Genomic DNA, 498,916 nt, shown 5'->3' with positions numbered 1-498,916 from the left:
TTATTGACGTAGTTGATGTATCTCTGGTAGAAATCAAGTATTTGGCCATGTAGTCCTTAATGAGGCAGGGATCTTCACTGCAGCTGGGACAGGTGCTTGCAGCGCTCGTGTGCTGTGACATTATCTGTCTGTTAATGGAGACGGAATAACAGCGTGCCAAAGACCCTCAGCGCAGTCCTGTCACATCCACCCTGCTGCCAGCTCCCTTGGTGTGCTGGGCACAGCTCATGCATATGGTTTGGAAACCCCTGGTGTGCTTGAGCCCAGGTGGGACTTCAGGTGCTGGGTGTTGCAGTGATACTAGCACAGGTCACCCATGGCATTTGGGTGGGAATCACCTCCTCCATGGTCTATCCCAGTGGCACTTGCCTCAGTGTCCCTGGCTGCCTGGGGACACTCACCAAAAGGCACCCTTGCCCTGTCCCCACCGGCGTTTGGTGCATCCTGTCAAGGGCACCAGCACCAGCCGTGGCTCAGTGTGCAGGCAGTGCTTTGCGTGACAGCAGCTCGTATGTCACCACCCTATCGCTAACACAGGCACCCTCACTGGATTACCTTTTTTTCATGTGCTTCTGCAATTTTTTGCTTATCTGCTACCTTCCTGTGCGAGGCTCACTTCTCCAGCAGAAACGTTTCATTTCTGGTTAGCAGTAATGAAAAAGAGAGTAAAATATACCTCCTCGGCACTAACAAACTCCTTAACCTTGCTCTCCATGGTCACTTAGTTCACTGGGCCTTCTGAAAAATATTGAATCAAAGCATAAGCAAGTTATTCCTATAATTTTCTTTATTAAACTAATATTAAACTGTATTCCTAAATTTATTTTCCATTTCAGGATGGTTGTTGTCAGACGAAATGTTTGTTCACAAATCCTATTGGGCTTTGCAATGTAGAGCAGCTTTTTGGTACCGAAGCATCATTACCTTTCATGAATGCTGTGCGATGGATTTGGATCCAATCTGTCACCTCTCCTTTGCTGGTGTATTGCTAGTTCTTAATTGATGTAGTAACTTGCTTTCTAAAAAACGTGCATGTTTATGAAAAACAGAACAAAGTGACCAAAGTGGAGAAGGTGTCAATTCCTCAGGTTATTTTTTTTTAATCAAATTTTAAAATAAAATTCTGCTGCCATTTCTATTAGTTGCGTGGTCCTGGGGACTATGCTGGCACATCTTCCCCAGGAGCTCTGTGAACCTGGCTGCTTTCCTGCCGCTGGCCTCCCATGGCAATGAGTTTCAGAGTTTAACAATGCACTGCATGAATAATACACGTCTGTACGCAGGGTAGGGTCGTTTGTCTGTGAAGGCAGGACCACTGTAGGACACGGGGACCCTAAGTGGTGACTTTGAGAATGAGAAAATGGCCCTACATCATTAACTTTAGATATATTTCCCTGCACTGCCTCTCTCTGTTCTGTTCTGCTTGCGTGTGGGCCCGCTGTCTCGGGGCCCGATGCGTGAGCAGAGCTGTGCCGTGCCACCTTGGGCAGCCGAGCCGTGTTTGTGATGGCAGGGGAGACCTCACAGCTCAGCTGCATGGGCTCACTGGCACCCGTCAAACCACAGTGTCATGTAGTCTGGAAGACAAGTGGAAAAAATGGGCATGGGAAGATGAGGGCAATGAATCCAGAGGGCACTGAGCTTTAAGGACACCTTTGTTTTTAAGTCTGTCTGCCTTACAGAATATTCCATCCCAGTAATGCTCAGAAGACAGCAACCATGAGCAAAGTCCAAAAAGCCTCTAGTCCTCACATGGGCTGTATTGTAGGAATGATTGCTCCTAGGCTGAGGAGAAATCAGCTTAGGAGGAGCTGTTTTTTTTTTTGTTTTGTTTTGTTTTTGTTTTGTTTTGTTTTGTTTTTTGTCATGCAGTTGAGAGAAAGAGGGAAAAAAAAAAAATCTACTGGATCTCTTCAGCTCATCAGCTGTCACCAGCCTAGAACAGGGCACTTGGAAACAAAATGAGCCAGAAGTGTTTTTAATGGGTGACACACGGAGATGTAAGGAGATCCCTGTTTGTAAACCCAGCTATGCTTTGTTCAGGGGACAGCTGCAGCCATACCCCCCACCTGTCTAATGCTGCTGCAATGCATCACTCACTGTTAGGTGTGACTTGCACGCGTACGAGGACAGATGATCAGTGCCCTTCAGGCTGAAGTCCTTCCACACCTAAACGACTGCACTGCAAAGTGACCTTTCAGATTATAAACACACGGTTGAGGGGTGGGAAGGGAAAAATAATAACTAAAAAACAACAAAACAAAACAAAAACGGTAAGGTTAAGAGCATGTTAGTTCTTAAATGGTACCCTCAAAGGTCACCCAATCTCTTACAACAAGGTTTGCATCATCCCATATAGGCGTTCCTCCCATTTCACACCACAACTAAACCCACACAGTCTAGTCCTGTTCAGAACATTATATTTTAGCAACACACAAACAGATCTAATCTGTTAGTTTAGCAATTTCCTGTGCTGGGATTTGGTAGGAAACTGATGAAAAATGCCAAGAAAATGTAAAGACAAACTGAGGAGCTCCCCTCACCTCCACCCAGAGAAAATGAGAGTTGGATTTTTCTGGTTTTATTTCATGCACTGAAGTTCCCTGTATGTTGGAGCAGGCAACGTGCTCCTGGTGAAGCTTGCCCAAGCCTTGTCCTGCAGCACCATGTCGAGCGCTGGCAGGGCTAGCTGAAAGTGCTGCCCTGCTTGGGGTGGGCAGGAGGGGACCCGGCCTCCAGGGTGCCCTCCTTCACCAGGCAGATGCTGGCTTTAGTCTGACGTGTAACCTGCGTGCAGTAAGAAAACAGAGCCATGGGGATGGGAAGTCTGTAGGGGGCCTTTTGGGGTGCTCTCAAAGGATTAAGGCCCCTGAGAAAGAAGGTGTCATCCCTGGAATTTGGAATGGTAGGAGCTGGGACTGAAGTCTTCTTGTGTGTGTAGACCAACTGAGAGAGCCTTCACGGGTAGCCGGAATAGGGCAGAGCAGTCCAGCCACTGCAAAGTCAGTATCAAAGATCCTGCTCTCTGCTCTCCTCCTCAGCCCAAAGCTGTTCTCCCCAAGCTGCCATGTGGCCCAGACAAGTCACTCACACAGGGGTGCATCATCCCCTGGCCCTGAACAGCACCATGCCTCACTAGGGACAGTGTTTCTCCCCCCACCTGCCCCAAACTGCCTTCAGAACCCCACAGGGGGGGGGCTCGTGGATAGGCCAGGCTCCCACCACGTGGGCTGCCCCATCCCGCAGGAGCTTCGGGGCCCACGCCGTGTGGTGAGACATGTAGGTGGGTGGCAGCCCTGTGACTCGTGAGTCACCACTCCCCCCAGCCTGCCTCGCACGGCAGGGCCACAAAGGAGCCTGCACATCAGGGTGAGCATGGGCACCATTGGCACGAGGAGGGCCAAGGCTGAAGGCTTCACTTTCCCCACAAACACAGGGAGCAGGAGAAACCAAAGCACTTGTGCCCATCTGTCTGGGGAGGGGCCCTCTGTGGGTGTGACAGGCAGTGGGCACGGCTGGAGCAAGCTGCTCGCCGCAGCCTGGTTTTGTTAGTCTAGCAGCAGCTGAAGCGACAGGACGTGGTTGTGGATGCGTATGTGGGGCAAGCTGGCTGTTTTCTGGGCCACCTCAGACTTTTTGGCAGAACAACTGGGTGTGCTGCCGAACGCTGCCTGGGAGGCCCTGTGTCTTCATCCTGGCAGTCCTGAGACACAGGTGTCCTCCTCACACAGGTAAGTGACAGGCAGGACGGGAAGGTGAGCTGAGCAGAGCTGAAGAGGAGCTTGAGGGGTGATTTTGGCCCCGTCCACCACAGCAGCACCCCTTGGTGCCCCCTGACGTGTCTCCATGCATGTGCCCAGCCCCACCACGGCAGGGCTATGGGTGCGACCCGCCCCCCCCCCCCCCCCCCAGTCAGGGGCAGCCTGGCTCCCTGGGGTGACAGCCGGGCTTCTGCAGAACCAGCACTGACGTGACTCATCTCCACACCATCTTCTCACTCTGCGGACACCAACACACTTATCTGCAAGTTTCCCTTGGAAAGGAAACGCCTTGCTGTGATGGTTTCCACTGCCTCGTTTCCATCATGACATTGAAGCCCACTGTTACCCTGAAGCATCACCTCTCACAAAGCCACGGGGAGCTGTTACTTGTCCCCTTGCCCACCAGCCTGTGGCTTTTTTTCCTCTCAGCATTTCAGCGCTCACAGCCTTGTTTACCAGCGACACGTGTCATCTCCTTTCTGCTTCCCCTCTGTCACCACAAATACTCCACAGCGTCAAGAGGCTGCAGCATGCAGACACTAAAAGTGCAGCACTTCTAATTGTAACTGCTCCTGTCCCAGGCACAAAGTACTGCACCATACCCAGATTTTTGGGGACAGCAGCATGTAGAGGTGGAGCTGGCATTTTCCACAGGAAAGCTTACCCTGTTCCTTTCTTCTTCCCTGCCCAAAGGCATTTTTGTCTGCTGCTCTTCTCCTCTCCTTTTCCAGCCAGGTGTGCATGTGAGCAGGCAGTCGCGGTGTGCCCTTCCCTCTGGCACTGCTGACTTACTCAGATGCTCCCCCTCTCTCCAGGAAAAGCAGGAAAGAGCATCCAGAGAACCACAGTCCATCTCACCCTGATCTCTGGTAAGCAGACGGAGGAAATCATCTTGTAAATAATTTCAAAACCTACTGAGGACAAGAAGGTGATTGGTTTTACAAAACCATGCCTGATAACCAGATAGCCACATCTGAGTAGGCAACATGCTGGTGGATGTGAGATGAGAGCAGTGGCTGTGCTTGTTCTGAACTTTGGTGTTGTAAGCCTTCCTGTCGCCTGTGATGGCCTCGTAAACAGACTGGTGAGGTGTGGGCTAGCGAAATGGGCCACGAGGTGGACTGAAAACTTCCTGGACTGCCGAGCTCCAAGCACTGTGGTTAGCAGCACGGAGACCAGCTGGAGTCCCTTGGAGGTCAAAGCTGGGCCGAGGTATGAAGATGCCAAACCATAACAGCCTGGCTGCTGGGACAGCGCGCACCCTCAGCAGGTCTGCAGATGGCACAAAACCAAGAGGAGCAGCTGATACACAGGAGGGTTGTGCCATCATTCAGAGGTATCCGGACAGGCTGGAGGAATGGGCCAGCAGGAACTTCTTGTGGCTCAACATGGGGAAGTGCCAGGTCCTGCACTTGGGGGGGGAACAACCCCAGACACCAGTACTGGCTGGGGACCAGCCACTTGTAAAGCAGCTTGTAAGGCATTACAGGTGGCAAGCGGGCAGTGATCAACTCCCTACTAGCTCTACTGCACACTGATTGTTGGTGAGACAGCTCCCTGCTAGCTCTATTGCACACTGATTATCCACACCAGCTAAATAGCCTATTAGCGAGCCCTTTGGGGCTTACAGCCCTCTCTCCCTCCTCCAATTCAGTCAATGTATGGCCTGCCAAGCGAGGCTCTTTGCCACGCATGTGAGCCTTCCAGGCTGTGGTGAAACCCCCATGAAGCTCTCGCTGCTCTGGCTGTGCTCAGACAGGACTGAGGCTGGAGCCCCGCCACCAGCTCCTGCTCCACCCCTGCCCCAGGCACCAAACCCACCCCAAGGGGTCCTTTGGGTGCAGCCACCTCCATCTGAGGAGGGCCGGGGAGACTTTCTCCACCCTAGGGAACAGCTATGCCACGCACTGAGCTACTCAGTGAGTCCACCTCCCTTCCCAGGGCTGCACAAGCGTGCCTCACTTCAGCACTTAGCTGCACGGCCCTGCACATCAAGCTGCACAAGTGAGCTAGCTATAGATATCGTGTCTTCCTGGCCGTGCCTAGCTAAGGTTTGACCACAGCATTTCAGCTCTCCACTCACCCAGTATCCCCGCTAGCCAGTGAGCACTGCATTTTAGGCAGCGCAGAATGAGGAGGCACAGAGACCATACTGGAAAGCATTGCAGACCTTTGGTCAGCAGATTGTCTGATGTTCAGGACCAAGCTGACACACGAGCCTCTCCCACGCAGCAGGAGGAGGTGCTATAGAAGCCTTCAAGTACTTGTGAGCCCTTGGTGCAGGCACCTGCCCCTGTGCAGCCCGTGCCTGGCCTCCCACCCCCACTCCTCCAGGCGGGGATGTGCACACCCTGCATGCCCTGCTGCCAGCGGGACCTGCTGCTGATTTTGTCGCATTAAACCCACAGGTAACGTCACTTTTTGCTTCTTTCTCCTTTGCTCTCCATGAACTGCTGCTCAGGGGCCTGCTGTGGCTGGGAGGAGGTGGAGGAGGCACCCTTCGGAGGACCCATTTCTCCACACCAGTGCAGTCCCTCATGCGGGGACCTGTTCAGCAGGTTGCTGTCGCTGAGACTTCTCTGTTCTTACTCCAGGGTGTTCAGGAAGATCACAGCATGTTACTTTCCAACAGCATCTGGCAGTTGGAAACTAAATTCTTCCCACCATGGGAGATAAGTGATTCCAGAAGAGTTTTTGTTTGTTTGTTTGTTTTTTCCTGTCTAAATGAAACCTTGCATCCCCTTCCAGGGTCTTTTGAAGCAGTTCTGTGTTTAGGTTGACTACCTTGCTGTTTTCCTTAGTTTGACTTACCTCACAGCATCCTTTTCATGGACCAGTTTGGGCACTTCACAACTAGTTGGTGAAGTCACAGAGGATGAGGAGGTGGGGAGGAAGGGACTGTTAATTTCTCCATCTTGGGTAGGAGGCATCAGAACTAGTCTAAGTTAAACAAATGACTTCCAGAGTTAAATACCAGCTACAGGTGGGAGGCCTCAGGACTGTTCTTGCAGAGCAAAGCATGGGTTTTGGTCTGCTCTTCTACTGCTGCAGAAGGCAGCAGTCACATGCCCAGCCCTTCAGGTCAAGGGATGTACTGAGAGATAAGCCTGAAAGAATATGGGTTTCCTAAGAGTTTTGTGCCTCAGCTCATCGTGTTTGAGAGCGCTCTGAACAACAGGGTTAGCTCAGGCAGTGCCCAGGTTTCTTTATGCTATTTGAAACAGAGAGGATAAATCCCTGCACCTCAGTGCTGGGGCAGAACCCTCAACTAGGGCTCTTCTGTCACAGAGGCAATTTCTCTCCCACTCCTTCTGGCCGTGCTTCCCTCCCCGCAGTGCCCAGGTTACAACAGCACCCTTCTGAAGTGCTGTCCTCATGCCCATGGAGCATATTTATTAAATCTTTGCTGACAGCTACTCATACAATTTATCAGGAGACTTGGTCCAATTCAGGGCAGTTGCTGCAGAGGTGGACAGTTCTGTTTACAGTTGTGTTTATCATCCCTTCTCCCACGAAGGCAGAGGTGTAGCAGAGGCTGAGCTGCACCCTGCCCTTCCCATCCTGTTTTCCTTCTTTCTCTCCCTCTGCCCAGTCCCAGGTCCCTTCCCTCACCCCCCCCAGAAGGCCCCCTCATCCCCTGTGCTGTCTTTACTCATTTCATCCACCACATTCACCCTTTGCTCCCCTGCTACCCACTTATTTCTGAGCACCCCCTGCAAGAAGGGAGGAGGATTTTACATGCAAGGGTGCATGCTCCAGTGCTGCTGCTTCTCTATGGGCATCCCGCTGGGTGTTGATGACTCCAGTGTTGCTGTGACACCCACTGGGTCTCCAGCCTCCGACTCACTTCTCTTCCTCCAAGCTCCCTGTTTGAGGTTTGGAAGGAGCTGGAGAAAAATGAGGCCAGCTCTGGCCTTCCCCAGCCAGCCACCAGTTCTCATGGTGGGGGACAGGGGCTGAACAGCTCTTCGCAAACCATGGGGGACATGCTACACTGTACCGGTGGCTTTGTCCTTCCAGCCCCAGGCTGCTCCTGGTGCTCCAGCAGCACTGAGATGCTGTTTTACAGCTGTCTCTGTCCTTTTCTCACAACCATAGGTTGCTCTGCTACTGCAACCATCTCCTCTTGCCCCCCCTTAAGCATTTGCAGCAGCCACAGGATATGCTAGCTTATCAAACAGCATCTCCTTGAAGACGTGTAATTCTCAACCATATCCTATCTGTGCTGCCTGGCCTGCTTTAAAACCCTCTGCTTGTTTCCTCCCTCCTCCCCGCCAGCCTTCGAGTTCCCCCTGGCAGGGAACACTTGCAAGCCCTGAGCTGCAGGGCAGATGGCAGATGCTGGGAACTGCAATTGGGCTACACGTTGAGCACCAAAGCCGGGGTCTGCCAGAGCCCTTTCACACCACAGAGCACACCAACACAGTTTGCCTGCGTCATACTTCAGCACGGAGGCTGCTGCTAGCGGTGTGGCAGCGCCACGGCCAGTGCAAAGCAATCTGGGCATCAGCCACACCAGCAAAGCCACTTACTGCTCGTGCAGGTAGTGAGCATAGTGGTGTGGCAGCTTTATCCCTGGATGAAGGTGTTTCCCTGCTGCTACTTGATGTGGTTCAGAGGTTTTCCTTGGGTGACAGCTAGCAGCTTGCTCCCCGGGCACAGGCTGCAAGCAGCGAGGTCTGTTGGGACACCCAGACCTCAGCATGCAGTAATTAGTTGAGAGCTCTCTGCAGGAGTCACATTAATGTCTGCTGGTGTCCAACACACTTGTCTAACCCCCCAGAATCTGTGTTATTTGTGAGTCAGTTATGTCAGAGCTGAAGCCTGACCTTGGAGGCAGTGTCCTCACCATCTGACCACAAGGTCTGCATGGTTTGCAGAGGCAAATAACTGCTTAGCCAGGTGTCTTCATCATGGTGTCCCCCTGCCTCTCTGAGAGCTGTAGGATTTCACCAGATACCTCACCCCTCCACTCTCCCATTAGAGTGGCAAATACTTGAAATCAGAAGGTTGCATTCTTTCCAATGTGCATCGAGGTGCAAGCAGAAATTCAGTGACATGCCCAGAATCACCAATTCAGAGAATATGTGCACATTGCACAGAGCTACTTTGCACAGGATGGAGCCTGATAAAAACTGATTTTTATCAGCCCCCCCCAAGTTCATACTCTTCACACATACAATGCTCTTGTGAAGCATCTAGTAGCTGTTGTGACAGAGGCTCAGGACCTACTGCTTATAGGTTTCACAAGGCAGCCTGGATGCTTACCTTGAGAAGGAACCATCTATAAAGCCCTTATTTGCAGCTCCTTTTTCTGCACCGGCATTTCCTCTTTTGGGTAAGTCTTTCTGCTTTACGTCTGTAGACTCGTACTCTCTCCTGGAATGAATGGGCCTAAAATTATGTTAATCTTTCCCTCTTTGCCAAGGAGGTGGAGAGCAGCGTGCCTCACTCACGCCTGTAGGGTTTTGAGCATGCCTCTGGGATGAAGGACTCAGATTCAGCTCTGTTTTCCTCAGCTTGGAGCAGGAGCACTGGGTTCACAAGGCAGCCCAAAGGCACAGAAACCTGCCCAATAAGGGCCAGAGCATGATGGTGCCCACCAAGTCTACCCCTTGCCTCCCAAGCCAGCAGATCTGTTAGAAGAGCTTTTGCTCATGGTTCATGCTAGACTTTAGCACTGGTTGCTGCAGTCCCTGCCTAGCTCAAAACCAAGCTAAGAGTCTTTTTGCCTCATCTGCACAGACTGGCTTAAAGAATTAGTGCTCACGTTGTCACAGTGTGCCCCTGCTATCTATGGGTTCCAGTCTGAGTGCTATTCCCCTCTCCCAGTCAGGAGTCCACTGTTTAATAGGGGCTGCCTGCCATGTCCTATTGGAAGTGCATCCTGAGATATTTACTCATAAACTGAGTAAGCATAAACAGAGCCTGACACAAGGATGCATCCCAGTTACAGGCTGTCGGAGACGGCCATTTGTGTAGGCTTAAATTCACATTCATAACAGTGTAAATATTTAAATAAATACCCTTTGTTTATAGAAGTCATGCATCTGTTGAGAGGTAGGAGAAAAGTCTTAATCATTTTTTTTCCCATTTCAGGTCTCAGAACATCACGTGCCATCCACACATCAGGACAATGAATGAGTCCAACAGCTGCAGTGTAACAGATGTAGAAGTGAATCGCCACGTTCGTCTCACTGAGTTTGCTCTGTATATCCTCATTTTCTCTTTTGGAGCAATATTTAATGCCCTTGCCCTGTGGGTGTTCTTCTGCAAAATAAAGAAGTGGACAGAAACCAGGGTGTACGCAATCAATTTAGTTTTTGCTGACTGCTTCATCATCTGCATCTTGCCTTTCATGGCTTATTTGATCTGGAATAAGTCAGTCCGAGATGAACTCTGCCAGTTTATAGAGGCAATGTATTTTATCAACATGGTAGTGAGCATCTACATTGTTTCATTTATCTCCATTGATCGATATATTGCCATAAAGTACCCCCTGAAAGCTAGGACCTGCAGGTCTCCATCAAAAGCTGCCCTTCTCTGTGGGCTTCTGTGGATCTCTGTTATAATTGGTGCAACCTTAAGATTTCAAAAGAGACATGCTGCTTTCTGTTTTCAGAAGGATGCCACCATACCCACTGCTCAGACCCTGCTTTCCATTTTCTTCGTTTTCACTCTTCCATTAGCAACCTTGACCTTTTGTTCCATAGAAATCATCAGGAACCTTAAGAGACAGCTGAAGACAAATTCACTGGAAGAGAAATTAATCCAGAAAGCTCTTTACATTATTTATGCAAATCTGATTGTGTTTCTAATATGTTTTCTGCCAGCCTACCTTGGGATACTTTTCAGGTTCATAATGGAGTATATTGGACCTAGCTGTTTCCTGATCCAGGTCATGATGAACTTCTTTGCCCTGACGAGGTGCATTGCCACGTCCAACTGCTGCCTGGATAGCGTCTGCTACTACTTCGTGACCAAGGAATTCCAAGAAGCCATTCTGCAGCCCAAATCCAGCACTGAGAAAACAAATCAAACCCAATCCTTGCAGATAAACACTTGCTAAAGGAAAGGAAGAATACAAACCAAACCACCACCACCACCAAAAAAATGCAATGCCAAGAGAAGGTACAGCTTCAGTGTTACTGGGATAACCCAGTAACACCAGATTACCCCTTTCATTCCAGGGACAGCTTTGTTATGTCTGTCATTACCAAGTTAATTGTAATTTTTATTCTACGTGTCTATTAAACAAATAAGTTGTTTCATACAGAGGTGTAAAAGCAAGTGTGTGATGGCTGTTCAGTAACATGGCTTCCTTCTAGCACCTAGCTGTTACTCTTACAGGAAGACAGGTGACCAAGTATATCACCCTATTTTATTTCATTTTGCAGCTAAAGACAACTTAACCTCATTGCCAGCACAGTATAATACATAGTGCTTTACCCCTCTGCGTATTTCAGATTGTTTGCATTATTAGAATAGGCCAATTTATTTTTAACACATTGCTTTGGTGGGCTGAGGGCATTCAGGTGGTACCACCGTATTCCTAAGTGCATGCACCTACAAAACAGCCCAGACTCCGCTGACTGCTCATCTCCTCCAGGCTGACTGGTCAGATAGATGTGCAGCAACACTTTAAGCCATGGCCACTGCCATAAAGGCACAGAGCACAGGAGATCTCAGACTGGGGTTCTCCTGCTGGCTCCCCTCCTGAGACCCAGCCCTACAGTGGCTGTCCCTGGGGGGCTGCTGCTCCCCACCGTTGAGGAGAAAGGGGCCCTTTGAGCCCTGCCTGGACCCTCACCACCCAGGCACCGCTTTTCCCTGGGCCTGTGTTGTGGTACCAGGCTGGTCCCCAGGTCCCTGGCAGGGGGTCACAGCTGTGTCCAGGTTTCTGCAGCCTACCCACGCTGTCACCTCTGAAGTTCCTGTGGGTGAAATGTGTTTGTCCTGTGAGTCAGCAGCATAGAAAAGTCAGTGGGGAGCATAGGGAGGGGGATGATCCCCGGTATGTTGCTTAAATGCTGCCTAGGACTGGGATTTTTTCTTTCTAAATACTTGAAAACATCTCTAACCCTGCCTCCACGTGCTGCCCAGGCAGTGCCTTATGAGAGCTTGCAGAGCACCAGGAGACTGTGTGAAGGAGTCAGGTTGTGTCCTGAGCCTTCCCTGCCTGTTTGCACATTTTCCCCATGGCCTTCAGGGAGCCTGCAGCTGCTGGTAAAACTGCTGCTACTGGCACCTTTGGGACCACAAGCTCAGGTGACACAACTGCATGGGACAAATCCTGGGGCACCAGAGTCTGTCCCTGGGTAAGCAGGGCTGTGCTGGCCACTGGAGGAGCTGCCCTCGCTTTGGCTGCCCCAAGGCCGGGTGCTGGCATGTGTTCGCTCAGGTACTCGACATTTTGGGGGAAGATGCCCTGTAATGCATCGCTACCAACCTGACAGTCAGGAGGGAGGTGGGCTGGAGGTGAGGGGCGTTCACTGTGCCTGTTGCATCCTGAGCAGGCACACAGGTGGTGCAGGTGAATGGATTTGAGAGTCAGACCTTCCCTGCAGGACCGACGGATGCTAAAGGCCATCACAAAGACTGTAAAAATACCCCAGGGATGTTATTAAACATGTTTCCAAAGGTCATGACACCTTCCTCACACCTACAGTTCACTCTCCTCTCGCTTGCCTGTGTCTTGGTGTGGGCTGTCACTACTGGCAGGGGCTTTCCCATGACACCAATACGCAGCATTTAGAATCAGTGGGCAAAGGACCAGCCTGTCACACCTGCCCCCCATCATGCAAAGAAACCAAAGAGAAGCACACTCGGACCCTCACCCTGGGCCCACCACCACGGCTGCACAAGCACCAACATGCCCCCCCCCCACCTCCAAAAAGCTGCTGCCCCCTGTGCTGCCGGCCCAGGGGTCGCTCCACAGCCTCACTAGAGGCTGCACGGGATGCTGGGCTCCCGGGGGGTCCTTTTGCTGCCAGAAGGGCAATTTGCAACCATTACGGGTTTGATTTTAAAAAGGATTTGTTTTCCCACAACTGAAAATATTAAATTTTAATTACTTGGGGGGAGGGGGGGGGGAAGGGCGTAGGCTGGGTGCAAAACCAATGGTGAAGCATTGAGCAGATGCGAGAGGAACAACAGAGGGCACCAGAGATTTGACTGTCCCGAAGAGGAGGTAATAAATGAAGCACTTTTGGGGAACAAGAGTTCATTGCTGTGTTTCAGCTCTTCTGAGCTGTTGTCAGCAGCTTCCTGGGTGGTCGTGCCCTGCGCAGAGCGTCATCCTGCACCCATAGCCGCGGCAGATCTCCTGTGCCACTGCGACCTTCCCAAGGACCAAACCAAGCAGGCAGCCCCACAAGAAGCAGGTAACTTTTCATTCTTCCTGCACAGGTGTGTGGCAGTGTGCTCTGTTTCCTCAGTTCTTGAATGAAGCGCTACCCAGGGCTGTCCTTGTTATCATACATTGGCACACAGGTGCCTCGGCTTCCTCCTGCCTTCATAGACGTGCTTTGCTGTTTGGCACACACTTGTGCTATTCAGGGAGGTTTCCATCCCTTGCTGTGGTCTTGTACCAGTGCTTCTCACCATGCACCTGCTGCAAGCATAGGGACACTGCTCCAGGCACACCGAAGCATGAGACCTGGGAGATTGTCGCAGGCTCAGCAGGCTCGTGAGGGATTTGAGGGGCTCAGCTGCTACTCGGGGCAGCTCTGTGCACGCAGAGAGTGGTTTTTCCACTGCAGGGTGGTCGCAGTAGGCTGGCAGGGAACAGCTGGAGGGTATGTGGTAGGACCTGGGAAGCTGGCAGCTCAGGAGAGCCAGGACAGTGGTTGCATGGTAGTCCCTCCATAAATTCCACCCTGAAAATTGCAATGTCCCGGTATTTCTGTAATGCCACGGCAGCTCTGGTGCTCGGGCAGGTGCTGAGCCCTTTGCTGGATCTGGCTCCCAGTCACAGATACTAAAAACATTTCACTTAGTTCATGCAGTCATACACTTGGTCTGCAGTTTAGATACTAAGATTCAGAAAGCGCTGACTTATAAGGCAATGTATTTACAAGAGATGATAGGAATCTGTGTGTTTTCTTTCCCTGCCTCACTGTATGCTCTTTCTTACAAGCTGCAAACTGAGTCTGATTCATCCTCCACGGCAGCCTTGCTGCTAGCAGCTGCCCTGCAGTATTTAAAGGAATACCAGGAGATGATAGTCTTGGATTCGTGTCTTTTGCTCTGGTAGCATTTTGGCTTCCTATTCTGAAGGTTGAGATCAGACAGGTGTGCTCATTTTCCTTTCTGTCTTTTGAGACCAGCTGGCTACCTGCCGGGGCTGGCAGTGCCCGTGGGGGGCCATTCCTCCCTGCTGCCCCCAGGAGGAGCAGCCGGGTGCTGGGGGCCATCCCCAGGAACAAAGCCACCAGGGCTATGCCACGGCCAGAGGGGCTCGAGTCCTGTGTGGGTCTGTGGGCCTGACAAGATCCACCGAGCCCATGGGGTGGCTTTGGCAGCAAGGCAAGGGTCTTGGAAAGCGAAAGGGGAATGTTGCCCAGCTCTGCTGTGAGCTGCCTTAGTGCAAGAGAGACAGTAGTTCTCCAATAGGGACTACGAAATTGTCAGCCTGCTTTGGAGACTCTCTGCTGTTGCCAAAACCCTGAAAGGAAGCTGGAGGGAGGGCAAGCCAGGCCTGAGGTCAGAGACAGGCTGCCACCCCACAGCAATTGTAGGAGGGGTTTCCCTCTGCAGTTTTGTGTCAGCTGGTGGAGAACAGCGCTGCTTTGGTGGCTGAGGGTCTGCCCATGCACCCTCTCCAGACACCCCTGTGTGGTGTGTGCAGGGCCTTGGGGCGTGCTGCATGGCACCTCGTCCCGCCAACAGCCCCCGCGCGTGGGGCAGGGGGGCGAGGAGCCGCAGGGTCATGAGCGAGGGCACTGCAGCGGGACCCGTCCCCGAGCTCGGTCTCTCACCTGCACCCTTCTCTTGCAGGGACAGCCCACCATGGAGAACTGCACTGATATAAACAGCACGCTGCAGAACGGTATTTTGCTGTTTCAGCTGATCGTCTACATCCCAGTCCTCTCCTTTGGGTTCCTGCTGAACACAGTCGCCTTCTGGGTCTTCTGCTGCAAACTCAAGAGCTGGACTGAGACCAGGGTGTACATGATCAACCTCATGGTCACAGACTGTTTCCTGCTCTTTGCCCTGCCTTTCATGATATATTTTACCAAGAACAAACATCCCATAGACGACTTGTGTTTTGCTGTACAGATGATATATTTTACAAACAGGCCTATGAGCATCTACATCATCATGCTGATCGCAATCGATCGATACATTGCAATCATATTTCCTCTAAAAGCAAAAAGTCTTCGATCCCCACTGAAATCAGCTTCTGTCTGTGGGTGTCTTTGGATAATACAGATAATTTATTCCTACTCCCAGCAAAAATTTCAAGAAAGTAAAGAAAAGTTTTGCCTTCAGAGACATTCTACTGAACCTAAGTATTTAACGTTATTCACCATTTCCTTTGGATATTTTATTCCTCTAGTGATTATAATTTTTTGTTCAGTAAAAGTCATCAAATGTCTCAAAAAGAAGATGGCCAGCAGCTTTCATGACACAATGTTAATCCAGAAAGCGCTCCACATTGTTTCTGTGAATTTGTGTGTGTTCACCGTATGTTTTTCACCTGTCTACATCACACTGCTCCTGCGGTTCATAGCAGAGGTTGCTAAAGCTTGTTCTCTGCTCTCAAAACTTAGAGTCTCTATTCTGATCTTTTCATGCTTAGCAAATATCAACTGCTGCTTGGATGCATTTTGCTATTACTTTGCAGCCAAGGAATTTAAGGAATTTTCCTCTCTGCTCCCCACTTGTATATTGAAGAGGTCTAAAGTGAATCAAAGCCAAGAGTCACAGCAACCCACTGAGGAAGTTACGTTATAAAAAAAGGTTTAGTGCACCATAAATGTCAGGAGCCACAGTGCTGCTGAAGTTTTGAGGGAATGGGGCTACCTACAGTATTTGCAATCCTGGGTATAGGCATACCTGCAAAAAGGGGTCTCCTAGTCAAGAGGGAGCTCCACATGGTATGGAGAACAGATGATAAGGCCATTGTTTTGGCCACGTGCTTATTTGTACATATCTTGCAGCTAAACATAAGAAACTTAGCACCTTTACAGCAATGCATAAAACAACTTCTACTACTGTAATTTTTGGTCACTGAGGAAAAAAAAAAAAAGGAAAAGCCACTGTAATACAATGTCAAGTCTAATATACCTGTGTCACTCACATCAAAGAAGTTATCTGTGCAGTGGTAGTTTCCCGCCTAGCTATAAAACGTCAACGCCTAGAGCTATGACCAGGATGCAACTATCACTGTGCGTGGGGTAAACCGCAGGAGTCAGGTAGTGGCATGACACTATCGTCCTATTCCTGCCATGTAACACTTTTATTAGCTTACAGCAACACCTTGATATTTGTAAGACAAAAATCATTGTGGGTATAAATAAAGCTATTACTGCAAAGTATTGTGGGCCACATAACAGACCCTTAGGAGCATAACATAGCATGTGTATATCAAGTATAAAGCTGTGAAGACCTCATGTCACTTAAATGACTTCCATAAGCCCTGGTGAAGGCTTTCTGCCATGTTTCAAAAGGGTCAAATCTTTAATGAGTGTCCTGTCTGGTTAGAGGTGAGCATAGAATCATAGGATCATTTACGTAATGAAAGGGGAAAAGACCATTAAGACAATCAAGTCCAACCGTCGTGTAACACTACCAAGTCCACCACTAAACCATATCCATAAGTGCCACATCCACGTGTCTCTTACATACCTCCAGGGATGGCATCTCCCTGGACAGCCCATTTCAATGCTTAACCACCATTTCCATGAAGAAACTTTCCTTACGCCCAATCTAAACCTCTCCTGGTGCAACTTGAGTCTGCTTCCTTGCATCCTATCACTTGTCACCTGAGGAAGAGCCTGACATACACCTCGCTGCAACTCCCTTTCCGGTAGTTATAGCATGCGATGAGGTCTCCCCTCAGCCTCCTCTTCAGCAGTCTAAACAACCCAAGTTTCCCCTGTCACTCCTTCTATGCCTTGTTTTCTAGTCCCTTCAACAGCTTCACTGCTCCTCTCTGAACACGTTCCGGGAGCTCAATGTCCTTCTTGTCATGAGAGGCCCAGAACTGAACATAGTTCTTGAGGTCTGAGCTCACCAGTGCCAAGTGCTTTGCTGAACTTTTTGTAAAATCTAAAGTGCTCCGAGGCTTATAACTAGGCAGTGTACTTGTTGGTACAAACAGTAAATATTCTTTTGCTAGAAGAAAAACAAAACAGAAGTAGTGGAAAAAGTGTGCAAACTGCTCTTACTCTGTAAGTGATGTCCGCTAAAGTCAGCAAGAGCCCTTTGCATCAGGCCTCACAGGGAAAGGCCTCCTGACTTCAGCTGTGGATTTTCTACTTGTTATCATAGTTTCATATGTTGCTTTTGTAAGTGAGTTGGACCCAGCAAGACCACACAGCCTTTAAACAAATTTTAAAATGTCTTTGAAAAACACAGGGGTCCGCATGCATTCCTGCATTACTGTCTCATTCCTAAAAGGTTACCACCCCTAGCAATGCCTAGGAAAGGGGCCAAGTTGGAAGTGAAGGGCCTGGTGGATCCAGCTGGAGGCAGTGCTGAGGGAAGAAGAGGTGGATGCAGCTGGGAAATCTGAGCTGGCTCTGACCCTACCGTGTGCAGGTCCAGCCAGGACCGTCCTCACCTCCTGTCTGCACAACTGATGGTTCTCAACTCACCCAGACCCTCCTATCCGTAGCCACTAATTCTGACACCCGCACACTGCACCTGAGTACCACTCACTCAGGATCCTGTGGTTTTGCAGGTTACAGCACCCGCAAGGCTTCTCAATTTTTATTTTTTTTTTGGAATCAACCCTCCCTAAACATCCATGGGACAAGGTATTTGAAGGTAAAGGAGCCCTAGACAGTTGGTTAGTATTCAAGGACTGCTTCTTCCAAGCTCAAGATCAGAGTATCCCAACAGGTAGGAAGTCAAGAAAGAGAGCCAGGAGACCTGCATGGTTAAACAGGGAACTGCTGGGCAAACTCAAGTGGAAGAGAGTCTACAGATTATGGAAGGAGGGGCTGGCCACTTGGGAGGAATGTAAGGCTGTTGTCAGAGGATGTAGGGAGGCAACTAGGAAAGCTAAGGCCTCCCTAGAATTAAACCTTGTGAGAGGAGTGAAAGAAAAACAGAAAGGGCTTCTTCAAATACACTGCAGATAAAACTAACACTAGAGGCAATGTAGGCCCACTGATGAACGAGGTGGGTGCCCTGGTGACAGAAGAGAAGGCGGAGTTACTGAATGCCTTCTTTGTCTATAATGCTGGAGGCTCTCCCGAGGAGCCCTGTACCCCTGAGGCCCTGGAGGAAGTTGGAATAAAGGAGGAGTTTGCCTCAGCGGATGAGGACTGGGTTAAGGACTGGTTAAGCAAGCTGGACATCCATAAATCCATGAGTCCCAATAGGACACACCTGCAGGTGCTGAGGGAGCTGGAAGAAGTCATTGCTAGGCCACTCTCCATCATCTTTGGTAAGTCATGGGCATCAGGAGAGGTGCCTGAGGACTGGAGGAAAGCAAATGTCACTCCAGTCTTCAAAAAGGGCAAGAAGGAAGACCCAGGTAACTACAGACCGGTCAGGCTCACCTCCATGCCTGGAAAGGTGATGGAAAAACTTATCCTTGGCGTTGTTTGTAGGCGTATCAAGGATAAAAGGGTCAATAGGGGCAGTCAACATGGCTTCACCAAGGGGAAGTCATGCTTGACCAACCTGATAACCTTTTATGAAGACATAACCAGGTGGATAGATGATGGAAAGGCAGTGGACGTGGCCTATCTTGATTTCAGTAAAGCATTTGACACTGTCTCCCACAGCATCCTTGCAGCTAAACTGAGGAAGTGTGGTCTGGTTGATTGGGTAGCGAGGTGGACTGAGAACTGGCTGAAGGAGGAAAGGCTGAGGGAGCTGGCTCTCTTTAGCTTGGAGAAGAGGAGACTGAGGGGTGACCTTATAAACATTTATAAATGTGTAAAGGGTGGGTGTCAGGAGGACGGAGCCAGGCTCTTCTCAGTGACATCCAATGATAGGACAAGGAGCAATGGGTACAAGCTGGAACTCGCAGGAGGTTCTGCTTAAATGTGAGATGAAACTTCTTCATGGTGAGGGTGACAGAGCACTGGAACAGGCTGCCCAGGGGGGCTGTGGAGTCTCCTTCTCTGGAGACATTCAAAACCCACCTGGACGCGTTCCTGCGTGACCTGATCTAGGTGTTCCTGCTCCAGCAGGAGGATTGGACTAGATGATCTGTCATGTTCCCTTCCAATCCCTACCGTTCTGTGATTCTGTAAATTCTTGTATCCTCTGCAGGTGCAGGAACCGAGGTACATACACTGTTATTTCAGGCTAAAAGCTACTGCCTTCTGCTTACATTTAAACCTTCAGACGCAAGCTTTGCCTGGCAGCCTCCAAGGGACACCTGCAAGCACCGAGTCAGTCGGGAAGCACCGGCTTTGCCGTGCCCTCCCTGCAGCATCTGCACAGAGATGCACAGGCTGAGCCTTTGGGTGCTGATGCTGCAGGAGGGGCCACAGCACAGAGCCCCCCGTGAGCGCACTATCTGCCGCGGCTCAGTTCCTGTGCGGCTCTAAGGAAGGGGAAAGGGGAAACAGGCTCAACAGCCAGGGTCAGTCATGCCGTGGGGCCAATGCTGTTAACCTAACGCTGCTATTTCGCAGGCTTTCCATGCTAAAAATAGGACCCATGTGCTCTGCTCCCAAACCCATAGTTTCATCTTGGTCAAGATCTGTTGTCGCAACATTGCGTCTTCCTGTGAGAAAGTGAGAGAAGAAAACACACCAGATGAGGCTCTGCGGGGCAGGGTGAGGCAGTGCCCTGTGTCTCTCTGCCCATGAGGAGGGGGCGCCAGTTCCTCCCTCACCTCTCCTGAGGCCCTGTCCCACCACCACGTGCCAGCAGCGGGAGGCAGAGAACTCCAAGACCTTCCCTTGCCAGGGAGGGAGGCAAGAGCCCCTCCAACCTGGGCTGTCCTGGGGGGCTTTCCCGTGCTCACTGATAGACATGGACAGCTCCATGGGAAGGGCTTTGTTTGGCTGGGAGTCAGCTTCAAGCAGGACATCAGGCAGAGCTTACAAGGGACGGAAGACTGATTGTGCAGTACAGAAATAATTCTTAGAGTTCAAGAAGTGAAAAGATCACATAGCTCTTAGCAAGAATCAGGCTGATGGATATTGAAACTGCAGACATTCTCACCTTAAATATAAAAAGCTTCCTACACACACAAATTGCAAGAAAAGAAGTGAAATCACCTAGTACTGCTGCTAATAAATACAACAAAGCTGTCCAGGTACAACCTAAAATCTACCTGGCTACTTTGTCACAGCTTTCTGTAAAGACGAGGAACCCAAGAAGTCCAGAATTTTGAAGAAGTTGGCACATGAAATCTCACAGCAGAAACAAGGCTTTCGAATAAGTCAGCCAAAATAGGGTCTGAGCGCAGGGACTAGCAAACGTGGTCCCTTCTCTAGGAGGGGGCAGGCTAGGAAGGATCTAGCCAGTAGCAGCTGTGCTATGCTCAGACCTGAAAACTGCAGTTTCACATGTCTGAATAACAACATAATGGCAAAAGTGACTAGTGCTTCACCTTGGAGGAGTGTTTTGCCCCACTGGCTTCTTTCAGTAAGAAAACCCCTTTCCCAGCCAAGGCCTGGTAGGCTGGTGTCAGTAAACATCCCTGGGGAGCACTGTGTGAGCTGCAATGCATTTCATCCTGGCACTGCTACTCAGCGATGCTGTAAGCCCCCAGACCTCCCTGCTGGAGGGCTGCCAGCGAGGAAGTGAGAAAACAGCACGAGCGTCATCGGTGCCGTGCCACGCAGTGACAGCTCACGGGGCTGAGGCAGGCTGAGAGCTGTGGAGGCAGGAGAAAATGCCAGGCGAGCACATCGGGTTGTGGCAGAAGTGGTAACACCTGCAGGGGGACGGAGGAAGGGCTCTGTGAGCAGCCATGGGTGCCTAGAGGCTGGCTGATGGGCGGCCAGGGCACGGGACAGATAACTGCAAGGATCCTGACCCGGCGGTGTTCAGGAACCACCAGGAGACATGTGAGGTCTCTGCAGATCTCACTTTGTCGTAGCTTTGCCTACCAGTAGCTGATGATGAATTGCTGTGCCATATCCTGGTGAACTGGCGCATCATGGCCACCTGCTTTGTGCCTGCTGACACAGTCCCTGCCTTGAAGCCTCTCGGGGCTGGCGATAGAAGTAGCTGCCCTTGCCTGGTGTAGGGTGACCGCAGCACTGAGCTGTGAATGGGAAGCGTGGTGCTGGAGGGATGCTATGATCTGAGCGACCTCCAGGGTTGATTTCGATTACCTGTGGTTAATACTGGTAGTGATTGCCTTGCCATAGACCGTAGGAGTGTGCATCATCCTCAAACGCTGTCCGAAAAAAATAAGTGGTTTCTGTACATTGCTGAAACTATCAAAACTCAGGAACTGGATCACTTTGAAAACAACAGTACTAACAAAGGTCATGACATGGAAATGATGGTGGTTAGGGATCAAAGAGCTGGGTGTACTAAGAGGTCAGCAACTACCTATAAGCATTCTCCAAGGGGAAGCCACAAGAAAGGCAAGAGAAACCTGGAAACCTTAGGAGAGGCATTTAGCCAAGCTCCATGCTGCCTGTACATCGGCAAGGAGTTAATCTCAAAGGCTGGGTTGTAGAGTGCAGACTGACAGTGCACAAATACCCCCAGAAGTTGCTCTTAGACCTGGAAGCAGATCCTAAGATCTTAGAACCAGAAAGCTGGAAGCGTTTGCTCAAGACAGCTGGTACCAAGAGCAGGACCTTTGAACTTGCTGAACAAGAGCTCAGATTAGCTTTTCTTGCAGGTGGAGTTGCAATAGGATGGCCATCGAGGAGCCCCTGGCCAGCAGGCACCTGCACCCCAGGGTAGACACAAATTCGGCAGGTCACAAGGTCACGGTGCCACGTTCTCTCAGAATTGCTGGCTGAGGAGGACTATGGGAGACGAGACCATGATTCAGACTGAAACCGAGTTATGAAAAACTGTCTGCAAACCACAGCCCTCACCTCTCCAACAGCTCTGCGAATGGGACCAGGGCCAGCCGAGGCTGCTCTGTCCTGGGGCTCAGCACAGTGACAGCGGATGGCAGTCCCGATGGCAGAGAGACGACCTCAGGGATCCTCCAGGACATTTCCCCTCCAAGTGGGTGAGGAAGGCCGATGGGCATCGCCCAGTGAGACGTCGGGCACTGAATGAACCCAAGAAGAACCCAAAGCCACTCCATCACCAGAAGAACTGCTGTGGAGCCACATGGCAGACAGGCTCCTCAATCAACAGGGGGTGGTACAAGCCATGGCAGTGGCAACAAGAGGAAGCTCAGCCCTGGGGAAATGCGTTGAAGAGGGGCGGGGGTGCTTCCTCCACCAGCCGTGCTGCTGCCACAGCCACCAGCGAGTGGTCATCGCAGAGCACCTTGCTGGTCCCATGCCAGGAGCACTGCTGCAAGGGCTCATCGCACCTGCAGGCCACCCCGCAACGGGTCAGGAGGAGCAGTCAACCTCTCCGAGGACAGTGAGCAAGCAGGTAAATTCCTCCTGGCTATTTGCTGACACAGTTATTCGAGCACTTCAAAAGGCATTGCCTATCCCTATCCATGGTGGGACACCTAAATGGTGGCAGAGAAACTGAAAGAGGGCTAGACACTGTGTATTTTCAAAGGCTCCTTTTGATATTGGCCACAATAGACGTGCTTTGGATGATTAAGGGCAGTCTTAGCCTTTGCTCAAAACTCATTCCTTGCATCCAAAACACAGGGCTGCTGCAGGTATCAGCTGTAGCCCATTGCCTCACCTCTGAAGTGGAGGTCTCACAGCAATATCACTCGGCAGCATGATTGATTTTCAAAGCTGGTCAAGAGATGCAGCTCTTGTAGATGCTGCACCACTGCCCTGGAGATTTTTAACCCAGGATATTTTTGAGCCCCAAGAATCTGCGCACATGGAGCCAGGTTTCCCTCGCAGGAAACTCCACAGACATCGCAGAACTCCCATGTTTTTTCCGACCGTGAAGGGTCACAGCCAGAATATACTCCTGCATTAACTCTGCAGCAGGCGGGTCAAACAGCCCTTACACGCTGGGTGAAGAAAACACCCAGCAGACCAGATACGTACAGCTCACTACTTTATTTCACATGGCTGCTGATCACAACTCTCGCTGTGTATTTTTTTTTTCCCCTTGGAATTTGGCAGATTGCTCTAACGCTTCTGAGATTAAGACCGATTTGCACAGTCCTTAAAAAGCAGCATGCAGCCCATGGCACTCTGCTTCTTCCTGCAGGCTACTAAATGTTACCACTGAATAAAGGATGCAGTGGCAGCTGAAGTAATAAGAGATGTACTAATAATTAGCTCTTACCACTAATAAGAAGTGATGACAGCTCAGGACTGAAGGAGAGGACAGTTTTTGGATCCCTTTGCAGCATCTCTTCCAGAGCATTTTGAGTGGTGAGGATGCCAGCTGGCTTCTCATGAGCACCACGATAAGGGGAGGGATAAGACCTGGGTTTAAGCATACCCTTCTCATTAAAAACAGGCTGTAACGGCCCACAGAACTCCCAGCCGCAGGATCCCCCCTTTTCTGGCTGTTCTGAGTCTGGCAAAAACAGAGTCACAAGCATTTTCCAGTGCTACCCTCTGCAAGCAGTTTGCCCTGCACAGGATGCAGAGTCTGCTTTTCTCTCCTCCGTGGCTGAGGTCCCTCTCCTTCTTTATCCCATCGGGTACCCTGCAGACAGTTCTGCTCTGCAGCAGCATCTCCACAGTCTAGTTTTCACTGTGGTAAAGTTCTGAGGCTCATGAAATACTACCCAAATTAATCACCAAGTTAGTCAAGAGTCTAGCATCTAAAAGGTTTAATCTGCTTTTCCAGGAACTGTGCCTCTTAATATCACCACAATGAACCAGAACAGCTGCAGTATCACAGCTTATGAAAACTTTCCGCTTGTCCAGCTGTGTGTTTACATTCCAGTTTTGATTTTGGGCATTTTTCTGAACGTGTTGGCGCTCTGGGTGTTCTGCTGCAAGCTCAACAAGTGGACAGAAACCAAAGTATACATGGTCAACTTGGCTGTGGCCGACTGCTTGCTGCTCTTCACTTTGCCTTTTAAAACATTATCCAATTTCCAACAGATGAAGGTAGGTAGATGGTGTCTGATTCTGGAAAGTGGCTATTTCATAAACCGCTTAATGAGCATCGGTATCATCACTGTCGTGGCAGCCGACCGGTACCTTGCCATCAAGTACCCTTTGAAAGCCAAAGCGCTGAGGTCACCCCTGCAGGCATCTTTTGCATCTGGATTTCTTTGGATAGTCTTCATCTCTGTGATTTTCCTTATTAAAATGATAGAGAATCGAGAGCAAGATGAACTTTGTTTCGAAAAATCCTCTGTTAAGCCCTCAGTAATCAGTCTGTGTGTTATTATTGGAGGGTTTTTCATACCACTGATCATTGTGATTTATTGCTCCATACAAGTCATTGCAGAACTCTTGAAAAAGAAGAATGAAAACTGTCACGAGAAAAAGCTCATCAGGAAGGCTGTCTACATTGTGACTGCAAACATGGCAGTGTTCATCATATGCTTTTTGCCTCTTTACCTTGGACATCTCCTTCGCTTTATAATGGACTCCATCAGCTCCAGCTGCCCTGCGATACAGAGGGTTAACAACTTTGTTCACCTTGCCTCGGTCCTTGCAAACACAAACTGCTGCCTCGATGCTATTTGTTACTACTTTGTAAACAAGGAATTTAAGGAAGCATCTCCCAAGCTAGTGAGGTCCAAATCTGAATCCACTGAAGATGCTGAAATTCAGCTTCCCATGCATTAGAGTAAAATGTACGCGGCACACATTTTTGGCAACTCCATATGCAACTGGGACTCGATAAAAGGCTCAATATTAACACTGAAAGTGCTGAAACTTTTCTTTGTATGTGAGTGTGATGGAGGAACTTTCTGCTAATGGGAAGGATTCAGATAAATGAAAATCGGCCCTGATTCAGACAACCACAGCAGCCCATATCATGATGCAACAATCTAGATTGCCACTACAATTCTCTGTCATATGCAAATTTGAGTAAAATGGTAGACTTCTACTGCAAAAACTTGAATTTTCCCCGAAAACCCCGAACAAGTACAGACAATGGTAAAAGTTTCTTCTGTCCATCCCTCTGCCTAGGGCCGGCTTTTATGCAGTTGTGACAAAGAAACAGATTTTTTCAAGTATCAGAAAACCAAACGAACCCAAAGTGAAACAACTGCAGAAAAAGGTGGATGTTTTTATGTAACAGGTGTCTTTTCTTAGTAATAAATGCAAAATCACAGTAGCAGAGGCACATTCAGCCTGCTTTGGTCAAGTTTACAGCATAATTCAGACTACACAACAGCTACAAAATGATCATCAATTACAAGCAGAGGTCAGAAGAAACTGCAATTACTTGTACTGGGGGAAAAGCTTCACATTGAGTGCATTTGAGTCAAATGACGTTAAAACTACTATCCAAAGAGCTGGAGTGGCTGGGTGGGAACAAGGACACTGTAAATTGAGTCTGTTCAACATTATAATGCAAATAATTGTCTAAAGAAAGTAGCAACACGTTTTTCCAAAGTATCCAATGTAAATAAAATTGTGTTACCGGCACAGAGCACCATCTCTTAATGAGTTAAATGGAAACAGTGGGGATCTAGTGGTTATGGGATCTGCTTGGTCCCCAAGGAGGGAGCTCATTGCCTGTGCTGTCCAAGAAAAGGGCAAGGAGTATGAGCTGCTACGGAGACTGGGATCTTCAGAGGCAGCGCACTGCAGGCCACCCCATAATGCATATACCTGCAAAGAACTGAGTAGGCAAAATGGCTAACCAACCCCCCTGTAACGATGCTCAGACAACACACAGATGTCCCGAGATAGGATGTAGAAACCAGGTGCACACCTCCACCCACATCTCCTGAACGTGGGCCGGGTTCCCAGCTGCCTGTGGGCACTGGGCTGAGCCCTGCTGCCACCGCAGCAGCTTCACAGCCCCACACCCAGCACAGCCTCCACATCTCCTACTCAAGGCACATGCTGAAAGGAGGAACCCCCCCTCAAGGAGAGGCCCTTTTGCAGACAACCGCTGAGCAGAGCCGTCCGTTCACCTGGGCAGTGGCTGCACTGCTGCCCAGCAAAGCCCATGCAGGATGAGATCAAAGCCTTGGCAGCTTCTTGAGGGGGGATGCAGGCTTCTCATTCGGGCAGAAATGGGGAAATCTGCTCTGTCACCACGAAGATCTGTGAGCCATGTCCAGCCTTTGCTCACAGCACAGGAGGGTGGGGGTTTATAAGAGGTTCTGATCACAAAATAGACCTTTTAAGGAGGCTGCTTTCTCACCTCTTCTACCCCCACCTTTTCTTTACAAAGATCAAAGCAGCAACAAACAGCACTGTGCATGCACAGATGGGTATCTTCTCCTGCCCCAGCCCAAGGTGCAGCATGGCCCTGGCAGTGATCACACACTGCTGACCTTGGTGCAGCAGGGCTCAGTCTTTGCCTCGGCTGGACCTGTGTGCTGATGGGCGACATATGCACAGAATACCCCTTTAATTTGATGGACTGTTTCCAAACAAAACTAAACACACCTTTAAGATTTCCACACACCCTGTATGGGATTTGTGTGCAGAGGGAGCAGTGATTTGAAAGATTACCTGATTGCTAGCGTGTCTTTATCTGCACCTTCCGTCCCAGGAACATGAGGTGAAAGCACTGCACAAACCAAACAGCTATTTTAGATGCAGCAAGAAAAAAAAATACTTCTCCTCCAGTAACCGCTAATTACATGGGTGGAGGAGACACAAAGCTGCCTACAAAAAAAGCATTTCCGAGCAGATTCTGCTCACCCATCTTGCTCCAAGTAACACCCCTTCCTCTAGCAGCCACTCACACAGAAAGGCATACCATCAACGTTTGGTCAAAGATGGCCAAATTTCCTAAGCACAGAAACCTCACATCAAAGCCTCTGTGCAGCAGCAAGCCCTCAGGTGCTCTCTGGGGGCTGGAGAGGGAGGAAGTCTCGGAGGGCAGTGGAAGAGATGGCTGGGTTGTGCTGGTGCAGGATGATGCTGAGCAAGGAGCACAGGAATGGTCTTCACCACCACAGGAGGTCTGGTTAGGACCCCTGCCCGCTTCTAACGACTGCCCAGGAGCAGCTGGTTAATGAGGGCAAACAGGACGGAAAGCAGGTCTCAGTATCAAAAAAGATACTGTCCTTTCAAAATAGGAACAAAACCTCTGTTCACTATTTGAGCAGGGGCTATCCAAGTGCAGTAATGGGCCGTCATGGATCTGGTTGTGCTGGGGCTGCAATACCTGGCACAGACACCACGTGCACGATGGAGAAACCCACTCAGGCTCCCCAGACAGAATGCTGGATTGTGCTGTTCTGTTTGCTCACCTTCTTGTGGTTGCATTTTTGTGGTTTTTTGTTTGTTTGTTTGTTTTTTACTTCTCCCTGCCTGGAGTTTTTTGGCTGCCTTAGTAGAACTGTCCTCTAAATCCATAAGCACCTGGCCAAGCTCTCCAACACAGAAGGACTAAGAGACGTATTAAGCAGTGAGGAAGCAGCAGCAATCTGCTATCTCCTGATGCTTCTGGTGAACTCAGCAACCTTCAGGAGATGAGGGGGATGTGAGCACTTGCTGACAAGACACTGATTCCTCCACCATCACCTGGAAATCAGCCAGCCCCACCCCACACAAAGGTAGACCATAACCATAATGGTGGAGCAGGCCTTGCTTGGCTTGCCTTGACCTCTCTGTAAAAACCTGGCTATTTCACCACACCCATCGAGCTTTCAAATATGCGCAGCTTCACCTCCTCAGCCCAAGATGTGCTCTGCCCTATGGACTTGACAGATTTCTCCGGTGCCAAGTCTGGACGCCACCACCCCCGTGCTTTCCAAGCGGTGGGGGCACTGGTGCGAGGCTGGCAGCTTGTGCCACGCACGACCACGTCCTGCCCTCAGGAGGCCGTCCGTGGCGTCCCTCCAGCAGCTGCAGGCAGACGCAAACATCTTGCACTGCCATCTCCTACGTGACATTAATTCCAATTCTACAAACCGGTGACAGAGCTGGACACAGCCAGTTTCATCCCCTTCAGAAGCACTAAAGGAATTGGTTACAAAAAAACAAACAAAAAAAAAACAACCAGTCACCTGAAAGCATGCACGGAGCTATTGCAGTGCACAGGCTGGGACACAGACACAGCGTGGGAGCACATCCAAAACTCCCTCCTGCATTTGCGCTGTTGCTCACAGAGATTTAGTAATGTCTCACAGCAGTCTTCCTGCTGGGGGCTTTCCGTTACTGTTACACTTAAACTGAACCCCGCTGCCAAGCACAGCGTCGGGACAGCTGACCGAAAAATGAGAGTTCAGTTGAATGTCAGGTGTGGGGGGGGAAAGTGTGAAAGCTCTCACCAAAAAGCTGTGACATGCTTCAAAGACGCTTTCATCTAAGAAAGAAAGAGGGCACTTCTGGGGAAATGAAAATCAGGGTGGCTCACAATTGTTAGCTTGAGATGGGAGCATTCCTACGTGTCCTGAATGAGGGCCCAGAAACATCTCCGGGTTACTCTGAGGGGATGAGCTGTCCACGGCGGTCAGCACACGCACGGGCTGGAGACGGCGTCTGACCCCACGTACCCCTTGCCTTCGGTGAAGGTGCTAAAAGGCTGCGGCTGCTGCAGTCCTGTATATCAGAAATGCTGGCAGTGATTTGTCGGTAGCTTTACCGACGTCAAAACTCTCATGTAGCTTCTGTCTGGTGACGTTTCCCTACCAAGATGAACACTTTATGTTGTTGCCTTTCTGGCCCTCAGCTTTCAATCCAGGCCCCCTGCTTCAGGTTGGGTGGAAGTTTGGCACAGGTATTTCGTGCATAACTGTTATCAAACTCAAAAATTGCAACAGCAAGTTTGTAGGTCTTTTGCCCTTGTGGGTAGCATGCCCCAAAGTCACATGGTTTAACCCTTGCCATGTATTAACACACAAAAAGAGCTCCAGAAACACCACATTTCAACCAAAGTCATGTCGCGCCAACCAAGAAACAAAGGACCAGCCTTTCCCATCAGAGAGGCTCTGTATCACAGCTCCACCATGGAGACAGTACGTTTCAGGAGGGCAGGGCACCAGCACGCACACTCCGTGCAGGTTGCACAGCTCCTCCGCATTGCCAAAGCTATTTCTTGACTCGCTTAAGTTAACACATCTGCACTTCTGCCTGCTACAAATATTATTTAGTAATTTCTTCTGAGAATAGCCCTAGGGGGCGGAAGGAAGGGGACTGTACAACCTTATCTGGTTTCACAGCACAGAGGCACCAATGGGTGACTGCTCAGCAGCCATCACAGGCAGGGCAGCCCAGTCAGGAGAGCTGCCAAAGATCAGGAGTGATCCTGGGGCAGGAAGGATCAGGACTTTAACCTACAATTTTATGGTAAATCAGATCACTATTACTTCCCCATGACTGTCCTGCCCCAGGGTGCTGCTGCAACAAGAAGCTGCCTATATGCCTTATATCACTGTCACAGAGGAAAGAATTGGGGGTACATGACCCACAGGAATATCTAACCTCAGAAACTGCTGCATTAGTGATTACCCTTTCCAGACAGCTAACTGTGCACAGCTTTGCTTTCTGTATGCCCGGCATATACTTCTCAGAAGCTTTCCTTCCTCAGGTAGCTCTGTCCCCAGCAAAACCAGCTCTCGGCAGGGTCACCCATGTTGTCTGTCTGTCCGACATCGCCACCATACACTGCAGGCTGGGCTGGCCTGCCTGTGGATGGCCACACAGGATCCAGCCTCTTGCCAAAACCACACGTCCTCCCCTGCCAAACGAGGGGGATCCCCTCCCCAGCAAAGGCTGGACACAACCAGGGTGAGGAGGCGACGCAGGCTGCCAGAGCTGGAGGAAGCAGGGAAGGTGCCGTGTCCGTGGGGCAGTCTTTCCCAGCCTGCCATCTCCCCCACCCTGCCCCAGGGTGCCCAGCGAGGAAATACACACACCACAAGAATTTCCATGAGTGTGAGGAAAACAGAGAGCGAGAGAGAGAGAGCGAGAGAGGGGGAGAGAGAAAGAGAAAATAATAATAAACCCAAGAAAACTAACTAACCTTCTGCCCACAGGAAAGGTGATCCACGTGCGTGGCAAATTCTTGGGCATGCAGAGATGTGGACACCAAACTGGAAGAAAAGTAGCATGCTTTAGAAGATGCACCAGCATTTCTACCAGGCTTTTGGGCCCATCCTTTCTACATCCTGGGAATTCCCCTCCCCATCCCCTCACTCTCCACTTAACTTTTTTCTATAAATGACACCAGAAGCAGCTCAACCTTTCAGTACTCATTTCAGGGCACGTTTTGGTGGCCAGACCTGGTCACTGCTACTCGGAGTTATCCTGAGCAGTGCCAAGCATCCAGTCCCTGTGCGGGCCACTCTTTCTTGCCCAGGACATTTTTTGACATGTTAAAACTGCAGCAGAAAATGAGCTGATAGAAAGCAAAACACACACGCAACAAAACCAGACACAACAAAAAACACTTTCCACAAGAAGTACCCAACTCTTATCTGCCTTTGGCGCTGACTCTCACATGCAGTTCTTTCCTAATCTAAAGCCGAGATGCAAGGGTCAGATTAGGCTTATTAAGAAAAGGAACACCACAGTCAGGGAACTTTTCGTGAGGCCTGGCTGCTCTGTGAACTTGCTACCACAGCTGTTAAATGCATATGGGAGGTGTGAGCATGCTGACAAACAGAATCATCACAGTGAATTTATGCCAGGACAGAAGTTAAAACATGGTCATTTGTTTTAAGCTGTAAACTTGCAAAGGGCTGAGCTGTGCAAGCCATTATTTATTTATTTATTTACTTATTTATTTATTTACCGAGGTGTGTTCAAGGATCAGAGCAGCATGCGCCAGAGCTTTTCCTCAGGACTGTATTTACCCCTCTTGTTAAACATGTTTATAAACCATGCTGACACAGACACTAGGGAGCCTTGGTTTCATGAAAATCCAGTGCTTTTCTCTAAAAGCAGCATTTAGTGCTGTTTCTGGTGCAATTTCACCCATCCCTCCCATGTCAACAGAGGTTCTTCACCGGGAGGGTGGTCGTGCACTGGAACAGGCTCCCTCCCCAGGGACGTAGTCACAGCACCAAGCTTGTCAGAGTTTAAGCAGCCTTTGGTCTTTCTAAGTGACCACTTAGTCACACGGTCTGAGTTTTTGGGTAGACCTGTGTGGTGCCAGGAGTTGGACTCAATGATCCTTACGGGTCCCTTCCAACTCAGGACGTTCTATGATTCTATGCCATGTAAAAATACTGACTTGAGAATAAATATTATGAATGCAACCCTCAGTCTCCAAGAAAAAGGTAGCTAACATATCAGTCACCATAGAGTGAAAATCCTGCCTTTTTCTGCTTTCTTCCCTGTGCTGTAGCAGACAAAAAGTAGCAGTGTGACATGAGGATTTAAGGGGAACAGAAAGCAAGTAAGCATCTATGAGAGACACAGAGATGGAGAAACAGCAGAGGCTGTGGCATGGAAAAAGGGAAGGACAAAAAAACCTCTACATAAATTCAGTTCCTGATGCATAAGATTTGTAAATCTAGAGAAATCAGGAGTTCCCCATGACTAATGTTTCTGAACAGAGGGCATAGATAGTTTAATATACACCTTATTTCATATAAATTGCTTTTTTCTGGAGCTCCTGATTCAAAAATGTTCTGCACAAGCCAGAAGGCCGAGTAAACATTTTCCAGCTGGAACTTCTGGACTTAAAGTAGACTTTGGGTTTTTTACTTTGCTTTTGTTTGTTTGGTTTATTTTGTTTTCAATGCAGTGATTAATCACTGCATAGGTCAAGCTACCTTTACAAGTGTTTGAATGACCTGTGCTCCTAGACTTCTCGTTGTTTGGATCTTTCAGGAACATCTGCTTCAGCCCCTGGTAGCCAGAGCTTTTTCCTTTGGCTCAGATTTAACTTCAATGCACAACATTAGTGATCTCTGTGAGTACAGAGGTCTTGTTTGTGGGCACCCAGAGAAAAAGTGTAAGTGGATGAACCCCGTGCCTCTCCTGTTCACTGTGAGGAAGAGGGTCTCTCAGGGGAATCAGGGTCTCTCAGTACAGGTCACCTCCCCACCAGACTTTTCCAGTTTCTATATGAACTCTGGTGTAAGGAACAGCATCTGAGCCCACGAAATGTCAGACTTGCAGGGCACAGGAACTGTACTGCAAGGCTGGAAGAGAAAGCCATCCTTGCTGTGAGGGGCTGCAAGCCCACCAGATACTTTTCCAGGTTACTGGGGTCTGTGGGTTAGGAACCTCCTAAACCAGAGATCGTGGATTGTGTCTTTGCATATAACAGCCCACCAAGTGTTTGTTGGTTGGTTGGTTTGTTTTCCTTCAATGAGCAAATGGAATCATTTTTAGATAAAATTATTTTAAAAATTAAGAATCCAAACATGCTATTGAGTTCCAGCTTTTGCAGCATAGTCAGCACGTACTCTCCCTTATCTGCCAGAGCTTGGTGCAGCATCACACCAGGCAGAGCACAAGAGGCCAGCTGCAGCCAGCGCCCACCAGGTAGATCCTGCTGAGCTGGAAACTGCTCTGAGTGGGAAACATCTGCACCCCCCTGCAGTTGTCAGAAGCTACAGACAGCTCTGAAAGCTGAAAGGCCCAAGTTACAGTTATGCTATGGGGCTGCATAGAGGGTGTCAAACCACTAGAGGGAATCCTGACCTCTCTCTGCAGCGGTCTCCGGCACACCGGGCACAGGTAAGGCAGAGAGGTTGGCTTTGGAAAGCAGGAAAAGGCATTTGGGGACAAACTTCTGCTCAGCCCACAAGAAATTAACCCCAAACCGAATTTGGGGTTAAATGAAAGGGAGGGGTAAGGGAAATGTGTGTGAGAGACAAATTATCCATAAGTTTCAGTTTTGATGCATGAAACATTCAGTTCCTCTGAAATGCTTTGTGCTCTTACTCTGCTCACTTCCACGAGGGACAGGGTGGGCAGTAGGGAGTACCCTTAAACAAGAAATACCATATTTCAGAAGAATTCCCATCCTTCTCCAGAGTGCTGCTCTAAACAGAAAATTCTCACAAGCATGTTTCTACCCCCAGTGATAAGGATGTGTTTGCTGGCTTCTGGAAAAGCTTTGTCTGCAATAGCAAACGTTCTGCATGCAGGAAAAAAAAAAAAAAAAAAAAAGAAAAGAAAAAGAAAAAGAAACACTGAAATGGTTTTGGGAAGGCCTGGTGTGTCACTGTACCTTGAGAAGAGCCTCACAAAAAAGTCACCTGTTAGTTACATGGGCCAGGTATGCTGTTAGAGATGTAAGGGATGTTGGAGGTATTGGAGATAAAGAGTTTGAAGACCGTATTTTAATCTGGCTGCATTCCTCAGCTGAAACCACTGCAGCACGCTGATGCGATGCAACTGGCCCATGGCTAGTGCCCACGCTGGCGGCAGCACGGCCAGCTGCTGAGGGCTGGGGCCACCAGGCCCCATGTCCTGCCAGACCCAGGTACTTTCAGCCACTTTGAGTGCATCGAACCACAAAAGCGTACAGCTGCCCAGGCACTTTGTGGCAAGCAACTTCACAAGGATGAACCACGAGTTGTCTGAGTGCCATTTCCACGGAGCTGTGTTTCCAGCAGCTCTCACGTTTGCAAGCCAGTGACTGCTGCTGCCAGCTCTGGCTGGTCTCACCTGCTGCACCTTTCTCCTCACAAACACCTGCCCAGCCCTAGGTCTTACCCTGGCATTCCCACCCTGCAGCGAATGTCATTCAGTTATCAACACCTAGATTAAAATATATATATATATATATATAATTCATAATGTGCAGACGAAGCCTGTGTACACCTGCGTGTGAAAATAAGCAAATGAAACTCGGACTCCACTGCTGTCTCCTTCCCAAAGACGTCTGCAGTGACACGAACCAGTGTGTGCACCACTGCTGGTAGCAGTGCAGCCACTGTGGCTCTGGGTGGAGCAGTTGTCCTAGCCACAGGGCAGGAGGCTTAGCTTCAGCACGAGGCTGAAAATAATAACTTCTGCTTTGCCTGTCTGAAGTGGGTCACTTTCACATCATGCCAGCAAAGGGGCGTCGGAAAGAAAATGGTGTGGTTAACAGAGCTCTGGCAAGGCTGGATGAGCTTGCCCTAGCTGCTACTGCACATTTTTAAATGGGTGATAGGAAATATGAAGAAATGGCTTTTTCTCTTTAAGATTGTGCTATTTTCTTTGTCTTTCTTTTTATGCTTCTTCCATTGTGTTGCTAAAGTTGTTGTTTGGTTTTTTTTACAGTCACATGTCCACACACACACAAACCTTCCTTCTGTCAACTGTCTCTCCCCCCTGCACATGACAGACTGCTGTACCGCTGCCTCAGCTTCCCCTTGCTTGCAGGCAATAACACTGACTTTGCCAGACTCTTTCTAGGCAAGCTATAGCCACAAAAACTGCCCTCTCCCACAGCAGACAGCTCAATCACACAGAGGAATTAGAGACAGCGAAACCACAGCAGGTGTCTGACTGCGCCTGGGTTTCACAGAGGTGTCCTGGCCACAAAGGGGAATTTCAAAGTACCCGTTTGCCTTAGAGCTCATGCCTACCACACATCCCCATTTGGTCTAGATCAGGGGGCTGATGTGATGATGCTGTTCAAATACTAAGAAAACACTACATGAAGCGATAACAGTTAAAAACAATGCTCTGGCCGTCATTAGTTTACTTACAGTGCAGGCAGCACAACAGGGCAAACTGTTAAAATTCATTAAAATTCAGTATGACAGAGTAGAATCACAGTGTTTATCCTAAGTGGTTCTCCTAAACAGTAAAATTTAAGTGTTTCTTTTACTGTTAAGCAGGTACCTTTGTTTGCAACTATTGACTAGATTATTATCTATGCTAGATGAAATATGGACAAACCACAGAAGAGTGACTTAGTCAACAATAAGGAGCAAGCCTCAGGTTTGCCATCTATACCTACAGTAGCTGCATGGTATTTCTACCCTCACCTTTTACAGCAGTCGTGCTTTTCACAGTAGAATAATATACTTACAGATGTTTAAACAGTAGTTAAATAATACCAAATGATATCAAACGACTGTTCATTCAATTCATTATTGGAATTAGATGATCTTTAAGGTCCCTTCCAACCCAAACCATTCTGTGATTATCTTTTCTTTTCAACCAGAAAAAGCTCCATGCAGTGGATATTACCTTTTCTTTTTAACCAGGCAGAATTATCAGTGAAAGTTAGAGCTAATGCCCTGTAACCAACTCTTTAAAATTATAACATAAAAATAAGATACAGGCTCCTTTACCTCAATTTCCAGTCAGTAGCTCAGAAAGGACTGCTTCAGTGGAGCACACTTTCATCCACAGATGACACATTGTAAAGATGTATCTGAAGAAAACTGACATTAATTCATTGCCACAGCCTTCTTTCCACGCCCCCGCCCGCACCCCCCTTTTTTTTAAATTTTTTTTGGAGCCCTCTGATACTGGGTTTCTTTTTATAAAGTATATTGGGGGGAGGGACTGACTGCTGACTTCCAGTCAGCTGTAGCCAAGGCTGAGATGAGGGAGCAAATCGGTGCTAAATTATAAATTATTGCAGTATAAAGTAAACCTGTGATTACATCACCTGGTAAAAGGCCATTGCCAACTTGCAGAAAATAAGGAGGACTCGTACCAAGGTAAGAGTTGATGCTGCTCTGGGATTACATTGATTTCCACTCAGTGTCTAATAGTTAGGGTCTTCTCTGCACCCCTCAGCGTGCAGCTGTCACAGTATGCAGGGAAATACCTCTAATTCAACCCAGTCTTTTGTATGTGAAAGCATAGACTTGCAGAAAAAGGTAGGAAGAGACCATCTAAGGAAAGGCCAGCTCAAGTATTCTCATGTTATAATGAGCAGAAGTTTGTCTAACCTACTTTCACTAATACCTCACAGCAAGCGGTGTTTCTACTGTTCAGCTATCTTCAGCTGAAAGGGTTTATTTTAATTTCTAAGCAGAGTATTTCCAGCTGCAGTATAAAGCCATTATTTCTTTTCCCATCTGCAGTGGATGTAGCAAACTGTTTATTCCCTTCATCTTAATAGCTGCCATTTATGTATTTGAAGACCTATTTATGCCCTCCACACTTCAACATTTGTGCCGTAAGTACACCCAGGTACTTATGCATTTCAGAAGTAACTCACTGTATTTGCTCCTGTTTTTCAGACTTTCTCCTGAATTGGGCTGCTTTTTTCTTTCTTTTTTTTTTTTTTGTGAGAGTGACCCAAGACTGAATACAGTTCTCTAAAACCTTCAAAAACTGTATGTTCCATAATCATGTGGATTTTTTTTCTACATAACACTCCATTTCATTTCCAGTCATAGTCAATTTCCAAGATACTCTAAGGCCCAGATCATATATGTAAAACTATGCGTACATCTTTATGCTCCGTTATGTTCTGTCTTTCCCAAACCTTTTATCCAACTTGTCAACACCATTTGAAATACTTATATTAGGAAGCTGCAAACAGAGAAAGTAATTTTCATAACACATAGCAACATAAGGAAATATTGTTATAAAACAGTATGCTCATACATTCATTAACTACATTCATTTGTTTTGCAGTCTTACAAATTATTCTAGCCCCTATTAGTAGACAGACTACAGAAAAATCTGAAAATACTACTGCTTTTTCACATATTCGTTACATTTGTTCTTTTATGCACTGATTTCTTGACTGCAAGCTCTCAGAGATGCGTGAGAGGCAGGGGAAGGGTAAAGCCCCTTCCCACAGGTGGCAAAAGCTCAGCATTTCTACTCGCCACTGCATGAGATCAGAGAGACACAGCAGATGCTGTACTGTGATTTGTGCAAACACAAGCAGTACTGCTGCCTTTTTCATACCAAAGCTGTGAGGCAACAGAGTTTGGTGTTAAATTAACTTCAGTTTTAAAATTTGTGTGTTGAACAATGGGGAATGACAAGCTTCACACAGTACAGTGTATTGTCACAACTGGGCACCCCAGGGCCTCTCAGGTGGCTCCCATTTCACCAGGAAAACTCTGTCAAGGCTAAAGTGATGACCAATTTGCGCTCTTATCTTTAATCAGCGACTGAGTAACAAGTCCCCTGTGCCAAAACTGCCCTCTGCAGCTTTGTTCCACAGGAGCAAAGGGTCTAGCCCTGAGCTGTGTCTGGACTCCAGCTGGCTGCAAGCCCCCTGTCTCACTTGCTGCAGGCATCTCAGGGAAGCCTTGCTCCTTCAAGCTGGGAGATGACTCTCAGGTTGTTTTCTGGGGTGCAAAGGCTTGTCGTGCTTGGCACTAGTGTTGAGGAGTACTGCAGATTTAAGGTGGAGTTGGAGAAATATCTGCATATCTGCCCAGTTGCCATTGCATATCTGGGTGCTGCAAAACGAATCTAGCTGTAGGTTTAGGCTCAGTGAAGTGGTTTGCAAAGGAACATCTTCCTCTACCTAGAAAAGGGAATTCCAGCATCACATCAGCAATGCTGGAGATTGCGTTTTCCAGCTGTCTGACTTGCCTTGACTACACTGATGGCTGATGAGTGCTGGTCCATCAAGTACCACCCTAAGAATCTGAAGACCCTTTTACCCAAGACCAAAATACGTCACTCATGGTGCATCTATGTAAACCCCTGGGGTCAGCAAGGAGTCCAAAAGCACAAGACTTCAAGGCAGCGATACAATTACATTCTTGGCCTACTTTCCCAAGTATCTTGGTCACCTCAGAACCACCCTGGTCTTAGCAATCCTCCTACAGGGAGAGACCAGCAGGCAAGCTGGATCACCATGGGCTTCAGATAGTTGCTGGGTCTTTCAGAGACTGCTCATCAGACCCACAGCCGATTGTGTTCACAGAAATGCAAAAGTTGTCATCTCAGGTGAATATTTCAGTCACCTGGTGAAATTACTTGCCAAATTTTTTCCCCTAAGATTTTTTTTTTTTGCTTAGCTTTGCACTCTTTTCAAAAAAAAAAAAACAACTGTCTGACTGTGTGATAGTTTCTGCCATTCTATCATTGGATAATGTGAGAAGTTCTCCTCATTTGTTTGAGGTTTTTCACTTTCCTGCAAATTACCTTCTTGATCCCTTTCATGTTATGAGGTTTTTCTACACACGCTATTTATAGGAATGCAACCGTGCTAAAGGGAACAGACATTTTCAGAATTTCAACTAAATCTCTAGCACTTGGTTTGCAGCAGGAAGCTGGAAGATGATCATTGTAAGTGGCATGATTATACTCAAATGAAGTGCAGTTTTACTTCTGAAGCCATTTGTTCGCACTAACTTGTGTGTAAAACACTCGTCAGTGGCAGGCAGCCAGAACAAAGACAACATATCAACTCAGCTACACTAACGTTACAAATCAGAAGGAAATAAGTATCTAGCTCCCCTGAGACCAAGGCCCACCAGTTATATTTTACATACTACTCGTGTCTGATAGCAAGGACAGATAGCTAGTTGCATACGGAAAAGAAGAAATGAGCTACAGCTTACTGAAGTTACCTCCATTGCTGTCCTCTTCAGATCCCAGATTCAAGGAGAGCCAGATCTTTTCAGAGTGAAACCCCTTGCGTGCTGGAATAAATAAGGAAGTTCGCTCTGTTGCCCTTTCCATGGGAGAACAAACAAATACGTGTTTTCCCAAAGAGCCATTTTTTTCCAGAACTTTCTCTATCAAAGACTAGCAAACTTATTAAAGAACAGTGAACTAGGGCAGATGAGGAGATGAGATCAATATAAGGTCCATAAAGTAAATGTGCATGCAACCTGCGTGCACAACACAGTTACTACCATTAATAAGTAATTACAGCATTGATACACACACACACACACCCCCCTATATTGCTGTGTGTAAATATACATCTGGGGAGAAAAGGGGAACCACACAAAGGCAAAGTCATGTCCCATTGTGATGACTCTTGTTCAGCTTATAGACACAAACTACCCCAAGATGGCACTGTTGGGTACTGTTTCTGCTACCAACACAGGCAACCACCCAAAACTACCTGTCTTTCAAGTAAATGCAGGAAACCCTGTAAGCATTTTCTTAAACTTTCTTCTTTTTTTCATGTCTGACTAGCTCTTCATGGACACTTTCTATTTCTCAGCAGCACTCCCTGCATCTCCACATTAAGTAACTCAGTGATTAAAGCCAGGACTCTGCCAGAGAGATCGCAGAGTGACGATGCATCTCTCAGATCGATTATGGCAGCAGCAAGGTTGACATTTCCTTTCTCATACCTGTAGATCTAAGTGACAAGAGGAGGCGACACAGACTGGAGAGTCTGCACTGACAAACGCACCCTGACAGTGCACTCTGGTCGCAACAAAGCAATTTGTGCAGAAACTTCAAGAAAAGCACCAAGCTAAGCTAACATGTGAGCCATGGACACGCTAATTGCCATTGTCTGTGTGAGACAATACCAGTATGAAAAACAAGACCCAGCTCACGTCTCAAACACCCTTGTCCCTGGGACAGTGACATTCACTTTAGCTATACTGCGAGGTGCCAGAACAGGTCTCCCTTCTTTGCAGTCCTTTAAGGCATGCTCAGTCAGACATCAGAGCACAGTTTAACACACACTGGTCTGAAAACAATAAAAGTGCAGTGGCAACTTGGCAACACATAAGTTAAAATGGGAAATATCCAGAATGCAAAGATGACACATTAATGAAATATTTTGTATCATTTCATTTTACTTTTTTTTTCCTCCCACAGAGTGCCAGAGTAATTGTCACTTAAGACCCACTGAGTTTTTGGAGAAAATAATTTACCTCTTATTTACTGCCTGCTTCTTTCATAGGCATTTTTGTCCATCAAGCAAGCAGCAGATGAACACACGAGGTGTGCTGTGTGGAGAGCCACCTGCTTCTTCTTTCTCTTGTAGCTGAGGAATTTCACATGTCCACAGGGCAGTGCCAAGGCAGGATGGGAACGTTGTGAGCAAATGTGCTCAGGGGCAATGGGCTTTGATGCTTCCACCTAGCTACACACATTGCAACGCCTTGGAAAATGAGTTGGGGGTTTTGAGATGATAGAGGCTGCAAGCGGTGGCTTCACATTTGCACTTGCTTTACATCAGCAGCTTTAGACCTTCACAAACCTTCTGATACAGTGACCAAATTGCCTTAAACAGAGTACAACAACAGAGACATTTATAACACGGAATAATATTTTAAGTGTAATGGAGGCAACATATTCTGCAATGATCTAAATGCATTTTGATGCAGATAGTTTGAGTGATGATCTTCAAAGTATAATAATATCTATTTAATCTAGTGCTCTTTTGCTGAAATCAGCCAGCTAGTTCCTTTCAGTGGCATTGCCTCAGAAGAAAAGAGATAACCATCCATTTTCTAGCTATAAAGTATTTTAGACTTTCATGTCACACAGGTACAAGGCAGATGAAAGCGCTCCTATTAAATAGTTTCGCATTACTTTAGTGACAGGTTTCCTGGATTACTGTTAGAAGAGTGGTATTTTTGGCTTCTGTTTCCTCCACTTGCTGTTCAGCTTGAAGCCATAAGGCTTCTTCAGCCAAGTGATAACAAAGAAGAAGGCTAATTTTCATGTTCATGCTCTTGAACGCCTGAGATGGGTCTCAATCTGCTATGTCATCACTGCTAAGAGATCAGTATCAGTTCTATTAGTCACAAACTTGATATCTCATGCTCTCATACATCCCTTTCATTCTGGACAAGGGAGGTGGTAAACAATGCGAATGGTGCACACACACACAAACACACACTTTGCAGTGCTGCTGAGATAACAGCAACTGGTCATTGCCTTGGGCCAGGGCTTTCATTAGGTCCCACTCTTCTACAGCATTGAGTGATTCTGGTTGGTGCTTTTGAAAACATGAGAACTATATCTGAGACCCTAAAAGAAGCACTTGACTCTCTGCCCCCTCCAGATTTGAGGTGAACCCAGGGAGAGGAGAGGGGGATCTGAGCCACCTTCAGGCAGCAATGCTCCTGCCCCTTTCCATCAAATTCTGCAAAACCTGCTACCACAACTTTAACCCTGTCCTTGAGCTGTAGCTTGCTGGCAATAAGCATTTGTATACTTCTAGGATGGTGAAGCACAAAATGCCCAAGTGGAACCCTTGCAAAAAGGTTCAGAAATGTAAAGATAGCAACCTTCACTACACCTGCAATCACCCAGGGCACATCTCCATTCTGAGAAATGTTGCTTTTTGGCCAACCTGTGATTTTCATTTGACTCTAATCCATTGCAGTTACAGACTTGGGTGTCTAGGACTTCAGGTCTTGAAATGCCACTCTCTGCGCTGAGGAGATACGGATAAGGTAAGGTTACAGAAAACAGAAAAAAATGCAGTTTCCATACAAGTCAGCACTTTTTCAGTCCAAGCCATTCAATAGAAATATGTATTTCAGGAAGTCATAGAACTGAGAGTGCATAAACACTGCAGACAAGGTAGCTCCTACCCCTTCTTGTGGGGCCCTCTGCTTGAAGGTACAGGAATGACTGTGCAAGGCAGGAGGGTGCAGCATAGCTGCTGCTGCTTTCCTTCACTGGCATCCCTCTGTGCCCAACTGTAGCAACGGTTGTTGACTTCCACCAGGTGATGTTCCGGTCAACAGTGGAAATAATAATAATGGAAATGCAAAGAAAATATTTTTTTTGCTATGTGTTTCATCACTAAATGCAATGCAAGGGGTGAGAAGAAAATGGTTCCTTAGGTTCTCTAAGGAAAAAAAAATATCTATACACCATTTATCAGAATATTGTGTTATATGACGTACACTAGTGAACATAGCATGACTCTCTGATCTGATCAATCTCTGAGTGAGGAAAAAGAATAATGTGTAATAACCACATGCTGCCAGCCAGGAGAAGCATCCTATTTCACTGTAGTATGACATCATAGCCAATGGGAGCCTGAATGCTCAGAGGCCTGTTAAGGAGCTGTGTGGTCTACCTTCTCTGGTGCCAGATTTGTGTCCACACTGGTGATAACTATTAGCTTTTTTTTTTTTTTTTTTTCTTTACTGGATGATTGTGAAATTAGCCATCAGCTTCCTTTGAAACCCCAGTTTTGCATGCACCTACCATTTCCTCTGGTAGTGCCACTGTTCAGTGAGCATGGCATATCATTAAACAAAATGCTGGTGAATCTCGCTGGAGCAGACTGCAAAGCACATTCGTGCAGGAAGCTCTGTGTTTATTTTGACACAATTTCACTAAAGCTAAGCTCGCAGCTTGGCTGGCTACCCCTAGCTATGAACACCCAAGAAAAGTTATAGCTTACTGGTATGTCCACAACCAGAAGTGTTTTGGACAGGTGCAAGCTGCTCTGTCCCTCAGCTGTGGACTGTGGGCCTTTAAAGTTATGAGGAAAATGCTATCCTGTGTGCTTGGTGTCCTGCTGGTGAATTTCTGTATCAGATACAGCTGAAGATATTCTTTTTACCTCAAAAATATTACTCCTGTAGTTCTGCTCAGCCAACCATTCCAGTATACGACTGACAGCTCACTGACTGACAGCTCACCAGGCTGACCAGTTCCTTTCCTTTCAAGATGCAATACCTTATTTGTAAGGTTTCTTAAATGAAGTCAGGAACAAATCTATACTAGTAGCTGGCCAGCTCCAAGAACAACCGCATTTGTTGCCAGCAAAAGTCTCTGTCTCATCTTGCAGAGGCTGAAAGTGGCTGCTCCCCATAAAAGAACAGTTGCCAGGCTTCCTGATTTCCAGTTTTTCAGTTTCCTGCACTTGCTGCAGAAAAGTGGCCACATGAGGCCACATAACCTCCATCTAAAGTTCCCAACAGTGCAATTAAGATAACTTACTGTGAGCCAGACTTTGAATGATTATGAAGGTCAGAGAAAGAGTGATGAGCACTAGTGTGAAGCAAAAGGCCTCCAGATAAAGAAAATACCGTGTTCCAATCCAAGTACAAAGAACAATTTCTAGGTCGCTATGGAAAATTGATTTTGTTCCTTAATTTACCTGCTCTTTAGAGAGAAGAAACATCAAGGTATATCTTCTGGGTAGGAGACATCATCGCTGGCTCTTTGGGTAGTCCTCCTTTCCGTGAGTGTGCTGATTAGCTGGAGTTAGAACATCACAGCGTTTTGTGGTAACAAGAAGCGGCGGTAGCCTGCCTAGAACAAGACAACTTGTTAGCTTAACTCAGTTTGTCCATACAGTTTTTGAAACCTTTAAAAACACACCAAAATGTCAGACACCAGTCACAGCACAATACTGAAGGTAACTTTGGGGTAGACTTAGGCTCAGGTATGGGCTGATGAGCCTTCTATTTCTTCACAAGAATGAAGGACGTTTTCCACTCACCTCCTAGCTCTTCACTGGGCAATATCTTTTCCAGAGTCTTTTTGCTCTAGATGACCAAGTCTATGTTTTATAGAATCTATCTGTAAGTCTATGTTTTATAGCTGCCTGGGAGAACAGAAAGTCACACATGCTTTTAGAGTGGCACAGAAATATGTCAGACCCCACCTTTGAAATTTGATTAATTTGCACTTGAGCATATTAATTCTAGATCTGAAACCCAGCTCAATCCATTCTGGCCATTAAATACAAGTAAACACATATTTTAGACATTTATGAAAGCTGAACTGCAAAGCTGTTTTGATATATTTTTCACTAAAAAAGAACGGCAGAATTCAAGCTGCTGTAATGCAAATTAACATGGTTTTGCACCGTATGAACAAGTTTCCTCTGAAACAGTCTTTGATTCCTTGAAAATGACAGGTACTGCCTGGCTTAGCAAGAGCAGCACTTGCACCTAGAGAAACATGGAAAAAACTCATCAGTCTCTACCAAAAAAAAAAAACAACCAACTTATTTTTGCCATAAGCTTTGTAAGTTTTTTTCTCATATACTTCCTTTTAGTTACGCAGACTTTTCTTTAGGTTCTTCTTTTTCCCACCAACCACTATTTGTTTGCTAGCTGAAAGGCAATAATGGCGAAATGATAAGCTTGACAAGACTGTTGTCTCTAGGCAGGACAAGCAATACACCTCTACCACATTTATGCGGTTAATTTAAAAAAAAAAAAGAAAAAAAGAATTGAAACAAACAATACCCTCCCATCTCCTTTCCATCAAAAACCTCAGAGCCCTGTAGCTGCCTGGGTCTCTGGAATTCAGCATTTAGTAAGCAGGAGGGCTGTGTGATAAAGGCACTTTGAACAAAAAGGACTCACAAAAATATTCCCTGCTGAGCATGTTCATGTATAGCACCTGTTGGGAAAAATTACAAAAGCAGCCACCAAAGAGAAGGGGAAATGGGCTCTAATTTCTTAGCTGATAATCTGTCCGCAGGTGTGGGAGTGAGTCATTCATAACTTGCCCTCATTAAACATGCTCTAGATTAAAGCTGTCCTAATTCAAAACAGTGAAGAGCCAGTCTGCAAAAGCATAATTTATCTGCCTACCACCAAATTAAATGCTTACATACAAGCGATGAACCCACACATATCACAAGCAAACTGCCAGCTTAGCAAACGTGTGGTTGATGTGTGCAGAAATGCTGATTTTTTAGCTCTGCTTCTCCAAGTGACACCAAATGGGAAGTTCACAGAGCCATTAGGAATGAACCCAGTCCTGAGAGTGAAGGCAGCACTAAGTATCAAAGCGCATTTTTAATATCGAGTTGCACTCAGATTTCTTTTCATGCTTCCAGATTCATTACAAGCTGTTGCTGAGACTCACAGCTACCCCACAGCTCTGAGAAGACAGAAGTTGTAAAGCCCTGCAGACCTTCCAGTTCTATAACCCATTTCCCAAATGATATGAATCATGCTGGCTTCATTTCCTCTGCCACGTGATTTTGTTACAAGGTTAACCCAAGCTTTGTTTGAGTTCTACTTTTTTTGGCTTCAAATCTCATTTTCAAATGAGACAGGTAGAAAAAGAGTGTTAAGAAATTCCTTTTTTTTTTTTTTTTCTCTCCAAGTACTGCTAGTGCTACTATTCCTGTGGGAAGAGCAGAGCTTTCCTATAAAGATTAAATTACCTCCAAAGCCAGGTGGCAATCTGAAAAATGTCACCTAGAGCTACTTAGAGCTATTTTTTTTCCTATATTTGCTGTCTCAACAAAGGATTGCAGTATGTAAGGTAAAAGAGCAGCCAGTTTTTATCACAGAGTGGCTCTCAGCAATTCCAGGTGAATTTCACACTCCAACCACAGGAGGTCCAGAAGTAGACTACTTGCACTCATACATATGAAGCATCCATATGATATATATATATGTATATAACTCTGTATTTAGTGGGTCAGTTTTATTGCATGGAGATAGAATTATTATTTCAGAGAATGTCATTTTATCATCGAACAATAAACTTTTTTTTCGAGTAAGTTATTTCACTTTATGTAACCATGAACATCCATTTGACACCAGTCCCCCCCCAGATGACATTTGGCCAGGAGCTGAGGAGACCGGCAGCTTTGTGTCCTTTGGAGTGCTCCGCCCTTGTGCACCGTCTCCTGAAAGCAGCAATGGATTAACACTCCCATATTCCTGCTGTTCACTCTTTGCAAACACAATTACCTCTCCCCAAAGCAGAGGAAGATCTTCAGGCTCCATTAGGAAAGTGCTGCTGATGGAAAAGCCTGGGGAGCTCCATGTGTCTTGTGGGCTCAAGGGGCAGCACATTTTAAGAAAAATGTTTCCTGTCCACTATGTGACCCGCATATAAGTCACTAGTTTAGTGCTCTGTATACCTCACTCCTCTTACCAATAAGCATTTGTTTGTCAACTCCCGACCATGAATGAAACACCAGAATTGGCTAAAACTAGCACAGGCCCTTTAAATAGTTTAACAGCTGCGTGTGTGTAAGTAGCTGAATCTTTCACAATCATCTGAGTACAGAACTACTGATCTCCACTATGCAAAACGTACAGAAACTGGGGGAAGAAGCCCTATTTCTATGATGGTCTTCCCTACAACTTTTCACTCCATGTCTCCTCCAGCACAAGAAATAATCTGCAGTTCAGAGGTTGCCACCACAAACCCATAAAAGCTCTCAGCTGCTTCACACCAGATAAAGGCTAGTCCGAAACCAAATCTGGCTTCAGAGACAAACTGCCCACACACACCCACATATGGGCTAGTGACTGGAAACAGTTGAGGAGTAAAACCTCTACACTCTCTCACCTTTGCTTGTCTGTATGAAGAAACACAAGGCAGTGTGTTTTGAAATAGGAAAAAAAAAAAAAAAAAGAGAAGAAAAGAAGGATGTGGTTATGCCATCTACAGAGTCTCTGGGTATGGTCTATAAGCAGATGCTGTCATGCTCTGTACAACAACCTGGACTGAAGCAATGCTGCTGATCTCCTTGCTAGGGTTCAGGTAAAATAATTCATATTTTAATTTATAGCAGTAAGCAAACAGTAGCACAGACTGTAGAGCACTATTTTTAATCTAGTCTGATAAATATTTATTATAAAGATCAAAAGTTAAGATCAAACGTAGTGTTATTTGTCTTAGAGCAGAAAGAAAGATTTTTAGCTTTACTGATAAGCATTAGTATATTTTGTTGCAACCAAAATCTTAGTATAAAATGGTAAGAAATTACCCAGCTACAGATGAAATATATAGCAGACGTGGGAATGACTACTTTTTATCGCACCCAGCCATCTTAGTCTTCTCCTGAGCAACCATAAAAGAATAATTTATATATAACATGAATACTAATGTAGAAGACAGAAACAAAGTCTGTGTCATAGCAGTGACATTACTTGGTTTGAATCAATTAGAAGGGTAATTATGGTAAATGCTGTAAAAGTCCCTGCTTGAAGCTGTGACCTGATTTTTCCTCATTTCTCTTTTGTATTGTAGCTAGATTAAAAATGATTGGTTTGCTGTGTTCTGTCATACGATTAACATTTCCTTATTATTAAAGCTACACCTACACTTAGAGTAAGTTATAGATTTTATGATGAGGATGTTCCTGCCAATGAAGCTCTCCAGGATAACCATATACTTAATCCATCATTCTCAACTTGTACTACCATCGAGATTTGTGGGAATCCCAGGCTGGAGCGAGACGAACTCAGATCTGAGCTACAAAAAGAAAACGACTCATGCAGCCCGCTGTGTTGCACAAAATTCAGCAAAGCTGATACTATAAAATCTTGGTATTCCATTTCCTAGGTCAGTACATTTGCTGCTAGCTTAACCACTAGCTTCTGCTCGTTGGTAAACCATTAATTTTTAACTAGTCTGTAAGAAGTGCAAAATCCTCACTCGATAGGAAGAATTGAGAACAAACGGCGCAGTGACGGCACTGGGTCTGCACCAGCTAACACTCCCTTCCTTTAGCAGTGCTAAGCACAGGCTCTACTCTAACATTATCTTTTGACTTCTAGAAGCTGTCTGAAACAATCCTAGAGCTGCAGGCAATTTCTTCAGGAAGCTCTTGGAGGACAGAGGAGTTTTCTTCGGAAGACTGGAAAAGAGCAAACACGCTGCCTGTCTCTTAAAAAGGTGGAAAGGGAGAAGCTGGGAAATGGTAGATCACTAAGGCTGCCTTCAGTATTTGGAAAAATATTTGAATCACGCACTGAAGAATCTGTTGCAAGCACCCAGAAGACAACTCAGCAGTAAGTATCGATTCACACAGATTTGTCTGAGAATAACTGAAATTGAAGTAATTTGACTTTCTTCTGTCACAGACAGACAGCACTGGGGGACGGTGTGGGAGGGGGAAGCAGGCTTCAAACACTATCTCTAAAGAAATTCTCATAAGCAGATGAAGGAAACATAATCTGTATGAAACTTCTACAGAATGAGTAAGCAACATGCCGGTACCCACTGAGGACTTAATCAGTCTGTTGTACAGGAAAGATGTGTGAAGTACAGTCCAGTATCTTTCAGGTTCGGTATTTTTGTTAATAATTTGGTCAATATGATAAAGATGATGCTTATTAAATGACTGCAAGCTGTCAATGAAAATGATTATTCAGATAACCTTGGGCAGACGTATTACTTCACACGGATAGTTTTCAAACGATTCTCTTGGCTTACTCATAACATGAAATTTGAGTATGAGGTGGGCGAAAGGATTAAAAATATCAAGCTTTTGAGAATCAGGAACTCCAGGTAGATACTTGAAATTACCACTTTAAAGGCTGGCTAACATCTTCCTGAAACTAACCATTTTCGAGAGCAATGCTATCTGTACTTTTGTACTAATGAATTCTAAAGAAAAAGCATTCGGTGAGACAGAAACCTGGTAGGAGTAGAATCAAAACTCATACTTTTAAGAGACACCACGAACAATTTTCTGGTATATTTATGTAGCACATGAAGTGTTGGATCAACAGGTGTTGTCACTCCCCCAAAATGTTTCATGTCATCAGATTTTTCCCCAGCTAAATGGGTTCTCCAGCTCACAGGAGACACATGCTCGCACAGCAGCATGACACCCCTATCTCCGCTTACCTGTTCTGGCCCCAGGTGACAGCAGCCTCTCTCTCTGACATTCCCCGGAATACATGGCTTCGATACATCTCCACCTTTAGCAGAGTTGTCTCACTTCTCATGTACCATGATCACAGGATTTTCTCAGTAGCTCCCTCACATTGCTGGCTCAAAGGGATTGACTCAATCTCAGATTGACTAACAAACCAAGGTTTTCTTTTTGTTCTCATTTCCGACATAAATCCACTGCTAACAATCGTATTTCCTTTTGCTGTTTCCTGAGGTTAGAGGAAAGCTGCTGTTTCCTCAGGTATCTGGAGGTGCCAGCTGGATCTAGCCCCATAATCAACAGCACCTCCCTGCTTCATCCTACCCGCAGGTCACACTCGTGCCTGCAGTGGGGTCACCAGGGGAGACACTGCCAAGGACTAGCATGCCTGAATTTGTGCATCTCCCTGGTAACCCTTACTCGCCTCTCTGTAGTCCTCACCAGCCTTCTAGTAACCATTTCCTCGCAAACTTAGCAGCCCTTGTTCAAATATCCCCAGTTTTTCTATTGCCATCGTTATTTCTAGTGCACTTCACTAAAGTGTGAGTGCCCTCAACTTTTAGCTTTTTTCATGTCTGAAAAAGCAGACACTTCACCAAAGAAGTTAATGGTCTGGCAAGATCTGTCCAAGCCTTATTTAGTTTACCATGTTTTCACTTATTTTATTTATTTATTTATTTAAAAATCTGTAGAAAGCTTTGACCTAGCAGTTACAGAATGACTTTAATCAGGTTTGCCCCTATTTCCTTCAACAGATAGGCTAGACTGATCTTTTTCCAGATACATCAATAATATACTCCATAACTCCTGGGTTGGAAGTTCAGCTTTATGTGCCAGTTTTTTCAGTAGTTTGAGCTGGAAATAATCTTATTTCCCCAACGTAAGCATGTTAAGCTCTGAATACATTCTCTGTTCAGATGCAGAGATATTTCCAGATTATCCATTTCAGATATTTCCATTATCCCCCACTGATTGCTGTAAACCACCCCACCTCTGAACTCCAGCACAGTATCAACATCTGCCTGGAAAGCAGAGGTATAAGATTTGGCAAAGCCCACGGCCATTTCCTCAGTTAGTATTTAGCTGATTTTCTTGCTCTCTATTTCTCTCTCTTTGTATTTCAGACATGTAAACAAAAGTTCTCTCAACAACTGCTTTTTTGGTTTCTTCAGAAAAATCCAGCTCCATTTGGAAGTGCTTATCAGCTACCTGTCACTTTCTGCCCTCCAAAGGAGAGAATCCTCACTTGATCAAGTTCATCTTAAAAACCCCTTACTTACTCCTAAAATTTCTTTTGAGCTACTTGGTTAGCTGAGCTGGACTGGAAACCTTAACTGGCAATTTTTTGTCCTTCATTTAGAATTATTTGTGATTCTATTAAAGAGATTATGAAAAACACATTTAGGGCATAGTTTGTTAAAGCATATGTATATTTTTAAAGAATGATAATACTTATTCCACATAAATTATGCTTTTTAAAGAAGTATTATTAAGATGCAATACCTTTCATTTGCTACTTTTGCCAGATTATCTGAGATCATCGACTACAAATTAAAATACTTGTAAACCCCCAAATTGACCAATGCTGAAAGTTAAACACAAGCTAGAACATGTGCTTACTCAATTCGTACCTAGACAAAAGAAGTAGCGAGATGTATTGAGGCATTAACTGGGGAACTCACACATTTCCAACCCGTTTTCTGTGTGGTTTAGGGGAGAAATGACCAACGACAGTGTGGAATGCGACTTTAAAGTCATCGACAAGTTAGCAGTCACCATCCAGTTTGGGATCTCCATCCCCACCTTCATTCTCGGTTTGCCTCTCAACGTCCTAGCCCTCTCCATATTCTGCCGCTTTTGGAGCAGACAGACCAAAACCTCAGTCTACATGATCAATCTCGCACTTGCAGATATCCTGCTGCTTCTCTCACTCCCGCTTAAACTGTACTACTCTACTAAAGAAGCACCTGGGCTCCTGTGTGCCTTTATCCAGTCTCTGTACTTTGTCAATACGTACGGCAGTATCTTCATCATCGTCTGCATTACTATTGACAGATATATCTGCATAAAGCACCCATTTGAAGGTCGGGCTAACCAATCCCCCAAGTGGGCAATCTTGGTTTGCTGCTTCATCTGGGCAGTAACTTGGCTTTGCAGCAGCCCCATGTATGTGTTTCAAGAGAAAGATGAATTACTTTGTTTTCACAACATGTCAAAACAGGCCTGGAGCATTCCCTATATTGTTTCTGTGGAGATCTTTGGATTTCTGATCCCACTCTCAGTGATAATTTTCTGCTCTGGCCAAAACATCTGGATTCTTCTGAATCACAAAAACCGTGCTAAAAAGAAAGCAGAAGACAGAGGCTCCTTACTAGTAATTATCATCAACCTTGTGGTGTTTTTGGTGTGTTTCACACCTGTCCATCTTGCGATCTGCCTACAGTGCCTGGTGAGACAGCACGTGATAGTGGACTGCAGTCTGAAACTAAAAATCAGCCTCTTCATTCAAGTGTCAATGATGTTTGCCAACCTGAACTGCTGTCTCGATACCATCTTCTATTACTTCGCCGTAAGAGAATTTCGTGAGAAAACACACCTGAAAAAAATTATTGAACTATGTCCTGTCTTTAAGCCTTGTGCCACATGATGGGACTACCTGCAGTGGAAGAATGCCTCTTCCCTAGCTGCCACTTGCCTTGCAAGGGGGACACTGACAGCATTATTCTAGACATAGCAGTAAGGTCGCCTTGGCCATTGCAAGGAGGCTGCAGGACTGAGAAGGACATTTTTTTTCTCATGAATGTGAATATTTTTCTTCCCTTAAGATGAAAGGAAGAATGCTGGAAAAAAGAATCTGCATTAGGAAAGCAACAGTGATGCCAAAAGAAGCATTAGCATTGATGCTACCTACTGAATGTGAAAGGTTTGCCAGAGGAAAACTACCCAGACCACTGGAATGCCCCTTAAAATCAGCCTTCGTCACAGCTGTAACAGTTTTCCTTTTGCCAATGTGATCAGAAACTTTTTTTGCTAAGGGCCAGTCAAACACAGAAATAACTATTTAAAACCTTCTTGCTAACTTAGAAGGTAACTAAGAGTTTAAAGGAAAGTATCTGGCCAAAGTCTGGCTCTGCTCTTTCCTTCAGTTAACCTTACAGAAGGTCTCTGTCAGAACTCACTTGCTTTGGACAGCTTGGCTGGCCTGCAATAACACAGAGCCACCCCTCCCATAAGCATTATACACCAGTTGGGGCTGTTACGCAGGACAGCAGCCCCTGCTTTTCCACAGAGGACAGCTTACCTGGTATACAACCCTGTATCTTGGGTAACAGTAACGAGCAACAAACATTTCTGATTATCTTTGCTGAGGAATCAGAATGGTTCTTGCAATTTTAAAATTTAAATTTCTCCTGCCATTTCAGAACTGGTTTTGCACATGAAAAACAAAAGAATCCCTTCACATAGTGCATTTAGTGAAAGGTTGTACATGAACTGTAGGTGATCATCACTGTATTTCTGCCAAAGATATAACAAGATACACGTATGAAATTCTTCTGTCTTCTTTATTGGAAAAGAGGAATCAGGGAAGCAAGCACAGCATCATGGAAATATAGTTTGGAAGCACTTGTCTGATGTACTCCTGGCTCACAGATGAAAGACTGGATCAACTCTGTGCCTCTCATTCCTCGAGGAAGCCCTCCTAGCCTGTGCTTTGTATTTCACAAAATGTCTCTGGATGTGCCTTAACCATCCCCAGTCAGCCCTTCGGGTATATCACCACCCTTGGGCCATTTGTAAGTTTGGCTCTAAGCTGAAACTAAAGGCTTCCTTCTTGCAATTTAAGCCTGCCATTTCTTGTGCCATTATATTGCCATGGCTCCTGCTCTTACCCAGATGCACTTTCACATCAAGAAACCCATTTTTGTCTCTTTATAAAACAGCTGTAAAAATGTTTAAAATTGCTTGAAATGAGGTCTTCATTCTAGGGCAGATGTTCACTTTATTCAAAATGTGAAAAGAAAGCAGCTTCTGTCTCATGCAAGTTAAGAAGACGTGGGGTTAGTTTTGAAAATACAATCTTCAGTCAATTGATTTCTTGAGTAAATGACTGATGGTGCAAGTGGACAGCTGTACACGCCTAATACTGGACTTAATGTGGAAGTGTTTTAAAACCTGTTAGTACTAAAAGTATTAACACAGCTGAGGCATGAAATTTGCTCAGACACAAGGGTTTTTGTCATCACTTTTGCCATTATCTGCAGATGTGCAGGAGGAAGAGGTTTACAAAACAGTAGGTGTTCAAAACATTATTTGCTACTGCCTTGGTCATTCAGGAACTTGCAACCTTTTCAATATGAGTTAGCCTGTTTTGTAGCTTTCACATTACTTTGCATATGAAATGTGTGTGTTGGAAAGAACATGTTCTACTTAATAAACTGTATACGTGAAGTGTATGATATAAAAATACATTTTAATTCCCCAGTCTGACAGCAGTGTATGATTCTTATCTCCCAATTCCATCTTTTTTTTTTTTTTTTTTTTTTAACTATTTGCTCCTTAAAACAGCTCCAAGACTTAGTTGGGGATTTTCTTTCTCAGAAAACACTTCAGGTTCATAACTATGGTAGCAAAGAACAACTGAATTACCAGAAATAATCAGGAAAGAAAAAAAAAAGTAAAAACAGGAAAGACAATCCCATCCTGAAGTTTAGATTATTTAAATAAAAATTCTGAGGAAACCCTCTACATAAATTCTTGGTAATAACCCTGCCAAATCTCCTACAATAATTCCTCCAAAATGCATTGAGTTCTCTCTTTTATGACTAGCCAATTATCTGAAAATTTACTTTGCCATTAGTGCAATTTGTGACTGCAAAAACACAGCACTTTAAGGTACAAAGTGAAACACAGGTCTTCTTTCTCATTTAAAGCTTTCCACACACATGCAATGGGTGATGACAGAGCGCACCTCCTCCTCCAGTGTGGACAACACTAAATCCGTGGTGTGTCTGAGATGGCAAGAGGTAGAGCCTCACTCCAGTGTGACCCTATAAGCTCCAACAAGCCTCTAAACTGCAGGACAGGGGAACAGAAATGTCCTGAAGTGCAGCAAGGAGAAATCCAAGTCCGGGGTAGGACAATCCCATGGGTTAGCACAGGCTGGGAAAGTAGGGCCGGTGTAGGTGTCCTCCCAGAAGGGTGATGGTGGGCACCAGGCTCAGTACAACCCAGGGGTGCCCTCTCGGTAAGTATGATAAAAGAGATACCAGGACTCACTAAAAATGTGGTTAGTGCAAAACCAATAAAGTTATCGTCATCCTCTATAAAGGCTGATGAGACTACACTGGAATAGGATGTCCAGCTCTGGGCTTTCCAATTCAAGAGAGATGGGAAGAAACTGGAGATGTTCAAGCAGGTGTTTTGCAGGATGGTTGGGTGTGTGGGGCGCAGGTCAAGGGTTGGTTTCATGCAGAATGCTGGAAGGTAGTGATAGAGGTGATGGAGCCGAGTGCTGCCCATTGTTCCCAGCAACACAGAAAGGAGTAAAGGCCCTTGATTCAGGTTCAGTATTTCAAAAAAACTTCTTCATTAAGAGGGCAATGCTTCTCTACTGAGCTGTATGATAACCACCCACAGACATTTCCAAGACGTAGTCAAAGTTCATAACTGAACAGATTTAATCTAGTGCTGGAGAAACACCTGCTTTGATAAAGAAGCTGGCTCCAGAGGTCCCTTCCCTTCCAACCACTCTGACTTTCAGCAAACACAAGTTTATTTTTTTCCCATCCAAGACAAAAAGCTGCCTCTCGGTGCTGCTAATGCTATGGCACTGGTTGCCAGTAGCTCTACAACTATAGCTGTGTGTCAAAAGCACAGCACAAGACTGAGGAAAGGCACTAACTTCCTAAAAACAACCATGCAGCAGTAACTGTGACATATCACACAAAGTTAGGACAACTGACATGAGGACCATGAAGCAGTACTGTCTTCTTCTGCCTATTTGTCACTAAGCACTTGGAAAAGATAATTTTATTATCTTAAAAGGAATAAGTCTGCAGACCCCACAGAGGAAAAATATGGAGGGACTCCTATAGATGTAGGCCAGGGAGAAGTTTGATTTGCCAGGGCTAGAGAGACAGCGCTCGCTCATGCCCAGTCAGCGTAGAGACGTAGCACATGCAGGCAAGGAGAGACTTCCATTTACAGAAAGAAATCAATTTCATTTTCTCCGTGAAGGTAACAGAGGTCTGTTTATGAAAATTATCTGTAAGAACAGGGAGTGATGGGACCCACCATGTACCTCTATACTGGTCAACAAGTTCAGTCTGCTTATGCCATGCACAGTAGAAAACTCAAAGAATAGAACCTGGAAATTAGATTGGGCTACTGTCCTTTTTACCACCACCAGTGCCACTTTGTTGGCCAGAAGTGATTTTATATATAACTCCATTTGTATAAATTTTGCTTGTTATATTTGTAAATGAGAGCAGCCTAAGCATACTTGAAATTTCTGAAGGAAGAGAAAGAAGGAAGAAAGCCCAGCTGTGCTGGTTTTACAGAGCTACTACAGTTGTCAAATATTCTAGCACAAGAAGAACAGACCTTTTCAGTAAGAAGGTGTCACTTTCAATTCACCATGTTTCAAGATGAATTTATGTTTCAATAATATATTTAAATTCTGTCCTTGACCTCCAGCTAATACTACGCTTCTTTTGAAATCAGAATTTTGCATATAGGCTCCTCTAAGAAATTTACTGTTAATTCAGGAAAACCTCCAGTTGGTTGTATTTTTATACCAGGGACAACAGCAATCAAGAACACAAAAATCACAACTTGAGACAGCACGGAACACTTTTGATGATGAATAAAACTGAAAAACATTTGACATTTTAAAAACAACAACAAAAGCCTTCCTGACTAAAAACACAAGTTCACAATTTCAGTCTTCAGACAGCATGACAGAAGAGATTTCTTCTCTCTCACTGTTATTCCTAATACACAGAAAAATGATAAGAACCTGAATATGATCCCCTCACATACCCAGGTCTTCTCCCAGGGACTCAGTTTTACTGTAAGGTTAAAGAAGCATTGTCCTAGTGGAAGAGAAAAAATGGGTGTTTTGCTAATCAAATCACCCATTAAAAATACTTTTAAAAATGACATTTTAAGTTCTGCTGTCTTCTGTGAATTGAACAGAAGTTGATGCAATTAATCTTAAAAAGCTTCTTTCAGAACACCCAGGTGAGAATATTCACAAAAAAACAATTCTGTTTTTATCCAGTCAAGTGCCCAATGGATACACTCACAAATAGTAGGCAGAATTAACCAAGGTATTACCTATGGTGATTTCTCATACAATGCAGGTTAAAAACGAAAAATAGACCTTACAACCCCCAACGCCCAGTAATTTGAAATGAATTTTGAAAGGTATAATATTTAAATTACCTAACTCATCATAGGACAGGTTATTGGAATTTACTCCTGATATAAACCTCACTAGTGAAGAGAATATACTCCCTGGCAAACTAACCAAGCTATCCAAATGGGAAATTGTATCAGCCAAAATAAATTAATAAACAAATAAAACAAAACCCTCCAATTCATTTAACCCAATAAATTTATGGTTTTACCTGCCAGCAACTGGATCCCATTACACTGCCTTCTATACCCTGTCAAATTTTCTTAATACTCTCACAAAACTCAAGTATCGTGCCCACTTTGACTTCACAAGGCCTTCTTAACCATCCATGGTTGACATTTATCCTTTGAACTGCAGTGTTGCTTGACTAACATGTGTGCAGGGTAGTATTTACCTCCTACATGGTACCTCTGCTATCTATCATGGTTCTGGAATCCCAAGAAAGGTTTGATTTGGTGAGACTAATGCCAGGATTGCCTACCTCAACAAGCAAACAAGTCAATGCTGACAAAGGCATCCCATTTAGATTTGTTTGGCAATACTCAAGTAAACTATTTTTACATTTCTTTCATATGGATTAGCATACTCCTATGCAAGGACTTACTTGGAAACAGAATATCATAAAAGATAAGGAAGCCTCTGCATGTCCAGTTAATGCTCATATTTCCATTGGCTAAACACATGACCCTTTTTTTCCACTCTTCTTCTTTTCAGAAATAATTATTATTTCCCTCACGTCTCCCAGTGACAGCAGCTCATCCAGCACAACTACCCTAAATGCTGTTTTTCTACCAAGGCTCTTAATACCATCAAATAAAAGAGCCACTGTACCAATGCTTTGCTTTCACCCCCTTTCACGCATGTGACTCTCAGGCTGCTCCCATCAGTTCTTACCTGTAGTTCAGAGGGACAGGAAAGAAAGTTCTCCTCTTTCTGTGTTTGCCAGCATCTCCTGCAGAGCCCATCCAAGATGCCTCCTTCAGCAGCCCCTGGGCTCAGCACCCACCCTTTTGCAGCAGTGCTCCTCTTGGGCCTGGGGACACCTCCAGCAGCATCTCCAGCTGGGCCAAACCCCACAGGTGGTCACAACACAGGATAGGGCTCGCGGCCCTTTAGGGTATTTTTATCAATGTCAGGTTACTCCACCAACATCCTATAATTACCATTTGCTGAATGGTGAATGTGACCTCCAAGCTGTATTTGGTAGACTCACACAGCAATTGAAAAACCATAAAGCATCAAAGTAGATGGAAAAGGGGGGAAGGGGGGAAAGGAACATCTGGTTTTCCCCAGACTTTTCCTGTTCCTTTGCCTGGTGGATTACGTTATCTTAAATTTCCCAGGCCTACTTGAGAGCCAAACTTTAGATCAGTGCCACTTCACTAACTTTTAATGTTATAAAAGTATATATAATATTGGACTTTTAAAAAAGTATTATTGCCCTGAAAGTTCCTTTGAAATTACATGCCTAAACAATTTTTAACAACAACAAATTTTGCTGTGAATTCTGCTGGTTTAATAGAAAATATAAGATCTAGCATGAAAAAAAAAAAATTTTACAGCTTTCAAAAAACTGCCTGCATGATACCACGATTTGCAAGCTAAGCTGGAAGGCACCTGAGGGAGGATCCAAGCCTACAGCAAAGCACGGACAGTCTCCTGCCTCCTAGCAGGAGGCGGCGGTGGGCACAGGTGGACACGCACCCTACAGGGGCAGTCCAGCATTGTTTCATTCAGATAAAATATGTTAGTTTAAAAAAAAAAAAAAACATAAACCAGAAGAGCTTTTTCCATGTGAGAATAGTCAGCCACCATTCTTCTCACAAATAAAATCTAATATTCTTAAATCATGTCACTCTAGCAGTTTATCCCATCAAGTAACTCGAAGTGTTCAGAAGTCTGCAAAGCGAGACGCCATCCCCCTGTCTAAAGCAGCCTGCAGATCACAAAATGATGTTGAAACTGGTTTGAAGACTGAAACTGATCTTCAGACAGATAGCATTCCTCAACCTCACATTTTTGTGTGCTGCTCTTCTAAGTGATACTTCATTTGGTCTCCTGCACCACAACTTAAGCTGCCCCAAACACATGCGACACCACAACTTGGCCTGTCCAAAATGCACGCAGAGGAGAAAAGAGGAACAGAAGCTACAGTTCTCAAAGGTACACGGACTTCTGCCTCTCCCATCAAGATCGTTTTGAAGGCTCCCCCCGCCCCTCGCCTCACTTTCAGAGCATTTTCCATTTTAGACAAATTCCTTCCTACGAAGTTTGGGCACGCTCTCCATCCTCCCACCCAAATGCGAGGAGAGGAGCTGCAGAGATATGTCCTTTGAGGAGCTGGTGAGTCCACAGGAGGAGACGTAGAGCAGAGAGCCCACTAGCCCTGAGTCCAAACCTCTCGCCTCCTGAGGTGACTCTGGCAGTGCTGCGCTGCCATGAGAGCCTGCAGGGATCTGTTCAGCACCAGAGCCACAAATCGCTTGGGCACGATAGGACCTTGGCTGCCGAGCACCAAAAGGAACATCAGTTTTCCAAGGGGAACTACCATTAAATACAAAGAGGGGCAGAAACATGCTTGCCCTGAACAAATCAAAGAGAAATGTGCCTGCCTGTGTTAGTCACACAACACTAAGGATGGGAAAGCTGGTTTGATTAAATATCAAATTGGTATGCTTGCTAAGCATGTAGAGAAACACCAGGACAGGCCACATGCACGAGCTTTGCTCTGGCTGCACTCCCAGCACCACCAAAATGCAGAGCATGGGGACAACAGCTCAAAGGCTCCATCAGCCAAAGGTGAAGCAGCTCCTTCACAAACCCTATAAGAAAGTGTCTCTGTCAGGGGAAGGAAAGCCCAGAGGAAGAAGAAAAGAGGATGCTGCAATATGCAGCGGAAAGTGGCTACTGCAGTGGGTGAGCTGCGACTGCTGCCGTTTGCCAGGGGAAGGGCCTGCCTGCAGCCACCAGCACGGGGGGGACACCAGGAGGGGTGTGCAGGGGCCGGGGCTTCCTTCGGCTGCAGTGACTGCTTCTGAAAGCAGCTGGAACTAGCTCTGCCGTGAAGGTGTGTGACAGCGCATTTCCTACAGCTGGGAAACTTTACAGGCTGTGGAGAATATTAGGTAGGGAATCCTGTGCCGCTTCTGAACATGTAACTGAAATGAGTTTCTGCCTGCAAGAGAGACAGCTGCATCTAAAACCACTCCTAGGAACCGCATGCCACAAAATATTGCTGTGTGAGAAGCTTTTGCAGTTCTGTTACTTCAGTGTTAGCTGGAAAGCTCCAGCGAGATAAAACTTGTCCCCTCGGCAGGGACGTTGCAAGTTTACACAATCTTCTGTCTATCTTTTTAACATCTGGCCAACGCGTAGACTAGAGCAAGCATCTACAGTGAAGCACACACATCACCAGGCAAAAAATAGTTCCACCTCTACAGCATCTTTCATCTGAGGAAGTCAGAATGTCTGAAGCCAAGTGACATTACCCTTGGCTGCGCAGACTGCTCGCCGTTTTGCATCAGCACCATGGGAAGCAACATGATGGAGCAGACAGGCAGCAGCCGAGCACCCCAGGCCCTGCAAGGTAACTCCGTGCCCTGGAGCAGCACAACTTCATTGCCTTTGGCCCCGGCCGAAGTTTTGCTCTCATGCATTTTGCTTTCAAATATCAATAAAATAAAATGAAATGCTGACATTACTCACTGCATGACAGAGGAATTACCGGAGCCAAATTCACGCAGGAATTTTAATTTATCGTTATTTTTAAATCACTGCCATTTACTGCCTTGCCAGCAGGCCAGAGGTGCCACTGCTTTCCCCAACACCCTTTCTGCCAGGGCCAGGACTCGCCTGCCCAGCACTGAGTCCAGCTCCTGCAGGACTGTGCAGGCTGCACACAGCCGGGCTGCCCAGCACTGCAGTGAATCTACTCCTGGACACCAGGATGCCATCTATGTTGCCTGAGCTATGCTGTCTGACACACTTCACAGGAAAAAAAAAAAAAAAAGTCTTGCCCAGGATCTGGCACCTCCACCACCGTGACCAGTTACCTTTATACACGCTACCTATATGGAAGGCTGTGGTGCTTACTCATTTATAACTTCAGTGGCTGCACTGCGAGGAGGCAGGGCACGTCTGCAGACCTTGCGGCAAGTCTCAAAGCTCGCCTGAGAGGCAGGTGTTTAGAAGCAACCACGTCCTGCTCTTCACTTCCTCCTCGCCCCAGCTCACCACTTCTGTAAGCCCTCTGCGAGCCCACGTTTCAGGCCCCAGCCCTGGACCCACCTGCAGCAGTTGGCCAAGAGTTCCCGTCTGGACTGCCAGATGCTGCCCCCGTGGCACCTTCCTGCTCCTGCCCCGCGGCACCCACCTCGTGCCCAGAGGCACCGCCACAGGCAGGCCGCTGCTGCTGCTTGCGAGCCAGTAGGTCTGGGGGAGGTGTGAAAAATCAGCTGGTTTTTGCCTCCACTCGGTGAAGTACAACAGCCTCAAGGACAAGCAGATTGCCATGCTATAAAATAAATAAAAATAAATAAACAGGAAAAATGTTCCTGCTCCTTTCTGCTCCCTTTCGAGGCCCTAGACTACTGCTTCTTTTGTCATATTTTCTGAAACCTGGCAAACTGTGTGTGTGTAAGCGAGGGACATTGCTCCACAACTAAACTTCATTCAGCCCAAGGCTACATTTACATTGTTCAGCGCACGGGTAAAACCCTGCTGCTGTTCTAGAAACTGCAAACAACCGCATTGATGTACATGATTGCCACATCAAGATCACAGACATAAAATTAAAAAAAAAAAAAAATGCAGCTTTGAAGAAAACACATGAGATATTCCAGCTGAAGCTAGAAGAGAGAACAGAGAAAGGTTGTAGGCTGTCCGGTCATATGAGTCATATATAAAAAAAATCTTATATTTTATCTTCCGTACAAGGTGCTGAAATAAACCTAAGGTGTAATCTTGGCCTCCTGCAGCACTTCCAGGGTTCAGCATCACTTTTCAGTTTCCTAGGGGTCCTCTCAGACTGTTCTGAACTGTATTTTACCACACTGTAAATATGCCAGTGTCCCCAGAGCAAAGCAGCTGCTCCCACCCCAAGCAAAGCACCTGGCTGAAGTGCCAAGGAACTGCTGAAGCTCCCTGAGCAGTCACTGAAGTGCTTCTGGCAGCTCAAGCGAGCAATTCACATTTTTAACATCTGGATTGCCCTCAACAAGCACCAGCCTCTCGTCCCCGAGGACAGAGGGCTGCTAGGACATCTGGGCTCTCAAATCACATAACTGAGCTACTCTGTTAGACACTTGCATATCTGTATCCTGCCGATGAAACCATACAGCTGCTTATTAAGCATTTCTGCTGCCCCAATCAACTCATTACTGAAAGAGGTGCAGCCAATAATTATGGCAGAAGCCATCAGAGCCCTGGAAAGGAGACCATGTGCGACTACCCTGGTAAGAGCCAGCCTCCATGCAGCCATTAGCATCGGCAGTGAAACACACCGTTGTCAGTATCTGCATTAGATCTACTAATTGCCTGCTGTTACTGGTGAAAGTGAAGGTTCTGTTGTTTTTCTCAAACCTTTGGCTTGTTTATTGACAAATAACAGAACTTTACGCCACTGTTAGTTTCCCCCTTGCTCACGTTTATGTTGCCTGAGGAATTTTCCTCAGCACTTCTTAGAATTGTATAAATGCACGTGGAGCACGTTATTTCTTTTGCAAGACCCTAACACCTCAGGTTATGCCTGCACTTCAAACCTCTTACAGAACACGGGCTTGTCTCTGCTCCTACAAAGGCAAATAGCTCCAGTCCCATGAAAGCAAGAGTCGCTCCCCGTTCCTATGACAGTTGAAAAGAAACGCTGGAACAGTGCAAAGCTCCGAAAATAACTGCACTGATTTCTTCCAAATCTGTTTTCCATTTGCCACTGCACCTCATCTTCATGAGCGTGCCCAGCACGTTGCAGTTCCCGTAAAATCAGAGAAGTGCGCCTATCGCCGGCTCTCTGCTTCTGACTTTCTGAGCTACATCGCACTGCAAAGCCAGGCACCTGCAACGTGACTGCCTTGAAACTGTAGGAGGTTAAGTATAGGCTAAAATGCCAAAAAAATGAACTATGGCAAGTGTGGTTTGTTGTGTTGTTGGTTTTTTTATGCAACATAAAGCACTAAGCTCAGCAAAGACAGAAAGGTTATTACATAAAGCAATTACACCTCCAGAACCTGTTTCTCTTCAGGTTTTTGTAGTAGAAACACACAGACATCCTGAGAACTAAATCTTTTTTTCTGAAAAGTAGACAGCGTGGTTCATTTTGAGTCACAGACCTCACCAAATGAATCTCAATCGCATTTACCTGATTCACATAGCAAAACTTTCTGTTCTTTCTTCTTTTTTTGACTTCCAGTGCTGGAAATTCAGCTTGGGGAATTCTGATGGATCGTTTCTTATTTACACAGCCTTGTCCATAAAAATCTGTGCCGGCTGAAGTGTGCAAAAGCCCATTTGACTGCTGTTTTCTGGGAAGACACAAGCATAGGCAGGGACTGCAGGCAGTGCCGCAGCCAGACGTTGCTAGCGCGGATGCCGGCGGTGTGTGAGCAGCAGCACACGCTCCCTTTCCACGCACATGCTGGGAAGTGCCTGTCTGCAGCACCTTACACCATTATTCATTTAGAGCACAGCCAAAGGCTTCGCGTGTCATCACTCGCAGATTTCAGTCTAAGTCAGTGGGAATTGCCCTTGTGTCTGCTTAGTACTGCAGGCGGGAGAAAAAGAAAACCGAAAAGCTCTGCTACTAAATAAAAATATTCCCGTATCTCCTAACTGCTCCACGTACCACGTCTACCGTGTAAAATGTTCAGACTGATCTTCAGGTTAGGATTAGCCTATCACCACCCCTGGCCAGACTTCATCAAACAAATAGGAGATTTCTCCCCTACGAGAAGCTGACACGATTTAAGATACAATTTTTTGAGAGAGAACATACATCACGCTCTGTCTCCAAGCACCCAGCAGGTAGGAAACATCAAGGAGCCATTTCCTTACTTCCAGCCCCGTCAGATCTTCCCTCCAGCTTTTTGCCCCTGAAACACCCCCTGCTCATGCAGCCATGTTTGATTTTTGTCTCCTGCTTTTAAGCTGTTGTCTCTTGACTTTCTGCTGCATTCTGCCTCCTATTTGATCCCTGTATTAATCAAGAGCTGTGACCAGATAAATCTTTCATCCTGTTTGCATCCAGTCCACCCACAGATGGAGACCCTTCTCAATGCCAACACCAGAAGTATTTTAAGAGGGATTAGAGTTCAGTGTGGCTGATAGCATCCCAATCTCAGCTGATGCCAGAGTTCACACCCACAACAGGGACTCATCATCATTAGTACAGCCTGCAGGTCCCCATTCTTCCAGTTATCACTAAAAAAAGGAGCAGTCAAACAAAGTGCTCCCCCCTGTTTGTTTGGCTGGAAGGTGGAGAGCATGCCCATGAACTTCAGTGAGGTCTGCAACTTCCCAAAGATCTGAGATACACTGGCAGGAAGCACTTGGGATTCAAACTAATTTCTGACTACTGTCATTTCTAAAGTATTTTTAAAATATTTTTTCTTTTTAAAGAGCGCGTGTCTACAAGGTTGGGATTTTCTTCTTTATTACTTTAGCTAGAACTCAGAAACCAGAAGACTAGCCCAAGGATGTAAGTACAGAAGTCACCTACCAATATCAAAGCTGTCAGCTTTTTCACCTCGCTGGACACAAATTTGCAGCTAACTTGTAGGCATTGGCTGCAGATGGGCAGGTCATTTCCTTTCTTGCAGGCTGTCAAGAGCAGCGGGGTGCACCCTGCTGCACCTGGGCCACAGGAGCTGAGCGGACAGCCACGGGGAGCCAGGCTCAGCCCCATTTGAGGAAGAGGTTTGGAGAAAAAGAGGAGGTTGCAGAGCCACTTGGTGCACTCTGGGCCATGACACCTACCTGAGCTGAGGTCCTTTTAAACATGTCTGCTTGCGCATCATATACAGATGAGGTTGTCTGTGGCCAGAAACCTCTTTCACAGCACGCCATCAGAAATCGTAAGGCATTGAAAATTTTCAAAATGATTAAAACTAGTAACTCCTGCCATTTTCTGTGATGTGGTTGCATACATGTTTAGCACAAGCACAGCCTGGAGAGCGGCACTGAAGCTGGGGCACGCGGCAGCTGGTCCCTAAAGGACCAAGTGCACAACACGCCCTGCATCGGAAAGAGCTGATACACAGCTTCAAATCTAGCTCTCTGCTAAGATGAGTAACTCAAAAAACCAAACCAAACCAACAACAACAAAACCACCATACTATAAAATGATCTAAATAAAACATTGTTGGTTGCCCATCACCACAGGCAGCTGCGCTAACAATACACACAGGCAGAGCGATCCCAGCAGTCTCTTAGCAAACGCAGTTTCCTATGAGACAAATGCTGGCCTAGTTATGCTTTTACACCAAAATTTGTCTGATTTTTTTTAAGTGGCTGTTCCATCTAGAGTACCAAATACATCACAGTCCTCCTCCAGTTTCTGAGGTAATGCCAATTACTATGTGTTTTAATATTCTGCACAACATGTTTCTGTCCCTGAGCACGGTCCCAGCTAAAACACGGGCTCTGCTCCATTCCTTAGCCTTGCAGCTAAGATGTTGCTCCCTAACCTTACGTTTCAGTTCTCAAAACTGGCTTGTGGCTCATTCACTTAAACTGCGTAATTCTTGTTAACAAACTACCCCACCTCGCCTGTCTCCTAGCTTCCACCTGAGGCAGGAAGCTAACCCGAGGCCAGGGTAAGGACAGTTGTCCCTCCAGCACCCGCTGCAGCCACCCTGAGCAGCTGCCCCCCTCGTCCCAGCACAGGGGGTGCCCCACAGCTGTCCTCTGCCATCTTCCATCTGCCATTGCCCGTTCGGGTGCTCGCCTGTCCATGGGGCTCTTTCCTCAGGTTTGATGTTTGCTAGAAAGCCACAGCTGGGACTCTTCAAAGAACCTGACCCAGATTTCCCTCAGCGTTCAGAAAAGGCCGCTTTTTCCTGTATATTGGAAGGCCTGGGACTGAGTCACCTTTCTTCTCGTTTCAGTGAGCCAGGAGACCTGAAGGTCTGTGTATGTTTGGGGGTGGAGAACATGGTGATCAGTAAAAAGTAAAGAACTGGAGGTAATCATTATTCTTTTTCCTACAGTAGAGGAACAAATTTTTAACTTGGCCAAAACGTCACAGACTATGTATACACCACTAGACTTCAGTTTTAGAAGCTTGGACTCATCTTGATCTCAAGTTTGATCTAATGTACTTTTCACAAGTTTGTGAGAACAGAATGGAAGAAACGATATTTTGGATGCTGGAACAATTTACTCAGAACAACCAGAAGTCAACACTGCAGAAGCTGAACCAGGGTAAGAGGATTAAAATAATTATAAAAATATATATATATTCTAACACTTCCCCCCCCCCCCCTTAATTCAGATCACAAGCCTGACTGCTAACTAAGCATCAAAGCTACAGCCCTAGTTACTTTTGCATCAGTGGTTGTGGTTATTTACAAAGAAATGTTCAATACCAGAGAAATTTTATGCTAAAATGTTTAAATACTTGTCTTAAAACTGCTTACCAGGAAAACAACAGGAAAAGGATGTGGCCTGATAAATGTTAGTAACAGCTTCATCAGGGCTGTATTTATTCATATGAATTTGATTTCACTAAGAATTAATGAGTATGAAAAGTCTTAAGAGTACCATATAAAGGTACAACATCAGCAGTTAAATGAATATTTTCAGTCAAGAAGACTAGAAATTAGTATAGTTTGGTTGGAAGGGACCTACAAAGATCATCAAGTTGGATTTGGTGATCTTAGAGGTCTTTTCCAACCTAAATGATTCCCTGATTCTATGAGTCCAACTGCCTCACCAGACCTTTTTAAACTCACGGCGAATGCTCTTTGATGAAAGCCATTTAAACCTTTCTCTGAAGGCACAGGAAAAACAAAACAGAAGAAAGGCACGGAGAGGTGCAGGCTCCCTCAGCCTGCAGGCCCAGCCCTCTGAGGCAAGCAGGAGATGACCGGAGGAAAGAAGAAAAGGGAGATGCCACGAGGGAGGGGGCAGGAGCAGGGGCTCTCCCTTCCTTTGGTTGAAACTCGAGTTGTGGTGCCATGTAGATCCCCTTCCATAGGGGCTACATATCTAACTATGCATACATACAACAACGTACAACTACACAGAGGTATACGGGCTACCTTAGAGTACAGTCGACATGAACTACGTGCCACCTGTAGCGAGGAGAGATGGAAACACATAGAGAAAGGACAAAGTCAGAAAATCTCCCACAATTTCAGCTGACTCCTGTGAAGTTATTATAATGAAAATTCATAAATTCAGCTTTTTTTTTTTTCCCCCAATCTTTGGATGCCTACTGACATGAGTAAATGAATCATGAACAATGGAAAGGTAGATCCAAGGCAAAGCTGAACCAAAGGGGCAACATTTGGGTGATGAAATGCCCACTCAGCTTGCCTAGGGCTCATGAGACCCAGGGCAGCAGAGTGGATGCTCAGCTGTGCTGGCGTGCCCTGTCCTTATAATCTGGTGTATGGGCCACACTAGGAACGTGAAGAGGTGAAAGGCCATCAGACCCCTTACCTCCCTCCTTCCTCTCCTTCCCAATGTGTCCTGTCATTCCCTATAAGCACATACAGACAGACAGACAGCAAGAAGATCCATCACTTCTGCTTCAGTCTCCTGCAGTCCTAAGGAGTCTGTCTTACAGAGAAGAAATAGTCAAAAACAGCCCTAAATTTTGCTCTTCTGAATAATTAGGAGTACCAAAAAGCATAACAAATATCAGCCTAAGCAATAACATGGAAAGTCTTTACTTACAAACGTGACAGAAATCAACCACTTCAATAGTATAAAAATTAAAAATCTATTAAATTGCATTGTTCATGTCTCAAAGCCAAGAACTTACTGGATTCAATGGGATAATACAACATGGTGAAACAATGGGTATTGGGAAGAACCGCTTCCCTTAAAACTGGTTATGTTACGGGTTATTGCTTGAGACTTTTCTTTCCCCTGCAGTACAGGGGGCTTAGATGATTAAACACACCACTTGCTGAATGCTTTTCTGGACATATTGTTAAGTCTGTCAGTTTCTTGCAGTTCAAGAAATGCTTTTCTAAGGATAACGTGACAGTAAAATACTTCTCTCTCTATTGCCTCACAAACATTAAACCTCACAAGTTCCTCATTTTATAGGTAAACCAACATCAAGCAACATTCACGCTGCCAAACCATGGGGACATTGTTTGGCCAGCTGCTTTTTCAGGCATTTTTGTCCCCTGCTTTGGTTTACCACACAGCTCCAGAAGTACTTGTGCCAGCCAGCAAGTCAGGAACAAGCCAGCAACCGCGGCTCAAATTGCCTCGCCAAGTCCTGGCCAACACATGCCACTGGGGTCTCAGCTCCTATCCCCAGTGTCCTGCAGAACAGCCCCTCTCTGCCCTGTCCCTAGAGGAGTTCTCCTCCCCATCAGTCTTTGCAAGTGAAGATGCCCATGAGATCACCAATCAATGGCTTTTAAAGGCTTTTGTGTTCAAAGTAGGGTTGGAACCTCAGAGTTCCCTTTCTGAGCCCAAATGTAGTTACTGCCCTGTAGCTGGGTTGAGAAGAGACAGCAGCTCAGAAGCCAGCTCTTGAAAAAGTACCTGAATCCTAACACAAAATGGCACCAATGACAAGGGACACAAAACCAACGACAGGAAGGGACTCAAAGCTATTGAAAGTCTTCCTCTTCCTTTGCTTCTCATCTGAACATGACTGGGATGAGGGAATGGACTTCCCTCCACATAACCTTCTTGCTGTTAGCAACCAAAGCTAAAAAAAAAAAAAAAAAAAGCTATCGTGCAGCGCATAAAAAAAAAAAAACCACCACTTAAAAAATATCACATCAAAGGCAAGAAAATTAGAAATGTGTGAAAAGGAAACAAAAACGCGCAGACTATTTCAGACAATTTTCTGTGATTCAGAAACATGTGGGATGCCACACGCATTTTCACATAGGGGAAAGCAAGTGTTTAACACCACTGCTTAACCGTAGTCTAAAAACCATCAGCAGCAATGCAGTAGGCTTTAGCGTAACCAGACCGGTGTTTTGGTGCCTGTGCTTGTCATGAGAAACTTTGCTGGTTAGGCACGGCACAAAAAGCAAAAAAAAAAAAAAAAAAAGGCAAAAAAAAAAAAGAAATAAAACCTTCTACTAAATGCACAAGAGATTCTTAGTCAAAGAAAACAAATATTTCAAATTACAAATTTTCCAAGCTAGAGCATTTTAAAGGGAGTAATAATGGAAAAAGGAATGATGAATTATGAGTGTTCAGAAAATTTCCACATCAGGTAACTAAACAGTAATTGTTTCTGCACAAACACCACACCATCAACACCCCTACAATAGTGCAAGATCTGCTTGAAGGACACCAGTTCCTGAGTTCAGCTAGGGAAAAAAGGAGGGAGAGAAAGAAATTCTTCTCTTAATCCTTGCTGAAATCTGCATGCAACGTAACTGCAGAGACTTTATGCTTTTAACACCTATACACAGTCTCTCTCTACATAAAATGTTCTTGAAGTTAAATAAACAGATTGAAAAATTCAAATGAATGAAGAGAACACATTATATATGGAAAATGACATGAAATACATGTTGCCTCTTTCTTCATTACTTCGTTTGCATGTTGATACACAGCTTCAACACAGTTAAGAAATGCACTTACCAGCTGAGAACAGTTAATTCTCCATATGAAAGGGCAGACGCACCAATCATTTCTGAAGACTGCAGGACTTCCTGAAGGAGTGTGAACATCCAGACATGACTGAGGCAGTGCTGTCTCTCCTGGGCTGCAGACACGGAGACGGTCCCTGGGTAGGAACTATCTAAAAAGAGAGTTGGCCTCTGTGAGAATTTGGATTTGGGAAACTGCACTCCACTGCAGATGTTTTGTATCACCTTTGGAAAGTCCTTTTGCCTCTCTCTCTGCTTCGATTTCCTATGTGTAAAATCGAAAAGATAACAGACCCTACCCCTGTCGCCAGGATGAACGACACCAGAACAGTTACATTTAGGAGAGGATGGAAACCCCCAGACTTGAGGGCCTGACCGTGCAAGTCCACCATGGTGCACTGCAATGTCCTGTGCAGACACCCTAAAATCACCCTAAAAATGGCCTGGTTCGGCACAATGAACACCAACCACATCAGCACAGCGCTTGGCAGAGGTAACGTTTGATCAACAGGTTATAAGGTTAGCAAAGCACCAAACTGACAGGTCCAGACTGGAAGACAGTGAATTTTATTAACAGCCAGATCCTCTGTGTACTGTAACTCCGGTGATAGCAAAGAAGTTAAATCCAACGCGTACATCAAGATAGAATAAACGTGTGCCTTGCTGCTGGCCTGTTAAGTTCGTAGTATGCCACAACTTGACATTTAGCACAATAGCAGCACACACAGCTTGGATAATGAAATAATAAAGCAGGACACAGAAAAGTAAAATGATTTTTTTTTTTAAAAAAAAAGAACAAAACCCAATGAAACAGTTTTTTTTTTTTTTTTTCAAATAAGTCTTTTGGAAACTGTATCATTTTGTTGTAAAAATATTTTCCTTGGGGATTATGTTTTCAACATAAATTCAGGGAAAAGTGGTGTTGCCAAATTCTGACTGCTGTAACTGCATCTCTAATTCATCTTCTCATGTTAGTTATCCAACAGAATTCACTTGGAGACTTGCTGTCCTGCAGTTTCTGCCACCTTAGGAAGACCAGAAACCACAATTCAGCTGGCAACCTACCTACTTTTTCTGTCAGTTCTAACATACAAACTACCTCTACTAAATGCTGGAAAAATTAAGTGGTAGTATCATAGGCTGCTTTTTGTTTGTTTTTAAGAATTGCTCGTGTTGTTAGGTAATACAATTCATAGTCATCTAACTGGTTTCCTAAAATACTGAAGAAACTATTATATGTATTTTTTCAACATTAAAATGCTAGCTTTGTCTGCTAAATATACACAGGTTAAATGCACAGCATGGATCTAAAAGACCTCAGCAGAAAAACACTATGGGAAATGGGAAGAAGAAAATCACTAGCAGAACCTATCTGAGGGAGCCTTTATGACCACCCTTTCCTTATTTTTTAAGCTGCTTACTGCTGGAAGTGCTGTCAGCTGTAGGATCCCAGTTTCTTATGTTCTTCCCCTAAATATCCACTGCTGCTGGCTTCAGCCAAAGACAGGACGCCCTACCAGAAGCATTTTTTCTCTTGCCTAAAATGACTCTCAGGTTCTTGCTCAGTTAACTATTTTCTCACAATGACTTTCAGTGACCTTCAGGCTGCAGTAACAATTTCTCACACTCCACACACACACACGCTGTGTTATTTCACAGGCCCCAGAAATGAGGCGTGGAAAAGTGACCTTTCCCATTGAGAACAAATGTCACGTGGGGGCTGACTGAGACTCTCCTGGTCCCCACAGGCTGTACACTGGTGGGACGCAGTCCCTTGCTATACGAGCAGCTCAGCTGGCTCAAAATGTGTACAGGCACCTTTTGGAAAGGATGCTCATTATGCAGCTACCTTCCTAGAGCGGTATGCGCACTTTGGCTCTCTGAGAAAACAAAATGAAATCTTGATCATCTTCAGTAACAGACTTTTTCCCACCTTGCAAAATTACAGCTGAAGCGCTTGCCTTTGTCAGGCCAGGGGCAGGAGTTTTACGAGCTGGAGGTTTGTATCATGTGCTGGGAAATAGTTGAGTTACGAAAGAAAGTGCTGTTTCAGGAGTTTCAAAGGTAAATATGACTTGAAGACAAATGTAGCTAATGGTTTGAGCAGGAAAAAAAATAGCAAATTACCTTTGAAGTGCCAAAATGACTCAGTCATTAGGCTGGAAAGAGGCGTAGTCCGTGCTATGGTGAGCGGGGCCCTCAGCTGGGGTGTGCCAGCGCTGCCTGGGCGCCTGCTCTGCCGAGCAGGAGAGCACCCAAAGGTGCAAAAGCAGCATCAGGACAGGCAGACCTCCGCCACGCTGGCACCAGCTGGTGCTGCGGCTGCAGAGCTGGCAGAACAAGCATGTAGCGGAACTCCTGAGCTGCCTGGGCGTTTCATCAGAACGTAGAAGACTGAGGAAAAATGTTTGTTTTCCTTTCAGTTTATTCAGATTCCACTGGTTTCAAGCTTCACCAGTCTCAGAGCACTGAGGCAGAAAACACCCCTCCCTGCTGACATGTCCTCGGGAGTCCCACAGGAGCATTCCCAGCCGATATCTCTGCTGAAATCGAGCCATCCATCCCAACAAATACTAGATCACCTCACCACTAAACATGCCAGAGCTCAAAGCGAGAGATCAGCTCAGCTGCTCTCCCAGGCAGCAGGTTTGGCTCCTCCACCATCGAAGGACCCTTCTCATCGAGACACCCGTGGTCCTGCTGCACAGCCAGTTTGCAGGTTCCTCCGTAGGCTGGTGAGGAGGCCAGCACCTGGGGCAGACCTCTGCGAGCACAGCAGCTTTCTGCCCTCACCAGCCACCGGTGGGCAACGCTTAGGGTCACCTCTTCAAGAAACCTCCATTTCATCTGTTTTTGTGCTCCTGCCCTCTCTGCTCACCACCAAGGGCCAAGCATTCGGCTCTCCCCGTGCTCTTCACTCCTGGGCCATGCACAGTGTGGGCAGTGGAGCAAACACAAAGGTTGGTGAATGAGGAGAGCCCAGTGCTTGGCTGGTGGGGGTAGTTGTGAGATAAGCTGCCTGAGCTATGGGATAAACCGTTCCTCCTTGTGATCAAACACGGAGGCTGAGACGGCACAGGACTGAAGCCACGTTTCTAATTTCCGCTGCAACCACGAGAGGGAGCAACTCAATAACAAATGGCTCTGCACAGCCTGCTTGTAGGGAACGGTGTACTTCGGGCCCTGGCTCCGCCGGAGGTTTCAGGCACTCCCGGGGGGATGCTGTGGCCCGAGGTCAGGATGTGGGCCGTGTCTCAGGACGGGTAGGAACAAATTCCAAAAGCCTCCTGGTCCCAGGGGGGATGGAGGGAGAGGTTGTTGTTCCTGGGTGCCACCCAACAAGGCCTCATGGCAGGACCAAGGAGGTCAGGCAGGCTCTCAGCCCCTCGTGGCAATCCTAGCCACACACTCTCTTGCAGTAAAAGCTTCCACAGGACCATCCTAAGGCTCTGCACATTGCTCTCTTGTGGCCTCTGTCTACCAGCCTGCTGCTGTTCCCTCCTGGCTGGCTCCTGAAGCTGCCTCCCCAGCACAGCCCTTCCAAAGAACAGAAAATCCAGGGGCCTGGGGACATGGGAGGACAGGGGGAGGTGAAAGAAACTGAAAATTGGAAAAGATGTTGAAGGGCATCTGAGGGAAATCAAGGAGGAAAGCAAGGGGACCACAGCAGTGGATCCTCTCTCTTCTCAAGCAGAACAATTATTTTTCTCACTGATTAGACTCTGATTTGAATTAACAGAAAAACACCATGTCTCCACTGCACAATCCTGTGTTGTGCAACTGTTACTGATTTGGCTCCCGGACTGGAAGCATCTCAGCAGCTCCAGCGCCATACTGACATCCTCCCTGAGAGCCAGGACCACCGGCTGAAGACCCACGACCACGGCCGTGCTGCCTGTGGTGCAGTCCGGTGCCTGAGGCCAGCAGCTGGCCAGCAGCACCTCGGGATGGCTGGCATAGCTCAGCACTGCAAGGGGAAAGCTGGCCCCAAGGGCGAGCGCAGGGAACCAGCAGGGCTTCACCAGGGCCACCTGCACGGCCTGAAGGGGAGAGGTATGAGCGGAATCCGTGGAGATATGGCAAAGTCATCAAGGCAAGTCAAAAACACGTGTGAAACGACTCCTTCTTCAGGAAAAAGGAACAAGGTGGCACATTCAGCATCAGGTGGTGCTTTGCTCACTGGTGGTGTCATCAGTGACATGCAAAGAGGTGCCAAGAACAGAGCTTGCAGGCTGCAGCCCTCTTCTCCCCACCATGCAGCAAACCAGTCTGCAAGAAGGGAGTTGGCACACTTGGTCTTGAGGTCCTACCGAAGAGTCACAGCCCATGAGCACAGAGGAGGGCCTATGGTGAGAAACGGAAGGTACCTTGCCGGCCCACAGCTTCCTCAGCCCCGCATCACAAGTTATGTTTTTCATCAACAGCCTGAGAGTCCTTCATGGACTATCCCAACCTTTCTGTACATTACTCACACTATTTCATTTCCCCCTTGCCACCAACCCTCAGCATAACTTTTTTCCACTCTCAGTTTTGAAGGGAGAAAATGGAGAGGAGCCTTCATACCTCATCCATGTGCATTGGTACCACCCGCATGCTGTCCTGGCCATTCTTTCTCAGAATCCTCCCTAGAAAGCTTCCCAGGATGTTCGCTGGAGAGAAGAAAGGAGGTAAAAAAGAAAAAAGAAAAAAAAAAACATCCTGGCCCTTGGTACTGGCTGGATTGTGGTGTGCCAAGAACGACCGTGGCGTTGCTGCTTCCTCATCCTCCCCTTTCCAAAGCATCTTTCTCCAGACATGCAGCCACACAAGGCTTTTGGCCAAGCATATGTGCTTCTGGGCAGTCTCTGGAGAGGCAAGCAGCACTTAGGTAGCATGAGAACATACATATCAAAGGGAATATGAGAGAGAACAGAAAACCTCAAGTACATGAGGGGAAATGCATGCAACGGGGGAAAAGAACACACTCTATAAGCACCGGTGGCCGTAAGGACTGGCATTTGCGAACACAGGACGGGCAGGAGCACAAACTGGTCTGTGATGGCCAGGCTCCCGTCCCATGCTCACAGCAAGGCTGCCTCAGGCCCCTGATGCCTCCTCACGGTAGTGGTGTCTGCCTGTGGATTATTTTTAAATATCCAAAATGCAGTGTTACAAGACCACAATGGGATTAATAGAAGTGAAACCTAGTTGAGGACAAGATGAGTTATTTTTCACCACCGCCGCCCTCCCCCCCTTTTTTTTTTTTTAACCTTGAGTCACATCAACTAAAATACCACACAGAAACCCCAAGGTACTATTTTTTTCCCCTCTTCCCCAACAGATGCACAGTTTTTATTCAGCCAAGACTATCCTTGGTTTTGATATTTAAGGGATAGGCAGAAGATCAAGCAAAATCACTTCCTTAGCCCTTCTTTCCATCTTCGGTAAGAAGATTGCAAAAATGCATGCAACGGGCAAAAAAAAATCTTTTTCCTGTTGCCCCTGAACAAAAGCAGCACCTGACACTCTCCGTAGGTACATTCCCTGCTAGTAGTATAAACAGATTTAAGAGTAACTGTTTTTTTTTTTTCTTCTTCTTAAACACCAATTGAAAATGAACATATCAAATCACCACTGAAAATAGAGAATCTCTTTTTCCGTTCCGGTATCGTGAAAAGTAAGAGAAATTGACAGCAATAGCTCAGGGTTCAGCTTAAAGCACAAACGTTTCAACAGCTAACACTCTACTCACAGATGTTACATACAACCCCTAAAATCCTGTTTGTAGAAAAAAAAAATCACAAAGGTCTGCAGGGCCAGAATTCCTTTCTCTGTTACCAGAAACTGTTCTGAATGGGTGACTCAGAGAGACGCGAGCCCCGCAAAGCAATCTGTTTACATCCTTAAATGAGCTGCGTGTGACACACTACGTACATAGCGCGTATGTGCAGCCAGCGTGGGGAAACCATTGCTGTAATGGAAGTGCGATGACACGAAAAGCAGCAGCTCTTCATGCCTTCTAACATCAGCACTGACTGTCACTTTGCATGCAGCTCACTCTGCAGCCTTCAAAGAAAACACGAGACTCAAGAATACTACAAGCCAAGAAGGAGAAAAAGTCCAGGAACAGCGCTACAGTGCTAGAGAAAGCCCAAAGGTAAGATGACCAGAGATAATATTTCATTGTAAGGAAACCGTACCTTAGAAGCTTTCTTTTCTTCTTCTTGCTACAAGATCTGAAAACAAAACATATTTTACATAATTTGGTTTCCTTATAGCATATTAACTTTTTTTTTTTTTTTTTTAAGAATGAACATAGCTACCCTTTGACATTTCCTTCTTTTGTTTAGAAACCAACATGACAGGCTATGAAATGCCTTTTTATCGTAACTAATTTTTTCTCAAGTAAAAACCTTGGTAAGAAGCTGAAATGAAAGGAATGAAGGAAAAAAAGGACTAATGTAATCTCCTACAGGGGCAGTGAAGTAAGGGCCTTTGTTGATGTTTATAACTTTTCAGGAATTCCTTAATTATCTTTTCATCCCTTCGGCTCTCAGTAGTGGGTTCCCCCCCTCCCCAGCATTAAAAGGCCTTCACATGAGGGGTGGGATCTCCACAGGGAGAGCAGCACACTGTGTCGGTGAGCCCAGGCCACCCTTCCGCACAGTGCAGCACAGGCTGCCAGCATAACCCCACCTGAATCTGAAGGCTCAGTGACCCAACACAGCTCCCAACAAAACCCCAAGCCTCAAGGCTGCAGGAGGGCTGAACTCCCAGGCACTGAACATCACCGGGGATGCTTCTCCCTTCCAGCCACCCAGATTCCCCCAAGCGCAGGCTTTCCTGTCCTTTTTTATTTGGGCAAGGGATTTTCTTCATTTCCCCTCAAACTTCCCTCAGTCCCTCGCAGACGGCGGCAGAGCAGGCGCTACTGACGGGGCTGCTGCCCCTCTGAGCCACGTCCCCCCATGCTTTACGGGCAGTGGTGCTCTGCCACGAAGGAGGCCACGAAGTGCTTTACACAGCCCGCAGCACTGCCAGGTGGGGCTGCACACCTGGGCAGGCAGCCTGAACAAACCCTGCGCCTGCTGCAGCAACACACAGCCTGCGGACCCCTGCGCCTGACCCCAGCAGAGGTGTGCTTTGCTGCACCTGCAGCCCTGCCAGCAGCCTGTTCTCCTCATCAGGCTGGGTTTCTGGGACTGGCTTTCTCATTTCTGTAGCATAAACTAGCAAACTTACAGAATCATATAACTTGGCATCTGTGTGTCCTCAAGGAGCAAACTGCCAACCTTCCCTTGCTTTCTAATTGCTAGTTTTTATCCAAGAATTGCATTTTCTTTATGCTGATCTTTCTCTTAAAGCAGAGCACAGGGGAGCTTACCTCTGAAATATCAAGGAAGTGACTTGATCTGCAGAACAGGAGCTTTTACTGCACAACTGATGACAGGTTTCCCAACCTGAAATAAAACAACATCAAGATCAGTAACTCCTGTAGGAAAGGCACCATGTCAAAGTAATAACAGCTACGGAGCACCAGATGAAGGTGATTTCTGAGCACTAGCAGAAAGATCTTTAAAAGGATTTATTTACAGGTTACATTTGCTGTGAAAGAAATGTCTAACAAAGAACCAGGTATTCCCTTGTATTTGCATTTGTAAGTGATTCTAGCAGAGACCAGGACTGCAGAAACCAATGAGAGCCTTCCTGGTCCTTATCAGGAGAGTCTGAGGGCAGGGTCAAACCAGCACCCTTCCTCTAAAAGAGAGAATTACTTCGTGACCCCTGCTCAGCTGTGTCTGCCTCAACATTTTTAGTCCCCTCTTTGTGGAGGAGGGGAAATCTCTGCACTTTTGCTGCCACCTCTATTTCAGCAGACAGCAGTTTATCAGCTGTGGTAAGTCTGGCTGATTTAAACAAATGCTTGGGTTCTTAAGTCTCATTTTTCTTCTGAAGACTATAACTGTTTGAGTTCTTCACATTAATAAATACGAGGAACCCTTGTGCTCTTGGCTCCCCAAGGTCTCTTGTGATAGCTTGATCCCAGAAACCTGATGTGGCTAATTGCCTCCATTTCTTTAGTTCATGTAATCCTGAAAGGAGGGGCTGGTGCCCAGTGTTTGCACAGGGATCACACCATTCCATGGGGATGGTGCAGACACCTCCATACTCTGCCTAGCCTAGTTCAGGGTAGTGGGTAGTAGTGCAAGCAGGGCTTGGACCCCAGAAAGCCTTGCTCCTCCTTGAGGTGCAACCTTGCTCTAAGATCCCTTGGGCACAGTAACTCCATGTTACTGGGAGCTGCAATTCAGCACGCACAAGCCCGAGATGAAAAAGCATCTCCAGGTCTGTGGACACCTACAGACCTCATTGGCCTTTGTACCAGGTCTTAAATGCGATCTTCGTTCTTCCTTGTGGTGAAGGTGATTTTCTTCTCTTGCAGTATGCCTGGAGATACGAATCACAACAGTACCAACAACATCAGCCCCGAAGTAGAACTGTTCCAGCTGATCATGTACACTCCCACGTTTACCCTGGGATTGCTGTTCAATGTGATGGCATTGTCGTTCCTGTTTTTTAAGGCTAAAAAGCTGTCAGAATCTACAGTCTACATGATAGCCCTCATCTTCCTGGATACTTTGCTGCTGTTCACTCTTCCATTTAAAATCATTTCCTATCACCATCCAAACACGTGGGAATTGGGGTCTGTGTTTTGCTCCATCTTGGAGAGTCTTTACTTTGTAAACATGTATGGCAGCATCCTCATCTCCCTCTGCATCTGCATAGATCGCTACATTGCTATCGGGCACCCTTTCACGGCTCCCACCCTGCGATCCACCAAGAAAGCTGCTGTGGTCTGCGCTGTCATCTGCCTGGGGGTCTCAGCTGGAACTGTCTCTACTTTCCAATTGCATGACGAGGGCCACAACATCTCATCCTGCTTCCATAACTTCTCCAAAAGCACATGGGAAAACACAGCCCTGTTCAGCGCCCTGGAGACCACCTTCTTTGGCAGCATGACAGCCATGGCCTTCTGCACCGTTCAGATCGTCAGATGTCTGAGAAAGCGCAGGAAACCAGACAACCCCCAGACGTATGCCACCAGAGCAGAGAAGATAGTAGTGGCAAACTTCATCACGTTTTTGGTCTGTTTCACACCTTACCATGTGACATTCTTCCTGTACTTTTTGGTGAAAAATGGCATCATGCACATGGCTTCTCAGCCAAAGCTACGAGACATCCTTCAAATCACCCTTTGCTGGGCAAACTTGAACTGCTGTCTGGATGGGGTCTGTTATTATTTTGTTTTAAAGGAGTCCTTGGAAAGCCCATTACAAAAGAGTGAAAGAACAGCCAGAAAAAAGCTTGATCCACATGCTACATTTGGAGATGCTTTCACGAAAACAACAGGATCCTGAACTACTTATCTAAATTATTTAAATATTCAAATCTGAAAATATTTCACACACACACAAAAAAAGACAGAATGAACTCCATTCCCAGGAGGCTGCTCCTAACTTATTTCCTTCCCATCCACAATGTTTTATGTTGGCATTTCTGGAAAACAGAAATGGATTTTTTTCCCATAAATGGTTACGCATATCACTTTGGATTTGATTCCTCTTTATTTGGGGGGGGTTGGGGGAGGGAAGTGTTGTCTTGTACATGGTGGCATTTTTCACCCTCCCTGTCCACACCACACCTGCAATCCCCACAAGCCTTCAGTAACTACAGACTTGGGTTGCAAAAAAACAGAGATACAGAGTTTATGGCAAAAGGCTGCCAACTAAATTCTGTTGCCTCTCCTGCCCCGATGACATATGCTTACATTCACACACACATACGCATGCCAGTTTTAGATTTGCATGTTATTTAAAAAATGTGATCGTAACTCTAAATCCAAAGGCAGCTTTAGGTTAACATGGGCACAGCAAGACCTCCGTGCTGTTCTTCCAATGGCTGACTTGCTGCACAAAGTGCAGTCCTTTTTATACAAACCCTGCCTCCACCACTTTGCACTTCTGACTGATATTGCAATGACCCCAAGTCCCAGGTAGCCCAGATTTAGAGACTATCCCAGTTCCAGATTTCCTCACCAGCTCCTCTCCTTGCAGACTTTTCACATATTTGTTCCTTCCTGCTTGGCTACAAAACTAGTTTCATGAACAGAGCCAAACCAAACAAGAGCACGCAATAAAAAGCCTGAGCCCAGCGTAGCAGCAAACACATGAATCTGAAGAAACAACCCCCACTTTGCTGGGGAGTAAGATAAGAGTAGCTCTGATCCCCAGAGCAGCAGCCTGCACCATTGCACCCCAGGGGAAAGCAACCTTTCAGACCTCAGAGGAAGCTAAGCACTACCACTTCCCAATCAAATAAGGCAATAAAAAATAATCCACTGACAGTTGCCTCACACATCAGTCAGTTACCTCTTATCAGTGCTCACAGGCATCCAGATAAACCAAATGACAACGTGCTCCCAGCCTGAGAGAGGCAGCTACTACTGCTGCCCCTAGTGCTACTCCGGGAGCCAACAGCCCCCTTCCCAAGGGACGAGGATGATGACAACCAAAGCAATTAGTTTTCATACTCACATTGTGCTGGATCCTTGCAATATATCTTCTAGGCAGGGCTATAAATCCCAGCCTTAGAGCTGTCTTTTCTCTGTACGCTTGTGAGAAGGACTATGCACAAACCGTGTGTTGATTTCTTTCCTGAGCTGCCACCTTTGTATGGGGAGACCCCAGTGTGTAGAAGTGAAATATTCTGAAGTTGATGCATCTATGTGTGAGACCGCACCAAAGAAATCCAGTTGCTGAGCAGAGAAACATGAATCTGACATAGACATAAGCGTGAGCATCTTTTTGATGTTCAGCATGCAAGTCATGCTTCTGAGGGTACATGTCCTCGTTACGTCCAAGTGCATGAAAATAAAACCAACCAGGATACTGCAGCAAGTCTCTCTCCATAATACTTTCCACTTCCCTTGACTACCCCAGTAAATTCAGAAACTCTGGCTAGCTTCCCTGCTAGCAGATACTGAATCCTCATCACCTTTGTGTTCATAACTTACCCCTTAACAAACTGCACTTCAATGGACAAAAAGGTTTTACTACTGAAATTTCAGACTCCTTTTAGAAGAAGAGTAAGCAAATAATAGAAGAAAATAGTGTTCAGAAATAGAAGAAAATCAGTGGGCTATGCCAAGAGGTCCTCCAATTTAACTGATAATGACTGAACACAAGAACAGAGATTTTTTCAGCACCTCACAAGGTAGAAAATGCCAAAGTATATGAGGAAAACAATTTCAATTGCATTTCTATAGCCTGAGGCAGCTCTATTAGTTTTACTGACATTACTTTGGGCTTACACTGCTGTAAATGACACTAAAAACTGACCTGTAGTTTTATGCTTCCTCTGTTGATCAGCTTTTTTTTTTCCCCCATTTCCTGCTATGCCTGCCCCTATTCATTTGTTGTTCTTGGTCCCACAGATCACAAAGTAACTTTAATGGTAATTTCACTTAAAGTGCTGGTGGACAACACAGATTAATATTGAATTTAGAAATTTTTGGCTTCCTGGCCAGAAAGAGATTTTGGCACGGAAGAGATTTTGAACAAATTAAGAATAGTTGAAAGTGTATGGACAAGTTAAAAGTGCTTGTGGCATTTCTTCTTCTCCCAAGCCCCATCCTATTGGTTTCTGTATTGATTTTTTTCCCCCTGAAATAAAGAGGAATGGAAGAGCTGTTGTCTCCCCACAGACAGTACAGAGCCAGCCACTGCCTGGGTTCCCTGCCTCTGCACATGACTCACAGTGCCCCTACCAGCTCTGCGGAAGCAGTGACTACCAGGGCAAGGTGACGACTTCCATTCTAGATTTCTGGGGGAAAATTATAATTCTGCAAAGGCAACATTTTCCATTCTAAAGGTCTCAACTGGATCTTCCAGGCCTCTGAACAATCCCTTTCCAACTCAAATCAGGTATGCTCTGATCCTTTCCCTTTGCTATGGTAGGTAGCTGTAACAGCTTATTCATTGGTAGAGCTTCATATCCAAATCATGACACTGGGTATCTGGTGAGAAATCTGCAGAGACTTCCATTTGCACCAGCAGAATATTGAAGACATACAGTGCTAAGAAATAAAAGGAAAAAAATCTGAAAACCTGCAATTTAAAGCCATCACAGGCTTTCCAGAATACTGCTAATGATTTATCTGAGGGAACAAGAGTGCAAAATCCAGGATTTGTTTGGAATTGATTCAACCCTAAGAACTGAGGATTTATTCCTAACATATACAGTTCTTCGCCAAAAATCAAGTCAGTTTATTTAGAAAGAATGAGAGTGGGGGAGGGAGTCCTGTTGCACAGCGTTTTTTATCCCCACTTGCACTTCATTCTGCGTTCGGACAGTGAAAGGGGAAGGGCTTAAACCAGCACTGAAAGCATAGCGGGTCGCGGGATGGGCAGGTGAAGCTGCTCTGCGGAGGGACTTTGCCCAAATCCCTGGAATTCAAGCTGGAAGGAAGCACCTGGTAAGCTGGGACGAATCCTGCTGTGGCAAGGCAGCAGGTCTCAGCGCCCACCCGCAGCACGCCTGGGCACTCGGTGCATTCAGGGCCCACCTCGCCTGGCGGGCTGCCTCACGCCTCTTCCACCCGGACATGGAGCTGACAGCTCCCACCTGTCTTCTCTTATTTCAGTATTTGTCTTAATCGAAATAAGTGCTTCCCTTTCCTAATATTATCACCCAGATGTACCTACAGAGGTCAGTACAATTCCTGCTTACATATAATTTTGCAGGCCAGTTGTTTCGAGAGGCCTTTCACAAAACACAGTTTGAGGCTTCCAGATTTCTTGCTGGGACACCTGTCTTGCAGACATTCATAGGGTTTATGCATGAGTAACTTTCTTACTCACTCATTTGCATGTCTCACTAAGAGACTGGACACTGTGTTTCAGCAGATTTGATATTTCATACTTAAATGAGCAAAATGTCCTATCTCCTGCAGCCTTACTCATCTGGGAAAGAAGTCAGGCTTTAACTTAGGTGTCTACCAGCCCTGGGCATCTGTCCTCTGCCTTCTAAACTTTCCTTATAATACAGCTATTAGCTTGTGCTTCAGGCTCAGAAAGTATCTGTTTTGGTTAGGAAAGAAAAAGATTTATTAGAAAAACACCAATATTTGCACATAAGCAAGAAAATCCCAGCCAAAAATTTTATCTCCCAAAAAGAAAGGATCAGCCCAGATTCCAGGCATGCAGTATGCCCTACAGATTTCACTACTGCTTTTTGTGATTTATCCACATACAGTGAAAGGAACAAAATATTTGCCATGAGCAATGACACATCTGTGGTCAGAAAGTTTTGCATGCATACACTCCTCTCTAAGAGGTTTTAACATTTCTGTTGGCAATGAGGTGGGTCAAAATTGTCCTCTGATTTCTCAGCAGAAAGAAATCACCATGAGAAAAAGATGTACATACAGCACAGTAGATGCTAGGGAGAAGGCACCTGAGAAAACCCTCTCTCAGACGAAAAGTGTGAAATAGCTAATTTTGCTTTGAAAACAAAATAGCACAAAAGAGCACAGGCAGAAATCACGCCCCACCTCACTCCACAGTTACTTCCCTACATAGCAAAGCTGTGTGTGTGCTGTCTACATCAACCGCATTCACTGGTGGTAGTGATGCCATGAGATAGAAGTCCCATGAAGACACAGTAATGTCCTAAGTGCCATGACACAGTGACAGGAGCACTCCCATTGCTGACTTTGCCATGATGGAGACAGAGACACACAGAAGCCTGGCCGTGCCTGGTTTCAGTGGGAGGATGCTCTGCCTCTCAAACGTGATCCCTGCAGCTTGCTCCTGGATTTGCAACTGGCCAGTGTGCAAACTACAATGCAACTGAGTGCAGCAGCCTGCCTTACTCAGCCCTGTCTTATCACAGAATCATAGAATTGCGTAAGTTGGAAGGGACCCCAAAGATCGCCCTGTTCCAACCCCCCTGCCAGTGGCAGGGATGCCACCCACTAGACCAGGATCCTCAGGGCCTCATCTTACCTGGCCCTGAACACCTCCAGGGATGGGGCATCCACAGCTTCTCTGGGCAACCTGTTCCAGTGCCTCACCACCCTCTGAGTGAAGATTTTCCTCCTAACATCTCATCTAAAACTCCCCTCTTTTAGTTTAAACCCATCCCCCCTTGTCCTGTCATTACCTGCCCAAGCAAAGTTGCTCTCCATCTTTTTTATAAGCCCCCTTTAAGTATTCAAAAGCTGCAATGAGGTCACCCCAGAACCTTCTCTTCTCCAGGCTGAACAGCCCCAGCTCTCTGGGGGAAGCTCTCAGTCCTCATGGCTGAGATTGCCCCGGCCCAGGTGCAGCACCCTGCATTTATACTTGTTGAACCTCATTAGGTTCACGTGGGTCCACTTCTCAAGCTTGTCCAGGAAGGGATTGCGTGGCATCCCTTCCTTCTGCTGTATTGACTGCACCACTCAGCTTGGTGTCTTCTCAGTGTCTTAATCCTTTCTTCCCTTTTACATGTCTCTTTCTTCAACTCCAGAATTTAGAGGCACTGAATTCTCTAGAACAGCAAAGACTTTTCCCTCCACTGAGTTTGCTCGCTGAGAAACCTCTGGCAACAAACTCCAATGAATAGGTGCCTTTTAGCTACTACAGAAGGCAAAGCACACCTACTACTTCCCTGTCGATCCTTCAAAGCATCTCAATTATTCCTCTTATTCCAATTTTTATACACTGTCACTCCACAAGAATGACATTTAACACATGTTCTAACGTGACAAAACAACTGCTCTGGGATATCAATACACTCAAAACTCTATGAAGAATCACAAATGTTTCCCATGACGAAAAGCTGAATCAGTGCCATTAACAGACATCAAAGGACATAAAACATCTCATCTACTATATGCTACAAATTCCTTTTAATCCTTCTCTCTATTCCAAGACAAAAAAGGCATTAAGCTGGGATTATACCTGAGAGCAAATATCAGCATTTTAAAGCTATAAACATGGCAGTTGATTGTTAATCCAAAACTAAGCATTGCAAACCCAGGAAATCCATTTTAGATTGCACTTCAGAGTGCATCAATGCAAATCTGACCATTCCCTGTTAAGTGTTAACTTTGGGACTACAAGTAAAGCCATCTCCCAGAGAGTAGCACCTAACCTGGTCCCACTCGGCCAGCCACAGTAACTGAGACAACGAAGGACACTATTTGAAATAGCTTTATGTAGTTTAAAGAGGAGCTTAGAAAAGCACGAGAAGTTGCAGATGGCAGACAAGTCCGACTTTATTCGTGACAATAGGAAGTGCAGTGGCTCAAAAACATCACAGCTGGAAGAGGGGAAGAAATAATTGAACAGGACTTTCAACAGAACAAGTTTAGAGAGGCTATAAACCCCTGCAGATAGGTTTCCCTCATGAAGAGTGAAATAACTTGTTATTAATAATGAATATGTTTATGTGGACCATTTTATACGAGTAGTGAGAAGACAAAAGAAAGGCTGATCTCTGAAATATGTTTTCTCACTCTGAGCTCAGGCTCTTGCAGCCACTCCTGCCTGCAGCTACCCAGCAGGCACAGACCTACTGGGGAATCTAAGCAGTCTCCCCTCCTTGAGCAACAGCCAGAGTGCATCGTGCATGCACATCCTACGACATACGTCCCAGCTGCTCCGTGCCCTTGTCCCCACCACTGCCACTTAGAAAGGGTTGGGTCTGCCCCAGCCAGGACTGCAGGGAAGCTGCTGACAGTCTCTTATTTCACCAGTGAGAGCATCCAGATCAATGACAGAAAATAATGCAAAAATCGTAAGAAAGGAACTAGGTCGTACAATTTAAATCAGTCTGACACACTTTGCCTTGTGATTCTTTTTGATTCAAACCAACAAACAAACAAAACATGTTAAGAGGAGTAGGTTGAGGTAATGTAATGGGCTGGAATGCCATTTGCTTCATAAACCACTCCATGCAATAACTGCAAGACAAAATTTAGCTCTATACTCAGCAACAACAGTGAGACGTTTAATACCCCCCCAACTTTTGCAACTAAAAATAGAGAGACAGAAATAATGTTAGGTTGTTTTGGAACAACATGGCAGAAATCAAGCAGTAGCACTGAATCTTATCCTAGACTTCATTCCGGGACATAATCCCAGCATTCACACTTATTATATTTCATGCTATTATGTGGTTTTGCTCTCTTAAATCAGCCTGGGTCACTTGCCTTGGGATCCCCACATATGTCTATTAAAAACCATCTTTAAAAGTTGTCCCAAATCTCACTCCTGTTTTTTGACTATCAAAAATCTGATCCTGTGGGTAAATATTTGGACATTTAGTCTACCAGCTTGTCCAACTTGCACAAGGCAGCCAGTCTCCATACTAAACAATCATGCTAAACAAGAAGTATTTTGTTTGCATCAAATGAAGTGGTTGTTTTTCCAGAACTCAGCTGCATACACACAAGAACCTTATTTTCAACATTCTTACAAGTCACATTAGGTCTATGGTCCAGCTCATACCTAGTGTTTACATGTCCTTTAAGCACAGATACAAACAGAACCATGTAGGTCACATTCACTTACCAAAGTTTTGGCAAAACTGTCCACGGTACAAATTATTTTCTTAGATAAATAAAAAAACGTCAAAGCAGCAAAGCTTGAAGGTCATCCTGAAGGAGCTGGGAGGATGGAAGAACTTTGCAGATCAGCTTGAGTGCACCTAGAAGTCTTGCAACGTTTTGATTGTTAATGAAGTCAGAGCGAAGTATCAACAGGCAAGTTTCCCAGTTTCAATGAGATGGAGAAGAGGCACTGCAAGCCTGTAGAACGTGGCAAACATTCTCCAGCGGGCAGCCTCCTGGAGCGAACAGGCAGCAGATCCAGCATCCATGGCTCCACAATTCACAGCTTCCTGGGAAGAAGCAGGGTTGCAAACATGGCTGCAAACAGCACGGGCAAATTTTAGTTCTTAAACAGCTACGTTTGCCCTCTTGGAGAGATGCTGGGGCAACATCTCTGTTAGACAGGTAATTCACTGATAAAACTTATATTCTCTGTATTAGTGCACCCCACTCTCATTACAACCATGCTCCCTCAACTTCTGCTGCATACTTAATCCACCTGAAGTTCATACCCCTTTTCTATATCATGATCAGTAGCCGTGGAAATGCAACCAGTATCCCAGAGGATTAGAGTCTGTGAGGGTCTGACTGAATACCCAGTTGCACTCCATGGGTAGACTCTAATGGTCAATGTTCAAATGAGGAATAAGTAGTAGAGGTGGATCACCTCTTGAGAAACAAAAGGTCTTGTTTTCATGCAAATAGCATTTGTTAGGAAGAACAATGAAGGAGAAATAAAGGAAAGTTAGAGATAAAGCAGCAGAACCCTTTTGGGCTGAAGGTTTTTTCAAGAGACATCAGCTGCTCTTTAAACTGTAAACAAAACCTCTGGGTGTTTTGGGATTTGCTTTTGCAGCCCTAGGTGGGAGCTGGTAGACGCAACCAAAGCAAGTGTCAGATTTGCTCTTTCTTTTTGTCACTAAACTCCTAGTCATATGTTCAGATGAGGACGATTTTCAACATCTGCTACCAAACTGTTAGAGGAGAAAGAAATTTTAAAAAGAATAGAAGAAAGAAGAAAAGAGAAATGAGGTAAAAAGTATAGCAGTAGTAAATAACAGCAGTTCTCCTTGGCAGGTGCCCAGCTCTGAAAAGCTGCTTTGGGAGAACTTGGCAGCAGCACCCTCGCCCCAGTGCAGGCGAGTGCTGGTTGAGGGAAACCGTGGAGGGCTGAGGCAGCACCCCGTGGTGGCTGCAGGGGCTGACCAGGGCCAGCTGACGAGCAGCCTGGCGCAGAGGTTGGTACAACCCGCCGCAGAGGAGGAGAGCATTCACGGCCTTTCTGCAAGCACTGGTAAATCAGTGGGGAAAAACTCCTGCCCTTGAACTGGCACAGAGAGAAAATGTCAAGTGACAAAATGCAGTGACAGTGCTTTGAATAAATCATGCATTTTTTATGTATTTCTCTTCCTGGCTTTGCAGGTTTTTTCCATGTTAAGCCCTGATGACATAAGACAGCTTTTTTTTTTTTTTTTTTTCCTACAAACTGCAAATTACACCACTGACATCAGAGCACAGCAAGTCACGCCCAGCACCCACTGCCACACAGCATTTCACTCGGACTGGGGCAAGCTGCTGCTTCAACCACATTTTTGAAAATGACAAAGCAGTGGCAAGTGACGAAGCAGTGACAAATGGCAAAGAAATGTCACTCTGCGTGGTGCTGTACTCCCCCTGAAAGCACACTGCAGCATCAGCCCTTCCTCCTCGTGCTGCCCTCTGCCATAGCCAGTTTGTTCAAAACAACAACAACAAAAATCCATGAAAACCAGCAATGCCATATCATCCTCTCCCCAGAAAAGAACAATTCTGAAATACTTTCCTAAATACAACACAGAATTTGGGATCTTGCCTCCACAGGGAGTCCCAGGTCCCTTACAAGGGACAGGCCACGGGCAGACCACACCTCAACATGGTGGACTGGGGGTTTCTTTTAAATATGGACAGCAAAGAATTTCTCTTCTTTCTCCCCAAAGCTATGTGCAAAATTCAAGAATAGTTTCAGTCAAAAAACAAACGAATAAACAGCATTAATTTTAAAACTTTCTAAAGGATCCTCACGGGAGGATTTTGCACAGAAACACTTGCAGCTCCCGTGACAAAACACACCCAACAAAGCTGTGTTTCTGTGAGGAAAGGAGGCAGCCTTTGGCACTAAATTACTTGTTTTTAACTTCCCCACTTACTTCATGCCTGGGTGAGCACCAGCACATTTACACAGGCAGATTCAAAACCACGAGTGAGGAGGATCGGAGCGCAGGGAGGCTGGCGCATGGCTCCAGCCCCTGCCTTCCTGCAGCATGGCCGCCATGGCCGGGCTGCAGGGCGACCAGGAAACCTGCCGGTGCCGGGGCTGTTTGGGGTGCTAATGACATGCTGATTTATGCAAGCGGCCCCACACGTTGTGGTACAGATGCTCTGCGGCCCTCAGCCCAGCTCCTTGGCTCTTCCAGTTATGCAAAAATAGCTGAGCACTTGTGGCTAATGAAAAATTGGGGGGCAAAAAGCAAACTGAAGATTTAAAGACCCAGTTATTTCCTATGGGCGAGCACAAAGTCCTGCTCTGGGGAGAGGCAGCATTGCAGAAACAGCTACGCTCCATGCTGAATGAGTTCAAATTGTCAAGGAGATTAATGCCAAATATTTACCCTTTAGTGCATTTAGTGCAATTAAACAACTTCATCCAAAGTACTGAATGAAATCAAAGTGCATTTCCTTTGTAAACCTCATTACCGAAGTGACGTGCCTTCCTCTCCCCACTCAACACCTCAGCCAGCAGACTTGTTATTTGGTACCTGCTGTTGTAAAGGCAGTGTGGTTTGGTTTGCTATTTGCTGGTCCATTTCATGGGCTAACACTAAAGTACTGTGGTGGGGAGGAAGAGAGAACATTTATATTCGTGACATCTTAATTGAATTTTTTTTTAAAGCTGCTATAAAGCCCAGAGAGGGATAGTCTGAAACGCTTACTGCAAACCTGCCTCATGTTTCAAAGGGGCCTGCGCTTCGGTAGCGCTCATTTTCCTCAGGGAAGCAGATGGGCATTGGTTTTAAACACCCTCTTTCCAAATATTGCCAAACGCCCATCAGAGTGCTGTCACCAGGCAATTCACCTGCGCTTCCCCCCCAACACCCCGCATCCCTGCGCACACCCGGGGTGGAAGCGAGAGGCGGCCACGAGACATGTCCTCACCTACACAGATCAGAGTGACCAAAACAGGGAGGGAGGCAGAACTTGCTCCATGGGCCTCCCTGTGCTTCATGGATCCTGGGCTCAGGCACGTTACACAGAAGCACGCTGCAGTGACCTCCACTGTTTATCTGTGGAATGTCTAACAACAACGCAGCAGTCGACTGTACTGCTGAGAGATATTTGACCTAGAAAGGAATGAGTCCATTCGGAGACCACGCTGGACTCAGCCAAGCCATACAAATTACTGACTGAAGCTGCTGCTTTCAGCACTCAAAACCCAAAACAGAGCCATGTGTGAGACAAGGGTGTTTCCAGAAGGCATCCGCAGTGTCAAAGCAAGTCAACTCATGTCTGCTTCTCTAAGTTTTAACATACACCAATTTATGGAGAAGGGAGAATAGCCCATGTGGAGTGACTTTTGTTCTAGCAGGGGCAATCGCAATACCACCATCTGAAAACAGTAAGAAGTAGCTGAAGCCTGATCCAAAGCCTTTATTTGCTGTTACCTCCTTAAAAGAAAGGTGAACAAAACCTGCAGAACAGCAAGACTAAAAATTAGTTGTTCCATGAATAACGGATAGAAGAACAGAGTGACATCCTAGGGAAATTTCTTTAGAAGACAGTGAATTTTAATTTGAGAGGTTTTCTTCAACATCCTCCGATCAGTTGTCCTCTGTTTTGAAGCTTCCTTCCCTGGTCAGACTATGAGAGTATTTCAATCATTGCATGACATGATTTCAGCTCAAATACAGATCTAAAAGCTCAAGTATGAAATTACATAGTTGGCCTTTTAGATTAATTAATCCAAATGAATAGAACAACATCCTGGCTTCCACTGGAGAACATCTTTGTGCTAGCAAGAATGGTTAATTAGAGCTGGCACAAACACGTCCCACATTCACTATGAATGATAATATTCCCAGAGCAAATATTCTCAGCCATCTTAAGGGAACAGCTGATTCTGGATTGTTCATCCCCACCCACTTAAGGTTTCAGGAAGACTGAAGGAGTTAAAGTGTTGGCAACTACAGAGTCCATAGACCACATGCTCTTCCTGCTTGACTAACATACCCTGCTCCAGCCTGTCCTTTGACGTGACCTGCCTACAACAGACGCGTATAAGCATGTATAATCAGTCTAGTTGCAGCGCTACCTTGCATGTTATATCAGCTCTGCAGCATCCTCCCATTTCCTCCCAGTGCAGACCAGTTGTGAGGCTGAGGCTCTGGGATGCACTGCAGCACCCTGGTTTTGCAGGTGTTTCAACAAGAGACACTTCTTGGGGACCATCCCCTGTGGTGGGCATCACATGGCACCCCTTGGAATAGCCCTCTCTTGGAAGATGGGCTATACAAAAGGAGACTTATGTGGATGGGGAAAGCCAGTTAATAATCACCTGGAGCTGCTGAGGGGGGTGGCTCTGGCCTAAAACAAGATTTTCCATGAATAACAACAGAGACACTGGAAGCAGCAGCCCCAAGCCAGCAGGCAGGGGTACACGGCTGCTCAGCACTTACCTCCTTAGCTGCAGGCACAAGTCAGAGACCCCGTTGCACATCAGAGTGATCAGGTCCAGTCCTCTTGCAGAGAAACAGCAGCGTTCTGTGTACATGGAGCTGTTACGCAGCCGACAGGAAAGGCAACAGGCAGTATCGCCCTGTCCCGAAGTCAATCTTGTTTTGTCAGATACCAGTCATAAAAATACCTGATACATGGGGGCATTCACATTGTCTAACTTAGAAGGCTACAGTAGGAGTGAACTCCTAAACTGAGCACTCAAAAATCACCCTCCAGAAATACCCTTATCCTCTAGAAGCAAAGGTTCCAGTTTCAGTATGACAAGTTGGATAGGCCAAACACCGCCTCAAGCTCCAGATCCCCTTTCCAGTTTCATTTGGCCCTCCTGGGAGTAAGGCTGAATACTAGATAGAAAATAATGGACTTTTCCTTTTTCTTTTCATCTGAGTACATTCAGCCAATATTTGTGAGTGCCTCTCTCCGCTGGAACTCCACCTTCTGTATATGTAACCCAGAAAACGTTCCCTCTGATAGAGCTACAGCACCTCATTGGCTTCACCAGGACTTGAAAGCCACCATCACAAATTGTACTTACCAGAAGGTCAAGAAATGGGCAGTTACCTGAGACATTAGTTTGGGAAGCTACATTTGACAAGATTATACAGCTGTCCAAACATGCCTACGTATCCTTTTTTCCTGGGAAGCTGTGACAGCGTCCACAACACTTACTTGTATAATGTCCTGGCTGGAATTCAGAACAGCAGCAAAATGTTCAGGAACAACTTTGACATCCTAATTTAGGTACGTAAGTATGCACAGGAATGAGAACAGGCTTTTTGTTTTTTCTAGCTTGGCATCAACATAATGTATCAGCTCTTCATGTTGAGGAGAGGGGGCTGGGTAAAAACACTGAAGCAAGCTTCGCAGGACTTCACCCCCAGACCCAGCTAACTGCCCCAGCCGTACCTGAACGCACTTCCAAGGAATGCACTCGAGGGTGTTAGGATGGGCTGCTCATGCTCCATGACAGGGAGACTGGTCAAAATTATAGTTTAGAGGCAGTTATTCTGTAAACTTGTAGTTACACGTGGTCAAAATAAATGAATTTAAAATTCATGGTAGGGGCAGATATTGCATAACTACCTCTGTTATTCTTCAAATGTTTAGCTAGATGCAAAAGAAAGAAATCAGTAGCAATGATGAAGGGTATTCCAGGCGCTGGTCATCAACAGCCAGAATATGCCCATTTCTCGTTCTAATATTGTGACAGATGGTTCTAAGAGGTGCATACTGAAATCATCTCCTCAGCATTTATTTCTTAGAGTAACACATTTTCATTTTCACAGTAAACAATCTCATAACAGTGCACAATCCAGATCACAGCTTTCTCCTCATTGCTCTCTCCTCTGGAAGAGCCACAGGAATTTTCTGAGGCACGGACACAGAGGAACAGTGTATTTGTCAGATACAACTCCAAAAAAACACCTTTGCAAGCTATGGTGTTTCCATCTTTGCATTAGGCCAAATTACTAGGTTTAGCTGCAGAACAGGCTTCGGCAAACACCATTATTGTAGAACAAAACTCTTCTACAGAACCCCAACAATGGAAAAGGCGTCCAGGTACTGAAGAGGTAAATACAAAGACTGTAACAAGCAAAATGCCTTACGTTAACTTCCTCACTGATCGACTAGAGACTGATTTTGGAAAGAGCTCCAATGTTCCAGCTCAGGAACACTGTTCAGACACTTCTCCACCAGGATGGAAGCGGGGCAGACAGCTCAGAAGAGCCCAGTGAGTCCTGCCTGGCTCAATTTGGCATGGCAAGGAGAGAAGCCCTCAAGCCTGCAGGCATGGGCAGGCTCTGGCAGCTGGCGGCTTGGATGCATCCCCGCACAGCAATCCCATCGCCCTGGGGAGAGCCTCCACACCTCAGGGCATGGGCAATAGCTTCACGGAGGGGATGTGCTTTCATTCTCAACAAACACACGCTTTACATATCAGAGGTAAAAGATTTTATTATCCCATGGATGTTTCCTAAGAGGTAATAGTCCTACCAGACAAAATATACAAAGCATTTTGTGTTTTCTTTCTAGACAACTGCATTCTCACCCTATGAAACAGCGAACGTGTCAGTTCATCTTAAAGAACCAGGGCTTGTCCTTACAGCTGCGGGGTTGCACAGAGTTAGCATATTCAATGACCAGTTAATTCATGCAGAATCAGAAGGAAGGGGGAAAAGGTCTGTGTGCTCACCTGAGTGCAGGCTTAGGTGCCCAGAAACGAAGAGAAACACAGGGCTTAAATTTACCAGTTTGTGGTACTTCCACCAAGCAAACCAATTCTCTGACTTGCTTGTCATCCACTTCGCAAGGAAAGGCTAGGGCTGATAGAGCTGATAGGGCTGATTTGGAAAAACACAGCTGTGCTATAGAAAAGCAAATACCCTCTGGCAGTAGGAAACTTTCCTTACCAACCTGCATGAAGTACATGCAGTTCTTCGTTTTACATCCAGCTTAAAGCAGGAGACCAACATCTCCTCCTCTACCTGTTAAAATTTATTATTATTGGTTGACTCTATATTTATACGAAAAAATAAATTCTCAGCCTCTAAGGACATACTAATTCCTGTTGTTTTACATGACTATTTGAGATACTGTTTTGTTTTCAAGTAACTAGCTCACAGTATTACTATTAAAAGTTTTACTCTAAAATATATTCACTTTTTGGTCCTGCTGAATTAATGATTGTACTTGCATTTACTTTATCCTTCCTCTTTCTAAAACAACAAGCTCATTTCAACAGATGAACAAGTCCAGATTTGCTGGAAACCAATTAACAAGAATGTGCCAAGCTGAACTTCATGCTGTTCTTTCAAGCCAAAAAACTGCCTGCATTTTAAGAACCTAATTAGTTTTAACTATATTTATGGATCAGAGGGAAGAATATTTAATTACTCTGCAATTCTTCTCTCCAATGATCAATAGAAATGCAATTTTGTTCACACAATTTCTCTGCAGTATATCGATGCACTGAATCTTGCCTTGTATCAATATCTGTACCACAACGGTGCCCTCAGATGATGTGATATACAGTAGGGCTACAGGAATTACTATCAAAACAGCTTTTATTGGAGGAGTTATACAAGAAAACTCTCAACACAAACAAAAAAATCTGCTTCTGTACTCGCCAGTAACTACCAATTCTGCTGCTGACACCACTTTGCACACAGGCATGGCAGCCTCTTCTACAAAGAGGCAGAGTGAGGCTATGCAGCCTTGCATGTGGCTACGCAGCCTCCCTGCTCCGTGGCCCCCAAGCAGCGCTATGATCGCCACGTTGTTGCCACCCCACATCAGCACCGCGTACCCACCCTCCGGGGGCTCACCCGAGGGCACCCCACGCCGCTCTGAGGGCTGTGCCAAGCCACGCCAGGCTCAGGAGCAGACTGCCACGTGGCGAGGAGTACTCACAGGGGCAACATGTAAAGGCTGCTTTCTCTGTTTGATAACCTGGCCTTCAGGAGAACAGCAAGCAGCAAGCTGGGAGCACCACAGCACGGTTTGGGCAGAAATCCCCCTCTGCTGAGTTCTCTGAGTTACTGTTTGTAGCCTCACATCTGTTCTCTCCCTAAGGGCATCTGATTCCGTATTCCTGGTAGTTACGTCAGCATCAAACTGGTTGCCCTCCTCCTGTCACACACCTTCTGTCCTGGTGCCAAGGCAGGTTCAGAACACTGCCAGCAGGAAATTGCTCAGCCAGGAAAAGAGCACCTGTTTCCAGCATCCTATTTCTTGGCCATCCCTTTTACCCCAAGCCTGCTCCCAAAAGAGATTTCCGTCCTGTGGCATGGAAGAGGCTGCGTTCACTCCCAGGCTATCTGTGACCACTGCGTAAATTTAAGCCCAGCAAAACATCTCAGGTAGGCAGGAGGAAGAAAAAGATAATCAACTGTGAGGCCACGATGGACCCAAGAGGTTAGAGCTTCACAAGCAAGGGAAGGAGTAAAAATAAAAATAAAAATAAAGTAAGACACATTACCATGTCTAAAAGAGGGCTGAGAGCATGTGTGTGCAAGCAAAGCCAAGGAAGGTTACAACAGGACAGCAGCCTCATGATTTTTTGCAGATAACAGTTTCAACCACAAAAGTGTTTTCAAAGTGACGAATACGATGACAGTTCCCAGCCTCACGTCGACTGATACCTACAAGGGATTAAAAGAGAGAGAGATGGGGAGAAAACAAATGTTAATTTACAAGAGCTGCATTAAGTGGGGGAAGGAAAGCAGATGGGATGCAACCACTGAACACTGAAATGCAGGAACAACACAGCCTGTATGAAAAGCAGCATAATCTCTTCTTTGGAAGAATAGCCACATTATCTAGGCCTTAGTCCCGCAATAAGAGCTGCCATGAGCTGGAGGAGCCACAGAGAAACAGCTGATTTCAGCTGACAGCATCTCAGTGTTATCTCACAGGCCAGAAAGCCCCACAAAACCAGCAGAAGTCACAGGCTGGTACAGAGCACAGCCCTGGCTGCAGCCAAGGAAGGCTTAAAATCATCCTCTTCTGGCTGTTTGAATCATCATACGCACTGATCCTGCCATGGCTTCAGCCTCTCTGGAGAACAAAAAATGCTCCCCGCATCCTTAAGCTGTTTCAGGTGAGGCTTTAAATGTACCAGTATCTAAAACAGTATCTAAAAACAAGTAACTACAAATACTGAAACTATGGAGTTTTTTGCAGGACATTAGCGTTTGTATATAAGATACATACATAACATTTCATGAAATCATTTTAAGGTAGTCTATTGTTCCCTCCTCACAACTTTTTCCATATTATTGAGAGCTTAATTAATTAAAGGCAATTTGCAGACCTAATCTGCTCTGAATAGCTGCCACTGAAGCAGGTATCTACATTAGGGAAATTTTCCAAACCGTTCCCAACAGTACTGCTATTAGTTCAGCCCCAGGAGTCCACATACGAATGAAGTGCTAGCTCCTGCAAGCATCTTTATTAACGTTTCGATTAATCCGAGAGACGCAGCAATAGAAACACGTACAGCAGCCAGCACCCATTTGCAGCAGCAGCATCGCAGGCCAGGGTTCAGCTGAATTAAATGGGGAAGACCTCAAAAAAATCTGTGTGCTTACACCCGCAGGGAAACCTCCCCTCTCACCACGAGGAGGCCAGCATGGCTGTTACAGCAGAAACAATGACTGGGATGCAGGGGGAAAGCGAGTTAGGGCGGCTGAAAGCTGCCAGGCTCTTACGTCTCCTGGCGCTCCTCCGCTTCAGCCTGTAGGTCTCCTTGCCGCTGCAGAGGCGGTAGATGAAGGAGCCGAGCTGCTCCATGTCATGGACGTGCTCCGTCGCGATCATCTCCTCCTGGATGATGTACGTCTGAGGCAGGTACGTCCCTTTCTGAAATGACAGTTTCCACACACAAAAAAAGAAGCATGACCAGTGATCTGTTAACAAAGACCTGGTTCGCACGGAGCGCCAAAGACGGCCGCACCTGGGGGAACTCGCTGCTTGAAGGCTCCAGCCGCACTAAGCAAGGCTGGTTAATGTGCTTGCCTGTCCTTGCATTCAACTCTCCCATGCTACTAGCACAGGGCACACAAAACAGTTTCAAAAACCGAATACTCAGACAGGAGGTAAAGCCAGAGTAGGATTGACCCTGTTAGAAACTAAACCCAGTTTTACAGGAGAGCGTGCAAAGCTCTAAGAGCATGGCAAGCCCATCTGGAGGGGGATCCAGGCTCAGGTGAAACACCAGAAGCTCCACTGAAAATGTGAATTTTACTTCTACTTTAAAAGGCAAAATCCCCCAACCCCAGCCCTGCTGAGATTCCAACAGATTCCCAACTTTTCTGCAATTCCCCCTCCTCCGTGACCCATTCAGCACAACCCCAGTGACCTCCTGCCCTTACAGCCTGCAGTAATGGGGACTAGCAATGACCACGGACACACACAGTCTCCCTGCTGCTGAGGTGGAGAGGTGGCTTTGAAGACCAGGGTGGTAAGTGGGGCGCTTGGTGGGCGAGATGTAGGAGAGCGCCACCAGGAGCTAGAAAAAAATGGGAGAGAGAAAATGGAGGAGCTGGGAGCCTCCCAGGGATGGAGGCCACCTCTTTTGCTGCAGGAAAGAGATCTGCTTGGCAGCAAAGACTCTGCAAGCTGTGCCCGACCTCGTGAAGGCAGCAGAGTGGAGGGGCCCAGGTGCTCAGGGCGTCTCACCACTGCCTGGGCACCACAGGGGCAACAGGGAGCCGTGCTACAAGTCCAGATTGAGGTAGGGGCCACTTCTGAGCAGACCAGATGCTAACCAGGCCACGAAGCAAAGACTCATTTATGGTCCCACTTGCTTAAGAAGAGTCAAAGGAATAAAAGAATCAGCAGATCCCCAAAGAGAGACCACTGTAAATATAAGCAGGGGAAAAAGCAAGCAACGGCAGCACAATTTCAAACTTCATCTCTTCAATTTCCACCACAGGATTGGTTATCTCCACAGAGACACACCTGGAAACACACTGCCTTAAGTTAGTGCCGTGCTGTTGGGCTGGCACAGCCTTCTGGATCAATAAAGCTCTCCTCTAGTGCTGGAGCGCTAGGCTATTAGTGGAAGTCTGTATTACACTAACACAACAGTTCCACAAGAAATTCAATTATAGATTCTCAGCGGGAGAGTGCAGGAGAGGGCACATGATACGTGCAGTTACTGGCACAAGCTGTCACGTTAACACGTGAGATTGGGGCTCAGGATTTGTCATATCCTTGACAAGACAAGAGGTCTTAGAACCAGACACACACATGCGTGCAATCCATTATGTTCATTGTTTTAGATTTAAATAGCTGTGGGAGCTGAAATAGTCAGGAACTGCCGCTCCTCCATCACAGGACTGTGCAAAAAGCATGTTACCTTCAATTCTCTGCTAACAGTTTCAAGAACACTAGAGCTCTGAGCATCTCCATAGGGAAATTAATCTTGGGCTCTACAAAAGATGTGGATCATCCATCATTTAACCGGGTCATCTCCAGCTTCCTGCCGCCGCACAGCGGGAGCATCCCTCCATCCTCTTCTCTCAGATACTCACTCAGCCCCGGTCACTGAGCCGTTACACCTATCCACACATAAGCCTGCAGGAAGCAGCACAACTGCCATTTGCAGGGAAAAACCTGAGAGAGGAGAGGCCCAGTAAGGCGTACAGGTGACAGCAGGGCTGAAACCTGAGCAGGGTCTGGCACAGCTGTGGCTGCACGCAGCTGGGACCACAGAGCAGGCACAAGGCACGAGCAGCCGCACTGCAAAGGGGCACAGGGCACCGGGCTGAGGAAAGGGCAAAGGGCTTCAACCGAGTCCCTCTGCTGCCACAGCCTGCCAGAGCAAACAGCTAACATTATCTGCTGGACTGAGGTTCGGTTCTAGAAACAGGCATGAAGCCACTGAACATCTTCAAAGCTGAACTTCCACCCAGAAATTAGTCTCGTTCAATGGGGACTTGGCTGGATTCAGAGGAGCAGGGAAGGCAAACGGAGGACCAAGAGGAGCGGGGACCAATGCAGCTCATCCAACATTGAAACAGAAGCACTTCAGAGAAGGCGACCACATCGTCAGGCAATGAAAGTCCCTGCAGCAGGGAGAAACCTGCCCTCTCTGCCTGACACAGGCCACTGCCACGGCTCACAGGATAATTCAGCTGGGAAGGGAGCGCAGGAGGTGTCTGGTCCAACCTCCTGCTCAAAGCAGAGGCAGCTATGGGATCGGGCCAAGTTCCTCGAGGCTATATCCAGTCCGGTCTTGAAACCCCTTGATGGAGGTAGCACAACCTCTGTGTGCCGCCTGTTCCCCTGCTTCACTGTCCTCACAATGAGAAACTTCTTGTGAGCTCAAGAGCAAGCTAAGCACTTGAAAACAGCGACTCTAAAGTACACGTTAAAACCTGCACGGACAGATTGGACATGTGTCCATCCCAATAATCAGTTATTTAAACCCACGTCTGCTTTTACACTCTTTTAAAAGAATTAAGGTCATAATGGTCATAAGACCACTTTAACCGTATTTTTATCCCCCTTTTTAATTCAATTTCTGATAAAGACAAAGCATCATTTTCACTTCCTGTAATTTTATACCTGTTATTTTAGAACGTGACCAGCATTTCCAATCTCCCAGTTTTCTGCTGAGAGTCTACTCTTTTCCATTTCCTCTCTTTTCTATTTCCCTTTGCCCAAGGGACTGGTCACCTGCCACAGTGGCTGGTTTGGAGAGAGTTGTAAATAAATGCGTGTTGTGCCCCAGTGGTGTTCCCAGCACACTTAACAGATGGTCAGGGTGCACAAAATTGTGAGGACTGCTGAGAAACAAGCTGGGAGTTTGACAAGAACTGGAGATCAGGCATCTCTCAAGCCCAGCCTTTCACCTCTCAGCTTAATCCTACAAAGTTCATCACACTGCATGCAGCAGCACTGACTGAAGGGAATTAGCAAAAGAGTTACACTGTTTTTCTTCTTCTACACAGACAGTCTTGGAAGGGAGTTCAAGAGCCAAACACTGCTTTGCTTTACCTTCTGCAGCCTTAAAAATCCTGTTGTTTCTTTTTTTTTCCTGCTGTTAAGATTAAATAGTGCTCTATTTTAAGGCTGTTTTCAGTCACTGCAATACACCAGCACGGGTTTCTGAACTGAACAAAACTGCTGGCACTAGACCCAATTAATGCCTGCTGTGAGCAGAGCTGCATCAGACCAAGTGCTGTGCTTCAGCCCTCAGCATGGTGAGGGAAGCAGCACAGATTCCACCCCCAAAAGAGTACAAGAGAAGGCCTAGCACTCCCCACAGGGTACCAAGAGCTCTGCAAATGGCAAAATATAGCAGCAAGAGTGAGATTGCCCCCCTGCAATTGCCCCCTTTTCTCCCCACCTTGACTCCTATCAGTAAGCACCAGAGAAAGGAATCTGCTGCTTCCCTGAGCTACCCTGGTCAGGTTCATCCATCATGCCAGTGTTACTGTGCTGTCTGCAAAATTAATATTTCAGCCACAGCCCCTGAAGCTTCCCCTCTACATGAAGACTTAGCTCTGTCAGAGCCAAGGCTTACTTCCACAGACACTGTTTTCTGTTTCCCAAGAGATTCTAACTGGCACCCAGAAGCAAACTCAAGAAAAGCACACCAAATAAAGCAGTACTGCAGCTGTACCTTCACGTTAACCAGCAGCTCCCACAGGTTGCGTGGAGGCATCACGATAGTGGTGTTCAGCTCGATGACGTAGCATTTATCCAGCGTTATGTCATGATAAGCTGTCAGACCCTGTGTTCCAAGCAGAGAGATTAAGGAATTGAGCCCTTCTCAATGAAATATGGCTGTGGAGGTAGCTGAAAAGAGACTGAAGTGAGGAGCAGGGCAGGAAGGAGGAGACATTCAGCAAAACAGGAGCACTCTAGGCTGAAGCACCCTCAACCCGCCCTGGAGAAGCCCTTGGATCTGCTCGTTGTCACTCCTGGTGAACACTCCTGGTGAACAGCAGTTTCCATTTCTCTTCTGCATTTTCCCTCCCCTCTCCATGCACTTCGCCACCCCTCCTCATGTGGCCGCAGGCCCCCGGCTCGCCCCTGAAGGCTGTGCCAGCAGCTGTCCTGCACTTCCACCAGAAATATCCTCCAACCCCATGCCCAACGCTCAGCCACACTGGCACATCCCACCAGCTCACAGGGGAAGGCCCTCCCGCTGCCTGCTGACTTCAGCAAGCACCGACCTCACACTGACATTAAACGGCCAAAAGAAAAATTCAGGGAAGACAAGAAATTCTTTTAAGCAACAAACCTGTCCAAGGACCTCCCTAGCAAGGCCTAACATGCAAGCCAAGCAGGTTGGAAAAGCTCAGACAGGGCCCTGAGAAGGAGGAGAGCTCAAAAACAAGATCATCATACAGATATGTGACAACAACAATAGTGCTAGGCCATGAGAACCGTGCTGATGCCCCCCACACTACGCCCAGGAAGAGCGCCTTACTCTCTGGAAATCGTGGATGATATCTGCAGGGTCGCTCCCTCCGAACTGCGGCACCGGGACATTGATTTGCTCATAGTTCTCCTCAATGTAAATCTTGACGTCTTCATGCAGCTCCAGCTGCCCCTTGAACGGCGAGTACAGCGAGTCTTCGTAAAGGACGCCGCAGTGAAACACGCTCTCACGGGGAAGCTGTGGGGATGAGATCCAGCTGGAGACACAACACACGTACACCCCACACCCCATTAACAATGAGAGCCAACACAGGGAAAAAAAAAGTCCCCAAACTGGGTAAAAATACTTATCAAACAGGCACTTAAGAATATTTCAAAATCTGTCGGCCAAAAAACGTTCTCGATGAAGGGAGTGCAAAACACCCTTGTGAAACGACCATGTCTCCTTTTCTGCTAGCCAAGTCCCAAAGGGAAGAAAGGATCCCTTGTGGGATTTCATATGGGGTAAATCAGAAAGGTAAAACGTCTGTCAGGAGGCTCTTAAATTTCATGACTAGGCTGTTCAGGATCCTTTTGTAGATAGAGCTTCCAGCAATTGCATTTTTCTGTATAAGGCATGTAAACTTGAAGCAAGCCAAGCATCGCTTCTAAAGGCACTTGTAGCTCATCTATGGCAAATGCACCAAGACAGAATCAGGAGCTGCTGCCCTCTGGGACTCCAGAAGCACAAACTGCAGGTAAGAGAGCTACCCCAGGGCGAACAATTAAGTCTGAGCACTAGCATCACAGGGACAAATTGCAGCCATCGGAGACCTGGAGCATAAAGGCTCCATCACCTTGGTCCCCAGACCATCTCTGACTCTGTTGAAGAAGCTTTGCTATGTAATTGCACATAAGCTTTCATTTGGTATTGCAGGCAGTGGGGTAACAACAGACAGCCCCAAATTGAGCAGCTGACATTTCCCAGTGCCATTCAGCAAGCAGCGAGGGTAGGTTACTGACTGGTTGATGGACCAAACGCTGTCCATCACCCAGTTGATAAACCAGCCCTCAACACCAGTGGCTGCCACCCAGTCATAAACAAATGCCTGCACCAAAATCCCTGCACATGGGTCCGTCATATTCACACTGCTGTGTGGGAGGGGTGAGCAGCCCTACGGTTGTCACAGGGATTCCAGACCAGCTATAAATGAGCACAGGTAATAAAGAATTGATGTATCTGAAAACAAGGATTGCAAATTAATTTGACAGCACGAACATGTATGGAGGAAGGAAGTGTATAAAAAGCCTGTATTGCTGAGTGGATAAGTGCTGTCTGCAGAGCTGAATGCAGCCTACAGTCCTGGGAGAGCTCATTCACTAATAGCTGCTCCACAGCAGAATGAGGTCTTCAGTGCAAATCAATGCTCTGGGCTTTCTTAGCTAAACACTCAGCAAGCCACAGAGCTCAGCAGTTTCCTACTTAAAAAGCAGCCCTACCGCGTCCCAGTCGCCATGCTCTGACCCACAGTTACTCAAATCCACAATGCTGCAAGCCCAGTGCCTCTGCCAGGCCAGGCTATGCAAAGCCTACATGAAAAGAAAGGTGCTGAATTTAACAGAGGCTGTAGGCCCACCTGCCACACCATCTCCTGCTCGCTTCTCTATTCACTGCTTGCTTTATTAATAGCAGCACCTATTTTTGTTATGCCTACAGAGCTTCTCTGTGCTAGAGCCTAAGAAAAAAAAAAAAACATTGCAAAAAGCTGCTTTTATCTCGCCTGTCCCCCCTGCTCTGTCCAGGGCCTGCTCTGGACATGCTCTAAAACTGGTTGACCACTGACCACAGTAATGTTGGGTTCACAAGGCAGAACTTGCAGGATATTTTTATATGAGTTAAAAAACAAAAAACAAAGGAGAAGAAAAGGAGGATTTCCAGAAGGCCCTTCCTGACAGTCAGGATGGAGGTGAGCCTGAACCCGCTGCTTCAGACACATCTGCGGGGCCCAGAAGCACTGGCTCCTGAACCACCACCACACAAAGGAAGAAACAGCAGCACCAAACCAAAGGTTGAAGCAGCTTGTCTGCTTGTTCTGGGTCAAGGAGCCAGCAGTCCTTCCTCGCTCACCCATACCTGGGTGATGAAGAAGTATCTGTAGACATACATCGAAGCGAAGACCAAGCCGAGGAGCAGTACGAGGAGACCCATGGTCAAGTAGCACACCCCACTGAGCGATGACCTCCGGCTCTGCACCGCGGGAGCCTGCTCCTCCTGCAAGGCAAAAATGAGAGCATCAGTCAGCTGCTGCTGCAAGAGACCAGAAAATCAACAATATTTCATGTAAAGGCCACGCGTGAGCTTCTGAAGTGCAACTGAAGAATGCGGGCAGTGTCCTGTAACTTGATTTCACACCTAGCAGCGCTCTGGCAAGAGTAAAAACACTTTTTATGCATTTTCCTCTCTCACTGCCCCATATATATATATATATACACACATACACATATATATGGATGTGTGTGAACATACAAACATACATGTATGCCCTGGTTCCTACAAACGGCTCAGAACAAAATCCGGCTTTGTTTCAGTGGTGATAAAGATCAATCAAAAAAAGGCTATCAGGAAGAAGGAACAGGGATGCAGAAGTAACAACTGGATAGCCGCTGGATAAAACTACATTGCTTTTGTATTTATACTCATTTTTTTCATTGTTGCTGATATACTGACACTGTTGCAGCATTCTTCAGGGGAAATTTTCCACGTGGAAATGACTGGTGAGAGAAGTACCTGCTAGTACCTCCTTGGTGGGGTGAGCCTACCCAAACAGCCGCGCTGATTGCCTCACCTTCATTGTCAGGCAGACTCTGTCACACCTTCCAGGAACATGCAGGCCGGTCCGAGTATCAAAAGAAAAGATACCTGCTTTTTTCAGAGTGCTGTCTGACCTATGTAGGCAGGAGTCAGCTCGCCCTGTTACACCCTTCAAACAGGAGGGCAGTGCAACGGCAGGGCGACCTCCTGGGAAGCATGCATCCCAGCCCACGAGGCTCTTGTTTGTCCTGCCAAAATAACTCTCTGAAAACTTAAGCAGGAGGATGTAAGGGCTTTCAGAAGCAGATGAAAGAAATCCGTTCACAGATGCCCCACTTTCCACCCAGAAAATTGGAAAGCTACCCTCAGATGAGCAAGCAGACAGAGGAGCGACACCAGGGAGCTCCTGCAGCTCATCTCCCTCTCTGCAGTCTGGGATCTGAGGCATTTGATTAGAAAAACACTCTCACCAGCTGGAGATTGATACAAGCTGGAGAAACAGATTTGAAAGAAAATAACAGCTTTTCATGTCTGAGATGCATCACTAGTATACCCATGACAACAGCAAAAGAGGAGGTAGCTTCTCCAGGGTAGCATGGCCAAAACTCACAGGGTGGCGGTGCAGGTGCTGAAGCCCCGAGGCCTCTGACCAAAGAGCTTTGGGAAAGCTGCAGCTCTAGCACACCTCCAGGAGAAATTAATCTATATTTATTTCCTCTTCATCCCAGCTTTGGAAAGACCTGTAGCAACTCTGCCAGCTCCCTACACTGAAGGATCAGCGTTTAACCAGGTTGTGGCCACTCCTCCAGCAAACAACAGGATGAGCGAACTGAAAAATAAAGCATCTGAAGTTCATCTCCTCTTTTTCCCTCCCCCTCCTCCTACAGATGAGGGGTGGCAACTGTGACAAGCCACGAAGAAAAGAAAAAGAAAATCACAATTCTGTTTAAAGGCTCTCTGCCATGAACTGCTTGGATGGGAAAGTCATGCTGCATGTCAAGTATTTCACAAAAACAGATTTCCCCAGATACTTGCCATCGGAGGAGGAGTGCGGACACGGGGGGTGAAAATGAACAAAAAGCTCTCCTGCTACTAACCACTGAAGCACAGCAGAGAAAACGCTTAATGCTCGGCAAGAGAAGCACATCCAAAAGGCGCCGGGTTCCCGTGATGGGTAACGCACTGGTTGCTACCTCGAGGAGCTGCAAGTGCTAACTTCCCAGTGAGCCTGGGGAGAGAGTTCAGAGGAGCTCTCTAAAAAGACAAATTTTGTCTGAAGAACGGCAGGGAGGGAAAAATAAGCTCTTGCTGGTTTGCTATTTGCTAAGCAGGTCTGTGCTCTTTGCACAGCCAAGAACACAGCGAGACATCTCACCCCTCGCTGCAGTAGGAGATGGGTTTGGCTCCTTGCAAAGCCTTCGTGGCTTAGGGAGAATCGCCTGAGCTTTGTATCTGGGAGAAGGTGGGAGAAGCTACTCAGGGCTTTGCCCTGAGAGAAGCTAGGAAATACCAGGGGCAAAAAAAACCTTGAAGTCTAAGAGAGAGAGAAAAAAAAAACTCAACAGCTACTTTTCTGACGGAGCATCAGTGAAGGCAATGAGGTTCAAAATAGTGTCATGCAGGCCAAGGGGAACAATTAACCACAGCCCTGCAATATATTGTGCAGAAATCACCAGCACAAACCTTCACAGAAATGTACACCTCCTTCCGGACCTAAAGGCCACCAGCCTTCGTCACGATGCATGCGCCGTAACTAAAAAGCAACCAACCACACATCAGCCAGCAGCTGAGCTTCGGGCCGGAGGCATTTTAGTGCCTACAGATGGTGGAAGGAGCTGTGCCCAACCTGCTCTAGCAGCATTTCGGTTGGGGTAAGGAAGCTTCACCAGGTTGGAAGAATCCAGGAGGCTTCTTCCACAGGCTGCTCCCTACCCACGGTGCAGCACACGTCCTTTCCCACAGGACAGCCTCTCCCTGCAGCAGAAACGGGAATATTTCAAAAACAGAAAATCCATCACAGTTGGTTTCCATCCATTCTTGCCATAGGAATGCCTGGCTCCCCGGCACGGGAGCAGTTTTCCCTTCTGCTACCCTTGTTATAAAGGGAACCAGACTGTCCCAGCAGTGAGCTGCAGGAAAGGCACCTGGGAAGGCCCAGGCCACCAGCTGGCAAACAAAATGGCACGCCGCGCTCACGCAGCACTGGGGATTCTGCAGATCTAGCAGCACTGCCGACCCTCTTCAATTTCTGCGGTGGGGACGTGAAACAAGACTCAGCAGCACGGTTCTCCTGGAGAGCAAAGCACGCCTCTGAGACACGTGTTTTCACTGAGGGCAAAAATCACAATATTAACACACAAAAGCACTGTCTAACAGTGCTCACCAGATGTTTAATATTTTGTAAGAACTCGTTAACCAGATGCTCCTCTTGCAACAAGCCACCCCACCGATTTTCTGTCTCAAGCACATATGGTTTCTTTTGGTCAAGAGAATTGGAAAGGCTGGGGTCAAAGCCATCCCTGGGCAGAGGCAGGGACAGGTATTTCAGTGCAACAAGAGGTGGCCACGGCCACCGGCCGGTGTGTGGGAGCTGGCAGAGCTCCTTCCCCATGAAGCCCGAGGGAAAGGCACAGCTCACTCTTCCTCCATATGGGGAAAGCATCCATTTCTCAAGGAGAGCGCCTGCGTGCCTTGGTTTTCTGCCAGGCATTGTCCTGCTAATACTTCATCCCACCGGGCGAGAGACAGAGGCAGCTCCAGCATGCGAGCCTGAATACCCAGATGTGCTGAGTCGGCTCCAGTGTGCAGGCGTGATCGCTTTGCAGATGCTCAGACCAGCACTTGGCAGCAGGCAGGACACTGGAATATAAAAAGGAATTCCTTTCCTTGGATAAAACAGGATATTCGATACGCTTCAGCGCCCTGCCAGCTTGCAGGGACAGTGCAGGAACAGAGTACAGGCAGCAGATACCCAGATGGGAGGAGATGAGGTTATGCTACAGACCATTTGGTAAAGGAGGCTTGAAATTAGTCTGGGAACAAAAATATGTCCTGATTTAGTCTTTCAGGATTTTCTTCAGAATTTCAGGGCTTGCTGAGGACACGATGAAGAGAAACCATCATGCCTGTGGGGCACTGCTGAGGGCTCTCACTGCTGAGCAAAACCCCTCTGGCTTCCCAGCTCTGCAGGGATGGGGTCAAGAAGAGCCTCAGCCTAGAGCCAAGCTCCGAGCCAGGAGGTCAGCAACAGCTCCAGCCCTCCATGGCCAGCAAAGGTGGCAGCGCACGAGCATTTGCTCTGGGCTGGAAACTGCTCACCGCCTCTTGCTCCCAAGTGCCGGCGACCGGGCTTCAGCAGCACCTCGCTTGCTCTTCGCATCCTTCCCTAGCCCACGCATGGGACTGACGTCCACACGGGAGATTTTCTTAAGGGAAGGTCTGTGCAGATTCCGAGTGGGAGTGGTGTGGCCCAGTATCTTCCATCTTTTTGAAGAACTTATGCTTTTTTTAAAAATATACGTAAGTCCTTGAAGGTCCTGGGCCACTGGAAACACAATCCTAGCGCGAGCTGATAGCAAGAACCTGATGAGGTGTCATCTTTGATATGTCTTACAAATACAGTACAGGCTTATGAAAAATAGGTACTTGATTCAATCTCTCTTCCTCACCAGCATCTTGCTGAAGATGACAAAGTGCGGAAATTAAAGGTGTCATGTCATGCCTTGCTCCTTCCTGACTCGCATACCGCCTCTGCAGAGATGGGCTCAGCTCATGCCCTTTTCCTGTTTCTTCAGCTTTCGAAGCAGCTCTGTCTGCCTCCCTTTGTCAGCTGCTGCCAGGAGATCAAAACAATATAGCAGCTTCTCCAGGAAAAGAGTTAAAGGCATGCAGCTTTTCAGAGCTTATCAGCTTTCTCTACTCCATTTCCCTCCAGAATGACATCTAATTACTTAGATAGAGAAACACCATAGCCATCACTTCTCTCAGTCTTTCCCCCCTCTGGTTGCTCTAAGATTTGAGACATTCTTCCCCCATTTTTATGTAACTTGACATGAGTGTAATATAAGCACATATATTCTTATCAATAACATAACATCCAAATAAGCCTAAAGCCAGATTTGCTTGTACACATCTAGTTGATTAAAGGATGCATTTGTTGAGTTCTCCATGAACCATTTTCCCCTGCATTTAGGAATCACACAGATTTCAAATCCTTCATTTTAGGCGTAGCAGGGCCTGATGAGCAGGGGACACAGCTTGGCAAGTGTCTTAATATACACCCCCAACATGCAAAGAAGCTTGGGGCGACTAAAAATAGTAGATGTGATTTTGATGATTGACAAGTGAGGAGAGAAATATGATGCAGAGTAAATACTCAACGGGATGCAGTTTTGAGAGGAGCTCTATCTGAAAGGCAGTAAAAAATATCAGCCATCTCTAGGAGGTTGCTTGTTTCAAGGAAGTCGCCTGAGCTCTTGATGTGGAAGATGTGCTTACATAATTACAGCCATTGACACAGGCAGTTGTGGCTTCCTCAAAGGAAGCAGGCTCAAAACCTTGGAAACCCACATCAGAAAATCTAACCGATCTAGCTGTTTAGTACTCTTTGGCAACCAAAGGCCAAAATAGAAAAATGAAAAATAAGTTGAAGGTCTCTACCTACAGCATACGAAGTCCCATGTACATGGTACTGCTTTACAGAATGTGAGGACCTGCAGTAACAACACCTCCTGACTTCAGATTGAGAAAATCAGAGCTGACTGCTGGTAAACCGTAGTGCTGCCACAGTGGGCGTAAGCTGATAGGGACTGACCTCTCACCAGACTTGGCTTTGGGCATCAAAATGTCTCGGGAAAGTGAACCCCACCAAAGCAGCCTGCTCTTCCTGCAAGCAAAGCAAAGTCACCCCGCAGGCAGCACCCCACACGCAGCTGCTGGGCACTTCGTGTCGCTGTTTCGCATGGTAAGCAGCAGAGTTTGGTGGGGCAAGGAGATGCAGACCTGCCTCCCAGAGACAACTGCTCCCACGTGGAGACATTCAGGCCCAGAGCGGCTGGGTGTTGAGCAGCTCCCAGGGATGAGCAGAGCGAGCAGGAGCGGTTGGCCAGGGCTTGGGACTGGAGCGATGGCCAAGCCAGAGCACTGGAGAAAGGAAAGGGAGAGACAATGTACAGGGAAAGGAAGGTGGAAGAAGACAAGGGAGAGAGGGTCAAAGGGGTAAATCATCGCAGCAAAAACAATTTGCGTCCTGCACGCATGTAAGCATCTCTCATGTCCCAAAAAAGGCTTCTCTGCCAGATGACCCCCCAAAAATTAAAAATAATAATTATTTGAAAAGACTCTTGTGTTCAAAAGCATTTATGCTTGGAGGGAGGAGAGGGAGCAAAGTGAAGAGAAATACCAGGTGACACTACATGGAGAACAGTGCCCTGGGAGAGAACCACAGGGGTCAGTGCGCAGCACCAGCCGTGGCAGCTCTGAACAATCCTGTGACCAGGAACAGAACAGCACAGGACGGCCCTTACAGACTGACGGGCCCTCCCAAGACTTTAGATGAGAAAAGAAAATAGCGTGTGCATGCATACACACAAACACACGTATATATATATATGGCACACAGTTTCCAAGGCAACTTCTGCATGTTGTACTTGAGCAGCGCTTGTGCAGGGCCATGCAGCAGCATTTCCACAGAGAACACAACTGATGGCTTTTGGACTCAAAGATGCCTGAAAACCAGAGGGGAAAAAAAAAAAAGGCTGTAATTAAGAGACTATCACAGCTGAAGGCAAAAAGGTTGCAATAAATGAATCTAATCATATCTTTATCTTTAAACGATACCACCGCACATGACTAGCAACAAAGCCACCTGCCTCAGGAGTCACTCTGCAGCACTGGAAATTAGAATATCAAAAACAACCACTGGCTAATTAAAAACCACAGTGTTGTTGCTATACGACAAAGCCAGCAGGATGTTAAAAATGCAGCCTAGCACGTGAGAGCTCCTAAGCACCCAGTGATCATATTTTCCTTCTCCTCCGTCAGCAAGAGAGACATAAACCTTCTCTTTTCTCCCTTTTCCATCTGATTTTTGAAGTAAGGGGCTGTTTATTCTCCCTCTTTGCACAGGGATGAGGAATTCATTTCTATATACTTTATTTTTTTGGCAGAGGCACAACGACTTCCAGCTGGAGGTTTTCCAGCCTCCCTCTTCTATATCCTGGGAGTAAAACCATTCAGGGCATTAGCAGAGCCAACAAAGCCTGTTGTAAAAACAAGGCTGTGCTTACAAGGCATTTAGCTAGAGACCCAAGTGTCACACTGAAGTGACAGGCAGACAGAGCAAAAATAAACAGCTGTGACAAAGAGGCAAAAAATGTCCCAACCTGTTTAACAGTCTGACTGCCAAAATATGGATTTGGGTAAACACAGCCTGATTTCCAGAGATCAACAGGAGCCGCAGCCGCTCACGGTGACACTGGGGAAAACCAGCCCTGCGTCACTGAGCCGCGGCAGCATCCCCAACACCCCCGCCGCTGCAGCTAACAGCCTCTGGAGCACCTCAGCACACCTCACCTGGGAGCAGGAAGGAGCAAGCACGGCCAAGTGAAAGCCAGGGTTTTCTGAAAGCCTGAAGTGAGGAGTTAAAGGAAAGGGGATTTTCCTCAGGAGCAGAAAAAAGGCAAAGCTTTGGCACTGGGTCTAAAACCTAACCAGAGTAATTAAAGACAAAGGGCAGCTCAAGCAAGAGCGAAGCAGAGAGCTGCTTTAGGAGTACAGAAAGCTCTTAAATTGAGGGGTTGGCAGAGTTAAAGAGAGAGACTTGACTCAAAGGTAAAGACACATGCAGGTGGGCCGACACCTGACTCCTTATAAGACCTTTGACCAACATCAAAAACACTTAAAAACATTGAGAAACTGAGGCAAGGAAGTTCCAACAGCTTTCAGCTTGTTCTCAGTGTAGCCGGGCCTTCCTCCTCCTCCCAGGTGTGGCGAGGAGCGGCTGCTCCCGGCTGCCCACGAAGGCAGCCTGCTGGCTTCCAGCTTGGACGTGCAGCTCCGGAGGAAGCAGGCCACGCGTCTGACCGCCGCCGTGTCGGCACGGCTCTGACAGCGCCAGTCACCCACACATCGCGCGGGGAAGCACTGGTGCCTTGGGTCTCATTGCACTCAGGGAACAGCTCTTGGGAACAATTACAAAGGGTTAGTCTTATGCATGCGCTCAGGTTGGTGCCAAGCTGGGATAAAGTCCAAGTCTCCAGAGTAAGACACCTCCTAATGTGCCACACGTGCTGCCGAAGCGAGGAGCCGTCACACGGCCGGACAGTGGGACCATGCGCTCGTGTGGACAGACTTCCATTCTGATGTTCGCATACTCAGCATTTCCCACACTGACGTTGTACAGCTCTCCAATATAAAACAAAACACACCTATGAACCTGTGCAAGAGGCCCAGGCAGCCATGGGCATGAGCTGTGAGGGCTAGTGACTGATTTTGCAAGAGGAACAAAGGATCGGGTGCTGCCTCAAGACATTTGAGGGCAGAAAGTGTGACAGGGGAACCTGCATGCACCAAAAGGTTTCCCACAATTTCATGCAAAGCCATTCACCTCTCGCGATGGCTTTGGATGAAGCACCAGAGCAGGGTGTCAGCGGGGCGGCGGCGCTCACCCGAACACCATGCCTGAGCTCTAACCACCACTTCCCCCAGGGAGCTCCATGTCCTGACAGCTCTGGGGTCCGAACAGATTTGTAATCTAAAATTACAGCACTCACCTCTGAGCTTCTACAGTCAAGCAGGGGGAGACAATCATGAGCCAATTAGCCATTTTGGATGTCCCCAAAGGCAAGCTAAACCCTGCTACCTGGTTGGGGCATATTAAGCTATATCTGTCCCTTGTTATCTACCTCATTCTTCTGCTGGAGGTGGCTGATTCTCAAGAAAGGGCAGCAGAAAGGAAGAGGTGGCTGTGCCCAAGATGCTTAAGAGCTGGACCAGCTGAACACCTTAACAAGGAACCGGATTTCAGGTTACAACACTTGCCGTACCCTGAAGATTAGTGTCACACCATGAAATGAAATCACAGCTCCCTTTCAGAAATGTTAACAGCACTTACCTCTTCTCCTCCCCAGAGCAGCATAGGAAAACCCTGACAGTCAGTCCTACACTTGAAAATTCACTGCAAAGAAATGGTGCCTAGTTTAACAATAGCAAGAGAGAGAGAAGACAGATTTACTCTTCTCAGCTTTGTTGTTCAATCTGACTTCAGCAGGTGGCCACAGCAGCAAGGAAGAAAGCTCTGCAAAGTGTATCTAAAGGGATGGATTAAACAAACAACAACAAAAAAAGCAAAAAACCAGCCCCTACCTCACTGTCCTCCTTCAAAAGGTAACGCTGGCATTAAATATACATGCTTATGTTCTCACACGTCAACTGGGAAGAAAACACCAGCTCAGAAGTGAAAATGGATTTTCCATCTCCTGTAAACCCATTAACAAGCAAAGATTTGGTAGCACAAAAGCAGGAATTGCAAATATACATGCAAGAACAACCCCTTCTTTAGAAGTTCAGTCTCTCCAGCTGTGCAGTTGCTGCTCGCTGCTGTACAGGAGAGCAGCGATACACAACAACTACCAGCGGACTACAGCAGTACAGTATTTTTACGTGCAGCTTATACAGAGAAGCTGCCACTTGCTTACATTTGGCAAATGTTCATTTGCTCCTTTCAAAACTGCTTCTTTTCAAAGATGTTTCTTAGTTTTCTGTGTTTTTCCAAAGACTTCGCTGTGCCCAAAGCAGGTAAGCACAACAGCTTCTTTCCACGCCCAGAGCACCTACGTGCAAAGCTGCACTGGCTTCGGCTCTCCTCCAGCTTTGGGAGAATATACATCTCGAGATGGAGATTACACGTTTCTCCATCTGCAGCTCTACAGTCTACACGTCTTCGGTGAAAGAGAGCTCTGCGTTTCCAAATTCAGTCCCATTTATAACTTTTCTGCTAGAAATAGTCATTCCCTCTTAATCTCCCCTTCCAGTTTTAGCCAGATCCTTTGTCATGCCCAGATGGATTATCAAATATTAATGCCTGGAGTCTCACATTTCACTACAGCACATCCTGTAGGGGTCCAGAGATGTTTTTTCCAATTCAGTCCTTTCCCTCCCCTCCCCAGCACCCCCAAACCACGGCAAACAGAGAAGAAGCGACAACACTCCTTTCAGCCCATGTGGATGCAGCAGGGCTGGGGAAAGGCCAGGAATACCCCAAGACACCAGGGTGCAGGCTGGGGCAGCCCGCAGCAAGGAGGCTGAGAAGCCCCACTAGACAGTTGGGTTGATGTGCAGCCTACAAAGAGACCACACAGACAGACAGAAGGGTTGGAGGGCTCCTGCTCTGGGCAGCAAACCAGTCCCTGTGAGCAGCATTTTCTGCCTCCCAGACTAACAGGAAGGGCCCACCAAAAGGAAGAGTCTCAGGGAATGCAGATGAAATGAAAGGCATGAAATCAAAGCTATCTATGACTGAAGCCAACAGCAAAACATCAATCACACCCACAGGGCATCGCTGCGTGCATCCTGGAAAGCCCCTCAAACCCTCGTGCTTTGACCCGCTGCCAAGGTGTTCCCATGGGCTCGACAGTACCTGCAGGCAGGGAGAGCTCTCCCCACCCTCCTGCCTCCGTCACCAAGCCCTTCGCTCCCACCAGGCAAAGCTAGCAGCCAGGGCCTGGGCAAACACTGTCCTTCCCTCCGTGTTCACCTTCCCGGCAAGCAGAAGATGAACGACTGCATGCACTGTCTGAGCACAGCCTTTTCCAGACACACAACAACAGGCTTGGCTTTCTGCTTCCTCTCCCCAAAGGTCTCTGCGAAAGCATCCCCTGACGCACACAGACGTCTCCTCATCCTCGGCAAGCTGTCCTGGGCCCTTGGGCCCCGAGCCTGTGGTGTCGCGCTTGCTGTAAGAGATGCTGCCCCTCAGGTCGGCAGGGAGGCACGTTCAGCAGGGATCTTGGCACAGAGAGCTGAGCAGCCGGTCTCTGTTACGTACGGACCGAGGGGGATAAGAGAAGTCTCTTCCCTCCGGTTCTTATCATTCACCCCTCATGAAGCAGAAGACTTTAATGAAAAACAATGAATCACAAACACAGGGAGCGTGTATCCCAGGGCCTTTAATGATACAGCAGATATATGTATCTCCACTCCAGACTCTAAATCTGGAGTTCAATTAAAACTCACTGAATACTATTTTACATCCAAGAAAATATTTTCCAATAAATACAACAAATTATTTTACTGACTGTATAACCTCAAACTGCCTTCTGCTTGAGGCTGCTACGTCCTCCCCGCTTCTACTAATGACAGCAAGACTGTTTCTTGTATAAGCCCTTAAAATGTTGCAGTTGCCTGAAAATCACATGGATTTTCTGACTGAGTCCAAATTGCATGTTCTTTCCAATTCAGAGGGAGCTGCACAACAGAGGAACACAAGGCTCATCACGTGCCAGCTTGCTGTCAGCACTCCTCACCTACTACTTTTCAGGACGCGTTAGTACCACAGACATCTTCCTGCCTGCCACATCTTTGCATTTATGAAGCACCTGCCAAAATTCGCAGGCTATGGAAGCCGCCGCTGAATCATTTCCCAGCTCCTGCTCCTATCATCGGGATTGAAGTTGTGAGATCAAAGAGGAAAGGAATGCAGAGCATCTTGTTTGCATGTCACCAATGCCATTTTGCTGCAAGGCAGCTAGAGCGAGGCGCACACAGACAGGAATTATTGGCAGCAGGAGAGAGCGTGGCAAGAAAGCTTGACTCCTGAGAGATCAGCCTCAAAGGTCCGATGTTTTGCAGAGCAACACCCCCTCGGTCCAGCTATGCGCAAACTACTCCCGAAAGACCATTACTGAAGAAACCAGTGGCATAAATACCCTGAAAAATAACATCAGGAACGGGCCACCTTGTGCTGGCGGTGCTCCCTGAACATCCTCCTGTTACACCAACTCACCGCAACCTGCTCCTGCTCTTCTGTCACGCTCTGATGCTGATTTCCTCACAAGCCCATCTGCTGGAATTAAGGAACTGTTGAAAAGCCTTTGTTTTAAATTCCTATTTTTAAGTTCCTCTGTAGCTCCTGTGGGCTTAAAAGAACAACACAGTGCTCCCCAGGAGTCAGAGAAACGCTCAAGGCAATGACAAGAACCCCAAATATATAATTTGCTACTTAAAACAACTCCATTCATCCAGCAGGACCTGAATCAGGGTAATGTTGATTGCTGGAATCTGGCAGCACTCGCAATGGAAATAAGCTTCTGCTACTTTTATTTTTTATTTTACTGGTTTTAAACTCCTGTTCACACACTGCTCGTGAGAAGGATCCAGATCCTGCCTAAGCTTGTGCAGGATCAGCAGAAAGACCAACTTCCCAGCTGCAGAGAGCTGGTTCGTTGGCTGTGTGAGCTCGAGGTCCAGCGTGACATTCAACTTCCAGGCTGCCTTTTCAGAGCTTGACATCAAAGGTGGGAAGAAACCTACCACCTTCTTTTGTTCGTAAGAAGAAAAGACCACGTCTGGAAATCACTGAGAGTACACAGTTGGCCACATTCCCCATTACAGGTTTCTAGACAGCTTCTAGGAGCTACATTAATAGGTGCAACAGCGACAGACTGAGCACATTCAGACCCTGAGAGCACAGGCAAGCGTGCTGTGAGCACACCAGCGTGCGATGGGAAAGGTCGCTGTGATGGAGGTGACTCCTTGACCTCTGCCTAAAGCTGAGCAGCCTGCTGGCACACCTCCTGCAGAGCAGCTCCCTGGGGCAGGTAACTGCTGCTCCCCTGGCAAGGCACGTGAGGAGGGATGCTCTGCGGTGCTGCAGCAACAGAGCAGAGCCACAGCCCCTCGTAGGGTTTTTGGGTCAGTGAGATAGATATTTGGGTTCCGTAAATGATCAAACTGCGTGCACAGTCTGAGGCATTTAAGACGAATGCAGAAGTGCCGTTTAAACCTCATCCTCTGATATCAAAGCGCTGGAACAAGATGGACTTGGCCCAGCTTTCTGGTTGGAGCCTTCACCCTTACCCAAAGCATTACCTACCCTGGCAGGTCTGCCCTCACAGAGGAGCTTGGCAGCTGGCGGTTACTGGCAGGAGAGACTGTCCAGAAACGCTCAGCCCCTGGCCAGGCAGGACAGCGCCCACCTCACCTTCCAGCAGCGCCTGCTCCCTCCTGGAGAGGGGCAGCAGCCGCACACGGCTGGGACTGAGGGGTCCCTGCCCCGGGCCTCGGCCACTCTCGGCATCTGCCAGGGCTGCCCCGACGCCTCTGCCCGTTGCCCTCTCTGACACCCACCGCCTGAAGCCAGCAAACCCAACTTCTGCGCATCAATTCCCACCCTGGAGACTGCAAAGCATCTGAAGAGAGCTGCCTGTGCTCTCAGCCCTCGCTTCCCATCCTGCTCCAGCACCAGCCGCCGCGTTCCCATCGCCTCCTCTCCATGCCAACCCTGAGCCTTCAGAGCCGTTCCGACGTGGAATTCAGCCATGACTGACAGACCCCGAACCACGTTCCCCCAAGCAAAAGCCCAGAGCAGAGGGCCGCGCTCCGATGCCACTCGTCCATGCCGGCCATTCGCCCCGGGGCCGAAGCCCCGCAGCCTCACGCCGGGCTGCAGCCGCCCTGCCCCGTCCCCTCCCCACCCTCCCCAGTCCCAACCCTTCGGGACCTCAGCAAGCACCCGCGGGCCTCCAGCACCTTCAGGGCGCCCCTTGGAGCAAACCCCAAGCTCGGGGCGCAAACCGGACCCTGAACTTCCCACCGGGGGGGGGGGGGGCTCTCCCCAAGCAGGACAGCGTTACCGAGACCACCCGCCGCCCCCGGCCCCCCGCACTCACGGCGCCCGGCGGCAGCAGCACGGCGCCCGCCGCCCCATCGCCCCCCGCCGCCTTCTCCTTCTCCTGCTCGGGCTTGAGCGCCGCGGGCGGCTGCTGGACGCCGATCTTCACCATGGCCCCGCGCCGCCGCCGCCGCCGCTCTCGGCACCGCCCCGGGGAGGCGCCGGCACCGCCCGCAGCCCCGCGCTGAGCCCGCCCCGGCCCCCCCCCGCCCCCCCCCTCGGCCCCCAAGGCTGAGAGCCCCGGCAGGCTCAGCTCGGTGCCCCCCGGTGCCGCCGGTGAAGCCGGGTTGCTGCCGATGGCCAGCGCTGGCGGCGCAGAGCAGAGGGGGCACAACGGCACCGGCCGGCTCCGCCCGCAGGAGCCCCGCGCGGGAGGCAGAGGCGGGGGGCCGGGGGGGCGCCTGCCCTCGCTGCCTTCGGACGCGGCAGGGTTCTCCGCCAGCAGGGCGCGGGGTGCCCGTGGGGCTGGGGCAGGAAAGGGACGCGAAGGGAACGCGCGGGGAGGGGAGGTTGCTCCGGGAAGGCCGGGGGCACCCCGCTGCCCTGGCCTCTCCCCGGTCTCAGCCCCAGAAAGCAGAACAACAGATGGCTCATCTTTGTCACGGGGACAATAGTCTGAAAAAAAAAAGGTCCTTTTGAGACAAAAGCAGAGCGTGGCACGCAGAAGAGGAGGGGGAGAGGGGGTAGAGAGCTGCTTTTGCGCCGCCGGTGCTGGCCCGGTGCCGTTTGGGCCCGTTCGGGGAGCAGCAGGGAGCGGAGCTGCCTGGGAGGGCTGCGGCTGCACCAGCTCTGAGCTGCAGAAACAGCAGGGCGCTACCTGGCTGCGTGCAGGGCTCACTGAGGCACTCGCACAGCAAGGAGCGAAGAACAAACGCTGACAGCTTTGTTAAGGCGACAAAATTAGGAGAAAAACAAAAAATCTTCAACAAAACCCTCTCAGCCCCCCAGGCAGACACAGGTAGTAAGGAACGCAGCAAACCGTCAGTGGTAAAACACAGAAATACCCTACATCGATTTTGTCCACTTAACCATAGCACTTACTTATAATAAAGTCATTATGAGCATTTTCTTTCGATCCAGAAGGATTCATTATACGACTGAGTGCTTTACATCATACTGCAAACTAACCCATTGACAAATTAGTGCTAAATTTTGTTTGCAAAAGCCATCTTTGGCAAGGATTCAAAGTTGACTCACAACAATTGCACACAGTGCTGACTTGTCGTTGTCCAATATTTAGAACCATTAATCCTCCCGGCACCCCACTGCGTGGGTACTGCTTGCCTCAGGATTGCAAGTCTCAGCTCACGCAGAGATAAGGGGCAGACTGAGACAGTATGGTCCCAAGTTTCTGCCATCAGGAGCGCTTCCAGCCAGATCCAGACACTGAACCTGCAGAACATGAGACACCAATGGCTGACTGCAGTAATAATGCTTATCTTAAATGACATTGCTTGCAGCTTCAGGGCAAGGAAGTGTCCAGAACAGAAGCAGAGGGGCAGAAATTCCGCCTGTGCCTTACTCTACACAATCCACCAGCTTATCCTGCTTTCTACTACACTCAAAACTGCTGGGCATAGACTTGGCCCTACCTTTTTTTAAAAAATAAAAATAATGATAATAAAAAAAAGTTGTTTTAGCTCTGCTCTTCCTGGCATACAGCTTTCTGTACAAGAAATGCTACGGTACCTCATTTTTCTCCAGCCCAACAGTCTACAGAGCACTCTGCTCTCGTCACAGAGAAAAGATATAAACCGAGGATGCCAGCTGGGGGAACAGGGATGTGAAATCTCTCAATACTTCTGATAAGCAGCAGAGAAAGCTTGACACACAAATCTTTAGTTTCAAGGCAGAAGCTGTAGAAAATTGGGTTTTCTTCCTTCCATTTGCAGCAAATACACCTCCAGCCCCCATCCCCAGTCAGTCACTGTCAGGCTGGTGGGAAAAGCCTGCAGTCGGGGGGCAAAGAGTGCTCATGTAATATTTGAGTCACTTGTGAAAGAAACAGAGAAATAAGCACAAGTCCTCTGAGATCCATCAGGGATCCTGATGGAACTTGCCTATTGATTTTTGCAGAGGGAAACAAAATAAAAGGCAGCATCGCCCCATGCCGAGGCAGCAGCAGAGCACCAGGAAGATGTGGCGGTGGCTCTTCCCTCTCCATGCAAGTCAGGTGCTGGCCTGCCATGTACTGAATCAACCTGGGCCTTCTCTGAAGTAAAACAATTAATTTCCCCTTTTAAATGGAAAGTAGTATTGATCAAACCCACGAGACTGACACCAGAGCGTGTGTGTCAGGGGGTCCCCTGTTCACAGCTCGGAACCAGCAGCTTGCTTGCATCAGGCTCATTATTCTCCAAAAAGCAGCCCCAGGTGATGGCCTGCTGCCCTTTGTTAATGGAAATATGCACAAGTGCCTCAAACAATCGACAAGTTTCAGTATTTGCAAATAGAACTGAAATACTCTTATTAAATAAATAAATAAAAATAACACAAAATTGGCAGTAGTGGTAGGGAAGGCAAGTTACTCTCCAAATCCCAAATATGTCATTGAAAATGTACAGGAAGGCATCCAAATGATTATAAAATCAGTCACATTAAAGGTCTAAAACTTTAAGCATCTTTACTTATTTAATGTTTCAATATTTAGTAACAGTCACAGCCATGTCACCCTGACGCATCTCCAGATTTCAATTATTTATCTGGATAAATGGCTTCCTTTACAAGTATTAAGAAAAATCACCCCAGTAATAATACGCCAAGTTCAGGCTAAAATAATCTTTCAACAGGAAATCTCCTCCAGGTGCGGGCCATGCAGTCTGAGACTTAGAGGATAAACACTGACGATGAACTTAGGGTTTCTCACTAACGCAGCTTAAAAATTGTGACTCTCACCTTGCACTGGAGAAATGACATGCTGTCCATAAATGCCTTGCTCAAATCCACTGTCATTTCCATTATTAAGCAAGCAGATTTCAGTTTAAAACTGCCACCTTACCGGCTTAATTAAAGCCACCTGATATTTTATTAGGCCTTTATAACAGAGGTTCTACCTCTTGCATGTAATTAAGTTGAATCCCAGCAACAATTTACATGACTGATCTTTCATTAAGCATAGCAGCATGATAGCACTTCTAAAGTAACAGATCAGTGGGAATTTTATGAACCCTTATTAGAGGAACCGTCTGCTACCTTGCCTCTTTTCACCTTTTAAAGGTGTACCACTTCATGTAGGAAAAAAAAAAAAGTCAAATGATTAAAGAGAGAGCATAAGAAAACTGCCTTAATACATGCTAAGCCAGCCAGAATGTGTTTATCTTTCACCAAGCTGCATCTATTCCAGAGTTCAGCCCAGTGTATTAACAGTCCATAACTACATCGGGCTGGAAGAAAATGTGAATTTTAAAGTCCTTAAATAATTCGGCTTTTCCACTGCAGTTCCAATAATGGCTTGCACTAGATACTGTGCTGTAAAAATGAACAGAACACAGCAATGTGCTGAAAGCATACTTTCATTTTCCCTTCCTATTCCACACTGGTAACAGATCAGCTAGGTAGAAAGCATGAAGACAGACTGGGCCAAAAAAAAAATAAGTCATAATCACTTCTAAAGGAAGAGACCACAAAGAGAGAGGATGCAACAACAGTTTTTGCTACTCTTTGTACAATCTTCTTCTAATTACCCCCAAAATAACTACAAGAGGCAAAGCAATTACCTGTAGCCAAAGGCAGAGAATCAATCCAGTAGTTTCCAAGGAAAGTTGCAGTGCTCATCCGTAGCTGAACTGAGCTGAATTTGTTGCCATTCCTGGGAATGCATGCTGCACCCAGCCGGGGAAGCACGTTGATCCCTACTACAGCTATCATGGATTGAACCTTTTGTTCCTTCTCCCCTCTCCTTAGGGACAGAACTGATGGTTAGGCAGCAGCAGGAAGCTTTGGGCCACCTAGGAAGGTGAAAGGAAATCTATTACCATTATGTTCTTCAAAAATAACAGGTGAGTAATTTTCCCCTAATAATAAGAATTATCCTGGATTAGTCTCACTCCTGGAAGGCAAGAAAGCTCCAGGTACCTCAGATGTATCTTTTATAAACGAACGCTTATCATCCTTCAGTCAGTATTAAAACATAAAAAATAAAGAAAAAAAGGACACACATTGCACATTTCAAAAAGGATGCACAGGCCAGACGTACAATTGTTAAATTCAGTTGCCTGTTGTTGCACCCACCCAGTCCCCCAACAGATATATGTGAAAAAGTGGGGAGAGACAGTGAAAAAGTGGCTTGGAGACAGCACTGTAAATACCTGATCTATATTTTTATTTCACAGGATAAGCAGGGAGCATACCTGAGACAACAAGATTGCCAAAACTGCTAAAAATGTTTTTTTTTTTTTTTATGATATAGGGGGAGTTTTTCTACAGAGGTGTCCACAATATAACTGGAAATATGTTGGGGGTCCACAGATCAAAACACTTGAAAAACCCTGCACAGAGTACTTCGTATCACTTCTGAAAAGGCTGTGGCTGGTAGGGAGGACATTTGAGTGGGTAGGAAAGCACTAGTTAAAAGAGCAGGATATAAGCCCAAAAACTGCAGAAGCCCAACAAGCAGAAAGGCTCTAGTTCTTACCTTTACGTTTGAATGCAAGTGTTAAGATAAAGACTACAAGCAAAAGCACCAGAGAGGGAACACAGAAGAGACGCTGGTTTAAGAAGGTAAGAGGCACAGGACTAGCTTTAGGTAGTGCTGTGGCACAAGGCAGCTGGGGGACTACAGAGCTTAGCTCCAAGAAGTTCTACGCTTCCCCAGTTCCCAAAGAGGGACCCCCAAATACAAGAGAAGATGTAACCTGAGCTCCTGCTTTACCTTTGCCTTCTGCCACCTCATTTCCAGTCCCATATTCAAGAGCTGGACTTGTGCAAGCTCGCACTGTTCTGCTTGTCTGATGTTGAAAAGACCAGCTGATGTGGAAAAGCCCAGGGCACGTGTCTTCTCTGGAAGCAAGAAACTGAACCAGAGCCCCCTCCTCCTTCCTGCTAGGGACCTGTAAAGAAAGAGTAGAAAGAAATCTCGGGAGGCTGGCTGATAGCCCCCTTGCTGTGAGGACTAATATCACAAAGTCGTTAGGCCTGGAAAAAACTGAAGGTACGGGTAAGCGTTCCTTCGTAATGAGCTCAGCCAAACCAGCGCTGGAACCACCAGACTCGTCACGTGAAGTTATCCGGTGCAGATGCAGCCTAACATCAGCACTAGATGTGGGGAGTGAAGCACCACTGGTTCCAGTCTCTGTGGTGTCAGGTGTGTGTTAGCTTACACCAGCAGCCCCCCGCTTTCACCGCCTCGTGCCCAAGAGTCAAGCAGCACACTGTGATCAAAGGCACTCCGTCTGCAAGCCTCGGTACAAATCACTGCCAGCTTGCCTGCAAACCACAGGCTGGGGGCTGTTCTCTTACCCACGTGCTCCCAGCCTGCTGGGACAACAGCAGTCCTCTCTACCTTTGTGAGTCCTCTATGCCTCTGCAGAGTCAGCTCTCTACCTTTATGACACGAGCTGATCACTTACCACAAGCCAAAGAAATGTTCCCTGCCCTCCATACCATCATACAGCTATCAGATGCATAAAGCTCGAGCGAAGGAGTTAGCTCAATTCAGCGAGCACTAGACAGGAGGCTGAGCCACCAGAGTGGTCTGACCCGATCGATCCCTGTTTTCTTTTTCCTTATCTCCCAGTTTTCCTCTTCTTTCAAGCCAACAACTAAATGAGGCACAATAATAGCACCATCCTCAGTTTCTACTTCAGGGACTGCTAAGAGTGAGCGAGCATGCTCAGCCTGAATAAAACACTTCCTGGCAAGAGCAGGACATGCTGAAGAGAAAGGAGCACGACATTGAATATCACCACTGGAAGATTTTAGGCAGGGAAGAAGGCAAGAAAAGGTGGTCTCTATGCAGGAGTTCGCTGAAGAACTGTTTTTCAAAGCTCAGAGATAACTGCTGTGGTGTTTTGACAGCCATGTCCTCTGAAACAAGTCTGCTGTCTCTTCAAATAGCAGATCTTGATGAACAACTCAGGGTTTTATGTTACATGCTTAGAAAATTACCTCGAACCCAAGAGGGATGAAGTATCACAGGGCACCATAATACTACTCATAATCCTTAGGAGACAGACTTCAATATTAACCAGCTGCAGGACTGGGAAGAAAGAGCCTGAATCCCCTTTCATACCTCTTTGTCTCTTCCGTCTTTATTGAAATTAGTGCCTGGTGCCAGGTCACTGCCCAAAGCACAGCAAACACTATATATATATTTTATTTTTTTTTTGGCCATGGTTCCTTAGATTTGATACTGCTTCTGGGTTGCTTGCCTTTGAACCCAGTACTGAAAATACACACCAGAAAGAAGAGGAAAAACACTAATATCAAAACCATGGCCAGCATGTTAGCCAAACATGCAGACGAAAATGTCTCACTGAGAACCCAAGCCAAACAACTGCTCGGACATCCTCCGTTCCCTCTTTTGTGGGGGATAATGCAGTGAATAACCCTTTTGTTCAGATACTTGGGAAATTGCCCTTATCTTGGTTTGTCATACCCAAGCCTGCTGCAAATTGGACCACACAGGAAGAATCAGCCATCCCTCCTAGCAACACGCAGCATCCTATACATACGCCTAACATAATTAGTACCTAACAAAATCTCAGGATTGCATGGTTGACGGAGTTCTCAGTGCAAGAGACAGGGACGCTTTTATTTATAGCATCGGCACCTACTATACAAATTCAAGTAAGCTTGGAGTCAGCAAATGGCAGAAATTGATCTAGCCTTTGCTGTGTAAGTATCCTCTGTTTTGCAGCCCAAATAAAATAAAAGCCAAAGCAAGCAAATTCAACTACATACAGAAATTGCAATGCTCCTGTTCAGAAGGGCCCAGGGACAAAGACGGGATCTAAGACCACCTTCACCAAAAATAGTGTTTGTTCAAACCCTGAGCGTGGACATCCATGCCTAGGATCATTGACTTCTCTTGGCTCAGCAGCTTCTTCACTCTGAGGCCAGCTACCTGTGCACAGCACTCAGCGTGGCCTCATCAGCTCCGCCTGCACCCTGGCCTGCTCCCCACAACCGCTCTGCATCCTGCGCAGGATGGCATCCAGGTGGGTTTTGAATATCTCCAGAGAAGGAGACTGCACAACCTCTCTGGGCAACCTGTCCCAGTGCTCTGTCACCTCACAGGAAAGAAGTGCCCCTCATATTGGGCTGGAACCTCCCATGCTTCAGTTTGTGCCAGTTGCCTCTCGTCCTGTCACTGGGCACAAATGAAAAGAGACCAGCTCCATCCTCTCGACACCCTCCCCTCAGATATTTATATACATTAATGAGGTCTCTCCTCAGTTTTCTTTTCTAGGCTAAACAGGACCAGTTCTCTCAGCCTGTCCATGTACGAGACGTGTGCCAGTCCTCTAATCATCTTCGTAGCTCACCTTTGAACTCACTCCAGTAGTTCTGTGTCCCTCTGGTGCTGGAGAGCCCAGAACTGGACACAGTACTGCAAATGTGGCCTCCCCATGGCTAAGGAGAGGGGCAGGATCACATCCCTCGACCTGCTGATAACACTCCTCCAAATGCAGCCCAGGACACCACTGGCCTTCTTGGCCACAAGGGCACATTGCTGGCTCATGGTCAGCCTGCTGCCCACCAGGACTCCCAGGTCCCTCTCTACAGAGCTGCCCTCCAGCAGCTCAGCCCCCAGCCCGTACTGGTGCTTGGGGTTATTCCTCCCTAGGTGCAGGACCCTGCACTTGCCCTTGTTGAACTTCATAAGGTTCCTCTTGGCCCAACCCTCCAGCCTGTCGAGGTCCCTCTGAATGGCAGCACAGCCCACTGGGTATCAGCCGCTCCTCCCAGCTTTGTGTCACCAAACTTGCTGAGGGTTGTGAGAAAAATCCGCAAGTTCCATCGTCCAGGTTGTTGATGAGTAAATTGGATAACGCTGGGCCCGGTACTGACCCCTGGCGGACGCTGCCAGCTGCAGGCCTCCAACTAGACTGCGCCACTGAGCACAACCCCCCGAGCCCTGCCACCCAGCCGACTGCCAACCCACCTCACCGTCCGCTCATCTAGGCCGCGCTTCCTGAGCTTGTCTGCGAGGATGTTATGGGAGACAGTGTCAAAAGCCTTGCTGAAGTCAAGGTAGGCCACATCCACCACTCCCTCCCCCCACATCTACCCGTCTCATCATAGAAGGCTATGAGATTGGTTAAACATGACTTCCCCTTGGTGAATCCATGCTGACTATTCCCGATCACCTTCTTATCGGCCACATGTTTGGAGATGGCCTCCAGGATGAGCTATTCCATCACTTTTCCAGGGATGGAGGTGAGACTGACTGGCCTGTAGTTGCCTGGGTCCTTCTTCTTGCCCTTTTTGAAGACTGGAGTGACCTTGGCTCTCTCCTGGTCCTCAGGCACCTCTCCTGCTCTCCACAACCTTTCAAAGATGATGGAGAGTGGCCTAGCAATAACATTGGCCAGCTCCCTCAGCACCCATGGGTGCATTCCATCAGGGCCCATGGATTTGCGGATGTCAGGTTTGTTTAGATGATCTCTGACCCAATCCTCTTCGACCAAGGGAAAATCCTCCTTTCCCCAGACTTCCTCTCTTGTCTCCAGGGTCTGAGATTCCTGAGGGCTGATCTTAGCAGTAAAGACTGAAGCAAAAAACACATTCAGCACCTCTGCCTTCTCGTATCCTTTGTCACCAGGGCACCTGTCCCATTCAGCAGTGGGGCAACATTTTCCCCAGTTTTCCTTTTTCTACTGATATATTTGAAGAAGCCCTTCTTGTTGTCCTTGGTATCCCTTGCCAGATTTAATTCCAACTGGGCCTTGGCCTTCCTTGTCGTATCTTTGCATACTCTGACAGTGTCCCTATATTCCTCCCACGTGGCCTGTCCCTTTTTCCATATGCTGTAAACTTCCTTATTCTGTCTGAGGTTTGCCAGGAGCTCCCTGCTCATCCATGCAGGTCTTCTGCCCCCTTTGCTTGCCTTCTTGTTCATAGGGATGCGCTGAGCTTGGAGGAAGTGATACTTGAATACTGACCAGCTGTCTTGGACCCCCCTTCCTTCCAGGGCCCTAACCCATGGAATTCTTCCAAGTAGATCCCTGAAGAGGCTGAAGTTTGCTCTCCTGAAATCCAGGGTCGCAAACCTGCTTTTTGCCCTAATTCCTCTTCTCAAGACCCTGAACTCCGCCATACTGTGGTCACTGCAGCCAGTGATGAGAACAATCATTGTGTTAAAGACACTGAAAGCAAACACCCGGTCTAGGAACCTTCAGCTTTCTGTTGCTTCAGTTCTACAAAAGTATAAGCAATTCAATACAGGCTAGAAACGTTATTTATTCCCACCTATTACAGTTGCTCCCTCTTCCCTTATTTCTGTTATTCACTATCCTAGACAATTTTAAGTCACAATCAAATTCAGCTGACATGGAAGTTGGTCTTATCTCCCAATGGATTAAGGAAAAGCAGCTGGCTTTCCTTTGGGGAAAAAAGAAGGTTTGTAGTTACTCACTCCTATATCCAGCGCATGGTACACACACACAGCAGTGCTCCAGTTTCATGAACAAGGCTGCAGTGTCTGAGCCTCATGATCTTACAGACCAGGAATTGAGATCTGAGCCTTGAAGATCTTTTGAATAGAGATCTGAGCCTTGCAGATCTCAGCCATGAAGGATGTTTCTCCAGGACTCTCAACTTCAGCCAACTTGCTAGCAGTCACCAAATTCTGTCTGCCAGAGTAGGCATTTGCCTCGTAAGGGACCGACAAAGGATTATTTAATTGTAAAACATTTAGAAGAACACGTTGCTATGAAACCTTTCTTACACACACACCTCACACTTTTGTTTCTTCTAAAACTGGCCTAATCTCACATGACATGCAGGGCAGCTGTCCACTGATTAGAAGTGACTGATCCATTAGGTCAGCTGGATGCCACAATTAGGAGGCAATAGTGCCAATGGATAAGCAACAAAAATACAATTAGATTAGCTCTAATCCAGCTATATTACATCACCCCCATTACACAGGCCAGATAGCCACACTGCTAAAGCAAGCTCTCTGAACACCCTCTTCTTGTCCCCATGCACCCCTTCCCACCTTTCTTCCCAGGAGCAAAGGCAACCCAAATGAATACAAGCAGATGCCCAAAACTATGCTGCAATCTGTTTCTCTGTCCACCCTGTCTTTGTAGCGTATAGGTAGCAAACCCAGATGACTTTATGTATGGAACATCCTCCAGTGGCAGCCTCCATTTCCCTGTGTTTCTGTCTTCAAGGCCCATTAAATTGTATCCCTCTCCACCAATTTCACCTATTCATGAGGTTTGTGTGTTATTTAATCCTAAATCTAGGAAACTACTGGCTAGCAGATTGTGCGGACACAGCTAGTCCCTGTTCTGCCAGTGAGGGGGCTAGTCAGTAGAGAATTTAAAGGGTCTCATTGATGTCCAGAGGAAACATGTTCAGGTTTAACATTACAGCTGAAGCACCACTAATACACATTTTTCTCAGGATTTCTCAAAACATCTAAAAGAGGTGCATTAACAGCCGCACAGCCACATCAGGTGACTGTGCCAGGAGCTGTTGAAAATTCCTTACTGCAGAGGACATCAGAGCACACTTTTGATCAATTCAAGCATGACTCTACAGTTAACCTCCTGGCAAGCAGCATTTGCACAGATCTGCTTGTGATAACTGGGCTGCCCTATCCCACAGCTCCCCATTTACATGGGGATTTGTCTTGCTGTCCTTGGTGCACACGCAGGCCCTGCTGTCTTCACAGTAAGCCTAGAGTTCTCTGGGTAAGTGGGACAGGAAGTTGGCAGTAGAGTTTTTAATCACACAGAGTTCTGATTTCGTTAGTATTCTTTCAGATTTATATTAATTCCCTATAAAATCTTACAAAGAACACAAAACCTAGTCTGTCAGCCATGCATGTCAGCTTGTCCCCCCAGAGTCATCAGAACATACTCCCCTTGTCCCATCCCATTCTGCCACGAGGAACCTAAAAATCTCTCTTACGTTAAGTACCTCTACATAAAAATCTAAACATCATCTACTATCTTTATTGTCCAAATAAAAAAGATGAGACACTGTGGGTAGTGGAGGATGTACACTGTGTGACGACTGGTAATAGGCAATTTCTATATACAAGTCATTTAAAAGAAGAAAAATAGTACTCTTCTGAGCTGATCTGCCAGTCTGTTTTATGGCTTGTTATTAATCACCTCTCTCAGACCTCAAATGAACATGGTGGTTCTGAGTGCCAGCAAGCCTGGCCGCCAGCAGCACCTAGTATTGCATCCCTGAATGAACGCACTAGGCTGCAAGCTGGAAGCACCTCTTGTATTTAAATCACTTCTTTTCTGGGTCACAAAAGAAGTTAGTGTCTCACAACCTACCCCAAGCCAAACACAGAACATCCACGCTCCAGACATGCCCCTGGCACAGCACATGGCTGCAGGTATGATGGTGGCACAAGTATATCCATGGGGATGCCTAAAGATGTACATTGAGTTGGCTCACACTCTCCTGATACAAACTAAAATATCAGCTTCCCTAGCAGGGGAAAAGCAAGAGGCAAGAGCTCAAAAGGCCAACAATAAGCAATAGCCTTTCTTCAAAATGACCTTTCTTCAAAAAGGTGGTTAGGCATATACGTTTCACGTCTTTTTCAGGACATGCTTCCAACAAAAACCTTTACTTAAGAGTCTTATTTTACAGTTCCTGTAAACATTTTAAGAGGGCAGCAGACAGTTACAAGAGACAGAAGATACAAACACCTCAAAACACTCCTCTTTGTTACAATTCATATTTGATGAGTAATGCAGCCTTCGGGTTACTATGGCAGCAAGATCCATCACCTAGGTGACCAAGCACTAATGATATCAACATGAACCTACCCCTCCACACACAGAGAGCACGTTATCAGACTTTCATTTCTTGCAAGACCTTTATCTTCATACCAACAGACAAAACAGTAACAGACCACACGGACAACCTCCACGAGGAGTCAGCTTTCCTGACAGCATCAGCCTGTGCTGTTTTGGACTGTTTCAGAGGGCATCACCTGTGTGAGAGCTGGGCACTGTAGGCATCCAACGTGTGCAACCTAATTTACTAACAGAGTAGGAAGCAGCAACAGAACTTACATAAAAGCAAATTCTTGCATAAAAGGCAAAGTTTCTCGTGAGCGAAGAGGCAATTTGAGAGGGCCTGGAGTATAGATCAGCAGTAATCTCTTGGAAAATGCCAGGGCAAGACCTTCCCGCAAATAAGCATTCCCTTTGGAAAGTCAAGCGTTCCCTAGGGAACACCAAATCCAATAAACTTCCAAAAATCACTACATAATAATTACATGGGGATGATCTATTCCAAATAAACCTGTGCTTTCTACCATCTATGAGGAAGTCTTCACTGCACAGCAGAGCAGGGCAGTCCATGAGCTAGCCCTCTCCCAGCTGGAAGGGGGACCAGGAGAGCTGCATTAAGCATCAGCCCTCCTGTGCCACACCTCGGGGAGAGTTTGGGTGTCTTCAGACAGAACTGCATCTGGTTGAGAACTTGCTCTCACTGGCAGACACTGCATGGTTTTGCTCCTGCTGCTTAACTCTGGATGTTCGATATACTTGTGAGTACAGATGTGTTTGTTTCCGACCAAGCACCATATTGCTTTGATTCAAAGAAAGATTAAACCTAAGTCTCCTGACAAACTAATACTGATTTTTTGGTAATACTACATTATCAGTAACTTCCACAGTGTAAGGGGATTTTGGTTGATTGGGTTAAAGAGAATGGAATGGAACTGGGATTTTTTCATTTTGTTAAAGGCTGCCTTTATATCACACTAAGAAATTAACTGAGGTAGATATCTATTTCCCTCCACTTTAATAAAAGGGCATGACTCATTTATTTCTGCATTTTGCTTTAAATATCCTGTCTTCACTGTGGTTTGCTTTGTTCAGCTATTCTATCAACTTCGTACATCACCTGCTGTAATGATATAGGAACTGAAATTGGTCCTCTGTGGTTCTTTCACGCTTTCAATACCTCTTATCAGCAGCACGCTCTGACCTTTAACCATCACTCACTTCACTCGCCCAGCACACACACTTGCAAGCCCCAAAGACGGCGTTTCTGTGATCACGCTTTCCTAGATAGTAAGAGATTACACTGTCTTGACAAAAACAAAAAAAGCCTTACTTTTTCAAACCTTTACCCTTACCAAAGCACACATGGATTTTGTACTGCAGCTTAAATCTTCACAGGTAGAGTAAGCTCTTACAGCTTCACTGACACTTCAGCAGTTTGGGAAAACTCTTCAATCCAATTTATTTGTCTGAAATCTGTTTGCTTCCTATTCTTTTGACCATCTTTCACTGCCTATTGCCCCATGTTTCTTATGTTAAGACCACAGCGTCTTTTACCTGCTTACCTATGCATAGGTTGAGCAAAGACCATTAGAGGCCAGGTCAATCTTAATTTGGGAGAATGAAAGAATAATTCTGTTCTTGATAAAGCCAGTTTTCTTGCCTATCTCAGTGGCTGAGGATGGGATAACACTGGAAGAGGAAAACAAGGCCAAATTAGTCCTAGATTTGAGAAGAAAAAATACAAAATTCAAAGACAAGGGAACCTTGGGCAGATGAGAGAAACGAGAAGCCTATTTCTACAGCAAAGGTTACTTTACACTGAGGCTAGACAAGGACAAAAGGCACTAGGAGAAAACAGGGACTCTCTGTTTCAGCAAAGAAGACATCTGCTGGCAAACAGCTGCTGGGCCCTGAAAATTCAACCTCAGCACAGAGAACACTTCAGCAGTGGAAAACAAAAAATAAAGGCACAAATGAATCAATGTTTTATTGTTTGATGAGAACTGCACATGCTTTGTTGTGGATAAAAGCAGACTGAAGTTTGTGAAGCTTTTATATCTGCCTGTCTCCATCACAAAAAGGCCCTTCAGAGGTGAACCGCAAACCAAGAACACCCACAGGCCCCCACCATGGTCAAAGGAGAAGGTGCTGCTCGTGTGGGGACTGAGGCTCAGCCCTGGCCTGGCCGGCAGCAGCAAAGTCCAGAGCCCATGGAAGAGAAACAGCAGGACACACGTGCCCTGGCTGGTTTGCTGATATCAGAGAACGGTGTCATTTTGCCATTTTCAGATAAAATGACAGAGGCAAACGGTATACATCTACATGGTTAGCTGGCCAAGGAACTCTTCTTTTGTGTTATTAATTATGAAATGTCATCTTTTTAATTTATAGCCCTTCTGGCTCAAGAGGACTGATAGGTCTTCATCCAAGGTCAGTATGCCTTTCTGGATAACTGGGTATCTTTAATGAATAACTGAATTTTAAACGGTGAATTTAATTAAAATGCATCACCTTGCTAGAGAAAATACACGGCACTTGTGACATTATGCAATATTGCACTCAGTGCAGAGGTACGAGATAAACAAGGTACATTTGGGGCTTGCGTATCACTCTGCATGACTTAACTTCCTATTACTTTCTACCGTTTTAAGCACATCTTTGTATTTATATATTCAGAAAAGATAACACACTAACCAAACATTTCAGAACTGCCAACAGCAGTGGAAATCTTACCATTATGAGATTGGAACCGTGGTTAACTGTTCAGAAACAAGACTTCCTTCATTAAGCATTTGGTTGGTCTTTTCCACAGGAATGGTGAAATGCTGAGTGCTTCTTACTCTGTAGCCCTGAGAAACAAAATGGATCCTAAATACTGCCGTTCATTTTGACTTTCATCTTTATCACTCTCAAAAATGAGATGCAGCAACAAGGAAAGCCAGCAAGAATGTGCCTTTTGTTTCAAACTGCAAGAGAAGCTTATGATGGCATGTGAAAGGCAGCAATGTAAAGCTTCATATTTTACATAACGAAAAACAAGAGAAACTTTCTTTGCAGGGAAGTCTCACACCAGAGAAAACATAAAAAAACCAACAAGATACAACTGCTTGAAAGAATCATCAAAGGAGACCTACAAAGAAAGGGGGCACATAAACTTTGGACTTTTTTTTCCCCCTTTTCATAATGCATAGAGGACATGAAAGGTTGTTTTTATGGTTGGCTTCGTTGTTTTGTTTTGTTGTGTTTTTTTTTTTTTAGTAGTTCTTTCTTATTCTAAAAAGAATCTGTTGCTCCTACTTCTTTTTTACATTAAATTTTCAAGTCTTGCCTAGAAGCAAGGCTCTGAGGCAAACAGCAAGATATGCACAAGTCAGGGTCAAGCACACTGTCAAGGATGTTTGGTTATTGCTCCACCTTGCATCGGATTCTCAAGGCTGCAAATGGAAGTCAACAAAATCTGAGGATTCAAAAACCAAACTAAACCAAAACTAGTCTACCTGCAACAGAAGTTTTCAAATTGGAAAAAAAAAAAAGTATCACTACATTGCTAAGGGTGAGTTAATGGTGGCGGCCTGCAGCTCCCTTCCGAGGGGAGCGGAGAGGCAGGCGCTGAGCTCTGCTCTCTGGGGACAGCGACAGGACCTGAGGGAACGGCATGGAGCTGGGACAGGGGAGGGTCAGGCTGGGGTTAGGGAAAGGTTCTTCACCCAGAGGGTGGTCGGGCACTGGGACAGGCTCCTCAGAGCAGTGGGCATGGCACCGAGCCTGCTGGCATTCATGAAGTGTCTGGGCAACACTCTTGGACATAAGGTTTGGATTCTGGGTGGTTTTGGTCTCTGGGTGGTTTTTGGACTCAGTCCTTGTGGGCCCCTTCTAACTCATGATATTCTACGGTTCCATGTTAATGGCCTCCAAAAATTCACAGCTATTTTTGGGCAGAGGAAACCTGTCCTTGATACCTGTAGTGAAATTAGTGATAAATAAAATGCCTTTTCATGCCTTTGACAAGAATTTACATTGATGGGTCTGTGACTGAGTATCTGTTGCGATTTGGTTGTAGACAATCTCTCTAGGTGTGTCTGGAAGAAGTCACTCTTAAGGAAAAGGAGCAACCATTTTGTTCATCCAGTGAGAACTCCTGTGCTATTGGGACTTCAGTAAGCAGCAATGATACAGTGCCTCTGTAAGGCTTGGCCTGTTCTTAGGCTCCAAGAAACGCTATAAGCTAACTTCCATCCGCATATTAAGTTTCAAAACTGAAGTTCTGCCCTTAAGCTGTGCTGATGTAGCAGTGCTGGGCTGCTGCTAAAGACCAAGTGCTGGACCATGACATCAGGCACCCATGTCTGAACCAGAGCTGCTCCTTGCTCAGCTCCTGCCAAAGGCAGGCAGGCAAGCCAGCACTTTACATTGAAACCAGAAAAGCGCTCCAGTGTCAGGACACAAGTTTGAGATACCTGATTAAAGCCCACGAGCTAAGTTCTAAAAGGCAAGTCTGCGTAGTCTAGACAAAAAGACCCATCAACAAAACATGGAAGGTCACTTAAGTTCTACCACATCTTGAAGCACTTCACCTGCCTGTCTCTCTTCTTCCCTTCCCAATGTGATACTGTTTACCACTGCCAATCCATGCTGTTTCCTGTCCAGAAGCCTGAATTTTTCCTAGGATGTCTGCTAAATCAGGCAATGTTTCCATGAATAGGCTTTAAGTTACCTTTTGAGGCAGGCTTGAAGCCCAAATCCTTTTTGCTGCTGAAGGCAACAGTACTTTCTCAGTCAGCTGGTCTCTTTTCTGAGCAGAAAAGCAGCAGCAGAGCTGTGGGAGAACTGGAGACTATTATTTCTTGAGCATCAATAGAACCAACTTCAACATTCAAGTCTGTTGTACCTGTAAACATGCCAAATAATTTTCTCTCCAGCATTCTTTTTATAAAAGGAAGAACCTTTTTTCTCTTTCAGACTGGTTGTTGGTGAAACTATCTGCTAAGAAAATGCATCTTTTTATTTATAAAGCAAACACATTGCATTTGGAATTCAGTAAGAGGAAGCAGAAATGGCACCTCTGACAACATTCTGCCAGTTTCTTTCTCAGGGTAGAACTAAGCTTTCAAAACTGAAAAATGATTATAACTGTTTTCCCTATTCCACATGTATGTTTTTGATGGATTGCCTAATGCATGTTGAGTTAGGGTTGCTGAGTGCCTGCTCATGGGCTCAACCTCATGTAGCTATGGTGCCCTAGTTAGGATTAAATGATACATTATACCCTAAAGTCACGCTCTGCTAAAGCATACTAGATATTTTCTGGCATCATGCTTTAGGGTTGGAGCTGGTTGGGAATTTTCCATAGGGAAGATCTGAAAGAGAATTCTGTTTTGGGGGGAAGATCTGAAAGAGAATTCTGTTTTGGGGAAAGAGGCAATTTTCCATTAGGAATTTTTTTTTTCTGACAAAGAAGTAATTAAAAAAAAAAAAAAGGTTGGTTCATTAAGAGGATTGAAACACAGTGCTTCTTGTTGAATTGACTTAGGCTAACCAAACTGCACAATGCCTGAGAGGAATCACATCAACTTTGGGTACTGTCAGACACAGACAGCCCAGAGAGCCCAACCGCAGACAAGGCCAGGGCTGGGACGACAGGTTTCTCACGGCCCCAGCCCCAAGCTTTCCAGCAGCAGGGGAGGCACTTCCTAGTCATCCCCAGATGCCTTCTGAGGTAGCATTCCCACCTCCACGTCCCTTCCTCCCTGCTGGAGCGTCCTCTTCCTCCTCCCATCCCCTTCAGTCCCAGCCCCCCTGCAGGACAGCGGTCTCCTTTCTCCCGACCCCTCCGTGTCTCAGCTCCCAGCTCTGCCCTCACCCTGGGGTAACATACCTGCTGGCTTCCGCTCAGCAGCTCCATTTCCACGCTAGGAACAGTCAGAGCTCCCTCCTTCTCCCCATCCTGCTTCCTTCGCAGGTGCCTGCACCCACCCACGGGCTCCCCACGCAGCGGCAGCAGCGAACTGGGCAATGGGCAGACCCAGTGGCACGGGGGCCACCTCTGTGCTGCTCCCCCTGCCACAGGGAAGAAGAGCAGGAGACAAACCCATTGGAAAGCAGACTGCCTTCAGTCCCCTGCTCATGCAGCAAAAACTTCTCCTACAGCTGTGAATGCTCCCTGGCTTGGATTTTGCTAGTCTTTTGCATTACAAACGAAATGAACCCACTCTGAGGAATACCACCAGCTCAGAAACGTTCCCAGCCATAAGCACAGGGAACATCACAAGACTCGAAGACATCTGTAAAGTGGGAATTATGCCCTGCTTGGACAACGAACGCGAGTTAGACCAACTCTTTTACACTCCCCGCAGGGAGAGAGGAGGATGATCTGAGTCACATTTGACTGATGTCTTTTTTGCCTAGGATGACTAATTCCTGGAGCTTTAAAAAAGCTGAAATCAGCCAAGTTTCATTACTTCCATTTTCATCTCCATCAAAGCACCCCAAGTCGTGGCCCTGATCACAAGAAATAAAAGCAGCTGCAGCCTTCCTGGCAGCAGGTTTGTCGCACTGCCTTTTGCTGACAACAGCTGTCTGTCGAACTCGCTGACCAGGGTGGACCTCTGAATGCTGCTGAAGGGCAGACTTTCATTTCTCTCGCACATGCATGTCTAGCTGGATACCACTGGCCTACATAGCCCACCGCAGCCACAAGGGACTTCCTGAACAAGACCAAAACATTTCAAACCCTGAAACCGATGTGACCGTGAACAAGCAGTATCTGGCCTAGATCTGCTTCCATGCCCTCTAATACTGTGGCAGCAAAAATGGACAGAAAAGTACCTGCACTGACAGAATTTTCTTCAAGGTATGAAGAACACCAGGTCAGAATTGTCAGTCCTCTATCTGGGTAGAGGTGCCTCCTCACTTATCTTCTGCCTCCTACAGGTAAAAGCCACGCTGTAAGATAAGGGCAATCAAATTTAAACCATCTCCTGACAGTCAAAGGCCTTTAGACCCTTATCTGTGGACTTTCTCCCCCCCACACACAAAGAAAGCAAAACCTCCCTGTACAGTGAATGTAAACGTGTAGACACTGCAGACCTTTCAGAAGCAAACCAGACAACTCCAGAGGTTCAACAGCCAAAGGCTGAAGGATGTCACTCCAGCAGCTTACCTCTGACAGCATTATTTCCAGCAGCCTTCAAACTGCACAAAACCATGGCAGAGGGTGAGGTTGGAGAGGTGTGGAAAATGTTGGCACGAAAAGCAGTTTCACAGGCAAGAGTGCCACAGGTATCATCACCACCCAGTGCTCTTCAGAGGAGGCTTCAGGCCAGCCCTCGGAACAGCCTTCAGATCAGGCCATGAAAGTCAGTTGTCTGGGCAATGTTTCAAGCTCATTTGTCCCTTTGGTGTACCAGTTTAAACAGTCTTTGATTTCTAATTGCCTTTTACTTATTCTGAGCATGCTAATGAATAAGACACAAAGCAGCGGAGGGGAACTGGGTCTGGCTGAGATACCGTGCATGTCAATTGCAAGGGTCACTCTGAACCTGGGCACTGGGGGCATAGATTAGTCCTCAAACCTGTCACTTCTGGTAGTGGCACAGCAAATCAAACGGCTGCAGCAAAAGCAGTCTTTTTAAGACTAATAGACTGAGAGAACAGAAAATCTAAGATCTCATCTCCTCTGCAGTGTTCAGAAGATTCAGTGCAGGCTGCTGCCTACTCACAGGATGATACAGATACAACCTATGTGAAGAGCAAGGTTCACCTGTAGTAACACCCTGTTGGCTAGCCCTAGATCAGGAGGAAGGAGACTGCACCAGCCACCTCCCTACTGCAGAGAAACGAGAAAAGATTGCAAAAGCTCACTCACTGACAGAGCCCATCACTGACACCAGAAACCCAAACACAGAAGCAACGCGTCCACCTCAGGCTTTATACAAACAGGAAGCATTTCCAAAGCAGAGGTGAAACACTGGCTGCTTTATCAACCCGACAGCAACTGCCAGGTATTTATTCAGTGCCCTGCACTGCTGTGTGTAGGCATTGGTAGCCCCTGGCTTCCTAACATTACCTGGTCAGCCAACCCTTAGGACAAAGCTGTTGCACCTCAACCATCAGTGAAGTTCTCCCTGGTGAAACCATGCTACTGCTGCTCCCATCCTTGTCAAAATTCTCATGTACCTGATGCGGTGCTGTGAGCCCCCTATGTGCTGCAGTCACTATCTGCTCTCGCTTTGCCCATTCGTTATTTTCCAGTGATAAACTGATAGGTGCCCACAGGAAACCACACGTTGCCTGCAGCAATGATATTGGGTGATAAACTTTAGAACTGGGAAAAATGATTAGACATAAATAACGGCACTTCTTATGAGGCTCAGCAATTAGAGAACATTTCCCAAAATATCCAGAAGAGCCCTTCGGAAGAGGACTGAGAAGACAAACAGCAGAAATCAGAAGGGATGGGCAGCAGTTGAAAAAAGGGATTTGTCACAAGGACTGGGATTTTTAAAGTGAAGAATCAGACTCTGGAGTAGAGAGATTAACTAATGGAAAACAGTGCTGCAGAAAATAATCCTTTATAGAAATACATATAAATTCAGAAGCAAGGAGTGGAAGCACTGGAAGAGATTAAGATTTACAAACTACCATATCCCCAGACCAGAAGCAGTTCAGCTAACATGGCTGAATTAACATAGTCATCTGAGTCAGATGGGTAAGAAACCTGCTGTTCACACTGCACTGCTGTGTTAGGAAAATGCTGACAGCTCTGCTGCAAAACTGGATCTTTTCTGACCTTTTTATCATTGCCCTGTCTTGCTCCATGTTCCCTTTCTCCTGGAGGGTTGTGCCTGCTGCGGAAGAAGCAGTGTGTGGGATGAAGCTCAACCAGGAGACTGCAGAGAGCTGACTCCACAGCAAGGGGCAGCTGTACTGGCAGCAGTGCCGCTGCTCTCCTGACCAGGACGAAGCTGTCAGCAGAGCCCACAGAGCTGGAGAAACGAGCTGAAACCAAAAGTTACACAGGAATATTTCACCTCGGGTGTCACCTGACCAGCAGATTTTTATTTTATTTTTTTTCAAAACTACACTGTGCTTTACTGTTCATTCTGAAGAGCAATCAGCCAACATCAATATCAATGCACTTACTAGCAATACCTACGTTTCGCAAATCTTTATTGTTTAAAAAAAAAAAGACAATTTTTTTGGACTGTTACTTTTAGTACTCTCAGTAACTCACCGTTCTCATGAATTCAGCCTACTTTGCTTTTTCACATTCAAATCTTATACCAAAGCAGACTACGAAAACACCTGTGCACAGATGTCACACATTACTAATTACCAAAAGTGCAATGTGTAGTCATGGGAAATTTAATTTATACTAAAAGAAAAAACATCTCAGAAGAAACATCCAACTAAAAGAAATGAACTCACTCAGAGCATAATGATCTTTTATGAGTTTCTGTACAGAAATTTAAATTACCCCATGCCAGTCTTCAGTTTATTCCATTGTTCCAAAGACATAAAGGGAGAAACACATTCAGACTGAAAAGTAGCTGTAAGAGAAGAAACATGCTTTTCCTTGATATTTTAGTAAATTACTTTTCACCACCCCCCTCCCCTTCCACCTGCAGGTTCTGCTCAAAGCAGGCGGATAACCAAGAGAAGGTGGGCATTATAAACGAGTTTATATATATTTATATATAAATAAACAACAGATATCTACAAGCTATTCGCAACCTCCTTTTTCTGAGTAACAAACTTACCTCATACTTCCCTGCAGGTTTCTAACTGTTGTGTCACACTGATGATAGCTTTATCTATGCTTTTTCTAAAGCATTGCTCTGATGTGACGTCCAACCAAGATTCAGTGCTGATCAGTATTTCTGCCCCTCAAACATTAAGAAAATGCAGCAATGCACACTTGTGATTGCAGTTCAGCTCACTGGCTTTCCATATTGTTCTACAGCCTGAAGAAACATTGTAAAAACCTAGCTCAGCCAATAAATTGTTTTTCTTTGTGAGATTTTTCTCCTACTTCTTTAAAAAACAATGTTAGAACTTTTTTTTTTGTAAAAACTTATTATTGTAAATCCTTAAATGTGGCTTTTGTGTAATTATCTAGACATTAGCTGGCACAACACAGCAGTCTGTAATTCCAGAGATGTAAAAAAATAAAATAAAAAAAAAACAGGGAATTAGCTGCTGCAAACCAAGTTTTATATCCACATGAACCTTTTGCAACTTTTGCTCTCTCCAGAGTGTATTTCTCAGCCTCTCTAGGTGCCTAAAAGCCTGCAACATATTCTGATTTCTCTTAGTGATGGGCTTTCTTTTAATTCCATGCAATCTGTACAATCTGTTAAAGAGCTGAGGCTAAAATCTTGGTTTGTTCACACCTCAACTATTTAAATGCTGTACTTCCAGGTATTGCATTCCTTACCTACATGCCTTGAATTATAGTTATGAACTCTTACTTTTCTCTTTCTTGTCGAAATTTAACCAAAGTCTCCAAATAAGACTAAGCAGTATTAAGTCATGTTTAACATTTGTTTTAAGAATAGAAGATTTTCAATCAACACTTGCATTTCTGTCCCCCTGAATTTCATCATGGTAGGACGTGAGGCACTCCCAAAAACTGCCACAATAGGAAGAAACAAGAAACTGTAAGGGGAACATCCACAACAGCTTAGCCTGCTGGGGAAAAAATGGAAAAAGGTGTACCGTTGACTTAGTTTTGGGCAAGACAGTAGACAACTCCACTCACAGGCATTTATCTGGAATGGTACAAAGCTGTTCACATCGATATAAAAGTATCATATTTATGTCTCTCAGTTTTTCCAGATACCACTCCAAAAAAATAGAATCTACCTTCACGTTAGAGCATATTTTTTACCTTCTGTACATGCCCTCTAGATCAATCCTTTAGTTTTAACATTATTAGCAACACGTAAGGCAGTTAGGCTAGTGTCACATCCAGACACATGATGCTTTCTCACAGCAGACAAAATACTGTGTACTGGAGTCACACTCAGCCTCAAGACTACGTAGCTGGAAAATTCTCCTGCAGTAGACGGTGAAAGTCTTTAGCATAAGCAATCCGTTTATGATAAGTGACAGAAGACCAGTTCTGGCCAGTGCACTTCTGAGCAAGAAGAATTCCTTATTTTTGCAGTGTAAAACAGAATCTGCAGTATGAGCCTTTTTTTTTTTAAAAAAAAAAAAAAAAAAGCTTGTCTTTTTTAGACAGTATTTTGTTGTGAATAAAACACACTTGCCAAAAACATAATTATATGTTGGCTGTATGACACAGGGTGTTTTTTTGTTGTATCAGCAGATAGCTTTAAATGGGAAGCAGAACAGGTCTCTTTTCCAAAAATAACCAATTTCTTTCAAAAAATGCAATATACTGGTGTCTCTCTCTCCTCTCCTTTCTAATTTAATTCCCATTTTGATTCCTGCCTCCAGTTACATGGGATTTCAATTGGATCCAATCAGGTATGCTTGTAAGAACAGATTTCAACGCTGGCAACAGCTCTCACAGAATAAGCTCAATGCTAGTTTAAATAGATTACATGCAAAATAACAGGGTTAATTTTTCTCACATACAAGACTAACTATCAACTGTAATTACAATATGCTGAAAAACTAAAAGAAACAGAACTTCAACAGTTTTGCAATTGCCAAAACCTTTGAAGAAGGGTATCACGAGAAACAACCAGAATGACAACAGAAAATAAAGCCACTGCACCCAGTGAGATGGCAGCAACTCAAACAACCAGACATGTAGGGTACAGCAATGGGGACAGAAAAATTACTCAGCCGAGTAGTTGGCAAAAGCCCAGAATAAAGAGGGGACAGAGGTTGGGGAAAGAGTAGCAGCAAAAGGAAAAACAGATAAAGTTGTGTCCTAGGACCAACTTGGCAGGCCAGAGAGAGGCAAACTTACTGCACGCAGCTTTGTATGTGACCTGGTCCCATGTGCTCCAAGGGCAGCTTGTACTCTGGTTCTGAGATGTCAGCTCATGGGCCATGTCCTCTGATCAGGTCTGCTGGGAAAATACATTTTACAGGTCAATACAGTATCTCTTTGCTTTCCCATGCTTTTCTCCCTCATTTGTTTCAGCCAAACACCCATTCAGGTATCTAACATGAGCACTATTTTTCATGACCAACTTGAGCACCATTTTTCATTAAAGTGCACAAGTTGACTACAAGTATAAATTAGTCCTTCCCCTTGTAACATGCGGTCTTAGTCTCTGAAGAAAAAAAAATAAAATAAAACTATGTATAAAGGCTCCAAGAGGCGTAGCTGCTAGTGCAGGCTATAATAGACAATATTTTTGTCTGCAGCATTCGTATGTTCCCAGCAGGAAACCATGTTTTCCAGTAATTTTGCTAAACAAAACTCTGAAGAATCTACAACAACCCCCCTTAAATGTTGCTTTTTTCAATATACCACAGTGATCCTCTTGACATCGCCACTTAAGGGGTTACCTGTGAGTAACAGAGGCAGACAGCTCCAGAGATAAAGAAACCATAATATTTCCTGCGGAAAGAGTTAGCAGTCCCACGCGCTTTTGCTCCAGAAACACGCAGAGAAGGCAAGGGCCTAAAATTATCAGGGATTCACTTCCACTAATCCTGTCTCTGGATGTGATGCATGACATAGCATCTCCTCTCCCTGCCCTTGGTCATGCCAAGAGGAATAGAATCAGAAAATAATAGTACACATAAGCAAGAAAGGCTATCAACAATTAATTAAAACTGATTGTATCTCTAACATAGCACTTTGCCTTAGTTCCTTACAAATGTTTTTTCAACCCAGAGTTGTTCATGACTTAGAATTATTTCCCATTTAAAAGCGAGAAAGCTGAACCCTTCTAAGGCAACAAAGGTAAAAAGATTCACATCCATGAGAAACTTACGATCTTCACAAACACAGTAAAAACACACGCATTTTTCTTCAAAATTTTATTTCAATTTAAATTATGGGGCCAGCCAGATTTTTTTGGATAAGAAATGCATTTTCCTCAGGGGAAATGAAATGCTACCATGGAAGTAGAATTACAATTGTATACATCTCTTATTTAAAAAAAAAAAAAGAAGAAAAAACACACACAAAACCAAAAACCGCTCACATTTAAATAACTTGTAGTAATATCCTTAAGCCTTCAAGCGGATAAGAAACCACTTCCAGAACAATAGCTTTTTTTTGTTTTTTTAATACGAAGAGCACGTCAAATGAGCTTTAATTTAAATACAACTTCTTTTCGAAAGCCAACATTCAAATGTTTTCACATATTAAAAAAAGTTACCATAGCCATTATTTCCAAGACCTAATATAGAGTAACCTATAACCCAGTCCAAATGTTCTCACTCCTTTACAGATACAAATCTTTTAGCACTTCTACATTTTTCTAGAGAGGAAGCCTTATATGTTATGGTGAGTAACTTGGCAAATGATGTTTTCTTCCACTCAGCTGTGATAAACCCAAAAAATAAGAGACTGTCGGTACTGAACTGTATCATCACCTCATGGCCAATTTTGCCTGCCTCTGTAAGAGATCTCCACGAAGAGCAAGCTAGTTGCTTTCCAGTAGGCAAAATGAGTCTGTTTGCAAAGGACGCATTAAGGAATTTCCAAAGGCCAATTCTAACGTTAAGAGAAATTTTAAATTACTGAGTGAAAACACTTTATTTTCTGGAGCTGACTTCCCTTGTGAAGGCTTTCAAATCAGCTTAAATGTCACTTAGGAGTTTCATTTTGCTGACTGCAAAATATTTTAATTAGGAAAAGGACAGGAAGCAACAAACATTTTCTATAGCATTCTCAATCAGATTCAGCCATGCAGAATTTGAACTTTCAGACTCCAATCCATACGTTTGGTTGGTTGTGATCTTAACGTTACTATATGATGGATAAATACAACTTTAATAACATTGTTTAGCTATATTTAGTAGATTCCTTTTGTATGGTCACAGTAACAAAAACATGGTGCAAAATCAGAGTTGTTTTTTTGTTTTTATAAATACTGATAGTTTGCAGCATTAAAAAACAAAATCAACAAAACTAAATCTTTTGTTACCCTAGGACATCTATGTAATTATGTTTCTTGAAGTCAGAGGGGATTAAATCATTCGCTTTCATAACTACTGTACTGAGTTACCTACTGTAAGAAAGAAATGATGCACTGCAGGCTCCCCAGAAGTAAGAGGAATCAATATTAATTTAGCATAATCTTTGCCATTTGCAGAGCGGGTGAGCACAACACTAGTTTAATTGAATAAGGCCAATAGTATCCAGTAAGAATCTAGTATCAAGGGTTCCAGTTCTCTATTTCAGCCTACTCTAATTGATGGCACCCCATTAGATAAGTGAATACAAAGAATTTGTTGTGTTTTTTTCTTTTAATGCTGCAGTACTTAAGATCGTTAAATCAGCATTTCCATGTGATCTGAAGTATTCAATTACATATGAGCATTCATTTTGCAAAACTCAATATTAGGTAATAGTTACAGACTAATACAATAACATTCCTCTGCTGTACAAATTAAATCATATTTTAAAGAAATGAGCAGCCTAGGAGTTATATACAAAAGAAACCAGCAAGCACTGTTGAAATGAAATGCAAAATGTCACTGCTAGGTCTACTGTCTGAAATACCTTTAAAAGTAAAATTAACAAAAACCCTTAGAACATATTTCCAAGTTTACAAGTCAATTCTCAAAAAAATCAAATCATGTCAAAAAATCTATAAAGCAGTGAAAGGCATATATACATTTTCCTTATGAACTTTAAGATTTCACTCTTTTAAAAGTTGCTAAGTTTCAATATCAGTTTATCTGCAAGACAACTGTTTATCCCAATAAGCTCACATCTTAGATACATTTCCCCTTTGATTACAAATAAAGCACTGCACTTTTTTTTTTTTTAATCAAGGCATATAATCTTATACTAGGGTGCCAGGAATGCACAGGTCACATTGTGCTCATATCTCAAACAAGGTAAGTGCAAACATACAGATTTATTCAGATTTGCAAGCATGCAACCTGTTACTTAACTACATTAATACCTTCTTTCCTAAACCAAACTAGTATCTATATGTTTGCGTTCATGAACCTAGAATCTTTCTTTTCAGGACTCCTAAAACAAGCAGTGTCTTTGAATTCTGAAATGACACAAATATCAAGAAAGTCCACATTGTGCAAGAAAGCAGCAGCTATGTTTTTCAACTTGGACTAAAAAAGAAAAACAAAAACCGTTCACTGAACAGCAGATTAGCAGTAATGTTCCTCATGAATCGATAAGAGTGCCTGATGCTGAATATCTAACAGCAAATGCTGAACTTGGGTTTAATATTATAGGGGTTTACTGGAGATTAAGCTTCTTGCTGTGCTGGTCTCTTCAAATCCCTGATCTGTTTAACTAAATAGGTCTTCTCGTCATTAAATTGTTCATCCTCGGTCCTGTCATTCTGAAACTTGCTGAGGAACTCAATAAGTTTGGTCTGGTTCTTTAGAAGGATGTCTAATATAGGCTGTGTCTTGTTAGGATTGGCTACAAACACCTGCAAGAAAACAAATGGCATTTAGTGTAATAGTAGGAAACAGGAGTTTAAGTTAAAAAAACAAACCTACTCAATACCCCAAAACGTATACAGGAAACATAATGGAGTAAATCAAAGTTTTAAAATAAAACTACCCCGCCCCCCCCCCTTTTTTTTATTTTAATTAGAACAGAAATCAAACATCAGTACTGAGGTAAACTCAGTTTGTAGAAGTTGATTAGCCACAATACCCTCTGCAGAATCCACTGAAAAATCCCACAGTTAAATTCTGTAGCAAGTAGATCATCCTATATTGTATACGGTATCAGATGGGTATATTAAAGTTCACTGAAAACTTTTATACCTCAAGCTGTAACTCCAAGCCCTTAGTTATTTGCTTGTCTGCTGCAAAGTTAAAATGTATCTGTTTTAATATGCAGACTACATTTAGGCTTTGAAATTTAGCTGGCTTGGTTAAAACACTGCTATCCTTCACAGCATCATGCAGCACGATGAAAACGCTTCTGAACTCCAATATGCTTCATGCTTTCACATAAAATCATGGATTCCTCCTTATCCTACTGTACTTCATCTTTCTTAATTCCAAAATTTTCTAAGAGATCATCCTGACAAACCATATAAAAGTTCTTAAGTGCTTTCCAAACAATTTTTTTTAAAGACCATAGAATGGTTTGGGTTGGAAGGGACCTCAAAGAGTCCCTGGCTCCAATCCCCCTGCCCTGGGCAGGGACACCTCCCACCAGCCCCATCCAGCCTGGCCTTGGGCACTGCCAGGGATGGGGCAGCCACAGCTCCTCTGGGCAGGCTGGACCAGGGCCTCACCACCCTCTGAGTGAAGAATTTCCTCCCACCATCTAATCTAAACCTAGCCTATTTCACTTTAACACCATTACGCCTTGTCCTACCACTGCACTCCCTGACAGAGTCCCTCCCCAGCTTTCCTGCAGTCCCCTTTAGGCACCGGCAGGCCGCTGTAAGGTCTCCCGGGAGCCTGCTCTTCTCCAGGCTCAACAACCCCAACTCCCTCAGCCTGGCTCCATCGGAGAGGTGCCCCAGCCCTCTGATCATCCTCTCAGCCTCCTCCGGAGGCACTCCAACAGGTCCATGTCTTCCTTATGCTGGGGGCCCCAGAGCTGAACGCAGCACAGCGGGTGGGGCCCCACAAGAGCAGAGCAGAGGGGACAATCCCCTCCCTCACCCTGCTGGCTGCGCTGCTGTTGGTGTAGCCCAGGGTACGGGTGGCTTTCTGGGCCACAAGCACACATTGCTGGCTCGTGTCGAGCTTCTCATCCACCAGCACCCCCAGGTCCTTCTCACAGGGCTGCTCTCCACCCATTCTCTGCCCAGCCCGTGTTTGTGCTTGGGGTTGCCCTGACCTAGGGCCTTGTTGACCCCCATGAGGTTTCACAGAGGCTCACCCCTCAGGCCTGCCCAGGTCCCTCTGGGTGGCATCCCTTCCCTTCAGCGTGTCAGCCCCACCACGCAGCTAGGTGTCATCAGCAAATTTGCTGAAGGTGCACTCAATCCCCCTGTCCATGCCACCAACAAAGACATTAAACAGCACTGGTCCCACCTGAGGAATGTCACTCATCACTGGATACAAAGATAGCTATTTGTAAAGATGGATCATAATAGCAAACAGTAGTTCTTTCTTATTTAACCACTTAGCAGATATTCAGATAAGCTTCATTTAGACTCAGCTACGTAGTTTACTCAACTAAACTCCTGTTTGGTTTTGTTTTGGTGTTTTGTTTTTTTTTTTGTGCATGTGTTTGTTTCTAAACTTACCTTAAACACATGAAAGGCCTCAAACTGAATGTTACGACTCTTGTCTCGTAGAAGGTTCATCATTAGTTTGAGATTTTCAGGTTTACTGATGTATTTCGTCATAATTGTGAAGTTGTGTCTATCCAGTAATAATTCACCAAGAAGCTAGAAGTGGAAAACAAGGTGAAATAAGTGATAAGAGACAACTTATAACCGCTTTTAAACATGCTGGATAATCGACATCAGTCTGTAAAAGCAGAAAAAGTCAAACTAAAACATCCTTTTTTTCAACATGCAACTGAAAAATACCCTTTTATTCCCCTTTTGTTATGAACTGGGATTGAAACTAAAAGTCTTTTTCATTTTTTTTTCCCACAACTTCATTATTTTTTCTATTTACATGAAACTTATACATCACCTGCAAGAATTTGGTAAGGAAAGGGAGTTAGTATTTCAAATGAGAAATATCTGCACTTCTTTTGCCACCTACTTTGTCCAGAAGAGATGAAAAAAAAAAAAAAAAAGAGCAGAAACTTCAGTAGATTTTATACACATATTTCCCCTACCTGCTTAGCTCTCAAAAGTACACAGAACCTCTTGCTGTGGGGAGCACTGTTGCAGGAGTAGTAAGATTCCTCACAAGTACCACCCTTGCTACAAGTTACCTTATATTTATGTTCAATATTTCTGATTAACTTGAATTGCTGTAGTCACATTATGTGAGTCTCTTTATTAAATAATATGTTGATATTTGTTTAAGGAAATTAAATGATAAATAAACTCCTGCAGATAGCCATTTCTGCATAGGGAGAGAAATGACTTGGTGTGTACTGGGTGTCAAATAATGGCAGGACTGGACTAAAAGAAATTAAACGATCTCGAGAATTAAAACATAGGAAAAAAATTAAAAAACACATTATCCGAGGCAGTAATTTAAGTAATTTAAATTAGTCAACCCACCTTGAAATTGAAGACATTCTCTAATTTTGCATCTAAGAAGAAGAAAAAATTGCTTTACCTTAAGTGACTGTCTCTTTGTCACGTAATTTTCCGAATGAAGTAACTTCTCGTATTCACTGAAGAACTAAACGCAGAATAAAGAGAATGGTTAAAACCTTTCCAAGAGCCACAAGTGCTTTTCTTCCAAATTATTATAAAAAAATGGAGATGGAAATCCGTAAACAAAAATGTAAACAAAAACTGAAATCTCAGTAGTTTCCTGTAAGTCAGTGCTGCTTAAAATTTGTATATTCTTTAAAAATATAAGTATTTACACTTTCAGTAGGGTTTAATGTTTAGACTGCAATGTATTGAAAGCATTTCTTGTTATTTCTTGAACTATAGTAGTTCTTGTCACTGAACACTATTCATTAATTTCAGAAGTCCCCAGATATCTTGTACTCTTGGTCTGTTATGCATTAACACAGACAAATGATAAAGACTAGGAAAGGGTTCCCTCTAGTGGAAAAAACACATTTTCACAGAATTAGATTTTTGCCTTAGCCTCTTGTTTTTACACTTCTTACATTCAACTGTAAGATCTTAACGTAAATTGTACTGCTTTGACAGAAATTACTTTAGGTTCATTTGGTTTAATATTGTATATAAATTTCCAAAAAGGAATCTAAACAAGGTAAGAAAATACTGTTTTATTCAAAGATACACAGCACTAGAAAATTCTGAACAATGAAATGTATTTGCTCACCCTATCATAATGTTGTTCCAAAAATTCTGCACTTAGCAACTTGTGTCTTGTAAGCAAATCCTGTAAAAGAGCAAAAACAATGCTTTCTGTAAAATATTTATATGGTACATACATATTCTGAATAAACTGGGAGTGCACATAAGACATCCAACAGACAATGTTGCTTTTTTTTTAAACAAAGGAAAAACTTAGGATATGAATGTAGTTACTTGTACACAGGACTTGCTAAGGACCTTCTGATGAATTAGGAAAAGTCTGCTACATGTTAATTCACACACATCTGTGGAATTATCATTTAAGAATGGCAGTAATGGATCAAGGGTATGCTCTGCACAGAACTATACACAGTCGAGGCTGAGACCCACTGTTCAACACTGATAATTATTATGCTTGTAGTCATGTAACTGTTTTTTTGTTGTGGGTTGGGTTTTTTTGGTTACGACAACAAAAAATACCTCCAGAAGTAGCATCAAATATACTCAATAAACAAACACAATGCAATGAAAAGGAGTTCACTCACTTGAATAGCTGGAGAGACAGATTTAAAATTCCCTGGCATGAAACTGTACATGTATTAAGAGAATACACGGTAGTTTAAATCTTGCTTTCTAGAATTGTTATTGGGAACAGAGTATGCATGTTTAAAGGAACATCTTGCATTGTGAGAAATAAGGAAGAACAATGTTCAGCTTACCATTTGCATCACCAATATTTTTCTCCTCTCTCTAACCCTTTTTGCTCAAGAGTGTAACACACAACATCTGAGTTCACATAGTGAAAACTACAGAAATAACTTAAATATGGGGTGTAATTTACCTTGAATGTGGCAAATGCATCTGAAGCAATGTCAAATGTCGACATTTCCACATATCTGAAGAAATCATAGAATTGTTCTGACCACAAGATTATTTTAGCAAGTGGTTCATGTCTGATGCATTCTCTAAGCATTATCCCACAATTTAGAGCAATTTCTGGAGATTCGTACCTGTTTAAAAACAAAAGCCACAGATTCTTTATAAATACTTTCAGAAGTTACCATTGCAATGCTACACTAATTACAATTTTCAGTTCTATTATATAAAGAAGAATTCAAAGAATGAGGTACTCATTTCTGTATTAAATTTCACCTTCTAATACTTCTCTGAAATATCACTGAAATCACTGCTAATTTATTGCCAAATTATTGCCAATATACGTTCATAAAATGAGAAACAAGATTAAATAAAACTATTTTCTTCGTACTCAAAATCAGTTTTCTTTCTACATATTGGTACAATTGCAGACATCTGGAAAAGCAGCAAATGATCTGTCTTGAAAGCTATTTGCTTACAGCTGACAATAATTTACATAAAACTACCCTTAATATGAGTTTTGAAGCTAAATGGTTAATAATACTGGACATTAATTCATGACCACTCTTTCATTAAACCATTTTTAGCATCACTGTCTGCTCCATACACCACGGGCTTCCAGCTTGACACGTTGTCAGCAGCGCCCTCTAATTTTAAGGATTATACTCTCTGTGCCCGAGTCTGTATTGCCTCAAGCACAGTATCTGCAGCTTCCTACAGGAGACCTTCTGGAACATGACCATCACTGATTTGATGAAAGTGATGAAGCCGTCAGGGACGGCTTCATTTAGAAATTGTCACTACACTTTCTTGGCAGGCTTTCCTGCTCAAATACTAGTGTGTTCTCTCAGACGATTTTAGCATATGCCAACAGCAGCTGCCAAAATCTCACAACAGTGTCTCTAAGACATATTTGACAGAAATACACCTCTGTACTTTCTGCCACCTCGAGTTCCCAAGCACACTAATAGTAGGAAACAGGATGAATAAGAGTCTGTCTTTCTGACCCCAAAACTAATCTCAGCATGTTGCAACATAGGCTATCCCAATCCACAGACAAGTTGTGTCTCTTGTTACCTACCTGCTTCTGAAGCCAAGTCCCTTATACACCTTCCACCTAAAAAGGCCTTGGACCTAATGCATCTGAAGCCAATTTAAATTCACCAGCGTAACTCCGGAGCAAAGCATTATTGTGTGTACTAAGCACTAACTAAATTATCATACAAAAACATTTGCTTATGAATAAATTTTCACATTAAATGCTGCAATACTCTCCTATTTAACTTGTCACGAAGTCTTGGAATCTACTGGACTTTTTGTAATTTACCACATAGTTTAAATTAGCATAAATTGACTCAGACAGATACCAGATGTAACACTTAAGTCATTAAAGCTAATTAAATGCCCATTTCAAACATCCTGACTTATGAATATGTTTCAACAATCCCTGTCAGAATAAAGCTCTCTGAAGAGTGACAACACAGACTAAGAATTAGGACAACTGTGTCGCAATCCTCATTCAGTCACACATTAATAAGAGCATGCTGAGAAAGTAGTTCCATCTCTCTGCATCTCAAATTCGTCTTCTTGTAAATTGTTTTGAGGAAGTACTGAATCAATATCCTCTTTCATATTATGCCACAATTAATAATTGTTTTGCCCTTATAAGATTTAAATCTTCCTTCTCAGAATCATGGCTGCAACACAGGAAAAAAAATATCAAAGCACCTCTGGCAGACTGTACGTCTTACAACAAGAAAATAAACTAGCCCAATACACTGTGTATTTGGCAGGTTTCACTCTGAACTCGGTCAGCATCTATATTTACTGCTATGAACTAGGAGGAGGAAGAAGGAAGAACAAAATAACACTCCCTGTTCAAATGTTAAAAATATATTTGATTATCCTCATATCTCAATGTAAGATAGGCAAATATCTCACTGAAAAGTATGTCCCTTTCCTTCATCTTCTAGCTACCCCAGTAAGTGGATTGAGTACTAGTCAACTGCGGTCCATGGAAGCTTACTGAAGTAAGCTTACCCAGAAGTTTTAATATAAATTATATAATTAATACTTGAAATGGCTACACTTCAAGAATAGCTTATTAATATTGATGAACTTTTCTATCCCAGAATTATATATTGGAGTTGCAACTTTCAGAACTTTCCTAGTTAATGGTAATAGAGACGTCAACAATTCTTTTTACATGTAGCACATTCTCAATGTTTTTAAATCTTATTTTAACAAGAAAATGCTAACAACATATTTCTACTTTCAGGTTTGAGATCCACAGCTCTACACGTGCAACAATGTGTTCAGTATGACATGATTCTCCAACACTAAGAACCAGAAGTAATATCATAGAATGGCTTGGGTTGGAAGGGACCTTAAAGATCACCTAGCTCCAACCCTAATACAAGAATGGAGGAAGAAAGAGCAGGCTAACATGCATGTGCTCTGAGTCATTCTGTTAGGCTGAGTTTGAGCTGGTGCATTTATGTGACTACAGGAATATGAATCACTATGAATAAAATGTCTAAGACAAACTAATACCATGGGATAGGACAGCAAACTGGAAAGGACAGTGGTTAAAGGAAAAAAAAAAAAAACACAGCCTTTACTACTGGATAAATGAGTAAGTTCAGAAGGAAATAATTTCAACTGGATCAAACAGTATACCAAACAGAAAATGTCTGCAGTATCCTAGTAATAATATTTTAGGTTACTAACAGTTCTCAATTTTCAGTCGCATTTCATGCAAAACTTTATTTCTGGTGTTTATTACCCAAATATTCTTTTACTTAGGGGATTTATAGGCCCTTAGGAAAAAAAGGGGGAGGGGGGAACAATCATACTGCAAAGGAAGAAAAAGTATTTCAAAACTCAGCGCTTCTCCATGAATTTGAATTTACAAACTTCTTACTTCATTAAAAAGTGTATTTATCACGCTTACTTGATCACAGCATACATACCCTTTTAACAGCATGAACAATATATTCTGTTGAGTGCAGATGTATTCAACTGTGGGAGTTCTTGTACCAATTTGCCTTCTGAGGATGTTGTTGAAAATTTGAGCAACATCTTTTTTGCCCTGTCAAAAACATTAGTAGTTAAACACATAATATTCAAGTCCACTGTTCAAGGAAGAATTAAACGTTACCATTATCTCATACATTCACACCATAGTGAGTTCTGCAGTTCAGTCAGCCTCTGTACTCTGATCTTAATCAGATCACATACATAGTCTGTTTCTTTATACCCATTTCAAATATGCCAGAACATTCTAAACAGTATCAGCCAGATGTTTCAGCCAGATCACAGGTTATTTATGTTAAGAAATAAAGCCAGTTTATATTTTATGTGACACCTCTGTGTAGCTTCAGTCTCCTGGACTTGCTTTATTCTTGTTTTTTTGCCAATAACATACCAGTTTTTAACTGTGCTTCTGCCTGTAAGTGTGTTTCTTCAATATTCCATTATCCTCTTCCTTTCTCTAGGAACATTTAATTCCACCATTAGCTGTCTGTAGAGCACTTCTGACTGCAGTGTTAACATTCAACTTAAAATTGGAACTTATGGAAGTAAAATAAATAAAACTACAAAGAGTACTCACCCACTGACCTAAAATGCAAGTCTCACATTTTTCAACAGACAAAGAAGAATAAATAAGAACAAGATGCTTGAATTCAGCACAGATTATACACACAAAAATGCACAATGATAACACCAGGCAACATCAAAGTGGCTGGGAATGTTCTCTGTGGAATAGATATACACCTCTTATTTATTTCTTCTAGGACATTTCAGACCACAGCTAAAGATGCCAAATTGGTATGGGCAAAAAGCTGATTGTAAATATAAGCACTTCTCACCATCATTCACATGCATCATTTAAAAGCCAAATTTCTGCAATTAACTTTCCATTTCAGACTGCCGTAAATACAACTTCACGACTACGTGTTATCAGATGTAATTCAAAAAACTCCAAGCAAACTTGTACTAAGACTGGGCTTGCTAAGAAAGGCCTTTTAAGCCATTCCACGTGAAGGCTTCCTGAATGTTATACACACACCACACATAGATCATTTTTCTTGATGAACTCTACCTGGTACTATAAATTCCCAGGGTAACCTTTTCTAGCTTTGGAGTAAAATTCAGAGTGCATTTAATTAGCAAGTATTTAAAAAACAGCAGCAATTTTTCAAAACTACTTCAGTTTTCCAATCACCATAAAGAAGATTGCATAAGAAAAAAAAATCGAATGTTTATAAAAATGTAGGAGGATTGTAGTTTTACAAATGGCATGTTTGTGAATTACCACAGACAGTTTGAGGCACTGTTGTTTCCAGGATATAAGAGTTTGTTTGTAAATGCTTGTTTTCTTGATTACAATTCCACTGAAAGCCAGCCTAAAGCAACACCAAAACTCTTTGTTCTGAAATGAGTAGAGCAGTGTTTCCAGAAACTGCTTTACTCCAACTCCACATAATATAGTCATCGACTCTCATTCACTAACATTGCCAATTTTGCTCTAGATCTCACATTTTGCTTTGGATTCACCAGCCAGAACAACATTTTCTTATTCTCCACAGAAGTGAACTGCTAGTGGCACGCAGTAATACCAAGTCAAGTTATTGTTAAAAGCACTGCTAAGTGACCTCATGGTCTAACACGAGCAAACAGGCACCGAACCTTGTGCCAATAGTCACGACCACGAGAGGTGAGAGTGAAACTGTGCTAGCATTGTCTTCCCGGCAGAAGGATCCAGGCCCCCTTATGCAAAAGGCGTTTTTGTGTCTTTTTTTGTGTGTGTTTTTTGTTTTTCCCTTCATTTAAAGAAGAGCAAGAACAGAAAATACAGTTCCAGAAGGGATGCCGTCTCTCTTACAAACACACAAGTCGGCAGGGAGATAAGAGGGAAGTTAGTAACACTGGTAAGTAGATGGTTTTGTTGGCTACAGATATAATTTTTACCAGGCCTTTCCACCCAAAGTTTCAGATAGTCAGGCAGTTTCCTATGCACAAGATTAAAACATTAAGTTTGTTGCGAAGGTTGAAGCGTCTGAGTAAACAGTCCCTGTCTATAACCTCAGCATCCACCACAGAAATCCTCTTCAAGAAGAGCAAAGTTTTTGACAAAAAAAAAGGTGACATTTACTTCATCTCTGAATGGTCTCAAGCTTTAGTGGGGGTGCCAGAAGGAATAAATGCTAAACTCAATCTTCAAGTTTAAAAACCAACAGGAAATCAAGTTTGTATCTCTCTCAGTAACAGAAAAAACATTTCAAATGTAGTAAGCCCCAAATCATAGAGATATGGGATATAAAAGCCAAAATCTGAATCTAGTGCAGGTTTGGAGCTCAGGTGTGTTGACTTTAACTCTAGGTAAAACAATAGCTGGACAGCCTGCCAGATCCCATCCTTAAAAAGCAGACGTGGTCCAGCCTAGAAACCAACGTGAATGACTTGTTCTCTCTCAAGGGGGAATGGTTATATCCTCATGTTACAAAACAGCAGAAAAATCTAAAAGCAGGAAACTACTTGCAGTCCTTTCCAGTCCCTTTAGAATAAAATGAATAGTTCTTTTTAATGAGAGCAAGCCTGTACAAATTGTTATCATTCTTCATTACCAGAAGATAATGAAGGTTTCCTTCTCTAATAACTGACCCGAGTAAACACCAAACTGATAAGAATCTAGAGGTCAGCAAAATCCAGATGACGTTTCATCATTTCCTTTCTTCGTCAATTAAAGGCCATCATATTTCAGCATTCACTCTCAACTTTCCCAGGTCTCCTTGCTTATTTAATAACCTGAATGTTTTATGTTTGGTGTAAACATTTGTGTGGGTAGGAAAAGAAATACCACCACGTTACAATTAAACACGCATCAGAGGGAGTTATGCAAGGGGCGGAGGGGAGAGAAGAAAGAACAGGGAGGAAAGCTATTATTTTTGGAACATCATACTACAATAGGACTTTTGCGAAGTCTGTTCCCATCATGAACAACTTGGTTATGAACAATACCATCTTTAAGCAACCTTAAGTGGTATGGCCTTTATGGTCAAGGCTGTGGGGTGAGATACACGGGTTTTGGCTCCTTTCCTGCACAACCACACACTTCTTGTGGGACCTCAGGGAAAACAGGAAAATCCAATTGTATTGCAATTTCTTATAACTAAATAGGGTGATTTTTCACCATGGCAGTGGGAAACTAGATTATTCTATGTGATGTGGTGACATATGGTAGAGGTTTGAATGGAGATATATTTGAATAAAGGTAAGCACTGCTATTTTGAAGTAGTCAATAAAATCTTGTGTTTGTTTATATATATATATAAGCAGAATATATAACATATTCTGCTTATAAATATATAAACAGAAAAAGAGGAAAACAGAAAAGGTTGCATCATCATTTCTAAAGAGAGAGAAATACTGAAGACTTAATAAGAGGAACAGCTTTACCTTACACATTTTGAATTCTTCCTAAATGTTATAATAATTTTCCTTTGAAAGTAATTTTATTTAATAAGATGAGAATACAGAGGTGGCTTATAGTATTACAGCTTGTGTTCACTGTAATATTAGTGATATTATTAGTAATATTATTAGAGATTAATCCTTTTGTCTACACAACGATTAAGGATTATTCTATAATTTTAACAGAACTGTATCATAGCGATTAGAGGTTTATCTACTTCAATTTGGGCAGCTTAGGTGCCTAAATTCAGTGATTTCATATTCAGTATTTGCTTAATTTTCTAGATAGTTTGGAATACTGAGTTCTCTTTCTAATGATTTGGCCCCAGCCAGAAAATAGAAGCTGTAGATCGAAAGATGTTCTAACCAGTTAAAGAGACAGGAATTCAGATGTATTTATTTTAAAATATACAATATATGAAATATCAAACTTCTCTTCTTACCTCAAAATCAATTAGCTGCAAGTCAGCTACTAGGGTACTAAGGAGACCACTGTTGTACAGCTCCTGAGCAAGCTGTGCCACAGCTTCTGTCTGTGGTTCTTTTTCATTTGTGCCATACAAGATTTCTTTCATGGCAACAAGGTTTTTTGAAACCTCCTCAGTGGCCTAAAGAAAATGGGGAAAAAAATACCGTTAGAGCACAGATAATGTCATTTTTCTTTGTAACTTCACACACTATTCTTATCAACTGCAAACCTCCATTAGGGAGGAAAAAAAAAAAAATCAGGAAATGACAACCTGTTAAGAAAACAATAGATGATCTTTCTGCAAACAAGACTGTTATACGTTATTAAAAAAGAAAAAAAAAGGAAGGGGCAGAGGCAAGACACAAACAATTTAGTTGACAAGTTATCAACAGTAACATCTCTTCTTTTTTAGTGCCTCTGAACTTCCCATTCAAAAATCCCCTAAAGAATAGTGACGGTGTGAAAAGAACCGGACAAAATTTCCATACAGTAAAACAAAGATCACAGGATCACACTGGAAAACATGACAGAGATACGTGCCTGTCTAGTGAAGTGCCCAAAGAGACCAAATGTACTCCTACAGATTTTGCATTTCGTTTTCTGGCAAATACCAGACTCCCATTGCAGTCACTATGGATGTTTTTTCCCTTACCAAAGGAAAACCTTGAAGAGAACCTCACCTAAGCTCCAGGTTATCTCAGTATGGAAAAAAAAAATGGCAAAGCCACAAAAAGTGGGTCCTTCAAAAGAAAACATCAATACAGGGGACAATAGAAATGTAAGATGCTTGCAGTCAGGTCCGACTATTCGTTTTCGAAAGCCAGTGCAAGGAATTCCTAAGCTGCTGTGTAGGCCTAGGGCAATGTTTAGAAGTGGAAGCGGAGTTCTCATAAGTAAAACTGAACAAAATCAGCAAGAACACTTCTCAACACCTATTTCTAAATCTTAAAGCACAGTTATCTTGGAGGGGAGAGGGAAGAACTACTATGTTTTCATAGCTTGGGGATAAAACACTGAAAATGATCACCCTAAATATCTGGTTTAGCTATATTACATTAGCCTTTCACGTGCTTAAAAAGTATGAACAGTTTTTAAGTGCACTGATGTTTAGTCATTAGATGAACCTGCCTACAAGGTATGTAAAGTATTTATTTGGTAGTACATGGAAAATTAATGAAGAGAAAGAATGACACCTTTCTGGATATTGCCTGTCTTACAAGGGATATGCAGAAAGATTTCATTTGTGGACTATATCTAGAGAGGTTTAAGATCAGCATGACCCATGCACTATTAAAGACGAAGCCATTCCAGCTTTGCTAGGTATGCAAGTATGGATTCTATGACCTTTACGGAGACTCCGTATCATTTTTAGCTCCTCCACAACTTTCCACTCCCCACTGCCTCCGTTTTCTCACTAATTCCGGTTCCTATTCCCAGTTGTCTCCTCCTTTAATAAAATTCCAAGGGATTTTCTGCACACTGTCAGTAAGACAGCAAGAAGCAGGTGTTCAATGCACCTGCTTAGACATCTTCTAAAGATGTAAAACGAGAAAGCCAGCTCACCATATTACAATGGTATTATGGCACACAACTGCTCTATTTCTTTGACATTCAGAAGAAATACACTTTTACTAAGAAAAGAACGGGAACGCCTGTCAAATCTGGAGCTACAGAGAGATGTTCTTGAAGCACACCAAGAAAAGGGGAAGAAATGATAAAGACTTCTACTGTAGTTTGTCCCTGCACATTAATTTAGAAAGCAAGATGAAGGAGGAAGAAATGCTGAGGTTTGAGGAGTTATCTATTTTAAGCAAGACAGTGGCAACACGGAGGACACACCTGCAGTTAAGAATGCCAGTGAAGAATTCTTCATACTGAGAATCCAGAAAACAGAGCACCCTCCCCAAACTTTAATGATCAGACGTAAAAGTTCTCCTTCAGCATCACTCCTAGACACTGTCAGCAACTGAAATACTTACAAACCAACAGGAAAAAATATACAGTGAATGCTTTTTCAAAAGAAGCCTTCTGCCCTAACATGAACATACAACTCAGTAGCTGCAAGAAGAGACACCAGGACTTGAATTTGTTTTCTCATTGTCTTCACAACTGTCAAGACCATCTGCAGGTGCTTCACTTGATCTTGCAATGACACGCTGCTTTAGTGGTAATTAATGGTAAGAGACACAAAATTACAGAACAGCTTGGGTTGGAAGGCACCTCAGGAGGCCATCAGTGTCCAGCCTCCTGCTTGAGGCACGACCAACCTCAAAGTCCTATCATCCTGATCAACTTGACTCATGTTCAGCCATGTTCCGAACAGCTCCATGGGTGGTCACTCCATGACCACTCTGGGCAACCTCTGCCAATATTTGATCATTTTCATCATGAAAACATAAAGCAGACTTGCTTGTATCATCTCAACTTAGGCCAAACTATAATTTTTGGATACACACAAATATAGAAATATGAGGTTTTCTGAAAGTATTTTATTAATAACCAAGGTCTTTTGGTGCACAATATATCCGTAGATGATATTTCTATATTCTCTCCTCTTCTACTCTAAAACTCAACATCAAAAGGACTAGAAAAACTCTTACAAGCTTTTTCTAGAATCTCTCTCTACTCTCCTCTATTCCATGAGCTCTCTAATGTATTACAGACACACAACATGCAGAGCTATTTTTACCATTTAAGATGCAGAATGGAATTTAGATAGCTACACCTGAAAATATAATGCTACATTAAATATCAAGTCAAGAGGTAAGTAAAAAAATGGTTAAAAATTCAAGACAGAAAAGGAAAGGCTAACTAGCATTACTTGTAAGATTTCCTAAGATACACAGATCTAATCAGACATGGCATATATTATATTTTTAATATATAAGCAGAATATGTTATATACATACAGGATGCATATGTGTATTATATAGATCTTGATACTGAGAAAGAACAACTTTTCAGTTTTAGAAAGAAATTCTGTGACAAGTCACATTTAAAATTCAATAGTGCCAGATAATCAATAATGTCTGAGGATAAGTCAAACTCTAAAAGTAAAGCTTCAAGTAAGGAAAGCAAAAACAGTACTTAATTCTCTCTTTTTTTTTTTTCCCAGGGATAGGAAGGTATTATATCAAAACAAGACACCATGAAGTCACATACATGATTGTCACAACAGAATCTGTTGCATGTCTTTATAGCTACAAATCACTATGGTTTATTATACTCTCTGGGGTATATCACAGATACTCCCAAAATACCAAATACTTCATTTAGATTTGTACAACTTTAATACTCCAGTTTTATCAAATAACAATCGTCTTTACTTAGAGAGCAGGAGAGCACAGTAGGCTCTAGACCTACATCTAGGAGAGCCATCCACGTCAATAATGCAATTGCATAAATTGCACCATTAATGAAAACATTCATAAAAAAACGGAAACTACCTATAGTTTTCAGCCTGTATTTATCATTTTGTCTAGCCTATAGCTATATTTACCATAGGCAACTAACGCAATTTTAATAGTTCTATTGAAATTGAGTGGATTTTAAAACTCCTACAAAAACACAAAGTTTCTGTAAAATATGATTATCTACATCAATGCCACTAATTTAAAGGCATTAAGTTTAAAAATGATTGCACCAGATTTCAGCAGACATCTGTCATGAAGATAACATTAAAGAGCTAAGTTCAATTAGAAGAGAAGCCCGTCTTCTCTTCTAAAAAAAAAAAAAAAGGCAAACAAAAACCTTTGTCCCCAACTTTATCCTCTGGGTAACAGCCCCACGCAGTAGGCAGGGCAGAGCACTTAACCTTTAGCTTTCTCTCAACTATGAATTAATTGCATACATGTGCATAACAAGCTCAAAATTTCACTGCTTTGTAAATTTCACTGTTAACTCACTGAATGAAATCTGATCTATGTCTGTGGGACCAGGTCATAATATTACACTGAAACCTGAATCAAATAAAATAGCATATTGCATTTTCCCATGCGTATAGCATACAGTCCACTGTATTGAACTGTTTAAAGGGAGGGGGGGACATCCAATTTTCTGGATTCATATTTCAGCCTAAGATCTATGGTGTGTTTCTTTTTTTTTTGGCAATAGGGAACCTGCACAGGTTAAAAATGTGTCTGAGCCTATTATCAGGAAGCCCAAACCGGAGCTGTTATGAGCAGGTTAACCCAAGGTCAGAGGGTAGGGAAGAACAAGTCTATTACATGAGTAAATATTTACCTTCACGACAGTAAATGTGTGCCACAAACTAAATGAACTGGTAGAATAAAAATAAATGCTGAGGTAAGTCAAAGAGGAGGAAGAGATGAGAATGAAATACTAACTAATGTGCTAGCTCAGAGGTAGGTCCCATTTGTGTGAAAGGACTTTCCCTTCCCCTCTGCTTCCCTTCAGCCTCCTCTTTCTGAAAGAAAAAAAAAATCAAGGAAAGGAAAACTAACAGTGTATGTGATGAACACTTTTTCAGTTATAAAGCACTTGTCATTTCAAGTTTCTGAAATTACTCTTCAAAAATAATAAGAGAGTAAGCTATTGCCTCTATCCTAAGTAACAGGCTGCATTCAACACACCCAGAGTCGTGGTATGGAAGGCAGACTGTCAGCAGGGAGACACAGTCCAGCTTCTACAGGCACTTCAGATCTCATTTCCTAAGTATGTACTGCAAGCCTAAGTAATGTTTCAAAATGACCTGGAGAATTACCTGTTTACATTTTCTCCAGTATTCACACAGTTCAAAAAAAAAAAAAAAGTAACATAGAACTAGAATTCACTTCTAAAGCTTCAGGTTTTTGTTTATAGAATAAATTGGACAGTATTAGAGTAGAATATTTCATAACTGAACAAAATGCATCATGACTACTCCTGTTATTTCACATCTTTTGCTGCAAAGAATCTGAGCAAAGAATCTGTTCAACAATAATTACAACTTTAACTTCTAAAGAAAATCATTCATATAATTCTTTTTCAAATTCTGTATTTCCAAGCATGCTTGGAAACCGATGGGAAGCACAGTAGAAAACTAAATACTTTCGTAACAGCATTGTGCTGCTACTGCATGGTAAGATCTACTCTGAACTACACGTGAAAACAAAGCACTGTCATACTGCAGTAGAAAAGTACTGGTTTGTCTTTGGAACCTCAGCCAGATATACTGTATAAAACAGAAGGGCCTTTACAACAAATTTAATTTTGTAGAAGAAATACTTAAAACAATGATTAATATTTGAAATGTTTAGTTCACTTCAACATGTGCTGAAGTTTTTTTAGCTTAATTTACACGTTTCAAATACCATATGTTCAATAGTAAAGAAAATATGTAACTGTGTACTTTGTTTTAAGAAATAAAGTAGAGTAGGACAAATAACAAAGTAACACCCAAAAGGGTGTCCCCTTACTACAAAAAGTAATCAACACTGAATACACACCATGCTACTTGGGCCTGAAAATTCTGTTGTTATCTGACAGGCTACAAAAGCACACCCCGGAACAAACTAATAGACTGGTCAGGAAAAGGGCATGAATTCATCATATTTAATCACAGCTGGACCTTCAAAGAAGTGATGACTGGCCTGTAGGTTATTGAAGATCTCTTTCTTTTTAACCAAACTGAGAACCTGAGAGAAACTGCTACAACCACAGTCACCTTCACAGAGGTCTTGGCTTGCTAATGAACCAATTATTTCCTGAAGAACCTGTGCATGGACACATGGGGACAGGAGTTGTGAAAGTTCAGATTCATCAGCTCGTCCTCTTTGTGAACAATGAGGATGACAGAGGCCAGCACCACCCAGCTCAGTACCGTGAATGTCAGTATTTAACCCTCCTCACATTTAACCTAGTGAACATGACTGGCCTTCTTTTCTCCTCCAAGCAGAACGTATTGTCTCCTATATGACACAGGATGTAACTCTGCAGGCTTGGTACATTATTTCTTGTCAAAGCAGACCCGTAAATGAGGTCTTTAAAGAAGAGGTATGGGATTAAAGGCCAGCAAGAAGCAAATTGTACGTAATAATCTGTAGTTACAGCATCAAGAACAAGGCATGTGATGCCGCACACAGCTATGCACAATGGAATGAAGCTGGCCTGTTCCCTATTAGAGGTCTATGCAAAAAGAAAAAGATGACAAAAGAGCACAGATTTCAACACTAAGCCACGTCTCCAGGAATTAACAATGAGGTTGATATGAAGGAAGCAGTGCCAAGTCTCATCTCAGACTCCTCAGCATGCACCTACTCCTCCTCTCCTGACAGATGGAGTCAGTTAATGGAGAAAGACGAAAAAAAGCAGCAAATGAAAATTCTCCCAGCTTTTATGCTAAGGCTCTGTCATGAACCAGGAAAAAAACTGCAACGAGACAAGAGCATGCACTCTGCACAGGACCACACAGCCCTAGTCCTAGGCAAGACAGAAAAAGCATTGAGGAAAAAAAATACTATGGCACACTGCAAGAGACCTGGAACATAACACATCCCGGCACTGCAGTAGAGAATGCCGATCCCAGAGAGCATCAAGGTAAAGCCAGCAATTCAGTTAAGACCCAGATTCTCCTACACTTTAAACGGTAGTGCCAAACCTGGCTGAAACTGGATGAAGTGAGGCTGGCCACACTGCTCAGAAGACCGGTGAGCACAGAAAAGATTGTGACTAATTTCTACGCTTGACTTTTTAAGGATGCCAAGACTGGCACAAAACAGTTAAATAACCCTGGGAGAGGATCTGAAGAGGGTATTGTAGCCTGCTTCAAAACTAGGGGGGGGCTCGGGGGATGGGGAGTGTTTCATTTTCTTGTTTTGGTTTGAGAGTGTTACTTTGGAAGTGTTAACATCTATGCTCTGCTGCTGAGTTTATCGGGAAAATCTTCATCTAAACAGTAAATGAGCCTGTCAGACGAGTCAATAGGTAGGTTGCTGCTGCACACAGTCTGAATCCGAGGGTAATTTTTAGTGAAGCTATCAAGACTACCAGTTGAGAAGCAAATGACTGTTGCAAGGCACAGATCCTGAAAGACAGGTACAGATTCTGAACTAGCAAACCATCCCATCTAAATGAAACTGCAGCAGCACAGGAGCTTTACACCATACCATCTTCCTGTGGACTGATGAAAAGGCAAGAGAGGGTGAGAGTACACACTCTGATAGCTGTGGAGATGCAAAGCTCCTTGGTTTCAATAACAGAGCCACTCTGCTCTGTGACCATCGGCAAATTATTTTAAGTATCACATCATCTGCCAGTGGTATTAAAATGCAAAGCAGAACAACATGAAACACACCGTTTCAAAGGTACATAATAACCTATCCTTTATCAGAGTAGCATAAAAAAGAATTCCTAATTGGTTCAGTGTAAACAGCTACACATTTCTTTTTTCCCCATTCAGATACTGTTTAAAAACTGAGAAGTCCCAACTGTACCTTCTCTGCCTTCTTGTCAGAGATATCTTGCTTTTCTAGAACCGCCATACTTTCCTTCAGGTTCTTCACTATGTCTGCGGGAGACTTGTGGGACTTGCCAAAAGGGAATGGCATGGTTGCGAGCCACTAGGTCTTCCTTCTATGGTTCCTGCTTCACCTGGAAAAGGAGGAAAAAAAACAAATATGTCAAAAACAGAAGCATAACAACACATGAAGATAGAGTATAGCAAAGGCATTCGTACGTGGAATAACCATTCCTGACAGTTAAACTACATAACCATTATAAATAAAATAAATAAATAACCATTCCTGCCATCACAAACTTAAATGCTACCTGTGCTTCTAATTCTTTTAATACACAAAATACATAATTTAAGAACTCACATTTAGATCATTCTCTTATGTTTCAGGAAGAAATTAAAGAGAACATCAATTGCAACCAAAGGCACATACTGTATGAATGTCACATATGGGGAAGACTAGCATGGATAAACTATCCCAATTAATGTTGTCAGGAAAAACACTTTGTTATATTAGGTCTTTGCCACAAGTCATCATGCCTCAGCTGCCCTGCAGTGACTGTCCAGGTACATGCTTTTACCCACAGTCACTCCATAACAAACGCCAAGTAGACAGCAAAGCCTGCTTCTTTGCACAGGAGCTAGAAGCGTGATGCAGCTGAGCCTGCAGACAGCAGCTTATGCCTACGTCGTAACACTTGCTATGTCCTGTCTTTCTTGTACCAATATTGCTGTAACTTCATACTGAAATACAGTCTCCCCCCGACTCATTTCATGGAAAACCAACGTTGTCACCAATAACAAGGACTTAAATAAGGTACTCAGAAACACTAAAACCAAATACCTGGCGCATCTTTTCAAAAAAAATTCAATTTGTCTTATGGGAGCCATTTTCTTCCCTGAAATACTTGGCTCCTGAAACCAAGTACCTCTACTCCTCTGTGTATTTACATATATATATTTATTCACTTCTGTGTACAAAATAGACAAGTATTATTGGTATAAATGAGTATACAAAAGCTTTTGTTACTAAATACATATGCCCCCATTTTAACAACAATAAAAATTTCTTACAAGTGTAAGAAACAATCATAAAACACATCTAGCACTTTTATCTAGGTAAAGAACAGGAAATCCCTCCTAAAAAATGGTGACAGTGCTACTTCTGCTAGACACAGGACAGTTGAAGCTGACAGAGCACAGATTACACAGCCATTACGAAGAAGAGAGATTACCCTGAAAATTAGTAATTTCTACACTCACACGTCAGTAAGGTTAGTACCAAGTCGACCACAACTAGGATACGTTATCTAGCTATCTAACACCAAGCAGTTTGATCCTTGATTAAAATATTGTCTCTTTTGCTTGAGCGTCATTAAACTTGATCCTATTCAATTATGATATACAAGAATAAAAAAATATTGATTTTATGCTTATTTTTGAGTTATTTTGATTTTTTTTTTTAATAATTTGGGCTGCTCCAAGGACAACAATAAAAAGATGAACAGAAGCTGCCAGATCTTTAGCCTGGAAAGTGTCCATAAGCACATACTTCAGGTAACCAGCTACAGACATCATCACCTCCCTGTTTCATGCCTCCAGCTGACCTACCGCAGCTGATGACAAGCGTAAGTTAGGCAGTTTTTACATCAGATTACTTTCAGACAAAAGGAAGAAATAACAGCACGAAGGCAGCAACAAGACCCATCCACCAGCTACTTCCATTCTTTAAGAGGTCACAAAAACTTTGTTGTTTTTATTTTGCAGTATAACTGCCTACATCTAATAGTCTCTCTGCACTAATCTGCCCTAAGAAGAGGGCGTAAAACTGAAGTTACAAACACAGGACTGATTCCCTAAGGGATAAAGAAACAACCACAGGTCAATCCTCAGACATAAGAATTTTATGCCTCAGCTTTGTCACATGTGAATGGAAGAGAAACCTATCCTAAGAAAAGCACTACTTCTTATTACTACTTAATGAAAACGCAATGCCATTTAAAGCAATGTTTAATGAAAATTAAACATTATTTTCACATACCAGGATATTTTTCTTTCCTGTAAAGAGACAGGCGGGAAGTACAATTTCCCCACAATGTAGATGGCGTAACTCTAGCATCCCAGAAACATTTGAAATGTTCCCTTTATCCATCCCTTTGATTACCATCCCTGCCCAGTCAAGATGAGCCCTGAAAACAAAGCTGGATTCTTTCAGGCCTATCACCTCTGATAATAATAGAGCTTAACTACCGGGTATATTCATTCTGAAAAATGGTTATGCCCACGTAACATGGCAGGATTTGCTCAGAAAACTGCATGTTCTGAATTCCCTGGATTACATGTTAGAACAAAATAAAATCAAGTAGGAATTAAGACATTTCTTTTGAAAGGACAAAAATATAAAAAAAAATACAGTATTACAATAATACAGAACCAGAATAAACATCAGACAGGAAAACGTTTCTCTATGCTCATTTCTTGGTCACATCTAAGTTACTTCTAATCTAAACAACCACATGCATAACAGACATAACATATAAAGAATTGCAGCAAATAATTGTTCTTAAGCTCTGCCCGCTATCTTGGCTTGCAGAACTAGGCTTTCCTCCAGATAGTGCTTCAACAACTAAAGCAGCCTCAGCAGTTTCTTTAAATTAACAATAGTCTAGCACTGACTTATTAAATGTTATGGGTTTCACATAAATCATACACATGTATGTATACACAAGTCATAAACAACTTTATCTACTAGTACAGTTACTAGAAGACAATTAATAACAATCCATTAACATATATTTATACTCAACTTTTTTCACAAATCAGGTAAGTTTCTGTATGCCTTTCTTACAAGCAACTTAGAAAATCAGGAAAGAACTGCCAGCCGCAGTAAGAAGGCAATCCACACGCTTGATTACCAAAGGTGGCGTTTTGCTTCAAGATGTTTTATTACATAAAACCAAATAAATATATCATTTCTGCTATTTCACTTTTATTACTGGGGGGAATGCAGCGGCACTGTCACAAACATCATTTGAGGCCTCGGGACTGAAGGCCCTACCAACCCTGAAGCAAAAATGTAGCACTGAAGGACCTGTGCCACATCCTGCCAGAAAAAGCAGGGACAGTCCTTCGTCCCGCAGAGATGTCCTTAACGCAGCGATGAGAACATACACAAACTGTTCCCTTTTTAGCCTAGTCAAACTACACCAACAAGCGCTTTGCAAACAATAGACAATGACAACATCTGTGGGAGATCGGAAAGAACTGCAAAGATCCACATCTGCAAAGTGAAAAAAAGGAAACAACACCAAATGACATTTTCTGTAAATATTTGAAGAACAGAGCTTACATCGCGTCAAATGATAATTGTTTCTTATTACTAGCACCTTGCAAATTCATCACAAAATTTTAATTGTAGCTTTCAAAAACAACCACAGGACTCTTGAAGAGTTAAACTGAGACAAGCACATGGGTGGCTCTGGGCTCTGCTGGGCTTCTTTGCTTAATCTCACCTTCTGGGAAATCTCACAACTTTTATTCGTTTGTTAAAAGAAACCCTGGACAATATTACACAAGTCTCAGGATTTCTTAGGCATGTATTTTATTTCACCAATATTCAAGCACGTCAAACCTAACGATATTTAGGGTCCTCAAAGTACTGGTGTCACGGTCAAATTTAGAAATCTTACATGACTTTATAAATCCCAACAGGCTGTCAAACAAAAATATGGCACGCCGCCAAACGTCCAGAGATTTAAGTACAATTGACACAGAGCAACTGACACACGCTCAGTCACACTGGGACATTTGGGCTTTTGTGATAACAAGAGATAGTAGTCCCACTGTTTCACGGAGTATATGATTTCCAGCTATGCCATGCGTCAGTATCCACGCACAGTTTGCTTTATATATAAGGCTTTTTATTTTTTTATTGACTGCATTGACCACATAACCAATTAAAATCCAATTTAATATGTTCCATATATTGCCTTTTTAACTGAGCAGATAACGCTTAAAAGCGTTTGTTCCTCTGTGACAACAACCATGTTCCAAAAAATTGCTGCAATAGCAAATATGAGAGCACAATACACAAGTTTCTCTCTTAATATATTTTAATTCTCTAAAAATAGAACCGGTAGCCTGGAGTATGTTCTCTCTTCACTGTAATCTTTCTTTTATTTTGAACAGTGAGGAAATGTGCTGCCTAGATAATAGTACAAATAAGCATTACAGTATAAATCATGGTTACTTAACAGCGGAAAGGTTTGATTTTGTTTTTAAATAAAGCATGTTGTAAGATGCCTGCATGACTATTTTCAAGCAATGTCCTGGTACAAGAAACAGCACGGTAATGCTGATGACTGCAGTGACGTGAGAAAAGTTACTCACAGACACATGAGTAACAGGCACCGAGGTCTCAGGGAGGCAGGCTTTTACAGCTGTAACAAAGCTGAAGGAATACTGGCAGTACAAGCTAAGAAACAAAAGCAAAATCAGCCCTTCCGCTTATCACATACCATGACTTTTCACAGCATAAAGAAGTTATATATTTCACCCCCTCACAGAAGTATAATGCATAAATAAAGCATCAAATGAATTGAAATATTCACACTATTCCAGCTCAGGAGAATGAAAGTCTGCTTTTAGACTAGAACGGTTTGGTTGGAAGGGACCCACCCAGCCCCCCAGCCACCCGCCTGACCACCGCAGGGCTCCCCAGAAGCTGACGTCTGTCAGTGCGGGCACCATCCCAGCGCCTCTCCAACACTGACAGGCCCGGGGCACCAAGCGCCTCTCTGGGAAGCCTGTCCCGGTGTCCGGCTGCCCTCACGGTGAAGGGATTTCCCCCGGTGTCCAGCCCCAGCCTCCCCTGGTGCAGCTCTGGGCCATCCTCTGGGCCTGCCTCTGCCTCCCCTCCTCAGGGAGCTGAGGGAGCAGCGAGGCCGCCCCTCAGCCTCGGCTGGTGGCCTCAGCCTCTCCTCACAGGATGTGTCCTCCTGCCCTCCTGCCAGCTCTGCTGCCCTCCTCTGGGTGCTCTCAAGAGCCTCGACATCCTTTTGATGTCGTGGAGCCCAGAACTGCCCACGATATTCATGGTGAGGCCGCACCAATCCTAAATATAGCAGCAAAGTCACCTCTGCTGACCAGCCGGCTGTGCTGTGTTTAATGCAGCCTGAAAGGCAGTCTGCCTGCTTGGCTTTTCAGCCCATGCAAAATGGTACTCGAACAGTGTACAAAAAAATCTCATTCCCAATTTAATGAAACAGCCAGGTACAATCATCTCGATTTCTTGGTCTATTGTAGGCCTCACAGTTTAATGTGGTATTTCTCTTGCTTCCCTTAAAATAAATTGCACCATATTAAGCCTTCAGCTAGATCCTGTTGCTTTGCTTACATGAGAAGAGTTTACGGTGACTGCTTTTATTAAACTCCTAATGAGGGAGGAGGTAAAAAAAAAAAAAAAAAACCAACCTTCAGCCACTTTCTGGTTACAACTGCACACATTAAAAAAAGTCCAGCCCAGTGAAAGCATACATACAACATCCAGTTAACGTGTGCCTAAGATCCAGAATTTATCTCTTCCTGACAAAACTTGCTGCATCTTACTAAGGAGAGGTATGTTCGTACTAACAATTTAACGTAGCAAGAGTGTGTGTCCTAAGAGAAGTGATTTATCTTAAGAACCCATTCTTCTGTTGAATGCCTCTTGGATTCATGAGGATCAGTAAGCCAATATTAAAAACAATAACAACGTAAATCAGTTTTCATCTCGTGTTACTGTTATTTCAGCTAGAATTCACCACTATGAAGGCTGGTTGGAGTAATAAAAACAGAAATAGCTCAAGAAATCATGCATTTTTTAAAGGCACTGCTTCACTCATGACATGCACAGCAATTGGAAGGAAGACTGACAGCTACCCCTTTGATCCAAGAACCAGTTTTTATGCAAGCTACTGTACTCTTCGGGAAAAAAAAAAAAATCAAGTACTTCAAAGACAGCAGCAGACATCATATGAGCTACTGAGCCCTCCTGCACAAGATGACAGACTTTTACTGCTCCTCTCGGTGTTTAGCCATGGTTAAATCACTGGCTGCCCTCTCCATCAGTACTGTCACTGCCAAGAATGGCGGCTGCCCAGCTCAGCTCCACGGCATGGCACGGCACCCAGCTGCCTCCCGAAAGCACCCAAAACCCACTGCCAACTCATTTCTGGTCACAGCGCATCTTCCAGGAAGGCCTCACCACTCCTAAATGCAGAACTGCAGTTGACCAAAGGCAGCAGCCATCGTTTCCTTCAGTGTAAACTTAAATTGGGTACTCGTATTCATCATTAAAACATTATTCCACATTGTTCACATGCTGTCATCTACTGCATCTTTCAGTACCCTGGTTCTGGATATGTGTTTTTCCACTAGATCAAGCAATTTTCTAGAGCCTAGGCACAGCACCAAGATCATTTCTCAGTTCCCTTTTTGATGAGCTAAACAAACTGGTACATGAGAGTCTCATACCCAAACATCTAAATAGCGTAACTTATTAATACAATACACATGCAAAACCTTCATATCACGGAGGAAATGAGGCTGATAAAGAGCATAAGCCACACCTCAAACTATTTCAGAGCTTCAGAATAAGCTATTTAGTATAACCATGACTTTACTTGCATAAGCATGCCATTAACAAAATGCCTATGATGGTAAATAATAATTACTGGCACTACCAGCTGGCAAAATTTAAGAGTATACTATGACTCTAAGGTATTTTTGCTATTCTCTAGATACTTCTGCACATCTTTTCAGCACTTCTTTCAAGATAATTTTATTTTACCCACATTTTGTCCACATTTTAATGCGGACACGAGGACTGCATCAGCTGTCTTACATATATGAAGTAACACACTTGATATCGTCATTGATTACTTTAGCCACGTACTAACATCAAGATCTGTTGAACAGTTCCAGTATTAGAACAGTTTGGATCTGTTTTAATACTTTGTGAGGAATATGCCATTAAACACTACCATCTTCTTTAAAATTCATTATCAACTTATTCTATCAGGTCTGCAGCATGCAAAAGCTTTAATCTGATTCAACAGCAGTTTCACAACTCTGCATTACAGAATTCTTTGTGGTCTGACCCATTTAAAGATGAAAATGGGGGGAAAAAACCTTCTGTTTAAGAATGGTAACTTATTTCAGAGAAAAATGAAAACCCTGAACAAAACAAAATTCTCTGCTGTAACAGGAATGAACAATTGAGGGAACAGAAAAGATCGATTCAATAGATTCAGAAAAGACAAAATTGGAAAATAAATGTCTATTTAAAAATGAAACAGATTATATGAGACAGCTTTTCCCTTTGTGAAAATTTCTAACAAATTAAGTCCCCAGCAGTTCACAGCCCTGCTTGTTTCTTTAGCACCAAATGCCAGCTGATTCCTTTTCATTAACCAGACTTCTCTCTTGCCATTCAATTACTTTACTGATCCTTCTTCCTCTTCAAGAGCCTACTTCTCTAGTAGACATCTGCATCCTGCTGGGGAAGACGAGGGCAGCTGCTAGCATTAGTCTCTACTAGCTCCTAAAACTACACTCTACTTTGTGACTGGTACATTACTTTATTCATTGCATTTTAACACTCTATCTTTTTCAGAAACTGAGCAGAAATTGTTTTTAAATAAGGTTGCTGTACTTAAGGGGCTTCAGAGATCCAGCATAAGCACAAAAGCTTGTTAGTACTAATGCCTAGTATCTAAAATCCTAGTTCTTTCTCCATATTCAAGGAAATCTTATGACTCAGCTTCTTTCCCTGGTGTGCTGTTTAGAGTCACCCCACCCACTCATTTCCCCACAAATCCTACTGCTATACTGCAATATGGTATACAGACAAGCATACCGATGCCTCACCCATTCCTTGGTAAGCTTAAATATATGTATATATTTACAATTCCACCACAGAAAGTAACTTGTCTCTCTAACAAACTGTTCAAGAAGAAGGAACTTACTTCGAGCTTTAAGAAGTGCTGTACGACAGTAATGCCCACTTCTAGTGAGGTTGAAGGTCAAATAAATTTCTCATAACCTGGCATTGTAGTCAACCCCCTGATGGCTCAGATGCCTTTACCACATCATCACAAAACCCAGAATATTTGTTACATGACAAAAAGCTCTGCAATTATGTACATACCATTCTACTCACCCTTGGAAGCAAAAATGCAAAGCTAGTCTCCATTGTAACTATTTCTGTTCTACTGAATTATTCTCATTCCTTCCTAGAGGTTTGCCTTTCATATCAGATTTTTTATATGCATTTAAGGGTTAATTTTGAGAGGCAAGAACTGGCAAAAAGGGAGGTAGAAAGTACACTGCAAGTTTAATCTCTGCCTTCACATGTTGCAATATGGTCTACAGTGTACACGTTCCAGTCACTTAATAGAATTGTATGAAGTTTAACATCAAAAAGTGCACAAACGAAGCATAAGAAACCCCACTAGCACCACAATATCAGGGCTTAGTTTTTAAAACAGAAAGCCATTGCAATGGACACAAGAAAAACAGATTACCTGAAACATGAGTTAATTACTTAAGGAAGGAAGCCGCCAACCATAATTATTATTACAAGATAGGAAGGTAAAATGTACATGCACTTTTTGGAGGTTTTCCTTTTAAGAGAAACTGAAAACAGCTGAGCTACAAGAACGATCCTGTGGCTGCTCAGGGTGCAATCCTCTATGGTGCAATTTTCTTCAGAGAATATTCCCTCAAAAAAAAAAAAAAAAAAAAAAAAATCATACTCGGTAAAGCCATTTGTTACAAGTACAAGTAACAAAGCTAGGAAATAAATTTCAGAATGGATTAAAAACTTGCCCAAACAGTAAGCCGCAGTAAGAACTACGTTACAGTATTGCTTTTTAAAATAGCGTTAAGAAAATCAACAATATTTTGCCCATGGTTCCCTTACTTCCTTTAGAGACCAAGTTCTGTGGCCTGCTAGAAACTGTTAATGCTCAACCTGAGTCCATCCAGGTTCAACACATCATAGCTCTTCATGTAATTTATCTGAAGAATGCCAGGATCATTAATAAATATAACCTACGCAGGAACAAGATCACTTAAGGAACGACAACGTTAAGACATTAAGTTAATGGGCTATTAAACAACGATCCAGACGTAGCTCAGGAACAGCCTAACACCACCCAGTTAAGAACTAGGCAGATATATTGGGGAGTGTCCATTTTACCTAAATGATTCCTACCAGGCACTGTCCGAGGCAGAACACGAGCTACACCTCTCTGCTTCGACATGGCGTGCCTGTTAGGGCTTCCCTTCCAAAAGAATGAATCTGGGAGTTCACAATTAAAGGCTATTTACGTTAGACTACCATACAATTCACCTCAATCCCAACAGTCATTTAAAAACTAGCTGAGATGACAAGCAGTCAAGTATAGCTTAATGTCTCTAGACTTACTTCTGTGCATTAGCCTGACATAAGTAGGGCAGAAACCCAGTAACAACATGCACCACAAGCTGCACCACAAAAAGATGTCGAGTCAATTGGTCAAACCCCGAGAGGTGACTCGGAAACCACAGGTGACTCCTCGTTTCTGCCGTTTTTAACTCTATCGAGAGATCTCGTTGGCACGACACAAAGATTAACAAGTAAATTATTCTGAGATCAACTCTCACGAATCCAAGCTGATTCCTGCTACACGAAACCGAAAGAACTTGGCACTTTATTCAACGATTACATATCTCCTCTGTGCAAGGGAGTTCCTGACAAATAACCTATGGGAGTTACACACTGAGTCATGAAGTGGGAGAGGGTAATCAATAAACAAGTCAGAATCACGACCCCACCGTGTTTGTGAATCCTTTCCTTCTAGTTCATTACATCCTCATTCAGTAAAGAGAAAAAGCTGCTCAGTAGATTTTGTCCTTCAGTCATCTCTTACCTAGTGCTAGGAGCTGATGTACGGGCAATATCTGAGCTGATCCATAAGGTCACTATTCATCTGACGAGCTTGCATTCTGTCAAACCTTTATTTTTTCCCTGGCATTCAAGACACGGTTTTGATGACAATACAAAGAGTTTACTGACACAGCTGTGTTGCTAAACCCTAGTAGTGCAGATACAGCTTGTATGAGTTAAAAAAAAAAAAAAAAAAAAACACTGACCGTTATAACAGGACTTGCCTGGTGTAAGTACATTATAAATGAGTGCTCTTGCCTTCACACTTCTAACGAGTACTGGTGCCACCACAAACCAAGTGTCCAATTTGCCCAAGGCAGATGCGGAGATAGTTTTTAGTATGGACCTTCCAGCAAGCTTATCCTCAGATGAAAACTCCTGCTTCTTCCTGAGAGCACTGTATAAAGGACAACGTGACAGATGGGAAAACAGTGCTAAGATCAGCAAAATCCAAGGCTAGCCAGAAGAAACCTTTCTTTTTCCTTAAATACTCAGGATCAACAATTAGTTTTCACATGGCATCACTTGAAACAGCAAAAAAATCAAGACACGTTACAGGCCTGAACACATCTGTGACATTCAGATGTACACCTCCTTGCTAGCGACATGTCCTTGTGTTTACAAGAAAAGAACTTAGGAAAAGTAGCTAGCTGAAATTTAGCCTGAACAAAACTGTCATGGGTTCAGGAACGCGAATATACATTAACAATATCTCCCTTTTTGACTACGTTTTGAACTCATTATTGAATTGATGATTAAATTATGTGCCATGATAAAAAAAAAAATCAAACAAAAAAAAAGAACTTTAAGAAAGTATAACTCCCTTCTTTCTCCCAAGAACAGAACCAGCCCCAGCGATACAGAAACCCCACCAAAGTCATTTCAAGACAATGATACGCCTAAACTGCTGTATGGAAGTCTCCTTTATGCAGTTCCCACAAATCAGATGTTTCCACTGCCAGTTCACACGTTTGGCCTACATCTGCAAAGTCGCAAATGGATTCGACTTCTGCTACCTAAACCACATCACGCCTACAATGCCAAGACAGGTGTGTTCCTCTTGGGCAAGGCAGAGCACAGACAGATATATTTAAGGGCAAAGACAATACCTGCTAGTGGTAGGAGAACTATGTGCTGTAACAACGGCACAAGCCTTCAGGAAAGGTTAGGTGAGGACCAGAATTTTAACACCATGCCATTGTATTTTCCTTCTGTAGCAAATATTTTGGGGCAGAGGGAAGGAAATCTCACTTTAACCCCTCACTCCATGTTATTAAATGCTATGTAGCATAGGAAACACGAAGATCTAGATTGCCCCCTAAAAGAGTCCAAGCTCTTGCCATGCCCACGTAATTATGAGCCATTGTGATTACTCACCAGGCATTAGTTCACAAAACATAACTAAGCAGCGCTGCAAACAGCTGGTACTTTCTGTATAGGAGTCAGCATCTCTCCTGCAAAAATGCTTTGAGAGCTACCAGTCTAGAGACAGCAGGTAAGAAATGGGGCTTGGAACAAGAAGCAACTAGTATTACGCCAACTAGCACTGGAAAAAATGAAGCGTCTCTGAGGGACAGAGTTCCCCTTATCTGATCTGCTATGAAAAGCTGGACTGGAAAAAGGAACTATCAAATTGTTTCACAATACTAAAATAAGAGCTCCCGACTTTCCTCTAACGCAGTTACTGTATAAAGCTACCAAGAGAAACTTGAACACTAGCAGAAATTATCATCTCTAAAAGTTTATGCAAGGAAATCGGGTAATATAACCAGCACCTCTAGAAATAAAAAAACGCACCTACCAAAACTCACAACCTTGGTAAACTGTCAAGTTATTCAAAAGCTTTAATTGTCTCAAGAAATATTTTCTATGCTAAAAGACTTGTAATCTTGAAGGTGAGGCAAATCACTCTCCAAAACATTTTCTATACTCTAATTCCGCTTTCAACAATAAAAGTAATTCCCGTGTTAGGAAAATGCCAAATTTAAGAAGGACTGAATAAGTTCATGCTTTTAGGACACTGGCTTAAGACCAAAACCTAAGGTTTGGCTGCAGTAAAAACGTACTATTGGTTATAAATTCTACAAGATAATCTGCAATGGTATGCTTAACATTTCTGAAAATGACAAAAATATAATGCGTGCAGTAACAATTTCAGAATCTGATCAACTACCCATGAGAGAGAAAAGTAAAACTGGGGACTTCATACAATTCAGATACCTATTAATTTTATTTATTTTTACTACTAAGTCAAAAAACTTTAAGTAAATTTAATGTGAAAGACACTGCATTTTATTGCTTGTCGAGCTATCCAGATTTCCCTTTTAGCTCCTAAACCATAATTTTTAATTTTCTCATTGAATACGAAACACAAAGTTCTCAAACTGCACTTTAATTTGGTTATCTAATCTACAGACTTTGCGCAAAGTCAGATTTTCTCAGTTTTGATATAAATGTTGGAGGCACAAATCCACAACACTCAAAGTTAGAGTACCATAATAAACAGAAGTGACAAGTTGTAGAAACTTCCGCTGTCCTTACCAAGGATGTTTAACACTTGCAAGGCATTCTGAAAGTTACAAATAACGCATTTACAGACTGAAGATTCTGTATTTGTGGCCAACAATCCTTCTCCTTGTTCGCTGAAGTGCTCAAGAACAGCTAATTCTGAGACACAGATTTGACATTTCTTCCTCAATTTCATACCGTTAAGCTCTCTATCTGCAAAAATACACGAGGGGTGACTGCCAGTGCCAGAGCAAGTGCACAACTACTCTTCACAGTCCGCTCCAACCACTCGACGGTAGCAATGCAGTGCAGTTCCTATGGGAAGCAAAACAAGCCTTGCATGGTCAGTCTCAAGGGAAAAGCATTATCCATCTTCTGTTGGAGGTACATTATAAATCCATGCTTATATGGCTCTTGGGTTTTTTATGTATAGACACACGTGCACATACGTACATGGAGGTTCCCAACAGCAATGAAAGCTCAGCAAAGACTTCATTTTCCTTTAAGCTACATAAAAAATGTATACACACAGGCAGGAAGGAATAAACACAACCACCAGGTAGAAAGAACAACCAAATAGCACACAGTCCCTCAGCAAAGTACAAAGAAAACTGAGAAAACCTTTCAGAGAATCCAGGACTGTTGCACATCCATGGGTCTGTCACCCTACCAACCGCAGGATCCTGTACAACCGCTATGAAGTTTTTGTTACTTTTCTTGGAAAACGTTTCAGGTTCATGGAACAAAGAGGCTTTCTTGGCTCCAGGGATGTTGATCCCCGCACCGCAGCACGTGGTGTAAGAGTCTCACCGGTCAGTCGGCACAGCTCGGCCAGAGCCCTGCCCCAGTGCCCCGCGAATGGACGCGGCTCCAAGCAGGAAAACTGTTTACCCCGGCTCCACCCTGTTACAGAGCGAGCAGAGTTTAAATATTGCTCAACCTCAATTATGGATGTAAAACGGAAACATATTAGTCAATACCGATGAGTCAATACGCTGCTTTTCTTAGAGATTACAAATCTCAATCACCATGTCCAGAGGAGCGCTCGCCCAGGTACCGCGGGGCACTGCCAGGACGGCACCGTAGGAGCGCGGCCGCCTCCCCTCGCCCACCGGGCCCAGCGCTGCCAAGCTGCCGGGGGCCAAGGGCCTGCGGTGCCCGTGGGCTTCGGCTGTGCTCAGGGAGCCGGGCCCCCCGAGCCCAACACTACCAGATTTTAGTTTTCCTATTTACCTCGATTATTTCGGTCTTCCTCAATTGCGTTTTCCTGAGAGAAGCCTTCATTCATTCTACCAACAGACTAGCTGCTAAAGAGATTTTTCCATAGGAACTTTTCCTGGTTTATTTCTTAAGTTGGAAAGTGTGCAGCAAGGCAGACGACAGCAAAATCAGGTCCCTCAGTCAAGCCCAAGTGCTGTCTCATTAGACAAGACACTGACACTACCCCGGTGCCTAACAGTGCTCAAGAATTCATCCCCTCCTGGGAGCCCAAAATCAGATCCCTGGACTAACAGCTAACACCACGGCCAAAGCCAATGCATCAGAACAGCCCAAGTGGTTTCCAGCTGCTCCTCCAGAACACCGCAAGCCTCCTGCCTGTCTTGGGCACATCCCTTAAAGCACCTAACACACCACCAGCCAGACACCCACATTTAGGGAACCAAATCTCACACCGTGAATGGAAGCTGCTGGAAAAGAAGCTTTCAAAGCATAAGCTGTTGAGTGCCAGATAACACACTCAACATCACGTACCCAAACGCAGGAGAAAATTGCTCCCGATTAAGCATCATCACCTGAAAAAAACGGGGAGAATCACCACCCTGTGAAGAACAGGAGGAAATTTGCTTTCATTAGTATCTGTGAAGCCACAAAAAAGAGGGACCTCAGTCCTCCTTTCCTCAGAAAACTGTCCTAGTAAGATACAATACAGCAAACACCAAATACTACATCGTGACTGAACAAGTCACAATGGGCAAAGGATGCCCATTCACTGAGCATTCCCTTGTGCACTGACTGAACAAGTGGTCCTGCTGGAAAAAAAATGAAAACAATCAAACTTTTTGTACCACATCAGCGTAAGTGAAGGAAATTGATGTTCTGGTTATTTCAGAGTCAACTTTTGAGAGATTAACTTTACTTTCTCAACATTTTCCTAATAACGTGCTGAACAAAGCCTTTACCAAGAAGTGCATTACGCTCTCCGCTAGCAGCTCTCTTTAAATTCCCCATGAAGTTTCTCCATCGCTGCCAATCTCTGCTCAGAAGAAACCTAGGACTCGATTAGCAGGTGTTACAGGTTAGAGGAACGATGCATTCATAAACTGTGTGGGAGAGGCTTCCCAGTGCTCATCCACGTTACGTTCACTGCACGTCAGTATCCCGAAGGTCTCAGGTAGAACAAAAGCCCCCAGATTTTCTTTCCTAAAATCGTACTTCTCTGTAAACAAGCCTTTCTTCTGCTTTTCTGTTGCTGTTCTGATCTACAGATGATGTTATACGTGAATTCATTTTTAAAAGCTGTTAAAAAGCATCAGGCAAAAGAGATCTTTTGACATAGATTACAAGCATGACCTACTAAAGCAGTGATGTGCATGTTTTACGTGTAGTAATCAAAGTAAAATATAATGACAAATAACTTTTGCCTCGTTTCTACCACTGTAGCAAGAGCTCCCCAAACTGCCTACCCAGGGCGAGAGGTCGGACTCCCCTGCAGCAGGATGCTCTGAAGCACGAGCAGCACAGACCCACCGCATCACACGGAAGGCTGCTGGTATTTCAACGCCCATGGATTTTTTTTTAAGGCAAATCCCTCAGCAGATACACTGGGAAGTTGAGTACTTCTGAACACAGACGTTAAAAAGGTACCCGACCATGATAAGTCTCTCTAGGCGAGCCACTGGCCAGAGGAGCAAAGAGAAAAGCAATAGCGAAAGCAGCATCAGTCTCCTGTGCTGTAACACAGCTCGCCTCACAGGAGGTAAGACATTTCACATACTCAAATAACCGAACAGAAGTACTTCTCTTACAATCACACATATTCAATTCTGTGAAAAGTTGCCATTAATTCAATTTAATTTATAGCCAAGTCATATCCTAGCTGCATTAATGTCATGTTTCCAATCTTGCACTGTTTCAGTCAACCTTTTAGTTAACGAATTATGTCTTGCTACTGAAATAATGCATCAATATAAATTGATAAGAAAAATAAACACAATAGGGTAAGGTTCAAAAGCAATTAATTTTTCTGTGTGAGATACTGAAAGTATACCTGAATATTTTAAAATAAGTCCAAGCAGTAACTCCTAAATAACTTCATCAAAAGATATTGCTGAACTTAGAAAACCAAGTTTCAGTATTACTAGAGCTCTGTACTAATTCCAACCTCTCCTGTTTTGAGCTCTCTTTACAAAGACATATTTAACTTTTCAGTAATTAATTCTCTAAGCATTTAAAGGGAAGGGAAGAATTACAAAGCAAATGGATCTTTAAAAATCAACTAGGTATTTTACCAGGAGGAGTAGATTTTTAATAAACAGAAGGATTAGCTAGAACATTCAGTAACGTCCCCTCTCATTTTATGCCCTTGTGGATGGACTTAAAATGTGCTTCTTTTTAGCATATTTGAAATCCACAGTCAGGAACTTTTTATAGTGTCTTCTGACTATGAAATGTTAGCTAGAATACCCAAAACAAGGGAGTTAAAAAGCAAATTGCAGTTGTTTATTTAAACCTAAGAAATTTACTTTCTAAATTAATGTTACCTGAGAAATGCAGGCCATGAAGGCTGCTGAGGAATAACCAGAGTTATTCCTGTAAACACACAGCTTTTTGGCTCTTTCCAGTTTGGTTCCAACCTAAATTCAACCCTTCACAAAGAGCACTTAAAATGGGGACACAACCAAATGTGTCATTTTACCGTGAGGTGGAATAGCGAAAGCATGTAAATCTGCTCAGGCTAAAGAAAGACCAAACTCACATGACACCGGTTTAAGCCTTAAGTACTACTGAAGCATGCATTTAAAAGCCCAGATCAAGTCCGTTAAAATAATTCAAGACATCATCATCTTCTAATTTAACCAGGGCGTTCGCACTTGGGCTGGGGGGGGGGGGGGAGGCAGCGATCTCAGCGTAAAGTTTCACCTCCCGGCAGAAGACATTTGTGTCCCTGCGGCCGATACCTCTGCACCTCACAGTGCGAGAAGCACAACGCTGACCGAACGAACGCACGGGGACAGGGGGAGCTCAGGCAGAAGGGACTGAGCGCGGAGCTGCCAAACAACTCGCCCTAATAAGCACCCTAAATTAGAAAACAAACTAGCAACGTGACATTTTAAAAGTTCTCCTGCTACAACAGCGCAACCTCAAGCACTCACAGCAGCAGGAATTTTTCATCTTGCTTGAGGTTTATCTACAGTTACAAAAACCTACAGGTACCGTGAATGCTAAGACTGAAGATCACTGAACAACCAGAGAGGTTTTTGTTCAATGTAATTAATACTCGGCTACAATTTGCAGATAAAAAGAAGGGGTAAAAGTGCACACAGCTGACTACTTCCATACCAGAAATTGTTAAATGGACACGATTCCAATTATACAACTTTGAAAATATGATATTCCAACTGCAACTCATATTTTTGCTTTGCACATTATTCACATGAAAGAGCTGCACACTGTTGTGGCACTATTAATTTGGAAGGAGCAGATGACTCAAATCTTATTTTTGATAGAAAGCTGCAAGATGCCTCCAATTAGACAAAGGTAATCACACTTTAATAGCTGCTCTTGTAATTAAACCGTATTATAAAGTGTCAGAATTACAGAAAAGCAGGGCCAGAAGGGAATTCAGAAGGTGATCCAGACTCCTTCCTACCCCCTGCTTCAAGCTAGCATCAACCATTAGCGTGCCGTTCCAAAACTCCACATGCAGTAGAAAACAAGACAGCATTTTACCTAACGTCTATAGCCTCTAAGTACTTTAACAGATATTATCAAAGCTTGGAGAAATATTTAATACAAAAATTCAGGCCGCAAAGAAGCTCATTAAAAAAAAATCTGCAGAAACTCAAACAACACAGAACTGATTCAGAAGTGAGGACGCTGGGCGGTAATTCCAGCACTCACAAAAACACCTTAAAAACTAGGAAGTGCAGCGCACACAGCACAATACTAAGGTCTCATTTGACTCCCATCAGTTAATTAATAAGAAGGTAACTCACTAGCTTCCATGATAGAATGCAAAACAGATACCATTCCCTCCTGAATAAATGTTTCGTAAAGGCAATCAAGGAATTCGAAGAGGTGGAGTTACCTTAATATTGTCGCACCCCCCTGGGAATACACATTTGCCTGCGCTTGATAATACCCAACGAGCATAATTATCTCTCCAAGACATATTGTCACAAAGTATTACTTAACTGGCACTTTTACTTAGTCTCCTTTATTTGTAAAAATACATACATCCGCAGTAAAGGTGAATTCTGTTTTGTAGCACTGCTTTTCAACACTCTGTAACCACGCATTAAAAGCTTACAGAAGGCATCAAAGTTTCAGAGCTCCGAGTCACTAAGAGAGAATGCAATCAACTTGGAAAATAAACGCTCTCAGCATTTAGAAACATTCAGCAGCACGTTACTGCACACATACGAACTCCAGACACAACCTCCTCCTGCATAAAGGCACCTCTTTGGCCTGAGCGAAGAAAATCCCTGCCACCGCACTACCATCAGGATGAGCGTTTACGTACAAGAAAACTTGCGCCGAGTGCATGCTACCTGGCTGACTCAGGAGGTCCTCGTGTCACAAGACAACCACGAAGCTAGTTGTAAAATATAATTTCCTACAGCTGTGAGTCAATGACAGAAAGGATCCTACCAAGACTTGGTAGCATCAGGTGCTGCCCTGGTGCATCAGGCCGCTCTTATGAAGCAGGCAAGCTGTTGTCGTTACTCGTGGCAACTAAAAAAGTCACTTCTGACACCAAAACAGGCACCGTGCTTATCCTAATTCTCGTGGTATTTCTTGGCCTTTTTTCTTCTCTCCAGTTAAATACAAGTGCTACATCAAGAGGTATTAGGTTACACGTATTAACCGAAGTCACACAGTGTCTGACAGAGTAAAAACCTGCTATTTACAAGTTTAGATGCTGAGGTGCAAGCTCAGGATGTGACACTTCCTCTGTCACTGTATGATTTCAGGAGCTCCCAGCACTGAAAGGAAGACACGCTTCCTGGTGATGAGCTACCACGCTGAAAGGAAAACACCGGGCCCTGCCTTGCAGTTTCTGATAGGTAAGTTAAAAAACCACACACACAAAAAACCTCCGCAGTATCTCGATGCTAATCAAATTTCATTTCTGATCTACATTTAAACTGCTTCTCCAAGCATTGTTACTCGCCTCCCTGGAACGAAGGAGCCTAGGTCACGTAATTTAATCTTTGACTCACCGTGCAAATTAAATCACACCATTCGCATAAGCCAGCATACAGCTTCTAAATAAATCATACGCACCTAGCATGAACGCTTCCAAAAAATTTACGTTACTTTTAAGAAAACAAACAAGAAATACCGAACGCTTCCTAGTTTCAAGACTAGCAGCACGTCACGGAACTGTAGGGGAAATAAAGCACGAAAAACTTTTTTTTTATTTTTTACTTTTAACGGAAGAGAGAGCTCGCGCTGCGCCAGCTGCCAGCGGGGGGGTCCCCCGCGTAAATAAAGCGGGAGGCGTCCTGGGCACACGCAGCCCTCGCTGCGCGGAGGCCCGGCAGGGCTCCCAAGGCGCCGAACAATTGTAGGAAGAGGCCTGGGCGCCGGCCGTCGGGAGCAGCGCCCCGAGCCCGCGCCCGGCAGCACCACACGGGCAGCACCGAGCGGCCGGGCCGGGCCCCGCCGCCGCGCAGCGCCCCGCAGGCACCGGGGGAGGCCGCGGCGCCCGGCCCCGGCCCCGCACCTCGCTCCCGCCCGGCAGCCGCGGAGCCCCCCGGGGAAGCCGGCGCCGGCCGCGCCTCGCCCCGCTCCTCCGCCCCGCTCCGCTCCCGCACCGCCGCCCCCCGCCTCGGTACCTGGCCCGCGGCCCGGCGCCTCCTCGGCGGCGTGTCCGTGTCCGGCGGGGCCTGCCCCTGCCCCTGGCGCGGCCCGACCGCCCGGCTCCGGCGGCTGCAGGCAGAGGCGCGGCCCGGCCCCCGCCCCCCCGGCCCGCGGTGCTGCTGCGCCGCAGCGGCCCCGTCCCTGGCGCCCGTCCCTCGGCCGGCGGCGGAGCGCGGCGAGCAGCCGGCGGCGGCGGCAGCAGCGGCGGAGCGCGGCCTCTCTTCCGCCCGCCGCCGCCCGCCGCCGCCCCCTGGCGGAGCGGAGGGACGAGGCCGAGGCCGCCGCCCCGCTCGGGCCCGGCCTGAGGCGGGCGGCCCGGGGCCGGGGCCGCGCTGAGAGGCCCGGGAGGGGCGGAACGGCGGGGGGCGGCCCCTGCAGGGCGCTGCTGTGGCAGGGACGGGCAGAGACGGGGAAAGGGCGCGAGGGCGAGAAAGAGCCCCTGGGTAGAAATCGTAGCATCACAGAACGGCTTGGGGTGGAAGGAGCCTCGAAGAGCCCCTGGCTCCAAGCCCCTGCCCTGGGCAGGGCCCCCTGCCCCCAGCCCCGGCTGCCCCCAGCCCCATCCAGCCTGGCCTTGGGCACTGCCGGGGGTGGGCCAGCCACAGCTGCTCTAGGCAGCGCCTCGCCACCCTCTGTGTGGAGAAGTTCCTCCCAACATGTAAACTGAACCTCTTTCAGCTTAAAACCCTTGTCCTTGTTCCCCCTTCTATCACTATCTGCCCATGTAAAAAATAAATAAAAAAACACTCTCCATTTTTTGTGTAGGCTCCCTTCAAGTGCTGAAAAACTCTCCCTCGCCACTAGAGATACCGAGACTCCTCAGGAGAAGCAGCCGTCACCAGCTCACACACGCACTGCAGAGGCCACAAAAGCCACGACAGCCATGCCAGGGCCTCCATCCTCACCTGGCTGAGGCACGAGGGACGCCTCCCGCCCTGCCCTGCCGGCCCTGTGCTCGGGATTCGGGCAGCCTGTTAAGGCACTGAGGTTTTTGTGGGGCTCCTTGTGTGTGAGGGCAGGCTCCAGCTGTTTCTGTGTCCCTGGCAGATAACACCGCTGCGTTACCCCCCCTGTGACAAACACAGGCTAGCCTGGATGGACGAAAGCTGCATACATCCCAACAGTCATCAAGGTGATGTTGTCCATTAGAACAGTATAATGCACAACATGATTCTAAAACAGAAAAATATGTTTTTATGGAACAAGTCATTAATTTCTTACAAGCTATGATTTGAAATGAACACTTGCACCTGCGGGCCTGATGTATTACTGCTGTATGGCAATTTGGGACTCGCTGGCCTGGTTTTCCGAAAAGTCCTTAAGCTCCTCATGCTCTGCTGCACTGTACATCTCCAGCTGACAGTTTCTATCTTCAGTTTCTTTTTAATTACCTCTGTCGCGTTAGGTTTCTTCACATTACTCTCCTGTAGCTCGCCTGTCACATCACCGGGAAAGTTTTTGGTTGGTGTTCTCAGTGTCATTTTTTTCTGCAGAAGAATGTTACTGCTTTGAATTCCATGTGTTATGCTTTGCCTTTTCTGCCTAGAAAAAAAGAAAGAGAGAGAGAGAGAGAGAGAAACCTGTGTTAGGCGGGCCAAGCTGTCCCTTGCTCTCCCACACGGTCCTTACCTGGACACAGTACTGGACACGACAACTCTTACTGTGGGGTTTATTGCATTTTGGATTGAAAAGGCAGCCCAGCACTTCTGCTGTTGTCCCTGTGCAGGGAGATCATGCAGAGCAGCCAGTCTCTCAAATCCCTGCTGGTCTGGTCCCCTCCACTAGAGACAAGCTGCAGGAGCAGGAAAGGAAGAAGTGGATATGAAGAAATGAGACATTTGGTTTTCTTGTCTGCCTGGTTCACATGGTTCTCCAGCCCTGCGTCTGGCAACCTGCAGCACCAGAGCCAGGTGAAGGTCTGAAGGGAGGTGTGAAGGCTGATTTTCTTCCTCCTCCCTCTAGGGAAAGGCAACCAGAGATTTGTTTGTGAAAAGAGTAGAAATGGCAAGTAAAACATAACTCTCATTTTGAGTGGAGTGAGGATGTATTCAAGCCACCAGGAGGTGACTGGGCAGGTGAAAAGCAAAAGCAATTTCCATAAGGACACCTGAACTGGTGTGGTGGGGTTTCCATGTGCAGCTGCACTTATACACTGCCCTTGGGGACCAAAGGGTCTCCCCTGCACACTTCTCTGCCCTGACGCCTGGCAGATGTTCACTTCCTCTGAGCTGGAAGTTTACTAAATAAAAAAATAATAATAATAATAAAAAAAAAACACTCAAGCATAAGCAAAAATAATTTTCATAGACAACAATCACCAAATAGACAACAAATATGACCACCAGCTGCCTCACCGGGCAGCAACCAGAGGGCCAAGAAAACAGCAGCTCAGCAGAGCTCAGCTGGTGTGCCCAAGCAACATGCTTGGCCACTGCGTTGCCCCACGTGTTGCATTTCTGGATCTATGTGTATTCTGTGTATTCTGCCCTAACTGCGTCTTTTAGCAGCCTTACAGCAACCTCCAGTATTTCACAGTCCAACTTCTCGCCCCTGTGAGACTGATTTTTCATTCCTGGATCCTTTGCATGCCATCTGCCTGTAATATCCCGCTCTCTTCCCTGTTGAAAGTCCCCGTGTTCACCTCCAGTTTCAGCCCTGATAGTTCCCTGGGCTTCACTGCAAAGTGCTGAAAGAAACAATATACAGCATTATAGACAGAAGTCTGTTAAAAAAAAAAAAAAGGGAGAAATCTTATGTGTATACTGAGAGGGTCAGGGTGGTGGTGGGGAGACACCTAACGATACAGGTATTCCCTTTCTCTGAGGAGCAGTAGCAGTGGTATTTCCTGGTAATGAGGGCATAAAAAATAAAAAATTAAAATTAAAAAAAAAAGCTGATTAAGACAAAAGGAGATTCCTGTCCCTGGCTCTGCTGCAGAGATCTCATGGAACAAGTGAAAGGCTTGGCCTCCTCGTACACTGCGCTGCCCATGTGAAAAGGCCTGCTTGGTGGGCTGCGTCTTAGGGCTCAGGCTCAGAAGAACATTTCTGACCACACTTGCAACCACCCCTGTGCACGACAGTGTCAAAGTGCACATGAATTTGCATTCAGCTACGCAGCCGGGCAGCTGCAGCAGTGCTGCGGCCGTGGGGATGTTTTCCTGAACCACTGGAAGGTGGGGCAGGGAAAAAAAAAAATCTCCTTGTGATGACAGCTCGTCTCACAGACAGACAGAGCAGTTCTGGACCTGAAGTGCACGGTGGGACATGCCTCTCATGCGGGTGACAAGGTGACAAGGCCTCCGGGTATGGTTTGCCAGGCTTGTCTGGGCCCACAGCATGCGGTCGGCAAAATGTTGGCAGTTTGTATATCCTGCTTGTGAGCTGGAAATAATTGTTCTCAAAGCCAACATCGAAAGGGTGTGTATGTCTGAGCTCAAATTGTTAACCTGTAATTATGCTAAAAACATTCAAGTTTAAACAGATAATGTTCAGGGTAGTGAAGAGAGAGAAGAAAGAATTAAAGACGAGCACCGGCACAGTGATTCAACACCAGCACTCGGAAAATAGACACTACTGCTTTACAAATGACCGCTGGAAAAAAGTCATTGCAGGCGATGCGTTCAGAATAATTACCGTCACCATGTAGTGTGCTTCAGGGAAATCCGTGAGCAGAGAGACCACGATTTTTCCAAGCTCTTAGAAATTAAATTCAACATGTGGGAGATCTTTTAGTACAATAGCCATTCACTAATTCACAGCACTGACTGAGACATCCATTGTGAATTACTTAATTCTTGCAAATTAGGAAGTGAATAAACATGATTAAAAAAATTCAAGTTACTTCACCAAAGTTAAAAAAAAAAAAAAGTATTTAGAAAACAAGTGCTCAGATGCTGTGCTCAGTAGGAGTAGACAGCTGAATGGGATCCTAAGGGTTTTTGCGGCTGGTTTGAGGTCCAGGGAGCCCTGCAACTCAGGTTCAGCTCCTCTGATCAGTATCTTGCCCTAACGAATGGCGAAAGTAGGGAAAAATAACATGCTGTCCTATGAAATGGAACAAATTCATCCTTCCTTGAGCCTCTCTGTTTTGCTCACCTCATTTCTTCCTTTGTATCTGGAGCAGAGCCCCGTGTTTGGCACAGGAAGCCTGGTCCACGCAGCACCAGCTAGCTCGCCACGCCAGCCTTGCTCTGCTCTCCTCCATCCCAACAGCAAATGAAGGCACAGAGGCTGCAGGTTGCTCCACGGGCTTGTCAGCCAAAAACCAGACTGGGCTGACACGTCCCTGCCAGGACATCACACTTGCAGGGTGTTATCCACATGGGCTTGGTTTCTTTAAGAGCTCAGTGATAAAACTGTCTCTAAAATACGATTGCAAAGTAACACAGTCAGCAAAAGGAGCCTACGGCAAACCGTAAAGCAGGAGCCAAAGTTTGATTTACTTTTCTCCACTAAAAAAAAACAAAAAAAAAAAAAAACCACAGCGGCAGCAGCTGGGGCCAGTACCACCTCCAGCACCAGCACACTGCGGTTTGCTGCAGGGCCTGGTGCTGCCAGACACGCCGGCTTTCCCTCCCACCAAACGTGGAGCCGAGCTGACGAGCCATTAACATGCATTTCACAGCAGTGATGTAACGGCACCCAACCTCCTTCTGCTGTCTCTGACCAAAAAGCAAGAACCTCGAGCTGCTCAGAGGAGGTGGCAGCGGCCTCCTGCACCCTCTCCCTCCTCCTGCCTGGCCCCACAGCCCTGGGGTCCCCGTCCCACCCGTCCCTGAGCCCCGGAGACCAGGGAGAAAGGAGGGAATGGGGAAGAGCCACACGGGCAGGTTAAGCAAAAGCAGAGAAAGAGAAGTTGAGAGCAAGGAAGTGGAGGGCAGCGCATGTTTTGAACGTGTTTTAAACATCCTGAAGTTGAACCTCTGGTTCTGCTGCTGACACTTGTGGTTACTTTCTTCCTTAGTTAGGGACACGGGTGCTGCCACAAAAGCAGGGATCAAGGTTTATTTCTTAATCCTTCTGCTGCACCCTCCTCTCCCTTAGTACTTCACGCAGGGGAAGCAACTCACCTTTTTTACCTTGCTCTGAGATCTCCCTTGTTTTGTTAGGGCAGAGGCACTGGGAACAGGAGCAAAGGCGAGCAGCAGGAAGGTAGCCCAGGAAGGTGAAAACAAATGCTTCTACCTCGTGCATCTCGCCACTGCTCCATACGACCAGTACGGAGACGTTCCTGCTAACTACGTGGCCAGTTCCACAGTCACACGACAGGCATGACACAGAGCATTTGAAAAAATAAACTGGGTCTTCTCTCCAGCTGCCTTGACAAATATACAATGAAGAAATAACATAAACCAACATCCAGTTTATGATTTAGTTCAAGACTGCTTGGGCATGGGGATGCTCTGATATAATTCAGAGGCCAAAACCCAGGTTCATGTTCCCTGACAAAGAGTTTCATGGAAAAGGCTTTGAGAAGAAAATATTAGGAGCAGAAACTACTGCAGTTATGCTAAATATCTTCTACTTAAAGTCTGGAAGAAAAAGAATTGAGTCTTTCCACGGACTGTGGAACAGGCCAAGCTGAAGAGGCTGAATTTAATCACCCAGGTTTCCAAAGTGCCTGTGACTTTTCCTGAGGCTGCATTTCAGCTCTGCTACTGGCTGTGGATGTTCACTGCCAACTCCAGAAGCTTTTCTTAAAGAAACACATACTGGTGAGCATGTTATCATCTTTCAGTTCGTTCAATTCATATGTAAAGGACAGACCAACACCCCCAATAAACATATTTACAGGAGAAAACACAAGTAGATGTAATTCTCATCCATATCAGGATTTTTTTTTTTCTCATGAGAATGGTATGATTTATCCTCAATTCAAGCTGCCGCTTCAGAATTAAAACCTATTTTTAAAACATTATTGCAAATCACAGGAATTGAGGGTAGCCTGTAAAGGCTGTCAGAAACAGAAATAACAATTGCCAGAAGAATCATAGGAAAAAAGTCTGTTGCAAATTCATTTCCTGGACAGCAACAATAGCAGTATGTCATGTTGCAAAACCAGTCATTTTAATAAACTTTTTATTGCTGTAGAACAATTGAAAGCTATCTATAAAGTGCAGCATCCATTCCAGTCAGAATCTACTACTAAAGCCAAAAACAGATTTCCATCAGTTGGTAAACATGAAAGGAAATAACAGCAGTCTCTCTGAAAAACAGTACCATAACAGAATGTATTTCCTGAATAAAAGAAGGAAAGAAAAAAATAAATAAAATAAAACCGCACAGTCAAATACATCCATTAATTCAATCAAACTGGAAGCAAATACATCTACAAATCCCCAATCACGCGTGAAAGAAATAAGGCTGTGAAAGGATTAAAAGGGTATTCCATATATTGGCTTCTACCTTTGTTTTTTCTCCTTTTGACACTTGCACTGGAAGCAGTGGCAGAACACAGCGTGGCTCCATAAATCCGTGCACGGGTCCCTTTGGTGGGTGGCACCCCCAGTCCCCACTGCCCCCTGCAGGCTCCCACAGTATCTGTGGGGGCACAGGCGGCTTTCTGACCATAGACTCATAGAATATCCCGAGTTGGAAGGGACACATAAGGATCATCAAGTCCAACTCCTGGCCCCGCACAGGTCTACCCAAAAGTTTAGCCCATGTGACTAAGTGCACAGTCCAAATGCTTCTTAAACTCCAACAGGCTTGGTGCAGTGACTGCTTCACTGGGGAGCCTGTTCCAGTGTGCGACCACCCTCTCGGTGAAGAACCTCTTCCTGATATCCAGCCGGAACCTCCCCTGCCTCAGCTTGACACCGTTCCCACGGGTCCTGTCACTGGTGACTAAAGAGAATAGATCGGCGCCTGCCCCTCCACTCCCCCTCGTGCAGAAGCAGTAGGCCGCGATGAGGTCTCCCCTCAGCCTCCTCTTCTCCAGGCTGAATAGGCCCAGTGACCCGAGCTGCTCCTCATACGTCCTCCACTCTAGGCCCTTCACCACCTTAGTAGCCCTCCTCTGGACACTCTCCAACAGTTTCACGTCCTTTTTGTACTGTGGTGCCCAGAACTGCACACAGTACTCGAGGTGAGGCCGCACCAGTGCAGAGCAGAGCAGGACAATCGCTTCCCTTGACCAACTAGCAATGCCGTGCTTGGTGCACCCCAGGATACGGTTGGCCCTCCTGGCTGCCAGGGCACACTGCTGGCTCATATTCAACTTGTTGTCACCATCACAGCTGCCTGAATGACCATCAGCCCTGAGAGCAGCCACATGGTTTGAGGGGAATTTACCCACAAAAAGCCCGCAGATTGAAACCTTCAGAGCAATCAAGCCTACCAAATGGGAACGTTTTTAATTACCTACAGGTTGCAAGGTATCAGCTTGCAAAAAACACACTATGGCTCTGTCCAGGCAAGGGCTGCCTGCCACCTAAAATCTTCACAAGGCTTATGGAGAAGGGAGGCTGAGCTAATGCAGAGGTACTGTAGGAGCTTTCTGTGACAAGCAATTTACCTACTAATCTTTGAGAAAGGACTGCTTTTCTTTTTTTTTTTTTTTTTTTTTCTCAGCACTTTTAGTCTCCCACTTTAATCAAATCAGTTTTAAAATAGAAAATTACTAAAAGAGAAAGACTCTTCCTGGCTATGCCGGTATGCTAAGGCTGAAAACCAAGGATCATGAACTGAAGGCTCACCATCCAGGGAGATTACTAGTTTTTGTGACTCTTCCTCAGGGTCAGCATTACCAAAGTGACTGCTGTTTCTCAGATGTGCTGATACAGAAACGCTCCTTTGGAAAGCCAAACTCCACAGAAAGGCAGACAAATATGCGCTGTCATCCCATGTCCTGTTGCCTTGGCAAAAAAGGAAGAAAGATGAACCAACACGAGGAGGTGGCAGAGATGCCCGTGAGATAGGAAGGGTGAAAACATCCCCGCTGGCAGCCCCAGTGTGTGCGTCCCATTGGCATCCCCATCCCCTTCCTGTCCTCCCTGGGGCTGGGCACTGCAGCCCCGGCCCTCGCCACGCATGCTGCAGTCGAGCAGCCTTGGCCAGAGACTGATTTCTGCAGTTCAGGGCCGGGTCCTCCTCTTGGCACACTGTTCTTTTTTGTTTTAAAGAAATCATGAGCTGAGATTACAAATGTTCATATTTAAATAGTGCCCATTATGCTTTGAAGTCCACACCCTTTGGATAATACTGCTGCACACTTACTTAGCACTTTACACCTTCAAAGGTCTTTACAGAAACTAATTAATTAGCTCTCACAGCAGAAAACTGCTACAATGAATGGCACTGGATTAGTGCTGTTGCATGTGGTTCAGCTGGATTTGGTCTGCTGTGGGGCTGAGTTAACAGAGGAGCCACCGCAGTTTCACTGAAACATACCTGTGTTGAGCCGCTCCAGCAAATATGCAGAGACCTCCCCAAGCCTAAATTTGTATCTTTTGAAAATCTTGTATGTGCAGGTGTGCAAGCACATAGCCATCTGCACGTATACATATGTACACACCAGGGAAAGCGGAGATGGGAGGAAACACAATGTTACCCTAAAACACAAAAAATAGCCATCCATCAGTTATTTTTCTGGAAGACTCCTTGGGTAGCTCATGCATGTTGTGGCCTCTTTTGCTTCTTAGAAGAGCAAAGCCAGAGCACAACTCCTAATGTTAAAACAGACAAGAAATTAAAAATAGCGTTTTGACTTTTTTAATTATTATTTTTAAATGCCTCATTATGGAAAAGCTGGAACAAGAGCAAGCTCTGCATTTTGCCTGCACAGAGCAGCTCATGGAGCATTACACACCTTCGCATGGGTCCTCACTGCCCTCTCACCCATGGAAGATGTGTTCTTCCTTCCACTGAGCCGCTGTGTCCCAGACCCCTTGGTTCCTCCAGAGGAATAAAAAATCCTCATACCTATACAAAAAAAAAAAAAAAAGCAGCCTCCTAGTTATATTTGGAGAGGGGAAAAAAAATAAAAGACTATAAAATAAAAAGCAGTATAAAACCAGTAAAATGACAGTACAAGAATTTGTATAGCTTTTTGCTCTATTTGGTTAAAAATAGAATAAAATTAATTAATTAAAAATACATATAGACACCAAAAATGACCTTAAAGACCAGAACATGATTTTATATGTAATCCAGGCTGGATTTGGCTGGCGAAGACCAGATGCCCTGCAGCTCACGCCCTCCCACCCTAAGCTCTTGTGTTTTCTGCTGCCCCCGAAGCCAGCGGAGCTGTGTGAAACTGAGCCGAGAGCTGCAAAAGCCCTAACCACACGTTTCCTCACATCCTCCGGTGCCGCAATCGCAGCCCTGCAGAACCAGAAGCGAGCAGCATGGAGGAAGTGCTGTTTATAAGCCCACTGCCTTCCCGGCCATCCTTTTGCGCCCTGCAGCAGACGCCGACGTGTGGAACGCCAAGCACAAGGCGCTGGTGTGAGGGCTGCGAGATGCTCTTCCCGCAGAGAACGAGCGATGACCATCCTCATTGCCTCAGCCGTGCTGACAAGGGGTTTTGTGCCGGGGTTCAGGATGTGGTGTCAGCACGTGTATACACGTGCGCTATAAAAAGAAAGCTGCTCTTGGCCTGTGGCCAAGCCAGGACGAAAGCCGAATTTACCCAGTCACAGAAGAGAGACTTGTCTCATGAAGGTGAAACGACCCCAGCTCCTTCTGCGGCCTCAGGAACCAAGAAGCCAAGAAGAAACAGGCTGTGTGGGATGTGCAGAGGCTGCTGTGGGGTGCCAAGCTCTGGTTTCTGACATCTGGGGAGAAAGGCACACGTGCAGAAATTGCTGTGAAAGCAAAGCTAGCTGGATAAACCAAGCACTTGCTGCATTATAGATGAGGCCTGTTATCAGGTGACATCTGGCAAAGTTAGATACGCACGGAGTGTGAAAAAGCCCAGAGCTGCCCTTCTGAACAAAACAAATCCTGGGATGCCCAACGAGGAAAGTTCAAAAACTGCTTCGAGCTCTCCCTCGAAGCCCCCTACTCTTTCCACCAAGCTTGGCTCTTTGCCCCCATCCACTGCTGCAGCACAAGCAAGAGGTTAGACCTTACCAGCATGTCACCACCCACACAGCTTATCAGATTTTCTTCTTCCTATAACTCACTCTTGGCCTAAGAGTCCGTGTTGCAACCAGCAGTTTTCTGGCTGCAAAAGCATGAGATAAGACTTCCTCCAGAGGCAGGAGCTCTGCTAACCCGCCAGACAAGAGACGTGTTAAGCAACAGCAGGAACATCAGCTGATCCTTAACACAAAGGCTGGAGGGGTGTGTGTGAAAGAAGAGTTGAAAATTACTCAGCTGGTACCAGCCTTGTAATTATTTCCTATACCAGGAGTCCACTTCTGAAGATGATGGAGTCATCTGATACTGAGGATGCGGAGCTGGGGCTAGTGAGGTTTGAGCATTCAGTAAAGGAGCTGGACTGAGACACGCCAACAGCATTTCTAGAGATGCCCAATACCTCTTCTGGAGCTGGACTTCCCTAATGATGAAATACTCCATGTAGCACTATCCTATGCCACGTATATTGTCTCTCTGTCCACCTATAAATGCTTTTGGAGCAGGTGAACCTCTATACCATGATGAATTGCTTCGGACATTGTCCAGACTGGCCACCGCTTGACCATAAGCATCAAAGTTGGTAACGTCTTCACATAGAAGATCTTCTTCATGAAGACCATGGTCTTCACCAGAGATGACAAGGCTGAGAAGAAGGGAGTCTCCAGTGTTAGCAAGGTCTCTTCCAAAACACTTGCCTGAAGGACAACAAAGACACCAGGAAGGACCATATGCGGTGGACACCACCACTCCTGTGCCCAATCTTGGATGGCATCTGCTGCATCAGGGCTGTGCTATCAGGCAACTCTCATTGTAGTCATAAATGACCGCAAATACTCTTCTCCACACCATAGGTACAGACTTTGCTCTTCTGCCTAGCTTGTTTGCAGTGCTGTCCTGGCCTGGGCGGGTTGCTGGACACACGGTCCCCACACAGACCCTGCCGCACCTGTCAGAGATAGCAGACCGTGGGTATAATGTCCTGGACCAAGGCCAAGCAGGAAATGCATCCCTCTGGATGACCTAGCAGCGAGCAATCTGTGAGCGGCGCTGCCTGGCGTGCCTCCGCTCAGGGAGCCCTCCTACCTGCACCTCCTGCCCCGCCGGCCCAGCCTCCCCACTGGCATGCACTGCTCCTCCTCACAGTCTTCTCTCGCTGTAATGCTCCAGGAGCAAACCGCCCTTGGGCAACACGGGAATTCAGTACAGAGTGCTTGTGATTTACAGCTGTCAAGAAACCGGCAGATTAAAACTTTTTAATGATGAGACTTTACCCTCCACATATTTAAGCCTCAACTTTGAGCCAGAACCAAACTTCAGAACACATCCCCCCCCAGAATAAAAGGCATTTAGTCCCTGAGACCTGGCACCCATCCGCTTAGCTGGGGACAAACCCGGTCCGGATGCAGCCCCCAGCAGAGGGGACGGTGCAGTGATCTGCACAGGCAGGCCTTCTGGTGCCGTGTCCCCAGCACCACCCCAGGCCGCAAGGTGCCTCTGGGGGCGGTCCAGGCCCACACACGGGTCTCTGCGACACATGGGGGGCGTGCAGCGTCCTTACTGCTGCCTGGGGCTCTCCTGCCCGCTGAGGGGGCTCCTTTTTCCCATCTGTGGTGTGGGGGGGCTCTATTGTTACAGGGGTGTTTGCAGGAGAAACACAGGGGACATCCACGGGGGGGGTTGAGCTGTTTGCCCTAGCAGCTGACTGGGCAGCTCCAAATCTGTATCTAGAAAAATATATTCCTAACATTTTTGTTTTCAATTAAAATATATATATATATATATGTATCTTTCCTCAACATCGGTTTCACAGGGATCTTGCAACTGGTTCTAATCAACGGGTTGTGGGTTCTTTTTAGTTAGCTTGGCAGCAGCTCTCATTTAAAAGCAACTGGCCCCGCACGCCTCAGGCAGCGGCCTTGGCCCGCACTGCGCTTGGGATGGGTCAGGCTCGTGCCCCCTCCTGAATCTGCTCGGAGCTGCAAAGCAACACGCTCCCATCCGTGTGAGCCCAGCGGCCAGGAAGCCGTGCCGGCAGGCTGTGCGCAGGCACCTTTAGTGAGTCTGATTTACGGGAGCGTTTACTGCCTCGGCAGACTTTGCTCTGAAACCGAATAAGCCTTGTGCAGTGCAGATGCAGCTCGCCACCTGCGCCTGCCTGGCAGCCTGTGCTGTTTGGCTCTTCCCCGCTTTCCACAAGGCCACCTGGTTTCCAGCCTATTCGGGCACTTAACAGCGCCTCAGAACGCAGCCTAGATTTGATCTCTCCTTCCTGACAGGTAAATCCAGCAGGGGATACCAGGGCAGCCACCTGGGAACGGTCCTGCGCAAACTGCCGAGAGCAGGGAGTCTGCGGGGAGAGGTGTGAAAATGGGAAGGATCGGTCCAGAAAGACAGCAATGACAATTCTCAGGTTGGTCAAACTGAGGCTGTTGGAGAGAAGGACTCTCCTCGAATCATTTCAAACAAGGACATCTGCAGCCTAATCTGCAGGTCAGCTGAGACGTGGCTGACCTCGAGCACCTCAAGGTAGAAGGTCCTTGGCCACCAGGACGTGGAGAGGAGTGTCCCTGCCGGCAGCCCGGGGAGCACAGCGCTGCCTCCTCCTGGGCCTCTGCCCCATGGGGCCGAGCAACATGAGGCTGGAGGCTGCGGGAGGGGAGTACCAAGCAGCCCCACACTGCCCCCGAGAAACCCCTGGGGGCTGGAAATGACAAGATGTATCCACCACCCCACAGGCCAGAGACACCTCCTCCTGCTGCGTGGGCCCCCCACCCGCAGCACGGCGGCCCCACAGCACACCCCTACCGCTCTCACACCGGCCCCTCTTCAGTACGGGCTGCTCCAGGTCTGCGTGATGTCCTCCTGCCCAGGAACAGCTTCCTTCGGAGCGAGGCCTCAGCACACGCAGTACGAGGAGCAACAGCAGGTCATCTGCGGGACACGGATGACACCCGATGGGAAGAGACCTTGGTGGCACCACCCCTGCAGCTGCACATAGCTTCACGCGGCGGCTGTGAGGGGAAATCTGCCTTGCAATTAGAGGCACCGAAGGCAGGAGGCCCCTTCCGGCGGCCATCAGCTGCCCCCAGCCCCGCCAGCACCAGGCAAGAGCTACCACCCCTCCCTGGCAGGGCTGGAGGCCGCTGACCATTTCTCTGCTGGTTATTAGATTGTTCACGGCTCTCAGGTTTGTTTGAATAAGCTCTTTTGTCCTATAGAGCTTTCCCACGTCCCTTCATTCGCTAGGCAGTCGCGTGTCCCGAGTCAAAGAGGAGCCGGGGCCACAAATTCCTAAAGAAACTTTTTTCAGAGCAAGACATCTGCGTTGGAGGGAATCCGCCAACATCTGCCACACTTTCCCCATTTTCAAGAGCCTTTCTTTCCATCTTAAAAAGTGCAGGAACAGATGTTAAAAGTTGTTTTCTTTCTACAGGGTGTGAAATGTAGACAAATAGCAAAAAAGAAAACTCCAAGCAGCACCGACCCCTTTCTCTTCCCTTTTTTTGGAAAGCTCGGGAAAAAAGGGAGGCTTTGTTTACTAAGGAGAATCCCCTTTTCAGTGAAACCTGGCAGTGCGCAATGCAGAAGTAAAGCAGGAATTTGCAAAAAGCTTCCTTTAATGCTCTGTGCTCATTTGCATTTGCCTGTTTGGTCCATACAATCCCGAGCACAGATGTCGTGCTTCCCCCTGAAAGGCAGGGCAGCTCTCCCGCCTGCGCACCCCCTTTGCTTTGAAAATAAAGGGTTTTGCTCTGAATGAGAGGTGTAAAATAACTGTTTACAGCAAAAGCTGCTCTTCTTTTTCAGTGAAACGCTGTCTTACAAATGAACCTTGAAATGAGCTCACCGAGAGCAGAGGCCAGCGGGGCAACGAGGGCTCTGCGAGCAAGGGGCTCCCCAGAGTCTCGGGGCTCAGCTGGGGCTCCGGGGCTGGGCGCTGGGGGCCGCCAAGCTACTCCCCACCATCCTCAGCACCTCCCCACCAAACACACACAGCCTGTGCTTGTTTCATGGCACCAGTGCAGCCCCTTCCAAAAGGGCCTTGAGGAACCAGGTGCATCTTTAAGGTCCCTGCCTGCCCCAGCCATTCTACGAAGGCAGGTCGCCAGCATCGGGGCTGGGGCAGAAGGGGGCCCCAGGCAGAGGGGGAGATTTGAGAATGGCTATAAGGGGACACACAACCCATGGCTTCGCACTCCCAACCCTCCTTGCCAGGCCGAGAGCAGCATTTCAGTGGAAGCCCCTGGGCAACCCTCTCACAAAGCATCCTCCTCACAAGGCACGAGCAACAGGGTAGAGGTTAAGGCAGAAGCGGCAAGTCCAGGCCAAGCTTGCTGATGCGCAAGCACTTTCTAACTCTGGACAGTGGAAAATCCTCTGGTTTTCTGTGCAGGGGACAGATCTGATATAAGGTGCCCATCCCTGCTCCTGTGCTGCATCACCTTCACTTGGCACGAAGGACAAACTGTCCCCTCCCATGTCCTCCTCTCCCTGCGAAACAAACACCAACCCATCTTGGGCTCTCCCTCATGCACCCTTACCAAGCAGGGCGCTTATAAAACCATGCAACTGCACCCAATACCTGCATTTGACTAACAACCTCAGCCTGCAAGATACCACGTTTGGGGAGATGTTTTCATCATGAGCCCAGGCAGCAGTGCGTGCAGACACGCTGCAAATATGTTTGCATTCACGCACACACAAACATACACCCACACAGTGTTTAAGCAAGGGACGTGATGTCCTTGCTTTTATTCCTAGGGTACATCACCACCTACGGTTGAAGGGGTGGAGTGAGGGCTCTGCAGCTGCAGCGCTGTGATGGGAAATCCCAAGAGCAGCTCGTGGTGGCTTTTGGTGCTTCTGAACCACTCGAGCTTCTTCCTGTCCATTTAAATAAGGTGGCACATTCAACACCACCCTAAAGGGCTTCACCTGCGTGACTCAGCAGGACACTGCCAGATCCTGCTCATTAGCAAAGCAACTGTCAGAAAGCAAAAGCGCAGTCATGAAAGATGCCTTCATACTCCCCCTCAAAACCAGACAGAGTTGAGGAAGCATAAAGGCACATTCCCATCCTGTGCCAAGTCTGCTTTGAAGGCCCATGTGCTTCCGCACTAGCATTTCAGAGGATTAGAAACAAACAAAAAAAACCCTTCCCCCCAAAACACCCAAGACTCCTGGCAGCATGAAAGGGGGGAAAAAGCAAACAAGTAAAAGTCCCACAGAATTAGCAGGACTGAACTCATCTCTAGGTTTGCTTGCATGTGCAATTGTCTGTAAGTTTAGTATTAAATACTACACAGCAGTCAAAAATTAGAAGAGCTTCATATTTCCTACATCTAGCTGTGTACAGCAGAGAATTTGGGTTCTCAAGAGGCAAATGAAGTGCTTTCCCTAGAGGATTTTTTGATGAATACAGTGTTTCTGCAGCTGTCTGCTGTCAACAGTTTTTAATCGATCATCGTTACCTTGCAATAATAATTCCCAAGAGCAGGAACTAGTCGATCAAGCACTCTATTATTAAATTAAAAGGCTGCTTCAAAGATTTAAAGTGATTGAGGCTCAGGTTAGCAGGTAAAAAGCGGCACTGGCTCAAGGAGATGCAGGGAAAAGAAAGATACATAGGAGGCATTTTCCCAGGTGTAACTCGACTGGTTCCCAGCTATTGTTTTCCTCCCTGGGAATCTGTGCAAATTGAGCACGGAGCCATGCAAGCTGCTCAGAGCGCGCCCATTTTGCTTCCCTCCTTCCTTAACAAAAGATCCCTACAAAGCAAAGCTTTGGAGGCTGGACATCTGTCGCCGTTTGGGGGGGCCGGCGTGGTCATTGAAAAGATGCAGTGACCTGTCAGCTTTGATTGATGGCCACAAACCTCTGGGCTCGACCCCTCGTGTGGGAAAAGAAGTCCCGCCAAGGCAAGTCCCCTTTCACATGCTAATTCTGGGTTATAAATACAGCAGAGGAGCAGAGGAGAGGCAAAGAGCCCGTCGGGACAGGGAGCGACCTACTGCCCGAGTGCCTCCTCCGCGTCCCCGTCCTCGCAGCGTCCCGGGGCGGCCAGGCTGGATTACAATGACCGCCACAGCCACGGCCAGCGGCGTGCACAAGCTCTCCAGCAGCACCAAGGAGGAAAGGAAGGTAGGTCCCAGCCACGCAGCCTCCCGCGACGAGGGCCGCGCGCGCCCAACGGGAAGCCCACGCGCAGATGGACGCTGGAACTCGGCAGGTGAATGATGGGGGCTACAGACCTCTAGGAAAGAGAAACACAACATTTGCATCCTCTTATTATAAAGAGGTTTTCCCTGAATTTAACCCACGTGGGTGTTTTTTTTCTGCTTCCTTTCTCTGCCTTAGAAAGGTTTCTGTCTTTTGGTTTCAGTTGGGTAAGCTCTGGTTAATAGGAGTGTAAGTAAGAGAATTCAGAGCTAACACAACCCAAAGGACAGGCCCTTACCAGAGCTAGAGAAGGCGCGCTCCCCATCTGTAACTTGCCGAGTGCCATGTCGTCCCGCACTGGTTTCACACAGGGATGCGACCTTCCTGGCCCCAGTGAAGCCCACACAGCCCTGTTACGCCCTCGCTCCACTGCGGCAGAGAGATAAAAAAGAAATCATCTGCAATTCTTCTTCCTCCTCCTTTTCTCTTCCTTGCCAGCTAAGGAAGCCTCTTATTGAGCGGAAGCGAAGGGAAAGGATTAATAACTGCTTGGACCAGCTGAAAGAGACCGTTGTGGGCGCGTTTCACCTGGATGTAAGTGTTCACTTTTACACAGATTTTGTCCTTCTGCTGATGGGGACTGTTTGGCTTTTGGGGGACAGGAGGGGGGCTTTGTCTTTTGGGAAACTTGGCTTTGCACAAATACTTCATGGCCTCTCAGCTGCTGAACTCTCTCTTTATTAGCAGTCTAAACTCGAAAAAGCAGACATCCTCGAAATGACAGTCAAACACCTCCAGAACATCCAAAACAGCAAGCTGATGGGTAAGTGCATCTTCCCTACAGCCCCTGATGCTCAGGGCAGCCTTGGGGGTGTCAGGAGAGCACAGCACTGCGCCTTTAGTCCGCTGGCAGCTTGGCAAAAGCCTCCTTCAAACCTGTTGAGGCCCGAGCTGCGGGTCTGGGCTTGGCTTTTACCACTAGATGGGGAGCTGGAGCTGAACGCCTGGTAACCCACGGAAGCTTTTTCTTCCAGTGCCGGTTTCTCCTTTTGTTCCATTTTGGCTCTACTTGCTGGTGGGCAGCAGGATGCTGAGGCGGCCTGGCCAGGCAGCTCGCTCCCCGCACCACCTTCCCCTGAACCTTGCAAACCACTAACATTATCATAAAGCCCAAGCGAATTAAATCAGGCTGAAAACAGGGCAGGAAGCAATCTACCTACTCTACTCCAGGAGCCAGTATCTTGGCCTTACATAATACATTTTCAGTGTCTCCCAGTGTCTTAAAAGGGCCCCAAAAGGCAGTTATAGACTGGCAGGGGAGCTCCCACCAGTAGCCTGAGATATCCCTGTTCCAGTGGGAAACTCCACCAGGGCACCTGAGCCCTGTACCCACTCCAGCCTGGACCCCAGCACTGCTCTCACTTGCACCATTTGCAGAGCTTTTGCCTCACCATGGGAGCAGCAGGGCACTGACCTGCCGCAGCCCCCCTGCAACGGTTTCAGCTGGATGCGGTTTCAGCAATAAGCCCCCACAGGGGCCAATGCAGACAGGAACCTGTGAAATGTTTTTAAGTTGGAAGTGCAGGTTTTACCCAATTACCAACTCCAGTTGCCTCCTGTTCAATGCAGCTGATTCCAAAGTGGGCCTTGAAGCTCAGCAGAGGTACAGCACTGGATACATTCAGTGCATGCACGAGGTCCACAACCTTCTCCTCACCTGCGAGTGGATGGACAAGACACTTGGGGCCCGACTGTTAAACCACCTGCTGAAATCTTTACCGAGGTCTGGTGAAGACACCTGCAAAGCAGCATTAAGATCTTCCTGCCCATCTCAGCAGCCTCTCTTGACACCAAAAACCCCACTGGGCCCTAAGGGAAACTCTCCCAGCACAAATCCATCTCAGGAGCACTTCTACCCAGTGGAGAACAAACAGGCTTTCAAAAATTCATTCCAGCTGCCGTCGCTGTCGGTTTTCAGCCAGGTTGATGCTGTGCCTCCCAGACAGGTCCTGCAGCTGAATTTTTCCCATAATAACCCTAGTATGGGGTCATTAGATATGTGGAGACCATGGTAAAATGTGTTTTCAAATGTTTATCCTAACCTTAGACACTTATGTATGTATCTTATAGATATGTTTCTTTAAAACACTTGTGGAACAAGTCTGTTCCTGTAGGTGTACTAAAGACCAGGGTACTTCAAGCCGAAGTAAACCTATGTGTAGCCTGCATTGTAGAAGGCTGCTATTATTTTGTATTTATTTAATACATCTAAATTATTGTATAGAATCCTCTCATGTTCTTTAGTGTATATTAATTATTATAACTTTCTTGTCTTACATTCCTAAAATAATTATCTTTCTATTAATAAAGAAACAAGACAATGAGCAACAACCCCTCTTACACCAAGCTTACCTCTTGGGTCTCATGTCGCAGCTGAGATCACTTCACTGGATAAAGAAGTAAACAGTCAATTTCTTCTTCCTTTTTTTAATTTTTATTATTATTATTCTTGTGCAACTATTTCAGTTCTGATTCCTGTAACAATGCTGCTATGACTAGAAAAAAAAGAAAGGGAAAGATGTGGTTTAGACATTTTAGACTGTTCAGAAATACTATCTGTATTGTTCACCCTAGATGTGCTGTTTCCAATGCCTGACCATGCTGATACGACTGTTAAACTATTGAGCTAAGTGTATATATATGTTACATATAGTTACATTTAGGGATTTTTTTTTGTTTATTCTAAATAAACTTTTGGAAGACAATGACTGATATTTCTCCCAGCCTTGTTCTGTCCGCTCTGAATACACAATACTTGGGGATCTGCTTTTGTTTTCTTCTTTCACAAACAGTTTTCCTTGAAGCAACTGAAAGAGTGTTCAGGTTTTTTGACCCTGATGCTTTGTAGAAAAAGCAGCCCACTCATGCACACACACACCTACACGAAGAATCACCTGGATCATGGTAACGTTTAAAAGTTACAAAAAAAACAAACAGGAGTTGGGCTTATTAATCTGGGCCAACACTTTAGATTTTACTTCTAAGGGAATCACAGTCAGACTCTGAAGGGCAGAAGGTGAAATAACCTACCAGTAAGACTGGGACAAATCTGCTTAACTTGTTGACAACATTTGGTCACAGTTTTTCAACTCAAAGGCAGTTAAAAGCTCTTCACAACTAAAAGAAAAGAGCAAGGATCTCTTAAACAAACACTGTGCATACTAAATAATGGATCCCCAGTTCAGAGAGACTAATTATGCAGTGTGATCTATTTGATGATGTGTTGAAAGAGTGAAAACCATCACCTCTGGCTTTAGCATCCTTTTCTGTGAAGCTGTCCCTTTCATCCATCACTCTTGAAGAGCTATTAGAAGTGGTAGCATAAGGGTGGTAGGAGCAACAACTGGCTTACATGAAAAGAGGCAGCACTGTTGCGTAGCAGTGCAGATTTCTTGAACTGGGGGGGGTAAGAAGGCAATTCCGTATGAAATGTAGAATTGTACATATTTTAGTGCAACCTCAGCTTCCACTCTCTGACTGAAAATTAGGACTCCCCCAAGATGAAATCAGTGAAGGGAACCTCCAGAGGAACAGCAATACAGAAAACACACCCAAATCACCCCCACCACAAACATGCCTATTGCAGTGGGGACTGGAGCCAGCCCAAGCAAACAGCAGCAGCAAAGTCCACAGGACACTCACAGGTTGTGAAAACATCCAGGCAAAGTGAACCTCAAGATCCCGAAAGAGGAAAGACATTGAAGACCTTCAGAAATCAGTATCACATATTGCTGAGCTTAGAGAAAGCCCCACCGCCACCTCAGCACCCATTACTGCACCCACTAGAGAAACCTGTACTGCCCAGCACTGAGGTCTGCACACAGTGCAGCAAAGAGGAGCAGATCCCTACCCAATTCGGGGCCCAAAACTTAACAGTTTTCCTCCTAGATCGTCTCAGTAATGCACCTTATCACACTTCTGGCAACCTCATTGTTACGCTGGGAGAGGGGCTAGGAAACATTCTGGTGTGCTGAAAATACTTTGCTATGTTTTGACAGCATCAACTTAAAGACATACTTTCCCCTAAAAGCTGTAAATCCCCAGTGACTGTAATTATCAGCTATGGTTACTGTGCTGAAAAGGGATCAGTGGGAAATATGTATTTCTCACCATCTCTGGTTGTTTACTTTATGCATTTGGAAATACTTTGTGGTTAGTGAGTTTTATTATTTCCTGTTTCTAATCGGTAAGGTTTGTTGTTTTTTTTTTTTTTTTTACTTTCGTGGGTGTGGAGGAAAGGGTCACATAGCAGCTGGTGAGAGATTTAAAAATAGAAAAGTGAGACTGCAGTGCTTGGCCAACAATCTCCAGGAGCAGTTTTAGTACAAGACACTCATTTGTCATTGCCTTCATTTCCCACCAATGGCCTCGTTTTAAGCCATCTCCATGCCACATACCTCCGTACAAAACCTGCTTTGGCCAGACGGAATCCTTTGCACGTCACCAGTTGTCAGTAAAGAAAAAAATTTCTTTAGGAAGGCAAAATTATTCTTAACACTTCACGTGCATGAAGTCAGCTGTTACTTGTGTCTGACGAAGGAACCCAGTATTTACTTTCCGGTATTTTACTGTCCTTGCTGCTGGCCAAGCAGGCAATGCAAAGAGATGGGGCTCATTTTTCTCCTCTGGACCTATCTTTTAACAAGATCACAGCTTCCCAACCAGCTGGCTAATGCAGAGTGAAGACAGTACTTCCCGGTAAGCCAGTGTTTGGAGCTGCACCGCTACCCGAAGCCTGGCCCAGACTGCAGCAGGTGGCTGCAGCAGGGCCTGTCGCCTATGCAGGTGCTACTTTAACATCTGCACCAGGCCCTGGTAGCGGTGTCCCCTGGCTGCTGGCTGTGCCCCAGCACAACCCAGGGCTCAGACACCCGGATTAGGCACCTCCAAGGTCGCAGCACAGCTCCCACCTGGGACTACAGGCCCAGGGCAGGAGCGGTCTGGAGGCGCAGAGAGCGGGGATGCTGCACACCCAGCTCTTAACCTAACTTGCACACTGGAAACGGCCACGACAGGCACCCAGAGCAGATTCCTCAGCATGGGTACGGCCAGACAGACCTGCTTGCTAGAAGTGGCCACAGGATGCAGCAAATCTTACGCAGCACATGGAGCACACGCAGGCTGGAAAGCCTCTTGCAGATCCTGGGCTTTGTTCGTCCCCTACCAAAGTGCTGATCCAAACTGGCATCTGTGAACTGAGCATTAAAGAGCAGAGGCAGTCACTAAGTACATGGGGACATCAGGAAGGCTGGACATGAGGCTCAGGACCCCCACGTGGCTTTAACACAAGGCAATTATGGATTTATATAAAAAAAAAACTATGAGCCCAGGTGGGCAAACCACCTGTGTGCATAGCAGCTCTGGCCTTATAAACTGTGTTCCCAGAGCAGCTCTCACTGAAACCAACAGGAAAACTCCCACTTATTTCTCAGGAAATAGGACCGAGTCCTTTCCCAATTAAGATAGCACAGAGGCTCACGACACGTAACAGACCTTACATGCTCCTAACATGCCTTCTTCCCCCAAGCAGGTGCAGCTCAGGGGTTCCAGAGCATCCCTTGCTTTCCCTTCCTTCCCCTCTCGCTGGGAGGACACTGGCACAGCCCCTTTCTGACCACACAGCCCCCCAGTCACCCACAGCAACCAGACCAAATGACTGCTGGGACATAGGAGCGGTGCTGAGCCCCTGCAGACCGCTACCCATGGGGGCTGAGCACTTTGCTTAAGAAGGGAACAAAAGGCAAATTTTCAGTCGGTGCTTTCACTGAGCACTCACTTTGGCAAGACGAGGCCACAGGCTGCTGGCGTGACCTCTCCAGCACCCAAGGAGGGGCAGGCTCCTAACCCGTCACAGGTAAACGCAAGCGGCCTTACAAAACCCCACGTAAAAGCAATTTGGGGCCAAAACATTTTCAAACTGCTTTCAACCACACAGCAGTGACTGCAAGTGCCTGTAGCTAGATAGCAAAGCGCTCCTCTGGGGAAGCTCGCTGACAGCAGAACACCAAAGGCTTCAGTTTCCCTTTACATATACGCCATTATATATACATATATATATGTGTGCGTGTGTGTGTGTGTATACACACACGCCATTATCTCCCAGCTTCCAGCATAGACATTCCTATCTGAGCAGAGACATTCTCATATTTCATCTCATGAGGAGTAATGTTGTGTCGAGAACCTAACCCAAGGTCTGTCACATTTTTCAGAGTTTTCACACACTCATGAATAACGCAGCAGAAGCTGAAGCCAGCCCTGGATCTGTACTAAGATGTTTCATTTATAAATCGCAGCCCTGGTAAGAATGCGGTTTGCTGCCTGGGGCACTAATCACAGATGTACCAGAGCCTGGGAACTCAGTCTGCTTCTGAGACTCTCCCTCGGTCCTTGTGTTAGGTGTCACAAGTCTTTCTGCACATTTGGAGTTAAAAGAGCATGTTAGAACGTTTTCGTCACATTTTCCATGGCTAACACAACCAAGAAAATTGGCTTGTATGCTCGATCCCAATTCCACTGCCACGGAGAGTCCTGGACTTCCGACAACAGCTCAAAGGGGCTCATCTGTGGGGCTGGAGAACTGTCCCACCCGCTGTGCCAAACTGCAAAACTCAGAAATACTGTCCTGTGCCGTAAAGGGCTGGTTCACTGGCTTTCAGAGCAACCCAACAACGTGCTAGCCTTCCCGCATTCATTCCGCATTGATACAGAGCTTGCGTCAGCTCCTGCACGCTCCTGGCACGCCAGGTGTGTTGTAAAGCACGGGACTCAGCGAGCTGCACGGCGAGGCTTTACATAACCACGCAGACATGCCCACAGCCCTGGCGCGGGACCTGGTCAGCCACACCGAGGAGCCATCGGTCACAGCCCCGCGGAGGCAGCGCACCACTGCCTCCCCCCAGCTTTGCCAAGACCTCTGTGTTTTCCTCCCGGTGGCTGTTGAAGCCCCGGTGCCCACCAGGAGAGCTGTGTTCCCTTCGGGAGGTGGAGCTCATACTATTTGGGGCCAGGAGCACCATTTTTGATGGCTGCCGAAGGGAATGGAGCAAATCCTGCTCTAAGTACGTCATTGCCTCTGGACTTTGCACCAGAGTGCTGCAATAAGAATAATTTTCAGTTAAAAAAATGTGAAGGCAGAAGCAAGCCTCACACAACCACGAAACTGTAAGGTGACAAAAACCTCAGCTCGGCGCTGGACGGACACACCTTTGTCAGACACAGCCGGGGACGGAGCACGGATCACAGCAGCCAGCAGGTAACCCTCTGCAACATAACCCACTGCGCCCTCAACAACCTCTGCCCATGGTCACACCATCTCCCACTGCTCAAGCTGTTTCTTTATACCTCCTACAAACCGAGGAGGAAGCAAGAAAGCATTTCCACGCAGTTCAGAGGAGCAGATGTTTTGCAGGATGGTGAAGTGAGCTGGGAGAGCCACGGCTGAGCTCCTCGGGACAGAGGAGCTCCCACAGCAGCCTGAACTTCCCCAGGTCCCTCTGGGCTGTGGGAATAACTCAGGAGCAACCACAGAACCTCGCAGTTCTCTGCCCCCTGCCCTACCCTACAAACATTCAGCCTACGTGAGTATTAAAGTACAAAGCAAAACACTTCCAGATACGCGCTTTTCCCACTGGAGAGGCTGTGAGAACAAGCAATCCAGGCAGGATAGCGATCACATCACCTCATCCGCTCCTGAAAAGTGCTGATATTTTGATAGGTGTGATAGAAGAGCCATCCAGACCATCGAACACAACTAAAGCAATACTAGACAGACAGGTTCTCCCAACCAGACGTGTTGTTGTCAAAATTCTCTGGGGAAAAGCAGACCAATGCCTCCCGGTGCTTCCCACAGTTTGGCACCGCACACATGAGCACGCACTCACCAGAAGACCACTGCAGCAAGCCCTTCTCCTCCCTCGGCCATAAGACCTGAGGGATGCAGACGCACCTGGGGCAGAAAGGTCCATGTGCAAAGCAAGCTTTCCAACACAGACCCCCCAAAATAGAGGAAAGCTCTGAGCTCATCGGTGCGGCTTATCTCACCCATGGATTTGGACTGGGTGCCAACTGCCCTATGTTTTTTTCAGGGCAGACACAGTTACAGAGGAGGGGTATGTGGCAGTAGCTAAAACACAGGCCCACAAGACAGTTGGTAGAGTTGAAGCCCAGCTCCCAGTTCCAATTGCTCTGCACCTGAGTTTTCCCCATCTCCTGCTTGGGAGCGATGATTGTGTTCGTGTTGAGATCTCCAGATGAAAAGCAATAGCAAGACGCCAAGGATCGCACAGATTAAAGAGAGGAGCCAGGAGTTAAAAAGCACCTCTCCAACCAACTATCATGTGAATCACATCTCCACCGGCTTTCTAACTCCAGCACTCACCTCTTCAAAGTCCCTCTACACAAACACCCATCCTCTCGTTGCCCCTGGAGCCTTTCCTAAGGTCCCAGCAGGGTCCAGCCCAGCTCTCCCCCTGCCCTCAGCCTTATCTGATTCACGCTCCCCACCTGCCCTGCATCTTTAGCCCCACACCCACCCCACCCAGCTGCCCTCCTACTTTTCTGTCCTTGTGTTGGCAAGGGTAAGGTCAATTCAGGCCTTACTACCAGATCAAAACTGCCGCGGTCACACAACGCACAGCATCCGTCCTGCCCGAGCTCACCCTGCGGGCTGAAGAGCTTTTCCCGTGCCAGACACCAAGCACAGTTTGTCCTCCTGCAGCTAACATCAAGGTAACACAAAAGCACGAAGCTGGTATGAACATCGTGTCACTTTGGGGGTAATTTAAAAGAGAGATCTGTGTGCCAAGGTCTAGTGCAGCTCAGTAGTGCGCTGCCTGGTGAAGTGGTGTTGCAGACACGTTGGGGATCACGGAGCGATGGCGAGTTTTGCTGCAAGGGCAACAACAGGCCAAGAGCTCAAATCTCACAAAAGCACTAGGATTGTTGGATCTGAAAAAATGCTGAAATGGAATCAAGCACATTAACCATGGGGTAATGGAGGAGATCTGAAAACCTGAGATACCCCTCTCACGGTGGGCTGGAGGTTCTCCCACCAGCAGTGGTGGACAGAGGCTGCTCCAAACTGTGGTCTTGCGTAAGCCAGGCTCTCAGCGTGCTGCAGGTGCGGCTGGGCATCCCTACGGCTTCTGTATTCAAAGATCTGCTCCACAGGCTGGAATATGCTGATACTTCTGAAAGAGGAAACTTCATTTCCCAGCACATTTGTGAAGAGTGTCCTCTTTATATGCACTGCTGGAGAAGATTAATTTGTAGCCTGGAGATGCTTTGCTTTTGCAGAGCGACTCTGATTCTTTCAGGAGGAATTTTTTCCAGCCCTGGCCTCTTGTCAACAGGCCGAGAGGAGATGTTCTCACTAGAGCACAGGCTCTGCTGAGCATCTCTGCCCCTTCAGGAAGCCCGCACCTTCCTGCTGGAAGCGGTGCATGGTGCCCCTGGGCACCAGTGACTCACTGGGGAAGCATGCGATTTGGGTGATAACTGCAGCTGGGCAAGAACGAGCAGGGACGCAGGAACACTGCAGCTTGGCGTGAAGCCTGAAAAGAGCTCTTTTCTGTTCCAGCTGTTCCTTTGACAGCTGCAGTGAATCTGTCACTGCTCTGCCTCCCGGCGCAGTGCCCAGCACAGCCTGCCCCAGCGGGAACCCACACCGTCCTGTCCCTGCATCAGCCTTCCTAAGGGATCCCGGGATGGCTGCAACTACTTTCCAGTTCACAGCAACCCCAGGGAAACCCCAGCATATGTCCCGATGGAGGTCTTAGCAGACAGAAGTGGAGAAAGAAAGTCATTCTGACCAGTCATGAAACACCAAACATATATAAAAGCAGTCTGCGTTCTTCCTCATAGCCCATGCAGACCCTGCAGCAAAGGGGGAATACCCAGCCCTCTCCTGGCACAGTAGAGCCTCCAGACACCCCAGTGTCGGCCACGGTGCAGCTGTAGGTGTGGGACACGTGCATTATGATCTGCTGTCCCTGGAGAGCTAAACTTCAACACCCACTTGAGGCCGCTACTCACCAAGGGCTCAAAGTCACATCAGCTCAAGGCCCACATATATCTCAGCAAATAATTGCGTGTGATAGAGGAGATCAGTTGGCTGAAGCAGTTGGTTTTGAGGCTCCTACATCTATCATGTATGCTGCTCAAGGATTTTACCTCCAGGTAGACTTGGTTGCCTGGACCAAACTCGCAGCCATGCATGTGCTTCACAGCTGTCCAGAGAACGGTCTGCTGCTTCTGACCACCATGGTCTCCTCTGCAGTCAGAGTACATCTGCTGCAAGCTCAGAGCAGAACTTCTGATTTAGTTTTGATTAAAATGAACCCAGTCTTGCATGCACAGAAACCGAGCTGCCAACCGATATGGTGCACAGAGAGTGATGACAGTTAGGAAATTTGCTTCAAAACCACACAACTGTTCCAAAGTGAAACACCACTATAGTGGGAGCCCATGATCTCTCAGCTCCCATCGGTTTTCTAGGGAAACATGGCTACTCCAGACTGAGCCTAAAGTGTTTCTATAAACTTTTGGTTTTACAGCTTCAATCCCAGCCCCTCGGGGGAGAATTTACACACCTTTCACCTTTCATCCAACTGTCTGTGTCTATATACAGCTCCTGGCACACAGATCAGAGAGGCCTCACCCAGCACAGAGACAGCTCTCCCTCCCTAAATATGGGGCAGGCATTGCTCCAGCTGCCTAACAAGTCAATTTAGAAAGTCAGCCCACGGTACTACTGGGTATCTCAGAGCAAGTCTGAGCGGGGAGGGATCTGCCTGCCAAGGGCACGCTCCTCCACCAGGCCAGCAGTCTGGAGTTGCATTTGGGTAGTGCCTACCTGTCCTCAGCTGGACAGGATCCCGTTGGAAGCAGTGCTGTGTGGGCCACCTGGGAAAGTATATTTCTGCTCCATACTGTGTACCTTTCCAACCACTCGTGTGGACTGGGTGGGTCCTGGGAGAGAAGAGCTCAAGGCAAGCCTTAGGAAAGTATCCACGGCAGAGAAGCAAACAAGGGCTGCGAGGTCCCACTCTGATGGGCTGACTGCTGCCAGCTGCCTGCTTGAGAGGGAGGAATTCTCCACTTACGTGGGATTCTGTCTGAAATAGGAAACACAGTTTTTAGTGGCTATGATCATTCAAAGAAGAAATGCAAAGACAAAAATGAACAACCAGAAGAACACATCCACATGCTAGATGTTTTAGAACAAGGGCTGAAAAACCTTTCGTGGCTGCTGTCGTTCTGGGAGTAGGCTCATTCCAGTGCTGATGTGTCTCTGCCATCTGCAGCCAGAGGCCCTGAGCCCTTCTAAAGCCCTGATGTGAACTATGAGGTGGACAATATCTCCCTCCTCAACGGTGATGCCTGTGTTCCAGCTGTGCTTTCACAGCTTCGACAATTCTCATTTCAGCCTCATCCCCATTTCGCAGAAAGGCAAAGGGCTATGGAGGAGCAGATTCTGGCTGCACATCGCTGCTTGGAGCCGTAAAACATCTGTGGCTGAATTGAGTCCCCAGGAGTGTGCGTTGCTGTGCAGTGCAGAGCTGACCTGGCAGCAGTTAACCATGCCAGGGCTCTGTGCTCTCCACTTTCATCATGCTGCCATCTAGTAAAATTCCTTCAAGTATATGCGAAAAGCCCCTTTCACTAAATATATTAAGGCAATACAGTCCTTTAAAGGGACACGGGACTCAACAACTAAGGCAGTTTCCTCGGCCCTCCACGTGTATCTGTATGTGTGTCGCTGGGTTTGTTTATATACGTACATATAGGTACATACATATATAAGCTTGTTTGTACATACCTATACACATACACGTAAGAAATATCAATAAGACTACACAGAAACTAGAAGGATCAGGAGGCAGCAAAACAAGAGGAGACTAAAGCCAGTACACAAAATAATGGCTTCCCTGAGAGCCTCCCTATGTTTGTTCCACAACAAAACCAACAGTAATGAGGCCAAAAAAAATCAGACCAAAGGAACAGTGAAACCTGCGGCAGAACAACAGAGAGAAACAACAACTGAGAGAAAAATAAATGGAGCATAAGGCAAACTGAATCGCCTACTCAGCCTGTCCTAACAGGGCAGTTTTGGTGCGTCCTGACTTCCCAGGTATTCTGAAAGAGTCAAAAATCAGCTTCTCATGTACGCCTTTCAAAAATGCTCATGCATGGCACAGAGACAGCTGACCTGGCCTAGGTAGGAAGACAGGGAAGATTTCATATTGGGCTTCCAAAGATTTACTGGGCTCAAAGGCAGGATGAATTAGCTTCAAAGGTTGTGTAGCCTGTTTGCTGTGGAGAAGAGGACTTGCCTTTTTTAAAACAACGCTTCACATGTGTGAGAGGAGGGGGACCACCATTTGCAGGAAAAAGAAGGCTAAAATGCAAAGTATTTCCATGTTCCCCTACTTCTCTGGCACCCTCTAAATTATCAACCCCTACTTAGTGCCCCTCTCCCCAGTTTAAATTAAAAAAATCATTTCAAATAGTGCTGGCCATTCCTAGTACAAAGCACAGTGTGCACACATTATATAAAAGAGACACTGCATTCCTCCAGGAAGAGATAACAAGCCACAGGGGAGGAATGCTTTCCCCAGCGTGTCTGTGCATGACCTAAACCCAAACAGAATCAGCATGCAACTGGCAGCTCCCCAGCAGATGACTCTCCGAGTGTTTGAATGCAAGTCAAGGTGGCGAAAACAATCAACCAAAATGCCTGTCTGCAGACAGACTGCACAGACCTGCAGGACATGGAGAGAGGCCACTGCACTGAACTGGCTGAGGGTTCACCGCACGCTTTAGGACTTGGGTTCTTATAAAGAGCTTAACTCAGGCTTTAGATGCTGAAAAATCTGGTTCCGGGGCATCCTCAAGACAAATCCTGAACCCTGAAGTATGATGGAGCGTGGGCACATGCACGTGTCCACACACACATTTACAGTGAGTTTCCTGAAGGATACTCTACTCCCAGTGACAGGAAGCCCACCGTGCATTCCTGCTTCCAGGCACGAGCAGAGGTTTGCCATGACTTACCTCCGCAGACACTACACGCGAAGGATGAGGAGGACTCACACAGTAATACATTCGAGCAAAGACTTGACACCTGCCTACAGCACCACAGGGCTCCAAACATCACTATCATTTAGGAATAGAAGATTTAGTTAGATTGTACCAAATGTGTAAAATTCTCCCTGAATTAGACCCAACAACATATTGAGCACTAGCTTAGGAAGCAAACACCCTCAGTCTTCCTATCACTGAGACAGCAGCAACTGAGCAGGGAGATCTGGTGGATTGGCTGCCAATCCATCGATAGGCAGCCAGCTACTCTCACCCACACTTACCAGTTTTGCTGGTGCAGCTGTACTGGCAAAACTCCCCACTACAGCAGAATCGAAGAGTGGGATCAACAAATCAGACAAGCAAAATCAGCTTCATTTACCCAGCACTTTTATGCTGGTATAACTGGTAGGGATTGTGCAGTGAAGCAGTGTAATTAAAATAAAACAAATAAACAAACCTTTGCCGCCAACATCCTGCACTGACCAAACTTGGAAGCGTGAATCTGTTTTATCCAGTGGTCCTCTACAAACCAGAGACAAAGGACTATTAAATGCTCCCAGCTTTGGGGTGAAATACAGAACCAGCTTCACACAGAAGGTGCTTTGGCTGAGGTAAGCAATCAAAAACACTGTAAGCAGCTGGAAATGGAGGAAGGCAGAGAAACAAAGGAGGGCTCTTAGGATGAGATTTTGGCCGCTGTTACTGTGGAACTGATGTATTTGGCCACTGGACTGGAGACGCTCTGAGTTACTGGATATATGCATGCTGGGGTGTTTGGTGTCTCGCAGCCAAACTAGAGACAGGAATTTCCCTGTTTGCACCATTTATTGGAATACCTGTTAAGATGTAAGAGAATAAGAATCCCTTTAGACGAGACCAAGAGCCTACCTAACACAGCATCCTGTCACTGAGGGGCCTAGGCAAAGAGCAGATCAGAGTGAGTACGGAATTGCTGTTCCACAGCACAACTCCCTGCCCCCAGCAAAGCTGCTGAGGGGGAAAGGAGACTGCCCCTACATGCACCTTCCCTCCTCACAGCCTGCCCTGAGCTGCCTGGCCTCAATCCGAGGGCAAACCTCTCTTCTGAATGGGACCACGCCTGAATTGTATCCTCACGAAACACCCAAACCTTTCTGCTACAAAGCAAAGACAAGAGTTCAACAGTCAGAGCATGTCATACCTTTTTTGTTGTTGTTTTTTATGGTATCCATTTGCACACTGCCTAATTGAAACCCCTATATATTGAAATCAGAATTAAGCAGGGCCAAACATTGAAGACTGTAGAGACTTGAATTTCAGAGGGCTAATGCTGAGGTTCCTATTTTAACTCCTGTCAGATTTAAGGCTGTCAGTCAAAGGGTCACATTTGCCTTCAAAGACTGCTGTACTATTAGGAATTTCCTGATGCTAAGCATCTTGGCTTAGCTGCCCGTTCCGTGGCGGGCTGGGAGCTGCAAGGAGGAAGCTGCGAGACCAATCACTTCAATGTATCAAATACCCAGGAGCTCAGTGCTCTTGTGTGGGGGATACAAACAAGTACGTGTGCTAATTTCATTTTCAAAGCGACGGTGGTGTTTAAATTTTGCTCCCCCTGGAGAGGGTATGTGACAGAACAGAACCGCTTCTCTTGTACAGCTACGAATCCTGCAACCACAGCTTGAAAAGCAAACCCATTGCCTCCTCTGCCAGGTAACTGGGGCCTTCTACCAGGCTTGAGAGCTCCTTCCAAAAGCCAGCTGTAAGTGAAGAGCACGGCAATGGGCTCTACCACCTCAAAAACATTTCTCCTCTTGGCAAGAGCATCCTGGTTCTGAGGGGAGGGCGGCTGCTCCCTTTCTGCCAAGGCACAGTGCACCCCTTAGTCTGGACCACAAATTTGCCCACAGAAACAAGGACTCAGTGGCTACAGCACTGGGCACTGCAGAACTTCAGCTCATCCCACCCCAAATCTGGACGTAGAGCTGGAGATCTGGGAGGCTGTTTCAGCTGGGATTTGTAAACTGCAAAGGCAAGGCCCAAAGACACAGGAAGCCCAGTGGTGTTTGAACTTACCCTGCTGACATAGTCCAAGGGCTCTGCTCCTGCTGTCTCTGCCTCCAAGAGGCCCCGGCAGTTTCTCAGTGCTGTAGGAGCAGCGGCAGTCCCAAAGCACAGGAGACTTACTCCAGCAGACTGCTTCTGGGGAAGAACCACCTCAGAGTGATGCAGCCACTGTGCTGAGCTCTGCAGCAGTACCTCTCCCTCCACCTCTAGCAGTCTTTCGGTGCGGAGACCCGATTTTGTTTCCACGGTCTCCACTCTCTCCAGGGTAGGTTCTCTGATCAGCTAACACAGCTCTGCTAAGAGGGAGGAGATGGGTGAACATAGCCATGAGGCCTCTGCACAAGCGCCCTGGGAAGGGGGGAGCTCTGCCCAGGGCAGCAGCTGGCACTGACACACCAAGCAGGGCACAAGTATCTCCCCTTCTCCTCCTGCTGCCTTGCCAAAGCATTTACAATTAATTTTGAGTTTCCCCAAGGGAAAAAAGATTAAGGAATGAGTAAGAAAACCAGAGGCATGGGGAGTCGGCTTGTACTCCCGCTTGCACTTGGGGGTTCAGCTTTGATACCTGCAGCATGTGGAAACTCCCAGTTTGACTCCCAGGGACCATTTTCTCCAGCAATTTCACCACACCTTGCACTCCCACCAAGTTATCCTCCCTCACAGATCTGCCCCAGATAGAGCATATCTCACCTCTTCTGCCTGAAAGCTCTTCTCAGATCAAATCAGCAGTGCCTATTTGTAGGGAAAAGAAATGTGCTCAGAGTTCAGTTTTGGCAATGCATCTGTGCTGCTCCTTCCCCAGCCCAGGGGAATTTGGGACTTTGATCTGGCCTGATGTCTGCACAAAAAAACCCTCTACATTATCCATGATACTACAGGTACCCACAACTCAGGCCATCAGGAGCCCTTACTTCCTCTCCAGGTGTTTTTATTTTTGTTTGTTTTTTTCATTTGTGTTACATAAAGACAGATTTGTTAAAAAAAAAAAAAAAGGAGTTGAAGTGTCTGCTGGTGAAAAGTGCAGCCCAGGCAGGTGAGGGGAGGAGAAGCTCCATGCTGGCCTCTCTGAAAGACCTCCTTTCACAGGTAAATTTGGCATTGCTGACCACCCAATCTGCTTTGGGGGGCTGGTTGATTAACACATGTACAACACATCTATGAGAAAATAAACAACCGTGGAAATGACAGCCATCCCCGTACGGGCTGCGTTCCACTCATGAACAACCTGTTCTGAGCAACCCCGAATCCCAACACCAAAATACCAAAGCAGACCGTGGGCATCAGCCCAGGTACTGACCAGAGGTGGCCCTTCCCAAACTGAGATCTGAGAGGTCTGTGGATGCGTAGAGCCCAGCTACCGTGTACAAGCTCCACGTGCCTGCACTGATGACTGCTGGAAAGCCGGAGTGTAGGCAGGGGTGCACTGTGCTGGGTTTGTCACACCTCCCTGCTGGTATCTGAAATCAGAGCACAGCGAGGGGCTCATCTTCTGTGGTAACTGGTGGGGAATATCCTGACGGGGAACGTGTTTCTGTGTGGTACAACACTGTATTTACGGGAATACAATATCCACAAAAATACACTGGGGACTCACCCAGCTGGCGGAACCATGGCGGTCTCCTCCAATTATACTTGACATATGAGAGATGGGATGCCAGCTAGCACCTGCCTTGTGTTTATACAACACCACAGTACAACAGCTGCTCTATGCCCCATGCATCCGAGACTGCTTGGAAGGTAAATATACCAAGTACAGGATAACCTGAAACTGCTAGGCAGCTAGGGCAAACACCTGATGCAACTGCTGTGCTCTGAAAAGGAAGGGCACACATGCAGGGATCTTTACCAGTGCTGACAAGGTTCTCTGGGAGGGAGGTCCCAAAATATTGATGCCCATGTGTGTTTTCTTCTCAGAAAGCCACATCTCTTCCTTCTTTCCTTCATGTCGCTATGCTGTTTGCAAAAGCCAAGTGAAACCCTGAAATCACACTTGAACAAACTCTGAGAAACAAACCTCCACTGACAGCTTAGCTGGAAGCACTGATTGCAGGAGCAAGCTATGCCTCGAAAAGCTGAGCAAAGCCAAATTTCAGCCCAGGTGAGCTGCTGTGTGCAGTGCAGGCATATGTAGCTCTGGCTGTTATCTCTTTACAGAGCAGGAGTCAGATGCTGCAGGCTAGGCAGGAGGGACTGTGTGCAGATGACACTGTTTTATGATCTGAAGAAAGAAGAAACAGTAATTCACAGAAGAGAGCAACTCTTCACTGTCCTGCAGGACAATGCGCAGTGCTGCAGCACCACGCAGGGCGGCTGGGCTGTACCCTCTGCCGCTGGTTTCCTCTGCGATGCTGCAGGCGTGACCCAGGGCTGGGGGAGCAGAGGGCAGCCCCCCTCCCAGCTCCCTGCTGCCGCTGGTCCCAGCACCGCCCGGTGCCCGGCTCTGCCCTCCGCCTGCTCCTACGCCGACCTGCTCGAGGCGAGTACTTTGCCCCATTCTCCTGGAAAGTGCAAGCAGGAGATTAGCTCATGCAACCCCAAACAAAAGCTCACAAACTTTCCCCCGTGCATTTTTAATTGCTGTTTGACTGATCAGTTTCTTCCCCATCCTCCTCTGCACTCTGAATCAAGCGTGAAAGGGAACTGCTCTGAGCTCCAGACACTCCCCAGGCTCCAAACGACCATGACGCTGGCTTTTGTGTAGCACAGTTACACCGAAGAAAATGAAGAGCAATGGAGAGAGCAACAGAGAGAAATGGACCGGGTTGGCTCTGAGCAGGCCAGATTCTGCCAGGCAGGCTAATTTAGAGTGTGCAGCACTCAGTCCACATGGAGCCCTGTTAAATTTAGCAGTGCTAGACTCTATGAAACACCAGATAGAAGAATATTCACAAGTGCAGCTGCCAAAATACATCCCACTGGGAGGCGAGACGAACACTCCATGGATTTCCTTGGGATCAGAGCAAACGTACAGCCAGAGCTGGTACACAAAGATTTCAAGATGACCAGCTGATTTCAGTGAGTACCTTTAGCGTGGTTTCAGAGACAGACTTCGTCAAGAAACAACGGGAGGAATTGAAAGACAAAAAAAAAAAAAATCAACAAAGGAGTTGCAGGAACTTCAAACCAGCAGATGCCTACGGATCTATACCACGAGGGCGGGTGGATTCCCCACTGCCTGAGAAAGGCTGAGCTACCACCGCAGCGTGCCCTGCAATGGGGCCACAGATAGAATCTCTTTCTTCCACCCCGCCACCTAGTTCCACAAACCTCTAAGAATTTAATGCATTAGAGGCCTCTGCCTTTCAGTCACACGTGGTTGGAACTGCTCCTACAGGTTCCAGTCACTTGGGGTGGAGGGAGTTACAGAGGGACTACATACACACACACGGTGTGGTGGAACTGCACTCGTCTCACTTCTTCAGGCCCTGGGCTGGAGAAGAGAAAGCAGGGGCTGCTCAGCACCCAAACGCATCTGCTCGCCCCAGCTCCGAGGCAGACGAATGGCTGAGCCCCAACAGGAGGGTGGCAAAGAGCCAAACGCTCCCACTTCAAAGCTCAGCAAGGCAACCAGATTGTCTGTTGGCTTTTATTACGCTGCTATTGCTTGCGTGGTGAATTCCAGACAGGGGATGTAATGATAGACGGGCTAGAATTGCCTTGCTAATGATAAAGTTCAGGTACAATGTGTAGCCAATAAAGAACAAACCTCTTGAGTTTCATTCGGAAATAGCTGCTCTCAGTCACAGGAGTTTGCATAGCACGCATTCAAGGCATAATGACCGGCAGCGTTCGTCATTTTGGGGGAGAAGGTGAATTTTTAGCACGGAGTAAGTAGTGCAGATGGTCAGAATGTAACAACCCAGTTTATTCTTAGTAAAGGCTGGGCGGGCTGCTGGAGTCTTTGAGCAGGGTGTTGTCTGCGAGTGCGGTGAGGTGTGGAGCCTTCTCTTCCAGGCAGAGCTCAGCAACACTCTCCTTCCAAATCCTTCTCCCCTCCACCTCTTCCCCATAGGATGGAAGGAAGAAAGAACAAGGGATGGGGATACTTAAAGAAACAGCATGGGACAAGTCTCAAGAAGGAAAATCATAGAATCACAGAATCATTTAGGTTGGAAAAGACCTCTGAGATCATCAAGTCCAACCGTTAACCTCGCATTGTCAAGTCTACCACTAAAGCATGTCCCTAACCAACACATCTGCAGAAAAAGGACAAGTACGGCAGCAAGGCGCTCTCAGAGGGCAGAGCAACAGAAGGGCTGGGTCATTACTGCGTCTGCCAGTTGTCTACTGTGTGACTTTAGGGGAAGTCATGGCATTTCTCCGCCTCACTTTTCCAGTCTATGGAATTATTTAGACAGCAATATTTACAAACCGAAGAACAAAGGTAGGATATATATAATAGGCCTATTCAAGCCCAGGTAGCTTCTGTTTGCTGTGTTTAGAAACGGGCCCATATCTCTCTGTGTCTTTCAAAAACAAAACACAGCCAATCACCTCTAGCTGAAATTAAAGACCTGTTTTCTTTGACAACAGCTCTTACACACATCTAATGCCCAGCAGTGGCCCAAAGGTGTAGAGTGCTCTGTCAGTCCTTGTAGTATCACACCACTGAAGTGCACAGCAAAGGAGAAAACAGCACTGAAATACTATGAAGAGCCAAAAATTATCCCACACCATATTAACGAACAGGTGATAAGTGAGCAACCACATAGCCTGAGTATTTAGGACTTCTGGCACGTCTGTTAGAAAGTGACCCTATGGGCTAACATTCCAGAGGTGACCCTATGGGCTAACATCCCAAAGGCAGGGCCTGGCACAGCAACGGGTTCGGTCACGGGCTGACAGCACCACTCCATATGGTGCTGAGGCTCTTGGAAAGAAAGGTGCTGATAGCAAGAAGGGGATGCCTGCCAAAACGAGCCTTTACTGCAGCTCACTCACTCAAAGCTGTCAGGCAAACACCACAAAACATCACCTGGGGAGCCAGGCTGACAAGGCGGCTGTGCACAAGGGAACAGGCCTGCTAACAGAATTACACAGCACGAGCAGCCCGGCTCAAGGGACACCTGAGTCCTGGCCCGGCTCCAGACCAGCTCTGGTCCCTTTGAGATGTGGGGACAGCTCTGCGTGGCTGGCCAGCACCCAGGGTTTCCTATAGGATTGTTAACATGGGGTACACAGCAAGGAGAAGTGACACAGCTGCTTCCATCCCCACCTGTCCCTGGTAGCACCCTCACACCACCTCTGTGCGGAGCTGTACCCAGGCTCAGGGGGCTGCCAGGTCACATCTCCACGCACAGCACCCTGAGGCAACAGCTGGAATAACTAGTAGCAGAGATACGAATAGCCAGCCATGCGCATCTGGAGCAATGGACACAAGGAGGACACTCAGACACTCCTCTTCCTAAGACAGGCTGGCAATTCCTTGGATCCCCTAGGGCACTGATCCACCAAGACCAGCACTATTTGCACTGACATATCCTCAAAAAAGCTGGAAATACGCCCTCACTTTGCAGGAGCAACAGGTTGGGGAAAGGACCAGGGAATATGGGGAATGCCTGAAGTCAGACGGAAGTGAGTATGTGCTGAATCGGCTTAGACAAAATAAACCAATAGGCACTAAAATGGGAGGGTCCCCTCACAGAGCCACGCAGCAGACAGAAACCTGCTGGAAGGACGGGAATGTGTTACTGGCAAATTAGCAGCTCTCTGTAAGATATGATCTGAACCAACCTGAAGCAGCCCCAGACAGATGCACCATCTGCTCAGGGCATTCCACAAGGACATCACGGTGTCAAAACCAGCAGACAGATCAAGGAGCGTTAATACAGAACATACCCCTGAGCCAGCCGGCAGGGAGAGATCACGGCAGCCCTTCAAAAGGGCAGTCTCAGGACCATGCCTCCTGCTCGAGCCAGACTGGAATTTATCAGTGACATAGTATACACAGAGGTGTGACTGCTGCTGTAATGCAATGGCTCTCTTGGAAGATGGAAAGGAATGGCAGGATGGACGTCAGACAGCAGCTGACAAATCATTCAACAAACGAGACGGCTGCCACGAGACAGAAGATGAGGCATCCAATTTTAGTGTTGTAACAAAACAATCCAACAGTACAGGAGCCCCGATACAGGAGAAGGTTTCACAAGTATCATTGGTACGCTTGCAAGCAAAGGATCACTCGGTCAGATGATAAGAGTAGCAATGAATTCTCAGCACTCTTCTGAAGTTCACCTGCTTGGTGTGGTCGCCAGAGAGCTCCCGAAAGATGCAGGATGTGGCTAACAGGACCACGTGGCTCACGAGAGGCCTGCAAATCTCCCGTCCTGGATGCAGTACAACCTTAAGATCCGCTGTGCATCTCTGGAAGAGGCAGGTAACCTCTGCTCTTCTTTTCCTCTTGTCAGCTCCTGCAGCAAGAAATTCAGTTCTGAGACCTCGTGGACAGGCAGTGCAAGTCCTGTTCCCGGGCCCTTTGTGGCACACACAGCAAGGCGGGATGCTGGAGTACTGACTCCTCTACACCTCACCTCCCCGCATGCTGCATGGAGCACAGGATAAAGACCTTCAGTCTAAACTCCATGCACGAGGCTTAGCCCCACAGACTCTAGAGGACGCCACCCGGCAGAGATCCCTCTTCCCCTCACCTGTGCCCCATGGACCTGGCAGCACGCATGACTCTCAGATACCCTCACTTCCTTCGGCTCTCTTGCCACCATCATTTTTCAGTTGTCTCAGGTCCAGCAGCAGAAGAGCAGCACATGCCTACTCTCCGCAAACCCAGCAAGCAGCGAGGGAAAACAAACCAGTTAATTTTCTCTCCTGCCCCTCAGCTCCTTGGTATGTTTGATGCACCAGCTCAGCTGTCAGTACTCCACGCTGTGGCAAAGGGGGGGAGCAGAAGGAGTCACGTTACAAACCCAGCTTTCTTCCTGAAGGATTTTGAAAGGGGATGGACATTATTGGGGAAGATGAGGATTATCCCTCATTTCTTTACAGGAAGGCTCTATCAGTAACAACACTGGTAATAACCAAAAAAGAGGCAGCTCAGGACTCTGGCTGAACATGTTGCTTACATATTACAAGTAAGATGTCTCAGTGTAAGTAAAACAAACAAACAAACACTGGAACCAACCAAAGGCTAATTAGAGCTGTACAGCATTTGCCAGAAAAGCCCCCTGCTGAGATACAGCTTATCCTGGCAAGGGCAGTTGTCTGTCTGTCCAGACAAATCGCATCCTGGCATAGCTCACGAACAGCTGATGGGCAAGAGGGCTCCTGGGGGCACCCCTTGCGGCGGCTCCCTGGGCCATCCATCCTCACCAGCACCCTGCAGGGAGAGGTGCCACTTCTTTTACTCCCAGAAGACAAGGCCACACTGTGAAAACTCATTTAGGCTCAAGGAATGCGACTCGCTAGAGAACAAGCCTCTTCTGGCAGCCTGGATTTTAAGAGCAAAATGTGAACGTTCTACAGGTCTTGCAGGAAAAGCTGGAGCACCCCCCGCTGCTCGCAGCGCGGCCAGGGGACACTCTGCTGCTCAGTGCCACTATCCGTTCAGCAGGGCTCAAACACACAGCATGTTCACGCTTGGCTTGTTCAGTTGACCTCATTCATATCTGAAAACAAGGCAGGCTTTGGGAACTTAGTGTATTTACTGTGTTCGAGGTGCATTTTAAAAGCTTGATTCCTGCTCCATTAAAATTGATTAACTTGGCAGAGAGTCTGTAAAAGACTTTATTTCGAGACATACCAAGAAATGAAGATGGTTAATGCAATTATGCTGACAGTAAAATGCTGAACTTAATTAAGATCTCAGCAATGATGACATATTTGTGATGATTAAGTTCAAGATCTGCAGATAAGAGGACAAAGGTAAATTTCTTGGTTCCCTGTACTCTCTTTTCTTACCTTCTCTCCTAAAGAAAAAAACTCACTACAAACCTCAGTCTCTTCCTCAGCCTGTCATTCCTTCCCAGGGATGTTCATAACCCCTAGCTAAATTTAACAAAGGATCAAGGATCATAAAAAAAAAAAAAAAAAAAGAGGAAATCAAGTTCCTGTAAATTCAGTGAATATGGGCACCTGGGCTGAGGTGAGCAATCCTGCAAGAGGAATTCATCTTTTGCTTGGCTGCAGAGGAAGAATGCACGGATATGAAGGAGAGAGGATCCAACCGGATGACACAAAGCCATGGGGAACCAAGCTTCATCATTCCCAGAAAAGCTTGCCAGATGGCAAATGCGAAAGAAGACTTTCTCCTGGAGGCACACAGTACACCACAGATGACATTAAAGATAGCTTCATCTCTTTTGATGGCTACTTGTATTGCACAAGTGCTAAAGAGGCAGCTTGTTACTGCACACAGTGCTGCACACCCAGAACAAGAGTCCTTCTGCTTCCACAGCAAACTTTCCCTTGCTTCTATTGCAAAACTAAAAGTGAGTTCCAACAACATTCCAGCCACCTTGCGCTGCTAGAACAGCTCCCTCCACTCACGCCCGTCTCCTGGCCAGGGGGCAAAAATGACTTCTTTCTACACCTTTCCCTTTATTAAAAAAAAAAAATAAAACAATAAAAAAAGAAAAAAAGAAAAAAAATCATACTGAAATCATACTACTCTAGTAAGCTGGAGCAGACAGCTTCCATCCAGACCTGGGTTACTGTGTCAAACAAAAAAATCCAGATATTTAGATCGAGAAGCTGTCCTTGAAAACCCTGACAACACACTGGTAGTCTTACCAGAATTAATAGAGTCATGGAAGCAATGGTTGAAAGGGACCTGTGAAGGTCCCTTATCTAAACCTCCTTGAAACAGGGCCATTGCCAGTGGTTGATCAGAAATGGTGTCACTTTGTCTAACTAAGCCTCAAAAACTACCAAGGATGGAGATTCCCTGATCTCCCTGGGAATCCTTTTCCAGTGCTGGACCACTCTCCCTTGTGAGAGGCAATTTCCTAATAGCTAATCTGAACCTTCCCAGCTGTGATGTGCAGCCACTGCCCCTTGTTTTACTATCTGCCACTAAGGACATAAGCCTGGCTCCACCAGCTTTGTAACTGCTCTTCCAGTCGCTGTAGGGCACTGCTCGATTGCCCTCAGCCTCCTGACCAAACAGAACAAGCCCACCTCCCTCAACCTCTCCACATACCCCCAGGTCCTCACCATGTTGGTAGTTCCCTACTGAGTCCCCTCCACATTCTCACAATCTTTTTCACCCTGGGGCCCCAGAACTGGACATTACTGCCCTTGCCGTGGGCACAAACCCAGAGCCCCGTCCGTAGGCTGGCAGTCAGCATTCCTGGAGCAGTCTGGCACTGGGTAGTCTTACACGGGTGACTTTTATCCAGCAGGACGACAGAAGAGGTGCTGAAGTGAAATACCAGACAGTCTAGAGGGAGAAAAGAACTTCTAATAATCTGTAGCAAAGCATAATATTATCACTGAGAATTACCCTGTCATCTGAGCAGCAATGAGCTGCTCAAACACAAAATAGGCAAGTGCGGGATGTCATCCCTGTTTGCACTGCTGCGCCGGGACAGCAATCTGCTACAAGTACCAAACCGTGCTTCTCCTGCCTGCCCCAGACGCTTCCAGCACACCACGATGGAGCCCCTCTAGCCTTGGGGACCCTCAGGTAGTGGCTCAGTTTAGAAAAGGAAGAGGAAACTTTTATTTAGACCAGAAACTTTCAAGATCACTTCCTCCTTCATATGAAATCTGTGTAAATAACTTTATTGATACAACAAAGAGACAGACGTCACTGGAGTAAATCACTCAAGCACTCTCCCCATTCAGGCCTGAATACAAACATCATAAAGCTTTTTCCTAGGAAACACAAAATGAATAAAAACAGGCCTTGGTGTTGAGACCAGATCCCCTCTCTTAACCACTAGCCTACAGGTCATGTTCCTCCTCCTTCTAAGCTCCTCCTGGGAGCTCAGCTCTTCTCTTCTATATAAACCCATAAGAAACAAATGACTATGTAAAACCAAAATAGTCAGACTAACTTTTCCTAGAAGACAAAATCCAAGAAAACACAAAGCGGTTTTGGCGAGATGACTGTGTGCAGGGAGATGCTGAAGGAACAGCATGCACTCGCGGTACCCACTGAACACAGCCCACATGACAGCCAAAGGGAACTTGGGGCAGTTTCTTCTGCCTATCCTTTGAAATACATTTACCACCAGAAGAGTTTCACTTAAAAACACCACACACTTTTGGCAGCATAGTGAATACTAAGGAGTATGTAAGTAACACACTGATTGAGAAAATGCCTCTGGAAAACATGAGCACACGTCCATCTGACCCAGCTCCAGGGGGTGTAAAGCTGTCTGGGAGAGATGGAAGGAAGAAATGTGACAAACTGAGGGAGTTCAAGATGAGATGACATGCCCAGAACGAAGGCTGTAATCACAGCCCCAGGTGGAAACAGTACTCATCTACAACTACCACAGTCAGCCCCTGCCCTCCTGGGCATACTGCTCCTCACCAGTTTTGGCAGCAGCAGGGCTGGCAGTGGAGCAGCAAGCACACGTCCTGCTCCAACAGGAAGGCCCTCATCTTGCAGAGTGCAGTGCCAGGCCCAAGTGGCCCTCCTTCTTGCTCCACAAAGAGCAGCATCCCTGAGCACTGTCTCTCAGAGGATGCTATGACCTGTTGATCCTCTGCCCAGCAGACCCACGTTTGACTCCGCAAACCTTGGTCCAACCTTCCCAGTGGGCCACCCATGGCTGGCGGTGCCATCGCTCTGCAGTGGTCTCGTACTTCACCCCCTGCGCTGCAGGTCCCTGCCGTGCGCTGGGCTGAGCTCTCCTTTCTTGGCGAGGTGAGGCCCAGGCTCTTTCTAGGCAGCGGCAGGAAGCAGTCTCAATCTGTGCCGTTTGCACTTCAAGCACCAACAGGTAGGGACTTGCACTTTTGCCCATGGTTTCCATGATGAAAGTCCCTAGAGGATCTGTTTACATTGATATCTGGGGTCAAGCCTGAGGGTTGACTCCACTCAGCTTCGGCCTACCTCAGAGCTTGCACCAAAGCCACCCAACTCTGTCCTTCCTGATCCTCCAGATGAGCTCTTCAAGGAATCAGGCTTGTTTCTCCTTCTGGGCTTGTCTTTACTCGTAGGTGTTAGCGACAGGAAGCGAGCTCCACAGCAGCTCTACGTCAAGACCGGGCAGTTGTGGATTTGGTGTTGGCCAACTGCTCGAGCTTGTATCTTGCAGGTGAATGGTTTGATTCCAGGCATGCAGCGTGGAGGCGTGAGACTGACAGGTTGAATTCTTCTCAGATCCTGAAGTCTAGCGAACCCGGGCCAGAAAGCCTCCCAGAGCAAAGCTAAAGGAGGCACCAGAGAAGATGGCCAGCAAAGCAGGAACTGGAAGTGTCTTTGAAGCCAAGCTTTAGGGATTTCCCTGCTATGGCCTGAGACCACGTCCCTGACAAATTTTGTGGTATATGCCCACAAATGCTTGTATCTGCCTGACTATACAGTCTAATAATCACAAGTTGCTTGCTTCAAAGTTAGGAAGCCCATCACGGATACTCCCATAACTCCCTGTTCCGCCTTTCAGACCTTCCATATACATCTCCTCCACTTCTTATAAGCCAGTAGTATTTTACAGACTACCTGGAACAAGGGCCAGCTTCTGCATCTTCTCCAGCATGTGCTTCTTGTGACACAAATGAGCACAGGGATTCACCAGCCACAGTCCCAGAATTCTTGCTTCCCAACATCTTTCTCTTTCAAGTTCTTGTTACTCGCCAAATACTTACTCAGGTACAAGCAGCTTTTGAAGTGCCTAATCTACATTTCATTTTTATCCACAGACAGTTTAGGTAGCACAATTGTCGAAAGTGCTTGCTGGGATCCCTGTGGCTGACTACAAGCCATAGACCACAAATATCTATTACTGTGGGCATGTTCCAGGCTGTCCACAGAAACTTCCAGGAAACACATCGATACAATTTGAGGCATCTCGTGCCATAGAGTCAAAAACAGGATTTATACAAAACATGAGCTACCAAAACGGGTACCAGGACTCTCAGGTAAAGGGTATTGATCTCTGTTTCTAAAATATTTCTCATTTTGGCTTAGAAGAGACCAGTGTTTATCAAAATTGACCACAAAATATACGCTATCATTCATTGCTAAACAGATGCGTAATCTGCAATGTGAATGCACATCTGCAAGAGACTATGAAAGGAGACATTTTCTAGAGCATTTCACAAAACACACAGGGGCAAAGTTCAGAGCCTGATTATGTAGGTGTTAATCTGATAAAAATAAAACCTGTGTCCTGTCAACAAACTTGGAGTGTCATTGCCAGAGGTACAGACTCGGAGTAATCCTGGCCATGCGCTGCACGTCAGAAACAATGTTCTGAAGGGCACACATTTAAAAAAGCTTTCAGTCTTAGGATTGTGTTTAAGGGCTTCAGCACTTTCTCTGAAGAAAAAGTAAATTAACCAGAATACCTGAAAGTCATTTAGGAACTGATGAAGATATCTTACAAAGGAGAACTGGTGATGTAAATATCACTGTTACAAAGATAGACTAACTTGCATGATGAAGTAAGCTCCCTAATTAGGATAACTTTCAAATACCAGGAATACTAGAGAAATCAAATACAAGAGGCTTCCCTAGAAATACCACAGAACTGCTCCCTCAAACACTGCAGGCAGACTTTTTTTTAACCTGACTAAAAACACTCCATACTTACTTCAGAAAATTTATTCTCGCTTCCCTGAAATAACTTCCACAAATACAATTAGATCGATCAATCAATGGTCTATTTAATCTCAAATGACATGGGATCCTGCCATTGTCGCTGACAACAGACCACAGTCTCAATGGTAAAGGTTCAAGCTGTTTGCAATGTTGTATGTTGTATGACTTCTCTCTACTGGAGCCCAATAGGTTGAGGGGAAAGAAGGTCAACATAATAAAAGTGTCTGCTAAAATCTTTCGAAGCCAGACTTTGATCTGTATTTAGGACTATCAAATATCTGAAAAGAACTAGTGAACGTGAGCTGTCACCAGCAAACCAGTGCTTAATGCTCAAGGATAACCTGAGATGGAAAGTCTCTTGGTAGAAACGGAGTCCTGTCCCAATGGACTTAAAGATACAACCAAGATAGAGCTGAGGCAAAATAATGATGAACTTGAGGTCCTGGGAATGGTTACCATTTAATGAAAACAAAGTTGTGCCTATTTGTGGGCAAGAAGACAACACTACCACAGAAAAATAATTCATGGGCATGGGAAGCCATTACCCAAACGAGCCAGACACCAAAGAATGGGCAGGCACCCTTTCTCCTGGTCCCACCAGAGCCCACTGGCACACAAGGCTTTGGTCAGTGGAGCCTCACTGCACAGCACCAACCCAAGCCAGCAGAAAGAGGCTCCATTGTCCTCACTACTTGCTCACTACAGCCCCCATCCACGTGTTGTATCTGAGCATCAGAAATAGCTTTGCAGTGGCAGAAACCAGGGCACATCCTCACAGTCAAAGGGGAATCCCAGTTTTCTCAGGGAGTGAATGTAGTCTTGGGGCTCTTTTGTGAGTGGACATAAGCCCCTTTTGAATGTTACTCATTAATGGTGTTGCTGGCACGAGCCTTTCTTCTGTGCCCCAGCAAGGAACGTGAGCATTGTGCCAAGTCTGATGATAAACCACAAGGGACAGGAAAAGCCTTAGAGTTTTTCAAAGGGGCAACAGATCCTCAGTGCTCAAGGCAGCAAACATGATTTGCAGCGGCAAACAGATTTGAGTCCAAGAGAAGCTCAGCAAAGACTGATATTTAAGCAGATTTTCCTCTTAGGGATTTTCTTCTTTTTAATAGCAGAGAAATCAATAGCAGTAGAGGGAACTACAATCGATGGGGAATGCTGCAATCCTCTCTGTACAGCTTTCCTCATTAACTTCATTTATTACCTATAACCCATAGCTCTTCCAGATCCAGCATGCTCCCCTGGTCCTTGGTTCTGCGAGATGGACTAATTTTCATCAGAGACTAGGCAAGAGACTAATTAAAAGTACGCATTTAATTTGTGAAGGGACTCTGGGGAGATGAGGAGGGAGAAGATAGCTCTTTGCTTGCTCTGCCACCTAAACAGTTTGTATTTGTAAAAGTAAATCGGATGACAGCAAACTGATGCCTAAGGAGCAATTCACTCATTAACCTAACATCCACCACAGTTTACACCCACCACCATTTATATGCACCATTAATATTTATAAGGATGACGTGTCTCTTTGACAAGAACTTTTTTTGCCTCCAACGACAACAGATGTTACACCATTTATGAAAGAAACTACTCAAGCATTTCCAAAGGATCCTGTCCATGCTCATCATGTCTTTATCCTGTGCTCTGATTATACTATTCACAGAGAGTCTGGACGACCTACTGAAAGTTCAGATCATGTCGGTCTCAAGCCCTAGGATATGGATGGCAGCACATTTGCCTACAGAGTCATCAGAACTTCTCGAGTTGCATTACATCTCTGTGGATGTTCTTTGGGGAGCTGGAGCGCTTTTAAATGCAACTGATAGCTCAAGTGTGCAAGACATTACATGGCAGACTCTCCCACCCCACAAGGATTTACCACTTACCCCTGGGTCTCTAAAACACGCAGTGAACAGCCAAGGCTGCAGGATTGTCTTCGACAGTTGTCTTAGCCACTGCCGCCGCAGCTACATTAGTGACCGCATATGATCTGCAAGGAATTAAGAACTGTTATTATATGCTACATTGTAGTGCTCTACATACAGACTTGCAGGAAAACATTCTGCAAAGCTCTGATCCCATTTATCTCTGCGTAAACGTGCTGCTCCTTGGCTAAACTATAATTTACATCAAATGTGGGAGGTGCAGCCTCTGGCAGGACACAGATCCCACTTTAGCAAAAGTTAAACTCTCACCCTCCACACAGGAGAAGCACACACACCTCACCACCAGCAGACAGCAGTATGGTTTTAACCTGTAAAGAACTGCATGGCTATGTCGAGGGGCTTCTGAAATCTCCTTCAGGAACCACAATGCACAGGCAAGCATTGAGGTATTACACAAGGTATCTAAGGTACATTTTCTTTTACTAGATTGCAGTTGACATTTACATTAAAATGCATGAGGTTATCACGAATCGCTTCACCTGATGTGATGGAGCTCGTTTCAAGTGGCACAAAAATGTCATATTACCCCTGTGGGCTAAAGCAGATAGCCCGCAGTGACTTCTTCCTCAAAATGGCAGGTCTTGTAGTGCCCTGATATTTATGGCACATACATTTTTAATGTACAGCACAAATGGCTCCAGCATTTGTCAACTCATCTGACCTGCAGCTTTTCAAAGAAAATATAAAAAGACATGCTCCACAGCAAGAGCTGGCCATGTGTAAAATGCGTGGCCATCAGTAGCCACCAAGTCAGAAAACAAATAGGAAGTTATATGGTCTCTGGCCATTCTTGGCCAAGCTCTGCTAGCAGACCTCCACCTTCAGTGCACTTCAGGCTAGATCCTAGAATTACAAAGAGGTGAGACAAATCTCAAGGTGAATTCAGGAGCTCCTTCAATTCCTGCTTCCTTAGTTAGACAGCACAGCATCTCTAAGTTAGCTCTGAATCATACCTGATACAAACAATTGTGGTTAAGAGACCTGACAGATCTGGGGACTGAGTCTTCAGCCACAACAGCACAATGTTGCTTGTGTAAATCAGCAGAATTCACAACAGTGTAAAACCCACTGTGTGTGTCTCTGATTACATATACCTGGGCATGCTGAGTTTTCTTTGAAGGGAAAACAAGCTCACAGACTCTTTTGGAGTTCATCTATTACCACATGACTATATACATTCAGTGTGTTACTACGCATTTTATAAAAGCGTGCCTGTGTTTTTGTATGTTTTTATGTGTGTCTGCTGATGTCACATGCCCAGTTTTGGCTCAAAATAAAGACAGTTCTGTCAAAATTGACACCCATTACTTCACTGTAGTTTGCATCCATACAACTGTCTTTTTTTCTTACACTTACGAATAGACTGGACACAAATTGCAGGCACAGGTGTCTCTACTTGTTCAAAGACCAAACTGCCATGCACCTGGCCCGGCCTAAGCAACACCTGTGCTTAGTCTGCATTAATCGTATCAACAAAAAGGATCAGTCCATTTCAGCCTCACGTTACGTGGTGCATCGAGCTCATCCGATCCGGCAGGACAGAGTTAGCCAGGCCTTCCCAGATACCATCCAATTTTGTTCCTGCCTAGTGCAATGAAAAGCGTCACCTAGAGAGCGAGCTCTTTGCCAAAATCCAAATAACCACCTCTTTAAAATAGAGTGACAAGAAAGACAAACGTAACAGAAGTACCTTTCCGAACATAAGATCTGCCAGCTGTGACACAGAGTGGTTGAAGCTCGGCTCTCCAGCCGAGACGTGCCATGTGCCAGCTTTATCTCTGACGCGCTCCTCTGCTGCGGCCGTGAGGGGACGGTACCAAACATCTCTATCCCAGTTTCCTTTTGTCAAGCAGGGATTAGCGTACCGCAGGCACGGGCGTTTATACAGCGCTTCGAAGACGAAAAGCGGCATTAAGTCATGGCGGAGCTGACTGGGAGCGACCGCGGCCTTCCCTCCTCAGAGAGCGTGGCGTTACCCAGCGGGACAGGCACCCGTCTGCGGCTCAACAGGAGGTGACAGGGGCCCGTACCAGGCGGGGAACACGCAGCACCTCGCCAGGAGCAGGGGAAAGCTCAGGCCGGTGGCCGCAGCCGCGCAGACCACAGAGCAAGGCCCTGGCGCGTGGGTCACGCACCCCGCGGACGCTCTGCCTAAACCCCTCCCGGGGGTGCGCAGCCCACCCGCCCCCAGCTTCTCCGGTGGCACTCGGAGAGCAGCAGGAAGGGCTCCCCAGCGCCAGAGCCGGGCTCGGCCCGCCGGGGCTCCTGGCGGAGAAACGGGCGCGGAGCGGGGGCAGGAGCGGTGCCGGGCACGCGCAGGGAGCCGGGCGGGAGGGGGCGCGGCGCTGCCCGCCCGAGCAGGGGCTGCGTCTCGCCCTCCCCGGGCCGGGAGGATGGGGCCCGCATTAGCGAGGAGAATAAAAGGAGGGGAACAAAGGAGCGGGGGCGAACACCTGTCGCTCTCCTCGGGGACGAGCCCCGATGCTTTTATTTGGTGCCGTCTGTCGGGGGAACTGCAGCTGCCGACTGTCAGCGGCGTCAAGTTACCGCACAAAGCCGCCCGAGGCCTCGGCACGGCGGGGCTAGGGGGGCCGGGGAGGGCCGGGGGGGTCCCCGCTGCCGGCCCCGGGCCGGGTCAGCACCAAGGGGCCGGCCCCAGGCAGCGCCGCCCGCGGGGTGTGCTCCCTGAAGGTGACCGGCGTGCCCCAGCGCCGCGAGCCTCCGCGGCGGCAGCTACCGGCACGAGCAAGCGCCCCAAATAATAAATAAATAAAAAAAAACCGAAATAAATAAATAAAAATCCCAAATAATTAAAAAAATATCCCAAATAATTTAAAAAATCCCAAATAATTAAAAAGCCCAAATAACGAAGAACGCCCAGATAATAAAAAAGTCCCCAATAATAATAATAAAATCATAAATAATAATAACAACAATAAATAATTGAAAGTAAATAAACAAACAAGCGGGTCGCCCCCGCCGCCTCCGCACCCCGCTCGCCGCCCCCGGCCCCTCGCCCCCCCCCTCCCCCCCCCCCGCAGCACCCGGGCGCGCCCCCGCCCCCTCCCGCTCGCCCCGCGCCCCGCCCGCCCCGCCGCAGACAAAGCGGCCCGTTCCTATTGGCCCGTTCGCCCCACGCTCGGGCGGCCGTCCGCGCGTCGCGGCCAATGGGCTCATTGACATGCAAATGAGCGGGTATAAGGCGGGCGGCGCGGCGCGGGGCGGGGGCCGGAGCGGAGCGCGGCGGGCAGGCGGGGTCCGGCCGCCATGGCGCCCGCGGGCAGGGGCCGCCCGCCGCGGGGGGACGGCGGCGACGGCAGCGGCAGCGCGGGGGGGGCCCGGCCCGACAGGAGGGTGAGCGGAGGGGCCGCGGAGGGCGGACGGGGGGGGAAGGAGGGAGGCGGGCGGCTGACGGCGCCGTGTTCCCGCAGACGAGGAAGCCGCTGGTGGAGAAGAAGCGCCGGGCGCGGATCAACGAGAGCCTGCGGGAGCTGCGGCTGCTGCTGGCCGACGCCGAGGTGAGGCGGCGGGGCCGGGGCCGGTGGGTCGGGGGGCGGCGGGGGTCGGGGCCGCGCTGACGGCCTCGGCGCCCCCGGGGCAGTTGCAGGCGAAGCTGGAGAACGCGGAGGTGCTGGAGCTGACGGTGCGGCGGGTGCAGGCCGTGCTGGAGCGCCGCTCCCTCGGTGAGTGCCGGGACCGGGGGGGGCGGCGGCGGGGCCGGGCGCTGGCGTCGCCTCACGCCGGCCCCTCTCTGTCTCCCCCGGGCCGCAGAGGGCGGGCGGCTGCACCGCGAGGCCAGCGAGCGCTTCGCCGCCGGCTACATCCAGTGCATGCACGAGGTGCACACCTTCGTCTCCAGCTGCCCCGGCATCGACGCCACCACGGCGGCCGAGCTGCTCAACCACCTGCTGGAGTCCATGCCCCTCAACGAGGGCGGCTTCCAGGACTTGATCGCGGACGTTTTGGCCGAGCCCTCTCTCGGCCCCTGGCCCGGCGGTGAGGCGAGGGGTCCGGCGGCCGAGGCCTCCCCGGGCCTGGTGCTCCCCGCCTCGGCGCCCTCGCCGTCCCCCAGCGAAGAGACCTGCTCCGACTCAGACGAGGCAGAGGCCGAGCTGGGCCAGACCTCCGCCGATGGACTGGATGCCTCCCGGACGCGCAGCGTGCCATCGCCCAGCTTACCCAAATCCATGTGGAGACCCTGGTAACGGAGCGGCGCGCCCAGGAGTCGACACGGACCTACCTAGCGAGGAGAGCGGCCGGGCGCTGCATGCCCCCGTGGCTGTGGGACCTGCGTGTCTGGCGCTGCTGCGTCCTGGGACTGCATAAATGGCACTCTGACGCTGTCACCCCCCTGACAGGCTAATAGCAAAACACGTTAACATTTCATCTGTGTGTATGTTGCGTGTGTGTGTGGTGTTTTGTAACTCGGGGGTTGTTTTTTTATGAGAGTGTGGGGATGGGCTGGGGGAGGAGGGGGGCTGGTTTTTTAGTAGCAAAGCTCTTTGGTGGATGCACACCAGTTATCTGATAACCCTGTCTCATGCTTTTGGCCCTTATAAGTGGCCCAAATCTCACTACCTTTTTCTCTTAAGAAAAAGCCCTTGTGCATTTTAAATCTTGATGGGTAAATCCATGAGAAGTTCAGTCTGCATGCACAGTTTTAAGTGTTCTAGTGATAGCAAAGATCCCTGAAAGGGGTTGGTGTGGTTAGCATCTATACGTGGTAGCGGTCTGGAGTCTCACCTTCAGTGAAGGAAGAGAGAACTAGAAACCTGTTGGAGTTAGGCGAACATCTAAAATATTGGTGGCAGGGTGCCTTTTAGAAATGAGTGTCTTTATGCACACTTTGCTTTTAGCACATCTGAGTTTATTGTGACTATGTATATTAGGGTGTCAAATGTTTTTTATTTTAATCTTTAATAAAAAACTAAATTCACAACTGATTTGATGTATTTTGCAGTGTGATACACTTTAACCAGTTCAGAAACTTGAACACAGTGCCCTATTGTTAACTACTAACAACAGTATGACTCTATTTTGGAACAATGCTGGTAATTAAGCACTTAATTCATGTACTAAGCATTGTTAGCTCAAGTCTTGGAATTCAAATGTTTCTTTTAAGAGTAGCAGACACTTAAGTTACTGCAGTGAGCAGTAGGGTTATCTCGTTCCCCAGGCTCCCAGGGCATGTGGACACCAGGCTTGCTTCTCCTCTCCCTGGAGGAGGGGGTGGTCAAACAGCTGCAGTCCACCTTCAGTGGCACTGGACAAAGCTTCTCCTGATCTACCTCCTGGTGGAGTTTTGTCTTGTGGTTTTGTTCTTGAATGCAAAGGTGATTAGAGCATGCAGTGGGCTTGAAGTATTTCTGAAGAGAGAAAATATTTTAAGGGGGCTAAACTTCATCCCTCCTGTACATGAGATTTGTCATACCTAGTGTTCCTACTTCTGAGAGATACCAAGTTATTTATACTGGGGAATTACCTTTCAGAGAGTTGCCATTGTAAAGAAAGAAACAAAAACAATTGTGAAGTTATTTAATACATGGAAGTTCCCAAACACAGAACAAGCAAGAAAGGAAGCAACCTAACTACCAGGGGACTAGACCTGTAACTTTCTTTTGTTAATAACCCTATGGAATAATAAAAATGGAAACTAAGATACCAGTAGGCCTCCTTTGTAATTTATTTAAAGTTACCTGAGGTGGGGGTTCTTATTCAAAGATTGCCATCAGATTGGTTTACAACAAAAGCCACCCTGCTTTTCCCCAATTTCCCTTTGAACTGAGGGCAAAAACCAGCTTAACAGGAGGAGGTAGTGAGAGCTGCCGTAATGACCTTTCTGCTTTAGGGAGGAAGGGGAGGTCAGTATTTTGAAGTGTAAATGAGGGAGGAACCTGGGACACTTGCACTAAAAGTAACACCCTACACCCAAGCTGACCTCTTGGACTCACCCTGCACCTCTCTAGCTCCAGTGCAATGTCACTTTTTTTTTTAAGCAAAGCTGCTGCCCCAGGGTGTTAGTGTTTGATACTTCATTCTTTGCTTCTGCTCAACTAGCCCAGGTAATGATACCCCCCCAGTAACATGGTACACATGCTACGTGACCCTGCTATGCCATGACAGTCCCTTTTAGTATTTAGCAAACAGCCCTTCGGTCAGGTGCTCTCCTAGGGGAGGCAGAGCCACAGCCCCTTCCTGTAACACACAGGCAGCAGCTGCTGAGGGCCAGGCAGCCTGCAGAGCTGGGCAGCTCCTGGTGGAGCACAGGACCAGAGGTGGTGCACAGCCACGCACAGCCCAGCCCGTGGTTCTTTCAGAACAGCGAGCACAGGGCTGCAGCCCCTCACCTGAGCTCACTTAAGGTTGAAGTCCTAAGGTTTGACATCCAGGGCTGCTCCTGGGCTGGCTGCAGCTGCTGCAGGAACACTAGAGACAGCAAGGCTCAGCTTCATTTCCATGAGATGAAAGGCGGCCGGGTTAGGGCTCTTCTGCAACGCTGCTGTGAGAGCAAGTGCAAATCCTGACACTTTGGTGACAGAAACACAGCTGAGAGTCAACATAGAAGTGCCGGCTTTGGTTCAGCAGTGGATTTTGGGGGCTGGCAGCAGTTACCACTGTTAAGCAGCTTTGCAGACCTGTGAGGACCCTTCGTAGCTGAAGCCAGCCTTACACATTTACCTGTTCCCTTTCTGCTTCCTTTAAAAATCTGAAGCACTGTTGCCCTTCCCAGAGGGAAGCCACAGGTGAGGCCCACAAAGTGCTCCCTGCACACTTACTTACACCACAACAGGACTGGAAAACCAGGCACATCCTGCTACCTACGCTGCTGCAGAAGGAAACCCACAGGAGCTCCAAGCTCGCTGCAGCCTCCTGGCCAGCCACTTTCCAAAGGCCACGATGGTGAGGAAGAGCCAGGGCAGAAGGGTGGCAGGACTTTCTCAAGCCTGTGGTGGTTGAAAAGAAAAAGCTGGGTCAAAGTGCTACTATTACAGTTTTTTTAAAAAGCATCAAAAGCATTTCTAGGATGTGTTAGCAATAAGGCTTTTTTGTTTTTAAATCCACAAATTAGGTTCACAGAATGTTTACATCCTCTGATTAGGTGTTGCTGGATTTCTCCATTTGCATTTCTGTACCTTACTGCAAAGGTGTCAAATCTGACACTTCCCTGACAAAGGCAGGAAGAGGTGAGCTTTTTAGGGGCGGGACTGGGGAAGAGGGAGGGAAAGGAAGGTTTCCAGCAGCTCTGATGAAAAAACAGTGAACCCTTTCAAAGTCCTCCTTTACAGAAAGGACTGCCTTTACTCTTTTCCATTCCAAAGCAATATGAACAGACAGGCTGATCTGACAGTGCACTGCATTGTAAAAGGAGAGAGGAACAGCACACAAACAGAGGGACTTTCGTTTGATATGCAGTTGAAGAATAATTGAAAGGAGGACTCATCTTCCCCTCTCTTCGCATGTCAGTCACCCACACCTGCTGCAGGGGATCAGCACTCCTTGCTAGACCAGGTCAGCTGGGAGGACTTCTGTTCAAAACTTCTCCTAAGCTGCTGGCAACACAGCACAGATCTTTGTCAGAGCCTCCAGCCAGGGGCAAGATCAGGCTTTCAGATTCTCCAAATCAAGTGACATCTTTTGTCACCCACTAGCAAATATCATGTAGTTCTCTGCAGTGTCTTTCACCTCCAAATAAGTAAATCTTTCAACCTCTATTCCAATAGAAGGCTGAAACAGAAAAGACGACAAAAACAGAAAACAGAAGAAAATTAAAAAAAAAAATCACTCCAGAACTCAGCAGCAAGGTTAGGGGAGGAGGCCAACTTCCATACAGATATCTACAGAGGGAAATTTCTGCTAAGCAGACAATTCATTCCTGCCTGCAACACTGGCAGCTTATGTTTATTACCATCCAAGGAACTGTCATTAGTAAAGTGCTATTGAAACAAACCACAGAAAAGGGGGATTTATTTCTGAGATACGTGCTGGGATTAGTGTTGGTTAATCCTCGCATCCAGAGCCTTGCCATGTTATGGTAAGCTCTCCACCGATAACATCCCCAAGGGGCCATCCAGTCTTGACATCTCCAGCTGCTGGAGCCCAGTTTTAGGATTCTCCAGTTTATGGACCCACCTCCAAGCATCAGCAACGTGCACATGAGCGCACACAGAAGCAGTTCTCCAGCCCTACTTCTCCTCCCCACGAGGATGTGGGTGCAGATACTTAGGTTTTACAAATCCAGCGTTTAGCTTTTGGAGCACACCAAGACTTTTGCCTGAGCAGTTCTTCCTTCTATCCACTGAAGAGGACGACTGGGCCAAACAGCACGTCCCCTGCTGAGCTTCCCCCACCAGCCACAGCTTGGGACCACTGAAACACACAAGATGGTATGGATGAGACCCAGGAGAACATCCTCTTGGTTTGCATCCACAGATGGATGCAAAGGTTTGAACAAGGTCATGCAGGAAGTGCTTGAGACACCTCAAGGATCAAACAATCCACCAACCCAGCTGGCTGAACCAAAAGCCTATCCTTCTTCCACTTCCTAAGACATATTTTCATTTTGTTGCATGAGATCCCTGGTTCAAAGCTCTTTTTTATGCACTTTCATACAGATACCCTGAGCCCACAGTAATCTAAATGGGTAGGGTCACTAAATAGTGTGCTTCAAGCCTGTAAGGCTTCTACACGAGCTAAGAGAAAGAAAAAGGGGGAAAAAAGCCAGTCTGTCTCCTTCCACGGGATTTTTAGCTGCATAAGGAATATAAATGTTTCTTCATTATTGTTTTCAGCAATTGTAATCCTTATTTCTGCATTTTAAGAAAGTTAAAAATATATCAAATCTGGTGCAGAAAACATTCAAGCATGAAAATACACCTTACAGTAGGAAGCTTTAAGCTTAATTTAGTTAAGCAAGCTGATGATTGATGGTGATTTGATTGGTCACACTGCATACGTTGTATGTTACACTACTCTCCTTCCAGCTGAGTAAGTCATGGGTTCAAAAGGCCTTTTAATCCAGTAGAGTCGAGTCTTAAATGCCAAGTGCTAGATAGTGGATTCAAACTGTTTGAAATGAGAAGGTAAAAGATTGAAGTCAGACACTGGAAAAGCCACAAATTCCCTTTTTCACTATGTCATCAAGTCAGATGAGACAGTATCCTTCCAGAAACAAATACTTTTTTTTTTTTTTAAGAACACAAGACTTAGTAAAACTACAACATACTGACAATTAGATTAGATGATCCCTTCTGGCCTTAGATTTCTTAAGTATAAAACTACTTCACTTTGTGAGTCTTTTAGTTTTTACATTGATCTCAGACTAAAATTAGAGTCTGAAAGTATACTGAGTAGGTTTTAGTCCCCCCCCCGCCCCCCCAATCTGGGAAAGTGCAGACCTAGGGCACCCTGAAGCATACTTTTGCAGACAGCTTCAGAAATTGCCCAAAGTGAATTACCCTCAGGTGAACTCTGCAAAAGCATAGAGCATTTAGGTACAAAGTAAAGCAGCTGAATTTGAAATCACCAAAGACACAAACCTTAAAAACATCCTTAAAAGATGTGCTCATCGAGAAGAAAAGGAAGTTACTGGGCATCGCTTGGAGTTTGCATATCCACTCAGATATGTGCTTCAGAAAGGACTTCAGCTTCTAGTGGCCTTCTTTGTATTCATTGTATTTGTCCACTTGGACTATCCGTGAATGAGAGGCACACTAGCAAAACTTTGGCATTTCATTCTCACTACGCTGACATTGCCAGAACCAACATGGGCTGCAGAGGGTCACTACAAAATTCCTTCTACTGTCACCCTGCAAGTCTTCACAATTGGCATTCCACACATGGAAAAGGGGAAACAAACTCATGAGACACATTGTCAGCCCCATAACTTTCCCACCAATGCAGAGGGGTTGTTCACAGCACCGAAATGTTTTTTTCAGGCCTCAGTGATGCAAAAGTTCTAGCCAACTTGCCTCCTTTCGGGTCAGCAAGCACTAGCTGGTGTTTACTACCAGCTTTGTGCAATTAAGACACCTTTGTGTGTCTTCTTGAGCTGAACTGGCCAACTCAATTGAAATACCCCTTAAAATTCATATTCCAAATTCTCCTATGACTAAAATAGGAGACTCATTGGTATTAGGTGAACTACCACAGTTTAGCATAAATAGCAAGTCTTGATATACCTAGGTCGAATGACAGAGGTACATGCTCTATCTTCTTGCTTTATTTGCTCACTCAGACAGGTTTATTAAGTCCTATCCAGCTCTGAACACTTCAAAGAAGTTATCCTTGGCCAGCCTGGCCATGACCACTCTGAGTCAGCAGCACACATGCATGTAAAATTAATAGATGTAAGTGACATAGACCATATGGGAAATGAAATATGCAATCAAACAAAGAGAGTCAGTGTAGTGTAAAATAGGTAGACCAAGAAAGAAAAGTTACATGCAGTCAAGCATGAAAGGTCTTGTTGGTTTGCTTTTGTTGTTTTCTGTTTTTCCCTCTTCTACTCACAAATAGCATACTTTGAAGCAAATTGGGAAATTTGGGGTCTGCCTACTTGGGGAAAATGGGTCCCCAGAGTGCTGGCAATACTAAGGAGGTTCTCAAGTATTATCTCTTTCCTTGAATAAACTAGATGCTACTCCAAGTACTTCTAAGTCTTCTGTACACAAACAGGTGGGCTCTTTGGTCTAGTAATCCTCCAGCAAGTTACCTTCACAATACGGCATATACAGACAGTCACCACGTTGAATCGTCAGCAAGAAATAGATCCTTGCTGCAAGAAACCAGCAATGCTTGGCCAAGCAAGAACTAAAGGAGTTAGGTGTGGATCCCATTTCATATCACCATTTCAGGGAAAAACTTCGATTTGCAGGGAAAACTCCAGCTAACTTGTTGCCTTCACCTTTCCTTCAATAATTGTTGATGAGAAACCAAAAGAAGTGTTACTCTGAGTACATTTCCTCCAGAAATGCAGGAGAACCTTACAGTGTAATGGGGAAGACATCTCTCTGGCCCAAACTGGAAGATTTGGTGATCTGGTCCCTTCTGTAGCTGAAGAAGGGCAGTGTTCAGTCTCCCTCGGTTTCCTATTGGAATCCCACAAACTGGCAGAGGAATCAGTAATGCTGGAGCACAGCAGGGGAGCCTACCTGGTGCCACTGCTTTGTTTTCTGTAGTATTTGTAACCATAGCATCTGAGCAGCAAGAAATAAACATGCAACACCAAGAACGGAAGTGCTTCTACTTCCCCTGTCCTTCCCTTGAAGCAAACACTTTACACGTTTTGTACTTACTGTTCTTGTTTTTAAGGAACATCAGTATTAAGAAACTATCTAGACAGTTAGTTTATACATTGCTCTAAATAAAAACTACAGATGGATTCATCAAATGACCCAAATATCTATTTAGGTTTTGGTTCTCGAAATCACCAAAATCTGAAGTGTCTGGAGACAAAACTTTGATTTGACTTAGTTTTTAAACGTTATTTCAGAGTTCAGGCCTGTACTTGGACTCTGACCATTCTGGCATTTGAGAATTTAGTTTACCAGAGAACCCAGGTGAACACAGCCCTTCCTGGGGCTTGGTGCCGTAGCTTCTTTTGCTAAGTGCTCTTACCCTCACTTTTCTCCCCATTCCTTCTCCCCCTTTCGGCACGCACCCCCCCCCCCCTTCTTTTTGTCTAGACATTGTGCAATTTCAACCTTCCCTGTTTTGGCTACCTTCTCATTTGTTATGGACATAGCCCATGGAGGTGCACAGATTTAACCCCTTTGCCTACCTTTTGTGTCTGTATTTTAACACTCCCTGTCTCCATTCAATTTAACTGGTTTTTAAGGTCCAAGTTTCCACAATGTCGGAGACATTCATCTCCATCTTTTTCCTCAAATTCTGACAAATAATCATTATGTCTCTCCTGAAGGAAGATAAATGTTTTGCTGTTGATAAAACTATTTTTAAAAAGGTGGTGTTAAGTGATTTCAAAGAAGAGGCAGTGCCCTTTGGACCTGTGTCATTATCCTCTTCCTTCAATTCTTTCAAGAAAGTCACAAACCGGAGTGCAGCAACCCAAATGTTTCCAGAGCAACAAACTGTCAGGTTCTATATATAGCCCAAGTGTCACAGTTCAATCCTCATCTTATCTAAGAGCCTTAGAGGTATGACAACACAATGCTTGGAAAGTTGTGGATACATTTAATAAAGCAGTTTACTCACAGTAAGTCTTGGAATCAGCTTCAAGTAACTATTGCATGCACTGATGATTCCATGAAGTCGGGGAAGGCTGTAAGCATCCGTACCCCTGGAGAAGGAAAAAAAAATTTTGTTTCTCCTACATCCCCCTCTCAAGCCAAAAAAACACATTTTATACCCAAAAGTTTTTAAAGTCCTCTTCGGAAATACTTGAATAAGCAAGTTAGACTGTGCAAGTCAACTAGGTGATAAGAGGAGTCTATAAATAGAGATGGTATTTACAACACATTAGGACACAGTGCTGTGCTTCTTGGACCTAATTTACTGCCAGCCCATTCAGACACAGACTATTTACATTATGCTGGCCAAGATATCCCAACCTTCCTCTGCAACACTAACTTGTCCTCTTGAATGGCGCTACGGGTAGCATTAATGTTCAACAGCTTCCAGAGCATTTGGGACCCTCTGATGCTGTCAAATACTTTCAAAAAGACTCCACTTGTAAAGCTACTGTTATCAGTGTAATGAGTAAAAGTTAACACCATAAACTTCCCAGGCCTACGAACACTAAATTCGGTGACAGAGGCAGTCCTATATCACTTCAGACTAATTCTGTCAGTAAGTGAAATCTGTAAAAAAAACATTTACAATATGTACTGTGGTCCAATTTATACCATTCTGCTGTGAAATTGATGGAAGGTGATAAGTTTTACAGATTAGAATATAGGCAACCTTATTTTGCTGTTCTGTTAGCTTGATTATCCCCCTCCTCACCCAGCATTTTCCCTGAGAACCCAAACCACAAGTTCCTGAAAACTCTGTTCTTTAAATTTAAAGATTTAAGCATCGCCTCACAATGGCAAAGTACGTACAAGGAAAAGATTTTAAGTGGACTGGTAGGACTAATAACACAATGTTGTGTATAAATGTTTTCATAGTCAGGCCTTTATATTGATTTCACTTAGTTTCAGTGCTCATGTAACACAAGGTGATTACTAGTAAAGAGCTTTAAATACACTGCCTAACTAGACCCAACTAGATCCAAAGCTTTAGGAACTTCCACTCAAAGCAGTTTGGTAATCATCTTTTCATTTGTACACAAATGAAAACAAAGGAAGAAAGATTTGTTTTTTACATTGTGGGACTCCTTTGTTGTTGTCATCAAGTGATTATGGCAGCTACCAATCTTAACACACTTCTAATATATAGGTATTTTATACATACATACTAGGATTTATTTTTTTTTTTATACATATGCACTTGGATTTGTCTCTGAAAGGAGATCAGGCAGAAGGGAACTTCAAGACAACCAACAGCACACAAAAACCCTCTAGTGAAGCAGCCTGCAGGGAGGTGGTGTTTCGGAAGAGGTATGCATCTTCCTAGCAAGCAGACCTGAGCAGAAGGCACTCCTGGCCAGCCCTCCCCATCTTCCTGGCACAAAGAGCCTGCCCAGAGCAGCTGGGAGAGTCTTCACTAGTCACAGCCCGACAGCAGCACTTCAGAACTGAAAAAAACATGAGGAGCTGGTAAAGACAACTGCATACAGACACTGGAATTAATTCCTGATCACCACATTCTTCACATTGTCACTTCCTTTTGCACTGTGTCAAACTTTGGTTTGGTTTTACATACCCAAATTGCAATTCATGAAGACACTGCTTTTGGCCCCACTCTGGTAACTGAGTCTCTGCACAAGGGCCTGAAGGCATAGATGGAGAAGCCCTGGGGCTTTGGGAGCTCAGCTTGAGGGCTGGGGTTGTTAACCCAGACTTCCATGCCAGTCTGGAGAAAATCGTGCAACCAGAGTGATTTCAGGTCATTCTTTGTTTTTTCATGCCCTGAGGCAGTCACATACTTTTCTTTAACTCCACTACTTCCTGTGGACTTCTTTTTTTTAAAGCAAATTAAAACATCATTCACCCCAAAGAGAAACAATTCCAGCAAATAGTTATTACATTGCACAATCCAATATTATAAAATTGATTTTAAATTTGACTTAAAAGCAATCATACTAAAATATACTGGTTGGCACAGTAAGTTGCATTTTATTCTTGCAATGACAATACATAAGATGTTACTTTGTTTCTCAGAATTCTGTATAGCTGCAGAAACAACAGATGGATTTTAGGACTCTAAATGTACAGTACCACTGCATTGCAGCTATCACAAGACTTTGCCGCTCCTGATTGCTTAGCACAAAGTTGCTCTGCAATTTAATTTTTGTTAATTAATATTTTTGTTAATTAATATTTTTGTTGTAAACCTCTGGTTTTACTAAATCTAGAAATGCAACTGAGCCATGGAAAACCATTTTTTTTTTTCCAAAATATGGGAAGACATTTGTCAGTATTCAAAATTCAAACTGAAAGTTAAGGAGAGTAGGAGAAATGTATTAGCACAGGCACAAAAACACATAAATTGGTCTGAGTATCACCTTCAGTCTTTATGTGCTCCAACAGATTTGTATAAGCTCCCAATAAAACAAACATTTGAAAGCTGAAGAGATGCAGTCCGCAGGAGCACAAGTCAGAGCATACATACCAGACGGATGGTGCAGAGCTAAGCCTTAGTATAAAGGGCCTGTCTACAGGCCGTGCTATGGACACGATTCTCCCCTGGGAAGTTGGAGGAACTGAGCAGGTATTGCCAGGACTCCACAGAACTGAGCCACTCCAGCTCTTGAGATTGCCCAAATGAGAGAAGAGGCAAACACAGGCTGCCCAGCCTTTCTGGGGGTTCTTGCAGTACTGGGTGGCTTGAAACTTGTTTTCTCATTCTGTAACAAAAAACATTAACAAAAATGAGATTCAGTTTCAACATATTCATAGGGCTAAAGGTTAACGTGTTACATGTTGTGATTTAGCCTTTTCACTCTACTGAGAGTACTGCAGCATTGGTTCCATTCCAGCTGCCAGGCCTCAAATTTTATTTCTACAAGTACTCACGCACTACAAAGCTTTCTCCCACCATATTCAGTTTCTTGTTGTCACGTAACAGTGGTATTTAGTTCCCTGCTATGGCAAGAGTGCTTAGCCTGTGCTTCCAAAGGACCACAACAGACAAGACACGATCCTGGCAGCAGCAGCAAGAGTTGGAGTTCCATTATCCCAGTCAGGAAAAGCAACAACACAAAGATTTGGGGCACAAACAGAATACACCTAAGAAAACTGAAAATTAAAGCCACCTGGAGAAACGTATTTGTTAAATTTATCCAGCCGACTTGTTATAAGGGCTTTTTTAATTGGGTTGCTGGGTTCTCTGGTTTCTAGGTTTGCTTTTCTTTTGTTTCCCCTAGGGATGGGAAAAACAAAAACAAGAACACAAAACCCCAAAACAACTAAGAAAGCCAACACATAGGAAATGTAAAAGTGAGTCAGCTAGTGACAACAGAAGGGAACAACAGTAAACCTTACCTTGGACAAGCAATGGTCAAATTCATTTAAAAGTACATCAATACATTTTTTTGACTGCAACTGTAGTACAAAGAATTCACTTTTAGACCATTTGACAATTAAAAGAGAGTAATAAGTTTGCTATATTCTGTATTCGTGTATTAATACAGTACACCTTGACAAATCTTAACACACCAGGAAACTATAATTAAATCTGAAGATTTATTCTCGTTTGGTCTAGTTAAAACGCATGAAGTGCAAAGCAGCATGGTCAGCTAGGGCTGGTGTAATGCCATCCCCACCAAAGACAGCTACCCCAGTGGCAGCAGGTGCTTGAGGTTCACCTTGCTAACTTCCCAATTCTGTATTACATAGAAAGCATTGTGTGCACCACAGGAAACACACACATTTTGCCACAGTACCCACTCGTTTTGATTAATCCAGTGTCAAAAACAGTCCAGTTAAAAAAATACCACAAAAAACACAAAAACAGGTGTAAACTTGTGTCCTGAGATTAATATCAGAAGCAAAGGGCCTGCCACCTGAACTATTTATAGCACCTTGGGACATTCAATGTCCTTCACTGGGTATTTTTTTTTTGTTTTGTTAAAAAGCATTTTCTTTAGTAACAAATGGCAAGTGCTCTCATACTTGCATATTGTTCATTAAGGTTAAAACAGTGTTCATGTGTTGCCACAGCAGCCTTTTTGCTGCTGTAGAATGAAACCCCACCACACGCACTTCAACCCGATGTACTTTTTGAGCTTTTCAGCAGATGCCAAGACAAATACCCATGATCAAAACTTCAGCGTTTCAATTTCTTCCTGGATTTATACTTTTCACACCTAGGAAGCCTGGCATAAGACTTTCCAAAAAAACCAAAAAATAAAAATGTTAACTAGTAAAGCAAACTGACAAAGTTAAAGACCTTCTGTACCACCCCCTGAACACCGTCCTCTTCCACAGCCTCTAACAAAAAGGGGCTGGTAAGCTGCTCGCTGCCCTGTTCAACACATCTAATGTTTCTCAAGCTCGCAACCCTTTTTGAGTACGTAAACACTAGAATTTCTGGAAATTACTCTTAAAAACGTTGTTTTCCTTCTAAGTCATCAGTTTGTCACTCTGCCAGAAGCATGCGGCTCATTTCATGTTTGTTGAGTCAGATTTATCAGTGCATTAGTTTCTTTCCACCCTTCCTGGGAACACAAGGGAAGAAAAATCAAGGATCTTGATGCTCAGGTAAAGAAAAACATTTGTTCTCCAAATTCATGCCAGCTTTAAGTAGACTAAAATCCGATGCTTTTCAGCAGCCTCTTTTCCTCTCCCAAGCAGAAAGTTTATAGTTGTTTTATATTTGTGTTGATTATTGTTGGGCCATCAACTCTTCGTTATGAGTTTTCCCACCACCTTATCTGGAATTCTAGCCACAGATCTCTTATCAAATGATGTAACAGCAAACTCAATAGCCCGAGAATACAGGAAGCTGAATAGAGGAAGTACAGTGGCAGCAAAATAGCCAGATTTAATCAAAGGACACCAGTGACGCCTAGGGGCTACAGAGATGGTAGAGACTGACAAAGACTGCTCCCAACAGCCCTGCCGAGTAAAGCAAGCTGTTATCTCTGAGTGCCGACAATGAAAATGCCTGAAGCCACATTTAACTTGTACTGTTATAACACTTACGATGTAAGAAGCAAAAAGAACCAAAACCACACAAACAAGAAAAACACAAGCACACACAAACAGAAGCAGGAATAACTGTGAAACATTACCTGGTAATTTATTGCAGCAGCACCACCATTCTCCAACGGTTATATATCCATTATCACAACTGACATCCAAAAACTAGCATAACACCACCTTTAATGAGTTGCAGAGATCCCCATGTGGGCATGACTCTCAAATTTGTAGTTCTGTAAAATACTTTGATACTTCTTACCTGTATATTTCATTAAGCAAGGAACCAAGGTGCTATCATGACAAAAATGGATTTCAGATTTCACATGCACAACTGCTCATGTATTTAGGGTCAATTCGGAAGACTTCAAAGGGATTTGAGTGATGTGTTCAGCAGGTGTACCTTAAAACACAGTAAATTCAGGCAACAGTGCACACAACACAGCAATTCTGCCTTTGGTGCGAAGGCAATTCACCTGCACAGTGAACTATCTTTTCGCATGTAAACACCGTGACTTTTGCAACACACATATAGATGCCTCCCTCATGACTACACTAGGAATTGTATTAGCCTTCCTGTTAAAAATAAAGTATCCCAAAATAGAGTCAGGGAAAAACATACCTAATGAAATTCTGATAATCTGTGTTCTTCCTAAAGTGGAGGAGGGCGGTGGTCCTAATCTATATTCCTCACGTGCTGAACTACATCACTGCTAAGAAAATAAACGTATTCACACCTCTCCACTTTCTCAACCCACCGGAGTATAAAACAGTTAAAAAAACAGTAAAAGGGTAAAATCCAGCATAAAAGTTCAAACAATCTTCAGTCTTACACACCACCACTTAAGGCTAATAATCATTGTACAAATCAAATTTATGGGGCATAACAGGAATTCTCTACCTCTAAAGCTACAGAGGGCTGCAGAAGAAAAGGTATTTAAAGATGACATTAAACAAAGCAAAAGAAAAGGACAGCATGCCTTCTGCTGGTTTTGAACATCACACAGAAAACCCAGCTGCATATCCACTTCCAGGTACTAAATGCGTGCACGTTTTCAGAATGACTAGTCAACATAAAGACTTGCACTTCATAACTAAACTTACAAGTCAGACAAGCTGGCAACAGTTTTACTTCAGGATAGTGAGCCACAACTATCTTCACAGCTTAAAAGTTCTTCTTTGAAATGCCACTTCACGTACTTGCAGCAATATATGTATTTTTGCTTCTTACATGGAGTAGAAGGCTCAAGAAACAGAAAGGCAACTAAAAATATATCTGTTTTATTTACCAGTTTTCTAAAAAGCAAAGTCGTAAAAATTAGTCACAAGTGGCAAAACCAAAATATATTGCACAGTGTACAGAAAACATTGTTGACATGTTGACAAAGTGTCATCACAAGTAAATCATCTTACAACAGTTTGGAAAAATTACAGCTTCAGAATCTTATCTATAAATGGAGGCATGTAGATTTAAAGTTACAGGAAAATATTTAATACCACCCTGTAAATGCAAACACTTTAAGGATGCAAGATTAAGTCCGTAAGTAAGCACATCCACAAAATGCTCTAAATATACTTTTCTCTTCCTTTCACTAAGTTATGGTTACAAGATGGTCATTAACAAAAAGAAATGAGAACAAAAAAAAGTAACAAAACAACAAAAAAACACAGCCAGAAAAAAAAGCATGCTAAAGCAAAGTTCACAAAGTGGTTGAGAAGTCCCTGAAAATAATTTAATTATGATGCTCTCCTTTATATAAAGCTTTTATTTTTCCCAAACCCTGGTCCAATTAAAATTGTGTTTACTTGTAACAAAAAAGGAATATGTAATATGCTGGTATAGCTGCACTGTTCCATTTATGATTAAAACATTTAATACAATGGACTTGAACTACAACATTTTTCAAAGTTTCTCATTCAGTTTATATTTACAAATAGTAAAGTTTGACCTTGCTGAACTATTAAAGACAGGAATCAGATCATACTGGGTAGTGTTTCACACTACATTTAAGATACTTTAAGTTGTAATTCTACTTGTTTCACAAGTTCACACTCTGCTAACTGAAGAACCTGCCTCCTTTGCAAATTTCTTTATGACACTGTCCAATTAATAACGAATTCCTTTACACATTTCTTCCACTAAGCAAATACCAGTTGCTTCTGCATGTTTTTGGTGGTGTCAGATCAACCTTCATTCCTCTTTGTACAAAAAGTGGACTATTTTTATAGAATGAAAATAACCTTAAATTTCAATGAAATGTTATGCTAATTAAAACAAAAAATATGAAACACATTCCATGAAAAATAGTTTAAGACAAACATATCGAAAGTTAATTGAATTTCTCCATATTTTTCACCTCCAAGACCTACAAGCTGACATCTAGCAGTGGTGCAACTAAATGTCCTTTAACTAACCAATATTAAGTTACTTTTTGTTCTCTTCCCACATCCAACATGTACAAACAGTGCAAGAACACAAAGCGAATATATTCAAGTTGATACAATCTCAGAGGCATTAAAATTAAACCCTTGACAGCAAAGGATTCCAGCCACACCAAGTTTTAGATTATGCAATTCAAATATGATGAAAGTCAATGGCATTCTCACAATCTCTTTTTATAAGAATTATCTTCCAATTATGAAAATGTCTAATCCTTCCTTGCCATGTGCAAGTTTCATGTATGTTTGTTTAGCCAAACAAAAAAAAGCCATGGCCAACCTCCTGATGGAACAAATCAAAAAGAAAGGTACAAGTTATGCCAAGTTTTGTCTAACAGTCACAGGAGCATAGGCAGTTAAACTCTGTGGTCTCAGTTTTTAAATCTTTATGCTTAAAGATTTCCCATGTATGAATTGTCAGAAATGATGCTTCAGGATAATAATCAGTTCATAGGATCGCAGTGTCCATTTAACGAAAGGCTACAGAGTAGTCAGCACTCACCTATACTTTCTTACATATCCATGTAAATATTTTAACCGAAGATCACTTTACGAAATTAGTTTAACATTCCTCTGAGACAAAAAGTGTTCCTATAGTCAAAACTACAGGAAACAAAGACGATGATGAATCAACTGGTACGAGAAGGGAAAAGTGCGAACTGATTTTCTGGAAGGTTATTTCTTCTAGTATGCTGGACCACTTCAGATATTAAGAGCAATGCTAAAGAGCCACTAAGCAAAATGCCTAGAACAACGTATAATGCTGAATCATTACCCAAAGGAGATTTGAAGAACTGGATGTTCGCAAAGGGATTTTCAGTACTCATTGACCCACTCAGTAGGCATCAATGAAAGCTTTTATAGTTCATAAAGAAATACTTGAGGCATATAAGTGCAAAATATGAGTCTTTTTTTTTTTTAAAGAAAAGCTATACCATCTTCAACAATGTCCTTACTGGGAAGAGATTGCCACCATTTAAAAAGAGATTCTTTCACAAATGACTCTTAGAGCAAGAAAAACACATTTGTTTTACGAACCAGATTCATCTTGCTGGAAACAAGATTAAAACTTTTATGGATCATCACCATAATTTTGAAGCCGCTTTAAAAGCAACAGGCTCAAAGGCTATGTTTGTTCTTCACTGACTTGACTCAGAGAAACCAAGTTGTTTTCCCCACTGTCTTCAATCATTTCATTAAGGTCCATTTCGTGGATTTCTTCTTCATATGATGTATAAAAATTGCTCTGTATATTGTCCTCACAAAAAATACATTCCTAAAAAAAATATAAACATTAATAAATCAAAGAAAAAAAGCTTTTCTAAACACTAGTCCATCTGTATGTGATCCCTGATTCCAAGGGAACCTTTAAATCTGTGCTACACCAGGTGTATACCATTCCCAACTTCTCCCACACAATCATTTTATAACTTGTAGTAAATCAATATAGATACTTGAGAACTCTACTGTAAGCAGTTATGCCACAGATCATTTACAATGCTGACATTTTATGTGCACTACAAATCACATTCTCCTACATTTGATTGCCAACACTGTAATAATTCGTCCACATTAGTTGCACTGCTAGGATTTCACTGCAGTTCTGTTACACTGACTTTTGAAACGCCTATGAGCAAAAAGAGCCTCTGCATTTGATAGCTGAGCAGGGGAAAAAAGCTACAAGTGATGCACAGCTTATGGAAGCGGAATGCAGTCAGTCATTTGTACATAAAGTGAAATTCATAGATAGCCAATAAAACTGAAAGGATGCCATTTTGTTTTCCAAGCCATTAATTAACTTATCATACAATCAAGACAAGAGTTGATCCTGCAGGAAAATTTTAATACAAAAGAGGAACACTGTATTCCCATTCACTGCATACTTTTAAGAAAGCTTAAGTTAGAAAGAAGAAAGCATGAGTTTCTCTAAACAAAATAGAAGTTTGTTTTTCAAGTCGTATGAGGTTTTTCTTTTTTAAAATCAGTGAAGCCAGAAGTCTTATTTCATACAAAATTGCAACTAGATACAAGAAAGCTAAAAATAGCAAGGACATCTCTTACACTGTATTCACCACTACATCAGCTTTCCCATTGGAAAAAAGACCCGTGATAAATTAAATCAAGCCTGAAGCCACTGCATGGAAGTCTGAAATAAACTGTTTCCCAGCATAACTGACCAAGCTTTTGCAGCAACAGGAATGGAAAACTAACACAGGCAGCTAATAATTTAAGCGTTGTTATACACACAAAACGAACCAACTCTTTTAAACTTACGGAATTAGCAACAGTTTTTGGCAGTCCACCTTGTTGGATCCACGGATGAACTTCAATGAGCTCTCTTTTCTGTTCTTCTGTAAATTTTGGCTGTAGTTTCTGCATTTGCTTTAATTTCTGCTTATCTTCTTTTAAAACTGTTTCCAAATCTCTGAAATGAAATATATTTAGAAATTGAGCTTGAACAGTTTCTGGGCTTTATGCCTATATAAGGTTAAACAAATACTAACATTTTTAAAGACTATTTTGTTCTGGAATGTTAAGCTTACGGATCTTATATTGGAACAAAATTAAATGTGATTATTTCAGCAGCCTTCTACACTTGCAGACAACTTTAATGTATCTCTGCTGGCTCACTGTCTTTCCAAATCCCACTGAAAACAGCTTTCTTAGAACTATTCAGGCAGCATCACCAGTCTTTAAAAGACGTTTAGATGTAGCCCTTAGTGATATGGTTTAGTGTAGGACTTGTTAGTGTTAGGGCTGAGGTTGGACTAGATGATCTTGGAGGTCTCTTCCAACCTAGACGATTCTGTGATTCTGTGAAACAAAGAACCCCAGTTTCCCTCTGCTGCAGTATGTTCCAAGTTCCCCTCCACTGGGATGACAACCCAAAACAGATACTAAATACATGAGATACCAGAACCAAAGAAATAAGGTATGTTTAAGAAGGCCATCAAGAACAGATTACAGTTTAGGACAGAGGAAGAGATTTAGAAAACACCGCTCTGTCAGCAGACAAAGGTCCTCGACCCCCACCCCCCACCCCCAGTGCCCCACCTTGACTAAGAAACTTAAAAACAAAAGACAACCCACACCAAACATTTACAAGCTGTACACGTCTGTAAGAGATGACTACAGAAAGATTCCAAGAAACCCAATGTTAATTCTTTTCCTTACGGCACACCTAAGAACAAGCTGGCTCCTCTCATCTGTTCTTGGCCATCATGCTGTGACAACTTAACTCTTCTCATCTCAGCATCCTGTTTTATACAGGCACTATTTATTCTTTGCAAGGTTTTGCTACTCTTACAATCCACTGAAATTCCCAACTGTAGTTGTCAACTCCTCAGGCTACAAAAACTGGGTAATGCCAAGGTACTTTTAAACCCAGAGCAAAATTCTCAAGTTCTTAAGATGTGTTTTCTGTCTTCCCTGATCATTCCTATGCTTTTGTGTTTTGAAAACTATTTTTCCCCCCTTCCAAAAGGCTTGTCTTTACTGAAGCTTTCTATTCCTTTCAAAATACCATTCGCTGCTTCCAAGAAATATAAACTAGATTAAAAAAACCTGTGAACTTGTCCCTCCCCTATCTGCTCTTTTCTATTGAAACACTGAAAAATATTTTACAAAATGTTTTCTGCTAGGAATCTTCCAATTTTTACCTTCTACTTCCTTATCTTATTTGAATGGCAATATAGAACAGAATGAATAGAAGAATGAATATGTGGAAGACAACAACTTGGGGAGTGGGGTAATGCCACCGAACAACAACAACAAAAAAAAACACCACCACAAGGCAGAGAAAACAGCATGCCACTGAATGTGACATTCCAAGGACAACACCGAGTTCTGATCTTCCTCGCTACTGACTCTCATTAGATATAAGTATGGTTGCCCGAATCTGTTGATCTAACTTCAATGATTTCTAGGCAGTAATTACAAATCACTAACTACGCATGAACTTAGATATATATATGGCTAATTTCAACTTAGGTAACAGACCTAAAATAAATGCATATACACCTACATATGGGCCTAATCAAATAATTCTTTTTCAGCATATATTGTGTAGCATGCAGAAGATATAAAGGAAGCAAGAATTCTTCTTGACACCAAGCTAAACATTAAAACAAATTTTCTTCTTTTGAGACAGTAATTCATATCTTGTACACATAAGCATTTCGTGAAGTACTACAGCATGAGAATTACCGAGAAGGTATCTGGTAAGTCATCATAACAGTGTCATCTGTGTTTGCCATCAAAAGCCATATAGGATCCTGAAGGACATATTTAATGAAGTGCTCACTTTCTTCCATTTCTGCCTTCATTTTTGTTTTATGATGATTTTCTGAAGAGTCAATACTCCCGAAGTATTTGCTGGTATGACTAGTTTCACTACTACCTTTAAAAATAATTTTAAAGCTTCGTTATAAATTTTCAAATACATGGATTGTTTGAATATTTTCCAAGCTAAAGAAGGTTAAAGAGAACTAAAAGTCTAAATATAACAATCATTTTATTTCATTTTTAAACAGACGAAACTCCCCTTCCCCCTTAGGTAACTGCTTTGTTTTTAAGACATGAATTTTCAAGCTAAATCTCTCTTAAATCACAATAGAATAATTAATTTAAACTAAAAAAGTCTGAAGTGAAACGCCAAGGAATATGTTTCCCTTCATTATTCCATATGCATACCTATGCAAAATTTTACCAGCTATTTTACATACACAAGAACTTCAGAAGTTTTATACTGTAAACCAAGCATAGTAGAAAAACTATCACGTGATGTGATAAAAGAAATCAGGAATAAATTGTGCAATGAGGATTACAGACAGGAAAGATTTTTCCCATAAAGCACTCAGTGTTCAAGTTATGTTTGTAGTGCATCATGCCCCAACTCTTCTAAAATGCCAGGAGTATTCACTGCCAGCGTTACCTGTTCTGCTCCCTGACATGTCACAGCCATTAGAACCAGACCCTAGAGATTCAGCAGCTGCAGACACACCGCTCCCTGACGAAGCTGAGCCAGTGCCTGAACATGCATCTTCTTGAAGTAAAATGTCAAGCAGGACACTGGACATGGAGAGTGCATCACTATTTTGAGCATCCATTGGAGATTCAGCCTGGTGACAGGAAATGGAGGGAAACAAACACAAAAAGCAAAGAAAATTAAGGCTGTTTCATTGCTAATTGCTTACATTTAGTATGAATACACTTCGCTTCATAATCTCATATGTTTAGTTATTCAAAGACAGACACCAATCAGTAACGTATGCCAAGAGCAACTGAGGAATAATGAAGGGGACTGGTTGGCTGACATGTGGTCCCTTCCAGAAGATAGATATTTCAATACAATTTCTCTTTAAAAAATGAAAACTCACTGTTTAATAAGGAAGGCATCTGGTACTCAGTTTTGACAGCCCCTACTGTCCTGGACTACTCAAAATTCAGCCAAATCCGCTAAGACATACTAGCAGTTGGTTGCTCCTACAATAATTACCTCAAATATTTGCATGAACAGTCCTTCACTTATTACTCTCAATACATCATGAAAAGGTAGTTGTTCCCAGATGCAAGCTTCCTAAGACAATTTGTATGTTTAAGGGAAAGAGCATCAACTATAGGGATGTTGTTTTGTTTTTTTTTTTTTTTTTAAGCAAGCAGTTACAGCACTGCCCCACTTACCGCAATTTTATGGAATACCCACATATTACCCCACTTTTATGGAATATTCAAAGTTAATGTTGACAAAGAATTTAGCAAAATACATACCAGCAGTGAGAACTAGCTTCAGCTATATCCTTAATGCTTTCCTGACCAAATGTCTGTCTTGCCCTCATGTTCAAGTGATAAGAAATTAAGAAAGTAACACTTTCCAGGTTTCTAAAGAATGAGAACTAGCCTTTCAAGGAAATTCAAAAGAATGTGCCACCAAAATTATTAGTATTATTTTGTTACCAAGCTTCTTTTAATCCAGTAGTGGCATCTGAGAGCATGCTGTAAACTACAGACTGTCACAGATGCACTTCGTTACCAAAGCACGAGTCAGAAGTGCTTATCTCTAAGCTTTCAGAGATGTCATACAGCAAACAGAATACTTTAGTCCACAATAAGGCACTGGATGCATATATCACTGAGAAATTTCTCAGAAAATGGCGTTTGCATGATTTGTATGATACAAAACATTGTTTTCATTTAAAAAAATATTTGTTCTGAAGATCATGATACAGCAAGCACTCAATAACAGAAAGTAGTAAGTTTTTATGCTCTGTCAATCAAGTTCGGAAGTTCCACTGGAAAACACAAACTCCATTTCTCTGTTCTCCTGCTATTCATCCCCATTAAGAATCAATATCAAGAATATTAGGTAAAATAAATCATCTAGAAACCAACCACAGAAAGAAGTTAAATGCAGAGATCTAAATGGAAGACGTGAATGTTCTTCGGGGGTGGGGGGAACAAGTACGTTCATAAGTTTTTCCTTCTTTCTCCTTTACAATTTCTAGTGTAGGTACATGCTTATGACTCAGACTACACAGCAAAGTCATCTAATCAGCTGTTAGCATCAACACTAATGATGCTTTTGACTAATTGCTGCAGTTTAGATCTCAGGCATGCCTATAAATAAAGCCTTCCAACACCTGCTTTCCTTTATCAGCAGTGAACCAAGTTCTACTCTGTAACTACGTTATCACGTGCAGTGAACAGCTGTAAACCACAAGCAGAAAAGCAGAAGGGAGGAAGGAGGCACTCCAAAAGGTTTCAGCTGCATCCCAGTGACTTTCATTAAAAAGATACCCTGTGGAATCTTTAGACAACACTAATTAATTAGTCCACACCATCACCATTATAGAAACCTTTACAGACAGTACTCCATCTGAGGTTTCCATATGATTATGTTAAACTGATCCATCAAATTTAAAACAAGACAGGAAAAAAGCTGATGTTACCGAATAGCTTAGTGCAGCTTTAGAACCCTAGGTAAAACAAAGGAATTACTAATATCTGCAAGCAACAATTCATTGGTTCTTTACTTTGCCTAGTTGTTTGTAAACAAAGAGGTGATTTTATTTACATTAGCTTCTTTCAAAACCAGTTACAGATCATTTCCCCCCTTCACACAAATTCACTAGCCCAAAACTTTGTTAAACACTAAAAAAAATAAAGTGCACAAATGATTTGAAGTATATTTCAAATAATATTTCAAATGACTTCTAATTGGCATATTTGTATTCCTAGTAAAAAATAACTAATTTAGGATTCATTTCCAAGTTTCTCGTGTAACTTTAGGAAAACAACATTGTTTTAATTTTTAAAGGTTAACATTATTCTAATGATTGGATCTCACTTAATTCAATCTGCTGAAATTCAAGCTTACTAACTACAATTGCGAGTCCATCTGATAGACTGATTACTATCATTAAAAAATAAGGACCACAAAGTGATAGTTTTGAAAACAATGTACCAGAGACAAGGAAACAGCAGAAGGAAAAAAGAATCATTTTTAGGCATCTGTACATATTAACAACCTCAGATATGTTCAGAGTACCAAGACTTTGAAAGAAGAAAACAAAACCCACCATAAACCCATCAGCATACTTACTGGTAGGGATCCCTTTCCACTGCAGTCATCAGTTGTCCCAATTTTGCTGCCTATGGCTCCTTCCTCATTTAAAGCTCCATGCAAACCCGCAGGAGCTCCACTTTCCACAGTTTTTGTGGTTTCCTCTAGTTGCAGAAGATTCAGAGGAGAACTACACCTTGACTGGAATAAAGGTGGAGAAGCCTGGTCTTGAGCACCCACTGACTGTGGAGTGCAAGAACGGGATGGCTCATTTCGTGTCTCTGGGGCAGGAACCTTTTCGCTTTCTGCTGGTGCATTATAATGGAATGGCTGCGTTGGAAAAAACGCCTGTTGCGGGAACGGGCTGGGAGTACTGAATGGTGTCTGTGCTGGAAATACTGTCTGTGAAGAGAAAGGAGATGGGGTAGGAAAGTTGGCTTGGCTGTGGTAAAGCGTTTGAGGTAAGCTACTGTTCATCTCTGGGTAGACGTAGTTGGGGAGCACAAGAGCTACGACGGGTGTCATGAGGGGGGCAGAGAACTGGGATGGTTGCATAGGGCAAGTATTTCCAGAGTCTGGCAACTGATTAAAACTAGAGAGCGAAGTCTCAGGAGCTGGTGGCACAGTCCCTGATGCTGGAAAAACAGGAAGGGGATACGCAGGCATAACGGTGGGAAAAGACATGGCTGAATAGCTTGCTTGTGAAGTGTCTGATGGTGACCAAGCAGTAGTATTTAAGCCTTGAAGAGGAAACCGATGGGGAAATTTAGTTCCAGAAGTTGTACTGTCTGAAGATTCCTGTGGTTTAATGCGTTTTGACTTCCTGTTTTTTCCGCTTTTCTTCCAAGGCTGATCCATTCCAGAAGTGCCATTTCTTTGTCCACGGCCACCTGAAGGAAAAAAGCCTGCATCAGGAAGCGTCCCACTGGAAATCTTAAAGATTCTCTGTGGTTTGGCACCCCAAAAAGTTGCTCAAAATTGTAGTTCTTTGTAGTTCTGGACTTAGCTTACCCAAATGGAAGGATATGGGAACAGATCAGGCTCACTCTTTTACCTCTAGCACAAGAGCTGAGCACACTGGGCAAGGTAAATCATGCTGACACACCATGGGGGAAATAAAAAGAGAAAAAGAATAGCAGTGCATCAGTTGAGGCTCAAATGTGTCACCCAATCAATACAAAGGAGCCACTCCAATCACTTCAGCAATTCAATGAAAGCAGTAGAAGAGAACTGAAAGCACTTCTAGAGAGTTACGGTCACACAGGTCTGTAACTAAGAAGGTGACGAAAAAGCAGCACAGAAGAGAAAGCACACAGAAAATATTTTTCTAAGGGGAAAGAACATGCTACCTTTACAAACCTTAGGAAGAAAAGCACGGAACCAACCTTATTTTAGAAGTCTGCACCAAGCAACTCTTCCCTAGGTGAAGACTGTCAGTTCTCTCATTACAGAGATGAGGAAATCCATAAAATATCTTTTATATCTAAATATTTAAATATCTAAAAGCTGCACAAGCTTTAAGTTTGTCTAAAGCTTACTTAGACCGTCTGAAAGTTTAGCAAGAATAAAGAACACGGGACTAAGTTGTTCCAGAGAAGGTTTCCTATGTCAAGGACTTGCATAACTATTTATATCAAAACAAAGATAAGAAAAGAATCATGGGGGAGGAAAAAAGACAAAAACAAACAAATGCTCAGCAGTATCTGACTTCAGTTCCAAGTCAGGACTGAAATGGAAACAAAGTCAGGTCAGTACCAAGCTCTTCTAAAAATGCCATCCCGAGTTCCTAGCCCTGACAAAACTAGTCTCACTATTAGAGCTAGGCTGTTCCATTTCCATCTGCCGCTGATCACATTATTAGCTTAATTGCAACCAACCAGCCTGTTTCACCTATGACATGATATTGCACCAGGAGAAACTGGATGTAAACCAAAGAGGCTGGAAAAAAAACAAGAAAAGATAGAAAGGTAGAAGGAAACGAGTGGCAAGAGAATAAATACAAGCACAAACACAGGAAGGAAAACATTCTAAAGTGTGTCTTTTTTGTCCCTTGAAAGTAAATGCATAACAGTAGTAATATAATGAATAGATAACTAAACATAAGTTACTGAAGCGTAAGTTAAGAGCAGAACATAGCTTCTAATATAATCTTCAAAGCAAGACTGTCACCAGAATTTCTCTATGGACTTAAACATAGCATGGAACTGTCACTATTCCCTGTGGTTCCACAATACAGCTAAAAATGCAAGCATCATCTCAACAGGATTCACTGCCTATATAAAGGCTACTTTTTAATCGTGAGAAGTATTGCCATACCACGTTCAGCAGGCCGTCCTTTGGGTTTATCTTGTAAGTAGTAATTGCAGTGGGACTGAAAAATATTAAATCTCTTTACTTCTTTGAACTTGTTCAAAAAGCTCTGCTCTTCTTTTTGTGTATGCACTGCAAGGACTTCCTTTGTAAGTCCCAGTTTTTTAAATGACTCCTTTTCCTGATTTACATGCACGGAGCTGGATGGAGGTGCAAGAAGTTGGCTATCTAAGAGTTCTGCTCCACTCGGACCATCTTCTATCATTTCTACAGAAACAGAAGGGAAAAAACAATCACGATAAAGAAAAGCTCTGGAAACTCACTTTAAGCTATTATAATCTGTACTAATTTCTCAGTAAGTTTAAGATACAAATTCTGTTTCTGTTTATTCAATTTCCCTAAGAACATCTTAGATATAAGAAAACGCAAGTCACAAGTAGGTTCTACGTGTTCCGGCATTTGAAGTTCAAACTTACGAGCAATCACCTTTTTGGAGATGACATATTAGCAGAAATCATACCTAATTCAGGTTGTGTTTTCTTGTCTCCAACATGAACAATGGTGCTACTGTAGCTGCACTGACTTGTGAGTGATACAACGCTTTCAGGCTTGCCAGGTAAAGCCAAAGAAGTTAAGTGAGCACCAACTACTGGGGGACTACTTGATTTGCCAGATGTCTTCAACACAGTAGGACCTATTTAAAAAGAAAAAAATACATATAGTTATACATTGAAAATAAGTAATATGTTGCTACAGCTGCAGAACAGCTGAGACTGAACTGTGCTTGACAAAACACAAAATGAGCATTTTACTTGATTTCACAGAATCCGCCAAGAATGTTTTAGGAATAGGATGACTTCTGAGCAACCAAATCCAATCCTCTACTTTCACACAGAACAAACCAAATCTTGTCAGTGAAGGACTTCTTGATCTTTCCTGGGCTTTATCCATCTCTGATGGTATGACTTCGGAAGTTTCAAGTCTCCTCCAGCCCAAGATTAAGTCCCTCCCAGCTCCCATCTTGTTCTATACTAATCTCTCATTACCTGGTAATTAGCTGGCAGATGCTAGGCTTTGCTCTGAACATCTGCCTACTTAAGTTTTCTCACCTGAAAACTATAAACAGTAATCCAGCACATCATACCAATGCCTCAAAAACAGCATCAAAACTTTCCTTCTTTAGTACAAATACTGAGTGTAACTTACATTGTAAGACCTAAAGTTTGCCTTTTTCTTGACTAGAGTATGCTAGTGACTTGGTCATTTGCAATCATCAGCACACCAAGAAGCTAGTGAACCTACATCCTTTCCTACCAAGTAGGGCTGCAAAGACTCCAGATGACAGCAGAAACTGTGTTCTTAACTGCATGATGCAAGTTCCACTACTTCTTCCTCTCTACTTCAAGGCCCTCCAATTCCTTCTAAAGGATACTTTGTTCCTCTGTATACGGATTATATCTTCCAATTGTATTCTAAAAACTACGTTAGAATTTTTCTTCAAGCTTATCAAAAGGAAATATTGATAAAATAATTCCCAAGACCAATTTTTAAGAAACTCTACTAGTCAGCCCCTTTCAGCCTCATATAATGAGGAGGCTAAATCAGCAAGTACCTTGTTTATGTGTACTTCTCTACTAATCTCACAATTCTTGTACTAACCAACCAGTTGCCTTTTCCACTTTAGCTCCCCATCCAGACATGGACCATATCAAATGTTATAACTAAATCCTAACAAATGAACTTACGTTTTTTTCAGCAGACTTTGTAGGTACCTATCCTCAGTAATCCCCATTGTTATTCCATGGCTGGACAATTCCTTTCACATGAGTTCTTACACCTCACAGAGCACTGAGAATAGCATTTTACCCCTTTTATCTCTTTTTAAAAATGCCCAAAGAGAAGAAACAGAAGTGAAATATGCACATTTAAAAAAAAACAGAATTCTTCCTGCAATTAATCAGCAGACAGGGTCTTCAGCTGGTTGTTCCTAGAAGTACTGACTGTGAAATGATGTTTTCACGTGGTAATGATTCAAGCCCTAAAACTGCAAATCCTGCTGTATTTTGTATAGTATGAACAGGCTTACTACATCTACAGTCAGACTTGATATTCAATTAACTAAGTATTTTAATTCTAGGGAAAACTTTTAACATTAAAGTTAGATTATCAACATGTAATGTTAAGAAAATGGCTATAAGGTCATCCCTAAGCTACACCTGTCATTATTTTGACAAGAAGTAACATTCAACTGGCTGCTAGCAAAAAATTGAAGTTGTAATGTAGAGATACCTCCCAAGGGTTGTATAGCATTAACAGCTGCTTTTTGTTCATGAACACCAGAATGCACACTTGAAGAAGGTTCACATTTTCTTTTTGCTGTACCAGGCACATTACAACTCTCCAAGTATCTAAAATAAAAGGATTTAGCAATATTAGATAGGCAAGTCTTAAGTCTACAGATCAATTGGTAATTTACACAGTGGTTCCTTACCTGATGACACTGTCCAAACAGCTAATCTGTTGATAAGAATACACAGGTTGTTCTTTCCAAGCCAATTCTTCAGTAGCCACATTTTTAGGAGCAGCTGTGACTGTAGTATCCTTTCCTATCACATCTTTCACCTGACCACCAGGACCACTTTGTTTTTCTGTTAAGAGATAGTTATTATGCAATCACAGCATTAATCCTTGGAATTTCCCCTAGAACATCAGTAAAACAGTAAGAAATACATATAAATGAGAACTTTTACTAAGTCAGAACTTAACCACTGTAAAGCAGTAAGAAGTTTGTCACCTAGTAGATTAACATTGTGTAAATACCCTCCCTGTTCTTACAGATTCTTAGAGCTGTGAAGTTTAGTTCAGCTGATGGATCGAAAGGGAACAGACACAATGGATACAGAAAAATAGAGATCATCATAGATGAAACACACTCAGTATGAGGTCAACACTAGTGCAAAACACTTATTGTTCATGTTTACAAGATTTAAATCTGATCAGGAAGGTTTTCATTTATCAACTTAATTCCTGAAGTTACGTACAAAAAGGGAAGACAACATCCATAACTTTTTCCTCTACCTAACAGAAAAAACATATTTGACTACTAGGACAAGAGGAGCTACAGTTAAGGTACTTCAAAACAACAGCTGGGTCGCATGTTTTCCAGAACACAGTACAGAGACTAAGGACAATATAATACATAAACCCAGCACTTTTATCAATTAAATCTCATTAGAGTGAAGTTAGAAAAGCCCCTACTCTCACATTACACCACATACTATCGCAATAAACTAACACTTAGTTAACTTGCTAGTGTCTTACCTGCAAAAGACTCTCTCTTATGTTCCAGTTTTGTTTTATTGTCGGTGAAAATACGTTGTCCTTTATTTTTGACCTTCCGGGCATCTTGACCAATCTGAAAGCAGGTCATTAAAAACAGTTATTATGAAATTGTTTCAAGCATAGCAATTCCTCAGTAAGGCAAAATCTAACCTTAGTTAACTTCTACTTTACAGTTAGTCTGATCATGGGAGAAATCCTGATGTATAGGATTTTATTGTGCATAAGCGGAATTTTAGGAACTAGAGAGAGCAAAAATGTAAAATAGTTTCTTATATAGCATTACTCTGTATTTTGTTTCATATGGTTGAATGATTTTGACAGGACAATATAAAGAAACAGTACAAGTAAGACTTCAGAAGAAAACAGTATCACTCGGTATATAAAATATTGATGCAAAGACGCAACTTCTTGCGCTAGAAGTTTAATCAGGCACTGACCGGATGTTACAATATTATGCTAGAGTAGTTGTAACTATCTGTAGAAATAGTAAGGGAGAGATAAGTATCTATTCCCCTCAAAATAGGAGGCCTCTTTTTCTACAAAGCTCTGAAATGTAGCAATTCATCTGCGAAACAAAAATTCCAGAAGCTTCACCTGCTCAAGATGCTAGTGTTTAAGAACTGAAAGCCAGAAACAGTGACCACCTTGGCAAGCACAGCAGTCTGCCATGCCTGATCCCAGAAACATAAATCAATTTCAGAAGATTCAGCCTATGAACAATATAATTAAGTAAAGGAAAAAATTAGCTTTCAGAAATCAAACAGCATTTGGGAAGACTTAACAGAAATGCCAAAAAGACTTTAGAAGATAGTGCAGTTCCTTTGACTGCATCCACATTCAGTGTTTACTTTGCCTATGGAATAGTTCTGATAAATGTAGGCACAAATTTAACTCTGCTGTTTTTTTCAGAATAATGAAATTTAAAAAAGCTACATCTCACTGTCAACTGGATGAAACAATGACCTGTAAAGTTAAATGTTAAGCAAAAAAATAAATTTTCATTCTATATTATTTGACATTTTTGCAGCATAAAACCGTTACTACTGCATTTTATCTTTGTAGTTTCTCTTGGGAAAACAAGAGGTACAGACTTTCACCTCCCAAAAGAAATTGTTTTCAAATATCCAGTTGTTTTTCCCAGAAACAAGCATATAACATAAAATAGGTATTAGAATGTTAACACACTGCCCAGGTTTAAATTTTTTATACACACTTACTTTCATACCTACAACTGTGCTTCAGTACCCTGAGACTTTATCTATACCAGAAATGTTTAATATGGAAAAAGCTTTCTGTTGGAAATAAACAAATGACGACTTTCTCCTTACACCTCCTCTCATCTCTAATTTGAGAGAGTTATGCTAAAAAAAGTTAGAAAGCCACTTAGAAGTTTTGTATCTCATACTTGAATAAAAAAGTAAAAACCTACCGTTTTATCCTTTTGAGTGTCTTCATTATTATTTCCTGTGCTGTCACTGGAGGATGCCACACTCATTAAGTGCTCATGTGAGCCATTGCTACCTAGACTTCCATAGCCACTTGATCCGCTGTTGTGTACAGGCTGTTAAAAAGAACAGTATATGTGTGTGTGTGTGTGTATATATACACACACACACACCTGCACACTGGCTTTCAACACAAATGAAATTGTTACCAATAATTCCATGTGAGATGAAAGGATTGTTTTGGGGGTGGGGAGTTTTGTGGGGTATTTGTTTGTTTTCTGTGTGAAGACTCCATAGCTGCATGAAATCCATAAAACACCAACAGGAGCTTTAACACACTTCAGTAAGTCATGTCTGGTAATCATGAGTATAAATAATTTCCAGGATTGCAGGCAAATCCCAGTACAGTAGAACACAGCTATACAAAATTCACACGAAGGTAAATTCCCTTCAGTGGGAAATCAGAAGTGTGTCATTAAAGCAGATGCTGTACCTGCAATAGCAGCCGATATATTTGCTCTGTGATTTCCTGAACACTAGGGTGAAGGATTCTGTCCTCTGTATAGTTGGGAGCAGCAAAGACATCTTCATTTAAGGGACCCCTGTGTAAACCAAACATAGGCCAGTCCATTACAAACTCAAGTACTTCAGTTGCAGAGCACACCTTCAATTTACCATCACTATATAAGGATCTCTATATATTCTATGATGTTTGAATCTCACAACACCTATCCTTACTCACTTTGTGTACAACTCTCCTTAAGCAACTCTTGACAGTACTGACCAAGTTTGAAGTATGTCAAATTTCCTTTGCTTAAAGCAGTTACTGTATCACCAAACAAATGTAAAAAGGAAACAATTTGCATTATTCCTGCCCCCTCACCCTGTAAATCCCTTAAATCCTTTTAAGAATCACCTTATGATTCCAAGGAAAAAGAAAATTTAAAAACAACTGTTTATTGACTTACGTCCTAACTTTGTGTCTTCCAATGATAAATGAAACTTTTCGACTCCAAGGATTGATGAAACTGGACCAGCTAGTGTCCATGGTTATATAATCTCCATTTCTAGTGCAAAACCTGATTGGTGAATAGTCAAAAGGCTGTCCTCCATACTGAAGAACTGTAATGAATGATTTAAAAAGTCAGTTTAATATTTACACTGTTCTACTTAATAATTCAGAGTTGTCACAATGATTGAAGAGAGAGCTGTACATTTCCATAGATTAACAAAGTAACTTGCCCTGAATGTCTTTCTTCTCTATTTACAAAATAACACAGACTACCATTTAAAATATGACAAATTCTATCATTGCATTCTCAGCACAATTTTGTTTATGTATGAAATATTCAAGCAGTCAATTTGTTTACAGCAGACATGCTTCACCTCATTTTCACCAAACATGAAATCGAGTGATTTCTTACTTTCATCAATTTACATTAAGAATCAAGTTGTAGAGTAAAGGAATACTTCAATATTTAATTACTTGCAGAAATTTTTTCACCTCCTACTTGCTGAGGTCTTAGTAGCTGTTCCTATTTACTTTTAGAAATAAAGTATTTTTGCCACAGAAAAGAGACCACATACTTTTCTTGTGAATTGCTAGCATTAAGGGTCTGTCATTTGGGTGAAGATGCACCAAGACTGGTGTTCCTATTAAGTCCTGAGGTAGGTATCCCAATAGAGGTACCGCTCTGGGGAAAGAAAAACAAAGATTTTTTTTAATTAAATCAAGCAGAATAAAAGTATACTTCAAATGAAAGCACTTAAAAAATTAAGTTTTACTTGCTTTTTCCTAGAAAAAGAATGAATTTTAAATTTAAATTTGGGGTGCCATACCAGTACCAGCTTAATAGCAGTACCCCTCTTTGAGCAAGGCATTGTGTTTTGTTTTGGTTGTTTTGTAGTATTACTGAGCAAAGCGTTTAGAAATCTGCTACAGCAGTTCTCCTGTATTTTCTTATGCTGCCTAGGCTCTACAGGATGAGTACCCTGAATTTAAAAAAGCATTAATAAAGTTTAATCTTATACAACTCTCATGAAAGCAAACAGCCCTGATCTACGGGCTGCAAGCCAATGCTAAGGTTCACACAGGATTTCTGTAGCTAAACTAGCAACCGGTAGCTGACTAGGGATCAAGAAAACTTTCTCACAGGCAGGTTAAGAGTTTAACTCAAAGGAGCTGCAAAGAAGCAAGCTTATTAATTAGAATAAAAAAATAAAAGTAATTTCTGAATTCCTGCACAGTGACCTCTTCTAATGACATGAGGAACTAGTTTATGTGATGAAATCACCTTAAGCGATCATTTAAAGCATTAAGGAAAAAGAATGAAAGTTCACAAATGTCATTTTGTACCTTATCCTGAAAGCTAACCTCCAAAAATATGCTTTGGTAAATATAAAATACATCAAGTCACTACTACTCAGTAACATTTAAGAAGCTGCCACACACCAAGTCACTTTGTAAACTCAAAGTGATGTATACCCTTCCCCTGCCCCAGTTGCTGAAGAAGGCCTGGGGAGCAGTACAATGCTCAGCTATCTGAATGCCTTTAATGAAGAACTTAACCCTAGTGCACAACAGACACAAAACTGCGTTGTATTGGAACTCACAAACATTATGGAACAAATGCCTTCGACACTGCACTTTCAAACCCACTGAAATTAGATCAGTTCCACAAAAGAGATGACATACCCTTCTGGTAAAGAGGCTGAGATATTCAGAGAAAAACAAGAAGAGCAACTTATGCCTTGTTAGTTAACTAATTGCTTCAGTAATAAGTCTTAAAAGCTTGTGAATGATCTACAGCAACAACTTCAAAAAGCTGGAACTGGCATGACAGCTCATACCAAATACTACCATTTTGAAACAATGACAATTAAAAAACACTGCCAAGGTCAAAGCAGCAAAAAAAAAAGTTATACGGCTAAAGGAGTTGAAAATACCTATCAACTCAGAATGACTTCAGTTAGAAAGGACTTCCTCAAATAAAGTTGTAAAAAGAAGTAAACATGTCTTTGTTGTTGTTCTCTCTTCTTTGCTTTGTTCCCATTCTTTGCTACCTGTTTTATGAAAACCTGTGCTGGAACAGAGAGCACTTACTCTCTCAGGGCATCAAATTTTAAACTTTTATTTATTGCTTTAGTTATAAAGAAGCAAATTCAGTCACTTTAATGCAAAAAAACAACATGTTTTTAGACCAATATGAAGGTCAGTGGAAGAGTCAAGGATCTAGATTGTAAGACCTATAATTAGAGAGATTGAGCTGGGCTTGCTTGTCAGATGAAGAGGAAGCTAAAGAATGATCCAGTAGCTTCTAGGAATGAGGGATTTATCTCAGAATTCAGATACTATTATTGTAGCCAACTTAGTTTTCACTAAGGAGGAAAAAATTAAAATCCTACACATCATGTATCAAAAACCATCACGAATACAATCTGAAGTAAAACAAGGGAAAGAAAATAGCAGGAAAAGGAAGCCTCCATTTTCAGCTCAGTAACAAGCTAATTCTCAAAGTCCTTCAAAGTATTACGATATTTCAAAGTACAACCCTGTCCTTAAGAGCTTTATAATAATGACTCCTATTTAGCCTATGTCCCCAACTCTTTTTGAAGGAATATCTTCCGTTCTTTTCATAGACCTCAAATTTCCATCACCTAAACATCCTCTGACAGGTCATAGGCAAAAGCAGTCCCAAAGACTCAGGGAAAGCCTGGTCTGCACCTTAGTTCCTGAACCTCTTTTTATGCCTTGATATCACAGGCACCTTACTTGGCTCTGCTCTGAAACACGGGTAGTTTCATATGCACTAACTCTAATCAGCTTCCATGACTGTCAATGCAACATGAAACCTTCAGCCAGCAGAATCTGAACAATTTCATCTCTGAACACAGGATGTTTTAACATGATCTAATGTCCTAATGTTATATTTAAAAGACACACCTCTAACTGTACCTTGGCCAGCAGAAAGTGACAGCAGAATATTGTTTGCTAATAGTTTGATCAGACTTAAATAAAAATAGAAGTCTCAGATGGGTCATGCTTGCTGGCATAGGAGTATTCCTGGCAGTGGGTTTCACTGACTGAATTTATATCCAGGTTTGCCCCAGACAGAAGTAAAACAGAAGAACAAGTTGTTAGCAGGCAAACAGTTTTCCACTTCAAGTGTGAAAACACATTACAGTGTGGTCTTAATGAAAACTGGGAGATGCACCTTTCCTGAGTTACACAACTTATCAGTAGTTACACAAAATTTTAACCCAGTTATTAATCCCTGTACAGTAACCTGAAAAGTTACTGGACAGGTTGCTTATCACTACATGTGAAAAATAGTATTTAGTAATTTACCTCTCGTCTACATCCTGGAACAAACAGGTTGGTGTGTGTGTAGTTGTAAAAATTCTTTTGTCAGGAGGAATTCTGGGTGCTGAAAGAAAAAAAGCAGATTAAAAAGTATTTTTTGCATACATACAGTAGTTCAAGCTGCAAATTTCAATTAAATGCTGAGTGAAGTCTAAAAGTTTGCATAAGAGCACGTAGGAAAGCAGCTTGCTATCTCACAGACTATCAGCAAGGGCAGAGAACCAAACCAGCTATCTTGCACTTGAATAAAACTTGAGATCACTGACAGTACTCATGCAAGTTAGCTTTCTTAAACTGAAATTCAGTTGTGTTAAACTGACAAACTGCACAGAAATTCCTGTAGTAAAACGGGAACAGTTCTTAATTTCATGAAACCAAATTACTCTTTGTCCACTGAAAGGATTACCTTCGTAACCAGAATGCACTTTTTCTGCAAGCAACACACAGCAAAGCTGGTCTTCTGCTACTTCTGGATCTTGTACTTTGATAAGGTAAGGAGTCATCCGAAACGGGTGATAGCAAATCTCGTTTTCACGCTCCTTCCCTGCACTAATAATTGAACAGCGTTGATTATTTCAACAGATTCATCTCACTTTTTATTTATCTACTGTAATTTTCTTAATGACAAAAAGACTGCATGATAGCTCCTAAAACGGCACCCAAAAATTTAGCTTCCTTAATTTTCAGTAGATGAGAACCTAATTCTGATGGCATCCTTTGCATACCAACTACAATAAAGAATTGTCCTCTTTCCTGATTGAAATAAGACCCACATGTGGAAGTTTGATAAAGAGAAAAAAACCCTTCTTAATGATAAAGTTGTTTTATTGATCCACTAATCTTAATCTGGTATTAAATCCCATTTTACCCTCCAAAGGGATGGCTCTATAGTTTTATTTTTATGAAGACTGCTATATCACCTCCGTTAAGAGAGACCACCTTTTACTCAATATTTATTTTGATTTTAAACAACAGTCTCAGAGGTTCTTACCTATAAGAACAGTTGCTGACTTACCAACAATACAAAGCCTAACAGCAAAAATAACCATTTACACAGTGACATATATATATATATAAGTAATAAGGTTGTAACAGCACAGCTTTACAAAGCTAAAGCTTTTGGAATCAACTTTAATTAGAAGAAAGTCTACAGTAACACCAGCAGAACCTTTACAATACATCCAATCCAACTCTCTGGAGTCGAACATTCTAATTTAAAACTATGCTCATATCTTAATTATAAGCATTTATTTACTCCAGAAGTAACTAACAGGACCCACAATTTCTCTTTCCAGAAATGCTACCAGAGAGGCAACATGCAGCAAGAAGGAAAAAAAAGAAGAACTATATAGCATGTAGTGACAGCAAAAAAGACAGACCAAGTTACTCTCATACATCTACCTATACTGGACATTTGAGATAAATTCAAGATCTGCCATTAGTCTTCTACAATGAAAGAGGACCTGCGGCACATGCTGAACAGAATAGTTTAACTTGAAGTAAAGACTTTCTGCGCCTGTGAGATATCATATCAGCTCCATTCACAGTGTAAAGGTCAATATTCAGACTGATTAACTTCTAAGATGCAACTTCCTGCAAGCACTTTGCAGTTTCCTGAGTAGCTTCTGGAAGTTAAATGACTAGAGGACAAGCATGTGTTTTACCTATGGTCACATTATGGAAAAATACAAAACTTGCACAACATATGATTCTTATAAAAGTCAAATACTTTTGTAACGCAGTTTCATAGCATAACGCTAAGTCTCATTATAGTACTGTTTTACCTGATGCGACAGAAAAAAGATTTCTCTTCCATGCAATCCTGGGTGGAAGACTCTAGAAATATTAAACATTTTATAACAAATTACTATGAAGTTATGACATTTAAAACAGTAATTCTTCCCCAACAGGATTAAAAGCAATCTAGTCTGAAAAAATTTTTAAGTCCCCCAAAGCCTGTTTTTTTTTTTGATTTTATGCTTTTCTGAGGCTGGTGTGTGAGTCACAGCTGCTTGCTTATTAAGACTTCTGCCAAAAGCATATCTACACAGTTCTCCAGTTTGAACTGTTTACTTGTCAACTTTTTCACTAACTTACACCACTGATTGAAAAAGTTTGATTCTCCAGGACCCCCCAAACGAGACCTCTTTCCTAGAGAGGACAGCTGAAGGATCAAATACTTTTGCCAACCTCCCTCTGCATAGCCCCCACCCACCAGCAAAACCCAAACTTAATTTTATTTATTTTAAGCAAAGCCTTCCTCCCCTCCCCTATCAAGCTTATTTCCCTCCTTTTCAAGAGTAGCCAAGCGCTGGTCTTTCAAAGGCCTCAGTATGCAATACTTCTGAACACTAGCTAAGGCTGCCAGTACATGGAATCAAGTATATAGTTTTGCTTACTGCATTTTTGAAATACGAATCTATAATAAACATAATAAAACTAGAGAAAAATGTTTCAGGAAAAATAGATTGCATAACTAAGTAACATGCACAAGGAGGATCACATGGTCAAAGTTCACAACTGAATCTTTTTTGAACCTGACGGACTAGAGACTTCACAAGGTCTTTTCTGCCCTGTTTAATGTACGTGGTATATATTTATTGTTAACTGTTTTTCAAGTTGAATATGGTTCACTCTGTCTTAACTTTATAGACTTAGTATACAGGGATTGGAATTTCAAATATTCAGAGCAGACTTTGAATTCCAAGTGTTTGCTTAAAAATATTTGGCAGCTATTTCTCAATTCCCAACAGCTGCTACTGCACAAGTAAAACAACCCTCACACAAATAAATATCAAGTGCCCTAAGAGGTCTAATCCTTCACTATCAGCATGCCTGACATCCTTTTTCCTACGGCTAAAAGAATAGACATACAGTTACACTTGGTTACTGCAGTGACGTTAGCTGAAGTACATCTTCCTACACAGTAATCAAGGCGTACAGTATTCAAATCATACATATTTTATAGTAGAAAGACAGATATTTTGCTCCTTAGATCTAAGGAGAATGTTTTTTTAAATTATGGTCACTTGATTGCAAGAAAATGTTGAAAACAAATCCACTTTCAGCATGAATACCTTCTTTGCTTTCAATCATCAGTTGGATAAAAGGGGCCCCAGAAACCAATGAACAGTGGCAATCAAAAAACTTTTAGCCAACAGACAAGCTTTGGCAATTCATAAAAGCATGTTATACACCTCATACTGTTCAGAGATGTTCTAGTAATGTGTATTGTACTCCCATGAAGTGATGGAGAAGGATGAAAGGATATTACAAAAATCAGTTTAAGGATTTGCATCTGCATGACTGAAGGAAGGTCAGAGAACTATCTGCTGTTGAGACCACTCACCGGCTCTATTGCAAATATTCCAAGATGGCAATCTGTATGGGGTAGTAGAAGTATAGAAAACACTGACATCCTGAGGTGCCAGGAACTCCACAAATTTGGCATTTTTAAAATAACCTCTCTTACAGCGAAGAATAGAAGCAGCTTGATCAGAGATGTAGACAATTTTCCCAGTAATCATAGAAACAGCTACAGCAAACATATCCTAAAAAGAAGTCTCAAATTTAGACAGTTGAAAAAACAACACATTCTTCAATCCATAATAATAAATAATACATTGCTAAATAATACATGGCTAAATAATACATTGCTTAGACAACAAGATAAAACAAGATACCAAGATAAAAGCATTAAGTTCAAAGAAAATATTAAGGAAACAGAATAAAGAGAGTTAAATCACATCTGTTTAGGGGGCAGTAAAATAAATTTAATGTCCTTGTGAAACAGATGCATACAGCACGGTTTTTGAACTATGCAGTAAGATTAATACACTAGGATCTTCTCAGGTTACATGCCCTAAACCAATATGCCATTGTTTCCTAATATTTTATGATGCAGAATTTACAAATTAAGAAATGAAGAGCTTTCAACTTTAAAACTACACATTTTGGTTTCAAGAAAGCGTCACAGGCATATTTTACACCCATGAAATTTAGCTGTTTTGAGAAAAGGTGTAACCTTATTTTATCCATTCAATGCATTCAATGAAAAGTGCTCTATGCCACTTGACAAAGTAATGAACATACAGGTGAAAAAAGAGCTCCAAACAACCATACACAAATTCCACTTGCATCATTTCATGTTGTATTTTTTCCTCAACACAGAAGAGTTTCCTGCGTCACAACCTCTAGTGCTCAATCCAGTATTACTATATACAAACTTAAGAACTGTCGTCAGAACACTTTTTTTTTTTTTTTTTTTTACAAACTCATGTTTGACATCCATTGAGCAACTTTTATGATATTTGTAGTTCTCAGTTATACTCTAGATTGCCTATTTGTTTCACCTTACAGGCAACCTTTATTTTATTATTCATAGGTAAAACAAAAAATACCTACATCAAGCTAGGGAACATCCCCCATCTCTCCATTACTTTATTAATTTCAGAACTGCGTATGTTCAGAAAAAGACTTCAGAAAAAAATAGAGGAAGATAGGCTAATAAACTTAGATGTAATTATTGTTTAAGACTCCATAATAAACAAAGAACACTGAGAATGAGGAAAATAATCATTCTGTGACTGTGACAATCATTACTGCTAAAAACTACATTGATCATCCTAGTTGTTTTCATCTAAAAGAGAAGACAGTATCACTGGATCATAGAATAAGCCTGTAACAGTTGCAAAGACCAGACAAATACCACAGAAGAGGACACAACAACACACAATGGTTCAAACACTTTGGTCACTTTTAAGTCTCGTTAACAAGAAGAACTGTTGAAACAAATAACCCCTACTGTAAGGATTAGCTGAAACAACTCACCCTATGCCTTGACTAAGCTTTGGACAAAGATACTCTCCAAGTTTAGCCACTATTCTAAAATGACAACTAATGATTTACACATTTCACACTGCACTGCATCACGTGGATATTGAGATATATCACACCATTGTCTCTAAGTATGAGGTATGAGTCAGAAGACCAAGAATTTTCACTTATTTCCCATCTAACTGTTGGAAAAAAAAGCTTTAATTGAGCTGCTATTGGCGAAGTCTTTACTTCATAAAGTAAAGCTTGAAGTTTCTACTGAACATACGCTTGAAGGTAACAGCTAGCTTCTTCAGATTTTGGCCTAGCCAGGAACTCCAACCTTGTAAGGAGAAGGCATGCCAGTTCTAGAAAACATTTTTACATACACGCTGCAGACTTGTGTCAGCATACTCACTGCATTTTTCATGATGTATTCTGAGGTTATAGTTTCAACTTCTTCCACTGTGTAAGATGACACATTGAGTCCAGAAGGCTGGGATTCATTAATCATCAACAATTGGTAATACTCCTCATTGGCTACATGAGAACATTAAACAGTTTATAGTCAGAATTTAAGGTCTCATCAATAAATAGCCTGGAAGCAATAAACGGAACAAGTGGTTTTTTGGCATAAGCACAGAATGGGCAGTTGGGAAGTCTAGGTAGTATTCCAAGTTAGTTGTTCTACAGTGGAGTTTCCTTATCAGTAACCCATACACATTTACCCACCTTAAAATACCCATGTTAGCATCATAATATATTCATCTACTAGAAACCTTTAAATCCCGAAGAAACCCAACTTAACAGTCCACAAATGAGAAGACAAATATTTGCTTAATGAGGTTTTCAAACAAACTTAGCTGTAAGCAGACAACCACATTTAAATTCTTATTTAAATGTTTAATTTTATCCAGGTCATAATTATTTAAGCAGTGTCATACTTGATTACCTTTAACTTGTTTAATGCTTTTAAGGGCATATTTCAACGTTGTTAGGATACTAGATTTGCCTTTAATTCGCTTTTCAGAAGGAAGGTGAGCTTTCAGCTCTTGTAAAGTTTTCAACAACTCCTTTTGTGTTTTGGCTTTAGTGGACTGCTCGCTACTGTAACATTAAAGACAAATAATAAAAAGTCACTGGAATGCTTGAAGTGACACACCATCCTCATAGAAACCCAAACACACTGACATTTGTCACATGCCTAATTTTGCATAGCTAAACATTAACTTTTCCACCATGTAGTGTAAACATTCAGAATTTGTAGTAATTCTTATATTAGTTAGAATCACTTAAAATAGAAGATTCACCACTACCTGAATTTTTGTTGTAAGATACACCATCTGTTTATGAAACACATTTATACACCCAAACACCAGAGAACTTTTTTTTGCACCAGTTTCCCTCCCCCTTTTTAGTGGTATATCCCTTAGTTCCTTTCAAATTCAAACTCTCAGAAATGTTCATGGACTTCAAAGTAGAGAAGCAGGAGGTCCATTCAAGTCTTCACCTCCTGTTCGAGCAGGTTCTCATAGGAAAGGTCCCTGAAAAGGGAATGGCAGTGGGAGAGCATCAAGTTAACAAAACAAATGGAGAAATGCTTGGAAAAATGTATTCCAGTTAAGCATGGCAATACATTAAGTAAGATAAAGAAACTTGACTAAATATGAAAGGTGAAGAATCAGGAGGCAGCTGAAGACAGAAACTGCATTCACATTTCTAAGGTGCATGTTCAGAAGTATTGTCTCAGTGCAGAAGGTCAAACCACAGTGATAATCAGCGCTAGTGTCAGAAAACTGCCTTCCTTTGCAGTTCTTGATCTCCTCATCATTTAAAAATGCTGACAAAAGTCAAAAAGGAAAAGGAGGGAAGAGAAAGGACAGGAAAGACGACAAAAGATGGGTGGGTCAGGTGGGTAGGAAGCAGTGAATCAGTCACAAAAACCTAGAGGATTCTAAAATCTTCCTAAAAAGCAATTCTTTCCTATCAAAAGGAAGGTTTTCTATTACTACACAATCGTCTTGGCTGTTACTCTCTGCAAGGTCACCCTAAGGATCCCTGCAGAAACAATGATCTTGGCAACTGTGCTGCCCTATCCAAAGTGCTCAATAAAGTGGCTTCAGCTTCCAGGTAACTTTTTCAAGGGGATTTCTGAATATTTTTCTGAGAATTTTGAGAAGTTCTTCAGGGAGACCAACTCATCTGACAGGTGTTGGGTATATTTCACCCAAAATGCTTAGAAAGTGACAAAGCTGGCTTGTACTAGAATATGCAGTGGTAGTTTTTGTTTACATCATAATGCACTATGATAAACATATCATTCACTGAATCATTGACCATTTTATATTGAGAAATAAAGGCAAGGGAAAAGAGAAAATGATGTAGTACTCCCTTGGGAAACTTCATGTTCACCCTGTACACTAAAATCATATCTACAGTGTGGCTTGACAGTTTCAACTGACGCAATCAGTGTCTTGTTAACAGAAGAACACTACGCTGGCAGCAGGGAGGAAAAGAAAGGGAAAGAAGGCAAAGTAACAGAGCATACTGTGGTTTTTGTAGCCTTTGGGCATGCTTCAATCAATGTGGTCAGAATTTTTTGCAAGAAAAGAAACTTTTCCAAGTTAGCCTATAGTAGCTGCAAATACAGAAGACTGGCCTCCTTGGAAAAATCAGTTATATTTTTTTTTACCCTGAAGATACAAAGTATTAGGCGCAGTAGAAAGCCACAGAGAAGGCTTGGCTTGCAGAGTAAAGAATCAGTGAATTACACTAAAACAAGAGCTTTCCATTTTGCTTTATGTGGACAGGAAAAGGTAGTTGAGTGGTGCCAACATTGAATCCAAAGCCCCATAGTCTTTCAATCAAAGACTAACCCTAAAGCTTTTAATCCTATTTTAGTCATCCCTTTCAAGACCATTCTCTAGGTATCCTCAGTCAACTGAGGTTATCAGTCTCCCATTCCCAGAAGATGATCAAATTCTGCTCTGTATAGCACAGTGCCTGACAGCTGGGGAAATACTGTACAATCTGGATTCACATTTATTTCTGAGCAGGGAGCTATTAATGAAGGTTTAAAAAAAAAGGTATCAAACTGAGATAAGTAACCCTCCAACACCCTGCAGTAAAGAAAACTGAGTCAGTGGGAAAGGATGATTAAGAAATGCTTTTGGTTCACTCTGTCCTTGATATTGAGCAAAAAGTAAACTCCAGAACAATTTCCACTTGAAGATACAGCATGGAACAAGATCTTCTGGTGTCTGCAAGGCAGACACTATGCTCATCACGCACCAAATGGTGCAAAGGTGTGATTTTAATTTACCACTTCTTTAGGATCTGCATCAGGTAGAAACACTTTCAGGCAGGTATATGTAGATAGGGATCTTAACATCAGCATGCTAGAGCTAGAAATTGCTTGATCTGCCTAGGATCAGGTTCTGGTCTCCTGATCAGAGGCTGACTTCATTAAAAAAATAAACAAGTACAGTAGGGCACTCAGAAGTGTCCAAATTTGAGCCTTCAATGCCATCAGGTTTCTCAAGGCTATCAGGGTCAGAAGCAGAGTTCATATAGAGGTATTCCTGCAGCTGATGTTGGTCTGTCCTTACAGACTTGAAGCTTGAATCCTGGCGAATGGAACACAGGAGAGGCAGATCATACGGCTGCTGGACATCAGAACACATCCAACTCAATGGGTGAATTCTGATTTTAAAACACTACGAGGTTTTTCCCAGGCAAAGGCTTCAGACTAAAATCTGAAGAGCAGAAAATTTAAAGGAAAGCCTGCCTCAGAAAAAATACTATATTTGAAGTGAACCACCAAAAAAAAAAAAAAGGAGGTTAGGCTACCAAATCCAAACAAAGTCAGATAACCTCTCAAATCATCACACAGTTCACATGGAACAGCTACAAAGAGCTCTAATTCAACTGAGTAGTTAAGAGGACATGATGCTGATTATGGACAGGAAGAGAATCAAAGACAGGACCACACTATCTCCTACATGTACTCTTCTAGGTTTAGCAAAAAAACACCCAACCTATTTAGTTTTCAATCTTTGGCCTCACATACAAGCAAATTACCGAAAATATATGTGTATTTACTTACCTGCATCCGCTGCTAGACTGATTGTGTTCAGAGTTTGCGATCATCAGACTAAATGCATTTGAGCTTGAACTAGAACAAACAAAGACAGACATTAATGTGAGTAAACTTAACGTAACACTTATTTCAGCTTTACATTTTTTTATTCATGACTGGGTGTCTAGAACATGAAACTTAAAAACATTCTGCTTGGTACAACAAATGGAAACTATACCTGTTAAGACATTTCAGAAGGTTCTTCTTACTCTAGCTTTGCTCTGTACACTAAGCTTTTTAAAAGATGAAAATAGCACAGTTGCATCCTGACTGTTAAAAGAGGCTGACGCTTTTTGCTATATAATTGTAGAAGCTGGTTTACCAAAGAACACAAATAGAACCAAGCAAACAAGCAGTGATAAAACATACAAATTAAGGTGGCTTTGAGAAACCTGCTCTTTATCAGTTACACAACTTACATTATACAAAACGCAGGTTAACTAGGGGAAAAAGAACACTAAGCCTCAATCTGAAAACACACTTTATACAATAATTACTTGGAAATTAGATTCAAATGCAAAAAGCTTTCAGTGACACAAACACAAGTGGACTTTATTTAATACCAAATACTACCTTTTATGACAGTCTGAAGATTCCATGAGCATTGCCGAATCTTTCCCATTTTCATCAGATTCATGGCCATGAGAATCATGCCCGCTGGAGTAGTTTTCATTTGTTTCATTTCCACTGAAGTCATTTCCACTAGATCCACTGCTCATCTCAATATCTTCCTGAAGAACTTCATGAGAGTGTTCAGGCTTTGTCTGAATTCCTGAATCTTCAGCAATCATCTGGTTATGACTACTTGCAAGTCCAGAATACTCACTCATTTTCTGTTGCTCTTTTAAAGAGAACAATGAAGAAATGTGTTCACTGATACCAGGTTACTGCTCAGGGTTCTGCTCCTCAGTGCTAGAGTAGAACCCCCTGAACTTGATACTGTCCATGGGACACTCATTAGAAACACTGCCAAGATCAAGTCAAGCCACATTCAGAATTTTCTGTCTGTACAAATTCTGCCTGGAAGTACAGACCCACAAATCTGAGGAAGAAGGGAAGGAAGAAAAAATAAAACAGAAAACTATTTTCTTGTTTGCTTTTGCTGATAAACTAGCTCTTACTGACTGATGAAATTAGTGATATTCACTGTTAACACACTCAGCATTTCAACCATGAAAAGTTTAAGTTATATATAATTGCAAACCTAACACCATACATTAGTATTAGTAAAAAAAAGTATTTCTTTTAGTGAAAATTCACAGAAAAAGAGGAAGTGGAATAAACATGAAGAACTCCTTAGAAGTTCAAATATTCAGTTGTTTGCTATTTTCCTACCTAACTCTTCATAATTTTACTGCCTGGATTTGGACAATACCTACTAAAGAACATTTTATTATTTTCACTTAAACCATTTTGCTGGCTTCTAGTTTACCACGGTAAACAAAAAGACCATTCAGACATCAGAGATTTCTAACTGTTTGGAATTTTTTTCTCCCATTTGTTTGCCTTTTTTTTTTTTAAAAAAATACATACTCTTGTTTTTTTGCCAAGTTTACTTCTGCCATTTTGACCAATTCTTCAATTCTGTCTGTACAAAAGCCACACACATCGGCAGACTGAACATACACTGGGAATTATCAACATTTATCAAGAGCAAAAATTAAGATACAAATAATAAGTTTATCTGACTACCACTAATTCAGGAAAAAAAAGATTCTGCATTCTATAGAAATGCAAACTTAAAGCAAAACAAAAAATCCCTGCTTTTAAAGCAAATTCCAGACTCAAAATTGAAGTGTAGAAGGAATTTAATGAGTAAACAGACTAACATTAAGAGCCAAAGGAGAAGTACTAGATGGGAGTTCATGTACAAAATAGAGGTATTCAATCTGACTCATATCCTCATCTAGTTCAACAACCTAGACAACAACACCGCAAAACCATGAACTAAGATCCTCTGAATAATGTAATTCAGCATCAGGGAAAAAAAAAGCTTGTTTTAAAAGAACAAAACCATTTTTGTTCCCTCCTTTCTTCCTTTAAAATATTCAAGATTGCAGTTGTTGACTAATAAACCACTGGAATAGCTTAACGACCAATGACTATAATAACAGGAAATAAGAAAACCTGCAGTTAAGCTTTGCTAGTATTAACTGCATCAACTTGCTTTTAAACACAATATTTTAAAGTTTTCTGTTACCGACTAACTTAATATTCATTTAAATCACACTATGATTCTACTTCCCTCTCACCTAGTAAGCATCGAAACTATTTTCTTACCCTCCCAACTGCTGCTTTTCCAGATATTCTACGTTTGTTTGAAGTTTTTCAGAGAAAATACTGTTCTCCTCCTTCCTTGGCTAGAGAAATGTGCAAGATAGCTACTTTCATTTCAAAGATGAAGCATAGTTTCGGGACATTTAAGCTATCAGCAATGGTGACAATACTTTGTATCTTTCTATACACTTTATATATAGAGATGTATTTTTCCAAACAAGATTTTATTAGATCTCCATTACAAGTAGTAAAAAAAACTTCAGGTAAAAAAAATACCAACATCTCACTACTGTATCTATTCACTTCAGGTCTGCTAACGCAGATCATGTAGACATCCAGTTATGCTGCTGCACTCAACAGCAGTACACAGACAATAAATTATGCTTTAGTGCTCTAACAGTGTTTTTTTTTCTGGATTAAGTAAGCCACTTCTGTCTCAGAAATTACAGTAACAGTATTTACTTAGATGAAATTCCAGTATTATTTCACAACGGCACATACTCTGGTGGCCAATGATTAACTAGATCAGACATTTCATCTCCAATTTAACCTCTGCTGTAGATGAAAGCTCACATTTTCACTTGCCTTACCTACCTCCACATTTTAATGCAGATCTGTCCCTGTCTAGAGTCCACTCTTACTATCCATACTTGTAATGAGCCCGACTGGAGGTGCTGCAGGTCAGTGGTACCCATGTTACTATCTGCAGCATCACAAGTAACTATACAACTAGCTTTCTCTGCTAGTGACTGAAAACACTAAAGGAAGAGTAAATACAGAAGGTGGCACTGGGGAAATACCAAACAGGCAGTACATAAGGAAAAAAAAACTCGTGTTACTGTACAAATAAGGAGCATTTTATAGAGTGTTAATCTATTCCCATCCAGTAAATGCTCTTACTACTGCAAGTATTGTATTAATATGAGCATCCACCTGCTTAAAAAAAACTCTTAAGAAACCACTCTCTCAAAAAGCCACTTGTGTGTGATCTGTATTAATATTTCTCAGAGGGCACTGAGGTTGTGAAGTTCTGTGGAGAATTCAGTGAGCAAATGTACTCCAGCAAACTAATCAGCCAGCAATGGGATGGCCTTTGACCTTCCCTGTAAGGTTAAAGGTGAGCTTGATGATCCATCTGCAGCCTTTTGCCCATTTCAAGTAAATGCCTTATGCACATCAAAATTACACAATGTAACCCCATCATGATTTTCCATGAATGGAAAAAGACAGCCAAGGCATTACCTGAAGAGAAGGCCCCACAGTGTCACTCAGGAATTTAAGGTGAAATCTAGCATTCCTCATACAGTATTTTTTGACTAATGCAGGGGCTTTGCTTATATTTTTCTGACCAAGAACTACTCACAAAGAGCTTAAAATAGAAGAGAAAACCATGCTGCTGTAACTGAAACAGCACTACCAGCTGATAACCTACGTCACTTTTTTTTTTTTAGAGGTAGGAAAAAATGCTCTTAAAAAAAGCACATGGGCTACTATACTTAAATCTCTTAAAGACAGCTATATACATCACTATTGATGGATTCAAAACCATGAACTGCCAGAAGGCAAACTATTAGCACAGCCCTAAATACGTCACAGGTAAGCAGTCCAATATTACAGTAATGCATAAGTCTGAAAATTTGCACTATTTATGAGAAGGGCAATGATTATACCACAGCTTTCCTACTCATATATAAAATGTTTGCATTCAGAGTAAGTGTGCGAAACCTTCTCTCCGGAATTCTGAAGCCAAGGAGTATTATAAATGATGCAATATTCTCAGTCTCAAGAGTTGCCTGCAATTTATTTATTTATTTTAGGAACAAGCTTTCTTTCCCCAAAGTCTTCTCTCTAATCTTTGGAAGTTTAAGAGTCAATCAAAATTGTGCCATAAGCACAATGCAGAGGTCTACGGTTTTAAATTCTGAGATAAGCAATTTTTTCTACCTCCAAATGTCATCCATTCTCTTCTTTCCCTGACATCTAAGCTAGCTCTGCTGGGTATCTGTAACTAATTTCAATAGTGCTTTTTTAGGTGGGAGAGGATTGCTCTCAAGAATATATAGAAGCTTTGCAGTGACTTTTGAGGAATTTCACATGCCTCCTTGAACAAGAGCTTATTTATTTATTTATTTTAAAGCAATGTGTTCAAATTAAGAGAATCACTAACAGACGAACTAGGTACTGGTCTACAGGAAATATCATGAATTTTCTTCCTCTTGACACCTGACAAAAATTTATGTGAGGAAATGCTTATGTTGTGTGACATCTGTCTCTAGCTAGCCACCCGCCAGAGCTTTTGCAGGCTTGCGCACAGTTAGTAGTTATGTGGGAACAACACAGATACATTACACTGACTACAATTTGGAGCCCAAGGACAATGATAAAAATAAGTATCCCATTGATGAAGAAGAAACAGGCTTGACCTTCCTTTTAAAAGCATGTTTTGAGAAAAGTTGCCTCAGCTCCTGGTAGTTTTAATCCAGGACTGGAACATTAATGTCACTGAAAAAAAACAGTCTTGCAGAAAGTTTGTTTCAAAGAAAATCTCAAAAGCCTCCATACCATAGATATGTAACAGAGTAAGGAACAGAGAAAGAATAAATGGGAAGGAACAAGAAAAAAATATGACACTTCCAAGGGTTTTTGGGGAAAGCCCTGATGCATTCACTGGCAACACTGCAATCTCCCTAATGAGACAGACATTAGCTAGGTCCACAGTTAGTACAGAACTGTGCAAGAGAGACAGTATTTAAATCCAGTCATCTTTGACTGCAACATCATGAAGGACCCCTTCAGAAAATCCCCAATGAAGAAAATTTGTAAGTCCATAGGGAAAGGTGTGGAGGTTGGGGTATATGAAAGAAGGTAGAAGAGAATTTCTAACCCAAGAGCTTGTGTAATAAATAATAAAAGATTCCAAGTAGCAGCAACAATAATATATGACCAATTAGGAGAGATTCTCTAGGAGGTTGGAATAGCTGTGAAAAAGAGAAAATCAATTACCTAAAATGCCAGGCAAAGAACATGGTGTAGGCTAAGAAGAGACTGTTGGCTCTAGCTAGACTTTACTAGCAGACAGAGGAAAACCTTAAGAACATCTGCATGCATATGCAAGCACCATGCAAGCACTTCAGGAGTACAGAGGGTCAGTCAGGCCCAAGAGATTAATTAGCTTTGAAACTCATCTCAGTCAAAATTCCGAAATAAATTGCACATATTCATTCCACTTACATGCCTGAATAAATTTCCAGTCAATAACCAGATAAGAATGAAAAGGTAAGAGCAAGCCTGCTCGCAGTCTGAGGACCTCGCCTGTTACCCAGCTTGAGGAAGCTCCCTGCACACCACGCCAGGTTTGTAACAAGTGCAGACTGTCACTTGGGGACAGAGGAAGAGCTCTCTTAAGTTTGAGCTTGAGAAATAAGTTAACCCTGCTTTTCTTTCTTTACTTTCTGCTATGTCTTTCTAAGCTTCTAAAGGGAGGATATTTATGTTGGCTCTCTGAATAAAAACTTCCATTAATCTTAAATTGGCACCAGTTAAGCTTGATTTTAAGATAAATGGCTCAAAAAAACCATTCTATTCATCTAGACAGAGCAAACCTCTTAGAGTCGCTCTGTCAGAGTCTAGAGCTCCGAAGACACTGACACTGTATGGAAAAGGCAATATAATTCCACCGAGCGCCAAGAACAAACATAGGCCAGGCTGGATGTGCAGAAAACATCTTCTGGCTACTACTCATTAACCAGAAAAGCTTTACTCCCACCATAAGACAATGGAAAGAGCCTGAACTTCGGTGGTGCCAGAACATGTCATAATATGTATGGGCAAATGCTTGAAGAAATAATGGTTTTCTGCTTTTGAAAAACCTCTGAAGAACTTGGGTCAGGACTGTAGGATACAAAGAAAGCAAATTTCTTTTGAAACTGCCCTTTAAACAAAGTCTTGTTTCAGCACAGATCTGTTTACTTTCAAAGATCTTTCCTTTTAAATGCTAGAGATTTTTTTTCGTGGGGGAAAAAAATGCATGCTAGCATTTAAAGAATTAAAGTGTTATAATCCAAAGCCAGAATGAACTAATTCAAGAACTGAGCATATCCCAAGACTGACAGTTTGCCTAAGTTTGCCATTAAAATGAACAAATGAACTTACCAATATTCAAAAAAATAAACCAACAGGCACACCACAGTTTATGAATACAGTTTAGTCATGTCAGTGATAGGGGACAGTAACTGCGTTAGGATCAATAGGAGTCATTCCTCATGGTCTGGACTTGAGTTTACTCGATACCTTAGCAATGAGAATGTTTTCCACATATCTTCTGGAGGACTGCTTGGCAAAATGGCAAAGTTTTTTTATTTGTATGATAAGCAACTAGCACTGATTTAATTGTATTATGCAGTTCCAGAAAAAAATGGAAATTAATGTCTACAATGAATGCACTCTCCCTGTGCAATTAGACTATAATTGAGTCCTTGGTAATAGCAAAGTGTCAGGAAAAAAAACCTGTAAACAAACAATCTGAGAAGTAACATGTCTAACTGTACAACTTCACCAGCAATAAAACTAAGCGCTTCACTTTTTGCAGCGGCAGAACAATTTACAAAATATCTTCACTAGGACACATTTGGAGAATGGAGCAAGAAAAAAATTGCAGTATTTTCAGATTTCACTATACGAAAAATAACAAAAGATGTGTAAAAATTTCCTGCAGGACTAAAGATACTAAAGAAACCTGCTTTTTGAATAGACTCCTCATCCCACTGCAAGCCATCACAAAAAAAGTTTGCTTTTTTCTTAAGAAGGAATGAAGTATAAGCTAGAACTTTATATCAATTTATCAATATATCAAATCATCATTAACATCTAGAACAACACAAATACTTTACAGAATCTGATTTCATAGTATTCGTTTCATAATTGTTAATAAAGATCCACCTTCAAGTTCAACAAAACCCTCAGTACAGGACCATTAGTTAAACAAAAGCAAATATCTTTAAAGAGGTGATCCTATTTAGCCATCACTTACAGCTGCCATTCACTTTACAACAGAGGAACTGGCCAAGACAAAGCCTTTATCCAGAGCCATCCAAGTGCCAGACCCTGAAGTTATAGCAGCATCTATGCAGGAAGAGATCAGTACAAGCATCAGGCCAGGCCCTTGCATCCGTAGCAAAGATGCTTGCATCTACATTGCTTTCTCAGTGGAAAAACAAACAAAACAGCTCAAACCTCATTATATGAATAACCACACTTAAGCTAAAAAAATCTCTCTGCTTCAATTCAATAATGCAATTCCCAGTTTATATCCAAAAATAGTTCTGAATGAATATGTGTATGACTGAAATCACAGTTTAAGGTAAAACAAACAGAACAATATATCTTCTGCATGAGGTCTAACGGAAAATAAAAGAAGTCTTTCCATTAACATCAATCGTAACAATTATGCATGTTCCTTACCTGTTTCTTCCTATGAAAAGTTGGTAAAAATGTTTATCAAGTTCCCTCCCAGCTAGCATCAAAAGCATGAAGTGCCTAGGTCCAGAGTCTCCCACATGCATTTAATTCTTGTCTCATCCTCTTCTACTGGAAATCTTTGACCATTACAGAGTCCGGACACCTCTACAACTATAAAATATAAAAGAAATACCTGGGCCCCCCAACAGTGTCCTCTTCAAACAGATACCAGAGAGATGCTCACAGTTATGCCATTCCTATGCAGATAAACGTTGGTTAAATATGAAACTGTCATCCAGCAGAGGAATCAGATACAAATTTGTGTTTTAAACACTTATGGTCTACAATAAGGTCTTGTAAAGTTTTAAAATAACAGAACCTTCTACAATAGATAAAATAACTTCTCCTCTCAACAATAACTTCTCATCCACTATCAGTATGATGTCATACCATGCACATTAAGGTCTGCACAAGCTGACACAACCACTAAGAATGAAGGGCTAAATCCTCCAGTAGAGAACAGCAAAGTGCCCAACGTATTCAACAGGAGGTCCACATGCTTTGGTTTATTTAGAATATCCAGTTTTAAGACTTGATCTAATAAATCTAATCTCATCTACAATTCTGTAGGCTTGCTATGAGGTGTTGGGAGTGGGGGTCAGCCTCTTCTCACAGGTAGCTAGCGATAGGACTAGAGGGAATGGCCTCAAGTTGCACCAGCAGAGGTTTAGGTTTGAAATTAGGAGACATTTCTTCTCAGAAAGAGCAGTCAAGCATCGGAACAGGTTGCCCAGGGAAGTAGTGGCATCACTCCCCCTGGGGGTGTTCAAGGAAAGGTTGGACCTGGTGCTTAGGGTTTAGCGGGTGACATTGGTAGTATCATGATGGTTGGACCAGATGATCTTGGAGGTCTCTTCCAACCTTAATGATTCTATGATTCAAGTTTTAGGCAGTAAGCAAATTGCAATTCACAGAATGGCTGAGGTTGGAAGAAACCTGTGGGGTTTATCTGGTCCAACACTCTGCTCAAGCAGGGCCTCCCACAGCTGGCTGCCCAGGACCACGTCCAGATGGCTTTTGATTGTTTACAAAACTAACCGTTTTGGATGACAGCCATGTTAATATGCGTTAATTCAAAATGCAGCACATCTAGCAACTGCTAAAAGTACATTTGTGTTGGCCAGACTTAAGGAAGAATTTATTCACAATGTTCCATTCTGCGTAATGTCACAATGCTGATGTGTTCTGCAAGTCTCAGACTATGGTACAAATCTGTACATATTAGTTCTGTGTTTTACCTTTAGCTTTATCATTAATTGATAAAACAGGATTTAAATAAGCTCTGTATCTCTGGCCAAGAGAAGCATTAGGAAATAGCTTTATTCAGAGCTACTTTCAGATTTTGCAATTTTAAGCACAGATGCTAGAATGTCTTTTAAAGAAAGATCTAACACTAGTGTTGAAAGTCAGCTTTTACACTTCACTACAACTAACTCATCTCCCTATATTCCATATTTCCTTTATAAAGTTAAGGTATATCACTAAGACATGCAGAAAATTCACAAGGATTTGCTCAACTATTTTTGAGGGGACACAGCACTTTTCTAGCTTTGTGATCTCCATCACGACACTTTTACACAGAGGCTTAAAGTATACATTTGAAAATATGTATGCTATTCACAGTAGCAACATATCATTTTAATTGCTTATATAGGTTTCATCTACTTAACACATTTAGGAAGGTATTAAGAAAAAAAATCTTGTAACTACTTAAAATTCTCATCATAAGCCTCTCTACAAATTAACAGAAAGCTAAGACAAACCTACATCAAAAGGAGTTTCATCTGAAACTCAATACAAGTCATTCAAGCCAGGGTCTTTCATCAGTCTGAGTAAAACTAGAGACAGTTGAATCTCGTCTTCTGGTTTTCTATTATTAACCAGAAGAAATACGCAGTTAACTGAGTAAGCCCAGTTCATCCATCTACGGCATCTGAGGAAAGTCTTTTCCACAGAAAGTCTAAATTGATCAGTATAAAAAGAATATAGAGCCTATGACAACACTTCCTTTGATACTGAGGTGTATCTATTCGGAGCATAGAAGACTTCAACATTAGAAAAGAAGAAACAACCTGTTTTGGGGAACACACCTGTATTAGAGAATCCCAATCAAGTAGACTTTCTGAAGAGCCATGAAGTCACACCTGCAGTATTGAAAAGAGAACAAACACTGTCAGCTTTAAGAACCTATTCAGTTCAAGTTTTGTAGCAGCAGAAAAACTATTTTTGTTTTAATCATCAGGAAAAAATGGGCAGTATAGCGATAATCCTCAAAAATACTCAGTTTCATGTGTCTTGGAATATTACAGTATTACCCAGAACTGCTGTGCTTCCCTCTCCTTCCTTAGGCTAATACTGTCCCATTATCAGATCATATATAACAAAACTATTAGATGATGTGCCTCCTCCATTATATGACGATCTATTGGGTTTTCTTATTCTACCACACATACCCCACATGTGTTATAATAAGCTTCTTCTTTGTCATTAGCTTCTAACACATTGAACAGAAACATGCATAACTCAGTAGCTCTGATGCCACGTGTTCAGTTTCTTGAATAGAGATTAGAATAGTACCAGCCCATTACAAAACTGACCAAAAACATTGATGGAAGCTATAATCTGCTTTCCAAATCAAATCTTATATGAATATTTTCCTTTTTTTTTTTCCCTCCTGAACTATCATCCTAATTATCTGAACAACGCGAACAACTTTGTTTTCTGGACCCCAGAATTATTATTAAGACTCCTTAACACACCTTCAAGAGACTGGAATTTATCAATAACTATTGTACAGCAAACAATGCAGATGTAGCACTGGATACTGTATGTTAGACTGAGTAATTTCAGTGTCCTAACAATTTAGAGAAGTCACATCATTTCTGGGTGCTCAATGATTTGTGAAAGTCTTTAAAAACATACTATCCTGACTCTCTTTTCAGTTCTCAGCACTCTGACAGACTACAGCTCAAGGGAGCTATCCAAAGCAGCAACAACAAAAAATCAGTTTAGAATAAACTAGAAATCAGATTCTTGGGGAGATCATAAGACGCTTACTCACCTTAATGAATGTACTCATCAGTCTTTCCAATTCTGAAAGAGTCATCAATATATTCCTACAAAACAAATAAGTTTTACATGCAAGATACGAAATAATTTATGAAACATAAATCAGGTCCATTTAATAATGGAACACAAGCCCAACAATGGAGGGTATTTAGTCCACAGATGAAGAGCAGTTAAAAGGACTACAAATACAAAATGAGAGAAAGTGTAGGAGATTTTATTGATCGGTATCTACTATCGTAACCTAAGTTCCAAATTTCCCTCAGGCAATGCATAGAGTAATTCACTGAATTCTATTCCCTTTGTAAATACAAGAAAAAAAACAATTCCATCTCCGTAATATCCATTTACTGTTAGAACATTGTTTAGATAGTACAGATATCAGCACAGTTTCCTTCAAAATCAACCGCTTACTCATTTAAGAGCATCCATGCTGAAAATGAGTATGACCTAGTATAAAACGTGGATCACCTATTTGAATTCAATTTGTTTCTTCTTCTACATACTACAATTTTGAAACATTTCACCACCAAAACGCCCATTCCAAATTAGCCTTAGGAGATTAAAAAAAAATGCTGCAGAGCACCAATTCAACTGAGTGAAAGTACTGACATCACGACCAAGACTGGTTTCACATTCCAAAATACAGGTACGCATTCTTAAAGCAAAAGTTGTTCTCAGCTTAATAAAAAGAGAGAGGCTTCTTTTACTTACATGCAAAATATATAAAATGAATCACAGAGTGGCCTGGGTTGGAAGGGACCTCAAAGACCCCAGGCTCCAGCCCCCTGCCCTGGGCAGGGTCCCCTGCCCCCAGCCCAGGCTGCCCCCAGCCCCATCCAGCCTGGCCTTGGGCACTGCCAGGGATGGGGCAGCCACAGCTGCTCTGGGCAGGCTGGGCCAGTGTTCCACTAGCCTTATAGTAAAGAACTTCTTCCAAATACCTAATTTAAATCTATCTTCTTTTAGTTTAAAACCATTACCCCTTGTCTTCAGCTGCATCCCAGAGAGCCAAGCAGAACAAAAATCCCTCAGAGTCTCCCACAAATGGTTCCTAAATGGACCTACCTAAGTTCATACCACCAATCACTCCAGCTCCTGAAGCATCCAAACCAACTCTATTCATTCATTTCCCCTGTTTTAGATTGGTTCTGTTATTTTTAAAGCTGCCTATTTTCTCCATGGGGTAACTAATAGCAGAGTTTGCCTGAGGTAACCTGACAAAGTCAACTCAATCTTACTATGAATAGCCCAGTAGCAGGGCATTGTTGACCTTAGCAAGTTTACCTCACGGAAGGTCAAACAATCTCACCTATGCTGTGCTCACTGACCTGGGCCAGCTCCTGATTCATCACTTGCTCTCCTGGAGCTGTAAGAAGCCAGTCGCAAAAGTAACCCCCAAAAGCAGTCAGGGCAGCAACTCAGCCACCCGGCAGGGACTGTCCTCTTTCTCTGAGGCAAGCGTGTCACGCTCTGCTGGCCCCACCACTGCTGCTCAGATCGCCAACACGGATCTGGAGCGATCAGCAAACACAAACTGACTTCCTCACGTCTACTCCTTCACCGCGAGCAACAAACCCTGGCACAGAGCTAAGCTCAACCGCCAGCAGGGCGGGCACCTTTTGTGAAGAAAAAAGAGGTGCCAACGCAGAAACACATCTGTGATGGACAAGACTGCTGCAGCCCGTGCTGGGATCTTTTGTGAAGAGGCTAAATGCAGTCTCCTTTACCTGTCCCATGAGAGTTTCCAGGCATTGTTCCTTCCAATACTACAATAGGTTTTGTGTACTTTTTTAAAGGTGAACTAAAATGCTTTCTATTAAATGTAAAGTTAAGGATGTTTGATTTTCTTTCTAAATAGAAAGCTATTTCTGAGGGGATCTGGAAAAGTTATTAAACAAGAAAACAGTGATAAGAACTCTACGTTTGCATAAGTCAACTCTTCTCCTCTGGGGGCAAAATAACAAATATGATACATCTGAGAAAGCACTGTCACAGACCGGAGGGATAAATTAGCATGCTCCACCATCCAGTTATATATTTCACTACTAAAGCAGAACTGTATTTCAATTTTACTATTAGGTGAGAACTCTTCTCCGGGGGATGACGACAGCAGAATTGCACCACGTTGTATTACGTTTACAGAAGGTTCAGGTGAGTGCTGCTCTTTCAAGATGACTACAGCTCATGCCTGTTACTGCAGTCAGAATGGAAGTCCCATTCTGGAAGACTCTACGGCAAGTCATTAATACACCCCACAAAGCACAGTCACCTAACAAACATGATGTACTTGTCCTGCAAGCTGGATATATTAGTACAGAGACATAAGAGATCAAATCACCCAGGAACCCATGGCAGAGATGTAATTGAGAGCAAAGAAGTGCTTTATGTACTGAAGATCTTTGTACAATTAAAGAAACAAAGGAGCAGAAGCATAAAAGTACATGAAATAAGGTCAAGCACAAAAGTCATACCAAGATACAAAAGAGGGAAGGAATAAGGAGAACAGGTAGCACGACCAATGAAAAATACAAGTACTGGACATCCTGAACACTTCATCTTGTATCCCTAAGCTTCAATTATGCCAAATACAGGTGTTGTTTTACACAATTTAAGGACAGCATGTTGGAAAGATGGTATAGCATTGGTTCTACATTAAAAATGCCAGTTTGACACACCTATACAAGGAACTCTCCAACAATTCTATCTATAGAAAAAAAAAAAACCAAGCACTAAAAGTTACCACAATATACTCAACAACAGCTGAAAGCAGAACCCCAAAGCCTTTCCCCGTCATTTTGGCATACAAACACACTCTCCTCCCCACTGTCGCATCTTTTCAGGATGAACAGCAGTCCGTCCTGCCCAGAACTTCTGCAGTCATGCTCAGTACTTGTACTCCTTGTACTCCTGCGCAGAGAAATGGGCTGCTCTGTGTTTCTCAGTTTACCTGTCATGTATACAGCATGTTAAGTCTCTATCCCTTCAGCAGTAAAGCTTTGCTTTCTACTGGGAGAAAACGAAGAAAAGCGGATCATACTCCATGGTTATTTATCTCAAGAGAGGTAAAGCTAGCCTTATTTCTTACCATGCCCTGGAAGTGAAGTCATTTAAACCAGACTACCAAAACAAGCCAGAGGAATCAGAAGGCTTCTCTAAGACTTCCACATACTATTTCAGCAGCATTTGAGCAACAGCTGAGAACATCTGTACAAAGCTTTTCTTGGCCTTACAGTGGGTCTCACTCACACAAAAAAAATCTCATAATCTCACTGGTGTGCATGGTGGCGAACACACACTCCCAACCTATTGCCCGTGCAGCTTGCAAGAAGGTCGATACACTGCTGCTGTCCGTCAGGAACTCGGCAAGAAGCACAGACAGCCACATAAGAGAACCTTGTACCGGACTGGTACAAGTCTAACGCAGGCAGTTAGACATAAAGATCATATCTACACTTGAAGGATAACCTTTGAAATACCAAACAGAGGCACAAGAGCCTGATCTGCCCGTGTACTAGCACTGCGGGCAGGCAGAGCACAAGCAGGCTGCACAAGCATGCCTGCCCAGTGATCTACTAAGCCACTTACTGGAGTACCAGATCACCGCGCATGTGCTCAGACATGTGGATTCCCATGTGTTCGGGTGCTTCCCTGCCACATGGCGTTGCTGGTTCACTGCCAGCAGGAACAGATCGTGCTCCAAAGAGTAGCTTCTGAGCCTCTCCTCTGCCTCTGCAGGCATACCCAAACCCTCTGATCCTCCTTCATTTCAGTCTTCTGCCACTCCGTCTTTCGCAAGAGTGGCCAGGGGTCACAACATCTCCCAGCAACAGATCACAAAATCAATAGCCCATGAAGTGTGTTTCTGACAGCCACCTTCTCTTCTCCCACACCCTCTAAACATGCTTCACAGAAGGAAGTATTTCACCTGTACCTAAAAAAAAAAAAATAAGCTTCTCTCTGCTTGTCAAAAGGTGGACTCATTCTTGACTAGGCAACAGCCAGGAAGCCAAAGGTTTGCCTTACTACCAACAGCACAGGAGGGAGCGACATTCTGGCCCCACCACAGCTGCTTTTCAGCTCAGGGAACAGTTGGGAAGCGGGAGAGGGGTCAGGCACCTTTACGCACTACACAAACCATCAGCAAGCAGCACTACTATTTCCCGCACCCAACATCACCTGTACCAAAACCACAAGTCAAAGCCCTTCAGAATCGCAGAATTAGTATCTGTTATTCTTTGTGATATAATTGACCTATTTGCTGTTCAGTGCTTGACAAGAGGTTAACATAATAACTAGTCAAGCAGTTTCAAACTTGCGCAACGGGGACATAACTGGATGCGGACAGTACGAATGCAGCAGGATAGATAATGCAGCTAAGAGCTTCTGTAATCCACCGTCCTCAGACAGGAATTCTAGGCCATGCAACCGCCACTGGACACTAAAATTCCTTTTCAGAAACACCTGATTATCCAGTAATTATGATGTGGTAACGGTATCAATATAATGCAGTGGCTACAGCACACTCACGCCAAGTATTACACAACACCCCAGTAGGAACATGACGTTCCCTTTTAACATAGGCCAACAACAGCAACCCTATATAAAACACTATAGTTGATCTAGACTAGTGATAATTTACTTGCTCTACTGGTTAGTGACAATTTACTTGCTTTTCTACTACACCACACCAAATATATCTCATCCCACAGTAACCTGCCCATGTGCCTATACTTTAAAAGGTTAAAAAAAAAAATCTTTTCTACAGCAAAGTGCATTTCAATATTGTAAAGGTGCTAGAGGAATACAGGCGTGGCAAGAACCCAGGAAGAAAAAAATTGGTTTATCAGTCTGCATCTAAAGCAAACACTTCCTGGTCATAACAAAGTCTGAGGTAAAAGAAAAGTCTAGAACTTTTACTCCACTTACTCTGATCTCACACTGTGGCGCACACACAAAAAAGTGATTTTTCACAGGGGAAATTTATTACTATAAAAGTGTACTATCCAGGGACAGACTCAAATAAGCTTATTTGAAAGTTGAGACTGTTACATATTTTAATCGTAGTGACTGAGAAAAGAAGTGGGGAAAAGGTATTACGCTAAGCGCTACCGTGATACGCTGTCTCTTTATGACTCCCTGTGGAAATACAAAAGGAATACAAGTAAAGTGTGAAAATGAAGATTACTTAGATTTTCACAGATTGCATTCGTGTTAAAACAAACATAGGAAGTTTACAAGTCATAGCAACTGACAAACAAAAGTGTTGGCAACACCACTTAGTCTCGGGATCACAAACGAATCCAGAAAACTTGCCGAATCTGAAGAAAGTACACAGCAGCCAAAATCCTTCTTTCCGCAGCTTTATGTTCTGATTAAGGCAAGCTAAGTTACAGGGCAGGGCAGCTTCTCACCACAAGGAGCTGGACACTGCTTTACTTGGGTAGTTGGCAGCTTGGGTGTCCTCCCTTTTACCTTCAATTAAACACCTGGAACAGCCCAACACACACCAAAACTGAAGGATATGACTTTCTTCTTTCACCCTAGGCCACAGGTCCTACTTTTTAATTTCGTGTCTAAGATAAGCAACCTGCTCAGACCAGCAGCAGGCCAGAAGAAGGACTCCACACCTCAGGACAGTGCCCTGATCACAAGGCTAACAGCAAAGCCCGCACCAAGTGAGGACACTGTGCGGTCCTCCAGTAAAACCTGCTCACTTTGCAGAAACAAAGCAAGCTGCAGTAAGAAACAGCAAAAAGACCAGAGCAGCATGCAAACACACACAAGCATAAGCAAGAAAGGACCTGATGTTACAGCACAACAGTGGGGGCACTCTCGGTGACATGAACCCAGTTCTAGGCCCTGCTCCTGAATTTTGTATTCGAGATCCACTGCGTAAAGCGTATACACAGCACTGGAAGCAAGGGTAAGAAGACTAAGGACAAGTGTAGACACTGAGGCACTCCAGAAGGCATGAAAAGTTTCGGTTTTAGCAAGTTCAATGGCCTCAAGCAATCCAATAAAACTTAGAGACACATACAGAATACACCACGTGCTTAACTGACAGCTTGGCATACTTTGGTTTAATAAAAAAAAAAAGTATGTTAAATGCAAATGGTTAATTTTGTTAAGTCGATATTCCTCACTGCCATCACAGTGATAAGTTTGGATTTTACCTGGACAATAATCAAAGGCCAGCGCTAAAAATTTGCTGTAGTTCTGAGAAGTGATAACTAACTTTAACTGTCATCTGCAAAGAAACTTCGTGGTTGAAACAACCCTGGCAACTTGAAACTGATTCTCACTGGACTAAATCAGTTTCTGACTCTGCTTTTGACTTGAGCAGACAGTCTTACTACCGGAAACGTCACAAGATTTCCACCTTTTCTCCTTTATTTGTGAATATGAAAGCAGTAACTACTCAGTGGCAGATGCACAAGCCGGCATGCCTCTGGGTCTTACATCTGGAAAAGAAAAAAAATGAAGGGACCTCTTACAGCCTAAGGGCCACGGCCAACGCACTTCTTGAAAACCCTCCGGACGCGCCGCCCTAAGCAAGCTGCGGCGCTTCCCTCCAACCAACTCCAGACCCTCCCAGCTCCCGCAGCCCTCCCGCTGGCCCCCCGGGGCCCTCCCCCAGCCCCGCAGCGCCGGGCCGTGCCACCCGCCCGCCGCCGCCCCGCCGAGCGGCGCGCACGGAGCCGGCCTTACATAAACCGTTTTGTAACCGCACATGGAGCGGCACGCCGCCGCCCTCCGCGCCCCGCCGCCCCCAGGCGCGGCACGGCCACGGCCGGGACCCGCCGCCCGCCCACCTGTGGCTGCGAGCACGGCGCCGGGGCGACCCCCCCGGCCCGGTTCACCCCCCCCCCGGCTCCCGGTGCCGGAGCTCCCCGCTGTCGGCCCGGCCGCCCCCCGGGCCCCGCCGCCCCCGACCCGAGGCGCTATGAGGGGAGCCCCGGGCCCCGCGGCGGGGAGGCCCCGAGGGGCTGGGGGGGGAGGGGGGGGGTGCAGCGGGGGGCCCGGTCCCGCCCCCGCGGCGGCCGTTACGTAACGAGGGGCCGGGGGCAGCCCGCCCGCATCCCCCCCTCCATCCCGCCGCGCTGCCCCCATCCCCGGCCGCGGGGCAGCGCCCGCCGGGCCCCGACTCACCGCGCGTCCCCCGGCCCGGTCCGTCCCGGCGCAGCCCTGCCCGGCGCGGCGCGGCGCAGCCCGGCCCCGACTTCATACAGGCAGAAACGTGACCGGCCGCCCGGGGCCCGCCCCCGCCGCGCCGCCATTGGCCGCCGGAGCGTGACGCCCGCTGCCGAGCACGGCGGGGGCGGGGCGCGCTGCCCGCCCATTGGCTGCGCCGCACGCCGCTCACTTTACATAAGCCTCACGTGTGGCACCATGTTTCCAGCGGCCGCAACCGCCGAGACGGGCCCTCCCCCACCCACCGCCGCCCGCGGAGCCGCCCGTGACGTCAGCGCGCGCCCGGCGAGGGGCGGGGCTTAGGGCGGGGGGCGGTGGCGGCGGCGGCTCCGTGAGGGGCCCGGGCCAGGCCCCGCCAGGAAGAGCCGTGGGGCGTGGGGGCGGGAGAGACCTCCCAGATCTTCTGTCCAGCCTTCCCCTACCAGCAGTGTCACCCGCTAACCACGTCCCCCAGCACCGCGTCCAGCCCCTCCTCGAGCACCCCCAGGGACGGTGACGCCACCACCTCTCTGGGCAACCCGTCCCGGTGCCCGACTGCTCTTTCTGAGGAGAAATGTCTCAAAACAAGCCGAGCTCCCTCAGTAGCTCCGTGGACGTGATAGTTCATCCATGTTCGGAGCCTCCTTTGCCTTCGTGCTCATACGTGGCTGCAAGGAGAAGGAGCAGCGGACGTGCCAAAGCGCTGCCAGCCCTGGTGTAACAGCACTTTCACACTCACTGCATACGTGCAATCGCCCCATAGGGTGTAAGGGAGTAGGGAGCCACCAGGGCTTCCACTGTTTATCTGCAAAATGAGGTTAATGCTGCTTCCCTCTCTCGCTGCGGTGTTAGGGGTAAGTCCATTAGGTACACAGATATTTAAGCAACTGCTATTACAGAAACAGCTTGTGAGTAAAGCACCGTGCAGTATTTAACTCCTGGAGAAGAGAGGGGGTGGGGAGTGGAAGCATTAAGACCAGATCCTGCAACTGGATTTGTTGCAAAGCACAAGTCAGCTTATCAGGATCCCATTTTTAGTTTGTACTCCTCTGAAGAGTCTAATTTAAAGACTAATCCTAATTAGATATTCTCTGTATAGTTTGGTCAACTTACAGGTCTTAGTGCTTCACATCCGGAACCTCGTCATCTGTTTAAATTCTCCTCTTTAGGGTTGGTTGGGTTGGAGGGATGTAGAACGATGTTCTTGGGTTCCATGGGATAACGTTTATCACGTCACGTGCCAAAATTACCTGTCTATAGCTGGTGCTGAGGGCTCCACCTCTAACCACAGGTTCCAAGTAAGGCACTTCCACCAAGCAAAAACTTTGAGGGCCCGCCTGCCCCCACCTTGTCAGAGTACACACGGGGGGAACTGGAGGCAAACTGTGGCACTGCTCTCGGGCTGAATGAGCTCCCAGAACAACCAGAACAGGAGACACATCCATCACTGTGGTGGAATGTGCCAGTTCTAGCAGGAGAACAGTAGTTACCATCACCAGAAAAAGCCAGTACCTTCTCCAACCTAGTAACAACCAGATGCATCACTTCAGTTCTGCTTACTTTAAAGGAATACTGAACAATTATTTTGGTCAAGCTCCGCACTTGCAGGGAATCAGTTTCAATTTCTATCCTTGACACCTTTTAGTATTTATAGCTTTTTAAAATAATTTACAATAAAAAATAAAAGTTACAGAAACGGGGGAAACTTACTCAAAATGTGATTGCGCAACTGGAACCAGTCAAAAAAATTTCTACTGTTCCAATTTTCTGAAAGTTGGAATCATGTACATAGATTCGAGATATTCCAGGCAACACCAGTATGAAATGTCAGGCACATGTCTTCTAGACCAGTGAATATTACTGGTGACACAATAGCTCATATGTTAAGAAACAAAGCGAAAGAAAATGGTTGTAAATTGCAACAGGATAAAATTCATAGCAAAGTGGTTTGTTTTGATTTTAAGGTAACTCTGCTTACTAAATAGCTATTGCATAAGGGTTTTAAGAGCAGAATAAGTACAGTACGTTTCCTTGCATGTACAAAAACAAAAACAAAAAAAAGCACAAAGAAGAATGTATTACAAAAACATGCAAGTGGTTGTGAATTTTTTTCCAGCTTTGTTTATTCTTTTGTATTCAGTTGTAACTCTTGGAACGCAGTGAGAACAAATCACTGATGTATAAATCAAGTCCTTTATATATGTCCATTTGTTTGTTTCACCATATAACACCCCACATCTCACACGAGTATTCATCCGTAGCAGCTTTTGTCTAGAGAAGGGGGTGCTGTACTGCTTTAAATTTTACCTGGCTCCCCCATTTAGTTTTGCAAGGCAACTACCCACTGATGTGAAACACAGTGAAAGGCAGCAGGCTCTCCTACGGAGCATCCATACAGAAGCAGCCAGGTTTGGGCCTTGCAGTTTTCTTTCAAATGCAGAACTAGCATTGCTCAAACTGCACTACTGATACTTAGTCTGCAGATGCTATTGAATCTTTTCCTTGTCTAGCTCTTTTTTTTTTTTTTTTCCCCTCCAGCACGGTATCTTTCTGAAATCCCAAAAGATGAATTGGTAGAGCTTTTTCTTTTTCCCTCTTTTTTTTTTTTTCTTCTTTTCTAAAAATATTTTACATGGGAAAAAAAGGGTATTTAGGAAAACTTTTTGTGTGTGAAATTCCCCCTGCCTCTAGTACTGCTTAATATTATCAGTACTTTTTTTCCCCTCACAGAATGCTGGACATTTTCCCAGCATCCTGACCAAAAAAAGTTAGAATTTTTGCTTAACAAAAGTATCTTAATCAGTTCTGGTAAACAGCAACACATTGACAGCGTCAACATTTTTGAAAAATAAATAAACAAACAAATCCTTAAACGTGGAGGAAAAACCAGAATCAGACTTCCTGAAAAACTACCTAAGGACTGTTTGCTTTGATTTGGTTACTGTTAAGGAAATAGGGCTCATCTTTTTCAAGTAGCTATGCTTTCTTGTGCTTCAGCTTGCCCACTTGCAAAAGCTACCTGTTATGTTACATCACAGCACTGATGGAACTGTATATTGTTCAGGGGGAAAAAAAAAAATCAATATCTTGCAGCTGGAGCCCACGACTAATTCTTCATTTCCTAAGTCTAATTACTCATCATTTACAGTGATGCTGACTTTCATTGATTCTTGCAGAGATCCGGAAAGGCATTTTGCTAATGAGCAAGAGGCGTCACTGTTGCCGTCGTACAGACAGAAGATGAGGGAAGCGAAAAAAAAAAACAACTTTCCTCATTACCAGTGACTATATGGGCAGGTTTTTCTAAAATCACTACCAAGTGTAGGAACAAAGTATAATAAGCAGATAGACAGCAATATCCATACAGTCTTGGACACTCTGTGGTTGAAAGGTAAAGGAACATAGGCAATACAGAACTCCAACTCAAGCAGCAAACTTCTAATAAGTGCTGCAGCTCAGAAGTCCTTTGCAAAGGTGTGTGGCCATCCTTGGGCAGAAATCCTTTCATAAAGAATTCTGGGGAACATAGCTTTTCATTCTGTCCCCCTTCTTACCGTTTTCTAGTTGTTTTTATTCGGTTTCTGTTGACAACCTCAGTGCAATTTTGAGTATCTTGAAAAGTGACACATAAGGGAGCATTGAATTGTTCTGTTTTAGAATGACTGAAAGCATACAAAGGGAAGGGGTGTATCTCATCACTGTAGGTACGTATGCTGATCCCCAAGTCCCTTACATGAATTCAAAAGCAAATACAGCTCTGTACTCCTGGCAAATTCTGGGCACCCCCAGGTCCAGTATCCTGCTGTTCGGTGTGCGTTAGCAACTCATTTTCTGCAGTCAGCCTCACAGAAGTCTGAAGAAAGCCTGAACTCGAATCCATAGGGCTGAAAAAGGTTTTTAAGCTTCCTGCATAACTCAGAGCGCTAGCGTGTGGTTTCACAATCTACCTAAGCTGGTCTAAGACCTTACACAGCTACCAAGAGGAACAGTCACACCACCTCCACTGACTTAAAAAGTAGAGATTATGTAACTGTACTGTCAACCAGATTAGGAAATTGATTTGACTGAAAAATCCCATGAAAGAAGTTTCTGGTTGGATCACGTCGCAGCTGCAGGACCACTAAAGCCAAAACAAAACAGGATGGACGACAGCATTGTGGGGCAGAGTGGAGGTTCCAGGGCCTATTGGTGTCAGCCTATGGTATGGGGAATTGGGGAGTGAGGCACTTAAAATGAAATTGGCAGGTCGTCACACTAGGCAAGTCATTACCCTAGCATAAGAGCACTAGTAAGGGATGCTAAACAGAAAAAATGCATCCTCATTCGTGCCTCCTGTGTCGGATTTATACACCCTCTTCTGCACTGAAAGTAATAGCCTCCCCCAGGCTGGTGTTCACCATTCAAAACTATCCAATGAGGTGCCAAAGACAGCTTTTACAAGGGTTTTAATGTTTATCAAGGGGGGCTGTGCTGCCCCATCCCTGCCACTGCTAGCGCCTTGCTATCACCCCCTCATGGTTATATGGTCTTGACCCTTACTTTTGCTTACTCTTCTACTCGCTTGGTCCCTCAATGAGACAGTTTTTATTTATTAATTTATTAATCTGTCAAAACCCTTTTCGTGGTAGTTTCCTGACCATTAAGCAACTGAATTTGGTTCCTTCGTAAGCAGGTACACTTCAGAGTCCATGTACGGCACGGACTGGCAGACATGATGAAACGAGTGGGAAAGCTCTTTTTAAATGTAGAGACAGTAGAATAGCATTTCCACAGCTTTTGCTACCCGAGACACACAACTTTCTAGGTTAACCATGGCCACACATAGCAGATCTCCTTGAGGTGCCTGGATTTCTCCACACACACCTGAGCAGCAGGGCCTACGGCCTGGTGCTGGGCCTGCAGCAGTGTGACCTAGCCCTGGACTCCGCACAGCCACTGATTCCTGTCATGCTCTAGGTCTCGGACTAAGGGTACACAGAGTTCACTGATTTCCATCACATTTACCGTCTCCTTTTGGACTCCAGCAGAGTAAAGTGTTACCAGTCTCTTAATAAAATGGAGCGAGAGGCACACCTTCCTTTAAAGACAGAATAAAGCTGGAGAGACAAGATCTGGGTACTGGCTTCCCCTCTGGTGAGCATTTATGCACCTTTTGTTAAGTAGTCATTACATAAAATATTGGACGAGGTCTTGGCGCAGGATTGAAACTGAGCACTTTCTTATTGCCAGCTAAACTTCCAGTCATTGTGCTGTGGGGTCATGCTGCTGCCCTTAGCTGCCAGGACTCTAGGGGCACACTTCTTCTGCAATTTGTTCTCGTTTTTAAGAAACAGACTATAACATTAACCGATTATAAGAGAAGCATTTGTAAGAAATTGGATGCCAAGTTGCTAGAATCTGCTCCAACACACCTACAGTGAAACCTCATCACATTCATAGGCATAACTAAAGCCAGACAATCAGGCATTCCTTCTACTAAGTCTACTAATCACAGCTCAGTGATTTATAGTTGGTGAGGAAGGAAGAGCCAAATTTTAAATGATAAAGAGCCTATTTCTGTATAATTCTGAATAATTCTGAAGAGTGTCTCTTAATTAAAAACACTTCATTTTTAGATTGAGTTTCTCATTACTGATCTGCCTCAATTAGTTTTCTAGTGTTAGTTCAGACGTGAGCCTTTTTGAACTCAATGCTGCTGCTCCTGAAGTCAGTGGAAGCTTGGTTTTGTTTTCAGGAGTGTGCATACTGACTGGCTGTGTTTGCTTCAGGAAGAAGTTCAGCCCTGAAGAGAGGCCTCACATACCTGGGCATTCTACTGGGAAACAAAGTAGGGACTATAATAAGCATTTCGGGCACTGCAGCACTCCCTTGTAGACCAAGTCACTTCTAGATACTTCAGTAAGTAAAGCTTCACAGATTGCATCTGCAAATAAATTAGAAAATTCTGATAAGTCACAAATTAAAAGAGAAATAACAGCTCGCTTTGCACTCTTTCATTGATCCACGTGGCCAAGAACCAATACATACTCTATCAGGATAACTCCCTTTGATTTAAATAGTTTTGAGCATGTGCTCAAAAGAAGACAGTAAGTGAAACAAACAGGGCAGAAATTGTTCCCATCTTTGTGGATCATTTGGTGTTTAATTGGTATGAAGTTTACTACAACCCTTTCCTCAGTGCAGCTCCAGGGAGACTTTCCTCATCTACCTGGTTTCCCAGGTATCTAATTTCTTGAAAATTATATAATTTATTGGAAATTATATAGCTCAAATATCTTTGGGACTTCTTCCCATTAGTCACATTTGTAGACACTGGCCAATAAAGTCAAAATTATTAGGTGAATGGAGAGAGGCAACCAAGCAGAGAAAAAGCAGAGTGATCACGGGAGCCTTATTTACATAAAAACCCACAAAACTATAATACTTACTGCCATAATGAGACATTCAATCTGCTTGTAACATGTGATACTCTGTTAGCTGTAGCAGAACTTTGGAATTCAATTCTTCTGTTGTGTAACCACACAATAAAAGAAATTAAACAAGCAGTTTAATTCAATCAAAAGGGGGAAAAAAAAAAAGCATTCATTCTTTAAAGGAGAGAGGTTAAAGGGTATAAAAGGAAAGCAGGGATTAGTAATCTTAAGTAATATTAGCTAATTGTTGCTTATTAGGGGAAAGCTTTCTTCACGCTAAAACACTGCTATAAGAAAACTAAGGAAATATATTTAAGGAAAAAAGGGGTGGGTGCAACAAAACAAAGAGTGAAAAAATCATACCTTGCTAAAAATAATATAAAATCATATAAAGTAACCTATTGCGGAATTACTTTAAGAACTATGCAATCAGTTTCTTCTTACCTGCAAATCAAAAATTTACAAATCAGGCCAATTTAAGCCTCTCCTTGCTTCTGCCTCTGGAAGTAATAAGATGGGTCTCAATGCCAGCAGAATTTGAGGTCATACATTCTACTGTTCAAGGCACTTCAGAAGGCAAACCAAAGAAAGGGAGAGTTTTTAAAATGACAGATTTTATACTTCACTGGAACCTAATAGCCAATGAATCAACTTTTTTGTTATATACTGACTCTGTCCATTGAGACAATCTCTCCTCTTTTCAGGCTCTAAAATGCAATCAAAGCACATCTTGCCATCATCTAGAAGCCTTTACCTCACTTCAGACTTGATCATTAGAGCTTGAACTTGGGTCCCTCAGAAATACAGGTCACTGCTCAAAACCAGAGACACAGCACTCCATAACATGTCACAAGGCATTTACAAGTAACCGTGCCTCAAATCTTGAGATTCACATTGAGTTAACATGAATGTCAGTTACAGAATCCAAATCTGTATAAACAGTCTATTTCCCCAGCCACATGGTAGATTACAGTAAAATAAATAATACAGGGAGACCACTAATGCAGTATGCTTGAAAATTGCACTGTGCCCATCTGGACAGAGCCATTATTGGTGAAGTGAATACAGGCCATTGTTTCTACTCTAAGTTAATTAGGTAGGATCCATCCACTATAATAAAAATGAAACAATAGCAGAAGACCTTGTATGAGGACTACTGTATTGCAGAGTCAGAAAATTTTGCTGCTATTTGCATGCTGCAGTGGCTGAACAGGAGATGAAACCTCAGTTCTATGGGCATAACCAAGAGGTTCTTTGTCATTGGCATTGGTGGAGTTGAGATTTTATTATACCAAAAATATGTCGCAAATAATGATCAAATTTTCAAAGTTTACACTGATGTTATAATTTCTATTATCTACTTTCTCTGAAAGAGCTTTACTCAAGTGATTACTGACATACCACAAGGTGGGAAAGTGAAGACATAACATGGGCTCATTTCTTAGCCCTTCTTAAGAGAACTGAACGTGGAAGTCAAGCACTCTCTAGCATGAAGCCACATAACCAAGCCTCGATGACTTGGTGAAACAAGACCCAAGTTTCCTTACTTGCAGAACCCTGCTCTCTTACCAACACCATTATTACTGTCATGAAAAAATGATGGTCTCTCCTCAACATGCCAATGTTTTGTAGTTTTAAAGTTTTTTTCTTGTAGTTTGTAAAACCTTGCCATCAACCTCATCTGTTAGTACTGCGTTAGTATTGTTAGCAGTAGCACGTCAGTATCCGTTGCTAGAGGCGATTCTGTTGCCAGGTCTGGGACATCAGAGGGATATTGTCACTGTGGAGGGACAGTTGCTTCTGTTTACGTGTCAAACATACTCGTGCAGCAGAGCAGGTGGCGTGCGAGAACACCGTGTGGAGCTGGCTGAAGAACGCTTTGTTCTCCCTTCAGTTCTACTTTACTGACTATGGTGAAACCACTCATTAAAAGGGAAGGTAAAGAATGTTCTTAAATGAGTCATGTTCGTTCTGTGACTGTCAGACTACATCCGTAACTGGTTCAGTAGCTCTATTCAACTAGTGAGCTCATTCCCATACAGCACATGGCACAGGGAGCCTTTGTACAGACAGCTGCAGGCAACATGCTTCATATTGGCTCCATCTTCCATGGAGGAACCAACAGGTATTTCTCCACATCAGTGTGCTTGCAAAAGGGTAATACACATGAGAAATTTTGAGTGTTCCCGTCCAAGACAAAGGTGCATTTAAATTATATACCTGTTTTTTAAACAAGAGTTGAGAGAATTTATTGAGGACAAGTGAGGCAACATAATCAGAGTCACCCTAAGCAATGCTAAACCTGAAAATGCCAGCGTGTAGGAGGCAACCCTGGAAGTATCAGGAGAGTAAAGACTTTGATGATTTAGTCAACGTGCCACATTATGGTTATACCCAAATCTTCTCAACGCCTTTTCTGTAGAGAAAGCAGGGAACATAAGAGGTAAATTAACTGACTGGTTAAGTAATAGCCCAGATAAAGGGAGAATGGTATTTCATACAGCATCATGAAAAGAGAACAGGTTACTATGGGGTGGCACAGAGAGGGTGAATGAGACAATGCCAAAAATCGCAACCCCAAAATGCTGTAAGTTTGAGACCACTTCAAAAAATTTGAAGCCTGAGCTCAAGTAACTCAGGTGATGAAAGCGATCTGAAAACTGTTAAAATCAGTATCTGTTACAGCAGCATGGCAAACCTAAGGGACAGACAATGTTTAACCCTGCACAGACAAATTGTGACTGAATTTGTTTTGAATTTGAGAGTCTAACACTGTTAATCTGTGTTGGTTTAATTTATGAAATACATACGCTAGAATACCAGAAGATGCCGGGCAGTGCCCATGCTGTGGCAGAGCACTGCTGCTCACATTGCCTGCTGCTGGTTTCTGAAATTCCCCAGGCTGTGCACCGGGGGGGGGGATCATAGCTTGGGCTCCCCAGCTGCCTCTGGGAGCCTTGCCTCCCTTGCGCTTCTGGGCAATGCAGCAAGCAGGCAGCTGAACCTCCACCCAGCTTAAACAAGTGAAAAGGGAGGTTGGTTGTTCTGTTGGTTGGTAGTTTTTTTTCTTCATTAAGGAAATATTAAAAGCAAGAGAAGATTTTAATTATTTCCTTTTCAAAGAAAAACAAAGTTTAAAAGATAACCTTCTTGCTGGCATTATAGATACATAGCGATGTGTCCACTCTTGCCAGCACATTAAGAAAGGAGAGATCAGTTCTGCAAGCTCCACGATTTCTGCTATGGTCTACAAAGAAAAAACAATCAGGAATCGAAGCAGCTAGTTTGGATGGGTTGATTCCTTCCAGGGTCAAACAGGAGCCGAGGGGGCTCAAAGGAGCCAAGGGGACCAAACAGGTCCCCTTGTCTGGGTCAAACAGCAGCAGGCATGTTAGATTATTTATTGAAGGGCTCCCTTTTTTAAGGATAACGTACCTTTTTGCTTCTCCTAGTTTTAGGTACACATGGTGTGATTGTGATGTGTTGTACAGCCATACAAGGCTGAAGAAGATTTCACACTGCACTTAATCAGGTAGTAATGATCTAACTGCCCAAAGTTCATTTTGTGGTAAAATCCAGACACAGGGATGCCTGTAAGACAGTGGCGTCTTACTCACATCAGGAGAAGGCACTTCAGTATCCTACACAAGAGCTGATAAATACAGCCAAGGGCAGTTCATAATGTGGAGAGCACCTCAGAAATGCTGCAACTTTGCTTCCACAGAGCCAGCTTGGCTTTCTTACTCCAAAGAGCTTCAGGTTCTAGGCTTAGCTGCAGAGCAAAGCGTGGGTTGGCTCCTCATCTAGGTTATAGACAAACCTTAAGGACACTGCTTTTGCCTACAGCTCCCCAGAGATGCCCTTTCTCATCCTCAGCAAAGGCTGCTACTTTATTTTTTCCATCTGACAAACCTAGGCATCTGAAAAATATTTGTATTTTCAACTGGCATTTGCGTTCAAAGGGAACAGACATCTGAGCAGTCAATAAATGCTTAAGATGGTGAGTGCAGTAATCAAGAGTTTTGCTTTTTGTATGTGAACACCCCTGAAAAATAAGACAAAACAAAAACCACTCAGACTTTGAGACTTTTGAATGAAACAGAAGACCATGAAACCTTTGGTGGTAGAGACAGGCAGATTTAGACTAAATTCATCTTTGAGGATATTGTTTACTATAGTTTCACTAATGATAATTTTTTGTTCCTAAACTATAGAACTAAGAGAGAGAGTAAAACAAAGGGTGTAGCAGGGGAAGATTAGTATGACTGCCATGGAGGCAGTGGTAGTGGCAACAGTGGTGTCAGCGTAAAATGTGGTTGTGAGAAATCCTAATATGCTTGTAGGATGTTTCAGGCTTCTTTAGAAGAGACGATGAATGTTTGTGCTACCACTAAAGCATTTGGTGAGCTCTCCCTTGGATGAGAACACCTACTGCTGCTCTGGTCATTAGTGGTGGAACTGGCAGAGATGGACTGCAGGGATGGTACATGAAATAGTCACATAGAAGGAAAAGAGCGAAGAAGAGTAAGGAATACACGTTGTTCCCAGATAGTTGTAACTAGAACAGTAGAGCTTTTAAGAAAAGAAATTCAGAACAAGTCTTCCAAAGTCCTAAAGGGGGCCAAGAGTGCACACAGTTATCAAATGGTGCCTGATAAGCCCACGGAAAGATGGCAAAACTGTCAAGACAGTTCCTTGTAGTAGAAATTGAAAAATGTCATCCCAACTTGTAGGCATCTACATAGTGGTTTGAAAGGAGATGGAATTGCTCTTTACTGGTGCAATATGTATACCGTAATAAACCCGCATTTCAAGGTTTACTTTTTCTAGAAAACTATATAAAGCCATTTTACTTTCCCACCTCCTCAGGCAGTTTTAATCCCAGTGTCTCTCATTACATTAGATTCTGGCACTTGTTTTTTGCTTGCAATTAAACAAAATCACTGGATTCTGAGATTAGGAAAAAAAAAAAAAAAAAGGAACTCTGCGCCTTCCCCATCGTTTGACAGGGACTAGGAAAGATTCGGGGTTTTCTCTCCTCTGTAGCCTTCCTGGGTTATTAGGGAGGAAGTTTAACAAACTATAGGTTAGCACAAGGCTATGTGATGCTGGTGACACCTTTGATATACCCAGCTCTTGCAGTGCACTGTAGCTAAGGCTCGTGGTCTTTTACTACAGATTATATCACATAGCCCCACACTGCCTGGTAGTGAGAGGTCTTGCCAGGCTCCTGGTGAAGCTGGACTATGGAGCAGGTGTTTTCAAGGCTAACACAGAGAATATGTAAATAACACAGTGTTGTATTGTACATCCTCTAGTTAAAAGAACAACCTGCCAATTATTAGATAAGCACTTGAAATTTGATTCTCAAATCCACTGACTACATTCAGTGGAGTAAAGCTGCAATATGGCCAACAGAAGGCAGAAAAGCCAGGCTTACCCGCCTTTGTAAAGCAGTTCAGCTAACAGCTGTTAAATTATAATTAGACTGTTCAGATGCTAAGGGAGAAGGAAAGGCTGTTATTTCTGCAGAGTCATTCTAAAAGCTGCCTTAAAACAGTAATAACAGAGTGCCTTTGATATCAGGAAATTCCCACAGTAAAATGTGTTCAGTGTCTACCACATTTTTAATATTTACAGGTAGTAAGAACTTCTGATAATAGCTGCCCAAACCACAGGTGGCTTTACAAGGTTATATTCTCCTAGGTTTGAAAGACCTCAGAAAGCAAAAAGAGGTGGTTTTTGTTTGTAGTCATCATCACTGCCTAGTTTGCTTTCATGCAGTGTTCTAGCAGTCTCAAGAGTACAGGCTTTTATTCTCAGATTGCATTTTTTTTTTTCAGTTGTGTGAGATATTTTTTGAAATTTCAGGTCTGTCAGGAAGACTTAAAAGCATCTTGTTCATTCACTTACCTTCATGTACTTCAGCTCACAAAGCAAGGTGCATGGACAGTCACTTCAAGGTTCGTTTTGTCCTTGAACTATCTTCTCTTGGCTTTCCAATGCATATGCGAGTTCCAGAGTTGGTAGCTCAGTAGACTGGTAACTTAGTAAACCATAGGAAAGAGTCCTTTTTTCTCCCTAAGCTTCCATGGATTATATGGAACTGCTCTCCGAGCAGCATGCAAAATGCATTTGATTTTTCTCATTATCTTACCAGTCCTGCTATCCTCACCTTAATCTCTATATTACATATAATTACATTTTTACTGTTTTACTTTTTTTTTTTTTTAATACTGAAGTTCCTTTTAAATTAGAAAATGGGAAATCTGGACGTTTTCTTTCAACAAAACTAAGCTAACTACCCAACCTGACTGTAAGAGTGCTAATAGAGTATTACCTCATTGTGCTTCCTTAATTATTAGCACAAGCCTCATTTTGGCTTTGATCAGTTTCCTTTATTCTTCAGTCTCACATTCATATGCACCACTCAACCTAATTCACCTCAGTCCTTATTTGCTATTTCATGTAAACAAGAATATTCACTGTGTGGAAGAAATCAACAAGTGTTTTTTCCTAGCTTCTCCTTACAGACTCATAGCGCCCCCGATTTATTGCCAAGCTTGCTTAAGAGTTACCAAGGAAAAAATGTATAGCTTTACTAATCAAGAACCATCATATGAAGAAACATCTTGGTATTACCTGTTTTGGTGGGTTTGGATGGGGAGATGATATTATGCCCTCTATTCGCACTGAGGTGATTTGCAGGAGAGCTAGACCTGTTGAATGAGAATGATACCCCCTAAGGATGAAGGTACAAAGCTGTCTAGGGCTTACCGTGATGCTTATATATTTTAAAATGTAGGTGTCGTCACTAGGAGGGGGAGAAAAGCAGATTCCAACTCTTGTCCCTTCAAAGAGCTTAATTACTTATTAGCAATAAGGATGGCAACAGGTCCCATGCCCTAAGCCATTACCCTAGCGGCAAGCATCAGCTGTTTCAAGTTAAGGCAGGCGATGATTCTGCAATAGAGTCTGTGTCCCCCTCAGAGAATCTTTTCTTCATTTAAAAAAAGAATCCAAAGTACACCAAGTGTCTGAACGAGCAGTACCTTGTGGCTGTGAGTTCCCTCAGTTAATGGTGCTCTATTAAAAGGAAAACCTATTTCACCACTGAGAAAGTTAAGAGTAAGATCACATGCACTAAACACATTCACGCATCTGTTCTTCATGATTCTTTAATGGTTATATCAGTTTCCCCTCACCCTTTTTGAACATGGACTTCATTATTGTTTATACAACAGGTTTTCTTTTCTTTTCTGTTAGACTGAATATATAAAAACTCAGAGTGAATTAGAAAATCTTAATTTCCAGAAGGCTTTAGCACTTAAAACAGAGAGGGAATGAAAGCTGAAAATGCTCAACTGTGCTTAAACCGTGTGTACTGAGAACAGAAATGATACAAAAAGCATCTTCTTAAAACAAGATTTATTGGCACAAACATAAATGTTACAAATGTATACAGTATTCTCAGAAAATACATTCACCACTTCCAAAAAAATCACCATCCACAGGAAAGTACAGTAATATCAAACTTGGTAAGTTGTCACAATTTTAGCATCAAAATGCATGCGGAATTTCATCATTTATAAACAGAATTCCACTGACCTCCAGGTAGAGCACTTTAAGAAATTTCCTGGTCTCCACAACATTTTTTTTCCTCCCCAGGTAGCTCTAGTAAGACACAAATGGACTGTTTTCTGTAGAGGCACAAAGCACAATTTCTTGCCCAGTACAGTCGGGTCTACAAGGTGAGAGATGCTGTTCTCAGCAGACTTTCAGATCCTCTCTGAATGTGTTACTACATAGCTTAACACCACCCTGTGGCCTTTAAAAGGATGCACTTAAAGGTTTAGGCTGGAGTTTAGTTTTCAAAAGGGCAACTGAAAACAAATTTCTGGTTATTCCTGGTAGAGGACGTAATCCTTAAGGAGCTAAAAGGAAGGAGGTAGAAGAAAGGATTTTGTTTTGCATTGCCATTCCAGCGGCATTGCATGGGAGTTGGCACCACTAAGGTGACTTGTGAGGAGAACTAGTATCTCAGTAAATCCTTTTTCTTTGGTGCCACTCTAGCAACTTAGCAGCAATGTTTTGCCCCTCACCTCAAACAGTGCAGAGTCAGACTACGAGATGCCTTGAATCTCTTTGAATGCTATTGATGACCTCAGCATTAGAGTCAGAGGAGTGGGTTTCATGTATGCAGAGGGGAGGGAATGCACTTGGTGGGGCAGAGAATATACCCAGTGGCAGAATTCATTGTGGAATCACCATCCTTGGAGACTTTCAAAACTCAGCAAGACAAACGCTGGGCAACTTGATCAAACCTCAAAGTTGGCCCTGCTTTGATTGGACTAGATAAACCCCAGGAGTCCTTTCCAACCTAATTTTTCTATGATAAAAAGGAAAGGCTTTTCCTCTCTTGAAGTAGAACATGGCACAGATTCCTTATCAGGCCTGGATTTAGCAAGAACAAATGAGGTTTTTCATCATCTCTCCCCATTAGTATTGGCTGATGCAGTATGCCCTCTCAACCCATGTGGTGGTAAGAGACACACAGCAATGCAATTCTTCCCTCTCCTTCACTCCTTTCTCAGAGCTACCAGAGAACAGAAATTCTCAGTATGCTTAAGTGTGTGTTGAAGCAGTTTCCAGAACAGGGCACGCTTTGCTTTTCACTCCTAGAAGGCCAGAGAGTGTGAAATACCCAACCATCTGTCCATTTTAAGGCTACACTGCTGAGTTGCTTAGCTAGCACCACCAGAGGCTGCTTTAAGGTGTTAAAACTCAAACAGAAGTCATTAAGAAAAATACTAATTAGCTGGCTGCAAACTCTCATTTCCTGCAATGACTAAAACAAGTTTATAATAAGAGTTCATATATTGCCACTAAGAGAGCATTTTATGTAGCAAAACTAAGTAAAGGTTTCTCATAGTAAATACTGGCTGTGCTTTACCTTATTCATATTTGGAGAAAGAACACATCACCCAAATGGCAAATGTCTGTCTACGTATATATGTGCTTCTTTCAGGATGGGGGAGGAAAAAAAAAACAGGAGTTGTCAAAAATTTAACCTCTACAACAGTTGGTTTTTCCTCCTCAAAATGTATTTTTGCAACAGACAAAGGATGTTTTTAAGCCCTGCTTTTGAGTAGGAGGTAGTAATTTCTAAAACAGGTGCCGATAAACATAATGTGACTAATATTTTGCCACGTATGTGGTCGGGGGAGGGAGGACTTTTCATTTATAAGACAAAGTAATGATGTTTTTCATGACAAGTAGTGGGCTATCGGTAACATTTTATTGTGCAGACCTGTGAACACGTCTTAGCTACATTAGCATTTTATTTTATATCTAATCTAGGAAAAAAAGCAAATGGCAAATGGGTTGAACATCGCATTCTAATGAAAAAAAAGTCTGTCATTAATGAGTGGGCTTTGGAAGCTAATTATTTGGGTATCCATGTAGCTGCTAATAACTTAGGCAAAGAATACTTAAGTAACTCTTAAACTGTATACCCATGGCCTTTACAACACAGTTCTACTTTTATTTTGAGTCTTTTTTTTCCCTTTGAGTTTCATGAAAGTGTCAGAAAGATGTCATTGCTGGCATACTGAAGTCCTTCCTGTACAACAAAAAGCCTAGTGGACATGCAGCATGTATCTTTACTGCACCAAGCACTCTGGAGCCCTTATTTGACTGAAATCCTTGAGCACTTCTGCAACAGACAAGAGTTGCACAGAATCTTTGGATGGTATATCCCAAAGAGCTCTCTTCGCAAAAAATAGTAGATCACCCTTACTGCATATGTCTCATCTGTTTTCAGGAAAAAAAGAGAAAGTAAATTCAACTATGGTCAACAAGTCATAGCTCATTTGAAGTAGTAGTCCATATACACCTCAATAGACTAGCACCACTTAGTTTTAATGTACGAAAGGTGCTCCTAAGTATAGCCACTCGTAAAAAAGGAAGTTACTGAACGTTGGCTATATTTCACTTAAACCATTTCCCAATTTACTACCATGTCATTATCACGCAATCCTTATTTGCTGTTTCCTCTCTCTTCCATCAAAATTGATAAAATTACTGTTACTAGAAATGTTAAATAAATTTCATTAAAACAGCAGTGTTGCAATTAAAGTAGTTTAGCAAAAATACTGTTGTCTAGCAACCAGGAGCATCCTGCAGCATCACATCGTTTTGAACTGAATTACGATCTAGGAGCTGCATTCTACCTTCAGGGTTCTCGTCCCATCAGCAGAGGCCAGTTTGAGGACAGCAGGGCATTTTGGGGAGGAGGATGTGCTCCACTCAGGCCTACCTCAGCTATGATCGAGGTCAACAATAACAACAGGACAGAAGGCAGGGAGTCAATTCAGAGGGCAGCAGAACAACCCCAGCCCCAATATGCTATGCTCCAAATACATTACACTCCAAAACCACAAAGGCTTTCAAAGAGAATGAAGAAAGACTTGAAGAATAATGGAGAAGCCAGCCACAGTGAGAAGAGCTAAATAATGGACAGCTTTTTCATAATTATCTTTGTTATTCTCTATAGCATTTTCTCTTTGAAAACAAGTACTTTGTCCTTTTAAACTTATAGCACATAGTTTCTTTGCTTGAATAGAGTGTTACGTATGAACCACGAGGATGTATTCATGTTTTAAACCAGTACAGGTTATGATTTTTCTTTGGAGAATTAGCAGATGTGATCCAGTCATGACAGAATGGGGTTACTGCAGAAATGACTCATTGTTGGATAATCAAGTGTTTACTTCACCAAACTGCATGTAATCGGACTGCCACAGTTTTCTGCTTTATTGCAAGATGTAGCTTTTAAATGTCAGTGCATCAGGAAGAAAGGTAGACTCCTTGGGTGGCTCAGATCTCTTTTCATGCATGTGTTTGAAGACAGTCTTCTGAATCTCAATGGAGAAAAACAGCCACTGAGAACATCAATGGAAACATAAATTAATGACATAAGGAAGGGAAATTAGTGGAAGAAGAAAAAAAAATCATTTCTCGAAGTGGAATAGAGAAGAATTTCTGATGGAGAAAAGGAGGAAAAAAAGATGTGAGGTTCTGGTCTGATTGTTTTATACATCTCAGTCCAGTATCCCTACTGAAAATAATAATGTCATCATCTGAGAAATCTTCAGCCAATCATTTCTCTAGATAGAAGTCTATTTTTTCAAACTGCATTCTTCAGCCTTCTTGCTTTTTCCATCTAAAGAAAGGAATTTGAGGGTCGTTATGCTTTGTCTAGTATGAAGGAACACATGCTCAAATGGATTAGTTCTAGCAAGTGGGACCTAAATCGGGTGGGAGAGCTGAACTGGCTGGAAGAGCATCTCGCTCTTCTGACTGCACATGGGAACCAAAGGTTAAGATCTGTTACAGTCCTAAGGTTCAGGTCAGAATGTGAAGCCAGACCAAAGAGACTTTGTCCTCTTTCGGGCCTTTCTCCAGTACTCACTGTGTACATTGGGAGTGCGCCCAGTGCCTTATACGTCTACTGATTTAGCCCTTTTCCCTGTTTAAAGGGCAGGGGAGGCAGGGTCAAGATCTAAATCCTGGGTCACACCCGAGTGCCCTCTCATTTGTTGCAAAGGTCTAGCACCAACACAAGCAATAGAGATACTAGCATCCAAAAATACTAAGATTGCACATATTTCCACTGGGTCAATAACCTCCCATGGGACAGAGAAAACAAAACAAAACAAAAACACTCCATAGAAGTATGAAGAAGAGTTCAGTAACCATCTGAACTTCCAAAAGTTCCTGAAATTTCAGTCTGCCGTTATGGATGCACTTCTAAGAAACAGACCACTATTTTACAGGTATGCTCGAACAGAGATGTGAAGTCACGAGCTTGCGTTTAAAAGCTAAAACCCATGGTATTCGGACAAGAAGTAGCTTGACTGTTCAGGGAGTTATGAGAAGGCCTGTCAGAGGAACAGGGAGAGAAACATGACAGTAACAGAAGGATTTCAAAAGCCCTTGCTTCCAAGACAAAAACACAGGAGACTGTGGCTGTTCTAAGTAATTCCTTATATAGTTATAACTGGCATTGCAGATGTTTCAGTCACTTACTGCAGATCACCCTTTAAAAAGAAAAAAGCCAAGTATTTTACTTGCCTCATCTGTTCCAGGGCTCACCTCATGCAGCTTCCAATGGAATTGAAGTGCCAGCTTTAAAAATCAAACTGACTACATTTCTAAATCACTTCTTATCCTATAGACCCTTGGTTACATTCAGGATCTTTATCAGATTCTCCCCTCCTCCTTCTAATAATCTTGGATTATGTTGGACTAGGTTGGATTGACTGTGCTGTTACATAATGTGGTCAAGTGAAAAGCAGGTTAAGTGTCCCTGTTTGGGCTTCCTCACTACTTGCTCCTGCAAGCTCCGTGTACCAGATACTTAGGTTTAGAGCACTATTTATGTTATTGCAAGATGAGCTAAATTAGAAGGAAGAAGGTGTAATGCTCAAGCAGGACCTTAATAGCCTGTGGAGCATGGTTGCTTAACCTGCTTAAACCTTGGAAGTTGATGTGTAGTCAAGTCAAACAGCAGCTGTGGTACAAACCCAGACCAGCTCCTAACCACCCCATTTCAGCTATGCTGTTCCTGAATGCCATGTCATGCTGGCATCCTAGCAGTACAGCTGTAGCCCAGAAAGCAGGGGAGGGGTGCTTCTTATACGGATAGAATATGCAAGTCTCAGATGATGTCTAACTCTAGCTAAAGCTATCAAACCCCTTGCTCCTAGCCAGAGAAGTCTTCAGTTCAGTCCTCAAGATGGCAGTCATAAATTAATCAGCCTTGCAGTCTCCTGAGGTTTTTCCACGAAGCAGATAAAAGGGAGCCCCTTTGTGCCTTTTAACCAGCCTAAGCCTGGGCAGTAATTAGTGATGAAGAGGCGTAGCTGAGATTCTGCACAGTAATTGAAATTCTAACTGGTGCTGAATAAACAAGAAGGAGTTAACCTTTATACGGGAAATTTGCTATTACAAGTAGGCAGTTGTAGCTATGCATACACATTTTAAGTGCAGAGGCAATGAGTGGAAAGCAAACCAATCCTGCCTTAAACACAAATAAGATCTCCAACTGTGTTTATATAGATTGTCCTCTGTACCGCTCTATGTGTATGTGATGGTGTTGCACAATCTGTGACCCTGAGCAGTCCCATATTACCATGTTCTCGGTGCAGGATAATTAACCCTCTGCAGGAGCAGACTCTGGGTCTGTACAGCAGGGAAGGACGCACTTGTTCGTGCTTCCTGGGCTGAATTAGAGATGCTACATGGCTTATCATACTAATTGCAACCAGTCAGTACAGCACAGCTAGCAGAGTTGCACATATACAAGCACGCTGTAGTGCACCCAAGTTAAAGAGTTAAACACATGAATTTAACATATTTTATTAGCACACAGGAGGAAATTGTCTTTTCATGAACATTTCACAACCCATTAGAAGCAAGGTTTTGTGACTTTACTCTTCCTTGCAAATTCTTACCAACATTTAGTAGTCATCCTGGTTGGTTACTGTTTTGAGGGAGAATGAGTACACATGCTACAAACAGGAGTTTCTCTTCTCCAGTCTCCTCTAAAGCTCCCATTTTACTAACTTGCTTGAGCTAGGAGGACCTAAGCTTTGTATGCTTTCAGCACTCTCATTATAGTTTCATTGGGAAAGTTTGCATCTCTGTAGCTAGAGGATTCAAACTCCTTGATGTGTATCTGCTGCTTACATCAGCTAAGTAGTCACTTCAGACTCTGACAGGAAATCCCACTCTCTACATTAAGGATCTGTATCAGCATATGACCTTAATGACCTCATCTCCAGAGAAAGGACTCTTTATCTCAGGAGTCCTTTCAGCATTCCTACAGAAAAGTCCCATGAAGATCAAGTCATATTCAACAAGGGTATGGGTGGTCAGGTCCCACCCTGAGGAGGTAATTTCTTAAGAGCCAGCCAAATATCTCAGTAGTTTAAAAAGGGTCCTGAAGTTGGATGGCTTATTCTTTTTCCAGCAAAGGCTCAATTATACATAGTTAATCAGTTGTAGCACTTCATGGAGTCAAGCCCTTAATGACAGCAAAGTTTTGTCTGATCCATGAAGATTTCAGAACTGTTCACGTACTTAGTTGAGGAACTGAAGCGAACAGGGCATACCAGTAGCACATTAGTAACTTTGAAAGTTATTAGTGTCTGAAGGTTACTTCTATTTCATTATGACTGTGGCCACATGCTAGTTACCTATATGAAACAGTACGTGTGAAAATGAAGTAATAAATATATGGAAAAGTAATGCAGTTGAAACAATTCAACTAAGCATTACTTATTCTCTCCACAAAATTCTACTTAAGCACAGTTTGAAAATAGATCCAATGCAATGAACTGGTTTGATTCTCTGTTTTTTTGTTTTTTGTTTTCTAATCTAAGACCACATCAAGAGAGATACTAGGAATATTTGCTAATATCACTATTTTCAATGCCCTAAGTTGCAGGGAAAAAAAAAAAAAAACAAACACACCATCACCATCACCAAAAACCCTTCCTTAAAAAAAATAAAAATATCTAGCAATTCTTAGAAGTACTTAAGAAGTTATCCTAAAACAACCCTGTCAGGATTGCCTGGCTCAAAATTCAATAATTCATTTTTAGCTTGGCTAAATATGTTTAAAACCTGGTATAACTGTCTCTGGATTCTAACCACATCCCTCTCAAAACAAACTATTCAGTGTTTAAAAAGGAAATCAAAAATGGAAATTGAACATTTAGGAGTAACCCTACAATTATAGCATACAAGAATTTTCCCCAAACTGCAATACACCTTTTAATAATATCAAATGTTGGTTTAAGTATGAAAAGTATCTCAGCTGAGCACTTTATAAAGAAGATATAATTTATGAATTATACACACACACAAATTAAATTTTTAAAAAGCCTATTAACACCACCAGTTTGGAATTGTGTTTCTCTGTCTTCCTGTGCTCCAGGAAAACTTTGCTAGGCACCATTCCTTTCCTCGGCCTCTCTGCTATTCCTTCTATTTACCACATCCTTCTCTTCCTCATTTTTAATTTGTCCTCACAGTGGGGACCATTTCTGCAAAACAGCACAGAGGCAGCTTCCTACAATTGTGCTGGAAAGCCACAGACATCACCAAAGTCATTCATGTGCTTCAAGTTAGGGCAATAAGTATTGGGATTTGGCATTCAGGAGGGTCCCATAAAGTCTGACAAACGCCACCTCCAGTTTTTAGCAAGAGTCTGCATCTTGGTCATTTATGGTGTTTGTGTTACTATTTTTGCATTTCATGTAGCTTTTCCAAGATTCTGCTAGCTAATATTTTTTGGTTGTCATACAGGTTTCTTTCTGTCTTTCATACTGAGGGCTTCTTGGTTGTACCGAACACCCCACAAGGGAAAATCTCAATCCATAAAAGGCAGTCCTATTTACTTTCTGCAGGCAATGTGTGTAGACATGGATACCACAACTAATCTAAAAACCTATGTGTTTGGTTGGCTAAGTATAGATGTCACACATCCTATGAATACTTGCAGATACCACTCTTTTCAAAGCGTAGCAGAGACACACTACCACAAGAAGCTGCATCTGATAGTGGATTTTGCCATCCAACTTCAGGTGCTCAGATTGAGAATTTTGGCCCTCGTGTTTGCTGAAACCTTAGTTTTGGGTCCAATCCACCTTACAGCATCCCTTTAAGCAGGAGCTTCCCCATAGCCGCTTTCTCTGATTCTGAGATGTTTGGAATGCTTTTCATATATTACAGTTTCTGAAGGTCAGTGCATACACATTTTAAGACACAGTGATAAATAGTGTATGGAACTACTTGGCAGTATTTAGCTGGTACAGTTTCTTGTGGAAACAACAGAATTCCAAAACACACCACATTGAATGCTTATGGGTTATTACAAGCAAAAATCCCAAGACACTGGGAATTAAAAAGCGGAGTTCAACAAAGGAACACTGATACTGTTGGTTGATGGGAACAAAGTTGTGCCAAGTCGTTGTCCTTTGCTTTTTCAAGTGGAGAAATAAACTGGGAAAGGAAGCAGAAGCGGAAAAATATGATGTACAACAACAGTTATGACAGTTACCATTGTGCTTTAGCTCACAGAAGCATGTGCTCTCAGGGGAAGGCAAACACCTTCAGTGCATCCTGCTGAAAGAGCATGACACGTCTAGCACGCAGCATGCCTTCCTGGCTGGAACAGGGCTGCTCCCCCTCATCAAAAGGCTCTTAGAGGGAGAGCTGGAGTGGAAAGCAGGGGAGACTGCAGCTCCAGAAATAGAAAGGGCAAGGACTGATGTTGATGTGAGCAGCCACCCCCAGTTGCAGCAACACTTGCAGTCCCCCACGGCATAACTCCTTCACTGAGCAGCTGGCCTGCTTTTCCAGGGACCCAGCACCAGGACAGAAGGTAGCCTGGTCTGGGCCATGTTACCACCTGTGGCAGCTTGTTGCTGTGAGGAACTACCCTATCTATCCGTCTCTATAGCCAGCCCTGCACTGAGGGTATGATTTTGTTCACATTCAAATTAGCAGCACTGAGGAAGCCACGCAGACCTTGTCTGTGGCAGCATTTGGACACTCGATGCCAACCAGCATTGCATACTTGAGAGCATCCGTGAATGAGTACACCACTGAGTTCAATACACAGGCTCCTTCCCGAAGCTGCCAGCTTCAGACAATATTACAGAAGGATCAAATAGACTGAAAAATAATTTTAAAAATTTTAAATCCAGAGCTTAAAAGCATTTAAATCTCACCAAGCTTGCACTAGATCTCACTATGGTGAGCCATGACCTGGGTTTGATGATGTGACATTCAAGTTTGTGATTAAATGCCCTAAAACACAACCTAAGCACGTCAAACCTTCTATTTCTGTTTCCAAACTTAGCAAGGCAGGCATCCAACATTTAAAACCATGAGGAAAAAATGTTATTACTTATAATAGAATTACTTACACATAATTTCAGAGTTAACATTTAAGGAGAAATTATGAGCCATCAAGTCTGCTTTTTTACTTTCTTGTTAAGATATCACAGAATACTTGATGATGCATATGTACACAGCAGCCAGTTCAGCGGCTGCACATCTGTCTTCCCAGGCTGCTGCCCTAAGCTGCAGAACAAAGGCCTGTCTTTCCTTTGAAGCCACTTGCCTGGAGTACCCAGTTAATATAGTTAATTAATATCTAGCCATTTGCCATTCTTGCCGTATCAGAGTTACGAAACCCTGCAATCATTCTGGGTCACTCTGGTGCCAGCGTTCGTAAGACTAATAAACTTCCACATGCATCTCAATCCATTTAGTCATGTTTACAGGTGCTCGTGTAAGCCTCCTTTACTGAAGTACCAGAGGAAAATGGAAACATGCCAAAGATGAGGCGTGTAATTTGAGAGCTGGGAATTAATTCACATCCGCGGTGTAGCCTCCTGGTGAATTGCTTCTGGGTTACTAGCTGGATTGTATAACTCCAGAAATCCCCCTTTTAGGAGTTAATGCCATGTTACTGGAGAAGGATCACAGGAGAGCACCTGAAGAGCAGCACAGAGGAATCGCGGCCACTCCAGCTTCACTGGGGACCCAACTTAAATGCCTCTGTGCGAGTGCACGTAGCATGGGGAATAAACAGCATGAGTTAGGGGCGTGCACACGCCTGCAGGGCTATGATCTTACTGGCATCGAGTTGGAACTAGGTGGTCTGTAAGGCCCTTTCCAACCTGACTCACGCTATGACTCTATGCAGTTATGTCACATAACAGCTGTTGCTAGCCCAGCGGTTACATAACGAAATGTTCAGTCCCTGTCATTACGAGATCCCTGGCTCCCAACTAGCACAAAGGCCATAATTCATTCATGTGTTCTCCTTCCTGTAACAGAAGGGTAGAATGAGATGAGCTTAGAGACAAGAAACCAGTAAGACTTTGGGCCACTTTTTACCAATATTTAGGTATTCAACATGCAAAGGGTTTCTCAGAAGCACCAATATCTCAAATTCTAGCTGATTTGGTGGAAACTAGGCATCTACATGCTTTTTTAAAAAAATAATTAATGTCCATTTGCATGTGGTCCTTCACCCTCATTTTTATAGGCGTGAGCTAATTCAGTGATTACTGTTCTCACTAGAAGCAGCTAGGACTGTGGCCCTGGTTCTAATGAAGATATCTGACACTGCATAAAAAAGCATATAAACATGAAAAGGGAAAGTTTAATCCTAGGGAAAGTTATGTAACTTGCTAATGTAAAATACATTAAATGTCAGCAAATTCTACCTATGTGTCCAAGGAGCTTGCAGTAATTCTCACTATAACAGCATGACACTAGAAGGGGAATTTCACAAATTAATCTGTTTAAACATTTTATATCCTTTTTTGTTGTTGTTATCCTGTTTTCTAATATATCAGCACTTTATAAGTCACAGAGATGTCAGATCATAAATGAAAGAAAAAATGAATTACTCACTTATAATTATAATGAGAATGACTGCGCATACTACACCAAGGATGATCATCATCTATAAAAAGAAAGTTATGAGAAAAAAGAGAAAGTCAGGTTTTCACATGAAAAACATTAACCCCTGAAGTTTTTTTTGCTTCAATTTTGTGGCCCTTCCTGTGCGCTTTTACTTGCAAAGACTCACTGCATTCAGTGTGGCTAAACCTAGCTCAAAATCTGGGTCTGTAGCTCCAAAGAGCCCCTCTTCCTGCACCCCTTGGCACAACAGCTGCTAGGAGAAGTCCAGACAAACTGCCTAGTTGAGTTTCTAACCTAGATCCACTTCTTTCTAGAGTGTTTGTACATGTCCTTTACCCAGAATATTCTGTCTTGCTTTACATTTCATAGCAGTGTCGATTGAAGAGATGAAGCAGGTAACAACAGGCTGGTAAAAAGCGCATGTTGGATTCTCCTTTGGAAACAGGTGGTTTTATTTGGCTGTACATGAATTGTCAGTAGCAAAGATGGTTTAGAAGAGAAATGGGAATTAAGCTGAACTTTCGGCACAGCGTTCATGAGTTGGTGGTGCATGTGTAGAAGGACGCAAGGTTGTGGGGTCTTATATGAATAAAAGAAGCTGAAATTTCTGGGTCCAAAAAGGAGAGCTCCTGGAGAAGGTCTGAAAAAGCAGAGGAGAATGAAGTTCCCTCTACTTATGGGAAAGGATGAGGCTTTGAGGACAGCAGAGGAGACAGCTGGTTGATTAAAGATCTGCACCTCTTTAAAAGAGACTGGCATTTCCTTACTTCTCAAAGCAGGCTGTGGACAACCCCCTCCTTTTTTATTTATTTATTTTTTGTAGTTGACCATCCTAAAGAACAAGGAGCTGATCGTCTTCCACTTATTTTCTCCAACTTCTGGTATTCACTAAGCCTGATTGGGTTTTGTGGTTCGCACAGGGAACTCACACGAATCACAATGAAATGCTCTCCCATCCCTATCTGCAGACACTAACAAAGGCATTAAAATTTGGATCCAGATTGCATATGCTGCAGAAATGATCTAAAGAATAGATTTGGTAAAGATCTAAGTTGTTTGGCATATTATCTTGGATTCTGAAGGTCAAGGCATCCTCTCCCCTTGACAAGAGACCATTTAGAGATCCCATCCTAGAATCAAAGTCCCAATACATGACGCCTGCCAAGAAGTTGTTCTTAACAGGAGATCTTTGTACTCCTTACCTTGCAATTTTTCCACCAATATTTTCTCTTCAGTTTGGCTGCACTGGTTTCAAACTGTGAGGCGCCTGCTTGCAATGCATCTGCCCGGTTGTCAAGCTCTGACAGCTTCTGGTCTCTTTCTAGCACCTTGTCCACGTTCATTCTCATGATGTCGACCACCTGCAAAGGTATAGCCCCACGTTAGATTCCACACACAGTAAAGCCAAAGGTCATCCATACATTCACACTCCGAATTACATCATAGTGAAACCACTCTTTTGCCATTACAGTATGTGATGATAAGTACTTGGACAGAGACCTAACACCATGCTATGAAAACAGATACACTGAGAACAAGCTGAACACAGCTAAACTGTGCCCAGATGGCCTTAAAGGTTAAAAAAAAAAAAAAAAAAAGGAACATTATGAAATACAGTAATTAGTTTAATTAAAGCTTTTGATTTCCATTAGCATACAAATAACTGTTCCACTATAAGTACAAAAAAACTGATAGAGACCTGTACCTCTACTACAGTTTGGTTGAAAATTGTCCAGTCATCACTAAACACAAGCCATTATTTTCCTTATGCATTTAATATAATTTCCTTATCTGAAGAAGAGAAGTTGACTAGGTAAAGGCCATTCTAAGAGGAACGATATGTATTTCCTGACCAAGAAATTTGCTCATTCTGAGAGAGGGACATTTTTTCTCAGGCAAGAGGCAAAATTCAGCCTGAAGGGTAGCAGGGAACTCACGTCCCATCAGTGGAAAAAAACATGTGCACATCCAGTACACAGAAGGTAAGGCCTATTCATGCTTATATTTTATACATTGTGTTAGAGAAAAATCCTCTTCCAGAAAGCCAATAATCCTAAGCAAATTCATAAATTTGTTTAAATAATCCCTGTACAAATTCATAAATGATAACAGAAATGTTAGATGGTACACCAGTCTCAGATTTGTTTCCTTTATCCACCAAACTTAAAATAAAATAAAATGTTTTGATCAACTGAAATTTTCTTAATTGCTTTTCCAAACCAAAACCTTCTAGGCATTTCATTTCATATCAAATTTTTAAAAAAAATTCTCAGCTGGTATTTAGTTAAATTTTGTCTTGGTACAATGTATCATAGCAAAAATTGTAAACTATTTGAAAATGCTGAAACAAAATACTGTAAAAATTTCCTACCACTTCTCTCCTTTTTTGGCCAGAACTATTTATTGAATTTAACATGAATGCTGTGAACTTTTGTTCATCCAAGACTGCATTTTTGTCAGATAAGTAAATGTTTGTCTAGCCTAAAAGCAAGCCTTAGAAAATAAGCTCTAGGATGCCTAGAGAAATTACAGGGGAAAACCCAGCAGAATACAGCTGAAATGCAGAATTCAGAGGACTGCCAATCATTTTAATAATGCCAAAAATTTGCTCTTAAGCATGAGCTTTGACTTTTGGTTTGGGATCTGAAGTGCTGTGCACAACAGCAGTTGGAGCAGAAGAGTAGCTGGAGCAATGTGGTGCTCTGCCGTGGTGTTTGCTGCCACCTACAGATCACTTTCCCAGAAACATGAAAGAAAAACGAGCAGGAAAGATCTAGTAAGGACGATCAGAGGAATGCTTAGCAGATCAGACAGAACCTTCCGTGCTGTAAGCCCCAGTGCCCTCACAGGACTGAAAGACCAGTAGTGTTTGTCTCCCGTGGCTATTCTCATACTGTGATTTAATGATTAATTGTCCATTCCCTGGTAAACAATATCTGCTGAACATGCGCTAGCCACTCAAAACTAACCCATACCAACCTCCATCTCCCTCTCAAACTGGAGCTGAAGAAAATATGGATGCTAATTACCACCTGCATAATCCTCAAGTCCAAGAGCTACACACTCTCCTCTCCTACTGGGTAAGAGTTCCTGACAAAATTTCTCCATCATGCTTCACAAGAACTTGCTTGGGCTTCAGTGAGAATTATCAGACTATAGAATATCTCAAATAGAAAGTTGGGGCTCACTGCCCCACTGGAGCCATCTCCTTTGATGTGCTTGAAGAGCCCTACACGTCTGATCTGCATTACTCCTTTTAAGTGATAACGAGCGATTATTTTTCATCTTTATAGGGACAGATACTTTTACTGTAGCTCATATAAACACTTACAGCACCATTATGAAGTAATATGTTCAGTACAAGAAGTTTATTTCATTATTCTGACCCAAAACAGAAGCTGAAGTGTCATACTCCTTTCCCTGCTGCAAGAGACGCTCCATTAACATCAGTGAAGTTAGAGTGATGTGAAAATCAGTGATAATGAAAGAACCGGGCCTAGATATTTCTGCAGACAGAGGATGTTCTTGTGATCAGCTCAAAGCATCAGCAAAAGGGAGGCCAGAAAGACCCTGGTTCAGGTTTCAGCAAAGAAAAGTTCTCAAAGAGACAAACCTCAATCTGATAGGTGTATTTAATTCATCTTAAGAAAAGCGTTTGAGTTGGATGTTGTGAGGTCTTTTACAGTATACCTAGAGCTTTTGAAAAAAGGTCTTTCTGCTGGTAAACAGCTATTTTCTAGCTTTTATTTTATTGACTTTGAATAAAAGAATCACACAGGCCCTGGCCATTTCCCCATGGGCAGTAAGTAATTACTTAAGTCTTTGTAGGGGTTTAGCAAAACTCTGTACTAAGTAGCCAGCACACAAATGTGCACAGCAAGCGTGCGAGGATGCTACAGCTGCTGCTGTACTCCTGTTACACTCAGGGTACACCCATGAGCAGCAGTATGCTTGTTCACTCCCATTACCACGGCAGTTAGACGGACGTTGGCATTACAGCCAAGGTGTCAGGGATTTTCTGTATACTACAAGAATTTAAGAATCCATGCTGGAACGGGCACGCGTTCCTCCAGGACCATTCAGAAGGAGTGAGGACTTGTTGAAGACGTTGTTGTGATGTCATGTGTGGGTGCCTTTCTTTGGGGATAAATTCTGATGATTAATCATTACAGCTCTGACTAATAAACACAGCCCTCACCTGTACAACACTCATAGCTTGCATGTATCTACAAGAGACCAGTGGTTTGTCTCTATGAGACAGCCTGTAAGATTAGCATATAAACTTTAGGAATGCAGGAACACGTTAAAAGAGCTGATTCACTATGACATCTCCTCCTAATGTGACTATCTGTGATGAATTCCTGAATCAGCACCGATGTCCATTTTCATTCTGCGGAAGTGTTAGCAGTACAAGAATGTTCACACTCAGAATACCTCTTGTACTGTCTGCCTCCTCATAAATGCCATCCTTTGGTAAACCTTATTTCCTAGACCCATCGTCTTCAGACAAGCAGGATCGCTAGTGAGACAAGCATCTTAAAGAAAAAAAAATCACAACAACACCCCTGTGGTGAGCAACAAATCACGTGGAGCGACTTACCTCATCCACCCGGGCTTGTGTCTGCTGCAGCCGTTTGCTACTTGCCACATTGGTAGCAGGAGATGGCCCTACAGCCCCAGCACTGGTGGGACCTTGGGTAGGTGGAGCTGGAGCAGACCTAGATCCAAAACAGAGAACATAAAAAGTGACTGAATCCATTTTCACTTGTTCACTACTCTCTTCTGGAACAAGTCAAAGGTTTGTATCTCCTTTAAAAGGAGTTGTCCATTGTCTGACAACCCTCCACTCCTGGATCACAGCCCTGATGTCCCATTCCATCCTATTCTGCAATTAGTTTGCACACTATATCTGGTTGGGTCTATATCAAACTCTTCCCCTCCCTTGCTGCCTCTTTAAAAAGCAAGCAGTTCTGATCATCTACCCTAGGTTAGGCCAAGGACCAAACCGATCACGGGCCTGGGTAGCAGGGCAGAGCTTACATCCCACTAAGAAAACAGACTTTTGTCCAGGTATTTTGTGTCGACTTTAAAGGAGTTAGGGCTGCAAGCCTGTCTTCTTCCTCAGCATGCTGAAAGATGTGCTCCCCTGCTCCTTGATGTCGGGCTGGAACCTAACCAAGTAAAGATAAACAAAGGAGAAGAGAGAGAAATGGAGGAGGAAGTGGGGGCAAGAATCGCACTGCATGGGGTTAGTCATCTCGGGCACTCAGCAATGTTTAAACACCCCACTGATGGTCACCAAATGCCTCCCCGAGCAGCTGGCCAGGCTTGTACACCTGCCACAGACCCCAGATGAATATTTGCAGCAATGCTTTGAACAGAGCCCTGATCTAAGCATCAGCTCCACTCTTAAGCATCAATATCGGTTTCCCCCATGCTTGCTTTAAAATAACGGAAGACAGTGAAAGCCCCTTGAAATGCAACAGATCAGGTCTACGCCAGTGCATGAGCTTGTGCAGGCACGTCACCCCGCCAGCCTGAACAGGGTCCGTCAACCTCAGCCAGTCCTTCTTCACACCCACACTTTCAATGTGTGAAACCTTACCTTTCCTTTCAAGGGACCCCTGCCACTTCTTCCTGCAGGGAAATAAAACCCTTCCTGGAGCTGCAGAGGAAATCCCTTAAGCATGCGAACTAAAAAATATCACAAATCCCACTCCTGCATTACCAATGCCTTCCCACATCGACAGACTGAGAGAACACAGTGTTTCTCTGTGAATCATTCTCTTTTACACCCTGGGGTCTGATTAATGCTGCTGGAATTATGGCCCCATTAAGACACTGTCAAAGTGCCTAGAGGCATCTAAAGTTTGTTCCCTAGAGGTACCTAAAGCTGCAAAATTCAGTTTGACAACACTGCCTGTGGGGTGAGATCCCTACAGATAACGGTGACCCTCACACAGACTCCCAGCTGCTGTTGGCAGACCTGGAGCACTGCTGCATCTCACACTTCTGTTTTAAACTGCAGGTGAGAATGGCATTGTCAAGCTGTAGTTGAAAGAAAAGAATTTGAGCTGTACAGAAATTGCTTATGCCTTGAGGACCTCACAGCCCCTATTAAAAACCTAAAAGACCAGATGCTGTTGCCACCTGCAACAGAATTACACCACTGAAGGACCGTGGGCCAGGATCCCAGCAGAATTTATTCTGAGTTTACACTGTCATCACAAAGGATCAAAATCTGACCATAACATATACGAGACCAAATAATGCCAAACAAGATCGCACCTGGAGCATTAGTAACTTCACAAGGAATTCCTAGAACTGTTCAGATCAGAACAACTGATCTAAAACTGAAATTGCGAAATTTCTTTGCTGTCAAAGAAGTAGACAGGCTTTTCCCCAGTCAACATCAGCAGATGTTTTTCTGGGGAAGCATTGTGTCGTATTTCTCACTACTACAAATGTTAGCACAAGAGAGGACTTCTGTTATGTACTGCTAGCATCCCGGAGACTACAGGAGTGAAATGCATGAGAAGAAGTGTTAGAAGCCACATGTTTTCACTAACAAGCATAGCTCATAAGTGCAGCGGTGTTCTTGGTCAAATCTGTGATCACTAAGAAGTTCAGTGCTCTGCCATATACCTTTTCTGCCCAGTAGTTTTCATCTTTTGTTTTTTTTTGTGTGTGTGTGTGTGTTTCCCTGGCTGTCCTTAAAATGACTTGGCATAAAGTAGACACTTCCGAGTTTGTTCTCTTCCAGGTCCTTGCTAATTTAGCTTGAACTATTTTTCCTGGGGTTGCTCTGCTCCCTGCACAAGCAAGGAATGGTAACAAAAATGGTTGCTTTTACAGCTGCCTTTACCGTCCGGCTACATGTAGCTACTGTAACTACCAGAGAGAGATGACAATCTTTATGCTAAGGTACAGCAAGCTTGTAATTAACAACCACATCTTAATCAATTATGTAAAATCTAATACAAGAGCAGCCAGAGCTGGATGCTGCCTACAGAGCAGATCTACCCTTCCCCAACCTTTTGTCTCTGGAGTCGTGCTCTCTTTACACAACACCAGCGGCTGCCTGACTTGTGGCTTTGGGGGTCAGAGCAGTGAGCAAGCAGAGGAGCCCTCGCCAGCAGAGGCACAGCACCCAGCACGCACACAGAGGGCAGCACGGCTTCCCAGACATGCTGTAGGAAGGCAGCTAATGCCACCAGCGGGTCTTACAAGTTAACAAGGCATTAGCCCGCTCACGTAATTAAGCAGCACATAACATCCAAAAGAGGTGAAACAGGGACAAAAGTACCTGCATCGCCTCCTTCTCCCAGCCTCCTAGGGCACTTCAGAGCAGGACTGAGGGTCTCCATGCTTCTGGCTCAGGCCTGTCAGTGTTTGAGCTCTGCAGAAAGGATCCCAGCAGGGTGGCAGCAGCAGCAGATGGTACTTCTGTGAGCTACCATGGCCCCAGTCCCACAAGGTATTTGTTAAGTTTGTCTTTGAACCTACATTTTCTAATAAAGAGGGAAGCGAAGGCTTAAGTCACTGGAAAGCAACAATGTTCTCTGGGATATTCTGGTGCAAAAATGGTAGAATGAAAGTCCAACCTACATTTACATTGTTCTATTATTGCCTCTGTACTGTGTCACATCAACTTATAATTTCTCAGAAGCATTACTCAAACGAATTTATGCAAAACATTAATGCTATGTTAGGCTTTCTTTTAAAGTAGTGATGCTTCTTGTACTTCAAAGTCCTACTTCTCGTGGCCTGGCCTGATTTTTAGGAGCTATAAAAGAACGCAAAATCCATATAAAAGCCCTGTCACTGGGCCCTTAGCCTTCAGACTTGTGTACTGATTTTTTAGGAGGGAGTAAATATAGTTATCACTGATGCTGAGAATCTCAATGTCAGGAACAGGTCAAATTAATTTTGCAAGAAATAATGCTCTATTATTGCTGGTGAAAAAGGGGTATAAATCCCTAGCAAATCTTCTTAAATAACAAGCACTGTTGCAGAGCACTGTATTACACTCTAGGAGAGCGACAAGTGACAAAGAAGTAACACCATGGGCAGGCTGAGCAGGCCTGAGGACAGCCCTGCATGCTTGGAGCAGTTAGGTCGTTCTTTATGTAACCTCAGTTGTGTCCTTGCTCCCCAGCATGCCAGTTAGCACATGAGCAATCTCACTGATTGAAAGCAGGTGCTGGATCTGTGTATGTACATAGCCACCTAGGAGGAAACATTTGGGAACTGTCCTAGTGATTCAGTAAAATGGTCTCGGCTGACTCAGACTTCCCAGTTCTTTTGGTTACTTGCTGGGCCTGAAGCTGTTAGGTCAAAATCATGACTAGCAGATATCTCACCTGCATATTTTGGAAGCGGTTTACTACTTAGCTCTAACAGGTAAAAGGAGCTGCAGCTCTAATTAAGAGAGAATTGGGGGTATCTAGCATTACTGTTTTCCATTTCAGCACCAGTTGAAAGACCATTAAGGATGGCCATGTGTCTAACGTCTGGGAATATTTGCCTGACACATACTACATCTTGGTTCATCTGTGTGAGCTATGTAGGAGAATTTTGTTGGTCAGACTAAGGAAGGGAGATGCACAACACAAATACCAGGAGGATGCCAAGCCATCAGCACGGCTGCATGAGAGACGCTTTGGTATAGTTCACATTAGGACCTTGACAGCTGTCTTCAGCAACTTGTTCTTAGTTTTAAAATCTCAGCTGTGGGACCTAGTCCCGTCAAAGTCTTTATCCTAACAACATTGCAATAAGCTAAGGAAAAGCTATTATTCCTGCACACATCTGGGAAACCGAGGTACAGGGAGAGAGGTGACGTGCTGTGTCCCAGGAAGGCATAGCAGGCCTACGCCTCACCCTTGCCATCCTCCTGCTGCCCTCTTCTTCAGCCACTGGCTCCAAACCAAAGCTCACAAACGTATTTCTAAGAGCTGGAATCATTTTCAACCTCTCAGACTTAAAGACTGAAAGACACGCATAGTTAAAGGTTACAGCAAGAGGAAAGCAAATGATATCAGACAGCCGTAGCTGGTATCAGCTGGCAGGGCTCAGGGGAGGGGGCAGGGAATCCGTGCAGCAGCAGGTTTGACTAATGAGCCCTATAAAAAGTGAAAGCAAGGAGGCAATTTTCTATGAATCCCAGTCTGATTTCTCTTTCCCCAAACCCTCTCCCTGTTGTTCTAATAAAACAGAAATTTGCACTCTCTTCCTCTTTATTTTTTAACTGCCCAGGTAGTGTATCTCTGTAGAAAATATTTGCCACTGTAACTAGCCAAACTTTGGTACATTTAAGACTCTGTTCTTGCATTTGGACCCTTTCAAAATCAATCTATCCATCTGGGCATGACCGCTTAAGTGAGGTTTGACAGTCTGCGGTTCCAAAGGCACTAAAAAACAAGTAAGCTGTATTTAATAGTAAAATATTAATAATAAAAAAATCAGAACACTTCCATAGCATTGTACTGTTGAGACTTAACTCTAAACCAACAATTAAAATCAGCTACAAGTGCAAATTCATACACTATTTTAGTGACTAAGCATGTCAGTGAAGATCCAGGACTTAACAGGAACTGGAGAAAAAAAGAAAAAGGGCTCACAATTGTCCCTGGTACAGAGAGCGTTCATCTGTGAATTTAGATACATCTGAAAGCTTTGAGACAGGGAGGATTTATAAGGAAATAAAGGAGCTCTGCAGCACTGGGGGATTGTTCTTGCAACATTGTTCAAATTCTTTGAACAATGCAACAGTGCAGCAATACAATTTATTTTTTTTTTTGCAGTAAACAATTTTTCTACTGCTGATTTGCAAGGGAGAACTTTTACTGACAATACTTAACAGTCTTCTGCTTTCTGGAGGGCTTTGCTGGTTCCCAGTGTACTGATAATTGGATTCTTCCAAATGGGACCTTATTTCTGCAGCAGGTCAGTTTAGCCAACACCAGCACAAATGACTTTTAATCAGTTTAGCTAAGTGCAGTTTGACACAGTCCCCCCAAAAAATAGCCTAACCAAAGAGGGCAGAGTAAAATTCCGTGCTAACCTCCTTACATGCCATCTCTCAAAGAAATTGGCACCTTTAATATCTAAACTCCTTGAAGTTTTGGGCCTTCCAGCATTGCGTGCCTAACTGTACAAACTTAACAACGACACAGGGCTAGCATAGTTGTGGATGGGCTCTCATGTTCCTGTTTGCAATCGTGTTTGTCTAGAAACCAAGTGCTATCTATCCCAACACCTCCTGCCAAAATTTTTGCTTTTCCCATAGCAAAATGTGATAGTGTCAGCTGGCAGGTCCTGTAACTCTTTCAAAACCACACACTAATGTCAGGAGACGTCCAGATAAAGGATACTTCCAACAACAACTGAAAAATAAGTGTCCTTCGGAATTAGGTTTCCAGCCATCTTACAAGTCGATAATCATGTTCTCTGCCTGTAAGGTGAAAGGACTCTTCAAAAATAAACCCTGGTTAGAGAACATGACCTACTTAGTTCTGAGATAGATGCACTCTCAATAAGGGACTGCTTTCAGTTCTGTTGCCCACTAACTGTAGTATTTCAGATTTCTAGTTGATCTTCCCCTCTCAAGTTACTATTCCCTGCTCCAAGCTAATTTTATCCTTGCTTTCATTCTACTAATCTCACTTTCACAGACAAACAAAGCTGCTCTATGGGAGTAAAGAAGGTCATGATATTATAAAGCTGGTTAGAGTGAAAAGATAATTATACTGTTAACAGGGGAGTGTCACTGCTGGGCTAATGGACAGTTGCATAGCTGGGGATGGAAAGAAAGGTGTTTTCAGTCCTGTGAGGTTTCACAGAGGGAGCAGAATTAACTCCCAACAAGACCAAACAGGCTTTCTTCACTACCAGGGAACACTCTCAGTTTTAATAGAGATGATGTTCTTCGTTCTACTTTTCAGTGTTCCATCTGAGACCTTCAGTATTCAGTAAAAATGTGACTATTGCCAATTAAATGGCTACAGACTTTAATTTAGACTCATTGCATTCTCTGACTATCAATTTTAAAATGATTTCTCATTCTATTTGTAATAATTGGGTAGTAATGAGTAATAGTGAATTGGTCGTAGGAAAAAAAATCACATATAAAAGGAATTAACATTTTGAGATGTCTTAATTTTGTGAAGAAAGTTCTGCTTTGAACACGCTTCTGTTCCCAAATGTGATTTTCATACACTACTAGCAATATTCTACAAGGACTCTCCGTTATTACAAAATATTTACTCTGCTCATCAGCCAAAGAATAATGCCCTACATTTAATGTCCTGGGAACACATTTAATTAAATATTCCCACCAGTTTATTATGACTGTATTGACCATCTGGTGTGCTAAATATGCACACAGAGGAAAAATAGAGGAACCTAAGACATCATCTTTAATTTGATCATCACTTGTTATGCTAGTAATGACTGACTGATTTATCTTCTCCAGTATCTTCTATTCAAGCCAAATAAGTATTGCTTACAAGGCCCAAAGCACCTGAATCCTAAATTAAGCCAATTAGTTCAGCTGAATGATTTTTGTGACAAAGAACTTGCCGGAAAGAGTTGCATTATTTCCATAGTTTCCCTAAATCACAGTCTTCACAACAGCCAGTTGTGGTGACTCAGGTGGGGTTTCTGTTAGTCAGAAAAGCAATGCAAGGCAGGATTCCTCTTCTGAAATATCAACGCTCCAGATTTTTTTTAGATTCTTCTTTCCCTTGCTGTCATCTTTTGCAAAGGCTGTGGCTTAAGATAAAGTCAAAACAGCGTGGGGATATTGATTCATGTGTTTACCACTGACCACGCTTTGCAGAGTAGTCTGATGGATTTGCTTGAAGGATGATTAAGGGTGAGGTGACTCAGGGTGGTGTTGGACACATTGTAGGTTCACGAATTGAAATTCAGAACAACACTCAGATGCCAACTGTCAAATGTATGTTAGCGTTAAGTGATCACCTACCCCAAAAGTATCCGCACACAGACTAATTCTATCATGTCTTTAGATCCCAGCTGACCACTCTTCTTCACCCTTAACTGGACAAAAGAAGGTTTCAACAAAAATATTTGGAACTAACGAAGCAGACAGCCAGCTACACTCACTGTTATAACCTGTAGCCCATCTGATCCACTTAAAAGAGCGCTCAGTCTACCACTTAATCCGCAGTTACGAACTGTGTTGACCCTGGCTCTAACCATGCTGTGGTACGGGTTTTTTAAGCCCCACTGTTAGCTATGTTATTATACCTTAGCATTTGCCTCTCCAAAAGCAGTGGCAGCGATGAAGGCTCCCCACAACCTCACACATATTATGGAGCACCCAAGGGAGCTGATCAGCTTGTGGGGCAGCTCCGGTGCACCCCGCTGCAGAAGGGAGCCTGCTCACCTCCTGCCAGCACGGCCTCACTGCTGCCCTGCCCAGATCAGCGGGGGCTTTGCCCCTAGCAAACCTCTGCATCAGGCTAGTTACAGATCTGGGTAATCTCTGATCACATTAGGTATATTTTTTCACAGCTACAAGGGCTGTAAATCTATATACTTAAATAGAGAGTACTGAAATAGCTGAACAACTTCAAAATAAACAATCTCCTTTTGAGGTAATTTCCCTAGACAGAACAGCACCTTTAGCCACTTATTTTTTTGCTTAGAAAAAGGTTAACTCTCACTGTTTGCTCATAAGGTATACATAAATGAACGTGCTGCTACAAAAAGTACCAGATTATAGTTAATGTTCCTTATGCTCCGTCAGCACCTTGTGTTTGGTTCTTAATCTGTCCCCTTTGAGCCGATGGAGTCTTCTGCTCTATCCCTGACAGCTCTGTCTTGCACAGTGATGTTACTTAATACACCTGGAAAAAGAAAACTAAGACCGACCATCACAGGAAGAGTTGCGTTTTTCTCCCGAGGAATTTTAGCTTATAAATAGAAGTGTGCTTTTACTGGATATTAAAAAACAGACACCACCCTCAAAAAGAGGACAAAACAAACACACACACATACACACACACAAAAAAAAACAAACACCACCATACACCCAAAGAAAAGCTTCAAGAGAGAAATCAAATCCTGGATAACACAAAGCCTTTATTTTCCTCATGCTACGTTACTGATCTGAATGTAGGTAAAGAGAAAAACAAGTTGCAAACTGCAACAACACTGGATTAAAGAAGAAAATCCCCAAAGCATACTAGGCTGTGGGGAGGATGAAACCTAACAGAACAATGCTTCACTCAGTGGATTACTGGGCTATGGCTGAAACAACTCAAGAATAAAGCGATAAATACACTGAAAGTATAATTGCTGGTGGTTTTACCCTCCGTATCAGAAGAAAAAAAAGAAACACTGTTTCCCTTGGAAACTATAGGGGCAATATATAAATACCAAATACTTCACTAAAGAAATGCTTCAGAAATTCAGGATTCTAAAGCCAGAATACATCTGAACAAGTCAATGACATTAAACATCCTGGTCTGCTGGACAATCCAGACTTACAAAGCTCTACCTACAGCCTCTGGAACAGTCACTAAGGACCCAGTTCAGTGGAAATGGTCAGCTTTAAGCAAATTCCCAAGCCCTATTTCTGAACAGAAAGCTGATGAACTTGAAGTTCATGCTGACATGGTACAGCACGGTTAGAATTCACCTGTGTTCTCAGGAGTAGGAGCATCCCCTATTTCTGCCTTTCTGTGTAGGCTATCAGGATCACGGGCTAAACCCAAAGGAGTAAACAGGGAGCAGCTGGGCCGGGAGTGGGAGGGGAGAATCTGGGCTGAGTTTGACTCAGTCACCCCCTACTCACTGACTCACGTACTGATGCAGAAGAAACTGCTGTAATTTGTGCTAGTTGCAGTCAATTATAAGTTAACTCTAATACAGAGGAGAAAGAAATGGTACAAGCGACACACTTTCCCTGCTTTTAAGTAATATTTTTTGGATGGAAAATACTTCTTATGCCTCTCTTTTGAGAGACCCAAATTAAAACGTAGGATGCTTTGGGGCTTTCTAGTTGCTTGTAAATTTCTTCATTGCATTCTAATTATGTTTTACAAAGAAATTAACTATTACCTTTTTGTTGTTGTTTTTTAATTAAAAAAGCCCTACCAACCATAAAACAGCTGAAAGATACAGTCACACTTCCATCAGCAGTGAAATGTTTTTGTAGTCTTGCTACATACACCTCTATACAGCAGCAGTTTCATCACAACTTAACTCCATAGGGTAATTACCAGCCTTACTTATATTAATGCTCCATTTCTAGGAGGCTTATTAAGCTTAAATCTTCTCTAACTACTTGGCCAAGACTGCCGCACAGAACATTTTATCCCACCTACTTGTTACCTAAACAGCAGACACACGGTGTGCAAGAGTTAAGAGAGAATAGCAAAAGTACCTGCATAGAAAGCTCAGCTTTCATCCTTACTTCTCACAGAACATCACATTCAGGTCTTGGAGAGCTGTCATGAAGCATATCTACCATCTGCAAGTGACCATGTCCTAATCACAGGTGCTCCACCTTCCCATTGCATTAGGACTCATATGGGATGTTTTTTCTCCCCAGTTTCAACATCCATCAGTTACTGAAACTAGCCTCCCTTTAACCAGTCAAGTATGTTATATTAATAAATGGAAACTTCTCATTCTCAAAAGGCTGGACTAGATGATCTTAGAGATCTTTTCCAACCTAAATGATTGTATGATTTTATGATTTCAAACTCTCACTGAATCAAAAATGAAAAAAAAACACAACCAACTAAAAAACAAACAACACCACAGAACATTTTGAATACAATGAAACCACTAATGTGAAATACTGCCTAACAGAAAATTATACTCTGCATATTGAAACACATTTTGAGCATTTCAGGCATGTAAAATAAGATTTGTCTGTATCAATGCAGCCATCACTCCTAAATTCTCCAGGCTCCCATTCTGATGGGAAGACAGCCTTGTAGTTTCCCCTTAGACCATTCTCCTATCTTTTTCTTACTTTTTCCTCTTTCTCTCAAAAACTCTCTGATATTTTTTATTGACAATCTTTGCTTTACACAAAGAGACATGTTTAAATCACGTATTTCCAGATCCTTTAGTGTGATTGCAGAAGCTTACAGGAGTGCTCTGTGGATCAGAGCTGAGGCTGACACGTGGAATCTGATTTTCCACATTAGCTGAGGTATCAAATTTGTGCACAGCTGTTTGTTCTCGAACAGGTACAGCCCACAAACTGGGGTTCAATTTTTCCCCTTTTTTTTTTCAAATAAATCCATAAGCTTCTCCTAATTCAGTAAAGACCAGTTTATCTTGGTCCTATCTTTTAGTCTTGTTACACTCAAGAGACTGCCTTTGTTATTTGTTTCAATACATAGACACTTTGCTGAAAATCTGTTGTGACTTGCATCATAAGCAACCTTTGGGGTTATTAAATAAATGGTAACTGTCTTCCATTTCTGCTGTACGACTACTACTGTTCTGCTTAGCATTCATCTGAGACTTGGAGGTTAATCATTTTTATAGTATTTCACAAGTAACCACTTTTTCCTTAACTCCTCCTTTTGAAAACTACAGGGTCATTAGGATTGAGGAGAAATGCTTCAGATATAAATATGTGATACTTTAGAAGTCAAGGACTTACTCAAAATTTGAACTGCCCATGTTACTCAAGTGAGAAGAAATTGGTAAAAATCTTATTTAGGACAAAGCAATCCATTTCCAATTAGACTTGAAGTTCTGTCTTTATAAACAAAGAAAAAAAATTGCATCACTGAAGCACTGGGGCTCTCTCAATCTTTCCATCTGCGTTACATCCCTCGAAAGGCAAATTATTACCCTTCTGCAATTGTGACTGGGACACAGACCAGGCTTTAGCTTAGAAGCAAATGTTATTTGTGGAATTTCTTTCTGTTAAAAAAGTTAACTTTCTACAGCTATCCCAACTAAGTATTGGAATTAATTTCACCTGTCCACTACAAATTCACCTACTTACAGTGAGATTCAATGCACTGATAGAGCTATTACTTTTTTTATTACTTTTTTTTTTTATTCTCTTGGATCCTGCATCTTTTCTATTTTCCTCATGCTGGTGTCAGCACTGTAATGCAGGCCTGGCACAAGAGGTTTCAGACGTGTAGTACTTCGGACGCTACTGGGAGCCTTGTGCATGGCAGACGTAAACATGAAGCACCAGGGGAAAGAATGCACAGGGCTGTAACCCGTTCCCTAGGTAACAAAGAGATGCTATTAAAAGACAAAGTGGTACCACAGTGGTAAATAAATGCATACGATCAAGGTGCACAAGCATAACTAACTTTCCTGGATGCTGCAGGGAACAGAGAGGAGCAGAGTGTGCAAATTCATGCACCCTGTATCTGGGAGGAGACAAAATTCCTCCCGCGGCTAGATCAAATAACATCTCATTCACAAATTCTTTGTAGGCAGCCAGGAACACTCTGCCTCCCAGCCCTCTTCCTCTTACCTCACAACTACTTTCCCAACTCTCTTCCACGTTACAAACAGCTACTAAGCAACAGGAGGCTTGCAGAAAGCGGGTCACTCTCATGTGGCTGCGTGCACGATGGAGATCAGTGACTCGGAAACGCACAGCCCCCAAAACACTGTGCTGCCAGGTAATCAGCACGGTCACTGAATGCCGCAAAACTTAATAAATGATAAATGCTTTAAAACAATGTAAGTCGTGGCTTATAATTATCATGGATGGAAGTGGTAGCCTAAAAAGAAGACCGGTATACGTTAGGTGCAGAACTGACATGCGGCACTAAGCATTCCATACAAATAAGGTATTCCCTTAAAGCCAATATTTAAATCAGATTTTTATGATGCAATGTGAAAGCATTAGGCTTTGGACTGATTGTACAAATTTTGGGAACTATGAAAAAGGGAAGTGAGGCATAGCCACACAAGGTTAGTCAGTTACCAATGTAAGCGACTAATTTTCACAGTGCTGGGAGTGTTTCTGGTAGGAGACATCCTTTTGACTGATGTTTTTTTTTTTTTTTCTTTTTATGTTCTCCTAACAGAATAATGGAAAATAGGAAATTTATTTGGAAAAGGCCTCAGGAGATCATCTTGGCCATTCCCTTATCTCCAGGCAGGACTGACTTCCACTTCGGATCTGAAACAGGTTTGTCTGCCTCAGCCTTCTCTGTTTTTGATTGTTTGTTTTTTGTTTTCTGAAAGACTTCGTATCAGGTGTTTTGATGGTTCATTTAGCATTTCTAACTCAAGCAAAGCCTACAGCACCAGACAGAGCTATCAGTATTTGCAAGGACGCTTTGCAATGTTAGAGCCCCTAAGCGAGGACTGGCCAAAGCATTTCTGTAGCATAGGCCCCTCCATCATGAATCAACTGAGGGACTAAAATATGAAGAACAGAAAGAGTTGTGCATGTGAAAGATGTGCATGCATATATCAGTCAGTTGCTATAAAATTCAGTGTGGGCCAGTGGGATTTCTGCATAAAAGCCTCCCCTTTTTTGCTTTTAGAAATCTGCAGCCCAGAGCTGTCCTTTCCACTTTTTCGAAGTTGTTAGGCTCTGGGATATTGGGTCATTGCTAATCTGAAAATGACACAGGACTTGTGCCTTTGAAATGAGATGTCATTTTGCACAGCACTAGCATTGAGGCATCGCCAGTGTGCCATATGAGGATACCTGGCTCATGGCAGATGCAGGGCCACTTCACATGGTGGCCAAGCAAGAGTAAAGGACTTTTTTTGCTTCCAAGATACTGATTTAAAGTTTTAAAGGAGCAAGACATTCAGAACAGCAGGACAGTGCATTCTTTCATGTTGTCGTCTCTCTGAGAAGTATATCTCTTAGAACATGCCTATTCCTACAATAAAATTTGAAATTTATTTATCCAAAAAGACCAACTTGTGGTGGCCAAGCCATGGCACTGTGGTAATCCTATAAGCACTTTCAACTTCTATAGTTCCCAAGCTCAACACTTCCTTTCTTTTAATATCTGGATTATTGCCCACTCAGAATTCTCAGGTGCTGACTTTAGTAAAAACCACACTGATTCTGTGAGAAGCATCTAAGAGATTTTTGCAGAGTGTATTTTAACATTTTAACCTGTAGAGGGACCTGTTCAAATCAAAGCTAGATTCCCTCATTGCCTGTTTTCTTTAAAATTGAGTTGATTCAGTTTCATAGTCTTAATTAGAATTGGCCAACTTCCTAAATATATACACACACACACACACGAAAACCTGAAAATTTGCGCTGCCTGCTGTCTGAGAATATTTACGTGAGTTAACTGAGACCAATATTATCAGAAAGATAAAAAAATTACAACATTATTGGGGAAACAGATTTTGAAGCCTGATTCCGTAGTGTTTAAACTGTGAAGAGAAAATTACAGAATTAATCCAGCCTAAATGAACAGACCACATTTCAGTTTTTCCATGAGATTTCAAGTAAAAACAACTAACAGCTTGTCAGTAATCCAGTGAATAATAATTCTCAGAAAAATTACTTGCGAATGATTTTTCAAAAAAAATGTCATGAAAAAAATTTGTTAAGATGCTCAAACTTCTCATAGGCATTTCCAAATTGAGAAGTCAAAGAAATAATCAGCTGTGAAGTATTGATTCATTTCAAAATCATAAAAGTTACTGGTGCAGGACTTTGTTATGCTGGTTATTTGAGAGAGACTGAGGTAATTGTAATTAACTCTGTCCTAACTGAAACCAGGACACTTGCGTATGTATGTATACATCTCAAATAAAACCTCACAAAGAAGTGACCACCAAAGCTTGCAAACATTTCAACAGGGATAAAGTGTTAGATATTATTCTCCAACCTAACAAATAAAAACATAATGGCTTAAGATTAGTGGGTTATCAATTCAAATTTTTAAGGGAAGGCTAGATTCCAAATAATAAACCCATGAACATCAGCAAACCGATCCTTGCTGTGATTCAAACAAACTTGTGATTGCTTAAAAAAGTAAACCATGTGAAATAAAGCTACAGTACACAAGAAGTCAAAGTTCTTTTAAAAAACACACACACACACACACAACAACCTCTATTTGAATTAATTAGATTTTTTTCAGTAACTGCTAATTCAAGTTTAGAATAAAGTACAAGCCTTGGGCTTATGCTACTCACCACACTGCTACATCCAAGTAATCTAAATCAATCTGTAACTTGCAGAAAAAAAATAATTTATAGAAAAAAGTTATTTGATAATAATCTCATCTTCAATGGTATTGCTGACTTTCTTTTTTCTATTTTGCTCATATGTAAAGTTGCTAAACATTAACAGAGACTCTGAAGTCTTTTATGAGTCAGAAGACCAGGATACAGTTTCCGATAATGAACTAGTAATTACCATAATCTCAACAACACTCATCCAACCAAGTGTGGTTAAAGCAAGTTTAATTTTTACTTTGTGCTCACAAAGGGAAGGAAAAGTGATGGAAAAAAAAAAAAAAGATCTGACTTCTTTTACCAAGGGAGCGCTTGTCTAGTCTTGACTCCAGTCTTCCATTCTGCTGTGATCTTATCTGGTTAAAGCTGTACCAAATTCTGTTCCGTAAGTTTATTGCAGAATCAGGATCTCAAAAATATCAAAACATCTGAGTTATTGCGTAGTAACACAGCTTTTTAAAATAAATGCAAGTTCTTACTAGTTGCAACAACTGTGTTGCATTCACATAACTGTAGGCAGTCATCATATGTAATGCACCATCTGTGTGTATGTGGATTAACAGAAATACGAGGAGCTTGAAACTAGCATAAGAGAACAGTTTGTGAGCGGTTATTGATGTCTTAAGACCACATAACTATTATTTATGGCAAGGTTCCAGAGAACCTGCTGCATAATTCTATGTTATAATATTCCTGACTGGTACTGCAATGGTAAAGAACTTGCTAACACTTCATCTAAGCATTTTTCTTATTAAGATTCTGACTAACATTTTATGAGATTCAATAGGTTTGAGGGTCTGATATTCTGAAAAAGCCATCATTTCAGAAGTTTGTAGTACTGTTCTGTAGTGTTTTTTTTTTCTTTTTCTAAGAACTTCAACTCAGACTTCAATCTTGCACATGCTGTTTTACGTCTGGAACTAATTAGAAACGTTATTTACCTACCTACCTGATGGCATGTGCAGACAGTTCATAGATTTTTCGTGAATTCAGTAAGATTATTTTCCTCCCACCTTTGTAAAGAAAAAGTGGCCAATTTGATACAGGTATTTTACTTGGGAAAAATGCCTTGATGAATTGCATTTAATCTGAAGAGCTTTCCAATCATGTAAATTCAGAGCATTCTGTCAAGTGAATATGCCTGAATCACATACATTGGGTTCAACTCATACTGAAAAAATGACAGCAATTGCAGTGCTCTGTCATCTTAGGAAAGCAATTATAGTAAAATATTACTGCAACAACCCCACATTGTATCAGGCCATGTCCAAGGTGCTTCTAATATCAGGGTATAGCTCCATCTCACTGTTTTAGATGTCCTCTGCTGTGATGGGAGGCAATTGTCAATGTCCAAGAGTAAAGAACGTATTTGCTTGATTCAGTTAAAAAAAAAAAAGGCAGCAAATAAAGTAGGTATTAAAGTTATTCTAACTATATCCATTAAACATGGACAATTTCCAGAATGTCTAGCCTTGTATGAATGCACTGAGTTGAACAAAGGAAAGAAGAAGCAGGTCTGAGTCTGCTAATTCTTGCTTTTATTAACTTGTCAGTTACTACTTTGAAGATATGTATTGGATTCACTTAGAAACTTCTGCAGTACACACCACAGAATGAAGCATAGATTTCAGTATCTGGTGCCAAAAAAAGTGTATTAGTAATGTCATGCTTTATTTTTATCCTTTGTATGTTAGTTTGCTTGGAAACAAAATGCATCAAAGCAGGACAAATACTCAATCCACTGGCTTATTTGTAGAGCAAATGCTAACGGTATAATGTCATACTTCTTGACTTTGTATATTTCTGACTTTTCTGTGGTGAGTTTTTTTACTGGTACCATGACTGAGTCTTATACCTTCTACTTGAATAAAACACCAGCAATATTCAGAATTACTCCATTTATTTCTGTTTATGATGTCATTAATTAGAAAAAGCCTTTGCAGACTATATTATGAACTGTTCCATGAAAACCCGAACCAATAAAGCCTGTCTTCACATCCAAAATTGCTACATCACTTCCCTGTCACCAAAATACCTCTAGCTTACCTCCCTTGCCAACTTGCAAGACTAGCCAACTTGCAGTGCTTCCATTTCCAGCCACATCCACCAGCTCTTCTCCACCTCTTCCCCTACTATGGAGAATCAGGCAGCAGAAGACTTTTGGTGGGGTGGTGAGGTCTAGACTATCCCTGCCCATGGCTGGCTACAGTAACCAAATAGCTCCTGGGCTTCCCTTAAAACTTTCCCTCATCTGGCAACAATAATTTGTGTCTCATCTCTACCTATCCACTAATTTCCCAGCAATATTTAGGAATTGATATCTGTGTGGTCTTTGCCACTCCACCATGTTTAGCAGAGTATTGCAGATGCACTCGCATAAGCTGCATTTCCGTGGGAACGCAGGCCAAAGTCTGCTCAGTTCAGAAGCCTTGCATCTAGACACCTCTTTTTCAGCCTCTGTTTTTGCTACTGTTACTCAAACACCTTACACCTCAGTGATGTCAGTGGCTCTCCAGTAGAGGAAGACACTTCCTTTTTACTGAATGAGCAGGCAATCATTCATCTCTCAAAGGATGTTGCTGTTCTTGTTCTTTTCTTCTGCACTGTCACTCAACTGCCCTGAGTGAAATAAGAATATGAAAAACACGGAGCGTTTTGAAAGTACAAATAAAAGCATTCAACACAAATGTTTGTGTTAACTTCAGAATGAAATTCCAAATATTTTTGCCTGAAAAACATATATATATGGTCAGTGAAGAATAATATGCAGTCCAAACACATTCGCATTGCAAAAAACAGTCCCACAGGAGTGTGGCGGAACAATTCAGCACTCAGTACTCAAAGTACTTTGAATCCTCTTCAGCAAACAGCAGTTCCAACGGGCTTCTATCTACACAATAAACTCATATTGTAAAACAGCAACTGAAGAACATTTAACTTCAGGCTGAAATAAAATGGATGATCAAATGAATGATATTCTATTTGCCTACATTACTGATTAACCATTCTCATGCAACCAATTTGATGACATATTTTAAGGGTCATTTGGGATTTGTTTTCTAACACCTCTTTCAGAAGAGTATGACGGTACTCAAAGACTCGGACGTACAGCAGTTGATTAACATGATCTATACTTGGTATCTGCAACTTCGCATTTAACAAGCACCAGTAACTTATTGTTTGCCAACCTTATGCATATTATTCTCCATTCCACTTCCTTCCTTTTGTTTTTAAATTTTTCAAGCATTTTAAAAACACTAGAAAAACAAATGGATAGCATATACATGACAGTATAATCTTTAGTTGAAAAAAAATGTTTGTGGCTTCAACTTATAGCAGCTGAAGATCTGCCTCAGAATTCATGCAGCAAACATAGCAGTCCTCAAGCACCGTTGTGAAGAACTTTGTTATTTCTTAAGTCAGGGTAATGGATGTGAGAAAAAAGATGCTGACAGAACAGAAAGAAACTGGGGAGAGAAAAAGAACCCTAAGCAAAAAATGACTTGTAACATCATTTCTCTAGGTACATTCCCCACAAGCTCTCCAGTGGAAAACAAAAAGGCAGACTTAGTGACAGTTCATTTCATTATTATTTACAGAGAGCACCTAAAAATTAAAATTTCTTTAGGACAGTAATTCAAAGTTAATCCAGCACAAGGTCCACACTGTTCAGCTAAACACAACAGGCTTCCCAGCAAGGCAAACTCTGAAGATAAAGATGGATAGTCCTACTACCTGGTATGTGCTGTGCAGTGAGATATGGGCTCCTTAAATCAGAAATCTGTACTGAAGCAAACAGCCTCTGGAGGTAGAATTGTACGGAAAAAAAAACAGTAGCAGAAAAAACTGTGGATGTTTAAGAAATTCTCATTGGGTGAAAGACATATAACAGTTAATACATGACTTTTGCAACAAGTTTAAGAGGTTTATAAAACAGTAAATTAGTTTAAAAAAATCAATTCAAGATTTTTGTAAAGTTTAATCTGTTACTACCTGCTGGAGACTGCGTGCTAAACTGAACAGACCTTTGTGAGTTAGTTATTACAAAGACCACTGACTATGAAAGCTACACCTTATTCAGCACTTGGGTATTTCACACACTGAATTTCTCCTGTTACGTTGATGGTACAGACAGCCCAAATGCATTTCAACCTATGGTTTGTTTACTCTTCTATTCACTCTCAGGGACAAGCCCTGATCTTCAGGTTTGGCTGTTATTTTTTGTAACTTGTGAATGCCCAGCCAAAACCTCTTGAGATCAAGATGAAAGTAAATGTGCTTCTGCAATGGCTATTGCAGGATGAAGAGCTGTTTATAGTGGGGTTCCTAGTATTGTTTCTATTTGTAATCATCTTTGCAACTATCTAACTCCCATTCAATTAGACACAAATCCTGAACAATCAGACACACCCCAACTCACACCATCTATAATGCAGATAAATTCTTTCTTTCCTTGTTTTCTTTTCTTTGTTTGTTTTCCTCCAGTTGTTAGCTTAAAGGGACAGGCAGCATCTCTTGCAATATTTGCACATGACTGAGCAGAGCAGGGACTCTGAACTCTACTGTAATACCTAACACTAACAGTTTTAATGTGGGCCTGTTGTTCCTTTCAAGCAAATATGGAAATTAAAGGAACACCCAAAACTCTGTGTCAGCCACACTAATCCTGTGAAAGCAGTGACTCACCTAGTTATGATTTTCCATAAATTAGGCAGCTAAAAATGGGTAGGAAGTGTGAAACCATTAACACTTCCCGTAGTGTGAATTCTCTCACCGCATGTGAAGAAAATCCGTGGCAGTAAAAATAAAAGAGATTAAGGTGTCAGCACTCATCATGGTTAGATATGTTGTTAATAATTCAAATCTTCCTCCTTTGGAGCGTATGGCTTTAGAATGAATCATTCTCTATTTCCTTTGTCAAATGAAAACTGAGGTTGTGTTGCTCACTGATTCCATGTGTTTTCTTCTCAGCTATTAAAAGGAAATAAATTAATATGGCTAATTGCATGTGTTGCCAGTACCATCTCCTAGTAGCACCCTACTGTAGCAATGTTTTGTATGTTATCTTTCATGCATCAACGCAGAAATGGAAATGATTGGTGGTATAACAGACAACCTATTAAAAAAAAACAGCAATACACAACTTTGTGAAGCAGAAAGAGATGGAAGAGATGGGGACACCGCATTTTTGTGCTTGTGAATGGTCTTTGGGAGTAGCACTCCCTCTTACCCCACAGAGCAGGTCAGCCAGCTGGACCTGGCAGCAATGGCACGGTGAGCAGGGCCCACTGTGGTTACTGCCTCCTGGAGGTACAACATGGTGAAACAAAGGCTGACAGCTGAAGTTTCAGTATCTAAACTTGGGTGCTGCACTAAGATGGGTGGTTAAATAAAAAAAAAGCCTTCATTCAATATCCTGTTTTATTGATTTTGAAGGAATTAAGGAACGTTCTAACTATGAGGTGCCAGGCCCTAATATACACACGTCTCTGTAGGCCCAGAATGTAAGTGGCAAACAACAATTGCTGCAGAGCTTGGTAAAGCTCCACAACTCCAAATATCTATTTTAGATGCTCAAAGGAAAAGACACAACCAGATGCCAAGCATAACGTAAAGCATGCGGTGTTCTCATGCCACAGAAAGGACTGAAGCAGTGCTGGCCTTCCAGAAGTTGTGGGGGAGGCATGGGCCTTATATCTGGAGCTGGCCGAGGCCTCAATACCCTGACAGTTCTTGACATACTGCATAAATCACACAATGGCAGCTGTCTTTCAATTATTGCTTCTAAATTTATTTTTTATCCTATTATCAAGAACTCCAGACATCAAATAATCAGGTCAAGGCCACTTACCTTCTAATTTCTAGATACAGTACGAGAACCTGAACCGATGTTGTACTAGTGTTCCTCACCCACGAACATTTCCTAACTCACCAGGCAGGTTTCTATCTTTTTTTTTTTCCCCCTTTGATTAGCTCCATGTATTTTTTTTACTCCAGCAGGACCTTGTTGGACTATTAAAATGACTTTACAAGTTATTACACCAGTCTTGCGTCAACCTGAGAGGGTCTGGTTGAGTTACAGGATGCATTAGGCTGTCGTCCACTAGCACAGAGCACTGCAGTGGAAGAGGAACTCACAATTACAGTTCAAAGGATACCTTGGCACCACATAGGTGGAGGTTGTGCCAGGCATGAGGAAAGAAATTGCTATTCCCACTAACAGCTCTTTAGCTACAACACATAATCTCATGTACTTAGCTAGCCATCTAACTATATCTCCAACAAAAAACACTGTTATCTATTTCCCTCTTTTATGTTTCAACCTATTATTTTCTTCATATTTTTTAACCTTGTCATAATCCATTAACATTAGGTGCTTTGATCTTTCCATAGGGAATTTACTTTTTCTCTTCAAAGAGAGAAAGAGAAGATATTTTCCCCAGTCCATAGCTTTTATGTTCCCTTCACATGTTACAGCATGACTGTTTTTTTTTTTTATTATTATTATTTTTTTAATATATTACTATTTAAGAAATCAAATGTAAAATTAGAAGTGAGCCAGGCTGGTGCTGTATACAAATGACAAAATACTTGTTACTGTTTTGTTATCATTAAGTGTGCTATGAAAGATATTTATAAGGTTGGTATAAAGGATACCTATAAATTTGCTATAAAGGACACCTAAAAAGATAAGCACCAACATCACATCTGGGAAGATGAGAGTACTCTCCATATCCACATTGCCTGAACTGAGACATCAGCCACCTCAGTGGACTGGAGGTGAGGCCCCCAAAAGGGGAGGCTGAATTCAAGCTTCTAATTTGTCAAGCAACTTCTCAGTTTTAGATAGTCTGAAAAACAAATAAACAAAACAAATAGCCTATAACAAAACAACCCATCTAACACACACATGAAAAACCACCAGCCTCTCAGGATTTTATTTCTAAAGACAGAACAAAACACCGAGTTGTCAAGTAAAACATGCTTTGCATCACAACGTCCATATGTAGAATAGCTCTTGCACGGCATCATGGAAACATCTAAATCAAGTCCCCTCTATACCCCTTTACACAAAGCAGCTGTCACTAAAAAAGTCAGCAATTTGAAAAAACAAACACACTTCATGCTCCTAGGCAGAGGTGTTTGTTCCTGTTCTGAATATCTTCGCACCTAGAAATCTCACATTCCTATTAGAGTATTAATATCTTCTCTCTTAATCCTCGCAAGGTCAACTTATTTGTCTCTGATCTCCAAGTTCATCTGAATATACCCAAGAGCAATTCTACATAAAATCTGTTGCACTTGGAAATAAAAAATATGTTATTTTCTGGAAAAGTAAAGCTTTCCTCAAAAGAACCTCGCTTTGTTTTTGGCAATAACTGTAAGGAACTATCAGTTCCAAATGCCCCCACATTAATTGGGCAGAGGTCTTGTGCTTAAAGATAGCTAAACATAGTCCCTGAGTCTTTTTCCTTTATTTTTCTTTTCTAAGGGAAAGGAGAGCCAACTACAACATCTTCCCTTTGTTCCACTTTGAAGACAGGAGGGTTGAGACAGCACTGATTTCCTTCTCTGGGTCATACGGGAAGACAGTGTGATGCCTAATGCAGCAGTGGGTGGTGCTGTCCTACATCCCAGTCTATCCTTGTATCTTCCTCACTCAATCTCTCTGTATCCATAGTTAAAAGAAAGCAGAAACAACCTACTCCATCCCAAAGACATGATCCCTGACTCTGCCCTACTACAGGGCTCATTGACAGACGTGGGTTAGCAGCAGAAGCAATAGCATTGCCTCAGTAGTGCTTCCCACATCAATACCACATAGGGAAATTTATCACGTTCCTTCACTTTTAGCAGGGCAGAGATCCTATTTCTCTTCACCATGATCCCAGCGTACATGTTCAGTACAAAGCCAGTCAACTTCTGTCCAAAACGTCCTTTACCTGGGACTGAAGAAAGGATGGCTCAGTATGACCGTCTCTCTACCTTTGCACGTGTGTAACAGTAATGCCGAGGGTTCTCCTAGCTGATGAAGACTTTGAGAAAGAGAAAACTTTGCTTAAAATTTCAAGTCTTGCTTAAGAGATGGTATTGGGCTGTTCGGCCTGTTCAGAGGTCATGTGCCTTGTATTTTTGCACATACTGAAGCGTCTGTGATGCTGCTGTTTGAGGTGTGAGAGTAAAGCAAAAGAAGCCTCCTCCATCCTGACAGCTCTCATTTTTCCTTACTGCTCCTGAGAGAAGGATTTGCAAAGTCGGAGCTTGGCAGAGCAGAGAACATAAAGGCTTGCCTGAAATTCACAAGTTCTGTTTGGCATAAGAAAGAGTCAAGGCCCTCATCTTAATTCCTCAAATGCTCTAAGAGAATTGTCTGCTGACCTCAGCCTGCAATCAGCCTCATCCCATACGAAAGAATGGAGCTAACTTTGCCTAGTTCAGTCTCTCAACAAGACAGCCAAGATCAATAAACCCAGACTATTCTGCTTTGACCAAATTAGAGGAAATTGTAGCTCAGAGCAGAGGGATTCCCTTTACTTATTTGACAACACCAGGGAATTACAGCCCTGTTTGCTGCCATCACTGACAGCCTGTTTGATACGTTTTCTGCTGCTGGAGCCCAGAAACACACACTGCCACCCCCAAACAGACTCAGAGGAGAGACATTTCCAGGGGGAGTTAGGCTGGGAGCCCTCTTCAGTCACTTGGAGCTGCAGCTGATGCTTGGTGAATCTTGGTACTGTAATCAAGCAGCCTCAGGAAGGGGGAAGTCTCAAACGCAGGCAGACAAGTCACATTCACCACCGGGAAGCTGCAGGGAGGCAGATTTCGAGATGGCCCATCTGCAGGTTAACAAGGGAGCACACTGACAGCAAGAGAACTGGATCCAGCGTGAGTCACTGCCTGAGACACCTGGCTGCCAGAGACGGCCATGGGACTGCTGCCGGCAGGAGGCTGAGCGTGGGCTTGGCACAGCGAGCTGCAAGTGTAAACACCTGGGTTTGTCTCCTCTTCCTCACACACTCAGAGCTGCTGTCCCCACCTGGTTAGATAATACAACACTGCTCTACTGCCTGTCACATGAGAGGGGTTCTTCATTTATTGCACTGGTTTTCACCTTAAGTCACAGATGACTTTTTTTTTTTTCTTTTAAGCTATCAAGAAAATATTTATCAAACACCTCAGAATCACAGCATCACAGCATGGTGAAGCAAAGTTTTTTAAAAAGCACAAAATAAAAGAAGCACGGTTTTAAGTTAAATGAACATTTGGCTAGTTACCAGTTAACTTGTTAAAGGTTTTTACAATATTTGAGGATTTTTCAGGTTCACTCAGCCAAGTACGTAACACATAATTCAAGGGGAGTTACCTTCTGGGCTACATTTGCTTCTACATTTTCTTAGTACTTTCGCTCACCTTAGGCTGTGCTTCTGCAGCAGCTCTGAGCGAAGCTATTTTGTACAGAATGCTTTAGCTGAGCCTGATCTAGAGCCAGTGGTCATACTGTCTGTGAGGATTTGGGATTTAACTTCCTAAACAGATCTGACCTCTTGGACTCCTTTTCCCTTTGCTGGTCAGCACTTGATCGTCTAAGGGACATCAGTAGGAGCAACCATTCAGTGCCATCACACTTAGGGTTTCTGGAGTTCTTTTACTTGCTACGAGAACTGCAGACTCCTCCAAGACTACAGCAAGTTACGCTGAAATCTTGGTACCTCTTGTACATGGACAGGATTGAGGGTGTTTCTGAGAGAGGGGCTCTGCTCTTCTCCCTGGGAACAATATTCCCTTCCCCAACATGCAGGCCACCTCTTGATTCATCCACGCTCACCATCTGTCTTGTTAAACAAATATACCTCCTCCCCTGCCCCTCCTCACCTCCCCACGCTCCTTGATTCTGTAATTGCTCTGCTCTAAGCCAAAGTCCCTTCTTTCTGCATGACCAGTGCCACCACCCAGACTGCTCGTGAGACAGGAATGGTGGGGAGAGGAGGCTCAGGACTGAGAAGCAGCTTTACTTCTAAAACCACGGTGAAGGAGGCCCTCAGCAAGCAGCTTTCCGGGAGTCAGCAACAAGACCAACATCAGCTTGCAAAGTTCATCGCTGGCTTTGCCAGGTGGGGCTTGAACAAGAAAAGCACCTGTCAGCCCTGGTTCCTGCTGGGGGCATACTCCACTGCTAAAACATTTCGGTCTGCACAGAACTTAAAAGGAAACCCACTTGCTCTCCGGTGGAGGTAACTGGCTAAAACTGGTTGCCAGAACAAGGGCAATGAATATGCTACTGCAAGGGCCTTCGCTTTAGTTTTGCTGCTATAGCCACATGTCTGTTACAGAGAGGAAATACAGTAGACCATATTGTTTAATGTGCGCTAAGCAATTGGGAAATGACATGAAAATCGTGCAGCTCAGTGTCAAGATGCCATGACGTGGGACATATTCTGCCTTTCCATTCCCTTCTCCAAGTCTCCCTAGGAGAATTTGTTCAATGCAAAGAAAAAAGCATCAAAATGTTAAGTGACTTGAAATATTTCTGTATGTATATCAGCTAGTAAACAGAGTTGCTGAAAAAATGTCACTGTGTGATCTTCATGTATGTGTGGGAGAGAAAATCAAAGCTGTCAGGGAATGACTGTACCGCTCCTTGCTGGAAAGAAATCAAACATTTCAGAAGCAGACTTTTCTAAACCGGTGGGATCTCTGCTAAACACTTGGGATATCCAGACTGTCAGTGCTTCCAGGAAGATATCTGCTGATTCATCCTGCCAGTGCCCGCTCTCGAGCTGAGCTCTCCCCAGATCCCAGCCAGCGGAAAGGCTCACATCCGCAGCGCTGCCACCAGCTCAGGGAGTTCTGCCTTCAAATTCGCAGGTGGTCTGATGGGCTGGAAGCAATCACCAAATGTCTGCCTGCTTTACAAGCACGGGAGACAACCAGAAACCCAAAGCCTTCTGGAGGGATTGTTCTGTCACTCCTTGCACTCCTGATGAAAGCAAACAAAGCCATACTTGTACGCGGTTCTGTCCCCTGCAGCATGAGTACTCGACCAGAACCTGGCCTAGCAAATGAGGCCAGCAGCATCCACCGCTCCCGCCCTATAAAAGGGCTGCAAGGTCATCCTGCCACAGTTTTCCTTATCAGCGCCCAATCTGATGCCTATTTAGGCAGCTTTGCATGTTTACAAACAGGCAAGTTAAATATCTTGTAGTAACTGTTTTGGAAGATCTGATCCCATTGAGGATGTTCAGCTGCTCAAAGTGCCAAACGTTTTATCTGCTCAGCGACAGCACAACGTGCTCCACACCTTCCAGGGTTAGCTGACAACATCACTTTTGCTGCTATTGATCAAAGCTCTTTGTTTCTTTGCCTCCCTTTCCCTTTCCAAATCTGAGTTGTCCCAATGGGTGACAGCGATTGGGTGCAGCTACCCTCTATGCACACACTGGAAACGGATCCTGCTGGAGACACATGAAGCAAACAGAAGGGGGAACCATTCTGCAGCTATTGGCAAACCCAGCTGGAACTCAGGAAGCTTTCCCACAGATCAGTGTAAAGGGGGTGAGGAGAGAGGTAAAGAAGCTTTGTCATTTTTTTTTCCAGTGTTTTCCAGGATCATAGATAGCAGTAAGAAATGTTGAGTCTCAGAATTTCCCTCTAAACTCCCCCAAATGTGGACAAAACACTATCCCATGGGATAGGAACCCTTGCAGGCAATAGCCTGTGCCAACATCTGGGGGATGACAGCAGATAGGGTTTGTGCTTTCAAGCAGCAGTGCCCTTTGCCTCACTGCTGCACGCTGCAATTAAGGCCCTGAGTAGGGCCAGATTCCCTAGCATGATAAAGAGGAGCTATTTTTATATGCAAATTCAAATGAACAAACGTAATTTCTAACCATCCACCTCCAGGAGTAGATAACAAGTGGGCTTAGGGATAATGAATGATTTTTGTCGTTTCTAGGACAGTTTTCCTAGGACCCACATATTTCTAGGAAGTTGGCACATTGCCTGACTCAGGACCTCGGCGTCTAAAAGGGAAACTGGCTCATTACAACCCCCCCGCCCAGAGGCAACCTCCCAGTGTGGAGGAGAAGCTGAGAAGCTGATGGAGTCAGTTCCCAAGTCCTTTCCTTCACAGATCCCCACAGGCACAGGTTTCAGCAGAGCTCAGTACTTTCAGTGCGCTGCTCTCTTTGATGGTTCAGGGACAAATTCCAGCGAGAACTGCAGCTCACAAGGCTCGTGGGGAAAACCCACTCCTTATCTCGTCGACAGAGGTACAGGAAGTCTAGACTGAAGGAGGGGGTCTGGGGATACAGGGGAGATGCTGGGCTGAGGATCTGTCCTGCTTCTGACAGCCCCAGAAGAAGAGGTGCCTGCTGCCAGCACGGGTGTAAGGAGTGCTGCCTGCGGAGCTCCTGCACCGCTCCCCAGGGACAGCGCCCGAGGGAACCGCACGAGGCTGGGACAGGGGAGGGTCGGGGAAAAGGTTCTGCACCCAGAGGGGGTCGGGCACCGAGCAGGCTCCCCAGGGCAGTGGGCATGGCACCGAGCCTGCTGGATTTCAGGAAGCATTTGTCTTTTGTGGGAATAAAAACTCTAGAGAGATTCGCAGCACTGACTCCTCACAAACACAAATTTGGCCACTACTTGGTGCTTCCAATGCACAAGCAAACTACAGCTCTGATGTATAAATATGTGGTGACAGCACTTGACTTCAATACCTTCACTGGTTTACATACAGAAATCACTGAAAAACAAAGAAAAATTACTGAAGCAATATGGGTTTGATCTTCATCACAGGAGAACCTCTTTTCCAGAAGAGTTCACGTTTGACCCTGTGATACTGAGCCCAGCAGATGTGAGTTGCCACTTGATAAATTAAATTTCTTTCTTGTTTAGTCTGAAATAAAAAACTTGCGCTTTTTCTGCATATTTCTCATTAAATTTTGCATCTGAACAGATCAAGAAACTTGATTAGGTATCTCAGATCATTTGGTCAGGAACTTCCATATTAATCATTTCACCTAGTACAGAAGCAACAATATAATTGCAGCTGACAAAACACTTGCAAATGTACAGACATCTATTTCGATGAGTTACTACTTTACACAGAAAAACCTAAGGTTTTCATAACTGAACAGTTAGGAAAAAAAAAAAACACCACCTTGCAATCACTTGGTGGTTGCTCAATGAATAATGGAAGAGAGTTTAGAGGGTTCAAGTACAGACAGGGAAAAAGCAATTGCATCATTAAAAAATGCCAGCCTAGTTAATTGCTGGTAATGGCTATGAATAATGACAGCAGACAGCACTGAATGACGTAGGAGAGAGGATATTCTCTCCAAAAGTTGTAATTGTCTAAGATGAGCAGTTCAGTCAATTTATACTTATTTGGGACAGGCTGTTCTGCCCCTTCCAGGGCACCATAAACATTTGGCTAAAGCTGTCAGTGAGAATCTTCGATGCGTTCTGGCAGAAGGGCAGCAGAAGGGAAGGAAAAAAAAACACAGTTAATACCTCGCTGCCTTTTCTTGAACGGTGCCAGTTCCTCCTGGGAGCATCCTGTACACACGTGTGCACAGACAGGGATTTGCCTGGTGCTCTACAGCCTAGATGGGCATTTTTCAGTAAGGCCTTAATTGTGTAAATTGCATCTAAAAAAGAGAAATGCTCCTTTGGCAGACCAATTCAGCTTCCAATACAGCCACTGCAAGTATCCTGTAAGTCAATGTACAGCTGGAACCATCATACAGACTGCCTGGAGGTCAACATGGACAAGTTATAGCCAACGCAGAGCAGAATGACAGAGCTAAATCCCAAGGAAAGGAACCACTGAATTAAATATATTTGGGTTTTGCCTGCTTTGCATTAGCCTCTTTTCAAGAACGTTTACCATGAAACATATTCACTTTGTCTGTACTTGCCACAGATAATTTCCAAGTGCTCCCATCCTGAGATTATTTTCTTTGCTGAGGCCCTCAAGACAACATTCGATTTGATCTCCACACTTTCAAACACTCATCACCCAAATATCCAGAAGATTTGTGACCTACCTGGGCCACCCGTGTTTCAAAGCACAAGTGTGTGTACCATGAATAATGCTTAACATGAGCTGGAAGCATTTATTTCTAGCGCATCACGTGAAGAAGATCCCTGACTGCATGGTGCCACTAAAGAGTAAGTCAAGGGAAGCAAGCAATGGGCAAAGCACGTACACACTTCTGTTGATGTCTCAAAGTCACATCTCCAATTGCTGATGCCCCTATTTCTGGGCTCCTATTCAGAGCTGTGAGCCTTAGAGCCAGCAAACAACGGTCAGAATAAAACCATGCTGAAGGTGCGATCCTCTGACCTTCTCAGTATCCCCACTTCACTGAGCATGGCCTGCCTATTTTCATTACAGGCTCCATTACATCCCTTATCAATGAGAAAAACAACCCACGCCTTCATAGTTATGCTTGCAGGAACCAATACTGGAAGACCCTCAAACCATCAGTCCCTTTGGCTTACTGCAGAAAAATCAGTATCACAACACACCAAGACTGAACCCAGCCTCTCTGAGCCTGAGGCATCCGACCACGAGACGTAAAACCCTGAGAGCCATAGGGGACTCAAATCTTCCTGCCACCATGGATTTCCAGAGCTCTTTTGGAAAGTATTTCTAAGGGAACACAGACACTTACCAGCACGGAACAGCCGTACCACTTACAAAATTCATCCCTCCGTTTCATGCTATTTATACTTTCTTAGGACATACCCTGGATGTACCCACTTTTGCAAGCCACTAAACTCCCTAAGGAATGGATGAGGATTGTGATGAGAACTGTACTAAATTGGTTTGGCTTTGCGGATCAGCACAAAGGAGGGGCAGCCTAGGGCGATTTTGCCGAGTTCCATAAAATTACGTCCACAGAAGGAGGGCTAAGTACTGCTCTCCTAACAGCAGGAGACCTTGGCCATGCCACTCCTTCAGAGAAAGTGAATAGAAATTCAACCTGAACATATTCATTACAATTGGTGGAACCATTTTAATCCCATCTGTCCCCTCCAGGATATTCTCCTTGCTGCTCTAAAGCAGCCAGAAGGATTTTTTATTTTATTTTAGAAAGCCCTGACTGCTGCCCTAGGAATGAGATACAGTGACGCAATTCTGCCCCAGGGAGAGCCAGGTGCTTTGCTTTGCTGCTTGTCTCACAAAAGTTGTACCCTGCAATAGAGCACATTTGTATTGGATTAATGTAATCAAAGGCACCCTGCTGTCTGGTCACTGACCTATCTGTAAACAGCAGATGACACGATGCCATAAGCTTCTATTATATATAATTACCTATTGAGATGTGACCATTGTACAAGAAACAAAACCACGTACTTCACCTGCTGCTGTTAGTCTATTTCCCAGAGATAAACAATGCCTATATGCACCTCCGCTCTGTGCTCCATTTTCTTCTCCTCATCTCCCTTCGCTGCTCCTTGTATCTCCTCCAAGTAAGTTTTTCACCTCTCCCTTACATCAGGGACAGCCAGCTGCACTGGCAAGGTCCAGCCCTTCCCTGTTCTTGCTTTAGATCCCTTTAGTCTCTCATCTTTTGTTAAACCTTCGTATGCCACAACTTCCCCTCTGCCCGCATCAAGGTGAGATGTCCATCAGCCGAGTGTCCCTGCCCTGCCCTGGGCGGTACTCGCTGCTACAGAGGCCACAGGGGCAGATTGCCACCTGACGTAAACCAGCACAGGTCTGCTGGAGCGCTACACAGTCAGGAGTCATGGAGAGGGTGGTGAATAAGGAACACTGATCACTGATTTCCAATATAAGAGATCAGAGCGAGTCTGGTATCTGCCAGCTCAAACCCATCAGGAAGCCGTTTTCACACCCCGCACAGCTCAGCTGTGGAGCTCCTTGCTACGGGACGCCGCAGAAGGAGCAACTGGACACCTTCGTGAAAGAACACCAACAAAATCCACTGGGAGTCATGAAATACAGAGAACCTTCCTCTGGTTCAGACACCGAGCCTTAAATCAGTACAAGCTGGGAAAGCGCTCTGGGAATCCACTGCACACCCGCTATTCCCAGTACTCTTCCCTGCAAGCAGCTTCAGGGCGCAGCACACCAGGCTGGATGGACCCAGGGAGGAGTCCTGTATCGATGCTACTTCGCACCAGCCAAAGACACGGCATTCTGTCCACGTGTGTGCCCATGTAGACATGCAAGAAACGTGTCCATGTGTGCAATACTCTAGGTGTAACAGCAGACGTAACCTTACAGAGCATTTGGCGGCCATGACCAATTAGCATTTATAGTCCAGTGAACTACAGCTGTAGTAGCTGCTGCTACAAGTCCGTAGCTAACACACATTTATCTCTCTTGTTCATCGGTAACTCAAAAGCTATTGGGACGTAATATTCATGCAGATGTTCAAAAAAAGTTTTCACTACAATACCTGGCAATGAAACAGAAGCCAACTGACACTGCCAATGACAAGCAGCTTATTTGTCTTGGCTTTGTCTCAGTTATCAAACTGAAAGTCTATACTGCCAAAACAAACAAAAACCGCTTTCTCTTTTGCATCTAATTCCTGTCAGAAGTCTGATGCGAGGCCCCTACAGCAGGACAGCCAAGTCCTACCAGCACCACATCACCTCTTCTGCTGTTATTTACAAATTCTCTCACGAACGCCTCAGTGCACCACGACAGAAATACACGCAGGTTAAGTTAAACATTACCTGAGCTACAGCTGGGCGTTTGAGCAGTTTCACTTGTATAATACTGCAGCAGCAAACTCTGGTATTAATCACTGAAGAACAGCTCACACACAAATAAAAGTGTTTGATGTCATCATCCGGCTCCTGACAGAAGCACAGCTAGGCAACAGATGCTCACAGTGAACCAGCTTTTGCCAGATGAAGTTCCGTATTTACATACAGAAAATGCTGCTGGATAGCTGGGTTTTGGCTTCCAAAGAGCACCCTGCTTTGAGCACGTTTCAGACAACACGGATAAGAGCTTATTGTCTGAGGCGTTACATGGGCGATACCACGAAAGAAAAAGCCAGCGTTTCACGCTGTGTTCTTGTAGGCTCCAGGTTGTTTCCACCCCTCTTTGTCTGCAGGGGAAGGACCGCAGCTCTCCCCCAGCACCCAGCACCCGCCGCTCCCGGCCCCGCACGCATCTGTACTGTTCGCGCTAGGCACCTGCCCTGCCTCGGCAGTCCCTGGAACCGAGCAGGGAACTGAGCCGACAGCGGAACCGCGCTTCCAGCTACCTGATGCTTTTGCGAACGAACACGGGTCGGGCCGATTGTCACCGAACCGAGCACACTTCTGGCTTCAGGAGGGACTTTGGCGGCTTCAGCCCTGCCTAGCGGAGAGCGACGCTTCCGTCAGACAGAGCCGAGAGACGCGGAGGAGCCCGAGAGAGCGGCGGGCACGGAGCGACAGCCCAGCCACCGCCGGGCGCTGCCGCCGGCTCCGCGCGAGGAGCGGTTCGGCGGGGACCGGCCGGGCTCGGCGGCCCGCGGGCGCTGCACCTGTTGAGGGGCTCGGCCCGGCGCTGCGGGCACCAGCCGAGAGGGCAGCGAGCGCTCGCCCCCCGGCTGCCGCCCCCCGGCTGCCGCCCCACGCCCAGGGTGCCCGGGGTGCCCGGGGTGCCCGCAGCCCCCCGGCCGCCCCCCGCCGGTCCCGTCCCGTCCCGCACTCACATGGCCGCCGCTGCCCCCGCCCCGCCGCCGCTGCCTCTCGGCTCCCTCCCGGCTCCCTCCCGGCTCTGCGGCTCCGCTCCCGCTGCCGGCGGCTCCTCGTAGCGCGGGGCGGCTGCTGCGGGGCGGGGGGGGCGGCGCCGCTACTGAGCATGCCCGCGCCGCGCCTCGCCTCACGGAGCGGCCCCGCCGCCTCCCGCCCGGCTCCTGTCAGCCCCGCTCGGCCTCGGCGGGGAGGGGAGCCCCGAGCTTCTTCCTCCCTCACCTCGCTGGGAAGGGGGGAAAAAAGAGGAAAGAAAAAGCAAAGAGGTGGCGCGGTTCCACCTGCGCTGTCACGGGTGAGTGCTTGAGAACAAAAAGCAGGTGTGGTCAGGTTTGTAACCGCTACCCCTGACGTACAGCAAAAGCAGAGGCACGTAAGGTATCAGATCGGTGATTACTTCTCCACTGACCACCTCCAAAAAGAAACAGAGCGGTTGCCAAGCCCTCTGCTCCTGGCTTTGACTCGCTGCAGCCCTCACGCCGCACGCAGCCCAGGTCCAGCACCCAACCTGCCTCTGGGATCCCCTCAGAGCCAGCGCTTCCCGCGCACCTCCCCTCCCGCACACAGCACAGCCCTCGGCAGGACGTGCTCCCGGACGCTTGAACCACGGCCGTGCTTGAAAGAGAGGCCAAAGACGAAGGCAGTTTACATGGATTTTTAAAAAGGGGCAACTTAAGCCTGCTGCCCCCGCTGACGGCTCGTTCCGTCTCACCTGCGGGAGGGGACTCCTCCAGTCACTGCCCTCTGCTTTCTGTGGGAGCTAGCATGGGCCTTGAAAAACAGGTCTGTACCCAGGCAAGGCAAAGGCTTATCTAGAGCTGTGAGGAGCTTTTGTAGGACTCTAGACCCCCAAATCTTGGGGAGTCTGTAGGGGATAAAGTACATCAGCATCATAAAATTAAACCCATGTTTTCTGTAGGTAGGAAGTCAAAGACAGGGTGACTTCTTGTCAAGGCAACAGACACAGGTAGAGGTCTCCACTAGGGTGGAGAGCAAAGCATCAGATTCAGTTCCTGAACTTGCTATCAACCAGCTGAAGGTTTTCAAGGAGAGAAAGAAAATAACTAGGGAATAGGAGAACACCCAGAGTCACGGGAACAGCCCAGACATTAGGACACCCAGCTATTTCCTAAGAAGTCCAACTTCAGATGCTAACACAGCCTGGTTTCCATGCAAGGCCCCGGTTCCCAGGCCCTTTAGTACCAGCAGAACACACCTCAGTGAGTTAGGCACAGGAACCTCTCCCTCCCTCCCTCCACTGGCGTTAAAGACTCCTCATACCTACCACCACTGGAGGGTGATTCTGTCTCTTGTACCGGAGGTTATTTGCATGAATAAGGATCATTGAAGGCAGTACTGTGAGCCTTTGTTTTCTACATCTGGCCTCATCACTGGGGGTTTGCTCTGCTCACATGTTGCATTCACCCTCATAACAGCCTGGCCTTGGGAAACTTTTCCTGATCAGAGGAAAATAAACTGTTCTAGCCGGACTTTCTCTGCGAAAGCTGGAGTTTCAACAAATTGGCATGACCTGATAAAAAGCTATTTTGGCAGAAGATTCCTGACCAGTTTTAAGCTTTATCCATCCACAGATCAGTCAGCTCAGTGCTTCTCACCTTGAATTCTTCCATAGCTCTTTTCTCCTGAGGACAATTTGCTTTTTAGATATCCTAGACAAAGGTATGATTATATGATACCCTTACAGCACACAGGTAACACCAACACCCACATGTAGGCTTGAGCCCAATGTTGCAGCCATAAGCTACCAGGTACATTATCTTTTTAGTCCTCAAAACCAAAACACATTTGAAAATTGATGAAATGAAAGGTCATGCACATCAAACGTGGCCAGGAGCTCATAGGAGAGAACTGGCTACCTCAACCTTTTTTGCCCCTTCTATGATACCACTTCATTTCCCTAATCTACGGAGAGTGGAACAAGCAACTATTGATATTAGACCAAAGCTTGGAAAAAAAAAAAAAAAAAAGAAACCTTGCAAATACACAAATATCTTAGTCCTAAAACGTCAGCAGTCTCAGGGTTGCAGGCTGGCTGGAAGTCTGGGTGAATTGTTTCATTCCAACTCTGGAATTCATTCTCTTACATTTTTAATGCAAAGAAAACTCCCACCTTGACTACTTATTCCTTCTTCCCCAAGTAGTTGTATGTGCAAAGGGTTGCAGCAGCAGAGTAGTGCTCAGGTCAGGGGTTGCCGTGCAAGATCACTTCCAAGACAAACAGTTTGAATCATATATTAGAAGTAGTCAGAAAGGTAAGCTAAAGCCCAAAGAGCAGCGCTTCCATCTGCTAGGACAGCAAAGATGTTATGCTCATGCATTTGTGAGGAGCACTGATACACGATCATCACCTCAATAACTATGCAAATGACTACTTCATTCTCAGATTTTAGATGTTTCTTGCCAGGAAAAGAGAATTAGGCCATAGGGAAAAACACAATTAAGTAAGCAAAATTTAATCAGTCCGTTTTGTGAACTGTTGGTAGTCAACCTCATGTATTCCAAGCGCTTTTCAATTTTTCTACTGATCTGGCCTCAATACTAGAACTAAGTTGATCCACACCTGGTATGAGGACACAATTGTACTTCTGTCAAATTATCCAGCACACATGATACAGTGTTTATGCTGACTTCATGCCAGCTTTATCCCAATGGAGGGAGACAGAAAATACCCACATGAGCATAAACATAATATAGCACCGAGAGATTGCCTGCTTTAGCAGGAAGCGTGTGAGTACAGGGAGAATGCCTCAAATTTCATGAACACTGCAGCAGCAGAATGAGCTTAAGCTAGATTAGTGTACCATCATACGGCCACAGCTTGCTTTGATCTGGTAGGGGAGAGCCCTCAAAAAACAAATTAACTATATCATGGGGCTGTAGCTTTACTTGCCAGAGAAGAAATTACCACTCACTAATGAAGGCATCACCATTCCAGTCCAAGCATGCTTGTGATCCTGAAGAAAACCCAGAGCTGAGCTGGGGGACTTTTCCTTTAGCCCTACGTTTCCCTTGAAAGATAATGCAGCTTGCTGTTGAAGGCTACCAATGCCTTTAGCGTATGAAGAGATGCAGAGACACCCTGTGGTGGCAAGAAGAACACAATCATAATTCAAGCAAATTTAACTTGACACAGAAATGGATCAGAGAAGCTGCATCCTGAGGACACAGAAGACTTTCCCAAGCTGCTAATCATATCACTGCCTCTCTCCTGACCTCCCTCTTCCTGTCTGGAATCCTTTGCCCTGTGCGTTTGCATGATAGTCTCTGCCACAAAGTTTACCTCTTGTTCTGTTCTTTTATCCCAGGGGATATCAGCTGGGTCAGGGCTGCTGTGTGCTGCCGCAACTGGAGGCATGGCTGCAGAGATGCTCCATTTCTGGGAAAGTTTCCTGTATCTTAAGCCTACCAGACCTGAGTAGGGAAAATTGTCAATCTCATTTGTAAGTTGCTTTAAAAAATAAAAATTCCAGAATTCATATTTGGTCCTGAAATCGTATTTATATTACAGGAGTTACAGAGGTACCACCACGCTGTGCAAGTAGTCCAGGAATGAAAGCAGTCAACAGCAAACATCACTGCAAGGGAGTTTTGACATCTGAAGTCTTGCAGGTACCGGACCTTGCTTTTAAGAGACAACATACACATGCAACACTGAGGTTCCTAAAACACAGTCCACTCCTGTGATCTTCTGTTGTTTCATCCAAAGGAAACTTATTTTCTCCCAGATCTTTAAGTAGGATTCCTGTTTTAAAGAGCCACTGAACTATTTGTTTAAGGACTGGCCATATAAATTGCTGTTGCTACTTATAAAAGTTGGGGGCAATTAATCAGTATATTGAAAACAATGGTAGTTGAGTTTCATAAGATCTAAGCAGGGAAGAAAAACAAAGAAATCAATCATTCATTCAAATTCTGGGTATTCAGATCTTCTGATACAGCAACACATTTAAATGAAGCATAGGAGGAATTCCCCCTACATCATTAGACTTACATAGGGCGCACAGCCAAACAACCACATCTTGAAAAGGAATGAAATTAAATACATGTTCCAAAGTACCTTTTTTGTTATTATTATTGACTAAAAGGCTTTAGAAAAGACCCCTTCTGTGTATCTTTTATTCTTTGTCACCACTTTTCATTACTTACATCTGTACTTTCAATGTTACATTTTCTTCTCTTGATCTTTTAGACAAGAGGAATTAGTACTGAAAGATCCGGCAGTGAGAAGCCTTTGAAGCTCACTTCTTAGAGGTAAGATAGATTCCTGCCTCCCTGGTTGCTGCTTTTTATTAGCCAAAGATTGCTCTGTTCTGCAAGGCTTCACCTCAACACTACGGTATGCTTAATACAGGTCTTGAATTCATAGATTATTTTGTCACAAATTAAAAACTGAAGTCTTTTAATTATGAGGTGGGTCATTTTCTTTCATTCACAACTTTTATTCATTCCTCAATAGTACAGAAATCTGTTATAGTTTCCTTGTACAGGTAAATAAGCTGTTTTTAATTTTTCATAAAAATATTTTCTGCCATTTGCGTGGGAGGAACAGTTCCAACTTACCTAGGATCTGCTAAAAAGCTGTGGGGGTATCTACCAAGCATGGCAGCAAGATGTGTTGCTCTGTTCCTTCTAGGAATTTATACTTTATTGTTAATATGTCAACATAGATTCTTGATATATATATATAACAGTGAAAAACTTTTAGGTTCTCGTCATGTAAAACACTGGCACGGTGAGACCCTATTTTCTGTGGATATCCTACTGTAAGAACTAGTTATGGGAGAATTGTACTTAAAAGGCTAGTTTCAGTGGGTGGTGAGGAATGTGGGGTGAAAGATAAAGGGTTAAGTCAGAAAAGTGAGTTCAAAATGGCTGTCAACTTTTATTTTTTATAAAATATGTAGAGAGATTTTGATCCTACAAACTTTGTGTGACTTGTTTTAGAAGATGATTCATGAAAAATATTTTGAACAACAGGTAGAAACAGACAAGAGCTTCCAATCATTAGGAGGGGGTGTACACTACCCTCCAAGCCAAACAACCAAAAGTTAATGCAATTACTAAGTATCAAATGTAGAGCAGAGAGACTAATTCGATCAGTGAGGCTAAAGGGATAATTCTTGGAGACAAAGCAATGCAATGCGGAAATGCAGACTAATCAACTGCTTCATCAGAAGAAAAAGGAAACAATTTCCAAGCCTTAACTAAAATCCCCAGTTGGTTCTTCATCTTTTCAGGCTTCTGGTTTTTGCTTTGCAGTATTTTTTCCATCTCACAACATTCGTTTGTTTGCTTCTGTTCTCTGCGCAAAACTGTTTCATTGGCTCCTGGTTCTTTGCTTTTATCAAATGAGCCTCCTTCTTTCTTGCTTCTCAGCAATGAGCCTAATCATGAAAGAGAGCACATAGAGGGAAGTATGTATTATATTTAATGTCCAAGCCTACTTTCCGTAATTAGGTGGAATACTGGTTGAGTAAGAATATCTAGAGTCGCCTGTGTCTGCAGAATTTTTCAAAGCACGGATTTGTTCCATCTGATAGAAAGCACCTGCTTGCTGATCTCTACTAAACCTTCTGCGTAACCAGGACTCTTACAGGTTTGTAAGAGAAGCAGATCGAGACTTTGCCAGGTGCAAGGCAGTAAGGGAGAGACTGTTTCAAAAAGCTACTCAGACTTCTGCTTTCATCTGAGCAGGTGCAGTTGTTACAACAGATAAAATGAGCTGGCAGAAAGGAAAAAAGGAACTTACAGAAGAAAGCATAGGAGATGGGAAGCACAGCCGAAAAAAACGAGAGCGACTATTTAAGAAAAGATTTTCTGGATTGAGTCTCTTCTCTGGGTCTCCTAAGAATAAACTGTAAGTACATATGAGATTATATTTTGTATACATTTTTAAACAAATTTATTTATACACATTCCCAAAGCACCTCTCAAAGAGCCATGAACACCTTTGTAACATCTGCTGTATTAACTTCACAAACAAGGTAACTGTTATGGGCTAATTAAACAATTTGATCTAAAAAGTAGCAAGTCACTGGCAGAAGTAAGGTCTCAAGCCTGGGGTGTCTACATGTTTTTCTTGCAATCATTTCTTAAGCGTCCTTCCATCCATCACAAAAAATGTGGACGGGCAGCATCCCTATTTTTCCATGCACTTCAGAGAGCTGCCACTTGGGATAACCCAGGGCCCCATTTCTAGGAGTAACAGTTTTCTGTTGCACCAATATCCCTAGCTCCAGGGTGCGACAGTGGCAATATAAATATAGCAGCACCTAAACTCACTGTTCAACAAAGTTAGTGCTAGTGAGTTGCATTGCTTATCTTCCCTACAGTAGTGCCTTTATGCTCGCTTCTTTTCAGAGGGAAATGAAAAAAGGAAAAAAAAAAGACAAGCAATGAAAAACTATTCCTTTTATCACCAAATTCAGCAAAGAGGGAAAAATGGCTTTTAGCTTACTGTTTGGTGCATCAGTTAGCTTTAAGGTAGTTTCATCATTCTTATAGTATTTGAAATTGTCTTCTTGTGTACTTGTAATTGACATTACTCTTCTTTAACATAAGGTAAACATAGTGTATGTATCATGCTAAATTCTAAAAATGTGTCTTTCCTCATCCATTACAAAAGCTGTTTTCTATACAGATCTCCTAAAAAGAGTCTGTCTTTGATAATGATCATGAAATTACCGTCTTAGCAGGAAGTGCATGCAAGTCTCAGCAATTACTCAGCTAACTACATTAAGCTTGATAGCCACGGCAGCTGGTTACAAGCTTGACATAAGATTAAAATACAGTAGCCAGAAATGATCCTGAGAGCCAGATTCTTCTCTCAGATTGATCCAATTGCTGAACAACTAATACCAAGGGCTCTGCTTTGGAATTTATCTTGCTGCAGTCATGGGGAACTGGAGTGGAAACAGTCAAAGAACATCCAAGAAGTTAGTGAATTACAGTTGTGACTTTTCTTTGTTGCCTATAATTTCACTAAAGCATGCAAATAAGTGCAATTGAAGCAGTAAAACCATGCTGTCCAAACCTTGATCCTTATTTGAAAGTGACAAATACAGGTTTTCCCAGTTTGAGCTAAAAAAAAGCAGTAACATAACATCCTTCTCCCACGGGACTCTCACATTAATGGAAAGTCTTCAGATGTTACTGGATGTTCTTTTACAGACACATTACATGGCAGTGCTTTTAGGAAGATTCTGGCCATTGGGGTCTACGGAACTTTCACAGTGGTGTAGCCAAATCAGATCTCTATGGCTCAGTGCTGCTTTGTGAGCTCTTATAGGGGAACATGCTTAAAGTCTTGATTTATAAGTCACATTTTATATAAAAAACATTGGGAGTGCTTTTTTTTTTTTTTCCCCAGCTTCTCCACCTCTATTCAAAGCCAGTACAAAATAGGGCTTGTCTTACTAGCCAGCATAATTATTTGTGCACGCAAATGGGAAAAAAACCTTTATGACAGTACAGATGAAGTCTATTGGGCCAGAAGCCTGTAATTTAGATGCACGCAGTTGCATGAAAATCATCTTCATGCAAATACATGAGGTTTATGTCACGATTACCCACAGAAAAGGTACATATTAAAGAACTGTGGAGAAAGCTCCTATCTAGCTAGTTGACTTATGACTTTAATTATTATTTATTTTGCATTTTTGTTTTTAAAACTAATGGCTTGTAACTACCATCACAACAACAGAGCCAGGCTTCTTTTTCTGCCCACTCCTGTTTTCTGCAGGAGACCGCACATTGCACCTGCTTGTTGAATGCCGTAGAACCTCGGGAAGGGTTCATAAATCAACACTAATTGCTTCTGATGATCTCATTCATCTAGGAAATGTATCAGTTAAACTTGCCACCCTTCTTTCCTCTGACTGTTCTAGCCCTCAGGGAAGGAATCAGATTTTTGAAGACAAGAGAAGATGTTTGCACAGGAAAGGTTCCAAAAAGCTGAAGCCAGCACGAGAGGAAATATGTTCTTTAAGGCAGCCACACTCTGGGAAAATGTGTCCGAAGTGTGAAATCCTTGTCTGCCGAAAATGTGAGACACTGCATTCAGAAAGCAGCTTCATTGCCCACAGCCTGCTCGATCACTATGACAGAGGAGGACGTGACAGCTCTAACACATTGATTGCAAAAGGCCAGCAAATACACAGAGGTGATTAAAGACTTGGTGGGGGTGCCTTGTTGATACCTGACTACATCCAAAATGCTGAAGCTTGGATCCATTCAGGCTGAGCCATCTGTCTGCGCAATCTGCATGCAGCATCAGCAACTACAGCCATACTGTTGTTCATACTTATTATATGTAGCAGATGTCATTCACTCAGTTAACTAGTACAAACTCTGCAAACAAAGATTTGTAAGTAGGAGCTAAAAGTGTCTCAGCTATTAAGAACAGGGAATGGTTTCAAACAATTTCAAAGAGCTTTCTCTTTTTTCCTCTCAAAAAAAAAAAAAAAGAAAAAACAACAAGATTATCGCATTGAGCTGCAAAAGAGAAAGTGAATATTAAATGCAGAACCACTGGGTGCATTACATTTGTTTGTAATGCACAGGTATGTTTCAGTGTTGCTTATAGTCTGAAATATTAAACTTATTTTAAATTAACTGGCATTAGTGTATAATTTGATTGGGGGAGGGGTGGTGGGGAGGGGAAGAGAACTTCTAAAGGCTATCCTGGCCACAGAAAATTGCAGATCACATTCAAATGCCCTTCTAGAATTTCCAAGCTTTTACAGACATTCAACGCCTAGCTTATGATCCAGCACCTCTCCTTAAGAGGAGCAGTAACAATAGCAACTCACAGAGTAAATATTTAAGCCTTATTTGGGTTTAAGATCTGTGTAGTGCAGCACTGATTAAAACAGTATTCAAAGTTTAAACAGTGGTATTCAATGTTAAGATTATGAGCGGAACCCACACCTTGAGCTGTCCATCTCCATTCCCTTCACAGTGCCTGGAAGGACTTGCCCAGTGACAATCAGGAGAGCAGGAAGGTGACAAGCCAATATACCATGCTAGGTGGTGGGTGGCGCTGCGGTCAGCCGTACACAAGACTATTTACCTGTATGGAACTCAGAAATACAGGGTAAGCATAAAAACAGCCTCTGGAGCAGATTAAGTCTTTTCCTCCCATGCTAACTGCCACAACTCTATATGTGGGATTAATTCCTTGCTGTTGGCAGGGCACAGACTGAACAGACTTTGTCTCACGTAGCCATAAATATTAAGGATTCTTTTATTTAGCGAAGCAAACAGAGCATGAGCTGGACCTCTGTTTAATCACTCCTCTTCCTAAGTTCCCAAGTCACTAATCCACGGGAGCAAGGAAACTCTGTCTCCTTCTGTCTCTCTCTGTCCTCCCTCCCTCCCCTTTGGGAGTTGTTCCATTTTTGATCAAATCAATGTTGGGTAAGGGGACTGGAATCCACATTGTTTCTGTCCCTAGGGAGTGCTGTAACTGTGCTGCGTCATCCATTCTAATGTTGTTGGTTACCCGTCTCCCTGCCCCATGGAAAACAGCTTCAATAGGAGGAATCCGTAGCCAGGTAAAGGTCATTCCCATATTCCTGAGCAACAGTGCTCAGCTCCCTTTGAGATAAACTAGATGAAGACTCAACACGCCTTACGCAGAGGAGGTAAAGAAACAATTTCAGAAACTACAATGAGCTGCTTTGGCTTTTGTACAGGTGGTCAAATCAGAATGTGCACCCAGAGAATGTTCACTGGGCAAAACCCAGTAGGTAAGGTAAGCAGGAGAAAACCTCGAGCAGGATTCTCAAACAGGAATGAGCCACTCTCGGATTCCTAACCTCTGCCCAAACTTCAGTGGTTGTAGGCACTCCCAGCACAGATGTAGAAGTCTACAGATGTAGACTTCCAAGACAAAAACTTGGATCTTACAAACGTCCTTGCACTACAAAGGGTTTTAATCCCTCAGAAACCATGTTTCCATGGCGCTTGATTGTTGCTTCTGCTCATTTGCTTCATAAAAGCCAAATGGTGCCTGGCAAATCAGAATTAACCTTTTATGTTTCCCTGTGACAGCTATTCTTAAAGTGGGATCCTTCATAAATTTCCCAAGACTGAGCCATACAATTACTTAAGGAATGTATATTTAGCCCCATCCCACTTCAACAAGCAACCCCAGGGGAAACTTTGAGATAAACGCCTGAGGAAAACAAAGTGACAGGCTGCAAGTATGAAGGACTGTCTCATCACAACTGCATCACATTAAATCTGATAGTCCGATACAGTAAAACCTGTTCAAATAGGTCATATAGTTGAGCTGACTTTTAGACAGATGTTCTGGAGGTGACATAACAGGTAAAGTTACACCAGTATCTGACTGGTAAAGTTTTCCGTTGTGGTTTGCTAGAGGACAGATAGTGACAGTAAGTTCCTCATGGAGGCTCTTGGGCTGGAAAGGCATCCAAGTAATACTAGTTTGCAAACCCACCTCATTAAAGGAAAAAGCTTTCTCTTCTTCCCACTTCATCAACAGTTAATGCTATTTTGCCACAGTACTGGAGGAAGAGCTAGTAATAAGAGCAGGATAAATGATTTCCCTAGGAATTACTGGTGGGAGCAAATACCCTCTTCTTCATCAGTCATGAAGTCACACTTGGAAAGAACTACATGATTTTTATTATGCCTTGAGGTAGCACGAACAACATAGTAGTCATTTTCTCAGTAGCATTGCCTGTTAAAATTATTGCACCTTTCCTGGATCAGATATTAACATCTGCTCCAAAGATCTGCTTGCTGTTGTTTATTCCTGAGAACACATTTGTTCCTTCTGCTTACTCAGGTTTATATGAAAAAGTCCCCCATATCCCTATGGGAATGTCAGAAAATCCAGCTCTGCTGACTCCATGGTCCCTGAACTGAAAATTAGCTGTGCTCCCTAATAAGTGATCTGTGTGGGCAATATGTTATGCATGCTGGTTCCCAACAGAAACTGTTAGAGGAAGCTTTCACATCCATGAGATCTAAACAAATTTTCTATGGAAAGGCAAAGCTAGTTTTCTGAACTGAGATGCTAAAATATGACAGATGAGCCATTCCTATGTAAAGGGACATAGGAATGGCTGATCTTTCATATTTTAGCATCTCACGAGATTTTATCTATTATAATCTTACTATAACTGATCTGCAAAGATATTCCAATTACAGAAGTAATTTCACTACTAACCTTACACCCAGACTATATCCACCAGAAGTCAGTAGCTAACAGATGTGCCTCAGACAAAAAAGTTTTGCGCTGGAAATAGAGTAGTCGGAGCGGTACTGTGGTCAGGCAATAAAAGCACCACTATCTTGAGCTTAGTCTGGCTCTTATCTAGGGAGCCGGGCCAGAATAAGGCACATTTGTCTACAAAAGAATGTCTTATCTAAACTGTGAGGTCCAAAAGCAATGCAGCATTGCCATCTTGTATAGCGGCACCTAGTAAAGCTTGCTTTCCATCATGACAACTCTGCTCCCTCATCTCTCAGCATTATTACAACAAAAAGAAAGATTTTTAAAACAACTAAATGTTTTTTAAATGATGGAATGCATTATGTGAGACAGGATTTCAGTTTTAGATTTTAAAGCCAGATGAAACTCCTAATTATATTAATACAATATATTGTGAAAAAGTAGTAATAGAAATACTTATTACATACTTAGAAGATTTAGGCTTGAAATAATTCCTAAGAAATAAAGCTGTGATCTTAGCCTGACATATTAATTATTAAGAGCCCCTAACGTTTAATTATCTCATTTCAACAGCTCTAGGAAACTAAAGAGGAATATTGGACTCTATTATATTAAACATATGAATAGGCTCTGTCAAAGGCATTCACTAGAATGTGAATGATTTAACAATCAACACACCACTGTCAATTAAAACTGAAACAAGCATAAAGCAGAAAGGAAGTAACTCCACTGGTGAGAGGCAAATCCACGGAAGCTTCTTCCTTAGACAGCAAATATAGGACAAGCTGAACTGTAAAAGCAGCATTTGTCACCAGTAGTCACAAATAAAATAATACAAGGTAAGGAAAGCAAGACCCACCAATTAATCATGCAAAAGAGAAATGGAATATATACAACATACACATTCCATATATTGTATATATACACAACATATAGAACATGCATGTTGCATACACCCAGTTTCAGTTGTTTTTAAAAGCAGTGTCTAGGTACCTTTCCCCCGTGAGAAACAATGAAGGACTCGAGAAGCGGGATTGGTTTTAAAAAAAGTCATTTTCCCACTGGAAATGTGCAGATCAGAGTAAAAGTAGACTTGGAGAAAAGCAATTAACATAACATGGGACCATCTGAACTGAAAGTGTTTTATACCCAAATTCACAACTTATGATTAGTTTTTCTACAGGTGCAAAAAACTACATCCTTTCCAAAGCTTTCACAGTTTTTAAAAAGGCTCTATTTCTACTCACTGCTATGAACAAAATCTTGAAACTCTCATATTATAATCCGAGCACATCATGCTTTCTGAATTCTGCAAATGGTCTGAGAGCTTAGAAGAGGAAAAAAAAGATGATCCTGCTCAGCAGAAATTAACCTACCACTTCAACACTACAGCTGGATATTGGCAGGTAGGTACAGAAATGGTTATTGATCTCAAAAAATTCTCAGGTTTCTCCTCATGGATGAGGAAAAGCAGAAGGGACAGTCTCTCCTGGTACATTTGCAAAGCAGCTCTGTTTGTTGTTTTTGTTTTCTTTAGAACCAAGATCTCTATGCCACAAAATAGCATAGATTATGGAAACCCAGGGAAAATGGTCATCTGCTACTAACATAGTTCAGCAGACCAGCACTACACTTAAAATTTAACATGAAAGGGTCACAAAGTTAACTTTGGTTACCTTATAAGCACTGCTTAACGTAAGGCTCCTCCCTGAGAAGTCAATCTGGAAAAGCATTCTTGTGAGGTATGCTACCCTCTCAGCAATCTGAAGACCAAATAAGTCTAGTTTACATGAGGAAAATACATCATTTTCTTTTGCTGCCAAACATGAAAACACACTGTATAACAAGCCTCTAACATTTTTCCCCTCTTGCTAATAAATTGTCAAGAGTAAGTGTAGTGATTTAAAGACAACCAAATGCAAGTTTTTTAAAAATCCTATTTGAAGGCTATTAACCAATACAAATACTGAACAGAGGTAGTATTTTATAGTCATCTCTAAACACAGGCTATTTCAAAGAAGATGGGCAACAAATGACATTGCCCATCTCAAGTACATTTATAACCTGCATTGAAGTCGCATAGAAAAAATCTCATGATTTTTTAAAGATGTTTATCTTTACACCTCACAATATCCCAGTGGTAATTGGGAAGACTTTCCTGCATCTAGAGGTCACTGCTACTTCCTCCACTTTTATAGATGGGAGTCTAATACACAGGCTAGAGTGACTTGTTCTAAGTCTCACAAGAAGCCTGTGGTAGAACATGGAACTTGCTTGCCTTCTTCATGATAGGTGCGAGCAAGGGACCATGCTCCCTCCTAACACATACCTTGCACACTGGCCAGTCAAGATGAACTGGCCAACTGTATCTCAACTTCTGGGAAAGGTTGTGTCTCCCTGAACAAGGCATCCCAGAGATGCTTGAGTACTCCAGCTCACAGACAAATATAACACGTGTAGGAATTATTACTTAGCTAATTCACAGCATGTAAATTTGTATGAGGATAAAATGACTTCTTTCAGAGTTGTCAAATGCAGAGTCATTTCTTTTTAACCCTTCCTCCCATCTGCTTCTATAAAAAAGAAAGGGGGGGGGGGAATGGCATTCCTTAAATACTACTACATCACTACAATATAATGATAATGAAAAAGAACGTGTTACTTTTACAATATTCTAGAAGCTGGCGTCATTTTATACAGACTAGCCCCAAGAGTGAGGGCAAGAGAATGAGAATCAAACCAGTACGTAAAATGCTATCCTGGCTCTCCAGTTAGGACCAAAAAACCCAAACAACCCAAAACCAAAACAAAAAACCCCACTCTCAACAAAGTAAAACCACCTTTAATTAAATTCCTACATAAAACAACATTTCTATGCAAAACAACCGTTTAGTCAAAAAGTAAATATATATGTTTAATTCTCTTTCAAATGTCAACAAGAATTGAGAGCTACCAGTGTTCTTTGGAGAACAAGCAGTAGTTAAAGTCTATCTTGCTGATGTTCAGAAACAGTATGTTACATCTTTTAACCAGCAGTTCCTATTGCACGTAACAAATTTGCTCTCCATTTAAGCACCTAAAAGCCTGGTACCTCACTAAATAAATTAAAACAAATCCAGTTTCTTCAGTAACCATCTTCAACACAGATATCTCGGTAAAGCAACATTACTGCAAGCTTTTAATAAATACAGAAAGAAAAGATTAATGACTTTTCATTGGTGTTTTACGGAATGATCTTTTCTCATAAACACTTGCTTTCCAAAGCATTGTGGTTTTTGGTATGTATGCTCTAAAAATCACTGTACTATATTTAATGAAGATTTTCTATACATGTTTATAAGTCAGTACATTTGCATGGCACACCTAATCTGAGGATAAGAATTTCTATACATGGCTGTAAGGAATTTCTTGTTGAACCCAAAATAAATTCATCTCCTAAGGAGCTGAAAACAAAGCCCTAGAGGCAGAACGGGAGACCATTATCAAGGGGGGATTTTCAGACATGTTTGGAACTGGCCCAGCTTTCTCTTACTTAAGGACTTCTTTTGTGTGTATTATGTCAGGGGAAGGAAACTGCGCAACCCTGAACATTTGGATGCTGCATCATTTTCAGAGGTGTCTCCCCTTTTATCACCACCTCCTCCCCCCGCATTACAAATGCCTGTCTACTCTTCTTTCGGCAGCAGTATAAGACATTAAGCAGCTCCCTGTAGTACAATGATACCATGGTTGCTATTTACAGTAGAATTAATGCATCTGTGCCACTATGGCAGAATTCATATGAAAAATATACACATGGTCATTTTTAGCTAGATTAGAATATCAACAAAAATTTACTCTTCAAGTCCTGATTTTAAAACAAAAAACAGTTCTGTCAGAGGTCTTCAAACCTCCTATGTGTGTTAGAGTACATTACCCTAACATATAAAACAAATATTTACACCTCCATAAAGTACCAAAGAATATTTAAAAATGCCTAGTAGCTCTCAGCGTGCAAAGTCAGCAGGAACTGATTATCCATGTTGTTCACTATTTGTAGAGACAGTCTTGGGATCAAGCATTCAGAAGCAGAGTGCAAAAGAATCAGAAATTATTTCAGCCCATTTCTTTTTGTTGTTGCCTTGTTTCCTTTCGTATTTAAATAAAGTTTTGTTGGTCCATACTACAGATCCCATTTAAAAACACTTATCAAGGTAACATTCAGCTTAGTGCAAATCCAGAAATCTTCTAGGATCTGTAATCTTTTCGAACAGTGTGAGCCATCCAGTTCACTTTAGTAGTCCAACTTTCCCGGAGTGCTTCATCAAACTTTTGCTTAAATTGCTTTAGTGCCTCTTCCTCACTCTTCCCTAAGGCAAGAGAGTCCTAAGATAGTAAAACAAAACAAGACAAAAACACACACACAAAAAAAAGTCTTGTTAGAAATTTTAAAACCAGAGTTAGATCCTCCTTCACCTCTTAACACAATCCACATTCTGCTTTTTTCTATGTTGACACTTTTTAGCCTACTATTCATTTAACAATGCATCAATGACATTTTCTGGGTTTAAAGGTAAAACTAAAAAATAATTAAGCAAGTAAGTTTCACCTTTACAGGTCTATGCTTGTGCATTGAGCCACGAGGCAAAACACCCCTGAACTGATTACACATAAGGTGCAGGGATGCAGAATTCGTCACAGAATGGTTGAGAGGAACATATATTCACCGTTGCCTTTGACTCAGAGGACAGAACACAGACCTTGTTCTACATAGCTGAAAAAGAATGCTTTGAGAACTCTACGGGAATCTTGAGAGAAATGGAAATCAATTAAAATTTATTCATCTTTGAATCAAAATTCACATACTGGAAAAATGTTAGGTCCTGATAAGCTATAAATCTTATTTTTACCTTGAGATACTGGATGTCCTTGACAGAGGTTAGCTCTGGAAGCCCTGCAGTTAACATCAGTGCAAAGAGTGTTATAAATAGGTTTCCATGTTTTCGTAGAATCAAGTATGCTTCTTCACAATACTGGCGGAACCTTTATATGCAACCACAAAACACATGCAATGAACACAACACGAGAACCTACACAGCTGACAAATATGTAATCATTTCCAAAAATTGTTATCTGGACTAAAACATATATCCTAGGAACATGGTAATAGAAAGGACAATTGAGATTTGTAGGAAAAAGTGCAGAGATGCCTAGAGAACCTCCAATGCGTTACTACAAAATATCCCATACCTGTCTAACAAGTCCTTAAGACATTGGTACAAAAGTCCAAAAGCTTTACAATAAGCAGAGTTCTTCAGAAAGAGCAAAAAAAAGCCAAAGGTAATGCCAGCATTCCATCTCCCTGATAATTTGGTAGGTAAAACGCGCTGGTGATGATATATAGCGGACCTATGCTGGAAAATCAAAGGCTCTATAGTAGTTCCTGCCGATCCAGCCTATCCCCGTAAAGTAATTCCTTCCTGCTAACATGGTCAAAATTGAACTGACTGCCAGATTTGGCATCGAGAGCTGTCACACAGACACTTGAGAACTTACTCAGTATCCCCAGATGTGTCACTGTATTCTGCCCACTGTCTAATCTGTAAATTTCCACAGGAAACTGGAAGACCCCTTCAGACTAAAGAATTACATTTCAAAGAAAAATTCTCTCCTGCGGCAATTTTCAAGTGAAAATGGAATCCTCCTGCCATTTAAAGTACACCGTATTCTGTAGGTCTTGCAATAGCACAGTCGTCTAATAGCCTTTACTTCATGCTTTTAAAAATGGAGCTATGGGTTGATTTGCTCACTCTCCAGGAGAGAAATGGTTCGCTGGCAGTTATTTTCCATTCCTCCCAGACACACCATTACAAACGTATGCACAGGTTCTTCTTACAGAAGTAGCCATTATATTTCTCAATCCATATCTAAATGCTTAATTTTATTTCTCTGACAGTAAATTCTTCCTGTGAAGACTGATAGCAATGTGAGAGCAAAACATCCAGAATGACTGTCCAATCAGTCGGTGGGAGTGATACAGAAAGGAAAAAGAAAAATCTGCCTTAACAAGTAGGATCTAGGAGTGTAGTTTTCCATCATCACATGCCTTTGTTTTCCATTGTAGGTCTCTAACCCAAGATGGGCTAGCACATTGAATGCACATTGATGGACAGAAAGCGGAGAAGGGAGACTGTCCATTAAGAACAGTGCTTCATCTTGCTTGAAAAATAGTCTGTGGAGTCCCTCCCTGGTGCCTAGTGCTGCTGAAGGTTTAAGAGTGGGAAACACAAACAAAAACAACAACAAAACAAGCACGGAAGAAGCTGCCATCTCCTGCATCATTTATTGAAGACAAAATGGACTGTACCTTTCCACTGCAAAACCGCAGTTTCTGATGTACAAAGTAAACTTTATACATATTCCAGTTTAAGTAGAGAAGTAGATTGTAACATAAATGCATTGACACAGTTACATGGGAAAATTAGCAAAACCAAATCCACACAGGTTCTTGCTGTGCTGTACATTATCAGTGGAGATCATCTCAGTTACAAAAAGAAGAGATCAAAATAATACTCACCGACCAAATTTTTCAGTGTTCCCTGTTTTTCCTTGTTGTATAACATGAATGAAATCATAGGTGAGTATGAAAGGTACCCGTTCCCTTTTAATTCCAAACTTGGACTTGAAGTTCCCAAGAATATGCCCAAAATCTATATGAAAGAGCTAAAAACAGAAAGCAAAACAAAAAACATAGAAGTGAATAATTTCGCCAGTGAACAATTTCATTTTTCTAATACCTCTGCAGGATGCTGGTATCAAGAACAGTTAACTCATGACATTATTCTCCATAGCCCACGGCTTCAACCCTTTTGGGGTGTTTAGTTTTACAGTGTTTCAAGATTTATTTTAAAAGTCAGTGATATCAACACTTATGAGCACCCACTGCTACAAGTTAACGTGGAAAAGACTAACTCAGTTTCAAGCTTCTGACATCTTACTGGTAATATCAGAAATATTAGCCCAATGATAAGCCCACAAGGCTTCACATCATTGTATCCAAGGGCTTCCTACAGGCAGGAGCAAAGCTAGTAGAATTTATATTAATCCCAAGGAACCTGTGACAGTTTTCCCATTTCATAATCAAAGATAAGGGCATTTCAGCTTTCTTCTGCTAGGTAAAGACTTAAAAGAATACTGCAAACATCTATAAAACTCTAACTTTTATAACCATTTCCAGTGTTTTCTAGGCAGAAAAAAAAAAAGAGTAGAAAGTAACAATTCAGCAAGCAAATACATTTTTATTTTACCAAGGTTCTAGGTTTTGAGATTTACAGCCAAAGAGTAATACTGGCACTCAGCTGCATATTGAAAATTTCTGCAGCAGTAGCCTGTAGAGACTAACTTCAGGAGAAATACATTGCTCAAGACTGTAATTCGGGTATTTAAGGTTGGTCTTCTGCAGGATACTCTGAGAGGACTTTTATTCAGTGAATCTGAACCATTAACAGGCTTTCAGATGCTCTGAAAAATATCTACAGAACAGTCTCACAGACAAATAATAGCTTACTAAACAGACATTGGTTGTTCCTTCTACTAGTCTTACATTTAAACCTTTCTTTAAAGCTCTCCTCAATACTCAGTAAATGAAAGAAATCCAACAGCTTTTAGATATAATTCTACTGAGACACTAAAGAAATCAGAGTTTTCAAGGTAATTCTTGTACAAAGGAGATGCTGTTGTTATTCTGCCTACAAAAAGGATTTTTACCTGGCCATTTTTTCTGACCATGATATTGTCACTGTGTCTGTCACCAATCCCCAACACGTAAGTAGCTACACAGTAGCCAGCACAGGACAGAGTAAATTCTTCAATGGCTCGATCCAAGTCATCTCTAAAAACACCAAAACAAATATTAGTGCATTCAACTAGTAACTCATGTCATGCCTTAACACCAAAAAGGATTGTTGCGAGAGAATACTGTATTTGAAGAGAGAATACTGTAGAGAGGGGCTGCACAACCACAAGTAGCTATGGAGAACGAGAGAAATCCAAATACTACGAAAGGCAATGGCATCAAGATTTAAGACCCATGTAGTTTTCTTGGGGTTTTTGTTTGTTTGGCCTAGTCTAGAGCGACTTATTCAACAATACGAAATCAGAATGCTGCAAATATCAGAATTACATCTGGACCACCCTTTGAACACCAAGGGAACCTGAATCTGAGTCAGAGTTTGATATACTAGAACAAAAGAAAATCATACCTGACAGAACAAACACACGTTCCTTAACACCTATAGCTTATAGAAACACTTACAGAAAATATTTACAGAAATTACCCTAAATTGTATTCCTTCAGCCAGTTTAAGAGAGCATCTTTATTGAAGGCAGCAGCAGCAGCAACGTTGCTACTATTTAACTGAATATCAGCAATGGTTTCTGAACTAGAAACAGCCTCAATAAGGCCAGAGTGATCTCCAGTTGCTAAACAGCCATAGGGCAATATCCTGAAACAAAATGAAGATTAATGTTAAAAACAAAAATAGTAAGAATGCTTCGTTAGTATACAGATACTTTCAGAGGGTTGAATATTCACTTAACTTGAACATTAAACTCTAAAAGTTAATATACAGATATTACTTGCAAAGTTAAAATATCAGCAATTAATTTAAAACATTCATTTTTCCTACTGCATATATGTATCTAGAAAAAGAAATTATGAGCAACCCTTATTTTTCCATTTTACTGAAGAACATAGTTACTTGTAATTTTATAGGAGAAACTATAGAGGGAGCCCTTTATTTGCATTTGTTAATTTCCTGGCTAAATGAACAACTGTTACACTCAAGTTTATTCTAGACTAGAAGTTGCGTAAATGGAAACCAGGGTCTTATCCTTTTGCCCTATTCTTCCTAACTCAACTTAAAATACTAGAAAACCCTTTTGAAAATACACACACAATATAGTATTTTCCTGGTATCGCTAATTTTAAGCGTAGAAAGCTAGTGAAAAACAGGAATACATCTTTCGATTCACCTGATACACAGAATGTTCCTGTGCATTTATACACTGTCTCTAATAAAAAAACCTACAACAATATTGTTGCATTAAAGACACAAATAAACATATAAGGGGACACGTCTAAATAGGTAAGTGCATTTTTCCAAAGCTTTTTGTTCATTTCTGAGGAGTAAAACCATCACATTTGCTTTCTTCAAAAGCACTGCATCACATATAGAGGTGTCTACTTTCATTTTAGGCATCTCAGGTCATGAATAATCTCTCAGTTCTGGACATGGATCCACATATTTAAAAAACAAAACAGATACCGATGCAAAATCTAATTGCAGTACACAGCTATAGAGTAGCACTATAAAGATTTGCAGGACATTAAATTTGCATGTGTGTATAGATAGAAAGCACTGCTGGTGAGGTATTATCTGTATTTTACACAAAACAGGTATTACGTTTGATTGCTTCAGAGCAGAACCACATCTCTTCACTGAGACAGCCTATTATCCCCTCCCACAGAAGAAAAATAAATAAAATTCCAGAAAATTTAATTGGAGCTCGTTGGCATAACAGCTGTGAGCTAACTGAACAGTTTCTCTACCACAGTGATAACACAGCTGAAGGGGTATAAAGCAGTAAGAGCCCTAAAGCTGGGGATTCTTTTCCACTGGCAGCAAAGCAAACAGAAAACCAGATGCAACAGGGTTTTCAGAAAACAGCCAACTTCAAAACAACAACAAAAAAGAAGTGCAGATTTGGAACCTTCTTTCCTTTAGTATTCTAATTATCTCCCAATTAAAAACCCCAAGTTTCTGTGCTGAAGGGTTCTCCCAGCGAACAGCAGGGTGACTGCAATTACCGAACGCCTGCATTCAGGACACGAGGAAGCACTGCCCATCCTTATCACGACATGACAAACGTAAGCCAACTATTGCCAGGTTAAAGTGCACGCTGGCCCTCTTCCATGGCATTTCAACCCACCCTACTTGCAGCTTAACTGGGCACCCGTCCAACAACTTCCCCTTCAAAAGCAAACAATGATGAAAGCCTTCAGTCCCTTGAGGACTGTATGCTTACAACTGGAGGAAAAAACATCCTTGTCAGAGAGACACTTTGACAGGAGTCAAGTTAGGGACAAATCCTCTGGGTCCTTTCCATCTCATCCTGGTCTTTCTGACTTTGACATCTGTCAGCAGGATACGCGCCCTACTTTTTAATGTCGTATAAAGACCACTGACAGATCAATACAGCAATTCTGGATTGATAGATAGGATAATTTTCTTTCTCCACTTCATTTTTCGTCAAGCACCATAAATGGAGGGGAAAAAATGCTTTAATACTGTTCTTTATTTCAATAATTTAATTATTTCTAAATACAACCCCAAGTTCGGGGACTTGATCAACACATTCTCTGGAACTTCGTGTGCAGCAGTTTCAAGACAATGACACACTTTAAACTTGTAACAAATATATTTTTCAAAGGTTTTGTGAACTCTGATTTCACTTGCACAAAACCACTTAACATCAGAATTCACACAAATTAAGGCAGTGAAAACAAAAACTCATTACAGACAGGCAATGAAATGAAAAACTTGTTGGGAGAACTCCCTCTGTCTGCCCAAGAAGTAATTAGGTATTGAATACTTTTATGACAATTCACCACAGTAAAGATCACTCAACAAAGATTAAATTCCTCAGACTTAGAAAAGCAACAGAAAATCCTAACTTCTCCCTCAGCACAATTTCAATGCTGCAATACAGGTAAAGCAAGAGCAACACCTTTTGGTGCAAGGTTTGCTCTCAAAGCTGCACACTGCAGACCCCACAGCATGCTAGGAACACAGATGTTATGCTCCTCTGCAGTGACAGGTATTTGTAATAGTTAAACATTCCTCATAAAAATAATAGAAAGTTATGTCATCTACTATGATTATGCCCACATGCATGACTTCAGACTTACTTTTGAAGCAAAAATAACAGCTGTAGTTTTAATTTTTCAGGAGGTTGAACCTCTGAAAGTGTCTTTCAGTCACTCTGCAGCTGCAACCTCAATATAAATATTGTTTAAGTGAGTAAGTTTGTTCCATAACTGCCTATACTTAGAGTACAAGAAACAACTAGAGAAACTACAGAAAGAACCAAGGAAGTTTAGTAGCACATACCTTGCTAACGTCTTAGGCAAACTATTGAAATAGTTTGCCTAAGAAATTAATCGGTGGGTTTTCTGTTTGTATGTCTGGCAAGAATTATTTAAAGAATATATATATATAAATATTTTTTTTTCCCCAATTACTCTGGTACTTGGCTGACTGATGCCTAAGGTGAACTGAACTCTGAGTCAGCCTTCTCCAAATGACAGAGTAGTGTTCATCTTTGCTGATGGCCTTTGCTGTCTAATGGTTGGGTCTGTACTGAGAAGCAGATGCAATTTGCACCTGAAGTTTTATTCAGCTGTGTACTCCACAATCTATCCAGTGACAGCCCAGGATGAAGGACCTACTGGAGAACACTTGCATCCTGCTGCACACACACAAATTTCCTTTTCTGATACAAACCCTGGTCCTGTTCCAATATTTAGAAAATGCACATACAGGAACCTAAACAACAGAACATACCATGTGTGAAAGACGCCACTTTACCCATGAGACAAATTAGTTGACAGTTAAAAACAAACAAACAAAACCAAAAACTTTCTCCTTCACCTTTGCAGATCTCAAAACCCACATATATTTGGTGCCCCTCTCTAAAGCTGAGAAATCCCACTGGGAATTTTGTGCTTGCTTTACACTTCTAGTAGAACACACAGACTGGGCTAAGATTTCATATTAAATTACTAATGAGTAAGTGATTGGGAATTGCAGTACAATTGTAATGGAAGTGATCCTACCCCAAACCCCTCAATGGCAGCATATTGGCTGCCGTGTGATCCCTGCTTCAGAGAAGCTGTAAGATCTGCTGTGACAAGATACTCTTGACTGGGAGTAACTTCTCGAAGAAGACAGAGGCAAGCAGTGAGTGTTTCTGCATTTACATTGGTGAAACAAGTTAGAAGCCCTGCTTTTGCTCGAATGGAGTTATCAAACATTCTGTAGTGGAAAAAAGTTGAAAAGCACAGAATCCATTATGCATCCACAAAAGGAAAAAGGGAAGCAACAGCGTCAGGGAAACGTAAACCTCAAAGGATGATAAAGAGCAAGAAGAAAAGACTCCACTCATTGGCACTGATGTATGAAGCTGGATTTTTCAGGAAATCAGAAATATTTGACACTACTTTTTCACTTGATAGAGATGTCTCTTAACCCAAGCAACGAGAGGCAATCCAAAAGTCCTGACGCATGAACAGGGCAACAAAACTCATTATTACTGCTTCTGATTCATAGATTTTGGACTCGTCTCTTCTTAATAAGTATGTAAACTGTAAACATAGATTATAGATCAAAGTCATAACTTCTTAGCTGCACTGTCATCCTCCAGGTGGTCAGAGGGCTGTTTTGCCCAATTCTGTTGCCAGTTAAGGCCATTTCAGAACCTTTCCTTGGCAATTGCCTCATTAAAATCTCTTTGTAAGATGTAGAACTATAGCCCTACCTCAATCCCAGAATTTTATTTTATAATCAGAACTAAGAAAGGATGAATGGAAGGAAGATGCTCACAGTTATGTATATAAATGGAAGAGGCCAATTATAGAACTGCCGTTCTCACTATTTCCCCTTTCTACATTTTTCTTCTTATGAGAGTTTTAAGAAAAATCAGAGCCACGTTTTGGTTTCCCTTTGTTGAGGTTAAAAAAAATGCATTAGTCAGGAAAAGCACATTTGATGACTCCCAATCACTACTCCTGTTTGCTAGGCACAGTGTGTGGCCCTGGCTGGAACCACAAACTAAGCTTCTGGGAAGGCAGCAACTGAACTATGCCTCATCTAGGATTCCACAGCTGCCAGAGGTTGTCCTTGCCCCTAAATGCTGGATCAGTCTCTTCACAGTCTATTTATAATGATATAAATTATCTAAAGTTTCCTCAAATCAGTGTTCAACCTAAAACACACTCAGCTACCCCATAGCAAACATACACTTCCAGAAACAATCTATTATTCACTTTCCTATTTTATCCCATACTTCACTCTAAGGAATCTTTCCACCAGTAGCACATTTTCCTGGAAGGTTAAGAGATTATCTGTGGGCTGATGTTATGTGCTTTGTGAAGCACATAACGCTTGAACAACAAAATTTGAAAAAATGAGATGAAAGAATCCAAATGAAATATTTCAAATGATATTTAAGTATTTCTAGCCTTATAAACAACAGTTACAATTACAATTAATATAAATGATTTCAGCTCTGCTTCATAGGCATACAAAATTGACTTTATGGTGTCCAAACAGTTCATAATAAAATATGAATCTGATATGAATCTATCTTCATTAGAACTATTTTTCTATCAAGAAATTAGAATTTGATAATTACCTTAACTAAATCTGGTGCACAGATTGGCTGGAAAAGCTTCCCTCATACTGGAGGGTTCTATTATGATGTTGAACAATGCCTCATACTCTTTGGAATAGTATTTCTATAAAGAAGACGGGCTTATCCTATCAAGTATATGAAGGTAAGAAAGCTGCTTTGGACAAGACTTCAAGATTCAAAGATATTTCTGGTCTGAAAAATGTTTTCTGACATCTAAATGGTGTTTTAACAATAAAAGAATGCTAAGTGAGACTTCAGAACATATGTTAAAGGTGTTTACAATGACTGCAAGCAGGAATGGAAGCTTTAACACAAAATATTACTGAGTTCAACTTCATAAAAACCTCTTTAGTACTAAATACACTAGGACACCATGCTTATTCTCCACTGATTTTTATAATAGCTGTATTAGAACTACATCACTGAAATGGCATCAAAAATGTAGTTTGAAGTAAAAATTTTGAGGAAGCTGCAGAGTATTTTTTTCCGAATATGTAGCAGTGGCTCTAAATATATCACCTTTCCTGCCAGCCTCATCTTACTACAGAATCTTGTCTTACACATGAATGATTGCCCACTGTTTATCAGAATTCAAAAATACAACCGAAAATATGCAGTAATTGGGATTAGCAGGTAGCAAGCATAAAACAGACGGAAATACTTCTTCTTACATACAAATAACAAGACTTTCACCACAGGCTATTGACAAGGCTAAGAATATAAAAATGTTTAGACTCCAGCAACCATTTATTAGTTTTCAACCTCCAAGCAGAGTATGTAGTTGCCCACCCATCCAGACCGTAACACCCTAACTCAGAGGCAAGAATAGCACAGCAGTCAGACTCAAAAGCATTGCTAAAGTCAGGGTAAGGACATCCCCCCAGATTCAGTCATTTTATCATAGAAGGCAATCTGATTAGTCAGGCAAATTTACCCCTGATAAATCCATATTGACTGTTCCCAATCTTCTAACCCATATAGTAGGTAGAAGACAGACAAACCTGTTACATTTTGTAGGAAATCGCAAAATAAAAATAAAACAAAAATGTATTTGGACAGAAATGTATTCATTTATGGCCATGGCTGCAGAAACCATACGTACCATTAAGAAATAAGACCAACAGAAATAAGAAAATGTTAAAAAAGAAGAGTTTGATTGTTTGGCTATTCCACAACTCTGGTAATTCTCAACTAGATAGTGAAATTTTATTATAAACAGTCCTAACCTCCTATTACCCCACTCTCAGATTAGAATACCTAAAGTTGACTAATTTCTAAAGCATGATTTGCCTGTTAGAGAAGCCTATGTATTCCAGATGCAATCCTCAATGACTAATTTTTGACCAGTACTGCTCAAACACCAGATAGATTACAGAAAGCCTTCACATAAAGATCTTTTCACTGGACAGCAGATTTGCATTCTACATTTGTACCTCACTTGCACATGTGTATTAGAACCTAAGAGCTGTAATTCCCATAAATCACAAAGTGAACTCAACTCCCATTTTTGCATACACCTGAAAGTCTATAACAGTTAATAGACATGTTTGTTACTTGAGAAATTTATAAAATACATACTTTTGGAAAGCTCACAGACACAAACAAAACAAAGAAAATAACCAACCAACAAATTAAACAAAATGCACAGAACCTGCCTGCTGGACCTTTAGGTCAGGAATTGTTTCCACACCTCATACAATGCTTTTTGTCTGTCTCAAAACCGTAAAATGTTTTCATTTTCATTGTGGAAAGCGCAATTTATAATCACCATGGCGACTTAGATACACTGTGAAAGATACAGTGCACAAGGACAAATATCCTGCTTGATAATAAGTAAAAATCTCAATGTTTAACTTCACTTCTTGCATTATTTCTTTTCATGGCTAAATTATTTTGTAATATGGGCCATCTGGGGAATAAACTGCAAGCAGAAGCCATCTAGTTAGGTAAGCGCCTTCTATAGCCTGCTCACCTTGGCTACGACAAATGAAACCTTTTGGCATCATTCCAAATGTTTAGGGGAAAGCATACGAACAGGAAAGCTTTACTAGTAAGTGTGGACTCTCCACCGAAATAAACAAACCCTTAAGAGATCCTTACCGGAGATCCAGGCCAGCTTCTTTCCAAAGTATGTCCATCAAACGCAAAATCTGGAGTGTCAACATGTCCTGCCGGAGATCTATAATGGAAGGTTGAAACTGCTGCTTCAGTTTCTCAAGAGCGTTGTAGATAAACCATCTAATATTTATAAGGCTTTCAGAAAAAGCTATCTAAAAATCCTCAATCCTAAATGTGAAAGCAGGATTAACCGTACCATTATGACTGATAACATCTGTAATTTGAAAACTAGTCAAAAAAAGATGCTTCATTTGTTTGCTGATGCTATAGTAAACCATGTTTAATTTATGGCAATACGGAGCAACAAAGCTTAAGTGGAAGTGTGAGAATAAAGAAAGAAGTGCTCAGCACTGCTTACCATCACCATTTTTAAAGATGATCCCTACAAGATCTCCTCCAAACATCTTATTGTTGTATACTATCCATAGAGGCTTCATTTTAGAATCCATATATCTACACTTCTCAACACTAGAAGAAAATATAACAAATGTTATAGTCAACTAAAAATAGTTCAGCTGAACAGGACTAAGCATTGTTCAAAAACACAACAGAAAATGTAGAGTTCCAGTTCGGAATTACTTAAATGTTACCTCAGCTTTCATTCAGCTACTATGCCATCAGCGCATACCGACTTATGGATGAATCTGTCATACATCAACTGTGTTGAACACCACAATTGGCACTTTTAGTCTTATATTTAAATATGTTTAGCTATGGTAATACATTGACTAAGAGTATTAAGTTTCATTGTGGATCACAACCTTCAAACTTAACTGCTATTTAACCTCGGGAAGATTGCCAACAGACCTCCTCTCACTATAGAAAGCGTTCTCTGTGACAGCATATCTGCTAAACAATGCAGCCAAAGGAAGTTCAAGCACATAGGCGTTTCTACTTTAGTGTTTCCATTCAAAAGCTACAGTGAAACTTTATTCACTCATTCTTAACTTACTGTAGTTCTGAAAGTATAACAGAAGGATTCAGAGGAGACTGGAGGTCAGAAAGTGCTTCTCTGTAAGCATTTTGTTTCAAACACGTGTGCATTGCATCTTTTCCTTTTGCTTTGCTTTGTTTCATGGCATTCAGCTTAATTAAGCTGTTTAAAGTTTTCATTTTATTAAGGGCTTCCACCTGAAAGAGATATTTTATCTTTAAAACTTATTGCTTCGACTTTGCATGTAATACAATATAAAATTGCGTATGAAAACAAAAAGCAGTTATCTGAAATATAAAGCAATTTTACAACATCCTATAAAATGGAAATAATAATCTGAAATTAAGATGGCATTTCTGAAACAAATGACAATAGACTTTTGGAAATTATTCATATCCCGGAAGTAGCGTTTCTGTAACAAAAACATTGATGGGATGAAATCTCTGAAACCTCAAGTCACTTTTTAAAGCTGGACTTAATATCTCCAGCACAGTGACAAGACATTTTAATGTATGATAAATTTACAAAAAAATCCTCCTTCAAAATTCAGTTTTCATCACAAATTAAACAAAGCATAGCAGAGGTGCCTCAATCCATACTAAAGTCAACAGAAATTGAGTGTTTCATACTTCTACAAAAATCAAACATTACTTGAAGTGATGGATGAAGATGCTTCATTATATACATTCAGTTAGTTGCAAACAATAACATAATGCCACATGACAAATTGCAGACATTTGTCACATACATAACTACACATGCTCAATATTTAAGACTCTGCTCTGCAAAAGTTTGTTCATTAAAACCCTGCTGAAATTAGGCATAAGGTAAATGCTCTGATCAGGTAGGATGTTCCAAATCTGCATGCATCATCTAAGCAATATTTACTTTTAGAATGTGTAAAAAGACAGGTTTAACTTTTTCTTTCCTTCCCTCTGTTTTAGGAAGTTTTCCATTAGTACAGTTTGTAAGAAAACAAGCAAACTAGCAATGGAAATATACATAACGTTAACAGATAAAAGCCCTTTGGTAACAAACCTACATAGCACATACAACAAACATAATTTCTACACTGCATCTACATCTAAGCAACTTGTTAGCAGAATATAAAGTATATAGCAATTCACAGTAGCCATAGTTAACATGCTCAGCAATATGCTGCAATATTCTCTAGCAAACTGCATCAATTTAAAATAATTGTAAAAGATTATTTCTATTCAAGGAAGCCTCAGTCTAACTTATAAGGTGCTGAGTCAAGACTTACCACTTTTACAGACAGACTGAACCCTGTTAAGCAGGATGCTGTGGAAATTGTATGGAGTTTGATTATAAAACTGAGGCAATGGAGACCTGCCAGGTCAGCCATCTGTCAAAACTAAAAGCGCTCTGCTTTTCCACTATTCTAGGAGCTGTACAAACATCAGTGACAAGGGAACAAAATGGAACCTGTGTTGTACAAACAGGAACTTTTTGAAGTATTTCTACTTTGAATTTCTTCCGTGTTTGCACAGTTGGAAATTTTTTTGCCCCTTCTTTGATTGTACTGACATTTGTTTCCTGTGAAGTGCACAAAAACTTTACTGACCTTAGGTCTATTGCTTAAGCATTTCATCACCTAATCTTTTTATGATTTTGACAATACTAACAAGCATTCATGTAAGAGATGGTCTTTTCAATGGTCTGTGAACTGCAGAAATAAAGAGCACAACAGTACATGCCTGTTCTGTTTGTTTCTTGAAGTACATTTTCAACACTGACAGTATCAAAACTGTTAGAAATAACAAACATCAGACTAACCATGTATTGAGTTGCCTTTTCTGTCCTTATTTTCCTTGATGTAGCAAATACATTAATTCCAGAGCTATAATTTTTAAAGATTTTGTTAGCAATCTAAATTTTCTTGCTAAAATTGCATTACAGCCTTCAGAACATGATTTGCAAGTCTCTATTATTGATCTGCCAATAAACTTATTAGTGTGTTTAAAAGTAAATCTCTCTCCTCTTTTTTTTTTTTTTTTCTAATGGAAAATCTGTATTAACACTAAAATGAGTATTTGGTTTGCTTCAACACCTGTTTCCAGGGAGTACTGCATCATTCTACAAATACAGGATTTTTGCATTACAAAAATCCAGCATTTTTGCATTACAAAAATCCTTACAGCAAAAGCTGTAAGAAGCAATCCTGGATTGATCCATACAAAGTTTAGATAGAAATGTAATAGTTTCTATTAAACAAGCTGCTCTGATGGGATGGGATGGGGGTTGGGGGTGTCACAAGTTTTAAGTGCATAGAAACCCTTCCTCACCTAATAATCTGGGCAGTCTACTTCTCTATCTAGATCGTATGTGTAGTGCTGAAAGTTCCTGCACTTCTCAGAACACTATAAGAACAGGTTGCTGCCGCTGAGGCCCCACAGCACTAGCTGCCTTCTGTACCAAGGAAGACTGCTCCATCATTACACCCATCTATTCAGCCCACTCATTTCTCCCTCTCACTCATGCTTCCTTCTCTCCCAAACAGATGGACATTGTCAAGGTAACCAATATGACCCATAGGAACAATGGAACAAGCATTTGAGTTACCAGCTAGAGTAAGTCAAGATTTAAAGAAGGAGGGAAGCTTATACCTGTTTAGCAAGCACTTTCATGTGAGCAACACTTCCTCGGCAGTAAGCTTCAAGTATCAAACCAAACTGTATTGAAACAGCAGGTATGTGAACCTCTGACCTATAAGGGAACATCACAGAATCATCTCGTCTATCAAGACAGACCACATAATTTTACAGACTAGCATTTAACACAAATAAAGTGGAAAAAAAAAAATACTTCGCGGTCATTAGATAAAATTAAAAAGCCAGATTTCATAGAAAGTAACAAAACACTCATAAGGAATGGTGAGTTCCAACACATGCCACTTGTTTTTAGGTCTAGGACTGTTCTGGAAGCAATAATGATAAGAGGTAGTTACTGGGTATTTGTTTTCAGGAACCTCTTTTATTGAAGAAAGTAGTATTGATAGAAGATGATATTGAGAGTTAGGGCTGATGTTAAACTGTGTGTTCTCAAATCTTGGTAAGGGAAAGCCAAAGTTTCCCTGAGGAGTACACTTGGAAAGAAACACTGAACCATATTTGCAGAACCAATTATTCTCCAAAACATTTTCATGTAGTACTTGCTCTTCTTATTTAGAAATGTTAGAATAATTTAGTTGTATTTTGAAGACAGAATCAACCTATAAATCCATTCTGCAAGATACCTGCAAATCATAGAACTGAGCATCAAATGTAGCAACAACACACAGAACTACTTTTATTTTCTGTTAGTCTTTGAAAAATAGTATTTTCCCCTGTGAGGTATAAATACTGTACTTTTACTGCAAGCACAGTCAAAACAAACACTAAATTCATACACAAACCTAACTTACCAGTTAGCTAGAGCTGACTGCAGTTTCAAGTATTTTCTTCAAATAGTGGATTACAAAGCATAGTAATATATTTTAAATAAGAGTCTGGCTTTGATCTGTAAATGCCAAAGGTAAAGAAAATTCTTGATCTGCCTATGAGAAGTCTAATCTGGACCAACAGTTTCAGAAGGATGTAAGGGAAAAATTCTTACCTTAGATGCCAAAACAACATCTGTCCTATTCTCCTATTAGCAAGTGCTCTCTCTAATAGAAATCTGGAGAGAGCACAATCAAGAAAAGGTTCATATTTCAGGACTTGCACAAGTTGAAGAAGATACTGAGAGAGCTCTTCATCACTAGAATGAGGTACATAAAATCAGTTGATAAAAAACTAGATTAATGACATTCCAGAAATTCAGATGCATACGCCAAACCCAACTATGCATATCTAGGTTCAACAGGAAGAGTTTATCCCAATCTTTCAGTCACAAGGAGAAGAAAAATAATACACAACTTAGTGCAATTGCTAGATTGATCAATTTATCATTAAGTTAACAGAATCTTGAAGTCATCAAGCCTTTAAGTAAAAATGTCGTGTTTAATCATGGGCCTTTACAAGATCAACATCTCAGTCTGAGCGCTAGGTTAAGCATCCAGGAGATAAATTATTTCAAATGTTTCCAGACTGGACATTGGCTCCACTTTGACCCCTCAAACTCTCAGCTAACTCCAACAGGCATGGGCAAGAAGGGCACTTGAGGCAAAACTAAGAACACTTGCATACCTGTTCCAAAATCAGGAAAGCAGTATTCATTCTACTGAATGTAATTCATTAACCTGTCTTAAGATGTTAGTGCCTGTTAGCTGAGAGGTGTTAATTTATTAAGATACATTCACAAACTGATCCATTTAGGTAAAATATCGGTGGTGTGTTACCAAAAATAGGATGTTGTTTAGAATACGAGGAAAATCACTGAGACAAATCTTTCAGACACCAAGCAATGCCCAAAGTACTCATACTTCAGAAAGGCAAATTTAAGCATTTAGCCACAGTTCATAAACAAAATTTTTAAAAGCTTCTATGTTAGTTAACCACTATAAGTAATACTGACAAAATAAAAATAATTCCAATAATTTTCTATAAAGGCTTGTACCTACCCCCTCCCCCCCCAAAAAAAAAGCCAAAACAAACCTCTTAACACTTGACAGTTACGTTACTCCAGAAAAATTCTGAACTTTCCCTGACTTTTTACATTCAAGTATCTTTCCTTTTATAAATGGCCTGAAGAATTCAGATTGTCTGCCTAGGATGAAACAGGAACCTTCTGCACATCACAGAAGGATTTCAGAGATGCAAATACTGGACTCTTTTGTTCTCTTTATCTTACTCTGAAACCCTTCAGTAACTTGGTCAAAATATTCAATCACACTGCATTGTATTTATTTTTGTCTACTTTTTTATTTCAACTAACAGTATCACCTTTAGGTTAGAGGGTTTTTTTTTTTACCAGCTGCCTTTTTAAATAAGGTGGAAACTGATTTCTGATACCCAACTGAACATAATTTTGCTTCAGAACCAGAACTAAGAGTACTAGAAATAATTCCAGATGTATCAATTCAGTATTATTTGGATAGCCCAGCAGTTAAATTTCTTGTTTATTTGAAAGAAGTCAAAATATTTTTTTTCAAATATATAGCCTTGACCATTAAAAAAAAAATCATTAAACTATTTACCACAGAGACTTTAGAATTCAAGGACAGGAAATGCAGTAACGATAATGTTAAACAAAGCTTGCCCTACGTTACACTGAAGAGCAAAATTATATGTGATAAAGGAAGAACTACAGATAGCACAGGCTACTATCGAGATCAAACAAAGTAGTAATTTTTTAGTTTTTTAATTGTATGCTACAGCTTACGTTTCTATTAAATGATACAGCAAATACTTAAAATGACAGAGTAGCTGGATGGCACTTCTTGCAAATATTTGATTATTATAACATTTTGACTTTTCATCATTAAGAAGTTCTCACAATATCTGGTTCTCCCTTTGTCCAAGGAGGGAGTGAATACAACTCTCTCTGGGACAAAGGTACACCATTTTTTTCTTAGCAGCATGGAAAATAATAATCTTTGAATATAAGATATCAGAGTAAAGGGGTTTTACGTGGCTTCCAATTTGTGTATCCAGAAAGACTGCTTAATGTGGTCATTATTCACAGCAGATAGTCCATTTAAATCTTTCCTCTTGGGGTTCTTTTTTCCTGTAGACATACAAAATGAAGTTTCTTCCCCTCGAGAAAACCTTGTATGCTGAACTAATACGATATACTCACCTCATTTGCTTTAAACATCCCACTGCATATTCTCTCACATACTGGTCTGGATAATTGAAATCCAACAATTCTAATGCTTCTCTAGGCAGCAGCTTGGGCCATATCTGAAGGAGAGCCTGAAGCTGTTTTAAAAAGAAGACTATCAGGTTACAGGTAAAGTAACTATTTAAGAAAACAGATGGGTATAACTGCCCATGAAAGTATTCGTACTAACAGAAGGAGAGAAACAGACTGGTCTGGCTGGAAAAAAAAAGTGGGAAAATGGTCCCACTTCTGGTTGAGTTTAACAACCTTTGAAATTATGCCAATGATTTTTTGGCAGTAGGCCTCATTCACATTTACTTGAAAAATCTGTTTCTTCATACATAGACAAGATGCACAGTAAACAATAGGTAGGTAATGCCAGATGTGTGTTTTAGAAACAGAGTTTCAGTAAAATTTAGAGAATGTTTTATTAACACACTCATAAATATGTAAATATTCTGGTAAAAATACAAGTTTTCCCTTAATGAAGGTTTTAAGACCATTTTTGTTAAAGAGAGATCTTTACCAAAAATATTTATCCATCTCAACCAATGAAGCATTTTCTTACATGTACATAGTAATGGGCTTAAATGCAGAAAGGATGATCCAGATTAGATATTAATAATTAGATAATAATTAAAACCCTCAATCCTGAAGACAATGATGTGCTAGAAAAAGTTGCAGAAAAACTAGTCTATTATTTTGAACTACTAAGAAGAAAAAACATCTAGAGGTCTCAGAAAATAAACTTAGTGCATTTTAATGAAGCTACCCACCAAGGATATGTTTTAATAATATGTATACATCAAGACTAAAACAGTACACTATTAGTCAAAATAAGTCTGAATGTGTAAATACAATATAAAGTGTACACTTTTTCTTTTATATGCTAAGAAGCCATAACTCATGATAAAGATTTCTATTCAATCCTTAGCCCATGAGGGTCAAACACCACCAGTCTTTATATCAAGAAGCACTAGAGCCATCAACACTTCCGTATCATGAACGCTTGTACTGAAATTCTCAAATAAATACTAACACTGAGCAGACACTTAATACCATAAAAGCAGATGTTGAAAATGCAAACAGCAGCTACGCCTGCCAGACACACAATAAGAAACTTCAAAACAAATGTATCAGAATTTGTAGACAACCTACTTTAAATCAGGTGCAGAACCCACAGAAATACAGAAACGTTTTGTTAATAATGAATGATCAAAATGAATGAAGAATCTGAGTTACATTCTGAAAAGACAAGTGTAAGTGGCGTTACTTGCTTCAAAATCAGGCAATGAATTTTGAAAGCCGTGGTTGACAGTATGTACATTTTCTGTGACTTATATTTCAAGATACAGACCTCCTGACTTTGACTGCAGCAGTACTCAATTGTTGAAATAATTTCAGAGGTTAATAAAATGAGAAAATGTTAACTGATGTGACCTAGAGGAAGTGGGATCTAACTGGCCTATGAAACAAGCAAGAAAATTCACGAAATACGCACTGCTCTGTTTACATTCTTCCTTGGAACTTTTATTAAGAGAAGCACAGTCCAGCTAGCTCCATATCCCAGATGCATTGCAATTGGCTCAATAGGGCAGGTCAAGGGACATCAGAAACATTCATTGCATTTGGAGAAAAACTTGGATTATGAAACGCCCTCATCTGGTTAGACAATAGAGAGGTAGCTCTGAAGAGCTTCCAAACGCATCTGGTTTTTAAAGAACTTTTATAGTTCAGATATGTTTCAGGTTTTTTAAAAGTTCTCTACAATATCAAACATGTTAAAATGCTACACACATGAATTACTGCATAATTCTCCTCCCACGTGGTTTGAAACTCCTGACAAGCTGTGTGAAAATGAGAAACATTGAATTCTCAGCAATGATCTAAAGGTTTAGAGAAAGCTCGAGTCTGACTGGCCTTGGCATATCAGTGTCGTGTCGTCCCCTCCCCCCACCCCCCAATGAAACAACCACAACTTCTTCCCTAACAAGACAAGTTTTCTATAAGAGACAACACAATTAAAGAAAGGTGAGTATTTTTCTTCCAGTTATTTCAAATATTTAAAAATTAACTAGCCTTTCTCTAGTTCTTGTTAACCATGATGCCACTTCAGTGAAAGTGTCTAATTAATAATATCTAATTTCCATTTTGAGAATAAATACTGTCTGTGAATCCTGCCAGACAGTTCTGCCACCCCACTACTCTGCTGACTCTGCTGAGTGAAGAGGTGATGGCAACGTAAGGACAAACATACTCAGAATACATTCAGTGCAACTATTCTACTAAAATATTGCAATACAATGAGAGCCTGGATGAAATCTACGCGATAAATAACACAAGAAAGCTGCTTTGATCCATTGTACAAAAATTCATGGACCACTGAACTAATAGGTTAAAGATGGTTTAAAAATCAAACATAATACTCCATTTCTAAGAAAATTTACTACATTTGAGCTGCAATAAAAGAACAGGAAGACCAGAGAAGTTCGTCTTAGTTGTATAAACCAAAGTTCATTGTACCATTTCAACAGTTTCTTCACTTGAGGAAAAAACAAAACAAAACCTATTTACTCATGACTTGACTGCAGCATTTTTCCACCCCATCTTTGCCTTTTCCCTTACCTGAGCAACATCTTCAAGTTTGTTCCATTTTAAAGACAGCAGCAGTTTTGGCAATGATTGTGGAAAATTTTCACGACAGTCATATCGCAAAGTCCAAATAAGATCCATTTCATTTTCACAGAGCTGAGATAAAGGATCTCTTTCCATTATTTCTTTTAGCACAATATAAAACTTCTTACCACCTCGACCCTAGAAAATGAGAAAAGTATAATGCTTTGATATATTCAGTAAGATTCTTATTTTTAGCACAAATGCTGTATCAGGCAGAATATCAGATAAAAGTCATGAAATACAGGGGAACAACGATTACATCTTTCTTTCAGATTTCTGAAGCTAGTTCTAAGAACTGCAACTAGTACAGTTATTCAAAATGCAGTGTACAGAAGTTTCTGAATAATAACTTCAAAGTTAATGACACTAGGTGGCAATATTTCTATTTTCCAACTCCAACAGGGAAAACTCTTGTTTAGGATGCATAAATATGCTTTTTCCTTTCGTATTTCAAATGAGCAAATTTTATTGATATATAAATAAAGCTTTTAAATTTTTAAGCCAAAAGACACACAAAAAAAAAAGACACAAAAGCCAACAACAACCGAAGGGAAGTGCGGTTGCTAAGTGTACAAAGAGATATTTTTTGTCTTCTAATCCAGACTTGCCTTTTCCAGACATTTAGCTCTGTTTTATCTCTCTGAAACATTAACATAACATTTGCATGAATGAGTCTTCACACTGGCTCAGTTACTACCTCTGTCCTTTTATACTCTTATGCAATCTGCTAGGGCAGAAATTAAAGCAATAATATCAGCAACAACAGAATTTCGTAAATTAATGGGAGATGAAAAACTGCTGCGTCTGAGTAAGGATGTAGCAGTTGAAGGGAGTAAATTAGTTTCAAGATAATATTCTGAATAACAACACGGCAAGCTTTTAATACCAAAGCCAACTTTGTCTTCACAAAGCTAAAGGAAGTTTCAGAGTAATTTTAAGAGGTTGGCCAAAGGTCTTTACATTAATGGAAAATGAAAAAAAATGAAGAAAAGTTGAGAAAAGATGGTAGTAAAATCAGGACTGATAGCAGAAACAAACAGCTATCATTAAAACAACATTCTGCACAGGTTTTCCACCTGACAAAAAATGTATATTTATGCACCTGTTATACATACAACTTATTTAAATTTAAAAATATTGCCTTTGGCAGATGCTTACCGCCATTGCAGCATTGTCACTGCTTCTTGCAATCTCAGCTGCCTTTTCAAGTATCTGCAAAAAGATGTTTTTAAATACATTAGATTTAAATACAAATCTGACCGAAAAAATAAGTATTATAAAAATGAAGTATTATAAAGAGTTATAAATATTATGAAAATGAAGCAGATAAGGAAATTTTGCTATCTTTTAAATAATTAGAACACTATTATATTGTATATACAGTGGTATAGCATGGAGAAAGTATTTCTCCATCTAAAATTGGATAAAGAGGGAGAAGACTTGTATCAGCTTTGATCAGGCAATATGGGAAACCACAAAAGACTCAGTAATCAGAGACCAAATATCCAGCAGGTAAAATCCTTAATAAGGCACACCTACTCGTTGTTGTTGCAGGTGTTTAGTTCCTCTGTATGAAATGTTTATTAATGTCATATTATACCTGCTACTTGGCTGCAAAGCCCACTCACATACTGTGCAAAAACACAAGTGAAGGGAAGTTCAATGTCCTAATCCTGTTTGATGCTTGCCCCCTTGTGCTTCTTAGAGTTTTACTCTATCTGCAAATAAACTTTGAAAGTTTCTGCAAGTTCATCTTGGTTCAATTGAATTGAAAGCCCCTCACTGGTGCGTCAGCCCAATACGCGACTCCTGCATTAGACAACAGCTTTCTTACTAATTGTCACAGCACTTCTGCTCACTCAGCCCCAAAACAGCTGTTCACTGCAGATGGATTGATGCTATGATCCAAAGATTCATCTATTTTTAGACATTATGTTTCTTAAAATAAAGATTTGGCATCTGATTCTCTATTATCTTGGCAGAAACAACCAAAAACACGGGGAAAATTAAAAGCAGCCATACATCAAGCAAGTCTCCTCTAGACAATTCTGAAAAGCAGATTCTCAGATGACATAATTCAAGCAGCTACAACGTTGCTCCTGATCTAACTGCACCTTTCACCAAGAGAATCTTTCTGAGACTGGGTATCTTGCCCTCTTTTCCAAGGCAGAAATCTCAGTATATCCACAGAAATTGAATGAATGGGATAGTTTAGTGCTCTGATTTTCCCAGGGATACTAGAGTTTATTGCTTAACAGTTTCTTAACTCCAGGGAATTAAAAGAAGCAAAAGCTACTGGAGGAAAAAAAAAAAAAAAAAAAGGAAAGGAGCAGAATAGAGCACATTTTGTAGCAGTTCCTCAAATGTGAATACTTTCAGTGAATGTTTCGTCACCAGCTCTGCAATTGCTTTATAAAAACGCTCTGGGATTTTACTCTGATATACAAGATTTTTCAGATAAGGTTCAAGAGGCAGCCAAATGAAAGTTACAATGGATAGTTAGGGCCATCAGACATTACCTTAAGGTAAATAAATGAAATAACTTAGTAAAAACTTGTCTGTGTATTCACCTGAATGCTTTAACATCCTTGGTACCTCAGGTACAAAGCAACTAGCACAAACAAGTGTTAAGAAACACTTTCACATTCCACTTCTGTATTTAGAAGAAAACAGCATAAAGCATTTAGTTTCTAAAGAAAAAAGCTAGTGTCATGAGCAAAATGAACCGTAAAGTGTTACAAATAAAGCAGTTACAAAACTGAGAAATAAAAAGGCCTGTGTGAAGAGTAAATTGGCTAACTAAAACGAAGAAGGCAATTAGTCAGCACTGTTTTAGCTCTTACAATATGTTAAATCCTGTTTTATTACAAGAACATGTATTGCACCAACAGAGGGCGGTATTATGTAGTGCAAGTTCAAACAATTGCAGGAAGCGGGGAATTCAGTGGAAAAAGCAGAGCTGAAAGTAAGGAAGAAATAGCTATTTACATACAAGCATTCATGACTAGTCTGTCACACCTTACCTTATCAAAGGGAGGGTAATTGATAGGCTGTTTTGAATATTCTTGAAATCTAATGTGCAAAGCTGTTGCATTTTCAATGTAAGGGTTAGTCTGGACAGTTCCCATTGGATTTAACATTTCTTCAAGTTCATCTAAAATGTTAGACAGAATAATTAATACTACATGCCAGGCATCTATTTAAATAAATAAATAAAGATTATTTAGTCATTGCCTACTCTAGGCAGTAGACAGAGACATGTTTTGCTGCATAGCAACTTCTACAATGCACTGCATTTCTGGTATACACTGTCTGTACATCCTACATTCACGGATGTTGGATTATCACCAGTGAAAAAATGATTTTTTCTTTCCAAAAGAATCATAACATCAAGGGAAGCTAAGATATTGCTATCTGAGCCAAATCCCTAAATGCAGTCCCAATAAGATGAGTCTCTGTAAACCTGTATATAGACTACCTCTATATCAAATAGTATGAAAAAGAGTAAAAAATTTTAAGCCACTTTTTTTTCCAGCATTAGAGCCAGGTTGATACAGTATTTCTCAGGGTGAAATTAAGAGTAACTTGTAGATTTCAGACTGTTGTCCTAATCAATCCAAATCATTTAGTAGCAAGCCTTACAAACCAAATTCTAATTCACATTTTTTGCTAACTCCAATATTGTCATATACAATATAGCTACCCTGTTTAGTTTAAGATACATAGCACAGGGAACTAAATGAAACCTAAAATGCACTTTAAAAAAAAAACAGATAACAGATATAAATATGGATCTCTATTTTCATGAGATTTTCTTTCCATAACAAAACACTGAGAATACTATTTTCAAGCAGGCTCTCATCTTTCCTCTTTCCTGATAAACAGTACTCTCATGAAAGACATTAAGACTTTATATATTTATCCACATAAAAAAACGTGAGTAGCAAAGAGATGATGACAAGAGAACTGGACATGCATGTAGTAAATATTCTACTATTTGATACTGGTCTTCTTTAGTCTCAGGTATCTCAAGCAGAAGTCTTAAAATTTAAACTTTACCAGGAAATGATGACCAACTGTGCAGTACAAATTCTCCATTCTTCAGTTGTCCTTTATAATCAAACACCATGGTATTTACCCAGGCTACAGGATAGTGCTGTTAAAAGAAAAAAAAATTACATGGAAACTAACATGCCAGAGTTTTGGTGGCTTTTTTTTTTTTTTTTTTTTTTTAGTATTGCTGTCTTTCAGAAAAGCAATTAAACACAAGCATAGTTTTCAGTATGTGCTCCAGTCCCTTTGAGACAGTAAGAATTAATTTTAAGGATGCCACTCTGCCAATGTAAAAAAATACGTTTCCCTGAATGTGAGCCAAGATGCTCATTTTTTTCTCAAGTTCTATGAGTTAGAACAAAACTAACTTTTAAAAATATAATTTGTTAAGCAGCCATTTGCCAGCTTGCTTATAACCAAAATGTTGATGCCTTTTTCATTGTCTGAGAAGAAAAGGTGTTTTTTCATACCAACGTGAGATTTTTCATACATATGATTCTTAAATACATAGATTTTTTTCATCTCGTATTCTTGAACACTGAAGACAATGAAAGATTTTTCAATATTCAGTGAAATATAATTCAGAGGTACACCCAGAAAAAAAAAAAGACATACTTACCACTTTTCCTGCTTTCCTAATGGTTTGGTATTTGGAGGGATTCATTGCCTTAGTTGACTTTTTAGTTTTCATCTTATCCATCACAGCATAAACTGCAAAACAGAGCCTTGCCATTCTTGGTAGATCACAGACATTTATTTCAAACTCTAGTACTTCATTCCAAATGTGGTCACTTCTCCCAGATATTTCTGTGCTTACAATTGTTTTACAAAGGAGCTCTGTACCATGGAATATACCAGCCCTAACATGAACCTGCAATAAAGAAATGAGAGAAAAAAATGTTACAACTTGCCACAGAATTCTGCACAGAATACTACACAGAACATATACATTTATTCAATATTTCTAACTTGAAAACAAACGATAATTTTGAGATTTTAAAATTAAACAAACAATTATTGAGAACAAATTCTTTTTACTTTGCTATTCATGTTTCTGGCCAGCATGTTATGGAAGAAGAAGAAGTTACTCGTACAAACTAAAATTAGAAGATTGCATCTATTAATGACAACGGAAACAGCCAGCACACTATTTAACAGATGCTGCTTTGTACACGTGACGAGGAGTAAGACATACTACGGAAAATAAGAACTGTCATGGCATTTTTTCTATAGGAATTTTCCATATTTTTATAGAAAATTATTTCCACAGAAATTACCTCTGCTGAAAACAACCCCCCCGCAAATCTGTGTTCTGAGATACTTTTCAACTTACTCAACAACAGGCATAAGAAATAACACCTGGCTTTTCATATGACTTATTTCTTCCAGAAAATATTCCATGCCTAAATCAATATTAAATTGTTTTTATATTGATTTCATCCAGAAAGCAAACATTATAAACAGTTCACGTGCTAAAACAGTAACTCTTTTTTGTTTCATCATTTAATTAGCTATGCATCCTCATCAGGACCTTTCTTTTTCCCCTCCCCATGTATTCTCACCAAAATATTTTAGAAACACAGAAATACTGGAGTCTACCTCAAAATATATTTCATTATTCTTGGTCTGAGGACATTTTAAAACATGGTAACAACAGAGACAACTTGAAAAAACAAAGTCCAGATTTTAGAGAAGCTAAAACGAGCAGCTGAGTAACAGAAGAGATATTTTACACCTATTTTTTAAAAACAAAGGTGAATCACACTTAATCGGAGTAGAATAATTTAGTGGCAAACCAAACATCATTCAATAGCAGAAGTAACTATGAATTACACAAAAGATTAGTCTCTTCCCATCTGACTATTTATATAGATGGAAAAATTGCATTTTGATAGCCAAATCAAAATATATTTGTTCAAGTAACATTGACTGCCAATTTGTAATACTGAATTATATTGCCACATACTACTAGTAATAATCTCTCATTTGTAGTAATAAATGCAATAAATTAATATATAAATGCTTTTAACTTAACATACCTAACATTGAAAGAAAGCATAGGAAACAAGCAACAACAACAGAATGAAAAAGGTAAGACTATTTGTGTGAATCTAAATTCTAATCTCCAGCTAGAACCAATTTGTGCTTCTAAGAAAAGTTTGGGGTTTTTCCAACTTAAGAAAAAAATCATTTTTGATTTAAACTGTTTATAGACATGTATGGAGGGATACTGATGACTGACATCAGAAATCACCTGTAATGGTAATAATAACGTACATAATTCCCAGGAATTCTGTTTTGTCTTTAGCACCCAGAAACCAACAAAACCGGCTAGCTTGAACTACAAAAACAAGGAACAGGAAAGGCGAAGGGAGAGAAGAGAAAAAGATGGAGTTATTGGCACTGAAATTAAACACATGATAGGTCAATGCTAAGATGTGGCTAATTCCTGCATTTCTGTTTAATAACATATGTACACAGAAAACTGCACGTTTCCAAGCTTCCATACTCTTGGATAGTTTCAGTAAGAATGACAAGGAGATCTTCATTTTTTGTTGCCAAAACGACAAAGTAAGAAATATGTCAACTTCTTTTAGGTGACCTTCAAAATATCAATGGAGAAAGATAGGCAGTGAAGGAGAAACAGTCTATAGTCCTTTGGTCACCTTCAAAAAGAAGTTATCAATGTTACAGCTAGAGGAGTAAAAGGTAAATTGAATTTTCAGGTTCCTTATGTTCCTTAAACAGCCTTCCTAACATTCACTTTAAGCTATCATTGTTTCTGAGCACTGTTAGAGAAAGTGGGAGATGTTCATAATTTGGTATAATTTTTGGATAAAAGTAATTTAAATTACTATCACAGATCAGGAGGTTGCTGTCATAGCATAGGCAGAGGTATTAGGTCTTGGAGAACACCGTAGTAAGTTACACTCCTTCTTGACACAGGAGCTATAGGAACATTCATTATTAAACTGATTCAGTTGACTTGCATATATACATATAATCCCAATTTTATTCCCAATCACTGAAAGGAAATATTCAATTTAGAAGACATTCATGAGTCCCAGTGATACTCATAAAACCCCCTTTTACCTATTTTTGGCATGCTTCCCCACCGTGAGTTATGAATAGCTACATGAGCATCCATGAAACAGAGAACACACTTTAAAGAAATCTTACTTCAGACAATCTAAGATATATACAGACTATATGTGCGCATGCATATATATACATAACTATGTATGTATATATTCATGCAGTCAAAATTCCTGTTTACATTTATAGTTCTTTTCTAAATCTAATTACAGATTGCAGCATTATATTCTTCAAAAAGGAAATACTGTCTGTGGCTGATGCCAGGGAACCTACTAAAATTTGTTCACAGCCTTTTTGAAACAAGTCACCAGATGGTCCTTTACCAACAAATTTGGAGATTTATTATATGTTCAACTGAATTTACAACCAAATTCCTTCGCTGATTGAAAGCTATCTTATGACACTATGATTACATTTAGTGTGTTATCTGCCTGTGCTTTAAAACCAGTTAAAAGTAAATGTTTTAGTATCTACCTGATTTATTTAAAACCAGGGTTTAAAACTCACATTTGCATAGTTTTTGATATTGTTCTTTGACTTCTTGACATCTGATATTATCACTTTGTAGGCCACCAGACTTCCCTGACCGGGGAAGTTTTTTTCACTTCGTAATTATAAAAAGATGTTTTAATGAGAAAAATTCAACTGATCAAATAAAATTTGATAGTAACATAGCAGCCTGGATATTTCTGAAGCACACTGCTGTTTTGCCTGCCCTTGACCAGTTCTAATTTTATGATTTCCATTCCTGTTAAATATAAGGGATTGCATTTTTTTTTTTTCTTGTCACCCTGACACTCCTTTTTTACTAATGAAATAGTATGTTAGAATGGTGCAGCCAAATAGCAAGACAAAAAGAAAAGCAATTTCAAACATCGTGTATTTGGAAAATTGGGTGTTAGCTGAATGAAGTCACTGGTGCTCTAGGTGAAAATACTCAACACAGCTCACGCTGGTAGAGCGCTAGCCCATCTAACAAACATTTTGTTTCCCCACTACAAACACTGCACTTATGAATTAGTGGTTTCAGCAAAAGTGAATATTGGTTTGGTCCAAAGTACAGTGAAACTAGGGGAATAATAGCAGTGAATTAAACATCACATTCTAAGGAATCAGAACTAGGAAACAAATGTGTTCTCAATAGTGAAACAATTCCACAACAGCATAGGTAGACAATGCAAAGAAATATGCACAAGCTTGCAAGATTAATGCATGAAATTTGGTAACTATGGCACTTAGGTTTTGAAGACTACAATGCATTCAAAATACTAAATACTCCTTAGATAGCGTCCACAAGAATCAATACTAAAGAACTATTAATTTTCATTGTTTCTCCTCAACATATTTTCTTTTTCCTCTAAATGTATATTGAAATTAATCAAAGCTTGTATTTTATAAGCGTGTGGTATATACATATCTATATTTAAAATATATAAATATATATGATAGCTACAATGCTTCTGGAATCCACCTTCTCCTCCTCCTTCCCTTTTATTTTAAGGCTCTAAGAGTCTACAGAGTGTAAGGCTAAGAAGATAATACTAATACATAGCCAAATAATGGTTTAGATATAGTAAAAGAAAACTTCTGGTTTTGCAGACATCCATTTCCACAGCCATGCTGTCTAATAGGGTAAAACTGTAACTAAGGTCCATTTAGCCATGTAGTAAAATGAAATATTCCTAATACACATGGAGGTTGGGACAGTAGTTTTGAAGAAAAATGCACTGGGTATCTTGAACAAAGCATCTGAACAGCAAACATCAATGGCTAATTGAATTTCTTTTGAACTTACTTAAATAATTGTTTGTCAAACCAAATAAAGGAAATTAATGCTGTTCTATTTCCAAGGCAAGTGTCTTTTGAGGTCTTAAAGTAATTGTGCAAAAAACTGCCACGTGTTAACAACTTGTGGTCTGTGAAACAGTCAGTAGCCCAGTCATGTACATTTTACAGGAAGTGCTACTACAGCTTTCTTTTGTATGTGTGTGTGTGTACTCAGCATGTTTAGACAATAAAAGACAGACCGTGCAGAAGCATGCTATCAGTGCTTAGACTCACAGAGAATTTATTCTGGAGTACAAAATTACCTTAAGTTCCCATGAAAAATGTTTAGTATTTAATCTACTTTTGCTTGTCAGATGTTTATGGCAGCTTAGTCTGAATAAGCTTATTTCATACCAATATCAGTACTTACAGATATCAACTTAAAAAAAATAATCAAGTATCACATGAACACACATTTCATACTGTCTGTAATTATTAATAATGTTCTAATGTGCATATCCAACTTCAAACAATAAAGCAATACTTTTAGCAATAAAGCAAGATCTTAAGCCATAGCACCAATATAACCAAGTGAAAATACACTTTCACTGAACTTAAAGCGGTTTCATTCTGAATTCACTAAACATAGAAAAGCATTGAAATTATGAACAGAATGTCTTCTGAAACTAGAAGTAATTACTTACTTTGGCATTTTCTTCTGTATTTAGTTTATTACCCTTTAACAGAGTAATCTTGAAAGGGCTGCAAACATCCCATACACTCTGAGAAGGGAAACAAAGATGCAAGTTTTCTCATGATCAGTGTAACATATTTGGACCAATTTGATGAACTAAACATTTTTAGCAAAGCCATAATTACAAACTAAAAAATACAGATTTTTTTTAACATGAATTTGAATTCCTAAAAAATGAATTTGTTATCATAACTACACAAGCATAACAGATGCTCTAAAAGGAAAGAAAAGTAGAAAAAACACTAAGCTGAAGATACTGGAGGAAAAAAGAACATTCATTGCATATTATTTGCTGATAATTCATAATAACCCTTCAAATGTATTATTCACTCTCAATATACGCTAAATATTTAAAAGAGCAAAGCCACTTTCTTTAGAACAGCAGTACAGAACTTTTAACTGTGCCATAAACCCATGGTATGTTTAACAATAAGGAAAGCACCACATTAAAAGAAAAGTTAGATTTATATGATGACAAAAGTTGCCATCATTGAAGTGGCAACAGCATGCAAGATACATGGGCTAATGTAAGAGAACAGAGACCACCACTGTCCGAGCTAGTGGAGCCTACGCATTGTGTTGAAGCTGCAGAATACTGATCTCTGCAATAAATGCTCCAGTTGCTGGTACCAGATTATTACCTGCTCTTCTGGCTTGTGGTTAAAAGTAGAATCAACAGCAATGAAAAGGGGACAGTGGGTCTTTTTGTGGAAGCCAGGAAGAGGGCAAGAAGGAGGCAAGAGTACGTAAAAATTATCCCAAAAGCCACAAGGCCTGCTATTTCTGACAAGCAACTGGGGGCTCTGAGTAGACCAAGGAGACCTACACTGGGAAACAGAAGTAGCAGCAGAAATCCCAGGCCTTGTGATTTATATTCCACAATTCTCTTTTCCTTTTGGATATTGCATACTCTCCACATCAACTTACAGTTGTTGTTCTTGTTTTTTTTGGTGGCAGAGGAAGAGGAAGGTTGGATGATTTTCGGTTTATGGCAGCTTCTATGGCAATCATCTCCTGCTCACACATTTTCTTTATGGTACAACATTCAACTAGAGTCAGCTGAGGAAGAGTCCTGTTCATCACACAGTTGCGTATATACTAAAAGACCATGGAAAATAGCTATTAACAGAATATTCCTACAACAACTTCTAAATCAAAGAAGCTGTATTATATTGCAAAGATACTAAGGAAATGGTGCATAAGTATTTTACAATTGGAAAGTGCAGCAGACAGGAGGAGGAAGCACAGCTTTGCTCACCATCTGATGGCATATGATGTATGGTGAAATTTTGGCCAAGGCTCCAGAAACTAATCATTACATTAAATTAGAAAGAGCTTTATGTACCTGAAACTGAATTAATGGATGATCACCGAAAACGTACTCTAGCCTCCCACTAACTTGCAGCACATAATCAGCAGGATCAATTTCCTCATCTTCTTTTCCATGGATAGTCAAACGTTTTCGGATTGCTAGCTCGTTCAACTTGATGGGATTCATGTTAGGAGACACCTGAAAACTAAATACATCCTAACAAAACACAAACAGGGATGCTGATATCAAACTCATCGCCATTAGACATACAAGACTTAAACTGTAGCATACATAACGAATAAAATCTTAAGTTTTTGAAAATATCTGAATATATTAGAAATAAAGTAATTCAGGTAATTTTTAAAACAGTTTCTGATATATTTGGATGAATCTTTAAAAATAGGCTTCCAAGAAATATATAACTGATACAGATTTGTGCAACTTTAAGCTATCTTACAGTTAAATATTCTCATATGTGTCTCTGTTCCAACCTGAGCATTCAGTGTTACTGCTCAGTTTAAAATGGTCTACTTTAACTTTTCTACACTGTTAAAGTGTTAAAATAGGCCATTTTTAACCTTGACATCTTCAGCGCAGTTGGAGCAATAAAAGCTCCCAAAATGGCCAATTCTCAAACTATTTTAATATCGTAGGTATTTTTAAAATGCAGGACTTTATCCAAATTCAAATAAAACAAACCTGAACAAACTATTTCAGATTTTTGTGCTATTTTTAGGTTTTACTGAAACAGAATCAATAGCAGATCAGTAGCACATTTGGGGAACCTCTACTGGAAAGAAATTGATCTTTATGTTAAACTTACCATATTTAGCCCACTCTGGCTTTCAATTTGTGATTTTGCATGCTTTAAATTAAGCTGCAAAGAGTTGTTTCAAATTCATAAAATTAAATTTTAGTTTGCTACTCATCTTACAATTTCTACTAAGCTATTGTCGTACTAGATGCATCATGGAATAATTCAAGGTCAAATGTGCATGTGGCTCATGTATATGTTTAAAATTCTTAGAAAACAAGTTCACATTCACAGGATTGGTCTCAATTATTGAAAAAGATAACTGACTCAACAGTGATTTAAAGGCTTCTAAATCAGGATGTTGATCTAGAACCTTACATTTTAGAATGTGAATGAAAGAAAAAAAAGTTATGTATGCATTTAATGGTATTTATCAGTATTAGATGTGTCATTTTTTCTCCTTTTTGGCTGCTACCTAGTTATCCTCTATATATCATTGTACTCAGAAGAAAAATAATGTTTCAAGTAATAAAGCAGAGTAAACTGTTAATGTGATTTATGTACAGAAACACTGTCTAATCTGGGGGCAGTACAGAAAACTGGCATAGCAGCAAATACCCATAGCATTCTGAATACAATGTGGAAAGACTCCACATTTGCAAAGCAAAATTCTAATCAAGCTTTTAAAGGCTATTTATGTATATCTATAGTATCTTTAGTTTTGATTTCTGATTTTAAAAAGGTAAAGGTAAGAAGTTACTGCTTTTTAAACTAGGGGAAAAGAAAGGTTTACATGCATTTAAAGAAATGTAAATGAAGGTCCTCTGTGAAATCTTTCTTCTCCATTCATCTACCATATTATGTTCTGCACACCTGTATTTGCAAATGTTGATTTCGTCAAGTTCTGGTGCTTGCTTTTTATTCTTTTTGTGCACGCATTCATGAACATGTAAACATGCTAAGAGCAGTTATTTACAAACAAAGTGTCATCTGACTCTCATTCTTATTACTCGTGTTTTATTTATATAGAAGGTTAGCAGTAAGAAGCCAAGCAGCCCTAATGGAAAAATCTAACTGTGTAAAGTCAGACAAAATTCATTTTTTATTTTCTCAGTTTCTGCATGGCTCACAACAGCTTCCCCTGTTCCAAATTCTGCCAAACAGTGAAGGCTTTCTTCTCCTGTCATAACTGACAGTGAGTAGACAGGGAATGAAACCTTTTCTTCCCAGGAAGTTGGTGCCCTGTGACAGCTGCTTTACTTCCAACTTGTAGGTCTTTACATGTGTATCACAGAAATGTGGATCAGCTTCTTTCTCTTGCTCCAGAGCTGATTAGATTGGTTTTATATTGTTCTCTATTTCTTGCAGTGTTCCTACTGAAAGGACACAACAGTATCAATACTTTCCTATTTAATTCTCCTGAGATGATTTTTAGTAGTCAGTGCAAGTAGTTTGGAACAGAGTTTACTGCTCTAAAAAACAGCTCTGATTTGAACTGTTAATAGCTTTGAAGGTCAGAACTGGCAGCAGAAGCATCTGAAACATTTGAAATGTCAGCAGCCTAAGCTATTACAGTGGCAGGCAAATGCATTTTGTAAGAGCATGAACTTCTGCACTCCTTTTGTACCGTTATCATGTGTATATATACACAATATTTTCATTAAAAGCTGACAAATACATATTCTCGTTCTTCCTGCAAAACTGCAAGTCCTCCACTAAGACGTAGGGGTTTTGTTATGTTGTTTGTGGTTTTTGCTTGTTTTTGTAAAAACACCTACACACCCAACATCAGCCGGTTACTTACTGGTTACCAAGTGCAGTATTCATCTCTGTGCTTAGTGTTTCCGGAGTCAGGTATGATTTATTATTTTGGATATTTTTTTTAGCATTAATAAAGACAGTATCAGAAATAATAAAGCTTTGTAAATAAAATCAGCTTAATCATTAGAACGTCAGTACCTACCAACTGGGTCTAAAAGGACAATAAAAATAGTCTGATATATTATTGCACACTTCTAAGATTTTAAGGTTCCCCGTGCTGACACCTCACTGTTACTAAAAAGAACAGTGTAAAAATGTGGATGAGAATTGGTAGACTCAGGTAGAATCAGAGCAACTTTATCATCAAAACAATGAAGTACAGTAGTTTTATGAGGAAACTAATTTTTTTTTCTTTCAGAAATAAGCTATGGGGTCTGTTAGCTGGACTACAAGAAACAAAAAGGTAACTCTTGGTTTCAGTTAATATTTATTCATTTAGGGAATAATAATTCATCTTTTTTGCACTTATTTCTCAACTAATTAGCAGATTAACCCTAAAGATGTTAAAAAATGAACCACGCACATAAAGAAACGTTTTAAATACAGCATCTCCCAATTCATCAGCATCTCCTGGACCAACAACTGATCCCCAGTGAAGTCACACAATAATAGTTGGCCAAAAAAAAATGTGACAACTTGGAAGTATGTTCTATGTTTTAAATTAACATGAAATAATACAAAATGTAAGAGCTGTATATTTTCACTTTAAAAGCAAAAAAGTAGAACTACAATTTGACTTCAGAAGTTCAGTTCATGACTGGCCATTGGCTTCCTCCCTTTCTTTCAAAAGTCAATCAACCCGGTAAAAGAATTTGCTTTCTGAATCAAAAACCATAACATTGATATTCTATTTCTCTTGCATGATCAATCACATTCTATCTCAGATCAGAATTAAGAATAGCACATTAAATATGATGAATAACCATTCCTACCTGGCAGTTATCAAAATGAATGGCCACTACAAGATTTCCACTATACAGCTTATCTTGGAAGTTCTCTGGGATAACAGGTTCCTGTTCTGGTGGGTAAGTGTGCTTTAACCAGTCCATCCAGGAAAGACCCACGAGTGACTGAATTTTTTCCTCACTGATTCTCCGCATTTTAGCTCGGAAGTCATTCACTTCAGGATCTTGTAAGGCATCGAACTCATGGAGACCTAGAAGAGTACAGTCAAAGTGATTTGTACCTACCTGTACAGATTATCTATTCACCACCCCTCCCCAAACCTTTATTATCTTAAAGTAAGGTTGTATAAGTGGTTTTCTTCAGATATTCCATCTAAAGTGAGTGCTCAAAAGTGAGTTGGGTTGTACATCCTCCTGTACATCAGTGGACTTGCAAAGTTATTTTCATAATTCCCATGCAGCCTGGCATGATTGTTTAAACAGCAAGAACCAATGCTTCGCTTAACATTGAATGGGAAATCCAACCTCACCCTGATTTTGAAATAGATTGGGAAGTTTAATGTCTCTCCTGACAAGAGACGATGCAAACAAAGCGCAGTAAATGCATCATAACAAATGCATATGGGAGGAAGTGTTTTTAAGCTATCATCTTCCCCCTCTGCCCCCTGAAAGATGACAGTGCCTTTTAGATTTTGTTTAAAAGGCAAAAAAATGAGAGTGGGACTGCAAATAGATAAATTTATTCTTGATTTTTCCAAGTGATTAAAATAAACCCTCTACTCAAGTAAAAGTGACAGCACTGAAAGTTCAACCAATCCAAGTCCAATAAAGTTTGTTTTCCAAAACATACAAAGGAAGAATACGCAGTGGAGAGCCCCCACAGCTGTGGTTCTTCAGTACTTCAGGAAGTTTAGGACCTGCAAGAGTGTTTCTCCCAAACTTTGAAGGACATTGTCCAAATTGCAAAAAGCACTAAACACCTTTTAGAATGAAACACTAAGTTTATAAGCTTAGACTGGAAGACATTTTTTCACTACTGAGGTACAGAATAGGGGTTGCTGAAAGAAGGATCCTGTGCAGCTACGGTAAGCAAAATATCCAACCAAAGAACATGAATTTCATGTAATCTCTCAGAATGTTTGAATGGTTAAACTATCTAACTGTTTCCATTGTTGGTTTTAACAAATAGGCAGACAGCATACTGCTGAAATCTAAACAAAACCTGCAGTCTTTATAAAAGAGCTAACAATGGTTCATTGTCTTAAAACAAGAGGTACGACCTCACATGACCCTGTCAATCTTTACTGTATAACCAGACTAATTTAAAAGCTGAAAATTCTGAAATAACATCAAGAACAAGTTACTGTAAAACCTTTAAAAATAGCTTTTCATTGTTTGCTGAAAATCAGCACCACAATTGAGAGCAAAACCAAGAATTACATTGTTAACCAACTCAGAAAACATGTATACCAAACCCATAGTAATTTCTAGTTCCCTCTGTGTATCCACTTTGTTGTTAGATGGTAACACTTTTCAGGGGTTATGCTTTCCATCACTTAATAATAATAATATAAATTTTTCTCCCATCATATAAGATAAAATTTGCTCCTTTTGTGCAGTAATATCATACAGTGCTGAACTGCAATACAGAGTAGCTTTCACCAACTTTCAGACATTTCATCTTTAGTGTTTAAATTATTTTAAACTTTATCAATACTTGTTTGAGAAAGGGAAATTTTGTCAGGGACAAAAAGAGAAGGAAAATATTTTATTTTTTTTTCCATTGTTAGCAAATAAAACCCTCTTACAAAACAAAGTTTTTGAAAAATGAAAAGTAAATGTAATTACCTTTGCCTATGAGGACACCTATTTTGGAATCCAACTTTTCTCCTGGATCACAATTCCTTGTCACTAGTTTAAGGACAGGAAGAAAGGGTCTAACATCACAAAGTCTTCGTGTTTCATCCTCTAATTCTTCATGTACAGCAGTTTGATTCACACATGAGAACATGTAAGAGTCAATCTCCATAAGGAGATGGAAGAGTGGATAGCTATGTGCCTGCTTCCATAACAGCTGGAGGGAAAAAAAAAAAATAGTATGTTTGTTAACTTGGTTCATTTTTATCCCTATATATCATTATACATTTGCTTTGTCTTTGTTTTACTTTCTATCATGTGGTTATTTTTATGCAGTAACTAGTATGCATAAACATCCCAGAGGTTAAAAGTACACAGGGACAAGTAATGGGAGGTGATGAGAAGGGCAGCGCTAACCCTCATCCTGATGCTCATCCTGGCACTGACACTATACAGTCCCATTTCCAGAAAAGTTGCAGGACTGTGGCTGTCACTCACTAGGACAATAGAGCATTACTGATTTTGGAGGCAGATGTTTTTGGTGCCAACCAGCAAACTGTCATTCTCCTCCACCCATTCCCATCACCTCCTATCAAAGATCCTCCTTCCTCGAGACACATCTATACCTGATATTTACACGTGCACCCAGCTGCACCCAGCCTTGTGACGATTGTAATATATGGTCAATGTGTTCCCACTATAGAACTGATTTCTGAATAAGAAATCCCCTGTTGTCTGCAGAAGCTCAGAATAAATTTATTTGTAAGCTACTTGCAGGTCACCATCATAAATTCTTCCCAGACATTAAATTTGGAAACAAAATAGAACTCTCTTTTATCTAAATACTATTAAAATTTGTCTGTGAGAATGTTTTTGTCCTACTTTTAAAGGTTTAGATTTTAAGGATTTGTTTCTAAAACTTATTTTGAAACAGGAATTGCAGGATCAATAACGAACAAAATCTTTCTTGAAAAACCTTAAAAAAAAAAGTTGAACTGAACTCCTTTTGCCAAGCTGAAAACACCTGCATATATTTCAGAGATTCATACGATCAAGTCTGCCTTCCAAAAATGTATCCCAGTACATTGTGCCTATCTGTGCAAAAGCTTTGTTTGGCCTAGAACAAAAATTTCTATTTCAAAGATATCAAAAGACATCAAATCTATGATTTCCTCTGTGTTATCCTCCATTAGCTAATTACATTACTTAAGGATCTGTGGTTCCATTTTAGTTTGAGTTGGCTATAATTTCCAGATACTAGTACTTATTATAACCCTTAAGCATCATAATATTTATAAAGATCAAGTTCCCAAAACTGACTCCCACTGAAAGCAGACACTCACCATCACCCACAGTACTGGCCTGGTAGAATTACAGCGTCTGCAGAAATTTATTTATTTTTTTAATTCCCCAGCCCTCAAATAATGGCTATTTTTCATTTTTCCCCCACTTATTTTAATCTTAACAGTTCCTCACACAAGACAAATTCCTTACACTTGCTCTCAAGTCCTCTGTTTATAAATCCAAATATCCCCAAATTAGGGCTTGTCACAGCAATGTGCTGGGAACAAAGCTGTTAATACACTATGCTACGTTTTCATTTTTGTTTGTTTTAAAGTCAGTGATTTCCATGAAAGTCCTCCTTTTCTCTGAAAAACAGCTAAGTATCAACAGTACCTGTTTATAAGCATGTTACTGTTCGATGTGTTGCAAATGTCAAGAAAGCCACACAGGTCCCTTATTGTTGGCACTTACATACATGTTTTTTAAATTCTTTATCAGTTGCAAGTACTATCAGCTTTTTCATAATTTTACCCACAGATTGTTATCTGACCAACTAAGCCGTTGTTGCCCAGGTTAACCTTTTACTACAACAACGTCATTTTTCTAGTCAGAATCATTTCAAGTATTTGAGTATAGCACAAAACATAGATCACTTCAATTCCTAGTAACATTCTCATTTCTTCTACAAAACCAAGTGGTCCACTGCTTAAAAAGAGTATTTTAGCATCTAGAAAGTTTCAAGCCAGGAGTACAATTAATTACTTGAAGCTACTACTTAAATAAAGAAAATGATTTCTATCAAGAAGTGAACACCATCAGACTGAATAGGAATTAACAAACAACACGCTTGCTAACCAGGCAGTGGAATGGAATGAGAAATAACCCTTTTCAATTTTCTTTTAGAAGTTTATTATGCTCAAGAAGCAGGTTACTTGTTACTGTAAGTCACCTACTACGCTTTTCCAAAGTTACCCTCACGTGGCCACTATCCAATGAAAGGTCAGTCGATTATTCTTAAAACCTGTGGTTATTTCCTTACGTACCCCACTTCCTTCGCTTCATTTGGAAGCATTCCTTCATTTTTTTGAGTCAGCTTTTAAGACAGCCCAAAACAAGAGGAGCTTTTTGTGAAGACAAATTTAGAGGAAATTCTCCAAGCAGTTTACTTGCCATTTCAGCTACAGGCTTCAGTTTTAAAGAAAATGTAATTTAACCCAACCCCTAGTTGAGCTGTGAGTCAAGCGCTCCTACTTTAAGTAGAAGGACTACTATTTATTGCAGGAAAGACGACAAAGCTAGAAAAAGAACTAGTTCTCTGTGCTGCTGACATGAAAAACAGAGAGACAGCCACTTCTGTGTCATTTTCAATGTCGCTCTCTGGTGTTTAGTGATGTTCCATTAACATTTATTTTCAATGCTGAAATCTAATGTTTTCCCCCAGAAAGCGTCCTTCTTGATTCTCACAGCTAGTCACACTGAATCTTGATGTTGAAATTTGAATTTCCATCCTTATGTTTATGTTTACCAAGCCTAGAGGCAGTTTTCACTTGGAAACAGCAAAGTGATTCAACTCTTAATATAACTCTTCATGAGGAAAACTGCAAAAATTTACTTTCAATATTTTTTATTATTATTTTAATGGAAAAACTAAGTTGGTACAGAACAAACAAAATATTACTTTTTGTGCATAATACACACCTGTTACTAACCAGCCTAAGTTCATAAGTTCTTCATGTTTATTAAACTTGAAGGAAAAAAAACCAACAACCCTAAAAACAACAACCCTATTACTAAAAGGCTTTAAAGCAAGTATTCTTGCACATGTCCAGCTTTAATAACAAGCCCTTTTTCAACAGTCTGTGACTTTATTACTAGATGGCATTACCTAACAGCAAGACTCCAATCTCAATCCATATCAAAGGAAATGGTTAAAAGTAACCTCTTACATGCAAGGCAACCAGATTGCCAGATTTACTATACCACTTAAGAAAAAGAAGTTCTTTTAATTAAGGAATTCCATGGATCTACAAAGATCCATACATGTCATGCCTAAAATCCTTCAAGTGAAATTTGTACTAAAGGAAAATTAAGAGTGATGTGTCTAAATTAAAGCTGAGAGGAAAGGAAGAGCAAAGAACACGCAAGTCATTAAAACAAATTCACATTATTTTTCCATTAACAATATATTTCACAGGAAAAAAAAAATAAAGACAAATGCAAGCATAAGGTTACGAATTTTCTGTAACAATAATAAAGTTAAATGGAATCAGCCTGAAAAAGGAAGACATCAGTAAGGTCTAAGAACCCATAGTTAGGTGAGCTATTTTAATGCTACCTTCATATTATCAACATATGCCTGGCAAAAGGATGTTACAGAGTTGTGAGAAACTATTTTAGTTTAATGACTTCTGGATCTAAGAAGCCACAATTATATGCACACTTTCAACTTAGATTCACTTAGATTAGAAGTCTTTCCTTTATCCTTTCAAGTAATTTTACTACCCAACTTCTGTCTTTCACATAGTCCAGAAAGGAAAGATGGGCTGAAGGCTAAAGGTACCACATTCATCCTCCAGAGATCTGCTTCCCTGCCCGCCACTGCCATGAATTCCCTCTGTAACCTGAGGGTATACCTATCCTAGGCATTCTATTGCTATGCATTTTTGACCACAGAAGTAATTCCAGGAAATATAACTGTGATAAAATGATAAAAGTATTTCTTCTAATAAAATAAGGGATCAATGAAGAAAGATCATAAAGCACTAATACAGCCTGTGCTCCTCTGCAGTGACAGGCTCAGATAAGAATGCACATAAATTTGTCCCTCCGTCTTGACTGTAAGTTTTGTAAGCTCTCTGTTTATCCTCATCAACTTTATTTCGAACATTTTCACAGTCAAAACAATGCACCAAATTCACAGAATTTCCATAACTTCAGATCTATGTTACAGCACATCAGTATGAAAACTAACACAGAAGTACTCTTACCCAGTGTTACAAACGTGGGCTTAAAGAGTGCAGATGTTATTGTTACTGTGCTATCCCCTGCTAGGCATTTGAAAAACACCAAAAACAAGAACAGATCAAATCCACTGCTCAAATTTGAACAGAAAAAAAAAAAAACTTGGAATTTTAGCAACCAGATTTTATTAATTCCATCCTTTTACAATTACACAAGATATTCTCTGGGTGAACTGTTTGTAACACTGTCTTTCAAAATACAAAATCCACAGTATCACGTCCCCAAAGAATTAAAAACGTTTAAAAAAATAAAAAGGTCAGTGCCCTTCTTTGGTAAAGAAAATTGTTTCCTTTGAATAAACAGACAAGGATTTTTCACACTCATTTTAGAAAGAGACCTTTCACACAGCAAATAAATCAAGGATTTTCATTCTTTTTTTTAAGTGATGCCCCAACAAGGCACTTGTACACAAACTTAAGAAGTGGCATACGTAGTTTTTAAGGCATCCACCTTTGGTGTCCATCAAACGAAACAGGAGCACAATATATGACTTCTATATTAAAAATCAAATCAGACACAGCATCTCCTGTTTCCACACTTATCAGAGAAATGTTAAATAAATGTACAATGTATTAATGGTATGTTAAAAGTTTAGATGTAGCAATTCAGTATTAACATAGAACAATCATGGTAATCTCTGCTGAAGTGTACCCATCAGCAAGAAGGTTTTTTTTGGACCTTGACGTCTGCCCAAAAACATTCAAAACCCCCAGAGACATACATCTGTATCAATCATTCTGCTATGAATGTACCTTTATTTTTTATGCCTACCCAGATTCACTACTTGATTTGCCAAAAGGCATATAAAAATCAGAAACAGAACACATTCCAAATATAAGTTAATTGGCCATTTGGTATTACCTGTTTAATATGAGATATGGTGGCATCTCGAGGGACATCCAGGTTGATGTAGATTCCAGTGGGCAATAGGAAGTCCACAGATATTGAGCCATCAGCACCAATCTGTGAATCCACTGCCCAGATGTCAAGGCTGTCTGTCACGGCAGGAGGCATTATGGAATCTCAACAATATCATAACCACATGGCCTTAGGAAAAAAAAAAAATTTAAATTCAGTATACTTAACCTTCTATAATTAGACACACATTTTAAAGCTTTTGGAAAGTTTACATAAGTCTGCTTGTGCAGCTCAGCTTGCAAGTTTAGGGTCTCAAATGCTAGTATTGCAAACACATATTCATAGTTTTACTCATTAATTCCATTTAGTATAATAAGAGCACTTGCCTGGTAAAGCACTCTTGTTGTGGTGTTTACATAATTTATACTAAGCTATAAAAGAAAAAAATAACTAATTAGAGGCTAGCTAAAACAAAGTCAGAAAATAAATTTAGATTATCATCTCCTTTGAATTCAACTCACTGTGTAAACTACACCCACTGCAGGGTAGGGGAAAAGCCTTTGTGCCATCTTCTTCATTTCACTTCCCTGGATTCTTGATAACTTGTGCTTTATATTTCAGTTTTTCAAATTTCAGTTTTCAGTTACTCTTAATAGTACTACTAGTGGTTTGGACCTTCCAAGTCTCATCTTTTCAATTAATTCTCTCAAGATGAGTGAACAGTGATTGAAAGGGAAACACAAGTATTTAGCTTCCTCGTCATCCAGACAATGTCCTTCAGCTGGCAAAGCGATGGGAAGTTGTAAAAGATTGTACCAAAGGTTTCTCCGAGAAGGACAGAAGAATTTAACTCCACAGCTGTCTAACTCTTGTTGGACAACACGATGAGAAACCACCACTCGTTGAAAAAAAACAAGCCAACCCAAACCAACAGATTGTGGTGCAACTCCACTACGACTGCAGCTTCCCCCTACTTTCATCACTCCTTCCCGTCTCTTCCGGATCCCCTCCCTGCTCTGAAATCAGGCCTTCTGCTTTACAAAAGCTGTTTCCCTCACTACAGCACCAGCAGAAAAAGCAAGACGCAAGCAATACACTGGGCTGCTCTTTACAGCATCACAGAGCATCATCATGAAAAGAGAAAAAATAAAATGAGCACAATGAGCATATGAAATCCGGTCAGTACCAGTGACTACATGTCAAAGAAGTCTGCTTAACACTTTATTTTTCCTTTTAAGTCACTATGCAAAATCCATCTTTAAAAAGGAATCCTTTCTCCACATGCTGTACGTGTATGTATACCTTCATCAGTATGCACCTGCTTCACTTGGTCATGCCGTAGAACTATAGATAATTCTTATGCTGTGCATCAAACTTCCCAAACATCTATGCAACACATTCATGAATAGTTTTCCAAACCCGAAGCAGTTCATTATTGTTTTTCTTCCCAAAGCAAGCAACCAAGAAACCTTAATAGCACACTATAGCGGAAGCAGAGGTGCTTCACTCCCCTCCCTCTCCAGCTTCTCATCCTTTTTCTTTGGTAAACAGCTTCATTTCAGAAAAGTCACAGCACCAGTAAATAAATCCAGATGTTATGATGCACAGAAGTTAATGCTTCGTTAAGTTAGGTTTGTTTGATATTCTTATTTTACAGAAATACAACTCAATTTAAAACTCTTTAAAGTTGCTAGGCCTTTAAACCAAACAATCCGTTGTCGCACGCATCATGGTCCTCACTGACAACAGGGACACAGAAGTGCTACTTCAGGAAGTCTCTTTGCACTCTTTGATTTGATACAGACAGCTTGCAATGAAATAAATCAAGCAAAGCCAAGCAGCACAGGGCAAGGCTGAACATGCCTACAGCGGGTAACGCTATACAGCAGCAGCACAAAACCTGCTACAGCTGCATAACTTGTTATTGACAAATAAGCTATTCATATTTTATAAACATTACCAAGGGCTGCTCAGGGGTAATTTTTACTGATCATCATTTTTAAACAGCTAGTACCTTTTAAAACCACCACTCCAAAATATTCCCAGTCCATATCTTTGCATCATTCTTAGAACTGGTTTCTATCCCTTCAGATTCTGGAAAAATACAAAACGGTTCGTTTCGGCATCTGGAAAATTTTAGGAGATGAAAACCTCCAGGACAGACAGAGACTGTACTGGTTAGAAGGAACTGAAACCTCCTAAAGCTCATCAGTCACCAACGGAATAGCAAGTCTAAACCCCACATGGTGCCCAGCTAACTACTGAAAGCAGCCATTTGTTGCTGCGCCTGTGCTCTCGGCTTGCCTGTTAAAAGCTGGTTAGATATGAGACACCGCACGTAAGTCTCACCTCGACCTGCCAAGTAAACACACTGAGTAACAAGACCCATTTGAAAGCCTTTCTGTTCAGCCTTCCTGAAGCTGCGGAGACGTACGTGAACATGAATGCGACCAACACATCTTGTTACTACGCTAAAGATATGGATCTCAATGCTGTGCTTCTACTAGATAAAATTACAGTACATTTTTTAGTAAAAACAAACAGGAAAAAAACTTTTAACTTTCAGAAAACAGAAATACATAAGTAAACATTTTTACTCAACAGATGCAACAATTAGGGAGCTTTTATTATCATCATCATCAAACAATAGTTTATTATCATTAGGTTCTTATTTCCAAAAAATAATAATAATAAATAATTTAGATGGAATCAAAACAAAAAGGACTGGGGGTGAGGGGGAGCAGGTAGACCTGGTGACAAAAACAAGTCAGGCATGAAAATACCTTATCTTAATTACTAGATCTTTACAAATCCATCCCTTCACTCATCCATGGATCTATCTTGGTGAGTGATCTCTTTAAGTTGGCTAAAGGAAAGAAATAAAACTTAACCCCATCATGCAACACATAACACTATAAAAAAAAAAAAAAACAAAAAACACAGAACCTACCCCCAAAGTCTTAGGAAATGTGTAGTTCCTTATTACCAATTAGTTTATCTTCAGCGAGCTACTCCTTAAATGGGGTATTACTATTCAACTTTTTGTGTCCATATCTTTGCTTCAGTTTTGCTGCAACTGACAATAGCAGTCCCAGAAAATTCACTGGAATGATCTAAAACTAAAGCTTTTTCATACTTGCGCTCATACTTGCGTAATCACAGCCTGCTGGCAGCTGCTTTCCGCAGTCATCACGGTAAAGCTGACTTATAGAACATATACCTTACTATAAAGTACTAGTTTAACAGGAGCAGAAGCAACGAGAAACAACATTAATCTGTTCTATGTAGTTATTTCACTTGTAATTTCTATTTTAACTCAGCGTAAGATATTATATATCGGAATCCTCTTCTGGAGGTTTTCCTACGACATCTGCGATGGTTGCAAGGTTGGTACACCAATGCAGGTTGAAAATTCAAAGAAGCAGGACTTAAAAACGCCGCTATGTACCTCTAACCTAGACAGCACGAAGCAGAGTTAGAAAGTTCTTCTAAGGTATCTGCTTACAATTACTGACTTTCAACACAGAATTTAAGAAGTTTCTGATGCCTCTTTACATTTTCAGCCAAAAAGGGAAGAGCCATCGTTACACCGATCTGAGCATGCTGGGAAGCTATTCTTGCTTTCAGGCACTTACTTAATATTTCCTTCCTCAACGAAACAGGTTAGTGCCTTTCACAGTCAGCACCCAGTTTCCACCAGGAGCTGACATCACGGGGGTGAAAAGAGAGCAAGTATTTATGCGGAGAACAGCGCTGACTGCCAGCCCGAGGTGGTTGTGAGCGTGAGTCACGGACCGAGCTGCAGAACGCACTGTGGCACGGGTGCCGAACCAACAATATCCCATCCGGTAACTGAAACAAAGGCAGAAAGCCATCTGCGTTGGGAGCAATAACACAAGGGACAGCTTAAACAACTTCCAGCTAAGGGGAAAAAAAATCAACAATCAAACTAATACTAAGAAGCTATTTCAGGCTCTTAACCTCATAGCTATTTCTGTCTACAGTCGCTGTAAAAACAACTTCTTATACAAAAGAAGGAAGTAATTAAAATAGTACTTAATCTTGGCAACAAATATCTAATCAATGATTGCTTTAATTCAACAGGGGCAGAGCTCAATACTAAATGTTTTTCTTATGTCACAGGTGCGTAGCACAGACAGCATGCAAACTGTAAATTTGCTCTGAACTTTGAGTTACACATTTCAGATTTAAATATATGTTTATGTAAAGATAAAGCTCAAAACTGCTCAGTCTATATTTTACTATACCATAAGAAAGAGCTGCTTAGGCTAATGGAAAGAAACGGAACACAGTTTAGTAGGTCATCTCCAGAACAATAAGAGAAACAAAATTTAAGCGTCATCTTTGTATTTATGTATTTAATGTCCGCAAACAAGAGGCCCTACAACCGGGGTTATCAAACCAAGACAACTGCCTGCAATTTTTCCATCTGTAAGTATGTACATCTGGTACATGTATCAAGCATTAAGACTGAACCAGAACAACTAACCTAGATGCTGAAAGCTTGTAGGATAAGCCTCCACACCATGCCATAAGATGGTTTTCCTAACACATGCACAGCATGGTATGGTCAGTACAATGCCAGGCTGAAGGGGAACGGCTGCGCCCTCCCTGCTGCCCATGCTGGTGGGAACACTTCACTGGGACCACCCTTCTGGGGCAGCCCAGACTTAAGCCATGCACCAAATAACTCTTCAGTTGCTTCCAGCAGTGAGAAGGATTCCCAAATAAAAAACAATTAAAGTACTAAATGACTACACTAAATGAATACTCAAAAACAGATTTCTAAATACCTTAATCTTGAATTCCTGCGGAGTGTGAGAATTTCTTCTGTGAAATCAATGTGAAAGTTACAGAACTTAATTTTTTGGCCTTTCTCTGCACTATGACCTTGATCACAAGATAATCAGACAGTTCAAGGAGGCAAAGACAGACAACAGACCACAAGCTCTGAGCAGCTAACCAGAACAGCTATGTGTTCCCAGGCACAGGGTTCTTTGCTGTTGCTTCTTTGTTTTCAAAGGACTTACCATGTCTAGGCAGACAGAAGAAATGGCTTTAAGAGCTAAGTCTTATTCCAGAAGCCAAGAGACCTTGTAGACCTTGCAGGTCCACCCCCACACTCCCCAACAAAAGCATCTCTCATCATCTAACAACTTGGAAAGGAAAAAAAATAATAAATGGTTACCACAAGCAGGCTGCTTCTTCACTGATTCCTAAGAGGGCTTCGGGAAAGATGACAGTCAAAAATAAGCTACGTATCTTTCTGTAAATTGCTAGCCACATGTTTTTTCCCCCTAAGCAAAACATGGAACTAGAACCGTGCATGCCTGGGCTATACAGTGCAGGTACAAAAAGGGGTCTTTTTAAATAAAATGCAGACAAAGCTGTCAGCAAATGTCAGGCACCAGCAGAACCACTGGGACGTTTCACAGTATCAGGTAACAAAACCCACACGTTAAGAACTTCCTCACGCATTACAAGACTTAGCATTTAGACTAGAAGGATCAGTAGGATTTGAAAAGGTAGGCGAGATCAGCTTGCAGCAAACTCAATTCCCTGGCGAGTACTTCAGAGAGCTCAAAACCACCCAGCTGCAAAGGTTTCACACCACTGCAGTAAGTGATGGTAAACTGAGTTGTACCTGTGTCATGCAGTCACCTTGCTCATGCAAAGGAATTAAAACCAGGAGGTGCAAATATCTGACATGAAACCAAGTGCCATCCAAGAAGATATGAGGGGCAGAGTGAGTTTAGCAAGGGGGTGGAGATTTCACAAGGCTATCCTGAACCGAAGAGCTGAACAAGAGTCCTAGCACACTCAGAGGATCTGTCAGGAGGCACTGCAGAAGGTTAGAAATGGAGTAACAATGCAATGAACTTGTAAAATGTGCCCAGGGAATGTCTAGAAAGCCCCTGCAGAACTTTTTTTTTTTTTTTCTTGATGAGTGTCACCAAATACTAAAGCAGGCTGCCCAGAGAGGTTGTGGAATCTCCATCCTTGGGTATGTTCAAGACTGCTGGACAAGTGCAGGCATGACCTGAATGAATACTGAAGCTGAAATTCAACCTACTACTTTAATAGCAATCCATGCAGAAGTTCAACAAAGATAGCAGAGAGCAGACCCATATCATTACCCAGGAAAATTATAGCTACTCATTTAGCTGAAGAAATTTAGAATCATTTCCAGTTCTGAAAGATAGGCTAAAACTAAAAACAAGTGAATGGTTTTACATGCTTTTATATTTTCTCCTCTTTCTATTGTCACCTCTTTGAATTTCTCCATACCTCCTCATTCCTCAACTGTATCTCAGAGAAAACAATGTTTTATGTTCTAAATAATTCCGAAAGTTCTTGGCGTTCATCCAACACAACTGGATCAACATCAGCATCAGTTAGTTGTCTTCTGAAGAAAGAAAAACTATGTTGACTTAGAGATATGGAAAAGAAAAAGAATTGATAAGATAGGAGACACGAGGAAATTATAGTTTTTGTTTCATCCATTAGATAATAAAACTAGTTTTATTTCCCTTTAAAATACTTTGTCATATCAACTAAAGACCTAGACATTCAGAAGTACCCACAAATTCACATGGATCATAAGCAACAACCAACATTAATCCGTGTCAGGTAAGTTCTTCTAAAACTGACGTACTGAAAAAAGCACAAGTTCTGAAATGTCACACTAGGCCATTAAGTTAGAAACTCTCCTTTATACTTGTGACCTCACTACTAATCCCCTAAGACCCATCCTTTGAGGTGTATTTTTCTGTTATTTCAAATTAAAAGAACACCAAAGTAAAATCTAACGCAACATTTGATCAATTATCCTGAAGCATAAACAAAAAGAAACTAGTAAAAGACAAGTGAAAGAATCTGCGAGGAAGCTGGTAAATATAAAAACCCACGTAACACAACGTTGGAGGAAAATTCCGACACCTTCAGTTATATCTCATAGCAGCCACCCCCCAGGGCTGCCTCCTAGCACCAAGCCAAGGGAGGGCTTGGGGGAGAGAAATCCCTTGTGTATGAGGAGGATGGTTTCCATATGAAGAAACTTTCATTTACTTATTGCTTCATCTACTATTTCAAACAGAGGCACATTTTAAGAGCACAAATACTCACAGCTTCTCAGGTTAAAAGTCATTTACATTTGCTAAGCTACAAAAACCATAAACTCCTGAACACAGCCTTATTTTTATTTATTTTTTTCCTTTCACTACGAATATTAATATTTACATGGACAAGCGGCAAAGCAGAAACTAGCTTATTTTGATTATGTAAAATCTAAGAGCACTCTGCTCATCCAGCTTTTTGCTTTATATAAAGTTATTACAACTGCTGTGCACCACATTCCAAGATGACCATCACTGTCATCAATACTGCCTTTTATCTACTGCTTGCTCTACCACGTGGCAGTCAAGGGGCAAAAAAAAAAAAAAAAAAAAGAGGCTTGCAGTAGTGAAAGCAGTTGAAAAAGGGCCACCCCATCCAGACACACAAGAACAGTGTTGAAACAATACCTTACTGTCCCAAACAGACTAGATGACAATCTGACCACAGTAATTTTCTAGGAAACAGCAGCAGCATATCACGTAGTCTAAGCAGAAGAAACACTAGGCGCTTACACAATATAATCTTTGTAATCATTTTTCTAACTACGCAAACATCTAGTACTATAAAAAGATAAACACGCTACGGAGGAAACATTTGAGAACAAATAAGGGAAAAGAATCTACCAGCAAGGATGTAAAAAGAGTAAGAACATGCAGGAAGGCTTATGTCCTATGAAACTTACGAAGCATTTAAAAAAAAAAATCAAAGGCAAAACTCCTCCTTTATATTTGAAAGAATTCAGGCTTCTTCTGGAGACTCGGGTGAAGTCAAATACACACAGGAGGTCAGTGTGCCTGTTTGTGGCTCTGGAGAACGACATCCTCTTCTACCGAAATGGTAACAAACTCACAGCTGCTGCCACAGCAGAGCTGGCGGGCCCAAGCTGTCTGTTCTGCAGCTAAGAGACCAGCACCAGTTTCAGACAGTTGCAGGGGACTCCCACTTCGCTGATTTCCACTGTATTTGCACTGGCTGTAACAGGATCACCTCAGACACCTCTTTGCTCTCCCAAGCCCCTTTGTTTCCCGCGTGCAATCCCACGTAATGCGTAGCTCGCTGGGCGAGCAGCGTACAGTCAGGAGAGCCTTCCTACCCTGTCGCCCACCGCCCTGGCCACACAACACAAGAGCTATGCGGACAAACACCATTTGTTTTCCATCGAATCAGGGAACAACCTGACTCACCCTGTGGCATTCGGGCACTACAGCCGAAGCAAGGGCGGCATGAGAACAGCGCTGCTACCTTCAGCAGTAGCCACAGAGATGAAACTAGGCGAAACGGAACTGCAGCCTGTTTGTTTAGAGGTTTAACGGGACAGGGGAAAGCACCTGTGCTAAGCAATGCACGAGCTAACAACGATTTTCTGTTCGCTAGAACTCACGGTTCACACCGGATTAGTAGGAGCCCTCTTTTAAAGATGGGATCTGGTGCACTGACCATTAGAATCATCACAGATGATCACAGAATGGCTTGGGGTGGACGGGACCTCAAAGACCCCCTGGCTCCAGCCCCCTGCCCTGGGCAGGGCCCCCTGCCCCCAGCCCAGGCTGCCCCCAGCCCCATCCAGCCTGGCCTTGGGCACTGCCGGGGATGGGGCAGCCACAGCTGCTCTGGGGAAAGGAGTAAGTCACACAATAAAAAAGTACAGTCTATTCCATATATTATGTCATACCATTCTGGCCTTCTGAAACTGAATAGTCCAAACCGCTTACAAATTTAAAAATAAAATACAAATAACTTGATTGTAAATACAATTGCCTAAATTAGCAAAGCTAAGATTTTTCCACTCCAGGAATGTCATGGTTATTTATCTATAATAGCAAAGACTTTAAGAATTTAAGATATCTACAGTGTAGCCTGAGAAGTTACTTTTAAAGAGCATGTGTTACTATAAATATTTCCCAGCAGTTTATTTCAAAGCTGGCCCTATGGAATGGAAAATTAAGTGCCCATTTAGTCAGGATTCCTCCAGAAATCAGAATAAAAATATCATTTCGTTTTCTTAAAATATCTACACATAAAAAACATAAAAGGCCTTATTTAAATGTCTTTCCCTCACAGTGCTCAGACTGGTAGCAAGAGTAGTCTCTTAACTATTCAAGTCTCGACTCTCTCATTCTCCTCATGAAATATAGATAATTTTCCATCAATAAAAAAAGAAAATTACTGGGTCTTTTTTCCATAGCCACGAATTATTTTATCCATTCATCTTGTGTAACTTTATTTCTGTATCAGAATTCCTTTGCTGTACCCACAGCAGCATGCATTACATTTTAAAAATTGGAGCCAGGGTTTTAAAATCACCACAGACAGAGTTTTTATTATGATACTAATGCCTCTAAATGAAAGTGGGCCCACTTTAAAAAAATGCTGAGTGCTTGAAGTTGCAATTGACTTCAGCAGGATTTAGAGACAAGACAAAAATGGAAACGTTAACTGATTTCAAATTAAAATATAATTTAATTTTCAGCAACCTGATTTGAGCAGGTGGTTATTCTAGATGACCCCTGGTTGTCCCTTCTTATGGAAATTATTCTACAATTCAACGACAGCACAATTTTTAAAATAGCATGTAAATGAGATTATCATCGTCAGAAACTTTTTCCTGCAAAACAAGTGTACAGGTAGAGAATGGCATTATTAAAATGGTATTCCAGACCTGGAGACTTACCAGAACCGGCAGGAACAATGAAGATAAGAGGAAATTACTCCTTTATGCTCAGGTAAATAAGCTTTGTTCCTGCTCCCTCCAAAGGTTATTCATAATGAACCAGACAACTGAATAAAACTTTAGTCCCAGGCTTTTGATTTCAACTTCAGACAATTCACAGGGAGTACAATATTCATAATGAGTACTAAAGTAACAAAGTTGTTTCTCTCAGCTAATTCATGACTATCCTTTGTTTTATCTTGAAATTGGTATATAGATATTTTAGATACATATCTATAAAATTTTAGATGTGTGTGTATATATTTATAATGAGCTTCTGACCATCTTTTTGTATTGTACAGCTAAAGTGAGTTGCAGAGAGAAGAACTTATTTCACCTTTAAATGCTACTGTCTGAAATTGTCTGCAGGTGCATTTGATCACTGGATCACACTGAAGCTGGGACCACTATAAGAAAACATCCTTCCTCTTTCAGTGCAATGGAATCCAGTTCTGAATGTTCAAGAATGGAGAGAATATAAAGAAGTGGAAGAAAGCAGCTGATAAGGAAAGCAGCATCATATAAATAGCAGGTAACGTGATACCTTGACTAACTGAGTCAGGGAGTTGGATAATCCGGTGTTCTGTGCTGGTGAGAACATATGTGGGTGTTCACCTTCGGGAAAATTAGTAAACAGCTCTCTTCAGAGATTTCAGGGGCTTTCAAAAAAAGTGGTAGGCAGAGTGGGACCTGACGTGAAGACCAATGCATTCTGCCCTAGCATAGTCCAGCTCAGTAAAGCGAGACTATAGATTTAGCAGATTAGACCTGGTTAGTTCCAAACCTAGATAATTTGCTTTTGGTAATCCAGAACACTGTAGGTATTTTATGTACCAGGGAAAGGTTAGCACGAAGTGTTAGAATATGTTGAATTCTGCTTAAATGTCTTTGAATTATTCAGAACTGCCTGTTGGTTCTCTGTTTTATAATATCTATGTTGCATATAGCCCTATATATGCACATATACATACATGAATTTATACATATAATATAAAAATATGTATTTTTGAAATATAAATACTTCCAAAGTAAAGCCATACACACCACCTGTGTGTGTGTATATATATAAATATATATGCAAAATGAAAAATAAAGCGTAACAAAAAAAAGGTGAATGGAACTGGCACAAGAGAAAAAGTAGGACTGGGCAGTCAGACTGAAGGGGGAAGGAGGAGAAAAAGTTGAACCTTAACACAGAAAAAAGATGTCATTTTAACACAGGTGAGACCAAAAAGTTTCTTGGGTTGCATACCTGAACATAAAATAAGTTCGGGGTTTTTTTGTTCTTATTTCAAAAGGCTACATAATGTGTCTGTTGTAAATCTGAAGAGATGCATTAAAATCTGGAGTTTTGATTTTATTGATTTATTCTACAAAGCAACCTGTAGTCTCCCCCCTTCTTACCCTCATGTTCTATTGCTATACAGGAATTGTACGAGATTATTCTTCCTATTCTAGCAAAAAATAGCAAATACTAAATCAGTACTAATTCTGCTCCCTCGTGTTTTCTTGCCTGTTCTATCATGCAGGATAATTACTTTTTCCACTGTAAACAAGGAGGAAAGGAAAAGTAAACATTCCACTTAAAAGGCATTTAAATATATAAATGGTTAATATTTCATCTCAAATTGTATAAATGGACCTAGACCTTCAAATTTCACCAGCAGCCAATTGTTTCCTTTAGCTATTAAAATGTTACATCTCTAAATTATGAGCTGGATGACTTCCTTCTATAAAAAAGACCAGAAATTGAGGTTTTCCTATATATAGATACCTCTTCACACAGGGATTAGAAGATTCACTTCTCAATTATTTCTGATCTTTCAATCAAAACCTCTAGGAAAGAGGGTTATTCTCCAGCAGACAAGTTGTATGCATCAGAAAGAGGGGTTAAAAAAGTAAAATAATTAAAAACAGCGGGAAATTAATTAGGAGTGAAATTTTCTCCGAAAAGGAGGGCACACATTGAAACACAAAGCTATCACATAAGCAGACTAGGCCTAGGATTCAAATATAGAGGTGCCATGGATTCTACAAGTTAGAAAGATGCTCTGTAAGGGAAGGAGAGAAAAAAAAAAAAAAGAAAAAAAATCAGACCAGACATTTTTCCTGGTGGGGTCTTTTTGTTCCAGAGATCAATCTGGTCTGAATTCCTAATTTGCATCAAGATGCGGGTTCTCCTGCAGTACCAGCTTCATTGTCACCCACTGCACAGACTCAGAGCTGGCTCTTCACAGCCATTTGTTACATTAACAGGACTGTTCAGGGCTGAATAAGCATTGAAAGACATACAGCAATTCGTGTCTAATGCAAACAGCTGGATATATTTTATGTACCTCTCGTGACATTCATAAAGGCAACTGGAAATATAACGCCGGTTGGTAGAAAAGAAGAAACATCAAAATTGCATGCAATCAATATTTTTGTCAAGAAGTTAACGGAATAAAGCTGAAAGTAGTTCTGGCCATAAGGACCAAAAATAATTAAGACTGTCGAAGAATCACAGAATAATTTAGGTTGGAAGGGACCGCTGGGAGTCACCGTGTCCCAAGCTTGTTGCAACACCCAACTTAAAGCACAGATACTTTTCCAAGTCTCCAAGGACAGAGGCCCCCCAGTCTCTCTGGGCAACCTGCTCCACCCTCACAAACTTTTTCCTTCTATTCAACCGGGATTTCTTTTGGGGAACCCGTGCGTTCTGTCAGTTGCGTTCTGCCTTTCTCTCCGCCTCTCGGGAGCCTGCCCGTGCCCCTGCAATCCTCTTTCAGGCGGCGCAAAACCGCAGCGCGATCTTTTCCCCCCCTCGCCCCCTCCAAGCTCAGCCCGCAGGCGCGCCACCCGCCTCGGCCGCCCGTCCCCTCGGCAGCCGCAGTCCCGCGCTGGGCTCCCCGGGCCGCTCCCGGCCCCCTGGTCCCTGCGGGGCCCCGCGGCGCCGAGCGGCGGCCGCCCGCCTCCTCCTGCCCTGCCGGCAGCGGGCCCCGCTCCGCTCGGCGGCCGCCAGGGCGCAGCGCAGCCCCGCGCGCGGGCAGGGCCCGGGGGGCAGCCGCGGCCCGCTGAGGGACTCCGGCCGCTGAGGGACTCCGGCCGCTGAACGCCTTGCGGGGAGGCTCCGAGGGAGGCACGGGAGAAGCTGCGGGAACCACAAGTTCACCGGCCACCTCACACACGAGCTGGGGTCGAACGCAAGAGCTGGTGTCTGGCTTGCATAACCCCACATACAATGGCTTACAGTGCCTCAAGCTGCCTCCTGGAGACCTTTTTGTGTCTGTTTGGAGAGCTTGGTTTCAACTTTATTGCCAGTCTGTTTTGGTAACTTGATTACTGGAGCCAGTAAATAGCTTGTCAAAATAAGTATGTAAGCAGCAAACAGGTATAATTTTATTGGGACATTGTCACAGCTGCCTGTACTTACGGTACATCATCTGGTAAGTTAGTAAAAGTCAGGGGACTGAGAACAGTTTCTGAAAACTGCAGAGGTCAGACTTCACGTATCAGGTGCTACAAGAACCTTTTGAGAATATATTTACTGACCACGTATGGTCTGGGATCAGTAACACACACATGTTCAGGTGCTGACAGCCTTGTAGCATTCGCTCCAAGTTCAAGTACTCAGAGGAAGGGAACTAACATGCACATCAAACCCTTTAAATGCTTGTTTATTTGAAACTTTAAAGTTATCAGTACAGATGTGTTAGTCTGGCAATTAAAACCACTTTGGAAAAAATATCAAGTAGGAAGCCTTTAGCTTGTCTGACTAGGTTCACAGACACTTTTCCACCCCGATACACATCCCTTTTTTAAGGAGCTGTGAGGAGTCATTTCCTTTTGGCAATAAAAGCAAGATGCCAAAATACACTTGTTGAAAACCAAAATAATTTTCCACTCCCTTTCAGTTCTAATAGGAAGGAAAAAAAAACTGGCTAACTATGCATTCAAGTGCACTTCCAATGACTTGCGAAATCACATTCACATATCACATAGCACGAGTAAACCCCGTCCCCCCCCCCCAAAAAAACAGACAAAACATGCAGATTTTTCCCCATTTCTAACCCATACAATGATGTTTAAACATCCCCCATCTGATGCAAATAAGTTGATAGAAAAAATATTACATTCCCATTTCAAGCAACTGAAGCACACAGTAATTAAGAATTACGCTTTGTCAGTTATCTAAATTTTTAGGTTTCTGGTACCAAAACGTGCAATTCGCAGTCCCAGAGGTAGGTAGCTAAGCTTCTTATACCATAAATGAGACAAAATTGAGCTGGAAGTTAATGAGACACAGCGAAGAAAAACATCTGAGATTCATAAATTGAAGACTTTTGCTGGGTTGATGGATGATGGAACTGCAATACAGGACAACACTGCCAGTGACAGCTAGACCCATTCTTCCTCCCAGTCCCAGCTATTCATTCCTTTCCTTGGACAGTCTTAAGTGTTTGTGTTGTACCGATACAGACCCTGTCTAAAAACTGATAAAGACTAAAAACATCTGTTCTGCCAGGTTAGTTATAGCTTCAATTGGATTCACAATCCATTTCACTGCATTGACACTTGTAACAGCGGAATGGGAGACATGAAGAGAAATTACTGTCCAGAAGGAGGAGGGAGGATGCAGCTATAAACAACCAGGCTGGCTTAAAACAGTTATCCAGTGATAGTGACAGTGGTAGACTCGTATCACTGGCTTGCGGGGAGGCTCCTATATCGCACTGGTACATATATGACTTTCCCTTCCCTGGAGTAAAGTACATAAATACTCGTTCTAGTGTTCTGGTTGTTGTTGTTTTTTGTTTTGGTGGTGGGTGGGTGGGTTGCAAGGGAGACGACTCCCCTCTCAGATCTTTATGTATTCATTAGTCAGTGACGGGATGAAGACACCAAGGTGGGAGGCAGCAGACATCAGTGGAGATGGACAGACACCACTGGAGAGGACACAGACCCCCAGACCCTCTTTTTCCTTTTCATTATGTTCAGATCACCAGGTTATAGGCTGTTCTAGGGTGGAAGGACTCTGTCTCCTTTACGTTCAATCTGTATCACTTTGCAAATTAGAGTTCAAATTTACTTGGCAGAGAAAGCCAGCAGAGAAAACAACACAGCTATTAAGGGCTAACTGAAAAAGGAAACATTTGATTCTTTAATCTAATTCTAAACATTGGTGTCTACCAGAAATGTTTAGTGTAAACACTGCAAACCTAGTAAATTTTCCTGTTCCTCCTTTATATTTGAAAAATACATACATATTATACTATACTATATATATATTATACTATATAGAGAGAAAAATACAGCTTCACAAAAGATGGAGCATGTTTACTCCCACTTAACGATCTATCGAAAAGGAAAAAAAAAATTACATTAAACATGAAATACTCTAAAATATCAAAGCCACACACAGAGCGCTAGAAGTGGAAAGTTACAGACAAAAACAGTTTTCAAATTCTGTTGGAGATGCAGGCAGGGCTTTAATATTTGCCAGCAGCTCTGGGTTTATATGCAACAGCCTCTGCAGTAGGCCACTTCCTGCTCAAAACCATACCCAGAATAGACAGGATCCTACAGAAAAATAGAAATAAAGCCTATCTAAATTTCATAAGATACAATTGCTACGAAGACGGCAGGTGCTTCAGTAACAGTCCAAAAGAGTGACCATTAACAACTGATTGAAGTGAGTATGGAGTCATTCATTTTTTTAATGCAATTCAAAGTTAAATACAATAATAGCCCAATAACTAGGCTACTGACTTCACAAGACAAAAAATTAACTGTAATACTTACTTCAGGGAACCCGTTCCTGTTTCAGTCCAACCGTGTAGTGAAGTTACTTCTATTAAACATTGTTTTCCTACTATTTCCCTTGTTTTCTCGGGAGGTTCTACAAGATGACCTAAATGTGACCTAAAAAAGAAAAACAACATAATGTAATTCACAAAATGAGAGCTTCACCAATTCACATTTGGTTTAATGGTGCCGTGAACTGTTTGTGCAGAAATTTCTGATTAATCACACATTTTCATTGTTTTCAAATACTATAATATCATATTCATGTCACACGATCTAATTATTAAATGAGTGCCAAATCCTCAAACAAGAAAAAAAGGAAAAACGTAGAAGATGCCATTTCTTCTAACAATATAGATATAAGAGTAACTGTATAATCTGTACATATATCCAGGGTCACTCCATCCCAGGAGCAGAATCTGGCACTTAAATGCAAACCAGGCTCTCAGCAAAATTAAACAAGCAAACAAAAATATTTAAACCGGCCTTGACAACAAAGCGGTGCTATCAGTTTGCACTGGTATTATCTGCAGGTCATGCCACAAAACACAAGGCAGGTAACTACCTTCCTCCTCCCATGAACAGTTCTTCTGAAACACACTGAATCTGTCTACATTGTGCTTGTGAGAACTCTACACAACTCAGCAATCAGGAGCAAGGGCTGCCTTTCCCCTGCCCCATGCAGGGCAGAACCTCGGTAGGAATTGGCACTGTAGAGCCCTGGGAAGCAATTTAGCTCTCTTCAGCGGCTTTGAGGCAAAAGCAGTTGCTGCCCCACCTGCCTACATATGAAAAAAATTGAATTACAGCTCCAGACACAACCTTCTGAAAGCAAGGTTTTGATACGGAAAGGTGTGAACTAGTCCAGAAACTTCCCATGATTAAAGTCTAGGCGCCTACGACAGCCAAAAAGGAAGACTAGAGAAAAATGAAGGAGGTCTTACAGGATTTAAAACTTGTAAGGGCACAGGAGCAGTGTAAATGTCTTATAACCAATGCTAAAGTACCAGTCAGGCATTAGTGGAACCAGATGAATCAGAATTAAAAACTAAGGGACAAAAAGCAGGAGTTTGTGAGGGAGTGTGAAGTACATCACACTACAAATACAAGATAAATAGCAGTTACTTCCAGAACTTCCTCCCGAGGAAACGATCTTTCAACATTTGTGGCCCCCCAAAGGGGAGACGAAGCGCATGTATGAAGTCCCACACCCTGGAGCAGAAGCAGGTTATTTTAACTAAAAACTGGTTACCCCAACATCCCAGAGGTCTCCGGATAACCAGTCAGGTTAGGAGCGCTAACACCCCGCGGGCCTTCCTCAGAACTTGGGGCGAAACAAAAGATGCCTCCAGTAGGCAGTGGCCGACACGCCGTTACTCAGGCTGGAGGCTGGCACGTGGCTAAGTCACGGAGCACCTAGGGCCCACAAATGGTACACATTTAACAAGCCAGCACTTTGGGAATAGCTCCTGTCAAAGTTTATCAATTCTCATCTTCTCCACAGTCCCTCACTTGCTAGATTTCTGTTCATTTCGTTCCAATGCCAGCTGCTCGCTGCCCCTCCCACCCCCCCAGTGTGCTTTCTGCTGCTCCTCAGCCAACTGCACGCTGCAGACCGCCAGGGGGTGGCTGGCCCTCCAGACCTTAAGGCACTGCTGAGGTACACAGGCCAACTACTCACTACCGTTTTCAGGCGTTCGGAACATGCCCTGCCTTCGTTACAGGCATGCAGCTTTATTTTTCTAGCTAACCAACCTTTCTCATTTTGCAGGCGACGAGAACAGGGGTTACGAGAGATGGTTATCAGCGTAAACGCAGATCACATCTGGTCACAACCTTTCAAATGCCAGCACACATTCTGCCTCCAAAGCACAAGTGGGAAGTCTTTCAAAGGCTGGTGACTGTACTACCTAACAGGCCGAGGTACAGACTCGGCTGGCCTGTTAGCCAGCCGGTGAGGGCCCCAGGCACACCAGAGACATGGAAACACCACCTCTGGGAACACAGTGAAGATCAGAAGGCCTAACGGAGGGATTGAAGCAACTGTCTCAAGCAGTGAATACAACCTGGACTCTGATGAGGACACACCTTTTCCCCCGCGCATCTCCCTGGGGAATGTGGAAAAAATAGAGCTGTCACCTGGACATCACCACTGGGCCTCCCACACGGGTCTGCCAACCCTGAGCTTAGCCAAAAACACAACGCGACAACACCTTCGGCACCTCCCCGTGGGCCCACCCATACCACTTCTACAGCAAGCACGGGGGACCCAGCAGGAAGCCAGCTCTGTTTTCGCTTGCAACTTACAAATGAACATTTTGCAAAATAATTGTTCTTGTGAATCTTTTCGTTACACCCTTCTTACACAGATACACTTTTTATGTTAATCTTTAAAAAAAATGCCATCTTACAAAATAATTCAAGAATCATTAAATTGCTGGGTGGCGATCAAAATCTGTGGCAATACAGTTAAACTTTCTATAGCTCTACAGCTACCCCCTCTATACTTTGTTACATACCCAGAAACATTTCCAAATGCATAACAAAAAACTGTACCAGAATGGAAGAAAGGGGGGAAATGTACCAGAAACCATTGCTTAAAACTTATTTTGCATCTAAAGTAAACCCAAAGCAATTATAAGCTGAAGAAGTGATCCACTCAAAACCAAGTAATAATTAGAAAAAAATTAAAAATCCTTCAGAAGCAGCATAAGATGCCACACAGGAGTTACTGGGCTAAGATCCTGGCCCTTCAAGTCTTCTCCACTCTAACAATTTCTCGACCTGCCAGGCAGCCTCCCCTGTGAATTGTGCTAGAGCATATGAAGAAACCATCTGTTAGCACGCTCCAGGTGTGCTTTAGGTAACGGGACTCTGAGGGGGCTAAGTGAGTGACACAAGACAGCAGTTTCTTGACAGTTTTCCTCTCTACAAACAGATCTCCTGCTCCAGAGGTACGCACTGAGGAAGGCGTCAGGACCTCTGCTGAAAGCACAGGCAGATGCTCTGGACAGCTACGCAGAAAGAAACAAACAACTAGGGTATTTAGCAGCTCTTGGTTCACATCTTCAGCTACCTCAGAGCTGTTGCATGCATTTCATGCTCTCAATAGCACTGAAGACTGGACAAGTGAATGTCAAGCTGAATTAGGTACTGTAGCATCCACTCAGCAATGACGAAACTCTCTATTTTACTGAATGTGAGATAAGGAGAAGATCAGCTATCAGAAAATACACCAAACAAATACCTTCCAGTGAACACAACACTGAGAAAAATAAAGCAACATTTTTTCCTCTCTTTCCTAGTCCTATGCTTCAGCAATGGTACACAGAAAATTGTTCAAGAACGCTCAGAATTTAGGCTATTGTACCACAAGTTCAGGAATTAAAACAGTGAGAAAAAGAAGAGCTTGTAGAAGGCACATTTGGTTAAATCCCAGCAACCTCCAGCTTCTACACGCTGCACATCTTAGCACAAACATTGAAACTCCAAGTTAAAGCCTGAATCTGATAAAATGATGTCCCTGGACTTGCATAGTATAGTGCACAGACTGATCCAAGCCACAGCACTGTAAGCATCATCCTAATTACGCCGTGACTGTGGTCACTTCAACAGGAGAGACCACTTTGACCTTTTAAAGGCGGCACTGTAATTTCTGCACTAATACCACGATAAAATATTTCAATCAACAGCACTCTGTTTTACACACAGGAGCACTTTGCCTTGTGTTCTACTTTCATCGGTGTTTGTAGTTGGTCGAAAACAGTATTAAAAAAAAACAACTCAGCCTTTTCTGAACTACCTCACTTCAAAATCCAGAACAACCGACTGTTCTGTGAAGCCCACCTATCTCATACAGGATCTTCTTAACCAAACCAAAACAGGCGTATTTGTCAAGCTCTCGTCATGTGAAAACAGCCACAGAAAATAAATAAATAATAATAAAAAAAAACAAGCAGAAACGGAAGCTTCAGGATACCAAGTTCTAAGCCAAACGAGATGAATAGGAGATGTGTCAGAGCTACTGGGCAATTACAACCTTGATCTGTTTTTCCTTTCTTAATATGGACAAAACAAAGACCACAGAGCATTTTCATGAATAACTTTAAAACTACAGGGCAGTGTTCCTCTGTAAGTTAAACGGGTAATAGCCAGAAATGTGATTTGAAGCTAAATTCAGTTATGTGTCTTCATTAAGAATAACCTGATATAGCAATTGTGTTTCTCGGGTGGGTGATTCAGAGCGGGAGCCCGGCGCTTGGCTGCTCTGACTCACCCCCATAAGCAACCACACTCACTTTACTCAGAGGGCCAGCCTCCTGAAGCCACGGCTCTGCTCTGGGAGCCCCCTGCAGCCTCCAGCAGGTATGTTTAAGCCTGTCATGCGTTCTAGGTCATAACTAGGTATGACCGAAGTGGAGGGCAAATGATGATCTTTTGCCCTTACAATAAAGTCAATAAAAGAGCGAAAGACTCAGGGTCCTTACTGGCACAAGGCAATGAAGGCCCTTCAACTAAAGGAGAAAAGGACAGCGACATTTTTGACCCTCATCTGCCATCTGAAACAAAAACCTAAACAAACAAAAACCAAGCATGTGTTTTTGTAAAGCCGCAGACAGGGTTTATTTTCTGTTTTTTGTTTCAGAATGATTCAACTGTTTCTCTTCTGCTCTGCCACCTTGAAAAGAAATGCCTCTGGGCAAAGCAGAAGTGGAACATACCACTGTTAATGAAGCTTAACTAAAAAAGACTCTATAAGATAGCATGTTTTTTCCTCTCTCGCTCCGTTTGCCAACCTACTATTCTCTGAATTTGAGGGCAGCGTGCTGAAATCAAGATTAGCAAAGTCTCTGCAAGAGTGGGAGAGCCTGCAGATGCACTCGGTATTAGAGAGGGCTGGCGGCTGTGCTGATAGCAGCAATCAGGGAACACCAAACCATCCCAGGAGAGATTCTGAGCATGAGAACAAGCTAGATCTGAGGGTGCTCTGCAGTTCAAAACGCACAAAGTTCTAGGCTGCCCGTGACCGTTTTTATAAAAACGGCAGTGTTTTTATGACTTCTGATGACTCACAAACAAGTGCTTAGATTTGCTTTGTATTGATTCATGAACAGGGGGGTCAAATGAGTAACATCTTCCAGCTCATTTCCAGTTCCAATCCAGTTTAGGGCACAAGTGGTTACTCAACTGGTTGGCTCAGCAGCTCCAAAGTTGGTGACAAAGAAACAAACAGTTTCAGATTCATCTGCACAAAGACACAGGTTCCCCCGCCTCCGGTCAGAGCCCACACCTCACCTGCACCCCCAGGCTGCAGCATTTCTCCAGTTCTCTAGATCTGGAGCATGGGAGCGAAGCATTTAGAGGCCACGGTCGCTGAAATGTCACCAGCAGCACCCCTCTTCCCAGGAGTCCGTACCTGCAGACGTACACGTGCGCAGAGCGGGAAGCTCAAGGGCCTGAGGCTCAGTTAACCGAACCACTGAGGAGGAGTTGAGGCAGGTGCGAAAGGACTCAGCACCCTGCCACAAGCCCCTGTACCACCTGCGGAGGTGTCTGCAATAGTTCATGAGCTGCCTGCAATAGTTAATGAGCTGCCAATCGACTGCTCTGCAGTCACTGCGCACCCTCAGCACTCACAGCACTGAACTTCATCTTTCTGAATATTAAAATAGATTGAATGCCATAAAAAAAGTTGGTCTTGCATTGATTTTCATTACACCTAAAGCAGTATTTGAGAACATGCAGAAAATCACTGTTTAAACACAGAAATGTTGGGGGGGAGGGCACTGCCAGCAGCACAGCAATTCCAGTACCTGTGAGACTTGGAGCGATGCACTGGTTCTTTTGGTCCCGTATCATGCCACAAGTACTGCCCATACCGGTGTTTTAAAACCTACCTTTGAAGTTCAGTTAATTATTTGGCATAACACAGAACACTAGGTCAACTGACTTGTTAAGGAACAATATTACCTTCCCAACACTGGTTTTTGATTAAGAAATTGTATCTTCATTTAATGAACTCATTAAACGAAACCCATTTTCAAACATTCTAAATTTTATGAAGTCCTTCTCCATTATTTCCCTCTGTCTTAAACTCTGTGGAAGACTTTTTAGGTGTATAGCTATCCCTGTTTAGGCATTTCATCACAATTTTGGATACTTGAATACGGCCTTTACTGGTAATGCAATTTCTTCTCACTGCTGCATCATAGATGTAAAAACACTGCAAAATAAATCCTATTAGTCCCATCTAAAAGTTACCACCAAATCAACAAATATGTATTTGCATTTTAAACAGAGAAACTTAACAATGAGCCTTCATCTTGGCTCTGCAAAGATCTTGTGACAATTAATTAGTTACTTGAAAACATTATTAAGAACAGGACTATTCTTGATTTCTGTTTCTTGTGATCTCTTCTATGCACTCAGTTTTCTTCAGTACTTTCACATGCTGATGTTTCACTTCCCAATTACATGGTGTTAAACGCCTAATATGGTGAAACTCTGCAGATTTACTGTTGTTTAGTTCCCAAATTCTGCTTTTTGTAGTATATTTAATCTTATCATAAATGAGAACACGCTAGTAAATAGGCTAAACAACTAATTTTTCAGTAATTGTTAGGAGCCATTCTGTGAAGCTACCTACCTCCCACTTTGCTCCAGACATCAGTTTTAAAGGCTTTGTTCTCTATGATTAAAACAAGCTCCAAAGTGTGAATTGCAACAGATTTTGAACTAACATGGTAGTGTCTAAGTTTACTTCAAGGACACACTGCTGCAGTCTGACTTGCTGTTTTAATTCCAAATGGTACTCATGACAGGTATCACCAGTGTTTCATCACTAACATGTACAGTGAATGTGATCTGAACTAGAAGTAATCACTAACAACGCTTGTGATGAAGGAGGAAAAACTCCAGCACCTCACAAATGCGGTTTACCCTCAGCTCCATCCAGCACTCCAAAGCAAATCCACTAAGCTCTCCTGGGCAATGAACTGCAGTGCATTTTCATTTGCTCTTGTTCCCCCCTCCCTCCTCTTTCAGTTAGGGAGACTTCTATTGCTTCATACTCTGGTGCTGGAAACTCAGGGTGTCAAAGAGTTACACGTTATAAGCCAAAACGTACAAATTGGGTTCTCTGTGGGTGTGTAGAAACCCTCCGAAAGCCTCAGCTGTGATACAACACAGAAAGGGGAACCTGGAAGCGAGATGAGCAGGGTCTGAAGAAAGCAAGGACAGCCATGCTCCCGCTCACACCAGCTGTTCGACAGAAAACCTGACGTGCACTTAAATGGGTGGGGGAAAACAGGCAAAACTGAACAGGAAACTAGTAGCAAGCCTGAATACAAGTTTGGGCTCTGGCTTAGTTCATACATTTTCTCTGAAACGTGGAAATGATGGCAGCTTTATGATCTCCCTTTTCTTTCTTGTCTTTATGTATAAATTTACAATTGGCAGTACAATGGTAATCAGTGCACCATTGACAATACAAAATGTAACTGGAAGTGATTTTGGGACCCAATTTTCTAATATAAATGAACACAATCACATTTACAGCTTCTAATAGAACCCTTTGCATTAATAATTTTGTTTACAGCAGATTCTTTTATCCCTTCATTAACTATTTTTTCTTCAGTACAATAAAATCTGCAAAGCAGTATATATTGCCAGACTATTTCCCTTAAAGCCTCTTTCCATAAAAGATCTAATCTCAATCAACTGGCACATCCATTATTTAACAGGAAAAAGTGTGCGACTATCAGAGAGACTGCTGTCTTAGAGCTGACGAATAACTCCTAGCATTACCAACTTTTTCTTTTTAAAAAAATCAACAACAAAACAAACAAAAAAAAAGCCATGAAACTCCATTCCCTGCCCCTTACCCCAATACTAATAAATTTAATAGCTTTCAGAAATAAACCTGATCAATTAAGTACCAAACACAGGAATAATAACTCAATGGCTGTGTTGATACCAGGCTCGGCTCACAGTAGGGGTTTTGTTTGTTTGTTTGTTCTCATTTTGTTGTGATGTATTGTTAGCGATTGCTTTTTCCAAGTGTCTGCACAAAGAGCTAAGCAGCTACGCCCCTGTATGACGGCAGCGTTGGTACAGCACAGAACTACTTGGGGAATACACTTCCTTCACAAAGAGAGCAACCTGCCTGGCAGATCTCCAGCACAGGCAAACTACTACTGCAGATGCTCTGTTGGATAAACTGCTCCACGCACATTAAGAACAGGTCTATATTCAATACGATCAAATTGCAGAGCAGTTCTTGACACTGAGATGAACCACAAGCAGCAAGATGGAAAGAATAAAATACAACCTTCTTAACTTTCTGTATAACATCTCTAAAGCCGTAAGACTGAAGAGGAGCCCAAGGAAGGCTGGATTGAAAACAACACAGCCAGGGCCATTTCCACAGCAAGGTGTAGGAGGACTAAGGAGAGGAAGCAGCAGATGCCTTCTAGCAAACATCTTTATCCTCCTCCTAAACTACAAGATTGACAATAGATCGGTTTCTGGCAATAGGCACCTAAATGTTCTCTCTTTCTGTGATAAATGAGAAAGAGCCCCTTCCTCCAGACCAAATGAGGAGAGCCCTTCTCTAGCGACCCCCCTCTGCTCCATCAGAACAGCTTCCCATGCCGCAGCACGCTGCCTCACCTCCAAAGAGCAGCAGCAGCACACCAGGGGTATGAACCTGGGAGCGTAAAAGAGCACCGGAGCAGCAGCATGTGCAATCAAGAAAGGAATTGTTAAAATATGCAGTAAATTCAGTAATCAAAAAAGCGACCCTTTCAAACAAAAGCAAGGGCTTTTCCATTTTCACAGAAAAAATAATGGTTTGACTATAACAAAAAATATCTCACCGTCGCGCTTGACAGCAAAAACTTGATTTACAAAAGGGTGCAATTGAAAATTGAAATTCAAGTTCTTTCCCATGATAAGTCAGAAAGAAACCCTGGAGGTCCCTCCATAATCTGATTTTACTTCCCAGAAGTAAATCACAAAGTAAAGCACATCACAGACCAACAGAAAATTACACAACTCTTGGACCACTTCATTGCCATTGCAACCCAAGAAATCTTTCTTCAGGGTAAATGGATCTGTTAATCACCTAAATGCAGAACCTTGGGCTTGAAGTTTCAGGAATGCCCTTATTTCTGAAAATTCCTCCTTACAAAAGGCGTCAAACCAATTACCTACACAGCAACCCTTTATTACTCCACAAACGGAGTTAAAAAACACAGCAAAAAGTATCATGCTACTTCCCTGCCCAACAAGGCCCAATTAAATTAACGAGGAAGAATCGCCCCCTGGCATCAAGAGGGTGGGAAAATTTTACAATAATTGGTTTGTATTAGGTCTGACTCCAAGACACTTTTTTTTCTTTCTTCATTTTTATCAGTCTCCAGACTATCAGCCTTGTGTTTGAGCTTTATCAGTATGGCACACAGTCAACCTCTTTCACTCTCATGCCAGTCATCCCAGAAGATCAGCCTTAAGCCGTACTGTAGCAGTATTTTACATATCAGCAAGTATTGACGGGAAGATAAAAGTATCCATCAGATGCTGAAGGCCTCATCAAATCCTGTACTTGTACACAATGGAAGCTGATGAGTTATCAAAGTGCAAATAAACCTGAGAATACAGCAATTTGATTTGTGAACTTCACATGAGGAAGAACATAACTTAGGGACGCTACAATAATTACCTGCACTGAGACGCATAGGAACAACTGCTCTGCCTTCTCCGAAATTTACCTAGAATTTAACTGGAACAGCAATATTGCAGGAAATGGCTATAAATAGAAGGGGGTTAATCACTCAGATGTCTATTCCCACGACAGCAGTACACTAAATATTCTAACTTTTTAATCTTTTAATATGATGCTTTAAAGAGATTTTAGCTGCCGTACTACAGTCTGCGTCTACCTGCTTTTTATGAATAATTTCTCCTATAAAAATAACAATGATACAATGGAGGAGATTTTCTTTCACCAAAAGCATTTCCCCAGAGACCAGCAAAGTCAGGCTGTGCATCAGCTGGGACAATTTGTCATTATGGGGCAACTTAAATGTTGTTTGGTGGTGGTTGCTTTTAAATGAGGCCACTTAAAAATACATTTACAATTTCTTCATCCTAATATAAAGCAAATAAGGCTTATCTGCTATTCATTTCAACTATCATAGCTGCTACAAAGTATTTCTCAATTAAATGTCTCCATTTATCTTAAAGGAGCATCTCAAGCACTTTAAGGTCGGTGGTAGCAGATACCACATATCTTCAACAACATAATACAAGAGAAGTTTATCAAGCAAAGACAAAGAAGAAAGAAAAAGAAATAGCCTCATCCCTGACGCACAGATGAGAGCATACAATGATAGCCAGACTTTTCCAAGCTCAAACTGCAGCTGTGTGACACACTTGGAAACAAAATCTAATTATTACAGGTCCCCAGCCAGTACTTTCCCCACAGCATTTCTCACCCAAGAAAATTAACGTTGAAGCTTTCACATTAAACAAAATGGAGTAAAGGAAAAATTACAGAGACTGAAGTTCTTTATTTAAAAAGTGGAAATAGATGAGGTCTTCTATTATTTTATCATGAATAGCGAGACTTTGTCATTTCATGATAAAAACTGAGTGACTTGAATCCAATGTATTTGCAGTGATAGAAACAACGAAAGTAACCAATACATGGATTCAATTTCAAAAGACAAAGAGCTGCTGCAAATCTTGACGAAATTATTAAAAATTCAGATAAGAAATTATGAGGAAAAAACTTGATTGGGGTCTTAATATTACTTCTAACTTTTTCAGCTGTCTTCACATTCCTGGAAATGTTGGTTTTGATGAAAAGCTCAAATTCCTACCAAATAACCTTCTCTTTTTATACAGTACCTGCCTGCTATTCTTATTGCTTTAGCTTTTCATACACCGTCTTATTTACAGCATCGGAAGTAGAAATTACCATAGTTATCAAAACAGACTGCTGTACAGAAAAATTTATATACTTGTAATGGCTGAACTCTAACAAGCTTGGCAGAATCATATTCGGTAGCAAAAAAAAATGGTAATCCAATACCTTAGCAACAATTCAGTGAAGGAAAATATTTTTATTATTACTTAGATAAAGAATAGTCAGATCCTTATCTTGAGCATAGCAGAATTTTCAACATACCTATGTACCACCTAATTAAAGCATAGATAAACATTTTTAATTTAAAAAAAATGACTTCAGTATATCACTACCACCAGCAGTAGATGTAAAACAGTAACTCTGAAGTGCTGGGAAACAAAACTAGTCTAGGATGAAGACTGACCACATTCCGTACAGTTTTGGCACCTATCTCCGGAGCGGTACCCCTTTATCTTTAAACTAGGTGTGAAATTTTGCAGCACTACAATGTTTTATTTGAAACTGTATAAACATAGTAAAGTTATTATTTGAAGAAAAGTTAGTAACGTAGATGGATGCAAACTCTCAGTATACTAGAAAGTTTTTCATTATTATTGTTTTCAACCAAATACAGAAGGACTTCTGCCACAGGTACTGCGCGTCTCTTACATGGATGTTTGAAAGAAGCCCAACAGTATCAGTCTGCAGAGGACTGACAATTGGTCTCTCCTTACTTGTATTGCTAACACCAGAAAGGAAAGTTTCTGGTTTTGCTGGCAAGAGCTTTGCTCCGAAGATTAATGTATCATTTGCTGCTGACAATCTGCCAAACTAACCACGCTGTTCTTCACTCCAGAGAGTTCACAAATTACTACTCACCTTCCAGTCAGCATTTATCACACACACGTTCCCAAATATACTCCTCAAATGAAAAGAAAAACAAGACAGCCCTCCTCCACACACATACACACAACCTTTTGCCCTGAAATCATCATGAAGAGTAAACAACTGAAAATACTTTGCGGATGCAGACAAGCACTCTTCATCTCCTCGCATTATGGCTCAATCCTAACATCACATGGGTGCACATAAGACTCAAGAAACTTTAATTCAAACCATATATTAGAAAAATACAAGAAAAAAGCTGTGGTTCAGGTTTGGACTCTTCCCCCTTCTCCCCACCCCGTCCATTTCAATAAATTAATTACTGGACTTGCATGCACTTTGTCTCGCTGACACTTCATATGCCTGCCCAGGCTGCAAACACAGACAGCCACTCGTTTTACTGCTGGCTGTGTATGAAGAACTCACTCTTCTTTGCCGAGAGGAATCCCAGTCCTGACTCAGCCGACCTTCCTTACGTAACAACTTCGATGGCTTGAACTGTTGCTTGGACCAGGGCACCTAGAGATACCTAGGCAGTAAATTCCAACTTAGTGACACTAAGCTTACTTCTCTAACACACTAACCAAGTTCCACGATTTGACTTATTCCTACTTCTCCTAAAATTTCAAATCCAGTGTACTGCTTCTCCCGTACAGTTGCTGTGACTTCCTTTTTCTGGAGACAGACAGCACTAAGGGCTGCACATACAAACACTCCAACCACAGAGCCACAGAAAATCCCAGGTAGGAAGGGACCCACAGGTACCACTGAGTCCAACCCCTGGCTCCACACCCAAAAACCAAACCCTCTGTCAGAGAGCCCTGCCACCTCCCTGGAGAGCCTGTTCAGTGCTCGACCGCCCTCTGTGTGAAGAACCTTTTCCTGACACCCAGCCTGACACAGCTCCATGCCACTCCCTTGGGTCCCCGGTGCCCTTCCCTGCAAGCCCAGACAGTTTGCAGAACACCGCAACGGAGAATCCCAATATATACCCCAATATCCAACACCCACGTAATTCCAAAGGGAATCTATGAAAAACAACGTCACCAAACTTCCCCACAACATCGTCAAGCACTGAAACACCCAGGATCCAAGCGCAGACCTCCCAGTACCATGACTTCCAGCACAGCAACCTCAAAGCCTCCCTGGTGCACCTCCAGTGGCAGGCTGCCAAGCCCTTACTACAGCAGTCTCCTTGCTCGTCTCACAATTATTCTGTTTTCCAGTTGTTTTTTAAAATATTTTCCAAACTAGGCACTTACTCTGATTTTTAAACTGCTTCAAACACTCTGTAACTGAATCCAAGCAAAAGACTTCTGCATTAAATCTGTCACAAAACACTCTGAGAGCAGGGCTGCGAGCCTCTTAAAACATTGGGTCCATCCTACTGAACGCCAGCTATTGCGTGTGCTACACAAAAGCTTCGCTAAATTGACAGTTCCTGCAATTATTGCTGAAATATTTCATTTCTTTGCTTAAATATCCTTTCTGTGTATTTAAACAGACAAATAGAACACCTCCAAACCCATGGAAAATTAGCAAATGCTTCATAACAATATCATAAAACCAAACATGCTAATATTCTTAGTAATTAATTAATTCTTATTAACTGACAACATCCCTAAATGACGCTCCATGTCTTCCACAAAAGTATTTATCTACCTCTATGACCCAAACAAGCTACCGTGCACCTGCTGCCATTTGCTCCAAACTCCAGACTGGCATCATCAAACTCATCTTTGAATCCCCGCGTACTCCTGTAAATCCAGTCAATAAGTACAGGGCCGGGAGCAAGGGGAGCACAGAAGTGACACAACGCAAGAGCAAACACTGCAAGCTGTTAATAGACTCCAAACCATATAAAAAATTCCATCAATTCCAAATTCAGATATCAACAGAAGCCTCTGCTTTCTGCATTGGACACCAGAGGGAACAAAAGCCTCAGAAGAACATTGTGAAAAGAAGTTTACAGCATTTGCTCTAAAACTCTGGTATTCCTCAAAAGTGAATTTCCAAAATGTAGTGACATAAATATACTTATTATTTATAAGACTCATAAAAAGAAATCAAAGGCCTCTCACCTCCTCCTCTCAAGAGAAAACTCACGCAAAGAAGAAAGATGCCATAACATACATACAGATGCAAAAATTAAACCCACAACACAACTTCTTTTTCCATTACAGGGCATAACTTTCCCATTCAATCATCACTGTTTCTGCAGAAAAGCATATTCATACAGCTATTTTATGAGCAATATTCCCAATTCTTCATGATCTCTTAGAAGCATTTATTTGTAGAGGCAGATCTATCCCATCAGGTCAACTCACTCCACCCCTGCCCCAAGGAACTATGTATCACTTGTTCAACAGTTCCTGTTAAAAATTAAGAAGTGAAGAAGTAAAAAAAATAAATAAATCTGCGATCACACGTCAGAAATAAAACTATTCAACATTACAGCAACACGCAGAATAAATAACACAGGCATAAAACTAGAAGCTGGTATCTTTGATGGAGTTAAGATATTTTGATGTGGAATTCACAAAGTTACTCTAAAAATCCAAGTAACTACTGCGAGTAATAACAAGGTATACAGAAGCAGAAGATCTTTACAGCAGTCCTTTACAATTCATTTTCATAATGAAAATGTAATGCAAAACTACTTATCAAAAGCATGCATATTTAACAATTCTGAAAGAAACAAAAAGTAAGCTTTAGATAGTGAAGCTTATATTAAGTACATTTTGCATCAAGAAAATAATTATAGTACCTTTTAGTGCTCCTTTTAAGGTATGTAGAAACAAATATTTCCATACCTAGATTTAGGCCCAAAGACACAAAGTGACAGAGTACAACCCATTCCCAATTTTAAGTCAAGAGTATCTAAGGTAAGAAACAGAGTAACTGAAGTTATCACAGCTGCACCCACTTTTTTTTTTTTTTTAAATGCAACTGTAAAACACTTGGGGCATTTCCCCCTCCATGGCCAAAAGCCAAAGCCATGAACTGGAGGTAGCAAAGACTGTACCTGGGCCCTCTACCTTCATACAACCAATTTTACCCAAGGCTCCTTCCTGCAGCACACGGGCAATGAAACTGTAGCCACCTTAAACTGCTGAAACCAAACAAAAAAAGCAAAACAAACAAACAAATCAAGGCAGATGGTACAACTGCACCAACCTTACTTCATGTCAAAGGCAACTTTTTTGATGTTATCGGTTTCACTATTTGTTTCTTTAATCTTCTGAAGCCCGTGTGTAAATTGGGTTACTCTGTTCGCAACTTATTCACACGCATATTTACTCACTGGGGCCTCACCCTGAGACTGTAAGAGATGTAAATGGCACCGCGTTCCTGAAGGTACTCCCACCAGGCTCAAAATAAAGATTTACCCTTGTAAAACTGACAGACTGTACAAGTCAAGCAACAACAACGTTCTTTGGCCAGCGCCGCCCATGAGCTAACTGACACTCCGGGCATTGGAGAGGTACACCTAATCTTAGCCGTGGCACCTCTGTTACCTGCTGTAACCTGGAATCCTGGGCCGTCAGCATACACCTTGCCATCCCAAAGCAAAACTGCACGATCACAGGCTTTTACTGTGATTTCTTACAATTAATTCTAAGACCTGTTAAATTTCTGAAGCTGATATTTGCCACAAGATCTAATTTAGTTATCCCAGCAAAACACACAGAAACCTTCCCACGGTGAGCGACTCTGTGAGGACTAACAGCACTGCCACAAAACAAACTCTTCAGCACGCTCAGACACTAAAACCAAATTTTTTTTCAGCCCTCAGGGATTCCAGGTCCTCAGATTTGAGGCAAACTAATTGAGACTTGAGATGTAGTCTGTGTCACCAGGTGTATCAACACTCTAAGCATAAGCACAAACACACATTTATTAAAAACAAACAACAAAAAACCATGAGCTTTTCTATGTACCTGTATAAATGATGCTTATTTTGGATTTTTATCCCTTGCACTGCTTTCATAGAAACTGGCAGCTGTGAAAAAGAGCTAACGTATAGTTAATAACTTACACTCTGCTGCTGCCAAGCATGGCAGTCAGAAAACCCATCTGAAACCTAACCATTGTCAGGGACTTTGCATAAAATGTAACATCAAATAATAACAGATCCACAACACATGGCCATGTTGGCAACTCATAGAGAACCAAGGAAAGTTTCCTTGTGTATCTCCAGATCTATGAAAAAGCACCTGAGCCACTTGAACTCTGCCTCTGGTCACTGTAACACAACACTGGCTTTCTAGCTAAACAGCCAAACGCCAGCATGCATTTCCACCTACCTCAAAAATAAAAACAGTTAATATTTTTCCTGTATCTTCCAGTATATGTAGCATTCTGACAACTTATGTTTTTATGGAATTTTGTTTTTAAATGTCATGTTTGCCAAAAAGAGTACATTGCAAATATATGCAAGCTGTACAGAAGTCATGCAACGTTTTACAAGCTTACTACAAGCACAACTTCCAAGAAAGGAAAAGGAGTAGTGAAATCAGAGGGAAGAGGCAAAATATGTTCTCTCCTTACTACATCACAAGGATCCAAGGAAGATTTTTATTTATTTTTTTTTTAAGAAGGCTTTCCTACTCTACAATTTGGAGATCTGCCAAAACTCCATAGACAATTGGGGAACTGGCAGATCTATGACATCAGATATTCCAAGGAAGTGAAACCTGACTTAACGGAAGAGATTTTTATTAAAGAACAACAGATACTTAAATTCACTCTAACAAAAGTATTTTAAGACCATACAAAACTTTAAAAATTACTAAAAAAAAGACCTTCACATAATTATAGGCAAAAACTCCAGCAAAACATATTTCCAAGTTAATCCACGGGAAATTATTCCTGATATCCCTAAAATCCTTGACATTCTCCACCCCCCCAAAGTAGGAGAAAGGAGTTACCGAGGCATTTTTGTTGAATAAGACTTCTGTTTCCCTCAGTCCTCTCAAAAGCTCTGCTCGCTGGCACGAAACTCCCAAAGCCTGGAGAACCCTTGGTCTCAAGTTTCTGGACCTAAGCTCCCGAGCGACCCGGCCACCGATCCCCCAGCCAGCCTCACGCATCCCCCCGGCCATCGCAGCCCTCTGACGAGCGGACGGCCGGGCAACATTTCTTTACGGGCAGGTTTTCCCAAAGGCACGGAACGCCCCCCGAGGTTCCCTCTCTCACCAGCCGACAGCGGGCTGCGCACCCCCAGCTAATCCCGCAGACCCCAGGACGATGCCTGCTCACCACGACCGCTCACGTACCCGCTCGTTTGGATGCTCAGTGCAGACCTGAGCGCGCACACGAGGCCGACGGGCTTCTGCCAGCCCCGGCGGACCCCGACCCGGCCCCGGACCCCCGGCACCCCCCGGCCCCACAGGAGCCCCCGGCTCCCCCCGCCCGCCGGTTGAGCAACTACCGTGTGGCAAGGCGCCGCAGCCCAGAGCTGCCCCCTTCCTGCCGAGCTCGCCGGGGCGGGGAGGGACCGAAAGGCGCCGGGGGAGCCCCGCGGAGAGCTCGGCCGCCCCTCAGCCCCCACCGGCCCGGCCCGGCCCGGCCCAGCCCCGCCGCCGGTACCGGCCCCGCCGCCTCCGCGGGCACTGGGAGGGGGGCGGTTACCATGGCGACAGCTTCGCCCTCGCCCCCCCGGCCCGCCCCCCGGCGCCGAGCGGCCAACCAGCACGCGGCTTTCAATATCGAGCCGCCGGCGGCAGCCAATCAGGAGGCGCGTCCCTCCCCGCGCGGCGCGGCCCGGGTCCATTTTGCCCCGAGGGCCGGGGCCGGGCCGCAGCCGCCGCTCGGGCAGCACCGGGCGGCCCCGGGAGGCCGGGGCTCAGGGGCAGCGGGGGGGGCAGGAAGGGCCCAGGTCCTGCTGCTGCCGGCCGGCCCCCCGTCCCGTCCCGTCGCAACGCTCCTGCTGCCCTGAGGGAAAGTAGGGCAAGGCTCGTCCTCGGCTGCGTCCAGAGAAAGCGCGGCCAGGTTCCGCGTGCCTGCCCCAGAGCCCCGCAGCCGCGCCGGGTTCTGGCAGCGCCGCGCGTTTCTCTCTGTCCCGCTTCCAGGCATTGCAGTTTTGAAAACGGGCGCATTTAGTTCCTCGCCAGCTTCACCTACCGAGCGTCAAGGCGCTGAAAGTTCATTAAATGGGGATTAGGAACACCCAGGGGTGGGTGGCTGGCTGTTTCAAACCCGCCCCAGCACGGATTGGCTGGAGATCTATGGGCAGGACAAAGCCCGTTTATTTTCGGAAACTCACTTTTTTTTTTTTTTTTATGGTGAGCATGCACTACAATATCTACACAAATCTCGGCAGAAGTTAATGAGAAACCTTTCCTACCGTGTGCCAGCGGCCTTCGCAGCCTGTATGTTGCCTGTATCAGTCAGTGGCTCCCCTTCGTGCTTTCAGCCAGTTCTTTGGAGGCTGCTCAGCACTACAGGCACTGTTTCCGAATATCATGCTGCTTCTTCATACCGCAGCAGTGTGGTAACTTCACTTAACTTCCCTTCTTCCTGGAAAAGAAAAAGCCAACGGATTTAAAATGAAAGGGACTGGTTTATCAGGCAAGAGTACAGATCACACCGAGACAGTATCTTCTCGATGGATCATGTCCTATATAATCAAGTTCAGTTCAGCACGTGGAGCTACTGATCTCTTTTGTGTAAAGTGTATATTGCTACTGAAATGTATTTCTGAAAGATAAGGTATTCATGAAATCCAGTATCACAAAAAGTCCCAGATATGCAACTTTTCAAGCCAGTCTAATTCTTGTGCTTTTTACATTACATATTCCAGATAGTCTTGGCCTAGATATTCAAACCTTGGCTGCTGGTTGGCCTTCATGATGACAAATGGTTTTGTGTCTGACTATTCTTGGAAAGGCTGGACAACATCTTTTAGAAAAGAGCTATTCACTCAAGATTTTGCAACGTGACATTGTTGTTCTACAGGCTCTGGTACAGTCTTTGTAAAGTGTAAATCAGCTATGATGCGAGTGACTTACTGGATTAACCACAGGGCTACAATCCAGAAACTTTAAAACGTTTACTGCGCTGCCATCTTTTCAAGTGAACACCGATGCCTTGAAGTACCTGTCACGCAGAAAGCCACGAGCACTTAAACATTGTCTTGTATAGACACCTTTCGCTACATCTACAGATAGATTTCAGTGAAATCCACTCAGAGTTTTTCTGTAGGTTTGTGATCCACACTTAAAATCTCTTTTTTGAATTCTCTTTTTTGCTTTAATGCCTCACTATTTAATGGTGGGAGTGAAGAGATCTCAATCAGAAGTTATCTACGTACTTCATATCACAGTCGAGCAACTTGCACGACATTCATGTTCTTGGCAGACATGGAGTTGATATGCACAATGCGTGCAATATGGGTAAGGAACTTCTCTGAAGCATCTTAAGTAAACATTATTTTTTTTACCCTAGATGTCAGTGAAAAAAAAATGAGGTTTTAAGTATAATTTTAATTTTCAATTTCCTTATTTTTAGATTCTCTCCCCACCCCCTTCACAAAACAAGTGCTCTATTATTCTACCCCCCCAGGCTATTGTTACACATGTTCTCAGTATAACAAAAGGTTTTTGTCTAAAAAGACTGTATCTGAGTCATGTCTTTGCATGTGAAACAGCTGTACACCTAGGGCACATTCTTGGTCACTTGAAAGTGTATCATTTTTAGCATTCTGGGCTTACATTATTTTAGCCCTGTGTAACTGCAACGATCAGGAAAAGGAACTAACACCCAAGTTGTCTGCACATCTGCAGACATCACAGAACCGCCGCAGCAGACCTTGGCAGAGGAGAAAGAAAATGCGAGTGGAAATGCAGCGTGAAGGATATTTGGCCGAAAGCAGAAAAAACTAGTCTGAAGAAAAAAACAAATAAATCAGCTTAGAAAATCTAAAGGACAATGATCCAAAACAGCCAGGAGATGCTCAGAAATCATTTATAACAAAATTTTAATGCTGATGGCAACTTGCTAGCGTCCTATATTTGCTCCTTTTAAGTCTTCATCTGTACTAGAACAAATATCCTCCAACACCTAAGGTCGTTACCATGTGGGGGAAAGAAATTTCAGTGCCAAACAAGAAAGATTAAGAAGTGCTAATAAGTGACCAAATCATTCTAGTGTGACAGTTTTGTGCCTTGTATTTAGAAAAAAACAAATCACGGGAATCAGGTTTAACTAGCAAAGTTTATATTCAATCTCCTAGAAAGAAAATATTAAAGACATTCCTAAGGAATTTGGTATGTTTACTAAGTCTACCCACGGCTGAATGCATGAGGTCAAAGTCCTGCAATACCATCTAACACTGCCACAGCTTATAAGCGACATGATACAGGAGGGTATGGTGTGAGGCTCAGCTGATAAATAAAACTGGTCGGCTGGACTGGACCTTCCCAGCCCCTGCAGATGTTGGACCAACCTAGGGGATCAAAGCCGCCCTCTCCCACCAGGGCCTCTCGGGGCACGCTGTTACAGCACTAATGGCGGCGAAGACCCGATGACCCTCACCTAGCTCCAACTGGAAAGCATAACGCTCCCTCCGAAGGTGTTCTGCGCAGCTCCGCTCCTGTAAGAAGCTGCTCTTTGTTCTGTACGCTGACTGCAACCAAGGGGGAGGCAACAGCAAATAATGGACTGAGTGACACTCAGTACCAGACTGCAAATGCAAATGTCAGACAAACGGATGCTGAATTTGGCCAATGAAGCTACAGCCTGCAGCGAGAACGAGCAGCTTTTAACACCGCTTTGCTAAACCGTTATTTGGTACGTGCAAAATGCAGTGGGAAAGTTCTGAGGACTTGTAGCATACGTAGAGGTGCCAGAGGGGCAAGCTGTTATCTAAAGCAGGACCTCAAAGAGCACTGACACCCAGATACTTGTCATCCCTGCACTTCACTGTTCTGCCGTCTTTACTGAATTCAGCGTGAGGCCTTTCATTTTAAAACTGTGAGCCTAACTTAAATGACCTAAAGCCGCTTGAAACAGAGGGCCTCTTCCTTAACCTCCCTGACCTCTGCTGACCACTGTAACACGCCAGCAGTACGAGCACATCAGCTGATACATCCGTCAGGGCAGACAGAGCCCTGCTGTGAGCGAGTGGGCTGAGCTCCTTCCCCTTTTCCCCTCTGATGCAAGCTGCAGGAGCTGGCACGCCAGGGTGGGTCCGAGCCGGAGAGAGGCCTCGGACCACCAAAGCTCCCCTGCTTGCTCACAGAGCACGGCTGCTTCTCTCAGGCTCCCAAAACCCAGACCACGGACTGGGCGAGTTGGAAAGGAGAGTCCCTCTGTACGGAGGCTGCAGGTGTGCCAGTAAGAGCTGGGAGCGAGCCCTCTCTCCCTGTTCTGTAGATCCACACCAGGAAGGTGCACCACAGTATTGCTTCGGATCACAGAGAAGCCATGACTAGAAGTACTCGGGCAGGCACTCTTCAATGGTGGCATTTTTGATCATTTATGCCAATTCTGTGCCAACTGTGTTGTAATAAAGCAGCATTTTTGATACAACTTACCTGTAGAGGAACTCCTTGAAAGCACATAGTTGTCGCTCAATCTGTGCTATAGCATTTGTCTACGTGGTTGCTTATGTTCTGCACCTGCTCATGGCAAACACGTTTCTAGGTATGGCCTCACTTTATAGGACGGGTTGCTCATCGGGCATGTGGACACGCATGTTGCCTCAGACAGTGAAGATCAAAAGAAGTTGCTCAGAGTTAACAAGACTATGAGCTTTGCAAAGAGCAAGCGCATCCTGAAGTGGCAGGGTGACCTCGCTGCTATAGATATAACATATAATAGATATATGTTCTTTATATATAAATAATATCTGAATATTTCTACATACTACTTAGTTCTTCCAGTTTCCTAACACGGATTTTGCAAAAACAGTTCCATTCATCAACACAAAATAACATTTCATCAAAAGCACGGCACACAGGCAGATCTCCCGCTAGCTACTGTCTCACCTGCCCACTTTGCGGGGCTGAGCTCATACCCTATTATTAACATTTCTTTGTCATAAAAAGAAGCGCTGGATTGTTAGGATTGCCACTTTTTAGATGAGACGCTGAGTTCCCTTGTGTTATTTCTGCTGACTTTTCTAATCAAATATAAAGATCCCATGACACATTTTGACAAAAAGTAGGGCACAGCCAGCTTATTTATTCCTTTACTAAAAATAGGCTTCAATGTCCAGCAGGTTTTAATGTGTTACATAGCACTTTAAGTGTAATAGCTGCCACGCTTGCCTTGGTACACATATATTACCAGTTATGTTTATCTTTGCAATGTGCTAATTATGAAAATCAAGCATCAGGTTTCACAATTAGCTTAGTAGTTCCATTTTGCTAAAATTCTTACTAGGATTAGACTGTCCAGCAATTGAAAAGGCAATAAAATAGGTTCTTATCCTTACAGGAGGAGCTTGTGACACCCTTCCAAGCACCACACGGCGTGTCTTACATCCCTTGGGTTAATGGTATATTACTGTTCTCAGCCACAGGCAAGGACTAGGGAAGAAATGAATTACGAGAACTGGAACAGAAACGGCTTAAAGAAACCCACCTCTCCCCCACCTTCCTTACATATTTATTTTCTGGATGGCCTTTCTGTTAATGCTGTTTTGAGAACAGAAGAGATGTCACGACTGACAGTGAAAGAGTAACGAATACTACTGTGCATCACACTTTTTAATGACTGTGGCTCTGGAATGTGCTAAGGTAGACTTGTTTCTGAATCTGGCGTTCCAGAAGACTTTGAACTCATGTTTTGTCAAGTCTGCTTAGAGATCATTGTCCAGTCACTTACGTCAATGCTGTAAATCAGGGTTAGCAAAACTTCATTTTGTGTAGAACTGCCATAGGAGAGAACAGAGTCTTTAGCCCTTGTTTTTAACCTTTTAAAGCCCCTAGCCTTTAACCTACACCAACGTGGTTACCCTGTGAGTCAAATACATTTACTGACCTGCAGCACACAGCGAACACCACTTCTGAATTTGGTCACGTGCCATTTGTGATTCATGAAAGACCTGCTCAGAAACAAGTCTTTCTTTATCTCCCACAAGCTATATGTCACGTATAAACCAAAGAAAGAGATAAAAGCAAATGCGTTTTATTACTGCTCCCAGCACAGACACTGCATTAACATTTCACTAGCCCACAGAAAACATGATCACTTCAACCCCATTGACGGTTACACACTACTAGTAAGCTAGTATAAGTATATGTATCTGTACCTACATACTAGAGCAGACTAAAAAAAACTATGTGAAATTTCAACATCAATAAACACAAGAAAAATAACATATTACATGCAACATCATTCCTCTTAAAATACCTATTTTTAGCTATAAATGGACTATAATTTTGAAACCCTATTTAAAATGTCAGATTTGAGCTTCCTCACACTTACGAATAGGTTAAGATTTTAATAGTACTTATGAGTTTCTATTTTTAAAAGGACTGTCAAAATACATGTAACTAGCAGTTAGGCATTCAAATGGAATTTATGGATTTCTTACTAAGAATGTCTTAAGTGCCTATAAACCTCTCATACTAATTTACGAGCATCTATTCATATCAATGTTTCTTTTGCTATAAAACTCTTTTTCAACGCTAAGATGGTGCAAATAGAGTCACTAAGACGTAGTGAAATCAGTGAGAACCAAGAACATGCAACTCTGGTGGAACAAACTGAAGCACTTTCATCTCATGGATTTATAAATTTAACTCATCACCATCACAAGCCTTGAGTTCTACCCTCAGAAAAAAAAAAACAGCGTCTGATGCATTTCAGAACAGTGTTATTAATCCACAAAGTGTTATTAATGGGCGCTGCACAAACAGTGCTGCAGAGATTCTGGGAATACTCCCAAAATGCCATGACATAGTTTGAAACAATTCCCCCAGTAAGTTTTGTTGCTGGAAAGTGCAGTCAGCCTGAACCAGGAAGACTCATGTTATTTCTAGGAATTACAGTTTAGACAGTTTCTTTGAGCTACATACACATCATCTTCCTTTTTAGTCCTAAATAGTCAATGTTACCGAACCTGGCTAGATGCCATAAGAAAAAAAGTATCATTGCAGCATTGAAAGCATATCATCGTTACTTTTAAAACTAACAAATTCAGCCTCGCCTTACTACTTCACAGCTCCATGCTTTGTGCTCAGTCTCTTTCCAACACTGTTTCCAGGTATTGATTAACCAAATCCGAGTATGTGCCTCTTTCACCCACTCAGTCTGGCAATATATCACAAGTGTGAAAGCTTCATTTCTATGAATCGTACCCCAGCAGATTAAACTACTGTGCAAATGATGCCAATTCTCTATTTATCATAGCGCTGTCAGTGAAACAAATCACACAGCAGGTGAATCATGACATTACTGTCAGTTTGGATGCCAAATAAACACAGAGGCAAGCCGGGAGGTGCCAGCTTAACTTCACGCTCCCCAGTCAGTTTCTCCTTCCCATCTCCTTCTCCTGTATCACGGTGACATTGCTAATATGAGCAGATGAACTGTTTTGCCCTTTTCTCAAGGCACAGTGCATTTGGCTGCAGTTCAGGAAGTCCTTCAGACACATCAGAAGACCGAAGCACACACTGAAGCAGCTTGCCCAGGAGAGTGCTTGCTGCTTAAGCCTCTGAGAGGGAAAGTGGGGTTTCATTTCCAGTGTGAAAACCACATCCATTTAAGTAGCTCCACCACTTACTGTGTAGCTCTCCTGCTTGGAAGGGGCTCACTGAGGGTTTCTGTTGAAGTTCTGCTGTACAACAAAGCAAGATATCACTGCCCAGGGCCAGGCTAGCCTTCTGGGTATGGCTGGGTCACCTTTGCAAGAGAACACATTCCAGCAGTTTATAAAAATGTGTCTGAAGAGGTTTTTTTGTTATTATTATTCCCGGAACGTCTCTCATTGCCAAAAAAACGTAGTTATGCTCAGAAAAATATTCCATGGGGAGCAAACATTCTTCGGCAAAGCCATTCCTCCCTGCTCCACCCCAGATAGCGTTACACAAGTGAATAATGCATGTCAAGGTATTAAGCACCATGTAAACATTTCCAGTAAATGTTCCTGCTGCAGGCCCCGGCTTAACTGCTATTGCTTTCCTCTGTGGCAGTGGAAAAAAATAACTTCCTCCATTCTTCTGCACCTAAAGCTTAGTATTAATGAAGCATTTCCTCCTACCAGTCACTGACTGGAGGCTTCTTCCTTCCCTATCTCCCAATATAGATCTTAAAAGTCTTACCAAACGAAGCTTTACTCAGGAAAGGATCTCTCTGATGGCCTCACAGCCTCTGCAACGAAGTAACTCAATGTCCCAGAACGCTGCAGTTATGGTAGTACATTTAAGGACAAAAAGGCAAATTCCTGTCAGCAGCATGCTGGGTTCTTCTCCTCTTCTCATACCACTGAGGATGTTTTACATGAACCTCTGGCTTCCCATCACAAATTGTCCAGTGATTATCCCCCCCCGGCTCTGAGCCTATGTATTTTCACGTATTTTCTTCTCAGGGAGTGAGAGCACAGTGTTGGGAAGCCACGGCCCTTTTCAGACTGGTAGAGGAAATCCCCTTGGAATTCAGTACTGCTTCAGGCATGCACATGTTTGCACAGCGTGTACCAGTAATTCCTCTTCCTTCGCTGTCTCTGACACTCCACAACAGGGGCAAATGTGGTTCTGAGCAAAGCAGCCAAAAGGGGACATGCTTCCAAGGGAGGAACGTAAAAACGCTAAAATATCACTCAGATGAAGATAGGCTTTTGGATCACTCCAGTGAGACTGAAATCCATTAGTCCCAAAGGAGAACTGCCCAAGAAAATTTCTGGGATTTTCCACTGGAATTTGTACGTTCCCAAAGGATTTGCTGTAGGAGACCGACCTAGGGTCAAGTATCTGAGGAACTCCCAGCAAACAACACCAAATTCCACTCTCAAAAGCACTTGGGCAAAAACCTCACCTTCATACCCCACAGCCCCATTCAAAGTCATGCATTTTCTATAACATTTTCCAAGTATAAATTATTTCTTTTAATGTCTGCTAGCAGCACAGGGCCGGCTGACAGTTGCAGGGTGAGCCGCGCTGTTCTTTGCACAACTGAATCGTTTTGCCGGCAATCCTGGGGCCTGACCGAGGCCACAGCACCAGCAGCACTGAGCATTACTTAGAACCAAGGGTCCCACTGATCCTGCAACATCTTTTTTTAATACACAAAGCCATCTGAAAACAAAAGAGCTCAATAGGTCTTCAGAGTTGAAAGTATGACAAACTAGCACAGTGTTTTAACAGGTTTTTGATAGCCTTTCATAAGCAACAGCACACACGCGGTTTTCTGGCATAGCAAAACACAAGAACATCCAAAGATAGGATATTAATAACCTGTTTTGATGTTTACTGATCATTTGGCTCCAATCAAACTTTTTGGAAGACTGCAATGAGCTCCCCCAGGCTTCATTATGCAGTTGCAAGAAGACTGTTCCCAGAGACAAACGGCAAGTAGTAAGAAATGTACTCCTGTTTGGGCAATAAATGGAAAGCAGAAATACCAGAAAGCAACCTCCTCTAACCCCTCTCTGTCCCCATGCTTACATCAGCAGCCTTTTTGCCTGGTCTCCCAGACGTGGATGAGAAGCAATGAGCTTGCAGCACTGCCTAGCACAGCCCCAGAGCCAAGGCTGCCAGCTCTCAGAAGCCTTCCACCCTCTGCACAGTAACTGCAGCACCGATAGCAGTGACTGTTCAAAGAAAATAGAAGCACATGGAAACAGAAATCGTGGCCGTCGGGGCAGAATCGGGTCACAATAACACGAGAACTGCTGCGCACATCTCAGTAACTGATACGGGGCTAGTCTTTGTGTACGGGCCAATTAGGACGGGCACAAAGCAAAACCCATGCCAGAGCGAGCCGGTCCTGCTCAGAAAACCAGCAACGAGTTAATGATTGCTATCACAGCTACCACAGGAATGCCAGAGCTCAGTAAGAAGGGTTTTGCAGAAGGGTTTTTGAATGCTGAGCTCCTCACTGCTTTTAGCTCCCCCATAGACGTACCACCACTGGAAAGGCCAAACCAGCTGCAAAGGTCTCTGGAGAAAGTTTTGGCTCTCCACTGCTGCCTTCCTAAGAATCAGTAACTCACTGCATTTATAAATCCCGAAAGAGGTGAAATAACTTCTTTTGGTGTAAAAAGGATAAAACTTCTGATTTCTAGACTTCAAAGTACATTACTGCCAGGGCTAGGCAGACTTTAAGAAGGACCAGTGGCTTCTAGGCTTTTCGAGAAATTATTTTCAACTAAAAGAAGTTCATTTTTCAGCCAGGGTACTGAGGGCACCAAAGTTAGGTATAAGCTCTCTGTGCAGAGGAACAAGATGCCAGCACAAGTGCATTCACACTCACCTTCCCCCCCCAACCCCAAGCCACCCACCAAAAGCGTGTTCCCCTCCTCTTGCCCACAGGAACAGGGGACGACCTGCAGGCCCCCGCGCTTTCCAGCCCCCCACCCCTGCTCCCCCCAACTTCACGGCAACCTGGCCCCACGTACAAGAAAGGACAGACGCCACCCTGACATACCCCAGCATCCTCTTGCCGTAAAGCAGTGTCTGGCAGCACAGCAGCAGCCCCCAGCCCTCTCTGCACGAGCTCGGTGCAGCCGGGAGCAGGCTCCTTATCTGGCACGTGACGGAGATTACATTAGGCCAAGACTGGGTGGTGACAGCCCATACCCACTCGGCATATGGCAGTGTTTACATACCTGCCTACCCAGAGCTCTGTACCCTTACTACGCAGAGTTTCGAGCAGAGGACTTTGGCGAGCCTGTTTCAGCTGCAGGGATCCACATCCCAGCCCACAGCACGCTGCTAACGCGGAGCAGCAATGCCGTGCCGGTAGGAGAGAGCACGCTGCCTTTAACTACTCCATGCAACTCTGACGGCATTTCTCATGGCACCATAAGGCCGGTACAAACGCAGAGCTGTTTGAACTGAAACATCACACACATTGTGTGTCATTAAACTATTAAACTATATTTAAAAGTTTTTCTGACAAAGACAACTTCCAGTTAGGGCCAATCAGTTACAGTGCGGACTCAGGGGGTATTTCACGACAGCAAAAAGCATCAAGTATCAGCTCGATGTTAAAAACACCATCTTTGCTCCCCAGCACTGTTAACAACAGACAGACCCAGTACCTACAACAGCCACAATACAGAAAAAGAAATCTTCTCCACATTGTAAGGAAAAAAAAATCTGTTTGTGAAACAATACCTGTACACAAAAAGTGCATCCTGTGCCAATTTCTTCAAATAACATACTCAAAACAACCTCTTAAAACACTCTAAGTTAAATTATTAGAGGAAAGCACTAATGTTAACTTAAAAATGCATATTTAACCTCTAAACCTTGACTGTAATGCAAAATACTCCTGTGAGAAAAAGACTTGAATAAAGTATTAGAGAAACATGTGCTCTCATCTCTTCTAATCTATTCGCATCTCAAATTATCATTTTTCACAGGTATGCGTGAGCTTAAAAAGAAATACACATACAGTAGCAAAATGAGGCCCTGTTAGAGGACGCCGGGTTTTCTGACAAAAATGTGCCATGACACCTTGTGTCTTAATCATTTTATACAAACCTAAGAATTGTCAGTGCTCAGATAAATTATCATTTACCATAAACTTATCTTGCAAAACTGAGCTTGGTTTTCTTCTGTTGTTTTCTCCCCTTCCCCCTTGCCAACAGCTCAGGGAATAGGCATGCAGCTCTGCAGTGGGTTGGCCATATGAACTCTATTAAAAAACTGATTATTTCAAGTTGTTACAGATCAGATGATAACTTCCCTCAAAAGGAAATGAAAAGTATGAATAGACTCTAATTAGTATCTAATAAAGAAGTGGGACTGTTGCACTGTGTAAACACAATTAGAATAGTAAAGGAGGGAAACTCAAACAACGATGCTTTGTGTTTCTCATTACAACCAGTGATAACTCCTCCAGGGGCCTGCCCCTTCCAGCCCTGTAAACATGCAGAAGACTGTAATAGAGTAATATTATTTCTCCACACCCTGATAAAATATACCTGAAAGGCGTTTCTGGAGCATAGTTTAAAAGGACAACCTGGTTTTCCATTCTGCACATATTCCCTGAAACAAAACAGTTTGGAATAAACCCTTCTGGGTGAGCTCCGAAAAAATCACCCCTCCAGTAAGGTAACTCTTAGAATAACCTCCAAGCGTATGTATTCAGAGAGTATGTGCAAATCGTACTGCACGTGGGTGCACCTGTGACATTACCTGCAGACTATCACAAACCTTAGCTATCCTGACGTCGTTTCTCCCAGTCTTTGCAGTAAACATGAGTTCTTCTCTTCCACCTGCGTCTTGTATCAAAGCACCAAGAAACTGCCGCAGCTGATACACAACTGGTTCACTCAGCAGCAAACAAGTGACCTGCATATTAGCAAGTAATAGCACACAAATGCATTAGCATTAGATGTAAGGCTACTAGAGTCATGAGACTAGGAACAAATGCCTGTGTAACAAATTTATTGCCAGTTCAAGTTCTTTAACAGATAATGAGACACCTAGTATCCTAACTAGCAATCTGCCTTTTTAATGCACAGAAGAACAATTTGCCTCCCATTGCAGGTCTGTATAGATTTATTCCACATACCCACACACGTAACCTCACACGTGAGCAATCCTGCGGAGCTGAACCATCTTTGCAAACCAATACGTGCTCAGCACATGCCAGGTTCTGTACATTTTGCCCTTTCCAATTCATCCCATCTGTTTATACCCTTTCCATCTAGTTGACCACAATTTTCCAAGGTTTCAAATTCACCCTTTTCCTTTCAGTTTTTCCTATCTGATGTACATTGTAATGATATTAAGACTTTTTTTTTTCTTTAAAGAAATAGCTTAACTCAATTTCTTTCCACAGCGTTTGTCCAAACTGGCTGGCTGAGCGTGACCTTTTCTAAGGTATTTGGCAGAAGCCTGTCATTTGTCAAGCTATTTTTCCAGTTTTGGTCAGTGTTACTTTTAAAACTGGTATCAAATGATTCTTGTTACATCCGATCAAAAAACACTTTCTAGCTGAGCTGACATCCTTTAGTCCAAACCCATTAACACTGCAGGAGGCAAACGAAGTAGTACATGGTGGAAAAAACACACAGAAGTCTGGTTTGTGGCCAAAATTCCACCTAGACAGAGCAGTAGGCGGAGGACTACTAGGTCTCTTGAGCAGTATTTCCCAAATCTTGTTAGGAATGATTTTCTTTCCTGAGCGGAAGGTAGACACAAAGCAACAATGCTAAATGTGGGCTTGATGAGATCTGCTGAAGATGCAAAGGGACACCACCTCATTCTGCTGCCCTGACATCTCCCATAAGCCTTGTGGCCCTAGCACATGCAGAGCAAGTTGCTTATTTCTTACAGCTTTTATTAAACACCAACTGGCGTGTTGGTTCTGGATGCTAGGGTGGAATCAGGAGACCAGCTCAAATATCTTCTTATTGTTGCTGCTAAATCCTTACTATTTTATAAGATTGAGTATGACAGGTCAGAGAGAAGAACAAAAGACTTTTATTCATGAAAAACCCTACCAGCCTTCAAAGCAAGTCATATGAGAGATATATGAATACATATTTTTATATCTTGTGCTTAAATTAGAAACAAGATTGAAAATTTTAATGTCCCTCACAAACTCATTCCATTCTCTCCACATTTTCCTGCTCATTTAAAATGACAAACTGCGTCCTTAATTTGTCCTTCCTCTTACCCCTTCTTGTCCTTTGACTCTCCGCTCTTCCCCTTCCTACCATTTCTTGACTTCACATTTACCTACAACCACAAGCTGGATTCAGAGTTGCAATACGCCAAGTTCTGGCATTTGGGGAATCTGGCAATTTCCAGCTAGGAAAAGACCTTCCGTTTCTTGATTCCCCCAAGCAAGCCATAAAGAACAAGCACAAGAGAAAAATATCAACGCCACCTAAGACTGCTAAAAATCATGCTGTTACCTATCCCAACTGTTCCCAGTTTAAAGCAGAACGATCAGAGTACGCTGACAGAAGCCTGTAACAGGTGCACCTTCAGCAGTCTGGGATTAGTTTTACCATTGAGTTCTGGGAAATACCCAGAAGCCATAACTACACGACTGTGCTAGAAATCCCGAGAGGCTGGGCTGCCTTCTCAGGATGCACCTGAAATCACCAGCCGTGCTGCAGGCTCTGGCTCAGTTACTTCATCTCCGCCAGCCCGCCTCGGCCTCAATGCAATGGTAGTAACAGTGTGTTCACTCCTGGGGCTTACACTCGCTTGTACTTGAAAGGTAAAGAACATAAGACTGCCCCAAGTGTGCCCCTGCTACTTTAGCAGGGTTTCACAAACCTGTAGAACTGTGGAGAGAGAAAGAACTTGTGGCCGCCAGTCCCAGCACGGGCTGCTCCGCCACCGAGCGTGGCCTGTGAGGACAGGCTTCGCTGCGAAGCTTGGGCTTGCAAAGGCAGACACCACATGGAAAGAGACTTCTTTCTGGTTCGTGGGTCACAACAATGTGCTTCAGAACACAAGCCTAGCACATGTCCCCTGTGCTTCAGCTTGCAGGTGTCTCCTCTGCCTGGTTTGGCCCTTACAGGGTGCGTCCTCGGCCTGCTAAGGAAGGCGGACGCAGCCCCTCGCCAGCCCCTCCAGCTGCCTCAGGCAGTGCTGCAGCAGGGCCGTCATCTTCCAGCTCGCGGCTATGAGGACAAGGGGCGCACGTGTACCCAAATAGCAACATTCAACCAAATGGAACCACGCAGAAGACACAAATAATCCAGCGCTAGCCCAACAAACGGAGCACGAGGCCAGGCTCTAGCTCTCTGAGCAAGCTATATTCAAATGAACTCCATGTCAAGGTAAGATATACGTCAATTTAATGCAGTAGACACAACTGAGAAAAAATTGTCTGAGGTAAAATTCACTAGGTAAAAGCCATTTCCTCTGACTTTTTTTTAACCAGACCAGAATAAGATATCTGTGTGAGGCAAAAGTGCTGGCCAATTCAACCAGCTGAACAGGGTGGAGAGGGGGGAAGAAAACAAGTAAAAATTGTCTGCACACAAACGCTTAAGGCCATCAAAACTAGGCACCTATGTTAGAAACCACATTTGCTCACTTGCAGAATTTAAGTGTCGAAGTCACCCAGGACAATTCAGTAAAACACAGAGAGCAGCTTTTGTGACTTTGAAAGAAGAAATAATGAGAACAAGAGGCAAACTTCTAACTAGATGAAACACCCTGGCTACAAGGACAACAGCCTCTAAAGGAGGCAAAGGAACTCAAAGCAGCTACTCAAACTAACAGCCATATAAATGAACTGAATTTAAACCAGGCAGTTAGGTACCTCTGAATGCTACCAACTGCTTTATTGGTAGATATAAACAAGTTTACAGCCTCGGAAGACTGCAATCTCCCTTGCCATACAGGAAAGGAAAATCGTTTCTTTTAGAGGAACTTGGAGTTGCTCAACAAAATTAATCTAACACAGGAAAACCCTGCCAACACAGGTGCAACTATAATACACTGCCTGTGCAGCTGGGGAACATGAAAATGGGATTTCCGTGTTCCCATCTCACTCACCAAAGACAGAGCACAAATAATGTAAGTAACACATGCAGCTGAAGAATCTGTAAAAAACATGCAAGTAGAAAACTTGACAGGACTGCAGAAGTCACAAAGGTCAATCATAAGAAAGTTTGCTAATGTATTAATTAAGGTTTGAGCCCTTCTGAGGAAGCTGCCTTCACTGACAGCTTAGCTGCAGGGCAAGGAAGAATCATCTGGATCTGTATTTCAGAAAACAAAGTTGAGAGGACATTTTGCAGACTTTTGACGCAAGCTGTATTCCTGAAGGATAAATGTAATGTGTACTGATAACACTGGCTTCTCTGCAATCTCTGTGTTCTCCGTAACTGGTATTTTAAAATACAGATTACATACACACTGTTACTAGCTGCAACCACACATAACAGAAGGGACATACAACAAACGGCAGAATAGACTCTTTGCTATCAAAACACTACTTGGGTTAGAAGTCAAGACAAGAAGCAGACATTCCTTTTTACTATTAACTCATCTGCAGCATTTTAATCAGAGATGCATGTGGAAAAAAGGGACATGGGCAGCTATTTGCATTGGTTCCCATTTCTGTGTTTCTAACTGGAAGCAAAAAGACTGCAGAACATGTGAAGATGACGTGCGTCATCACTGCTTGTCGGCTATGCCCTGTACTCTGCTCTGGGTGCTGAGGCAATACGTTCAGCTTAGGAGAAACAGTATTTTTCATGACAGCTTATCTCAAGTTCCACAAATCTGTCTGCATCAAAAGGACAACAGAGGGTACATTTTATGGGAAATAAAAGAAGTGCCTACACTGAGAAAAACTAGCCCAACTGGCAGCACCACAACTTTGTTTAGACTATGGAAAGCTCAGTAAGCCACTGATAAAGACGTAAGGGTCGCACTGCAAGGGTGTGATACAGAAAGGTATGCTTTCCTCAGAAGAGCAGCGCTCCTGTTGTAAAACAACCTGAGTATTTCTAACCCTATCAAGTGACCCTCTCACATCTCTTGCCCACACACGAGTGAGTAACTAAATCAACTGACTGATGAACTTCCTGTAACTACAGATACAGCATCACCCCACCCGCCCACTACGGGAAAAGATATTTACTATTAATGAAAAACAACACTGGCTACTGGCAATGTGGCTAGAAGAGAAAAGTGGAAGAGAAAGGATGAGAGGTTTGAAGGAGCTGTAGAGTATCAAGAGTCCCGCAAACCTGGGAGCCTTGGGGGGGGGAAGACACTTCTTTTTCTCCTTTCCTACAGATACACGAGTAGCTCTCTAGACTATCAGCAGGCTAACTTTTCACACATACCTTCCAGTCAATATAACAGATGGGCATTCACATTCTTATGCTACTTTCTCATGAATTTGTGTTTTATTGCTCCATTTTCAGAAGCCATTGAGCCCATGGGATGCTTTAGTAGTCAATATAATACGGTACTACACAGCAAACACATGCTTGGAAACGACCTGGAAACACATAATGGAGACAGTAAAATGAGTAAGACTAAATAGCCTTTCATTTCAACCTGGATAGGAGTTCCAGCAAGAAAATAAAATGTACTCTCAAAACAAAAAAAGCCCATCAAAACCACAAAAGCAATATTATGTTGGAGCTGTGAGTAACCTGACAAAGGAAGTTGTAGGTAGATTAGAAGTGCAGGTCGGTCTAAACATCAGTTGCATTCTCAGGCTGGCCTCTGATTCAGGCTGCTACCCTCAATATTGAAAGTTAATACTTACGAACAATGGAAAACAACTGTCCTCCTGGCCATATTGGTGAGGTTTAATTAAAGCAGATGATGACAATCACCCTGTGATTTAACAGACACATTCTTCCTCTTAGGACAGACTGGTAAGACACAGAATTTATTGTACAGTAACTTTGCAGTGTTGAGATATCATCATAATGTTTTGTTTTCTACAAGTCAAAATGAAGGCCCTGCTTCTGGTTGCTATGTTAAATTGTATTTTAAATAAAAAGCCATCCTAAATTCCTGGCAAAGTACAAGGTTTAGGTCAGTTCTATAAGGAATTTTTGTCAGCTGGAAGAGGGCTTCTACATGAAAGATTAGTAATAATGAATACCAGCCTCTTTAAAAAGTAGAAGTAATGCTTGTTGAATTTATCATCACCTGCAAGACTGGTTATGTTAATAATCCTTCACATTATGCCAAGTAGACTGAAAATAATTAATAGTTCACAAACAACCTTCCCACAGAAGTTTCAGTGCCAATGCTGTTTTTACTGATTAGAATAAATTAAAAATATAAGCCCAAATATTCAGGCCTTGAATACAACTTCCTTATACCTGAGAAACTACCATGAAAAACTTATAATAAATCTCTCACAGCATTACCCTGTCAAGGGTGATCAAGTTCCTGGATCAAAGGTCACTGGGGAATTTCAGTGTCCCCATTCAGAATTCTTAAAGTCCACTCTGTTCACAAAATGTAAAAGTTAATTCAATGTATGCACACAGATGTTCCAGCACTGAGCGAGCTCTGCTGAGCTTCCACAAATGCTCAGGATTCAAAGAGTGAGAACCAGCATTGTGTGATGTCTTCCAAAAAAAAAATAAAATTGGACCTTAGCTGATGTGATATTGAGGCGGTACTCATTAAATCCTAAAGGCTCTCCGTCTCACTGGGCAAGCTCTTTCCTCCTCTTGTCTAAAGTAGCTGTGAAACAATGCTCAATTGGTAACATGTCTCCAGCCAGCAATAAGGAATGTCTGCAAGGACACACGATTGTGAGAAAGGATGAAGAGGAAGAGAAGGAAATCGAGAATAAAGCAAAAGATGGAAGTGAGGAAGGTCAGAAGGTTGTTTATACATTTACAACATCTCTAAAATAGAGTCACACCCCAGAGAGATGCAGGTGGCAAACTGATTTCATTAGAAAAACCACAATGGTTCAGAGACAAGGTTCATTTTTCCAAGTATCCTGTTTCCAGCACTGCTCATACCCAGCTGTTGCAGAGGGAGGCTCTCAGCCACCCTGCTTGGCTGTATTAAATGGGATTCCCACAGGACAGGCCTGAAAGGTTTTGCTGAAATTCACCACCAAACTAAAGAAATGTTACCCGAGGCAGAAAACAAGATCTGCTATCCAGAGCATGCCAGACAAGGTCATAAAGTTTAGCACCAGCTCAGGAAATGTTTCCCCAAGAATGGCACTGTGTATGGCACACAAATGCCAATGCAACTCCCAGGTCCTAAAAAATGTTCACATCTGCCTCCACAGCATGGAAAATAAACCTGGATACTCACTGCTCTACTAGCCTAGGAACTGGGTACTGGTGTACAAGCAGCACAAGACCTACCCGGGTGTGACAGGGAGCAGCATTACCACATACGCCACGCGGGCTTCTAGAGCGGAGCGCGCAGCTTTGTGCAGGGCTCCTGCTCGCGGGGAAGGAAGCGCCACACCAGGATGACGTGGCTGTGGGCGCTTCACTCATGGATGCTGTCAAGGCAAGAAGCAGGCAAGATCAACTGCATTTGTTTCTCAGCCCTTCGTGAACTTTGGATCTTGCCAGCTGCCAACCAGAGCTGCTCAAAATACCCTTCAAGACGTTTTTCTCCTAAAAATTGTGGCGTTAATCAGGAAAAAGTCTTTCCACTAAAGCACTCATTCTGCCAAGTATTTTATTTCTAAAAATACCACCAAAAACTACCACAAGATCTACTATCTCCTCTTCATTTTTTAATTTCTTTCTGCAGTGGTGCAGGTGGGCCAGGGCCCACTTTGCACCAGCCTCCTTGGTCACCACCCAGCCAAGGAGGCTGGTCTGCACTTGAGCCAAAGCCATCAGTCAAAACACTCAAAACTGAAAAATACATATACTACTAGCGTTGACAAAAGTCATATGCTTTGCTTTAAAATGTTCTGCAAAATAATCCAATTGGTGATCAGATCTATGCCTCACCACTTCCAGGGCCCCTTGAGGTTGCCTCTGCTGAAGATGAACCAGGACACCGGAGGCTCCAACAACAGAAGCCAGATCCCAAACCTGCCTGACTCTTCCCACTCTTGGGAATTGCAAGTATTTAGCCGTTGCTTCTCCATTTCTTCCCCTCTCCAGCATCTCAGCTCCAATACCCATTGACCCTTATTGCCAACAGGGACTGAGCTCACCAGGAAATGTACTGCATCGCCCTGATCTCTGCATAAAATGTACAAAAGCTATTACTAGAACACGGCACGCAAACATTTAGTGTAGATTCTGACCTAAGGGCAATGTATAGCCCGTAGTGCCTCAGCAGTTTTCTGAGCTCTCTTACTGGATATGTCTGCAAGAAGTAAACCCAAGTACACGTATGCGTACGCTGTGAAGGCTCCGCTCTTATCAGACCCCTCCCAGTCCGCTCACGCTTTTAGCAGGTCACTGCCCCAAGTGACCTCCAGCACATTGCACTTGCCAATAAAACACAATAGCCTGAAACTGGAAATACCTCTGGCCTAGCGTACAACAAGACACTCTCTGATTGTGTCAGTGCTCCAAGCCAGCAGCTTAATGGGAAGGGAAAAACACGGTGATTAATTACAGCCAGAGAAAACACCTTGGTACAGCAGACAGACAACACTCATTCAGAAACTTGAGGCTACAGTTCAGGACAGCACATGTGGAAAGTATTTAAGGAAAAAAAAGCTGAAATGCTGTTTAATTGGCGACCTCTCACCCACACCCCGAGCAGCCGGCCGCAGGCTGGCAGGCAGCAGGCGCGAGCCTCGGCCCCGCGTCCCCACCAGCGGCCGCTGCCAGCCTGCTGGGGCGTCAGAGTTTCCCTGGAAAACCAGCCTCTGCGGTCACGTCTTGTTGGCGCTTCACATCTTACTTTTTTTCTGGTTTCTTTCTGATGCTCCACCATCCGCCCTTCCCCAATCCCACCCGTTCTCCTCATCCACCCCCCCCCCCCCCGCCCCAAGTCACACGGGAGGAGAGCCCCAAAACGCCCCCCAGGGAGGGGGCAGTCACCTCCCCGGGGATGCCGCACCAGGCGGCCGCCCAGCCGGCTTCCCCGGGCGGGCCGGGGCACCGAGATGCACCGGGGGCAGGGAGGGGACCACGCCACAGCCCGCTCACAGCGGCCAGGAGGAAGGTGAAGCGCGGCAGGGGGCCGGACCGTCCCCAGGCCGTCGCCGGGTGTCCCCAGGGTGTCCCCAGGCCGTCCCCGGGCTGTCCCCGGGCTGCCCCAGCCCAGCAGCCGGAGGTGCTGCGGACCTGCCCGCAGCGCACCCGCCCCGAGGCTCTCCCCCGGCGCTTCGGGAGGCAGCGCCGAGCCCCCTGGGGCCGTACCGAGCCGGGGCAGCCGCAGCTCGGGGCCGGGGCCGGGGCCGTGGGGAGGGAAGGAGCGAAAGGCAGAAGCAACCGGCCGCGTCCCTACCCGGCTCCGCTGGCGGCGGCGGCTCCCGCAGGCTCGCACCGACAGGGCGGCCCCGGCGGCACAGCCCGGCCCACCGGGGGCGGCACGGCTCGGCTCGGCTCGGCCCGGCCCTCCTCCCCTCTCCTCCTACTCCTCCCCCTCGCAGGCCCGGCCCCGGCCCGGCCCGAGCGGCGTCTGGGCTCGGCCGGTTCCCTGCAGGGCTCCTCCGGCCCCGGGGCCGGCCGGGTTTGCCCCCCGCGCATCTCTCACCTCACGTCGGGCCCCTCGGCACCAAGCTGCTCGTCCCGCACCTCCCGCGGGGGGCCTCCAAGAACAGCCCGCCTCTGACCGTGCCCCTGCAGAGGGCCTGGGCAGCCCCCCGGGGCAAGGTCGGCCCCGTGCTCCTGCTTACGGGCTGGCACAAGCAGCGAGAGGGGTGCTCATCGGCAGGGGAAGCTGAGTTAACAGCCTCTTACAGACTTCAGAACCTGCAGAAACGTGTAACGAGAATTTTCAGCTATATGAAGTTGAAAAAAAAAGATAAAAACGTGACAAGGCTATTTTTCAAGCCAGGTATTCCTTTAACGCTTGGTAAGGGCAACAGCTTGCAATGAACACTAGCAACCCCGAGCCTTGTCCTGTAACCGTGTGGGTCACACAGGGCTGTGATGGGGGCAGAGCGCCTGACACCACGGCACAAAGGCAGGCAGAGCCGCCTCTGCCAGGACCCACCTTGCCCAGCCTCTGGGGAGGGCTCGGGACATGCCACGGCCTCACCTTGCAGACCCTCAGCGCCACAGCTCTCCCCTGCGACGAGCAGAGGCTCCCTCCCCACCAGCAGAGCCCAGCTGGCAGGGGCTTCCCTGCCGTTTCTGCTGGGCGCAGGCTTCCCTCCCTGAGGCAGCATCAGCACAGCACCACCCAGCCTTCCCACCGGGAGAAGGGTGCCGGGGCACCCCGGCCAGGCAGCTCCCGGCTGGAGCTGCAGAGGGAATAAGGCCAGCGGTCTGTCAAGTGTTACACGGTATAAACCCACGCCACAAGGAGACACCACCTGCCCTTTGCTGCTCACTGTGAACTCTGCATCGCCCCGGCCTTTCCATGGTTACAAGCTTCTTTTCTGCAGGACAAACGGGATGAGTGACTTAATCTGGGCTAAAACGGAGCTTTTTACTGCTTTCCCCAATGTATTCGTAACCTCTCCTTAACAACTGCCTTCTTAAGGGAAAAATAATATATCCTGCTGGTTTCTTCCAGCAGCGATGAGCCAGCAATCACTTCTGTGTCTGGAAGTGGTTGTTTAATAATCCAAATACAGACACCCATCCTAACAGCTATATAAATCCAGAGCAGCTGTGATGAAAACCCTACAAGCAGCTGGGAAGGAACAACTAGGAGAAACAATTCTGTTCCAGACTTCTTGAAGTGTCTTGCACTTCAGTCTGTCTCAGAGACTTCTGGTGCTTTTGACTTTATATCCATGGCAAAATTCATGGATTTTGACTGAGATATCTCTCCAGGACTGACTTTTGGCAGCATTTTTCCAGCACCTTTTATGGTATCTGTAGGTTAAACCATGCTTTGAAAGGACAGTGCTTTCTTTCAACACCCCTGTACGAACCAGAACAATTCACCTATACCAAGAGAACTCATGTGCCAAGGTAAAGCCAGAGCACAATCAGCAGTGAGGGTGCTGCTGGCTCTCATTTTCAGCCACATGTTCCTACAGCAGATCCTAATCCAGACTTCCCATTTCCACCTACAGGACACAGACAAGATTTCCTTGCTGCTACCCTCCTCCGTCCCTCTGCAGACGGTGCTCTCTTAGTAGGGGCTGTTCGGCAGGCACAGAGCACAGCTGTGGCACCAAAGCATGGCCTGGAAAGGTGGAAATAAGTACTCGGCTGCTGGGAGACAAGTCTGACTCGCTGTGTTGTGGTTTTTTTTTTTTTCCTCTTGCCTTTGCTGTGAAGAAACCTTTGAATGTCCACTAGCACAGCTGGTCTTTTCAGGCTGCAGACAGCTCATCTGCCCAGCGTAACTCACACGCTCCTGACCACAGTTTCCTCTTGCCTCATTGTCAGTTATCAGCATATTTAGTATTCTTCTGATCTGACAATCCTATGCCTCTCCCTCACCAGTTCCAAGTATCCTTTGTATTCTCATCACTATCTATCACTGCCTTCTATTCTTCTTGCTTTTTCTTTTTACTCTCGTTAGACACCTTGAGGAGGGCAATTTTCCTGGAAGGCGGCTTACTGAAATCGATCTTGCCTCATTATCTGAGCAAGGCCCCAGGAGCTATTTACATATTTTCCTGATAAGGAATGAGAATGTCCTGATGATCCTCTGAAATCGACAAGGAATTGCCTCTGTGTTGTTCAGTGTTTCTTGCTTGTCTGCACTTGCCTAATTCTCATCATGTAACAGTATTAAGTACAGTTACAATGTTGTTATAACACTGCTTGAAGGAAAAAGCAGTATCGTGCTCTTGAATTTAGGCATTGAAGAGATGTTGTCAATACCTAGCGCTTAAAGATCATGCAAATTTGGAAGGAAGAATTTTCATACAGATTTTTAGTTAATTTCTGTCTGTTAGGTTACAGCTGCATCTCATTTTTAAAGTTTTTTTTTCATGCAACCATTGAGGCAAAAAAAAGTCGATTGCTTACATGTATTTTTTTAAGGTTGACATTTTCTTTTATGAACATAGCTCCAAAGACCTGGAATCCTGCAAGAAAACCCAACACAAGCACCCCCTCTCCCTCTCCACGTGTTACAACCAGTGCCTGGCAGCAGCACCGAGAGCTCCCCACTGCCCCAGCACAGGGTGACTGCCTGCACGGGGCTTGGGAGCGCTCGGCATTCTGCCTTCATGGGGGCAGAGAAGGCAGCAGGCTCGCAGAGCGGCAGCCCCCAGGCAGTGGGGAGAGCCAAGGCCAAGCTGTGGGCAGAGCAGGGGGTCTGAGCCACACGGGCCTCCTGGCAGCCACGTGTCCTGGGCAGGGAAATGCAGGGCCAGTGGGCCTGTTACTCCCAAAAGTTTGCCTTGCGTGAGGGGATCTTTGCCCGTATTAACGCAGCAGGTTCGTGAGCACTTCTTGCTCTGTAGTGAAGTGAGAAAGTCAGGCTGGGCTTCGGCATGACTGACAGCTGGGAGGGAACCATTTGCTGTCGGCAATGTGCAGGACCACTTACGAAAACACAAATGAAACTCTTTGATCTAGATCTTCAGATTTTGTTTTCACTGGGACCACATTCAAATCGACCTGTGCTGACAACAAACAAAACCGAAACTAAGCCAAGCCACAGCCTCCAGGGAATGAGCAAGAGCCAAGAAGAACGCAGGCTGGCTGTCCCCGCAGAGGGTGCCAGCTGCTTTCAGGGAGCACGTTATTGCTCTGGGGGGAGCTCCCCCCTTCCTGCTGATTTCATTCTTTAATTTTTCATTAGATACCCGACCTGCCATTACTTCCAAAGTGCCAAATTCAAAGTTTCATCTTACTAATGGCACTTACGGAGCCCCAGCACTTAGTAAATACCTCTAACACACCTGCTTGAAGACCAGTTTAGATTACAATATTGTAACTACAGAGTTGGTCAATGGTCTGTCCGTGACAGTCCCACTCATCCTGTCCATGGCATTCACCTGGGGCAGGCCCCTCAAATCTTACTGCAAGCAGGTTAAAGGGAGATCTTCGAATTTATGGCTCCTCTAACCATTAAAGTCAAATCCTGCTATGGGCATTTCCTGAATTTGGAAAGGCTTATCTAGATGCTATCTGAACGCAATACTGACTTAAAAGCACTACAGATACATCGTCTACAGATACATCATTAACATGAAAAACACCTACACAGATCGATCAGATGGCAAGCTTCCTGCCAAGGAGCAAATTCCACCATCCTGACCCAGATGAGCCTGTCCCTAACACAGTACTTCAAAGACTGTAAAGCAGATGCCTAGAACATACAACTCCACACGTCCTTCTGCAGCTGTACCAAATCTGTCCTCATGTGTAAAAATCCTTCTGAACGTGGGTTTTGCACAGATGCACTCGTTCATTTCCTGGCAAGCTGCTCATGGAAATGGTGTGAGTTCTGTGCAGCTCTATGTGCAACACTTCATTCAACTGAACATTGCCGAGCTGTTTCCTTATCTGGCTATACCCAACCTGAGCAGTGCTGGAAACAGAGTATAAAACCGCACAGAACAGAGCATGGGTAGCTGAGGTAGCGCGGAGGCATCCTCCGTTACAGATGCAGGATAGCGCCCACCCTCAAGGTCTCTCTGTCAGCAAGGTTGACAAAAGTGTTTCTGGGCGCTGGCACTGCTGGAAGGCACATGCTCACTTCCTGCCTATGCGAAAAGGAAGGGCTGGCTTAAGGAAGCCCTAGAAGCTGGCCTTAACCCCCAGCATCAACTGCTCCAGCTGCTCCCTCTGAACAGGAGCTGGGGTGCAAGCCCCAAGGCTAGGGTAGCCCAGCTGCCCACTTGGGGACCCTGGGAAACAGGCAGCAGGGCCATGAGAGACACATGGGCTCTGTGGCTCCTAGGCAGGTTGCAAGTACTGAGGAAAGTGATGTTCCGATGCACTAGGTACCGCACAAGCATGTCATAAATAATCACCCCTGTATCACGGACCTCACAGGCTGAAAGGAAGACGTGCGTTCAGAGCCCCAGCCATTAACAGCCTTGACCTTGACAGGGTCCTGAAAACAGGGCTGCAGAGGAACTAAGCAGCAGAACATTTGCAAGTAGCTGCATTCAAGCAGAAAGACAACCCTCCGGCACGTCCAACACAGGACAGCCTACTGCTGCACAATTCTGCCACGCTGCGCAGCCAAGCGCGGTACCTCTGGGAAGGCAGCTCATGCAGGGCTGTCTAGTGCAGCAGCTCACCTCTCCCTGACCCTGCGGCTCAGTCAAGCAGCACGGGGAATTTGAAAACACTCTGTGCTTGTGCTGCTGAAAGAGCCAGCCGGCTTACTCACCTGTGAGCTTCCTGTGCACGGCACCCAGGCTGTTCCACCATCAGCAGTTTTGTGACGTAAAATGGCACTCATCCTGACAGACGCTAACGAGGTGGGACTTTTCCCCCCTGCAAAAACACAAGGACGCTCGTGGGGTTTCCTTTAACACAGTCATTGCCTGCAAAGTCACTGTAATGCTTTCTATATTCCCTGGGATATTTTTCCACTTGTTCGTTATAAGATCTAGTAACTGCTACAAAATAGCAAGGATTTTAATAACAGCATTACACATTAAGGATGGCTTTAATTACGTATACAATATCTATGTAAATGCCAGATAGCATCTTCCGCATGAAAGGCAGGGTTGGTTTGTTTGCCTCTTATCCTCACAGTATGGAATCTTATTGCTCCTTATGATGTAATATTCACTTGGTTAGACTTAATTATGTAGGCTAGTAATTAAATTAACCTTGCTTAAATTAAAGAGGAAAAAACTGTATCAAAGCATTTCTATCATGGTGGCTCCTAAAATATCTCCATCAGGACCAGATCCCCATTGTTCACGGAGCTGTAAAAAAGACACACAGGAAAAACAGGTCCAGGCAATGCCATGTGCCTGATAATGAGAGGAAGGCACTGATGAATGACATGTGCCCAGCAGCTCTGGAAATGAAGTGTAGGTGCCTGTTTAGGTACCCAAAAGCAAGGTTGTTCTCAATGAGATACCAGTCTGAAAACCTTGGCCTGAGCGTCATGCCCAGCATTACACCATAACTGACTTAGTGCAGCTCTTTCACACATTTTGTTTAGCAGTTTCAACCTGTTTGAATAAATCCCCAAAAAGTAAGTTCATAGCGACAATGCTCCCATGAAATCCAAGTCACAGAGAAGTGAGGTAGCTTAGCCAAGGTCATGGCTAACTCTGTGGTTTACCCTTAACTGTTCTGCTGTCATAACTGCACTAAGCAGTCATTAGACTCCTGTTTGAGCACAGGTAAACAGATCAGGCCCTTGCTGAGTCACTGGCACAGTCAGAAGAACTCCAACATCCTGCCGTGAATAGCGATGCTTAAGGCACAAGCCAAAAGAGAATGGAAGTCTTCAGCTTCTCTACAGAAACAGCTTCCACTAATGTAGTCTGGCCAGCCAGGCTTGACTATGTGGTTTGAGTGAGAAAACAAATGTTACCTCCAGATTAAACACAGAAGTCACAGAATAAAACTGTTTGCATGATTATGACTACTCCAGAATACTGCACAAATAAGGTACGTCACAGGCACACTGGAGAGACAAAACCAATCCCACAGACTTCCAGGACGAGGGTTCCCAACACAGCTTCAGCTTAGTCCTCCTCTATACACACAGCATGGCACAGTCTTGATTTCTTATTTCCCCTGCGTAAACTGATCAGTAAAGCTTGATCCCAAACTCTCCCTTGTAACTCTCAGGAAGAGGTTGCTCCCAGACTCTCTCCTCCAGCTGAGCAACAAGGGAAACATTCAGTGTGGGCCAGGAGAACACAATCTGGCAGCGAGTTACACAAGCGTTTGCTGAGACAGCACTGGAATGTCAGCAAACAGGATCTTTGGGTCTAACCCCAGCTCTGGAGGCAGCAAGCAGCTTAAGTCATCATAAACACGAGGCCCAATCACACCAGCAGGTAGATTTGTTTTGAAAAGCAGATGAACCTCACTGCTTTAAGAACCATGGTTCTGTTCCCAGCTCCGCATGCAGCCCACTTGCTAGATTATCTATAAAATAAGCGAATGACCTCGGCCTCCCTGCAGGAAGGATAACTGACTTTTAGAAGTACAGACACCAACAGGAGCAGTGGAGCATGTGGGACTCTGTGGACTTCTGGGCATTGGTAAACAGTATTATGAAGGTATCTCACTTCCCACTTTGTACTCTTTCTGTGGGCAGTTAGAAGACCTGTTAAATACGTCAGAGCCACATAAAATGCATAGCACTTGCGAGCTTTGACCTGGTGGCCCATAAGGCGATGGTCACGTCTAAGACACAGACCAATCCAAAAGGAAACCATGAAGATCCTACCCAGACCATAAAGGACTGCAGGACTGGTCCCAATTATTTGTTTATTCTGTCATGTTTTAAGTTGGAGAAAAAATAAATTACAGTAATAACAATCAAAGCTTTTGAATTCTCTGTGTATAGCTATTCTCTTATATCTGTGCACTGCATGTGCTTGTTGATGCCAATGCCCTGTAACCGAACGCCACTGCCGTCTGTCACACACAAGTCCTCATTATGTTGCATAACAAATTACCTTTGTTGCCCAAGAGAATGGCACAGTGGATTTTGTTGTTGCCTCGCATAAACTTTAGTCCTGAGAATTCCACTTTGCACTGACGCATCGCTTCTGTCTGATGAGTGCTTTATTTCTGTTGTTAAGCAGCAAGCTTCATGATACACAGGCAGTCACGGATCCTGAAAAACAAGTTTAGAGATACATAAATACAGCACCATTATGTCTGCAAAACAATCGGCCACGTGGATTCTGACTGCTGCCATAATGCTGGGTTTAGAGGCTGCAGCTACATGTCCTGGGAGACAGCTCCTCTGCGTATTCATGGCTATTGTCATCCGATGTTTTCGTTGGCAAGCAAAAACAGTATCGTAAAGAAACAAAGAAAGTGGCAGAACAGCAACGTAATTTTAAACCAAAGATTTCATGGCATTTGCATTTTAGTGTTATACTACTGCTTTTTTGTGAATTCATCCAACTGCACTACATTATCTATTGTTTTCAGTGTTTAGTTACTGTTTAACTGAACAGGATTAATTAAATAGCTCATCTATTAAACAACAAAGCATGAAAAACCTTTACAAATTCATCTACATGATTACAAAATATTAAACCTCACTAGATGTTTCTTCTGAGTCTTCTTTATTTATGTTCAGCACATATTTCAGAGGGAAAAAAAAACACTTATTGCCAGGCTTCAAACAGTGTTCCCTTTCTTAAAACATTTTGGTTGGCAGGTTTTTCTATTGGCCTATGACCAATGCTCTGTATAAGTGGAAAAATAGTGGTGATATCTACAAGCCATATTTTGCTACATCTTATAAGGAGTAATGCTATCTTATTTTCATATGTGCTGGCTGTACACTCTGCTCAGGGCACTACTGGAAACCCACTGATAGCTGTTCCCTACTTTCTCTGGAAAAAATCCATGGGAGAGGGAGGGGAACAGTCATTACCTAAGCCAACTTCAGGAAAGTCTGAGCTGGCCTGTTGGGATAACCTTAAATAAGGGTAACAATATCTGGATGCCAGCTGGTTTGAAGATACTTATCGTGATGTATTCTCCTAATCCTTACAGAAATATACATTTCAGTCTCCAGTATATAGTTGTCTCCTATGCACTAAATCATTCAGCAATAGTTGAATCTGCTTTTTCATCAGTGCTCCTATCTGTCCTAATGAACATCATTTCCACTGCTTGCCCCATGTTGTACATGGCCAAGTAACAGTCATCAAATAAATCATTTGAGACATTGCGGGACAATGGGTGAATAACTTATTGCTGAGGGATTGGGTTTTGTTTCTATTTACTGGCTGTAGCTAGAAACACTTCAAGCCAAATTTCAATTACAGGACATAAGATAAAGAAAATCCAGGCTGGGCTTTTTGAGAGAGAGTTGTACTTCAGTAATTAGGTATGGTCATTTTCAGACACTGCTGCTCACAGTTAATGATGCTAATACAAAATCTACCTGGGTATTACTGCAGACAGTTTAGGAAAGCCTTCATGGGAATGCATAGTTACGATCAAAGATGCCAGGAAGACACGTGGAAGGTATGGAACAATGAAAAAGTATCTTTGTGGGAACCTGAGAAATTTGAACACGCCACAGCTGAGCTTACATGAAGTTTTATGGCTGCTCTTACTGCTTGTGGAAATAATCGGTAGGCAAGCTAAGTGGCACTAGGAAGGGAGGGAGACCACAGCCCTGCCTGCTTCAGCATAAAACACCAGCCCTCAATATGTTGGCTCCTTCCTCTTGACAAAGATGCTGGTAATGCAGGGCCTGTGAAAATTCAGAGTGAAAGACTGAAACTTTTCAGGTCCTGAAAAGAGGTGAATAAGAGAAGACTCGGTATAAGCATACCCTGGAATAAACGGGATTGATGCAGTAGATGGGAACTTTTCTCTTTCTCGTCTTCATGTTTGAACGCAAGGCTATGCAAGGAAATGAAAAGAGTGGAAAACTCAAATCTGACAAAAGGAAGTGTGTTTTCACACAATAATCTAATGTGAGTCTAGACAGTAGCATGAGTGGATAGTAACACAAGTCCTGGTTACGCTTAATGCATTGTGAAACTGACCTTAAACATACCGTTCGAGTCCCTGCTGTCAGCTCCAAGCAGTGACAGCAGCACATCCCGCCAGCAGCACCACGCTCCTGGGTGCTGCTTCCTCACAGGCACAAGGGCTGGGCTCTGCAGGCCCTGCTCCCAGCCCTTCCTCGCCATCTCTGTTTTCCTGAAGTAGAGGCCAAAATCCTGTGGCTCTGTCCTTAACAAAAACACTGCTGATTTAAAGACCATCGCTGGGACACAGACCTTCCACTGAATAAGGCCTCGGAAGACTGTCATCCTCAGAGCCGTGGCCAAGTCAGTCACCTTTTCATTTTTCCACTGAATGGCATCAGAGTTGATGCTGAAGCATGACGACTTCAGAAACCATCAACAAGGGTTCAGAAGTATCGTTGTTCTTCCTAGGAACCCGGGGGTGTTGTCACTAGCTTCACACACCCCAGCACAGCCTTGCAGATGTCACAGGCCTGCCTGTGGAAAGAGGTTGACAAGACCGGTACTGGCTAGATAGAAAGTGTGCTTAGGGAAACTTAAATAAAAAACGTTCATTAACTAGTTACCCTCTTCTATTATTAGAAGAGTAAGAAGACTTCAACACAACGTTGAAGGAAATATTTAAAATGGTAAATCACTTTCCCTACAGCATATTATTAACCCGTGGATCCCATTCCCATGAGATTTAACCTGAGCCGAGACGCCTGCTGTGTCTGAAAGGGACCAGATGTATTTTTATAAGCCGGCCCGATTCCACCTGGGGCAAGGGCAGTAACCTCTCGGCTGGGTATTTGCGAAGGAGGCTGCTAACCCCCCCGGCACACAGGCCAGCAGGGCTGAGGACTCCAGCGGGCAGCACTGCTGCCACGGGACGAGGATGTCGCTCACGACCACCACACGCCAACACCCCATCTCTCTGACCGAGCACCAGCCGAAGCGCCAGCCCTGCGCAGCCGGCAGCGGAGCCCCCGGCCCCCACGAGCAGCGCCCCGCAGCGCCGCTCCCGGCCCGGCCCCGCCGCCGCCACCCCCGGCGGGGGCCCGGCAGGGCCTCGGCAGCCCCTCGGCGGCGGGGCCTCCGCGCCAGGCCCGCGGTGCCCCCTGGCGGCCGCAGCCGGGCCCCGCGGGGTGAAGGAGCCAACGCAGGGCCCGAGCCTCGGCTCTGCGGGTACCGGGGCGCGGGGCCCGGCCCCGCCGGCGGAGCTCGGCGTGCCCTCAGCCCGAGGGGCAGCAGAAAGCCCTCACGGTAACGCCTCAGCGAGCGCTGCCCTCACCTCCACAGCATCGCATTCAGTTACACAGCACCGGTGTTTGTCAGTTTCAGAGAAAACTTCCCAAAGGTCCTTTGGCACAGCCACAGTTTCACAAGCAGAAGGAGAACAGCTTGGATAACTGAGCACGTGAAGCTCTTTATTCTTTTGCACGGCCAAGGCAGAGGTTTTGACATGGAATCACTTAGTGAAATGCTCCAGCCTAAACGGCAAAACAACAGCAAAACATGACAGAAAGCATGCTCTGCCAGGTCTGGAAGCAGACCAGTTTGTCAGAGGAGCCTTAGGCCTCTCTTAGGCCCAGAGAAGATGGCAGCAGCAGATCCCCCTTCGCTGCCAGAAACACAGGCACAGTGCGGTACTGCCTGACAGGGCCCAGGTTCGCAGCACCGGGCAGCTCAGCACCCTGGGATGAAGGCGCCCGAAAAGCTGCCCACAGCAGCAGGAAAGGCGGTAGCTGGTTCCACCGGGAGCAGCCACGTCACAGCCCCCCCGTGCCTCCAAAGGGCGCTCTGTAACTCCCGCATGGGCCCAACGCAGGGACTGCAGGAGTCAGCAGCTGGGGGACCGTCTGCAGGCAGCCACCAGCAGCCTGAGGCTCTGCTCTGCCAACGGGCCTGTTGTTAGTGTGCGAGCTGTGAGCCACTGCTCAGGGCTAGAGCTCCAGGCCTGCAGAGAAAGGAATTCCTCATGGCAGGGGGAGAAAACAAGCGTCTGACACCATGAAACAAGCTCAGCAAGAATCTTCCCAACCGCTCCTCAACAAACACCAGAAACCCACCACCCTAACAGACATATTAGAAGTCCTTCCAATATCCTGGCTCCAGGAACATCCCAGGTGTCTGTGTTTTCACCTACCCATGCTATGACCTCTCGTGGCCCCATGTGCAGTCCCCTCTGAGCCCGCAGCCCAGGCGGCTGTGCGGGAGGGCAGGGAATAGGGCCGGATGCCAGGAGGAAGGGGACACCTCCCCTGGCAGCCTGGGCAGCAGCTTTGAGCTGGGGCAGAAAGCCCCTGAGAGCTAGGGGCTTATCTGAAATGCGTGAGTCCAAGTGCCTTCTGGAAGGAGAGAAAGCAAGCCACCCTCACGCTGCCTTGGAGCCCTGCTAGCTTTAAGAGCAGCCTTAGCATCCTCTGCTGGAAACAAGAAATACTACCAGCAAAGCACAGGTGAATGAAGAAGCAAAGGAGACCTGGGAAATGATGTTACTCTTAAAAAGAGACAAAGCAGAACCCAGAGAACAGCAAAGAAAGGAACCTAGAAGGGAGAAACAACTTTCAAATAAGCTAATTAAGAATAAATATTGAAAAGCAGTGGAAAGCAGACAGGAGAGTTTTACCATTTTTCTCTGCAGTTTATCTCCACCTGCTAAGACACACTGACCTTCCCAGCACAAAGCTGCCTGGAAGGAACTCCTGCACCTCACATGAGGGAATTTCTTTGCTTCCAGACATAACTTGCTTCCTCCTCAGGAGGATGGTGAGGTTAGATGTTGGGCCCACCTCCCATATCAAAAGGCAGCTGCTTCCTCACTACGTTACCAACATACCAGTCCCCGTGGCAGTCTGTGAGGCACATCCACAGCAACAAGGCAGGTCAGAGGCCAAGCTGGGACATCACCACATCAGTTGGGGTCCAGATCAGCAGGATCCATGGCCAAGCACATTTGGGGCTGAGCTAGAAACGAGCACTCGCATCGTGGGGCTCAGGCAGGGCTGAAGGCCCCATAAGGAGCTGAACTGGGTTCCTGGGTCCACAGGCAGGGGTGTGGGGTGGAGACTCCAGGTAAAGCTGATCAGGCTAATTAGGGCCTATTAGTGCCCTCAGGGCCCTGACACTTACAACAGGAGTAGCTTTGCTGACTACAAGCTTGTGGTGATTCCAGAGACCTCACTAATAGGCAAGAAGGGATCTGACAGAAAACAGTTGGGACAGAAGTATGGGGGGAGACTGTGCTGCTGTGAAGTAAGGTGACTGCAGCAAAGGGGTGCTGCATCACAGCCCCTCCAGGCCTCAGCAGGAAAAGCTTGGCTTGCCTAAGGATAGCTCTTGTAACAGCAACAACTCCCTCCCAAAATGACTAGAGAGAGGTCCCGTCTCCACCACTGACATCCTAGGAGACAAAATTAAGGAACAACGTATTTCGAGGGTAACTCAGAAAAAATAAAATAAAATGAAATAAAATAAAGCATCTACCGTTATTTCAGTGTTTTACTATGGTATGTGTGATCCCACAGTTAAGCAGGGTTTGGAGAAGCAGGCACAAGTTTCTACAATTTCAGTTCCATTTCAAAAATGATATGTGCTCTGCCTCCCTCCATTAGCAACCTGAAGTTTCAAGGCAGCTCACACTTCATTGTGCTGGATTTCCTCAGCCCGCTGGAAAACATTCAATGTGCACATCACATCTCTCCAGATATTATTCTCGTTCCAAGTCTGCAAGTACAAATATAGCAACATCATGCTCTCCCCATGCGCAGTTACAAGATGTGCTGAAATGTCAGATGCTAAGCAGTACAAAAAAGCACTTTACCACATTCTCGTTGATACATAGTGTAACAGAGAATGCAGAAATTGCTTTAACTTTTGCTGATGTATTAGAGCCGAATGTCCTTCTTTCATATGGCAAAAGTAGAGCTATTAATGCTGCCTCAGTTTCTACAGAGCTTGCAACAGTGCACTGGCAAAAACATAACTTGAGAACAATCTCATTTCTGCAGGACTCTGAAGACAGCTCCCTCTGTCCCAGCCGGAGAACTGCAGGAAGGTGAAGCTGGCGGAGAGGAGCAGACAGGCAGGTAATACCCCTCCTGCAGGGAGGAAGCAGGGGTGAGGCTGGAAAGCTTCCTACCACTGCAGCTATTGTCTGCCTGCTTCCTCTGGCTTATGGCTGGGGAAACCATCGGTGACGCAGCTGGTGTGGCCGAACGAGCGCAGCAGCAGTCGCAAGGCTCAGCCAACCTGCTCAGGGTCAGTTCTTGACAGTCAGTAGTGCTGAGTCACTCCAACCAAAGCACTGCAGGGTCATTCCCTGCGGTCGGTACTGTTTCTCACACTTCTAGACATGGCCGGTTGGCCATATTCCTTCTGCATGTTTGTATCACCACAAAACCCAACTCAACCCAAATTTTTGAGATATCAACACTTTCTTTTCTCCTCCTGGATGGGAAACAGAATATTTTGACATACTGAGAATCTTCAGTGTGAAAATTAAATAAATAATAATTAAATCAAGTGTTTGTTCTGATAAATTTGCATTTTCTCAGGAAGTGAAGGGCCAGGGAATCACTTTATTAACATTTCCCATTTGGCTTGAATAATAAGGATATGACCTTGAAGAAGTCAACTGTGACCCGAACATTTTCTCATGACAGAAGATATAATCACTACCTTACCGTGGGCCTTAAGCAATGGGACTGAGATGCTGAATACTGTCCAAAGGAGAAAATGTGTGTCTGAAGGGCAGCATCTTCTCCAAAACCAAAACTCAGTGTAAAACGAGCTTGTCTGGGAGCTCCCATGTCCTCATACTACCTTTAGTTCTGCCCCATAAGTGACATCACCTACCTCCTCTTGGAGGAGCTTTCAGAGAGGGAATATCTGCGGCGTTATCACGGGCTGTTGACATGCTGGCTTTCACGAGGGTGTCTGTACAGCCCCCCCAGACTGGCCCATTGCTCCCTTCCCTACAAGGCCATGGGCACAAATCCGCTCTGTACATTGGTCGGGCAGCTACAGCAGCTGTGGAAATCCTCAGGCTGAGAAAACTGCAAGGACAAATTTGCTTGGAGTCAAATTTGAACTTCGCTGTGGGATAAGCACCAGGTTAAGCTGAACCACCTCAGAGCATCCTTTAAACAAGCAGCCCTCAGTTCTTCTCTGCTGGCAGGAAGCCTCTTGACTTCAGCATATCACTTTACTCAAATACTCTCACATTTTCCTGATGTTGAAATTATAAACTGCCAGAGCAGCTAAATACAGGAACAAAATAAACTAAGTATACGAGAAAGAAAAGACTATTTTGTATCTTTTCTGATTTTATTAGTAATATTTCTTTCCTTTTTCTAGAGTTCCTTGCAGAGCAGGAAAAGAAATTCTTGTTGCCAAATCGGTGTTTAATCTGATGTTTCTCTCTATATATTTGTCATATAGTCTTTCTTTCTTCTTTTTAAGGTTCCTCTGTGAATGCAAGTTCTCCACCCTGTCCTACCCACAATATAATCCATGTAAGTGGGAACTGACCTCTTCGGTGCTCCAGGAGTGAGTCTCAAGGGATTTTTCTTCAGTATAAGGTCTCTAACACTACAAACACTAACAAGCGCTGCCATTCAGGTCTTTCACATTCTGAGTACAAAATTTAAACTTCTTGCACCTGTATTTCTGGTGCTGGTCTCCGTGGAGATGTCACTAACAATTTCGCCCCCTGCAAAGGGAAATGCGTGACCTGTGCTGGCTGCAATGCCTCGTACATGGCAGCTGCATCCGAGCAGCCCCTTCTGCTGCCTGGCACGCTGTGCCTCCCCTGGCACAACATGCTGCTTTACCTGGGTGCTCCAGAGAATGACTTTTTTCAGTTTGTTTGGGGCCAGCTCTTCTGTCTGGAGCATTAGACAAGTGGTGACCTGAAAATGGAGTACAGCACAGAGAGCCCTCGAGCACTGAAGAAAGGGAATAAAATTAGGATTCTCAGTTTTATGTGTGCTTTATCAAACCTGAGACATTAAATAAGCTACCACAGCCCCTTTCTCTAGTCATGCTGAGCCAGATGTTGCAGGTATCCCCAAGAAAGCTCATGCTGTGCTGTGTTACACACACTCCTCTTACTCACTTAAGGCTCTAAAACTGAGGATATGACTCATTTCTGCATTATGTAGCCATGACCATAACTCTGTACTTTATTTAGCTGTTTGCCATTTTTCTGCTGTTCTCAAAAAGATCACTGAGCTTGCAGACTTTTTTTTTTTTAACCATTTTGACCCCATTCTCCAATGGTCTTTTGGTTCAGCCTGACTCTAGAAGAAGCTTTTATCTGGTTGATTTGTTTTGTTCTGTCTCTATTTCTCTCTCATTTTATTAAAACATTGGTGTTATTTTTATGCCGTCCCTTTAATTTCCTCAAAAGCTTTAACTCACTTTTTTTTTTTTTTTTAACTATATTTAGTGGTAACAACCCTGACTTCCAGTGGCTTGCTGATGCCTATGACCAAGGGTGTCTAGGTCATTATAATGCCCAGAGGCAGGTCGAAGATGAGGACAAGGTAAAGGGATACCCAAGGCTGGATGAGGGAGGAGGGTGCTCTGAAGAGCAGGGGTGGGATTTGAGCACACACTAAAAGTGACACCTCTGGAAAGGAAGAATACAGTATTTCTTTCTCCCTAGCAAGTCTAAGTTTGCATCGCTGAATTCAATAAGAATTTTACCATTGACTTCGACCTTTGTAAACTACGAGCCATTTTCATCACTAGCTTCATGAGAAATACTACCAAGGTGCACAGGGTATGTAAAGGGCAGATTTGGGGTTTCCTGACAAGACTTTCATTATTGCAGCCTAATGGAAAGAAGCGCTCATAATGGAGCAGTGGTGCATTTCCCTCAAATGAAATAAAAATCTCCTTCATGGGAGAGCTGTGCTTTCCCGTGGATAGTGAACTCACTTCCTTCTGCTTTGTTTATAGCTGCATGGGAGGTTTTTCCTCTTCCATTCCCTTTTCCAAGAGCAATGAGACAATAAGGCATTGTTAAATATTAAACATCCAGGTTTCTGTTTCTTTTCTTACAAAATAACAGAACTGTTAGAATTATGAAAAATGGGTTGAAAGCTGGGCGAAAATGGTAAAATTCCTCTCATATTTTTATGTAAAACAGCAGAGAAGGCATTCAGAAACAGTCCAGAAATGGTTGGAAGCTTTTTTTTTTTTCCCCAGAAAAAAATAGAAATTAATGATATAATGTTTAACAAATCTGTAAGCCACGCTTTTGCTAGAAAACCTTGTACCTCAGTAAAAGTGCTTTGAACAATGTGAGCTATAACTGGGCACATGAACTAAGCATGCAGGTCACTAACAAAAAGCAAAGACGCCGTTTCTAACAGCACCAGGAAATCAAGTTTCCATCACCAAGCATGCTGATCCCTTGGACTCCTGGAAAGGGTGCCCTCCCTGGAGGGACAAGGGACCTGTGCAATCAGAGAAAGATCTGAAGTTGCCTTTGGAGAAGAGGAAGCTCTCCACAGTTTATGAAAGAAAACTGACGGAGTCTGACCGCCCTCACACCCTGGGCAGAACCTCTAAAGCAAGACAAAATGGAGCTGGAATGGCTCACAGAAAACTGGGAACAAGTGCAAGCCTGGGAGCCAGCTGGATGGGAATGCTCACCCAGGTAGACATCCAGCAACAAATCCCTGAATGTGCAAGACAAGGGCATTTTCTGATATCCACAACACACTGTCTGTGGAGAGATGGCTGATGGCAAATATTTTTCTGTTATTTGTGTTAGCAGCAATCTGGCAAACAGGCTTAAAACCCACAGCCCCTGTCTGTGTGCATGCGTACAGACTGCCGTTGCAGTGGGTAGTTCAGCAGAAAGCACAACCAAATTTTGATGACATTGAGGTCAATGGATGTGATAGTTTGACCTGAAGCAAGGGATCACATTCAGGGCCCCTGGGCAGCTTTGAAACAAATCTTGTGATCAGCTAGGAAAACCCAGAAAACGTCTATTTGGTTGGCGGAGAAGAGGCAGCCCGGTGTGCGGGCAGGTGGGCAGCAGGGAGCGCCAGCAGGCTCCAGCAGTTCCTGAGGATGCTCAGCTCTCTTAGGGACGTGGGCATCGCACCAACCTGCCGGAGGCAGAAGCCTTGTCTGTTGTTCCCAGCTCCCTGGGACAGCCTTCCTGAAGCTAAGGTGGATGATTGTGTCAAATCCTTTTTTGCATCTGTTATTTTTCATACAACCACAGACCACAGCTTCCTGGGCACAAGTACAAAGACTCTTAGTCAAAGGTATGCAACCCATGGGCTCAGTAGCCCCCAAGCCAAAGATGGGAGATGGCGTTAAAACAACAAAGGGCCTGTTTTAGAGGAGGCAGAGGTAGATTCTGATCAATATTTACTACTGTTAAACTATCAGACAGCATTGCCTTAGATTAAATTATAACTCAGTGACTTTTTAATAAAAAAAAAAAAAACTCTGAAAATGAATGCCAATGTTACCAGCAGGTTGCAGGCAGAGAGATGGAATAAAAATACCCAACTGATTCAACAATAAAACATTTGACAAGAGTGGGAAGAGCCAGCGTGTAATGAAAATATTGCCATGAATATCAACGTCAGGAAACAGCAACTGCCAGCAATGGCGGTACCTCGGCAGACAGCCCTGAGGTCGGAGGGACTGTCAGCTCACCGGGAGCCACGGAGCAGGGAGGTGAGAAACAGCCTCCAGAGCTGCGAAAGTGGGACAGAAAACAATGGCGAGGTGAAGCAGAAAGCCCTGGCTCACGGCGCGGCACACGGGAAGGAGTCAGTGCTGCCAGACACACAGCATGGGGAAAACTGGTTCCAGGGGACCGTGCAGGATCCTCAGAGAAACGGCAATGAATATGTAGTTTCGTTTATATAATTGCGTGCGTTTAAATATCTAACCATCAAAAGAAGACCCTCCCACATACTTTTCATATGTAAGTAGTAGCCTTTAGGTCTGCTCTCGTCCTTTGCACGCCTAAAGTGAAAGCTGCCAGATTACACAAGAAAATTGACATTATTTTTCTCGCTACTCTCCCTCTCTTTCCAATCTCATATCCTTTCTTCATTTTTTCCTATTTTTTTTTTCACTTCTTTCCTTCAACACCTCCTATTTCTGGCTCTCCCTACCCCCCCGATCAGCATTTCATCCCTCCACCCACTCCTGCTTCTTTCCTGTTGCTTGTGCTCCTCTTCCTCATTCCCAGTCACTCATTTCTTTCATACTGAATTAACTCTAACCCCAGTCTATGCCTCCTGACAATCTATCTGTTTTTAATTGTTGCACTAAACTGAGCTGGACATTTCAGGGAGATGTGTACATTTAAGCAGAGGACCTTTTCAAAGTCTTCGTAATTCAACTTGATTCCATGTACTTGATACAAGAGCCATATGTTTGGGGCGATCACGTATTGTTTCGCACATGTGAATACTTAGAGAGCAGACGTGTCCTCGGGTATCAGTCGCTTGTGCTTTCTGAGCTGTCAATTAATTTTGTGCTATGTAATAGCTCTGATGCTTTGAAAGGTGCAGATTTTCTCCATTCTTCTCAAAACGCCCTGCAAATTGAATGACTGAGGGCTCACAAGGCTCACGAGCATTGCCTGGTCCTTCACAGGTGAAAAGGAAGAACTCGCCGGCCACTCCCCATCGAGACTCAGCGGGTGGCAGGGCTGGAGCAGCAGCGAGCCCACAGCCACGCTAACAGCTCTTCGCAGACACCACCAGTATTTCTAAGCTTTATTGATTCCTCCCAACAAACCCACGGGAAATGATCAATAAATCTGTTGCCTTCTCAGGGCAGATCCAATAATTTTTACCCAGACACAACTTTCCTGTATCGCACCCTGGCGCAAAGTCTGCAAAGAAGGGAAGGAAAGAGGGAGAAAATCATAATGGATTGTGGAAAAGGCACGTCAGAATTGACATTTCCTTTTCAGATGTTAAAGCACAAACCAAATGTTAAAATCCTACCCTAGGTGCGGGTGTCCCCTGCACATCTTTGTATCAAATGTGTGTGTCTCCAGGGAGAAGTGGACAGAGACTAGCGCTGATCTAAGTGGAGGGGAAAAGTTCTCACACTGATTCAATTAGGGGAGTATATGTTGTAATATAGCTTCAAGGGATAACTGAAACTTTTGGAGAGTGCTTCTTTTTTCCCCTCTCCCTTTTTCTTTCCTTTGGCCGCTGCCACATGGAGCTCATTTCACATTTCAGCTACAATGTAAGTGATACAGAAAAACACTTCTCACGTTGTGTCAGATCCACTGGTGCCGAATCCACAGGCACCCTCCTCCAAGCAGTCTGAGAACACAGCCACGCACAGAGCTTCACCTTTTCTGTCCCTCTCCTCTCCTGCCTCACCTGGCTTTCAAGTAGGTGAGCCTCCTTCCTTGACTTCTAGCTGGAAACAGCAAGTGGTGGCCAGAAAATGGTCCATTTCTTTCAGCTCTCCGGGAAAAAAAGGACAAAAGTTAACTCGTGACAGTTGTTCTGCTCTGCAGCACGGTGACACAAAGCACTACATAATAAAAAAGAAATTCTGTTAAGAAAGAAGTACTATTAAGCAAATGTGCCAATAGTGGTAGGAATCCACACCCCGTACAATGAAGCTGAGCTGACTGTTATTTCTGCACTGATTTGCGCCAGTGAAGGCGAAGCGCTTGCAGTCCTGGCAAGTTCTTCATGAGCGAGGCTCTCCTTCACCTGGGGTGGGCAACAGCCTGAAACCACTACAGAAATATTTCACTGGGGGCTCCCAGAAGCTGGGGCTGCTTCGCACGCTGTGTTATTGCAGCAACACCCCAATCTTGCTCGAACCGTAAACAAATATAACAGTAGCTATAAAGATAAACCACAACAAAATTTCCCACTCCTTCTGGAATTCCCGATGTGACGTGAGAGCCTTCACTCAGGAGCATCCAGCACCCACTCCCTGCTTCAAGCTGTGGGTGCTCCACAATTTGGCTCTGCTCTCCCCTTTATTCATCACTCAGAAGATGAAAGAGCGAAAGGAAAAACAGCCCTGGAAAACTGAGGCATGTCTCCTTGCTCACCATATGATGCTCCCCTCACTGAGGCCTTTCCATTGCAAAATAACACTCTGCAACGTGGTACGTGGCATTCAGGTGGCGGCACAGAAAGGGGCGGTGGCCTTGTGAAGCTGCCAAATCTGGGCAGTCAAAGGCTCAGGGGATTCAGCTGCCACCCACACCTCTGTGCTGGCAGCGGAGGTGCCACCACCAAGGCTCCCACAGCTCGTCCTGCGGCGGGGATGCCAGCGGGGGCACAAGGACCAGCACCACCCCTGTGCGCTCCCTCTGCCAGGCACGTGCTAGAGGGGTGGGCTTGCTCCGGAACCCTCCCCACTGGATTTTCTGTAGCAAACTGCTTCTTCAAATACTTTACGAATATGCAGCTCCTTTTCAACTAAAAGGGGACAGCTGATCAAATAACGTGAGCGTCCGCGTGGGAGCTAATGAGGTGTGAGCACCTCCAGCTGTGCTAGGACCCCCAGCACCCGGTGCTGCTGGCAGCAGGCAGCCCCCCCCGTGTCTGGGCATTAGCGAACGAGCGTGGGGAAGGGGCTGTTTCTGTAGCCTGGGCCCTTTTATTCTATTTGCACATTTTGCAATCACAAACTTGCTCCTTAGCTCAAGATCAACAGACCGCACGCGGATTTTCCTGCTCTAAGGGTAGGAAATGAAGATCTATCACCTAAAACTTCAGCACTCGAGCCCAAAACGATTCCTAAACCTGAACTACAGTGCTCAGGACTCAGCTGCAGGAGGAGGGGGTTTATGGAGGTGCGTTGTATCGGGCACGCGTTTAGAGGTGCATGTGGCCCTGCAGCTGGCGCGACACCTCGTCCCGCTCCGCCAGGCGCTGCTCTGCGCCCCGCTCGCCGGCCCTCCCGACCCGCGGGGCTCGCAAGGCCCCGGTGCGCGGAGGGGACCCCTGGGGGTGCACGGCACGGGCTGCCCGCAGCCCGCGGGGGGGCAGCGGCGGCGGCCGGGAGAGCAGCGCTGCGCGGGGCGGCGGCTCCGCCAGGGGGCAGCGCCGGGCCGGCCCGGGCCGTGCCGAGCCGTGCCAAGCCGTGCCGAGCCGTGCCAAGCCATGCCGAGCCGTGCCAAGCCGTGCAGAGCCGTGCCAAGCCATGCCGAGCCGTGCCAAGCCGTGCCAAGCCGTGCAGAGCTGCGCAGAGCCGGGCCGAACCTCGCAGAGCCGTGCCGAGCCATGCGGGCCGTGCCGAGCCGTGCCGAGCCGGGCGAGGTGGCCGGGAGCGCCGCAGGCTCCTTCCCGACCCCTGCTCCTCTCGCTGCCGCCTCAGGCTCGCCCCCGGGCCCCCGCGGCTCCCCGGCCCTGTTGGTGCTCTGGGCTGCGGAGCATCGGGCCGGCACCCCGGTGAACTCCCCGCCTCTAATGGGAAACAGCCGAGAGCTCCACCGAATCTGTCACTTTTTAACTGGAAACATGAAAAGGGGCTAAGATAAAACAAAACAACAACAGCAAAAGTTGGAATACTGCGCTTTGATTCAGATACCGAGAAATTCTCCTCTAGGAATGGAAAAACTGATGGGAAAAACAAAAAGGCAAGGCGAGTTCTTGCGGTGCTTGCAGCAGCCTGAGCAGACATTCCTGCCTGTAATCCCCTGACTCCCTTCCCACTCCGGGAAGGGAAAAAACCCTTCTGCGATGGCTCGCAGAGATTTGGGGACCTTGGCATGTTTAAACAAGTGGTTCCCATTTCTGTTCCCCCGGCAGAGCTGCCCGGCAGGCTGCGAGGTCCGAGCCGGGAGCCCCGGGAAGGAGCGGGGCTGGCCGGGGGCTGCCGCCTTTCTCTCCCCGGCACGGCGGGGGACAAGGAGCCAGCACCGCCGGGAAAAGCCTCTGAAAACCGCTGCGAAACCTCGCTGCAAACGAACGGAGGCAGGGCTGGGGCTTCCAGCCCCCAGGCTCCTGAAGCCCGGCGCTCCCCGGAGCCCTTCCCAGCCTCGCCCGGTGCCGCCGGTTTCTGGCACTGAGCCCAGCTCGGAGAGGGGCACTTGGTTGTCCCCGGGCGGGGGACATCGCCTCCCGGAGCAGGGAGCAGAGGGAGCCGAGCACATCATCGGCAAGCCTGCCTCCTGTTTGTTTTTTTCTTTTTTTTTCCCCCGAATATTTTGTTAAAAGCAACACCTGAAAAAAAAAAAAAAAAAAAAAAAAAAAGATGACGCCTAGCAAGTGACTCCTTTCTGTTTTTTTCCCCCCTTTTGATAATTCAGGGCATTACCCCACAAGTTGTGCTCGGCTTCCCCCCGTCCTTTATTGCTTGTTTGGGTTTTCACGGAACGTAACGATAGCAAGAGAAAAGGGGCCGAAAAATCACGGTTATCGTTGGGAAACGCGGGCACACAGGCGCCGTACCTCCAACAGCGCGGCGCTAACTTGGCTGTTGGGCTGAGCCGGCAGCGGGACCCGGAGGCAGGCTCCTGGCGAGCGTCGCTTTCCCAGCGAGCTGAAAGCTCCCCCGGCACCCTCGAAATCAGGGACCGGCTCCCCGCCGTCTCCCACGGCCAATTTCCCGTTGCTCCACGGCTCTCGGTGCCCCCGCCGCCCCCGCCGCGAGCCAGAGGTGCCCGCGTTTGTTGGGAGATGCTCGGCCGGGGGCCGGAGCGCAGGTTGCGGTGCTTCGCGCCGCTTCGCTTTCCTGGCGGCGTCAACGCCGGGCTGCCCAATTTAATCGAAAACGGTGTAAAAAGGGAAACGGGACGTTCCGCTCCGTTACCGTGTGACCGCTCCGAACGAGCTATTCGCGTCGTGTGCGAAAAAAATCCGAGAGAGAAGTCAATTAAACGAAGGTAGGTGACAAACCCACGTGCCAGCAGGGCTGTGGCGTTTACACGGATCCGCTCCGGCACCCCGAGCCTCCGCCGGTGGCGGGAGGAGGCTGCGCCCTCGGGGCGCCCCGGGGCGGGCGGTGTGCGGGCACCTCGCGGCTCCCCGGGCCGGCACGGGCGGCTCCGGCCCCGAAAGCGGAGCCGGCGGAGCCGGTGCCGCACCGCGAGGTGCCAGCCGAGCTGGCTTCCCGAAAGGAGCCCGGCGTTCGCCCTGCAACGCCTGGGGCCGCCCGGGCGCGCTCCCCTGCGCCGTGCGCTCGGGCTCCGTGTGCTCGACGGCAGCCCCGGGGGACCGGGCCGGGGCTCGGCTTTTTGGGGCGCAGCCCGGCCTCGGTGCCCGCCGAGGCTGCGTGTGCCGGGGCTGCGGCGAGCACGCGGTTTTATGGACAGCCGGGCTCCGCTTCAGAAGCACGGAGCTCATTTGGAAGGAGTTCCCACCAGCCCAGCGAGCCCTGCAGCTGCTTGCTTGGCTAATGAACCCCCGTGTGGTTTCCGAACTTAGAGGCAGAAAAAGGAGAAAGATGTCCATCCGAGTAAACTATAAGTGAAAACTCATTGATTACCTCCGCCTTCCTGGCTCGGATTTGATTAATCATTTGCCATCACGCTTTTCGAGCCACTTCTGTGTTGGTTTCCCTCCGCCTCAGTTCTGCGAGACTCCTCCAGAAGGGCGGCCGTGGTGCCGAGACCAACACGCTGTAAACAACCACAAGAAGCAGAGCTAATGTTTTCAATACAGCTCGGGGACTAAAATAAACTCATCGGGTTAGGCCAGCCCGACCGATTGTTTCGGGGAGCGCTTCCCAGGCCCGCTGCTGAGCGCAGCCCCGGGGGCTACCTGGGGCGGGCGCCGAGCCCCCGCGGGACCCCCCCGGCCCGCTCCCGGCGCTGGGAGCCCAGCCCGGGGGGGCCGCGCACCCCGGCAAGGAGGAGGCGCGGGGGCAGCGGGCACCTGGCGGCCTCCCCCCGGCTCCCCCCGGCTCCGAGCCGCGGGGCTGCGGCCGCCGCCGGGGCTGCGGAGCGCCCTGAGGCCGGCCCCGGGCATCGCCCGTCGGGGCCCCGAGCGGCGGCCGGGCGGGGCGCACCGGGGCTGGCGGCGCTGCCCGCCCGTCCCCGCGGCCGTCACACACGCAGAGCTGAGATTTTTTAAGTAACAAACGGACTTTTTTATTTCTGAAACCAAAATATCGTTTTCGGCTTAACAATAGCCGGATCTCGCTGAATGAAGCCTTTGCATATTTTCCTGTTTTAATTGGTTGTATAATAAACAGTCCTGACCCCGCACTCTCTTTTCAATGAGTTCAGGGTGAAACGCGGACCATGGGACTGGAAATGACTTTTTCACGACTTAAAACACGGACAAGAATACCAGGAATCAGGCGGTATCAAACAGCCGCAGCGGCCGGGGCGGGAGGGGGCCGCAAGGTGAGAGCCGGCTGCGTGCCCCCCCCCCCCCCCCCCCCGCCCCCCCCAGGAGCCCGGCCCCGGCCCCGCCGTCCCCGCCCCAGCGCCCACCCGGCCCGGCCACGGCGACGGGAGCCGGGGCGCCCCGGGCCACCGCCGCTCCTGGGGGTCCTCCTCAGCGCCCCGCGACGGCGGTGCCCCGGCTCTCCCGCCGGGCCGCAGGCAGAGGGCAGCCGTGCCGGGCCGTGCCGGGCCGTGCCGGGCCGTGCCGAGAGCGCTCCCGGCGCCCAGGGCTGTGCCACCCGCCGAGCACCGGCAGGGCTCGACGGCTGCGCCAAGGAGCGGCGGGGAAGGAGAAGCGGCGGCCGCACAGCAGCGCCCCGGGCCCGGCACTGCCCATGGGGCGGCCGGGGGGCGGTGGGAGCCTCGGGGAGGCTCTTTCCACGCCCGCTCCGTGCAGGGAGAAAACAGTCCCCGCTCCTCTGCTTTCATCTCTCGCCAGCGCTGCGCAAACCCGGGGCCGCTCCGGCAGGGCGGGCGGCTCGGCCGTGCCGGCGGCCCCGAGCCCCCCGGCCCCCGGTGTGTGGCTGCCGCCCGCCCGCGGCCTTCGCGTAACGGGGCCCGGGCCTCGCCCTGCGCGCAGAGCCGGCTCCTGCCGTCAGGCCGGCGCTCGGCCGCTTTCTTTCGTAAGGGCCCCGGGGCGAGGAGACGCCGTCGAGCCGCAGCCGTCCCCGCCCCGCGCCGAGCAAAGCCCCGGCGGCAAACCCGGCCCGGGCCGGCCCGTTCGTGGCCACGAGGCCGCTCGGCACCGGGGCCGGTTACGGCTCGGTTGGGGCCCGATCCCGCGCAGCACCGTGGCTGCCCCAGGCCGGAGAGGTTCCGCCGGGAGCCGAACGGGAGCCGCGGACGCTCCGGGAGCTGCAGGACGAGCCGGGCACCGCTCTACCGCCCGACGGCACCCGGCGAGAGCGGGCAGCCCGGCCCGGGGGCGGCGGGGCTCCCGTTCGGCTCCCGGCGGGGCTCCGGCGCTGCTTTCCCCGTCCCCGCTGCGGCGGCGCTGCCGAGGACGCGGCCCGGGTCCCGCCGACCCCGGCCTGCTGCGTGCGCACGGGGGAGAGGCAAAGATGGAGGCGGCGGAGCCGCGGCCGTGCCCAGGACACGGTGGCTGCTTAATAAACCACGCGAGTTCACATCCAGCCTTGCCTTTGTTTACAACACACGGAGAAAGATCGCAGAAACATCCCACGGGCGCGACGGCGGCACCGGCTGAGCGGGGCCGCGCTGGGGCCGGGGAGCTCGGGCGAAGAGAGCAGGGCCCCGGCGGGACGGGCCGCCGCTGCCCGGCCCCCCCCGGCACCCGGGCGAGGGCAGCCCGGGAGAAGGCAGCCCGGGGCCTCCCTGGCCCGCTCCCCGCCGCTCCCCGCTCCCGCCCCGGGCGCCCTGGGGAAAGGAGGCCGTGCTGCCCGGGGCGCCCATCGCCCACCGCCGGTTCAAAGCGCTGCTCCCTGGCTCTTGCTATGGGCACAGCCGGCTGCCGGGCCACGCGGTGCCGGGCCGGGCTCTGTCCCTGCGGGGTAACCGCCTGGGCACGGCACGACACCGCTCCCGGCGCCGTCCCTGGGCCCGGGGCCGGCGGCACCTCGAAGCCCCCGGCGGCAGCGAGGCCGGGCAGCCCAGCGCTGCTCCGCCGGCCGTGCCCGCCGTGCGGGACGCTGCGGCTTCGGAGCCCGGGCTGGGGCTGCCCCGGTCCTCCGAGCAGGGAGGCTGCGGAAGGCCCTGGGCGGGAGGGCGAGCGCCATGGGGGGGTCCCCGGGGTGCTAGCGACCCGCGCCCGGCGGGACCCCCGCATCCCCGCGCCGGCCGCGGGGAAGCGGCCCCGGCCCGGCCCGGCGTCCGAGGGAGGGCCCCCGCGTACGCGGGCAGGCGGCGGGGCCGGGCCCGGGCCGGGAGAGCGCGGCGCGGCTCCGCGGCCCCGAGCAAGCGGGGCCGAAACGAAAGCGGAGCCCGGAGCCGCGCCGCGGCAGCGCCGGAGCCCCGGGCAGCGCCGTCCCGCCGCGCTCCGCCGCCTGGCAGCGGCCCCGGCCGGCTCCGAGCGGCCCCGCTCCGCACCCCGAGCCCGGCCCGCGCCTGCCGCGGCCCCGGGACGGCTCCGGGAGCGGCTCCGGGAGCGCGGAGCTCCGCCGCCTCCCGACGGAACAGCAGCGCGGGGGAGCGGAGTGAAAGACAACGATATCGACAGAAAGAAAAGCGTTTTATTGGAGACTTTACAATGCTAGAAAGTACAATAAAAGTGCTAGATCGCTCTAGAAAAGTTGGTCCCAAAATGGTACTATGCCACAGCATCTATCAGCTTACATAAACACTTATAAAATCGCTATGAACTGGCCCCTGTATTATAAACGCTATTTCTTTTCACATTAATCTATGTAAAATCGAAGGATCAAAACGTTTCAAGAAAAAGGGCAAGCATTCAAAAGCAGAACCTACCGAAAATCCATTTTGGGCCAGATTTGGGGTCGAAAAATACGAAGATAGTTTAAACTTTCATTATTAATAATATGCGCTCGGAAAAATATTCCAATTTCGTAGGAAACCGTCTTTTTTTTTTCTTTTTATAACATCAAAATATTTTTTTAGACCTGTATAAAATTACTTTTAAGACCTCAGAGGACATTGTCTCCTTTAAAAATACATCTACCGCTGCCGAAACGTTTCACGAGTGATCCTGGCGGGTTTTGTTTGTTGGCTTCTAACAACCAGCGACATCGCACTTCTCCTGCGGCTACGACAGTCCCCCCATCAGCACTATTTCGAAGAAAAGGCACAGCTCGGAAGAAGCGCAGTGTTTTGCAGGCCGAGGAAGCAGAAAGAGAAGCCGAAGGGGAGGAGGAGGCCGAGCTCGGCGGCGCACGGCAGCGCCTAGGCCCCGGCCCCGGGACCGCCACAGCCCCGCGGCGCTCCCCGGGGCCGAGCCCGAGAACGCCGAGGCCGGCTTCTAACGGGGCAGAGCGTTGAGGGGTGGCCGGCCTGCTTGTCATTGTGCCCCCCCTCCCCAAAAGCACCGAGAAAACAAGCCCCAGGCCCCGAGGAACGAACGAACACACGGACGGACAGAGCGACAGACAGACAGACAGACAGAGCGGGGAGCAGCCCGCCCGGGCTCCGCGCTTAGGCTGCCTGCAAGCAGACGCGGAGCAGGGGGGGCTTTTCCCCACCGCCACGCTTTGGGCGCGGAGAGAGGAGAATCCGCAGCTAGAGAGGAGAGGGAGGAAGAGGAGGAGGAGGAGGAGGCACACGACAGCGCACGGAACGCGGCGGGAGCGGAGCGGGGCCGGGGCCGGGGCACTCTGCGGCGGCGGCCGGTCGGAGCCTCCCTAGATGTCTATGCGGGAGTGCAGGGCGCTGTGTTTGCTGTCGTGCTCCCAGTAGGAACAGTGCATCATGGACAGCTCGGCGGGCTGGCGGGCGCAGGCGAACTGCAGGCCGGCCCCGTTGGCGGCCGGGGCGGCGGGCGGCGCGGGGCTGGCGGGGCTGAGCTGCTGCGGGTGGTGGGCGTGCGGGTGGTGGTGGTGGCCCATGCCGTTGTAGGAGTTCACCATGCCGGGCAGCGCCATGCTCTGCACCCGCGAGTAGGGGCTGTAGGAGGCCGGGCCCGAGAGTCCTTTCACATTGACGGGGCTGACGTTCCCGCCAGACATCTGGCAGGAGGCGTAGGGCATGGGCGCGGGGGGCTGCGCCAGCGGCCACGAGTTGTTCATGAAGGTGGACTGCAGGTACTTGGGCGGGGAGAGGTAGCCGTAGCTGTCGGGGCTGAAGAGGGTCTTGCCGGGCTGGAAGTGGGTCGGGGGCGGCCGGAAAGGCCGCTTCATCCTCCGCCTCCGGCGGTAGTTGCCCTTCTCGAACATGTCCTCGCAGGCGGGGTCCAGCGTCCAGTAGTTGCCCTTGCGCTCGCCGCCGCCCTCCCGGGGCACCTTGATGAAGCACTCGTTGAGGCTGAGGTTGTGGCGGATGCTGTTCTGCCAGCCCTTCTTGTTCTTCTCGTAGAAAGGGAACTTGCTGATGATGTACTGGTAGATCCCGGACAGCGTGAGCCTCTTCTCCGCGCTCTCCCGGATGGCCATGGCGATCAGGGCCACGTAGGAGTAGGGGGGCTTCTGCGAGGGGTCCGGCTTCTCGGGGCCCTTGTCGGCGCCCAGCTCCTCCTTGCCCCGCTCCGGCTCCTTGCTGCCGCCGCTGTCATGAGCCAGCAGCGCCACCGCGTCCTCCTCGGCGTCCGGGTAGCTGCTCATCATGGTGCCCCGCGCCCGCCGCCCGGGGCGCGCAGCGCTGCGCGGTGCCGAGCGCTGCCGGTGCGCGCTGCGCCGAGCCCGCTGCCGGCGGCCGTCCCGTCCGGGGCTCGAAGGGACCGGGGCCGGAGCCGGGGCCGGAGCCGCGGCCGGGATGGAGATCGGGAGGCGCCTCTCGCGGCGCCGCTGCTCCGTGCAGCGCGGCGGCGGCGGCGTCCCTGCCCCCGCGGGCTCCGCTCCCCTCTGCCGCGGCGGCCGGGCTCTTTTCTGATTTGTATGGGCCCGGCCGAGTTCCGCTTTCGTCAGGAGCCCGCTCCCCTATCGCCGCCGAGCCGCTGGGCACGGCCGAGTTCACTCCGCAGTCACGGCGCCGCGCTCAGCCCCGCGCACACGCGGCCCGACGTGGCCCCGCCGAGCGCGGCGGAGCGGAGAGGAGCGGAACCGCCCCGGCCCGGCCCGGCCCGGCCCTGCCTCGCCGCCGGGGGGGGGGACCGGGGGCCGCCGAGCGAGCCCCGCCGCCGCCGCCCGCCCTCTGCCTCCCGGGGAGCCCGGCGGGGCCCGCGGGGGGGCCGCCGCGGGGGGGCGGCGGGGAGACGCGGCGCTCGCCCCTGCCCCTGCCCCTGCCCCTGCCCCGGGGCTGTCAGGGGCCAGCCGCATACGCCGCCGCCTTTATACGTCCTGCCCGCGGGCCCCGCCGCCCGAGAGCGCCCGGGGAGCCGAGGGCGGCCGCTAGCGCTGCCCGCCGCCGGGCCCCGCCGCCCGTGCCCGCGGGGGCGCCGCCTGGACCCACAGCGCACGGCCGGCACCCGCCGCGCTGCCGCTCGTCCGCGCGGTCCCCGCAGCGCCGCGGCCACATCGCCCTCCCGCTGCCCTCCGCTGCCCGCGGGTAGCGCCCCCCGAGCCGCAGAGAGGCAGCGCCAACCGGGCCGGGCACGAACGGTGTCCCCTAACGAGAAGTCGTTAACGGGGCGGCTCTGCCCGCCGCGGCAAAGCCGGGGGGGGGGGGCCGAGGGTGCTGGACAAGGGGGCCGAAATCCCTGCCGCCCCGCCGACGGGCACGGCCGGCAGCCGGGCCGAGCCCCGCGGAGCCGGGGCCACCTGCGCCCGGCCCCGGGCAGCCCTCGGGGCCCTGCTCTGCCCTGCCCGGCCCTGCCCTGCCCCGGGACCCGCCCGCATCCCGGCCCCGTCTCCCCGCTCGGCCGAGAGCAGCCCGGGGAGCCCCTGGCACGGCCTCGGTGGCTGCGGCCGCCGGGTCTCGGCCCCCAGCCCCGCTTCTGGCTTTTGGGAGCCGGGATGGCAGCGCAGCGCTTTTCCCCGCCCCGCCGACTTAGCGTCCCGCATCGGTTTTCGTAACCACAGCCAAGCCCGGAGGGATGGCGGCTCGCCAGCGCCGTGCCCGGTGCAGCCGGCGGCTCCCGACGGGGCGCGCAGGGGCTTTGTCCGCTCCCCCGGCCCCTGTCGGGAGAGGCCGCTCGGGGCGAAGGCAGCCCACGGTGCCCGAGCCTATTTTAACGGAGCAGTGCTGCAGCCTTTCGCGGGCGCTCTTACAGTCTCGGTTAAAACACCTTTCCGCATCTTCGCCCGCGGCCGTGTAGGCTGATGGCTTGCCTCACGGCGGCCGAGAAGCGTGTACCCAAAAAACGAACTCCGTGCGGGTGGCCACGGCGGCGAGGCGCGCAGAGCCGGGACGGGTGCACGAAGCCCCCTCGGCAACCCCGGGCAGAGCCCGAGCGGCCGGGGGAGGCCGGGGGAGGCCGGGGGAGGCCGGGACGAGGCCGGGACGAGGCCGGGACGAGGCCGCCTTCCTCGGCTCTCTGCCCGGCCCCCGGCGGCGAGCCCCGCGCAGGGCAGCCGGAGCCAGCTGTGCCGAGCCGTGCCGGGCCGGGCCGTGCCGGGCCCGCCGAGCTCCCCAGGGCCGGCCGAGCTCCCCTCTGCCGGCCACCCAAGCTGCTCTCGGCGGCCTCCTCGCAGGCATTTCCGCGGCGAGAGCCGGGGCAGGTGCAACAGCACGGCCGCGTGTGTCATCACCTCCTCCAAGCGGCTCCGACCTCCCTCCGCGCTCCCAAACCGGGCGCGCAGCTCCTCTGCAGGGCCTGCTAGCTCACACGGGACATTTGACATTCAAGGGGCTTTTTCTTTTTCCCTCTCTTTTTAATTTTTTTCCCCCTTCGACAGCCCCACGGAGGGACACGCCGGATGAACGGGAGCTCGGCGCCAGGCGATGCCGTCGGCCCCCCCGGGCCGCCCCGCTGCTCGCTCACCCGGCTGGGGCCCCGCCGCAGCAGCGCCGCTAGCGCCCGGCCCGGAGTGGGTTTTGCTGCGGCTGAGCGGGGCGCTGGGGCCCCCTCGACCCCAGAAATGTGGCAGCGGGAGCACTGCAAGCAGCAGGGGGGCGGGGGGCGGCGGGCACTGGCCCGGTGTTGGGGTGGGAAGGTCCCCGCGGGCTGCCCGCCGGTAACGGTGCCGGTAACGGTGCCGGGGCGCCCGCAAAGCCGGGCTAACGGAGTGCAAGAGGCGGCGGCGGAGCTGCCCTCGGGGCGCGGGGAGGACGCGGGGGGGCGAGCGGCGGAGCGGGGGCCACGGCGCCGGCGCCCGGTGCCCGCCCCGCTGCGGCGAGGGGCAGAGTCCAGCGGGGGTCCCTACGGGGCAGCGGGAACAGGGCTCCCGCTGCCTTCCCACGGGGGCCGAGCAGCCCCTTCCCGGTGCAGCGCAGCGGGGACGGCGGCGGCCAGAGCGCGGCTCAGCCCCGGCCGCGCACCGCCGCTAAGACGGCCCCCGAGGGGGGGCTGCGCGCCGGGGCTTCGCCCTCCTCCTCCGGTACGGAGCCGGGCCGGGCCCCCCTTCCCGATCGGCCCCTCCGCTGTGCCCCCAGAGCCGGTGCCGAGTCCGGAGCGAGGCACGGGAGGCGGCGGGGGGCGCGGCGAGAGCCCCGCGGCCCGGCCACCCCTGCCCCTGCCCCAGCCCCAGCCCCGCGGCGGCGGGCGGGCACCGGGCAGCACGGCGGGGGCAGCGGGCCCGGCGCCCCACGGCTGGCCCCGGCAGCCCGGGGAGTCCCCGGCAGCCCCTCCCCGCGGTTCTACTCACCCGGTGCGGGCAGCGGAGCCGATCGCTACCTGGAAGGTTTGAGGTTGGTTGGGTCGGAAACGTGGCAGACTGTGTCCCGAACAGTTTCTTTCTTTTCTATTTTTTTTTTCCTTCCCTCCTGGAGAGCAAGCGAGCCTCCGGCGGGGAACTCCCCCGAGCGGGTCCCGGGGCAGGGCCCCTCCTGCCGCCCGCTGGGCTCCGTTTCCGCGCAGCCCCGAGCCCCAGCCCCGAGCCCCGGCCCCTTTCGGCACCGCCGCGGCGGCAGTAGCGGGGCTCGGCCGGGCTCACCGGGCTCCCGTGGCGGGGGCCCGGCCGCGGGTGGGCCCCAGCCCCGAGCCCCGGGAGCCGGCCGCTTCCTCGGCGCGGCTGCTGCCGGAGCATCCGGGAAAGGGGAGTTACCGTGACACCGTCGCAAGCATTTCTGCCTTCTTCCCTTTCCCTTTTTTCTTTTTTCTTTTTTTTTTTTTCTTTTTTCTTTTTTTCCCTTGTTCTTCTCCCAAAGCCCTTAAGATCGCTGACTCTTTACTCCCGCACCAACCGCGTAAAACGAGGGCACGGCGCCTCCCGGTCCCCCGCCCGGCGCTGCGGAGCGCGGCCCCGGGAGCGCAGCGGGACGCGCGGCGGGATGCGCCCCGCTCCGCCGCTGCCCGCTCGGCCCCGGCCTGCCGAGCCCCCGGCGGCGGCACCTGGCCCAGGGGCCGGGTCCCGGCCGGGGGAGGCGGTTTCCT

At 43.9% G+C, this 498,916-nt stretch overlaps 13 protein-coding genes and 5 long non-coding RNA genes across 60 annotated transcripts; 9 read left to right on the top strand and 9 right to left on the bottom strand.

The window, feature by feature from the left end:
* Positions 1–9,897: 9,897 nt before the first annotated feature.
* Positions 9,898–11,060, top strand: LOC136786273 (G-protein coupled receptor 35-like). Its single transcript, XM_013188053.3, has one exon. The coding sequence runs from the start codon at positions 9,898–9,900 to the stop codon at positions 10,828–10,830; it is 933 nt and encodes a 310-aa protein (XP_013043507.1). The 3' UTR covers positions 10,831–11,060.
* A 1,865-nt stretch (positions 11,061–12,925) lies between these two features.
* Positions 12,926–16,303, top strand: LOC106040280 (G-protein coupled receptor 35-like). The gene is made up of 2 exons (XM_013188047.3): positions 12,926–13,144; positions 14,760–16,303. Exon 2 carries the CDS (start codon positions 14,772–14,774, stop codon positions 15,717–15,719), a length of 948 nt encoding a protein of 315 aa, XP_013043501.2. The 5' UTR covers positions 12,926–13,144; positions 14,760–14,771; the 3' UTR covers positions 15,720–16,303.
* Positions 16,304–17,325: 1,022 nt separating this feature from the next.
* Positions 17,326–26,607, top strand: LOC106040278 (G-protein coupled receptor 35-like). The gene is made up of 2 exons (XM_013188044.3): positions 17,326–22,481; positions 23,826–26,607. Exon 2 carries the CDS (start codon positions 23,852–23,854, stop codon positions 24,779–24,781), a length of 930 nt encoding a protein of 309 aa, XP_013043498.2. The 5' UTR covers positions 17,326–22,481; positions 23,826–23,851; the 3' UTR covers positions 24,782–26,607.
* Positions 26,608–41,187: 14,580 nt separating this feature from the next.
* On the bottom strand, positions 41,188–69,150 carry LOC125182705 (uncharacterized). Its single transcript, XR_007163064.2, has 3 exons — positions 68,695–69,150; positions 43,002–43,156; positions 41,188–41,315 (listed from the first exon to the last, which is right to left on the bottom strand). It is a non-coding gene; the product is annotated as an uncharacterized lncRNA (long non-coding RNA).
* GPR55 (G protein-coupled receptor 55) lies at positions 46,070–52,976 on the top strand. 2 transcript variants are annotated; one of them, XM_013188054.3, is made up of 3 exons: positions 46,070–46,369; positions 47,389–47,622; positions 50,205–52,976. In XM_013188054.3, exon 3 carries the CDS (start codon positions 50,212–50,214, stop codon positions 51,136–51,138), a length of 927 nt encoding a protein of 308 aa, XP_013043508.3. In that variant the 5' UTR covers positions 46,070–46,369; positions 47,389–47,622; positions 50,205–50,211; the 3' UTR covers positions 51,139–52,976. The 2 variants fall into 2 exon arrangements, with proteins under 2 accessions (XP_013043508.3, XP_066858394.1); XM_067002293.1 differs by lacking the exon at positions 46,070–46,369 and having other exon boundaries at positions 47,049–47,622.
* Positions 69,151–72,444: 3,294 nt separating the features above from the next.
* LOC136791436 (uncharacterized) lies at positions 72,445–77,109 on the bottom strand. Its single transcript, XR_010833523.1, has 3 exons — positions 76,066–77,109; positions 74,882–74,917; positions 72,445–73,351 (listed from the first exon to the last, which is right to left on the bottom strand). It is a non-coding gene; the product is annotated as an uncharacterized lncRNA (long non-coding RNA).
* LOC106040279 (lysophosphatidic acid receptor 6-like) lies at positions 74,629–78,287 on the top strand. The gene is made up of 2 exons (XM_013188045.3): positions 74,629–74,838; positions 77,125–78,287. Exons 1-2 carry the CDS (start codon positions 74,729–74,731, stop codon positions 78,098–78,100), a joined length of 1,086 nt encoding a protein of 361 aa, XP_013043499.3. The 5' UTR covers positions 74,629–74,728; the 3' UTR covers positions 78,101–78,287.
* Positions 78,288–92,046: 13,759 nt separating this feature from the next.
* On the bottom strand, positions 92,047–115,845 carry ITM2C (integral membrane protein 2C). Of its 2 annotated transcripts, none has more exons than XM_048063073.2 (6): positions 115,684–115,845; positions 102,119–102,256; positions 100,055–100,243; positions 99,242–99,352; positions 95,319–95,469; positions 92,047–94,250 (listed from the first exon to the last, which is right to left on the bottom strand). In XM_048063073.2, exons 1-6 carry the CDS (start codon positions 115,795–115,797, stop codon positions 94,159–94,161), a joined length of 795 nt encoding a protein of 264 aa, XP_047919030.2. In that variant the 5' UTR covers positions 115,798–115,845; the 3' UTR covers positions 92,047–94,158. The 2 variants fall into 2 exon arrangements, with proteins under 2 accessions (XP_047919030.2, XP_066858616.1); XM_067002515.1 differs by having other exon boundaries at positions 100,055–100,259; positions 102,120–102,256.
* Positions 115,846–140,707: 24,862 nt separating this feature from the next.
* Positions 140,708–181,687, bottom strand: CAB39 (calcium binding protein 39). Its single transcript, XM_067002512.1, has 9 exons — positions 181,446–181,687; positions 161,887–162,043; positions 154,428–154,592; positions 150,480–150,598; positions 147,473–147,641; positions 146,657–146,716; positions 145,970–146,035; positions 144,973–145,116; positions 140,708–143,184 (listed from the first exon to the last, which is right to left on the bottom strand). The coding sequence occupies exons 2-9, from the start codon at positions 161,998–162,000 to the stop codon at positions 142,996–142,998; spliced, it is 1,026 nt and encodes a 341-aa protein (XP_066858613.1). The 5' UTR covers positions 162,001–162,043; positions 181,446–181,687; the 3' UTR covers positions 140,708–142,995.
* LOC136791458 (uncharacterized) lies at positions 180,324–182,509 on the top strand. Of its 2 annotated transcripts, none has more exons than XR_010833607.1 (3): positions 180,324–180,450; positions 180,579–180,671; positions 182,236–182,509. It is a non-coding gene; the product is annotated as an uncharacterized lncRNA (long non-coding RNA). The 2 variants fall into 2 exon arrangements; XR_010833608.1 differs by lacking the exon at positions 182,236–182,509 and adding an exon at positions 180,766–180,852.
* A 210-nt stretch (positions 182,510–182,719) lies between these two features.
* LOC106040340 (uncharacterized) lies at positions 182,720–230,654 on the bottom strand. Of its 18 annotated transcripts, XR_010833593.1 has the most exons (15): positions 229,264–230,015; positions 227,514–227,617; positions 219,135–219,310; positions 214,198–215,398; positions 213,591–213,632; positions 212,910–213,193; positions 208,627–208,888; positions 200,805–200,891; positions 200,127–200,269; positions 198,013–198,143; positions 197,567–197,808; positions 194,361–194,486; positions 192,639–192,779; positions 191,104–192,501; positions 182,720–190,394 (listed from the first exon to the last, which is right to left on the bottom strand). It is a non-coding gene; the product is annotated as an uncharacterized lncRNA (long non-coding RNA). The 18 variants fall into 18 exon arrangements; XR_010833603.1 differs by adding an exon at positions 230,027–230,654 and having other exon boundaries at positions 212,910–215,398; positions 229,264–229,463; XR_010833600.1 differs by adding an exon at positions 222,066–222,291 and having other exon boundaries at positions 212,910–215,398.
* LOC106040339 (transcription factor HES-2-like) lies at positions 197,469–200,120 on the top strand. The gene is made up of 4 exons (XM_013188145.3): positions 197,469–197,696; positions 198,213–198,308; positions 198,459–198,537; positions 199,344–200,120. Exons 1-4 carry the CDS (start codon positions 197,490–197,492, stop codon positions 199,787–199,789), a joined length of 828 nt encoding a protein of 275 aa, XP_013043599.3. The 5' UTR covers positions 197,469–197,489; the 3' UTR covers positions 199,790–200,120.
* A 117-nt stretch (positions 230,655–230,771) lies between the features above and the next one.
* On the top strand, positions 230,772–232,516 carry LOC125182686 (transcription cofactor HES-6-like). 2 transcript variants are annotated; one of them, XM_067002514.1, is made up of 4 exons: positions 230,772–230,927; positions 231,005–231,091; positions 231,181–231,256; positions 231,345–232,516. In XM_067002514.1, exons 1-4 carry the CDS (start codon positions 230,841–230,843, stop codon positions 231,776–231,778), a joined length of 684 nt encoding a protein of 227 aa, XP_066858615.1. In that variant the 5' UTR covers positions 230,772–230,840; the 3' UTR covers positions 231,779–232,516. The 2 variants fall into 2 exon arrangements, with proteins under 2 accessions (XP_066858615.1, XP_066858614.1); XM_067002513.1 differs by having other exon boundaries at positions 230,773–230,927; positions 231,175–231,256.
* A 13,583-nt stretch (positions 232,517–246,099) lies between these two features.
* On the bottom strand, positions 246,100–293,389 carry PER2 (period circadian regulator 2). 9 transcript variants are annotated; one of them, XM_067002504.1, is made up of 27 exons: positions 293,260–293,389; positions 286,103–286,157; positions 285,132–285,185; positions 282,985–283,238; positions 282,554–282,645; positions 275,821–276,289; positions 275,215–275,283; positions 272,062–272,216; positions 271,528–271,649; positions 269,644–269,845; positions 268,079–268,130; positions 266,701–266,843; positions 266,280–266,358; positions 263,519–263,625; positions 262,900–263,053; positions 262,425–262,533; positions 261,916–262,047; positions 260,466–260,559; positions 259,636–259,792; positions 259,434–259,552; positions 257,665–257,838; positions 257,151–257,411; positions 254,874–255,724; positions 252,207–252,393; positions 251,480–251,672; positions 249,548–249,698; positions 246,100–248,549 (listed from the first exon to the last, which is right to left on the bottom strand). In XM_067002504.1, the coding sequence occupies exons 6-27, from the start codon at positions 276,075–276,077 to the stop codon at positions 248,400–248,402; spliced, it is 3,918 nt and encodes a 1,305-aa protein (XP_066858605.1). In that variant the 5' UTR covers positions 276,078–276,289; positions 282,554–282,645; positions 282,985–283,238; positions 285,132–285,185; positions 286,103–286,157; positions 293,260–293,389; the 3' UTR covers positions 246,100–248,399. The 9 variants fall into 9 exon arrangements, with proteins under 9 accessions (XP_066858605.1, XP_066858607.1, XP_066858609.1 ...); XM_067002506.1 differs by having other exon boundaries at positions 275,821–276,088; XM_067002508.1 differs by having other exon boundaries at positions 275,821–276,088; positions 283,175–283,238.
* Positions 293,390–307,104: 13,715 nt separating this feature from the next.
* On the bottom strand, positions 307,105–355,235 carry LOC106040258 (vesicle-associated membrane protein 1-like). Of its 2 annotated transcripts, none has more exons than XM_048063007.2 (5): positions 355,094–355,235; positions 322,807–322,924; positions 319,409–319,567; positions 318,195–318,246; positions 307,105–310,636 (listed from the first exon to the last, which is right to left on the bottom strand). In XM_048063007.2, coding segments are annotated over exons 1-5 (351 nt in total). In that variant the 5' UTR covers positions 355,096–355,235; the 3' UTR covers positions 307,105–310,616. The 2 variants fall into 2 exon arrangements, with proteins under 2 accessions (XP_047918964.1, XP_047918965.1); XM_048063008.2 differs by having other exon boundaries at positions 307,105–315,764; positions 355,094–355,232.
* A 34-nt stretch (positions 355,236–355,269) lies between these two features.
* LOC125182695 (uncharacterized) lies at positions 355,270–372,631 on the top strand. 7 transcript variants are annotated; one of them, XR_010833614.1, is made up of 11 exons: positions 355,277–355,428; positions 358,460–358,594; positions 358,663–358,763; positions 359,344–359,405; positions 360,849–361,011; positions 363,041–363,315; positions 364,114–364,248; positions 364,609–364,708; positions 364,850–364,908; positions 367,650–367,766; positions 372,464–372,631. It is a non-coding gene; the product is annotated as an uncharacterized lncRNA (long non-coding RNA). The 7 variants fall into 7 exon arrangements; XR_010833616.1 differs by having other exon boundaries at positions 355,278–355,428; positions 364,850–364,903; XR_010833617.1 differs by lacking the exon at positions 364,850–364,908 and having other exon boundaries at positions 355,270–355,428; positions 364,609–364,798; positions 367,533–367,766.
* On the bottom strand, positions 369,183–498,324 carry PIK3CB (phosphatidylinositol-4,5-bisphosphate 3-kinase catalytic subunit beta). 7 transcript variants are annotated; one of them, XM_048062998.2, is made up of 28 exons: positions 498,189–498,324; positions 489,978–490,110; positions 473,478–473,638; positions 471,212–471,318; positions 446,560–446,732; positions 428,414–428,533; positions 412,789–412,974; positions 407,614–407,839; positions 405,793–406,016; positions 402,319–402,501; positions 401,901–402,071; positions 400,924–401,001; positions 395,976–396,227; positions 395,363–395,459; positions 394,327–394,457; positions 392,462–392,515; positions 391,253–391,441; positions 388,604–388,725; positions 386,480–386,623; positions 385,492–385,591; positions 382,883–383,061; positions 382,289–382,398; positions 381,913–381,991; positions 374,676–374,843; positions 374,107–374,230; positions 372,917–373,062; positions 371,250–371,382; positions 369,183–370,725 (listed from the first exon to the last, which is right to left on the bottom strand). In XM_048062998.2, the coding sequence occupies exons 7-28, from the start codon at positions 412,939–412,941 to the stop codon at positions 370,588–370,590; spliced, it is 3,201 nt and encodes a 1,066-aa protein (XP_047918955.1). In that variant the 5' UTR covers positions 412,942–412,974; positions 428,414–428,533; positions 446,560–446,732; positions 471,212–471,318; positions 473,478–473,638; positions 489,978–490,110; positions 498,189–498,324; the 3' UTR covers positions 369,183–370,587. The 7 variants fall into 7 exon arrangements, with proteins under 7 accessions (XP_047918955.1, XP_047918954.1, XP_047918953.1 ...); XM_048062997.2 differs by lacking the exon at positions 471,212–471,318; XM_048062996.2 differs by lacking the exons at positions 471,212–471,318; positions 473,478–473,638; positions 489,978–490,110; positions 498,189–498,324 and adding an exon at positions 466,238–466,388.
* FOXL2 (forkhead box L2) lies at positions 493,051–495,344 on the bottom strand. The gene has a single exon (XM_048063006.2). It carries the CDS (start codon positions 495,108–495,110, stop codon positions 494,193–494,195), a length of 918 nt encoding a protein of 305 aa, XP_047918963.1. The 5' UTR covers positions 495,111–495,344; the 3' UTR covers positions 493,051–494,192.
* Positions 498,325–498,916: the final 592 nt, after the last annotated feature.

Source organism: Anser cygnoides, chromosome 9, assembly GCF_040182565.1.
Source record: "Anser cygnoides isolate HZ-2024a breed goose chromosome 9, Taihu_goose_T2T_genome, whole genome shotgun sequence".
NCBI lineage: Eukaryota > Metazoa > Chordata > Aves > Anseriformes > Anatidae > Anser > Anser cygnoides.
This window is presented reverse-complemented; position numbering and strand designations above follow the sequence as displayed.

Bases quoted from the DNA above. Each gene is read 5' to 3' on its own strand.
- LOC136786273 (XM_013188053.3), top strand. From the start codon at position 9,898: ATGAATGAGTCCAACAGCTGCAGTGTAACAGATGTAGAAGTGAATCGC.
- LOC106040280 (XM_013188047.3), top strand. From the start codon at position 14,772: ATGGAGAACTGCACTGATATAAACAGCACGCTGCAGAACGGTATTTTG.
- LOC106040278 (XM_013188044.3), top strand. From the start codon at position 23,852: ATGAACCAGAACAGCTGCAGTATCACAGCTTATGAAAACTTTCCGCTT.
- GPR55 (XM_013188054.3), top strand. From the start codon at position 50,212: ATGACCAACGACAGTGTGGAATGCGACTTTAAAGTCATCGACAAGTTA.
- LOC106040279 (XM_013188045.3), top strand. From the start codon at position 74,729: ATGCAGCTCACTCTGCAGCCTTCAAAGAAAACACGAGACTCAAGAATA. The intron at 74,839-77,124 runs GTAAGATGACCA...CTTCTCTTGCAG, and splicing joins GTGCTAGAGAAAGCCCAAAG to TATGCCTGGAGATACGAATC.
- ITM2C (XM_067002515.1), bottom strand. From the start codon at position 115,797: ATGGTGAAGATCGGCGTCCAGCAGCCGCCCGCGGCGCTCAAGCCCGAG. The intron at 100,260-102,119 runs GGTATGGGTGAG...TGTCTCCAGCTG, and splicing joins AGATACTTCTTCATCACCCA to GATCTCATCCCCACAGCTTC. The intron at 95,470-99,241 runs GTACAGCTGCAG...CTGTCATTTCAG, and splicing joins AGCTGCTGGTTAACGTGAAG to AAAGGGACGTACCTGCCTCA.
- CAB39 (XM_067002512.1), bottom strand. From the start codon at position 162,000: ATGCCATTCCCTTTTGGCAAGTCCCACAAGTCTCCCGCAGACATAGTG. The intron at 146,717-147,472 runs GTAAATTACACC...GCTCTTTTACAG, and splicing joins ATGCATTTGCCACATTCAAG to GATTTGCTTACAAGACACAA. The intron at 145,117-145,969 runs GTAAAGCAATTT...TTCCACTTCTAG, and splicing joins CAAAGAGACAGTCACTTAAG to CTTCTTGGTGAATTATTACT.
- LOC106040339 (XM_013188145.3), top strand. From the start codon at position 197,490: ATGCTAATTCTGGGTTATAAATACAGCAGAGGAGCAGAGGAGAGGCAA. The intron at 198,309-198,458 runs GTAAGTGTTCAC...TCTCTTTATTAG, and splicing joins TGGGCGCGTTTCACCTGGAT to CAGTCTAAACTCGAAAAAGC. The intron at 198,538-199,343 runs GTAAGTGCATCT...TGTTCAATGCAG, and splicing joins CCAAAACAGCAAGCTGATGG to CTGATTCCAAAGTGGGCCTT.
- LOC125182686 (XM_067002513.1), top strand. From the start codon at position 230,841: ATGGCGCCCGCGGGCAGGGGCCGCCCGCCGCGGGGGGACGGCGGCGAC. The intron at 230,928-231,004 runs GTGAGCGGAGGG...GTGTTCCCGCAG, and splicing joins GGGCCCGGCCCGACAGGAGG to ACGAGGAAGCCGCTGGTGGA. The intron at 231,257-231,344 runs GTGAGTGCCGGG...CCCGGGCCGCAG, and splicing joins GCTGGAGCGCCGCTCCCTCG to AGGGCGGGCGGCTGCACCGC.
- PER2 (XM_067002504.1), bottom strand. From the start codon at position 276,077: ATGAGTGAGTATTCTGGACTTGCAAGTAGTCATAACCAGATGATTGCT. The intron at 272,217-275,214 runs GTAAGTAAATAC...TTAATGTTACAG, and splicing joins CAGTCTAGCAGCGGATGCAG to TAGCGAGCAGTCCACTAAAG. The intron at 260,560-261,915 runs GTAGGTTTTTAC...ACCTGCTTTCAG, and splicing joins ACACTCAAAAGGATAAAACG to ATTGGTCAAGATGCCCGGAA.
- LOC106040258 (XM_048063007.2), bottom strand. The intron at 318,247-319,408 runs GTAAGGAGTACA...TTCTTTTTATAG, and splicing joins ATTGGTGGAAAAATTGCAAG to ATGATGATCATCCTTGGTGT. The intron at 310,637-318,194 runs GTGAGTAATTCA...TGATGTTCTCAG, and splicing joins CATTCTCATTATAATTATAA to TGGCTGTTTTTCTCCATTGA.
- PIK3CB (XM_048062998.2), bottom strand. From the start codon at position 412,941: ATGCCTCCTGCCGTGACAGACAGCCTTGACATCTGGGCAGTGGATTCA. The intron at 394,458-395,362 runs GTAAAGTTTAAA...CTAACATTTTAG, and splicing joins CAGTTGGTCATCATTTCCTG to ATGAACTTGAAGAAATGTTA. The intron at 392,516-394,326 runs GTAAGGTGTGAC...ATCTTTTTGCAG, and splicing joins ATTACCCTCCCTTTGATAAG to ATACTTGAAAAGGCAGCTGA.
- FOXL2 (XM_048063006.2), bottom strand. From the start codon at position 495,110: ATGATGAGCAGCTACCCGGACGCCGAGGAGGACGCGGTGGCGCTGCTG.